Raw genomic sequence first — 517148 nt, 5'->3', positions numbered from 1 at the left:
TCCTCCCGCGTCCCTCCAGTTGTTTCTAGCTCCCCACACAACAGCCTGCCGGGCCCTCTGCTTGCAGTCCTTCCCGTCTCCAATCCATTTTCCACACTCCAGCCAGAATCATCTCCCCACAACCTCAATCTGATTCTCCAGCGCCTCCGATCAGCCCTTCCACAGCCCTCATTGCCCTCAGGATGCTGTCCAAACACCCCGCCTGCCCCCGGCACCTCTGTGAGTCCGCGCTGCAGCCCACATGGAAGCTGCTCTCAGCATCCGCGCAGTTCTGCTTATCTCACCAGCAGCCTTTGCACACGTTCTGCCTGGAAGGCTTTCCATTCTCCCCCTATTTGACTAAACTCTATTCCTCCTTAAAGCTTGGCTCAGGTTCCCCCTCCAGGAACTTTTTCTGATCCCTGTTTCCCCCAAGTTTGGGATAAGGGCCCGTGTTTTGTACTTACTGCACTGGTTATTCACACATGTTCCATCCCGGCCCATGCAGAGGCTCCTTCAGGGCGAGGCTGCTATTGTAATCAACTTTGTATCCCCTATGTCTGTTACAGCACAAGACACTGGAAAAGCATGTCGAAGTGTCAAATGGTTGAATTCATGAAAGACCAAATGAAAAAAATGAACGAGGTTGCCAATTGTCCAACGACCCAATGGGGCAACAGCTTGGGAGGTAACCGGGGATAAGATGGCCGAATCATACCTGTAAATCACACGTGCAGAACCAAGAAATGTTTTCAAACGGAGTACCTCCAGCTTCACCTCAGAGTTTCCTCTACACTTTTGACAGACGTAATCCCCCAGGCCTATCCAATCAAACGTGTTGCATCTTGGTTCTGCGAGTCTTATCATTGACCTAAGTAACAATGTTAGGTAATTAGCACGTTGCGCAGCCTGACTCATGTGGGGTGAATGACTTGGCTATGATGTGAGGGCTGGGAGCATGCGCGGAGCCTTCGTGCCATCTAGTTCCCCTACCATGGGAGCTTTGATGTGCCAGGATATGCTTTTCAACCCTGGGTTGGGCAAAATTTCCTTTGACACATCTGCCCGCTCTCTTCAGAGTGGTTGGATGGGGGGGGGGTGAGGCAAGAACACAATCTTCTGAGCTGGTGTTTGCCAGTTTCATGAACAAGTGAAGGGAGGCCAATTGAATTATTACCTGACTCACAAAGTGGAAATGGCTCCATCTGGCTCAGCCTTCTTCTTGGGTCAGTTTTTCTATCAGTCCTCCTTGGTGCCCCCAGGCCTCCCCAGGTCTCGTTCACAAGCTGGCAGATGTATTCAATGAAATGCTGGCAAAATGACATACAGATGGTCATCCATATGGTGCCAGTTTGGATCTGACTCCTGGAGAAAATTCTGGAAGCCCACTCAGCTATGAAGGACACCCACCAGCTTCTTGCACTAAGGCCCAAAGCTGACTGCTCATGGGGACACAGGTGGGAAGCAGGTGTTTCACATAAATGGACCACCTTCTGCTAATCACCACCAATCAAGCCAGTGGTGCAGGAGAAAACAAAATGAGAAAGAATTATCATCCAAGAGATGAAATGAACTAGTAGCCTAGGAGACAGGGGATGAGTCTGGATTCCCATAGCATAAATGATCATATTTCAGGCAGGCTTTGCCTTAGAGCATGCCAGGAAATTGGAGACAGAGGGTGTGAGGACTTTAGATTTCATTCCAGTTGATGTAGTATCTGGAGATAGTCAATCTAACAAGGGGCCACAGCAGCCAAAGAGCAGATTTATTCAGCCAGTTGTTCATTTTTATTGAACACCTACCATACTCCAGGCATTTATTGAATACCTGCTATGTACCAGGCACTGTTCTTGGAGCTGGGAACAGAATGGTAAACGATTCCTATAAGGACCCTCCTTTTTAGAGACTTACATTCCAGTTGGAGGAAGACAGAGAGACAAACAAATAAGAAAATGTCAAAAAATAATAAGTGCTATGCAGAAAAGTAAAAGAGGGTGATGTCATAGAGAAGAACTGGGTAGCTTTGGGAGATTGGGTGACTAAGGGAGTCCTCTCTGAAAAGCTGACAATTGAAGCTATGATCCGAACGAGAGAGGAACCAGCCAACCACACAGCCATCAAGGAAATAGGGGAAAAAAAGCTCAAAGGGGTACAGATTGATGCTCAGCAACAGTGGAATACTACTCCCTGATCATGGCTGACTCTACAGAGAGTGAAACTCTAACCACCATTGAAGGGCTCTGGAAACTGATATAGCCATGAGTTGAAAACACCACCTATAGTTGAGAGTCTGGAGAAGGCAGGAACTGACAGTAGCTAGATCAACAATATTTATAATTGGGATGCTCAGAACTCTAAGAGGGATCCACACCAGGGGTAGGCTTGGCATTGAATCATGAAGACAGGGAGAAAAGCCAGGTCTTGGGGAATTGGGTCAAGGCTAAAAATGAAGTGGATATATATAGGAGAGGCTGGAGCTGAAGTATTTCTGAAGGATGGGGTTGAACCAAGACCAGGTTAGATTCAAGATATGTGGGAATGAAGGCCAGAATAACTCAAGGGATCAGGAACTCAGAATTAAGTCAGGAACTAGATATGAAGCCAAAGATGAACAAACTCAAGGATTATGGTATTTCCATTTTCAGGAAATTTTGGCATATGCTTCCAGTTGGGATAGGGGCCAATCCAAGACTTAAACTGACCCCAGAACACTAATGACTCCCAAATCTATACTTGCAGTCTATACATTTCTCTTGAAATGTAGCCCCAACTCCTGGAAAGTCTTAGGAAGTTTAACCTCACCTTTTCCAAAGTTGAACTCATGATCTCCCTCCTTTTTCTATATTTCACGTATCAGTAAATGATACCATCTACACTGCTTACAAGCCAGGAGCTTGGACATCATCCATTGCAGGTTCGGGCTTCCCATAAAGCAGCATTGTAGATGAAGAGTGATGTAAGAAGATGTATTGAAAAGTGCTCTTGGGATCCACACCTGTGGACAGGGAGGGAGGAAAGCTGGGCTGCGAAAAAAGAAGACATGGGGCTGCAATAAAGTCTCAGCCAGGGTTTCAGCCAACCCTTCAGAATGTTCTGAAGCTGGGATGGTCCTCAGAGTTGTCTGGAGGTGGAGCAAGGGACCTGGGATGTATCTTTTATACCCTAATGTTGACCAGTCATTGGATGTGAACTATCCCAGAAGAGGCAGTGTGACCTTGGACAAGATACCTGTCTTCAGCCAAGGGCGATTCTTCCAGCAGCTGGAGGAGTAAGTCCTTTGGTCTGAGGGGTTCAGGGTGGCGTATCAAAGCATCTATTTCTTCTCCCCTTTGCCTCATCCTGTCATCCCATGAGAGATGAGACATGGCCTACAGGTTAGTCTTCATCTCTCTCTCACTCCTCTTCTTGTCTCCTTCCACCTTGACACGAGTTCAAGGCTCAGAATTTGTCACCTGGTCTAAGTCTTCAACCTGCTCTCCCTGGCCCTCTCCAGTCTATCCTCCAAATGGCTATCTTACTTTCCTAAGACACAAATCTGAGCCTATTACTCTTCTGTTTAAAACTCCTCAGCAGCTATCCAGAATAAAATCTGAATTCTCTTCAGAGTAAAATGTGAATTCAGATCACAGAATTCTAAATCTTTCATAAACTGACCTCTCTTGAGGCCTCTGTCCTCCCATCTCCCCACCCCTATCCCTGGAGTCTATGCTTCAGCCTTTCTGCATGACTTGGTGTTGTCTAAGTGTTTCTTAGGACATGCGGCTCTTTGGCCGAGAAGGCCTCTCCAGCTCCACCATCTCAGACCTTTAGGATCATTGAAGGGCTCGTTCTATCCTGAAACAATACACCCAACACAATCCATCCCCACTCCACCCTCCCCCACCCCAGGTCATCTTGGTCTTCCCTCTACCCCAGTACTCGCAGCTCTCTCACAATGACCTGCGTCTCATCCCCCTTCCCTGTGACACAGCAACATCCTGAAGAATAGAGAATGTATCATATTACTTTTAATATCCCCCAATACTTCACAGTGCATGGCACATAATAGGCATTCGGTAAATAATTAATGAATGAATCAATTAGCCAACCAATGAGAAAAAGAGTTATCTGACTACTTAACACCAAAACAAGGTAAATCCAAGGAGTTTATCTACCAGTAGGGATATAATAGCCACAAGGAATGGGGAGATTGAACCCATACATCAGGGCAACAGCTTCCTGGAGTGCCAAAACTGTGCACAGCCATGACAGCCCTTTATCCCTGATCACAGTTTCCACATTAGCTGAGGGTCAGCATGTCTGCGTGTTCCTGGTAAGTTGGTGGGACATCTCCCCTGAGGCCCACCTAACACAATAGGCCCCTCTCACACGCCTTCCTGCACTGGGGAAACTAAGACCTAAAAACCATGTCCACTTCCAGACCCAAGTGACCTACTTTCCACCATGCATGCACCCGTCAGACCATCAGAAAATGAAAGGGAGTGATGTGAGGAGGCAGCCACACGCTGCGAGATCAGAGCAGGTGACAGAGGTGTTTGGTCCTTGGGAGAAGCTGCAGTGGAAGCTCTACTGCCCGGTCCTGGCCTTGGGGATGATGAGATGGGTCCAGGTGGGCCAGTGAGTGGGTTTCTGCCTCTCCTGTCATTGGGCATTTCTCCTGGCTGGTTCCTGACTCTTCAGTAAAATCAACCCCCTACTTTGTAGTAAATCCCTTTATCCTTAAACTAGCAACCACACAATAGACTCATTTACAAGAAGGCCTGCAGATTCTCCTCGGAAAGGAGAGCTGGGGGGAGAAGCAGCAGGATGTGATGAACTTAACAAAGCAACAAAAAGCCTCTGTCGTCAGAAGGATAATTCTGTCTTTCGGATGTGTCCCCTGGGCCAGGCCACTAAAACGCCTATATGAATCCCACTGAGAACAGAACTCAGTAGCAGTAGAAAGAACTGTCAACTGGCACTGCATAAAACACTGAGGCGCGGCCAGCCCTGCTCGGCCACCTCCAACAGAGGGGGAAGAAGGACTCTACCCCACGTTGCTTCAAACCATTCTGCAGCTCTGGCACTGCAAAGGCTCTAATTAGAGGGGACGTCGTCACCTACGAAGAGATGGCAGTGCCCGGTCGGATATCCAACGGGAGGTTCTTAGACACGGGAGCCTGGAGCTGAAGCGGTGGCTGCCCTGAAAACAGAGGCCTCGTCTGTGAACTCAGGTGCAACTTTGCCTGCGGACCCCCAGGAGTATCGGGGCTGGGCACAGGTGTGAGGCACTACCTAAAAACCCCACTAATATTGGGGGAACTCTTACCAGTGAGCCCCTGTGAGATACCCCTGGGAGTTCCCAGAAATACTTGGGGCAGACTTGCTTGTGAGCTGATGTATGGGGCTCCCTAGGGACACGCATATATGTTGTCAAGTGGTCTCTCACCTGTGAGCACATGTGGCACATGCCCTGGGGACTCCCTGAAAGACCTGGGAGGGAGTCTCATGCGTGAGCTCAAACCATTGGGGAAGCATTCTGCGTGGTCAGTTTGAAACAATATCCAGTGAAATCTGAGGATCACAACCCATGTGAACTTCTCTCCACCCACAGGCCTGGGGCATTTTTACATTCATTTTGATTCCTGACAACTGCAACCCCCGCTCCCCTCCTCAGGGACAAACTGTTATTTAGGTCTGGCAATTCTCTTGTTCAAGTTACTATCAACAAAATGGCCTAGGAACCTTTTTGACCCTATCTAATGACCTTACATAACACTGTAGTGCTCCATTAGGTAACAAAGTTACAATTTAACTTGCAGAAGTCAAGCTTTTGTTCCCACAATTTTTAAAAAGATTTTATTTATTTGTTTTTAGAGAGAGGGGAAGGGAGGGAGAAGGAGAGGGAGAAAAACATCACTGTATGGTTGGCTCTCACATGACCCCCACTACGGACCTACCCTGCAACCCAGGCACGTGCCCTACACTGGGAATCAAACCGGTAACCCTTTGGTTTGCAGGCCAGCACTTAATCCACTGAGCCACACCAGCCAGGGCTGTTCCTGCTTTTCTGCGACCCCGGCCCATCCCCCACCCTGCAGTGTTGCCCCCTAGCTATTTACAGAAAGAAACGGAAGCTTTCACTGACTGGTTGGCCTGTGTCAAGAAGGTCGAGTGCAGGGTGCCTGGGTGTCCTGGGGCACCCCATCAGTCCAGCACCCTGCTTTCTGGTTGGCTGCCGGCACATTTCTCGCCTCCCCTGACTACAATGCCCAACACTTCCACCCACTGCAGCTTCTTTGCAGAGTTGGGAAATATGCCTCAGAAACCCATTTGCGAACAAAAAATTATAAATAAACAATTCATAGAGGAAGAAAAATAAATGGCTACTAAACACTTGGAAAGATGTCCAACCACACTAATAATTTAAGAAATGCAGCTTGAAACTACCATTTCCACATCTCCAAAGTTGGCAACGATGATATAACATTGAGTTTTCACCTGCTGCTGGTGGCATTTAAATTGGTGCAAATTTTTCAGGCAGCAATCTGGCAGTATATATCAAAAGTCTTTAATATGCTCTATCTTTTGACCTGGCAACTTGGATTCTAGGTATCTGTTAAGGAATAAACCAGGATAAGCATTGTACTGTTGTTAGAGCAATCACAAAACAAAAGTGCGAACATAAATGTCCAAGAATAAAAACTATTAAAATAAATAATAATACATGTATATGATGGAGTATTAATAAATATTAAATATCATGTTTTCAAACAGAGTAATGACATGAAGCCTTGCTTACAATACAATATAAAGTGAGGAGACACAGGGTTCAAAAATACATAGGGGCTATCTTACAAAAAACCTGACTCCAAAGCATAAGATAATCATATACCTAAATAAGAAAATAACCCAATTAAAAAGTGAGCAAAAGATCTGAAGACACTTCACAAAAGAAGATAATGTGAAATGAATAATATGCACATGAAAAGATGTTCAGTACCAATAGTCATCAGGGAAATGCAAATTAAACCAGTGAGTACTGCTACACACTCACTAAAATGTCTAAAATTAAAAAGAGAGGTAATAGCAAGTATTACAAAGATGTGGAGGAACTGGAACTCTCACTTATTACTGGTAGGTGTTTCAAATACTTCAGCAACCTTGGGGAAGAGTTTGGCAGGTTCTTTAAATATATCTCAATAACGTATTTTGTTTAAAAATTTGTGTACAGAGACTTCCAGTAAAAGATGGTATATTAATTGCATACATCTTTCTCCAAGACCTCACTCAATGATAATAAGGAAGAAAAGGGTGGGGGGCCTGATTTCAAAAGACATGGACAAATTGAAAAGGGAGTGGAAACTGACCCAGCAGGAGGATGGGTCACTCAACCCAGAGCACCGCCCCTGGGTGATTCAGCCAAAGGAATGAGGCCAGGGACTCAGAAACGCCAGTGTGAAGAACGGCATGGAGAGTAACACAAGGCCGTGGCTGCAGAGGAACCCACTGACTGTCTGTCAGTGGGACAGTTTGCTCCCTTCCCCGGTGTGCCAGGGCACAGAAAGCAGCCCAGTGCCCCCTCAGTCACCCCAAAGAAAACACTAATGTGTTCCACTCTTATACACACATACACACACACACAGATCCAGACATATAGATATAAAAGACCCAGACAGAATCACAGGAACTCTCCAAAAAGTAAATCAAAATAAAAAAGGAAAGAAAAGATAAGGAACTCAAGGCTCAATCCAGGAATTTCACATCCAAACATTAGGAATGTGCAAGGACTCAAAAAAGTTACCTCCTTTACACCAAGTTTTTGGCAGGTACTTGATGTACTGCACCCAAGCAGAAATTTAGATAAAGGAGGACATAGATTCCATGACAAAGAAGCCAAGGTAGGAAACAAGTGAGGGGAGGGGCCAGCGGGACCATGAAGCAGGCTCGAGGGCCATCAGTCCAGACCGGAGCCAGTCAGGCTCTCTTGGAGGAGAGACTGTGCAAAACAACAATACAAACTTGCTGGACACCAGATTGGATGAAAAGGTTGGGTGAAGGAGAAAATTTGATGAAGACTGAACAGACCATGAAAACTTAGTCCAAACCACTCTCTGAGCAGCAAGCATACCCTTGGGGCACTTGGCTCTGCCATGAACCATGGTGGACATAGCCACAGTGACAAAAACACAGTTTACTGATTCTTAATTTTCCAAATGACCCTATAGAAAAGGTAGAAAACATAATCATTGTTATGGAACACCATGGAAACGCTGTCATTGAAAAAGCCAAAGTACTACAGACAGCAGCTGATCCACGGAGCATGGGGAGGAAAGCTGGGAAAGGTGGTGAGGTGTGTTAATAGCCTCCCTATAGAAAACGAAGGGTCAAAATAACTAAGGCCAACAGCACAAGACTAAAAAGACATGTTTGTTGCTTACAGTAAAAAGTAACCCATAGAGAAATGATCACCATGGAGGAGACGGGGAAGAGAAGCCACAGCATGAGAGCAGGAAGTCTAGTAGGCAACGTCTAACACTGATAAGCAGGAAACAACGGTAGACCGTGCCAGCTGGAGATGCCGGCTGACGTGACCATCAGAAGGGCTAGTAAGTAGCTGCCTCTGAGGAACAGGACTGGGGACACGAGAGGGGGACAATAACACTGCTTTTCATCCTATCCAACACGAGATGTCATTTTCATGGGAACATGCACACATAATATTTCGCTGACTTTTTTTTATTTAAAGGAACTGTATGTGGTATCTGGTTGCCAATATTGTAAAACATACACAAATAAATTCATAGAAAAAAGACTTGAAGGAAATATGGTAGCCACATCTGGGTGGAAATTATATAATGCTATTTAGCCCCTTTAAACTCTTCCATTCTTCCACAGTGAGCATCCATTATTTTTTAAACACAAAACAAATGTTATATAAAGAATCAAAATAATGTTTTGGGACAAATTTTAAATGACATTGGAAATGAGGCAAAGGAAACAAAATTGAATATAAAAATGAATTCAATTATTTAAAACAACATGTGTAAAAGTAGAGAGATTTAAAAATATTAACAGTAATTATCTTGGTGGTGGAATTATTTTTTTGTCATCTTTCCTTCTGTCATATATATATATATATATATATATATATATTTTTTTATAGTTAGCATATTAAAGCAATTTGGGCTGGAGAACTAAGTTTGATCTCCCCATTGACTTCAGGCTGAAATAAGTCTGTAATGCCCGTGTGTAGTGCTGACACCGGGAACGCCATCAGTGAACACGTGTGCCATTAGCCAGCCTTGGTGTGAAGGGGCTCCTCTGGCGACTTCTCCTCATGGACCCAGTGGCCTTCAGTCAGTCAGTCACTCAGCATTCCGTGCCTGCTGTGTCCAGTGGCCTGCAGAAGCTGGGCAGGTGTCTGCCATGGAGGGTGCCAGCAGACTTGCTGTGTGGCAGATCAGTTTGCAGAAAAGGATAAACACCCACATGTAAAAGCAGATGGAAAACATGCCCGGAGCTACGGCAAATGGCTACATCTAGCCTGAAGAGATGAGTATCCCATCCAGGCCGCCCCTCCTCCCATCTCCTCAATGCCTGCTTTTCCCTTCTGCCACCTACATCCCCCCAGAGACCCTGGGAAGCCATTCCCTTCCTCCTCCCCAGCCCCAGGAGGTGAGAGTCCTCCAAATGCCAGAGACAAAGATGAATAGCAACAAACACCTGGGATTCCTTACCATCCAACCACACCTGACTTCAGGAGAGCTAGGCTTAATCAGTCTTCCCAAGGAGAAGTGAAAAAGCCAATGGGAAGAAAAACGCAGAGCACCCTGAGCGTTCTCTGGCAATGCTCTCCCAGGGAAGGCTGAAAACTCACCAGTGTGTTCTCTGGCTAAGTCCATGCTCCAAGATTTTCTGATGACTCCAGCCAAATTTACCAGTTCCTAACAGACTGTCAACTATAAGAAATGTATGGCAGGACACAGATGCACAAAGATTTTTATTTCAAGCATCCAAAGTTCTTTGGCAGCCCCTGTCTCCACCTGCAATTGCATCAGGTCCAAAATAAAGGTAGCAACATAGTAAACTCAAACTTCACCTGAGGCACCATGATACAACAGATGTGACATTCTAATCTGGTATCAGAAGACGCAAAACTTCAAAGATCCAAAACTTTGTTACAGAACTCAAACGTCTTACCAGCACCCACACTGAGGGTATAACATGGTCTGGGTTGGAGAGATTAAGGTAGAGAGAGTTTGTAGAGAAAATAGAATTGGAAAAAAATTACTGATGTGCTGTGAGCTTCACTCCTTCCAAGAGTGTGGGTGAAAGGTACCTGCTCCTTGTCTCAAATCTAGTGCAAGGGTTTTCAGAGAGCTTGGTAGGCGTCCCTGTGATTGGCAGCAGGGGGAGTGGGAGGTAGGGGTGGGATGCAGTGGACCTGTGTTGTTAAATTAGCCTGAAAATCTAATAGGCAGGGAGAGATAGGCTGGCTGAAGGAGAAATTTTTGCAGTTTTGGGACTGACCTATGAGCCCCCAGAGCATGTCTGGGCAGGGAATGAGTGTTTCCGTTGGACCAGGTGTGAGCCAATCATGCAAGAGGAAGTAAGTGTGGTCACTTTGGGCCTTGCCTGAAATGATCTCCAGTTCCTAGGACCGTGGGAAGAGGGTGGCAATGAGCTGGAGGAGAGGGACCACCCTGGCAACAGAGCTGAGGGGAGGGCCATAGGGACGCGGAGCCTCCTACCTAACACAGCCGCAGCCAAGAGAGAACATCCACCTTCCCCGCTACCGGCCAGGTGAGCCTCCACGCCCGTCTCCTCTCTTCTCTGCCTGGTCTAGCTCAAGAGGGACCTTAATTCTGACTGGGGAGCTAGAGGAGGAGGAACTGAGAAAGAAAGAAGAAACCCCTTCACCAACCACAGCTTCCCGCCTGCAGCAAGCCTGAGTTATTGAGTTTGGTTATTGCAGGGGCCTGGGCGTTCTAATTTCTGGGCGTGTGACGGAGAGGTCTGAGGGATTTTTATTATCTAAGGGGAAGAAGAAAAGTCACGAACTGTCTGAATTTTCATACAAAGGGAAGGGAAGACCTTTCTTCCATGAATACGTTGAAAAGGGCAATGGAATGGAAAATAGCAATGCTTTGTGCTGACATCTCAGGACCCTTGATTGTTCCAAGTCTGCATCACTCCTTCTCCCATGGAATCCACCACTTCTCCAAAACCAAAGGGTGCCTCCCCCACACCGCTGAACTCAGTTTCCATCCTTTCCCTGGAGCTATCAGCTGGCGATAGAAAATCTTCTGAGGACAGAAGAGGAAACCCCAGAGAAAGCAAGAAGCATCAGGAATGCGCAAATCTTACAAGGAAAGATGTAAGGTCAGTCAAGCCTTCCTTACCATTCTCAGGACCTGGATACTTTGCAGTACCAAAACAGGAGATCCAGAAAGTTCTACCAGCTCTACCAGCAGCAGCAAAGGAATATAACCATGGATAGAATTATCATTGGGAGGAAGGAAAAAATGAAACTAATGTTTTGGTGAGCACTTTACATGTGCTGTTAACTTACACACGTCATCTCAATTTTTGCCATTGTCATACATTACCCCCATTTTGCAGAGGAGACACTGGAACTTATAGAAGTTGAGTGACTTGCTCTTGGACACGGTTTGTAGGGCCCACCCCCCTTCCACCACACCAGGCTGCCTTTCTATATTGTTAAAGAGTCAGGTAGTGGCTCTAATGGAAAATGCAACATGAGAGGCTGCAGATGCTTGGCTGGTGGCCCTCTGAGTGATGCCAGAAAGCCCTCCCAAGAAGACAGTGCGTTAGGTGGGCCAAGCCCTTCAGAGGGAGTCCTTCTCACAGCGTTTCACTGAGAAAAGCAGATCCTGGATCCCCTGACCCTCATCTCCAACCACTGCTGATTTTCCCAAAGGCTCCCAGTCTGTATATGAGCCAGAGGCCTATAAAGAGATCTTGTATTAGTCAGGGTTCTCCAGAGAGACAGAAGCAATAAAGGGGAGGGGGGATTTGTTATAAAAAATTGGCTCACACCATTATGGAAGCTGAGAAGCCCCAGATATATATTTGGGAAGGTAGAGACCCAGAAGAGCCAGATATGTCGTTGCAGTCTGAGTCCAAAGGCCTGAGACCTGGGAGAGCTAATGGTGTTAAGTGCCAGACCAAGGGCAGGAACAGACTGCTGTCTCATTCTAATAGGCAGGCAGACCAAGTTCCTCACTTACTTAGCCTTTTGTTCTATTCATATCTTCAACTGATTAGATGAGACCCACCCACATGAGGGAGAGCAATCTGCTTTACTCAGTCTCACCATTCGGATGTTAATCTCATCCAAAAACACCCTCCCAGACACACTCAAAATGTCTGACAAAACATCTGGTCATCCCATGACTCAGTCAAGTTGACATATAAAATTAACCATCACATATCTGGAACAAAATCTCTACCCAAGCAAGGCAATTAGATTCAACCAGACCCATTAGATTCTCTCCAGTACAGGGCAAGAGTCAGAAAACAGCATGGGAGCAGAAGCCAAAAGGCACGACTAAGCAGAAACTAGAGAAAGAAGCAACTATGAGATGGAGGAAAGATGTTGGCCCCTGAGGGGGCGCTGGTTGATTGGCAGCGGCAGGAGCAGCAGCACTGGAAACAGGAGTTGGGTCTCCAAAGTGGCAAGAGAGAAAGAGTCCTTGCTGCTGAGGAGGCTAACGAATTGCCTTCCATCCCTGAACCAGAGTCCAAGACCCCAGAGGTCTGGGGATTCCGCTGTTCTTGCCTTCCCATGCAACACCTGTCCTCCTTTAAAACAAGCGTCAGAAAACTTTGGCCCATGGGTCCACTCTAATCTGCCACATATTATTATAAATAAAGGTTAATCGCAACAGCCACGCCCTTCAATTGCAGTATTAGTTACAGCTGCCCCCACGCCACAACGACAAAGTTAAGTAGTTGTGACAGAGACCACATAACCTGTAAACCCTGAAATATTTGCAACCTGGCTCTTTACAGAAAAAGTTTGCCTTCGAGTAACATTTATTATTGAAGTCTGTCTATATGCCAGATACTGTTCTCCATGCTTTGCTTACAAAACCTCATTTCGCACTCACAAAGCCCCTGTGAGGTTAATGCAGTCCTCTCATTACCCAAATTTTGCAGATGAGGAAACAAAGGCTTAGGAACACTTTGTTCCAGGCCACACGTGGTAAAGGAGAATGTGAGCCTCACAGCCTGATTCTGGAGTCTGTTCTTTTCACTTCTGAAGCCATCCTGCCATCCTGCCTCCATTTATCCCACATAGTTTCACTGTAAATACCTTGTTAGAATACAGGCATTTCCATGCCAGAAACATTTTTTGAAAGATGGTTCTAAAAGAATTTTTAAAGATTTTTACCCAGAGTAATGTCCAAGAACCGTGTGCAGTGGGGTGGCGTGTATGCTGATGGCTTGATCAGCCAGCCTGTGGTTGCAGTGGGTGACTCACTGGCACCCCCATTCCCAGGAGTGGGGCAGAGGCGGACAGAGGACAATGGGCCGTCATGGGGTCAGCTCAGAGGCTGTGGTTGCTGAGAGGGAATATCATTGCTAGCAAACAATCTTATCAAGATGAGCTAAGGGCGCCTCCTTGCAATCAAGAACTTAACAGGCATTTGGAGGAAGGTATAAGATGTTCCGCCGCTAAAAAAAAAAAAAAGAAGAAGAAGAAGAAGAAGAAAAAGAAAAAAGCTAGCTAGCTAGTAAAACCACATCAAAGCAGGAAAAGAATTAGGAAATTCATGCCTTGTTTCATGTTCCCCTCACAGGGCTGAACAGCCTAGGACTTGATTACTGCTTCAGTGAGCGCAGCCGGGGTGACACTGACATAAGCACTTCATTTGATAGCTGTGTGGCGCGGGGGCCCATCAGCCAGAAGGGCTGGGCAGAGTCCCCCTGTGTGGGGCGTCAACCCTCTGATGACTGGGTCCTGGGAGAGGCCCCAAGGAAGGAGGTTGGGGCCCTAAGGAGGGGTGGGGACACCAGCCATTTACCAACTGGATAGAAGTGTTTCCTATTTGGACACACAATGTGGCCAGACCTGTGCATCTGAGCTGAACAGAAGCTCGGAATAAAAACAGTCATAGACTTTGACCCTAGAGATCATTTTGATTTGTGCTTGTCGAACATACCTGATCATATAAATCACCTGATGTGCTGGTTAAAAATGCAACTTTCTCATTGCTAGACTTGCTGGAAAACTGTATTGTTGCCTACACCCTAGATCTCTTCCCATCTGATGTGTTCAGAAGACAGTAATTTAATCCAGTGTTCCCCAAACATCTGGTGACAAGAAACAAACTCCTGGGCCCATCCTACCTTTCCTGAATCAGAAGTTCCAGGAGAGGGGCCCAGGACGCTGCTTCACAGAGGGAATGTGGGGGCACTCAGTGTACCCCCTCATTCTGTAATAACAGACTGGGTGAGTGGAGGAGATGGGACCAGAACCAAAATCTCCTAACTCCCCCAGGGACAGGAGTCTGTGCTCTTCTTTCTCTCTTTCAATCCTCATAACAGGGTAAGATTTTGTGAGGCAAGTACTTTGACCCTTACTTTACAGAGAACAACTAAGGTGACCCATTCAGGATCCACCAACTCAAACACAGTGCATCAAAGTTTGAAAGCAGGTCCCCCTGCGCCCAAGGGCAGGCCCCCACTTCCTCTCCCACCACACCTCCCTGCTGCAGGAGGTCTGCCGAGATTCAACCACACCTGCAAGAAACTAATACACTTCCCCTCCGTTACCAACTGTAAAGGAAACAAAAAGCCTAGGTCGAAGTGTACCCTTGGGCAAACTCCTGCACTGTCCTTCAGTTAGTTGATTGCTTCCCCCTAGCCTTCTTGAAAGATCTTAACAAGTTCTATTTATAGTTGACCCAGAGAGCACCAGCTCTTTCCTTCTTTGGGCTCCTGAGGCCCCTATCATTACGCTATCACGGCTCCCAAACTCTGAGTGTGGGCCGAATGGGGATTAAAAACTTTTTTGCTGGTTCCCCAAAAGCCTTGGTAACATCACATCGTCTTTCACAGACTGCTAAAATGAAACCACTTCCTCTCTGCCCTGGACTGCTTGCATATCTGAAAGTTAATTGCCCAGACCTCAGCTCTGTTGACTTAATTGCCTCCCTGTTCAGCTGACATCTTCCTCCTTTGGCCTGTTGTGGGAATAGGAAGGAAAGGAAGGCAAGGGACCCTCACAGCATGGCGACAACCACATGGGGGCTTCTGAAGGCCACCCCGCGGGCTCAGCCTCTGCCCACACATTTTCCCTTCCACCCAGAAGGCTTAAATCCTTCCAGCAGGTCCAGCCCTGTTTCTGTGGTCAATAGTCATGCTTGAAAGCCATCCAGAAATAGTGACTGAGATGCCTTTAACAGTCATATTTCCATAGTCTTCGCTAAGCATGGTGTCTTCCATAAATGATTCATTGGGGGACTCTAAGTGCATTTTATTTTCTAATACCCATCTCTCTCTGCCAGTCCATTATAGATGAACTAAGATACGGAAGAGTGGTGAACCCTTATGAAAGATTACCCCCTGTGTGCCCAAAATGACCACGCTGACCTTAGCAATATTAATCCCTGGCCCAGCTTTTGCTGAATATGTCATACACATCCTCAGGTCACTGGGACTCTGGTTCAGTGTATCTTTCTGTCTGTACTAAGCAACTTCTATGCATATATTCTAGTCATGAGTGTGAGTGGGCAGACACAATCACAACATTTGGATGCTAGAATTAAAAGGTGGCAGGAACTGTCCATAACTCTTCTAATCCATCCCTTCTCATCTCCAAAGGCATTGCCTAACTCATTCTAGACATAACCATATGCAACCTGTTGTTCAAAAACAAAAAACAAAATGTTAGCCCCAGAAAGAAGATGTGAAACCCTTTTCTGTAGTCTGATTTGGTATTTAGTGGGTCCAGGAAGGTCCTCGCACTGTTGTGATGGACTTCCTCCTTTTTCTTTAGTGTAGACAGAGAACAGCCTACCAAGTGAATAGGGTTGGTTTGCCATGAGTAAATTATGAGATGGCATCTGTGCTTACACTTCTATTTTCCATCAAAGCATCTGTTGATTTAATTGATGGCCTCTGCCTTCTTTAAAGGTTACTCTGATATTTAGCAGGGTGTTGGGAGAGGCTGAGGAGTGATCGATTGTACCTGCCTTTACTCTTCTCCATCATCACTGCCACATACAAGTGTAAACTCTTGCAGTCTGGGCCCCACCCATTCTGAGCTGCTTAGGTGGCTTAATTTTATGGAAAGCCATTGGTGAACCAGTAACTGTCAAACTTAATGATCTCTCCTTGGTTCTGATATGGCTTGAACTCTCGAAACATTCATTTGCGGAGCCCTTGAAGAAACCAGGGTATACGGCCTGGATGAGAAGACCCTCAGGGGGACAGAACACTGGGTTCAAGAAACTGATTTGCTTGGAATGCCCCTGTATTCATTTTCCATTGCTGCTCTAACAAATACAGTGCCTTAAAACAACACAAATTTACCATCTTTTAGTTCTGAGAATCAGAGGTCCTAAAATCAAGGTATCAGCAGGCTGTACTCCTACCTGGAGGCTGTAGGGGGAAATATATTCCCCTGCTTTTTCCAGTCTCTAGAGGCCATCTGCATTCATTGGCTCTTGGACCCCTTCTCTTTCCTCAAAGCTGGCAACGGCCAGTCAAGTTTTTCTCACATCACATCCCTCTGAAGCTGACTCTTATGCCTCCTTCCTCTATCTTTGAAGGACCCTTATGACTATGTTGGATCCATATGTATAAATCAGATTAATCTCCCTATTTAAAGGTTATCTGATTCACAACCTTAAATCTATCTGCAACCTTAATGCTCCCTTGTTATGTAACATAATGTCTTCTAAAGATTAGGATGTGGACATTTTTGAGGTGCCAGGATTCTGCCTACTACAGCCCCTAACAGGTAGACTTAGGTCTGGTAGATAGAAGTTACTGAGAGTCCAATTCCAGGCTGTCCAAACGTCAGGAAACAAAGAACATTTTAATAGAGCTACCTAGAGGTAGAATCAACTGCTAGTGAAGACATTGAATCCCCAGTTTCTTTAGGACTTCACACATAGGCCAAAGGGCCATTTTATCATATATAAGTGGCCACTACATGCCAAGCAATCCGCAAAGCCCTTTTCATACCTTTGACCACTTAATCGTCAACCCAGTCCTACTAAATAGAAGTTATTTTTTGGAGAAGGTAAACCTGATGCACAGAAAGACTCAAATGAGAATCCCAGCTCTGCTGACCTTAAGCAAGTTGCTTGCCCTCACCAGTCCTTAGGTTCCCCATCTGTAAAATGGGCAGAGCAACAGGATCCACCTCAAGGGGGAGTTATGAGGATTAAATGTGTAACAATAGCATCTAATCTATAGGTTTGTTGAATCTTGTATGAAATGTGCTAGGTCCAGTGTCTGTCTTACTGTAATAGCTCAGTAGCTCTCACTATAATTCAGTGCCTTACACTTAGCAGGATGTAGTGGACCGGCTACTTGGGTGTCTGCCCAGGACCCAAAATCTCCCCGAGTCAGATTATGGGCCTCAGGCAGCTGTGGTTCCCTCGTGTCCCTGATCTCTTGGCCATGGCTGATCAGACCACAGGTGGATACCCAACTCAAGCCAAACCAATCAATATTCCCCCCCTCCCCCAGGAGTCTGGAATCAGACCCCTGGCAGACATTTGACTCAGTCACTTTCCCTGGACTTAGTGTTGTAGGATATTCATTTTTTTCACCACTGAGTACGCAGAGGAGCAGAGAGAAATCAGCCTTGAGAAAAAGAGGATTAAAACAGTGCCCAGAAATGGCAGGGCCAGACAGCTCTCCACACCCTCCTTCCCCTCCCCTTCTGGACCCACCCACTGCCACTCGTGTGTTCTTGAAATACCCTTGTGCCCTCCTAATATGTCCCTGTCTCAGTTTAGAGGCCTTGAGTGGGTGTCTGTTATTTACAACTAAAGAGCTTAATGCAAGGGGGTTCACAAACATTTGCAGACTGCTGGAGTTGGAAGAGACCTTCAGCCCCTCTTTGTTTACTCATCGGGGGCACTGTAGGGCAGAGGAGAGGTGGCTCATCCCAGGCAACAACGAACCAGTGACAGAGCCAGGACCAGTACCTGGCTGCCCTGGTTGAACTCTGGCTCTGACCAAACCGCAGTCCAGCTGCCTGCCGCTGCGAAAGCCAGTACTCGAGAGGCAGGTGCTGATGGAAAACAGAGTGGCTTATTTGCTGCTGCCGGCCACCTGGAAGATGGAGGCTCATGTCACGGAGCCCACCTCCTGGAAGATGGAGGCCTCGTCTCTAAGCCCATCTCCTCATCTCAGTGGAGGCAGAGGTCTTTTATAAGTGGGGAGAGGGAAACAGAACAAAGAGATCAAGGGAGGCGGTTGAAAAGTTCTCTATGTGCAGACGAGCACAGTCCATTCAATAAGGCACATGATGTTCCGGCGTGCATCATCCTGGTTTAGTCATCCTGGCTTCACGGGTGAAGGTCAGCAAATCTCCTGGAGCTGGGATGCCTGAAGGTTGGGGTCTGTGTCTTTTGAAACTAGTTCCTAGGATTCCTAACAAACATGCTGTTCATCTATAAGCCACATATTAGTCAGAGTCAGCACTTACAGAAACAATGTCAAAAGAATGGTGGGGTGGGTTGCAATTTCCCAATTTCCCACCGTTACAATTTTCCACTGTTACAAGCCCACCACCCCTGGCTGTCTCCATATCTGTTTCTTTGGCTCTAATGCATAGGTTTTGGGAAGCAAACATGACTGGCAGGTGGTGCAGTTGGAGACTGGGAAAGGTCGTGGGGTCTTGGAAGGAGTTCAAAGGAAATTTCTCATTGGGAGACCAAAAAACCTAATTTTGATGCAGGATTTGGGACTCTTCCAACAGCACCTGGGCCTGCCTGGATGATGCTGGGAAAGAGAGGAGCCAGGAGTTCATTTGCATATATGCAAACAAGGCCTTCACAGCTGTCCAGATGCCACCTCCGCTTGGAGCACCCAGCTCAGCGGCTGAGGCCAGCTCTCATCTATCTACTCAGCCTGGGAAGAGAGAGAGAGATGGGCTTGCCGCCGCTTCCCATCAAGCTGACAAGGACACCCCACACCCCTGTGCTAGAGAAGCCAAAGACTTAAACCTCCAGAGTCTAAACCTCCTTGCCTCCCCTGCATCTCAGCCTCCCCCTGGGCAGGAGCAGAGGGCATGACCGACAATCCAGGGTTCTAGCAGTGGGACTGTGCCAGCAGGAGAGCCCTGCCCTTTCTGGGGCTCCCACATCTCCTTTTCCCCGCGCACACACACCACACAGGCAATTCCTTCTCCTCTGCAAGGCCTGGGGGTTGGGCCTGAAACCCAGCTCAGCCCTGGATTCCCTGTTATCTAAGTCTCAGCCTTGGTTCCCCTTCTATAAATTGGGGGGAGGAGGGCAGGGAGCTTACAACACGTGTTTATAGCCAAGAAACTCCTTCCCCAACAAAACCTTCAGTGGACCGTCTGTCAGTGACAGCTGTGCCACTGCGGTTGTCACGGCGCTAGTGGGAGAGGGGGCCTGTCAGTCCCTGCCATCCCTGTTCACCTGTGGAGGCCCAGAGGCCCTTCAGAGCATGTTTCAGAAACCCCTGGGCTTGCTGGTCCCTAAGGTCCCTTCCTGCCGCCAGCATCTGTGATTTCAAAGCCAGGAATGGCCTCCTGGCGAGGGTGGGAAAGGAAAAGACAGTGAGGCTGAAGAAGAGGGAAAAAGGATATTAACAGCAAGCCCCAAGAGCAGCCACCAAGCTGTGTTAACAAACGTTCAGCCCTCAATTATATCCGTGGAACAGCCCTCAAGAAAATCCTGGCGGAGGCTCTCAGCCTCCCTCCACCTCTGTCCCAGCCCCAAGGCCTTGGGCAGATTCCCTGAGCTAAGGAGGAGGGCTTGCCCCCGTTATGTGCCCCCAGGCTCTCTCTGCCCCCTGCACTGTGTGTCTCTGTCTCTGTCTCTGTCTCTCTCTCTCTGTCTCTCTCGCTCTCTCGCTCTCTCGCTCTCTCACACACACATACACACACATTCTCTCAATTCGGTACTGCTTTCTATCTCTCTCCCTCCCACCTCCGCCCCAACCCCCGGCCACTCCCATTGACCCAGTGCAGCGCAGCCCAGTCCATTCCTGGGAAAATACTTGAACAATACCTGGAGAAGGGGATCAGGTAACCTGGGGTGGGGGTGGGGGGTAGCCCCTACAAAACGCACAGATGGTTAATCCCTGGGCAATTCTGGGCTTTCCTTTCTTTCCCTCCCCCTCCCTCTCTCCTCTGGTTCCACTCCTGGGCCGGCTCCCAGCACCTCTGCTCTGCTGATAGGCGTCCTTTTCACTGGCTTGCCCTGGATGGCAGTTGACTAGCTGTGGGACCCAGCGAGTCACTCTCCCTCTCTAGGGCTCTGTTTCCTCACCCGGAAAAGGAGGAGTTACATTGACATGGGGTGTTTAAGCTTTTTGGATGTCACAGACCCCTTTGAGAATCTGAGGCAAGCCAGGAAGACAGACACACACACAATCTTACAGACAAGGTGGAAGCTCATTTGTGGACTAGAGAAAGGCCATCCAGGGGTCTTGACCACGCTCACATATATAGTCTAGGACCCTAGATCCAGATCCTCTGCACCATGCCAGCTGCGCCTGTTCTTGAAACACCAAAGGAGTCACTTGGCTACCCTCCCCTGCCATGCCAGGGACCCTGCTTCTCTTAACTCCTCTGCATCCATGGCAAGAGGCCTGATCCCTGCACAGCTCCGCCCCACCTGCCTTTAGCCCCGCCTCCCAGCCGGCTGAGCCGCATAGAAGGGGTGAGGGGATGAAGGCAGGAGAGGGAAGGTGGAAGAGGAGTGGGCCCCTCAGTACACAGGCAGACAGCAGCCTCCCGCCCCTCCTTCTGAACCCCCAAACCCTGGCTTGGGGACTGTGGTCTGCAGCATGCCCACAACACGCCTGTGGCATCTGGACATGGCCCGGCAAGCTTGGCCTGTGATCATCAGCAGGCTCCAAATAACAGGGCCCTGGTTGGAGAGCCAGGGGCCCCTTACCTCTCCTCAAGTCCCCCTGCTCAGCACAGTTCACACCCCCTTACTCAGGACCCTGTTCCTTCACTGAATGCTTTCCAGCCACAAGTGTCTGTCTCATTGCCTAGGACTCCCGTGCACACTGGCCAGCCTGGACCACGAGTCACATTTTCTTCTCTCTCCACCTACTCCTGTTATAATACCCATGTTAGTTTAAATGCCACCTCCTCTCTGGAGCCTTCCTAGCTTTCTGTCCAGTCGGAAGTCCTCTCCCTCCCACCCCCGAACCCTCAGGGAACATTATTTGACAGCTCTTGTGGCCTTTGTCACATTCCCCTCATTTCCATGAGTAAACTCAACAACATGAGATAATACGACTGTTTAGTGGGTGTCTATTATGTGCCAGGTACAGGACCAAGATCTTTACCTAAGTTGTCTTCTTGAATCTTCCAACAAAGGTAAGCTGTAAGGTAGATGTAATTATCTCCAATAAGAGACAAACAAGAGGCAAAGCCAGGTCTCTCTGACTCCCAAGCCACATTCTTTCCTTGGTCCTATTGTGCCGCCTTAGTTTCTTTAAGGAACTTATGGCTTGAGGGTAGACTCTCACCTATTCTCTTAAAATCAAGTTATCACCACATCTGTCCTTAAGTGGTGGGTAAGAGCGTGGCAGGAGAAGGAAGAGAAAGGGAGACCACAGATGACAGGCACTGTACCCATGGGACTGCCTTTAATCTTCACAGGAACTCTACCAAGTGGGGCTCATTGTCCCCGTTTTACAGATGAGGCAACTGAGGCTCCCGGAGTCATGTAATATGCTCAACAACCGTCACGGCGAGTGGCAGCACTGGCCTGCACTCCAGGTCCCCTCCACCGCGCTCCCAGTGTGCGCCAAGGCAGGAGGGAGTCTTCCCGGTGCCTCCCTCCAGTCAGCAAGCGGGTCCTCACGTGTTAGGGTCCAATGACTTTTGTCTTGAAATGCATTTTCCTACTGACTTCCATTGTGTAATTGGATCTGCAATCCCAGGAGTAATAATTTTGGCCTCAAGACATAATTAAAAGCATACAGGAAAGCAGTGTATATTTTTAAAATGGCGTAACTAGAGGAAAGCTAATGACTTTATGACACATGAAAGATACGACTAAAAGGTCACCAAAGGAGCCGCCTTCCATCCCCCCAAAAGGTTGAGGAAGATGGACCCTGATGCTCACTTACCGAGGCCTTTAAAATCCAGGGGTAATTAGGAACCACCAGGTGTAAGCCCTGCACTTGCAGGTGCTCTTCATCAGTGGCTTGAGCCTGCAGTTGTCTGTTTAGGGACTAATCTAATAATGTGTTGTTTCAGGATCCTTGGTGAGCTTTAAAGAGAAAGCTGGTCTTTTTGCCCCAGAGAAGCATGAAGATCATGTTCATAATTTATTGTATTATTTCTTTAAGTACAGAGCGGATTTCCTCTAAGAGGAACACAGGGTGGCCCACTTAACATAGATCCTGTTAATAATGCAGTGGGACTTGAAGAGTTCGGGTCTTAAGTGGGCCGTGTAACCCAGTAAAGAAAGATGGGTAAAGGCCCAGCCACCGTGTACCTCCCACCCTGCAGATCCCCCTCCCCTCCAGGGGCCAGGGCCCGTGCTGCACCCTGCGGCTGGTTTTGCCAGGGCCTTGCCCCAGAGGGACAAAGACCAATGTCTGTGCTCCATGCCCCGCCCCACTTTAGTCCCTCTGATTTGCTTGTTCATTCATTCACTCACTCACTCACTCACTCTCTCACTCACCTATCCATTATCCATCAGTCATTGAACATGTACCATGGCAATTGGGAGTCAACAGTGAACAGGGCAGAGTCTGGGGGCGCAGACGGGTCAGTCTGATGGGGAAAGCAGAGCAGACAGATGGGGCAGGGAGTGCTAGGCGCTATAAGGGAGGAATATACCAAACCTGGCGGGGGCTCTGTGGAAAGAGTGGTGCCCCCTGGGCAAGTCGGTGAAGGCTCCCCGAGGAGAGAGGGCTGAGCTGAATCTTAACAGTGCTTGTACGTGGAGAGAATGTGGGTGCAGGTGTGTGGGCGCACAGGGAACTGTGGCATTCCAGACAGGACACAACTCAGCCCTTTGAATAAAGACAGAGTGGAGGGGTGGGGAAGCTGTAAGTAGTTGTGGAACGTGAGGATCATAAGAAACCACTTAAAAAGGATTCAGACTAAGGTTTAGAGAGCTGAGAATAGCTTAAGGGGCTATCTTTCAGAGGAGGCACAGAGAGTGGGGAGAAGTAAAGTTATGAGGATCTAATCCCATGCTTCAAACAAAATGGCAGGAAAGTAGCTGGAAGACCCAGGGCTCAGCTCTCAGAGGCTACAGGTTCTGACATCAGCTCTCAGCTTCCGAAGGAGACCCTTGGTGAAGGCACGGTGGCAGCTGGGACTCCGTGGAGGAATGTGCCTTAGGTCCGGGATGTAGCCCAGGTCTCAGTGCCCAAGACATAAGTCCCAGGCCAGCCCAGTGTCCCTAGAATAAGGGGGGCGGGGACTTGGCTCACATTGCCTTCTCCAGTTGGAAAGCCCACCCCAAGCCCCAAATCCCTGCTGTCAAAGTCCTACATATCCCTCAAGGCTCTGCCCCAAGGCACCTCGCCCTTCTGAATGTGTTCCCCCACGGCATGCATGCAGGACCATACATCGTCATTCACACTCTGAACTAAAGCCACTTGTGTACCTGCCAGTGCCCTCAGTGGCCCCACTGTTTCCTTTGGGAGGCTCTATTGCTGATGGTGAGCTTTGTGTCCTCCAAATCCGCAGCCCATAATGGATGGTCAAGTTGTATTCTTCCAAGGTGGCTTCCATGACCTCTCTGAGCATCTCTGTAGACGCGGAGGATCCAGAGGTGTGAGGGGGGCGGAAAGGGGTGAAAGGCAAGGGTCTGGAGCCCTTTGGGGCCCTCCTCAGCCCTCAGCCCCTGGGACACCCTCCGGAATTGTGTTTTCCCTCTGTTTGGGGTTGAGCCTGTATTTAGTCCCTAGAGGGACTGGCATTATTTTCCTCAAGGTTTCAAGGGGGTTGAAGAGCGGTTCATATTTCTCTGTTTGGCAAATAATCTGTCCCCTGCCTCCCCTCCCAGCAACTAGGAATCCCAGAAATTAAAGCCAGAGGGACTCAGGTTTCTTTCTGAGGAGGGGCCGAGGCATTGAGCCTGGGAAACCCAGCCAGGAGGTGGGGGTGTAGGTGGGGGGCACCAGACCTTGGGTTTTCTCTTGGGGGTAGGGGTAGTAAAAGAAGGAACCGTTCTGGTTAAAAAGCCTCAGGACTCAGGAGGGCAGGCTCAGGTTCCCCACCCAGGTGAGAACCCTTTCTTTCAAAGCCGGAGGCCCAGCAGCGGCCATTCCCTTCCCTCCTGTGGGCACGTTTCTCTCTCTCAGGGTGGAAGGGAGAGAGAGCAGACGCCAGAGCTGTTTCTGTGCTGGCGAGGGGTAGGCAGGAGTGAGTCCCAGCTGAGAGAGGCAGGCCCAGCCCAGATGCCAGCAGACAGGGAGCCTGAGCAGGGGGAGGGATGGAAATGAACCAGGCTCCTGAACACAGGCTTGGAGATGGCCGGCGGGCACTCGCTCGCTGGGAGCAGAGCTGACACCTGAATCTCAGCTCGCCTCCCCCTGGAGAACACTTTAATGAGGCTCACAGCTGTAATATCACAGAACGAGCATTAACAATGCTAATTACCCAAAGTTTAGCCAGAACATTCTCGACCCACCAGCCTGGGGAACACACTGTTGTTCTGGCCCCGATAAAGCAGTGCCGGGCTGAGGCCGCTGATGAAGACGGTGCCAGCGGAACACCTTGGGAGGCCAAGGTGTGGGGAGGAGGGGGCAGGGTGGGGAAGGGGGGCAAGTGAGCACTGCAGGCTGCAGGGACCCCTAAGGGAGGAGGAAGTAGAACCTCCTGGTCACGACAGGGATGCTCCTCTGCTCTGTCTGCTTAAGAGAAACCTGGGGGAGAATTTTGGAGAAAGCTGAGAACAGAGAGCACGTCCCTGCGTACCTGGCAGACGGTCAGGGTCTGGTGGCCGCGATCATCACACTGCCTTCCCCAGGCACAGGGGCCACCCTTTGAGCCCCTCCCACCATATAGCCCCCGAATGGTTTAAATTTGTTGCTTTATTTTGTTGTTGGTTTGTTTGTTTTTAAACAGTAGCACCAGCACTGTATGAAAGATAAAATCAGAGTTGACAGTTGGAGCTCAGGAACCTCCCTTCCACCCTTGTCCCGCAAGGTCTCTGGACACCCCCAAAGCCCATCCTGTCAGCCTAGGCCTCTGCAGAGTCTACTTGGCCAACAAGTGTAGAACAACCTGACCATCTGGCTTAATTTTGTCTAGCATTCAAAGCATGGCATTCGAAGGGGCTGTGTGGGCAGAGGCTTTGCCAGCCGGCCCCAGGCCTCTGACACAGGCGAGCTCGGGTGGGCCTGGGGGAGCACAGGGACAGCCCAGCTGCTCACATGCGAATCCACCCAGACCCGCCTCGGTCTGGGGCTGGCTTTGTAGAAACTCGCGTTGTACCTACAACTGTCCAAAATGACCCGCCTCAGTAATATAAGACCCAGACCTTCTTCCTCCTCTTCCAGTGTCCTTTCTGCCCCTTAAGGAGAAGGGAAAGCCAGAGTATAGCTCTGCCACAAGGCCACTCCCTTAGACTCTAACAAGGGTGCTATCACTTCTTCCTAGTATCCACCCCCCAACTCACACTCTTCCCTCTCCCCAAGGGAAAAACAAATGAAATCCATTCTGCTCTGAGTTTGCTTGAACATCATTTGGGTCCCTCTCGTGTCTCCCTCCCACCTCCTGGTCTTGTAACTCCCCAAGAGCATGTTAGTGGCTGGTCTGTGTTAGATAACTTTCCCAGGCTCAGTCTCTATTGTGGATCTCTTGCTCCCATCCGCCCCAGCCAAGACCCTCGCGGCAACTGGTGGATTGAGACACAGATGCAAAGCTGGGTTCCCTGGGGTCAAAGTGGAAACATCAGAGCCCTCCATGCGACCAAAGGCCTGTGCATGGGTGTTTGTACAATCTTTTCCTGCCCGGACTTTGTCATGAGCCTAAGTCCCCTCATTGCGGAATGAGCAGCTCAGAATTGCCAGCCAGGCTCCCACCTGGCCTTTTGGCTCTGGCCCCTGGGTGGGGACGTGACTCCCTCTGCAGAGATGGCTCAACAACCTGCTCAATGGCCCATGTCTGCAACAACAATCAATGGCTCCTCTGCTAGAAGTAACCACCCCATATTATGCTTCAGAAAGGAAAGGCTAAAGTCACGCAATGACTGTTGAGGAGTAGGGCAGCGCTTACTAAAAGAGGGACCAAAAGCAACTGGTATTTCTGTTGCCGTGTCCACCTATGTCTTCCTGAGAGGCACAGGTAGGTTCCCACTGAAAGCACGCAGATCGACTGAGACCGGAAGTCCCTGCACTGGTTCCACCTCCTCAGATTTCCTCATTGACCCCGTCCACCATGTGTTGTGCTATTACATGATTTGTTAGCCTCATGAGGGACAGGGCCCTGTCTTCTCTGCTGCATTTCCAGTGCCTAGCATACAGGAGAAGCTTTATTTCTCTATTTAACTTAAATTTGTTTATGAAAGACTGATTCCTAGCTTTCAGCCTCGAGAAACCAGTTCCTGCTTGGCCCAGGAGCCCTACCCCAGGAGGCTGTTCCTTTAAGGTGGTTGCTAAGCAGGATGGGGACTCTCAGGGCAGATGCGTCTTCTGCAGAGCCTTCTGCTCCTCGCCCAGGGCGCCCGCCATCTCACTGCCTTTAATAGCAGGTGGTTTCTGATCGAGAGGGAAGGGGCGATGACTCAGCTGCTGTCTAGATGGGTCCTGAGCCTAAGGTCTCTCTCCCCGGCCTCAATCCCCACCCTCAGCTGTGAGTCAGCTCTGAATCATTGACCTCCCCTCCTTCGGAAGTTCCAGGCAATCTTTTTAGAATGCCCTGCCATCTTCCCAGAGGGGTGTCCTCAGGCGAAGCTATTGGCTGAGCTGCCATCACAGAAAGCTGTCATGATGGCGGCTTCCTAGGTGCTGGTGTGGACGTCGGGGGTCAGAATTTCATCACCAGGAGCAACCGAGACCTGGAATGTGTTGCTCCTGGAGCCTCCTTGCAAACATGGAAGGATCAGCGTTTCTCTGGCGTCTGACACACATGCACATGTGCACTCACACACACATGCACGAACACACATGTACACTCACGCAGGTAGTCTCACTGCACACCCCCCTCAACAGGAAAAGTCTCTACTTCCACGGGATCTATACATTTGCAATTGATTTTTTTAAAAGATTGACAGTGGGAGAGGGGGCAATAACCAGAAGTTCCCGAGAGTTTTAAAGATTTTTATTTGTTTACACATTCTCTAAATTGCAGACAAAAAAAGATTTGCTACACAGGTCATCAACACTGCTAACCAACCACAGAACAAGATACTAACCACAGCAAGGAAGGGACGGGCCTGCGACTTAGTTTTTGCGAACGTGCAAGGGCTCCACAGAGGGGCTGGGGTGTCCAGGGTTCAAATGATAAAGGCTGACCAGTGCCTGTCTCAAGTTGGCTACAGGTCTTGACTTCCCCAGGTCCCACTCCCAGGAGCCGGCCAGGACAGGAGAAAAGGCAGGGAAAGTGGGAGGCATCTTGGTTCAAGGGCAGCCCTCCCAGCCAGCCCTCTGAATGAAGTCATTGACCCTGCCCCGGGCAAGTCCTTGTCAGTGAGTCCAAATCCAGATGTGAGCTGTTCCCAACCTGGAGGTCTTCCTGGAGACTTTCCCAGTAAACCAGCTCCCTGGGAAGTCACAGAACCTACGCATCCTCTTAGAACCTGAGGGCAGGTGGCAGGGCCTCATCTCCAAGACTGAAACACTGAGAGATCTCGATACACCCCTTAGACAGGGCAGAAACATCACAGCACTTTTCACATCGGGAGCCACAAAAGAATGGGAACTGGACACACAGGAGACTGGGGCGGAGTGGCACACACACCTACAGACTGAGACCACAATCACAGCACACATCAAAGAGTTAGTGGGGTGGGGATGGGGACTTTTGTTTGTTGCTGCGGTTGCTGAGAAGCCAGGGGAAATAACTTCAGGACACATAGCTTCCCAAGCCTGTACCCTGCTCTCTAACCTCATGAAAGCTACGTCTGCCTCAGTCCTGGGCACTGTCTGAAGTCCCCGAGCAGTTCAAGGCAAAACCTCCAAGTTGTCCAGTGAGCAGGAGGCAATGTGGTGATAGATCCCAAGATCCAATGGGGAGGGAGTTCAAGGGAGTATAAAAGGAAGATCCTCGTTAGCAGACGTTTCTTTTGTAGAAGAAGGTCAACTCCCTTGGCCATTCTTTTATGACTAAGAGTTCCAGAAAGAGTTGGAACATGGAGTAAAAGAGACAAGTTTGGAACGGTGAGGACACGCTGGTGAAATGGCTTCCCTCTCATGCCCACATCTGGAAGAAGCAACCCCAAGTCTGCATCATGTCTACAGGTCTAGAGATATAATGGAGACATGGCAATCAGAGATCCCTGGAACATTTCTAAGGGTCTCCTTTCCAACCATTGCCCAAAGCAGTCTGGGGCAGCTGCTGAGGCTGTGAGGCATCAGGGCTCATTCAGAAGCTGAGACAGGACACAACAGTGACACCTAATCTATCCTCCTCCCAGGCTCCTCGCACCCTGACTCGGCCAAAGGGCTCCCCTGCCCTGCACACATCCCGCACAGGTAGGGCTTCCTTGCGTGGCACAGGGGTCTCCTTCTGAGGACCTCTTCATCCTTTCTACCCCAGGGCCCTAAGCCCACCCAGAAGCACCCCAGGGCTCCTGCGTGGGGGGAGCCCTCACCAAAGCCACCAGAACCGGCCTCTCTCTGTGAGGAGGAGTGGGGCATCAGACAGCTGGGAGAAAATCCATTGCTTCGGACTTTCTGGAAGAGATGCCCCATTTCTTGGCTTTCCAAAGGGAATTTAGGGCAGCAGGGCTTTAACACTGCCCTCAGTCTAAACACATTTGGACAAGGGGGAGAAGGCCTCGTGGAGGACCGGCTCTGGCTATTGCACAGAGGGGCTGGGCGACGTAGGCAGCCAGTCCCTCCTCTAGGTCTCCATTTCCTCATTGGTCCACTGGGCCAGCGTCCTGTTGGGAAGGAGCCTGAGCAGGCTGTATTCGCAGCCTGGGAGTCTGCTCCAGTGCAAGTGAGAGGGAGACCCTCCCGGAGCTCCGTGCTTCAGGCCAGCACAGTCCATCCCTCATGGGGCCTGGGGGCCTGTGGACTCCGGATCCCAGGCTTGAAGTCTGTCTGGCCTGGGTAGGATTAAAGTCAGATGACCTCCTCCTGCCAGCACAGGAGACCAAGGGAAGCCAGGGCATTCAAGGGAGGCTTGGTTCACGGGCTTTCAAATGGAGAGGTGCATTGGGCCCCAGAAGGCATGTTGGATTCTCCAGCACTTTAAAACCAGACTCACAGCCAAGTATCATGAAAAGCCTTGTTTCCCCGACTCCCTCCACAGAGATCAAAATTCTGCCTGCTGGAAGCCATGCTCTGTCCAGGGACTACAGAGGGCATCCCCCAGAGCCTCCCCCATAGAGAAGCCAAAGGCTGCTTTAGGGCAGCTCTGAGCTGACACCCACACAAGAGCGGATAGTGGCCCGCCCCCAAGCTTTTAGCCTGAAAGCCAGCTTGGTGAGGCTTCTTCAGGGAATAGCTAGAAGCTAAAATCTGGCTGTGACATGTACACAGAGAAAAGGGGAGAGGGAACAAATGGTTTGTTCTTGATGCTGTCAGTACAGACAATGGGGAGTCTAGTGGAGCATGAAGCTAGGATCTGACGAGCACCCGGCCCAAGGTGGGCGTGGGGGGTTTACTGGAACCGTCTCTGACATTGGGCTTCCTCCCCCACACACCCACGCATCCTTGTCCTGCCAGAAACGCCCTGCGCAGCGGAGACAGCCTGGCTGGGGACTCTGTGGAATCCACCCAATCCGTGCATGAGGACCCAGCCCCACCAGTCCCCAGCCCCACCAGTCCCCGTCTCTATGTTCTCTAGTGGGGGCTGGACAAGGCCATTGGATGGAGCACGGGAATCACTTCCCAGCTCTGACCAGATCCTGCAAACGGCACCTGCCTGCCCACCACGCCAGGAGTCCAAAAGTGCCATTGAGAGGCACAGGCTCAGATCCCCTTTGGCTGGTCACACATTCCACTTCAGGTGCTTTCATCATTTCACAACGTTCCTCTTCCTATTAAGGATGTTCATCTTCCAAAGGCAGCCAGTGCTTGGGAAAACATAAAAGCAACTAGGCTGAGGTCAAGTGTGTTCACCCCAACCCCCAGAAGGTGCAAATAACCAGATGCTTTAGGCTGCTCATCTTCTACTGACGAATATGCAGCCGAATCAGAGACCTAGGTACACATACACCTTCCCGGATGGCACGCTACTGGACATATGATCACGATGCCTTGGGAGAGTGTAAATTTAGGGCTGCAAAGCAATGTGACAGTTTGGCCAGGATGTGGTTTATTTCTCCAGCCCCTATGGGATCCAGAGCATTGGCCTGCATGGAGTCTGTGCCCTGCCAAGGGTTCTAGCCAGTACCCGCTTTCCCAGCAGTCCCACACAGCAGGCAAGAAATGTGTTTACTTTCCTCCAGGGAGGCAAATACCCAGAGTGGGCAAATGGCAGGTGAGTGGTGGGCAACTAGGATGGACACCCCTCCCTTCTCTGGCCAGAGACACAAATACTCTCTAAGCATCTGACCATTTATTGCCAAAGCATGACTTCTCTGCTTGCCAAATGCCATGAGGACCAGATGCATCAGTAAGCCAGGACTCTGCCTCTCTATCCGCCTCTCCCCAGCCACCTGCTCCCCACCTCCTCTGCTCTGAGATCTATATTTTCCTGCTCACACTCACATATTATCTAGCAGCATCTCTTTCTTTTTCTCTGGTATCTAATTTAGGCCTCTTCAACTACCTGGGGGAAATGTACAGGGGGTAGATTTGCTTTCTCCTTTGTGCCACTATTTCTCCCCACCCCACTGCACCCATGGCAGGAGGGGAGGGACAGGCGCAGGGGGTGCGAAGGCAGGATAAGGAAGAGGAGAACGAAGGTCCTGGGTGGGAAATACACACAAAAAAGGCAAAGTCAACACAAACCACAACCCCAATTCTACACATCAGATCTTTGTATCCCTTCAATTGAAAGCAGAATCAAGACCTTTACTTCCCCAAGTCCCCAACTACTACCCAAGGTCCTCCTACAAAGCAGCAGACATGAGGGGAGAGATAAAAGAGCCCTTGCAGCCAATGGCTTTCCAAGCACAAGGCTCTCTATAACTCTGTGGGGTTGTGCAGGCCTGAGAGCTAGGTGAGCTGTCGGGAGGACCTCGGGGGAAATGCATCTTGTCTGGAAGCTCCTGGTTATGGGGAGGTTCTCCCTCTCATCCTGGAGCCACACAGAAGGGTCGCTTTCATTCATTAAGCAAGTTGTGTGCACGCGTATGTGCACACAATCCTGTTGACATCATCAATATTAATGACGTTCATAGAAATAATAGAGACACAGAGAGGCAAGCACATGAGATGCAGTACGTATAAGTATCACCTGGAGAGGTTACTAAGGGAAAATGTAGGTCCTGGGGGGCCCACAGGTCTCCCGCATTTCCTACAGGGACCACTGACCTGCGCCCCTCACCCCAATGGCATTTGTTTGCCAGACTGGGTTGGTGCCGTCCTGAATGGCCACTTCGCTCACTGCCTGAGCTAGAGGTCATTCTTTGTAATTATATCTCTGTCAAAGAGGGCTCTGGCTGCCCGCCAGTCCTGGTTCCTGCCTTCCCCGGCCTGCCCTGGGAAATGTCACCATCAGCACAAATACTTCCTTCTCCTGGTGGGGCCCAAGCAGGGGAAAACCCTGCGGTGACCCTTGTTCAAGGCACTGGAGCCAAGGAAGGGAGGGCATTGGGAACAGAGAGACTGGGACCAAGGGGCATTCCTGTGCCCTCTGACCCCTCCTATGCACCTCACTGCCTCATGGGACCCTAGGGAGCTACCTCAGGCCTCAGCGATCTGAGGGGCAGGGCTAGGTTCCCTACGCCCAGAAAAAGCCTTCCCCTGGGAAACTACCCACTTCCAATTTTTCCCCTCACACAGGGAGCCTTCCTTCTGGGAACCCAACCAACTGGATGGAGAGCAGGCAAGGCCCCGACCGCACCCCCTCAGTTTCCTGGAGGCCTTTCCTCTGGGTCTCTCTTCCCAGCAGCCTGGGCAGCACGGAGAGGGTGCCACACAGCTGAGCCTTCCTGGAACAGCCGCTGAGAGGCTCAAAGGAGGTTGCCCTCCATTTGCCTGGGGCTCCGTTCATCCTCCCACAGTCAGGCACCCTGAGCAGTGGGCGCAGACATGTGTCTTCCTGCGCCCTCCTCCCTCTCGTCTCCCTCTCAGAATAGTTACCTCAGCTGTCCCCCCACAGGGGGTCTCTGCTACCTCAGGAAGGAACCCCGCCTCCCGGGGGTCAAAGACCCTCCTCTAGCCGATCTGAAGGCCCTGAACTAATGCACCTGTTCCACAGCTTCGACACCCAGGGCTGGTAGCGGTGGCCCCTGGCAGAGTCCTAAAGAGACCCTGAGCCCCAAGCCACAGACAACTGCAGAGCCTCTGCTCTGATCACGACCCACGAGGCCCAAGGGAACAGCAGGGCTGCAGGCCCGGACGGGGCACTTGCAGACCTGAGGCAAGTGAAGTATCTGCAGCTTTCTGCCCTCTCCCCAGTCCTCATGTGGTATCCAGATGAAATTGGGCTGATGTGAGAACCAAAAGCATCCTTTGGGGTGGGAGTAAGATTCCAAACAGGGAAACGTTCAAGAAGAGGAGGAGCCCAATCAGCTTTGCCAGGTGGTGGGGAGGCAGGACTGGCCAGGTCCCCGCTTCGTCCATTCCTGGCTGCTGGCCTCCTGGGCTTGGGGACTGGGGGCAGCCCCTGGGCCTGTCCCCGCGGGAGCAGTGCCTGGGAACCCTCCACTCCCCCAAGGCTGCCGGCCTGGATCTAGCCCAGCCTTTGCTGCCATCTCTTCCCCCACCAGCCTCCCTCTCCCCAGTCAGACCAGGAGGGACCTGGCAGCTTGAAAAGTCAGAGGACACATTCCCGGTGGGAGTGGGACAATCCACAGGGGTCCAGCCAGAAGACCCGCTGTCCCTCCCAGCTCCAGCCAGGTGAGGGGCACTGCTCATGCCTAATTCACTCTCCGAGGCCCCCAAACAACAGGGAGCCAGGGGCCAGGGGACCTCAAGAAAGGGGGCTCTGGCTTGGTGTCCAGAACTGGGCAAAGGTTTGATCTAAAAAAAAAAAATTACATCCAGGATCACAGGCCGGGGCGGGGGGCGGGGGGGATGGGTTGTAATAATTCTCCCTCCCCACCGCATGCACTCCAGAGCTTCCTAAGTGGAAACCAGGTTCCTGGCCCCTCCTCAAGTGCCCCCTTCCTCCTCCCATCTCCAGGGGGTGTCAACCTGCTGCAAATGGCCAATGTGCAGCCCCAGGCAGGGCCAGGCACGGCTGTCAGGGCTTCCTCAGGGGAGTGGGAGCATGGCCCTGGCCCAGAGCCCACATGCCACCCAGGGACGCTGGAGGAGGACCCTGCAGTGGGCAGCAGGGAGGGTCTGAGAGGCGGCTGCTGTCCTAGCACTTTCCCAACAGGTGGAGAACCACCTGAGGGGCAGGCAAAGTGGTTCCGGAGCTCCCTTCCCCCACTCACATGGACTCAAAAAGGAAACCAGGGGCCCCTCTTTTCTGAGCCCCCAGGTCTCAGGTGGCCAGTAATCTTTCTTCAACAACACAGAAGACCACAGGTCTGTCCCCTAAACTTGCCCCTCTTGGGAAAGCAATAATCATCATCTCATTTTCCTTCCTTAAAATACCTGAACTTTTTCAGGGGAGGGCCGAAAGGAATCATGCTATGTTCGAAGCACAAAGACGAGGCTGCACCGTGAGTATAACTCTCCATCGCTCTGAAACCCTAACCTCCCCCCCACCTCAATGTCCGTTACCTTTCCAGCTCTGAAGGAATCTGGCCTCGTCCCCCACATCCCCCGCCCCACTTGCCAGCTGGTTCAGTCAGGGTGAGCTGAGCCTGGGGGATGCGCTTCTCTCCGCTGCCTGCCTGGGCGACCTACCTGGGCTGCCTGCCTCCCTGGGGCGATGACCCGCGCAGGGGAGCCTTGGGGCCTGCAGGCTCCTGCTTAGGCGCCTGTCAGGAGTCAGTGGGGAGTTGAGACGGAAAGCTAGGGCTCGCATCCCCAAGCAGGAGCCTGTTTCTGTTCCCTCACAATGGTGCCAGCATTTGCTGCAGGCTCAAAAAGCAATGTGTCGAAAATACCTACAGCAAACAGAGGGTTTCAGCTTCCGGTGTGGACCCTGCAGCCTTCTCTCTGGTTGGCTGGAGCTCATCAAGTGAAACAAAGGTGCTCTGGCTGCTCCAAAGATCTGAGCTGGGAGTAACAGCACCTTTATCCCACTTGTGGCCTCTGTACACAATGACAAGAGCGACTATGCGGTGAGGACCTTTGTGCCAGGGCCCCTGCCAGCGTCTTCCCCACCACTGCCTCTAATCCCCGTAACAACCTGCTGGATGGGCCAGGTGTCCGCACCTTACAGGTGTGGATAACGAGGCTCAGAGAGAGCAAGTCATTTCCCCAATGTCGACCAGCTAGAAGGCAAGGGAGCTAGGCTTCACACCAAAAATGCCACGTGGTGTTCCACTGGGCTGAACTGTAACTGTCGGCAGGAGTAAGCTCCCCATTCCAGGCTGCACGGCCCCTGTGAAGGAAGCATCTTGAACAATTTCATTCTGAAGTCCCCAACCGGAGGGTGAATCCCTCACCTCCCACCACAGACAGACCTGTGCACAGTCACAGTTTCCTTGTCACAGCTTTGACCTAGTGGCCTCAACCACAGGCAGCATGGCCCTTAAAACACACACCCGCTTTGGGCAAAATGGAGATGCAAAGAAGGCATCACACCTGGGCTAACTCACACTAGAAATTATTCAGAGTCCCTCCCTGACAAGCACTGCTCTCCAGGGGTTATTTATGTCACATTATGCTTTTTAGGCCTCCCAGCATGGCTGTGGGATAGGCAGGGCAAGTAGTGTCACCTGCATTGCACAGGTGGGCAACCTCAGGTTCAGAGATTTCAGGTTCAGCTGTGTGACCTTCCCCAAGGTCACACAAAGGCAAAACTAAAACCCTAATTATCCATGTGCACCCTATGATTCTGGCTCATTCTCTGGGGCTCAAAGAAAGACCAATATGAAGTTTAATATCCCCTTCCTCTTTCCAGTACAGAGGTGACACATGTGACTACGTCTGCTTGAGAACCCTGAAAGTGCCGTCCCACGAGCTGGCTTTGCCAGCCCGCTTTCCAGATGGGGAAACTGAGCTCTCCGGAGAGGAAGGGGTGGGGCCCATCCTGCGGGGAGTGAAAGTGGGAAGGGAGCTCTGGGCCTTCCTGCTGTCCGCTCCAGAGCCCGGACCGCCCCCACCGTGGTGGCAGGTCACAGCACCCTTCTTGTCTGCAAGGCTCTTTCCCACGGCGCAGCTCCCAGGGGGCAGCAGGCATGGCTAGAGATAGGACAGGGTCTCCCCCCGCATCTGCATGGAGGTGGGGAACGGATCTGTACGCACTTCAAAGAGGGCCTGTCAAGGAGTAGGGTCACAGTTTTCGGTTTCAATTTTGCTTTTTTAACTTTTAAGCCATTGTGGTATTGGGGAATATTTTGGTAACTTTTTTCCTAAAATTAAATTGAAGTGATTTTTAAAACCAATAATCGGCCTTTGAGGACATCCCACTTTGGGTTTAGGGGTAGGGGATAGAAAGCCAGAGCAGTCAGAAGAGGAAATATGTCCCTTTGATGTGACTGACCCTTCTGAGTAAACAAATGATGTGACAACACAGCAGCTTTCCAAACCCTGCCTGGGCCTCCCGCATCCAAAACAGGTTAGCCAGCCAGCAGGGGGAAGGGGCTATCTTCTGAGAAAGATGAAACCCCATCTGGACAGGGCCCTTTAAAATGAGATCATTATGCATGCGTGTAACGCACTCCAAGGCCCCAGGCCCCTGCAGGAGCGTGACCCCCGTCTCTTGCCACAGGTCACTCGGCAAAGAACTGAGGGAGACCAGCACAGCTCGGCTCCACGCCAGGCTGCCCTGGGTCCACTGGCCAAGAGCAATTAGCCAGGGAGGAAGGCTCTCGCCAAGTTGCAGAGTGAACACCGCAGCAGCTGAAGTGGCCCAACTAGCCCCCCGTCTGCAGGTCTCCAGGGGCTTCTTCAGGAGCTGAAGGGCTAAAAATAACCTCGGCCTTTGTTGTAAGCAGCCGGACCACAGAGATGGCGCTGACTTCAGGGAAGCTGAGCATGCGCAAGGGCCCCGCTCACCGAGACCTGCCCTTTGGGCAAATGATTTTTCCAGAAATGTGTCAGTTATTGTGTGCTGCTGCTGTTGCCACTGCTATTGAGATTCAAACACAGCCCAATCCGCTCAAGCCCATGGGGTTGACTTCCAACCCAGACTTCTCGCAGTCTGAGCCTCCCCACTGCTTTCTTCTCGACGCATTAAAAAATAAAAATTTAAAAAAAAAAAAAAAGGCAAGCGTCCATCACGTACTGGGGGGCTTAGGAGACAAAAGCAGCCCTGAAGTGAGGGTTCTGCATGGCTGCCACCTTGATCATAAATAATCTCTTCACCCCAATTATTTGTTTGGGTAACAATCATCTCTCCCCCATCCTAAAATTTCCAGAGTCCGGTTTCAGTAGGCAAGGGCAGACATAGACTTCGTGGAAGGAAGAAATTACTTGAGAAAAGGAATTCACAGCGTCATCAATACTGAAGGGTCTCTCGCAGCAGCAGCCCTTTCTGCCAGCATCTGCAGTTTTGACTGGGCAGCCCTCTTCACTCACCTTCCCGTCCTTGAGGGCCACCGGGGAAAGCTCCAGGCCCAGGCTGGCTCGCAGACGGAGTCTTAACGCCTTTCTCTGCCCAGAGGCTGTGGCCTCTCTCACCTCAGGGGTGCCCCAGTTCTGCAGGTGAAGGGACCGCACGGCCTGGTCCCTTGTAAAGCCACTCCCGGCGGGTAACAAATACTCATTGGCTATCGCGGGGCCTCAGAACTACCTTCAAAATGTTTCCTCCCTCCCTCAGCATCTCCGCTCCCCTTGCCAGCCCCACCAAGAGACCGCCCTGGCTGTGGGCGCCACTGGATATCTGCTGGGGGTCCAGGAAGCAGCTCTTCCTCTTCACAGAGATCGCAGGACAAGGAGGGGTTTTCACTGTCAAGATGGCCTCCAGGCTCTGAGTCTAGAAGTTTCCAGGGAGGCTTCTAATAATTAACAACTCCTTTACAGCCCTTTGTTCCTCTGCTGACTTCAGGGTGAAGAGTCTACGCTGGAGGCAGGAGGCTGTGAGAAGACTTCTTAGAACACAATAGATAGAAAACACCAAACTACACGTGAACAACGGAGGGGTGGTCACAAAATGCCATCCCTTACAATGGGCACCAGCGAGGGCCGCAGTGCCAGGGCAAACGTGAGAGGAGGGTTCCACGGGGCTGGCGCAGGGGCTGTTCTTCAAAAGGGCAAGATCCTTCCGGGAGAAACGGAGGGGCTGGCTGGAGTGCGGGAACCTGTGTGTGGAAGGTAAGCAGGTACTCGCCCTCCGGGTCCCACGTTTCCAGGCCCTCTGTGATCACTGGTTTTCCTTCCAGGTGGTCTGTCTGCATACATGGGAGCAGGGGCTCGATCTGGTTTGAACTGGGCTCCAGTTGGACCTCTCCAGCGGCAAGTCACCTGCTGTGAGCTGGGGGCCTAGGCTTGGCAGCCAAAGGCTGAGGCTTTTTCTTTGAGCAGTTCCCAGCATAAGTGGCAGCTCCAGCTTCCTACAGGAAACAAGACGGCATTACTAGCTGCACCTCTGCCAACCCCCAAGCCCCACCCCTGGGGCCCCAACGGCTGGTAAGCCTTGGTTTCTTTAGACTTTCACAATTCAGAGACCAAGTCCCAGTCCTGAAAAATGTGCTGGAGTCTGTAGCTCAGCCGAGAGTAAGTGTGGCTCAGAAAACATAAGTGCTCAGAGACGATCAGCTGAACTGCCGTCAGGACCCTCTCTCCTTGACGGTGCCTTTAACCGGCACTGCCGGACCTGGGCCCGCTCCCCCCGTGAGCTCACGCCACCCGCCATCTTAGCCATATGTCTGGGAAACATCTCTTTGGTCCTCAAGTTGAAATTGCAGCTGGTTGAACTGTGCCTCATTTTCTTCATCTGTAAAATGGTAGCGGTCGTACCTACCTCATAGGGTTGTGATGATTAAATGAGACAAGATATGAAAAGCCCTTAGCCCAAGGCCTGCACCATAGGGAGGGCTCAGTAAGTGGTAGTGGTAACTGTTGTTGTGATTGTTGATCTCATCACCATTACCTTCTGGGGGCTCAGCCACAGGGGGGTTTAAACAGTACATGTGGTAGCCACGGTCACAGTCATCACAGAAGAGTAGCTGGTCCTGGTGGAATACAGAGTAGATGGCAAGGAGGAAAGAGAGACTGAATTATTTAAGGCCAACATCTGGGCCCTACCTACTCCACCAGCTTTATTTCCACAGGTCAACCTCCCTGGATGCACCTTTCCAGAACCCCTTTTGAGTCTTCACTGTCCCCTGGAATTGTCCCCTGTGCTTTGCCCACACTTGGAATTCCCCCTTCTGCCTCCCCAGCTATGCAAATCCTACCCTGACTTTAGGATTCTGCTCAAATCATACCTCCTCCAATAAGCCTTTCTCAACTACCACCTCACATCTAAGCCTAAAGGAATTGATTATTCTTCTGAACTGCCACAGGCAATAACTCTGCCTCTATAAGGGCAGGAAACTAAATGTATGCATTTCTGTATTGCCGCGATGATTGCCCAGTGCACAGAAAGTACTTTACATGTTTGGACATTTTACTTGAATTCCTCTGAATGTCACTACTTCCATCTGTGAAACAAGCAACAACTGTAGTTGGTGGTAACGCCCATGATACCTCAGAACCATTTTAGGGTTTCATTATGCAAAGGTAGAGAAATGCAAATGAAGCCATTCTTCAGCTCCCCCGAACACCTCAGGAGCTGGAGCCTGGAGCCCAGGTGAGAACAGGACCCTCCAGCTGTGATTTAAGTCCAAGGACACAGCATGTACCTTTGCTCCTCCAGGTCCCTCTGCCTGGAGACTTTCCCAATCCCCGACCCCTTCCCTTCTGGACCATTCCCAACCATTCCCTACCCACCCTTCAAGCCTTCGAACCCTGATCTCCCACAAAGACTACACTAATCTACCTCACCTGGAAGTTCTCTATCCCCACTTGTATCCCCACAGGACTTTCCCTTTCTTATGACACTAAACTGCATTTTCCTTTACGTTACAAGCCTGGAATGTGGTAGACATCTATTCTGTTGAATAGTTCATTTGGAACACGCCTCTTCTGTCCACTCCTCTAGGTACTGTAGGGCCCTTGGGGCAGAACTTTGTCTTACTCATCTCTGTATCTCCTTCAGAACTTCCTTGCACACAGAAGCTCCTCAGTACATGTTTATGATCTAGTCCCCTTTGTCCAGTTCAGTCCTGTTCTATTCAGTGATCTTTGGACCTGCTTTGATAGCTTATAAGACATTTGCAAAATTAAATTTTGTATCAAGCCTCACCTTGGCTCCCACCAGTGCAGAGATCCTGGAAAAGTAGATACAGAAGTTGGAAACGCCAGTGAGCAAGCAATGAAGAGGGAGAGATCACGAAAGGCCTTTTGTATCATGCCAAGACTTTTCAGTGGGGCAATGAGAAGCTTTTGAAGAGTCAGTAATGCAGGAGTGACATGGTTAGACTTGCAATTTAGAAAGACCTCACTAGCAGCTACTGTGCAAAAATAGATACCCAGGTGGAGAGAGGTTGCTTCTAAAGACCACAGAGAACACTTAAGGGGCAGATATTGCCATGCAGGTGAGAGATGATGGTGGCCTGGACCGGGGCTGTCACATGGCGGGGAAAACAGGGTCTTGCTCCCATTCAAAAAGGAATAATTAGATGCGGAGAGTGAAAAGAAAGAAATCAAGAATATCTCCTGGGTTGTGACTTGGACAGCAAACCAAATGATGCAGCTGTCCACTGAGACATGGACAGAGGAGCAGATCTGAGGAAGGAGAGGGCAGCCTCAGCTATAGACATGTTCTACAGACTACAGATCACCCGGACGGATGCCCTAGGGGCATGAGGGGGTCAGAAAAAAGGCCTGGGCATGAGAGATGGATTTGGGAGTCGTTTATGATTAAACAGCAAGGATGGTCCTGGGAGAGGAAGCCCAGGGGGTGTGAGAGATGTCCTTGAACTTGTGCTCAATGGATGGGTGTCCATGAACTCCTTGAAATTATATGCACAACTATGTATATAGGTAGAAATAGATGTACATTTTTTTTTTTTTTGGAAAGAATATATCCATAGCTTTCATTGAAAAGGTACTTCTGAAAAATCAAGGACTCATAAAAGTTACTGAGAAAAAGGCCAAGAATAGACCCTTGGGGAACACCAACTTCAAGGGACAGGGAGAGAGAAAAGAGACTAAGAAGCAGTCAGAGAAGTAGAATGAAAACAGGACAGCGTGGTTTACTCCAAAAAAAAGTTACTTCATGACTGTCAGAGCAGAAGTATGCTGTTTGACAATACGATACAGGGATAATATCAGGAGAAAGAAGTTAGGGTGAGGACAGAAAATAGGGAGAGACTTATCAGAAACAGTATTACTAATGTCTGACAGACACTGGAACCCCTACTACAGTGCTGACACGAGGAATACAAGAAGGGAGAATACGCAGGCTGAGCTTTCCTAAAGGGGAACCAGGCCTCTCGGGGTTTAAATGTTTTCTGCATGGGGCTGATCATTGTCTAGAACCATATTCTCTTCTTTCCCATCTGCTTTTCAGGATAATTGCCTGTCCAAACTACCAAGAACCCCCAACTCATACTAGCCCCCATGAGAAACACAGTTTAAGGACCTCTATTCCCCAAGTATCTGAGAACCAGGATCCAGTATGGCTATAGTTCCAGAAGCCTAGGAATCCCATTCTGGGATGCGCAGTATAAATCCCTGACTAGGAAGAGGAACCCTACTGCCCAGACAGCCTCGCCCTTTGTTCCTCCCCTAAGGCTCTGCGGGGTCAACAAAACACCTCAGCATTAACACTATTTGTAAAGCCAAGGACCAGAATCAACCCAGATGACCATCAATAAGAGACTGGTTGAATAAAGAACTATGCAGCTGTAGGCAGGAAAAAAGATTACTCCATTGCTATGGAGTAATCTCCAGGATTATCAGTAGAAAAGAGAAGTGAAGAAAATATGTCTATCTGTTATCATTCTCTAAGAAAATCCTCCATTTTAGAAATCCATTTTCTTATAGATTCATATGCACATATAATATATATGCCTACATTAAAACAAAATGGAAAGATGAAACATACTTTTTGAAAATGGTTACCTATAAACAAAGTGAGAGGACAGTATAAAACAGGTAGGAGTTATACTTATTTTTGAATATACTGTTTATTTTATAAATTTGATTTTGGAACCAGTAAATATTTTACATAGTCATAAAGCAAAATTCATGTTGTAATTTGTCCCTAAAAACAAAAGAAAAATGAAACAAAGTAACCTAATTATGTATTAGTTGGTATAAACATACAGAAAGAAGTTATTCCAAGTGACTTTTTAAATTAAATGTATTGGGGTGCCATTGGTTAATAAGATCATATAGGCTTCAAGCGCACATCTCTATGATACATGATCTGTGTATTGAATTACGTGCCCAGCACCCACAGTCAAACCATCTCCTGTCACCATATATTTGGCCCCCTTTACCCTTTACTACCCACCACCCCCAAGTAGCTTTAAAATAAGTCATTTAACTGTACATCCTTAGTTGAATATCTCTTAGGACAAAAATAAGTGCAAATATGTGTATGTACATACTATATTTTGCTGTGTATAATGCGCACCTTTATGCCCAAATTTTGGAGGGAAAAATAAGGATGCACATTACACATGGGTAGTACTAATTCTGAACTTATATTAATGTTTTTAATTATTTTATTTATGCTTAGATGTTAAAGGTGTAACTCTAGAAAGCAATAATGATATCTATATGCAAAATAATATACTGGAATTCCATAATTTGTTTTGTTCCTAAATACAAATAAATAATTAAATTTAAAAATTAAAACGAAAGATTTTTTTTCCTGAAAGTTTGGGCTAAAAATGTGGGTGTGCATTATACACAGCAAAATATGGTATTTGGATGATTCAGAAGGCCACAGCTATGGGCAACTGGTGATTGGCAGCGTCATCACAACAACATGCCCACTCATGTATCACACTTGTACACAGTTTTCTGGCAAAACATCAAATCAGTAGATGAGTCCGCCCCACAACCCTACAGCCTAGATTTGGCACCTTGCAACTTCTGGCTTTTCCCAAAACTAAAATCACCTTGAAAGGTGATTTTCCCTTTGAAAGGGAAGAGATTTCAGACTGTCAATGAGATTCAGGACAGAGCAGCTGATTGAGAGAACCATGTGAGGTCCCAAGGTGCTCTTTGAAGGGACCTCAGGCATCATTGTCCTACATATAATGTTTCTTGTATCTTCTTTTATAAGTTTCTCTATTTTTTTATATTACATGACTGGATACCTTCTGGATATACCTCATATATTTAATGCCATTTTAGTATTCATATTTTTCTCTTTTTTTTTCTTAAAGAAAACTAACTTTTCATGTAATACTGGGTTGGTGGTGATGAACTCTAGCTTTTCTTGTCTGGGAATCTCTTTATCTGTCCTTTGATTCTAAATGATAGCTTTGCTGGGTAGAGTACTGTCTTGGTTATAGGTTCTTGCTCTTCATCAAGAACCTTTGAATACTCCTTGCCAATACCTTCTGGCCCGCAAAGTTTCTGTTGAGAAATCAGCTGATAATTTTATCGGAGCTCTCTTATATGTAACTAACTGCTTTTCTCTTGCTGCTTTTAACATTCTCTCTTTGTCTTTTACCTTTGGCCTTCTAATTATAATCTGTCTTAGTGTGGGCCTCTTTGGGATTACCTTGTTTGGGACTCTATACACTTTCTGGACTTGTATGCCACACCTTTCCTTCACCAAGTTAGGGAAGTTTCCCATAATTACTTTTTCACATAGGTTTGCAAATCCTTGCGCTCTCTCTCTTCTACTTCCAGCACCCCATGATGTGAATGTTGGTACACTTGAAGTTGTCCCAGAGGCTCCTTATACTAACCTCATTTCTTTTTCAGATTCTCTTTTTTCTTTTTGCTGTTCTGATAGAGTGTTTTTTGTTTCCTTATATTCCAAATCACTGATTTGATTCTTGGTTAATCTACTCTACTGTTGATTCCCTGTAAATTATTCTTAATTTCAGTTAGTATATCTTCACTTCTGACTGGTTCTTTTTTATGGTTTCTATCTCTTTTTTATGCTGTTGAAGTGCTCACTAAGTTCATTGCACATGCTTATAACTAGTGTTTTGAACTCTGCACCTAGTAGATTGTTCATTTCCATTTTGTTTAATTCTTTTTTCCGGAAGTTTGTTCTGATGTTTCTTTGTCTCCTCATTTCAGCAACCTCACTGTGTTTGTTTCTATGTATTAGGCAGAGCTACTACATCTCGTGGGCTTGGTGGAATGGCCTAATGTAGCAGGTGCCCTGTAGGGGCCAGTGGCACAGCCTTGCCATTCACCAGAGCTGGTCATTCTAGGTGCTCCCCTCCTCCCACCCCACAGGCCCTGTACACCCTCCTGTTGTAGTTGATCCTTGATTGCTGTTGGCACATCAACAAGAAGGATTTACCTCCAGACTGATGGGCTACAAGGACTAACTGTGACCACCAATCACCATGGGCTATCAGCTGTGCAGGGGCCCACCCCACAGGATAGGACTTACTTCATCAGGACTCTGATGCCCACTGAGTCCGCCCCTGCAGTGTGTCACTTGTGGAGGTGGTAGGGTGGAGCTTCAACATGGTCTGAAGCTCTCCACAAGCTGCACTGGCTGTGGGGCCTCCCAGGAGGTGCAGGCTAAGGTCTGTCACTGCCAGAGTTCTGCTTGGGGCCGTCCATCATGAACTACAAAGGGATCCGCAGATGGATGCTACTTGTGCTGGGCTTGGAGTGCCCAGGAGAGACCATGCTATGAACCAAGGCCAGTTGCTGCTAGTGCCCGGCCTGGGGCCACTTAGCAAGAGGTACAGGGCACACCAAAGCCAGATGCTGCTTATTTGAGAGATTTTAGAAAAGTCTGAAGCATGAGCAAAGAGAAGCCACATGTATGAAATAGCCAATGGAAACAGCTTCGGTGGGCCGCGAATTGGGTGGGGTGGGTCTCTCCAGGAATCACCAGGGAAGGGGAACAGTGATAGCCAGGTTGAAGGAGACCAGATATGGCAGCCAACTGCCTACTGTCTTTGAGGGAGGCTCGGAAAAAGGAAAAATGGCCTCTGCCAGCACTTCTGTCTGGGAGAGGGCTGCACCTCCAGTCTTGTCCTGATGCCAGATAATTCAATTCCTCCCTGATGTCTCTGTTGCCTTTGTAGCTGCTGCTACAGCACTAGAGCTCACAGAAAGTGAATCTCAGTATGTGCATGGGTCCTTTAAGGGGAACTGTCTGGGACTCCAGAAGTCTTTCATCTTACTCAGCCACACTCCCTGCTGATTTTTACAGCCAGAAGTTACGGGGGATTTTCTTCCTGGCACTGGAACTCTGGGCTGGAGCCTGGTTTGGGGCTGGGACCTCTTGCTCATCAGCAGAGACTTCCATAGCCAATATATCCCTCCCAATTCTCATTCACTATATGTGGGTGTGGGACCAGACCATTCCACATCTCCACCCCTCCTATCCGTCTCAATGTGGCTTCTTCTTCATATTCTAAGTTTTAGGACTTCTGTTCAGTTAGATTTCAGGTAGTTCTGAATGATGATTGTTCTGTAGCTTCGTTGTAATTTTGATGTAGTTGTGGGAGGATGCGAGTACCGTGTTTACCTACTTTGCTATCTTGACCAGAAGCTGTCATGCTTTCTTGATATCTTTGTGACAGTTCCTCAGTTTCTTTGTCTTTCTTGACCTTGACACTTTTGAAGAGTCCAGGCCAGTGATTTTATAAAATGTCACTCAATTTGAGCTTGTCTGATATTTTTTCATGAGAAGATTAAGGGTATGCATTTTTTGGCAAGAAAACTACACAAAAAATGTTATGCTTTCTCAGTGCATCATATCAGGGGGCACTTATACCAATATATTACTAGTAATGTTACTCTGACCTTATAGTTAAGGTAGTGACTGCCAGTTTCTCCACTGTAGAGTTATTACTTTTCTCTTTGTGATATATTAATAAATAATCTTTTTGGAGAGATAACTTGGGATTATGCAAACACTCTGTTTCTCATCATACTTTTGCCTGCTAATCTTAGCATTAATTGATGATTCTTGCTTATTACAGCCATAACTGTGATGTTTGCCTATTGGTGATTTCCCTCTACCCTCTACATTTCATTCATAGGAATTCTGCTCTAAGGAAGAGTTTATTTCTTCCCCGCATATTTATTTATTTTCAATTTTTAAAAATGTCAGTATGTACATTTATTTTGTTCTTTGAGTTATAATCCAGTACCATCATTATTTACTTTGTTGCTCAAATTGCTCCATGTTTGGCCACTAGGATTTCCTTCGAGTGTTTCCTGTGTCCTTTAGATTTGCCCTATCATTTTGTGAGGACTTCCCCACTTTCTAGTGCCACAGTGTGCTCCCAGCTCCACTTATACAGGAGTAAGCAAAAGGAGGTTTACCGTTGTGAGTCAGGAAAGATTTTATTCTTGTATTATTATGTAGTTATTAATTATTGTGTTATTTATTATTTTTATTACTAACCTACTTTTGCCCACCCCAGTATTCTCCTAGCTCCAGCCCTGGCACCAGCCATTCTCCAAGGGTCCCTGGTTCCTTTTATTGGAGAACAGTGCAGTTGATCCTTGAACAATACAGATTTGAAATATGTGGGTTCATTTATAGATTTTTTTTAATAAACATTATAAATATATTTTCTACTCCTTATGATGTTTCTTAATAATATTTTCTTTTTGCCCTAGCTGTTATGGCTCAGTGGATTGAGCACCAGCCTGTGAACCAAAGGGTCGCTGGTTCAATTCCCTGTCAGGCCACATGCCTGGGTTGCAGGCCGGGCCAGGTCCCCAGTAGGGGCCACACGAGAGACAACCATACATTGATGTTTCTCCCTCTCTCCCTCCCTTCCCGTCTCTCTGAAAATAAATAAAACTTTTAAAAAATTTTCTTTTCTCTAGCTTAGTTTATTGTAATAATACAGTAAGTAATATATGTAATAAACAAAATATATGTTAATTGGCTCTGTTATTGGTAAGATTTCTGGTCAATGGTAGGCTGTTAGTTAAGATTTGGGGGAGTAAAAATCATACAGTGGATTTTTCACTGCACATGGGGGTTGGCGCCCCTAACACTGCATTGTTCAAAGGCCAGCTGTGTTTAGAAACCAATATATGGGTAATATCTATAGTTGCTTCTGGGCCCTCCTAGCCAACAGAGTTAGGAAATAATAAAGTATGTGTAGATGCTCATGCACACATCTGCATTTATTTTTATTTCTATTCATATGTGTATATACATACAGATAGCTATAGAGATATATATGTGAACATATATCATATAATATATGAAAAATCATAAATTCCTACTAATAGCCCCTATTCCAACCCAGCACCATCAGGTTCAGCTTAGCCTTCCCCCTTTATCTGAATATTTTTTCTCTGACATTGAGAAACCGACTCATTATTCACAATACATATTAGCTCAGACCTGTACACATGTAAAGTAGTTTCAGAATGACTAATTCACATGCCTGTGATAAACAAATTTACTCACTAGAGTACAAAATTTGTATAGTTATTTCTGTTTTTAGCCCTAAAATACACAAATACTACTTTCCAAAGTTACTTAAGTTTGTTCTTTCCTACCCCACCCTTCAGTATGGTTAAGCTACCTATTTATATTATAAGTAGGGTCATTTGTCACTGATCATATTCCATTTTCAGTTCTCCCCACATCCTGGTTGTTTTTCAGTATTTGTCTACTGTAGGGTATGTGAAACTACACCCTGGTTCTAAGACTCAGAGCTATACAAAAAGGCATCCTCAGAGAAGCGTCACCCCCCTTATCCAGAGCATCCTTCCCCGATTTCCTCCTTCTTTCTACCCCATTCCCACTCACTCATTGGTTATCACTCTGTAGATAACCGATCTCTTTAGCTTCATGTTTATACTTCCTGTATTTCTTTTATACAAGTGAACAGATATATGGATATTTTCTTATGCCTTTCCTACAAGAATGGCAGCATATAGATCTATTTTTACTTTGCTTTTTCATTTAACATTATATCCTGGAAATCACTCCATATTAATTCATAAGACCAGCCTTGTTGTTTTTTCAGCATCTGCATAGCACTCCATTGTGTGGCTGTACCATCATTATCCAACCGTTCTTTGTAGGAGCACTCAGCTCATTTCCAATATTTTGCAAGTGTAAACAATGCAAACATGAATAACCTTATGCAGATGTATTTTCATAGTGTTGTGGGTATACTTGTATCTTTAGTGTGGATTCCTAGAGGCGAGACTGCTAAGTCAACAGATAGGTGCATAGTAGTTGTATTAGGTATTGTTAAATTTCACTCCAGAAGGGTTGTATCACTTGGGAATCCATCGACAATCTATGAAGGTGTCCGTTTTCCCACAGTTTCATCAACAGAATATATTGTAATTTTTTTTCAAGTTTAATAAAGAAATGGAACCTCTGTGTTGTTTTAATTTGAATTGCTTTATAGGTACATTTGAACTATTTTATTTTTCAAAATTTTGGGACCATTTATGTATCTTTTGTGTATTGTCTTATATGTCTTTCTCCCATTTTCTATCAGGTTTCTGGTCCCTTGTCCCTCAAATTTTAAGAGTTCTTTATATGTTAGGGATACTAGCCTTTTATCTGTCGTATATGCTGCAAATATTTTCTCCCAGTTTGTCAGGTGTCCTTGTACTTTATTGTGTTTTTCACTATGCAAATTTTTGTGTGGTCAAATTTTTAAGTATTTTCTCTTATTGCTTCTGAATTTTGAATCACAGGAAATCTTTCCTTATATTTAGATTAAAGAAGAATTCACCCATGTTTTCTTCTAGTACTAACATGATTTTACTTTTGTATATTTAGATCCCCAGTCCATTTGGAGATTGTTCTGTTGTGTTACGTGGACCTAATTTTATCTTTCCCCAAATGGTTATCCTACTATCCCAGCACCATTCATAAAAATGTATATATTTGATCCAGTAATTTTAGACACAACCTTTATCCTACACTAAATGCCCATAGGTAGTTGGGTCAATTTATGGGGTTTCTATTCTATTCCATTGTTCTACTCATCTATATTGTTTTAATTATAGAGGCTTTATGTATGTTTTAACATCTGGTAGGTCTAAATCTACTCTCAAAATGTATTGTTTTCTTAGCTATTCTTGCATGCTTGTTTTCCCATATGAACTTCAGTATCAATTTGTCTAGTTCCATTAAAAAAGAACTTTGTGTTTTTATTGGGAATTAAATTTGTAAATTAACTTAGGAAGAACTGACATCTTTATAATGTTGATTCATTCTATCCAAGATCACACCCTGTCTTTCCACTTGCTCAAGACTACTTCTGTATCTTTTCAAAGGTGTTTTAAAATCTTCATATAAGTTTTACACATTTACTCTTAAGCTTATTTTTAAGTATTTCTTTTTTGTTGCTATTGCAAGTAGGGTTTCTCTACTATTATGTCCTCTAACTGGTTATTATTTGTGCATATGAACACTATTAATTTTTGCATGGTAATTTCATATGCTGCTACTTTTAATGTTTGAGTTAGCTTTATCATTGATTCTCTTAGTCTTTTCAGAGATACAGTTATAATTTATGAAATAGAGTTTAACTAAAAACAAAGAGAGTTCTACTACTTGGTTGATTTCTGTTGTCTAATTACATTATCTAATATCTCTAAAATAATGATAATGGATAAAAGTAGTAGAGATAGTGTGCATCCTTATCTAGTTCCTGATCTTAGTAGAAATGTCTCTAGTGTTTCCCCATAAATAAGATAATGGCTTAAATTCTAAGATATAAAAAGTTTATCATATTAAGAAAGAATCCCACAATTTCTATTTTCTTGAGTGCTTTATCATGAATAGGTGTTGAAACCACTCTGTTATTTTGAAAACTAATACATGAAGGAAACAAATTAAGTGTTTATCCTGCCTTTTTTTAAATATAATCTATTCCTTAGAGTAACCAAGGTCCCAGTGGTACAATGGCCCCAACTGTTCTGGGGTCAAGGGGGAAGGTCCTGGCTGACATTTTCTTCAGGAACCCAATCACAAGAGTCCTGCTTTCCTCTCCACCCCTCAAAGCCTCCCAGCTCCATGGACTTCTCCCTACTCGGGGGAAGCCCCAAACTCACATCATTCTCTGAGGTCCCACACAGGATACAGGATTTGCACTCTATGCACTGCCACTTGTAGGTCTTGACGGCCTCAGTCATGTTCAGGGTAAACTGCAGGCAGGTCGGGTGACCTAGGGGAAGCAGAAGTGGCAACGTTAGGGCCAGAGGGTCTGACTTGTCACCTCTCATCACAGCTAACTGAAAACACATTTATGCCCGACTTGGAGGTAACACGTGTTGGGAAACAAGCTAGGGACCTGGATGGGGCCCTACCCACACTCCTCTCCCACCCACAGTCACATAAAATCAAGGCCTAAAGAGAGAGAACGGCATTGACCCTTTCACCGGGGACAGATGCCATCCAAATCCTCTTGCCTTAAGAGCATTTCCCCCTAGAGGTATAGCCAGTTATGAGGACAGGAAGTGGTGATCAGAGAGAGAGAGAGAAAGGACACTGCACAGCACACGGCACATGGAGGCCCTGTGAGAGTCACCATTAACTCCCAGCCCCAGGATCGGCTGTGGCAGGAGCAACACACAAAGCTAACTGGGCCTTCTGATCCACAGAGTTGTTCCCACTGCCTCCAGGCAACGCGGGGGAAGAGTGTGTGAGGTTTCCAGAGGCGGAGCTCAGGGGCGCTGTGAGGCAAGCACCACTGCACTGTGATCCGAAACATCCGTGCCCATGCCCAGGGGACTGGCCGGGTCCGCGCCCTGCACAGGGGGGAGCGGCCTGGCAGGGAAGGCCAAGAAGTGCGGCATCACAGCAAAGGGGACACAGTGGCCAGGTCTATCCTCAAAGGACTGGCCGCTGGCTTTAACTCTTTTCTCCAACCCAGGTATCACATTAGCCAAGCCAATAACAGGATTGGGGAGGGACATTAAGCTGTAACCTTAGAGCCCACAGTCCCCGTGGGCCAATGCTGAGGCTTGGCCTGCAGAGCTGGCCTCTGTTCTCAGCCACAGCTCGCCCAAAAGAGAGACACCGGCACTGAGAGGACAGCTCAAAGCCGTAGAGTGTGAAGACTTTTGACCTTCTCTTTGGCAGGGAAAGGAAACTTGGATGATGACCCCAGGTTTCCCAGTGCTGTCCGTCTGCCTGGAGCGCCCGGGGCAAAGCCCATTACTGACTCTGTCACAGAGGAATTGACAGCTGTGCCTGCTGCTGGGGTTGCCCCTCTCCAGTGCTCCCCCCCTGCCGAACCCACCATGCAGTGCATTGTGCCGCCCCTTCCACGTGAGGGATTATGTCCTTCCAAAGAAGGGCACTAGAGCATGTGGGGGGCGGGGGGCATTGCTAATTAAGAGTTTCACTGACCTAGAGCCCCCCCCCACAGGTGGTTAGGACCCCCTGTGGTACCACCACCACTTGGCAAAGCCACATCCTAGCACAAGGCCCACATTTCCTCCCTTTGAAATCCTCAGAGAGCCAGTTACAACATGGTCATTTAGTATTCATACCGTCTACTCAGTTAACATGAGGACCCTTCAAATTTGGGGCTCTGCAAATACAAACCACGCTGTTATCTCTGAGAGAGTAAGAGTCGGGGTGGGAAGGACTCATTGATGGGGGAAGGGGGGCCACTTAGCAAAGAGCAAGCGGAAATACCGAGGAGAGCCCTGATCTAAAAGCTGTTCAAGGACTTCTCAGATGCCATCCAACCTAAAGACCCCTATAGCTCTGGACTAATAACCCTCTCAAAGTGACACCTCAGTAGTGACCCCAAAGATAAAGAAGCCTGGCAATAAAAGCCTGGATGAACATCCAGCTGATACTCATGAAAGCACCTCAGAGATCTGTCTAAGAGGAGCACTGGCCATGGCTGTTCCCTAACCCAGTCTCAGAGCGAATACTGGAATCGGAATAGGAGAGAAGGTACCAGTCTGAGATTCTGAGCGGTATGGACCATATGGGTCCAGGTTCTCCGACAGGGCACCTTGGGAAGCTGGCAGATGAGTTCATGGAGCAGATACCCATAGAGGCAAGTTGACTCTGCCCAGTTCCATGGCCTCAAGGCCACCCCCCAGCCACAACCGGCCAGCTTACAATAATTATTCATGAATCTGTTCATGAATGAGTATTTACGGAGCACCTGTTAGGCCAGCCATTGCACTAGACAGAAAAGATACAGTGGTGAGCAAGACACCCCGAATGCTTCTAATTAGAGAGAACTCAAATTAATGAAGCATATACCTCCTTATTTACAACTGTATGATAGGTGCCATGAAGGAAAATCATAATTGGCAGTGAAAGGAAACCATAGGAGAGCCTAACCTAGTCCGAGATGCCAAGGAAACATTTCCCGACAGGGGAGGAGCTGGCTGTGTGGGAGAGGGGAGTGTTCCAAGCGGAGACAGCAGCATGTGCGCAGGCTCTGAGCAGCGGAAGAGCTGGGCAAATGGAGAGGAAAAGAAAGGCCAGTGAGCAGAGGCTTGGTGAGCAAAAGGAGAAAGGCAAGAGGCAGCTGGTGAGGTTGTCGGAGCCAGATTACACAGGCATTAGTAGCCCTTATTTATTAAGGAATTGGGACTTTAAAATCATTAAAGGTTTTTAAGCAAGACTGGGACTGGATCACTTTGTATTTTTAAGGAATGTACTTTAGCATGAACGAGCTTGTGGGTGATGAAGCAGTTCTGTATCCCCATTGTGGTGGGAGTTACATATATGGTAAGATTGCACAGATTATTCATATACGCACGTAAGTGCACAGTGTGTGGGCATGTAAAACCAGCGAGGTCTGCAACGCCATTGATGTCAGTTGACTGGTTTTGATACTGAATTACAGTTATGTAAGATGTTAACCAGTGGAAGAAACTGTTTGAAGGGTGCACATGACCTCTCTGTAATATATTTAATAACTTTATATGATGCCATAATTATTTCAAAATAAAAAGTTGAGAAGATCTTTTTATATAAGGGAAACACAAACAAAACTTAAAATCATCAAGAAGAAAGGATGGGAGGGAAGGAGGAAGGAAGAGGAAGCAGAAAAACAAGGGAGAAAGAGAGGGAGGGAGGGAGGGAGGGACGGAGGAAGGAAGGAAAGAAAGAGCTAGTAAGAAAAGAATCTGTGAGGGCTGGGCAATGAAGGGGGAAGGGGGAAGTGGGGGGAGGCAGTGGGGGTGGGGTGGTAATGTAGAGATGCAAAAATTGTTGCCAGGAAACTAGTTCAGAGGCTGATTCAGCTACCAGGAGAGAGACAGGATGATTAAACTAAGGTGGGGATTTGAAGAATATTAAAGATATAACTGAGAGGACTTAACCATTATTTGAACTTTGGGAGAGTGGGAAAGGAGCGACGATGAGGAACATTCTCGAGTTCCTGACCTCAGAAATTAGGTGGGCTGCAGTGGAGCTCACTCAGGCGAGGGAGAGGGTGGTAAGCACACAGGGGCCAATGGAGGAGCGGGAGGATTCTCTCTGTCGGATTCAGGAAGTCTGTGAGACTTCTGGAGAAAATGTCAGAAGGATAGTCGAATATATGTGTTTAGAGCTCAAAAAAGAAGCATGAACTAGACATGTAAATTTAGGGTGTTTGCTAAATAGGTAAGAATTAATAAAAATTATCTAGTAAAATAGAAAAGAGCACAAGGTGAGAAGAAAAGGAGAAGAGAGAAAAAGGTCTAGGACTGAGCTTTGAGGAACTCAGTTATTCGAAGCTCAAAAGAAAGATTAACAGAGAAAACTGAGAAGATAGCCAGAGAGGTGAGCCACAAACCAGGCAAATATGGCGTCATGGCGGCCAAAGAAAAGGAGGGCCTGGTCAGCCATGTTGACTACCACCAGTTCTTGAGTTTGTCATTGCTCAATAATGGCCCAGAGGGAGGGCATGTTGACAGATCAGAGTAGAAGCTGCCCTATGCACAATGACACTCTTTGGTAGTATCCTCTCCCCTAGGAAGGAAGGTCAGCATATTCCAGAGCATGACATGGAACTCCGCAGCCAACTGGAGCTGCCTCAGCAGGTGGGGATGGGATGGGGGGCGGGGGAGAGGCGGAGTGTGTGTTTCATGTAGCCAACAACACTCTACAGATAAATTTACTCAAAGCCAATGCTATGTTCAAGTTTTCTCAGACCACTGCGCTGAGCCCTGAAGACATTATCTGGTATAGTTCTGAACTAGTGAACAGTAGCAAGTAGGTTTTAGAAACACCTGTTGGAAGTCTCTGAAAATGTCCAAGGGCTTTCTCTGTGTTCCAGTCTTGAGAAAGTCATCAGCCTCCCCAAAGACCTTCAAACCCAAAGGAAGGGAATGACATTCACACATTCACACCCTCTCTCCCCTGCCAGTGCCCCCTCCCACCCTGCCCATAAAATGTAGGACTAAGATTAGCCTCAGCTCTGGCTGCAGCCTCCTTCAGCTCAGAATTCAAGACATCACTCAAGTGCCAGGGGAAAGTAAAGGATGCAACTTCTCAGCCAGGGAGGGTGAGGCACAAAAAGCCAAGTCACCCAACCAGCCATTAATTAACAGGTACAAAAACTATGCCCCAAACTAAATCCTCCCGTCTGGGCCACCGTACCAGGTTGGCTGGCCAGCTGTTGCTTGTCTCCCAAAACTGAAAAAGTCATTTACCAGCCAAAACTGTAAGACTAAGACTTCTTATCTATCATGGAAATGACTGAAATTAGGCACACTGTTGCACAAAAGGAAGTTTCTAAGAAAAGAGCTAGAAACCCATTTCTAGGTTTTACTGTTAGAGCTCCTTATTTTTGCCCAGAAATAATTCCTAAAATCCTTAGACGTAAAAGGATAATAGATAGAGTTTTTCCAATTCAAGGGTGGTAGAAAAAAGAGGCACATTTGTTGTAAAGCAATTTACCTGTAGTCACTTGCTACTTAAAGATTCCTATCTTAATCTCTTCTGTAAATTGACATCATTCTCTAATGTGCTAGCTTGGAAATCTGGACTTTTAAAATACTTCCAGTTTTCTTTAAGTAAGGAATATGTGCATTGCTATTTAAACAGCCCAATGAAGCAAGAGGAAACAACCCTCCCCAGGTTCCCCTGGGTGAGATGATTCAACGGGACATTTACAAGATTCCAATTACCAAAATGAACTTAGAAAGTGGTACAGCGCGTGTGATTCATCCTAGCCAGAGCACTAAAAACCAAGGCCTCCCTGAATTGTTCCTCCAAATTTGTTCTACCAGGAGGGTTCAGTGAATCGTCTGACCACTTATTTGGTTGGTCCTGTGGTCCACTTGGACTTGGTGTGAAGAGGCATTCTTAGTCCAGCCCTAACCCTTTCCAAAATGGGCCCCCATCCTCCCGAAAAGCTGAGACAGGACGTGTAACCGATGGCCGCCACGTGTGGGAGACCTCTCTGTGGACAGGGCTTTCAGACAACAGGGCCTCAGCTGCAGGGCGCTCTTTCAGCAGATGGGGAAGAAAGGGAACCCCGGGGGTGTGAGGGGTTCCTCAGAAGGGAGAAGGCTGTCCGCGAGGCTGGCGCGCATGACTACTGTCCACTGGGCTCGGTGAAAAAGAGGAAGCAGGCACCTGGCCACAGTGGCTGCACCCTCGCCCCTTGGAGGACACATCTCATGCCTTTTCAGGACCCATGTGCACAGATGCTGCGATTGTTCCAGGGAGGGCCAATGGGATGTTGTGGTATTTGAGTGAGACGGCACAGATAAATAGCCCAGCAAAACCAGTGTTAGTTTCATATTCACAGCTGCCGACTTCCTCACGTGCTCATACACAACCGCCCACATATGAGTATTTCCAACCTTTTAGGGATGAAAATATCTACCCTTGTTGATTAAGCTCATATTAGAAGTCATTAACCAGTCAGTATCACTCTAGATAGTGGGTACAGTGAGAGAAACACAGTTCATTTTCAACAAACCCTGGGCAAAAAGAAATATACAAACTGCTATGACATGTGTCTCTTACATTAGGATCCTTATTAAAAGAGTTTTTTATTTTATTATTGCCAATATTTAATTTTGACTAGGCTAAGCCACATCACTGATTAAATTAGAGCTCCAGGAACAAAAACTGCATTATCTTGATAGGTATGTGCTGAAAACATAAATAAAACAGATACAAATAGCTGTGGAACTATCACGGTCTATTATTTATTCATTGTTAAATTATTACCACCTAATTATATTTTATTACCTTATTTATCAATGTTGATCTCTTAACAACTAATTTCTCAGGAAAGGAAAACCTAAATATCCCTGTTTCTCAGTGCAAAACTCAAAACTGTGCCTCTTGGTCTGATGCCTGGTTTATAGAAATTATATTATTTAAATATGTAGGATCAGTTCTAATCTGAAATAACACCGAAAACAAGTCTCCATGAGCATTCATTAGAAAATAATTTAGTTCAAATTTCTAACAGTTCTCTATATTCATACACACATAAAAATTCTGATATTTACATATTACAAAAATATGTAAGACACTTTCACTAAAGAATTTGTGCAGAGTGCAGTCAAATCTGAATCATCCATGCTAAAGAGTAATTTGAGGAGAAAAAAACATTACTAGCTCACTTTGCGAAGCCATCTCATTCAATCAGATCCACTCATTCTCATTTTCTCTCTCTCCCCACCTACCTCCACTTTGAGACCCAGCGTGTAAGGTGGAGGGAACGAGGCTCTGAGTCATATACTTAATCTGTAAAATGGTGAACCTTTAAGCAATCAAGAAGTCAATCTCTGTAGACATATATTACGACCAGTCTGTTAACCAGGCGCTGCTTCTTCACTGAATATTTCTCAAGCCTGATTTCTAAACCTTCTGTAATGGTCCACAGGCTCCCCTCTCCTCTGCCCCAGATGTCACCTCTAACACTAAGACATCTGCAAATCGATGACCACACTGGCACTCCCAAGGCACCTGCTTGGTTCCTTTCCCCCTCATCATGCTTAATGTACTTCAAAGAAGAAAAAGAAAGGAAAGAGTGTGGAAAGGATAAGGACCAAACCAACAAAAACACATTAAAAATAAATGATGGTGTGAGCTGTGGCTGCCCTTTGCTTGGGAAAAACACTTTACTGTGCAGCAAACTCAGCTCGACTTAGAGATCTGTTATCCACTCTCAGGCTGTCAAACGCCAGGGCACCCCAGCACCACGCGGGAGGCAAACCACAGAGACTGTCACACTGATAATCATTATCAATAACCACACAAAGCACATTCATGTGAGAGTGTTAGAGGCACATGGGCTAAAAACAGCTATGGGCTCGTGTGCCATTCTCAAATAGCCCTAGAAATTCTCCAAGTTTTCATGGTCAAGTATGGTCCAAATGAGTCTCATCTATAACCCTGGGGGCACTGTGACTGATCTTCTTAAAGGGAAATAATGGGATGGGACAGATTTGACCTGATTTATGTAATTTACCTGACTGGCCCAGGTTGGGGTCAAGGCACAGCACTAGAAAGATGTCAAGAGCCACAGTAATAATCCTAGAGCCCCTAGTAAGTCACTGCGGCTGAGGACCAAGGATAATTCATTCATTTACTCACTCCCTCAACAGTATTTGTTGAAAGAATAAATGTAGCAGGCACTCTTCTAGGCCCTGGGGATATAGCAATGAGAAAAAAACCAACCCTGCCCTCATGGAGCAAGTACCACAATTTCAAGTATATTGTGGCATCTGTGTCCCCTAGACAAATCCCTTTGTCTCTCTAGGCATTAGTTTCCCAATTGTTCAGTGAAAGGATAGGAACCTGCTATCCATGAAGCTATAGCTCTGTTGATGCCATCCATAAGTAATATTTTTAGAGATACTATTGATCTCAAATTGTCCGTCTGGTTGGTGGGGCAAGTCTTCTAGAATTTGCCTGCTAAAACTCAAAGTGGAAAAAAAAAAAAAACTAAGAAGAAAATTAAAATAAGCAGTTGGCACTGCTAAAATTTATGTCAACTTTTCCACTGGACTAGCCCAATCCTAGACCAATATCATGTCAGAAAGCTAAAGAAATCTAGAAATCTAGAGCATTCTCATCAACCATACCACCCCACCCCCCAGCAATAAGTTGGTCTGTCCGGATGGGTTATCAATGAATGTGCAGGCCAAGAAGCCCTGGATAAGGTTAATCCATGAGGAATATCAGATCTGCATTGAGCTGGTCACATGACAATGAGCAGATATTGCCAGGCAAGGAGTCAAAGAAGAGAGTTGCCAATATGAGCAACTCAGGTTAACTCTCCTTTTAAATCTTTAACTGGAAATGTAGATTGTAGGCAACCATCTGCCCCTTATACAAATATAAAGATCTGAATTTCACTCTGTCAAAAACGACACCAAGATTCCTAGGTTGAGCCACAGAGTAGCTGATAACACGGTTAGCTGAAATGGCGACAGTAGGCTTACAGAAAGTAATAATCAATTCCATTTCGGCACACTGCATTTGTTGTACAGATGAGACACTCCGTGGAGATGTCCAGGAGCCAATGAGACCAAGACCATGCGATCACAAAAGGAGAAGGAGGACCTGGAGGGAGCCCCTCATGGCGCCCAACAGAAGGGAAGAGATGGCTACCACCCTCAAGTGAGAGGTGAAGTAAGGTAAGAACTGAAGAGAACATACTGCTCTAAGCCGCTAACAATTGGAACTAGAACAATCTCCGGGAGCAGTGGGCCCTCATGCCCCTCTGGATGACAGCATGGTTTCTGTGTTGTAGAGGAAAGAATTCATGTGCAGGTCTATCTCATATCATGCTTCTCCTGCTGCAGGCTTGTCCATCACGCTCAAGCTTGAAAGCACTATGTAAAAGAGTCTTAGGAATATAATCTATATCTGATTCCACTCATTGATATTGGGGGTCATTTTTTCATGTAGGTTCCATGGCCTAAGCTAGGTACTACCAGCATCAGTTTCCATTCTTGCCCCAGGAGATGCATCAAGCCTCTGGAAGCCAGTTCTCTCCTTCTGACTTTGGACTGAAACTCCCCAACCCTAGGTGTCAGAGCCCTGCCTGCAAGGCAGGTCCTGCTGGAGGATTCTTCCATAGCTCCAGTCTGGCCAATGGCCCTGCGCGTTCTCCAGGGACGCTCGGATCCAGGAGGGAAGCCGGTGCCACAGGCAGGAGATCCAAGTCCCATTGAATGGTGAGGGGAGGATGGAAATGGTGGCCAGGCAGCAGTGTTGGTAGCTGTGGTGCTTGTTAAAAAACGACTACAAATCCTTTGACCCTCTGCTTTGCAAGAGGTGTTGGCTACTCCCCAACTCTTGATTTAACACAGACAGTCAAGAGAAAGTGATGCTATTCAAACTTTGGAGACTAAGTTATAAAAAGGCACTCAGGTTTCCATCCTGATTGCACTCGCTCTCTCTCTCTCTGTCTCTACCTGCCTCCCCTCCCCCCAGGAAAAACCAGCCGTGGTGTTATGAGCTGCCCTATGGAAAGCCCCACATGACAACAAACTGAGAATGGCATCTGGCAAACAGGCGGCAAAGACCCGAGGCCCCCAATCCACAGCCCAGGGGGAAGTGAGGCCTATCAACCACATGGGAGTAACCCGGGAAGTGGCTCCTTCAGCCCCAGTCAAGTCTGGAGATGCCTGCGGCCCCATCCAGCATCTGAACTACCCCCTCGTGAGAAAACACGCACCAAAACCACCCAGCTAAACCCTCCTCAGACTCCTGACCCGCAGAAACTGTGAGATAACAAAGGTGTGTTGCTCTAAGCTGCTGAGTGTGGGGACAACTTGTTACACATCAATAGATAATTAAAAGTGACACAGAAGGAACAGTGGGGGAGGGGCCTGGGGGGAAGGCGCTACAAAACCAGGCACTTGACAGGGGTCCTGAGTAGACTGCGTCCCAGCAACTGGGCTTGAACAAAGACGGGTGGAAGTTTGGGATTTTATCCCATTTCTATCCTCCAGGGGCAGTATTTTTTTTAAATGAATCTTCTTTAGAAGAGTTAATAGTGGAAACTAAGATCATTTAAGTGACAGTGTGGCAACGACTAAAAAAAAAGAAGTGAATAGGTGTGAAACCTCACAATGCACAAGAGTGCACCCCCAGCTTCCTGGGCCCGGCCTGCTTGCACGGCAGGGCCGGAGGGGATCCTCTCCACCAAAGAGCTACTGTCTTTGGATTCTGACCGTGCCCTCTGTTTCCCCACCTCGCCCTGACCCTGCTCACCCTCCTTGCACCTTCCTGAGCCTATCTCCCACCTTCACCAAGATTTCCATTTAGGTTCCCTGGAACAAGTGCCCCGTGTTAGGATGTCAGCAATGTCCTGGAAGCTCAGCAAATCCACATGAGCAGAGCAACAACTTACAGGCAGTATTTTGGCCTAAAGAAAGCGGTGCTTGGCTAGCTTATGATAATGACTCATCATGTTTACATTCCCTGGTTTCATTTGATTCCCCACATTCATCCTGTGAAGTAGAGAGAACAGGTATAAATATTCCTTATTTACAGGTGAGGAAACTGAGGCTCAGAAGAGCTGAGAGCGTCAACAAGCAGCGAAGCGAGGACTCAAACCCATGTCTTCACATTCTAGTCCTTTGGATTTTTTCCTCAACCCCGTAGTCTCTTGCTACACCATGTTCCGAGAGGATCACCCCAAATATCGTGGCCCCATGCAGTCTGGCCTTGCATTGAGCTGTTGCATATAACCTTTCCCCTTCTATTCACAGGAAGTTCGCTGAGGCACAGTAATGTGGGTCACTGGATTTCTTTGTGCCTCAGTGTCCTCAGTTTGTACCACACAAAGGTGGGCCAGCTGTATGTCCCTTAAGGACTTTTGGGGCCTCAGTGTCCCATGCAGGGCTGGCTTGCAGGAGGCAGGACATCAAGTCCTCACCATCTGGCGAGTGACTAATCCTGAAAGACCCTGCAGAAGAAATGCCCTGGAGTGAATCAGTCCAGCCCACACAGAGTGGCCCTAGATGCTGCCCCAAGTAGGTCAGCAGACGATGGTGGCATTTCGGGCATGGCATTATTGGGCTTTGGCTCCCAAGAATATCAACAGAGGCCCCCTAACCTCATCGGCCACAGCTCCTTGGCCCCAGGCTGGAGTGAGGAAGGGTGGTTCCCCTCCCCCGCCTCACTGTCCCACACACATCGGCCAGTCATTCCCACATGGAGCGAGTTGTCCCAGTCTTCTCTAGGGCAAGTCTTCCCTAGGGCGAGCCTGTACAGATAGCCTGTCACCTTCTCTCCCTTTAGAGACTCTGAGAGGAGCACAGAAAGACACCTGGCATCCCAAGGCAATTTTGCATCAGCCCCAGACACCTCCATCACATTCTCAGACAGGAAAGGGCATGACTATGCCCGACTCACCTTAGGTAGGGGAAGAACAAAAGAGCAGACAGAAAGGGCCCCCATTTTTGCAACTGCCATACTGTACCACAGTCAAGATGCTCCCACCCCAAGGCCCCAAAAAGTTTACAAACTCTTTTTAATCCCCTTCCCTCTTCACCTCCTGATTCTCCCAAGGCACTAATTCACTTTCTAACTTGTGGTGACAGGGGAACGGCAAACGAGGAGGGTGATGGTGACAGCCAGCTGCCTCTGAAGCCTCTCGCCCAGGATCCTTGAGCCATGAGGTTCCTGATGTCCTTCAACACCCTCAACAAGAAAGAAACAAAGAGCACAGGGAACCAGCATTGCCTAAAAGAGAAACATCCTGGGCTCCATGGGAGCACCTCAAAACCCAGCACCGCCTGGCCTTGTGTTAACTCAGCATGTGTTTCCAATCCCCAACCCACAGCTCTGCACTTGACCTGCCCTTTTGGCTGCTCAGTCCAACTGATGGATCATTTTCCACCAGCCAAATTCTCATCTAAGATTAATCTGATTTTTTTCTTATAGTCAAACAAATATTTATCCAACAAATTCATAAATGAGAACTGATCTCACTGTTTATTTGGAAAGCTAGAGGAGTTCATTTCACATGGGCTTTATCTTTTTCCTCTAGATAAATTAGGGAGCTGAGATACTACAGAAGAAAGCAAATCAATGGCTATTTCCAGTTACCAGCATTTGTCTTCAGGTTTAATAGAAATGATGCCCTAAGACACGTAGTCTATTCAGTACAAAAACACTCATCGATATTAAAGTAATGCAGGAGAGCCTTTCCTGGTACTCTGTAAATGTAGACAAAAGCTTCACAACTGTTTGAAGATTCACAAAGCCCTTCAGGATACATGGTGATCAACTCCATTCCATAATCGGCAAAATGAAGGCACCTGAGGAATAGGTGTGAGAGAATTAGGAATACATCACCAGAAATCCGACCTCCCTTCAGGGATAGCTAAATGTGGGGGACATAAGCCACTCTTCCATCCCATACTTATGGCAGACTTCACTAATCAAGTCAACATTCTCTTCCAATCTTCATGGCGGAGACCTTAGGATCCTTCTCAATGCAGCACTCAGAAGCAACTGTTGCCATTCTGAGTTTGCATCCAAGAAGAAACCTAGGGGCTGCCTCTGAGTTGGAAGCTATTAAGCTTAATAGGTTAAAAGCCTCATGTGAGAATTAAGGATTCCCACCATAAGCAGGTCACCAATCAAATATGTATTTAACTCCTGTTTCTCTCTCTATCAGCCAAAGACTTTATCAAAATAACTAGTTATCAAAATAACTGTAAACCAAATGGTAGCCTTGTTTTGTGGCTGGACTAACAGACAGGATTCCTAGTCACGTACTTCCATTATTACAGAAGATACTGCGAAAGACCCTTTCTAAAACAGAATTTTTAAAAAATGGTGGTTAATATTTTTTCTATTTCATCAGTTATGAGGTATCAACTTACCCCTTCTTAAGTAATTCCTATTTCTCTCATTGCCCACGACAGGAAGTAAGCTCCTCAGCCTTACGAGCCTCTTTGCTGTCAGGTCATAACTGCCTTTTTAGATTCGGCTTCTGTGACAGCCGCAGACCCAACCATCACTACACTCTATGCAACAGTCACACAGAGAGGTACTTGCCACGTGTCCTCTCCCCCACCCCACAAAAACAAGTGCTCTTTTTACACTTCACACTTTTGCATGCAAAGATCTCTCTGTCCTGAGTCTCACTTCCCATTCACAGCCAAACCTAACAAGCAGGTTGTCTACGCTCTGACCATGAAATTGTAGTCCATGGACCAGGAGCAAGAGCATCCCCAGCCCAGGCCTCCCAAACCTAAACCTACATTTGAACAGGACCCTCGGGGGCCTCGCACACCCGGGAGTTTTGAAATGCCCTGCCCCGATCCCACTCCCTTCCCTTCTGGGATCACCACTCAGCCTTCATTCTCTACTCTGACCGCCCTCCCACCTCTCCACCGAAACAACGCTCATCAAATGAGTGACTCTGTCAATTCATGTATGAATAAAAGAATCAATAAAATACCACTTCCACCCTCTGCCCGCCCTCGGAATCTCTATTTATGTGTCAAGACCGGGCTAAGTGGCCCCACTTCTGGGAAGCCTTCTCTGCTCTCCAGAGCCGACGAGGAAACCAAAGAGCAGAGAGGCTGGGAACTGCCTGACTCCGCACGCGGGGCACACTCTCCGCTTCCCCAGGGCTGCCTTTGAAGAAGCTGTGAGGAAGGACCAGCCCTTGGAGGCCCCACGGGGCCACTGTCAGGGGCGGGGCTGTGTGGCTGGCACCAAAATGGCAAGTCTAAAGCCCTGTGTGGTCGAGGCCGGTGTGGGCTGACCCGACCCAGGTCCCCTGTGCGGGCTCCCGCCCACTGCTGCCCCCCGTCACCAGCCTCTCAATCCCCCTGAAGACCTTTCTCCGCTCTTCTTCCCTCAACACATACCAAGCATCCACTTCTTCCTCTCTCTTTGCCTCAGGAGGAACTTTTCCTTTTTCCTTTGGGCAACAGGATCCCAGAGAGGAATGACTAGTCTCTGGTCGTCCTTGTGTCCCCAGGCCACAGCAGTGCCATTCTGGTGACCCAGTGCTTTCAAATTGGGTGTATGAGAATCCCCAGGGGAGAGGTTTCACACATGTAGGTCCCCAGGCTCAGAGTAGGTGGACACTTGCCATTTAGCTGGTGCCCTGAGGTGATCCTGATGTAGGGGACCCCACTTGGTGACCCACTTGGTGACCTGCTGCCTCCTTGAGGCTCCTGCACGTGGGATCACGAGCAAGTCTACCTGCCACCCTGACCCTGAGTCTGCCCTGGTCAAAGAGGGCTCCCAAACCTTCCTCGCCAACCTCATCCCTTTATTGTGAGGGTCATGGCAACGGGCTACGTGCTACTGTTTCGTTAAACTGGGAAACACTTAAAAACAAATAAAAGGCAAGATTTTGCCACTCTTCTGTTTTGTTTTGGCATCAAGAAAGAAACCTCTAGTCCCATTCCCAGAAATTATCTACTCTTCTCAACCTCATAGCCTATTGTCAACCTTAAGGGTTCTAGACAGTCCTGTGACTGTTGGTTATAGAGACCATCAATTCACACTGGCCAGTGTGCAGACAGATGCTGTCTTCCTGGTAGCAGTTCTGTTTGCCAGAGACCTGCGGGTCTTGTGCATGAACAGGAGGCCTTAGCTTCCTTTCATCAGCTTGAGAAAGGCAACATACGCTCTCTCCCCAAGAGAAGGCTGTTTCGATGGACAACTAAACTTAAAGTATTTCCTTTGTATCAATAAGAACATACACAAATGTCCATCCCGGTGCTTGTGGAACGATCCGATGGAAGTAAGAAAGATTTCAGACGTTGCTTCCATAGTGTCCTCATTACCCATTGTGCCCAGGCAGGGAAAACCACAGCGCCCTTCTGCCTGGTCTCCATTTAGACAGTGACTGCACATCCAGGCAGTGCTCCCATATTTCCCTGGTCAAATTATTCTCCCACACTTCTCCATCTTCTCAAACGTCCCATTCCTTCCTCCTTCTCTCCTCGTTTAGTTGAAAAAATATGTAAGTAATCAGAATAAAATGATCTCATCTTCTCCATGCATACCCACCCATCTCCCTGCACTATGTCCCTGCACTTGTCTCCCTCCCATCACCAGGAATGCACTCTCCCAGCTTCTACCCCAAGCCATTCCCTCCCCCACCCCACCCCCACCCCCACCGGGCTGGATCCCAGCCTCTCACCCCCCTCCCAGAACTCTCCTCCTACTATTATTCCCTATTGCGTCATCAGTTTCTCTCTCTAGTTAACCATTCCGCCAGCCTACAAATATGCAGAAGAGCTTCCACCTTTCAAAGAGACCCTTCCCAAATGAACATACCCCTCCCTTGAGAGCCCAATTCAGGCTCCTATTTTTAGCACAACTCCTTAAAAGGGCCAATGCTCTCCATTCCCCTTTCCACACACTCCGTCCTCCGCCCTCCTCCCCGGGCGCCCCTTCTCAGTCTCTTACTCCAGGCTCCTCTTTTTACCCAATTAGACTCACTTCCCCTAAATATCATCTGCACACGTGTAACACCCAAACTGGCATCTCCAGCACAGACCCCTCCCCCGAGTTCCAGACTCATAAATCGACTTGTCACGGTGGTTGGGAAGGCAAAGAATCAAAAGCAAGAAAGATTCAAGAGAGTGAAATTCTCACCTCAAGGGGGCAGTGGGAACCCTGCAGCAGGAGAGGAGCCCCGTTTGGGGGGGCTGCAGCATCCTAATGGTGGGAGTAGAGCTCACAGAAAACTAGCTTCCAGAACTGCCAGGATGCACTTTGGATCATGAATGAGTGAAGAGATCACCCCAGGTCCCGGCATCGTGAGAGCAGAGGAGAGACACAGTGAGAAAAGGAAGAATCAGTAAATCTGGGGGGAGCACTGGAGGAGGAAGAAAGAAGACAGAGGAAGAGGTGGGAGACACGAAGGAAGCTAGAGGAACGGGTCAGAGAATGAAATAAGAACCCAGGGAACAAATATTGGTCCTTCCTTATTCAGGAGACACAACCCAAACTCTGGCCAAACCCTTCAAAAGATGCAGGGACTCAATTCTCTGAGTCTTCCCTGGAGGCATTCGTGTTATTACTACTAAAGGTACAGTTTATCAAGGTGCTTCCTGGATGCGAGGCACTTTGAACATACTTCCTCATTTGATTCTTAAAATAACCTGCGACTTGAGTGTCACTGTCCCCGTTTTATTCAGAGCAGCAAAGTAACTTGCTTAAGACAACCTAGCAGGGGGGGAGTCAGAGGCAGGGTGTAAACTCACACCATCTCATCCCAACACCCAAGTGGGTAACCACCCTGCAACTCAGTCTCAAAAACCGGGAAAAGACCCTTCCCAGACACAGGAGGCTGAGGGGCTGGTGAGCAGCCCTCCAGAAAGCACTGGGCCTTCTGACCGGCCAGCAGCTCCACAACTCAGAGGGCGCCCATCTGCGCTGCGGCCCAGCCTCATGACCCTCGGGCACGTCCACACAGTCCAGGCTGCCCTTGAGGACTCAGCTGGGTGGTGCGAGGACTTGGGGGAGCTGACCTCACACGAAACACCACCCCCCCTCCGCCGCCCCCTGCTAATCTAGGATCCTGGATTAAAGGCACTCCCAGAATTATCCCAGGGCAAAACCAGGTCAAGGCCATCTCCACGCCCCGACTCACAGAACTAAGGCTGAGGAACTGGAAGGGTTGAAAAGGCAAAGGCGGACAGAGCCTGGAAGAGGGGGTGGAGGGGCCCTGCAGAGGAAGAGAACACTCAGCTGGGAGTCCAGGCCCCGGGGAGCTCTGAGATCTTGGCAATATACTTCTGTGTCAGTTTTGTCTGCTATGGGATCAGATCTGAGGCCTCTTCTCTGCGCCCAAGAGCCTAGGACAGGGTGGTTCCCAAAGCCAACACAGCTTCATCTGCAACAGGCGCACCTGGGGGACAACGGGGCCTGCCCTCTGGAAGGCCAGAGCTGCAGACCCGAGGGTTCGCAGCAGGCGCGCATCCCGCAGGCGCCGCAGACCCACGCCGGACATGCCCGGTCCCGCCCTAGATCATCTGCCTTTGCAGTCTGGGGAAGATGTGGGTAGAGTGGTGGTCCTCTGCCTCACAGGCATGGGTGGACAGAGGCGGCATCTACCTCCAAGACATGACTTGTGGTCACGTGGGGCTGGGAGAGGGGATACAAACCGCCGTCTTCCCTCCACAGACCCTGTAATGGTACCTGAAACTTCCACCACTGAAGCGACTCCAGTGGCTTAAAAACTTGCTTCCAAAAAGCTGTAGTCAAAATGCAAACCAGTTTCTCAGGCTGGATAGCACCTTCACGGGTTCTTTACTCAGCCACCCAGTACCTCTGACTGCCAGCACCAGAGCAACCCTTACACCACCAGGTCCAAAGCCTTCTTTAAACACACAAGGTCCCTGAGCCTCCTAAAGGTGTGGTGACTTATCCAGGGTCACAGGGCAAGGTGGCAGCAGGGCTGGGACTCCCACCCAGGTCTCCTTAAGTCTTTCTACAACATGGCCTGGACCCTGAGGGTGAGCCAGGTGGTCGGGAACCTTGGCATCCTGTTCAGCCACCAAAGCAAACAAAAGCCCCTGGTGCCTCGCCAGCTGACCCCTCCCTGACCTTGCCTTCCGGAAGGATGAATGCACATCAAAATCCTGTGGTCAAAACATGTCTGGCTACTATCTTCCCTGCACCCAGGGCCCTTTTCCACAGCCTACTGGGAGGGAGAAGTTTCAAGAAATTACGGCTCTAAAGACGTGAGTAGAAAGGGGATCTCTCTAAGAAGCATCCCTGTGTTTGGACAACAGGGGTAAGACAAGAAGAAAAGGTGATGAAAAAAGAAAGTCATTTTTTAAAAATATTACTTTCTCACCAAAATGGCACCCTGGAACTTTCAAGATCATCCAACTAATACCAAGTTGGAGTCATTAATAATTACAAAGATGAAGACTGAATTTCTTTTCAAGCAGGTCAACCAAATGGTGCCTGCGGCCTTAAAATGAGCTAATGAGGAAAAGAAGTCCCCACAAAAGAGAGGTGTCCAGCCCAGGAGTGAGACGTAGCACTTTGCTCCCGACAGGCTCACAGCCCCCTAAACTGGTCCTGCAGAGCTGCCGGGCACATGGGAGACTGGCCAGGCAGCTGGTTCTTTGCGCCAGCCCAGTTTGCCCTTGCGGGGTAACCAGGGTTCATTAGCATCCTGGCTTAACCCACAGCACTGACCGGCCTGTGGGTGGTAGGACTCCCAGCCAGGATAGATCCGTCCAGGAACCAGCAAGAAAAAGTCAGGTTCCCGGAGGAGGCTGCAGGAGAGGGAGCAGGAACAAAGTGGAGCTCAGAGCCCCTAGTTTCAGGAAGGAGGATGCAGGAGGATCCCTTCCTAGACAAAATGGTTAAAAAGAGCAGAGCATGGGTTGGGGGCAGGGAGCAAAGGGGGGAAATTGGGACAGCTGTAACAGCAGAATCAATAAAATACAGTATTTTTTTTAAAAAGAGCCTTTGAGGTCAAGTAGACAAGTACATTTGTCTGACTTACAGTCCTTTCTCCACCTCAGTTCCCTCAGCCACAAAATGGGCCCAACCCCACAAGGTTGTTAAAAAGAGGTAATGAGATTAGAGAGCCCATGGTGTTGTGTAGTTGGCCCCTGGTGACCCCAGTCACCCTTCTCTCCCTTATAGTACAAAGCCAGACCCATCTGGTCAAGGGGGGGAAGCCCAAGGGGAAACCTTCCCTTCCCAAGGGAACCTGGAACAAGGCGCAGGGCCCTCTCAGGGAGGGCGATGGTAGTCCCAGTGGCCAGGGGCTGACTCATTTGGCAAACGGTCCCTAATTTCCCTGTTCACATTTTGGGAGCTATAAAGCGCTCTCTCCTCCCAAATGAGGCATGCAACAGAAATGAGCTGTGATTAGCACCACAGAGAGACCAGAGAGCGGGGAGCAGCTGCAGTGTTTCCTGGAATTAATGGAGAGGGAACAGAGAGGGCAAGTCTCTGTCTCAGATGACCTCACTCCCTGGGCCGATCACCAGGCAGAGACTTCTTTTAAAGCCAACCTTCTCAACCCCTACAAGGCAAAACCAACTCAGGGGGCTGCCTGCGAGCGACCTGGTGCGCCACTGGAGGCAGGCCTAGGGCATTTTCCTTGGGGCACACGGTGCGATTTCAAGCCTGTCTGTCGGTTTGTAAGTGGGTGCGTGAAACAGGCAGAGTTAGCACTTGGGTCAGGACGGTTGGCTGTGCCAGGTCTACTCAGGCATTACAGCGTAAAGGCCAATGAAGGAGAGAGGAAGTTTTGAAAGGCTTTGGTGACACAGTGCTGTCCCAGGCAGGCACTGCATAAATGTTGGGGGAGGGTGGCGGGTGGATGGAGGTGGGGCAGGGGTGAAGAGAGGTGGTCCCACAGGCTAGCATCCAATCTTTTTTCCTTTTTTCAGAAGGAAGGTGGGTATTGTTCTATTGTGGGTTTCAATTCTATGCCGTCAGATAGTCTTTTTTTTTTTTTTTTTTTTTTTTTTTTTTTTTTTTTTAAAGAGCGGGTAGGGAGGGAAAAAGAAAGGGAGAGAAACACCAATGTGAGAGACAAATGTCAACTGGTTGCCTCTCCTACGCATCCTGACCAGGGACCTAATCCACAACCCAGGTATGTGCCCTGACAGGAACTGAACCAGCGACCTTTCACTTTGTAGGACAACGCCCAACCACCTGAGCCACACTGGCCAGGGCCAGATAGTCTTTTTAGTCCAGGGCTCTGCCACATGTAGCTATGCCTAAGCCAAGACAACTGTCATTGAATATTACAGGCAAATAACAAGCACTGGCAATTACACTAATTCAAGTAACAGAAAGCAGATCTGGAGTCTAGTCTGGGCCCTACCACTTCTGTGGAGCATTGGCCAAGTCACTTAACCCTTCTGAGTGTCGGTCTACTCATTTGCAATGAGGGACAGTAACCCAACAGGGCTGTTGGGAAGATTACACTGAGAGTGTGGTGGCTATTATGTAGCATATCAGGAAGCACCAACCAATTCTTGGCTGCTGTGGAGATAATGGTCCATATTCTTGGGACTCACAGTCCATATTCCTCACACATGGCTACACATCTTCCAGTCTTAGTAGCCAGTAGGAGCCCATCGGCAAGATGAAGTGGGGAGAGCTGAACATCAGAGAGGAAGACGGAAGTGGGACCCCTGGAGGGCAATCTCAGGACTGCTTGAACCCTCTGACATGTATGTTGGCTAAGTGTAGCCAGACAATCTACAGAAAGGAGCTTCTACACACAAACAAGGCCAATGGCCAGAAGCCGAGCCTGGTTTCCTTGCTTTTCCTCCACCACACTCAGTGACCTATCAGTCTAAAGTGTATTTTTTCAAATAAACCCTTTCTCAACTGGCCTAGGAGGGTAATCATAGATTTCAAATCCAAATTTCTATTGGCTGCTCAGGTACAAACGTCTCTGGGGCCAACCAGCCTCTCAGGATATCCCACTTTCCTTCCCAAATGCAAACCGGTCGATAGGATGATCGTTTCCCTGGTTTCAGGATAATACTTGGTGGAGAATGCCCATAGTATCATTAACCACCAGGTTTGGTGCCAAGCAAGATGAACATCTGGTACCAAACAAGATGGCCATGACAGAGTCAGAGGCCACCCTGTGGGGAGACGTATACGAACCCACACTTCCAGACATGCGCAGTTCAGCTGTCCTCACACAAACATCGCACGCATCCTGCTCAAGGGCTTCCATCACCGGGCGTCCTACTGTTGCTGTTTCCTTTGTTGTGACTCAGGCCCCAACATGTGGGGGCTATTTACATTCCTATGACTTCTCCCCACAGCCCAGGATCCCCACAACCTACCACCCCGCCACACCGCCCCCTGCCCCGCCCCTCAGGCTCACCTCTGCTCTGGCCCTAGACCTACCCCTGAGCTTTTGCACAGGAACTGCCCACTGTTGCTTTCAGTGGCCTGTCTTCTCTTTGCCCACCCAGTCCTATTCATCTTCCCATCAAGACCTCCCCACTACTTCAACCTGCACTGGTAACTTCCCTCGCTAAGCCCTCTGGCGCCCATACTGTGCACCAACTTGTCACTTAACTATAGAGTCTTATCTTGAATAATATGCTAACCAGCTGTCTTTCCTCCTGAAGAACAAAACAGATGTTGTATACAGTAGTTTTATAACGAGAAAACCCTCAGTTGCAAGAATCAGGCTTTTCCGTATGTCACTACTACCTTTGTCAATTCAATCTCCCAGAAACCCAATTTCTATTTCTGTGAAATAGGGGTAATCTTAACCTGAAAGGGCTACTACCTGGCTAGCATCTATAAGCCTATTGGTGACCAGCACATAGAAAGTACCCCTAAAAGTTGTTTCAATTCCCCGCTGCTTCTCTTGTATGTCATGTAAAACCTAGCTAAGTACTGCAACACAGAATGCATTCAATAATGTTTGATTAATTGATCAGTAGCATAAAGCAAACCAATAATCAGAAGGTCATTATACAAAGTAACAGTATGTGGTCAAAACGTATTGATCTATTTTTCAATTATGGATGAAAGGTTGATGTCTACAGAGGAAAAGCAATCTACTTTAACTAAACAACTTTTCAGGATTACAAACTGCCAGTGTCTCTGAACCCATAGCTCAGCCAAAGAAAAGTTTCAGCTTAAGTGTTCATGTTAGTAACTTGTCACGTGCCTCTTTCACCCCTTCTTACACGAGCTATCTCTATTCCCAAAATGTTTTACATTTCTGGCTCACAGAAAGGTGACTTTACACACTAAATATAGTACAATCCTTGTGACTTCAAATCAAACACAGAGCTGAATTATTCTCCGAATTCTTTTCTAAGTTATTTAGTGGAAATCCTAAACACTGTTCTTTCCAGGAAGATCTGTCTTATATACAGGGGCCAGCAGTAGTAACACCTGCTTGAGTGTGGTTGGTAGGGTAATAATATGGGTGCAATAATTTATAGTTTTAATTTGAACATTTCACCTAAAATGCCATATGGTGTGTTTGAATGTGACATTGTTATGTTACAGAATCACATGCTTAAGATTTTGTAATAAAAAAAGGGGTGTTATTGGTGCCAGACCCTGTATATAAATATGGAATTGACTTTGTCTTCTAATGAGAACATTCTTTCCGTACTAAGTTGGGAGAAGGGAGTAAACCACCATGAACAGTGCCAAGGTCATTCAACCAAAATCAAGCTAAGAATGCTTTCTGGGTCCTATGAGCAAGGACAAAATCCATACACTAAAGATGATGCTGGACATGGTGAAATCCAACGAGATGAGAATTGGAGTGGAACTCTGGTGGTTTCAGCAGAGCCATTTTCACCTTGTGGCCTTTTCGGTCTTACTGTTCTTTTCAGTTGCTTCTCGCTGGCTTTTGTCTGTTGTTTCCCTTAAGAAAGTATTTGGTTTCTCTCTAAGGAAAATGTCTCTTGCCACTACATTCTCTTTCCAGTTCTCTCATTCTACCAAAACAATGGAAGCCCTCATTCAGGAACGGGACATTGCTTCAGTGTATAAATAGGAACAAGGGTACAAAACGTAATTTTAATGACCATAATGCACGCTCATGAGACTAATTGTCCCCGTGCCTCCCAATTCCCTGGTGGTGAGTTAGGCACGAACTCTTTCAGGTTACCAGCTGCAATTCAAAGCACTGCAAAGCTAGATGGGACCCCAAGAGGTCATCTAGCCCATGCTCCTAACTCCATGCAGGAAAAATGCTTGGTTATCAGTTGAGTTCCTTATCCGCCTTAATAGTCAAACATTGTTGATGTCAAAAGAACTGTTTGTCAGTTTGCTCTAAGCCCCAAGATGCTTCTCCTGCCTTCTCTGGAGACCAGAACCAACTACTCGGTGCATTTTTCTCAATACACATAATGAGTTAAGTGACCCCTAATTCTCTTTCCTAAATTAAACAACCCAAATCCTTTAAAATTTCTTAAAGGGCTTCTTGTTCATCCCTTCAAACATGTTGTTTACTAATCTTTTCTGTACTTTCTGGGTTTTTCACAATTATTTTCAGCTAACTCAAACATGGTGGTGTCAAATATTAAATAGGAGTGAAGTACCTCCCTGTCCTTCTACTGTATTCTCAGCGTAACACAGCCTGGTGTCATGCTTACTTTAAAGCATACACCATCATACTCCTTCTGCTAGTGTTCCACTAGGACTCCCTAGAACTTCGGGTCCACCTCAGCTATGATTATGCCCTGCCAGGTCATCACGAATAGCACTGTCAACATAATTGTACCTACCAGGTCAGTGCTAAACCTTTGATGACCGCTATTACCTTCCAACAAAGTACTTCCTGTTCTGGTGCCAGGGTCAGGTAGCCAAGGGATTGTGCTGCTCACACAAGATTTATGTAAAATACAAAACAGGATTTTCTAACTTTTGGTCCAAAGGATCTTTCTCTTCCTAGTCTTTGCCTAAAAATTGACATCTGGGCAACTCAGATGTGATTGCAGGTTGGAGCAAACGGAGTAGACAGAATACTGACCCCAACCACTGCCCCTTTTAAGGAAACTTGAGAGATAACTCGGGGAACTTGGCCATAAACTCCACTAAAGGTACCCTGAGATCTAAAAGGTTACTGAACTTCTCCAAACAACTGAGCATCCTCTAGTAATGGCTAAAGAGGGTATTTTTTAAAAATAAATTTGTCATGGCTGCTGCCACCTAGCACAACCAGCTCATAGGCTACTACTCTTCAGGATCATCCCATATTCAACTGGGAAGGTTTCAATTCAGTAGTAGGTCCAGCATCAGGACTCCTGCCCACCATCCAAGGGGGAAAATTACTTCTACTGGTTCTTTTGGGTATGAGGTAGATGGTTAAGGTAAGTCCTTATTCTAAATACACCCACTCACATCTGAGTTCTTAGGAAGAAATGCAGCTCAGCAAATCCTCAATACCTACTCCATACTTAATTTCAGGGAGCCACAGCTCTTGCAGAATCAGTAGTCACCAGAAAGAGACTACTTCTTTAACCACAAAACTCCATTACCTCCAAGTTGGGCTCCACTAAACGTCCATTATTTATGTCATGCAGATGGAATTCTACTGTGTTCACCTAGCTCATAGTAGCCGTTTGCACCAACTCAACTGTTTTAAAGTTTGCCTTGTTTCATACACAAGTTGCTAGAGGTGACCGGTATTAGTCATCATGTCCTCAGAGAGCTACTATTACTTATGGCTAGCGCACAGACTAGCTAGATTATTTAGATTCTTTGGTAAGGACTGGACTATTGTAGTTTGGACTTAGCATCCAAACCAGAAAACCAAATAGCTTTCTAAAATTTTGTGGTAGAATTTTTTTTGGCTCTGAAATATTTTTGCATATAGGTTTCAATACAACTTACTTTACTGATCATGAAGTGCCCCTCCGGCCCTACACTTGGTGAAGGGAAATTCTTCTCTTTCCTCAGTCCTGAGGCCTAGAAATGCCTTGAATATTACTCACTAGTTCTAAATCAGGGATCCCCAAACTATGGCATGTGGGCCAAATCTGGCCAGCTGCCTATTTTTGTAAAGTCTTACTGAAATATAGAACCATGCCCCTTCATTCATACACTAAGGCTAGCTACTTCCATGCTAAAACCCCAGACCTGAGTAATCACAACAGACTATCTGGACTGCAAAGCCTGAAGGATTTACTACTTGGGTCTTTTCAGAGTTTGCAGACCCCTTTGTCATTCAAGGAAAATAAACTGCTTCTTCAGAATAACCTCCTCCCCACCCCAACAGAAAATTAAAACATAGCCCTGACCCAAGAGAGTAGTCTTTGCATACTGCTTTGCATAAAATGTGGTCTGACTCTCTTACATCTGACTCTCTTACAAAGTGTCCTCTGAAATAAGATGCATATAAGATGTAAAATACTTGAAAGACAAACGGGAGGAATGAGTACAGAGTTTCCATTGGAGAAGATAAAAAAGTTCTAGAGATGGATGGTGGTAATGGTTGTAGAACGTGAAATGTACTTTATGCCACTGAATTGTACATTTAAAAATGGTTAATGATAAATTTTATGTAATGCATATTTTACCGCAATAAAAAAAAAAGCCTAAGGAGGGTATATATTGAAGAAAAAAGTTCTTCAATTCTTTTTACTGCTTAGGGAAACTTACAATGTCCATAATGAATGTCAACATGTGACGATCATTCTAAAAGAAGACGTGGCACACTAGCAGCAGCAGCAGCAGCAGCAGCAGCAGCAGCAGCACAAGGACGTGTTCAGTCTCCACCTGACCCTACCGTGGGCTGGCAATGCTTACAGAGCAAGATCTGCTTAAAGAGTTGATTTGGCTCTACCTGACCAAGGAGACCCATTCCAGCAGAGTGCCCACCTCCACTGTAAGTCTGTCACATGGGGGCTAGCTTACGGCTAACCCAACTGGCAGCTTGGGGAGGCTACATCAAAAGCACCATTCAGGAAATGGAAACATTAACCCATCAACATTTTCCAAACACACATTAAATCTTGCATTCGTGTGCAGAACTACTCTTGGCAATAGTGTGACAACAATGTTGGACAGGTACATTACATGTGTACATAACTGGGCTCTCCGTAAGTCTCTTCTGGCCATGGAGACGGCACATTACATCTGTACATTCTACTGCGCTCTCCATGTCTCTTTTGGCCACGGAGAAGGTGACGGCCATGGGGATGGTGGGCTGGTGACAGCAACTCTGGACTCGAGAGAAAATGCTGGCACCAACCCTGGGCACTGTTCACTTTCCACGCCATCACCACCTGTCAGTCAAACCAGTGCCAACCACGGTTCTAAGACTGTGCTTCTAAATAAAACAAAAGGGTTCAACAAATCCCAGGCAAGCAAGTGGGAAGAATCCTTTCAGGAGTCTCTTCAATAGGACAGTATGAAAGACAACCTCATGCAGGATGAAGCTGGTAAAGCAAAGTTTACAGAGATGCTATAGGAGCATTGGAAATAGGCTTTTATTTAACAAAAACTTACATAAACTTGATACAAACCCTGTATTATGCAAAGCTTTATCAGAATTCTACACATAACTTGCGGGACTTGGTTGTAGAGCGAATTGTTGTTTTAATTATTAGCATTTTTTAAAGAGATGTTTCCTATCAGAAAACGTCACCGTCAAGGGCTAGAAAACGATACAAACACTCTTAGGGGTCTCGCCTTTGATGCCTGGCCTTGAATGAGAAACCTGAAAGGGCTGGTGGGACATGGGTGCCCATCCAGGCTCCTCCTCCAAAGGCAAGAGAGAGATTCTCAGGCTCAAAACCGTTTCAGGAACACTGTCACTCAAGCACTTTTACTGACAAGAATGCTGGCGTGAGATTGCATATTTATTAATATGACTGCTTAGAAGTGAATGAAACCCATGAGAATGGCAGTGTAAAAGGCCTCGAGTAAAACCCAGTGCCCCAGCCAGTCAAACCAGCTCCTTCATCAGGCCGCAGATATATGTTGAATTACATTCCGGAGGCCACAACATTCACTTCCACTAGCATGGTGGCTATAAAAGGACATTAGAGCACTCGCCTTTCTCCTTTACCCCCGCCAGCATCTGCATCTGATTCCATCACTCAGGCTGGCCTTCCTGGCCCTTGGGAACACTCAGGTCTCCGGTCTCCGAAGCCCATGTAGCAGAAGGTTCCCTTTCAAGTTTCCTCTAGGACTTGTTAGGAGACCAAGTTCGTATCATCTCAAGCTGATGCAAATTTGTTGTCTTTTTCCCCCCTTTTCCTTCAGTGCATATTTTATTTTATTTTTGGAGAGGGAAAAGGAGAAAGAGAGAGAAGCACCGATGTGCAAGAGATACATCAACTGTTTGCCTCTCACACACCCCCAGCTGGGGACCGGGCTGACAATGTGGGCATGTGTCCTGACTGGGAATTGAACCGGTGACCTTTTGGTTCATAAGTCGGTGTTCAATCCACTGAGCCACCCCAGCCAGGACACTGCATTATTTTAAACAAAGGCGTTTGTGTTCAAATCTGCTGAATTCGTAGAGATATGTTTAATCACTAGATGGAATTCCTTTCAGAACTAGGCCTTGTCAGACATGATAACCAGGAGGCAGGCTGCATCTTGACATTCTGACAAACGGGGCTTGCCTTGCGGGGATGAGAGAGGGTTTCGGAGGGGCGGGGCAGAGAGGCTGCCGATGGCCTTTGTGGCTAATTTATTTCGGTCAAGGCTTAGCACAATCATTGAATATCACCACACTTTTGATAAACTTTTGAAGAAGAAAAAATAAATAAAACGGACCACTCCTCACTTACCACATCCAACTTGCAGAAACAAAATACCTAAAGCACATATATGAATGGCTTTTTGTAAAGCCTGAGAAAGCAGAGTTGAGCTTTATTTTCTTATTAAAAATGTGGGGTATTTTTCTTTAGAGTTATTATGCAGTCTTTATTTTACATTAAGTACTCTTTTGACTTCATGTCTTCACAAAATCTCTTTTCACTTTTGAAGTAGAAGGTACTTTAAATAAAAATATTATGCCACATCAGCACTTTTTTTCTCTTATATATTGAAATAAATAAAATAGTTAACTTTTTTTTTTTAATCCAACAGTTTGTTTTCAGTTATTTCTATTGTAGAGCAATTCCAGTCTGACCTGGATACTTTCTCAAGACATTTAAAGAAAATGTAATGGAGAATTTTTAAAAGGAAAAAAAAGAAATCTTCGTATTGCACAAACTTAGGCCATTCCCGAGACTCTTCTGAGCTGAGTTGCGCTGGAGGCTTTTCCACAATCCAAGCTCCTCTGTTGGCTGAAACACACGTGCAGGAAGGGGCCGGGCAAGGAAAAAGGAAGAGAAGGAGGAGGAGGAGGAGGAGGAGGTGCAAATCATCGAGCCTTCTTTTCACCTTCTTCGGAAATGGCTTGCTTGAAGGATGCCGGAGTCCCCAGGTCATAGAGTTGACTGCAGAGGGAAAGGCAACGAAAGATAAAACAAAAAACAGCACAGGACAACTACCTAAAAGGGAAAGAATAAAATTAAGGGGGTAGTGGAAATGAAATGAATTAAAAAGAAAACAACCAACTAATTGCCACACTAAGGACGAAAACCAGACTTGTGTTTACTGTGCCTTGACCATCAGCCGCACAGTATCAGCCAGGAACAGGGCAGGTCAATTGCCACTGGCCACTGAATGGCACAAGAGTCAGAGACGACGTAGCTGGATTTTTAATTCCATGGTGGTGTAGTGGGCAGAACTGGGGGTTAGCAAAATCTTTTTATTTTCTCCTCCACTTGGAAACCAAACAAACTAAATCTGTTCACTGTTAAAATACCCTAGGAAGGCCATTACAATGCAATCTATCTTCCTGTCATCTAAGTAGAAATGAGGAGTGCTGTGGTATCAGATAAGTTTCAGTCACAGAACCTCCCAACCGATGCCCCATTTGGCCCAAGGCCAAAAGGATACTGCTTCATGCACACACCCTCACCCAAAACAACGTCCCAAGTGAGTCGAGGGAGTCTGAATTACTCGGAGAAACAACCAAGCCAAGAGGTCCACTCAAGTCCTCAACTAGCTCAGGAATTTTAAGTGTCAGACTTGGAATCCGGTGGCAGTTCAAACCGGGTGGGTCCTTTAGTCTGGCTGGGTACCAACCAGGCATGGATTTTGCTTCTGAAATGAAATCTATGTTATTTCAGTCTTTGGAATGGAGTAGCCAGCACAAAAGAGTAAGCAATAAAACCAAGTACTATCACATTTCATCACAGAAGCACTTCCTATGGGCAGACATGGGTGCCTGCACAGCGCCCAGCTCACACTGGACTGCGTGCAGTGGCAAGGGAGAGAGGACAGGGAGAGCAACTCAACGGGAAAATGGCCGAGCGGAAAGGGAACAAAGTTCAAAATCCAATGAGCAGCATAGCCTCTTCCAAGCTGAAACCTGCCACCCCCCACCTCTCCTTCTAGTACCCAAGGTACTACTACACGCTGCTCAGGCATGCAGGGCTGGGTTAGATGGACTTCCGATGCTGAGACTGTCTACTTATGTTGTCAAAGGCAGGCTGAGAACCACCTAGGCCTCCCCTCACCACTGTCCGTGTTTCCCCTTCATCCCATCCCACCCCATCCCATCCCACTGTCTCCCTTCACAGATCTGCTTGTTTGGTCTCCCATCCTCTTCCTTAGTATTCTTCTCTTTGCTATCCTATCTGCATCCAGCCCGCTCACTCCACTGATAAAACCAGTTGGGCCTTTCTTCAGACCTTCCACACTGCATGAGGAGTGCTCTTTCTGGACATCCAGTCAGAATTGTACCCCTTTTCAGGAGTCTTTCTCACCCTCTCCCAAAGCTCCAACCCCTCTGGTCAGACATCACCTGCCATCCTTTCAGTGAGTCTGCCTAATAACCACGCACCCATACTCTCGCAATTTCCTCAGATTTCCACCACTGACCCCAACATATGTGTACACACACAGATGCACACTTTTCTTCTTTTGCCAATCTAAGCCACCTAGAAAATAGCTGGTTGGTTCCCAGCTTTGTGCTCCTACTATCCACTTCCTCTTTCATTTCTTTTGGTGGAGCCAATGGCAAGTTCTTGGTCTTCTGCTCTCAGTCCCTTTCAAGAAGGCTGACTTTCCATCCCTCCACACATCTTCAACTGGGCCGTCACCCCTGTCCTCACACCCTCATTCTCCCTCCTTCTCCACTCAGCACACTTCGTCGCCTCTGGGTCTCATCTATCCCTCTGACTCGACCAACGTGATACTGTGTCCAGGTATGTGTGGCCTCCCCAAACTTGCTGTCAGCAATATTTATTGAATTAAATCCTTCCACTAATTAGCCCAGAAACACTGCTCAATCCTCACTTTATTTCAATAAATAACTACGGTGCATTGCTGTTGGGCACTGTCTGAGGGACATGAATGACATCATCTTTGCCCTCAAGGAACACATCATCTGTTTCATGAGAAAGGCTACAATCTTCGTGCATTGTAATAAACACTCTACTGGTGGCATGAACAAAATGCTACAGAGCAATACTTAAGCATGTTTTCACATTGTGATTTTTGCCATTTTACATCATTCAGGTTGTAAATCCTGGCTTTGCCTTTTGTTCAGCTTCACTTCCATTCTCTCTGACAAGAGACATTCTTCTCTACAGATTAAATAGCAATAGTCAATCTAGAAGACTTTGATGATCTCGATAGCTCCTCTAAGAAAATCTCCCTGACTACTTTGGTCCACAGCAAAAAAAAATCACATTATTACCACACGATGCCCTTACACATTTTAACTACTTTGACTATGTAGTCTTCCCAATTAGATTACAAATAAATCTATTGGACAATTAATCCATTGGCCCCAAGTTTCATTTCATCCTACCCTTCACAGGGCTGAGCAGTCGTATACAGACTGCTGTTACCCAGGTCCTACTTGACAAATAAACAAAGGCACATACGAATGAAAGTATTATCATCCAAGGTCTATAAACACACTAGCCAGAACCTAAGCTGAAAAGCCAAATGTCTGAGCCACCAGTAATGGCATAAAGCAATCCTGTACACCCTGGTATGATGTACTGAGAAGAATGCAACATCATTTCTGTAGTATTCTTATCAAAATTTTATTACCTGATTTTAATCATTAGAAAACAGCACACAAACCTAAAATAAAAGACTTTCTATGAAATGATCAGCCAGTACTCTTTGAAAGTATCAAAGTTATACAAAGATTAAAGGACTTTAGGGGGATATGACAACTAAAAAGAACAGGTGAACCTGGGCTGGATCCCAGACCAGAAAAAGAACATAGACAACTGGCAAAACCTGAGTAAGTTCTGTTGCTTGTAGTATTGCGTCAGTGCTAATTTCCTGATTATGATCATGGCATTATGGTTATTTGAAGAATCTAGATGAAGAGTCTATGGAAATTCTTTATAGTATTTGTGTTAAGTTTTTTGTAGAAATTATTTCAAAAGTAGCTTAAAAATCTTAAGTCTTAGTCATTGGTTGAGGACTAGTATTGAGATACTCTGAAAACCTACTTGCTAATGCTTTTTAGCTAATAATTCAATTGTGACAGGGATCTTCCATCATTTTCAGCTATTGTGTCAATCAATCAAGCAGAATGATTTTTCCTATACTGCTATTTTGAGTAAATGGTTAGACATCACTTTCCTTAAGCACAACAGTATCAGGTAAGTCAATGTTTTAGTGTTAGGAGCACTTAGGCATGTGACCAAAATGGGGCCTGAAGTATTTCCACCCCCTGCCACTTCACTACTCTCGCCCCCACTGTCACCCCAATGTCACCACCAAAACAACGATCATCTATAAAGCTCAACCTTAGTTCTTTGGAAGCATGAGGACTTAGATATTGCTACTCCTTAGCAGGATTCTAATGTGATTTACAGGTTGGACTTAGAGTTGTTTTGTTTTTACAGCATCAAATAGCGCCTCGCAATCCAATAAAGTCTTGAATGAAAGATCTCAAAGGCCTTTACTGATTTTACTCAAGAAATTTTTGAAATGTGATCTATGGAGAGGTCAGTATAGACTGAGAAAAGAGTATTAGAAGACCCAGACACCACGTACCCTGTTACAACCTGATCGAATCTCAGTTTCCTCATCAGTAAAATGAGAACAAATAGCATCTATCCTAACTCACAGGGTTGCTTTAAGAATCATCATGAAAGAATGCTGGTTAGATGTTAGGACAGGGTAAGAAATATCTGTATTCTAGGAATAGAGAAACTGAGGCAGGGCTGCATGGCAAAAATCACACAGGGATTGAGACCAAGCCCAGAACTTTTAATTTCTCCTCTAGGTTTCTAGTCACTAGATCAAAAATGTCTCACTCAGGAATTACACAAGTAAAATCACTTGCAAAGGTAAAGAAAATCCCCTATGGAAAAATGCCTAATACATGAGCCTACTCAAACTTTAAGTACAAGTTCAAGATCATATTCATCTAATGTAACAGGAGGCATATTGGGATAATATTAATTAATTTTACTCCACCATGAAGTGAGAACCACCAAACAGCCTTTAGTTCTCTCCTCGAGTAATGATCTTGTGTTCCCTCAAGTGCTATATAAAGGCAGCATCAGGCTGCAGCCCATTAGGTACATAGAGAGATGCAAAGTAAGCAGGAAGACTTAAATAGGGATACTATTGATGGGAACATCTTAGTTTTATTGAATCCTTCTCTCTAAAATACCAGTAGCAAATTGCCTTACTGACTTTAAAGTACCTTTAGAAAATGAAATGCTTATTTCTCAATCCCAGTGTTACAGTGATTAGAGGGACTGATCTCTCCATGGTCTCGATAACAGAAATAAAGGATTAGATTGCTCTAAGTAGGAAAAAAACATCAGATAGACAACAACCATAATCACCTTTTCATCAACAGTTCCCCCCAGGGGATGTGAATGTTGTAACAAATTTAGAAAGTCCTGTATCTTTGATTGTCCTATCTTTGGTCTAGGATTCAGAAAATTAAATAACATTTCTAGAGCATTATGCATTTTGGGTGGGTGCTTTACTGAGCAGAGGACAAAGGAAACTAGTTCAATAATTTTCATCTTCAAGGCTCTAATTTGTGTTAAATTTTGAGTAGTGATGCTTACTTAACAAAAGCAACAACAACAGATGTGCTGGCTGCGCACACAGCTGCTGCAATTCCAGAGGTCACAGAAAAAGGGGACCCTTGTTCCTAATGGGCATCAGAATGGAATGTCTAGAAATGATGGTTTAGAAGTCAAGCTTTCTGTAACATTCTATACAGAATTTTAATTGGAATTTTTCTTTTGGGGATCTAATTGCTTACTCTTCTAATCCTTTAATAAGGTTACCACTTAAAGCTACTTGTATATTCATTACAAACACCTCTTTCTTCAACTGGACCTGAGAAAAATCAAGGGAGATATATACACACATATCTTCCCCATTTGACCAAGTATTAATTGAAAGTGCAGCTGTAACTACAGTCGATGGAGGCGTTATGCTTCCAGAAAAATCTCAAGAAAAGGTACTGCAACCAATATTAGTAGCTGCTGGGTAGGGATCTAATGGAAAATACGAAGAGAATCAACCAGTTAGTGTAAAAGTTGGAGATAAAGTTCTTCTAGAATATAGAGGCACCAAAGTAGGTCTAGATAGCAAGGATTCTTTCTTATTTAGAGATGGTGACATTCTTGTATGTAATCTGAAACAAATCACTATTGAAATGGTATCCACAGAAGTTCTGAAATCTTTCATCATGCAAATAATTTCTATGTCTCTTTTATAATAAAAGTTTACATAAAAATGTTTTGTATTCCTATATGTATTACATATATAGGAATATTATATTCCTATATCCAATATGTAGGAATATGCAAAGGCAAAACAATGTTAGTGTAAGTAAAGCATATAGGAGGCCCTGGAGTCAGGTTGCTAGGGATCAAAACTCAACTCTGCATTAGCTGTGAGGCCTTAGGTACATTTCTTAACCTTATTACTAAGCCTCATTTTCCTCATCTGTAAGTGGGAATAATATTAACACCTACCTCATAGGGTAGCCATGAGGATTAAATAAACCATTCTAGGTAAAGGACTCAGAACATTGCCTGGAACATAAATGCTGGCTATCGTTATATAGACAAAGGGGGATAAAAATATAGCATCAACCGGCAAGATAGCTGGAAACTCAGAACAGCCAGCTTCCTCCTGCCATGTCTCCAAGTTTCCTTCTTTGACCTTAAGACGTTTGCCTGCAAAGCAAGCAAACTTCACCCACTTATCATCTCTGAGTTGATCTCCATCAACTGGAAAACTAAAGATTTGAACTTGATCATCTCGAAAGCCTCTTCCAGCTCTTTTTCTAGAAGGATGTAAATTCTGAGTCTGTATACTCTGAGCAAAGTGAAACAAGGTGCTCGGGCAATGCTTAGATGTATTCCTATGCACACATTGTGACACCAACTGAGCAACACCAGGACATCTGCTGTCATGGACAGGAGAAAAGAAGATCGACTTAAGGTAATAAAAATAAAACACATGAAAGCACTAGCCATCCTCAGATAAATCTTCCCATGGGAGTTTGCCTTGTTTAAACAATTCCTTATTCTTTAGTCCCTTTTAGGACTCCAAGCTAGGATCTGAAATTAGGTGGGTTTTCATAATTTTTAATTATAGAGATCTAAAATTGTTTTCAAGTTTAAAAGTAGGCTGTCATTGAGAATTTCAGGACTAAAAAAACTGGACAGATTTCAAATGTTAGTACAGATTGGTCAGACATGTTTTTTATTAACACGGAAGCTCCCATTTCAGCGAGAGGAAGTCATAATGCCATGACGCCAATATCTGAATCAAAGTAACAGAACAGACGAAGTAAAGAGGTGGAGAGTGACAGCAAGGGCAGGCTCCATCCCCTTAGCAGAAACCAAGTGGAACCAACTATATTGGCTTTTCACACATGTGCGCATGCAGGAATATTAAATGTTGGGAGGTTTATGCCATATTGCCTAGGAACAGGGCCACATACACATTAGGCAGAACATTCCAAAAGTGGGTGAGGTTGTCACTTTCATTCTCTCACAATGGAGAGCAAACGCCCAAGCGAGCACTTGTGCATTTGAAGCAGGAGACCCTTCCTGTCTCAGGCTCCCAGAAAAGCATGAAGGGCCCATGGGTTTTCTTTGCTTGGTCCCCACTTTTGTTTGGTTGGCTGGTTACTGTAACAAGAGGTCTAATGCGTGAGGATCTGCAACGGCTGGATTGTCAAAACAGATCTTCCCAGACACTTAAAAGCAGCCTGTTCCCTGGGTGGCCTCTCTCATCTCCCGACCCAAGCCAAACAGCAGTGCCCATGTCTCTGGACCTGTGTTCTCAGGGAGGCCAAAGAACCTGACCACACTTGGTGGGAGTTTGGAATCTTCAGGCGGCTCAGTTGACTGCTGTGCCTAATTGGAGGTCTGCTTTAATTTGGACGCATTCCTTAAGCTGTTAAATTGGTACCTGGAGCAAGAAACATCAGCCTATACACGCAGTCTCCCTGTGGCCATGTCCCCTCACTCCTACACAAGTTCAGCAGCCAACTCCAGTCAGTTCCAGGGTCTCCCGCCTCCAGGTGTAGCCAATGAAGGCAGTTAGCCAAGCACTACCCCAGCCTTTTCCTCTTCTGCTTGAGCCAGGAGCCAGAACCACCACCCCACCACCCCAGCCATTCTCTGCACAGAGCCCCGAACAAGCTCCAGCCCTCACACTAGGCCCAGGCCCGCGGGGGGTGCATGCACACAGACAGGCAGAGGGCTGGGGGAAAGCGCCCCGGCAGCCCCTCCCACACTAACGAGAGGTCCCACCCCCAGAAAAACAAGACACAAGGTGGGGGCGGGGGGGGGGGGAGAAAAGAAAAGAAAGAAAAGGGAAAATAAACAACTATGATGGTTTTGCCCTCATGGTAAGACAGGTCAGCCAAGACATACCTTTTGACTAGGACTGCAGAGCCGTTCATTCTTGGGACTGCCAACAAGGTGGATGGTCTTCTCCATCGCCCCAGGGGCCTTGAGCAAGTGTTGCTTTGGTTTATTTCAGGAGATGCTATTGGAAAACATAAAACAAAGTGCCTGGGGGGCACTATAAAAAAAATGGAAGAAATACGGGAGACTTGATCATCCAACGGGAATTTATATGTTTGTAAACAGGGGCGAGGGGGGAGGGAAATACACTTCAGGTGTCATTCTCTCTTCCACATGTGCAGCCTCGGGTTGTTTTCTCGCTGCCAAGTCCGTGACTTTCTGCTCAGATTCCGTTCCTGCATTTGGAAATTGCTCTTCACCAGGAGGAAAGTGAGGAAAAACCAGCACCCACCAAACAGTGGCTGTGCTGATGAAGAGGAGGAGCCCCGGAGGCACTGCTGGGGGGTGCCCAGGCGCTGGAGGGAGGCCACGCACAGCAGCCCCAAACTTCTCAGAAACTGCTGGCATTTTCTTGGAAGCAGGGAGGAAGACGGAAAGGTCGGGGATGAGGCATGGGGAGGGGTCTGCCGTGGGGAGCCACAGACGCCGGGGGGTGGGGGGCACAGAAAGTGCAACCATCTCCCATGGAGGAAATCCTCCCGACGGGGTCTCCTTGAACCAATCCTCCCCCCAGTGGCTTTCTGCTAAACAGATATGACTCCAATTTCTTTGATTTCCCTTCATGCTCTCTCAAAAAAAAAAGTCAGTTTCTAATAACAGCATATATAAATAATAATTTATTTAATGTAATTGGTTGTTTCCAAACCCCAATATTCCTTCTCTCTTCACTTTGCCAATAAATAGGAAAACTGAGGAAATCAACTCTGCTCATGTCAAAAAGATCCCCTCCCCCCCAAAAAAAGAGATAATTCGCCTAACCTCCCATTTCTCTGGAAAATAAATAGTACATCACAATGCCACCTCTCTGAAGGACTCCTTGGCTCTTTTGTTCTGTTGTGTTTCAGTAGTTTGTGCTTCTGCTGTACATACTCAAAAAACAGAAGGAAAGGGGGAAGGGGTGCGTGGAAGGTAAGAGGAAAAAGCAAGGATGAAGAGAAAACCTAAAGTTGTCTTTCATTTTAAAAAAATATATCAGAACCAGAACAATGACCAAAGTCAGAGGGTGATGGCTAATTGCCCCAGAGAGTCTGTTCGTGGGTTTAGCAACTGCCCTTTTTATCTGCTGTGGGTGAGCCCCGGCCACTGCGGCGTCCTCGGCAGGAGTGAGGCTCTTCCAAATCGTCCTCATCAAAGCCGTGGAAAGTTGAGGTGTCACTTTCTGACGTGGAACCGAATAAGTCCTCCGTGGTGCGTGCTGCGGCCGCTGCCTCCTTCTCCTTACTGCCTTCTCCTCCCAAATGAGCTGACATGTATGATGAATATATCAGCACATGGGTTAAGCAACAGACAGCATTATTAATATTCTTATTATATTATCGCAATGTTATTCTTCATAGCAAGATCATAAACCATTTTACACCAAAAGAGATTAACGGGTGCATCACCTGGCGACAGGGATTTGGGGTAAAGGACAAGCCAGCATTTCCAGGGGAAAGGATTCATCCCTCCCTGAAGAGGGATCATCTCTCTACCACAATATATACGTCCACAGCTCTGACAGTGAAACACTCACCCGCGACACTTCTTCCTTCTGTACGCACACACACACATTCACTCCAGCCCCCACCCCCAAAGAGTTTACTTGGTGGTTTTTAAGCCTGACTGGTATTTCTTTGTTGTTCCCCATTGGTGTTCCTTTGTACAATGTCTGTCCTTCACTTTGACAGTCAGCTCTACAAAGGTATTACTGTCGGAGAGCCCGTTCAAGGTGCTTAAGCCTCCATCCATTTTATTTTTATTTTTTCCTGTTCCTAATCCCATTCTTTCAGGACCCTTTCAATTCTGCCCTTATACCATGTAGTTCATTTGCAGTGAAAGCAAAAAGAAGTTGAAAGTCTGACAAATGGTAGGTATTAGGAGCCCCTCGTTTCCTTTACCCACTGGAGGATATAACTATGATCTGCACTCAGGTACGTGTGCACGTGCATGCGTGTGCGCACACTCACACACACTCCAGCCACTGAACGCCCCCAGGTCCTTGTTTCCCCAGGAAGTCCAGAATTGTCAAATCCAACTCAGAGCACTAACAAAGTGAAAAACAGGGTTTCTGTCCTGAAATCTGTAAAACTCAAGTTTAAACTTTTGTACTCTAAATGAGCCCAGAGTGCTCCCAAATAAGGTAGGTCCATGATGTGCCGTTTATGGTGCCGGTACCAGGGATTTTATTTTCTCCCCAGGAAACAGAGGAATTGCGACAGAGTGGAAAGCAGCCCTTCCAAGCTCCACACTCTTCCTGAGAAGGACCCCAGGGAGGCCCTAGAGAAGTATTCGCCCCTGCCTTACCAAGCGCTTCCCATGGGCTGATGCCACGTGTTTATTCCCAAAGTATCAACTATTTCAGGAAAATCAGAGCCAGATCCTGACTAAATTATCCACCAAAACTAATCCTTAGCAAACATAATGAGAACACCTAGACTGGTAGAAAATGGCCCCTGAGTCACAGAGCACACAGATCCTGGGAAGAAAAGGCTGAGTAAAGGCTGTGAAGAAAGAGGCTTTGGAAAGAGAAAAACCCCAACTGTCCACGCCTGGCCCCCATGAGTCAGGCTCAGATACCTGGTTCTCTGCAGGGAAGGAAGGGGAAATCACAGCAGTTGGTAATGAGACGCTGAAGCTGCCCTCGCTAGCGCCCCGCAGTGGTCCGTGTCGCTCTGCCTGGAGTAGCACATCACGTGACTTTGCCTCTGCTGGATCGCTCACTTTTTAAAAACGCTGAATTGAATTTCATTTGTTTCACTTTCTTTTTAATATCTAAAACCCAGAGTCCACTATCCCATGGGCCCTCTTTTCTACGTGAGAACTAGTAGAGTAAAAAGTTCAACATTAGGTACCATGTTTAAAAAGTAAATGAGGAGACATCATTGCAGAGATGGGCCGCCCTGTCAGGGCCGTTAAGTGTTAAATGTAGAGAGTTGCATGCAATGGAAACCAGTCCTTTTTCAATTACTAATTTGCTACTCAAGTCAGTCTTGAACCCTAAACAACCCAAAAGATAATTTTTTTTTAAAAAAGAAGGACTAAAGCTAAGGTTTGTGGACAAAGCAAAGGGAGAACTGAGTTGCTACAGTGAAGCCAGGCGGGGTCATCTCAGTCCTGTCCTTGGGACTCAGAGCAGCGGAGACACAGGGCAGAGTGTGGAAAGGAGCAACGACTCCTCACTGCTGGAACCACCCGCCACATAAACTGTATTTCGCCTACTACGTCAGTAGTTGATGAAACTAAACATGAGCCTAAAACCTTTCTTTGGCCTTGTTATGGCATTAAAAAAAAAAAAAAAAAAAAATCCCAACCAACCACAACCAGCCAAAAGTAATGGTTTGGTTAGAACTGAAAGACAAACAGCTTGAACAAAACTTGAAAACCTGAACTCATTTTAAGAATGAAGGAAGAAGATCAAAGTCTTTTTTTTTTTTATTTTAGGCTTCAAATAGATTAAAGATGAAAATTTCAAAACATGCCAAGTAAACTTCAGACTTGCCCTAAGAACACTTGCCCTTTTGCCTCCATCTATCAGGGTCTCTTTTTTTGTTCCATATGAGGAAGTAGGATGAGTGGCAATGGACGTGGTATTCATGCCACTGCCCAGGAGCTCAGGGGTCTCAGACTCCCACAACTCAAGACATGGCTGCTCTCCCAATATTTACGTTTCCATATTCTTTCGGTACGGCCCAGGCACTTCCACAGAACAAACACATCTTTTTGTTACATGCACATCACCCGATACCAGAAAGAATGTTGCCTGGGTCTCCAGGTGTTTCTACACTAGCTCACGGTCGTCCACAACAACACACACAAAGAAATACCCACTTCATGAAAAGGCCAAACACCAAGTCCAAGTTTTCTCCTTTCCCTTTTCCCTGGATCCCAAGGCATGAGTTTTGTTTCTTCAGACCCAAAGAAGAAAAATATCCAATAACCTGAAAACCCTTCTCCACCTAAAATCACCACCACCACCGACTTCCCCGCTCCACCCTGCAACCCTCACAGAAGAGGCAGGGAATGCAGGTGGAGCCGCCCCTGGTCTATGGGCACAGATGCAAGAAGGGGCCACACTCACCAGAGCGTCCACAGTCTGCGCAGGACACCAGCTCTTCAGGCCGCCCACTCTTCTTGTTCATGTTAGAGCCCCCCAAGCAGAAGTCACAGTAGTTATTAGGAATGACTGTTCCATCCGGTCCTTTCTGGGCTGTGGAAATATTTTTTAAAAAATCCAATTTTAGGCTGAGATGAATTTCTACTGGTCCCTCTTCTCCCACAGTGTGGCAAAATCTGTTCCAGAAAGAATAGGAAGTTTAGAATCTGAGGTTTTGTTACAACCAAACTGTAAACTTGGGATGTTTTCTTTTTGACCCTGCCTGGTTTAACAGTACCATTGTTTTGCAAGCCACCTCAAGTTTAGCTTGATTTTTTTACAAGATTTGCCAGCTCAGAGTTTTTATAGAAACAAGCCTGCTCCTCCAACTGCATCCCTTGATGAATACAGCATCCAGAAGACCTGCTGGTCAAGTGAACCTCTCTCATCCCTGAACAACCAGTTCATAGGGCCAAGGACCCAAATAGCAGATGGCAGTCATAAACAGTGGTGCAACGAGAGAGAGAGGAGAGAGGAGAGAGAGAGAGAGAGAGGAGAGAGAGAGAGAGAGAGAGGAGATAGGAGAGAGGAGAGAGGAGGGGGGGGAGAGAGAGAGAGAGAGAGAGAGAGAGAGACACCAATGCCTAGCCCTGGCCTTTGGGAAAGACGCTCTTTTTTAGGAGTTATTCCTACTGTCCCTGGAAAGGAAATCAAAGAAGCATTCATTGAAGGGTGGTCATTTCTAGAAAGGCCATTAAAGATGCTCTTGGGGACTCAAAAGAACATCTTGGTGGCTACGCAGGTGTTCACTCTTGTTCAGCTGTATCTCCCGAAGTCCAGACTCACTGGTCATGGAAAGTCCCCAGGACTAGTTTAATCAGCAGAGCCCAAGTGCCTAGAATCAGACTGGACATTTAGCCGAGCCTCATGCCGGCGTGGACTGAACAATGAGTTAGTGAGGATGTCTTAAGGCTTAAGACCCTCAAAACCCTGCCCCCCATGATGAAAGTCCTATACAAAAGCAAAGAAAAATCTGGGGACATGAGCTAGAAAACACAACTTTGTGAGAACAGCACATGTCTTCGAGCACCAAAATCAGGCTCAGTTTCTATTGCCTGGGTGTAAGGCCTTGGACAGGTTCTTTGCCTGGAGAGCAATACTTCCATTTTCCTGCTCTTCTATCCCTATTATGAACATTTCTTTGTCACATCAACACCCCTGGTTTGTAATAGGAAGAAAAGTCTCTCCATTTAAGGGATCAGCCTAAACCACGAAGGTATCTTCCTCCTTGCTTTACCCAATGTCCGCTATCTTTCATTATTCACTGGCTAACATTAATCAGGGTCCCGTAGGGTACAAATCTGTAAAAGGAAGGCGATATGTGCGCAGAAATACCATCCAGACAGTAAGTGATAAACGGATTCACCCACTTTAATATGATTCCCTCTGGCCTTCGCTTCCTCCATGCCTCTGCTTTGCCTCCAGGAATAGAAAAACTTACCTGGGAAAGGCAGAAGACAAAAGCTTGCAGAATTACATTATAGTGGGTTAATCCATTTATCAGTTGCTATTTGAATGATTTAATCAGTTTCCAAGCCATTGATTTTCATCTTCAGGGAGGCAGACAAATCTCTGCAAGAAAAGTGTTGGCTGTTTGGGGGCGGAGAGAGGAGCTGGCCACACCCTGTGATTGCTAAGTGTCGCTTTTCTTCATCAGTCTGTTATCTCAAAGGCATCTGCACGTCATACAGAATGGTTTTGCAAATCTCTAAAAATCAGTACATCGGCAAAAATTTTACTCTGCCTATAAAATTTTCACTGTCCAAATCCAGAAGTCCCTTCCTCCCTTCTCTCTCAACTGCCATCTCAACCATTTTTAGAACTCTCTTAAGCAAGCTCAGGCATGTCTAGGAAGCAAATAAACTCAGGGTTTCCTCACTAAGAGACTATCATGGAAATGAATCAAAAGGTGAACAGAAAGGGGGGCATATTAAATTTAGGGGCAGAGTATAAGCCGAAGTTAAATTTCATGATTGGTATGAATTAGATATCAAATGTGGAGATGCCACTCACAACTTCAGTGCTTCCTGCATGAAAATCAATGATCTCCTGTATATCATCTTCCTGAAACTCTCAGGAAGCCATCTCACCATTTGTCTCCTGTTCTCTTAAGAGACTTTCTTTTGTCAGATTTCTCCCCCTTTCACAAAATCTTTAAGCAACCAAAGAAGTGGGTTTTCTCCAGCCCACTGTATCACTTGTGATTTATAAGGATGAAATAGGACATAGAGTATAAGAACTCCCAGATAATTCTTTCCAGTTTTTACCACCAGCAGACCATTGGTAGAATGTCCCGTTGGGTCAGAGACTCCAGTGCTTCAAGTAATTAAAAAAAAAAAAATCAGAAATGATCTAGCAGATCAAGGCAGACAGTAACGGAGAAAATGATCCTATATAAAAAGACGAAAGGAACAGAACTTAATTCCTCTGATGAAGAGGAGTTTCTGAGGAGACTGAATTAGAACAGGGAACCCACATATATTTGTGTTGGCTGTTAGCCATCCAAAGTGCCTGGCCAAAGGGGTCACAAGGTAATAAAATCTTTGCAGGCCCTGGTGTGTGCAGTTGTGACACGTAAGAAGGATGGGGAAGGGGTAGCTCCATTTTAGCAGAGCGATGACCCAGCACAGGAAGTGATACTGAATGGTTATGCTTCATTTCCAGCAAAATCCTTTTTGCTTCAGTTCCTACTTTCTCATGATAGTGAGCTCAAAGCTTTCTTCCATCTTGGTAAAATGGCATGGAACAGACTCATCAATAGCCTTTGCATCCGGTTTTCATCCACCTTTTGGTACTTCGCATTGGTTTCTCCCATGAAACTCTCCCAATTCCCCAGCCAGAAATGACGAGTCAGGCTGGGGAGGGCACTCTGCTGCCATGACCGCCGCTCTTGTTTATACATGTGTGCACCTGCCTCTTCTCCCCATGTTAAATGATCTACGCCTTCAGGTCAGGGACCACGTCTAACACCTCTCTGGAACACCTCCATGTCCCGTGCACAGGAAACAGTTAACAACAATGTGTGAGACGAATGGCAGAGATGTAAGTAGACAGCACAGCGATACTACCCCAGGGACTTCCTAGCAGGGACAGAGTATTGTGCTTGCTCTTTCCCTGGGGCAGAGTTATCTGTTGCCCTGAATATCATTCGCTGCCTGGTTTGCTTCCTTAGTCCTCAGAGAGCAGAACTGGTCCATGTCCAGAGACTGGTCAGTCACCTGGCCTGGTATCATGTCTAACTCCCAGAGTACACAAGAGTGGGTGGCCGAGTGCCCTGGGTTGCTGGGAAAAGGACACTGTGCCCCTACTGTGGTAGGTGAAACACCATCCTACATGCAAACATCCAAGAAAATTATGTAAGTTTATGCTTCGTTGTCTCTTGAGAAGGGGACACTAGGTTGCCCCTGCTCACTCACCTTCTCTCTTGTTCAACTGCTTTTTGAGAAGTAAAAGGAGCAAACATTTACTATACTACAAAACTGGTGGATCTTACATTGTATGTTTTACATTTGTTATTTCACTGATTCTTACAAAAAAATTATCTGAGGGACTATTGGACAGACGAAGTAACTGAAGTCCAAAGAGCTTAGGGAGCTGGCTCCAGGCTTCACCTCTAGGTTGTCTGTGTCCCCAGAGACTCTGGAGGATAATCACAGCTCTCTGCCTCCTGGGAATTCCAGAGGCAAACACTTTTCTGACCATACTTTGCATATAAAATAGTTCATAAATCTCTTCAGTGAACTTGATTCACTTAATATGTTGTTTAGGAATCCCAAAGCAATAAAAATTGAGGTTGGCCTGATAAAAGCAGAAATTCCCTTTGAACTTAAATTTAATGTTCCTATCACAATGACCCTGTGTATTGTCGTATGTGCTGTAAAAACAAAAGACAAAAAACACTTGACACTTCTCTGGAGAATTCCAGAGGCTCATGAAGGAATTTTTTTAAGTAAAGCTCACACCATGGCTTTACTGGCCTATGGCCTGACCCAGCCACGAGCAATTTCCTGGTACCGTATATGAGATCATTATAAAAAGGATTTTACTATAAATAGGAAGCTTGCCCAGACTTTGCAAGTGGGATTTAAATAGAGACTCTGCTTCTGCTTATGGGAAATTGAGTCCCGCTTTACAGAATAAGATGACAGTGGGGGCAAAAGGCCAGGGTGGCACATCAATGGCAGCACCCACAGTGATGGATTTGCTTTTCTGTTGATTAATGTTCATGGGCTGAGATCATATAAGAAATACAAGGAAGCTGCAGAGGAAAATAAAGTGAGCCTGAAGAGTTTAGGAATTTACCTGGGGCAGATAACTTTTAAAAATCCAAAGGAAAAAAAAGAATGGAAATCACGAAGAAAGTTCATGAAGAAGGGGCGGGGTGGCCAGAAGGTGGCAGGGAGCATTCATATAAATCAAACCAAGAGAAAGGAAAGCCAAGCCTCAAAGAGTCCCACCACCTCACTCAGTGAAGGGTAAGCAGTCATTCTGGGAAACACATACTGCAGGATTTTCTACCTTTGTCAGGCCACGTCTATGGCAAACAAGGCCTCAAATCTTCCATAAAACTACCACCCAGACGGGGCTGCCTTTCTCCCATTCAGCCCGATCTCCACTGTGCTATGCCCGCTACTCATGAAAAGAATGAGTGGCAGGCACAGCCTGGCCACCAGCAACAGCCCCTCAGCTGGCTCTTCCAAGACCCGAGCTCTGTCCCAAGTGTCCTAGGGAAACAGGAAGCAAGCCAGAAATGCAGGCTCCTCCACGGCACATCCACAAAAGCGTGACTTCACATCCTGAGCAGACGCTCAGACCGCCTGTCAGGGCCTGGTGTGTGGAACCACACGGCCACGCTCCGTGCCCGCCACCCGGCCCTAACCGAGCTCGAGTCCAGCGGCAGTTTTCCTGGGGCCTGCTAGTTAAGTGTGCAGCCTTTGGGGAATCTGGGGGCAGTGAGAAGGACCCTCCAGGAGATGCGTCTCTCCTCGCCCCTCTCTCTTGTCCCCCCACCAACCTCCCTGGCTGACAGTTCCCATCCTTCCAGAGGTCTGACATGTTTCCATGGCAACTGGAATCCTGGGCTCTGGCAGCCTCTGGTCTTGCCACCTGTTATTACTTCATCTCTCAAGTGTAAAGCATCCTAGCCTGGTGCAGAGCGCAGCGTCACAGGACACAGCAAAGGAAAGGGTAAAGGAAAAGAGGGAAAGGCAGCCCCGGGCTGGCAACATAGAACACACTGGACAGGCCAGGCTAAGGGAGGAAGCTCTGGAGACCGGGAGGGTGAAGAGAGAGGGTATAAGCCAACGTGCCTTTCCTTCAGAATCAGCAAGCAGGCCTCAGCTGGAGGCCACCGCCACATCCAGCTACCTTCTACCCAGCCTTTAATGAGGGACGTGGGCGGGGGAGGGGGAAGCTGGGGAAGGCTGGAGCAGAGAAGGCGGCTGTGAGGAGCGCTGTGCTGGGCCCACGTGGAGTACAGCGAGAAGAGGGTTAAAGTGGTGAGATAAAGACTGTGAGAGAGGCTGGACCAGAGGGCAAACAGAGCCTCAGAGCCTGGATAAATGGCCTTAATTCTCATGCTCTTGCTCACCCTCCTCCTTACGTGTTTACTCATATAAATTATCTCCAAGGCCTGACACCTTTTTTCATCGCTTCCCTAGAAGCGATGAAAAAATAAATCCCACAGAATAAAAATGTTGGGACCCCATCCCAGCTGGTTCATCCTGGCCACCCAACTGCAACTCAGGCCCCACCCTGGGGCTCCTGGAAGAAGGCAATGAGGCTCTCCCCCCCCCCCGCCCCGCTCCCCGAATGTGGGAGGGCGGGGACCCAGGAGCCTGCTGGGAAAATGGACATCAGGCTCCACTCCCCACAGGACGGAATGCGGCCTATCTGACAATGAAGACAAAGGGAATGGAGGCTAAGGAATAAGGAGGGGGTCTGCGAATGCGGGATGATTCCAGACAGCTCTGCAGTCCGCCAGGAGAAGGGAAGGCCCAGGGCCGTTTTAGCGTCTTCAAGATTATGGATGGAGCTAAATCGCCTCACTCTGTATTATCAAGGACCACATGAGACAGAAGAAGCTGAATGGCAGCACATGCCACGAGAAAGCTGGAAATGAAGGTAGTGAAACAGTTAAAAGGCATGGTCAAAGGAGCAGGCTTCTCTGAAGAGGCCTTTGAACCTGGAAAGGTTTCCCCAGACTGGGGATTCTTTGAATGCTCACCTATTCAGAGGCAAGAGAATATGCTAGATGACATCTCCAAGTCCCTTTTAGGCCTATTATTTGAGGATTATAATAGGGTGAAAGAAGAGACCGAAAAAGCGAAGTTTTCCAAACCCAGAGGAACTCAGTCTTTCATCATTGTTTTGTATTTATGTAGGTGCCTCTTCCCCCATTAGCCGTGAGCTCCCTGAGGGCAGGAGCAATGTCTTTCATCTCTGAATCCCTAGCACCTGGCACAGTGACAGACGCAGAGCTGACAATAAATATGCACCTAATGAAAGAATGGACAAATCTTCAGAGACATTTTTGGTGGGGAAAAATCTTCCAGGCAAGAAAAGTCAAAGAGTAGCAATTAAGTGGCTGTAAAGTGCCCCCCAGCACGGAGTAACCGTGCCCCGGCGCTGTGTGCCCCGGCGCTGTGTGTCAGTCCCGCTCGGGGCAGGGACAGAAGGAGTGAGGACGAGGAGTCACGGGGGACGGCGGCAGCAGCGAGGGAAGCCCACGGGCCAGCCCTCCCGCAGGCACCACTTAGAAAACCGGGCGGAAGGAATCAGGAGCTCCTGGACGCAGCGGGCCCCAGAGCCCCCAGAGCCCCCAGAGCCGCACCTTCGGTCTCTGGCCAGCAGCCCTGCACCAGCCAGTGAGAACACAGACCATGTTTTGGTGGCTACAGAATCCTTATAAAATTTGAAAATGTGGTGCTTGTCACCCTACCCTTCCTGGTACCTACCTTCTTTTCCTCCATCTTAACAAAACTCCTATGTCAGACACACGTTAAGACTATTTACTCCTAAACACTGTGCTAAACAAGCAGAAAACATGTGTGCTCTCACTGATGTCTCCATCCTGATGGGTGTATTTGGTTAGAGTTGCAATTTGCTAAGAGTTGTGAACACCACTAGTTCTGGGGCTAGACAGTCACATGACCCATCAGTACTGTCCTTTGTGCTCCAGACTTAGGCCAGCAACATCATGGACGCTTCAGAAAAGCGAGAAAAAGACCAAGCAAGACTGATTACTCTTCTCAGTGTTGATTAGAGAAGGCACAGGAGGTATTTCCATTTTCCAGCAGAAGGTCATGTGGGTCAGTTCATGCCCTGGGATAGCAACTTGTTATCACCACCGAATGAGTCAGTTGAAGGGGAAACGGTTTAATTTGAGAATCACTATGTCAACAGGGCTCTGAATGAAGTGGTGTCATTCCCCACAGAGATTTGCAGGACTCCTTGGTGCTTCAGAGTCAGGTAAGCTTTACCTGTTGACGCTGTCAGGATATGACTCTGCTATTGGAACTCAGGAAGCCCTCTTCCTGTCTTGCCCAGGCCAGCCCCTCTCCAACCCTCCTCACCGCCACCTCCACAGGACTCAGGTATGTCAACCCCATCTGTCCACAGTGGACCAGCATTTTCTGTGTCCTTCAGACTGAAAAATAGTACCCAGGAAAAGGATGAGCCTTCAGCCTCAGACCTGAGGGTTAGGATAGAATCAAGGCACCTTGAACTGAGGGAAGAAAGCCCAGCCCAAGGATGAGGGCCCAGATGGGGAACACACCCAGAAAGTAAGCCAGGAAGCAGATGCTGGGAGCCACGGGGGAACTCACCCCAGTAGAATGGAACCTTAGGAAAGAATGGAAAGCAAGACTAACTGTTAGAATGAACAGCGCAGCCTGATCCCTGGCCAGTTACCTAATTTGGTGCATCCGAAAGACAAAAGAATTATAAGGAAAAAAGACTGGATACCAGTCTTCAAAAGCTGGATTTCTCTAAGGTAGGGGTTCACCTGGGAAATTAAAATTAAATAGGAAAATGCAAATTCCAGGCCCCACCTCCGACCTACTGAATCCAAAACCCTGGGGTAGGATCCAGCAGTCTGTGTTTTAACAAACCCTCAAAGGGATGTGGATGTACTCGAGCCTGAGAACCATGGCCCAAATGCAACACACAAGAGACAGACACATGGCATCACATTCAATTTCTGTGAATGATGGGTTTTGCATGAATTACCACTTAGCCATCACATAACCCTTTGAGATAGATTAATGTTCTGGCTTTACATAGGTGGTACTTGAGGTACAAGAAAGCTAAGTAGGTCATCTATGATCATGTGTTAGTAAGTGACTACCTTGCCTCTGAACCCAGGTGGCTGGCTCTTAGCTGGCCCACCTGAAGGCGCCCTGCCCTGACAGTTTGAACCACATGCCTGAGGAAGTCAAATCAGAGTGGTTGGCAAGCTTTGGAGGCCAGGGCTTCTCAAATTCAAGGGATCTCAATAAATTTCAGATTATGATTCAGCTCTCTGAGGTAGGGCCCTAGATTCCATGTTTCTTACAAGTTATCCTGCAGGGTGATCAGCTGTCTGGATTTGAGTGGCACTGAAGGGTTCCCAGGGTACAGGATTCTCAGTCTATAACTGGGAATGGCAAGTCACCTGGCTTGAAGGCTACACTGATGCTGCTGGCCACACTCTGAGAAACAAAAAAGCAGGCCTTCAAGATGAGTTTGAATTGTGTTCAAGTGTGATAAAAGTATTGAGAGCGTGGCATGGCACAGTCTATTTTATACTTTAAAAGGACGACTTTGACTGCTCCATGGAGAACAGATTGTAGGATGTAAGAACAGGGACTGAGAAACCAATAAAGAAGCTGCAATGATCCCAGCCGGAGCTGATGGTGGCTAGGAGATGAAGACAGGGAGACAGACTTGGGGTACACTTTGGAGGGGTGCCGACATGGGTGGTCAAAGAAAACAGAGCCAAGGATGAACCCAAGGATTAATCCTTTAGGCACAGCATTATTTTTTATTTCAAAGAACAAGGTCAAAAAAAAGAGATAACAGCTAGGAAAGACGGTGAGAGATGGAATGAGAAAGATGTAGGAAAATCATTGAACAGAGGGATGTGCAATTTTTTTTAAGAGTAAAACTCATTGCCCTGGCTGGTGTGGCTCAGTGGGCTGAGTGCCAGCCAGAGAACCAAAGGGTCACCAGTTCGATTCCCAGTCAAAGCACATGCCTGGGTTGTGGCCCAGGTCCCCAGTAGGGGACGTGTGAGAGGCAACTACACATTGATGTTTCCCCTCCCTCTCTTAAAAAATAAATAAATACAATCTTAAAAAAAAAAAAAAAGGTAAAACTCATTCACAAATTAAAGTCTCAAGAGAATTTGTAATGAGGTGGTGAGGTCCATAACATCACAAACAGCAAAAATTAATTATGAAGACTAACTGTGCCTGCTATGGCCTGAATGTCTCCCCCAAAATATGTATGTTGAAGCCCTCACCCCAATGGGGTGGTATTGCAAATGGGGCCTCTGGAAGGTGATTAGGTTCAGTTGGGTCATGAGGATGGAGCTCTCAGGATGGGATTTAGTGCCTTTATAAGGAGAGACACCTGAGAGCTTGCTCCTCCCTCCCCACCCATATTTACCCAGAAAAGGCCTTGTTAGGACACAGAAGACAGCCGTCTCCAGCCCAAGGAGAGCGCTCTCAACAGACACCAGCCATGCTGGCACCTTTATCTGGGACTTCCGGTCACCAAAACTGTGAGAAATAACATCCTGCTGTTCAAGCCACCCAGTCAATGGTATTCTGTCGTGGAAGCCCAGGCTAACTAAGACAGTAGCCATTAATACATTCATTTCTCTTGAAAGCCACGATGTAATATGATGCCTCTGACCATTGGTTTCTAGGTGAAAATTAAGAGTAATAAGTAGGACCATTACAACAATCCCAGATGAGACCGGGATCTATCACTTGGGCTTCCAGTGTGTGACATAATTGAATGAATGGTGTCCAACTCAAACACATTCACATCTCAGATTCCCATCTTGCTAAGTGTGTGACTTCAGACAAGTTACTCGATCTTTCTGAGCTTCAGTTTCCTGCTCCATAAAATAAGAGCAATAACATGTGCCTCGTGCACTTGTAATATTACATGAGAAAATACATGTAAATTGCCTGGTGCCTAGTAGGTGTTCCACCATTTCTTTGCTTCTTTTCTCTCCGAGATGCCAAATAATTTTATTTCTGAAAAGGCAGGAAAAGAAGTGACATATGACTAGAGAATTCACATTCATGCACGGGCACATCACTCAGTCTCTGTGTATCTTGCTACGTCTTCTAAGGAGACATAGCACCTGCCTTACTTGTTGTGAGGAATGAATGGGATAAATGCGGCCCTCTTAGCTCAGTGTCTGACACATTAAAGAAATGTCAGCAAAACTGTCACCATGTCTTGGGACATGGGACTCTTCAATTCTGAACATTCTAGTAATTAGGCCAAAAATGTAAGAGAAATAAGAGGCTCACAGAATGGCAAGCGGCGGGTGGATGCCTGATCCTGGGGAAGTAGGATGGGAACTACGGGATGCCACACTCGGCTCGGTTCTGCTGCACAGTTTCCTCTTGCGGGATTTCTTGCATCTATCGTATTTCCCAATTAAACAAGAAGGCTCTGGCCAGGTGGCTCGGTTGGTTGGAGCATCATCCTGTACACCAAAGGTTGGAGGTTCAATCCCCAGTCAGAGAATGTACAGGAGGCAACCAATCGATGTTTCTCTCTCACGTCTCTCTTTTTCTCTCTCTCAAAACAATAAAAATATCCTTGAGTGATGATTAAAAAAAAAAAGAACTTTTCCTAAAACCGAGACTATGTTATTCATTTTTAAAGGCCACTAAGCCCCACAAGTGGGCACATGATGCACCCGTGAGTGCACATGTTTTAGCCTGTGTCGAAGGACTGGTGTCCCATATCTAAAATTTAGCAAAGGATGTGCCAGGGCCAGGTCAGGCTCTGATATTTATGCCTGATGCCAATGAGACCCCCAAAGGCAGTTAGCATCCAGTACAGCACAGTCACAAATAGGCCCTGACTCAGAGCAGCCATCTGTGGTCACAGACATGCTCTGTTGGTCCAAATGGCACAGAGATGGGATATCGGCACTCACAACGTGTGGGCTTGGTGCCAAACACCCACACCATCTCACTGAAGACTTCATAGCAACCCCATGAGGTCCACTTTGAGTTTTCTCTCTGCTTTATGGATGAGGCAACAAAGGAGCAGAGACATGTAAGTAACTGAGCAAGAATGGCAGTCACAAATACCCACCCTGGCCTGGCCAATTCCACTGCCATTCTCTCAGCCACTAGGTCAAGAGTGTGGATGATTCCCAGGACTGAGGAGTCAACTACAAACCTACTTTCAAGGCCAGAGCAATCCCTGAGGTTCTTCTTCATTTTGCAATCTGTAAACTATTTACTTAAATAATAATGTAGCGAAAGAATAGCTGTTGCTAGTTTCCAAATTTGCTCTTCTGGAAGGGAGAAGCAGCTCACTTTTCCAGATGGGAGTCCCATGTCTGAATTTGTTTCTCTCCCCTATAACAAAGCCTGACTTTCCTGCATAGAGGTTGGGTAAGTGGTGGGTTGTGTAAGCTTTATTTATGGATTTTCAGGCACTTTTCGGAGTGGTCCAAGTCTTAAGCTTGTGTCAAAGGTAATTTTCAATTCTCTCTCTTAAAGCTGTATTTGTTGCCCCTGGGCCATACATTAGAGGACAGAGAAGTTGGAAGACAACATCTGTTAGATCTTTCCTATCAGTGTGGCAATGACATCATGTACTTCTTTTAGATAATTTGCCCATTATCAGACTAATTTTCAGATTATCTAATCAGCCGACATTACCCTTAATCAAGTCGGCTCTCCTCTTTCAGTTCTACAGAGTACAACATGCCCTCCAAAGGTGCCCTACAATGAGGCCTTTTTTTCTCTCGACAGACAGGGAAACCTATGTGTCCCGCACACCCCCATAACATAGAAGGCTAGGACCTTCTGGGACCTAGGGCAACCCAACTTCCATTCCCTAAAACTGAAAATAACTTCAAACAAATTTTATAGACCCATACATATTTTTAAAAAACATTTTCCTCTTACGAGCTCCAAGTATGTTATAGAGAGCATTTTATACTCATTTATGCTATGAAATAAAAGAGAGATAGCACTTAACAATTAATACTATGCCAAATAGATTTCTTTATAAATTATTAGTTCTCGTCCTCTAGTAATTGCACCTGTGGCTCTCCACCTCCTACAGATGATGACTACACATAGAAGACACTTCCAATCAGGGCCCTGCCTACATTTCTACCATTCTTCCACTGCTGTCAGATACAACTATCTGATGGGCTGATGTGTCATGCAATTTCATACCTCCCTGCCTTCGTACATACCGTTACCTCCACCTGGGAAGCCCTCCATCTCCTGAGAAGTTCCTTCTCATTCTCCAGAGGTTACCTGGAACGTCACCTCCTCAGTGAAGACTTTTCAAATCCCCTAATGTGGTGGTTCTCAAGCTTTAGTGGCACAAGAATGCCCTGGAGGGCTTCTTAAAGCACAGGCTGTTGGTCCCCACCCTCTGCATGTCCGTTTCTGGAGGCCTGCTGTTGGAGCCAAGAATGCGCATTTCCAGCAAGTCCCCAGGTGAAGCTGCTGCTCCACTGAGAGCACACCTGCCCTGTGGCGGAGAGAGTGCACGGTGCCCCTGAGCCCCTTGCTCCTTCACCATCCTGCACACTCCTCATTACACGTTCCCACGGCAGGCTGGGCGCTCCCCAAAGACAGGGAACAAGGCAGCACTCAGTACACGGCTGCTAAACCGATGACGGACGGAGGGACTGAGAGATGAATGGGTTTAACTGAATTTATCTACACAAGCTTTTCTATCCAGGGTCAGGGCCTCATAAATGCCCATACCCACCCTACCCCACACCCACAATACCTTAAAAACATCATCTGTAACAGATTCCCATTCTACAGATAAGGTAAAAAGAAGTTCAAGAGTTCTGACCTTGTGTCAAAGGAGTTTTGAGTCCTAATCTAGTGCCCTTTCTGCTACCCGGACCCCACTGGCAATGTTTACCAAAGTGGCATTTAAAGAGTCACAACAGAATGCTTCTGAGCGGCACCTCTCAGAATCCAAACCTCTCCTTTCTTTCTTTTTCTTTCTCTCTTTCTCTCTCTCTCTCTCTCTCTCACACACACACACACACACACACACACACACACACACACTGATTTCATTTATAGAAAGTAGATGGAGGTGGTAAGAGAAATGGAGGAAGAAAGAAGAATCTAGCCTCACCCAGGGAGGGAAGGGCAGCAGCTCAAGTAGGGAAGACGCCATCAGAAAAGTACTAGCTCCCAAGGGGCAGTGTTTGAACTCCTGGCAGCCATGGGGTGCCTATAATTGAGGCAGAGAGGCAAGGGCACAAAAGAAAGGGGGCAAGCCCAGGAAGATGAGAAGCACGCTTTCAGAAGAAAATGAGAGACTAAGAGAGGAACAGGGGCCAGGGAACATCAGCTGGGAGGGGGTAGGAGGACAGGAGGAACGGCAGGCAACTGCTGAGCTGGCAGCGCAGGGCAGAGTCGGGGTGGGGGGAAGGTCAATGCCAGCAACAGCGCTCCACTCTGCCCTTTCAGCGGCGGCGGCGGCAGCAGCAGCAGCAGCAGCAGGCACAGGGATGAGCAACGGGCTTCTCTGGAGGCACAGTTGGGGGCGATGCAGCAAGGGACAGCAGGAGGACCAAAGTCAAAAGGTCTCTCTCTCTCTGCTGCTGCTGGTGGTAGTGCAAGCGCAGCTGCCCATGGTCCTAAAAACTCCTGACTCTGTAGGGCTGTTTTTCTGGTAGGCCCATGCTCATAAGCAGCTTGGGTCAAGCTGCAGCTCTGCTGAAGAGGGAAAAGTCAGCATTCCCACTCCACTGGCGTCCAGAGCCCGGACACTTCCTGAGGGAACTGCAGATCAGCCTCGAGGATTAGGCTCCACTGCTTCCCTCCCCCACCCGAGGCCCTGCCAAGGGAGGATCACAAAGCTGAGACCTCGGGATGCTGCAGAGCTGTCACATTCAATTCACCACACAGCCCCAGTGGCATTTAGGGGCAGGATGGATGGGAGCCCACCCCCACCCCAAACAGTGGGAGCAGCTAATGACTGGGTATTAATGATGCTGGCAATTAGCGCTCCCGAGAAAATGGCTGGGGGCTGCTCACCAGGGGGATGTGGGGGAAACAGAGCACACATTCAGAGCGGCGAGCAGATGGGTGGCGGGTGTGGCGCAGGGAATCTGGGCAAAGTTGCTGTGTCTTTCCGATTTGTCCAGAGAAATTGGGGAGGAGGGAAAGGATGGCTTCTACGGACACTGAAGGCCTTTCTGCCGCACCCTCCCCAGTACAAAACTGAGATTAATCACAAAGTGGGCAGTAAGAAGTCATTAAAAAGGTGTTTGCGAAGGTCCTGGAACCTTCCTTGCGAAAGGAGGCCTCAGAGGAACCCAGGTACAGTTATTATTCCTTTCCTTGCAGTTTAAAACCCTGGAGTAGTCGGATGATCCTTTTTGAAGAACCTAATTCCTCACCAAGAAGGTGGTGGAGAGGGGGCTGGAGGCATGTGCTCACCGGTAAACCCACAGAGAGAGAGAGCAAGCATCGGGATGAGATTTATTAGGAAGGTATCTCCATCTACAAGGAAGAAAGACACAGCTCCCTCGCCAAGCAAAGCCTCCTGGCCTCAAGGTGAGGACATTAAGAGGTAGACGACAATGACCCATGAGAGTATGTGCGGAAATTCTGGGGGACAGAAAAATGTGCAAAGGCCCATCATGGAGGTCAACAGCCTGCTGAGACGGGACCGCAGGTAGAGCTGAGGAAGTGTCTCGATCTGCTTGGGGCCTGCAGTATACCTGAGGAGCCACAAGGCACCCTCCTCTGCTGTTGCCATCGCTGGGCACACACAAAGGGACCCAGACAAAAGAGAGAGAGTGTGAGTAGAGCACCTACACACAGGAACTAAATGGCCTGATATTTCAGAAGAGATGTCAAAGAGATGAGCCAACACTGGAGGAGTGAGAAATAATACTGACCTCATAAATACTTTAGAGAGAGCAACCATGGCAAATGACTCCCTTCCGGATAGCAACCCAAATCAAAGGAAATCAATCTCAGCCTCCTCCTGATAGAAGACAATAGCTAACGCCTTGGCCACTTAGATCACAGAAGGGACAAGAGGAGACTGGAAAAAGCAAATATTTTCCTTTCTGAAAGACAAGGGTGCCTGGACGAAGGGAACCTCGCCCTAGAGAGAGGACAGAGGCCTCAGCACTGTAGCTGCTCAAAAGCTGGAGAGGAAAGGTGAGCAAAGCTCTGTCAGACCCTCCCACCCTGCTTTTTAAGTTCTGTCCATATGACAACAGTAGGTAAGAAAGCAAGGATCTATCACCAAAAAATGCTTTGAACCCTAAAAGTGAGTAAGAATTGAAGAAGGTGGTCCTGGCCAGGTGGCTCAGTTCGTTGGAGCATCGCCCCAATAGGCCAAAAGGCTGTGGGTTCGATTCCCAGTCAGGCACCTACCTAGGGTGCGGGTTCAATCCCCGGTTGGAGCACGTATTGGAGACAACCAATCAATGTTTATCTCTCATATCACTGTTTGATTCTGTCTCTCTCTCCCCCCTCCCCCCCTTCCTCTCCCTCTAAAATCAGTAAACATATCCTCAAGTGAAGAAAAAAAGAATTAAAGAAGTTGTTATGGGCTGAATTGTGTCCCCCACAAATTCATATGTTGAAGCCATTACCTCAGAATGCGATTATATTTGGCGGTAGGGCCTTTAAAGAGGTGACTAAAGAAGAAAAGTTAAAATGAAACTGTAAGGACGGGCTCTAATGCAGTCTGACTGGTGTCTTCATACACAGGAAATTTGGATGTACAAAGAGACAGCAGGGCCGCACGTGTACAGAGGAATGACCACATGAAGAAGCAACAGGCAGGCAGCCGTCCACAAGCCATGGGGAAGAGCCTCAGCAAAACCCAACCGCACTGGCGCATTGGGGCTGAGACTTCAAGCCTCCAAAATTTAAGAAAATAAATGTGTGTCCTTTAAGCCACCCACTCTGTTGCATTTTGTTATGGCAGCTTGAGCAAACTGATACAGAAGATAATGTGACAAGGGAAAAGTGGAGTGGAGGTTAGGTAAAAACCCACACTAATCTGAAGAGAGGTCCTGGCCAAGGAATGTTAATTATTTCAAATATTTGGTGAAGATAGCCAATCAACATCAACTGATTGAGTTGATTGACTGGAATGTAGAGGAGTCACCCTTAAATCTTAGAATCTAAATATTTTTAAAGTGCCGATCCCTTTAACTACACTGAATTATTCACTTTAAGGCCACCTATCACCAAATCTTATGAACAAAATAGAAAACACATGGCATGTCCACAATTACTATTTACCTAATGATCTCAGAGTGCCCCACATCTTGAATATTCCATTATTCTATCCCATTTTGAGTTTACTGTAGGCCCAGAAACCACCAGGAATGTCACAGAGGGAGTCAAGAGCTGAATGCTAAGCCCCTTTTGACTTCCTAATTTGTTACTGGAAGCTGAAGGAAGGAAGGATGGAAATAAATTAAAAAACAAATCTTAGGGATCGTTTTGGGTTTTCGAGACAAAAATCCATCCCCAACAGCAAGCGCACCCAGACCATGTTGGCTGATTGCGTGCTCAAGTGAAGAGCATAGGGGTTCCAGGGCTCTATTTCTCAGGCAGGAGAGCCCTGGACCAAATTTGTAACCTCAGAAACAGCCAAGACAATAAATCAGGAACACGCTACATCTCTTGTGGCCAAGGAGACATTTGGAATATCTGTATGAACTGACACATGCAAGGGATATGCCCAACTCAAGTAAGCAGCTGTGAGTGGATCATCAGGAGCTGGAAAAAAAAGAGGAGTGGGTCTGGCATTTGACAATGGGCAGGCAAGGACGTTTCCCTTCTGCATTAACCGTCCTTCCTCTGAGAGCACAGCTCACTGTGCTGCCCCTGCCCGGCTCACTCTAAGTCTGGAGCTCAGCTGGCCCACAGGGGCAGCTGGGGCTGGGTTGAAAGAGCCAGCTTCCTACAGAACATTGAGTTCATTCAATGATCATTACCAGAAGATGACACAGGTGATCAAAGGAATATTCCATAGCCCTGCCCGCCCACTTCACAACTGTGCCAATAACGGAACTCACGTCTGTGGTTCTCATTTCTGTGGTTGGGCGGGGACCGGGTCTCCTGGTCTTGGGCTTCATCCCCCTCCTCGCTGGCCAGGTGAGTGTGAGCGTAGTGGTAGCTGAGTCCTGGCCGGTTCTTGTAGCGCTTGCCACAGACTAGAGAGGAAAAGAGGGAAGAAAGGAAAACACAAATGTCAGCACTCGCTGTGGCGACTGCCATCATTCTCTGAAGTAGTGACTCTCATCGACCCATCCCAGAGCTGGGTTTCCTTTAAAAAGTATTTCCCAGCCCCAGTCCCTTCCATTCTGGACAGAACCAACATCACTCTAACAACACGGGCTCACGTAAGGAAATACCAGGATAGCAGAAGATGGAAGTTATGACAGAGCTCCCGCATTTCCTAGCTTGATGTCCCCAGGCAAGTCGCTTACGCTCTCTGTGCCTCAGCTTCCTCAGAGGAAAAATGTAGTAACAGTACTTACCTCATAGGGTTGCTGGTGATGAATTAATCTCTATGCAAAGCATCAGAACAGTGCTGGGACATGATAATGTCGATGATAACTCTGAAGTTTGGACAGGGAGTCTATTCGGGCCAACAGTTCATGGCACAGATGAGGCAAGTGAGGCCCAGTGAGGCTAAGTGATTTGCCTGGGAACATAGAGCTAGTTGTGGCAGAGCCACTAGAACCCAGGTCTCCGGATTCCCATGCAGCACCGTGCCCACCATCCTGTGGGGGGCTCTGCATTTTGCACCTCTAGCTATGTTGACTCCCAAAATTGAACCGAGGGGTTTTGCTGCACGAAACTGGACAAGACACATGATCTCTCTGTGCAGTCTCTCTTATTTGAAAATGAGGGTACTACTTACCTTGAAGGATGGTTAACGGGATTATAAATAATATTTTAAGCTATCTCACTCAGTCCCCGGCACATAAAAGATGCCCAATAAATGGCAGGGAGGGGTGAGAGCTTTCCTTCAGCTTGGTCTGCCATGCCATTAGTGCTGCGCCCTCTTGAAAGAGGGACTACAACCCTTGCCTCACACTGACAGAAGCTGGTTGGACTTAATAAGGTGAGAGTCTGAAATTCAAGCCGCTGATCTGGTGACTATAAATTCAAGACCTACAATTGGCTACTTACATTCTCTTCTTTTCCCTCTCCCTATTATAAATATTGGGAAAAAAAATTAAATGGCATTACACATCCGAGTTCCATTTGACTCAGGAAGTGGGACCTAAAGAGGTCCCTGAGGCACACTCTGGGCCTGCTTGTGGCTTCTTCTATTTAACATTTTAAATGATGTGAGGTCAATGAACAGCAAGTGATGGGGTCATTAGATATAAGTCCATTTCATCACCAAGTATGCTGTTGGTAAGGAATAAATGTTTATTAAAAATAAAATGATAACACGAGTATTTAGGTGAGAAAGCCTCAGGGCCTCTGCTGATCTCCCCACTGTAAACTCCACAGCACTGCATTTGTGCCATTTTGTTATGTCAATTACCACCGTCTTCCTTAATCACAGAATTTCAGGACCTCAATAGTCATTTGGTCTGGTTATCTATCAAACTGAATAATCCCCATGAATACTCTAGAATCCTGTCCTGGAACAATTTCACGTATGAGGAAACGACTACCCATCCCAGTAGGCACTTCTTCTTTGGACTCCTTGAATTCGAGTTATGTCTGTACGAGAGAACCTCCCTTAAGGAGAGTTTCACACTGATTTCATCTTATCAATGACGCCACCTCCTATGTAGCCATGCACACATCACACTTTCAGAACACGGGTGCTGAGAAGCGGATGCACGCACACAAACACTCTGTGGGAAAGCCTGGAGAGGGAAGGGGAGGTGAGTGAGTTGAGTCTGATCTATCTGCCCACATTAATCTCACACTAACAATCCTTGAAACCTACAAAACCAAACTCAAGCAGAAGCTTCCCACATCTCCTTTCCTAACACCATAGAGGGTAATTACTTCTAGAGCAACACTTTTTGCTACAAGAGATTCTCAGAGTGGTTCCCAGACCAGTGCCATCGGCATCACCTGGGAACTCGTAAGAAATGCAAATTTCTGAGCTCTGTCCCAGACCTACTGACTCAAACTCTTTGGGGTGGAACCTGGCAATCTGTGTTTTAACAAGCCCCCTAGGTGATTCTGCTGCATGCCGAGGTTTGAAAACCACTGTGCTAGAAGGTTGATATATTTAGGCTTGGCTCTGCCTGCCCTGCACACACCTGTCCTTTTGAATGGATGGCGAGCAGGTGAGGACAGTGAGAGGCAGTCCTGAGACCTGTGTTCAGCGCTTAGAAGAAAAAGAGCCAGGCAAGCACACATGGATGTGCTGGGAGCCAGACCCCTTGCCCATGGTCCTAATACCGAGCTCTCCAAAAGGAGCTTCATCCCCCTCCCCACCTGCTTAGACCATGTCATTCCTTCCTCACCAGTACTTCAAGAAAACATTTATTAACCACCTAGTAGGTGCCCAGCTCTGTGGCACCAGAAAATATATATACAAATGAGCCTTCCTCTCCTCCCTCGAGGGGGGGTTTGCAGTCTAGCAGAGGAAGCCTACATGACAAGGAAGGAAGGAGGCGAGAAAAAAATCACCAGTGAGCATGTGCCCTACACACAGGGCACGCCCAGGGGCTCAAAGGTAGGGGAGCAGCTTCCTGCAGGAGGTGAGATGAGCTGTGGCTTGTGAGGTTGAGGAGGATACCACCAGGCAGACAAAAAGGCAAGGGCTTTCAGACACCAAAGCACGTTCCACACAGCGCTTCTACAGAACCCCAGGAAATTCAGGAGAGCCAGTATGAAAAGGGATGGGAGACTGGGCATGAGGGGAATTAACAAAGAGAGGAAGCAGGGCAGGACTTTATCCTGAAAATGTGGAGTCAGGTGAGGATTGCACCTCAAAAACCAACTTCATCAGATGTACCTATTAAAAACCTCACTTAAAACGACAGTGCACAGATGGATCTGAAGGTGGCAAGAGGCTGTTGTAATTTTTATTTCCTTTGCTTGAATCAAAGATATTTATTCTTTTGCTAAACACAACAACTAATTTCTATCTACAATTTTTTTGAAGACTTATTTCTTTTTAGAGAAAGGAGAGGAAGGGAATCATTAATATCAAAGAGAAACATTGATTGGTTGCTTCTCACACGCCCCCAACCATGGACCTGGCCCATAACCCAGGAATGCGCCCGGACCAGGAACTGAACCAGCAACCTTTCATTGTGAAGGCCGACGCTCAATCCACAGAGCTGCACCAACCAGAGCTACAATTATTTTTTAAGACGAAAAACAAGGCAACTGAAGTAACCACACTGGCCTTGAGCTGTGGAATGCTGTTACACTTTGACACTTGGCTTAAACACAGAGCCGTGGATGGGGCCACAGCAGCATGGATGCAGGCAGCAGGCCTTCTCCACCAAGGCTCTGCAGCGCCCCACACACAGCTGGCACACGGTCTCACAGTCGGACTCACTCCCCTAAGAGAGGTCTTCAATAATAAGTTGGTTTTGTAGATCCTAGTTGCCAAGTAGTTCAATTTTACCTTTGCTGTTTTTAACTTGGTTACTTATTCTAGTCAAGTCTCTCAGAATGCTTTCATCCATACAGAGAATATAATCAAATGGGGCAAAATCTTTAGTAACCTGCCAGGTAACATGATTCATGGGAACACTATGCTTCTTCATGCAATTCTTCCCTCAATGAGCAAGGGGTTTCCTATTTCATCCGTGGATGTTGCTGCACCATCCATCCTCCAATTATCTGAAACATTTTGATCAGTTATAAGTTTTCTGAAAACTGCTCCTGCATTGAGTGATAGATGTAACCTAGACACACAAGCAACTCAGACTTAAGCGCCTGCTGGGCCACCTTCCTTTGCAAATACCGAGGTACCCAGTGATAGAAACTTTACTGGCACAGCACATGTGCACTGCAAGTGTTGGTATTTTCATTCTCTGTGTGCAACACTAAGGACTTCAGGATAGGAGAGAGGTTTAAACAGAGAGAATTCGGTACAAAGGAGTCAGTAAAACAGCAAGGAGGAGCCTAGAAAGACTAACACAGCCTCCCTGGCCATGTGCCATGCAGCCCCACCCACCTCCCCAGCCTCATCTGATGCCACATTTCACCCCCTTCTCGGCTTTCCCCTCCTGCCCCTGGACTTCTCGTTTCTTTTAATGTTTTCCTTTCCACCACAGAGCATTTTCACAAGCTTTTCCCTTTCTGTCTAGACTGTCTCCCACCCCAATTTGCCTGATTAAGGCTTCATTATCCTTTAGATCTTGTTTCATATGTCCTTCCCTAGGGAAGTCTTTCCAATCAAAATTAGGACGTTGGTTCGTTACCCTCCTAGAACTAATCATGTATCAATACATGTCTCTCCTGTGGGCAGGAAGCACGGCAGGCCCTGTGAGTTCGCACACTGTTACACCCCCAGGGACCGGCGCGGGACCCGCCTCATGGCCAGCACTCAATGTTGGCTAAGGGGAGCAATCAAAACAGCCAGGCTTCTGACGTGGGCAACTGGGTAAGAAGATGCAGGAAGAGTATGAGTTCAGTCTGGGGCTGGCTTACATACTGGATCTTGGGAAAGATTTATGGATTTTGAAGCTGGCAGGGTAGCGATGTAAGTTACTGATATGGGGAGATTACAGAGAAGAGATGAAAGCTGTGAACACATGATAGATTTCAGAAAACACTGGCATCTTAAGAGCTGGATGAAAAAAGAACTGACTTTTAAAAAGTTAGTTAAGAAAGACTCACAACAGTGAACAGGAAGGAGTAGGGTTTCCAGATGACTGTACCAATACCACCACTCCTGGCCATCACTAACTGCTGAGTGTGTGCCGTGTGCCATGTGCCAGGCCTGATCCAGAGCTTCAAGCAAACAATCTACTCACAGCAATCTTCAGCTCCGTCCTACACATGAGCAGACTTAGGCACACAGGCAACGCCAGAACAATAGCAGATGGCTAAGACGCATTAAAAAAAAAAAAAAAGTGGGGATTGCCCTGGCTGGTATGGCTCAGGGGGTCGGGTGTCGTCCACAAACTGAAGCGTCGCCAGTTCGATTCCTGGTCAGGGCACTTGCCTACGTTGCAGATTTGGTCCCCGGTTCGGGGCATGGGCAAGGGGCAACCAATCAATGATTCTCTCACACATCAATGTTTCACTCCGTTTCTTTCTCCCTCCCTTCCCCTTTCTCTAAAGAAAAGAAAGAGAAAAACAGGGATTGAGAAGAGACCACTAAATTTAGCGATTAGGTCACCTTTTGCAGTGCAAAAGGAATCTGCAACCTCGTGGAGGAAAAGGCGAGACTAGGGTGCTCCTGGAAAGGAGGAGGTAGTGATGGGCCCAAAAGACTGTTCCTTCCAGCATGGCTGTGAAAGGAGGAAAGAGGGAGGCTATGGGCGGATGGGTCTATGGGATCAGGAAGGCTGATGGGGTCTCGTCCCTTAACAGAGTAGTTCCCTGAGCAGGCTCATAGGCTAAAGGCAAGGAGAAGGTAGGGAGGCTGGGGGGGGGGGGCGGGATATGAAAGGCAGGGTTAGGAGGGATTGGAGATAATGAAGCAAGATGCCCAACCCCAAAAAGGAAGCTGCTGACCCAAGCCCAGTCCTTCAAATGACTTCATCCTAACGACAAGAGATTTCTAAGATTTATGAGCGTTGAACTGCATCCACAGACTGCTGGGTTTAGATGAAAAGAAACTCCTTGGAAATCCTAATTTGACTGGCTTGGAAGCAAAAGAAAATCGGCACTGTTTCACTTTCTGCATTTCGTCTGCTCTCCCTACCACTCTGAACCAGCTTCATGGGCATGGGACCTGTTCAGACAGGGTCTGGACTCAGACGGGCCCCACACTCAGTTGAATGCTTTGCTGACACCATGTTGAAATTCTTAATACTTACTGACCATAGGGCTTCTCGTTTTCATTTTGCACTAGGCTCTGTAAATTATGTAGCTGGTCCCGGAAACTTGTTGGGGCTAGGGGCGGAGATCCGGGACTGAGTTATTCCAAACAGCCAGCTTGATAGCCTATTTGCCGCCGCAGTGAACGCAGGACCCAATCGGTCCTGAGACAAGAGGAAAATATCTCCCTGAGGTACCCTTGGAAAATTGGCCAGAGTGGCTGGCCACACAGCAGGGGTCATTTCAGCGCCATCAACTCCTCTAGCCCTGCTTTGTGGTCGGTCCTGCCTTCAGAGACAGGATCTGGCGTGGGTAAGTAGGCAGGCTGTCTCTGAACTGCCTGGATTCAAATCCCAGATCTGCTGCTGACTGATCTGGCGATCCTGGGCGAGTTGCAAACCTCTTTGTGCTTCTGCACCCTCTCTGGAAAGCAGGGATGATCATAACAGCACACATACCTCCCAGTTGTGAGGGGTATGGGAGAGAATACATTTAAAACAGTGCCTGGCTCACAGTCAGTCACAGCCATCGTCAACTGTTATTGTCACCACTGCCATCAAAGTGGATCAGCAAAGGAAATAAACCCAAAACAGGAGGGGGGTATCTGGTACTTTCTCTTCTGAAGTCTGGGGTGATGGAGTTGTAAGAAAGAGAGGACGGGGAAAGATACATTCTGAAAATAAAGTATTAGAACCATCTGCTATCCTTTTATCATGTCAGCAATCTCACTCTGGAATTATCTGTCGCGCGGAATCAGACTGAGCCCCAAGACTGCTGAAGCATTCAGAGAAGGCTGCGCCCCCATCCTCCCCCTCCAATCTCCTTCCCCAGGGCAAGCTCCTTCGCATCATGCACTTCTGAGGCCATCACCCGGGGGACCAGTCAACCCTGCCTGTGCACAACCCAAGGCCCTTCTTTTCACCTTGGCAAACATGCTCCTGGATTTTGTGTTCTTGGCACGGAGCACATGGAGAGGAATTGCTGTGACAATAAGGAAGGTCCAGCTTGCCTTCCTCTCTCTCCTTCCCCTGGGGCGGATCCATCTGTCAAGCTGCAGAAATAGTGCTTGCCCATTTCCCAATCCAGAGCTGGATTCTCCAGGCAGGACCTCCCGTCTGGAGTTATGAATACCTTCAGTGTTGCCCCAGAAAATTTACAGCATGCCCCCCACTCCAACCCGACCCTACTCACTCCTTGTCTGGGCGAGAGGGAGGAAAGGGAGATGGAGGGGTGAGGGCTAGGGGGGAAATCAGGGGCAGTTTGTGTGAACAAAGCCGGTTGCAGCAGACAGCAGAAGCCTTCCTGCCGGGGAGAAGCAGCCGCCTTCCCCACTGATAACTTAATGACTCTGGCACATTTTCATCAGCCCAACTTGGAGCACGCAGTGGGTATCTGAGCCAGTGGTTTCCGAGAGACTGAAAGCAGCGACTGAAAGCAATTACGGGATGAGCGTCCGAGAGACAAAGCCTGGGCCCTGGGAGTCACAGGGGCGCATCTCATTCTCAGCTCTACCCTGTGACACTTACACACAACCCCAAGGAGGTCACTTCCCGCTCTCTGCAGCTTGACTTCATCTGTAAAATCCACCCAGCAACGCCTGTCATCTGCTGATGCTGTCAAAACACCATGTTTACAGGCCATCAGGCAGGCATGCATTCTTACTCTTACACTGGATCTCACAACAGGTCACGAGGTGAGGATTATCACCCCACTTTACAGACAAGGACACTGAGGCTGAGGGCAGTGGCAGAGCCAGGATCTGAACTCAGGTCTGCCCGACTCTGAAACACACAATGGAAAGATGCGCTCATCACTGTGTTTGCCACCACCATGCCTGCAACTGACCTCCGCTGCCTCTTGCTCTCTGCTGCTGATGGAGTTTGGCCAGAGGAAGGGGCATGAGAAGGAGAAGGGAAGGTGGGAAGCGGGAAGCTGGGGCTTGGTACCCGCCCATCCCTGCCTGGACATCATGCTGGGGCAAGGGATATGCCCCGCTCTGCGGCTCCAGCTCTCCCTGGGAGCCATGAGTCCTTCCTGCTCCTTGGGAGTCAGGACGGGGAGGGCACCCCCCCGTCCCTTGTTGCTACCTTTATCTTGCCCACACATCCACAATCATCCCATCATCAAATCTCTAAGTGGAACCCAACCCATGTCCTGCTGAGGCTGACTCAAGATCACACCCTGCCAGACTGGGTCACAGACACCAGGGGGGCTCCCCAAACCTGCCAGACAACCCTCTGTCTTGTCTCCTCAGAACCATTTAGGAGATGGAGGAGTGCCTACCACCGATCCCCTCTCCCCACCCACCAAGCCCTGGCCACAGCTGCAGTCCTGTGGCTTCATTTCTTCTCCCAAGCCACTTGATGCTTATTTTACACTGATTCTTTTAGGCAGAAGCACAAGGGTCTAGGCTAGAGTAGGGGTAGGGTAAAACATCCCCAGTTTTCAAAGCTGCATTCCTCTGAACCTGGCTCTGCAGAGCCAGGACCTATGAAATGCCAGTGACCTGGAAGTCCCATCACCGCTAAGGGAGGGCATTTGTATTTTAGAAATTTACTGTATGTGAATATGACTCCCGGTTTAAAAAAAAAAAAGAAAAGAAAAGAAAGCTGGAAGAACAAAGATAAGCAACAAGCCTTTCATTTCAAAATACTATATAACCTGATTCTGGATCCCATGCAGAGAAATGCAGAAACTCCCAAAACAAAAGCATGAAATGTGTTAGGCGGACTTTTTCCAGCTCTGCTGGGAAGCTATAACTGATCTCTGATGAACACTGGGGTCAGCCATCCTGGGTCAGCTAGTAAGCTGTGTAACTTAATTTCTCACCCTCAGTTTCCTTGTCTGTAAAATGGGGATAGTAATAATTCCTACCTCATCTGAATGTTGTAAGAACTCAATGAGTCCATTCTCATAAAGTGCTAACACACTGCCTAGCACACAACAAGTTTTCAATAACACTGTTTACAGTTATAGAGTTTATCAGACTACTTCCCTAGTCCCTGACGATTCCAGCATGGAACAAAACTGGGACCCAACTTAGGTGTAAAATAAGTACCCTTTCTTAACTTAGTATAAAGAAAATAGGACTTCCAGCCAAGATGGACGCATAGGTAGATACACTTTGCCTCCTCACACAACCAGAAGGACAACAAATTTAAAAACAATCAGAACTGCCAGAAAATTGAACTGTATGGAAGTCTGACAACCAAGGAGTTAAAAAAGAAACATTCATCCAGACTGCCACAACAAGGCAAAGTGAGCTGCCCAACCCTAGTGAATACAGGTGCCAGGGTGGAGAGGAGGTGTGGCAATGCTGCAGCTGTAGACCTGGGCAGGCAAGACAGCAGCTGGTAGTCCCACATATGCATGCAGATAAATCTGGAGGAACAACAGGGGAACAAGACAGGCCACGCAAGCCACAGTTCCAGCACCAAAAGAGAAAGCCTCAAACTTCTGGCTGTAAAAACCTGTGGGAGTTGCAGTGGTGGGAAATACTCCCAGCCTCACAGGAGAATCCGTTGGAGAGACCTACAGGATCCTAGAATATACGCAAAGCTACCCACCCAGGAATCAGCACCAAAAGGGCCCAATTTGCTTGTGTGTAGTGGGGGTGGTGCGGGGGGGGGGGGGGGGACTGAATGCTGGCGGACAGCCGAGCAAGGGCATTGTTTCCTCTCAGACCCCTCCCCCACATTCAGGCACTGTTCCCTCTCATACCCCTCACCCCCTCACCCACGTAGAGCGCCACAATGCAGAGATCTGGGTTGACCCACCCTGGCGAATATCTAAGGTTCCGCCCCTTACAGTGTAACAGGTGTGCCAAAACAAAGAAATATATCCCAAATGAAAGAACAGATCAAAGCTCCAGGAAAAGAACTAAGCAAAAAGAAATAGTCACCCTATCACATGCAGATACACTAGTAATCAGGATGCTCACAGAAATGGTTGAGTATGGTTGCATAATAGAGGAAAAAAGCTAAGGCTATGTAAAGTGAAATAAATAAAAATACACAGGGAACCAGCAGTAAAGGGAAGGAAACTGGGACTCAAATCAACAATGTGGAACAGAAGGAAGAAATTAATATTCAACCAGAACAGAATGAAGAAGCAATTCAAAAAAATGAGGGGAGGCTTAGGATCCTCTGGGACAACATTCCAACATCTGAATCATAGGGGTGCCAGAAGGAGAAGAGGATGGGCAAGAAATTGAAAACTTATTTGGAAAAATAATGGAGAACTTCCCCAATCTGGCAAAGGAAATAGACTTCCAGGAAGTTCAGGAAGCTCAGAGTCCCAAAGAAGTTGGACCCAAAGAAGCACACACCAAGGCACATCATAATTACATTACCCAAGATTAAAGATAAGGAGAATCTTAAAAGCAGCAAGAGAAAAGGGGACAGTTATCTACAAAGGACTTCCCCTAAGACTATCGGCTGATTTCTCAAAAGAAATCTTGCAGGCAAGAAGGGACTGGAAAGAAGTATTCAAAGTCATGAAAGACAAGGACCTACATCCAAGATCACTCTATCCAGCAAAGCTATCATTTAGAATGGAAGGGCAGATGATGTGCTTCCTAGACAAGGTAAAGTTAAAGGAGTTCATCATCATGAAGCCCTTATTATACTTATCTAATAAAAAGATCAAAAACTATGAACAGTAAAATGACAACAAACTCAACAATCAGCAACTGAACCTAAAAACAAAAACAAGAACAAACTAAGCAAACAATTAGAACAGGAACAGAATCACAGAAATGGAGATCACAAGGAGGGTTATCAGCAGGGAGGGGGTGCGGGGAGAATGGAGGGAAAAGTACAGGGCAGAAGCATAAATGGTAGGTACAAAATAGGCAGGCAGAGGTTAAAGAACAGTATAGGAAATAAAGAAGCCAAAGAACTTATGACCCATGGACAGGAACTAAGGCAGGCAGGGGGGCGGGGGGGGGCGGGCGGCTCACCTAAGCGGGAGCAGGGGGCGGGAGGAATGCTAATGGGAGGGGGATTGCAGGACAGAGGGGAATAAAGGGAAGGAAAAAAATGGGCTAAGTGTAATAGCATAATCAATAAAATATACTTAAAAAAAAGAAAATAAATTCTTATGGAGCATGTTTATGAACCAGAAAGTGAGCAGTTTTTACACGCTATCTCATTTATCCCTCTTAAAAAACCCTCTAAGGTTAATCTTATTGTCTGCACTTTATAGAAAAAGAAACTGAGTCTCAGAGAAGTTTTGTGATTGGCCCAAAGGTCATGGCTAGAAAGTGACACAGCAAAGATTCAAATCCTGGGCTTTTGACACAAGAACCATCTTCTTCTGACCATCATCCCTTGTAGAGACAGTGTCTTCCGTATTCCAGTGAGTTCTACATTAGCATGTCTTTAGTTAGCTCAAAGGGTAAAATATAACTGTTTTAATTCTACGATAAAAACAATTTAAATAATAAATATACTTGTCAACATTTAGGGGGAAGATAAACAGAGAAAGGTAAGAAGATCAGACCAAATGTCCTGAGGTGTGACGGTCCCCAGACACTTGGGACTCTGGCTAGCACGCTCTCTCTCTCAGGATCTCTGAGTGACTGTCTGGCATAGATGCTGCCTCAGATACAGAGCTGGCTTTATTTGTGGGTCCCAGACTATTTTGGCATGTCTCACTGACCCTTACCTGAGGCCCTCACCCATCTGCAACAATGGTATAAGTTCCTCACTCTCTTTGGGGAAACAAATATCCATTAATATCTCTTAGACATTTCTGCTAGGATGTCCTGCCATTTTCACAAACTCGTATGCCAAAGTTTGGTCACTCCCTAAGGACCTGCTTGGCCTCCCAGGGACGCACCCTCTGACATTCCAGCCGCTCCTCCCGGCCACTCCCTCCCCTGAATGCCTGCAATGTCCCTGGTCCACTCAATGAAACACTGCCTGGCGGTGTGCTGTTACATCCCGAAGTAGTATCAGCCTTATCGTTCGAAGTATATTAGAGACACAGGAAATATGGAAAAGGCAAAGGCAGAAGAAACATTCATGAAGCACATGCCATGTGCAAACATCTTTACCCATCTTGTCACATGTAGCTTTCCCGACTATGTATCGCCCCCACGCTGCACCTGAAGAAATGGAGACTCCCACCCCAAATGATTTTCTTTAAAATCCCGAATCTGCCCTCAGCCTTCTCACTCCGAAGCCAGTGATTGCTCTTCCTCACCCAGCTCTTTAACCTGGGCAGCACTGACCCTGCACCTGCTTCCTTCTATCCCCACCATGATATCAAGTGAGAGAAATCGAAGGCTGTGCACCAGGCCCTTTGACCCCGAAATTGTGCTTCTAGGAAATAACAAAAGCATTATGCAAAGATATAATTGCAATATTATTGTTAATAGTGAACAAATTTTTAACTGTCTCAACATCCAACAAGTGGAACATTGAGCAAATTGTGGCATGTTAGTACTTTATAGGCACTTTATAGTCCTAAAATATCATCATAAAAATATCTTTATTGACATGGAAAAATGTCCTTCATGTATTTTGAATGGTGGGAGAGAGTAAAAATATATGTATCATTTATCATGTGTGTGTGGACAAAGACACAGAATCCTAGAGTATACAATGAAACAAAACTTAAGTTATCTCTGAGGAGTGATTACAGGTCATTTTTAATTTTTTTTTAATCCTCAGCCGAGGACATGCTCATTGATTGCAGAGAGGGAGAAAGCGAGGGAGAAAGAAAAGGAGAGAAACATCGATGAAAGAGAGAAACATCAATTGGTTGCCTCTTGTATGCACCCCAACCATGGACAGAACACATAACATTTGAGTTTACTGGACAATGGTCCAACCAACCAAGCCACACTGCCCTGGGTGAGACACTATGGGCGATTTTTATTTTTCCCTTTAGGCTTATCTGTAATTTCTGATTTTTCTGCCATGAACACATACTATTTCCATGAAAAAGTTTTTAATAAAAAGAAACTCTACAAAAGTTCGTATCTACCCTGTTATTGGTCATCCACATCTTAATAGGAATTACTTGCCACAAAGTTTGCGTCAAGTAAAAGCTAGCTGAGAAGAATATGGCTCTAACTGGAGGAGACAATAATTCAAGAGGGTGTGAGTTATAGCCCAGAAGAGGCAAACCTAGGTTTGGTGGCCAATGGGCAAGATTCTTGAGAAAGCTGGAGGGGTCAGGGGAGTAGGAGGGGGAAGGCCGGCACTGGGAGCCAAGGAAAGCGAAATGAGGCAATGAGGGTATCAGAGAGAAACTTCAGCCTCTCGCCAGCTATGCCTCTGGCCAGCGCTGCCGGGACAGTCTACAACCTGTGTCCATGACATGATGGCATTTAAATATTTAAACAGACCCAGCTTTGCTCTAACAAATGCACTCAATCTCCAGAGATCAATCCCATGCCACGGGCTCTGCTCCACAAATCAAGTTTCTGGGGCACAGAGCCCTTTCACCCCTCCCCCCGACACCCCATGCAAGGACCTGCAAGATAATAGCTGTGACAACTGAGTGATGAGCCTGGCTTCCCTTCAGTGACAAGGGCAGCCAGCCTGAAGGCCGTAGTTATTGGCTTTTCCACTGCAGCTTGAAGCTAAAAGCACATGAGTCTTAGAGAATGTGGAGCATTTTCATGCCCTCAAAAAAATTTTAATAAGACTGTAATAGTCATCTGATTCCCCCTGTGCACTCAGGTATGGGGAAAACCAGAGGAATTTTAAGGAGGCTACAGCTGAGCAGATTTCCTGGGGCTGCCCTAGGGCAAGCTGTGTCCACCCCATGCACCAGTCCACCCATCCTGTGGCTCCCCTGGGCCAGGGCTGGGCAGAGATTCCAAGATAAGCCACAGCCCGCACCTTGTCTCCGGGGTGAAGAGCCTCCCTGTTAGGCCACTGCCTGGGAAGAAGGGAGCCCAGAGTGCAGAGGAGGGCCGATCGGGGAGGTCAAAGACTCACGAAAGGAGCCACTCTCACTGACGAGTGAGGAAAGCGGCGCCACAGCGGCTGAGGGTGGAAGAAGGACCAGAGCCCGGCATTCCTTGCGTCTGCCCCAGCCCCTTCGTCTCTCCAGTATGCCCCAGCCAGGGGCAGGGAAGGACCCCAGACCCGACTCTGACACTCCCCCACTGGGCAGTCACACCTCCACTGGGTTTCTAGAAGGGAGGCCATACTGAAGAGGTCACATTTCCAGTCACAGGCCATACACATATAATCAAAAATGTATGTCCGTGGGATAAGGGTGATGGAGAACAAGGTTGGTACGGACACGGAGGTTGAGTCGAGAGGACTCACCCCTGACGCGTGAATACTGGCCGTGACTCAGAGATGAGTCATGGCCCCAGCCTTGTGTCATTAATCCATGTTAATGCCTCAGTTGGGGGGGGGGGGGTTAAAAGGCTCAAAATTATACAATCCATTTCATTCCCCTTCAATTATAATTACTACCTGACTCCAGCTTGCCAATCTGACACCAAGAAGCCATCTGTCAAGACTAGGCTTCACCTCATGAACAAGGGTGGAAGGAAAAACCGAACTCCAGGTAGAAGGTCATATTTCGCCCGCAGTTTGTACAGAGATGTCCCAAGGTGGGTCCGCTCCAGACTCGGAGAAGCCAGGATTCGCACCCCAGCTTAGCATTAACTGAGTGTGCGACCCCAAGATGAGCCCCTTCACCTCTCTGAGCCACGGTTCTTTCACACAGAACTGAAGGTGACTGGCCCTGCCTTGCAAGGTTGATATGAGGATTTACAGGGAAAAAATGTATGTAAAATGCTTATTCTGAACTCAGTGCTCTGCACTGTGAGTACCCATTAGCAGGAGTCTTCACCATGATCAGAAAAAAACGGGGAACAAAAGATTAAATGTTGGAGAGGATGTGGAGAAACTGGAAAACTTGCGCACTGTTGTTGGGACTGCAAAAACGGTGCAGCTACGGGGAAAAACAGTAGGCAGGTTCCTCAAAAAATTAAAAATAGAACTGCCGTATGATCCAACAATTCTACATCTGGGTATTTATCCAAAAGAATTGCAAACAAGATCTCAAAGAGACATTAGCACTCCTATGTTCGCTGCAGCTCTATTCACAAAAGCCAGATGTGGAAACCCCCTAAACGTCAAGAGATGAATGAAAAAAGAAAATTAGATATATACATACAATGGAATACTACTTATCCTTTAAAAAGTGGAAATTCTTCAGTATGCAACACGGATGAACCTTGAAGACATTATACTGAGCAAAATAACCAGTCACAGAAAAACCAAATACTGCCTGATTCCAGTTATGAGGTATCTTAAAAAGAAAAATTCATAGCATTTAACGAGTGGAACAGGCATAAAGTCTGCATCAAGCAAGAGGAATAAGCTCTAGAGATCTGCTGTACAACACTGTGCCTGTATTTAACAATACATATTGTACACTTAAAGATTTTGAAGAGGGTAGGTCTCATGTTAAATATTCTTTCAGTTAAATTTAACATTTAAATGTTAAATGTTCCATAAAAATTAATTTTTTAGAAAATTTTTAGGAAAAAAAGAGCTTCACAAATCCTTTCCACCGTGCCTGGCCAAAGGGCAAATGTGTGCTTTGCTCCTCCATAAACGGCTACGGCTTAGAAACAAAGTGTCCTTCCTCTTCCTGAATCTCACTCCGTAACTACCATCTTCCTTCCTAGGATGCTCTTTGAGCAAGAAAAAGGGAAAAGCAGGTCTCCCATCAGGAGCCGCCCCAATGATGCCAACAGAAAATTCAGAGTCAGGTGCAGTTAGGAAGAGGAGAGGTAAACTCTTGAAATGATTTTAAAACATCCCAGTAGCCAAAACCCAAGCATTTCTTTCATATGTCTAATCTCCAGTTATCATACCACATATAAAAGGGGGCTAATGATACTGTTAGGATTTAAAGCTATTAAATAAATTCATGCCAAGTGCTGAATCACTGCGTTGTATATGGAGCTGCCGAGTTTTTTATCGATGCTGAAAGAATTGGAAAGATTCTAAGGCGGCCAACTAAAACAATGAGGCAAGCCAGCGGCACTCCGCCTGGAGAATTCCTAGAGACTCTAGAACTTCCAGATGCCAAACGCAGGGAATAAAAAAAGGGCTGAGCAGTCGCCCAGAAAGCTTCAAATTTGGATGAAGCAGACTACTCATTCTCAAGTCAGTATTCATAAGCCTTCCCTCAGGAGCTCTCATAAAATGCAGGTTCCTGGGCCTGCCCCCAGTGGTCCTGAGGCAAGGGATCTGGTATGAGGCCCAAGAGTCCACATTTTAATAAACATCTAGGTCATCTCTCTGCCTATGGCCCAAATCTGCACTCTGACAAATATTACAGCCTTTCCCTCAAAGTTATATTCGGTTACTTTGTTTATGGGTAATGAATACTTTTCCTTCAGCAGGAGATTGAAGGGAAGAAACAGAACTTTAATCCTTAAACTTGGGAAACTTTTAGGATAATTAACAGAGGCTGCTTACTTGCTGGAAAATGAAGTATTCATTTACACACATATCATGGAATGGGTAAAAAAAATAAATTATGTTCAGATGACTTAACAGTTCTCTGAGATGAAATAAATTCAGCAACCGAGTGAAAGGCAATAGGCAAACTATCTATCACCTGAAGTTAACAGCTAAGATAATATTTCAACTATCCATCATGAAAGGAAAGCTTCGACCAGGAACATAACAGGCCAACTATATTTAGAAACATATACCAAGAAGGGTTAAATACAACAACATCTGAAAAGTAGCTATTACTAATTCATATACACCTGGGAAGAGGTGGTAGGGTCCAAAGCGGCCTAATATTTTCATAAATAACTTGAAAGATGGAGTGAGGATTATGCAAATCAAACCACAGATGATACAAAAATGGCAGCAACCACAAATCTGTGGAGAATGAAATTTAACTACTGGGCAATGTCTTTAAATTTGCCTTTATTGAATCCTGTATATTGAAGTCACATATTATTTTATCTCTTTATTGAGATTCAATAGGGCCAAATGCCAAGTGACTTACGGACAAAGAAATACTCAAATGCACACACACAGAGGCATCAGCCACCTTCTGACCAGGCGGGGAGTCACGGAGAAGGTGCACAGTGCAATGAGCGGTCAGGTACTTCTACACTCTCTCTACTGCTGTGGGTGGCGTTAAAGTGTGTGCAATAAACAGGAAAATGTGTCTGTGACTCTTTGAGCTAACTGGCCTTGGTGCTACTTCCAATGGGAGTGCCGAGCTTAAATGTAAACCTGGAAGGGAACTCAGAGCAGGCGGTCACAGAGATTATGGGATGTGGCCCTAGGTAAACCAAGCGTACGAGGAGATGTCACCAGAGCCTCCGGAATAGAAAAAATACTCAGTGTACCTGTTGGATGGAAAAGATGCACAAAAGATAAGGGGACCCATAGAAGAGAAAAATTTCAGCTCCCATTAAGGAAAACAATCATTCAAAGCACCATTAGCATCATGGAAGAAAGGTCAGCTTATGGTAACACCATCCCTGGGGACATTCAAGGAGGTGACCAGACACCTCTCTACTTAGGATGCATTAGAGATTATTAAAAGCATTCCTTGCTGAGTTCGGGGGTGCGGGGTGGGCCTTATGACCTCTCCAAAGGTCATTCCTATCCCAAAGGATCACATGTCTGAAGGGCACCAGATAAAAATAAAGTCTATTAATCACTGAGCTGCCACACAGTTTCCTAAGAAAGCCAGAAAGAGAAGGGCAACCTAGGGTGGGCCTTGCTCTGCCGAGAGAGGAAAAGGGAGGTAGTGTCTATGCGGGAAGAGCCAAGAAATCAGCCGCAGAGACTTCCAGAAAACCAGCATCAGCCCTGTGATCAGGCCTCCCAAGTACAAAAGCATAAACAGAAGGAGGAAAAGACCCTGTGGGGAGGGGAACAGGAAAAGCGAACGACATTGAGGGCCCTTAGAACAAAGTCGCCAGAGCTGGGGGAGAGGCTGCGATGCAAGCCCTTTGTGCAGAAAGAGGGAGCCAGGCAAGACAGGGTCACCCAGAAAGGGCCATGTGTGGAGGCAGACGCCAGACAAAGGAGCGAGGAGAGGGACTGAGAGGTGGGTGACAGAGGGTGCACCCGGCTTGCCTGGAAATACAGGGGATTATTACTGGCTGAGAATCCAGTGAGAGGGGCAGTGATTCCATTATCTAGGGTAGCAGAAAAATCACATAATAAAAATAAAGCTTTTTAAAAGAGGAATCAAGAGGCAAAGCCCCAGTCCCGGAGCAGCTGCTGGCATTCTTGGGAGCTGAGCTGCTCCAGCTCCCGTCGGAGAGCCTGTTCTGTGGAGGTCTCAAGGACCGTCCACAGCCCAGGCCCGTCTCCCCGGGCCAGCCTGCGTAGGTTTATGTGAACCCCATTCAGGAAGGGAGACCAGGCCAAGCCAGGTACCTCCTGGTATGGCAAGAACGATCGGATCAGACCCCACACCCTGCTCTCTCATCCTAAAATGGAACTGCTTTGGGATGGGGGTGGTACCTGTAGTTGTCTCAGGCATGTCATCTGCACAGTGCATTAAGCAGCCAAATGGGAGTCATGGAGTTTGAGGTCTTCTAGCAAAATCTTCTCCAACCAGCTGTCATCCCACAAGGCACAGAACAAATTTTTAAAGTCAAGAGGCCAGAGAAAAGGAGAGAAAATGGCCACCAGCCTGAAACGGCACCTGAGCCCAATCTCCCCAGTCCTCACCCTGCTTTTGCAAAGCCTGCAGATACCAGCAAGACAGGCAGGGCGCCCGAAGGGGTCACTGCGCCAGGGCCCTGCCTCAGCCACTGTGCTGCCGGCCCCCCGCGGCCCCTTCTGTCCTGGGGCGGAGCTCAGCACCCTCAGAGAACAGCAGGTGGGCAGGGAGGGCAGGGAGGGCAGTGAGGGCGCGCGGCTCTGAGGGCTGCCCTGGCCACGGCATGCGCAGATCGTGCCCAAAACAGTGAGAAGATAACAAGGGCCAAGGCTTCAAACCCACCACCCAATGCTCTGGTAGGTGAGGAGGACAAAAGCTCTGCAGCTGACGGCAAAGCCCCCCAAAGCTGGAGGTTTCTGGAGGTCCACCCACTGCACTGCTCTCGCGCTCTCTCCCTCAGCCCTCCCCAGCTCTGTCTGCGGACCCTCAACTCAGGAGCCAGGCAGCCGCTTGTCCAAAAGATGTTTCTGAATCAATCAAGAAAGGCTGGAGATGGATCGCAGGCCATTTAATAACTAAGTCATCATCAGAGGAAGATTCAGAACTTGCCCTACATAGGACAGGAGAAAGACAAAGAAAAGGAAGTTAAAGGGAAACAAATATAAAAAGAAAGCCACAGGAACCAAGTACGTTTGTTGGAGGATTCTGAGTTATGCTTTTGTTTGTAAATCTCTGAAATCGACTAAGACATAGGGGGTGCATCTTAAGGAGACAGAGTGAAAGAGAAGAGAGCCGGAGGAAAGATACAAAGAAGGGTGCTGCCGGGGAGGAGTGCGGCGCCCAAGGCGAGGGGCCTCCCCGCTTGCTCTCCCCGCGCAGAAACCTGGGGCAGAGGGCACAAGGAGGTGGCGACTGTGGCGCAGGGCAGGCATGCGAGCTGCGAGCGCAGGCCCCGGAGCGGGGGGCCAGCAACCCCGAGGCTGGGGACTGCCAGCCAGGGAGGCTCAGGGAATGGTGGGGCAGGGAAGGGGCAGAAGGAAGGCGGCATCGCCTGTACTTACTGTCACAGACATAAGGTTTGTCGTGGTCTTCCTGAGAGGCGGGGTCATGCCTCCTCCTGCCACCGGCAGAGCCACGGGCCTGGGGAGACATTGGGGGATCACGATGCGTGTTATTCTGGTATCACCACAGTTCCTGAGCATGTCCTCTGGGAGGCCCTGAGTGCCTCACCTGCATCTCCTCATTCAACTTCCATCACATCTGTCCCAATACCCACCCCACAGTACAGGTTAGGAAACCGAGACCCACAGGAGTTAGGTAACCTGCCCCAAATCGCTCAGCTACTCACAGCTTCTGGGGGAGGTACTACTATCAGCTGTTTAGCTGATCAGGAGCCTGAGGCAATTAGAGAGGGTAAGGAGCTTGCCTAAGGTCACTCAGCTACTAAGTGTGGAGCCAGGAATTAACTCAGGACAGGTTCACAGCAAAGCCTCCACTAACCAAACTTTCATGCTCCCCTGTTGCTAATAGGACCTCGTCCTCCAACCCCTAAGCATTCCAGCTTTGTTGATACCCAATGTGGATGGCAGCCTGCTCCCTGCAGCTGACCAGATGATGGGCGTATTGGAGCAACTAGCATAATTACAGTTATCAGCCCAAGCTCCTTTGTTCCACTCCTCCACTCAAGTCTCTCAAGAGCCAGCCAGGCTTGGCATCGGGGTGCAGGGCATGAGCCCGGGAAACGTGAGGAGCTCCCCTCCCCTGCTCAGCTGGCTCCACAGGGGTGGGTTTCAGCCAAGGCCACCGTGTGGGGTCTGCCTTGAGCCTCCAGCCAGCGACAGAAACCCTCACTGCTCATGGGCTCCCGACATTGGACTACTGACACCGCCACCCTGTATACAACACCGGAAAGGGTCACCATGACCTGGGCAGGGGTGAGGTGAGCTCTCCCTCTGAGGACAGAAGAGACCAGCTAGAGAGGGAACTGGCAGCTCAGCAGCCCCGGGACAGTAGCTGCAAGAATGCAGCCAGGTTTATTTTTAAACCTTTGTAAGTCCCACTCTGGTCACGTGTGTAGCACCCTAGCCTCCTCAGGGTCATTCTCTGGTAATTAGTAGCAGTGAGCTCCCAACCAAGGACAGGGCCTGCTGGGGTCTTTGGGGACAGAGAGAAAGACAGAACTGATGAGAAATAAAACATGGCAGCAACCTGGGGTGCAGGGAAAATGGGGACATCCTAGGGGCCTGGCCTGGAAAAGGAGCCCTGGGGACTTTAGGGTCAAAAAGCCTCAGATACTCTCATATTCTCTCTGCCGCCGCTGCCCCCCGGCCCCCGCCTTCACAATCAACACCACCTGGCAAGTCACCACCTCCATCACCTTCCTCAGCTTGTCTCCCAAAACGAATTACGAAATCCCACCTCCCTCTTTCCCTCTCTCCACTGCTCTTTCCCTCCAAGCCTGACTCCTGCACATACACCCATCAGCCAGCACCCCCTCCCCCCACCCGCACTACTCAGAGCTGACCCAAAGAGGAAGCTGTGAGGTGTACTGGCAGTCACCCCAGGGCACCCATGACACCCAGCCTGTTTCCCCTCAGCTGCCCTTGTCCCCCCACCCCCATGCTCCCTCAGGGAAGCCAGGGACAGCTTGGCATGTGCAGCCCACAGCCCTGTCACAGTCGCCTTGCAGCAGGTGAGAGCGAGTCGGGCAGAATGCCGAGGCAACAGCAGACTCAGGAGGGGCTCTGGGCGACTAAACACCCCGCCAGGGGCAAGGAGGAGCTGTGCGGAACTGGGAGCACAGAGCTCCAGCCAACGCAAAGGGGAGGGAGCCAGGGTTTCATCTCGTTCTGCAGGTCTGACCAGCAGGGTGACCACAGGCTCCCACATTCTCCCTTGCACCTCAGTTTCCTCAACTGCAAGGTGGGGTTCTACCTCCACATTGCCCTACCCAATCCATCCTGCATGACTCCTAGATAATTAGAGAAAAGCAGTGGAGGACAGGAACCTATGGTCATTCATTGCCATCTAAAGCCCACCGGTACATCCGATGGTGATCTAATGCCAATCCCCTGAGGTTCACCTCAAGCTCACGCTATGTCCACGCCTTTGCTTTTTAATGGTCCCCGTCACAGATCAGCCTCCCTGCCCACCCCCATCTGACCCATGCCCTAGCCCTGCTACATCCCACCCCCCCAAGAACCTTCTCCTTGCCACTCTGAGGAGTAAAAACAGCCTTGGCTTTAAAGTCAGACGCGGTTTAAACACTAGCCATGCATCTTTGGACAAGTTATGTCCCTAAGCCTTATCTTTCTTAACTGGAAGACTGGCACAGCAGCACCTCTGCTGCAGAGCTGCTGAGAAAGAACACAGGGTGTGTGAAACCGCAGGGGACAGTGCTCTGTCTGCAGGAAGTGCTCAGCAAACTACTTCCCTCCTTGCCCAGGCTGAGCTCTCTCTCTGCTCTGAACTCTCACTGCATTTGGTTAGTGCACACTCTGAAGCCTGCTGCTTTCTCATCGTATCATGGCTATTAGCATGTTGTCCTCAACTTAATTCCAGCATCCTTGAAAGCAAAGATGTATTTCGTACTTTATTACGCATGCCCAACACTTAGCACTATCCTGGGCACGAGCATCCACAGCTCTTTCACATATATTAGTTCAATTAATTCATACAGTACCTAAGAGAGCAAATTATATTATTCCCATATGGCACTTGATGAAACAGACCCAGGGAGGGTTCATAACTTGTGCACAGTCATAGAGCCAGTAGAAGAAGCAGGACTAAGGTCTTTCAAACTGTTATAGAAAACTTTGAAACTAACTACCCCAAAAAACCCAACTCCCCCTCCCTGAGAACTGCCCACCCCACTCCACTCCATCTCCATTCACACAGTGGCTGCCCAGGACAGCCACAACTGTACCACATGGCCTGGCTCCCCTGGCTGCAGATGACTGGCTGGCTCAGGAGTGGATGCCTGACCTAAGCCGGAAAAATCAGATTCTAGTTCCAAAGAACTTGGAATGGGGAAACAGCGGTCCTAGTTAGCACAGGCCACTTGAACTAGGGACCCGCCAGTTCAGAAACTCTGGGGGCATGTGCACAGAGCAGCAGAAAAAGTAGTCTTGCAAGAGGACAATGAAGGAAGGAGAAGTGGAGGCCAGAAACTTACTAGGTGCTTTAGTCTTTCCCAATCTTAAATTCCTGCCTCTCTCTTGCCCTTGCTAAGGCTTGAATCTTGGAAGATTGCTCAAAGTTGGAGCAATGGCCCAGCAGCTTTTCAAATACCTCCCACTTTTGCTTGAGCTGTTGACTCTGCTGTAATTAAAAGACCCTCGACTGCAACAGGCACAGAGAGCTAGTTTCTCTCTACCAGCTGTTCTCTAATAGTGGTCCAGGGATCACTGGGGGTCCCTGAGACCCTTTCAGGGGAGCTGCAATGTCAAAACTGTTTTCATAATAGTACTAAATGTCATGTGAAATTTTTCGCTCTCATTCTCTCACAGGTGCAGAGTGGAGTTTTACAGAGACTACATGACACGACGAGGTCATCACTCTGTGTGCTTACGTATTCTTAAGTTTCACATTTTTTGTTTTAATTTCTAATATGGCAAGTATCGCTAGTTGTAACCTACCGTAACAATAGCTTTTGGAGAGCTCTCAGTTATTTTTAAGTAAAGAATTCCTGAGACTAAAAAAAAAAAAAAGAAAAGAAAAAAAATGTTGAGAACCACTGCTCTATCTCATTGCTATTTAAGGTGTGGTCCTCAGATCAGCAGCACTGACTCCACTGTGGAGCGTGTTAACCGGGCAAGATCCCAATCCCCACCCCCCAGACCTACTGATCGCGAGGTACTTTGTAGGCACATTAAAGTCTGCGAAGCACTGGACTACCCCACAATGCATCAATAAATACTTACTGATTGACTGACCCATAATACTCACATGGATGACTCACAAGAATTTTGTCAATTTTAAAGAACCTGGATTTCTTGGACTAAAGTTACCAAACACACTCATTAACTGTTGGGTCTGAATTTCTTTCACCCCATGGGAATCTCCATTGTCAGAACTCAGAGAGTTGTTGTTCCCTTTGCTTGCACCCTCCTCATGACATTTAGTCTTTATTAAACACTCTAAATTGGCTATGTACTATTGCTCCCATTTTAATGATGAAGAAACTGAGGCCCAGAGTACATGTATATAATTTGGTTAAGGTCACAGGTTTCCTAATTCACCCAAAGGCTGTTCTTGTGAACTCTACCCTAGGCCTGGCTGCCTCAGTGAGCACACAAAGCACCTGGGGGCCTTACTGAAGTGCAGACTCTGATTCAGTCCATGCAGGATGAGGTGTGGGTGCTGCACTTCTAACAATCTCCTAGGTGACACAGATGCTGAGTCCAGAGGACAGGCACTGAGATGCACGCCCTACACCAGCTTGAATATACCATGCTAAAGGGAGGCTTCGTTGAGCAGCCTCGTGCCCTTAGTCCAGCCCAGGCAGGCTCCCCCACACTCTTCTGGGTCTTCCCATGGCTCCCACCATGGGTGACATGCCCACAATGTCACTGCACAATGTGCAGCATTCAACAGCACCACGGTCAGCATGGGCCCGGAGCTGGTCTAGGCCCCACCCAGCCGTGTCAGTGTGTCCAGGTCCTCTCTCGGCTCCCACCAAGCTGAAATGACTTCTGTCATTCAGTATTTCATTCCAAAAAGTGGTCATTGGCCACATGCTGGAGATAGGGCCATGCACGACTCCGTGGAAAAAGCACAGACCTATGTCCAGATCTTGCCATCTTCCTTACTGGGTGGGATGACCTCGAGCAAGTTACTTAACCTCTCTGGAAATAATAATGCCAATCCATGGGAGTGAAATAAGCAATGCTGGACGACACAAATATAACACAAGCCACACATCATCTCAAATTTTCCAGCAGACACATTTTTTTTAAAGAAAAAGAGTAGAAATAGAAACAGGTGCAAATAATTTTAATAATATGTTTTACTTAACCCAATATAGCCAAAATATTATCATTTCAATATGCAATCATTATAAAAATATTGAATATGAAGGAGATGTTCTGCATTCGTTTCATACTATGTCTTTGAAATCTGGTGTGCATTTTACATTTACAGCACATTTCAATTTGAACTAGCAACATTTTAAGTGCGCAGTAGCTGCATGTAGCCAGTGCAGTGAATGAAGTATGAAGAACACAGTTATGGCTCTCTATGTGGCAGCTCTTACTGTAAAGTGCCTTATCATATTGCCTGGTGGAGAGTAAGTAAAAATGGTTGCTGCTGCTACCGCTTATGTTCTTACAAAGACTCCCCCATTCATACTTACTGACTGCAAGTTCAATCATCTATGTTTAGGCTGGGAACGGAGAAGGTGTGAAGACCATTCTCCTTCCACAATCTACTCCCACAAGTTTGGTTTGGGCCAAGGGGAGGGAAGGAAAGGAAGCAGGGTTGGAGGTGATACATAGTTCTTGGAAGTTCACAAAAAGCTCAGGGAACTCTGCATTCTAAAGCCTCCTTTCATGATAGAATTAAATAATCATTATTTTGTAACCTCCAATGAACTCATGAGCCTACACAAGTTCATCAATGCTAAACAATTAGGTGAAAACTCAAGGGAGAACTTTACGAGAGTAAGAAGGGACAGGCTCACAACATCCAAAACCACCTATCAATTTTACCACCACCGGAAACAGAACAACCAGACAACATATGCCTCCTAATGTGATACAATAAGAAGCAGACATCACACCTACGACAGATTCTTGTCCCACCAAAAAAAATACTTATGCACACATAAATATCCTGAATCCAATGAAGCCTCTAATCAAACCACCAGTTTTCAGGAACTAAAGAGGACAGAGGAACACTTCAAATACCATCAGTCTGCCAAGCCTAGGATGGGAAAAGCTCTTTTAAGACCAACCACCCAACTTCTTCAACAAATAAATGGCATGGAAAGAGAGAGAGAGAGAGTGCGAGAGAGAGAGAGAGAGCCTCTCTGCGCGTCTCTCTCTCTCTCTCTCTCTCTCTCTCTCTCTCTCTCTCTCTCTCTCTCGCAGGGTATAGCAAAGAAAAGGTATGTTGTAGAATCCAAGGGGCTTAGGTTTCAAACAAAACAACTGCCAAAGGCATTTTTTTAGGGAATCAGGGAGAAATGATCAGGGAGTGGGTAGTGGATCTCAGAATAGCTATTCTTTTTATTGGGGATGATAGTGATGTTAGAGATATACACTGATGTATTTGCTTTCAAACATTTCACACATAAAATATAAAACATGCTAACGAACAAAAAGAGAGAGGATAGAAGAAAGAGATTGTCAAAATGGTCGGCACCACGAATGCTGGGTGCCAACAGCAGAGGGCACGCAGCCTCAGAGGGCCACCTGCCCCGGCAGACCAAGAGTCCACCGCCCGTCAGCAGGTCTGGAGCGACGCAGCACAGTGTGGGCAGAGCTGGGCCGCCTGTACCAGTGACCTAGAAACTGGGGCATGATAGAGCTTTCCAGGCCTCTTCTCAGACCTCCTAAGTCAGAACTTCGAGCCTGGGTCCCGGGAATCTGCATTCTGATAGGCTTTCCTGGTGATTTGGCTACATATCGTACCAAGGCAAAAGAACCACAGGGATAGGGAGGTACTCCATAATTATCACTAGATCCAAATTCTCTGGACACCCAGGATTAGCCCTTGTCCATGAAAAAAGTACGGGTCCTGCCTAGAGCCTCAAGGAGCCAGACAGGACTAAGAGAGTTAATTTTCTAAAGAAAAGCAGCCATTTGGCCCCAGAAGACACTCTCCACCTGGTTTTTGTCAGACGCCCCTGCAGACCCCTATCACTGACCACAGAAAGCCCCTTTGGGCTTGAACATGAGGGCTCCAGGGGACCAATCAGAATACCTGCGACCACCACCCTGGTTTGGTTCCCTCCCCTCAAGAGCCATTCTGATATTTTTATTTCTTCCACCGCAGGCTTCCCCTCTGCCATTCCCTGGGCTTCCGGCATTTTCTTGCCACGTTCCGTGACCACCAGCCTCCAAAGTGCAGGCCGTACCTGCTTGGGGACCGTCGCTTGTGGTTCTACTCTCTGCCTAATAAAACACACCCCAAAGTGGGCGCCCTGACCCTGTCACTCTGGGGCACCCCCAAGGACAGGAAACTTCCAGCCTTCTTTTAAGAGCAAACAACAGGAACAGCTGTCCCGTCTTCCTTGTCCTCCACCGTCACCCTGATCCCGGCTCCAACCTCTCCCAAACCCTCTGCCCCCGCGGGGCACCGTCTGCCTCTGCTCTCTCTTGCCAGCTCTAAACTGTTACAGGCTATCATCTAAGCTCAGAGCCCTTCTGGGCTTTTCCACTCGGGGTATTCTGCACGAAAGCCCACGGACATGGTGCAGTGGGACTTCGAATCTGGGGACCAGAGCTCTGCGCCACCTCAGCCTCCCCGACCACGCTCACTCTCCTGGCACCCCAGCTTACCCGTCCTCTGGTCCTGTTCTTTCGCTTAGGAATATCCTCTTCTAAATCCTCTTCTTCATTTCCTTCTTCTACATTTTCATCATTTTCCAAAACTCTCTGAAATGACAAGAAAATCAAGAGGGGGGTAAGAAATAAAATGCAAAGAAAGGTAACTATTGAGGGTAATTTGAGGGACATTCCATTTTGTTGCTGCGTTTTAACAAAGTGGAGATGCTGCCGCTCCTTGGGAAGCAGGGCTCCAGAGACGCTGCCCAGGGTCTGAGGGCTCAGCGAGTCCAACTCTCTCTCAAACCCCTAGGCTCCTTCCAGCCAGGTCCTCCCAGAACACTGGCCTTTTACAACTCCTTGTGACCAAGGAGGGTTTTCTAAAAAGAAAATACTCTGGTAGGAGCAATTTCCTATGTGGACCTAAGATGTTTTGTCAAAACTTTCTTTAATGTGATTTTCCTTTTGTTCCTAAATATGAGAATAGGTTTCTCCTTCCCCTGCTGTGCTGGAACCCTGCCCTGTTTGATAAAAACAAGTAACTTCCTGTTCATCTGACCAGATTATGACATTAATGCGTTTTTCATAATCACCCATTGTTGTTTAAGAAAAAAAGGATTTCTTTTCATTACAGAGCATTACTTGTAATGGAGTTTAAAGATCATAAATTTAATTCTCTCCCTCCGACTGCTCTATGCATCATACCATAGGAGAGAATCCCACTTTCATTTTGCAGGTGGGTAAACTGAGGGTGAAAGCACGTTTGACTTCTCAAGATCACCCAGCAAATCCATAACCAAAGCAAGGCCAGACTCATCAGCTCAGAGTTTCCCACTTGTTTTTCAGCCCTTGTCTCAAGATGCCAAGCTGTGTTGTGGAACACCCTTCCTGTGGGGACCTGAGCACTTCGCTCCCTTTGACGGAGGGGAGGGAGGTGTGTACCTCTAGGTATAAGGGAAGGGTAAGAAATTGTGGCAGATGACCCAGCTCCTGGAACGGAAGGAGGGGCGAGAAAGCATGGAACTCAGTGGACTCCATGTCAGGAGCCCTGGGGGTTTCTTTATGAGCCTGTTCCCCTAATTATAAAAACAGAAACTCATTCACTCATTCAACCAACAAACATTTGTCTAGTGCTGGCTACATAGCAGGTGCCATGCTAGACAAGCCACAGAATGGCTCCAGTCCAGGCTCCAAATAGCTTTGGAAAGTCTAGTGAAGGCAGGACAGATTTAAACAACATAGATAACCACATAATTACAACTGCTATATAAACAGTGACGAGCAAGTTCAAGCTGCTCTTAGAGGGTAACAGAAGGAAATTTAATCTGAGGGTCAGATAGGGCTTACCTGAAAAAGTGACCTAAGAAAGTTGAGCTGCAAAGGAGAAAAAAGACTAGCCCGGGAATGGGGACAGGGAGAAGGCAGAAAGGAAAGTACTCTAGGCAGGGGGAACAGCATGAACAAACTCCCTGAGGCGGGGAGAGGAACATGACTTGTCCAGGGAGCAGAAAAAAGGCCAATGTGGCCAGAGCTCAGTGGCTCAGGAAGAGGCTGGCATAAGATGAGGCTACGAAAGTGAGCGGGCCCCATGTTATACAGGATAATGGCACCCACTCTGTGGTGATTTGTGTGACGATCACACAGCTATGAAAAGGCTTCAAAAGCAGCACGCACCACACTGATATCCAATATCACCATCCCTGTTCCAGTGGCCTCCTGGGCAATGCCTCTGGTCTGTCCTCCGAGCAGAAAGCGCAGGAGTTAAGTTACCACTGACCTTCTCCCACTGCCTTCTCATCAGAGAATTCTGTTCCAGCCACAGGATGCTGTTAGTTACCAAACCCTCCCAAAGAACTCAAAACAGGGCTAGTAAATTTGTCTCTGGTTCCCTACTAGGTTTATTTGGGAAGCCATCAGCAGACAGCACTTATGAGTCTCTGGGCCAACCTTAGCCATCTAATGGAGAAGCATTTTCTGCTGGACACGACCTCTGGCCTACGGCTAGGAAACGCTGGTGTGGGTCCAGGGCAAGCCTCCTAGCTTCCCTGTTTCTTGGCTTCTAGACCAGTAAGTGGGAACATGAGAGAAAGTCAAGCCAAGACTAGGACTAGTCAAACGCTCTGTAGCCTCTGTGAAAAGATGTAGTTATTACAACTGTTGTGACTATTCGTACAGTCATCTTGCAAACTTTCTGGATCTTGAAGGCATTTAACCATGCTAACTTCTAAGTGCCTCGATTTTAAAGGTCACTGCCTCTAGCACCTCAGTACAATTCTGACTCCCCTCATTTTCCATTATGAAAATATTTATCACCTGCAATATGGACACTAGGTTGCAAAAAGAAAGACTGGTGAAGGCAGCTGAGGTGGTCCACCGAAGTGCCACACAGAGTAAACTGACTTTTACCGCAGCCCCCGACCCCCCGCCTTCCCATCAGCTTCTCTGTGTCTCTAGATACTCTTGTGTGTGCCCCAGGCCTCAGACGTGATGGCCGCCTCCCCAGCGTGTCTGCATTTCCTGCAACAAGGTCCTGACACCAGAAACCTCTCTACAGAACTCTGGAGGAGGCAAGAGTTCCTAACAAACAAAGGTCGCATTCAGGGCACAGGAAGAGGGGGTATCCTGTATGAGGAGTGAAGGGCAGAGGTGTCCCACTAGAGATAGAGCTGATCCTCCAGTAACACGCCTGCATTCCTGTCCAAGGACATTATCTGGGAAATAAACACATTTTAAAATAACTTTCTCCCTGTTACTCTAAACAGTTTTTATGGTGGTGTTAACAATGGCTTGTGGTTGTGTTATTTTTTTTTTTTTTAATTCCTTTTAAAGATTCCATTATCTCTGGCCTGGAACACTGTAGAAAGCTCCTGATTTCCCTCCTTCTACTACTGGCCCAGGACCCAGTGTCCTCTCCACGAGGGGACGAGGGGTCTATCTTGGTGAAACACAAATTGACTGCCCAGATTAAAACTCTCCATAAGGCTTCCTGAAACCAAGAGCCTCTTCGATGTCTTGGGAGGCTGGAGTGGCCTGGCCCCGCTGCAGCGGGGGCCCTTCTCCCGCCCTCCCCCACACTGCGCTCCAGCCACAGGGGACTCTGTCTGTTCTCTTCACACAACGAGGAGCTCAGACTGTTCCCCTGCCCAGAAAGTTCTTGATTAAAAGCCTCACTTTGCTGGCTCCTTCTCATCACACAGGACTAAGGTTAAATTCCTGTGTCCCTTAAGACACACCCTAGCATCTGTTCCTTCTCTTATATTGAATCTTCATACTCTGTTCTTTTCATGGCACTGATCCTGAAACGCAACTATTCTATGGGTTTACTTGCTTTCTGTCTATATGTCATACCAGACTATAAGTACGAGCAGAGAGGATAGGTCTCTCCTGGTTTCTCTCTCTCCCTAGAACCTAGCACAGTGCCTGCCCAGGGGAGGCACTCAATCAACTTTGGCTGAATGAATGAATGGAAAAAATCAACAAAACTGTCCATTTACTACAAACATGTTAAGCTCATTTGGCTTAGAGTCCTGGCCCAGGAGATGGGAGCCCCTGTACTCTGCATACAGAAGGCACTCAGCTGACATCACCGATGACGGTGATGATGATTCCACAATGACAACCCACAGACTGGCCCAATGCTGCCTGAGAAGAGCTCAAACCCACCGTCAGCTTTAAAGGGAAAAGGCTTTAAAGGGAAAGGGCGTTAAAGCATCAAGGCTTCTGGGCAATGGTTCTGTCCCATTCACTGATTCAGTCACATTATACTAAATTAGAAAAATGTACTAGGCAATACAGATGTGACACATGTTGACTTCAAAGAACTGAAAACCCACAAATGGAGGATAATAAATAAAGAGCAAAAGGGAAAAAAAATTACTAGATACCCTAAAATGCCAGAGGTAAGAACAGACCCTCTTGCTATGAGGGGATCAAGAAAGGCTTCATGGGGAAGGTTACACTGGAGCTAATCCTAAAAGATGGATGGACTTGGTACACAGGGAGATGGAAGAAAGGTACTTCAATAAAGGACACAGCATGACCAAAGGCACAGCAGGAAGAGGGCTGAAGAGCAGAGGTAGTACCGGGGTACTGGGGAATAAGCCTGAAAACTAGGTTAGGAGCAGAGAAGAGGCCTGGGAAGGGTACACTCATCATTTTGGATTTATTTAGTAGGAAACAAAACATGTTTCAGCTAAGTTTTTTAGCAAGGGGGTGACACAAGCAGAACTTTGTTTCAGGATGAAAGGCCAGCTCAGAAAGTAGGCAGTGCCGCAGAGGGGAAGGACTGGGAATGGGACCACTCAGGGACCTGTTCACTCACACACACTCTCAGTAAAAATTCATTGTGTGCCAGGCGCTACTGGGATGCTTGAGACAGATTAGTGAACAAGACAAAGACTCCTGCTCTTGAGGAGTTTACAGTCTACTGGAAGAAAACAGAAAATAAACAAAGCCCACTAGGTAATGATAAGGGCTGTGGGGAAAGAAAAGCAGAGTAAGAGAACGTGGAGCACTGGGGGGCGGCAGGGCACCAGGCGCGGTAGCACATACAGTGGTCAGGATACGTACCCCTCAGAGGAAAGGGGAGACGGAAGCGAAAACTTGGAGAAGGTGAGGGAGTGGAAAAAAACAGATGTTTGGGAAGGACTCCACTAGCAGAGACACAGCCAGAAACAAGGCCCAGAGGCAGGGGTGTACTGGGCCTGTTCCAGAAGCAGCGCAAAGAGGTCAGTGTGCCTGAAGCAGAGTGAGAATGGGAAAGAGAGGGGAAAGAGGGCGGTAAGAGGCCCTTGACTTTCACTCGGGGAGAACAGGGGTCCTTGCAGCGTTTTAAGCAGAGGAATGACAGGATCTGACTTAAATTTTAAAAGGGTTCCTCCCAGCCATTAGCAGGGGGGACCACTTAGAGAGCAATCCCAACAGTTCAGACAGGAGATGAGACTGGCTTGGTCCCGCGTAGTAGCAGTGGATGTGGTGCGAAGGGGCTACGCTCTGGATTTATGTTGCGGGCACAGTCGACAGGGTTCCTGATGAATTGGATGTTCAGTGCGAGAGAAAGACAGGCATCGAAGATCACTCCAAGGTGTGTCAGACAAAGAAAAGTGATGGTTAATAGGGATCTGTGCAAGGGCTGTAGCTCTGCGGAGTCAAGGAAGAAACAACTATAAGCCATGTTGTGACAACTAAATGGCAAAGACTTGCGCATTCATCTGAACACACGAAGGGCAGAGAAGGTGAGGAGACTCACTGATTCATTCAACACCTCTTGGGATCTAAGTCTGCTGGACACGTGCAAGGCCCAAGGGTACAATGGTCAATGTTGAGTGTGTCAACATATCCCCTGACTTGACACAACTCAAAAGACTGGTAGTACTTACGAAGCAAACCAAACATTCAACTGCTTTAATTTAATTATAATGTCAACAAATTAATATATGAATATTAAATCAGGTGTAAAATTAATAAATATGTAATATATCATGTATAACAAAATATAAAATATAAATTTAATATAAATACAATGTAATTTTAATCATATCATTATTACTATTATTTATTATTTGTATTATTTAACATTATTACAATACTCTGTGCCAATCATTATACTCAACAATGGGGATTCAAGACAAATAGATAAGGAATGGTCAGAGCACGCCATTATAATCTTGCTTGATGAGAGCCTTGCGGGGGACAGGAGCCACCAACTCTGCTTAGAAAGTGACTTCCAAACTGGCCTTGAAGGACGAGTGGTGCTGGGAAAGAACTAAGTGAACTATAGTGAGGACTGGGTGTGAGGCCGGGGCGGGGGGGCGGGGGGGGCCGGACAGGCGGCGGGGGACTCCCTCAGCACCAGCTAATGCAGACAACTCTGAGGTTTAAAGCAGGGACTCCGGGTTGTTCACTCCACGGGGGGTGGGGACTCCACCTGTTTTGCTCCCCGCCGTGCCCCCAGGACCTAACACCACGCCTGGCACACAGCTAGCCCCCAAGATACATTCTAAGTACATAAATGGGGAGAGCAGGGAAGAGAAGTGGATTTGAGAGGAACAACGACATCTTCTGTGAGAGTTAAAATCAGAAAAGAATCTTCCAGCTTCCCGGCAGCGGCACCACGAGGGAGGCTGAGGTGCAGCCTGGCCCTTAAGAAGAGCGCCCATGCTGGGGGCGCGGTTCTGGAAGCAGCACGGTGACGCTCCAGCGGTGCCCTCCGCCCCCGGTGGGCACAGAAATACCTGTATTTCCTGGATGCTCTCCTCCTCTCTAGCATCCACCTTCTTCTCAACCCCTTCCCCTCGAAGCAAGGCTTCTAGTGTGGTGCTCTCCGAGGTGAACCCATCCTTCTTCAGGGGCAGCTCCACTTCTGAAATACAAGGACAGAAAAGCAGCGTCAGGCCACTAGAAGCAGGGACAGGAGGGGCAGGAGAAACGGCCCTCGAGCACATGCAGGAACCAGAGTTCCTGGAGTCCGGGGTAGGACTCGAGGCCGCCTGTGCTCTCCATCAAGTGGAACAGGACACTGGAGTTGGGTCCACCTGCTCCGACTCCAGCTCACCATCTCAGAGATAGATCCCAGCCCTGCCTGCTCCCTAAGGGGTGGCAGAGGTAGAACAGCAAGGGCGCCAGATGGACACGGGGCCAGATGGCTGGCGTCTCAGTCCAGCGGCCCCTCTCCAGCCCTGTGACTTTGGGCAAGGTGCACGAACCCCAGAGCCCTTACTTGCATCTACAAAATGAGTATAACAATGCCAAGCACCCCACATGGCTGTTTTGTGAGGTAAAAATGGGCTCCTTTACACTAAGTTCTTTGAAAACTCAAAAGCAGTACACCAATGCTAGCCTTGGGGCTCCGTATTCTCTCCCTCTAGCCCAGCCCTTGTTTGGCAACTCTGTGACCTCCCCTCGGCCATGTGAGCTGGCCAGCTCTCGTTTGCTCCACGAAAAGCCATTTCAACCTCAGAGAGGCTGTTCTTAACAACTCACCAGGGAAGCGAAGGCCTCGAAAGCCTTTGGAAGAGAAAGGGCAGGCACAGATGCCTCACAGGCCCCACTCTGCACACCAGGGCCTTTCTTCTGAAGACATCAGGAGTTTGGCCGACGACCTGGGGCGTGAGGTTACGGGGCCAGCGAGCAGTGGCAGCCAGAGCTGGCGTGCCCAGGAGAGGGACCAGCGAAAAGCCGAACCCCTTTCTCAGCATGTCCCCAGACTGCTAACCCAAAGGAGGGGGTTTTTTTGTTGTTGTTTATTTGTTTCATTAAAAACAGAAACCTCAGGCACAAGTGATCATATTTGGATTTATCACAAAATAGTCCTCCAACCTCTCCTCCGACCCCGTACCTACTGCCCCTCTGACAATTAGATATGTGGTCCCTAACCTGTATCAGATAAAATGGGGGCAAGGATATGGGAGAATGGTGTCCTGGAAAACAGTCTCAGAAAATGAATGGCCCATCTGTATGGGGGATTAGTGTAGAGAGTACTTACAGAGGTGTGGGCAGAAGTAAGGGAACAACAGGGAATGCACCCCAGGGAACTAAACAGTGGGGCGCCACCATTACCACTGCTATTCCTGGAGGAACAGAGAGGGAGTATCTGCAAGAATGTGGAGGGAACGCCAGCACAAAGAGCTCCCAGCCAGGAGCCACAGCTTGCAGCAGAGAGCCCCCCAGGGCAGAGCATGGAGCATGGAGCCACACAGCCCAGCCTCTCTTTCCTCCCATCCTCAGCTTCCTGCCCTGCCCTCCCACTGGCCAACCTCAACCAGACGTCGGAGAGCAAGAGATCCTTGTTGATGCAACCCACTGACGTCAACTTCCTGGAGCCCAGGACAGTATGAAAAAGGACCAAGAGTGGTTCTGGGGAAGCAAACGGAAATAACCAGCTCAATCAAGTCCTGCTCCACCAGGCTTTATCCTGACTCAAATGGAACTATGCCTACCCCTTCCATCCCCACCAGAAGCAGATGCAGGCTGACCAGTCCGCCAGGACTGGGCACTCAGCATCCCATTAAAACTGAAGAAACACACATCCATGGTGACCAGCCGCCAGAAAAAGGAGGAGGTGGAAAGGAGAAGCAGTATGTAAAGTTCCTTGAAAGACAAGGTCTTTAGGATTTCTCGTACCAAAAAAGGCAAGCAGAGGATCCAACTCCACCAAGGAGCAATACCACCAACCAACCTCCTCTGAAGCTCATCCATCCATCTATTCATTCAACAAATATTTACTGAGCACCTGCTGCGCGACAACTGCTGTGCTGGGACTGGGTACACAGGAGGACAACCAAATAAAAGACAGTCCTGGCTGGCCCTTAGGTAGTTTACAGTCCACAGAGACAGACATTAAACACTAAATACAAAATAAATGTGCAACTACAAATTGGAGTAAGAACTATGGAGGAAAACAACGTACTACATACAAAATAAATATACAATTACAAATTCTAGTAAAAGCCATGAAGGAAAAATAAGGTGGGGGTTCTACTTCAGATCACAGGATCATGGAAGGCCTGTGTGAAGTTACACTGAAGTTGAGTATCAGAAAAAGTCAACTGTTTGCTTTAATGAGTTCAGAGCGTGCAACTTCAGAGCCTGCTCTGATGACATATTATTCCTCCTCCCAAATCAGAAAAGGCTTCCAAATGTCGAGTCTAAAACAATTAAAGTGTGCCCCTTCATCCAATCCTTCGTCAAAAGACAACAGCTGGTCACCATCCCTCAAACCTAAAATAATCGCTCAAATATACATTTGAAATTCATATTTTAGTATCCCCTTAGCCTTTATAACACTAAATTAATCCTATTTCCAGAATTGCACATTTTGAACTAAAAAAAACCCTTACAGGTCATCTGCTTTAATCCTCTTATTTTATCAATGAGTCACCTAGGAGGCTTTGAGAAGTAACTTCATAGAAAGTAACACAGTAGGATGAGAACGCAAGCAAATGATCTTTTTAGATGCTATTAGGATCATGACAAGATCTCGACTTAATGCACCCTTATAATGGCCGTTCATATGTTTGTGTACATGCAAGGTGCTTGGCACACAGTGAACATTCAAAACGCAGCAGTGTGTATTGCTTGATATCGCCTACCACTCAAGAGGTAAGCAGTTGTCCCACTTTACAGATGCAAACACGCAGCTTGGGGAGGTGCAGAACTTGCTCAATATCACACAGCTGATAAAGCGTGAGGTCTAGCTTTGACCCCAATCTGCCTCCAGCACCCATTCACCTAATCTCTAAATTGTATAGTACAGACTTCACCTTGCTTTCCTTTGGTCCTTCCTTGGAAAGTCTTCTTCCAATCCTTCGTACATTTTCCTTGCATTCCCAGGCTCTCTCCATAGTTTTCACATTTCGGGAGAAAAGGCAGACCTTTGCTGAGGTTGCGGGCAGGTTATGTCACAGTTCTGGGCTCTGCTCTGCCTGAGTACCCCCACGTGGTGTTCACTCTGCCACCGCAGTATTGACCACACCCAATTTTTCATCGATTGAACTTCCTCCTCTTCCTTCTCCTGCTCTTTTTTACTCCTATACTAAATACTCTTCCACCCTGCTTTCCCTTAATTCAATCTATTCTTTTGGTCTGCTGGTCCTTACCAGATGGGCACAGCAGAAAAATCAAGAGGGAAAGGAAAACCAAACTGGGGACAGTGAAATGGACTCCCTACATGCAAAGAACTAGAAGGAACCTCCAAGAGCATCTCGAGTCCAATCGCTTAATGAGGAAAGTGGAACACAGATAGATAAGGAGACCTTCCCAAGGTCACAGAGAAATTCAGTGGCATCATTCTTGCCTAACTGCCAAGATATTTAATTGGCTCACAGAAGTTCTGCTTTCAGACTGCGCTACAGTCAAACCCTTGTTAGTTAAACTTCTAAGTTTCCACTTTCTTTTGTGTCAAGTAGGTATGATCATAGCATCTATTTCATAGTATTGGGTGAGAATTAACAAGTTAATACACTACATTAAAAAAAACCTAAAATAGTCCACAAAAATAACTAGTGTGAGAAACGGAGTAAAAAATTAGGCTTATCAAATGTTTGTTTTTGTTTTTCTATTCAAAACTTAGGATTCAAAATTAGATCATACATGTAAAGAGCCTGGGATGTTCTAAGTGCCCTATAAGTGTTATGTTATTCCTGTCAAAGTTTGAATGATCTGATTTTAATGGTACAGCAGTGCTGTCCAACAGAAATATAATGCAACCACGTATATAATTTTAAACTTTTCAGTAGCCACATTTTAAAAAGAACAGATGCAATTAATCTTAATACTATGTTGTTTGTCTCCAACCCAATTTATCCAAATATTATCACTTCACCACATAATCAATATAAAATATTAATGCAATATTTTACATTCTTTTATTTGCATTAAGTCTGGTGTGTTTTACCCTTACAGAACATCTCAACTCATATTAGCTACATTTCAAGTATTGAGTGGGCACATGTAGCTAGTGGCTATTGCATTAGTGCAGATTTATAGCATTCAAAGTAATGTTTACTGTGATTTGCTTCCCCAAAAAGGAAAAACATTAAAAACGGTTCTTAATGTTGCCTGAGTAATACCTGGCCGACAGCCATTCTAAGACAGCATTCTAGCTGACCACTGGCAAACCCTGGTTTCAAAGCACTATGGGTAAGGTTTGCAAGGTCAGAGTAACATGCTAGCTGGTGCCCTCGCAACAAACCAGCACAGGGTACATTCTCTGGCTCCTGAACACAGAGGTTCCAGACGGAAGAGGAAAAGAAGGTAACAGGCCCAAGCTCGTGCACAATGTCTGTCCTACACACTCTCCCTGTTGAGTTCTGAGGGATTTCATTGATTCAGTTTTATTCTAATACATCTCATCTGGATGTAGAATTTAGTAATTCTTTAAAAGTGCACTCATTTTGAACCTCACACAAATTTAGGGACCACATAAACTGACAGGAGCCATCAAACCTTTAACATTAAGAGAAAATGGTCCAAAACACACACATAATTCATCTTTAAATTAGCCTGATTTTATACACATGGATATAAACCCACGGATCGTTACTCTCTCCAGAGCGGCAGCAGCTGTCACCCAAGCCAGCCGCCTCCCTGGGACCCTGTAAGCAGCTCTGCCTCCACTTCTAATTGGGAACAGAGATACTCCTTGGGTGACTTCCAGCACGATCCATCACACCAGAGACAGCTTCTGTGCAAACCGAAGCAAATCGGTTTCCAAATAAGAAAAAACCTCTTAGACAAACAAGGATTGAAGCACAGATAGTCTTTTTTAAAAAAGAAAAAGGAAAAGCACAAATAAAAGCAAAGAAAGAAAATCACCAGTGAGGAGCACTGGCTTGCTTCTTTCTCCCCAGGGCTGTGGACACAGCAGCATCCTCTTGGATGGAGATCAAAGCCACAGGCTTTGGACACAGGTGCCCTAAGCCTGTCACCCAGTGCACCAAAAGCAAAGCTTCCACTGGGTTGTTGGAGCCACTGAGCTCATTAACAGGATGAGGGCAAGATGAGCCCGAAAGTGCAACATGGGAGCACAGTGAGTAATTAAATCCCAGGTCATTTAAAAATGCAAGCGCCTGGATGTCACAGGCTCATGGAGCCTCTGACTCCTTCACACATTGTTTTTGGCTCAGGGTGGAGGACTGGGAACCTGCAAGTCATATATGGATTATAATAAAATATGCCATATAAAAAACAGATTAAGACAGTTCTTCTTTGGGGAAATATACAAAGAGAGAAGCTGTCTGTTAGCTGTCGAGTTTGCAAGAGATACCATCTTTCGGGAGACTGTGCTCTGCCAACAGACAGACTGCCCCAAGGGAAATCGCGGTGAAACACCCGACAAGGCACATCCATCCGTCCATCCATCACAAGCTCTCTCTGAGGCAGGGGCCTGGAGATAGAGTTATGGTGCAAAAGGGAGGGAGAAATCTCACAGACAATGGAAGACAATCCTGCTACATCATGAGTGCTTAGATTTTTTTTTTTAACCTGCCTCTAGTTTTTCTTTAAAAATACAAATGTTCAGTTTTCTCTTTGGATGCTTATTATGTTGAGGAGTTAAGCTCATCGTATTTCCTTGGATTTATACATCGACTTACACCAAGGAGCAAGGAGCTTAAGAATCATTATTTCATTTATCTCCATCAGACTCATGGGGAGAGAAATGGGGGCGGGGGGAGTACTGTTATCTCTCACCCTACAAGGGGAGAGGCTGAGGGGTAACCAAAGTCCACATTTCCTGAGATGGTGGCAGGCCTGGGAACCCATCTGCTCATTCCTCAGGGGTGCCATTTTCTTGGCTGCGTGTGACTCCCTGTTTCGTGATTCAAAAAGCTCAAAATAGATAAGGTTCACAGTGAGGGCCGATCACCCAGCCTGCACCCGTCAGGCCCTTGTTATCAATTGTTTAAGAAGCCACACACCATGAGGGTTGATCACTCCCCAAATGGCCTCTGGTCTACACACCCTGCCATACCTACCCAGCCACCTGTAAGGTGACAAGAGGTCAGAACCACAGAGACGCATTCCCTTGAGACACGGGAAAAAAAAACACAAACTCTTTTCTTAAATATTGTTGTATGTATCAGGTGCATACCCATTTATACATGATCAAAGTTAAGCCATTATGGTCAAGCTAGTCGTGACCTTGAGCCTACACGCCCAGTACCTGTAACAACATCTCAGAATTTGTCTGTATCTCTCAGATTGGCAGTGACCTCCGCTTAAAGGTGGATCCCATAACCAGATGCCAGGTTTTCTCTCCTTGGCACAGAAAGTACCAGACTTGAGCCTTTAAAAAAACTCCAAGGCAAGATACATTGTTATCAGGGCCAGAGAGCACACACTCTTCCAGCTGGGCAGAGCTGTCTGCAACAAGTGCACCACGGCTGCTGGGGACAGGAACAGAGCTGGCAGCAAGCCCCTCAGCCCACCCAGCAGTGCAGAGTGGAGGGGGCATCGCAGCGCCTCTTTGCACTTGCACGTCCTCAGCTCCACCATCCCTCGTGACTCTCGGAACTACGCGGTGAAGCGAGCAGAGCAGCTGCCATGTTGCATGTTGCAAATGAAGAAGCAAAGCCAGAGTGGTTAGGAACAGCCCCAAATCACACAGCCAGTGAGTGGAGGGGTCTGAACTGAACTCCAGGCTGTGTGATCCCTGTTTGGTGTCTTTTTTTCCCTGCAGAGCACAGCTGTAGTGCCCACCAAAGAGAGGCAAGATGGAAAAGCTGGATCGGACCCCACCGGCCAGGCTGGAAACTGGATGCACAAGGGAGGGCAGCTGCTGAGTGCGGCTTCTCTTCTCTGGCTCAGGCTCCCTCATCTGCAAAATGGGGGTGATGAGAGCTAAGCCGTATTCTCCAAGCTTGAGATCAAACACCGGGCACCTTTCTTTCCTTCATTCCTTTAATTAATCTTTCCTGCCCACCTACTATGTGCCAACCGTATTATGTTCTGGACACTGGGGATACAGATGAAAAAAATGGGTGGGCCTCTGCCCTCAAATAGGCACCTTCCAGTGCCAAGGCAGCCCAGGCCCAGCTCCCCAGGCCCAGCTCCTTCCCCCAGGCTGCCAAAAAGGTTACAAAAAATACATAAACAGTCATGGCATGAAAGGGCATGAAGCAGGGGCTGCAGTGGCCTGCCCACCTGTCTCCCACTCTCCTACTCATGAAGCCAACAAGAGCTGAAGAAGCTGCTATTGCAGGTCTCCAGGATGGATGGCTGCAGGCTCTGACACTGCAGGAAAGAGATAAATGACTGGTCATTTCCCCCTGATGCACTTGAAGGCATCCATTCTCCCAGCCTACCAAGCTCAGGCAAACCACCCCCCCCCGCCCCCCACGCAGAGACAGATAAGCACTGACAGATGGGGGTGGGAGCTGGAGCGTCCTTCTCCCTCGGAAGGACACAGCCAGACTCCTCTGCGGGCCAGGAGAAGGTCACGTTGTCCATTGGCTCACACCTGGCTGGGGGCTCCACGGGTCTCTTCCTTCGCCTCCCCCCATCTCACCCACCCCAGCTCGGCTCATCCCTGTGAAGAGCACACAGGAGGGGGAGGGCAGGGGGGCAGAGGGAGCCAAGTGACAGGCTCATCAATCTCTGGCTACATGCTTGGCACATCGGCGTCCCTTAAGTTGGTCCCGGATGGGGGGATGCCTGAGGAGTCGGGGACTGTCTTCAGGAGAAGAGAAATCACGCTGAACATCGGAGAGCAAATGGCGGAAGAAGCCTGGAGACTATTAAAATGTGGGCCATGTACAAAAGCAGTAGGGAACTAATTAAGATGCAGGGTTTTCAAACGCTGGGGAAGTTGGCCGCAGCCTGGTCCCATCTGTAGAGCTCTGGCAGTTCCGTGCTATAGGGAGAGCACTGCACCCTGGGCAGCAAACGGGCCTCTATCCCTGCCCAAGAGGACAGGAATCGGGCTGTCTGGACTGCCCCTGCGGAGGGGCGGGAGGGATGCCCTCTGAGGGTCGCCCTCTGAGGGTCCCTGTAACTTGTTGGCCAGCTGTGGCATCCTCTGCTTATGAGCACCCTAGGCTACCGTCTCCTCAGGGTGCCTGCCCTACTGTTCGAGTTCCCCCAACAACATGTGGTGGAGCATGATTACCCTGGTCATTTATCCCATCACTGAGTGGCTGCCAAAGAAAGACCAAGAGAAAGAACGAGAGCTCTTATCCCTGGCTGCCTTCTTTCCCATCACCTTTGGAATTTAGAAGGGGTGGCAAAGAATCGTGCTTGCTCCCCAAGAGCGGAGGGATTTACAAGGCCTCAGTACGTGCATTTTACGAGCAGAGTGAACATCTGTTGCAAAGGTCCTGTTGGTCCGGAAGAACAGGATGAATGTGTGCTGGGTCCTGGAGCAACATGGAGCTAGTTCCAACAGCCTTCCCCTCAGGTTCTTTCCTGGCTTCGCCACCGACATACCCTGGGAAATTAACTTCCTAATTCAGTGCCACAGTTTCCCAACCTCTGAAACAAAGATAAAATCTGCCCCAGACCACGGGGACCAAAAGGTCCAGGGTTGGAAGATGCTAAATTGAACCAAGCAGACGATCTGAGCATTTAATCCAGAGGGACACAAGTAGAAGTTTGTTCCCAGCCTTTTTCTTTTCTTCATTCAAAAAAAAAAAAGCAAGGGCGGAAATAGGAGGGAGTTAAAGGCCTCTTTTCTCATCAGCTGGCTTTTGCCCAACATCTGCCCTGCTTCAGCGCCTTCTGGTGGATATTTACTACCCACCTTTCTCTCCTGCCAGCTTGGCTCCCCCTTTACAAGGGCAGAGCTCCATTCTTGGGGAAATGGTCCAGGGGAGGCGGTTCTCAGGCACCAGGCCCCTTGTCCAGGTCTTCAGGTTGCATGAATTGTGATGGCTGCACCGTGAAACACCTTGCATTTGCCTCTGCAGCCAAGTGCAAGCTGCCGAGAACACTGAACTCCATTGTTAGTCAGTGGAGAGAAATAATGTTGTATGTGTTGTCCTTCAGACGCCCAGGCAAGTAGGAGGTTGCAAGATATTTATTCAAGACTGATTAGAGGGGTGATGTTAGGCGTGAGAAAAGCATAGGTCCAGGGACATTGAGAGTGCTTTCAAATTCCAAAGAGCTCTCCCCAGCTCTCAGCCCCATGCTACCCCCACATAGATGCATTTTTTATGTTCAGCAAGTAGTAAAGAAACACAGGCAGGTCAGAGTATTCCCAGTGACGGAGAGGCAATGAGGACAGCAGGACTGGGGTGCACTCCATCCGTGTACGGTTTTGCCCAGGAGAAAAAACAACGGCAGCGATCCGGCTCCCCACTCCCTGCCCTGCGATGTCTCCTCAGTGCAGATGATCTCTGTGCCTTGGGAGGCTGAGCCAGAAGTGGATGGTTGGCAGCCCTGTCCTCAGACCTTCTCCAAGGTCCCTCAAGATTCCTGAATGTAAATCCCCTCCCCTTGCCCTGACCTGGTTTCCTGCCAGAGCTCTCAGCTCTGCAGACCTGGGGTCAAGGACAACTCTGACCCACATTACATCCTGGCTTTTCTTGCTGAAAGCTGCCTGCCACCGACTAGACTCAGGCAGGGACTAAAAGGAAGACCGGAGGGACAAGCTGGGTATTGGCATGATAAATTGCTTATGGCATCTCCTCATCATCCATGGAAGGGTCTGGCACTGAAGGAAGCTCATGCCTTGGGACGATTTTGCTCTAAGCCAGTGCCCCCTGTGTCTCACAAATCTGAACCCCTCTCCCTCTCCCCCAAGGTGATGCGGGTGCTGACAGGGGGGCGCCAAGGGAGGCTCCAAGAGTCACAGACATAACTAAACTCCCGGGGCTTGTCAAGGGGAGCTCAGGAGAGCCCACACCAGGAGGCTGGAAAGGAGGCGAGAGAATAGGGGGTTCTGTCGGGGCGGGGTGGTGGAGGAACAACGAGGGTTGACAGGTTCATTCACTGGTTTTCTTTCAACATAAACTCAGTCTTTCCAGTTTCCATAAATTTAAAAAAATTCAGCCCAGGATGAACAAATTGATTATCGATTTTCAGCAAGGTTTACCCATAGAGGATTATACATAATCTTGTGCAATTTGCTTTTTTTTTCTTTCCATTTAACAATATATCTTGGACATCTTTCCACTTATCATCTCATTCCTTTATTAGACCAAACAATATTTCATTGTATGAATATACTATATATATTTAACTGGTCCCCTATCAATGAACCTTCTGGTTATTTCCATTCCTTGTTCTTACAAACAATGCCACAATGGACCACACTATACACTGTTAGTATATATTTATTTATAGGATAAGTTCCTAGCAGCAGAATGTTTAGGTCAAAAGGCATGTGCTTTTTAAATACTGGCAGGTTCTATGCACTGATCTTCAAAAAGGTTATTCCCAATTCCACTGCAGTGTGTAAAAGAGTGCAGATCTCTAGCCTCTCCCTGTTTCCTTCAACTGCTCCTCTACCCCTGGGAAGATGGGCCTCCATCCATCCACCCAGCTGACTGTTCACACCTACTAGGAACTTGCTGCAAGTTCCCCACAGACTATGACCAAAGACTCTGCCCTGAGTCACACTGAAAGTAGCAACCAGAAAACCGAGTCCTCTTTGAACCGAAATCAAATAAAATAAAAACAAGAGAGTCATTTAAAAATACTGTCCCCGTCGACCCTGTGATTGAGAAGGACATACTCCAAAAAAGCGAAAAGAACCCCTTGGCTGGAGCCTGCGTTTTGTAAATGATGGGGGCAGAGACGCTGACAGGGGCTGAGATCCAACCTGTGCTGTACGACCCCACCACAGGGGCATCAATTTGTAAATGTCCACCTACGGGGGCACCTTCTTCCAAGGTACCACATGGGCCAGCTGAGGCCCTGGATGAAGGTCCTTTTCTGAAATGTTGGCTTGTGTGAAAACTCCAAATGCAGTCCTGTCTCCTCCAGGAAGAGAGATACATTTCTTTGTGCTGCTTCCCATTCTCTAGATGGGCCCTGATGCTCTGAGGCCCGAGGCTTCGTTAGGCTCCCTATCGTTCTCTCCCAGACACTCCCCTGGCATCTTGATTCACAACCTGCAGTCGCAGACTGGCCTGGTGGTACCAGACTGGCCTGGTGGTACATGCCGAGGGCCAGGCCCGGCCTGTTAGTACACTCAGCACAGGACACAGAAATGACAAACATTTGGCCCAAGGTTTTGGGGGTTTTGTTTTTAGTAGTAGACCTGATTACCTAAAGAAAGGAGAACAAGTTCACCTGAGAAGCTCCATCATTTGAAAAGTTTACTCCACTCTGGGTTCCCTGTTGTTCCGCAGAGCCTGAGCACTGGCCTGCAGGGTGAGCCCGCCTCGGGTGAGCCCTGCTCAGCTGGGTCCTTTACGCACCTTGGAATATGGCTGCACCTGAGGGCCTGTCCTCATGGAGGCTGGCGCTATCTTTCCGAGAGGGGCCTCCTACCCACAGGACTCTGGCCACCTCAGGGGCTGGCCTTCTACCACCCGAGATCTGGAACCGCCACCTGGGCCTCTGCGCAAGCATGAGGGTGGAAGCCAAGGAAAACCTTCGTGTCAACACCATGCGCTGGTGGACACGCGGCTACAGCAAACCACCAGCCCGAGGGTTCTTCCTTTTCCCTCCCGGCACTTGCCGTAGGTGGGCCTACAGTCCAAAGCCAGCTGTAACCCCAGCTGCTCCCTATTCAGCCACTGGGAGTCCAGGGTGTCCAATGTAAATGGCTACAGGTGGAAGGACAAGACACTGTTAAGGAGCTTCTTGCCTCAGTCCCACTAAGGAGAACTCAGTGAGACTGCCAGATCTCAGATAAGTGAGCAGCGCAGTGAACTCTCCTTAACTTTATCCGCAGACTGATTTCCCAGGCCTATAAAATGGGCTTATACACCACTCTTACCCCTTCTTTCCCTCTCTGCCTCCCAGGCGGTAAGGACCAATGAAGTGATATAAATGAAAATGCTTTGTAAAGGGCTTTGTAAATGAGTGTGCTGTTTAGACACTGGTGATAATGATGATGGTTCAATCAGGTTGCCCCATCCCCTGGGGGGCAGTGATTGGCGGGATGGACATAAACCCAGCCAGCTAATCAGTCCATCCAGGGACCTCTCCAGCACAGCCACCGAAGCAGACTTGCCTTTCTGCTGGGGTGACAAGTGCTGAGTCTGGGGCTGCTGGTGGCTACCTTGCCTGCCCCATGAAAAGAAGAGTTTAAAGGTGGAAATAAAGAGCCACACAGAGCCCTCACCACAATGCCTGAGCCCCTGGATTCCGCTATGACTGAAACTAGTCAACGCCGGGATTTACTGTTACTCAAACCAACTTCTATTTTTTCGGTAGGCTGGTTTGATCTGAGTATCTGACATTTATGACTGAAGGAATTCCAACCATCTCTCAGGTGCATTTTAATAATTAATATATATTTGTTTTATAAACAAAGTTTTCGGGAGAAAAAGCCTTGTTAAAGTTTCTTTTAGTATTCCTTTCAGCAGCATGAGAAAGCCGAAAAAGCACTGCATAGAGATATCAAGCAACCTGGATTCTCTGCTGTCCGCACAGGAAGTGCTGTGTGAATTTGAGCTAGTCTCCTAACCGGTCTGGACCTCATTAAAATAAAGACTTGGAGTTAATGAAATCTCAGGTATTTTACAGCACTAAATGTCACTGATTCTATAAAAAACATGTACCCAGTATGTACATATCAGATCCAATTAGTCTGATATAATGGTCTTAATAAAGGCTTTTTATATAAATGTTAAGAACAAAGACAAAAAATAAAGACTAGTAAGTTAAAACTAGTGGCAAGTATTTATAAAAAATGCCATTTTATTAACAAATTACATGTGAGATATCCTCCTACACATGCAAAATATTCACTGCATCACTGGTTAAATTGGAAAAATTAGAAACCAAAATTGTAAAGAGCATGGTTAAATAAGTTGTAGTACATTCATATAATGGAATATTGTGTAATTGTAAAAAAAAAAAAAGGAATGAGGAAGCTCTTTATATATGGATATGGCCAATGCCTGAGGCACATTTTTCAGTGGAAGAGGAAAAACACATGGCGGCCGTGCTGGGTAAGAAGAGCGAGGGCAGGGCATAGAGATGTGATGACTCCTGGTGAGCGCACAGACTATCTTGGAAAATCACAAAAATCTGGTATCGAGGACGGCCTCTTTGGAGAGTGGGTCTTACTTTCTACTATTTGATATTCTGGAATGTCAAAACTGTTACTATGTAACCAACTCAAAATTTTTAAAATTTTTAATTAAAAGGGTTTGAAAGACAAACACTATTACATATGGCTCATTTAATCCTCCTGATGAACCTGCAAGGCCAGATAGGAATCCCAAGTACCACTGTGTCTACTGACAGATGGGGAAACATACCCAGAGGGCCCACAATACAACAACATGTAGACACATCCAGCTAGTGATAGACACCTGAATAATGCCCTCCCCAAACAGCTGACACAGCCAGCCTAACATGACTGCTCACCTTCTCACTAGAGCACCTACTGCAAAGCTCTGAAAGGGGTGGAATTCAACAGGTCCAGGTAGGGATCAAAGCAGAGATTACCTAATCAGCCACCCTCACCACTTCCAAGACACCAGGAACAATGGGTCCAAAACAAGGAAGGAAAGAGGCTCCACCTCCAAAATAAACTGTTCATATTGCCAAATGTTTATGCTTAGTAAAGAAATATAAATGATGCTCTGGCTGGTGTGGCTCAGTGGACTGAGCACCAGTCTGCAAACTGAGAGGTTGCCAGTTCAATTCCCAGTCAGGGCAGATGCAAGTTAGGTCCCTGGTTACAGGCAACCAATCAATGTATCTCTCGCACACTGATGTGTCTCTCCCTCTCATTCTCCCTCTCTCCTCCTTTCTAAAAGTAAATAAATAAAACTTTTCAAAAGAAATGTAGATGACATCGAGTCATTCCATGCTGACTTGTGATTGGCTGCCTATCAGTCTTCTAGACCAGTTGTTTCTCAAGCTTCAATGTGCATTCTGGGGATTTGATAAAATGTAGATTCTGACTCAGCAGGTGTGGGGTGAGGCCCAAGATTCTACATCTACCACGGCAATGCCTATGCTGGTGAAAATCATATTTTAAGTGCAGTTCTAGAGCCACACTCACCAAAACGGGCACCACTACCCCTCTGTGGCATGGTGGCTAGCCCCACAGTAAAAGTTATAGAAAGTAGAAAATATAAAGAGGAATTCAAAAACAATACAAAAAAAGGAAAATATTTCATTTATAATTTTTATATTGATTATGTGCTGAAATTATCTTATTTTTGATATTCTGGGTTAAACAGAATCCATTATGAAAATTAACTGGACCTGTTTCTTTTTTAGTTCTCCTTTTTTTTAATGTGGCTACTAGAAAATATAAAATGGCACACGCGGCTTGCATTATATTTCTATTGGACTGTGCCATTCCAGGACACGTGGCTCTCCTACAACCTGCAGCATGAGGCCTGGGTGGAGAGGGGACGTCAGAATCACTTCAGTCATCACCCTTGAGTGTTTGCAAGGGTCTGTAAATTGTGATGGTCCATTTGAGAGCTTGGATGAAGTACATTAAAGAATATAGCACCCTCCCACACCTAACAAATAAAACTTGTACACAAGTGATAGCTAGGCTGAAAGCAGGCTTAACCATGGAACTGGGAGTAAAAACATTTGAAAACAACTTTAAGTAGAAATTGTGCAGAGGAAACAGCCTAAACAGTCAGTGTGAAAAGGCAGGGGTGAGGCTGGGTCTGCATTGCTTTCGTGACAGTGGGAGGAAACAGGTCAGTTCTGCATGTGCTCTACGTGACAGCACAGTTCTCACCACCCTGAGTCACATTCTAGCCCCAGCACCCCCAACGCCAGAGGTCCCTGTAAAGCTAAAGACCAGGAGCAATCATGTGGCCTTGCTGTAACTCAGACGCAGGTCTGAAGATGACCACCTGGTCAGAAGTGTAATAAAAGATCAGTAGTCAAGAAAAACAACCAATTCCTTCTGCATGGCCACAAAGGACCCAGCAGCAACTATGGGTAAGCTTTTACCTCCAACTTCCATTGCTATGTCCAAGATGGTTCTATTTTTAGCGAATGACCCTTTCATGTAAGATGTTCCAAAAGTTCATTCACAGTAAGGGTGGGAGAGGGTACACAACACACTCTCCTTACAAACACACAACCTGGGACAAGGTTTCTTTACCTGAAGCCACAGGAAGGTATTACCTGGCTCAAATATCTACAGCTCCTTCTGATCTGTTGGGAAAATAATTCATCCTAGGCCTGCGCCCGCTCTGTGCCTGCAGTGGCAAGAGGGAGACAAAAGGAAGGGGGAAGTGGAAGAGGCCCAGAGGGCAGGGGAGCGCGATGGACACATATACACGTTTATATATGAGAGCAGGCACACCTCTGAACACCATGTGGGCACGGTCACTCTCCCGGGAAACTCCACACTTCAGACAAAAGAGCAAAACCACTTGTCCTGGGCTAGCCCAGCACTCTCCACCTCTCCCGTAACAGGCCTAGCCAAGCTCCAGACAGTACTGACCAGGCTTTATTTCCAGCAGCCGCAGCTTTGGATCCTCAGGCGGGTGCAATCGTCTCTTCTTACGCCAGCAGCGGGCAGGGTATGTGTACAGCTGGCCTGGAGCAAGGCCTGTGGACAGAGACAGTGTGTGTAAAGGTTAAAGGCTCCAGGCTGGAAGGGGCCTAGGACACCACCTTGAGTAACGCCCTCCTCCACAAAGAAAGGAAACTGAAGCCCAGGAGGTAAAATGATTTGTCAAGGTTGCAGCTGGTAGATGGCAGAGCTGAGGCAGAATCTAAGTCATTTGACCCCAAGACCCTTGCTCTGCCTGCTCCATCATGCTGTCTCATTAAGCCCATGCCAAAAAAAGCCACCACTGTTACCAAAACCAGTTCTATTTTCCTGGCCTGGGGAGAAGATCAGAGGGCCCTGCGGAGCACAAGATCCAAAGCAGTGGATCTCCAGCGACTGCCCATCAACTAGCCCTCTGTCCAGGTCAAGCAGGTTCCCTTCGAGGTGGAACAGCGTAAGTCAGTCTGCCTCCATCTATGGGCAGCCAAGATTAGAAAATATTACAAGGAAACAGGATCAAGGAGCCAGGCCTCCTACCTACTGGCTTCCTCCATGCAGTCAGCTACTGGCAGGCAGTTCACTGAAGCTAAAGGGAGCCCCGTGCAACCTCCAATATAAGACAGCTCCGCTGACCAGGCGCCATGCCCGCAGAGCCAGCATACCTGTATTGCCCTGCCCACCTGCCTGAGGTTTATAGAAAGAAACTGGAAGGAGTCCTGTGGCTGGGCTTACGCACCACACTGTCTCCCAACAACAGTCTCTATCTAGATCTGGCCTTTGGCACCAACATTCCACTCCAGCATTATCTGTCATGCCAAGTAACCCATGAGGAGCCTTCCTGCAAAACTTCTGTGGCTCCTGTGACACACAGTGTGGCAGCCAGAGGCCTTGGAGGAATGTGGACTCTCCTCACTAGATCATGGTCTAGTCCCAGAGAAAAGGGCAGAGGACAGAGGCTCAGGGGAGAGGGAGAAGGGTGTAAGACTGGTTAGATGACTTCCAGACTAAAAAGGTTACCTGATGCACCTCAAAATAAACCAGCAAGCCAACTCATCTAATCCCCCCTGCTGGAGGGAAAAGGCTGGTGAGGAAAGGGACTTTGTTTTGTTCCTTTCAGAATCCCCAGAACCAGGACTGTACCTGCCTCATGGAGTCATCAAACTAAACATTTGCTGAATGAATTAAATGAATGAGTATGTTCCAATTTTACTCTACCTGGGGTCACAACTCGGTCTTCCGTAGGCAGGTATGGCAAGTGACAACTGTTAGATGCAGAGAGCCTCACGTGACAGGGTCAGTTCCTAAACCTACAACCACGGAGCTGGAATACATCAGGACTACCTTCCCATGTGTCTACCATTTCGGAGCCTTAGAAGATAAGAGGGACACTGGCTTCATTTTTTGCCTTTAAAAAAAAAAAAAATCAACAAAAGTTTCATTGCTATTTACCCATCCATTTCTTTTTCATTTTCATCACTACCCTTTTATTGGTTTGGGTCCAAATCAGAGGCAAGTAACTATTCCAAGCACTAAAGCAACAAAAATTTCAAATTCTCTTTATGAGTTAAGTTTTTTTAATCACAAAGCTGCTCCCACAGGGTGCAAGGCTGTGAAAAAGGTGAAAGCCTCTAACCCTCCCCTTTTGATTCTTAGAAACCATCATCCAATAAAAGTGATGGAGCCTAGAGGCTCCAGAGAAGTCTCTGGTGTTATGAGCTAATGGCTTGACATGTACAAGAGTCATTCTAATACTTAATACTTGATTTTGTTGATAACTTCACAGGCTTCTGCACAGGAGGAGAATCCTGAAGCTCTGAGCTCCCTGGTGTCTAGGAACCAGACTTGGGCTGATTTAGTCAAAGAGCATAAGACCAGCTAATCAAATAGCAGAAGATTGCTCTCCCGCCCATGGAGGTCCAGTTTTGACCTCTCTGAAGGAAGGCATCACGGGGAAATAGTCCGATGTTTCTGGTAGATTTGGTCCAGGACTGTATCGCCTCTTACCCTGTAATTCCTAAATGGGTGTACTAATTCTGGGTCCCTTCTAGAAGTTTTGGTCACCGCTTCAGCTGGTGAATCCCAGTGAAGACCAAGTACAGGGCTCCCTGCTACTCCACATCCCAGGACTTGTCTCACCAATCCCTACCCATCTTGAGTCAGGGGTCCTTTGTTTTTAATTGTATTTTTTCTGTTACCATTTAACCCCTTTATATCTCCCTCCCCCCTGCAATCACCACACTATTGTCCATGAGTCCTTCTTCCTTTTAGCTAGGTCCCTCCACCTTCTAACCAATGCCCCCCAATATCTGTCATCATGCTCTCTAAGTCTGTCTCTATTCTGCTTGTCAGTTCAGTTTGTTCATTAGACTCTACATATAAGTGAAATCATATCCAGGCTAAAACCAAAAATCACCTAAAGAACTCGTTAATAACATCAACAGCTGGGGGGAGTGGGGTAAAAAGGGACTAAATTGTAATGGAAAAACATGTAATAAAGATTATATATTAAAGAACAAAACAAAACACCAACACCCAAAATTCATGCCAGACCTACCCAATCCAAATGTAGGTAGCTGGGGGAACCGGACAATTACTCTTTGAAGAACGTTATAAATCATTCCAATCTCAGAACGAGAACCTCTAGATGGCTCACCATCATCTAGTTACTGCCTAGATGTTCTTGATGTATCAAAAATGGTTTAATGGACTCCTCTATTAAACCCCAAGATTCCCTGTGTTTCCCCAAAGGTGTTGTCGTTACTGCCTACTTACTAGAATGTCTCCCCTACTGGTTTTGTAAGATCTAGGATGATGGCAGGAATCATGTGCATGTGTATCCCCAATGCTTTGCAAAGTGCCCAGCAGCTACTTCAAGAAATACTTAGCAAATAAAACCAGCCAAAGAGGAACCAAACTGAGCAATGTAGGAAGTGAATGACCATTGTCCCTATGGGTCCTGACTCTAGGAGAACCATCTACACACATCAAAACCATCCAAAAGAGACCCCAGAAGGTGGGCTCTGAATTGAGCCCAGACCCACCCCAATGGGACAGTCTCTATACCTTAGGTTCCTTCTTGACCCACAGGCTGCTTTATGGTATTTCCAACCTGAACAAACACAAGTGACTGAGAAGGAACTGGTCCACATCAGTACTATCAAGAGGGTTAAGTGACATGAAGTCAAAATTGACATTTTTCCAGGTCCTATGCCCTCCTTGAGAAAGTGGCCACTGCACTTTTTCGTGAGCAGCACCAAGGCAGCTGTGGGCTGCTCAGCCTGTAGCTGCAAGCCCACCCTCCTGGAAGAGTTCATTTAAGTAAGTAGTTTGAAAAGAGGGGACAGTTTTTATTTCATTCTCTCACTTTCCCAGATGGATTAGAAAAGCTCCGCAGTGTGGGGAAATGCCCTGTCTGGTTTCAGGAACTGTAACCCTGCGGACAGGCTGGAGGGCCCCAAGGCTGGAAATAATCAGGGACACCTTGGAAAAACAGGCCCCTGAGGAGACATAACCTGCCCCCGCCCCGGCAGGGGTGGAGCTCCTGCCTCTCTGCTTGGCCCTGTGATGGTTGGTGATCCATGACGGGTAAGTTATCTCATGCAGAGATAGCAACCTAAGACAGATATCAGCCAGTATTGGCACAGACAAAAAATTGGGGGACACAAAGAAAGGGCAAAAAGGCCCGCACCCCTCAGCTCAGCTTGGACATGGCCGGAGTCCTCATTCTATCCAAAAGAAGTCTCCTTGTCTCTTGGCGGCTCCCTCCCCCCGCCTGGCTCAGGCTCGAAACAATACTGGAGTCAGTCCTAAACCTGATCTGGCGGCTCCCAGGGAAATCAGGCCTAAAAGTAAATTCTTTAAAGTGTGCTTTGTTCTTCCCTCAGAAGCTACAGACAGCTCATGCTAAGAAGGAAATTTACATTATTCACAGATCCTAACCCTATACCCTTAGGCACTCATGTTTACTATGGTCGTCTCTCTTGTTTACTAGTCTCCTCTCAGACCCATGTAAATCAGTGTGTTCCTGCCATTTGTTTTCTTCAACACATCACCCATTCTCTGTGAACATTAACATACTGATGTAATGAGATAACCTGTGCATTCCTGTTACCTAGAGCCACTGATAACCTTTTCAATAAAAGCCTTTGGAAAGGGGGCTGGGAGGCTTCTCGAGGAAGAAGGAAGTGCCCCTGTCCCCCTCCTGGCAAACAGAGAAGTGTCTGCGATGACTCTGACTCGTGTTTATTCCCCCCAACTGTGACACCCCTGGGGCGGGCTCTGCGGGATTCAGAGCCCCGCTCCCATCTCAGCTGGCCCCATCTCAGCTGGCCCCGGACGGTAACCCTCAGATCCCGGAGTGACGCGCTCCCCGCAACGCACTCCACACCCCCGGGCAGTTGTTGCCCGACCGGGGACTAGCGGCGACTCAGGACAGCACTCCCCACCTGTGTCGCCCCGCTGCGCTCCACCACTCTGGAGAGGAAGAACGTGAGTCCTCACACCACCATTCCCTGTCACCTTGAGAAATATCACTTTTCTGAGACTGTTTCCTCACCTGTAAGATAAAGGTGTTAATAACACCTACATCGGAAGGACTGTCGTGGGGAGTAGCTTATATTCAAGAAACTCTTTATAAGCATGAAGCCTTGTACAAAAGTCAGTTGGTAATTATTAAGAGTTAGCTGGCTTAGATGAGTCTGGACTCCAAGCCCACGGGACATAACAAGGCCCCTGCCCACGTATCCATGCTGCTCTTTGCTTCTTTAGGCACAAGAAGGGAAACAGGCCTCACTTTGAGGTCTTCTTTGATTCCACCTCATTTCAACAAGCGAATGGCCCAAGAACTCTCTGGGGCTCCTGTTTGCCTTCCTTGCCTTCCTCCGTAGGCTGACAGGCACCAGGGTGCCTTGATAGGGCTGTGCATTCAGCCCTGAGGTTCCACATATAAGGGGATGAACAGAGCCCCATGAGAGTTATGCTGTTTCTCTCATTAGGACAGGAGGCGCATAACTCAAAGCCCATGTGTGGCAGATGATGGTGGAGTCACAGCTGCAGCGGGGTAAATTCAGCTGAAGGGGTGAACCTGGGGCTGGGGGTATATGAAGGACGGGAAAAGGAGGAGGGAGATTAGAGGGCAGATTAGTCCTCCCTGGGAACCACGGTCACAGCTACCCTCGTGTTCACATACCCCAGCTAAGCAAAACTGCTTCTGTTTCTTGTGTTACTGAAGAGGCATCTCACTCACACTCTTGCTGGGGGCAGGGGTGAGGCTGAGGGACTGACTCCATGGAAAATTCAGCATAAAATTGATGCCTGTATGATCAGCAAACTACAGACTAATTGTCTGCTATCACCATTGCCCAAGTTCAGCAGGTAGATACTTAGTGTTATGAGAATCTTGGAAAGACACAGCATGAGCTATTAAGAATCCAGAAGATGAAATGGGATAGAAAAGGGAAGGAAGAATGATATACAAATTTGAAAAGATGAACTGTAATAACTAACTTCCTCTTCCCACAACCAGAGCTGAGCAGTGACAGTTCGAGGCCACCCAGGGAAGGGCTCTCCCTCAGCATCTCCAAGAGGAGAACCCACAGCTGCCACTGAACCCTCATTGCAATGGAAAACTCATTATCTCATGAGACAGACTTTCCACTGCTGGCCGATTCTTATTATAGCCGACTTTTGAAGCAAAATCTACCTTCCTGTAACATATGCCAATTTGTTCACCTTCTGTCCCAAAAGTGGACAGGTGTCATCTGCATCCCAACCATCCAACCCAACCACCCATTTGGTTATGAAGTAGAGCCAACCAAGAGGACAAGGAACTAGAGGGACGTGGGAGTGGGAGGGAAGAGACAGTGACTACACCTGCTCTCGAGCCAAGAGTTCTTCACCAGGGCTGGACATCAGAACCACACCAGCAGTTACCGAGACGGGCAGATGCCAGGGCCCCAGCCCAATCCTACCGAACCGCAATATCAGAGATTCACTGGCTGTAGTATGAAAAACTCTCACTGGATCAAATCTCACTCATATTTACATTCCCAGGGCCCAGCACATAATAGGTGCTCCATTAAAGCTCATGGTTCAATGTGCCAACATGGACCTACTCTACAGAGCTGGAAGGATGAGTAACAAGCTCCTAGGCGAAGCTTGAGGAGTAGGAGAGATATTTCGCAAGCTCTTATACCCGTGGCAGTCCTTGGTGCCCTGCATTCTTCCCTCTTCTTGGCTTTTTAAGAGCTGCCCTGATTTCATGGACTATTTATCCAGTGAAAGGCTCCGGAACCATCCCTGGCCAATGGTGTCTTTTCTCTGCCTTGAAAATCTAGAGGCCTGGGCACTTGGCACCACAGCACTCAGCATGGCTGTCTATCTGGCTCAACAAAAGTCCCCTTCCTGCCTCCTATCCCATTCTTCTCCATGCACCTCTCTCTCTCTAAGACTCAATTCCAGTGTCCAATGTGCCAAGCCTTCCCTAGGACGGCAGACCTCAAATCCAAAATGCTGCCCACCTCTCTGCTGGCCCAGGGGTTCCCAAGCCCCTCACTGGTCCCACCACACTCAAAAGCTGACACAGTGACAATAGCTAACATTTACTGGGCTCTTCCTCTGCCTTAGGCTTGGCACCCCGCCCTCACTGTTGTCTCATCATGACAACCACCTTATGAGACATTTAAAGAACGAGGACAGTAAGGTGAACAGTGATTAAATAACTGGCTCAGAGTCATACAACTTACAACAGTAGCCTAGTCCAGAGCCTACACTCAAAACCTCCCCACTATCTTATCTAACTCCCCACTGAGCCATCCCATTGCTGGTTCACATGCAGCAGGCTTGAAACCCAGAGTCCTACCAACACCACAAGGAGCTCCTTACCCCAGCAGAGGAACACCCAGCCCACCCAACCATCAAACCACTTCTTATGGAATTTATTTCTCCTTTCCTACCACATCACCTACTAACACTGCTCATGGAGAAATGCTTCCCAGTGATGTAAAAGCACTGTAGTAGGGCATATAAAATGTGTAGAAAATCAAATAATCCACCAGGGAATACTTCCTTAATTAATTGGAAGAATTTTTAAGAATAATAGGATTATAATGTGAGGAGGGACCTTAGAAGCTTTTGGGGCTCATGCTTAACCTGATATAAAAATTGCCTCTCCAATATCCCAGACGAGAGCCTCTACCCCAGTCTCTGTTTCAAAAATTCTAGTTTTCACCCTTCCACGAAGCATGGAACACTTAAAATACTACTGCATTCCTAAATATTCTTCTGTTAGGAATATGCCTAAGAATCTCATCCGCCACTGGCAAGAAAATGGCACAACCCAATTAAGGAGAATTTGGCCTATCTAGCAAAACTGTACATGGATTTGCCCTTTGATCCAGCCAATCCATTACTAGGAAGCTATATCATAGATTCACATGTGAAAATATAAAAATCTGTGTTTGTAACAAGGGAGCATGGATCCCCTGATAATAGGGAAATATTCTCACAATCCTGCCTAAGGCAGGATGGGGGAACAGGAAGTAGGCAAGAGAGGTGCCCACAGAGCTGAAGGTGGGGCATTTATGAGGTATCACACAACAAAGGCAAGTCAACAGCCATGCCTTCCTGAGCTGTGTACCTGACTGAGAACTTGCAGTGACTCATGACATAGCCACCATCCAGGAGCCCTCCCTGTGCCTGTGCATCACTGGGAAGTCTTGCCCTGACTAAAGATGGCAGCCCAAAGAGGGTCAAAGACACTGGGGAACTGACAAAAATGGCGGACACTAACACACCATAGGAAGAGCCGGATATGAGATCACATAGGAAGTTGCCAGCTAAACAATTAAATTAGGACAGGCTGAAGGTCAGAGGAGAGAGACCCGCAAGGTCAGAGGAGGTCCGCGGAAGAGTCAGCCACGAGGTCTGTCTGCCTGGAGAAGGCAGCGACAGAGCTGGCAGAGCTGCAAGGACTCGCCAGGCCAAGCACAGGCACGTGAGAGATGCCTGGAGCTGAACTGCGACCGGGAATGCTGAGCTGCAGACTTCTGCCTCTCTGAAGGACATACTGAGAAGTCACCCTATTGGTATGGGGACTTTCGGTACAGGCTTTACAGCTAGGTTTAAGCACTCTCCCTCTGGGTTGTTGGCATTTGGATGTTCTGGGCTTCTGGCCCTGCTTCCCACACAGACAATCCTGCACTCGTGGACCAGGAGATACAGAGCCCACTAGGGACTTAGGCCCTTCATGGGTAGGAACTCACTCTTCCAGGGTCCCATGCAGGGACCTGTGCCTCCCTGGGCTCCAGCCTCAGAGACACTGTGATCCAGTACAACACGGCACATGGTTTCCTGAACTGCTACATGGAGGCTGAGAGCAGCGCACCCCAGGTCCTGAGGGAGAGTGCTGCTGCGAGAGGGTGGCGACTCTGAAACTCCCGGTGCATGTGCCAGAGAGGATGGAGACTGTCTGTGTGACAAGCTGATGGGCAGATAAGGATTAGGGAACTTCGGGCATGGTTTTAGCTTGTAGCCTTTTAGGGAGCAAGGGAAGTTCTGGGTCTCATGAGAGAAAGAGGACTCTCTGAGCAGACGTGCTCTCAGCCCCCACAAGGTTCGAACCCTGTGAATAAAAAACTATTTCCTCCAGCACTAATTGTTGAGTCACGTAAATTGAAGGCACCAAGGGGCCGAGCCCCAGTTTGCACGGTTACATGTTCACTGTGTTATTTTCAATACTAGAGAAAGACTGGAAACAATCCAATGTCCATCTATAAGGATCTGGTTGAATAAACAATAGTATATCCACACAATGGACTATTATGAACCTGTTGAGAAACAGAGAAAAAGAGCAAGAGGGCAGAGAGGGAGGGAAGTATACACTGCAATGGAATATATTGTTAAGTGAAAACAGCAAAGTGGAAATAGTGCATATAATATACTATTATCTCTCTAACAAATGGGGATACACACAGATATCTATCTATCTATATCTATATCTATATATATATATACACATACACACACACACACATAAATGTTGTATGTTTGCATAGTTTTTAAATGTAAAGATAAACCAAACACTAAAAAAGAATAGTTACAAAGAGAGCACAACAAAATAATACTGACAAGAAAAAGAGAAGGTTGCCTATAGAATGAGGAAAGAAACAGGGTAGAAGGAGAGAGACTTTCTCTGAGTATACTATGCTTTGTAGATTTAATTTACAACCATGTAAATATTTTATATGACTATAAAGTAAAACTGTATTAAAATTAAAGACGTGCTCTGGCTGGTGTGGCTCAGTGGCTTGAGCGCCAGCCTGTAAAGTAAAAGGTTGCCAGTTCAAGTCCCTGCACAGGGCACATGTCTGGGTTGCAGGCCAGGTCCCCAGCAGAGTGCACATTAGAGGATACCATACACACTGATGTTTCTCTCCCTCTCTTTCTCCCTCCCTTCTCCTCTCTAAAAATAAAGAAATAAGTCTTTAAAAAAATTAAAGACATGATGTTCATTGGGCAACATCCCGCAAAGCTAAAGGTCACTGGTTTGATTCCCAGTCAGGGCACATGTCTGGGTTGTGGGCCCAAGTGCGAGAGGCAACCAATCGATGTTGCTGTCACACGTATTTCTCTCTCTCTCCCTTCCCCCTCTCTGTAAGAATAAATAAATAAAATCTTTTTAAAAAAATAAAAAAGGAAACGTCTGCTTCTGGTTGAGATGGAGTATCAAGGACTAGATTTACCCTCCCACCATAAACTGTAAGAGAAGAAGAAAAAAAGAAATGAATGTTTTCAAGACACTGGACATTCGACAATGAAGGACAGAAACCCCCGACACGCTGGAAACAAACAAGATGGACCCTGTGTCTACACATCTTACTGCCTTGAGGGAATTTCCAGATTGTAACAAAAGGAGGACACAGGTGGAGCCTGGCAGCTGCAAAGAGAAAGAGCTGTTGAGATCCACAGAGTCTCCTTTGTGCATTCAGCTCAGTACCAGACAGTGCATGCTTGTCAGTTATTAAGGGGAGAACCACCTTGTGAAAATACAGGTAACAGCCTGGTGTGCAGAGGGCCAATGAACAGTCTGTTCCCACCATCAGGTTGCAAAAGCCTCATAGTTCACAGATTACTGGGTGGAGTACAGAGAAGGGGTTTGCTGCACTAACGAAGAATAATTAACACTAAACTAAGCACTGCTCCAGTCCCACCTAAGAAATCTTAAAAGCAAGACAAGAAAGTATCAAATACTTTTTCCAAGTAACTTGACTCTCCCCCCCCCCACCAAAAAAAGAGCTCCACAACAGTTATAGGAATAAAAAATATATTTACCCAGCAAGGTAAAATTCACAATGTCTCACATCCAATCCAAAATTACAAGACAAGTAAAGAAGGTGGAAAATATGACCTATAATAAGGGAAAAAATTAATCAATTGAAATCAAATCAGGATTGACACTGATGTTAGAATTAGCAGAAACAGACTTCTAGCCAAGATGGAGATGTATGCATATACACTTTGCCTCATCGCACGACCAAAAGAAGGACAACAACAAATTTAAAAACAAAAAATAACCAGGAATGCCAGAAAAGTCGAACTATATGGAAGTCCAACAACCAAGGAGTTAAAGAAGAAACACTCACCCAGACCCATAGGAAGCGCACCAGAAGGGCAGCCTGGGCAGAGAGGACAAACAGCAAGGCGGAGGCTGGAGGACCAGGCGGGAAAGTCATTGGCTGGCGGTCCCATATTTGTGTGCAGATAAACCGGGAGAAATAATAGGGGAGCAAGACAGACCCCAAACTCATGGTCCCAGTGTGGGAAAAGAATGCCTCAAAACCTCTGGCTGTAAAAATCTGCGGGGTATGTGGCAGCAGGAGAAACTCCCAGACTCATAAGAGTGTTCATTGGAGAGACCCACAGCATCCTAGAATGTACACAAACCAACCCATCCAGAAATCTGCACCAAAAGGGCCCAATTTGCTGGTAGGTAGCAGGGAAAGTGACTGAAAGCCAGCCAAGAGCCAAGCAAGTGGCATTGTTCCCTCTCTAAGCATACAGCAATACAATGTAGCATTGTGGGTTGCCTCGCCATGGCGAATAGTTAAAGCTCCATCCCTTAAAACTTAACAGGTATGGCAAGGCAAAGAAATAAGGCCCAAATGAAAGAACAGATCAAAGTTCCAAAAAAAGAACTAAGCAATGAAGAGATAGCCAACCTATCAGATGCACAGTTCAAAACACTGGTAATCGCAATGCTCACAGAAATGGTTGAGAATGGTCACAAAATAGAGGAAAACCTGAGGGCTACACAAAGTGAAATAAAGCAAAATATACAGGGAACCAAGAGTAAAGGGAAGGACACTGGGACACAAATTAACGATTTGGAGCAGAAGGGAGAGAGAAACATTCAACCAGAACAGAATGAAGAAACAAGGATTTAAAAAAAAAAAAAAAAAGAGGCAAGGTTTAGGAACCTCCGGGACAACTTTAAACGTTCCAACATCCAAATCATAGGGGCACCAGAAGGAGAAGAGGAAGAACAAGAAATTGAAAACTTATTTGGAAAAATAATGGAGAACTTCCCCAATCTGGCAAAGGAAATAGATTTCCAGGAAGTCCAGGAAGCTCAAAGAGTCCCAGAGAAGTTGGACCCAAGGACACACATACCAAGGCACATCGTAATTAAGTTACCCAAGATTAAAGATAAGGAGAGAATCTTAAAAGCAGCAAGAGAAAGAGAGACAGTTACCTACAAAGAAGTTCACATAACACTATCAGCTGATCTCTCACAAGAAATCTTGCAGGCAAGAAGGGGCTGGAAAGAAGTATTCAAAATCATCAAAGGCAAGGACCTACATCCAAGGTTACTCTATCCAGCAATGCTATCACTTAGAATGTAAGGGCAGATAAAGTGCTTCCCAGATAAGGTAAAGGTAAAGGAGGTCATCATCACCAAACCCTTATTATATGAAATGTTAAGAAAAAGAAGATCAAAACTATGAACAGTGAAATGACAACAACTATCAAAAACTAAACCTAAAAAACAAACTACGCAACAATTAAAACAGGAATGGAATCACAGAAATGCACATCACATGGAGGGTTATCAGGGATGAGGGGGAGGGAGGCGAAGGGGAAAAGGTACAGGGAATAAGAAGCATAAATGGTAGGTACGAAACAGGCAGGGCGAGGTTCAGAATTGTAGGAAATGGAGTAGCCAAAGAGCTTATATGTACAAAGAACAGACATGAACTGGGTGGGGGACTACTGGTGGGAGGGGTGGTGCAGGAGGGAGGGTTATAAAGAGGAGGAAAAAAATGGGACAACTCTAATAGCATAATCAATAAAATATAATTTTAAAAAATTAACAGAAATAACTTTAAAAGATACTATTTTTTCCATCTGTCCAAAAGTTAAGTAAAAACAGGATTTTTGAAAACTCAAACTTAACTTCTACAAATGACACCTACGATGTGTGAGATAAAAAACATACAGGAAGGGATTAATGTCAGACTAGGCATTGCAAAATAAAAGATTAGTACACTTGAAAATACAGCAACAGAAACTATCCAAGTAAAACCCACAAGAAAAAGGGAATGTTTTAAAAAGAAACATGGCATAGTGTGCTGTGGAACAACTTAAAACAGTAATAATATATGTGTGATTGGAGTCCCCAAAAAAGAGAGGTGGGGAAGAAAAAAATTTTAGATATAATGGCTGGAAATTTTCAAAATTTAATGAAAACCATATACCGGCAGATCCAAGCAGCTCAACCAAACTAAGCACAATAAACATTAAGAAAACTGTAACAAGACAGAACATAATGAAAATTGCCCAAAAACACTTATACAGAAAATATCAAAAGCAGCTTGAGAAAGAAGCCACGTTATAGAGAAAGAACAAAGACAAGCATGATTTCTCATCAGAAACAATGCAAGCAAGAAAACACACTGGTTCACCATCATTATAGTATTGAAAGAAATTTTTTTTTTAAACATTGTCAACCTAGATTCTATATCCAGCAAAAGAATCTTTCCAAAACAGGAGACAAACTAAAGATATTTTCGGACATACAAAAGCTGAAAGAATTATCAGCAGATCAACATTACAAAAAAAGTTAATGTTTTTTAAACAGAATGTGATACCAGATCTAAATGTGTATCTACACAAGGAAGTAAAGAGCATCACAAATGGTTTAGCACATGAGCAATTAAATGTTTTTATTATTTAAAAAAAAAATTTTTAAATCCTCACCAAGGACATGTTTATTGATTTTAGAGAGAGAGGGTGAGAGAGAGAGACATCAATGTTAGAAACATTTATCAGCTGCCACCCACATGTGCCCCGACAGGGGATTGAACCAGCAACCTATCTATGTGCCCTAAATGGGGATCGAACCCACCACCTTTTGGTGTAAGGGATGATACTTCAACCCTTAGCCACCCGAACAGGGCTATATCTAAAATATTTTAAATGATGATAGACTAAACAAAAATAAAGACAAAGTAATATGACTTTTATGCCATATGCAAAAATAAAATTTATGACAACAATTGTACAAAGGTCAAGGGGAGAAAAATAAAAGTATGCTTGTATTAGTTTCCTATTGCCATTGTAATCAACTGCCACAAATTGAGAGGCTTAAAACAATACCAATTTGTTATCTTAGAAGTCAGAAATCCAAAATTAATCTCACTGAACTAAAGGTGTCAGCAGGATGGAATTTCTTCTGTAGACTTTGGGAGAATATGTTTTCCCTCCTCTGGCTTCTAGAAGCCGCCTATACTCTGGCTTGTGGCCTCCTCCTCTGTTGGCATGTTCAACTTCTGCTTCTGTTGTTATATCTTATGCTCTGACTCTGACCCTCCTGTCTTCCTCTTCTGAAGACCCTTAGGATTACATCTGGATAATCTAGAATAATCTCCCCATCTCAAGGTCCTTAACTTAATAACATTGGCACTGTCCTTTCTAACATTTAAAAGATATTCACATACTCCCGAGATTAAGATGTGAACATCTTTGGGTAGGAGGGCATTATTCTGTTTACGAATTAAGATTGTAGATTATTTATACTATTAGTGAAGTACTAAAATATCACTTCAAGGTAAACTATAATTAAAGATACATACTGTAAACACTAACAATCACTAAAATAATAAAGCAAAGAGTTACTTAATAAGCCAACAAAGGAGATAAAATGGAATCATAATATTAATCTCCAAAAAAGAGATGGATAAATAGGAAATAGCAAAATGAAAGATTTAAATCTAACTATTAACAATAATCACATTAAATGTTAATGGTCTAAACACCAATTTAAAAAGCAGATTATCAGCCCTGGCACATGTAGTTCAGTTGACTGAGCGTTGTCCCGGCAAAGCGAAAGGCTGCCAGTTCAATTCCTGGGCAGGACATGTGTTTGGGTTGTGAGTTTGGTCCCCGGTCTGGATGCATACAAGGGGCAACCAATTGATGTTTCCCTCTCACATGGATGTTTCTCTACCTCTTTTTCTCTCTCCCTCCCCTCTCTCTGAAAATAAAGATTTTAAAAAATAATAAAAAGATTAAAAAGCAGGTTACATTACATTAGAAAAAGCAAGAAACTATATATATATTGCTTATAAAAAAATTTTTGGCATAAAGACAAATATATTAGAAGTAAAAGAATGGAAAAGCTACACCATGTTGACACTTATTCTAAAAAGAAATTATTGTGGCTGTATTCATGAGAGAAAGTTGATTTCAGAAGAATATTATAAGAAATAAGGTGATTAAATAATAGTAAAGGAATCAACTTATCAGGAGTAAAATGGGGTGCAAAGCAGGGATCCCAAAAAATATTCCACATAGCCCATGGTTGGGGGATGGGGGAAGGGGATGACATTGCAGTTAAGAGCCTTTTCATAACAATGGCAAATCAATAACATGTTAATAGTTGTGCTGCTGCCCCAGTTAAAAGGTCTGAGTTCGTATAGAGACTCAGGACAGATGTAACTGGGAAAGCTTCTACAGTGCCCGCGCGAGGCAAGTAAGCAGAGGTTCCTGTGTCACAGGGTACTCTTGCCCTAACTAAAGAGCACAGCCAAAAGAAGGTAAAAGATATGGGTGAACTGGCAAAAGTAGCACACTGGGGGGCGGGGTGGGGGGCTCTATATGAGGTTACGAAGGAAGCTCCAAGTCAGCAGGCTAACAGAGAGCGGACAGGGGCAGCCATGAAGAAGGTGGATCCCACTGTGTGGCCTGATGTAGCGAAGAAGCAGCAGTCTGTAGTGCCGGAGGAGAATTTCGGCCATGAGGCATGAGAGAGGAAGCAGCAAGCAGCTGCACAGTTTGTAGTGAAGCGGTCCGCCACAAGAGCTGGTGTGCAAGGTAGAAGCCGTGCAGGATGAGGAAAGGGTATAAGGAGGGAGCTGATGGAGCTGTACAGGAACATGCCGAACCACGCACGGATTCGTGAGAGGTGCCCGGAATGCTGAACTGTGTGTGACCAGGGAAGGCTGACTTCTGCCTCGCTGAAGGACATATGGAGAGGCCACTCTCTTGGGACATGTGCCTCCCTGGAATCCACCATGATCCAGCATTAACACAGCACATATTTTCCTGGGCTACTTACATGGAGTCTGAGGACGTTGTACCCCAGATCCTCAAGGAAAGACCTGCTGCAAGAGGACTGCAACTCTGAAACCCACAAGTGTGCCTTCCAGAGGGGATGAAGGACTTTTTGCATAGCCAGCTTAAGAACAAATAAGGATACGGGGGAACTTATGGGCATATTTTTGGATCATAGCCTGGTGGGGAGCAAGGGAAGTGCTGGGTCTCGCGGGAGAACAGGGCTCCCAGCAGGAGTGCTCCCAGCCCCCACAAGGTTGGAATCCTCTAAATAAAAACATGTTGCCTTCAACACTGATTGCTGGATCGTGTATCAGGGCGAGATGTGCATGGGCCCGGCTTTGCTCAGTTACAAAAGGACACAACAATCCTAAATATTTATGCATCTAAACAGAGGTTCAAAATATATGAGGCAAAAACTAATAGAATTGTAAGGAAAAATAGACAAACTCAAAATTACAGTAAATAATTTCAATGCTCTCTCTTGATAATTCATAGAACAAATGGACAAAAAAAAATCAGTAAGGATCTACATTTGAGCACTACTATCAACCAATATGATTTAATTGATATTTGCAGAAAATATCAACAACAGGAAAATTTACATTCTTTTTCAGACCAAAAAATATTTATCTAAGACAGACCATTTCTGGACCATAGAACAAATCTCAGTATATTTAAAAGGATTCAAGTCATACAAAGTATACTCTGGCTATAAGAAATTAAATTAGAAATAAATAACAGGCATGTCTTTGAAAATCTCCCAACTGCTTGGAAACTAAATAACACACTTTTAAATAATCTAAATAAATACTTCTAAATAATCTGTAAAAGAAGAAATCAAAAGGGATATCAGAAAATGTGCAAATTGAATGAAAATGAAACCACCATATAACCTTTATGAAATAAGGCTAAAGCAGTATTTATATTTAAAAATTTTATTTTACCCTGGCTGATGTGGCTCAGTGGATTGAGCACCAGCTGGCAAACCAGAAGGTAGCAGGTTCAACTCCCAGGCAGGGCACATGCCTTGGTTGTGGCCCAGGTTCCCCAGCTGGGGGCATGCGAGAGGCAACCAATTGACATCTCTCTGGCACATTGATGTTTCTCTCCCCCTCTCCTCCCTTCCCCTCCCTCTAAAAAGCAAATAAATAAAATCTTTCAAAAAATTTATTTTTAAATGCCTGTAGTAGAAAAGAAAAAAATATTTCTAAGTAATGACCTCAATGTCTCCCTTAAATAAGAAACAGAAGAGCAAATTAAATTCAAGCAAACAGAAAAAAATGGAAAAATTAAGATCAGATAAGAAATTATAAAATAGTAAGAAAAAATTTGAAAAACAGTTTTTTCTTTGAAAAGGTCAATAACATTGTTAAACTTCTGGTCAGATCAATCAGATAAAAAAAATTCAAATTACCAATATAAGAAATAAAAGACGATTTGCCACCACAGATTCTACAAACATTAAAAGGATAATAATTGTATGAACAACTTTCTGCAGCTAATTATTAACAACTTTGATGAAATTTTTAAAATTTCCTTTCCAAGTCACTTAACTATCAAGGTTCACTCAAGATGAAATAATCTAAAAAGCCCTATATCTAATAAAGAAATTAAAATTGTGGTTAAAATATTCCCTGAAAGAAACTGCCAGTCCAAATGGATTCACTCGTAAATGCTCCAAATATTTAAGGAAGAAATACCAATTACATATGAATTCTTCCAGAAAACTGAAAAAGAAATAATACCTCCCAACTCCTTACATGAGGCCAACATCATCACCCTTATATCTAAACTATATAAACACAAAAAATCTACACATCTATATCTCTCATAAAATATAAGAAACTATAATAAAACTTTTGCAAAATGAATACAATGATACATTAAAAAGGTAATACATCATGGCAAAGTAGGATTTATCCAAGAAATGCCAACGTCAACTTACCATTCAAAACAATCAGTGTAACTCATCATATTAACAAACCACAAAAGAAATATCATATAATAATGTCAACAGACTCAGAAAAATCAGTTAACAAAAATCCAACACCCATTCCTGATTTGTAACTCTCTCACACTAGAGATATGAGCATCCTCAATCTGATAAAGAGAAACTACAAAATAAACCTATAGCTAACATCATGCTTAATAATGAAACAACGAATGCTTTCACCTTAAGATCAGGAACATAAAGATACCCACTCTCACCACTTTTACTAAATGTTGTACTAGACATACTAGCCAGTGCAATAAACAAGTAAAACACAGATATTGAAAAGAAAAGTTTCCTTAAGACATTAACAACATACTTACCTAAGTGAAAAATGCTATGGAATCTATAGAAAGCTACTAAAACTGGTAAGTTCAGCAAGGTTGCAGAACATATGACCAATACACAAAATTAATTGTACTTCTCTATAATAGCCAAGAAAAATCAGGAATTTAAATTTTTAAAAATCCGTCTACAGTAGTTATCAAAAATATTTTAAGTACTTCAGAGATAAATCTGACAAAATGCGAAAGATCTGTACAAAAAAAATAAGTATTAATGGTAAAAATTAAAGGAGACATTAATAAATGGGGATACATATTTATTTGTAGTTTAGAAGACAATATTGAGAACTGTCAATTTTCCAAAAATTGAATCATAGACTCCAACACAATCACAATTAAAATCCCAGGTGTTTTTGTAGAAATTGCCAAACTGATTTTAAGATTCATGTGGAAGTAAAAAGGACCTCAAAGAGCCAAAATACCTTGGAAAAAGGACAAATTTAGAGGGCTAATACTATCTGATTTCAAGTTGCATTATAAAACTACAATAATCAAGACACTGAAATATTATTGTAAAGATAGACAAATCAGTGAAACAGAATTGAGAGTCCAGAAACAGATCCACATACATGTGGACATCTAATTTTTGACAAAGGTACAGTAAAGAAAGTCTTGTCTTTCCAACAAATTATGCTGAACAATTGGATATCTATCTGCAAAAAAAACTTTAATACGTACCTTATACCATATTAAAAAATTAATTTAAAATGAATCTTAGCCCTGACTGGTGTGGTTCAGTGTATTGAATGCTGGCCTGCAAACAAAAGGGTCACCAGTTCAATTACCACTCAGGGAACATGCCTGGGTTGCAAGCCAGATCCTCAGCAGGGGTGTGTGAGAGGCAACTGCACAGTGATGTTTCTCTCCCTCTCTATCTCCTTCCCTTCCCCTCTCTCTAAAAATAAATAAATAAAATCTTTTTTTTCAAGTGAATCATTGACCTTCTTGGGGAAGAAAAAACATCTTGACCAGGGTAAGCAACAATTTCCTAGATACAATGAAATCACAGTTCATGAAATAACATACTGAGAAATTATATTTAATGACAATTTAAAATACCTGCCCTTTCAAAGATACCATTAAGATAAGGAATATACAAGCCACAAACTGGAGAAAATATTTTCAAAGCATATATCAGATTAATCTCATATCTAGAATATATAAAGAACTATAAAAATTTAATAACAGAGCAAGCAATTTAAAATGGACATAAGGTTAACACCAAAGAACATATATGGATGGTAAATAAGCACATGTATAAAGATGCTCAACACCACAATTAAGGAATTCAAATTAAAACCATACCGAAAGACAACTATTTAATTGTTAGAATGGCTAACGCTTTAAAAATCAAACCATACCAAGTGTTGGTAAGAATATGAAGGAACTGGAATTCAAGTATATTGCTGGCATGAATGTAAAATGATACATCCACTCTGAAAAACAGCTTAGCAGTTTCCTAAGATTTAAAGCACACGCCTTCCTTCAATCTATCCATTACTAGGTACTTTATACCCAGGAGAAGTAAAAGCTTATGTCCATATGAATGTTTGTACACAAATGCTCATAGCAGCTTTATTTCTAATAGCCAAAAACTAGAAACAAAAACAAATCCAAATGTCCATGAACAGGTGAACAAATAAACTATTTTATAGTGATGCAATGGAATACTACTCAGCATAAAAAAGGAATGAATTATTGACATGCTAGAACATGGGTGATCTCAAAATAATTATGCTGAGTGAAAAATGTCAGACACCCAACGCTACCAAGAAATACTGAAATACATGTTATAGGATTCCAGTATAGAAAGAAAGTCAATGGATGCCTTATGGACGTGACTGCTTAAGGGTGGAGGCAAGGAGAAAGACAGGAGAGATCACAAGGGATACTTTTGAGCATCATTTTGATTACTGTAATGGTTTCACAGGTGTGAATGTCAAATCTTATGCTGTATGTGCTAAATATGTACTGTTTATTTATGTCAATAGTACTTCATTAAAGCTATAAATTTTTCATGACCAGCTGGTGTGGCTCAGTGGATTGAGTGCTGGCCTGCAGACGGAAAGGCCGTCAGTTCCATTCCCACTCAGGCCAGATGCCTGGGTTGCTCACCAGGTCCCCAGCTCGGGGCGTACAAGAGGCTACCCCAGTTGGGGGTGTGCAAGAGGCAACCAATCAATGTATCTCTCACACATTGATGTTTCTCTCCTCTTTCTCCTTCCCTTCGCCTCCCTCTAAAAATAAATAAATCATTTTTTTAAAAAGCTGGATTTTTTTTTTTTTTTAATGAAAAGGAAACCCAAGGACTTTTGCTTCTGGAAAGATGAAGTAGATATACTCTTTCATATTCCTCCCACTAAGTATAATTAAAACTCTTGGACATTGTTTATACAACAAATATAAGATACTGAAATGTAAAGAGAACAAGGCAAAACAAATAGAAACTTTTGGATCAAAGGAAAAATAGGGTGGTGAATACACCAGGTGTTTTTTGCCTTACGTATCCCAGACCAGGTTCTAGGAAAGCTGATACCCCAGAAATACCAACAAACATAGACCAATAAAAAAGCCTCAATAAAATACCGCTCTCGAGCCGAAGGACCAAGAAAGGGACATTCTAGCATGGCATCCTAACACCCTTGGCTGGACTGGTGTCACAGAAGGCCAAGTAAGGAGCCAACACTCCATGGTGACAATGGAAGTCACATGGGGAATAGCAATGAAGGACTCTTCCTCCTCCCAGTTAGCGCAGTACTGGTGGAGGCCTAGTGGGGAGATGAACTTCCCAACCCCACGCAGCAATAATGAGGTTTCCTCCCCTATCAGTATGTCAAAGACTGAGTGGCCTTTCACAACCATCTTCCAATAATGAGGGGCACCGCCTTTCCCTCATCAGCAAAGCTAGAGTCTCATAACATGGACAGAATGTCAAGGATTCAATCAAATATGCTGATACAAAGAACCAGGAAATTCTCAAGTTGAAAGAAAAAAAGACCACAGATACTAATACCAAAATGACACAAATATTAAAAATCATCTGACAAGGACTTCAGAATGGCCATCATAAAAATGTTTCAACAAACAATTATTAATACTTGAAATAAATGAAAAAATATAATCTTCGGCAAAGAAATAGAAGATACAAAGAACCAAATGGAAATTTTAGAACTGAAGAGCACGTGCACGCATACACACACTCGAAGGAAGGGCTCCACAGAAGAATGCAGAGGATAGAAGTAGTAGTGAGCTTGAAGAGAGATTACTAGAAATCACCCATTCTGAGCAACAGAGAGAGAAGAAGCTGAAAAGATATAAATGAAGTGCCTGGGGGACTTACAAGACTATAAGAAAAGAGCTAACATTTGTATCTGTGGTGTCCCAGGAGAGGGGAAAGACAGTGGGGCTAAAAATGTACTCTAAGAAATAATGGCTCAAATTTTCCCAAATCTGGCAAAACACTAATAGTAACCAACAGACTCAAGAAGCTGAATGAATTCCAAAAGAAAAAACCATGAAATCCACACCAAGATACATCAAAATCAAATTCTTGAAATTTGATAGACAAAGGAAAGAAGTCTCAAAAGCCACAACAGAAATGACACCTCACTGAAAAGGGGAAACAATGTGAATGACAGACAGCAGATGTCTCATTATAACCCATGGCGGCCTAAAGGAAGTAACAGAACGTTTTTCAAGTGCTAAAATAAAAGGACCGTCAACACAGAATTTTATAACCAACAAAAACCTCCTTCAGGAATAAAGAAAAAAAATCGAGACATTCTCAGATGAAGGAAAACTGAGAGAGGCTGTAACTAGTACATCTACTTTAAAAGAATGGCTAACAGCCCTGGTTGGTGTGGCTCAGTGGATTGAGCACTGGCCTGTGAACCCAGGGATCGCAAGTCCAATTCCCAGCCAGGGCACATGCCTGGGTTGCGGGCCAGGTCTCCAGCAGGGGGCGCGCAAGAGGCAACCACACATTGATGGTTCTCTCCCTCTTTCTGCCTCCCTTCCCCTCTCTAAAAATAAATAAAACCTTTAAAAATATAAAAGAATGATTAACAAAGCACTTAATCAGGTGAATTGTAATAAAAAAAGGTACCTTGGAACATCAGGAAGGGTTAAAATTTAAGTAAATATCAGAGATGCTTTGGCAAGTTTAATTGTTTTATAGTTAAAGCAAAAATTAATATTGTCTGATGCGGTTTTCAGTGTATGTAAATTATTTAAGACACTATAGTATAAATGGGAGAGGGTAAATAGATTTTAATGCTGAGAGGGAGAGAGAGGTGTGATTATAAAGGGGCAGTGTGAGGGAGATCTTTATGGTAATGAATTGTTTCCTATCTTAATCATGGTGCTGGTTCCACAAATCTATTCATGTGATAAAAAGGCATAGAACTAGGCATACATTTTCCCAATGTCAATTTCCTGGTTTTGCTATTGTACTGTAGTTCTATAAAATGTATGCATTGGGGGAGATTGAGTGAAGAATACAGGAGCTCTCTCTACTATGTCTGCAACTTCTCTTGTTTCTTTATTTCAAAATAAAAGTTAATTAAAAATACAAAGAAATTAGCCGCAACTGGTGTGGCTCAGTGAGTTGAGTGCCAGCCTGCAAACCAAAGTGTCACCCATTCGATTACCAGTAAGGGCACATGCTTGGGTAGCAGGCCAGGTTCCCCATACGGGGCATGCAATTAGCAACCACACATTGATGTTTCTCTCCTCTCTTTTTCCTCCACTTCACCTCTCTAAAAATGAATAAATAATATCTTTAAAAAGAAAATATATAAAATTACAAAAAAAAGCAATACTTAATAAGTGAAAGCAAATAAAACAAATAAACCCAAGCACATTAAACATGTTTATAGAACAACACAGGAACTCTTTCAAGTGACCTTAAAACACAGTAACTTAAATCTACTTTATTTTTTTCCTAAAGATTTATTTATTTTTAGAGAGAAGGGAAGGGAGGGAGAAAGAGAGGAAGAGAAATATCCACGTGTGAGAAATACATCAATTGGTGGCCTCTCACACACCCCCAACTGGGGACCTGGCCTGCCCACAAGCCAGGCATGTGCCCCGACTGGGAATGGAACCAGCAACCCTTTGGTTCACAGGCAGGCACTCAATCTACTAAGCCAAAGCCTGGACAACTCTACATTAATAGGAAATACCCTAAGGACAAAAAGAAAGAGAAATCTTAAACCATTTTCAGTAATTATTGGTAGTTCCATTTTGTTCTGATACTGTTGTGTGTATATTATGGAATAAAACAAGTAATTATGTTAGCATCATTAAGAGCCAGGATTTTTTTTTAGCATGGGAGAAAGGAAATACAAAATTAAGAGTTAAGGCACAACTGTGTAAAACTGAATTAAGTGAAAACTATCAGTATTTCATATTGTATTTTCTCTTTAAAAAATAAAAAATTATATTTCTTAGTTCTGTTCACTGTGAAGCTCTGGAAGCAATGAGCAACCCAGGATCAACAAGCACCACCAGCTTATCACCCCTTAATAACAATTCCTACAAAAAGGAAATAGGGTTCCTTAGAGAAATAGCTGATGGGAGGTCTGGGGCAGTAAGTGCTTAAGATGGGCCTGAAACATTTGTTAGGATAACAAAAAAGCTATCAGAAACTATTGAAGTTGTTTCAAAATACCAGCACTGGCCAAAACCCCTCCTGGTCAAACCCCTCCTTAACCCCTCCTGGTTGAGTATCAATTGGAACAATAGCTAATCGCTTAAAAATGATTCCACTATGTTTAAACCTGTGAATTCACAATAATATCCCCAAAAAACAAAAAATATCCTATTGATCACCTTTGGAGAATACTAGGGAACCAACTCATTATTTTAAAAACTGGTAAATAAATGGGGGAAATTATTTATCCTGCCTTTCATATATGAACAGTACCTCAAAATAATCAAAATTTTAATGATGTTTCTCTTTATACAAGTTGTAGAGCTGCCCTGGGTGGTGTGGCTCAGTGAATTGAGCACTGGCTTGAGAACCAAATGATTGCCGCTTCAATTCCCAGGCAGGGCACATGCCAGGGTTGCAGGCCAGGTCCCCAGTAGAGGGTGCATGAGAGGCAACCACACATTGATGTTTCCCTCCCTCTCTTTCTTCTTCCCTTCCTCTCTCTCTATAAATCTATATACATAAAAGAAGTTGTAGCGCTAATAAATGAAGAAATAATGAGAGTCTCAAATGTCACCTTTTTGTGACCCTTAGTGGAATAAAGGATCTAGGCAATTATCACCAAGGGCTGCTAACATAGGAAAAAAAGTGTTCACTAGGCTGCAGAAGCCTCCTGATGAAAATACTTAGGAATTTTTTGCCTAACCAATTGAACCTAAATCTGAGGAAGTCTATGGATCTAACTTACCAATTCACAGAAATAATACCATGGCGATGCAATCAGAAAATCCGTACTCTGGGAAACTCTACAGTGCACACAACAAAGTTTCTCCCACAAGTAGTGTGGGGTGTGGAGGGTAAGCGATCTACAGATTTAAAGAGACTTAAGAGACATATCAGCCAGTTGCAATGAAGGGATCCTATTTGGATCCTGATTTAAACTACAGGGGAAAATAAATGTTACCCTGGCTGGTGGGGCTCTGTGGATTGAGAGCCAGCTTGTGAACTGAAAGGTCGCTGGCTTGATTCCCAGTCAGGGAACACGCCTGGGTTGTGAGCCAGGTCCCCAGTTGGGGGCGTGCGAGGCAACTGATCGATGTATCTCTCATACACCAATGTTTCTCTGTCTTTCTCCCTCCCTTTCCCTCTCTCTAAAAATAAGTAAAATCAATCTTTAAAAAAAGAAACAGCCCTAGCTGGTGTGGCTCAGTGGACTGAGCGCCAGCCTTCAAAGCAAAGGCTCACTGGTTCAACTCCCACTGTAGGGCACAGGCCTGGGTTGTGAGCCAGGTCTCCTGCAGGGGGCGTGCAAGAGGCAACCACACATTGATGTTTTTTTCCCTCTCTCCCTCCATTCCTCCCTCCCTTCTCCACTTTAGAAATAATTTTTTTAAATCTTTAAAAAAAGAAATAAATGTTGATCAAATATTTGATGGTACTTAAGTTTTACTGTTAACTTGGAGCTTCAATAGCTATTGTGGTTGTGATTTTTTAAAGTCTTTACCATTTAGAGACATATACTGAAACATTTACAGACCAAAAAAAAAGTAGATTTCATTTGCTTCAAAATAACCTGAGATCAAGGATAGAAGTAGGAGGAAAGTGCAAATATAACAACATTTGCCATAAATTGGTCATTGTTGAAGCTGGGTGATAAATACATGGAGATTCATTTTACTATTCCCTCTGCTTTTGTATGAGTTATAATAAAGGTTTTTAAAATATTCCCATATAGCCCTGGCTAAGTGCAGCTCAGTAGACTGAGCACAGGCCTGCGAACCAAGGGGCCACCAATTCGACTGCATCAGGGCACATGCCAGGGTTGCAGGCCAGATCCCCAGCAGGGGGCGCGCAAGAGGCAACCACACATTGATGTTTCCCTCTTTCTCCTTCTCTTCTTCTCTCTCTAAAAATAAACAAACAAGCCCTTATAGAGCCAGAAAACTGCATTCCTACAGCTGCTTCCCTAATCTCCATCCATTGGGCTTTATTCTTTTCTCTGGAGCCCATAAGACTGGTGTCATAGTAACAGCAATACCAATAGCCAGCATTTTTGGAACATATACTACATGCCAAACGCATGAGCTTTTTTAGTGACTTTCCATATTTAATCCTGACAAAATCTTTAAGTAGGTACTATTATTATCCCCATTTTAGAGATGAGGAACCAGAGGGAGTGGGGTGTGATGACAAAGCCTAAGCTACACTAACACCCGAGAGTAAAACATGAAGATAACTACCCTCAGTCTTCTCTCTTCGGGGCTAAACATCCTTCGCCCCCTGTCGAAGTGGCTTCAAGGCCCCACACCAGTCAACAGCTATAAGGCAATTGTGTTTCTCGGAAGAACCCCTGGCCGCTGAACAGCTTTCCCCACCCCGACTTGTGCTGTGTCGAAATTTCCAAAGCAGCTCTGGTCCTCCCCCCACCCAAACCAGGCACCCAAGTGTGTGCACGTCCCAAGGGGTGACTTGACTCACCTGGGCCTCGGTGCCTCTTCTCCATCCATATGTAGCAGTTGTTCTGGGCCACCCCAGTCTGCGAGTCCAAGAAGGGGAGCCGCACACTGCGCTCCGCACACAGCCGCGAGTTGTAACTCCGGCAGTGCTCAATGGCTTCCTTGTAGAACTGGTCCCCGAGCCTGCCAGGAGATAGAGAGCGGAGCAATGAAGTCAGGGAAGACTGACACACAGCCGGAGGAAACCGATGCCATGCATCCACCTCCCTGGGAAGATCTGCAGTTTTATAAAAACTAACGAGCACCAAGGACCTAGCCGACAGGCAGAATTCACCCTGGTGCCAGGACTCCACCAGGTTCTATTCCCCGTACCAAACCCACCAAGGAACTTAGAAACCACTTCGACAAAGAACCTAGGGCCCCAAGAATAAACTGAGGATTAATAAACAGAGACCTCATTTAGAATGGAGTCGGATGCCTAGAGGTGAGAACGCACGCAAGCAAGTCCTCAGCGGACACTACTCGCTCACGCAGGAAGTGAGGCTGCTCTACTGCCACAGGAAGTGACACGACTTTAATACCTCCGCCCGGAAGATCCTTCTTCGCCGGCGACAGCTCAACCAATGGGAGGCTGCCACAACTCAGTCCATTAAAAGTCACAAGGCTTCGAATGTTCAGTTTCCGCCAATGGACTCTTCCTTTAACAACAGCCCCACCCAAGTCCATAAAGGTTCCTCTCCTGCGTTTCTCTTGGACTTGTGCGCGATTCACCGTTAGGCGTTGCCGATTCTTTTGTGGCTTCCGAACGAACCGACTTTGCTGGCTATTTTTTAAGATGAAAAAAATCACCAGTAATAGCCCCGGTTCTAGGAAGCAGGAGGTGCCACTTCACACTAGAGGTAGCTCTGAAACAACTTTCTACAGGGGATCTAAGGGACATCAGGAGTCTAGAGCGCCCTTATTAACATTGCCGGTTAGAGAACTGTTCTCAGTATTTGCCAGCAGAGTCAGTCTAGAATGAACCCAAATCACCCGCAGAGATGCACTGATTTCCATTACAATAGAAGAGAAACACTCCAAATAAAAGACTAGAAGGGCAGAGAAAACATCCATAAAAGGAGAGCCATTATGGTGGAAGAAGGAGAAGAGGGGCATACACCAGTCTTTTAAAACTACGCATTTTAAGAAAAATAACTTTCTGATAGAAAATAAAAGCAGCACTTAAAATAATAATAGTTGAATTTTGAACTCAAAATAATTCAATTCAAAACCTAGAAAGACCTTTCTGGTTTTCAGGAGTGGTGATCTAATAATTTAGCACAGTAAATTGAATATTCCTGAATTTGTGTATCCTTGAACATGTGATGATACTAATTTTAAGATAGTATCCTTTTCAAAAGCCAAAAATATAATATTGATAAAAACTGATCAAATGTAAAGCACACACTTGAAACTAATATAAAAAAATATTAATGTCAGCCGTAATTTAAATTTTTTTTTAGGCCTGAGCAGTGTGGCTCACTTCGTTAGGCATCATCCTAAAAAGGGAAGGGTCACTGGTTTGATTCCCAGTCAGGATGCATGCCTGGGTTGCAGGTTAGGTCCAGGTCAGGGCACAAGCAAGAGGAAACCAGTTGATGTTTCTCCCTCATGTTGAGGCTGCTCTCCCTCCCCTTTCCCCTCCCCTTCCCCTCTCTCTAAAAAGAAATAAAATCTTAAAAAATAAATATATAGCTTTAATTTTTAAAGTGATTGCAATAATATGCATCTTGCCTACCAAATTAATAAAGAGTAAAACTTTTTAATGTAAAATCATCAATGAGATCAAATACCTAACCAATGAAAATCAGGCAGGTTAATAAATGGCTAAAGAAATACAAATATAATAACATAACCACTGCCAGGTAAACTTGAGCCTCTTTGTGGAGAGGAGGAGGAAAAGACAGGAAGGGAAGAGCCCCAGGATTGCAGGGCCAAAGGGAGAATCAAGTAGCTCATTTTGAAGCGACATTATGAATGTTCCTTTGTTTTGGTTCTATGTAGATTTGAAAAGCCAAAATCAGGGAGGGGAAGTCACTAAGTTAAAAATAATATATTTCTTAACCAAAATGTTTAGAGGAATAAAGCAAGCAAATTTTAAATGAATTTTTCTATATTTTTATTAAAAGTCTATGTGTCAGAGTCTACGTAAGAGTTTCAGCAAATTTTTCATTCTGGAAGGATACAATCATTGCAGATTCTGAGCATCTTTTGGAAATTACTTATTGACAAGTCCCCCCTTTTGTTATTTTTTTTTTAAGCCCTTTGCTTCTTTTTCACCTCTGAATAGCTTCACTCTCAAAAGGCAGGCATAATGTGCTCAGAAAGTGTCCTAGCAGTTGCAAACCAAACTGTAATCAAATTATAATAGTCACACAGCTGGAACTGAATTGGGGAGGGGGATGAAAACCCATTAAAATGCTATAAAACGGAACAGCACATATGCTGATGTAATCAAGGTTGGTAACAAGGATCATGAGATTGATCAAAAATAAAGAACCATTTCCTACAAAGTGTTCACATCTGTGTCCCACCAGTTTAAATGTCTCCTTCTGCTAAAGCAATGCAGCTCAGTGTAACAGAACTTATTTTTTAATTGTACTTTTTTCCATTACCATTTAGCTCCCTTACACTCCCACTCCCCCCTCCAAATCACCACACTGATGTCCATGTCCGTGAGATCTTTTTCTTTTTTGCTCAGTCCCTCCACCCTCCACCCTCAGCTGTCATCTGCTAAGAAAGCTCTTAGCAGAACTTTCACAGGCAGCTCAGCCCAGGCAAGATGACACAGCCTGGCTAGGGTGTCTTGGATGCTCCGGCTCCCCTCCACTAAACAGTGACCAGCCACACCACACTGCTGAGAACTGACAAGAACACGTAACAGAGAGGTGTCCGATGTGAGAAACAGTTAACTGTTTTCCCACGATCTTCGGACAGACTGCCAAAAAAGATGTTAACTACTCCAACCCCAGAAATTCTGCTAACAGATAACTCGTTTAAAAAAGAAAAAAAATTGTACACTAAAACTCATCGACTGGAGAGAAGAGGGTTTTCATTTTCAAAACAAACTTGTGGAAGCCAAAAGAAAAGAAATCTATAGTAGGCTCTCAAATTAGACTTTTCCTGACATGCTCAAAACTCATTTCCAACAGCTTCAATCCAAAAGAGAGGCATAAGAAAGTGAACTTGCTGAAAATGAAAAGTGAGGTTGGCCAAGTCCCGTGCCCCACACGGAATGGAACAAGAAAGTCAAACAAAGTGGCGCACTGAGTGAAAATTAATTTCATCTTAAATACTTTCCACTTTCATAACATGCAATGTTATTAGTAACAGGCATGCTGGGGGTGTATTTTTTAATGTAATCTTTGTGTGAATAATACCTCCCTTATGTAAACAGAAAAGACTTTCTGGGGACTGGAACAACTGTATCAAAGACTGAAGCTGCAAAAATGTGACATCCAACACCCTCTCTGCCATCGTCTCCAGGGAATTCAGTTTTAAACAGACCAGGCGTTGGCAGAGATTTGGAAACAAAATGTAAAGCCTTTTTCAAGTTATGGGAAGAGAAAAGAGACTTGAACGTCCTTGATAAATTCAAGCGCCTCTTCTCCGAAAGTCAATTAGCCAACATCTTCACAAGACTCTCTCTGCTCTCTGGAAGAAAATAATGGCCAGGTCTCCCTAACCTGTGGAAAGCAATTTAAACAGAAGGACAGACAAATGTCCTTTTCAATATGCTATTTCTTTAAAAAATACCCCACAGTGATAGGATCCTAGGGGTGACATTTGCATTTAAGTCGCAAGGGGCAGAGGAAGCAAGGAAAGGCTGGGAGCAAATGATTCTCGGACTCTAGAATGGCTCGTTTTGTGGAGTGGTGACCAGCACGCCCCAGGCTGGGTCAGGCACAGCCAAGCCTCAGCCATCGTCCGTCTGCACCAAACCAAGAGGGCTGCCACTTCCATGGGATGATAGATGTCTCGGGCTGGCGCGAGGCAGAGTAGAATGATGTTCTCATCAGCAACTGACTTCAGGCTACTCAAGACTGCAATCAGAAGGGGAAAAGGCAAGGGGAACAAATTGCTGGGCTCTCTGCCAGAACAGGAACCCCGACTCGGACCAGGGCTGGCTGCCTGGGTCTGGGGCTCCATGAGGAGTGAAATCCCTCAGGGATCCCACCTGGAGTGAAAGTAGCCATCCTACCTCTGAGGGTGCTCCTTGAGCCTATCAGTGAATGAATGAATTCCAGGGGCCAAAGAAGAGTCACAGTGGAAAAATGAGACTTCTCCAAAATGAATTCCAACTAGGCTCTGTGATTTTCAGAACCCATAACACACGCATACAGCCCTGCAAGACTCCAGCTCCTCTTTTCCTCACACTTCCGCCTCCCTCTCTCAAGACCTGGCTTGTTCTTGTACATTCCATTCCTGAGCTGACTCCCAGTCCCTGCCCTCCAAACCACACACCTGGGGCCCCTTGCTCGTCACTGTCCCTCTGGTCCTGTGTTCTGACCCAAGGACGGGTGTCGTGCCTTACTCCAAATACCTGTCCAACAGCAAATTCCTCATCTCCTTCCAGAGCCTGCTCCCTCCCCCTGTCTTCTTCCTTCCTGGGCTGAGGGTGGGGAGACCTGAGAAACACTGCTCCGTCTCCCCGGCAAGCTGTCCTTGGTCCTTCATCGCATCTGGCACTGAATTCATTCATTTCTTAGGGAGTTGTCCCTTTTTCTCCATTCCCACTGCATGGCCACAAGTCCCCTTTGACTGTAAAAAGGGACCTTGGCCCATCACAGCTATTTGTGCACAAAAACAGAGCCAAGCAGAGATAAACAGAAGCCTGGCCCGCAGCAGAATTTCTGTCCCCTCCTTCCCCTAGAGGCGCCTCTTTTGTAGGTAGGCACCTGGGTTTTCTGCTGCCGTACTTGGCTTCCCATACTTCCACATCTGCCCCCAATAGGCTAACTTCCTCCTGTTTACATTGACACGTGTTTAACTCTAACGTGGCATGGAAAGCCAGCTCCCATTTATGTAGTGTTTTATACCTAGCAAGAGGGGGGCAATACTGGGCAAGGAGGGGGACCTTTTTTATTTTCCTCATAGTTACACTGTCCCTAGAGCTGCCCTTGAAACAAAGCCAAGTCTAGAGTTTGCTATGGACTGAATTATGTCCCCCCCCAATTCATATGTTGAAGCCCCAACCCTCGTTGTTATGGTATTTGGAGATGGAACCTTTGAAAGGTGATTAGGTCAGAGCCCTCAGGAAGGGGTTACTACCCTTATAAGAAGAGAAATATCTCTTTCTCTCCACCCCCGCCCCCCTGCCCTCCACCCCCATGTTTAGAGGCAGCTTGAGAACAGCCACCTTGCCAGCCAGGAAGAAAACACTCAGCCTTCACCAGAACTAGACCACGTTGGCACCCTAATCTCAAACTCCCCAGTCTCCAGAATTGTGAAAAGTAATTGCCTATTGTTTAAGCCACCCAGTCTATTGTTATTTTGTTATAGCAACTAAGACAGTGTTTCTGATATTTAAAATAGGAAAGGGTACTAGGTGATGAGTAAGAGAGAGATTCCAATCCCCTTCCTCTCTCATCCTTTCCATCTTCTTCCAAGACAATACTGCTACTATTAATAATATCAATTTCAACTCAATTCATTGTTTAGTATTTGTCTTCCCTGACTAGACTATAAGCTCCAGGGGGCACCACCCCAGTTGCGCTGCATACCTGGCTTTTTATTCATTCACCCCCAGCATCCAGTACAGAGACCAGCACACAGCAGGCGCCTAATTAAGTCTTTGCTGAATTGCTTTCAACAACTCCTACACCACTCACCTATAGCGGGTGTTTGAATTACAGTGGCAAAGCATAAGCTACATGCATGGGCGTGGTCTTCTGGGTTCTTTGCACATATAGGTTGGTGATTTAGAGTGCATGGCTGTCTACCCGCAACTTTAGGGAGAAAACGGGAAAACATCTGCAATCATTCCCATTTAGTTCAGCTCCTGGTTTACCGCGGCAATCTCCTGACTTCCGTCACTGTAGCATTTTTCCTACCCATCCTAACAAAAAGAAATCTCCCTCAAACCCAGCTTGTAGTCCTTCACTTCTCAGTACAGTAGCCAAAGTGGCTCCCAATATTGTCCACATTCCTCTACCTCGCTGCCAAGGCCCTTGCGGAGCTTTGGGGGGTAGAGGGAAAGGACAGAGACTTGGAATCAGGCAGATCTGAGTCCAGCTCCACCTCTTACTTACTGGCTGCACAACCCTGAGGCAAGTTATTTACCCTCCCTGAGCTTAAATTCTACTTCCCACAATATGGATACCGTAAGGCCTACTTCAGGTATGTGAGAGAATTAAGTGAGATAGAGCCTCTAGCACACAGAGGGGAATGCCTATGATCAGTGGTAGCTCTTTTCTCCTTCCCCCAAAGAGTAGTATCTTGGCAGACTTACGAATGACCCTCTCTGCCTGAGCAGGTCAATGCCTTCCATGTGACGCACAGACACACCACACCCACTATTGCAGTGTCTTAAAGCTCTTAGGTGACCGCCCCCCCTCCCCCAACTCCGTCCTAAGACAGGAAGCAGCAGGGTGGCCAAGGTTGAACATCAGGCATCCAGGAGAACACGATAGTTGTTGCATGATGATCCCAGAAGTCTGAAGCCTGCCCCAAATGAACTGACATCACCTGGTTTGTTTGTCACTCTGTCCCCAAGCCCAGCACTAAACTTGCCATATTGTATTGAATGAAGAATGAATGTATGAATCCTCATCTAATCTTTCCACATATGAAGCAGACAGCCCTACCCCTGGCCTCCCAACAAAATACTTCCTGCCACCTAGAATTCTGGCCTCTGCCCTTGGTCTGGGTGGGTTTACCCTATTCAAGGGCTGACTGAGTCCTGCCTGTTCTTTCTAGCCTCCCAGTTATCACTGCCAATCACACTTGACCTCTGCCTTCTCTGAGCTTCCCAAGTGTTTCACTTACGTTTGGCCAGTCTGAACTGCCCTCCTCACCTCTCCCCATCCAACTAGATTATAAGCATCTTGAAAATAGGGACTAAGAGTTACATTTTTCTGGGCCACTCAACCAAGCATAGCGCAGGAAGTCAGAAGCACGTGATAGATACAAATTGCTTAATTGGAACGCCATGCCATCCTCAGCAAACTAATGGAAGCTTCACAGTTGAGAGAGGCCTGGGACACTTTAACTTTCTCCATATGAAAATGAGGTGAGTACTGGCTGGTGTGGCTCAGTGGATTGGGCCTACAAACCAAAAGTTCACTGGTTCGATTCCCGGTCAGGGCACATGTTTGGGTTGCGGGCCAGGTCTCCCTTGTGAGAAGCAAACAGTGTTTCTCTTTGAATATCACTGTTTCCCTCTCTTTCTCCCTCCCTTCCCCGCTCTCTGAAATAAATAAATAAAAGCTTTTAACCAAAAAAAAGAGAGAAGAAGAAAAGACAAGAGAAGAGAAGAAAAGAAAGGAAAAGAAAATGCAGTGAGCCTGATGTTATCTGACTTCTCCGGAGCACAGGAGTAAGCATCTGGAAACGAATATCCTAAAGGTTCAAATCCTACTGAATTTCCTCCAAAAAGTTCACTTCAGCTCTTGAGTTTTGCTCATTTCTCCATCTATAATATTCATGCCATTCTATAAGACACAGAACATTCTCCTTCTCTGAACTTCAAAAGGTCAGTGGATAGTGCATTCTGTCCTCGGACCCACCCCTGGAAGACAAGCTTCTCCTCCACTGAAGCAGGAAACCATTCTTTGCTTATCAAGAATGCCATCGCCCTACCCTCCAGAAGAATGAATGGCCCAGGGCATTGTATCGTAAATTTTGGTTTGTATCAGAATCCATGGGGGCAGGGAGTGGGGCTGTGAAATGTCAATTCTGGAGGCTTGAGATGGGATCCAGACAGCTGTATTTTTGACAGCTGGCCCAGTGATTTTGAGAAATATCAAATTGGCTTATCTAAGGACAGTTCCCGAACCTCCAAAGCAAGGGCAAGGGCAAGAGGGCTCTGAGAGGCTCCTGGGCCATGTTTTAATGGCAGAGCTGGAAAGCCCAGTTACTGACTTGAACTTGGCTGGTTTTGTTCCTGTGGGGAACTTTTTCAGGCAGATGAGGTAGATTAACCTGGAAGCACTAACCTGTAGCAGACTAGTCCCACAGAAATCCTCATCCCTAACGAAACATCTAAAGGGCCTTGTCAATGTATCCTTAGGAGTGGTCACTCTGACCTTTGTAACATTACAGGAAAGGCACATTAGGGACAAGGGCATTGCCTTGCAAAAGCCAAGTCGGATGAAGAATTTGAACCCTAAAACTCCCATCATGACTTAAATGCCACTCAGTCTGACGTTCAGTCCTGCTAAACTCAATAAATCCCTTTTGCGGCATCTACTCTGGCGAAGACTTTTCAGGGACTTATTATGCAAAGCTACCTAAGCAAGACGGAATTTATATTGAACCTGGCCATGATTTCTGAGCTGCCACTGGGTGTTCTGATGACATACAAAACTCAGGGCTGAAGACAAGGGGCTGCCAAGGACAAGAGGCTGGAGGCAGGAGAAAAACAGTGGGATTCCTTCCAATAAATAACAGGGGCACAGAGGGGTCAGAAAAGGGGGATGTTCTGGGGAGGAAGAAGGCTTTTCTACTGTCCAAGGTTTGCCTTCCAAATGGCATCCAGACGTGACAAAATAAATCTCTCCTCCAGAGACTAAAAAATGTGTAGAATGCAACCAACTTCCAAAAGTTGTTAAAAAAAAAAATTACACTGTTTTATCTAGGGTGGAGCATACCTAGAAAGAAAACACACACACACACACACACACACCCTCATCACAGAAACTTCATTGATTGAAAAATATTTTTACTTTCCCTAGTTTAAAGCCTGAGTCCTTTCTGAAACCCCAACTATGAGCTGGGCACCAGTATGGTATCCACTGGGCGTGATTGCCAGAGAAGCACACCATTGATCAGAGACAATTCTTGGACAAACAGATCCTCAGACCCCATCTTTGCTGCTGGAATCTAAGAGCCTCGGTGCTGTCTTCTCCTGTGAAGGGAATATTAGTCTGGCATTTAAAACACAACCACAGAGAACAGACTTCTGTAGTCAATTCTCAACACAGCAGACCAAATGATCTTTTTACATTGAAATCAGGTCATGGCATTTTCCTCCTTAAATCCCTCCCCGATGACTTTCATTGCACTCAGAATAAAATCTGAAACACTTCTTGTGGCCCCAGGTCCCCAGACTGTCTGGCCATGCCCACCTTTCCCACTTCCTGGCCCCTTTGCCTGCCGGGCTCCATCCTCACTGCACTTCTTTCTGTCTCTCCAGTACACAACCATCATTTTGCCTCAGGACCTTTGCATATGCTATTCCCTCTTCCTGGCACACATTTCTCTCAGGTTTTCTTGTGGTTGGCTTTTCTTCCTCCTACTTCACTCCCACTCTAGCCCTTGCTATCTCATATTCTCTTTTTTTTTCCATAATACTTAACACTTCCAAATTTTTCCTCCTTTTTTTCTCTTTGCCTGCTGATTATCTCTACTTAACAAAATTGTGAGCTCTCTGAGACCAGAGTCTTTCTTTCTTTTGTCTACCACTGGATCCAGTGACCGAACCCAGGATCCGGCACGTAGGAAATCCAGGCCTACTTGCAACAGACAGCTTGGATGGTACGGAAGCCTGCCTTCCAGAGGGCAAGAAGGTCAGTGCTGGGAGAGGCCCCCAGCACAGGGAGTGAGATTCACTCTGCCACCTTCTCCCTTCTGATCCTGCCCAACATGCTCACGATAGTGGATTAGGGACCCGCTCCACTTGCTCACAACCCTACAATGCCACATACACGCCCCAAAACCTGGAGAGAAGTGGGGCCAAGTGGGTAAAATGATGCCATTTGCACATCAGCCACTCCTTACTATGCCCCCAAAGGGCATTCCAGGCCGGGTATTGCCACTATAAACTAGTAGGACCAGAGGATGGTCCCCAACATACCCACTCCACTTTCCTTAAAGGGGTCTCTCTGAATAAACCTCTTCTGTATGTTCTTTTTCAGAGAGCTGATCCATGTCCTCTCCCAGAGCCCCAAGCCTACGGGTAGTGGCAGGGACAGGAGCAGGGTGGGGGTGGGCAGGCACTGCTTGACGGGAAATCAATGGGAACTTGAAGGTCATCCGGAGGGCGCTGTCTCCCCATCATGCACCTGCTGGGATGGGATTTGTGGTCCTGACCTTGCTTGGGGGCCTCTGCCCTTCTGTCAGAGTTGGTTAAGATCAGCCCATAGAAGCAAATGCCCTGCAGACCAAGTGATCTCCAGGCGTCCTTCTGAGGGACATCAAGCCGAACAAAGAAGCACCGAGTCTCATTTAACCTGCCACAAGGTTCAGAGTCACCCCAATCTCTCTTGGCTGCCTCCCATGCAAACTGTCTCGGGCCTGCTGTTTTTTGAGACACACACTTGTAAACCTTGTAATAAGGACAGTTTAACAAAGCCAGGCTGACCAAGAGGCTGGTCATGTCCCCAAGTTTACGTTCTCTGGTCGAAATGGTAAAAAATATCCTAGGAAACTAAGGAGACGAAAACAAACAAAAAAAGGTAAATTCACCCTAGAAATAGTAAGTCTGCCCTCGTAGCCTCTACATTCAAGATAATGACAAAGGACACCACACCTCCATATTGCTTAAGGGAGGTCTATTCTTCCCATCCCAACATCTATAAGGGGAACGTGACTCAATTTAGAATCTGGTCCTCCTTTCCTCATGAACCCAAGTTCCCTCCCTTATTTCTTTCCTTCCTTCCTTCCCTTCCTCTCATGCCTTTTCCCCTCCACAGTCTTCTTCCCCCAGTATTTCCACCTCAGCAAGAATCACTGAACATACTGGTCAGGGGCAAAGCATTCAGCCCACATCTCCAATCCAAAAGTTAAAGATGAGCCCTGGCTGGTGTGGCTCAGTGTCAGCCTGCAAACTGAAAGGTCGCCAGTTTGATTCCCGGTCAGGGCACATGCCTGGGTTGAAGGCCAGGTCCCCAGTTGGGAGCATGCAAGAGGCAACCATTCCATGTCTCTTGCACATCAGTATTTCCCTCCCTCTCTTTCTCCCTCCCTTCCCCTCTCTCTAAAAATAAATAAAATCTCTTTTAAAAAAAGGGAAAGATGAGTCTAGCATCAATGTAAAGGTGAGGAAGAGTCACCCTAAATGTATTTCTAGAAGGATGACAACATTATGGTAATAATAACAGCAGTGGCATGGCTCTCATTTACTGAGCACTCACTGTGTGTGCCAGGCACATTTCTGAGCATTTTACAGGTATTCTCTCATTTTCCTCTATCCTTCCCCCTATTTCGCAGATGAGAGAAGCGAGGCACAGAGCGTTTTAAGAATTGTGAAGCTACAAGCCCCGGCAATTTTGGTCCATAACCTTGCTCTTGGACACTATCCTATCAGTCTCACAGGGGCACCATGGCCCCTTCACACTGGGTTGTGTCTCCAGGACCAGAATAACCTGAACAACACTTCTGCTTTTGGAGGCACCAGGTTTCTCTAAGAGCATCACTCATTTGTTGAGTAATCTTAACTATTTCCTTTCTTCCCCTCAAACTGCCAAATGTCCAGAAGTAAACTTTCCCATTATAGAGCCACCTCTCAGAAACCCAAGAAGTGGGTTGGTGATGGGGTGCCTGAAAGACAGCATTAGAGAAATACAAAATGCTATTATGCAGCTTGGACACCAAATGCGAGTAAGGCGCGATGGACCGTGAGAGGCCCTGTGGTCCTGAACATCTGTTGGCAGGAGGGAAAGATAGATGCCATATTCACATAAAGAAGATTCCCATAAACCCAGAAGGTTAGCGATTGTCCAGTCTGATGCTTCTGTTGTATAACAAGGAAAATCAATAACCAGAGAGGTGAAGTAATTCCCTCCAGTCACACAGGAGCAGTGTTGACATGGGACACTCAGTGTCTGGGGTCTTAGTTCAGGGATTTCTCCACTGTTTACATAGGGGTCTGCAAATGACAGCCCCCGGGGCCAAATCTGGCCCACCACGAATGTCTATAAACTTTTATAGGAAGACAGCCATGCCCATTCGTTTACGTATTGTCTGTGGCCACTTTCACACTACAATGTTAGAGTTGAGTAGCTCCAACAGATCGCGTGGCCTGCAAAGCCTAAAATATTTACCATCTGGACCATTACAGAGAAAGTCTGCCGACTTTTAGTTTATAGCATAAGTCTTGAATAATGAAAAGACTCCACCCTTGGAATGAAAGAAAGTAGAATAGGAGGCCCCAGAGTCACACAGCTTAAGCAAATAGTTTTACAATTATCCCAGCTTGGTACAACTTAATAAAAACCCATAAATACAGTTAATAATAAGGAAACAAGCACCAGCTCACGCTACCTATTTATTAATGATTGTTAACTACAGGAAACAAAACTCAACACTGAAAATTAATTTCTTCTAGCTTCCCTGAGAGCTCTTTTTCATTTGGGAAATGCTTTTGGCCAATGGGTGCAACGATGCTTCTTACAGTTGCACAGGCCTCGTTTCCTCCTGGTGGGAGAAGGAAGGCCACTGTGGAGGCAGTTGGGGGATAGAGAGCGTGGCCCACTCCCCAAGGTGTTCTCGGTCAGACAGGATGGAGCCCACGCCCCACTGCCCCCTCATTCCAAATAAAGTCAGGAGTAACCAGGCACCACAGACGTCCTCTCATACAGTCTTCTTCTGCCTATGGTGCCTCGCTGCCTGGCTCGCTCTCCTCTCCAGAAAGAGATTGGGGTCAGCATAAGGCTCACAGAAGCATCTCAGCCCTTGGCTGTTTGGGTGAGGACATTCCATCATCTCAAGGAGTAGGGTGGAGGTGGGGGCTGATAGGGGAATCAAACCTGGACCTCGGTCCCAGGTCAAAGTTGGAACTTAGTCATTGTAGAGCTTTGACAAGTCTCTCAACCCCTCTGGGCCCCAGGCTCTCATCTGTCAAATGGAGAAAATTAATTTCACATATTCTAACTGATGGACTATGTGCAGAGCCAAATTAAGGGATGACCTGGGTGCCCAGGCTAAGTGCCTGATCCACCTCATGTCCATCCCTGGCCCAGGTACAGCCCAGCCCTTCACAGGGCCTGACGCTGACTTCACAGCACTCAGCTAGTGCTCGTTCAGGGGACCTGGACCCCAGCAAAGCTCAGGGCCTCCTTCTGCTCCCCATGGGGGCTGCAGCTTTTCTACCAGTCCTGTTGAACCACAGGGATGCATGAGGCCTGCTGTGTTCCAGGACCTTCATCATTAAGAGAGCCCAGAGCAAACCAAAAGAGAAAGGCCCAGAAGAGCCAACCTGAGCAGGAAGCTGAGCTCTGTAGGAGAGGATAGATGGGCAGGGCAGCTAATTAGAAGAAAGGCAACAAAGAAGGAAGAGGAGGGGGAAGGTGGAGGCCAGGGGACAGGAGCCAATATCAATGGAATGAGAGCAACCTCCAGCATGTGCCCCAGAGCCATCAATATCTCTTCCCAGGACAGGTTATCTGGGGAATTTATGCTCTCTAATAATTACCTTGCAGAGGGTTTCACTTATCTTACCAGAAGAATCTCCCAATTGCCAGACACACAGTGTTCCGGTTCATTCCATAGACACCCAGCCCTATCCACCTTCACCTCCATCCTCCCAGCTCCTGTCCCCTGACCTCCAACCTTTCCTTGTCTCTCTGGCATGGGAGAAGTTAAAGGTAGAAGAGTCTCAACAAATTCCAGTAGATTTAAGGGCTCAGTAGGAGCTGACAGAGGCTTGGGAGGCTGTGCCTTATTGATAGGCATGAGAGTTCAGGTGAGGTCAGCCCTGGGGAGGTGCAGGCTGCCGAGAAAGGCTATGTGGGAAGGGCAGAAGCAATGCTTGGGGGCAGACTGATTGGACTGTTTTTGTCTTCTCCTGACTGGTGACATATGACCTGGTTAGCATTAATTTTCTTTTCTTGTTTTCACATCCCTCAACCGGCTCTCCAAAGGTCCTCCCCCCCACCAAGGACCATCACGTGCTGCCTTGGGTGCTGGGATCTCCTTAAGCATATGTCCCAGATCCAATAGCAAGTAAGCTCTTGGGAAGCAGAGTCCTTGAGTCACAACTCCTTGTGCTGAAATTGCACTCCTGTTATTACTTAGCAATAACAATACCACCAGGTGGCCCTTACTGTGACTGGGTCCAGTTCTAAGTGCTTCAGAAATAGTAATGCATTTCATCTTCCCAGCAACCCCATGAGAGAGATGCTATTACTATCCCCCATTATACAAGTGAGGACACTGGGGTTCAGCTGGAGTCATAGGCTGAAGGGCCCCCAAGGAGCGACAGTCAGCATTTGAACAACCTCCGCCTCATCTCCGACTCAGCACCCTTCACCCTCCACCCTCCACTCCGCGCCGCCCCGACAGTACATGTGTGCTGAGCCATTATGACACTTTTATATCATATCTACCCACTTGTTAACACCACCTTTTTCTACAATAATTTTTATTAAAGTAATAATAATAACACCACCCAACAGCCAAGGGTCATGAAGCATGTCCAGGTGCCAGGCATGGGGCCAAGAGCTTTCCATTTAGTCCTCACACTCACCCAAGAGGGAGATGCTAGTAGCAGCTTGATGCTCTGCTTCCAGAGCCACCTCTGTATCCCAGAAACACCAGCCTCCTCCTCAGGGACTTTGTACCTGCAGGTCACTCACTGTGCACCCCTCTTCCTCTTTGCAAGCTGGCTGCTTCTGCACCTCAGGACTATTACCTTGTCAAGCTTGAGGCCTTCCTGAAACATTGTCAAGCTTGTCAATGCTTGAGGCCTTCCCAAAACATTGGGGCTCAAAACTGCACCTAGGCATGTGCCCTGACTAGGGATCAAACCCGCAACCTTTCAGTGTATGGACTATGCTCCAACCAACTGAGACACACAGGCCAGGTCTACAGCACTCATTCTTTACCCATCACGCTGGTCTACAGTCTTTTTAGAACTTTGACAGTCATTAAAAATTATTTTATCTATATTTACTTTCCACCTGTCTTTCCCTATTTGATACATAAGCTCCCTGAAGAAAGACCAGTCTAGTTTGCTCAACCCTATATCCCCAGTGCTTCCATCTGAGTACCTGGCATAGAGTAGGTAGTCAATAAATATCAGTTGGATAAATGCTATCCCCACTGGGCCTTACACAACACATGTTGGCTGCTCAGTTGGACACTATCTTTCATGTAAACCCCTCTATCTGTTCTATCTTCACTTATTAACCAGGCACCTTACTGAGTACCTCAGGATTTCATTGTGCCCCACTACTAGGTAGAAAATACTATCTTTATCATTCCCATTTTACAGATGATGAAACAGGTTTAGAGAGGTTACGCAGCTTACCCAAGACCATACCAAGGCAGGGTAATATTCAGTCCACATCTACCTGCCTCCCTGAGTTCACGATATTAATCACTCTGCCAGAGCCTCTAGCTGGTTCCTCTCAATAATTCTTTTATCTTAACCCAACCCATTTATCTGCAAGTATCCCCAGCCTTACTTCTTACCCCTCCCTTACTTCTGTGTCAACTCCCTTCCACTGAACCTTCCAGGTCCTCTCTCCACCACTTTTCTCCCTGCCTCCAAGAGCCTGTCCTGTGTGGTGAACCACTGCCCCCTTCCCTCTCATTCTAGTGGCCTGAGCTCATGGCAAATGCCAGCGGCAAATCAGAGAGGTCTTGGCTCCTGTCTGGCTGCCCTCTCCATAGGACTATCCTCCCCAATCCCAGTGACCTTGCTCTGTGTTCTGGACCTAGCCCCCAGGGTGTGGACTATCTTCTTGAATATCTGCCTGCCCATGCTTTTATAAATAGCCATCTTATTAAACACTCCCCAGTCTGCTCTAACTCTACTGACTCTACTGCTTTCTGCCGGAACCCTGACCCTCCAACACACAAATGCCACCTGACCTCTTCACCTCTACAATCCCCCGACTGCCACTATACCCTCCCCTGTCCCCTGCAGCTGCCTCTTCCAGGCCTGTGGTGCCATCTCCCTCCAAGACCTATAAATAAGTGTGACCTGCTGGCTTGAAGGTTTGCTCGGGCAGCGTCTGCTCGTTGCCCGGGCCCCACCGGTGCCTTCGCCAACTTCCGAGGCCACACCTCCCGGGCGGCACTTTTAGGGCCACAACGAGCTCTCTGCCCCTGACTGGTATCAAACCAGAGGTTATCAGGTCCAACCAGAGGTCCCCTTTGCTGGGCCAGGTCAGCCCTGCACTGGCTGTGGGAGAGACCCTGCAGAGGGTATGCCGGTAGCTCAGACAAAGCCCACATTACAACTTCAGTAATCACAGCACCATTTGTCCAGCAACTGCGATCGAGCAGGTACAGTATTTGGCTCCCATTTGCCTACATTCACTCCAATATTAACAAATGAAGACACTAAAGCTCAAGAAGAACAAGGAATTTAATCAAAGCCACAGAGCTACCAAGTGGCAGAGCTGAGATTGGGTAACAGGTCACCCCAAATCCACAGACTTTAATTTCCTACCCGTTGTGTTGCCTTCATGGACAATCCCTTCATTCTACGTGAGGGCCAAGACTTGAACCCAGTCCAGGCAGGCAGCTCAGAGATGAGCACACCACCCATGCCCTGGAGAGGGCCAGGCGGGGTGGGAAATGGGTCAGGGAAAAGAGCGTAGGAGGCTTCATGCTGCCTAGAGTCACTTTGCCCAAGAGGCATGTCACTGCTTGGCCACAGTGAGCAAGCACTGACCAGTAAGAGAACTGGAACATGTCCCTTCTGCTCCTTCCCACAGAGCCAGCAGGGAACCATGTGCTTGTCCTTGGAACATACCAGAATTTCAACAAAACATGCCCCCGCAGGCACAGACCCTCCACCTCCACGGCTGGGACAGTCACAAGGAAACTCTGAGGGGGAGGGCAAGGGGACTAGGTGGCATCAAAAGGGGAGGAAGTCTTCCAGCTACAGGACCTGGAGTGGGCTCTGCTCTTCCTCACCTGCTCCCCAAGCCAAAATTTACATCCCCCAGTTAACATGGTTCAAAAACTAAAGGCTTTTTTTCTTTTTTTTAAAGGGAAAAAAAAACAAAAACAAAAACAAAACAAAACAAAACAAAACAGACATTTCCAGTAGTGGAAGCGGTTCTTGCAGCAAACCTCCCCACTGTGAGGACATACGCACATATGTGTACACACACGCACACACCAGCTCTGCCCCCGCACAGCCCAGAATAGCTCACGCTTCGGTCCTGGCTCTCCTGGGCTCCTGAGAACCCAGCTCAGCACAGCCTCCTGACCTCCGTCCACATGACTGCTGGCTGGCTCTCCTTCCCCTGAGTGACGAAGCGCTCCTGGGACCCAGCAGCAGCGGCACCTGCTCCTTTGGACCATTCCACCCCCACCAAGCTTGGGTATCGCAGTGGCCCTGTCTGATGTGTCCTGACAGGACAAGTTCCAATTAGCAGAGGCCATTTCCAGTGACCCGGCAGGAGAGGGGGCCCCAACGTCCAGAGGTGTCCTGAACCTCCTCTCCCTCAGTCCCTCCAAATCTTAAATCATCGATGTGACATCTCTAGGTGAAAGGCTCCCACAGCCTTTTACAGACTATTTAGAAAACATCCAGCACAAAGGATCTTCTTTAAAAAGAAAAAAAAACTGCTGAAACAAAAAACTGGGTTTTATCTTAAAATCTGCACACTACTGGAATTTGAATACCGTCATCACTCCAATCAAAAACACTCTCTATCCCGCGTTTTAAACACCAAACATTTCATCTCCCCTACAGATAGGAGAATGGCAAACATGATTAGACCCAATTAATATATGGAGAAACTGAGAACAAAAGAAGGAAAATCAATAGAGTTGCCTTGTTCTGACCAGCACTGCAAATGAAGTAATAACTTGAGGGAGATTTGGAGAGAAAGAAAACCAAATAAAACCACAGACAGAAGCCATGAGGCAATTTAACAAAGCAGCCTCGTCCCACAGGAACTGGCTGGGTAAAGACCACCACTAAGGCTGACAAGAAATTCCTGGGGATGGCGGGAGGCAGGGAGACAGCTGGGGTCACTTGCCTTCTATTCATTATCTGGCATAAGGCTCATCAGTGGTAAATCCTCTTCTTTCTCACAAAGGCAAGACGTAAAAGAAAGCAAGAGGGAGGAAACATCCGCACAAGCTGCCAATCTATTAGGGACACTGGTAATTTCTAGGCAAGCAAAGCCCCTGCAGCTTCTTGCTAAGTTTATCTCCATCATCACTCTCTCCCCCATCTCTCTTCCGTTTTCAGAGAGGACGAAAGGAAATTAACAAGCCCACATCCAACTTCCACCTCAGATTACCAGCTGGGCCCCTGGAAGCATTCAAAGATGGGGTGAGGGGAGCCCCAGGGAAAGGGAGACCCTGAGTGATCACCATCCTACTTCCTCCACGGAACCTGGAGTCCTGCTGCATAGAAGACGCCAGCAAATTCAATAAGAATTATTTGGGCCTGCCCAGGAGGCCAGCAGCAAGATACCAGGTAAAACAGCCAGCTCCATGTTATCTCTATGTCTGCAGGAGCAAATTTCTTGTTGTCCAGCTGGCTCTCCTGGCAACCCCTCGGTCTACCCTGCCACCTCTGGATGAGGTTTCATAATGCTGCTTGTGACTTATCTGAGTGACAGTCATTCATTCATTTAGCCAGTAAACGTGCAAGGAATGCCTCCTCAGTGCGGGCTATGCCCTGTGCGAGTCAGCAAGGCATTTTGGTGCAGGGCTGGCGCACTGGCATGAGGGTGTCAGGTTTGAGACCCGGCTCCTCATTTGCTTGCTGCCTGCCTGACCTGTAGACATTTCTGAGCTTCACTTTCCTCATTTGTAAAATGGGGATGATAATAAGACCCTTCCCAAAGGATCACCAAGAGCAGGAGAGATAACCTCACTATGAGTGATCAGACGATATTAGCAGTTGTTACTATATCGTGGGGTTCCGATTTTCCACTCGCTGCTACAACCAGCAGCAGGAAAAGACAGCTACAAGTTAGCTCCCAGGCAGTACTGTCTGCTCCACTGGCCCCTCTCTCCACACAGAGGAATAGCAGCAGAAATGTACTTAAAAAAATAACAGGTCGACGTCATTGGTTCCAATTGCCCCACCACAACCAGGCAACCATCTAGTCACTAGGGTCAGTGGTCAAAACACAACCACTGACCGTGTGGATGGCTCAGGACAATGCCGTCCCCACCAGCAGGAGCCTAACTCAGAGCACAGATTTCCCCAGCTGAGGGTCAAGGGCAGCCTGCCAGCCAACACCTCTGTTTAAGAGGCATTGGGATGGAGAGGAGTAGCCTTGGTAGGTTGGAGCTTTGGTAGATTCAATAGGACATATGGAAAGATGGTGTATTGGTTTCCTCTTGCTGCCATAACAAATTGCCACAAACTCAGCGGCTCAAAACAACACAAATGTATTAACTTACAGTTCTGGAGGTCAGATGTCTGAATTGAATCATACATGGCTAAAATGAGGGCTGGGTTCCTTCTGGAAGCTCCAGGGGAGAATCTATTTCCATGCCTTTTCTATCTTCTAGAAACTGCCTTCATTCCCAGGCTCCTTCCTCCATTGTATCACTACAACTTCTCTTCCATTGCCACATGGAGTCTCGGACTCAGACCCTCCTGCCTCTCTCTTCTAAGGACCCCGGTGTTACGTCGGGCCCACACACACACTGCAGGAAAATCTCCCCATCTCAACGTCCTTGATGCAATCAGTCCTTGATTCAATCACATGTGCAAAGTCCCTTTTCCCATATAAGGGAATGTATTCACAGGTGCCAGGAATTAGGATGGGAACATCTTTGAAAGGGGAACCCAGAGGTCAGTTTCTGCTGCAAAGTGCACCTGGGAGCTGTTAAATGACAACTAATAAGCTGCCCACGAGTCCCATTAGGCTGTTGTTTTGTTTCTATCCAGTCGAGTCACTAAATAAACCAGTCTGACATGAACTGCTTGACTGACAGCAAACACCAGCAGGCCCTGGCAGGCCCCAGGATTCAGAGGGTCTGCTCAGTCCAGAGCAGACCAACCATTTCATGCTGAGGCCTGAGGGGCCTCGGGAGAAACACCCAAAGGTCTAGATTTATGATCAGAAGAAGTTCCTAGTCTGGACACAGTCCAGAAACAGAGGTCTCAGTTTCTTTTCTGCCAAAAGAAGACCAGTGTGAGACCATAAGACTCTACCACAAATGCACGCTCCATTCCCCTACAATGTCTTTCTCTTATAATCATTTGTGTGTTATTTTAAATTGTATCACGATCAACTTGGACTACAGGTTACAACTAACAATTCCCATTGTGACTCTTTCTACCTTCCCATTTTGTAGACAGGTAAACTGAGGGAGGGGCCAAGGGTACCAGCATTTTATCTTACTGCAACAGCTTCATGAGTCATTAGATTCCATCACATTTGATTCCATCCACATCTCAGGTGAGGTTAAAAAAAATAAAGTTTTAGAGTTTGAATTTCAGATCTTCTGCTAATTAGCGGTGTGACTTTAGGCCAATGGCATCTTTTTACTCATCTGTAAAAGGGGACAGAAAATTTGTCCTTCCCAACTGTTCCATGGGTTAAATACCACATCAAATCCTTGGCACGCTGGGTTTATGGAGTGCTTGCTATAGACACTGTGCTAAGCACTGTATGCCTAATACTTCATTTAATCCTTATAAATCTATGAGGTAGATTTGGTTTATTATTTCCATTTTTCTAGAAAGTAGGCCTCTTCAGGGCAGGGATTCTTTCCCCCCCATCTTCAGTGCCTAACTGAAATATCCTATGAGTAGCAAATGCTATTGTTGCTGATAAAAAAAGAATTGAGAGGTCAGTGGAGTCTGGCATCACTGAAGAAAGTTTTATGAAGGTGGAATCTGAAAGGCAGATAGAATTTGAGAAAAGAAAAAAGGAAAGAGGGCAGGACTTCCCCATGGGGTACAGTGAGGTGTGCAGAAGTGAAAAGGGAAGACACGTTGGAGACAGGACTAGACAGATCACATGGAGAGGAGACTATGTCAGACCGCCTCCGTGAAGCTGAACAGTATGCTAAGACACACTCATTGACTTGCTTTGGCCTATAGACAATAGAAGTTAGGTTGTTCCAGTTCCAAGCCCAGGTTTCAAGAGAACTCGCAAACTTCCCTTGTGCTCTCCTGGAATCCTGCTGCCCAGCACGTGAGCAAGCTTGGGCTGGCCTGCTGGAAGATGAGCAGAGGCATGAAGCAGAGATAAGCTATCCTGGCTGAGGCCATTTTAGACCAGCCAGCCCACAACCTACGTAGCAACTGACAACAGACACATAAGTGAACCCAGCCAAGATCAGAAGAACCACCCAGCTGAACGCAGATCAAATTACTCGCCCATCGGGTAGTACATAAAATAAGTGGTTGCTGTTTGAAACTACTAGTTTTGGGGGTGTTTCAGTAAGCAGCAAAACTAATAGAAACCAGTGTTTCTTTCATCTTTAGACCCTCAATAGCCAGCCAGTACAAGGCCTAACATATGATAGTGACACATTAACTGTTTCATGAATAAAGTACGTAATCAATGAATCAATAGAACGGTGAATTAAGGAATGACGCACTGGAAGGCTGAAATTATGTCAGCCTCTCATAACTCTATTGAGTTATTGAGTTGGCCAAAAAGTCCATTTAGTTTTTTCCTTAAAATAAAAGACACATTTTTCATTTTCACCAGTAACTTTTTCGGTTTGGGTATTTTCAGTACGTCAGCTATCTCCCGCTATAGGCTTCTAGTGGGTAGAGGCCAGAGGTGCTGTTAAACATCTTCCAATGCATAGGACAGCCTCACAGCAGAGAATTATTTGGCCAAAATGTCAATAGTACCAAGAAACTTCTCAAATCACTTTGACACGTTCGATCAGTCACAGCACCTTCTCCATACACCGCACAGATCTGTTTTTGAGTTTCAGTTGTGTTTTCACCTTTCTCAGAATAACAAAGCATAATACGTCGAAAATGTTGCATATTTTCTTTCATCTTCAATATTAAAATGGCTGCACAAAAATTTACCAGTTTTGGTTAAGTTTTTTTAAAATGCACACTGTTATGACAGCTGTCACAATACAATCTAACAAAATTGTTTCAAATGAAGTTCAAAGCAAGTAAGCGCTACCAGAGCCATTGTACAGAAAAAAAACAAATGAACTTCTTGGCCAACCCAACAATTTAGTTTAAGGACTATTTTCAGCTTGGGTTACAGATAGATATCTAATAAAAAGACATATTATCTTTGTTCTCTCAGTCAACATTCTTTTTCTCCAAGCTTAGGCAAATGAAAAAAAGAAAGTTTCACATGCACATATAATGTAGGGTGAGGAGATTTAAAAACTAGGCTAGTTGTATATAAATCTGGGTTCTTAGACTCAACTCTCCCAGTAACTGCAAGACCCTGCTAATTCTCTTCATTACTATCTCTACATCTGTAAAGTAGATATTAAAAGAAAATGGCCCTCCCTTGTCGGCCTCCCTGGGCTGTGGTAGCAAATCAATAGGGTATGAAGGGTTTTGGATGCTTTTCTACCATCAACAATTCTGCTTCTTCTATAAGCAGAGTTTTACTTATTGACAGTTTTCATAAATACGTCCTTTTATGAACTCCATTCACCCTTTTTCTATCCTCCTTTTATTATTCTGCTTTCTGGTAGCCATATTTTCAAAAACAACAACAAAAACACACAAACAAGGAAACAGTTAAAATTATCCTTGATGGTGAGAAGAAAACTGTTGCTCAATCCGAAGAGAGCTGGTATTTCTGGCTTGGTGGCTGACGTGTGACCAAGGTCAGACCTGATACCTCCCTGATTTACCCTCTGGGACCAAGGTTTCAATAGAGAACTCTAGGTCCCTATGAGGCCGCCCCAAGGGCCACCTGCTGTTGAGGATCCAGCCTGGTCCCTCCTCCTTCCCTCCCAGTGACGTGTGTCCAGGGTGGAAAGTCAGAGGTATCAAATTCCAGGTGTGGCTCTTCCACGGCCTCAGTTGCTGCCTTAGCCTCAGTGAGTGGAGTTCTCAGACCAAGCCTTGGACTGCTTAAAGAAAACGCCTCACCTTGGCAGCTCCTCCCACAACAGCAGAATCTGGTTGGCAATTCTGAGTGCTCCGAGCGCTCCAGGGCCCCCTTGGGTGACAGCCCACTCCCCAAATTCCAAACTCTTGAAAGTCACAGTTTAGAGTAAGCTCAGGTTTTCATAGACCCCAGCATCTTGGACATGTGTAGGAGGCAGTGCAAGACAGTCTGCACCCACTAAGCACTGTGCTCTCCTCCTCCTGGGTGTGATGGGGCAGGTCGGAAGTCAGAGGTGGTCACCAGTCAAACTAGGGGACGGGGCCGAAAGGGTGGGTGGTTCTGGTCCTGCTAAGTAAGTGGCCTGAGTCTTGCTACACAGCAACGCTATAAGAACCCAGCCTTCCATTAGCCCATTCTCCCTGTGGCAGGCACAGGCCTTCTGACTGCCCAGCTGTCATTTACCCTCCTTCCTGTAACAACACCTCTGGTTTCCTCCAGGGAACCACCTCGCCCCCACCATCAGTCGAGTAAAATCAACCTCAACCCACCCCTCAACTTCTGGGACAGGCTGGGGACCCAGCCCCGGCCAGTGACAACAGCACCTTCCCAGGCCTTAGTAATTGCTGCAAGAGTGAATGTGGCGTCTAAGGCAATTCTGGAACTTTTGTTGGGGAAAGGTGCTTTCTTTCTCTAGGTGCGAATAAGCTAATACAATTGTGTACCCGAAGCTGCTGGGAGACACTGTGAAGCAGGCCAATGTAAAGGAAAGCAGAACTGAGAGAAGGGCAGGTGGAGGGAGCCCAAACGACCTTGTTGAGTCCCTAGACCCAGTCCCAAGCGAAGCAGATACTCTCCTAACTTTTAGTAACATGAGCCCGTACATTCCTCTTTGTGCTTAGTCAGTTTGAGTTGAGTTTCTTGCCATTTGCAACCTTAAAAAGCCCTGACTGATGCACATTCCAGAGTTTATACAACAGAGTCTACACCAGGCTGAGGCCAGGGGCCCCACCCAAACACCTCTTTGCTGCTCAAACCCAAATGCTCTTGAGATAAAGATGGTTCACTGTGGCCATAGGCGCCACATATAAACCTGAGAGGAGGGCAGCAAATGCCGTCGATGGCAGCTCCGAGAACAGCACTCTCTGGCTCTCCACAGTCCCCACCACGGCCTACTGTCTTTACCAAGCCCATTTTCTTCATCTACTTTGCCTGCCTGGCCCCTTTAAATACATTAAGTTTACCATCACTTATTGGGTGGATCAATCAATCAATGGATCAATAATGGATGAATTAATGGATCTGTAGACAGGCAAGTAGCTAAGTATTTACAAAGGGAGCCTACATACAAATAGCATGACACAAATGATTAATAAAACCCTCGGACCGCTGCAGCCAGGGGACCGCTTGATAAAATGGGAGAGGAAATAACCACAGGCTTAGTTCCACTTGGAATGCTGGGAGATGATTCTCTGCGTAGCACTCACCATCCCCCCACTCTCCTCCTCCCAAGCCAAAGCATCTCTCACAGCCCCACCGATACTGTGGCCCAAGGAGCAACCATTCCCAGCACTCCGACCAGCTACCTCAGATGAAAAACTGGCCCTAGGTAGTAGCCTCTCCTCCGTCCCCAGCATCTACTTAGATCTCAGAAGCAGCCAAAAAACAAAAAGAGGCTGCAGAGGATGCAGGTGCTGTGTTTTGGCATCTGGACTTGTAGTGATTGTGGGCAAACATCTACAAATGTATCCATGACTCTCCAGCCTTAAAACTAGGACATAAAGAGTCCGAGGTGGCCATGGAGTGACACTAACAGGCTTAAAGAACTGAGAAAAAACAAAAAGATAGCAACAATAGAGACCAGGCTCAGAGCCAAGACAAGGTCTGTCCCTCGGCCACCTGACTGAGAGCATCACCATGACCCCAAGTTCACAGTGATTCACACCACACCACAGTGTGAACTATGCGCTGTGGTTATGCACACTCATGGTGCAGGCAACTGTTTAAGAAACTATATACTGTTCCCTCCACTGTGAATCATCGTTCCCCTTTTGTTGTCCGAGCAAAAGAATCCTTCCAGGGACTGCCAAAGAGTGAGCCCATCACTAGGTGGGTTCAGCTGTCTCTGTTCAGGATGTAGGGGCCCAGTGGGGTCAGCCTAGGGAAGCAGCACCCACGCTGAATGCACCCTGACAAGGTCAGTTCGTACAAAGCACACCACCCCAAACGTGAGTCACAAAACACATGTGAGAGCTCTGGACTTCATCTTTCTTTACAGCCAGGGAATGAAGCCATGGAACAGGGGGAGAAAACAGAATTGCACGTAAACACTCAAAAGATGTAAAGAAGGAAGCGTAGCTGCTGAGGGGTAAGAAGTACCAGCTTCCTCAGGAATAACCCTTCTTGGCAGATACCATCCCTGCCTGGCATCCACCTTTGAGGAGAGACGAGATCACACAGCCAAGAAAACACAAGCATGGGATGCGCCATGGAAAATCATTTCCCGTTGAGGGGCAAAAAGAGTGGCACCAACAAAGGGCAGTCTGTGGGTACCAGCAAGCAAATGCTCCCTCGCCTGTTGCTAACAGGAACAGCTGGGGGTGTGGGACTGTCACTGGCCCCCGGGGTCTACAAAACACATGGCACACGTGTCTCTGCCTTCAATATGCTTGCATTTGAGAGAGGCAGCAAGATCGGTGAGAGGAGAGGCACAGTAAACACCATACAGCCTGGGGGTCAGGAGACCCGAGGTCATGTCCTGACCTCTGTTGATTTGGGCTTGAGGTCCATCACTAAGTTTCCTGGGCTTCAGTTCTCCCCTCTGTTGAGTGAGCCCCTCACAACTCATCAGTTCTGCGAGGTCCTGTTTCTCAGATCAGCTCACCTCCAAGGGTCTGCTCAGTGTTCATATGCTATGCTTTTGAGAGTCATGTAGGTATTAATGTTTAAAATTTGCTTCTAGGAATGGAAGCAAAGATGTAGAGCCCCCCAACCTCTTGTCCCCAAGCAGCCCCAGACCTGGGACACACTGTGGATGACCCCTGAATACATCGCTTTTCAGCCCTGGGTGTTTGTTTTAACTCACTAGGAGGAAAGAATTTAGACTCTTTTTAAAATATATACAAAGGGAATGCATTCGTTTATTTTACAAAATGTATTTTCAGATACAACTGGATGAGGAGTAAAGCTAAAACCATTCTCTTCTCCTGGCTCGTGTGAGGGCTACTCCTCCATGGTGATTTCTCCAAAGGCCATGAATGGCAGAGATCTTTGATCTTGCATCTTCTAACCATTCTCAGTTTGATACCCTGGCCACAGGGGACTCGTCACTTCATCCTTCAGGACCACAGCGCTCCAATAACTACATCCTGCCATCATCACCTCCATGAGATACAGGGTCCCCGCCCACTGCCCACTTCTCTACCTGTGCCCCAGCTTACCCTGTAAAGTCACCAAATAAAATACAGGGCTCCCAGTTAAACTTGAGTGTTAGATTGAAAACACAATTTTTTATGACATTTGCCTTTGTAGGCAGCATAACTGAGGCAGGTTCTTTCCAAGGATAGAAAAGTCCTCCCCTCCTGGACAGGGGTGTGCCCTGGAGGCAGATGGGCTGTCTCGCTTCTGGCCTGTGTGTCCTGGGCGTGTGCTGTACCTGTTGGGCCGGTGACACACAGTAGCACCCCACCCTGGAGCAGCAGTCTTGATACGCGGGTGTCCGCAGTGAACTATGAGGAGTGACTCTGCCAGCAGCCTCCTGTCCCAGCCCCTTCTTTCTTCCCATGCCCTCAATCCGCTAGTCCCGGAAGCCTTTAACCAAACGGGAGTGGGTGAGAAAGCCTTCTCCTGGCATCTTAGGGCAACAGGGTAAGGGTTGCCCCATGTGCCCTGCTCTGCTGCTCTCCTGGCGCTGAGAGGGAGGGTCCAAGCAGAGTTGTTTGCACTCGGCCTGCCCTGCTCAGGGCCGAAGCCAGGTACCCTGGGGGTAACTCAGAGGGTTGTTGGAGGTGGCAGCAGTGGACTCGTGGGGCAGCCTGCCTCAGTGCCATCCTGCCCTGTGCAGTATTTATTACTAAATTATTATCCAGGAGGGCAGCACTGGTCCGGGTCCCGGGTATTTATTGCTGTACATAGGGAATGTGTGTGATATATGAGGTTTCCTTTATTTTGTATATGATCAATAAACTCCTTTTTTAAAAAAAGAAAAGTTGCTCATAGAACCCAGTGGCGCTTGTGTCCCCTGGATACACTGAAGCCTGCCTTTTCCTCTTTCAGGGTGACGTATGAAGGCCATGGCTTCCAAGGCTCGTGGTAGCATAGATCGTCACCCAGTTCAGATGCTAGCAGTGCTTGGTCGAAACTGCTTATGGCTGGAGTCAGAAGTACTTCTGGGCATGACTACCAGCCCCAATGTAGAAGGATCTGGTGAGATGGGGAGGGTAGAGGGAGGGAGGAAATGTGAGACAGGTGTTACCATAAAAATCTCCAAGAGATGGCTCAATCAGAGAGCTCACTACAGAAAAAAAGAAGGGTGTTGCTTGGCAATGGCTGGCACATGGACCGTGAAGACCTACTTCTAATTTCTAATTACAACAGACAAACTCAGAATGTCACTCAGCCCTGGATTCCACTGGGGTCAGGTGGGTTTAATGACACCTGCAGATCTTTTACCAGCTTACCTGGGCAGCTGGAGTTGAAGCTCCGCGAGGGCAGGATTGGTGCCCTTTTTTCTCACCACTGTATACTCATCACGTAGCCAAGGAGCCAGCCTCATGGCAAGCACTCAGTGAGCTTAGAATGAATGAATGAATGAATGAATGAATGCCTACGTTATTCAATATGTCCCAGGAAGTATCATGAGCTTCATGCCAAAAAGGGCTCTGAACAAGTCAAATGAAATGCACAAATATGTCCGGTGAAAGAGATGGGCCTGGATGACCTCTGAGGTCATATGCAATCTCATGAGTCCTTGAGCCTCTCATACTCAGGCAAATAACCTCATTCAGATAATTTTAAATACTTCCTTCAACATCCTAGCACAGCATCTATGGTTGAAGTCCTCAGGCCGTGTCCAGCACCCAGTGATAAACCCAGGAAGGAAGGGTGCAGAGAAGGCAAAATCAGGAACTTGGTGAGGAAAGTGAGAGGCAAACAACTGGGAAAATAGGGCACAGGTGGGTAGAGACCCAGAGAATGGAATAGGAAAAATAATTCAAGATGCAGCGTGGCTGTCCACACTCACAGAAACACAAAGGTCCTCCTTCCAGATCCGCACTGCACACTCCCCCACCAGCCACATCCCATCATTCTATGACAGTGCTTCTTTGTGGACCAGAACAATAGGTACATTATGCCAACCTATAATTATCCTAGGAGAAGTGATAGTGAAGTCAAGGCAGTAGTGAACATTGGAATACTGGATACCATCCCACAAGAAAAACAACAAAACAACAACAATCTACAAAATCCCTAATTTGAATAGACTGAAAGCTGCCCCAAACCAGTACCCTTTCACATTTATATGAGGTTAGGATTTTTTTCTTTTCGTGCAATTATTTAAGCACAAGGCCTTCATTCATTGGAATTGATAGCTCTGTGAGGGAAGGGGTTGGGAGCTTATATTTTCAATAAGAAGGCAGAAAGTAGAGGAAGTAGTGGGGGGCATGAGAAAGTGCCACAGCAAGGGTATGACACAAGGGAAGCCCTCAAAGGGAGTTGAATCTGATTCTACTCAGTGAATCAATGCTATTAATAAAGATTCCTGAAAACCACTCTAATGAAACTAGTTTCCAGGGACTTGGGTATAAAATACACAGAACCCTGGGTGATGTCATGGAAAAGACAGTGACCAAAAAAAAAAATTGAATTCTCATCTCTCTGCCAGAACTAGCTATTCCCTTGGTTAATTCCAAGAATAAGTGGTCCCTCCCTATCTGCCACATTGAGTGAGTAACGGGGAAATGAGGAAGAAGTAGTCATTCTTCACTGAGCCTTAATGTCTTCATATGCAAAATGGGGGTCCCTCCCAGCCCAGGAGACGCCCCGGCTTCTAAATTCAAGGTGCAGCCCCAGCCTTGCATGGGCCCTGCCTCCACGGGCCATCGCTGAAAAAGGAGAAACCTGCTCCTTCTAAAGCTGAGATGAAGCCTGAACTCACAGGGCGAAGGAGCGGAAACAGCAGGGCACAGACATGCAGGGCTGTCCTACGTGTTCAGTCACAGCAAGGGTGTGGAAAATAGGATTTTTTTCATACACATCTCTAGCTTCTAAGGAAAAGGTCACTCTTCACTCTAAAGAGGACCCCTGGTCTTGAACTATAGCCGTGTGAGTTCCCACCTCTTCTGGACTCAAGTCCAGGCTCCTTCCCTCTCAACACAGCCTCCCTTTCACCTTCCCACAAGAACAACAGCTATCGTAGGAGCAGCATGGTCATTCTTCCACGTAGTCCACATCCCTTTCTAGTGATAAAGATTGTGACTGAGACTAAACAATCACGATCAGGAGGGAGGGTCCATGAGAGGAGCTAGAGCTTTCGGGAAGAGTTCTCACACTCTATGCCATCACAAGAACCCTGCAGGGAGAACTCTACACTTACAACAAAGCTATGGTTGTAACTGCACTTCCTCTTAATGTCCTTTACCCCTCCCTCCGGAAGTGCTTCTCCATCTTGGCATTCAGCGCAGGCCAGTGTGTGCACATGGCTTGCCACACCTGCATTCCCTGGGTTGCAACCCTTTCTTTTTCCTGAGTAAATCCTTTTTGGTGGCAAACCACCTAGTCAATACTGTTTCTCAGTCAATACGCGCAATGATCCATCCACATTCCTTACATTTACTGATGGCCTCCTCAAATACATGTATCATATTCTCATTTGTCCATTCTCCTCAACTTAACCATCCTTCCTCAAAACTACGGCTTCAGTTACTAATCCACAGTTACTACTCCTTTTCTTTCCATTGCCTGCTGGTCGACCAAAGTTTGGCAGTATTAACCGTGTATTCCTTGAAATTCTCAGAGCCTCAATTCCTCTACTCATTTCCTCCGTGAAGGTTCCTTGCATCCTGTGCTCAGCGGTGGGAATAGGGTAACAAATTAAGATGCAGTCCTTACACCAGTACTCATTTCTCCACATCTACTACCTTGGCTCCAATGTCCACCAAGCCAAGGGCTTTAAAAGACTCCAAGAGCCTTCACACTCAGTACCTCTTGCATTAACCAAGTTCAATCTTACAAATTTTAGAAAAACCTTTTCCATTGTAATATTTTTTTTCTTCGGGAATGAGAGCCTATGCTTGCCTATTCTTGCAACCAACACTATTCTGGAAGGGTGGGAAACCTCAAATGGAAGCACAACCAAAGGGCTTCTGAAATGTGACATGATTTTGTATGTCATTCCCTCCCCCAAATTCCCCACTCACTGCCCCACCTCCCCGTAGCACTTTGCTTGTGTACCTTACCAGTTAACTGTGTTAGTCTTCTCCACGTTGTAAACTCCTGGAAGGCATGGACTAGCCTGGCCTCTTTTCACTCCCCATACTGCCCAGTACTTACATATTTGTTGAAATGCAGCAAAATTAGGGAGAAATTTGGCACCAAATCTCATCTCTCTACTATTCCTCAGAGAAGTCTCTCTCTTTAGAAGACTGTCTCGGGTTTATTTCTAGCATGGCCCGAGGGAGCCCTTGCCTACCTACTGGGTCAAGGTAGTGAGCTTCCTCTGCTCTTGGGAGTTTCGGAGGCCACTCTCACACATCACATTAAAATATCCAAACAGGCCCACGAGTTGGACAGCCAGGGACCTTGGAGCAAACACTTCATTTACTCAGGACACAAACTGCATGAGTTTGTGTCACTTAGTAATTCTGTAATTGCCTTTCTTACTCACTGTATGCCCCTGGTAAAACTCCTTAAACTACTTGTTTCCCCTCAATAAAATAAGGATTAAAATACCTGTCTCCTAGGATTGTTATGAGGATTTGATAAATAAGCACTAGGGAAACATTGTGCTTACTGCACAGCAGAGCCTCAATAAATACTTCATTATCATTATCATTATTGACAGGTCAAAAAGGGTACATGCTTCTGCCTTCAATGTAACTTTGATACTGCTCTTTGACTTGCCTAGTTTGGGCAGGAGGGCCTTTTGATAATGCCAAAAAAAAAAAAAAAGTCACTACACTTCCAGCTTTTAAAAAATACCAAGTAATATAAGAAACAGATACTGGCTTGTCCCCCTTCACTGAGGTCTCCCCACCCTGATCTTAGGGGTGGAAAAAGATAAGCTCAGAGATGGGGTACGGGATGCAGTGGGAGTTGAAAATTGGGTAAAGGTCTAGGATAAAGTGAGAATTAGGAAAAGGAGTGGATCACAGATGAATGAAACTTCTGGAAGGGGGGAGATCAGAAATGGAGGGCAGCTGAAATGAGGTGAAATTTAGGACTAGCTGATTGAGCTCGTTAATCCTATTAATTTTTCACACACACCCCTACAGCGTGAAAATGTCCTGCTTTGGCGGATGGGAGAGAAGAACATTGAACTGAGTGAACATTTTTGAACAAACACAATATTTTGAACTCAAACAGTAAAAGTCACTAAGCTGGTCAAACCCCAACCAGCTCTTTCCCACAAGTGGAATTCACAAGTGAGGTTGGCAAGAAGGTTCTAGTAACCCACAGGATAGGGTAAATTTTGCATTCCAAGGACAGGAGTTTTCCAAATTAAAATTTTAATAGTGTGTGAAAATAGTTCAGCATTTACTTTTAGGATGAGGTAGTGTTTAGAGTGTCAGCCTGGAAATCCAGGCCAGTATTTTCAGGGATGCTGTCTCTTCTGGGAGAGAGGAAAAAACAGCCTGTTGCTTCTATCCCACATCCCTGAGATCCTGGATGCAGAAAAAGAGAGGAGTCTGAACAGCTCCTCATACCAGAGAACCAACTAGAGGTTTCTAAGCTTATAGGATATACTTCCCATCTTATCAAAATCCTGTTGATTTGGGTTCCAGCCCCAACCACACCACCTACTTGCTGTACAGACTCAGGCGGGGGATTTCACCTCTGAGCCTCTGCCTGCTCATCTTGTCCACCTGGGCAAGCTTAACCTGGCAGTGCCTTTCAGCCCTAATATTCATTCAGTCCAGAAATGTTCACTGAGTACCTACATGTCAGACACCCTTCTGGACACTGGGAATATTCTGTCTTCCCAGTGTCCAGAAGGGTGTCTGGTTCCTAAGGGCCCGTGAATTCTATATCCTGCATGTTGTGCTTATATATCCCAGAAAAAGGGGTGGGGCAGGGGCTCCGCAGAGTAGAACTTATTAAAGCTTATGAGCGAGCAGGTAATTGTTGCCCAATTAGTGAAAAGACTACACTATTTCAGATTCTTTATTTTTTAGATTGCTGGAAGGTATTGTGTTTTTAGGTGGCTTTTTGGTGGTGGTGCTTCATTCTGAAGAGAGGGTACAAAGGGAACTGTGGGTCCAGGAGACAGTGAAGAACGCTGAAGAAGACAGGACGGGTGCCGAGGAAGACACACGGGGGACAGGAAGCTTATTTCTACATGCAGCCCTCAGGGAGCACCCATATTTCTGCCGGAGTCAGTCCAAGATTTTGCTCTAGATGATGTACTCCCTTTTCAGTCACCAGAAAACTCCAGCACCATCGACACCAAAGTTCAGGTCTGCCCAGTCCTGCCCTGGCTGCTGCCTGGGGACACTAGGCCTGGTCCCTCCACAAACCGAGGACCTGAGGGCAGAGTGGAGCAAGGAAGGACTTGAAGGTCTCCAGAAAGGGCAAGACAGATGCTGGCTGTTCAGCACAAGCCACACAAGCCCTCCTCTCCCAACACTGTACAAGCCCCAGGGCCCTGCCTGCACGAGAGCTTCTGGGGCCGCTCTACAGCAAGGACAGCCCGAGGGCACTGGGAGGCTCTGCAAAGGGGGGAAGAAGGACGGGGAGCCCCGCCTTCCAGAACCTCTACTTTGGTGAAGGGCAGCCCGAGGGGATAGGAAGGAAGGCTCAGGAGAAAGCAAGCCCCTGGGGGTTGGCCCTCAGTCCTTTGTGTATATAGGGTCCCTAGGGTGCTGATTTAGAATGTAGATCCCCAGCCCCGCCCCACCCTTCTGATTCAGTAGATCAGGGTGGGGACAAGTTACCTGACTATTCACTCATCTCTCCAGGTAATTGTGATGCAAGTGAGCACCCTCCCTTCAGAGACAGAATTTGGGATTTCAGAAAAGAGCGTGTAAATCCCCCACTAACTGAGAGACTTTGGGCAATTTCCATTTCCTTTATTTCCTTTCAAAACCTCAACTGCCCATCTGGAAAATGAGGATAATGAAAGCACCTGCTTCTTAGGATTACTGAGAGGAATAAATGAGAAAGAGGAAGGAGAGCACCCAGCATTGTGCTTGGCACAGGGTAAGAATTCAGTAGATTCCCTCTTATTATTCAGGGCATGACTCTGATAACGCTCCTTCCGGGTCAGCCCCTTCCTAAATTGGAGCTTGTCGTAAGAAAGACCCAAATGGATGGCAGTGGAGCCTGACATCCCAGGGGCAGGGGTACCAGGTGTCCTGTGCCCTCCGTGACCAGCACCAACACTCACTGTCCATCTCACCAACTCACAACATGCTCGCTGACATTCAAGCACCCAGAGCAAAAGCAGGGCACACAAGGAATGAAGGGTTATGCTGTCAGAGGTAGGTCCTGGAAGGAGGCTGGGGCGCAGGACGAAAAGGTTGGCCAAAGGGGAAGGGGATGTAAACCACATTCCACCAGGAGTGTCCTATGTGGGCAGCTGCGTACCCGAGCTTCGGCTACGGCTATAAAGGAGGGTGTGTCGTGTGTACAGGGTTAGTGGCTTGACGGGGATGAGGGGCAAGAAAAAAAGGTGGTGTCCATGCGTCAGAACAGGTACTGCATTTGGATCCGAAATGTAAATGAAGTAATTCTACTACTTAGCAGGAGCTCCTGAGAAAGTAAAAATAAAACTAACTCTAGGAGACGAAGACACCCTCCCCCAGTCCAAGAACGGTAGTAGAAAAAGTGTCCCTCACCCAGCCCTAACTTGCATCTGCACCAGAAGGATGCTGCCCACAGGTAGGCCTGGCACCCCGCACCTCGGTCTTCCCTATCCTCAGCCGGCCCCTGGGCTTGGAAGACCCTTGCCCACCATGCCTGGGAATAGGGTTCTTAAAAATGTTAAAATGAGATTATGAAGGCCAGGCCCTACTAAAAAAGTGTCCTTACAAAAGGGGAAATTTGGACACAGAGGCATGCACACAAGGAGAACACCAAGTGAGGAGGAAGGCAGAGGTGGGGGTGATGCTTCTGCAACCCAAGTAACACTAAAGACGCCAGCCGACCACGAGCAGCTAAAAGGCCTGGAACGGCTTTGAGACGGAGCCAACCTTGCCAATACCTTGACTTCAGGCTGCTGGCCTCCAGACTAGAGGCAAATTAACAAACTGGTGGATTAAACCACAGAAATGTATTTGTTACAGCAGCCCTGACAAACTAATACATCCTATAGCCTTACTTTTTCTTCGGCACACTAATAATCATCACTTTGAAAATCAGAAACTTCCAGGAAGTCACCATATTTACTTTCCTATCCTAGGAACCAGATATCATTGTGGAAAAATTCAAAGACAAACAAAACCTAATCCCTGCCCTTCAGGAGCTCACTGGAATGCAAATGTTTGTCACTTTACAGTTTACAAAATGCTGTCACTTACACAGTCTCCTAGATGGGGGCGGAGCTTATGCTGAGGCGGGTTGGGGCTCGTCCCACGTTTCCCATTCTGCAAATGAAAACAGTGACTCCTGGGGAGTCTGGGACCTGCTCCAGAGCACTCAGCTACTAAATGGCAGGGAAGCAACTGCAGCAAGGACTCCGGAGTCCAAGAAGACAGTCGGTGCAGCTGTTTCCTTTTACTCTGTCTTGCTGCCTCTCTGGCAGTCTTGGAGCCTCTTGCCTCTCCTGCAAAAGGCCTGAGGCAACTGAAAATAAGCTGCTGATGTTTGAGATCCATTCCGAGTACTGCCCCTCCTGTAAGCAACGGGTAGCCCAGCCAGGGAGAGCAGAGCCTGGCACCCTCCACCTGCCTCTCACAGCCTCTTGCTGCTGCTGCTGCTGCTGCTGCTGCTTCTGCTGTGCCCACCACCCCTCCTGGCTTTCTTCTCACCCCTGTCCCCGCCCCATCCCAGGCACCAAGCCACTTGTCTGTCACAGCCCTGGTGGGTAGGTGCCTGGTAACGGTGCCACCCAGTGTTGTCAAAATAGCGAGCAGCTGGAAAGAATTCCAAAATGAAATCTATGTGCCTCTGCAACCTCCTAACTGACTGCAACTGTGGCGGATAAACCCGCTAATGTGCTAAGCATTTTCTGGCAGGGAAGGGAGGTAGGGCTGGTATTTTAGGAGCTGGGAGGGGCTTGGAAGCGCCATCCTTGGCAACTCCTGGAAGGAGGTGGAAGCAAGGAGAACCAGCCCAGAATGCTTCCTATGAAGTCACTGAGGACCACCAAGCTGCACTTCTGAATCCATGGAGCCCCGTTGGGGGGCAGAGAGGGCACTGAGCCTGGTGGCAGGACTGGCTGGGCACAGAGGCCTTGCCGGCTGGGGAAGGGAACTCAAGGGCCGTGGGAGAGAGGACTCTAGAACTTAAGTTATCATGGATGTTTTTCCTGCTGATGCAGAACAGCATGCAATGCTGTCGGAGAGTCTGGGCAGCTGGGACCTGGCCCCATCTCTATTTGCCTCTGAGTTGGCAGAGGCAGGGCCCATGATGACCAAACAAAGGACTAGAGGCCTAATGCCCAGAGGCAAGGCTCCCTGCGAGGGGTGTGAGGATAAGGGGATGTGGGTGGTCATGGGGATTGCAATGAGGTCGGGGATGGGAACTTTCACACAAGGCGCCCTCTGATTCCCCGGACATACACGAGCCTGAGCTTCGCCACCTTACCCTTGTTTGTCACGGGTTGCTTTTAACAAATGAAACAAGGAAGAGGAGCAAGCCCCAGATCTGGTATTAAAACAGGGTCTGATGTTCCTCTGTCCCTGGTGTACTCCACTCCGTCCTCCCTGAGGGAAGTGAAGGTGGGGAGGGGGTGTCGGGGGGCCAGAACAACGCTGGTGAAGAATCCTTTCCCAGAGCGTCGTTTGGTGGCAGAAGTGTTGAGTGCAAAGCAGTGCTGCTCAGGTGAGGGAGACATGGGGTCCCTCTGGGAACATGCCAGCCAGCAACACCCTGACGGGATTCACTTGGGAGGGGAAAACATCCCAACTCAGAGAAACTGCTGAGGACTTGCAAGTCTTAAAGCCCCTCTAGCAAAACATTCTTTGGAAGCTGAGGGTGATTTTGCCAAATCAGAAAAAACCTACTCAAATATCTAGTCCTGACCTCTCTCTGGCCCCTGCTCCTTTCCTGCCTATGTGCCTGCTTTCCCCCCACACTAAGAGTTCTCGGGGAGGCGGGGCAGAGCACTGCAGTGGCCAGAGGGAGCCGGCAGGCCGGGCGGCAGCGCCGGCTCAGCGCTCCCTAGCCCCTGGTCCTGGCTGGGTAGGACGGAACACCCTGTAAGTCTCATTTTTCGATCTGCAAAAATGGAAGTAAAGAAGGTGCAATTGTTGAGTTGGTGGGAGGACTAATGAGGCCCTGTATGTGTGTTGCTGAGCACATAGCTGGGGCAAGGGAAGAGGGTCCACCCGGGCTGGTCCCTCACCCCCCACCTTTCTCTCCAGGGCCCTCCATCCCCATAGTCAATGTGTGGAGGACACAGATCCAATAGGAGTGTCACTTAAAAGTTGGGGAGACAAAGGCATAGTTATGTAAAACAACCAGTCACAAGTTCAGAAAAACCTGCCCACACCACCCACCTTTCCCCACCTCCAAGTGGCTAGTCTCTTGGCTGGCAGACTTGGCCACTATGTCTGACAACTCCAGGTGGGCACCATCCAGGTTCTACTCTACGCGCCCTGAAGGAAGCGCCATTCAACAGACCAGCACTTGAATGCTGCCCCCAAGCTGGGCAACATGCAGCCCTACTAAAGCCCTTCTTTAGAGTCACCTCCCACAGGAAGCCTTTTCTGAGGCCTCCAGGGTCTCTTCCTTCAGTGAATGTCAACAGCAGAGTATCTGTACTTCTCTTACAGAGCCCATCAAACTTTACCTTTATCATGCTTGTGTGTGCGCACACGTGCGTGATTCCAAATGGGGTTGGAATTTTTGGTTCACGTTCAGTATTTTTAATAGTAGCTTCAGGTGTATGGCATTGTGGTTAGATATTTATAAAACTTATGAAGCAAACCACCACCCCCCGTGAGTCTAGTACCCACCTGGCACCATACATAGTTATTACAGTATTACTGATTATATTCCCTATGCTGTATTCTAAGGCTCTTTCCTTTATATTCCCTGACGTATCCAGCAAAATGCTAATTCAGTTTGTAAAGGCAGCATTACCCTCCCAAAACCAGTCAAAAACATTACCCAAAAGATTTTTTTTGAAGATTTTATTTATTTATTTTTAGAGAAAGGGGAAGGGAGAGAGAAAGAGGGAGAGAAACACCAATGTGTGATTGCCTCTCGCACTCCCCATAATGGGGACCTGGCCTGCAACCCAGGCAAGTGTCCTGACTGGGAATCAAACCAGCAGTCCTTTGGTTCGCAGGCTGGTGCTCAGTCTACTGAACTACACCAGCCAGGGCAGGTTTGTTTTTTAATTTTAATAAACTTTAACCCTGACCTCACATCCTATAAGTACATGTATGTGACATAGGAATATATTGGGTAGGCTAAAAAGTCCATTTAGTTTTTTCCATAAAATAAAAGACACATTTTTCATTTTCAGAATATATTGGGTAGGCTAAAAAGTCCATTTAGTTTCTTCCATAAAATAAAAGACACATTTTTCATTTTCATCAATAACTTTATTGATTTGGATATTTTGAGTATGTCTGCTATCTTCCACGTGTATAACATTGATTGTTCTCAATTAATGTCTCAATTTGATTGCTATCAACATCAACTAGCCTACCTGACCATGGAGCATCATCCAGAGAGAAATCTCCAGCATGAAACTTTGCAAACCACTTTTGACAGGTTCAAGCAGTCACAGAACCTTCTCCATATACTTGCACAAAACTTTTTTTGTGCTTCAGTTGCATTTTTACCTTTTTTGAAATAATAAAGCATAATATGCTGAAAATGTGTATTTTCTTTTTCTTAAATATTAAAATGGCTACACAAAAATTTACCAATTTTGGTGTTTTTTTAATGCACGCTGATATGACAGCTGTCGCAATGCAATCTAACAAAATTGTTTTGAATGAAGTTAAAGACAACTAAGCGCTACTAGAGCCATCTTATAGAAAAAACTAAATGAACTTTTTGGCCAACCCAATATAAAGAACCCTAGCAACTCAGTAATAAGAAAATAACCTTTTTTTTTTATTTTTTAATGAGCAAAGATTTGAAGAGATTCATCACAAAAAAACACAGACAGCCAATAATCTGATGAAAATATACTTGGGATCATTACTCATCAGGAAAATGTAAATAAAAGCTATGAATTATCACATCCACTAAAATGACTAAAACTTAAAAGATTGATAACATTAAGTGCTGGTGAAGATGTGTAGCAACCAAAATGCGCATACATTGTTGATGGGAAATATAAAAATGACTCAATGACTTTGGAAAAGAGTATGGCAGCTGCTTATAAAGAAACATGCTTACTATAAACCAAGCTGTTTCATTCTTAAGCATTTACCCAAGAGAAAGGGGGGAGAAGACTATGATCATAAAAAGACTTATACACAGATGCTCACAGCAACTTCATTCATAAAAGCCAAAAACTGGAAACGACCCAAGTGTCCATCAATTGGTGAGTAGATAAAAAATTGTGATATACTCATACAATTCAATATTCTTGGTAATGAAAAAGAACAAACTACTATTACATACAATAATATGATTAAACCTTCTTTTTAAGCTGAATGAAATAATCTAGATTCAAAAGAGTCCATACTGTAGGAGTTTATTTATATGAAATTTTATAACCAGCAAAGTTAATCTGCAGTGACAAAAAGTTGAACAATGGTTTCCTGGGGGCAGAAAAGGGGTGAACTACAAAGAGACACAAGGGAACCTTCTGGGATAATAGAATATCCTGTTGGGGTTGTGGTTACATGGGACTTTGTCAAAAATTCACAGAACTATGTAATTAAAAAGAGTGTATTTTATTATATGTAAACTACACCACAATAAAGTTGGTTTTTAAAAAACTTAAACATCAAACCACAAAGTGGCAAAAACATTTGCCACATATATGATGGATGACAAATCAATACCCTTAATATATAAAGTACACATACAGATTGGTAATAGAAAGCATTAAGACCTTAATAGATAAAAGGCCTTAGGACACAGACAAGCCACAAAAAGAAGATATAAAAATAGCTAATAAGTAAAATAGTAAAACAATAAAATGTCATTATTTCACGTACCAAAGCAGCAAGGCTTTTTGTTTGTTTTAATAATAATGCTGGTATTGTAAAGCAAGATGAGCACTCTGGTAGTAAAAATATAAATTGGTACATTTCTGGAATACGATTTGATAATAATTGTACAGAGGCTTAACAATTGCTAGATTATCTGAGCCACTTCTAGGAACCTATGCTAAAGAATAATTGAACATGAGCAATCAAAATTAAAGATCTACATGCAAGAATTTTCATTACTGGCTTAGAACAAGCCATTGGATGGACATATTAATATAATGAAATATCAAACATTTGTCCATGGAAGGAATATAACAAATATTTCTTAAATGTACTTGATTTATATACTATTATATAAGAACTTTAGATAGAAGTGAAATGTATAGAGGACTTACATTCATGGGTAGAGAAAGGTATATACAAATTTTTTTTATTACGGCAAAAGATTAAAAATCACCTAAATGTCCATCAAGAGAGGTGAAGTTAAATAAATCATGATATATCCACATAATAAAATCCTATACATCTGTTAAAAAGGGCGGATGTATACTTACTGAAATGGTATACATCTTTCCTGGTATACATCTTTTTCTTTCCTGGTTTATTCTTCTTTAGAGTTTAAATTTTTTACCATATAGAGGTCCTTCTTTTTCTCAAATTTTTAAAAATCAGTTTTCAATTACAGTTGACATACCGGTCTTTCATTTTCAGAAAATAAAACAAACAAAACAAACCCAACACTTTTCTTTAAAAGAAGGGAGGATAGCATTATGGGTTGAATTGTGTCCCCTCAAAACACCTATGTGAAGTCTTAACCCCCAGGACCTCAGAATATGATCTTATTCGGAAATAGTCATTGCAGATCTAATTAGTCATTGAGGATGAGGTAGTTAGAATGGGACCTAACCCAGTAAAACCGGTGTCCTTTAAAAAAGAACACATTCGGACACACAGACATGTACCCAGAGAAGAATGCCATGAAGATGAAGGTAGAGATTGGGGTGATGCTTCTACAAGCCAAGGGACACCAGACTTCCAGCAAACCACCAGAAGCTAAGAGAGGCCTAAACAGCTCTCAGAAACCAACCAAGCTGACACCTGGATCTTGAACTTTTGGCTGCCAGAACTGTGAAGCAATACATCTCTGTTGTTTAAGCCTCTCCGTCTGTGATACTTGATTGCAACATCGTGAGCTGGCTATTACAGGAAGAATATTAACGTGAAATGAATTTAAAATTAATAAGGTTCAAAAATGTCACACTGTAATGGGGTACAGAGCAAGGATCCCCTGATTAATAGGGGAACACCCCCACAATCCTGCCCAGAAGCAGGATTAAAGACAAGAGACTAGATGGTACAGTGAATAAGATAGATTGCATAACAAAAGGCAAGTTAACAGCCTTGCCTTCCTGAAGGGAAGAGGGCTGCAGCCCAGGGCAAATTGTGTACGTGACTGTGAGAATTTACACTGTCTCGTGACAGAGCCAGAGGGGCAGATGACCTCCCTGGATGTCTGTGCTGCCTCTATGTCACTGGGAAGTCTTGCCCTGACTAAACAAGGCAGCTGAAAGAAGGTCAAAGTAACTGGCGAGCTGACAAAAATGGCGGACACTAACGCACCATAGGAAGAGCCAGATATGAGGTCACATAGGAAGTTCCAAACCCAGCATTTAAATAAGGGCAGGCAGAAGGTCAGAAAGAAAGCCACACGTTCAAAGGTCTGCAGGAGGCAGCCACGAGGTCTCTCTGCCTGGAGAAGAAGGCGGCAGAGCTGATGGAGCTGTGGGAACATGTCAGGCCAAGCACAGACACGTGAGAAATGCCTGGAGCTGACCTGTAATCGGGAATGCTGAGCTGCAGACTTCTGCTTCTCCGAAGGACATACGGAGAATTCACTCTCGGCATGGGGGCTCTTGGTCCAATACTTTGGAGCTTGGTGTAAGCTGTCTCTCCATCTGGGTTGTTGGCATTTGGACATTCTGGGCTACTGGCCCTGCTCCCTGCATGGATGGGAACACTCGTGGAACCAGAGATGTGGGCCCTCTAGGGACTTAGGGCCCCCATGGGTGGGAGCCCACATGGGTGGGAGCCCACTCCTGGAGGCAGGGACCTGTGCCTCCCTGGGCTCCATCCCCTGAGATACCGTGATCCAGTGTAACACGGCACATGGTTTCCCGAACTGCTACATGGAGGCTGAGAGCAGCGCACCCCAGGTCCTGAGGGAGGGTGCTGCTGCGAGAGGGTGGCGACTCCAAAACCCCCGGTGCACATTCCAAAGCAGATGTGTTTGCATGACCGGCTAATGAACAAATGAGGACATGGGGCACTTCTGGGCATGGTTTTGGCTTGTAGACTTTTGGGAAGCAAAGGAAGTTCTGGGTCCCATGGGAGAGGAGTGCTCTGAGCTCCCCCAAGTTTGGAACCCTGTTAATAAAAACGTGTTTCCTTCAACACACACCACTGGGTCCTATGTAAAGGTGCCAAGTGGCCAAGCCCCAGTTTGCTTGGTAACAAAACCAACCATCCTAGAAACAAACATTATCATTGTCTTATCCTATAACCAACCCATCACCTGACCTTCCTCCTATGCTTGTAGCTATGGGCTAAATGTGTTACATATATGGATACACACACACCCTCCCCAATTTAAAATGAGAAACAACAAGCAGAGACATCAATTCTATTAAAATCCAATGTGTCAGTACTGCCCAACTCACCTAAGGCTAAGTGAGGCATTGCCCAGAATCTCACTTTGTTGAGTTAAAAACACTGGGACAATAGAACGTACCAGAAAATGCTTGGTGACTACAGGTTTTGTCTATGGAATGGAAAGGATCCATTCTGTCAGTGCCCAAGACATCTTCAGAAAGGAAACCACAGCTTTCACAACTGTAAAACTGTTGTGCACTCGAATCAGAGATGCTCCCAGAGCAAGAACAGAGATAGCAGCATCCCACACCACCTGCCTCTCCCTCCAAGACCTCACTAAATTTCCCAACAGCCCTTGCTCCCATCAGGCTAAAATCTTCTTCCCGGAAGACTTTCCTTTTCTCATCCCTATCTTTGCCAGGACAAATTGCAAAACAGGACCGTAAAGCAAAACCAAAATCTTGGTCATAAAAACAAAAACAAAAACAAGTAAGCTAGGGAGAGGAAAGACTTCATAAGGAAGGTTTTAAGCTCACAAGACCTTTATATGAGGTTTCAAAATGGCAGCTGGCTAAACACCATTTGGTTTAAATCTGCTCCCCAAACCTCCCTCACATTCTCCAATAGGTGTCCATAATTACTAGCACAGCCACCTGCAAACGTGGAATCTGAATCTCCCTTCTTTCAAAGATTAGGGAGGTGGGACCATAAAGATAACTCCCAATGCCAGAGAAAAGGCTAGAAGGAGAGAAAGAAGGGGAGAAGGGAGACCTTCATGGTGGCATGCAAGGACACGGTAGACTCCCCCATCCCATATCTCAGCTATTATGTACTCCCAACTGGCTTGGCCAACATCCAGAGAGACTCCAGGCTGGTGAGTCTGTGAATGTGAGGCAGAGATAAGCAACGCGGAGAGGGGGAGCTCGCCCACAGTTATAAATGGGCTGCGGGGCTGCTGTATGAAGGAGCCAAGGGACCCTTCCATTTCCAAGACATTTCTGCACTCAATCCTACTCCCCATGATTAAGAGTTCTTTCTTGGCTTCCTCCCACTTCCTGGAATGTAACTAAGCAGTTACCTTGAGAACATGAAAAATTGGAGGCTTTTAGTATGACTTTTTTAATGTGTTAATATCATATTGAACCCTGGACTCTTGTTTGCAATAAAGCTGGGAGACTAGGAAGCTTCATTCTTTCCTTCATTTCTGGACAGCCACCCAGCCACATGCACTTGAGAGATGGGGAGGAGCCAATCTCCCAACGGGAGATAGGCTTTGGGAGCTCAGAAAAGGTGCACTTCTGGCCTTCGAGGAAAGGTGGATGCACTTAAACAAATAGGAGGAAGGCCTTCAGGAAAAAGGGCATGAGCAAAGCTTCAGAAGGGGTGGCTCTTGTCAGGACAATGAGGAAGGCTGGCGGAAGGGCAAAGAAAAATCTTGTGGAAATTGAGAGCTTATCCCTCTTCGCCAACTTCAGGGTATCTCTGAGTTTGTCCCATACCCTCCAAAGAGCAAAATCCTGCACCAGAGCCCCAGCAAAGTCTGACAAAAGGAATGTCTGCTCCGAGCCTTGCCCCAGGGTCAGACGCCTGGAAAAAATTCCTGGGATTATTTGGTGCTGTCTGAGATGGATTTGGAGCCACCCTGGCTAAGGAGAGATGTGGCTTTGGGCTGGGGCTCTCAGGATGGGTCTGTGACAAGCTGGGGCTACTTTCAGGTCTCAAAACTTTGGCCCTTGCTGTTCACCAATCTTTCTTTTCTGTTCACTGAAATCCTTAAAAACCACTCTCTCCAGAAGGTCTCCTGACCCCCATTCAGAATCAATCCACCGCCCTTTATGCTCCTTCGATGAGTTGCTTGTATGTCGATTTCCATGTATAATTAGTCTCTCCTCCAGTTATAAAATCTCAAATGTCCAGAACTGGGTTTGACGCGTCTTTTTGACTCCTAGCCCCAACTCTTCCAGAGCAGACACTCTAAATACAGGGTAGGACAAAAGGAGGCCCACACTTGTTCATATGGAAAATAATACAATAATCATTAAATAATAATACAAGAACTGTGTTTTGCATACTCACAACTGCAAACCTACTGTTGCCCCATGCTGTACTTATTAAATTAAATACACAAATTCATAAGGAGTGACCTGGTACTGACTGACATTCTGATGGGAGGCTCAAATGTTGGAGAAACTTTAGATTCAGGTAATAGCTGACAAGCTTAGTAATCACTGCATGTAAAAAGCTCTTGTTTCGGGAACTGAAGGTATGACCCACCCTGACTTCAGGAGACCATAAGCAGTTCCACCTTTGCGCCTCAGGAGGAAGGCAAGCAATTAAGATGGTATCTGAGCCATTGTACTTCAGGGTGAGACGCCCACTGCCCAGGGCACAGATAAAGACCACCATCCAGGGCACAGATACAGACCACCACCCAGGGCACAGATGAAAGAATGCTGCAGCTTTTTATCCAATTAACTTTTCCCTGAGTTCCAAGCCCCTTACCTATACTTTGTTCTCCTTATAAAAAAAGGCCATTTTAAAATAGAATTGAAGACAGTTTGTTTGGGTACAAATCTGCCATCTTCTCAGATCACCAGCCATCAGAATAAAGTGCCCATAAAGATTCAATCCCTGCCTCTGCTTATTAGGTCTGGTAGGTGACAGGCAGCATGAACATGGGCTTTTCTGGGTTCAATTCATTATTCCTGCATCCATTCCTTCATCTGTTCAACAAACATGTGGGTCCCCAATAGCTGCTAAACTGATTATTCTCTGGCAAAGCATTCTTAAACTCAATTAGTGAAAAAGTAAGCTTCAGTATCCAGGTACAATGCTTTTTCTCAGGTCCAGGACATAGAAGATTCCATAGGATCACTGGGCAAAAAATCAACAACAGCAGGGTGGGCACAGCCTACCTCCTGATGCCTGTATCTGCCCAGATGGAAAGTCACACCCTCAGGAAGGCCCCTGGGAGAGACAGATTGTCTGGAACGTGGGCGCAGGCCCTCAAGCGTTCTGCCCAGCCCACCCAGGGGAAGCCTAGATATGCCTATCACAGAAGATAGAAGAGTTAGGACAACCCATTCATCTATGTGCACAGTACTCTGGGGATGCTAGGTAAGGAGGAGCTGGTAATTTGGGGTGAGGGAGCGTTCTAGAAAGTCTTCCTGGCAGAGTAGATGTGGTCATGGAGGCCATGAAAAAAGTCTGCCCTGCTCAGAGATCAATAGAGCAAATTACTTGAGTCTAGGAACTGCTCTGCTCTGGGGGAGAAAGGGGGACGGGGCGGGGGGCGGGTATCAGTTAGGAGCAACTGTTTAGCTCAGGTCTCTTCCAACTCCACAATTAAAGGATTCTAATCTGAACCTCCCCTGCCAACAGTTTGAAACAGTTGTCTGAGACCAGGGCCATTTGGAGAGAAAGTTGAGTAGTACATCAAATAATAAACCAAAAAGAAATTCTGAAGTCAAAACAAGGGATATATTTTTCTTATCTCTCTAAGACATGCATCAAAGTTGCTGGTTGCTGTCTGCCCAGCATGGGAAGATGATAATGGTTATTATTGGCTTGTAAACAATAGGACAAGCCTTTGTAATAAAGTTTAAACAATTAATCCTTTAGGCTTCCTCCCTGTATCCTGCCTACTCCCCACCCCTCCTTTCTGTGACAACGCAACTTTCTGAGAAATGAAGGGGTCCATCTCCAAGACTCAAGGGTTCTGAGCAATCGAGTGGCCTCTGGACGAGAATCAAACCTGTGGGTGACAGCAAGGGTTGCCCAGAAGGAATGTCAAAGAAAATCGCTTCTATCCTGATCTGGGTAAAAAGAAGAATCCCTCCTTTCAGAAAATACAGAGAGTAAGAGACACGATGCACCAAAAAAATGGTGCAGGAGGTTAACTTCGTTCTTACTCAGTGAGCTCATTCTTTCATTCAGCAAACATTCCTGTGCACCTACCAGGTGGGAGACACCCGCAGAGGGTGCAAATATGTACAAAATAAATACTTGCCCTCAATGGAATTACAATCTCAGGGCTGATGCTGGGAGGAAGGTATACTCACAAGATCGCGATAATAAAGATTAGTACAAAAATATTTGAAGAGTACTCCACAAATCATTTCATTTTTTTTGTTGCTTCTTTCTTAGGTGTATTGTATTTATCTTGGGTGATTGGGGCAGATGATATTCAGAAAACAGGAATTAGAAAAAGAGCAAACGGGACACAGAATAGGAGGAAAGAAGAAAAATAAAAGGAGGCCCCTTTCTCCTGACACTGCTGTCTCTAGACTCAGCCCTAGTTCTGTGAAAGAAAAGGACAAGTTGTTGCTATAGGCCTCAGGGCAGGGACAGGGCCAGGCCACTGAGTCACACTGCATGCCGTGTTTGCACGTGCTCCAAAGAGGTATATCTTTGCAGAATTGTGCAAAATTCTGGCCATTTGGATTTTTCAATTTGGCACACCAACTTTCAGTACCCAACAGTAATTCCCTTTGCTCTTCAAAATATAGTTGAACCGTGAACAACGTGGGTTTGATCTGCATGGGTCCATTTATATGAGGACTTTTTTTCCATAAATACTGTAAATGTATCATAGAAATATCTTTATGATTTTTAATAACATTTCCTTTTCTCCAGCTTATTTTAAGAATTTTGTGTATAATACATATGATAAAAATATGTGTTAATCAGCTGTTCATGTTATTGGTATGTCTGATGGTCAACAGTAGACTATTAAAAGTTAAGTTGTGGGAAGTCGAAAGTTACACAAGTATTTTCACCTGCACTTGAGGCGTTGGCTCCCCAAACCCCATGTCGCCCGAGGGCCAACTGTACTCTGCATATGTGAGTGCACATGCGTACTTGAGTACAGAGGCGCAAATGTTAATGGTGAGATAATGCAGGAAATTCTAAGGATTTTCATCTATGGTTGATAAGTTAACAACCTCTCCTTTCGAAACAATGACAAATACCTTGTTTTGCACTTTGAGAGCTTCTCATTTTTCATAGTTCTTCAATAAACACTATTTCACATTCATGACATAGGCAACCTTGGGTGGTAACAAAGGTTAAATATTAGTTCCACTTTAAATTTTTCCTCCTTTATCCATTTGTTTTCTACTCAACAATGGTCAGGTACGACGTTTACAAGACAGAGCAAGACATTTCCAAAAGAGAATCAACAGGCCCGGGCGCCCCACTGGAGGGAGGAAAGAAAGGAGGTGTCAAAGACGGCTCTCTCACTGGCCTGCGGGGCCCCCGCCCAAGAAAGGAAACCAGTATGAAACCAAGAGGCAGAGAAAGTAAGTGCCTTGCTTGGAGTCATATAAATTATTGACAGAAGACCCAAGCCAGGAACCTAGAATTCTTTCCTGCAGCACCGCTCCACCTTGGTTTTTGTATGAGCATCGACAAGAGACTAAACTTAGCCATTGAATGCCAGGCTCTCTCCTTATTCCCTACTTGCTTTATGCACACTCATTGTTCATCCTATGGAGATTGTAAGCTCATCAAGGCAAATTTTTTTTTGACCTCCCACAGGCCTGGCACAGTACTATGTGCTACATAGTCCGTGAATGTTTGTCATTAAATCAGAACCTGGGAGCCTCAAGGTCCCTTTAGCATTGCCTTACTTGCAACACGAGACCCTTTCCTTCTTTAATTCTTAACACACAATATATTTTTATAATTCCTAGATAGAGTAATTCCTAGATGTTTGAATTTCACAGTCCAGGAAATTTTTAACAACAACAACAAAAGAAAGAATTAAAGGGATCAACATAGTCTTGCCAACTATTTTTAAAAGAGCATTCTAAAACCCACTGCCACCTACCTTCTGTCATCTACTACATTGTTTCTTAATAGAAAGGACATCTAATACGTACTCCAAAAGTCAAAACTAATATAACTTTAAGGATAATCCTTCTAATTAAATCAGAGTTCTTCAGCCATAGCACTGTCGACACGTTGGGCGTGGTGAGTCTTTGCTATGGGGATGGGAGAGGGAATGGGGCGCTGTCTCCGCACTACAGGGCGTCTTGCAGCAGCTCTGCTGCTCCTCATTATACATGTACCAGTAGCATTTCAAGTTGTAACAACCAAAAAATGTCTCCAGGCCCTGCCAAACATCCCCTGGGGGCAACATTATCTCATTTGAGAAGACTGAACTAAATAAAGTAAGCCTTATTAAAAATCTAGTTTTCCCTGACTGATGTGGCTCAGTGGCGTGGGCATCATCCCACAAACCAAAAAGGTCACCAGGTCGATTCTCCGTCAGAACACATGCCTCGGTCCCCAGGTGGGGGCATGCGAGAGACAACTGATCTATGTTTCTCTTGCACATAGCTATTTCTCTCCCTCCCTTTCTCTAAAAATAAATTAATAAAATCTTTTTTTAATCTAGTTATATTATCCTAGTGAAAATGTTATCACAGACTGACATCAGTCCATAAACCAGCTTTGAGGAATGAGAGGCACAGAGGTTAAGAGGAAGGGATATAAAGTTAGACTTGAACTCAAGCTCCAATTCTGCCCCTTACTCATTGTCTGACCTTGAATCCCCAAGTACCACCAGTTCCTTTCTTCAGACCCACCGCATGTAAGTCCTTGTCTCCTTTACCAGAATGTTCTCACATCCTACTATGGAGATTAGACCCTTAAAAGAAGTCTGGCTGGTCCAGAACGTCTGCCCTAGGATCTGTGGGTAAGAACTTTAGGGGACACTCCGGCCAGAAGTATCAACACCCCACCAACTACCTGGATTTGAACGACTCTTACCCCCACCTATGAGCGCGCAGCCTTGTTTAGGTCCAACATCATAGTCACCCATTACATCAACATCTTCAGGCTGCTGCTGTCCTCCTTAGATATCTAACCTGGAGGTGGGCCAGGGACAAAGAAAAGGGAGGTGGCAACATCCTTGAACAAAAGTAGCTATAAAAGGGCGTGGGAAGCAAGGAGAAGGATAAACGTAACAAGGAGACAACCTCAAAGGAAAGGGAGGTGGGGAGGCTTCAACAAAGGAGTCAGCCCTTCCTGCTACTTTCCTTAGTCCCCAGCAACCCACCTCCCAGCCCCAGAAGACAGGGCACTGGTAGCTCTTACAAGGGGAAAAAACACTCCTACCTACAAATCAGACAGGACCTGGCAGAAAAAAAGCCAGCAGTAAATTTCTGGGGTTCATTTCACAAGTACCTTAAGTATCTCCTGACAATTTCCCAAAGGACTGAGTTTTCCTGAGGGTCATAGGACATGAGCACAGGGAGGGAACGTACAGAGAAAGTGATCCAAGCTCTTGTTTTATAGATGGGGAAACCGAGACTCAGAGAGAGAAAGGAACTTGCTCAGAATCTTCCGAGTGTGCTCTCGGCGCTCACTCTTTGGCTGGGCCCAGAGCTCAAGGCTTCAGTCTTGACACCGATATTTGTGTGAGCCTCGAAAGCGTGCCCAGAGGAAGGTAGGTGTATTAAGAACTAAATCTCACTCTTCCTGAATATACAGATGTTCACATTTGCAGCCTCGATAAGGAGAGGATTAGCAAAATCTCAGAGGGGGCCATTGATCTAGTCCCATGGCTTCTCCATCCATTTAAAAACTATGGCAATAAATCACCTGCCAAAGGAGAATCAGCCACTTCTTTCTCGGTCCATCATGCGTCATCTGCCTTCTCCAGGTTCTTTGATACTATGACCGAAACAAAGTCCAATTGGGGAAAGTGTGGGTGTGGGTATGCACACATGTGCATAAAAGTGGGGAAGAGAGAAGAAACTAATGTGGCAAAATGCTAGTACCTCGTGAAATCTAAGCAAAAGGCATAGCATGTTCATCATAATATTCTTGCAACTTTCCAGAAGGTTTCTAAGTAAAAATTTGTGGGACAGAGATAAAGCACTAAATAAAAATCTAAATTAATTACTTTTTTTTTTAAAGATTTTATTTATTTATTTTCAGAGAGAGGGAGGGAGAGAGAAAGAGAGGGAGAGAAACATCAATTGGTTGCCTCTTTGCACACCCTCACCTGGTGACCCGGCTGCAACCCAGGCACGTGCCTGGACTGGAAGCGGACTAGCAACCTTTCGGTTCATGGGCAGGCACTCAATCCACTGAGCCACACCAGCCAGGGCTAAATTAAATTACATTTTTTAAAAATTATTTGGAAAAGGCCAGGAATAAATCCTTCAGTTTTACTCACTTTCTCCAAGGACTAACATTCCTAGAAAAAGTTATAAGACATTCCAAAGGTTAGAGGTGTAGGACCCCAAACAGGTGTTGGTGATGCTGGCGTTCATAGTAGCCAGTAGCTATGGCACCCTAGGGATCCAAACCTGAGTCCAAATGTTTTGTCCCTCAGCTCCCAAAATACACACATGCCTGCCCCAGCTGGTGTGGCTCGAGTGCTGGCCTGAGAACCAAAGGGTCGCTGGTTCAATTCGCAATCAGGGTACATGCCTGGACTGCGGACCAGGTCCCCAGTAGGGGGCATGCGAGAGGCAACCACACATTGATGTTTCCCTCTCTTTCTCCCTCCTTTCCCCTCTCTCTAAAAATAAATAAATAAAAATTTTTAAAAAATATACACATATGCTTGTCCCATCATGTATCCTGGTGTTTTAGGTTCAAAAAGTAGTTAAAGTAACAACAGGCTATGAATGGGGCAAATGTCCGAATTTTTCCAAGAGTCCATCACATTTGCAATACAGGTGGTTTATAAATACAATAAAATGCAGTTTAATTTCTATTCAGTTCAAACACTTGTCACTTAAATAAATTACTGAATCAAAATCCACATCCAAGACACAGTCAGCATGTTCTCTATCCATAGTAGTATTTAATTTAGGCCATGTTGGATCCATAATCCATCCCCGGAAATCTTTCCTTAACTACATATATATGAAAGTCATGCCAATAGCATGGCATTCAAGGAATGGAGGTTTGAGGGAATGCACCTCACTCAAGAAACCCGAAGGAATTCCTGTGGCTAAAGTAAGGGCTGCGAGGAGGGTGAACAGGGGAATTCGAAGTTGGAAAGACAGTTAGAGGTCAGATTCAGGAAAGCCTGCATGCTAGACAAAGGAGTAGGAAGTTTATCCTTCAGGCAATAAGGAATTACTGATGGGTTTTTCAGATGAGAGGGATATAATTTAATCATTCTAGGGGAGAATGAATAAAGGGAAGTAGCTCAAAACTAAATAACAAAGACCTGAACAAAGGCAGTCAGAGTGGGACTGAACAACTGAGGACAAATTAGAGGGGGCTATTTTTTTTTAAAGATTTTATTTATTTATTTTTAGAGAGGGGAAGGGAGGGAGAAAAAGAGGGAGAGAAACATCAATGTGTAGTTGCCAATCATGCGCCTCCTACCGGGGGACCTGGCCCACAACCCAGGCATGTGCCCTAGACTAGGAATCGAATCCATGATCCTTTGGTTTGCAAGCCAGCACTCAACCCACTAAGCCACACCAACCAGGGATAGAAGGGGCTATTGAAGAGAGCAAATTAATAGCACCTGAAAGAAAGAGAGCAGATGTGCTTGAGAGAGAGAGGAAGGAGCCCAAGATGACTTCCCACAGCTTTTTTGACTTTGTAGATAATACTGCTGGTCATCTAGATGGGGAGTTCAGGAGAAGACTTGGCAGAGGAATGCATTAAGTTTTTAATATGTTGATGTTCTACCTGGATATGCAAATATGGAGCTCCAAAGAGAAGTCCAAGTTGGATACACACATTTGGGGGTAATCAGTATTTGTATGGTAATGGATGCCCTGAGTATGGATGAAGTCACCTAGGGAGGAACTAAGACCAAAACAAGAATTGGGAGTCAAGAAGAGAAACTCAGGGGAGAAAACCTGTTAAGGGTAGGCAAGGAAGAAAAGAACACTAAGGAGTGGCCTAACAGGCAGAGATTTAAGCCTGCTTTTAAGTGCCTTGCTAAACTCCACCTCCACAGGTTGGTCACATGTGGCTAGAGTACATAAGGAACAATGATATATTAAAATAAACGCACTTCTTGATCTGGCTGGTGTTGCCTCAGTGGGTTGAGTGCCGGCCTGTGAACCAAAGGGTTGCTGGCTTGATTCCCGGTCAGAGCACATGCTCGCATTGTGGGCCACATCCCCAGGTGAGGGCGCGCGAGAGGCAACTGATCAATATTTCTCTTTCTCCCTCTCTTCCCCTCTCTATAAAAAATAAAATCTTTAAAATAAACACATTTCTTAACAACAAAAAGACAGCCTAATTAAAACATAGGCAAAGTATTTGAATAGACATTTCTCCAAAGAAAATACACAAATGGTCAATGAGCACATGAAAAGACACTTCTCAGGGGGGGAAAAAAAAGATACTCAGCATCATTAATCATTAGAGAAATGCAAATCCCAACCACAGTGAGATACACTTCAGCCCCACCGGACAGCCATAATCACAAAAACAGGTAATCACAGTGTCAGCAAGGATACAGAGAAACTGGACTTTCATATATTGTTAGTGGGATTGTAAAATGGAACAGCCACTGTGGAAATAGCTTGGCAGCTCCTCAAAAATTAAATATAGAGTTATCATATGACCCAGCAATTCTACTCCTAGGTATATACCCAAGAGATTTAAAAACACATGTCCACAAAAGACTTACACTTGAATGTTTATATTAGCATTATTTATAATAGTCAAAAAGTGGAAATAACCCAAACGTCCATCAACGGCTGAGTGGATAAATGTCATTGACTTATACAAAGGATTATTCTTCCATAAAAAGGAATGAACTACCGGATACATGCTACACTATCATTGGTCACTGAAAACATGTTAAAGAATCCAGACAAAGATGGCCACATATGTTGCCTGATTCCATTTAAATGAAATATTCAGAATAGGGAAATTCACAGAAACAAAAAGCAGACTAGTGGTTGCCAGGGGCTTGGGGAAATGGGGAATGAGGAGCGACTGCTTCATGGGTATGAGATTTCTTTTGGGGGGTGATGGAAAATGTTCTGGAATTAGATAGTGGTGAAGATTGCACAACATCATGAAAATACTAAAACCCATTCAACTGTACACTTTAAAACACTAAAAACCAATGAATTGTACATAGTTACAATGGTGAACTTTATGTTATGTGAATTTTACCTCAATAAAAAAAAATTTTAAATAATAAAGTCACTTTACAAAGTTACCAACAGCCAAGAGGAGCTGGAGAAGCAATTTCTCCAGCTTGCTACAGAACTTCAGATTTCTAACCAAAGAAGCCAAAAAGCACGCTTCTCAAGAGACTTTTAAATGTCTCAAAAAGCCCATGGATCAGGGGTGGGTGGCTCTGCCGAAGAGCTGAGACGGAGCATGGAGCCTTGTGACAGCTACTCATGCCAAGGTCAGGTGCCTCACTTCTAAGACCCCAAGATGCCAGGGTGACAGGGGCACAAACAAGCTATGAGTTGGCTTACAGAGAGACGGCAATCAGGCATGGACTGAGTATAGTTACCACCCAGTGACAGAAAAGGAGAAATGACTTCGAGGCCCAGGGTACCCAGAAGCCCCAGAACAGCAACCTCCTGGTTTATGCCCCTTATTGAACCTTGCAACACCTAAAACCCGTTCACTGTGTTCAAGATGACCAACCCCCTGCAACAGCATTCCCAGCTGCCCGGCGTGTCAGCATTCACCATCTACATAGCAGCTTTATGTCCACACAGTCCATCAGGACATTGCTCTGAATCTTGTCTCTTTGGGCTTGCGATATAAGTGATCTTGAAATTAGCACAACTTACATGGTTTACACCCAGCTCAACATCATCTGCTGCAAAAGTCAAGGCCCAGAGAAACCGAATGAGGGTCAGGAGATGGATGGAGCATTTATCAGCGCCTCCGAGGAGAACTTGAGGCTGGAGCTCCAGGGTTCCGCAGAACTTCCGGCCGATAATTTCATCTCGCTCCTTCCCTCTCCAATGATGTGCTTCCCTCTCTTTTTGCTCCCTTCCCTGGCAACTCCCAGGGCAACCCTAGATAATTTGACCGAAAGCAAATGCTCCGAGGTGGCACACCACCACTCCAGAGAGAGACTGTCAGAGCAGGGAGGCAGATCTGGAGTAGAAAGCAGAACTCAGGCCCGGTTTAGCTATCAGATAAGCAACCCCTCCTACATGCCTCCCTGCTCCAACTGCCCCGTGGGAAAAGGAGCACAATGAATCTAGGCCTTCCCTTGGGGTTTTGGCCACCTCGTGGGGAGATTATGACTACCCTGTGGTTGCCATGCCTACTATGATGTCATTCCTTTATCATTCCATCTGGGTGGATTTTTTTTCCTTTTCTCTAAAGGACACCCTCCTAATCCAGTACCTAGGAGCCAACTGGGAGCTCCAGTCCTTGACCTATCTAGATCCTGGTCAACTGCATTGTCCAGGGACCTCAGAAGACTTTGCAGCCCTAACAGGAGCAGAGAAGAATTAGGAGCGGTCCTATTAACTGCTAGTGTTGGTCAATCTATCCCTATATTTAAGCAGAACTGAGCAGAACAGATTTCAACTTTTCCTCTCAAAAGTGCTAGCAAGAGAGGAACGTGTGGGAAGGTCCTGTCAGCTTAGGTGCCCAGAAGGAAACCACTTTTTAACTAAAATAAATGCAAAGAAGAATAGGATGGAATAAAAGGTGTACAAATCCCAGTTTACAGTTTATCATACACAGAGGAACACAAAGGAAGAAATAAGAATATTTCCTAAACAATCACCTTTGACACTAACCAGCCATAGATCTCTAGGAGGTCCATGTCAACAAAAACCATTTCCTTGGGTTCCTACTGTACGCCAGGCCCCATGCCAGATTCCAAAGACCTAGTCCCACTCTTTAGGGAACTAATAACAAGGTAGCTGTTCACAATCACAATTGTGTTCCACTAGAGAGAGAAACTGAGGCTATGAAAAACCAGGAAGTTTGCCCTGGGCCATGAGATTCAGTCTACAATCCGTGGGCCGTGGGCCGAGAATAAAAACGTGAGCATGGGCAGGCCTTGCCCCCAGTCCTCAAGTGAGGACGACAACCTGCTGCATGCTTTCTCCTCATCTTGTCCCAGGATCTGCGGCGCTTCTGCTGGGCAGGGAAGGAAGGCAGCAGGCAGTGGCTTCGGTTCCAGCCGCTGCATCCCCAGCAGAGAGCTTCAGCCATCTGCCTCAGAGAGGTGCAGGGCCCAGGGAAGGCCGTCTGTGCAGCCGGCGTACCCTCTGCGGTCAGGTTAACCTTTCTGTGATGGGCTAGCTCCTGGAAGTCATCAAATGCCATTGTTAAAACACAACATCTTGTGGAAAACACTGGGCCTGTCACACTGGAAACATCCAGACTTATTCAACTTAAATGGCAATCTCTGTTCATGTCAGGAGCGCTGCTGTTTTCAACCCAAACCTAACACACACAACTGGCCTTATCTTTCTAAAATATATGTCTCTTATTGTTTAAAAATGCATGTTATGTATCTTACATTCTTTTAATCTAAGCAATAGAAAAACCCAATCTCCATTTTATAAATGAGGAAACCAAGGCAAAGAAAAGAGAAGGGGTCACCCCAGGTGACATTGATTTGCAGAACTGAGATTTTTACTTAAGTACCAACTTAGGGGCTCCTTTGGCAACAGCACAAGTGCTCAGTGATTTGGGTGAACGTCACATTACCAGGCCACCAAACAAGCCACTACTGTTAGTTCTTTTGTCTTTAGTAGGCCCAAAGGTGGGAGTGGTTTGGCAAAGAGAAATGGAGAGAGCTCCCCTTTGAAAGCCCAAGCATTCACCCCCAAAGTGGTTACTGATACAGTTCAGGGGCCAGATGTCAGACTTAGTAAAACCATCCTCCTTTACAAAAAGCCAGTTTGCCTCTCACTTGTCCTGAGGTAGGTACCCAGATGCCCTACTTTCCCATTGAGCCCTGTTCCCTTGGGACCAGAAGCCTGAACAGGCTCTTTCCCCCTCACCCAGGTAAGAGCTTTGCCATCTAAAACCGGGCCAGCAAGTACACACAGGAAACATTCACCAGGTGGTGCATTGACTGGTTTTCATAGCAAAACCTATACTTCAGGCCCCAGGCCTGGGAGAGATGGAGAGCCCTGCAGAGATCTGTTTGGATCAAGGCAGGCCTGTCCTGATCACCCCACCAAGAGCAGCAAGATGTGACCTCGGAGCTGTGAGGAGCCCTGAAACGTAAAAGTTCTGAAATCAGGCAGAGCTGGGCTTGAATCTCAGCACCACTCACTCACCGTGGGGCCTGGGGTTGCTTGCCCTTGGTTTTCCTTATCCATGAAATGGGGATAAAAAGATCTAACTCTGAGAAATTATGCAAATGCCACTTCAAGGTGGTAGTTATGACTACCGGCTTGTCAAATGCAGCAGGGTGCCTCTGCTCAGCCACCCACACATTTTCCCCGATCCACTTCTGACCAATGTCCTTGCAACATCACTGACCTGGGGGTAAAACCTGCAGCCACAGAACCCAGCTCTCTCCCCTGCTAAGTGAAAGGAGCCATTACGGCTCATACCTTGTTCTTATTAGAATCAGTCTTTTGTTTGATTTTTAAATTGATGCATGTATGTACTTTTTATGCATGTCCTTATACATATGTGTGCATGTATATGCATATATATAATTTATTCAGATGGCATTTTTATCACGTATGCTCTTTTATACCCTGTCCTTCCACATCAGCACCTCCTTCCCTGTCCCTGCTTTCCCCAAGTAGCCCGTGTTAACGTTTTCGTTTATGTCCTTCCACATTTTCCCCATGCTCATGTAATTTGGACACATGCACAAATAGTAGGGTTTTGGAGAGCGGTTATATGTTTAACAAAAATAGAATTACATATTGTAGGTCAACTGTAATTAAACTATAAAAAATTATTTTTAAAAATAAAATTATAGCCCTGGCTGCTGTTGCTCAGTGGATAGAGCACCGGCCTGTGATCTGAAAGGTCGCCGGTTCAATTCCCAGTTAGGGCATGTGGCTGGGTTGTGGGCCAGGTTCCAAGCAGGGGGAGCTCACACATTGATGTTTCCATCTCCTTCTCCTTCCCTTCCCCTCTCTCTAAAAGTAAATTAATAAAATCTTTTTTAAAAAATAGAACTATATGGTATATACACTCTCCTTCCTCCCTCTTGTTTACTCTCCCATACTTTGCCAAAATCCTTTTAATGGTTCTGTAACAATCAATGGTGGGAAGGCCCCATAGCTACTGGACCATTTCCTTACTGATGGGTACTCAGTTTCAATTCTTGGCCACTACAAACAGAATAGCAATAAATTCCTTGCACATACATTCTGTCAAACACCATTTTCTAACCAGACAAAATGCCAAGCTCCAGAATGTGAAAGTCATCCATCAAAAGGACCTCAGGATGAGCTTAGCTACAGCCACATCATCCTTAAAGTTCCTCTTAGAAAAGGTCCCCTCCTCTCCTAGGCCTGGGTCTGGCCTCCAGCCCCGCCAACTGTTCCAGAGTCTCACTGTGTCAAGTCAGTTCTGCAGGTCTTAATTTTCCCATCTGTAAAATAAAATAAAATAACTGCCCCATGCTGAAGGATTTGAGAGGGCTTTTATGAAAGAGTTTTATGAGGGAGCAGTGTGAAGTAAGACTTTTGCTGTTATTCTATGGGATGTTGTTTCTAGCTTGCTGTATGGGGCAAAAACTACCACATTCAACTGAACTCTCTCCAAGACTCAGAGGTTTCTGGAGCTGGACGTGAAGGACGTTCTATCTCTCTGCGTTTCCGAAGGCCCTGCACTGTGGTTCTTCACAACCAAGCCAGCCCCAGAACAAGGGACTTTTGACTCTCCATTTGCCCAGCTGGGTCAAATTCCAAAGAGGGAAAACCGTAATTTAATTATGAGAGGAATGATCCAGTGAGCAAATTTGGAAAATCAGTAGTCTCACTGATGTTTGATTTTCACTCAAAAGTTCCCAGAGCTCTAAATTTCATTCAGTAAAAGGTGTAAGGAATGTTGGGGGGTGGGAGATTTCTTCTTTTACAGGAGCCATGGTGATTAGTATTTCTGCTCTTGAAAATAAAGCAGACATTTTAGGAAAAAAAGAAATCCTAAACCTTCCATTTCAGGTGCTAGTTCTAAAAGTCTCTCAAGAGCATCCCAAAAAGAGACACTTAGTGTAGCTCCAGCTAATTTACCTGGTTCCATGTGGCTCATACACATGATAGGGAAGTAATAGGAATGGTAAAAATCAACAGAATTACTTTAATATTATTCTGCTTTAAAACTCAAATCTCAATATGGAATAATTTTCTTCATCAAAATCAAGCAGACAATTGGCACTCCTATTCTGGAAGAGCGCTTGGCTGCATCTACTGAACTGCTTACCCTGTGACCTAGCTGTCATCCCCCTGGGAGGTATGAGCACTTCAGGTCTCCAAAGACATGAGCCAGCATGTGCGACTCAGAGGTCCCCAACTGGAAACTTCCACATGCCAATCAAGAGCAGGACAGGCAAAGAAATCACAGTATGCTTACACGATAGAATGCTATACAGCACTAAGAATGAACAACCTGCCATGGCTGGTGTGGCTCAGTGGATTAAGCACCGGCCTGCAAATCAAAATGTTGCTGGTTCAATTCCCAGTTAGGGCACAGACTGGGTTACAGGCCAGGTCCCCAGCTGGAGGCATGCAAGAGGCCCCAGAGCGATTGTTTCTCTCACACGTCGATGTTTCTCTCCCACTCTTTCTCCCTCCCTTCCCTTCTCTCTGAAAATAAATGAATAAAATCTTTAAAAAAAAAAATGAACCACCTACAACTAGACAACACTATGCATGAATTTCAAAATGTTGAAGGGGGAAATCCAAACACTAAAATGCACATACTAGAAGATTCCACTTGATGTGGTTAGAACCAGTAAAGTCTCCCTTCGCAGGCTGGGTAGGCAGTGCAGTAGTAACTGGAAGGGGCACAGCTGGGCTTCTGTCCTATTCTTTCTTAATCTGGGTGTTGATGGCACAAGTTATGTTCAACTTGTCAAAATGTGTTGAATGAACATATGTGCACTTTTCTGTATGTCTGCTATACTTCAGTTTTGTAAAACTTTACAAACTAAGTCAATGAAAAAAAAATAAAAGTGATTAAGAGTAATCAGGTGGGCAAGGCTCTTGGAGGCAGATTTTATCTGGTGTACGAGGTCTGTCCAGAAAGTGTCCAGCCATGTACTACGGAAAATACAGGCATTCACTGAAGAAGATACAAGAAACATTGTGCGTACGACAATGATACCTCAGTCGCCTTCAAAGTAGGCACCTTGCGACCTCACACAGTTCTCCTAATCCCCATCGTATTTTCCTGAATCTCATCGATGGTATGAAATCTTTTCCCTTTCAAAGGTGATTTTAGTTTGGGGAAAAGGCAGCAGTTGCAGGGCACCAAATGAGGGCTACATGTAGCCGGGGTGCTGAATCACCCCCCCTGGGTGATTTGATGTTTCGTCAAAAAACTTTGCATGAGACATGATACACGAACAGGCGTGTTGTCGTGATGAAGCTGCCAATCACCAGTTGCTCATAGCTGAGGCCTCCTGAATCATCCGAATAGTTTCCGCAGAGAAATATTCAAGCTTAACACAAAATTTGACACAGATTCGTTCCTCTACTCAGTCATTTCGAATGTAATAGCCACACAGTACACATGCTCATTCAATGGCATCTACCACCCCCATTGACTAGTACTGTGAAGTCATCACTGTTCACACATGCACATTCAAATCTACTCTCCTTGGCTGCCAGGTTACATTGATGTCACACAAACCGTTCTCTATATTAACAGTGGCTGGACTTTTTCCAGACAGACCTTGTATATTGTTCCAGGAGCTCTCCCTGTCCCCGTAAAGGCCTTTGCCGAATGTGTAGAAGAGCATTCTATGAGAAGAAATGAAAGAGGGGACACAGAAATTGGCACAGAGCAGCTTTGCAAAGTGTAGATGTGCAGCCTCCAGCCCAGGTAATTAACATAGTGCTCTACTCATTACAGACCGATACAGGTTTGTTTCAAAAACATTCAAGGGTTTTGTTTTTGCTTTTCTTTTTTTTTCCTTGCAAAAAGTGTTTGGAACGAGAAAAAAAGTTATAATTATTTTATGGAAATCAAATTCAGCCCTGATTGAAGTGGCTCAGTTCAGTGAACGCTGTCCCACGAAGGTCTCTGGTTCGATTCCCATGCGGAGCATATGCCTGGGTTACAGGTTTGGTCCCCAGTTGGGGTGTGTGTGGGAGGCAACTGATCAATGTTTCTCTCTCACATTGATGTTTCTCTCCCTCTCTTTCTCCCTCCCTCTCTCTAAAAGTAAATAAATAAAATCTTGTTTAAAAATCAAATTTGTTTTTAACAGACAGAAACAGGAGAGAAAACCTGATCAATGGTGACTAATTGGAAGCCAAAGTTGGAAGAATTTTCTCCAGAAGCAAACTTGGGTTTCTGTTCAGTTCAATAAGAACACAGTAACAGCTAACACTTATACAGGGTTTACATATGCTAGGCATTGCTTTAAGTGCTTTCATACATTCATTAACTCATTCAATCCCCATCTGTGAGGTTGGGACTGATCTAATCCCCATTTTCCAGACTGGGACTGAGGCCCAGGGGTAAGTAACTCGCCCAAAGTCACACAGCTAGTAAATGACAGAGCTAGGCAATCTCACTAGAAGCTGTGTTCTTAACCATTATAATTTGCTTCCTAATAAGCATTTATTAAACCCCTACTATGTGGTGGGCACTATGCTGGACAAGAGAGGTACTGAGAGAACACGGGTCCATGGCTTACAGAGTTAGTCTCTGTAGTGACAAGGATCACAGAGGCATCCAAAAGTCTAACTTCAGAATGACAGTTTAGACTTTAAACTCTCTGTAAATACCTGGATATTAAATTTCCATTGACTAAAAAGTAGTGCCCTTTTTCTAACTAAAATTATTCTACTCAGTAGAGTAACTTATAAGAATAAACAATCCTTGATGCTGCCCCATCCGCCCCTGGATCATGAGACTCAATAAAACTCTCTTCGGTTTGATTTGGGGGGGGAAAGGGACCTGTAAATACGTTTGTTTATTTTTACTGAATTGCCCTCTTGTGTGAAGAGGATTGCTCACCACTGACCTAGCAGGTCTGAATATAGGGCTTCTCAGAAGGTAAGAGGCCCAGGTGCCCAAGTTACTAAAAAATGAAGAAATGCAAAGCAGGATTACAATTACTTATGGCACATTTAAATGCTTACACTTAACAAAGTCATACTCTTCACACACACACAAACACAGACTCAAATACAATGTGAAATAATTATGATCTCAAGAGAATCACAGAATCTATTTTTTAAAATACTAATTCAGAGTGTCCCATGGATGGCGTGGTCCAGGCACAGACTATAGATTTGACACTTTTTGATGAAAATCTTGGTTACTACACATATAATGGTATGCAGTGATAACATCAAAATTTTGCCTGCATCTTCCATGACTGGGAGATCCAAGTTTAAGCAGCTCTCTCTACCACACCCACACCTCTTTAATAAGACTTTCTAAAGGGAAAAAGAATAGAGGACTGATCCCAGTGGTAAGGAACAGTGAAGATCCTGTTGGGAACTAGTGAGAGAAAAAATGACATTCACAGAGCTGGAGAAAATGCAGGTAAAAACCCTAGGACATGACCTCCTGCAGACCTAGGCAGGCCAGGTGTTAGATTTTTGTGACACCTAGAGGTCAAGTTCAAGAGGTCCGCTAAGGTGACAACAGGTTAGCTAAGGTGATGAAAGGCAGGACCTCAAGCATCCGCCTACTCGCCCTTGAGCTAGCTCCTACCCAAGCCTTCAGCTGCTCCACTCACACCCTTGGCCCACCTTTGCTGGTCTCTCCCCCGCCACAGGCGGGATCCTAAACGCATAAGAATCTTCCAAAATGCGTTTCCTTCTCCATGTCCCTTCCATTTCCTGGGAGTCAATTAGATGCTTTTAGAGAGCCCCAACTGGTACCCGCTGGGACAGACACAACATCTAATGCTACTTTCTAGATTTTGGGAAAGCCCAATTATAATAGTCCAGTGGGGTGGGGGGAGGGGGGTGGAATATGAGAGCTCCTCGGACTCCCAAAACTGAGACACCGCAGAGAAAGTGGGCAGAAAACCATTTTCCAATGTCGGTTTATCTGCTAAAATCTATCCACTCTGTGAGTTGCCAAGGAAAGTTAAGGCTCTTGTTCTGAAGTGAGGAAGGTTTGTTCTCTTTCCACATGACACCTGCCCAAGATGGAAAACGTGATACCCTCTGCATATCATAGGACACCAGCTCCCGGTAAGAGGACACCCCATCTCCTGCCCGTGCAGCACCCAGCGGGAGCGGCTTTTCCATTTTCTCTGCTTGCTGAAGGGGCCCTAGAAAGGCCACCAGGGTCATCCCCAAGGGCAGAAGTCCCCCCAGCCCCCTGTGAGGCCTCACTGTTCACTCTTGCTTTTATTTAGCTAAGTAGCAGTGTTTTTAAATAATTTCTAGAGCTTTTTACCTGGAAACACACTCAACAAGAGGGGCTTGTACTCTTCCAGCAGAGGCCTGTAGACCAGGCGCTAAATACACTGGCTCTTACTCAAGCTGTAGAAAGCTGAGCATGACCTTGAAATATCCTCTCTAAATTCTTCCCTTAGGTCCAGTCCAGGCAAACACAAATTGATTCTATTTTTTTTTCAAAACACCAACCCCTTCCGATGGCCTTGTTTATCTTCATTAACCCTTCTCAATGATAACAGGGGCCAAGGGTTCAATACCCAAAGTTGCAATCAGAGAAACAAGGCCTGTGAGAAGCTGTAAAACTGAGAGGTGACAAATCTGTGAGCAATTCTCCAGATATCCTTGAGTCAATTGACTTCCTCAAACACATCCCAACCTCGCTCCCCAACAGTTAATAGCTTACACTTCCTGAACACTGACTCTGGATCAGATGATGCCATAAAGACTTCATGTTAGATTAACTAACTTAATCCTCACACCAATCCCATGGGGTAGGTGCCAGAGGTAAGGGAGAGAGCTGGGATTCAAACCCAGAAGTCTGATTGCAAAGCCAGGTTCCCATATGGGCGACAACACATTGTTGTACTCAAGGATTACAGTGGGTGCTCTTGACAGGAGCATTTGCCTGTGTTATGACCACTCATTTACTTTTCTATCTCCCTGAATCATAATTGCTAACTGCCCTCCAGTATTCATTCTCCCTTCTTTCTTTTTATTATAACCTCCACCCCCAAGTTTTATCTAAGCACATGGTCAGCTGCTCTAGACTACATTTCCCAACATTCCTTGCAGGTAGATGTGGCCATGTGACTAAGTTCCAGCCTATGGGATGTGAGTGGAAGCTCATTAAAGACAAACCCCTTACCTGTGATTTCCTAACCTCTTACTTCCCACATCCTGAAACAGAGACTTAAGAAATGCAAAATAGTAAAAACCTGGGTCCATGAATGACTTTGTGGACATATTTTGCCAGTTTGGTGAAACTTCTGTCTATCTAACCATTCTATTTGGTGATCTGTGTTATAGCAATTTCTCCTACACCGTAGATGCAGCACCTTAAGGCCTAAACCTTGTCATATTCTACTCAGCATTCCCCAAACCCTTTCTCAGCACTTGGAACATAGTACCTGCTCAGCAAATATTTGTTAGATAAATGAAAACACCATTATGTAAACCAGGTGCTATTGGGGCCAAACAGACTTACCAAAGCTCAACAAATGACCCTTATCCAAGTGGATACATGTCTTCTGTTTGTTTGGGCTTTTTTTTTTTTTTTTTTTAAACAGGAGCTCAGGCTAGAAAGTCTATATTTAGGGAAGCATTTTCAATAGGGGAGGAGTCACCTTCTAGGGCATCTGTGTCATCTCTCCACTGAGATGATGAATGTTGTGCTTCATCACAAGTTAGCTGAGGTTACTATTTGTCTCACAATAATGATAAACTCAACCAGAGTGATTACTACAGGCCAGGTACTGTACAAAGCACTTCACGTACATCGCAGTATTTGTTTTCATTTAATCCATACAACCCTACAAGGTTATTATCCCCAAATGAGCCAAACAGGCTCAAAAAGAAGGTAAATATTTTGCCCCAGTTGCATGGCTAAAAAGTAACAGAAGCCAGATGCAACCCCAAGCTGTTTGAACCCTAACTTTATTCTCTCCTTACCCACTGTACTACTTTGTCTCTCCTCATGTGTGACAGGCTTATATTTCCCACTGTGATTGGGAAAGGAGGGCTGGACAAAGCTTTGTGCTTTTCTGAATAGATGCCTAAGGCACAGCGCTTAGTGTGGATGAGACTCTTTTTCTCTGTGCATGGCTGGTGAGTGGCTGCGAATACCCACCAGGCTATACAGCAGGGCAGAGAGCAAGCAGCCTTGGTCCCCAGGTCCACTGAGCTTCCTCTTGCTCTCTCCTGCTCCCTGGGCTGCCCTTGCTGCCCCCGACCTCTGCACCCTGCTGCCCACACCACTGCCACCCACAGCCTGTGCCCTTCCCCCTCAGGCACCTCCACTGGATTTGCCCTCCTGACAGCCTTTTTGCACAATTCTTGCCAAGCCTTGCAACTCTGCTGGCGGAAGCCGACACGTGCCAGGCCTGCCCATCCAACCTGATCATGGTGTGGTCCGAGTTTCTCACCCCTCCTTCTCCCCAGCTTTGGTCTCACAGCCACTCTCCATCTCCACCAGCAATTTCCTCCTCATTCCTAGGTTCACAAAGTAGTCAGTAGCCAGATAAGGAGACGCCAAGCAGGCTTTGTCCAAGAGGTTGCAAAACTAGTGCCTACCAGCCCCCGAGTATGTATGTTTTTTTTTTGTTGTACTCTGCTTTTAGAAAACTAAATTAGTTACGCAGAAGTTGTTAGAGTTCATATACAAATGCAAATTTCAAGCCTCTCTTGAAAAATCAGGAGCCCACCCTCCACCCCCGGCAACACTGGGCTCCCCTTCCCACATGGCAGGTGGCTGGAGTTAAATTTCAACATCCCACTGGATGGGCATGAACTTCCAATTTACCACAGTCCTCTCCACTTCCTAGTCTTTTTCCATCCAGGCGTCCCTTCACTTGTTTACACAGCCTGCCTGGACCTGTGATTCTTCAATGCCTGTTCATCATGTCTCCATTTTGCTGATGAGCAAACTGAGAAATGGAGAAGAGAAATTATACTTCCAGGTCTCAAAGTTGAGTTCATCAGCAAGTCCATGGTTTGCTATCATTAGGTAATATTTATCAAGCTCCTGGATGTCCCAGGCACCATCCAGAGCATCACAGAGTTTAGATACATGTCCTTTGATCCTGCCTCTCTCTAGTCACTACCTTATCCACAGTGCTACTCCAAACACATGAGCACTACGAAGAAAGGCACTTAATTTTTGCAAAAACCAGGTCACAAACATCCCCTTTATTGTATGCCATGATAGCCTGATTCTCCTCACCTCACCCCAAGATTAACTTTTCTCAAATCTGTTGCTCAGATTATAGACCCTGAACCTGCTGAGGTGTGACCTTTCTACAAGGAAACCCCCTCTGTGCCTGAATCCTGCAGGGGCACGTGCTTCTGGATTAACGCGCTATTTCCCGGTTAACTTCCCGGGCAGGCGAGAAGTCAACATTAGCCCCAGCTGGTGAGCCAGGGTCTGCTCCACTAGCCCACTGAAAGCGGCAGCAGCGGCTGCTGGTTGCCTCTGTGGAATGAAGGTTCAGGATTGCCAGGTATTAGAGTTTTCAAGAGGCCAGGAATATGATTTAGAAAAGTGAAACAATGATTTCTATTAATAAGACCTGTGTTGAGAAACAAGTTCGCCCCTGGCCCCCATCCCAAGAGCAAGACCCTATGAGAATCAATGGAGAGCTGATATAATAGAAACACCAGGAAACGAAGGACCCCCTTGAAACTGACCACTGACGTGTGTGAGCAGCAGACCCTCAACCCCTCAACCCCTCATCCCCTCCTGGGACCTGTCCTAGGACTTGAAAGAAAGCCTAACTTGTGTGGTTGGCATTGCCCTCCAGCTTTGTCCTCCATGATGACAGACAACTAAGTCAGTCTTTGACTAGTTTTTGGTTTTGTTTTTTGTTTTTTCATTCTTGTTTGATCTGCCCTTAAAACAAACCTTTTTTTCCTCTCTTATCCATCTTCTCCTTAGAACTTTCACGCTCTTAACTCACACTGCATCATCTGGATCTTTCCAAAAAGTAGGTTGCAGCTTCCATTTCTTTGATTAAACAACTCTAACAAAGAATTCATTGAGATGAAAATGCTTATCTTGAAGCAGGTAACATCCTTTTCTTTGCCAAATCACATGCAATTTACATATAAATGGCCTGGCAAAGGGACTTCTTTGAGAGGTGGCAGATTATAACTCCTCTTGCTCCAACACTTATAAAGCCTTTAAAAGGAGAGAGAAAAGAACAATTTCTGAACCAGAAAATGTCACAGATGGCCACAAACTAACTTCCCAAGGGATGCTCATTTTGCTGCAAATACTTTCTCCAAGTGAAAAGTGTACAATGTACACAATGTCCATTTGAAGATCTGTGCCTCCTAGTTGGGTGATCGCCCTCTGCTGTGAGTGAGGAGCAGGCAAACGATATGCCCAGAAAGGCGGCCAATGAGAGGCCCATTCATCCTGTGTCCTGATTGGCCAGACTTGGCACCAGCTGGAACCAGGGCCAACTTTGAGGACAGTAATGGGACTTGATAGGATCCTCTCTTCAAAGCATAGAGTAAACATCCATTAATCCTCAAAAGATGCTTTCAAGGAGAACATTGTCCCTTTTGAGGATGTGGAAGCTAAGAGGTGCCACAGGTATTTGGAGGGAGGGCAGAGGAGAAAAAAAGAGCACCGGGCTCCGAGCCCCGGATCTGGTTCTCTGGAGAGTCAAGTTGCTGGAAAAGAATGAACCTTCAGAATTGGGGCAGAAGAGCAGGCAGTGGAGAAGCCGCTGCTTTGGAGGGTGCCCTCAAGTCTCCTACCGCTGCATCCCAGAGGAGGCTGCCGAGTGAGATAAGGCCCGAGTCCTGAGCATGGCTCTGTGTGCACCAAGCCGGACACAGAGAAAAAATTCAAATCACTGGGCTTGGGTTCAAAACCTCTTCTTTAGCCTAATGGCCACTAAGTCTGAGGGAGGGGGAAAAAAACTGAAAACAGGATCCAGTTAGCCACACAGAGCCTGTTTTGGTAGCCTGCCCCATCTCCTCCCACCAACTTTCTTGAAAGGGGTAGGATGTGTGTGTGTGAACAGAGGCAATGTGCTGTGTGGCTGGTCTTTCCATCTTAAGAGAACTGATCCCGAACTTCCGACAGCTCACACTGGTAAGGATCACAGCCTGTCGCCGTGTTTGGCAATAAACATCACACATTCTCACATTACGCATTTATTTGACCTTTAATATTTTGCCCTGAGATACCTGGAAAAACTGTATGCCACTAATCAAAATGTTATAAGAACACCCACAGTCTCTCCTCCACTCAAACAGGCAGTGTTACTACCTTACACACTGATTTCTATATTAAATGCTTTTAGCCTGCATTTTGCTAAAAATTTAGAATAACTTTCTTCCTGAACACTACATACTATTTGCATCGCTAAAGAGAGCCAATGCCATGCACAAATTATAGGCTCATTGGAGATATTTAAGTGTTTAGAGAAAGGATCTTTCTAAAAGACCTGAATTTTCTCTCAACTTACCATATAGTCAAAGAAATAAGGGAAATTACCCTACAACTGACTTTTTAAAAATTCAACTCCCCAGAGCTATTCTGACATGGCCCTGCTCTCAGAGGCAAACAAAATATCTGAAAAGATGTACCCAAAACTCTTCTTAACTATGGACAGCAGAACAGGCCATTAGGAAGACGTGTTTTTTATTTTTTCTGTTACATTCTTTTTGTCTTGTTTTACCCTCTTCCGTACTGCACATTCTTTATAATCAGCATGTCACATTTTAAATATTAAAAATTGTGAAATGAAAAAGTTACTCTAAGGTCATTTCCACCCCCCAAGTGTGGCATTTTGTCCTCATGCCCATGAGGACATGGCCCTGCTTTCAGAGGCAAACAAAATATCTGAAAAGATGTAACCAAAACTCCATTTAAGTGACTATTTAGAGACTATTTCAGTGGTCAATAGGTTTTGGAACTATCTTGCTGGCTTTTACACCAAAGAAATTACAAACTTTCATCGCAATATTATCGCCGCTCATTCACGTCATCTAGAACGTACCAAGCTAAGAAAGAGCAATGTCTTGAAATCCACTTCACAGGAGGAAGCGGAAGCTGCAGGGGGTGGACACTGAGTCAGAACCCTGGCTCCCAGACCAGGGAGATGACTCTGGCTTTGCGACTTGACTTCCTCAGGGATAACCTGAGAAACATGGCTGAAAGGCTGTCACTCTACACAGTCAAGACCCGGCTCCCGCGCCCGATCCCGCTCCCTGGTCTGTAGCAGGAACACTGACTCACAAAATCAACCGCTAAGTTGGAATCCCTCCCATTATGAACATCTTTTTATCTGAATGAATGGACTTTTCAAGTGTCACCAACCTGTTCCATCATTTAAGTGAATATTTAGAGACTATTTCAGTTGGAAGATCTCAAAGGGCCCTTACCAGTTACAAAGTCATTAGAAATGAAGTAAAAAAGAAAAAAAAAAAGGATGGAAGCGATGAGGCCAATAGGAAAATCTGATTCATACGCAAAACTTTTACTTGCATCTGTTGTGTGTGTGTGTGTGTGTTGCCTGCGTGTGTGTGTGTGTGTGTGTGTGTGTGTGTGTGAGAGAGAGACTACAACTAGACACGGTTGTGATCAGCAAATCAGTAACTGGGAATCTGAAATGAAGGAAAACATACATTCTAGGTTGCTTGAACCCCTGGTATTTGGCAGAGCTAGGCGGCAGGATCAAATTGTCAATTTCAACCTGACCCTGAAATCAAAACTCTCTAATAGTCCCAGAAGTTCTGCAGCTAATCAGTTACTGTTCACACTTCACTCATCACAATCCTTAAAGTCACCAGAGGGAACCCGAATTTGCAACGAATCAGGATGCGTTCCTTGGGGGCCATAGATATCCTTCCCATTCTACTTTTGCCCTCTCCTTTCAGAGACTGATTTAGAAATGAAAGGAAATAGGCTAAGAAAACCCTCACCTTTAATATTAATAAGAATTGTGCAGCCCCCAGATGATCAGAGCGCAGACTGCATAGGACTTGAAAGTGCCACTGAGACTTTGATATGGAATATGAAAAAGTAGCAGGCAGGAGGGGAGGGGACACCAAACTGGGAGGCCCCAGGCCCAGCTTCTGCCAGCGCCAGTTCTGACTCCCCAGTAACGATCGCTCTGATTATATTAAGCAAGGATGATGTACACCTACCTCACCACTTTTTTATCTGAGATGAATGAAATAAAATCTCAAGTGATTCTTTGTCATGACAAAACACACACAGAAATGAGGGAACTAGGAATTGGTTCATCCTTTACCTTCTTTTTCAAAGAGATTTCACATGTGCCATTTCATTCTTATACCTGGTGAGATAATAGACCATTATTATTAGCCCCATTTTACGGAAAAAGCAACTGAGGCACAGAGTGATAAACAGACCAGGGCAGCATGGTTTGCAGAAGTATGGGTCTGCTTGGTACATTAAAATGCAGCTCAGAGGTATTTGGTCCATGAAGACCTTCCTGGGTTATGTCTAGAAGACTTGGCTGCCTGGGAGACATAGAACTCAGGCCTTCCTAACGCCAGCCTGGACCTCTCTCCTTGGGCTCACCTTGCTTCTGCACAGCTTAGTTTCACAAAGTGCCTTTTAGCTAGAACAAACTCAACAGTCCCACTGGCCAAGGGGGTGGGAGGGAAGGCAAAGGACTCTACTGAGCCAGTATATAACCCATGTGTAAACCCAGTCCAAAGCAAACATGTACAACCCTGGGTCTTGTGGCCAGCAGAGAAAGTGGCATCAGGAGTGAACACCTGGGTGCTGTGAGCTGGGACCTTAGTGGTGCAAGGCAGGAGTGACCAGCAAGAGCCCCAGATCGTGACACCTGCACTGAGGTGTAATTCCTATTCTTAGCCAGCAAACTGATGTTCGAGGGTCTAGATCAACCACTGCAATCAAAGAGCTGGGTGAATGGGGAAGACAGACAGAAACAAGTGTTTGATGAGTGTCTCCAATGGCCTGGCCTGTCTTTCGGCCTTCACATAAGATGGCTTTGGGCAAGGAATACTTGGACTTTCTCCACCGACAGAATGAGGAGGAGGACGTCTATGGTTCCTTCTGCCCCAGACGCATCCTCACTCACCACCGCACACCATTCCATTACTGTAATTCTCTTCCTCCCACATCACAGGGTACTTCCAGGGGTAATTTGCCCCCACAACATCCTTCCCACAGTCCTTTGCTCTGAAGCAGAAGGTGATCTTCTTCCCTTATCACCTCTATTGCAGCCAGCAGAATCCACACACGGACAACCCAGCGCACCCTCAATTTAGTCAGGAATCCATGAGGCCACAGTGGGGGACGTGAGAGGGGTGAGGAGAAAGAGGAAGAAGGAGGTCACAGTGGCAGCCCGGCAGTTCCGGAAGCACGCCTTTCCCACACTGCTTTGTGAAGGCCCTGAGCCCTCCCTGGGTCAAGGAAGGAGAGCTGCTTGCCAGGAATGCAGGGGGAACGCTCAGACCTCTGTGGAGCAAGGATCCCCCCACCCCCCGCAGGAGACAATATTTTTTAAAAGAATACACAGCTGACCCAGGGAGAAAGAAACACTATGTCCAGGCTTAGGATCATAGCTGTTAGCTGCCCCTCTTCTCCTAGCCTCGACTTAGAGCGAATGGATAAGCCAACCCAGACCCAGGAGTGCGACTCACGCAGGGAGCCCACTCTCAGGCCTCCCACACGGGGGAACACGTCAGGCCGCGCAGACGGCCTTCTCACATGCACAGGCCACAGCTCTGCTGTGGAGGGGCTGAGATTCCAGGGCAGCCCCTACGCTCCTCAGTGACTGTGCAAGAGAAAGTAGGGCTCCCCAGGGGAGGTATGAAACATGGGGTGAGGACCTAGGAGTGAATGGGGACATGCCGGCCATCCTTGGGCAGACACCAACAGCTGGAGTGGTTCGTTAGCCCTGTTTTTCCAGGAGTTAATTTGCTTCCAGCAGATTCCATTAGTGACCTGAGGGACCCAGGGTCTGCAGGAGGGCCCTGGAAGAGTTGCTGAATCAGCAGACCGAAGGCCAGACGTCTTGCGCCCAGCCCTTTGCCCAGGGTTTCTATTTGAAGAGTTGAGAGTAATTATTTGCAAAGCTTTTATTAAGGCAGCACCACTAAACTACATGTCAAGAGAATACACGTGAACCTTGACCACCAAAAGTAAATGGCCAACCAGAAGCTGACGCAATACAGGAAAGGAATTCCCATGTGATATTATCTGTTCTTCCCAATGGCAGGAAGACAGCAAAAGTCAAAGTTATAAACTTGCTCAAGCCAAAAACCTTGGATTGAAAGGAGTCGTCCATGACACCTTTCTTGTCGTCACATCCCACTTCCAATTCCTTTGCAAGCCCTGTCACTCCTACCTGTCAAATGTGTTCAGAACCCAGCCGCTTACTGCAACCTTTACAATTACCACCCTGGTCCCAGCCACTGCCTCCTTACTACTCCCCTTCTTGGTCCCTGCTTCCTCCATTTAATGTCAACTCAGTATTCAGGGCGATGCTGTCAAAACCCTCTGGTGGGTTCCCAGCTCCCAAGATAAGCTAAAGTTTTCCTACTGCTGCCCCTCTCACTCACTTTGCTTAAGCCACACAGGCCTCCTTGCTGTTCACCAGGCACACTTCCACCTCAGGACCTTGGCACTTGCTGTTTCCTCTGCCTTGACTCCTCTTCCCCCAGAGGACCCTCAGCTGCCACTTTCCAGTGCGTTCTTCCCTTGCCACCTTCTTTTAAGCTGCCCTCCCCCAGCGCTCCCTGTCCCAACTCCCTGCTTCAGTTACCCTCATAGACTTATCACCGTCTCAGGTATTCACTTACTCAGATTGCCACCTGTTTGCCTTCACTAGACTGTAAGCTCCTGGGAGGTGAGAATTTCACCCATTTTGTTCACTATGTTATGTCCAGCACCCAACATAGCTAGGTGCTCAATAAACATTTGCTGAAATAACAAATTAATCCCAGAACACCTGGAAATATTTTTCTCTCTCCAACCTGGAAGGAAAAAATAAATCACAGAATTCCCTTAAAGACATATGTTTCATTTCATTGCACATGCATATACATATACCCATATATTTCAGGCCTTTCTCAAACAAACAAATAAGCTCTACTGAATTTCATGGTGGAGGGAAATCTTATTACATTTTTACTCTCACCCTTCCCAAGCCAGGGCCCACCTCCCTTCCCCTCAGGCCCAAAGCTGGAAAACATCTGCTCAGGGATGCAGGAGGTGTGCAGGTGCCACCGGACCTGAAGGCTGCTCACCCACAAGTTTGAGGGGAAGAGAAGATAACCAAGAAAGGGAAGAGAATTAGCATATGGATGAGAAACACATGTTTAAAAAACCCTTCCCGGGATGCGAATCAGCTGAGTGAGGCTGGCACCACAGTGACAAATTAATTTCATGACCCTGTTGCTTTCATTAGGAACTGCAGGACTCTTTAAAAAAAAAAAAAAAAAAAAAGACGAAATGACTGATATGTAGGAAAAGGACATGTACATCTGCCTGCAGGTCTCCATAGAGAGGTCTGGTACAAACAAGCTTCTTTCGCAACAGAATTTGCTTCAAATGTTCATTAAACCACCTACTGTATGTCTAATACAGTGCAAGATGCTGGAGACCAAGGAACATCTAAGAATCTAAGATACAGTTCTTTTTCATGAGGCACTCTGGCAGGTGAAAGGGACTGGCACACACACCACTCTCCAGATGTCACTGTGCTACATGTGCCACTAGCATGAATAGCGAGCTATGGGACCCACCAACGGGCGACTGGTGCTGCCAAGAAGAGGCTCAGACCTTAAAGGGCGAGTGGAAACTGCAAGGGTTCATCAGGCAGAGGCAGGGGGGTCAGAGGAGGAAGTCCTGGCAGAGAATGTCGGCCACGCAAAGGCCTGACCATGGGAAGTCCATGGTCCGGGGCATGATTCATGCTCAGAATTCATGAGCAGTGGAGGAACGAGAGGATGAATTCTGAAGTCTAGGGACTTTGGCATGCTCTTCGGAGAAGTGTTCTCTGGGCCTTCTGTGTAGGATGGATTCCTTTCCCTCTGCTGTAACCCACCATGCTCTAACCACACTCCACAATGCTCACTCCCAGGCCAGGGCTTTGGCACAGGGCGTTGGCTGCTCCCTCTGCTTGAATGCTCTTTCCCCAGACACCTGCAAGCACCACTCACCCCCATCCTCCAGGTCTCTACTCAGTCATCACCTTCTTTGTGAAGCCATCTTTGAACGTGTTTTATAATACAAGGGAAAAACGCACACACGTGTCCCTTACTTTATTTTTCTCCATAGTACTTATACTTGTGTGCCTGTGTATGTGTCCGCTGTTGGTCTCCTTCACTAGAATGTGAGTTCTGTGAAGGCAGGGACTTTTTGTTTTATGATTTCTGTATCCCCAGCACCTATAGTGCATGGCACACAGGGGGAGATCAATAAATATTTGATGAATCAATAAAAAGCACCTGAATGATTTTTGTTGTTTATATCTATCCCCACTGACAATATTAAAAATTGATATGAAAGCAAAGATTGAACTATCTGTCCTCACAGTGCTGTGCAGGCTTGGAACTCAGTAAATAGTGGATGGATAGATGGATGGATGGATGGATGGATGGATGGATGGATGGATGGATGGATCGAAGGAAATGTAAATGGGTGGGTGGATGGATTCTACAATAGGTAGGAATAATTCAAAGTATGAAGAAACTAAACTGTGCAAAGCCTGACTTGGGGAGAGACTACAGGTTGGGAAGTCAATTAGGAGGCTTCTGCCAGTGTCCCCATGAGCACTCAAGCTGCATGAATGAGACATAAACAGAGGAAGGTATACAGTCCAGAGACACTGCCAAGATTAAGTCAACAGGACTAAGTGTGTGTGGGGGTGAGGAGAGAGGGGAGCCAAAGATGACTTTGGGATTTTACTTAAATGATAGTGAACCCTGAGGGGAATAAGCAGCTTTAGGGGGAGAAGACTTCATTTAGGATATAAGTTTGAAGGGGGACATCCAGGTGGAGTGGACAGTAGAGAGGAAGGTCAAATCCTAGGCACTGGCTGAAGCCGTAGCAATTCATTCATTCATTTCTGTTTCTCAGTAACTTCCACATCCCAGGCACCTGCCATGTGCTAGGTACCGTGAATGCACAAGGCAGGCAAGGTCTGTACTTGCACGGAATTTACATTCCAAGGGAAAAGGCAAACAAAAGACAGGCAAACCAACAAATACATAAAGATAATTCTGACGGTTGTATATGCTCTGTGAAAAACACAGACCAGTGTAACGGAAGCATGACGCAGGGACAGTGTCAGCTGGAGAGGCAAGGGCGGCTGCTCTGAAGAAGCAGCTTTTGCCACGACGAGACAGAGGGCAAGATGACAGCAAAGTTACTTGCTTCATGGCTTCGACTTTCTTGAACAAGCCTGGGGTGGAAATTGTCTGCGGAGAGTGAGGGGATGGGAAAGGTTTTCAGGTAAATGGCAAAATGCTGGAACAACGGCTGTGGGGAAGAAACGAAAAGGGGGTGAGAAAAGAGACAACGATGGGGCACCGAGGACTTGGCTGAGGACTGGAACCCTAAGTGTGTAAGGGAGCCCATCAGCACAGAGCACATTCCTGTTTTACAAATATTCTATAATGCCGAAGCCTTGTCCCTGCAGCTATATGGAAAGCCGCACAAAGGCCCTGGTAGTGATCTGGAGTCTCTACCTCTATTTGGGATGAGGTGGCCTTGCCGGAGTGTTTATTTGATTTTAATTAAGGTTGATGGGCTATGAGGGTTTTCATTTCTCGGTTTGACCAGGCACATCCCCCGACCCCCTCCCGTAGACCGTGCTCGCTTCAGTCTGTGCTCCAGCCACAGGCTCCCCTCTCAAGCTATTCTGCCAGTTAATCACCTTCCCTGTCCATCCTGCCACACCTAAAATAATTCTTCAACACCTCCAGGATCAGCACCAAACCTTTCACACAGGTGTTTTATAACCGGGTCCTCCATTACCTGCCCAGCCTTATCTCTACCAGCCACCAGTCCGGCTGGTATTCACGCTGTCTCTTTTTGAACCCAAGTTCATTTGGATCGACAGGCTCAGGTCCACACCTGAGGGTCTGGGGCAAATTGCTTAAACTCTGCAGAGTTTTCTCATCTGTAAAACTGTTAATATACCTGCTTCCTAGGAGAAGTAAATGAGTTAATGGGCAAGGCACACAGCACAAGCCTGCAGAGCAGTATATAGGCGTGCAAGAGACAGTGGCTGAAACAAGTGTGACTATTTCTGCAAAAGCTGCTATGTGCCGATACACTTATTGCAGCATCCAGCACACGGACACAGAGAAGACATTGGGGACATGGCCATTAATATTGTTACTGTGTTCTGTTTTATGATTCATCTTTTGGTTTTCATTGCACTTTTCCTTAGGCTTCTCTTAAAAGTCAACTTGCAACTTATAGCTTTACGGTTTTCCACTTACATGCCTGTTCAACATATGTCCTGTCCCTCAACTAGACAGAAAGTTCCTGGAGAACAGATACTGTATCTTTGGCTCCTTGGTATCCCCCTTAGTGTGAAGTACAGAGGCTTCCACTTCAGGAGGTGCTAAAGAATTCCTAATTTATATGCCGAGCTGAGAGATTGGTTCCCCTCTTAAAGGGAAGGCATCTCTCTCCCAGCTCCCCAACTTCTGCCTATCCAACAAGGCCCCCTCCAGCTCGTCCATGAAGCTGGCCAGTGAAACTGATTTCCTCCTTATCTGAAAATCTATGTTACTCACTAATCTGTCATATTTTGCCTTAGCGATTCTAGGATTTTAGAGCAAACAGAGCTATGGGACATTGAGAACACGCACCCACCTTGATTCTACCAGTCCTCATCTTATAGGTGGATTCTTCTCTAGTGAGACCAGGAGACCTCTCGGCTATACCAGCGCAAGGGTCTTATTCACAAGAAGGAAGCCAAGACTGAGGTGGCCAAATATTGGTACTTCAACCACTGGGGCTCTGGAAAGCTTTTCACTGGGCTTCTGTCTCTAGGACCAAAAATGCCAAGAGACGCTCTGAGGTGTGTAAGGGAGGCAGGGCTGGAGGACCTGGGTTCCAGACCTGGCTCTTATTGGTTGGATGAGGACTGAAGACTGTCCCCAGACAGTCATGTCTAGACAGTGCAGGAGACTGCCAGTGGTCCCTAAGGTATTTCCTAGGTCTACAATCCCAAGCACTAGCTCTGCCCATGAGGCATACTACTGAGGAACAAACAGAGTCAAAAGAACTTTCTCCCCTTCTGGTCATTAGCAAGTGGGAGTACTTTGTTTTATTTTATTTTTTCTTTTTTGGTGGAATACTCTGAAAGCTTCTCTGTTCCCTCTGCCCATTCTCCTATCAGGTATATTTCATTCAAGGGACATAAAAATGAAAGCATCGTGGGGCAAGGTCTAAACAACTGAAAAGATGCCCGCACCCCTTCTGGTGAAGCTGGGTGATAGATACTGGGAGGTTCTTTATACCAGCCTGTCTGCGTTTGTATAGGTCAGATATCTTCCATACTAAAAAGTTATAATTACGATAAACCCATATGATTCCACCTTTTCATGTACTAACAGGATACTCACTTTCTAGATGGACTCTCCTGAGCCCACCAAAAGGCACTGAATCTTTTTATTTTTAAGATTTTTAAAAAGAACTACATCTGGAATTGTACGAATGCAATACTTTTTAACCTTGCCCACTGGAGAATAGAGGTGTGAAGACAGAAAGGAAGAGTAAACTGTTTGCAGTCAGATGTCTGGCTTTGAGCCCCCTTCCCCCACCAACTCCATCATTTCCTAACTGTGTCAGCTAGGACACCAAAGTTACCAGGGGCTCGTCTCCTCACGTGCATGATTGTGAGGCTTAAAGAAGACCATCTGTGCCTCAGAAGCACTTGGTACCTATTTTACCCACCCACCCCCACACACACATTTAAAGCATCATCACATTTGTTGGTGCATGTGCAGTGCTGGATCAAAAGGGGTCCTCAGGCTTTAGGTGGCGTAAGAATCAGATTGCATGACCTCGCTCTGGAGATTCTCATCTGTGGGTCTAGGGGAAAACCCAGGAATCTACCTCCCTATCAGTTACACCTGTGCCCTTCATGAAGGTAGACCTTGAAAGCCCGAAGGCATAGTTGGAGTGAGCAACAGAAACAACTGAGGGAGCCAAACTGCTCCAGACTCTGCTTGGAAGAAAAATCTATCCACCAGATCAAAAACTTCCAAAGACGGATGGGGGTGGGGTCACCATTCCTTTCAACTACCAAAGGGACGCAGTTAAAGGGAAAGCGCCCTTGTCACATCCTTGTGCAGCTAAATGCCTCGTCCTTCACATGCATGCTCATATCTCACTTTTATTTTCTACATTTTATCCAGAAAACCCTCCTCGGAGCTCACTCATCTCCCTTCCTGGGCCCTATTGCTAAATCTCCCTGTAGACGGGGAATTTTTTAGAGCATGAATTGGATCAAGTCACTTCCTACCTTAAACCCTTCTATCGTCCTTAGGAGAAGGTGCACATCCTTAAAATACCCATCAAGGCCCTATGTGTCCGGGCCCCTCCTGACCTCTTCCCATATCCTAGGCCACACTTCCCCTTTCTCTCTGGCACTCCAGCCCCAGCTGCCTCCCTTGGCTCTTCCAATGTGTCACAAGACTTTTGCATGTGCTTTTCCCTCTGCCTGGGATAAAATGTTGTCTCTTCGAGGAAACCTTCCCGCAATGCACCAGACTAGGAGCTTCCCCTGCTGTAATCTCTTGTACCTTCCTGGACTTTCCAACATAGCACAGATCCAACTTTATATTTTTATATGGTTATTGTCTGTCGCCCCAAAAGGAGACAGAAATAGCGTCCATATTGGTTTTGCTCACCATCGTACACCCACTGTATACACAGTAACTGGTCCATCGTCCATGCTCAACTAATATAAGATAAATGCCAAGTGCTCCATGGTCTGGGGAGACATGTGAATGAAGAAAAGAGACACCAGCTGAAGAAATTCATGATGCAAATGACAGGCCAGAGCGAGGTGGGCCCACTTTCTCCTGGACATAGACAACTGAGAACCTTCTCGATTATCACAAGGTTGGGGGTCACTGGACACCCTAAGATCTCAGGCTCTCTTAAATAAAAACATCTATCCAAGACTGTCCCCAGAGGACAATGAGAATGTGACTTACCCCCTTAGGGAATGTGGGGGCTGAGAAAGAGGGCCAGAAGAGATTGCGTGCCAACCTCCTCAATGCCCTTCCTGTTATCTCTCTGAAAATGTAGCTTTGTCCCTCACTATCGGGACTCAGGGGGCGGGGTGGAGAAGGTCACAGACAGAAATGATCTTCCTCCCTCCTATCTGGAGCCACAGAATCAGGCAAGCTCAGGTTATCTTTGTGTTTGCTTCTTTTCCCCAGAGATGAGTTGGGAGTAGAGCAGGGGGAAGATTTAAAACAGTCAATTTAGAAAACAGGGTTTTCTGCTTGGTCTTAAGGCACATGCCCATTCAAGGGACGCAAAACAAGCCGAAGTTTAGGTTCTCTGACTAGCATATAGAGTCCCATCAATTACACCACGTGGAAAAACTTTGGACAGCAGTTAAAAATAACATAGGGGCCTGGTGTTTGGAAGAGCTGAAGTTTGGAATGCCAGCTTGTCAGGCACAGATCATTGCCTACCGAACACGTGTGCTGGGGACATGCGCACACACGCACCAGGGCGGGAGGGCTGCGGGCGAACAAGGTGTCCACTCCAATGACGGTGTGTGTGTCGAACGAACTCCCAACCCCCACCCACGTTGGTCAGAAGGACTCTCAAGCCCATTTCTGGCTGTGCGAAGGGCCGCCCTTATCCAGGCAGGAGGCGCTCTCCTTGGAAGAAGCAGCTAGGAGTGATAGCGTGAGCCCTCCAGTCCCGTCACAGGCTTGGCCCTCCTCTGCGTGCTGTGTTTCCGCATCTGTGCAATTCTGGGTCTTTCTCAGGAGGGCCCAATGTCAGCACCGCACCGATTAAGCAGCATGCAATAACCTGAACTCCTGGACAAAGTGTCCCATTGACAAATCCTTTCTGAAAGTCTCTTCTAACACATTTGTTCTAAGAGGAAAAAAATAAATAGAAATCATAATGCCATAGAGTCCTAGAACTTCTTTCTTCTAAGGAAATCAGAGCTTCTCTACCTACCTCATTTTTCTTAAAATACCAACATGAGAAAAATATCTGCTAGCATGTCTTTCCGCTTTACAGATGGAAAAGTAGGGTCACTGCGCACATCCATCATAAGGGTCATATGGGCCAACTCTTCTCAGCACTTTACAAATACTAACTTCCTTAATTTTTCCCTAAACCCTCTAAAGGCAGAAAATATAATTCCCACATTACAGGTAAGGAAACTGAGGTAGAGAGGAATCAGCAATCCTGTCCACAGTCATGGGGCTAGGGTTTGAACCCAAACTCTTCAAACGTCAGAGCCAGCACACAAGCTATAGGCCACACTCCCTGGGACGAGGTGTTTGAGCTTTCAGAGAGTGCACGCCTCCAAGGGGCCCCAAGAACTGGTGTGACACCCAGCCTTCCCCTGAAAGCTAGTTCCCCGGGCCCAGCCTTCCTATGGGAAGGCGTAGGCAACATGGAGGGGGAGAGCTAGAGCGGGTGACAGGGGTGCCTGTGTGCCTCGGTGGGGGTGGGGAAACCAATCCACCCAAGGGGAAACACCTGCTTAGATACCTGCGGCCTAACTGTTCCGATCGGAATCGATTTGAACCATGAAACTAATTCCTGGGGCGCCAGGTTTGACTGAGCTACAAAGATCAGCATGTTTTCATCCCTGGACTGGATTTGTGTTTTTATTTATACCATTTATGGGCCGTTGTGGTTGCAGGTTTTTAAAGAAAGGGGGCGGTGACTAAAGCATTGAAAGGGGGAAAGACTCTCGTACCCACCATCTGGACGGGCTTTTCACCCCACCGCCCTGCACTCCTGACCAAACCTGTGTAAGCACGGGCCAGGGCGGTCCTGTGCCAGACAGGGCAGGGGGCTCACACCGGCACAGCTCGACCCTCCCGTATGTCCTGCTGTCCCCCACCCCCCTCGAAGGTACCCTGGAAAAGACCCAGAACACATAGCCAAGGAAACCAAGGACCAGAATTGAGTTCAACCTCAGTAAAAGGAAGCCTCCAGAGATAGACAATCCTTCCTGCTGAGGGACAAAGGGTGACACCTTTGGTCACTTCCCGTTACACCTGAACTCCCCCATCCTTACCCTCTACCGCTCTTCTGAGCCTGAGCGGCTTGCCACCATCCTTCCAAACGCAGCTCAGAGCCACCTGCTTCCTGAAACCTTCTCTGACATCACAAATCACGGGACGCGCTTTCTCTCTTTCTATCCCACAGACCGCTCAGGGGCTGGACTGCTCACTGAGTGAGCAGTTTTTCCTCACCGTGTGGCCACACGCGTCCCATTTCTCCCCTCTCACTTCTTCTCACCATCAGCTGTGTGCGAGCTTGGTCCTTTTCTCCCTTCCCTCTCCCCACTCCCACAAGCACAAGATTGAGCGGCCCTCCTGGGGACGAAGTGGAATACTCTCCCTTTTGTGACCCGACGTGCACTTTGGGGGTGGCAGGGAGGATATCTGTGGGGTATGGGTGGAGGCACAAGAAGTCAGAAGGAAACCTAGGCTGGAGGTGTAAACCTTGATATTAAGCATTAAATGGATTAGACTTCTGTCTCGGTAGGACTCAGAGAACATTGAAAAGGCTTAGGTCAGAGTCAAGAGATAAAATAAGCAGCAGAAAATAAGAAAAATGAAAGAGTAATTAGCAGCCTTTTCCTTCCTGGGGATTTGAAAAGCTACAATAGAGGCTGGAGGAGACACGCCAGGAAGCCCAACTGCCCAAGGCTGCCAGCTCTGGGCCTTGGAGAAACGTGGGGACATTTCAGTGCTTTTACATTGTCCAGGCCAGTTCATCTGGGTCACAAAGGAGACAGGAACTCCAGGCAACACTGGGCAGTAATAAAGATGCTTCCATAGATCAGAGCTTCTTTTGTTCTATATTTCTCAGGAATCTGAACACATTCAAGGCAGGGCGATGGGTGAGGACAAATGACTGCCAGAAGAGACACCTATATTATTGGGTCTCCTCAATTTGACAGCTCATCAAATAATAAAATAAGGATCCTATCTCTCCGGGGAAAGAGTAAGAGCTAGCTCAGTCTCAGAAAGCTTCCTGCATTCAGACTACCGACCAGCCAAGCTCCATCCCTCGCCACACCACACCGCACCGCACCACACCGCACCGTACCCCCATGCCGACTGGTATCTCCAGCCCCTGAAGATGGCAAACAATGCCCCCTGGTGTGCTTGGGACCACAGAACTATGGGAACTTTCCACATTTCACAGAACTCTGTAGATCAGTGTTCATCTCCGCTACCCTGTGCATAACTGACCTAAAATCGAATGATCCAAACCTGTTCCCTATCCCCAAGAGATGTGTGTAATTAGATAAAATGAGGACAGAATATGTATAAGTATCTGTTATACTGGGATGGCTGCCCAGAAAGGAAATGAGCACCAGGAACCGGACGGCCCCATGTGCACCCTCTGTACTGAAGGGCTACATACTAGGACTGAGGGAGAGTTACCGTCAAGAGTAAGTGATAGTGCAGTGTGACCTTTCTGAGTTGACAAACATTTTTGTACAACTCTGCTCCTTCAGCCCATATTTCGTGCACCATCAGCATTTTCTGTGGCTTTCCACATTGAAGGATATCTAGCAGAGCAGAATATGAATTAAAACTTGATGTGGGGAGCCCATCCCTACCTCTACCTCGGTCTTCACCTGCCTCCTGACACAGACCCCAGCCGCTCCAGGTGGCACCACCCTCTTGTGAACAGCCCCAACAGGGGATGACTAGGAGGGCGGAAAAGTGGTTAGAGGACTTAGCAAGGTTACAATAATAGATATCTTTAGCTCTCTCAATATAAGAACTAAAGGCCCTAACATAATATCCGAGACATCGTTTTTTATTTCATTGTTAACTGAACTTACCTGCATTGAACATGGTTGGGACACTGAGTCACAGGGAAAGCTATATCGATCTAGACTTTGGTGCTGTGAAAGTATATGAAAGGCACTGTCTCAAAGAATATGTATCTGAAAACCGTGACGGGACTACAATTACGTCCAAAACTCAGTAGGACAGGCAGTGGATTCTCACAGATCCCAGCCATGGGTTAAATCATGATAGTATTCTCACCTTCTGGTCTCCTCCAGCTTAAAACCCATAAAAGTCCTCAGGTAGCCCTGACCGGTGTGGCTCAGTTGGTTGTACATCTTTTCGCAGAGTGAAAGGTCACTGATTCAATTCCCGGTCAGGGCACATCCCCGGGTTGTGGGTTCAGTCCCTGGTAAGGATGCATATGAGAGGCAACTGACCAATGTTTCTCTCTCAAACATCGATGTTTCTCTCCCTCTCTCTTTCTCCCTTCCCCTCTCTCTAAAACTAATTAATTAATTAATTGTTTTAAGTATATTTAAACATTTTTTGAATGTCCTCAGGTTTATTAATAAGGCTAAAGGAAATCCCATACACAGCTGAGCCATAGCAGGCCCTCAATAAAAATATAGTTGATTTATCAGTGGCTATTCACAAGCCCTCAGCTACTTAGTCCCTGAAAGAGAACAAAGCAGAGAGACTTGTCGTTACTTCCCAAGACCGAAGGGGGAAAAACCATGTCTTTTAGATCTACAGGAATGAGGTGATAAACAAACAAGGGGCTAGAATAAGTGATGCTGACATTCATCACAGCTGAACATGCTACATGCAGGTAAGGCCAAGCTTGTGCCTACATTCCCTCCCACCCCTGAAATGGAAGAATCTGGGAAAGGAATTCTGCAGCCTTGTCCTGCAGTCAAGAGAGAGGATGAGAAATGCCAACTCTAAAGGGCTAGAAGCAAATTAGGCGGGAAGAGCAGTGTTTCTGCTTGCTGGCTTCATTTGCTCAGTAATTTCACACATATTTATTAAATGCCTGCTCTACTAGATCCTAAGGCTAGAAAGGCACAGGCAGCCACTGTCCCAGCCGTCCAGGGTCTCATTCTAACTAACCAGGTTTAAGTATTCCAGTGACCAAGAGAGAAGGGTATGCTTAGGACTATGGGTCCAAGGGCAAGTGTGGCCAATTTTACCCAAGGTTCAGCAAGGGCCTTGCTGGGGCAGAGGGGGTTTTGAAGCACCTGCAAGATGAGCAGGCATATTTTCATCAAGTGTGGGGCAGGGAGGGGTGAAGGAGCCACAAGCAGTTTGGTGAGACTGTGGGAGTGTGAGGGGCCCCCTCTCGCTGAGCAGGGATTCAGAAGTAGGCTTTCAGAATAACAAGTTCACCCACATCTCTCATTCTGAGCTTTTTAACCTGGAGCCCATGGACCTCTAGAACACCCACTGATAGGCTCCTCAAGGCCTGTGAACCCCAAAAAGCCATATGCAGATGTTCACATCTGTGAGACGGTCCACAGCTTTCACAGGATTCTCAAAAGGTTGAAGAAGACACAACTCAAGAGAACACCTAGTAGCAGCCTGAACATCAGACTGTGGTGCAGAAGCCATGGTTTTCCATCTCTGTATCCACATACATAGCTTCAAGCGGTGAGCACAAGGAGCTAGGAAGAAATGACCATTTTCATCACCAAAACAAACATTTGTGTGTTTTGTGTGCCAGGTGCTGAGCTAGACTTAAAAAACCAATACCCCTTCCTATAGAGGCACATGGAAGGTCTCCTCAACCTCCCGTTTCCAGAGTTAGGATTGTAAAGTCAAGTCCCTAAATGTGGATAAAAGTTACCCAGGGCAATTTACTGCAATCCCCAGAGCAGGCCCAAACTTTAGTTGGCAGTTGCCAGCAACAGGTAACCCCAAAGACACATCACCAAACTGAGATGCCAGAAAGGCATGTTGTGGACAAGCTAGTTCTGAAAACTAACCCCCATGCAAGTCTGTCTGCCAGGCCTCTCCAAAACTGTTGGAAAGAGCAGACTTTGCAGCCAGAAAGGAGCTGGCAGGGGGAGCTGGGAAGGTGTGCAGACGCATGGTGATGCGGTCCCCATACGGGAGAGTAGGCGCAGGGACAGCAAACTGAGGGTTGAGAGAGAAAGTTAGAGAAGGCAACTGGTGCCTCTTTCAGACTGTAGCTACAATGAATTTTCCAAGCAGTTCCTAAGTGGACCTCAGCCACATCTAAAGATGCAAAGACTTAACTGCACCACCCTAAAGTCATCATCTGCGGCAGTTCGACTGAACTATGTCAGGGTGGGGGTAGCGAAATGACAGACTTCAAACCACAGCTAACGGGGACCCAGGACGCAGTTTTGATCCAGGTCTCCAGGGCAGCTCACTCCCTTAAACAGGCAGCAAACACGAAAAGGCAAAGAGACCTCACTTTCTAAAATTCAGATTTTTTTTTTTCAATAACAAGCTCAGAAATCCCTTCAGCTGAGTCAAGTGAGACTGGGATTCCTAAAACAAAGGTTCTGATGGCCTCGCTGAAACCTTGGGAAGGCGGGGCCTTCTTCAAAGCCCATCCTCCCTTCCCCAGAAAGGTCCTGGGGGCCAGGGGAAGGGGCAAATAAATACATCAGCCTGGAAGAGATTCAGGAAGAACAAATGCGGAAGTCAAACAACAACAAATAAGGTGATATAAATCCAGATAAAATATTAAAATCATTAAAGGGCTGCTGCTCCCTGAAGATTGGGGAAAATGAAGAGAGTTAATTAAAAGCAATCTCCATGCACTGCTGAGCCAGCCGGCCCTGATAAATCAACAGCTGGGCGGCTGTGGAGGGCAGTCAAGGGGCTTTAGGAGGGGGGACCCAGCCGGGGAAGGGGCGCTGCCAGAGATGACAGTGACATTGAATGGAACACAGTGACTTAAGCTTGCTGTTTTATTAAATATTTTATGACACTGAGTAAAGTTGTTCCTCCAAGAGGGAGATGATCAATGAGCAAAGAGGGAGGAAGATAAGGATGAAGAGGTATTGTTCGTTTGATCCAAAACATGGCTGGGACTCTGATGTCTGCATCTCTGATCTCATCCCAAATGCAAAGGCTTTTGGCGTCTCTCTCTCTACACCTGATCGGCACAGGTTGACGCATCTTCTCAAATCTCCCTACAAAACCCTAGGCGATGTTTGTTTTGGGGGCTGGGGGAGGTAGTTCAAAGTCCAGGGAAGGAATGTAGAGAAGAGGAGACAGAAAAAGACCTTCGAAATTCTCATTGCTGATCCAAGCCAGACTTGGAGCACAAAACTGAAAGGTCCTTAGAAACAGTGGGAACTTTCTTTTGTTTCTTTCTTGTTTTCTCTCTCTTTTTTCCTCCTTTCTATACTCCCTTCCTTCCCCTTGTTTCTGCAGTCAGATAAAGTTTTTGTTTTTCATTTTACACAAAAAAACAGCTCAGAATTTTCAGTCTCAATCTAAATAAAAACCCAGCAATTTTAGAAGTGTGACGGAGAACACCCCTTCTCTATTCTAAGGAAACCCTCCAGTTCTTCCTTGATGAAAATATAATCAAGAGAAATGATTGGGGGAAAGTGTTTTTTTCTCCTCCATAGAATTGGGATTGGAAGGGGAGTGTGTGCATGGGGAAACATAAGGAATTATGCATTTGGATATGCATTTTAATTAGGTGGACAGAAGCAGCCGCCTGTTAATTTTTCTTGCTTGTTTCCACTTAGCATTCATCACGGGCAGAACCACCATAGAGCGCTCCCACGATAATAGATGGTTCTGCATTGGCTAAGTCCTCAGGGAAAATAATTAGCAGGAGAGAATATATTCTCTCCACTCCCACTACCCCATCCACCCTGCCCTCCCCCATCCGGACACCGCATTGCCTTCCCTCTCCGGCCCCCTCCCCCAAATGACAGTGGTTTCCCTAGAAGCCTAGGGGATAGTCAGGCTCCTGTCTTATAGACACTGACTTTGCCCTGCCAAAGAAGGGGTCTGGAAGGAAAAACAGACTGGAGGCCTTCCTTGGAGTGGAAGCTCCAGGATGAAGGGACGGGGCTACCAGGAGGCTTGGTTCGGAGGGGCAGGCTGACAACCAGTGCTGGCCAGGACAGGATGTTAGAACTCCAGGGAGGGTGGGACAGTTCTCAGAGAGCTCAACTCGCAGCAAACAAAGACATGGAAAGAGTTGTTTGTTGAGGAGACTAGGAGTCGGAATGACATTTAATTTGTTTTACAAAGTAAAGGAATGTTGTAAGTTTTGCAGCAAGCTTGAATCTGAAGCATTTCCAAGGCTGCAAACCGAGATCTAACTCTAGTTCTGATTTGACCCCCCCCTCCCCCACCCATATCAAGATGTTCTCCATTATCTATTCTGTATAAAGAATCAATTCTTGCCCTGACTGGTGTGGCTCAGTGGATTGAGTGCTGGCCTGTGAACCAAAGGGTCACAGGGTTTGATTCCCAGTCAGGGCACATGCCTGGGTTGCAGGCCAGCTCCTCAGTTGGGGGCTTGCGAGGGGCAACCACACATTGATATTTCTCTCCCTCTCTTTCTCCCTCCCTTCCCTTCTCTCTTAATAAATAAAATCTTAAAAAAAAAAAAATCTTGTTGTTGATCTCCTTTGTCAACAGCACACCCCCCTTGTTCACTAGCAGATTTAAGCTCCAACCCCACCTCCACCTCTCCCCTCTCCCTGGAGTCCTCTCAATGGGAGGAGGAGCCTGGATGATGTCCCTAAACTCAGGTTCCAGAAAAGGGCTCCCTGTGCCCTCCGAGGTTCTGTTTCCCCTGATTTTGAGGGTGAACTCAGTTCAGGGCAGCCAATGGGAAATAAAACTAGACTTCCCTTGAGCTCATATTCTCACCTATTTCAAACCCAGACAATGAGAAAATCCCACTGCGGTCCCAGGGCTATTTACACACAGCTGGATGAGTAAGGCTTTGCATTTCCTGAGAAACAATGATCGTACATGATATGTAATGCCAGATTCCTTTCACTTATTTCAGTTTTAATATATTAAAATAATGTTTAATATATGAGGTATTGTTGACTCTGACACGGCCTCCTCCAGCTACAGGAAACTGTAGTTCTAGTAACCCCTTACATTTGCTTTACACCTTCTGAAATGTTTTCACATCCATTATTTCATTTTGGCCCCTTGGGGGTCAGCAGGGCTGGGTATAGGGGAAGTGAGGAGAGCAGAGACTCAAGCTCTTCTCCCGGAGTAAGAAGACAGGCCTGATTTACTAACTCTTGACTTTCAACCTGTCCAGTCATCCCAGATGCTCCCTCAATGCCCTGTCGCCCAAGGAAACCTCCCTGCCTAGGAGGCCTTCGCTCCAAGACTCACCAGGCAACGAGGGCTGCTAAGCTCCTGGAGCCTCCCCAAACCCAGCCCTGACCCCCACAGAGTCCCAGACGACAGGGGAGGGAGGGGGACAATGGGAGGGCAATCTCTGTGGCTGGGGATCAGAGCAGGGAGTCCCTGGGTTTCCAGGGCATTCTCCCCCCAAAAATAATGGTATTCCTACAGAAGGAGGGGAAAAAATTAGTTGACTTCTATGATAGTATTTTTCTTTATGTTTATGAGGTGGGGTTGCCTGTACTATCTAGAAATGTAGTCCCTACATTTTAAAAAGTCTGAAAATGAAGGGGAATATATACCTAGACATATACCCAAAAGAATGACAAGCTGGGACTCAAACAGCTACTTATAGACCCATGTTTGTAACCACACTATTCATGATGGCCAAATAACTCAAGTGTTCATCATTGGGTGAATGAATAAACAAAAGGTGGTATATACATATAATGGAATATTATTCAGCCATAAAAAGGAAGAAAATCCTGACACATGTTAGAACGCAGACAAACTTTAGGAACATTATGTAGGCGAAATCAACTGGTCACAAAAGAGCAAATATTGTATGATTCTGCTCGTTAAGAGATGCTTAGAAAAGACAAATTTATAAAGATGAAAAGTAGAATGATGGTTACCAGGGACTACAAGGGGGGAGGGTCTATTTTGAATGATTTTTTAAATTCTGGAATTGGATGTATCAATAGTTCTATAACATTATGAATGTACTTAATGCCACTAAACTATACACTTAAAAATTGTTAAAATGGTACATGTCATCCATGTTAGATTATGTTATTTATATTTGACCGCAATTAGAGAAAAAAATTAAGAAGCTGCCTGTCTTCTGGAGTACAGGGAGTCCATTTTGTGTTGTCTTTCATTTTGCCGAAGTCTCACAAGTTAGGCTTCTGCGCATTCTCAGGTGCATTTTGCAACCTTCTCTTCATCCCTTAGGCATATAGAAAATTGCCAAGGGAGGTTTCAACCAAAGGAAAGTCTATTAACAGTGACTCCAGAGGAATCTGGGATGTTCCAGAGGCAAATCACTGAAGGAGAGGCAGTGAATTCCAACCGAGATGCTCCTGACAGCTGCTGGTATCCACCCGGGCACAACCAGTCCCTGTGGGGCGTCTGCTAGGCACCTCCATTTGCTCAGCAGCAACACAGGGCGCACTAGAGGAAGCTCAGTGCGGCATTAGTGAGGGTCTACCTATGTCAACTCACTGAAGAGCTAGGTATCTGCAGCTGCCCAAATGGTCATGAAATAAGCACTTCATTTCCATGTTGATTGGGATGTCATGGTGGAAGACAGGGAAGGCCCAGGAAGATGTGGAAAAATATAATCTAGAGAAGAAAAATCTTTTGTTTGGTTCCCCTACTCCTTCAACACATTTAAAGAGTGAGAAAAAGACAGGTATTCTCAGTAATTACACAACCAAAAACTTTATCTGAGTGCTTATAAATAGCAAAATAGGCCAATTAGTCTTCCTACTTCTCTTTCTTCTTTCCATTCTCTGGTTGGGGTGCTAATGAGAAGAAACGTGTTCAAAAGAGAAAATCATGTTCTAAATGGGCCACACCACCTGGTTCTTAGCCCTAGGCCCTGACAAGGGAGAGAAAGTTCCATCTCAATTAGAACCTCACGTGGGAGCAGAGCACAGCAAGACTGGACCAGAGAGGGTGGAACTACAGTAGAGTCTCCCATCTTAGCAACACCAGTTTAGAACCACACTTTTAAAACAAGCAAGAATTTGAACTCTGGTCCCTTACTGTCCTCTTCCTGTACTAAGCGATCATAATAAGAGACACAACGTTTTTGACTTAAGAGGAATATGGGTGATTGAGGTATGCTATCTTTGTCTTAAAGACAAGGAACCTGAAGCTCAGAGAATTTTTGGGTACAAGGTCACTTAGGTAGTCGGTGGTATGGCTGGGAGCAGAGCTCAAGGTTTCCTCTTCCAGGGCTTTTACTCCTTCGTTACTCTGAAGCCATCATGACTGCAAAAGACTAGCCAGTGCTGAGAAATGAATCACATGGAAGAGAGTCTGAGACCGGGTCACACGGATGGGAGGTGAAAGTTTGGGGACTGGAAAACCTTTTCTGGTGGAGCTTCCAATTACAGTTAATAAAAACAGCAGGTTTTCGAAGTGCGTAACAACAACAACAATAAAAAAAAAAACCCTCACTCATTTCACAGCAACCTGAGATGACCGGTCTCTGGCCTCAGGGACGGTGGTGGAGAGGGTGTAAAAGGAGGATTAAACATGTGCCATCATTGTTCCCCAGGCTCAGAACTGAGGCTTGGGTGGTGGAGCACTCAATGTGCGCTATCTGAACCCCATTATTAGAAGCTCTGAGCCTAATCCCCCCCTACACTACTATTCACAAACACTCTACCTAGAAATTCTAAACAGTCTGCCCCTCTTTCCCACCCCACCCCCGACACCCACAACACCTCCAACCACTGCTCTTAAAACTCTAATGCAAATCACAGGCTTCAAAAACCTTCCTTTGGTGACAGTTTTATGATGCTAGCTCCATCCATCCATATGGTTTGACAGACTGTGAAACACTAGTAACCGGACCAATAAGAAAAACAAATTACAAAAACACAACACCTCATCTCTCCCCAGTCACTCACACAACCAAAGAAAACTTTGGAAATTGCAATGGATCATAATATCAGTCTCTCTTGGTGTTAAACAATCAGATTTTCAGAGTTCCAGACCACACAATGGTTTTATCCACTCACCTATCCCCACCCCAGGCAACTCTTTATATCCTTCCTCATTAAATATCTACATATTTAAAGACTACTTAAAACTAGGGTCACGCTTTTGCATAGGCCCCTTCTGGGAAACCTGCCAGGGCAAAAAACTATTTTCAGTGGCTGTGGCATTTCTTTGGACAGGGGCTTGCCACATTTGGCTACATTTCTGTCTTCTAGTGACTTTCAGTACACTCAAAAAACCACAAGGTACTTTGCAAGAGATTGGAATAATAAACAGGCCTGGATTCTCCTGTCTTTTTATGACCCAGCCCCCAGCACCACTACATTCAGTGTCGCTGCACTTCAAAAACTGAAACATCGGCCTCAGTTTCCTTTCTTTTTCTAGTGCCTGCTCAAAACAAAGCACACTGACTGTAACGTTGTATTTATTGCATTGATCTGAGTAGGTGGCTCTTACAGAGCTGTAGATATTATGATCTTCTCAAATGTATCCAAATTCCAGCTACCTGTATGATTCCAAAAAGACAGGAAGATGAGAAGTCTCCAATAAGTTGCCTCTGAATTTCAGCCCACCTTACGGATCTGAGCAGCTGCATTCCACTGTGATCTCTGGACGTCTCCCAGGTGGTCTGCAGGCCCGGCTACTTTCAGAGGTTTACCCTGTGACAATGCCTCCACTTGGGTTCTGGCAGAAATTAATCTCCTTTATGGGTATCTCATCAAAACCAGACATTCTTCCTGCTGAAAAATAATGTGTGCTAATGAAGTTTGGAGAATTTAGGGCTTTCTTTTTCCCCCAGTGACAACCAGAAGCAGATAGAGAAGGTGGTTCTTAGGCATCTGTTGGCTTAAAATGTCTGAGGGTCCTCTTTTGTAAGGGCTAAAATAATGTCCATAAAAGGCTGCAAGTTCACCAAGTCCCAACCCCAACGTTCCTGTCTTATTCTCATTCACAAAGAGCTAAGCGGAGATTAGAACTAGGAATGTGTTCCCTCCTACCCTTTCCTCTCTGATATCTAACCTGCCAAAGCAAGAGCAAGGTCTGGCTTCTAAGTGGCTGACAATTACACAACTTTCACAGGCACAAAACCACTTTCACAGGCACAAAACCACTTTAGATTAGAATGCATTGTATCCAGGTCATAGAATGTATAGAGATGAAGATTTGAGGTCCATCTACACACATGACCTGCTGTCTGACCTTAGCTAAATAAGTATATCTACTTTTCCCAGAATTGTGTTCTTGATAACTAAAGAGAGATATAAACAAATACCACTAAGCAAGTGAAACTCCTTTCAAAAATATATATATATTTTTTTTCAGTACAATTATGTATGTTCACCATTATAAACATGAGACAATAGTTTACTGGTCTCATTCTTTACAAATAGTTACTTGAGGTAAAGCTCTGTTGGTTTACATGGAATAATTAAGTAATAATAATAGTTATTCTTTTCTAAGCAGACAGTTATAATAATAGATTCATATGTACATAATCAAGTCTGGCAGAAGGTGGCAGACATTCCCAGTTAAGTGCATACTAACCAGGGTTTCGATAACTTAATAAAAGTAAACTGTTTAAAGTGGTGATAGCACATTTGGGAAGAGTGGTTTACCTGAACCAGAATAGCAAGATTACAATTTATATTAAAAGCATTGTTTCCTAGGGATAGAGATATCAACTGGAACACAACATCTAATGTGACTGACACACAGACCTTTATCAAATCCATATTTATGTTCCCTATATGTGTAATTACTTCACCTACATGGCCTTTCTATCTTGTGTAAGTGTAATATATGTCCAGGTTCAGACTATGTAGCTGCTAAATAAAATACTGTGTAATACCCATTTACACTTCATACATGTTCATCGATGCTTTAAATTCTATCTGTCCAGATGTGACTGCTTGGTTGTGTGGCCACCTGCCGAGTCCCCTTTGTGATCTGATCAGTCCAGGCAGCTCCTGTTTCTGCCTCTAACACCCTGTTGGGCAGTAATAAGATGTTAAAGGCAACAACAGAAAGAGAAGCCAGGCTGTCAGCTTCAGAGAGAAGGGGGCGAAGGGTACAAGGAGGAGGACTAGAAAAGAGAGTTGAGAGGAGATCAAAGACAGGCAAGAAGAAAGCCAAATTGTTAAGAGGAGATGTGGCTCCAGGAGGTTGGGCCCCTAAGAAGACCCCAAAGCAATGAGATTCAAATTGCGCCATCCAGTTACCTGAGCTATTGAATTATTGAATGTCCCATGTGCAAAAAGCTAGTATAAATGAGAAACGGTCCATACTCAGGGCAGACAGAGCTCTGCAGAGGTGTTGCATGAAATCCGATTTTCTTTCTTCTCAGAACATTACCTACCACCACTTCATTCCCCAAACCTTTGTGTGACCAGTTTCAGTAGGGGGCGTTAGTGGTGGTGGTCTTTTTTTTTTTTTTTTTCTTTTCTTTTTTTTTTTTTTAAGGGGAGAGAGAGACTCCGAACGCACGCAGAGAAAATGCTAATGTCATTCGGCTCCGTTTCATTGTCAGGAGGGACACAGGGGGATGAAAACATCGCTCTCCAAACCGTACTCCCTGCTCCCCCGCTCCCAGCACCACCTTCCATCCCTCCTCTCGGCTTGATGAGTCTCTGCGCTTTGTTCTAATTTAGTCCATGCATAATTTATTCACGTGTGTATTGTTTCCTGATCAGCAACTTTTAAAAACAAATGAAAAATAAGATGTTTTATTAAACAAGTTGTTTTAAAAAATAAAGGCAGATGGTGTTGGTCTCCCAATAACAACGTGTGTGCTCCTGCCTTAGGAGTTTAAAACCCGTCCTGGGCGCAGAAGGCTTGGATGGCCGGGGTTATTGTTTACACCCCCGTACCCCCAGGGAAAGGGGTTGGGGTGCAAAAAAAGAGCAGCTAATTACAAAGGACCACTCAACTCCCACCTAGAAAAAGCCAGCAGGAGTGTTGTACATAGGTTAGTGTGTGCGTGTATGGCCACACAGAACTACAAATACATCACACTGTAACTGTTTCTAATCAAAGTTCAAGTATAAAAATTCATAACTAATCCTACTAACCAGAACGCTTTTCTGTCCCTTCCCCCACCTATAACCCAACCCTACATAGAAACCCTCCTCAAACACGTACCCTTCTGCAGTCCAAAAACAAAAACAAAAAGCCGGAGCGAGCAGGGAAACCCTGGAGCGTAGAGACATTGCGCCCGCCCGCGCGTAAGCGGGCTCCAGGGTAACCAGGGTACCAATTTCCCGTTAGGAAGCAAACCTGGCGCACATGTGAAATTTCTCTAACTTGAGTTTTCTGGGTGGCATCAACCTGATTATGTGATTTCGGCTGGAAATGGGTAAACCGCAAATCCGCTGTGGCCTCGATAGAAGCCCAAAGCATCAGCGGTGTGGCAGCGCGAGAGACGGGGAGAGCGAGGATGCGGCGAAGTTACGCCCATTTATTCTGCCATAAAACATTTTCTTTCTTGGGTGAAAGGCTGTGGCGTAGAAGTGCAGTATATTAGAGGTTCAGAGCGAGAACTGATGTCGGGAGCTGCTGCTCTCTGATCAGCCTCAGCTTCAAATATCCTCGTAACAGTAGCTTTAATATATGTGTATATATTTAAAACTCCGAGACCTGGGACGTTCTTACCCTTTTCCCTGTTAGTGATGGGAGATAAGCTGGTGCAAACGCATTCCATCCTCCCCGAGCGTTCCTTGCCAATAGGAATCCCCCTGCCGCCCCCTCCAAGGTGCAAACGTGGATTTCAACTCTTAAGAGGAGGTGGGGGTGCGGACACCGATGCGCGGAGTTGAAAGAATCTAAGTGGGTGCCTGCCACGCGTCCGCGAGAATTTGGCACGAAACGCCCCCCACTCGCACTTCCCCCTCGCCTCACCCGCGGCTTCCAGGCCGGCTGGGAAGACCCGATTCCCCTGGTGAGGGCTCCCACCCACGTCACGCCGTGATCCGGAGAGAGCTCCCTTCTGCCAACATCACTGCCAACAGCACCTCTTTCAGAGCCACGCTAGTTTTCCGAAGCCACCCCCGGCTCCGCGATCGCGAGCGGACTTGGCGGCTTAACAGTTCCACGGACTGGAAGGAAGGAAGGAAGGAAGGAAGCCAAGATGAAAAGGAGGAGGAAGGCGGGCAGGCAGGAATTGGCTGTCGGACCCGGGGACTGGCCCCCGCGTGTCCTCGTGCAGCCCGCCCCCCTCCGTCCCGGATCTGGGCGTCCGCTCAAAGTCTCCCGGCGGCGGCCAGAGGCACCTGCCCCTCGCTCTGGCCCGGAGCAGACGCTGGCCGCTCAGGCGGGGAGCCCCAAGCTGCCTCTTCGCCTGCCTCGGCTTTTCACCCAGAAGAGGCAAGAACACCGTTCCTGAGACCTGCAGTTCCCTGCCTCCAAATCAACCCCAAGTTAACCTGCGTCGTTAATTCACTATAGCCAGTTCGCCCACAAACACACACAGAGATACACCGGCAACCGCCCGGAGCGCCGTCACGGTCCGCAGGCTGCCCCGGCAGGAAAGCCCCGGGCAACCACCTGGACCCCAGGGCTCCCGGGACCCGCTGCTCCCCCTGCAGTCCTCCCAACTCCGGAAGGTTTGCACAAACTAACTCCCCGCCAGCGATCGGAAGGAGCAGAGCTCCTTGCAAACTCCGGAGGTGCGGCGGTCCGCTCGCCCCGGCGGAATGAGCCGCGGGGCGGGCGCCGCGGGCTCCGGAGGTGCGAGGCTCCGCCAAGTGCACCCAGGCGGCCCCTGCCCGGCGCTCGCTCCCCGCTCGGCCGCCCCCAGCGCCCCGCTCGCCGCCCGGAGAAGCCGGGCACTCGGGGGACCGTGCGGTCCCCGAGCTGCCCACGAACCCCTAGCTGCAGAGCGCTCGAGCGCCAGGCTGCCCTGCCGATAGCCCTTCTCTCTCTCCGTCCGCCAATTAAGCAGAACACAAACGTAACAATTTTCTTCTTGTTAATTGCATCTCCTGACATTTCTGCGTGTTGTGAGGAAAAAAAGAAGATGAAGAAGTAAGAGCTGAAAGAAAAGAGAGAAGCCCCGCAGCGGCTGCAGGCGCCTGCAAGCGCAGTACATTGACAGCGCTCGGCACGCAGAAGGCGCCTTTTTTTTCATATTGAAACCACGCGGAATATGTACATTTTTTAGTCTTACTTACGCTTTCAGGGGGTTGTGAATGACAGTCGCCATTTTGCTACAATGTAACAGAATATTGTCTGTCTCAGAGTTCTAAAGGTTCGCTCAGGGGAAGCAGCGAGCCAATCAGAGCACGGGATACCGGCCCGCCGGCCAATCGACGCGACTGGTCGCCAGGTGGGCGGGGCCTGCACGGTGGTAGTTATTAGGGGAGCTGTCAAAGCCCAGAGGTCACTCCCTTTTGTAGAGCCCGAGAGCGAGCAGGTCTTAAAGGGGCAGTACCGCGTGAGCAGCTCTTTTTCGGACTGAGGAGAGTAGAGACACACGGGAGAGTATTCTAGTTTGATTTGAGTTTCTACTTTCTAAATAAATGCAGAGAGTTTGCGCTTCCGGACATAAATATTTAAGTATTTTCAGCAAACCGTTGAACTCCATTCATTAGCTTTTGGCTTTTCTGTTACGTTTATAATCCCCAAAGGGCAAATCCCTTGTTCCCGTGCAAAAGTTGGAAGGCTGCCGTTTTGTCTAACAGATTACGTGCCCAGCTGTTTGCTACTGCTCTCGGTCCTGCGGCTTTTTAACATTCTCATTCCCTAAGTGTTTTTCTTTATCTCGGCCACCTTCCTCTCGGTTTCTTGGAACTGCCGCCGCCGTTCCTGGCGACTCCAGGACAGCAACTCCCCTCCCCCCTGGAATGTCTCAATGTCAGGCCCGGTCCCTCCTGTAGCCCGGGCTTTCGTTACGTAATGCACGGTGGTCACTCCGAGAGGTTCTCCACTACCACCCCTTCTGATCTACACACACACACACCAGGAACTTCTGCAGTGATCAGATTCAGGGCGACTGGAGAGTAGAGTGGGACCTGGCTCTTAGACCTGGCTCTGGGGTAGGAGAGTTTTAAAGAAACTTTTGGGAATGTATTCTACTACTGCTAGTAACTAGACTGAAGTTCTAGGACCTAACCTGGGTGTTGCCAGAGCCTCTTTCCGTGAGTAGCACACGAGAGTCTGGCATCACCTGTCACTGCTTAGATAGAAGGTAAAAAGAATTTGCTAATGAACAATCTGATGTGACCAGAGATGTTCAGAGTCTGTGTCTGCTTCAAGCCAGTGTGAACTCTTCACTGGAGAACCTCTGACAAAATTGAGAGATTTCTGTGAAGCCAGACTTCCACTGGGCAGTCCGGAAGCTCGAGGTGGATGAAATCGCACTAAATCCTGAGTAGGGACCTCGTTAGCATGCAGAAATCTGGCTACCATCCCAAAATTGTTTAATCGGGTCAAATAGCTAAAATATTGTGGGAGGGGTGGAATGGGGGGAGAAGAAAGGCCAAATGGCCAGTTCTTCAAAGCTGTGCACTCTAACTTGCTTTCTCAGCGCTCTTCTCAAGGCACTGAATAAAATTTTTTTTAAATTTTTTTAAGTTCCCAAACTTTCAGAGTTCAGCTCCATAGACTTGGAGTTACAGATAAATGGAACAGGGCTGAAGCAGTATATTTGTAAAACTTTATAATTTTAACCCCTTCAGCCCTGGCTGGTGTGGCTCAGAGGATTGAGCCCCTACCTGGCCTGCAAACTGAAAGGTCACTGGTCTGATGCCCAGTCAGAACACATGCCTGGGTGGTAGGCCAGATCCCCATTTGAGGATGTGAGAGAGGCAACCAATCAGTGCTTCTCTTGCACATTGATGTTTCTCTCCCTTTCTTTCTCCTCCCCTTCTCCTCTCTCTAAAAATAAATAACAATCTTTTTTAAAAAATTTTAACCCCTTCATTCTACCTAGTTATTAGCAGAGTCAACTTCTGTAGATTGCTTTGTACAGCATCTTGCAATTGGAAGTTATCCTCTTTTCTAAAATTAAAGTTTGAAAAATCCCTTTCTTATTAATTTGTCAAGGGATTGGTTCAAAAGTTAGTACTTTGCCTGGCGTGGGCCTTGACAACATTAAAAAGCAAGCACTGTATTCTGACACAAGAAGTATGAGGTTGATTTCTCTCTCACATCATGTTTCTCTCCCTCTCTTTCCCACGCTTCCCCTCCCTCTGAAATCAACGAGCATGTCCTCTGGTGAGGAATTTAAAAAAAAAAAAAAGTATGAGTTTGAGGTACCAGTCAGAATTCCCACCAGCCTCTTTGACATACTAAAATTACAACAATTCCAGTTGGAAGACAACAGCATATTTTAATATACGCAGTTTAATAAAGTAAGCACGAAATGTAGAGTCTGCCCTGAACAAGGCTTACAATTTAATAAGAGAGGGGAAATAAATGTATATTACATATTGAAGCAAAAATATATACAATACTTTAAGCCTATATTACCACTTATTGTGTTAAAGTCCAGAAGCAGAAACCAGCATGATTCATAAATATCTGGCACACTTGAAAATGGCAGACCAGATCCGTCTTTGAGAAATTTTAATCCAGAATGTAAATATTTAAGTTACATTTTATAATGATTGAATTGAAAAAGAATTAAAGATGACTTTTTTTGTATAAATTTTTATTTATTGATTTTAGAGAGAGAGAGAAATGTCAATTTCTTGTTCCACTTATTGATGCCTTCATTATTGGTTGATTCTTTTATGTGCCCTGACCAAGGATCAAACCCACAACCTTGGCATTTCGGGACAACTTAGCTACCCAGGTAGGGCACAAATGGGATTTTTTTAAAGTAGGGTAGCCTTGCTTTTTATAATCTGATGGAATGTCATTTTAACTCTACCAACATAAGTATGACTTTTAAATAATGTGAATTCACTTTTTATCAATTTTAAGACATATAAAAGCTATTACTATTTTAACTTTGTTTTTTAAATAACTTCATATCTTAGATCAAGATTTTTTTCTTTCTTTCTTTTTCTTTTTCTTTTAATGGCAAAGCAGGTTCTACCTGTCAATTTACAGATGGCCTGCTCCATCTGCAATGAAGCCAAATTTTTCGGATAAGCTTTAAAATGTACTGATCTCACTCCACAAAAAGGCACGTATTTTTTTGCCGTAATGCCAAAAAGGAAGGGGGCTTAGCTTGGGTTTGTTAAAAGGAGACAGAGACCTTAAACAGTTTTGGAGAATGGTAAATTTTACATTAATTTTGCAAGGAAGCTCAGAATATAGTTAGAAGTGTGCGGTCTGGAATCCACCTGCCTGAGTTCACCATTTGCAAACTGGGTGGTCTTGGGCAAGTTTACTTAGCAATTTGAATGTTTCCTCATCCAAAAAATGGCAATAATCATAGAACCTAGTTCATGTGACTCTTTCCAGGATAGAATGAGGTAATACATGTCAAGAGTCCAAGCTTTCAATATATGCTAATTATCATTTTTTTAATGTATTTAATTCTTTCCTGTTGACATAAAAAATTGAGGAGATCCAAATAAAGTGACACATCAGAAAATGAAACTGTCACGCTCACATCAGCAGCACATATGCTACAATTGGAAGAACACAGAGATGATTAGCGTGGCCCCTGTGCAAAGGCGACACACAAACCTGTGCAGCATTCTATCATTTTTATTAAACGCTGATTTTTTAATATTCTATAAACAATTATAAATAATTTTTTTATTGAAAAATGTTTTTAAATGGCATTTACTCACCATACAAACAACTATTTAAAATGTGGATAAGTTTATGTTGTATTTTCTGGTTTTTGCACCTTTAAAACAATAAGGTGCTTTCATTTTGCACTCTAACTTGAGTTGTATATCCACTTTATTTGTTATTACCTAATTACAATTTTGAAAATAGGGGAAAAAAAGAAAGTGAAATTGTCTCTTAGATTTGGTGTTTTTAAACTCATTAATTAAGAAAAATGAACAAAGAACACTTTGATGAGAACAAAATAATATTGGGTTGGCCAAGAAGTTTATTTATTTTCTTCCATAAAATAAAACACATTTTTCATTTTCACCAATAACTTTGTTGATTTGGATATTTTGAGTATGTCGGCTATTTCCCATGTGGTATAACATTAATTGTTCTCAATTATTGTCTTAATTTGATCTCTATCAACTTCAAGTGGTCCACCCGACATGGAGCATTGTCCAGCAAGAAATCTCCAGCACAACATTTTGCAAACCACTTTTGCCATGTTTGATCAGTCACAGCACCTTCTCTGTACACTGCACAAACCCTTTTTTTTTTTTTTTTTGCTTTTTCAGTTGCATTTTTACCTTTCATGAAATAATAAAACATAATATGCCAAAAATGTTACATGTTTTCTTCCATCTTCAACATTAAAATGGCTACACAAAAATTCATCAATTTTGATAAGCTTTTTTTTAACGCACACTGATATGACAGCTGTCAAAATACACTCAAACAAAATTGTTTCAAATGAAGTTAAAGACAACTAAGCACTACTAGAGCCATCTTATGGAAAAAAACAAACAAACTCTTTGGCCAACTCCAATACTTAAGACTGTTTTAGCTACGGGTCATATAACTACTTAAACCCCCAAAATATTCTCTGGCTAATTATGATACCAAGATGCTTTTAAAATAACATCTCTAAAGCTCTATAGGTATTTATATATTTGTACACACTTATCTCTCCTCATCTCTTTTATGTTGATATAGCTGGTTAGGCGGCTTATTCGAAGGCAGGGTGGGCCCAGAATAGCCATTTCCTCACCCTCCTTGGACATTCTAGAGCCGTGCTGTCCAGCACAGAGCTATGAGTTACATGGAGCTACCAAGCACTTGAAGTGTGGTTAGTCTAAATTAAGATGTGCTACAAGTATAAAACATATACCAGATTTCTTAGACTTAGTACAAAAAAAAGTAAAATATCTCAATAATTTTCATGCTGATTGCATGTTGAAACAACAGTATTTTTATTTCCTGGGTTAAATTTAAATGTTAAAACTAATTTCACCTGTTTCTTTTTACCTTTTTAATGTGGCTACTAGGAAATTAAAAATTACAGTTCATGTTGTATTTCTATTATACAGCATTGCTCTACCAGGGATGTCCAATCTTTTGGCGTCTCTGGGACACACTGGAAGAAGAATTATCTGGGGCCACACATTAAATACATTGTATCATGTAATCACCAAAAAACCTCATAACGTTTTAAGTAAATTTAGAATTTTGTGTTGGGCTGCATGTAGCTGCCCTACTAGACTCTGTGTGTGTGTGTGTGTGTGTGTGTGTGTGTGTGTGTGTGTGTGTGTGTGTGTGTGCGCGCGCGCGCGCGCGAGAGAGAGAGAGAGAGAGAGAGAGAAGGGAAAGAAGGGTAAGGCCCTTCTCAATCATGTTAATCCATTTTGTGCAACCTTCTCAAATTCAGCCTTGACATCAGTGAGCAAAACTTTCTGGTTCAGCTCAAGTGTATATTCGAAGCCACCTATCCAAAGGAACATTTGGGGTGCAACCAAGCACCCAAGGACCTGAACCGTAAGGGACACTCAATTCTGTTTACTTCTAAAAAAGTTTGAAGACTCTTTCAGCAGACCACAAGTCAAAGCTGTGAGGAGATGCCCACCCAGACGCAGAGAAGTTTAGGACTTCTGTAGCAAGTGTCGGCCTTTCCAGATGACTTTTTAAGGCACTTGGAACATGAGCAAGAAGTAAGGGAAGGAGATGCAGCCTTACCTAGAGCCAGAGCCCATTTGAAATAGGAAGAGTGCCACGAAAGTCATCCAAAATAAATGTGTTCCTAACAGGCTCTTGGAGTTGAAGGAGTTTCAAGTCCTGTAGGTATTTAAAAAAAACAAAACAACAAGCTCACCCGCGGTCCTTCCATTCATTCACAGAACACCCAGCCATGGCCTCTCAGCTGAGTGGCCATGCTGGCTCTCTGAGATGCAGAACCAGCTCTGGTATGTTCTAGGCACTGACTTGAAGAAGGAATGTCAAAAGTGCAGTCTGGTTTTCTCTCTTCTTGGGGATGTGGGTGGAAGGGGTTTTACTTCCTTCATGAAATGAAATTCTGGGTATTGGAGATGCTCCCTGGGCCAGACCTCCGAAACCTCATGTATCAGGCTAGAGTCAAACAGAAACCAATGTTGCTCCTTCCCACTAACTCAGTTCATTCATTCACTCATTCATTGGAAGCTCTCTATGAGGGAGGCATTGTATTAGGCACAGGTGGTAAAATCAAAATACACCAGACATGGACACAATCCTTAAAAAACAATCCCCGTCCATCTGGAGAGAGAATAAAGATAGTGGGCCCAACCCTACAAGCAAGCAGAGTAATTAATTACTTGATGTGACTTTGGAAAAGCAGCCTGCCCAGCGAGTCTCTCCTTTTCCTGGCATGGTGCCCATAACCCCGATAGATGCATTCTTGAGTGTTTATTGAGCGCGTTCGTTGCTTTGGGTTTTCAAGGTTTCATGATATCGAGATTTTCATAAATTGGTATAAAACAAGAGGGAAGTGACTCACTCAATAGAGGGAGCAGGTACCCCTAACGTTGGGGGAGGGCAAGTCTTCATAAAAAAGGTCACATTTAATTTGGGTCCTGATGGGTAGATTTTAGAAATGAGGCAAGGGATTAAAGGTCTTCCAGACCCAAAACATAACTTAAGAGCAGCTAATTTATACAGTCAATATTTGTTGATTCCCTACTCTGTACCACCATGCCTCCCCATCTGTGGGACCGTGGGGTGCAGGGAGACTTAAGATGGTCCCGCCTTTAAAGGACTCATATTTGAAAGGTGGAGGAAGGGGGACCAGGGAGTGACAATGCAGGGCCATGACGCGGAGGAATGAGGGGCACTGCGGGCTTGAATGAGCACAGCAACCAGACAGGAAGGTCAGGGTTCTCTTCTCGGAAAAGGTGATGTCAAAGCTAAGTGACCATAAGAGAAAAGATGCCCCTGCAGAGGTGGCAGCATCTATAAAAGCCTTCAGGGACATGAGAGGTCATCATGATTTCAGGGAACCCCTTTGGTAGGAAGGTTGTTGGATGCAGGGGGACAAGTGAGACAGAAAAAACTAGAGAGGCCAGAAAGGGATGTCAATGAAACAGACGTGGAGTTTTATCTGGGTGACAATCAGGCAACACGGAGGCATGTTAAGCAAGGGGCAAAAATGAACAGGTTGACTTTTCAGAAAGTCCATCTCAACAGCAGAGTGACCATGGGTTGGAGAGAGGCTGAGCTGGAGGCCTGGGAACCTGCTGGGCATCAGAATTAGCGATTTCTAAGGAAGTGAAACGTGCAGGACTTGGTGGCCAGCTTGCTGTGGGCCTGAGAGAGCTGGGAGCGGCCCAGGATGATGCCAAGTTTCATCATCCTGGTTCCTGGAAATGACATTAGTGGGCTCCACTTGATTGGAGAAACATGAAGTCAAGGCCAAGGCCTGAAGGCTGAATGCCAGTGAAGCCCTGGGACATTCTATTGTCAGAGAGGGGCTTGCCTTACCAGAAGACCTTAATCCCTCATCTAAATCTCTTCGCCTGGGAAAACAGTGACCTAGGCTGGGATCCTCTTAGGCCCCTCTCTTCAGGCTTTTCCTTTCTCTATGGACCCTGTCTCTCATCAAGGACCTCTTCCAAATCCCCTCCTGCTGATTCCTACCCTTTGGCTCAGGCCATGCCCTGAATTGGATTAAAGGAGTCTCCCTCCTGGATAGGTAGGATTCCAGGACACTCCAAAACCTTCCCAAGGGAGGGATCAAGACCTCATGACAGCCCTGGCTGGTGTGGCTCAGTGGATCGAGTGCCAGTCTGCAAACCAAATGGTCGCAGGTTCAATTCCCAGTCACGGCACCTGCCTGGAGATGTAACCACACATTGATGTTTCTCTCCCTCTCTTTCTGTCTCTCTTCCCTTCTCTCTAAAAATAAATAAATAAAAACTTTAAAAATAAAAAAAAAAAGACTTCAAGAGATATATGGCACGTACACACTCAGGCACGCAGAAGCAGTGGCTTGATTAGAATCTCAGGCACCTGGAAAGGCAGCAGATGGGATATTTTTATACAGGAGCTTTCTCCACTCATATCACACAAAGTAATCAGTCTACTCTGAGGTCTGGCCTCTGCCCCACTCTTCCCTCACCAATACCAGACAATCACAAGTGGGCCTCGGGTCTTCCTACTGATAAAGCCATTGCTTACAGAGCTCTCGGCGCATCTATTTTTTAAAGAAAGATAGCTGACTTCTCTCTCCTATGCTCTGCTACCTGCCAAGTCCAGATTTTCTAAGTCTCCCTCAGTATATCCACATGAACACTATATTTGAAATGCTGGCAACTCCTGCATCCTAAATCAAAGCGACTGGCAGGGTTGTCCTGAGGAGAGGGCCAGAATGGAGCAGCGAAAAGAGAGTTGCCGCCATTACCATCATGGGGAGTGGTTAGAACCATGTTTGGACCAAGAAAAACATAAGCCAATTTCTCTTAACTATATCCATCTTTGCAAAAATCAATTCACCCTCTCAGTCATATCCTGGGTAAAGAAATGTCTTTTATGCTGCAAAAGTGACTGACTTGAGGGCCCCCAAAGAGGGCTTTCTGTGGGGTATTGCTTTAAGTGTGGTGACAGTCTGTGGCACCTGTTTCCCTCACTCACCATTTACATGACCTCAGGCTTCTACTCTCTTCTTAGGCAGGGCATCCAGGAGAATTCTAAGAGCCAAGCACAGGAGAGCATGTTAAGTCTGGTTGTTCTGCAGATATTTACGCCACCCTATAAAAATAGGTGTCCACAAGCAGGAGAGATGGACAGAAGCCACAGGACCTAAAATGTCCCACACTCTGGCAAAGAGGGGGACAGAGGTCTGCTGAATTGCAGCAGATGTTTTCTATTCTCTGACAGCTCCAGGCGATGAACTCTGGCCCACATAGCTGCAAAAGGACCTTGACTCCATGTTTATTCTGCTCTAGAGGGAAAAGGAAGGTGAGAAAATGTCCCTGAGGTCCACAGAAAGCCTAGTGCATCTAAGCCAACAGGGACAGCCATCCTGAGGATACCTTTCCTCAACGCAGCAGTGAGTTCTGGGACAGAGGCACAGTCCAGAGGGTCCAGAACCCCAAACAAGGTAGTGATAGAGGAATCAAGCTGGGGGAACGAGTGAGGCTGGGAGAAGAGACCAAATGTAAGCAATTGGTCCTGGTAAAGAGGAAATCAAAAATCCAATGACATGGGATTGTTAAGATCTATGCAAGAAAAGAGAGATATTTTAGTACCTGGATGTCCAAAGTCACCAGATGTTCTGTTTTCACCAATCAACTTATCCCCGCACAACAGACACAAATTAATATAGTTGCCATGTTGTAATAGTTGGAACTCAATGACAGTTCTGAAAACCAGGGGTATTTTCCAGACATGAGTGGGCTCATAAACAATGCTGAAAGCCGCCGTGTTTCCAGAAAACCTTTTTATAAAGCCGATATTAAATATTTTAATCTTATCCATTTAGTAGCTTGAATTTAATCCTACATGGATTAAATGGATCTCAAATAAGTTACTTGCTACTTTTGGCTTTTGCAGAGTTTTATGCATAGCTGTATTAAAATATGTATGCTCTGCTCTGGCTGGTGTGGCTCAGTGGATTGAGCATCAGCCTGCAGACCAAAACGTCACTGGGTTGTGGGCCAGGTCGCCCGTTGGGGGCATGTGAGAGGCAACCAATCGATGCTTATCTCCCTCTCTCCCTTCCTTCCCCTCTCTCTGAAAATAAATAAATAAAATCTTAAAAAAATAAAATATATGCATTTAGGTACACCTCATTTTCTGTTTCCCTCCCTCATATATTGCTGGTAGGATTGTAAAATGGTTCAGCTGCCTTGGAAGAGTCTGGCAGGTCCAAGAATAATTAAACATAGGTTACTATATGACCTAGCAATTCTACTCTCAGGCATATATCTAAGAAGTGAAAACATGTCCACACAGAAGCATGTATATGAATGTTTATAGCAGCATTATTCATACTAGCCAAAAGACCAAAACACTCAAATGTCCATCACACAGATGGATGGACGGATAAATGAAAGGTGGTATATCCATACAACGGAATATTATTTAGCCATAAAAAGGATACATGCCACAACATGGAAAAATCTTGAGAACATTGTACTAAGTGAAAAAAGTCAGTCACAAAAGACCACACACTATATGATTCTATTCATATTAAAGATCAGAATAGGGAAATTTATACAAAAAGAAAGTAGATCAGTGGTCACTCAGAGTTGGAGGGGCAGGTGTAGGGGAATAAGCAGGAGGGCGCTAGCTAAAGGATGTGGGATTTCTTCTAGAGGTGATGAGGCTGTTCTAAAACTGTGCTGAGGGTTAGCGTATCTGTGAAAGCACTAAAATCTATTCAATTGTACACTTTAAATGGGGGAATTGTATTGGCATGTGAATCATACCTCAATAAATCTTTTTCAACAAAAAGCTCTACTCATAATAAATTCCAGAAGCCCACTAACCCAGAAACTTCTCTGGTCATTTTCTCCTTTAGATCTGCATTAGATATCTAGGAAATGGAGACAATTGGAGGGAATTCAGTTTTCAATTTGGTGACTGTATTCATGTTAGCCTCTTGCTTCGAATCAAGTAACACAAAGAAAAATTCCTTGCCTTGAAAAGCTTGAAGTATTAAAATTTAACTATGACTAAACAAATGAGCTCATTAACAGAGATTTTGGAAGTCTGCATTTCTAGGGAATCTGTCTACAAAGTCAAATGTAAGTGTTTTAATCGAGTACATTAGCCCCTCTGAGATGACTTCTAAGGTGACATCTCATAATGCAAGGGCTGAACCAAGAGCCTCTTTTACTTAACGACCAAAGCTAGTCCTAGCTCAAGGTTGGTTTTCTTTTAAATTCTGAGATACAATGGAGGTCGGAGGGAAGATTTCATCAGAATTGAGATCTGTTTTCATTTTTATAATGTCTTCAGCTATTTTTATCATAAATTGTGAATCTTGGTTAACCTTTCATAAGATAGAACAAGGAACATGACAAGGAATGATGCGACTGGAAACATTAATGACAATACTAAAGAGTCTGCGAGTCTCCGTTAAGGAGGGCAGTACAGAAGAAAGCAAAGTCAGAAAACCTTAGAAGTGAATCCTGGTTCATCTGTTTACAAAGGTACACAATCTCGGGCAGGTGAATTAGTCTAATCCAGCACCTCAGTTTATTCATCTGTAAACTGGAGATATTGATAAACTTCTAAGGGTTGTTATGAGGAACACATGTGACAGAGTGACATTTTTAAAAAAAGCAACTGACACAGAGTAAGCCCTTGAGAAATACTTTTTCCATTTCCTTAGGTACTTGATACTTACTAGTTACAAAAAAGGGAAAGAACAGAGGGTAAGGAATAGCGAGTAATCCTGGGCCAAAATGGGAGAAAAGATTTTCCTGTGTTCAGGGGAAAAGGGCATTAGACAGAACAGCAAAATGAGAGCCCAACTGGCTTGTAGATAAATTCTTTGAGTTTAACCCTGATCGGTGTGGCTTATGGGGCTGGGTATCTGGTCCGTGAACAGAGGCCAGTTCCTTTGCAGGTCAAGACACAGGCCTGGGCTGCAGGCCAGGTCCCTGGACAGGGGCGTGCAAGAAGCAGATGATCAATGTATTTTTCACTCATTGACGTTCCTCGCCCTTTTTTCCCCTCCCCTTCCTAAAAATAAATAAATCAAATATTTTTTTAAAAATTCTTTGAGTTTATAAAGTAGTGAGTCTTTTCGAAAATTTCCTTTTGGAATATAATAGAATTATACGTGGGTATGGGAGATGACAATTGAATGCAATTAAATGTAATATCCAGGATACACAGTTATTAGCAAGTTATTGTTAACAGTGATAATTCAAAAGTGCGGATTTTAAGGGAGAAAGTCTTAATCGAAAACAACATCTAATCCAGTCCAGGTTAAAGTGCCTCCTCTTTTGATATCTTATTAGGAGGAGGATGGAGTGGTGCAACCGTTTTTTTTTTTACTGAGAAGAGTAAAACCAAAGTCTTGAAATAGTGCCTGAAGCCGAATTGTCCAAATTTGTTACTGGCAATTGAGCGCCCTCTAGTGTCAGTTGTTGGGAAAGACACTCTCTGAAATCCACGAAGTTGGGGAACCTTGCAAGGTTTCAGCCCTGGAAGAAACTGACAAACACAGCGATTTTTACTTGGCTACCTCAAAGGCAGAAAAAGGTGAAGAAGCATTAATATGATACAAATTAGTCCTTTTTTTATGAAGTTCTAGAACAGAGTATGTATTCACAGGATGTGTGTGTGTAGTGAGAACAACATTAGGTCCATGGCAATCAATGCTGAATTAATGCCACATCAGGGCATTAACATGTCATGAATATCACACCTGTCTGAACAATGAAACAAGAGAAAACTTGACTCTTCAGACTCTAGGATACTTTCAAAGTGATACAGTTGAGTAAGAACCATGGCTAGTAACCTGGTTGAAATTGAAGAAACTGCTCCACTGGGTTAACCAAAATATCCATGTGGCAAGTCCATCTGCAAAGTGATAGGAAGTGGAGAACATAGTTTGTCTCTAAGAAAAGATAACCCATGATCCCACATACCGTTAGAGCAGTAAAATATACTTGATTTATCTATCACCCATGCTGACTCAGGTGGGCGGGGGCAGGGGGTAGCCCATTTCCATCACCAAAGCACTTTTGGCATCAGATCTGCTATTCATTGAGAGAGGAAGAAAAATATTAACCATACAAACTTACCCCAAATTGCTTGCCAGTCCATTTTTGTTATTGTTGTTGCCAGAAATTTATATTCAGTGGATTCGACAATATATGGACTAAGTATTTCCTGGCTATTCCAGTTTTGCCCAGAAAGACTGCAAGTCTTAAGAAGATTTAAAAAAAGAAAATTAAAAGCCTACCCCAGCATGCAGTGATCTACTTTGATATGAATACCTGAATTGCTGAGACAGCCAGTAAAGTGTTAGAACTTGCATTCTCCCTGTTTTGAGAACTTGGAGAGACACACACTAAGCCACTTCAGTGTAAATGTATGACATGCATCATGTTACTTTCATGGCTTGTGAAATCTACACATCCTGGTTTTTCCTATGTGAATGCCATGTTTTATCTACAGCCTATTATTATTGTTACCATAATCATCATTAATCTCTCGTTGGATGAGCTCAATGGTCTGTTGGCACAGCATGCACTTATTTGGGAGAGAAACAACTTCTACTATAAACTTGATGTAGTTTAAGTTTCTCGATACTGTCTGAAATCTGCACCTCCTGGTTTTGCCTATCTGAATGCCGTGTTGTATCACAGATTGTACCTCAGATGCAGGAGAAAGGTACCCAGATCACAGACTGAAAACTCAAATCACCATTCTTGGTCTTCTTCCAGGACCAAGAGAACAAAAGGAGACGAGATGCTTTAAATGCATCAAGGGCACATGGGACTGCTGGGAAAGGGGTGCGAATATGTCCCTCAGATAAAGCTCTGCAGGAGAGGGTGCCAAAACAGGAACTCACTCATCATTTCCAAAAGGCAGGAAGGCAGCTTAGCACTGGGAGTAAACATTCTGGCTATCAACTGGCTACCACAGTTACCTGGTTTCTATTTTAAGTACGGACCACAAGGAATGAGGTTGGAGAGGGGCAGAGTCCTCTCCAATTTGCTCTGCACTCACACAATTGTCCTTGTGCACACCAGGGTGCTTTTAAAATGTGGGAGCCCTGCAGGGGGTTTCTTTCGCTGGCTCACAGCTAATGCAGAGGAATGAGGCCTTTTCTTCTCCTGCCTTCTTTTCAGGGCTCCTGACTTTCAAACAGCAGAGTGCTCTCCAGTGGGTGGGTCAAAATAGCTTAGCCAGAACTCAAGGGAGAGTGAAGAAGGTACGGAGAGTTAGTGATGGCGTTCGAAGACTCTGCTCTCAAACTATAGCGGTCATATAGGTGGTAGGCATTCCAACAAGATGAAGCAAAACACTAAAACCAAAAGCAAAGCCCCTTCATTCATCCTCATCACTGACATTTTTAAAGGTTCTTTTTTTTTTAATTATTAGAAAAAGACATCCTCAGCAAAAATGCTAAATATTCTGTGTGTCCTATTCTGAACAGAATCAGGAACTGATTTTTATTGAGAATACAATTATTTAAAGAAATCAAAAGTATTTTTAATACCCTATTACATCTCTAAGTCTCATTATAAGATGACTATACATAACCATTGATTTAATTTTGCCATCGAACAGAATTTAGCGGCCTTAAGTTCACAGCATTGGGTAAAGTATCATGAGCAAAGTAATTCAGACAGTATCTCAGAAACTTAAATTACATCAAGTTTATAGGAGAGGCCATTTCTCTCCCAAATAAGTGCATCCTGTGCAAGCAGATAATTGAGCTCAACCAGTGAGGAAAGATTAGCGATGATGATAATGATGGTAACGATAATAATAATAGTAATAGCAACACTTAGGTAGTGCTTCCTTAATTCAGGCAGTACTCAAAAGCACTTTATCTATACGAGTCCATTTAAATCTCTCAACAGTTCCTTTAGATGTACTCTTAGGCTCCTCAGTTAGCAAGCAGGAAAGATTTCCCTTGTTTCCTCAGTTTGTAAAAGGATAACTCAGTAAAAGAAAACCCATGCAAACTAGCAGCCTCGACTTAAAACTAGAATCAAAGTTTCCCCATCTCTAAACCCACCCAAATAACTCTTCTCAAGTCCAAAGCACAAAAACGAATTTCATTCTCCAACATTTTCAATGCTGGGTCTGTAACCTCACGTAATGCTCTTTTTATTAGCTATCTGAAAAGCAGGGAAAACCCTCTTTTTCAAATAGATAAAACCCACACCTCCAAAGTAGCTGGCAACACTGAGCCAGTGACCCCCAACTGCTGGGGAGGTCTCCCCACCGTTTACACATCCTGCTCTTTCCCCTCTAGGTTCTCCCACAAAGAAAAACTAAACACCAAAATATCAAACATTTACTAAAAGTTTTTAAAAGTTTACAAAAGGCAGCAAATAATTCTGCTGACACAGTGAAACCATCAAAAAGATGTGCTGTAACGAACATATGTGTGGCTTCTAAACATTTTCCCAACTGCCCCATAATTTGCGATGGAGGTAATACCTCAGAGCAATAGACATTTGCTTTGTTCATTCTTCTCCATCCCTTTTTCAAGCAGAGTCCCCTCAAGCCCACTATAAATAAGAATGTGTGTGTTACTGAGTCATATTAGTATTTCAAGTTTAGGGTTTATTTGTTTTTTGTTGTTATTTTATTTTCAAGATGAAAATAGCTTCTTCTTCCTGGATATAAAAATAATACATGTCTGTTATGAAGAATTGGAACAATATATAAAGAAACAGCTATGAAAATAAAAATCCCCTGAAATCTCACCATCCTAGTCAGTAATGCCGAGGGGGGCTTCCTTCCATGCATTTCTGTGCACACAAGTGTGTGCACAGACACTCCCACAATCTTACATAATAGAATCACCTCATATTTACTGTTTTTATTGTTGGCAACTTTCCCCCACTACTAACAGCCAAGAGTATACCCACATAGATTTCCTTTTGTTATCACACACACATATGTATATTCATATACACCCACACATATCAGAAGGTTTTTTGGTTCTGTTTTTTTATAATAACGGAATCATATTACACTCATTTTGCATCTTGCTGTTCTCACTGGTATCTTATGGAAATCTCTCTCAGACATCTGGTAAGACTATAATTCATTCCATTTAATGGCTATGTAATATTCTATGGAGTAATATATTTTAATTTTTCAGCCATTCCCTGATTAATAGCCATTCACCATGTTTCCAGTTCTTGGCAGCTACAAACAATGCTGCAATAAACATTCTCACACACATGTCCGTGCAAATTAGCACTTTTATTTTTATGGAATAGATTCCTAGGAGTAGGATTCTGGGGTGAAGGGGAATATGTATTCCTAATTTTAATAGATATTGCCAGATTGCCTTCCAAAAAAGCTGGAATGCTTTATCACTCCAGTGTATGAGAGCACACTTTCCCCCACATTCCTCCTGGCAACAGGTATTATAGCTTTTAAGTTTTTTTGCCAGTTTAATGGATATAAAGCAATATTTCATTATTAATTTGCATTTTCTGAGTCTGGACCACTGCCTACATTGTGCAGTTTATGCACAGTTTGATGGAGTTGAAATCCAGCCCACAAATGGCTTCCAAAAGCTAGTGTCCTGTCTCTGCTCAGTACAGAGGAAGGGCCCCAATGTTTCCTAGTTTATGGGAAGGTACTGGGAATGGCCTTGTCCTGACTAGCAAGAAATATGAGCATCTTTTTACTTTTTTTAATTAAAAAATATGTTTATTGATTTAAGAGAGAGATAGGGGGGAGGGAGGGGAGAGAGAGAGAGAGAGAGAGAGAGAAACATTGATTGGTTGCCTCCCATACGTGCCCCAACCGGGGACTGACCCTGAAATCTAGGTACGTTCCCTGACCAGGAACTGAACCTGCAGCCTTCTGGTGTGCGGGGCGATGCTCTAACCACTGAGCCATACTAGCCAGGACAAGCATCTTTGTATATGGCAGTTGGATGTTGGGCCTTGTTTTTCTGTGAATTTTCTCCTGTTGCCCATTTTTCCATTGCATTACTTAGCATTTTTCTTGTCAATTTATAAGAGCTGAAACTTTTAAAATAAACTTTGACCACAATATATACTATATATACTGTCCATCATTTGTCCATGACTTTTATTTATGGTACCATTTATAATATAATTAAAATTTTTGTCTAATCGAATAGATTTATATTTTCTTTTATAGTTTGTGGGCTTCCAGTTTTGGTTAAAAAGATTCCCTCCTTAGAAAATGCATAAAGCCTCCTAAATTATCTTGTGCCCTGACCATCCTGCAAAGCAAAAGGTCACTGGTTTGATTCCTGGTCAGGACACATGCTTAGGTTGCAGGTTTCTCTCCCTCTCTTTCCTTCTCTTTAATAAATAAATGAATAAATAATCTTGTAAAATACTTATTTTAATTTTTACATTTATCTTTTTTCTGTTTGGAATTTGTATGTCTAAAGTAAGATAGGGGTTCAAATTTGCTTTCATCAGGCAGGAGAACCAGTTGAACCAAAATCATTTAAAATGTAGTTCATCCTTTATCTCCTGGATTCAAACGTTTCTTTTATTATATATTAACTTCTCATGTGCGTCTGTTCTGAATTCTCAGTTTAGCTCCACTGCTCGTTTAGTGATAGATACTAATAAATTCTGATATCTGATCTTTTTTCCCATGGTATCTCAGTTATCCTTGATGTAAAGCTTAAGATTATTTTATCTAATTAAGAAAAACCCTAAGTGGAATTACATTAAATGTATATATTATTGTGTGGAGTATTGCCATTTTAAATATTGTCTCCATATCCAAGAACATAGTATATCTTTGCATTTATTCAGATCTTCATTTGGCTTTTTATAATAATATTTTGTAGTTTTCTTTACATAGGTCCTGTGTCTTGTTGGATTTAAATGTAAACATTTCATTATGTTTGTTGCGACTATAAGTGCAATACTCTTCCCCATTTCCACATTTAGTAGAGAAAATTTCTTAATCTTTGCATGTTTTAAGAATCCATCTCCACAACCCAATTGTCTTATTAATTCTGGTACCTTTATTTTCATCGAGTCTCTCAATTTTTCTAAGTATGTAATCAAAACATCAGGGGGAAAAAGGGGTATCTTTTCTATTGTTTTCCACTTTGCCAGTCAAGTCATAACAGTGATCTTAGTGAAAATTATTTTGTTAAGGATTTTATTTATATTTTTAGAGAAGGAAAGGGAGGGAGAAAGACAGGGAGAGAAACATCATTGTGTGGTTGCCTCTAGCGCACTCCCAACTGGGGACCTGGCCTGCAACCCAGGCATGTGTCCTACACTGGGAATCAATCTGGCAACTCTGTGGTTCACAGGCCAGCGTTTAATCCACTGAGCCACACCAGCCAGGGCTGGAAATTATTTTTTATGTTTCACCATGCAGGGACAATATATGCAATTGCTCTTTGGTAAATAGCTTTACCAAATTTGTTTTATTCTATTACAAGTTTTTATTAGAAATGACATGAATTTTATCAAACACACTTTTAGCATCTATTAATATGATCGTGTGGTTTTTCTCCATTATTTTAATCATGGGTTTTATTGAGAAATGTCCTGATACTGAATCACCTTAACAAAGCCTTTCTAGAGCTGGTATATGGGGGGGGGGGGCGGGGGTTGCTAGGTATTTTGTTGTTTTTTGTGTGTATGTGTTTGATATATTGCTAGGCTCTCTTTGCCAGATTCTGTTTGCTGATGTTTTACCTAGAATTTCTGAAATACATGTTCATTAGTGAGATTGGTCTATAATTCTACTTTTGTAGTACCTTTATCAGGTTTGGGTTGTAAAATTATGCTGGCTTTGTTTTAAAAAAAGTGGAGAATTTTGATTTTTTTTTCCTGTAGCTTGGAGTATTTTAAATAACTTCGGAATCATCCACTCTTTAAAGGTTAGAAAAAATTCGGTTTTGAATCTACCTGGCTCTCTTTTGTAGTGGTATATTTTGAATCATCTTTCTAATTTTTTTCTATGGTAAGTAATCTATTCTGTTTTTTTCATTTCTTCTTGGGTCAAATTTGATAGCTGGTATGTTGATAGGAAATAATCTATTTTCTCTAGGACCTCAAATTTGCTGTCATAGAATTGTGCATTGCAGAGTCTCAGAATTCATTTAATCCTTTTCTGTTTTGTAGTTTGGGTTTGTGTCTTTCTCATTCTTAAACTAGCCTATTTTTGCTCTTTCTCTTTTGCCTTTCAAGTCCTTCAAGACAAATGTATACAAGAAATGGATGTGTTGTAAGCCATATTCAATACTGTGTTATCTTAAAAACAAATAAGTGTATATGGTATGAAATTTAAAAGATATAAAAGATATCTAATGAAAAAAAAATCTTTCTACTCCTGTCCCCTGGTCACCTGGCACCCTCCTAAGACACAGGCACTACAGAGCAGTGCTTTTACTCACTCATTGAGATGAATGCTTATCCCATTAACTTTCAGCCTTTCTTCATTTTTAATGCCTGCAGTTAAGCATAAAATTTCCTCTGAGAACTGCTTTGGCTGCATCCTAAGGTTTTAATATGTTGGATTTTTAAATTATTAATTCAATTTTTTAATCTGTCCATTGTGATTTCTTCCTGGACCCACAGTTTATTTAGAAACGAGTTTCTCCTTTTTTAGTTTTTAATTTATTTATCTTCAGAGAGAGGGAAGGGAAGGAGAAAGAGAGGGAGAGAAATATCTATGTGTGAGAGAAATGTCAATTGACTGCCTCTTGCACACCCCTAGTCAGGGACCTGGCCCGCAACCTGGGCATGTGCCCTGACAGGGAATCGAACTGGTGACCCTTTGGTTTCCAGGATGATGCCCACTCTGCCACACCAGTCAGGGCTAGAAACGTATTTCTTCATTTAAACCATAGATGTCTTATTTTTTTCAATTATTTACTCCCTCCTAACTTGTAGTAAGATAATACATGCCACTGACTTTGGATTTGACCATGTGGCTTTCTTGGGCCAACGGACTATTGAGGATCAATGTATGGCTATATTGATGCAGAGCTTTAAGTGTGATTGTGTGGTTTGGCTGGGCCTTTTACACTTCAGTGTCTTCTGCCACAAGAAGGACATGTCCCACATAGAAGCTGTTACCTCAGAATAAAAAGATAGAGAAAGCAGACCTGAAGCTCACCTAGTTTGGAGCACATTGGCAACAATCACAACATTAACATGAATGAGAAATACACGTGTTGTAAGTCAAGGAGAGTCTGAGGCTGTTTGTTTGCATGATAACCTAACTAAACCTGACTAATACAATTTGCATACACAAGGGGATTTACTCTCCAGTTCTCTCTTTGTTATTGATTTCTGACGTAATTGCATTGTGGTCATGAAACACACACTCTATTAATCATTTAAAATGTATCAAGAATTACTTTATAGTCAAGTATATTTCCAAGTTTTATAAATATTACTTGGTCTTAAGAAGAATATGTATTCTACAGTTATTAGGGTATTGTATATACTGACATGTCCATTAATTAAGCTTGCTCCCCGTGTTCAGATCTTCCATGTGCTTCCTGACCTGTGTCAGCGTGTCCTCTCAATTACTGAGAGATGTGTTAAAATAGCCCATTATTATGGATTTTTCAGTTTCTCATTGTGGGCCTGTCGATTTTTGTTTTATATATTTTAAGCCATAATTATTAGATGGATTCAAAGGTAGATTTATTGTATCGCCCTAGTAAATGGAACATGTAATCACTATGAAGTGAATATTTTGTTTCTAGTTAACACTTTTGCCTTTAAAATCAGTTGTTTAATACTAATACAGACACACAACAGTCGTTTCCAGTTAACATTTTGTATTTTTACTTTCCCTTAACTCTCAAGTGTTTTATATCCCTATGTTTTAGATGTGTCTCTTGTAGATAGCAGTTAGTTAGGTTTGGTTTGGTTTGGTTTTTTATTCAGTCCAATAATCTTTGTCTTTTAACTGAAGCACTTAGCCTACATAGAGTTCGTGTAAATTCTGATATATTTGGATTAAAGTCTATTATATTATTATGTGTTTTCTTCTTGTTCCATATGTTTTTATGTTTCCTTTTCTCTCTTTTATGCCTTCTTTTGGATTGAATGAGCAGTTCTTAACATTTTATTTTTGTACACTTTTTGAAGTTACATTTTTCTATTATTTTCCTTTCAGTGTATACATTAAAAATTACAATATGCATCCTTGATTTATCTACATCAAATATAATTAGTGCACCAACCTTTTTTCTTAGAAAATTCAAGAAATTTTTAGAACATTTAACTCCACATATTTCTCTCCCAACTTTTGTATTATTATTATTGACATATAAATTATTTTAAAACCCTACAGTCAATGTTGTTCTACATTACCCATATATTTACTCCTCTCTTTGTTATTTACTCCTTCCTTTATTTCTAAGCTTCTATCTGGTATCATTTTCATTCTGTATGAAAATAAAAATTATGCTTTAGAATTTTCCTTCAGTTAGTCTGCTGATAATAAATTCTTTCAGTTTTTGTTTGTTCAATACCTTTATTTTATTTTCATTTTTTTGTCCAGGTAATTTTGTAATTTAGAAATAATTTTAAGTATGAAATGTATGCCATGGTCTGGCAGCTCATCCTGACATGCCAAGGTTGCGGGTTCAATCCCCAGTCAGGACACATACGAGAAACAATGAAAGAATGCATAAATAAGTAGTACAACAAATCAGTGTTTCTCTCTCTTTCCTTCCTCTCCCTCTCTCTCAAATCAATACATTTATTTTTTTAAAGATTTTATTTATTTATTTTTAGAGAAATGTGAAGGGAGAGAGAGAAACATCAATGTGTGAAAGAAACATCCATCAGTTGCTTTTCCCACACCCCCAACTGGGGATCTGGCCTGCAACCCAGGCCTGTGCTTTGACTGGAAATGAAACCAGCAACCCCTCGGTTTGTGGGACAATGCCCAACCCACTGAGCCACACCAGTCAGGGCTCAAATCAATAAATTAAAAACAAAACAGAATATGAAATTTGCAAGACTAGAACAAAGAATCTCTTCTTTCCTGAACCATTTGGAAATAAGTGGCCAACATAATGCCCCATCAAAATTAAACACTTTATTTTTTTTAAGATTTTATTTATTTATCTTTTTAGAGAGGGGTAGGGAGGCAGAAAGAGAGGGAGAGAAACATCAATGTGTGGTTGCCTTTCAAGTGCCCCCTACTGGGGACCTGGCCTGCAACCCAGGCATGTGCCCTGACTGGGAATCGAACCTGAGACCTTTCAGTTCGTAGGGTGGCACTCAATCCACTGAGCCACACCAGACAGGGCTAGGTTATCCCTTTTAAAATTTTTTTGGGAGGAGGGGGCAGAGGCCTCTTTTTCTTAGTTGGTTTATTTTTTTTTTAAGTTATATCGCCTCATTTATAAAACATTATTTGACTTTTTAGATTTTATTTTACTGCTCATCAGAGTGGGCACGAGGCTGCAGAGATCTGTGTCAGGAAGAACAATCAGATGTGCAGAGTAGCGGAGGTGAAAGTTCACACAGCTCTCAAGAGGCAGAGAGAAAATCACCTGATCTCCTGACGTGCTGCTTACTAACTCCTGCGCTGCCTCCTCCTGGATACCAGGACCTATCCTAAGGTCCTCCCACTAAATTCTACTTTGGCTTGTGCCAGCCTGACTGGATTTCTTATACTGTGCACAAAGAGGTGCGATTAGGACATTCACCTGCCTGCAATCTCAGCCCATCTAGAAAAGAACATCCTCTTTTAAAACCAGCACCTACAAATGCTGCGTGATGAGTGGTCCAGGCTGCCGTAGCAACTTCTGAGAAGTGCCTACTTTTGTAGCAATTTTATGTCCATATATAAATTCAGTATTCTCTGCTATCTAACTGGCTGTGCACAATCTCAGTGTTTGTAAAGGCTGGTTTAGTTAAGGGACCCATGGATTTTGTCACAACATATATTCTGTGCGTATTGCACTGCTGTGGACCCTATTCATACTGAAGATCTCTCCAATGGCTCAGCCAATCCTCAGCACCTACAATGCATATTTACTGAGCACTGGAGAACACAGGCTTCCACCAGAGAGCAATCTCTGAGGAGAAAACCAACTCAGCTTGTTTCTTAATAGGGCATTGCTCCAATCACTACCCCCTTAAGAAGTGTGCTCTTAATTGCGCTACTCTATTACTTTAATTTACTCAACATTTCAGAAACCTGAAAAAAAAAAACTAAATCACAGACCCCAAATCCTTTATCTCGCCTATTTTCATTCCCCTTAGAATTTATGCCCTTACCTCCAAGGTCTAAAAATGATTGTTCTGGCTTTCTACACCGCACGCACTGCTGGGGGCTGGAAGCCCCAGCTGGGTTTGCTCTGCCTCTGACACCTCCCCTGGCAATAAACAGAGCTCTACCAGGGCTTCCCTAAAGGCCGTGGCAGCAATGGGCGACGCCACAGCTCATTAACAGTGACACTGTCACCATGGGGCGAGTGGGAACAAATGTTTATTTGGTTCCAGAAAATGAGCCGCCCCCACCATTAGACACTGCTCATAGAGGTGGGCTGAGAGAAGCCATTTATAGAAAGAAGCTTATTTTGCCAAACCCTCCACTGTAAGACAAAGTGGTTAAAGGTTTTACAGCAGAAACCCGCTATGACTGACACTTACCCTTCTCTGGAGGAACTGCCTCTTCAGGGGAGACGTAGGAAGTCATACCCATGCCTTGGAGTGGGGAGATAGATGCCTGGAAAACCTCTCTCTGTGACTCTACCATCCTTGCTCTCTCTAGAGGGTCCAGCTAAGCTGCTGGATTCCTGTTCTGTGGAAGAAGGTTGTAACACAATTTGGGGGTCCAGGTGCACTGAGTTCTCGAGCGCTCACAGTGGGTCAGGTGCTGTGCTAAGTGCTTTGCCTGACCCAAGTGCATTTAACCCTCACATTCAGGTGGGTACCCTTAGCATCCTTACTTTTCAGTTGGGGAAACTGAGGCTAAAAGAGGCCAAGTAACATTTCCAAGGTCTCACAGCTAAATCGTGAAGGGACAGAAATACGAATACAGGTCAACTGGCTCTACAGCACCCCGTGGTCTTAACCTCCAGGCTGCATTTCAGGTGATGGTTAACAATAATAAACACTTATAAATCGTCTTCCTTTAAATATGCCCTCTCATTTATCCACAGTGTAGTACTTGTCTAATCTGGAAAGATGGGGTCACAGCAGCTCAGACTACCTCTTAATGCGTAACAGAGGACCAGGTCATCAAGTCTGGACAGGACAAGGGAGAAATTAATTTTGTGGAAGTGCGTAGCTTTCAGTGTTGATTCATCTGAGAGATGGGGAGGGGACACAATTTGGGGCTGAAGAGGTCCCTTATATGAGCCTTCTTGGTTTATCTGATTTTTCATGTATGTGATCCCAGAAAACATAAGAGAAAAGCTGAGTCCAGTCCCTTCTGTTCTCTCCTGGGGTCAGTCACAACATGCCCATCAGATTTTTTTAAAGCCTTCCAGGCACATGCACACTCAGGTTTCTTGATGAATTCAGTTCTGTTTCAAGTCCTACTGTAATTTCCTAAGGCTGAACTGAAGGTGAAATCTTCCCCGGTCCCTTTGTTTATCTAAAAATAAAAGGCCAAAGTGAGAGACAACAAGCATTTATTTCAGATCCAAAAGAATAGTCATTCACAGGAAGCCCTGATTCAGCCAGAACCCAAATAGTGACCAATTAGGGGTGAATGCAAGGGGTTTTTATGAGAAAGGGAAGGGGAATAATTGCATGAACAGAAAGAAGGAATTTCAGATGGTGTTAATAAGCCAAGGGAGGAATTTCTATAGGTGCACATAAGGTAAGTTATTCTTTAGTTATATGTGGCCTTGCCAATTCTAAAGGTCTTTAATTTTCAGGCCAGTAGTCAGAATGTCTGCCTTCCTATTAGCTTTGCAAACAGTTGTTTGGCATATAATACTACCTTAGGCCCAGTCCAAAGGTTATTTTGCCCAGTTCAAACATTCCAAAGGTTTGAGGATTAAGACCTGCAAAGCAGTTTGTCTGGGCTGGCAACTCCAACTCCATTTTGAAGTGGCTCCGTTTATATTATTTTCACTCCATTCCTTAAAGGCAATTCTCCTATCAGTGTTTAAACAGAAATTCAAATGCAGAAGACACCAGAGAGGCAGTAAGATTGGGAACAATTACATGTCTCAATTTATTTTCCTGCTGTTATTCTGCAGGATCCTTTTTCTATAGCTTCTTAGCTACTTAAGTCCATAAAGCTGTTGACACTGATAAAGCCAGTCATAGTGAGAAAGTACAAGGGTAAAATGTGAACTTCATCTTGAACAAAAGAACTCCATCTAAAAGGCCTGACTATAACTCCTTGCTTTCAGTATAACTTCGTAGTTGAAATTAACCTAACCACATCCCTAATGGAAAGAATATACAATGATAGCATCCTTTGTGAGCATCATGTTCTGCAAAATAGTTGCTTTGTCTATTAAATGGTAGCTAGAATATTTGTGCAAGCATTATTTTACAGGTCCTTTGAATGGTCCACTGACCATGGAAAACACTTTGTGACTACCCAGGGATCAGCCGCACCAGGTGTCGATCATGGGACGACTGACATCCTGATTCCCAAACCCGACACCCACCACAAGCCCCACATAAACCATCCGCAAGAGTCCCTTGGGAAGCTTGACTTCTCTTTTATAGTTGACTCCCTTATGCCTAAACTATTTTCAATAAATTCTATCTGCTTGATTTTTTACTGAGTTCGGTGCTCATTTCTGTGACATGAGACTTGACAACTGGTCTTCAAGATCTGGCAACAAAAGGAAACAATTTACATCCTTTAATTGTTCTTCTATCTTGCTGTGGAAATAAATGATGCTCCCGGAAGCCGTAATAAGGTACTCTTCCTGCAAGCCTCTTCCCACTCTCCAGTTTAGACCATTCTTGGAAGACCCCCAGGCTTGCAAATGTTAACCACAGGGTAGAAAAGCTTTTAAAATTATTTTAGGAATCCTCAAAATGCCCTGGCTCATGTGCTTCAGTGGATTGAGCACCAGCCTACAAACCCCAAGGCTGCAGGTTTGAGTCCTGGTCAGGACACATGCCTGGATTGTAAACGAGGTTCATGGCTGGAGGCGCGGGGGAGAGGCAACCAATCATTCCTCTCCCTCTCTTTCTCCCTCCCTTCCCCTTTCTCTAAATAATAAATAAATTCTTTAAAAAGAAAAAAAGAGAATCCTCTAAATGGGAGCACAATTCTCGGCCCAAGTAAACAAAGTAACAAAAGAAGGTGGAAAAAATAGGATCCTGCAAACGCCTGTGTGTTCAAAAGCTCCATTGACTTTTAATGGCTGAGAGACCCTCCCCTAGGATGAGGAGTGGAGAAATGCAGACCTGAAGATGAAGCCTGGTGAAGGACATACAGTTCTGGTCATGAAGAAGACGAAATGGCATTACTGAATAATCTGGGCACCGACATGAGAATCACAACAGTGCACGTAACACCCCCTTTGAAGCACAACACAAGCTACTGGCTCTCAGGTCAAGGGCAGGACAAGAAGGAAACCCCGTCCACGCTCAATTCCAGAAAGACAAGCCTGGCTAATGTTTTCCTCTTTTAATGCTCAGATTAAGTTTTTGAAAATCCCATTGTATGAGAATATGTATGGACCTCAAAATAATGGTTCACGATAATTGTTTAAACAAAGAGTCATTCCCTCAAAAAGCCCTTTCCTTAAATACAATTCAACTTGCCTGATTCAAGAGACTTGAATGAAGGGATTATTAACAAAGTTGTAATGGGTAAAGGAAACAAGACCGGGCACCAAGGCGCTAGCAACAGTGGGAAGAAACAAGGAGAGGAAATGGAATTTCTGGAGCCTGATGAGAGCTGGACCCGGATGAGCGGCTACTGCTAGAAAATACACCCCAAAGCCAGCAGGGATTTCTCTCTCCTCCCACCCACCTATCTCCTACTGTTTGAAATGGGTCAGAGGGCAGGCAGCAGAAAAGCCAATGTTATGCATTTTGTAGATATGCACAGAGCAGGGCAAAGGAGGATGTGGGGGAGGGGGTTGAGCATGAAGACACTAATCAACACATCATCAACCCGCAGTAGCACCCAGTCACTTTTTATCACATTATCCTGTTTTATTTTTGCACTGCGCTTATCATTACCCAACATTTCATTTTTATTTCTTTGTTCCCCCTTGCTCACCCTTAAAATGCAAGCTCCTTGAAAGCAAAGATTTTGTTTGTCCAAAACTATATCCCACATGGAGTGCTGCAGCCCTGGAGGAGTGAGGAAGGCATCCTCTCTGCTGGGAATGGAGAGTGTGGCCCCGCAGAGGTTCTCAGAGCCCGCGCGAGGTTGGGAAGGCATCGCCAGTGGGGAAGGGGTGGTGGCAGAGACTGCTGCACGTATGGCTATATGCAGAGGACCTGCTCAAACAAGTAAACAAATTAAAGATAATGGGAATTTCTTTATTGGGGAAAGGAAATACAAATATTGAAAGGTAGAAAACTTGAATGAGTCCTGTGTTGATGGATTAGAATTGGAGGTATTGGTGTGCACTCCTGGTTTTCAAGATATTTAGATAGATAAATAGAGAGATAGATGATAGAACCAAGGTAGATAATAGGACAAAAGCCACTATCTCTGGCCCTCTCTCTCAGAGCTGGCTGGACCCCATGAAGCATGACCGACCCTAATTGTTTCATAAGCCTTTATCCTCAGGAAGAGAAAATTACTGGAAGTGCCCTAAAGGCGCAGAGCCTCTGGGAACTTACAAAACAGGACAGACCAGACAAGATCAGAGGACCAGAGGACAGAGGACTGACAGAGGACTGACAGAGGACTGACCAACAGCCGGATCCTGCACCCAAAGATAACATCAAAACATGGTGCAGCCCAATTGAAACATCTGCTCTACGCCGCCCCTCACCCAACAAAAGCTCCCAGCCCTGATCCCTCAGTGCCGGTGCTGGGGCACATCTCTGAAACCCAGCTCTTTCCCTCCCTTGGGAAAGTAAAATAGAAGTAGTTTCAAAAGAAAAGAACTTTGTCCCTACTCCCCAGAACCAGAGCAGGTCCAGGTCATTTAGAATAAATTCATCTCAAAAACCAGAGAGGGGAATAACAGGACAAAAGCCCCTTTCTCAGGCCCTCTCTCCTAGAGCTGGCTGGACCTCACACAGCATGGCTGACCCTAATGATGTTATGAGACTTTATTTTCAGCACTAGAAAATTACTGGAAGTTCCCTGAAGTCTCAGAGGCTCCTGGAAGTTACGGAACAGGACAGACCAGACCACAAGGACCACCCGGACCCTGCACCCAAAGATAACATCGAAACACGTTGCAACCCAACTGAAACATCCTTCTCTACAACCACCCCATTACCCAACAAATACTCAAAGCCCTGACCCCTCAGGGCCGGAGCTGGTGCTGGTGCATTTCTCCACACCAGGCCCTTTCCCTCCCTTGGGAAAGTAAAAATTAAACCTCTATTCTCTGCACTTTCTTCTCTTTGTGAATTCTTTCACGGTCCACATCACCAACCACCCTAAAAATAGATGTTTAAGTAAAGAGAGTTGTAAAATGTGTATATGTGTTTGTATGTGTGAGTTGTGTATGAAAATGTGTGGGTGTATATTTCTAACTGTGAGCACTGCGTGGGCCCCAGAATAGGAATACTGTAATAGAAATGAGTATGCTTAGCACTCAGATCTTGGTGTCTAAATACCAATCTCCACTAAATGGGCAAAGACTCCTCAGAGAATTGATTCATCTGGGGACAGGGAAAGCACGAGATGTGCCTGGAACCTTTTTCCAGAAAGCAAGGAAAAGATCAAAGAATGATGAGGACACGTCAAAAGAACCTGGAAGACAATTTGAAGAGGATTCTACTAGTCAAACTTGGAGTATGTGAACATCAAAATAAATAAGAAAAAGGATGGAGTTAACTCACTGAATAACATAGGAAATCATGAGTCTATATATTAATTAATTAATTGAAGGTTTGATGAAGAATAGGATACTTATATAAACTCACAAACACTAACCGAATTACAAAAGAAAAAGAGTGACATTGAACTATGGTTATGTAAGATGAAAGCTATATGAAGTGTACAGGGACCTCTCTATTATTTTTGCAACTTCCATTGAGTCTATAATTACTCAAAATTTTAAAAGACTTTTAATTTAAAAAAAAAGTAACTTTACATTGGAGAAGCCTGGCTGACATCATCTTACTCAAGAATTGAAAGTTAACGTAATCCATTATGAAACAAATGAAAATCATGTGCCACCTAATAGGATGAAATGAGAATATAGCGTCAGTTCTATGAAGTTCCTGCTGCAGATGTAGCCTGAATCTAATTATGAGAAATTATCACACAAAATCAAACTGAGGGTCCAAATTGAGGGACATTTTACCAATTAACTGGCCTGTGATCTTCAAAATTGTTAAGGTCATGAAAATTAAAGAAAGACTGAGGAACTGTTCTAAGAGTGAAGGAGACTTAAGTGACACAACTAAATACAACATGTGATTCTGAACTGGATTCTTTTGCCATAAAAAATTTTTATTGGGACAATGGGTGATATTTGGGTGGGGCTAAGGGTTAAATGGTAGTGGTGTATGAATGTTAATTTCCTAATTTTGTTGGCTATATTGTGGATATGTAGAATGTTCTTATTTTCAGAAAATATAAATTAAAAATATTCCAGTATGAAAGTTCTCTGTACTACAGTTAGAATTTTCTATTAGTTTGTGATTGTTTTAAAAAGAATTTATATTATTAGTTTTCTTTTTAAAGATTTTATTTATTTACTTTTAGAGAGAGAGGAAGAAAGGGAGAAAGAGAGAGAAACAGCAATGCGAGAGAGCTACACAGTTGCCTCTTAAGTGCCCCCAACCAGGGACCCAGCCCACAACCCAGGCATGTGACCTGAACTGGGAATAGACCTGGCAACCCTTTGGTTTTCAGGCTGGCACTCCATCCACTCAGGTATACCAGCCAGGGCAAGAATTCTTATTATTTAAAGAATATACAACTAAATCCCCAGCACCTAGAATAGGCATGACATTCCAAGTGCTCAATAAATATTTGTTGAATGAATTAATGACTTATTAACTCATTCAATGGACACATGCTTAGAAATAAAGACATCCAAATATTAACAGTGGTTTTTATGGAGAGATAGATTTAACATAGGTAATTTCGGTACTTTTTTTACTGTGTGCTTTCCTGTTTCTTAAGCTTTCTGCATCAATTATGTATTAATTGTTCAAAAGGTGAGCTGTTAACTAGTTAAAAATATAATTTTAGAAGCACCACAAGTCTTATCCCTGAATTTGTGGGTTCCAACAACTGATGTTATCAGTTACTTGGACCAGATCTTTAAAAACTGCTTTAGTCTACCCAGTTACATAGAATACCAATACTATATAGCTTCACCACTACTGGCATATAGAACTTGCTGGTGTTTAAAATATTCTTGCTCATACCCAGGTTTCCCTCTCTTCTAGAATCACAGTCACTGGGTAGTGAATCATTCATCAGCAATAGCAAACATAGAATCATACAAACGGGTTTGGAGAGTTTTGTGAGACATATAATTCACTTTAGGGAACCAACTGGAGAACTATTCTGGATCCAGGTTTCCAGTGAATAAGACATTCATATCCCTTGGATACTACCAAAAACAGCGATAAGTTCGAATTAAAAGTATCTTTTTCCTTGGCTCTAGGTGAACTATTATCACATAATAGACATTAATTTGATTATGTTTGTTGTATTGATTATATTTTGGATTAGTGTCTCCATGATATAGGATTTGACAGGCATTCTAGTTTATAGCAACACATTTACAAAATCACCTCTTAAAATGGACAACTTTTGCAGTTGGTTGCTGTCCACAGTATGTGGATTTGTTTTAATTAACATTTAAATTTTATATTTTAATAGGTAATATAGTCACATAGTCAAAATTCAAAAGGTTCAATAAGGGATATGGTGAAAATCTCCCTCATCCCTGTCTCCTAGCTACCCAGGCCCCCTCCCTAAAAATAACCATTATTATCAGCTTTCTTTGTATCAGGAAGACATACGTGTGCATGCACATGCCTGCATGTACATGGGTGTGCACACGCACCTCACACATTTTCACCCTATATAATACTTTACATACTGTTCTTCATCGTTTTTTCACCAAGAATCTATCTTGGAGGTAATTTTATTTTTTAAAAGATTGATTTGGAGAGAGAGAGAAACATCAATTTGTTGTTTCACTTATTTCCGCGTTCATTGGTTGATTGCTGTTATGTGCTCTGACTGGGGATCCAACCTGCAACCTTGGCATATAGGGACGATGCTCCAGCCAACTGAGCAACCCAGCCAGGACTTTGGAGGTAATTTTACAATATATCAGTATATAAAAGCTTCCTCATTCTTTCCTTTTTTTTTTTAGCGCATGGTATTTCACTGAATGAATACACCATCAATTTTTAAACTAGTCTCCTACTAAGAAACATTAAGATGGCTTCCAAAGTTCTATTATCATACAATACTCCATATACCTAAGTCATTTTATGCATAAGAAAATACATTTTTAGGATGAGTTCCTAGCAGTGTAATTACTAGGTAAAAGGTATGTGCGTTTTTTATAAATATTAATATATTGCCAAATTGTCCCCCTCAGAGAGTATTCGAGAGCCTGAGTATTAACGAGATTCTGGAGTTTGCCTATCTGGTTATGAAAAATGATATTAGAATTTTAAACTACATTTTCCTTATTTGAGTCCGGCTGAGCATCCTTTCATGTTACTTCCTTTTCTGTGTAGTTGGTGTAGCCACTGCTTATGTTTCTATTCAGTTTATTTGTAAAGCACTTTATACACAGGAAAATTAGCCCTATTCCGTGATATGAGTTTTAGATATTTTATACCAAATTGGAGTATGTCTTTTGACTTTCCTTGTGATAAGTTTTTGCCTTGAGAACACAAACTCATACCAAACTGCCTGGGTTTGTATCCTGGCTCTGCCACGTACCAGCCTTGTGACTTACCCTCTCCATGACTCAGTTCATTAGTGAAGTGGTGACAGTAATAGTACCTACCTGATGGGGTTGTTGTAATGAAAAGAATGAATATATGCAAAAGACTTAGAAAATATGTGGCACATGACAAGGACTAGAAAAGCATTGTTTACATTTTTTACATGGTGCCATTTCAAAGAAAAATTTTTATTTGCCTTGGCTTCCAATTTTGGAAATGAAATTTAAAAAAATAATAATAATTACTTTAACTCTGGCTGGTAACATGCACCATTTAGATCCCAAGCCATCCTCATAAAAGAAGGCAGTGAGGTTACTTCCCACAACTTTATTGTTATCCTCATTTTACCTAGGAGGAAACAAGTTCAGAAATGCCAAATGATTTGCCTGAGGCCCAATTTCCTTTGTGCATTGATTTGCAAATAATCTTTAATCTTTTCTCTCAGTGTGCTCCGTTGCAGGTCCTCAAGGCCTATCTGGTGCCTACCGTATTGTACCTTCAATAGAGCCCCCTGGCTGGCTGTTTGCCACTCATTCACTCAGCAAGCCTCCAGCCAACTCAGCTTTTGACTTCCTCAGGTGACCCCAGCTCTTCAGAATCCAGTTTGACTCCTCCCACGGAGTTGGAGTTTCGCAGAAATGTCTCCCATCTATCCTTCCTTTCCATCCCAGCTGCCACCGCTCTGGTTCCGCTCTGACTACCCTTCACAGGGACTGTTGCTGCAATAAGCTCCTAATGAGTCTCTTAGCTCGCATCCACAATCTTTCCTCTTCTACAGTCCCATCTCCAGTACTGCCCAGGTGATTTCCCTGACTCTCAAACCTTCAGAGCCTGTTCCTGTCCCTGACATTTGACTTGACCCAACATACTTTGCTAGTTTTGCTTCCAAGACTCCCTCCCATCCAGCTAACAGGAATGCCTCACTATCCCTTGAACAGGCTTTCATTCCAGTCAGGTTGTTTTTTGTTCAGCTTAAAATTTCTCTCTATGCCTTCTCTTTCAGGTTGCTCAAGCTACATAAAGTTGTCCTTTATTCTGAACATACTCATGGCTCTCATTCTTCTTCCCACTCCACACCCTGCATTTATTTGTAAATTCCTTAAGAGTGGAAATCTTACCTTCTTTTGTTGTTGATTAAAATAATTTCACACACAGATACAGTCGATAAACCCCACAACCTAATTTCCAATGGGTGTAGCCACTCGGGTTAACAGGGCACATGGTGCACCGGGCCGGCTTGTGGCGAAAACCAACCCTGGCCTATTTGAACCCAGCTTTCTTCACAGAACTGTCACTTCTAGTCAAGTGCCCATCACAGGCTTCCATTTGCCTTTTAGAAGATCTGATGGCTGTCTGCAGATACCCGCAGAGAGAATATTCTGAAAATATTGGCTGTATGAAGAATCTTTGTGCTGGAAAGAACATCAAGATGTTAGGTCAACTTCCTTGTTTCAACATAAGAAATCAAGGCACAAAAAGGAAGAGACTCACCCTAGGTCACAGAGTAAGCAGGAAACAGAACTAGACCTAGAAACGAGGTCTCCTGACTGCAGTTCTAGGCGAGCTCCGCTGCACCGCGGAGCCACGCAGACCTAGCTAGGGTTAGCAGCCTCAGCTACCTAAGGTCACTGCGGAAAACACCACCTGTTCACCCATTCCTTTGTCTCTCTCATCTCAGAGCCTCCTTCGCCCCTCCTACAACACAATCTTTCCTCCTCCGTAAGTCTCAGTTTTGAAGATAGTAGCCCCGAGCGGCGAGAGAACTACAGGCTGATCAAACGGCTGCGAACAGAGAAGGTAGCCTACGTTGGCTAGGACACCCACAGCTCCGCAGGAGGCACCTTCGGAGCTTCCAGGTTTGGAACGCACACCCAGCCCACCCCGGCCCCGCCCCGGCCCGCCCCCTAGAGCCTATGGCCCCACCCACAAGTGCGCCCGGCCAAACACGCCTGCGGACACGCGGCCTCTTCGCCAGGCTTGGGCGGAGCCGAACCCCCAATCCCCGCCCTCTCTGTAGGATCCACCCTATTGGCGTGGACAGTCAGAAGCCACGTCCAATGAGAAGAAAGGGGCGGCCGCTACGGCCCTATCCGCTGCGAAAGCACCAGAACGGACGCAACTAACTTGCGGACGCTGCATCTGGGTCTTTCCGGGTCCTTCCAACCAAAGCCACTACTTCGGTCGTTCCTGGGCCGGAGGGGGAGTCGGAAAGGACCCTCTAATCGAGTAAGTTTTCGCCGGCTGGGGCGACTGTTGGCGTCGGTCCAAGGGCTGCTGCTGCTACCGGCACAGAGCTCGGGGTGGGACGGAGGGGTAGGGGGAAGGGGCGTGGGGGGAAGGGGCGGGGAGGAGCCGAGCACGTGGAACGCCGGCCTGATCGTGGCGTGGGTGGGAAGCTGGTCCGGCAAGCTCCGGGTGTGCGGGATTCGTGAGTACAAGGAGCCCGGTTTGTCCTGTTCGGTCGGTTCTGCAGCCGCAGACATAAGGGGAGGGGGGCCCTGAGTGTCGCCTCTCAGTGTCTGACGCGAAGGCGGGTATTTTGTAAACCCCGATGCTGAAGGTCCACCCAACACTTGCCAGTGACTGGACTGTGGGCCTTTGGCGGTTTCCCAGAAAGTTTAGGTTGTGGCTGGCTTTTTCTGGCAGATCAGCATAACAGCTGATGCAGGTTGAGCGCTTATAGAGTGCTAGAAACTGTGTTAATTGCTTTACGTTAGCTAAGTTTTGAGCGCACCGGCCCTAGATTGTCACTTGCCTAAGGTAACGCACGAAGTAGAGGGCAGTGGAGGCCTGGGTTAGTGTTAGCGGGAAAGCCACCTTTTCCACACTAGTACTTGTGTGTCCAGGAAGCCTCAGGTGTCCCCAGTTTACCCCAGAAACCATGATACCCTCTTCCCCTTGATGGGCGTGGAGTGTTCTACAGAAACTGTGTTGTGAATCAGACAGCAAGAAGAAAACACGTGACAACTTCGTGAAGAAAACAAAATTCCAAAGCTCCAAACTCTAGTGTTAAATAACAGTGAAAATTGTAGGCCAGGGGGTGTCCCGTGGGTCACCAAGCCCAGGGGCCAGACGGGCAGGGGCATAGTATAGTACTTAGCTCTCTCATCCTGTGTCCTCATTTGTAGAATTTATAAAAATAGCCACTCAGGGTGGGCACGGGAATTGCCTTGTAGTAGCCGTTTTTGTATTTGGCTTCAACAACTGGTGGTCTCAGCTTTGCCACGTTACAGCCCAGTCGTCTCTATCGTCTTACTTTTCTTGTTTGACATTGAGGATATTTCTCACTTTAAATATAAAAGTACTGCTGTAGTAATTCTTTTTTTGTTTTTGAGATAATTCACCTTTTGAAAGTGTTTTGTAGTATAGTCGAGATTGTGTGACCATCACATGGTATGTCTTATTCCAGAACATTTTCATCACCCAGAAAGAAACCTGGTGGCCCCGGTGTGTCCCAGGCATCTTGGAGCCATGTTGTTGGGCTCCAGTCCCCAACCCAGTGCTAGGCAGGATGCTGAGGCCCTGATGCCCAGGCTGCTCCCACTTGAGGGCTTGGGTAGAGACTCTTGCTCCAGTTTAATTTCAGCCTCAGGCAAGTTCTGGACCTACCTGTCTGGGCTAGAGCAAGAGGGACCTGAGGCATGCAGGTTCCCGGAAGGACGCTGACTGCAACCCCAAGTGACCCAGCTCAGCCCCCACCCCACAAGCCTCGAGGCCCTTGGGGCCAGGACTTTTTCTGGGCCTGCACTTGAGGGGTTTTTCAGCCAAGCTCAGAATGGTGTCTTGGGCCAGGGGAAGGGCCAGTTTATTCAGGAAACAGTGAGACGTGCAAAACAGAAGCATTTTGGAATGTGGAGCCAAATCTTTGCCGCTCCTGTGCAGAAGCTGCCAGACTGCAAGGCAAAGCCAACTTCCCCGTAAAGGAGACTCATGCGTAGGTCTCTACAGAGACCCCAAACTTGAAGCGGGTCCTGGAAAACTGCTCAAGAGGTTTGCCGAACTTCAGGATTATTCACAAGTGGAGGTTTGAAAGACCTGCAGCCTAAAGAGTTGAACCTTTGAAATACCCTTGGAATCATTGTAAAAATGAAATGGGATGACCTCAAAGCAACATTAATAGTAAGGAATGGAAAAGCCAAGCAGTTAGCTGAATTAGATAGAAAAGACAAGTCAGCAAAATTGAGGGACATGTTATTTCACAAGGGGAACCCAGTTACATAGAGCTACAGTGGATGCTACCCTCTCATCTGGAGGAAACCATTGGCAGTTTTGAAAAGCAGAAAATAAAGGATACAAAGTTTTATTTTCAGAATTTCTCACCGTTGAAATGCTGTTCACAGCAAGGCTTTAAAGGTATACTCTGCTATGTACCAAAATATACAAAAGATTGATGAGAAACAAGATTTAGAGGTTTTCAGAAGCTCTAGGTATCCACCAGAGTATCTGTCTTGCTTAGATAGTGTAAGAACAAATTCAAATTTGCCTTTTCAGAGATCACTGTCAACTAAGAGTGTATTTGGAGCAGGACAGGTGTCCACCTGTAGACTAAGAAAGGATCAACGGCCCTGGATGACGTGGTTCAGTGGATTGAGCCTCAGCCTGCAGACTGAAAGGTTGCCGGCGATTCTGGTCAGGGCACATGCCTCCTTTGTGGGCCATGTCCCCAGTTCAGGGCGTGCAAGAGGCAACCAATTGATGTTTCTCTCACACATCGATGTTTCTCTTCCTTTCTCCCTCCTTTCCCTCTCTCTCTAAAAACAAATAAATAAAATTTTAAAAAAAAGGATCAACAAGCAGAAGATGAAGAGTTAGATGTTAAAGAAGAAGAAAATTTTCCTAAGTACACTTCTTGTTTCCCTTTTCATCTTAAAATTACTCAGAATACAGAATTAATATTACATACCCAGGCATTTCAACCTCCTAGCTAGCGATATGTGATCTTTTTTTATGAGTCTTCCCCCTACTCTTTGGACTTCAGGGTATTCAATATTAATGCACTGTATCTGGCTGGGAGTGTTATTATAGGTAGTAAGTAGATAACAAAAACTATTGGGTTGGTCAAAAAGTCCCTATGGTTTTTTCCATAAAATAAAGGACACATTTTTTCATTTTCACCATAACCTTATTGATTTAGATATTTTGAGTATGTTGGCTCTCTCCCACATGGTATAATGTTGATTGTTCTCAATTAATGTCTTGATTTGATCGCTATCAACTTCAAATGATCTACCTGACTGTGGAGCATCATCCAGCAAGAAATCTCCAGCACAGAATTTCGCAAACCACTTTTGAGACATTTGATCAGTCACAGCAGCTTCTCCATACATTGCACAAATTTTTTCGTGTGTCTTTCAGTTGGATTTTTACCATTCTTGAAATGATAAAGCATAACATGCTGAAAATGTTGCTTAATTTCTTCCATTTCAATATTAAAATGGCTACACAAAAATTCACCAAGTTTGATAATTTTTTTTAATGCAAGCTGATATGACAGCTGTCATGATACAATCTAACAAAATTGTTTCAAATAAAGTTAAAGACAACTAAGCACTACTAGAGCCATCTTACGGAAAAACCCAAAAGAACTTGTGGGCCAACCCCGTAAAAGATCTAATCCCACTTAGCTTCTTATAGGTTTTTTTTTTTTTTATTTTATAAAAGATTTTATTTATTTTTTAGAGAGAGGGGGAAGGAAGGAGGAAGAGAGGGAGAGAAAGAAACATAGATGTGTGAGAGATACATCAGTCGCCCCCAGTGGGGGACCTGGCCGGCAACCCAGGCACATGCCCTTGACTGGGAGTCGAATCAGTGACCTTTAGGTTCACATACTGGCACTCAGTCCACTGAGCCACACCAGCCACGGCAGCTTCTTTTAGGTTGACTCCAGAAAAAGATCTGATCTAGTCATTCTGATTAAATACAAGTTCTATTTCTTGAAACTTTAAGTAAAAGACAAGTCTTCCTTTTTTGAACTTTTACTGAGACAAAGTATCATCAATTGATCTGTGAATTTACCTTTCAAGAGTGTGTAACAAAACAGAATAAAGGAAATATGACACCAGTATGTCTGTGTTTTACAAATGCATAAAACATACGTTTTAGTTTAAATAAAAGTCACATTAACCTGCTTAGGGTTTTAAAACAAAACTGCTATCATATTGAAGCATTATATATAGTACTACAGCTTTTAGAAAGCTAGTGATCTGGTGAAATGTTGCCCAAGAAAACATAAACAAGTACACATGGAATATCATAACTCATTTAAAATTCTATAAAAATTGTACCGAGCTACCACCTAGTTAATAAGATATAACCTTTTTCCTTAGTCACTCTTATTCCTGCAATTATAAAACAGTTTGATCAGCATTTATCAGCTCATTTTGGGAAAACTGGAAAGAACAATTCTTTATAATAGAAAAATGGATTTTCAAGAAGCTTAAAAAGAAAACAGGACTTGTGTACCAGTTAGTCATTCCTCATTCTCTACCTCCTGCCTCCCCACCCCCAACACTCCCTTGTAACACACTGTGCATGTGTCTGGATTTGCCTGTCCTGAAAATTTTGTACACACCGTATCATACAATGTAGTGTCTGACTTCTTTGACTTAGCATATTTCAAGGTTCCTCCATGTTGTATCATGTATCAGTAGTTCATTCTTTTTATGGCCAAATAAAAATGAATGTGCCACATTTTTTATACATTCATCAACTGAAGGAAATATGGGCTGTTTCCACTTTTAGGCAATTATGAATAATGCTGCTATGAATGTTCCTGTCAAAATTTTTGTATTTTGACCATGTGTTTTCATTTCTGCCTATTTTTTCTGGGTCATATGGTAACTATGTTGAACCTTTTGAGGAATTGCAAAACTTTCCAAAGTGCTGAGGGCATTTTATGTTTCCACCAGCAAATCAAGAAATTTGTTACAGAATGTGTGAATTGTTCAGTTAAGTACTATATTCACTAAATTTTTCTTCCTTTTCTTTATATCAAAATAGCCCCAACTCATAGTCATAGGTTGACATGGAAGTGGTTGAGTAAATGCTGAATTCTAGAATGTAGGTTCAGACTTCTGGTGCTTTGATGCTAACAGGTACTCTGCACTCAAAAGTAGAAGTTGGGGGAAAAAAGGGAAATAGATTTGTAATCTATTCACTTGCATTCAGTCCCAGAAGTTTTTTTCTGATTTTGTATGGCATTTGAATGTGATTTTAAAATGTATTCGATAAGATGTCGTCAGTGTCTCCAGTGAATGGAGGAAAAAAATCACCAAGTGTGGAGAAAGCCTGAAACTTACAAAACTGATTCATGGACCATAGTTCAGTCCTTTTAAAAACTAATGTGATTTCCATTGTGAAAACGTGTGATATTTTGAAGATTGAGTGATAGATTCAGGCTATACAAGATTGTTTTAAAAGTACATTTTATTAAGCTATTACAGTTGGCCTATTTTTTTTTCCCCTCCCCTTTATTCCCTCCACCCTGCACTGTGCCCCCCACCCCCCAGCACCATCCACCACAGCTCAGTTCATGTCCGTGGGTTGGACATGTCAGTTCTTTGGCTTCTCTGTTTCCTATACTATTCTTAACCTCCCTCTGTCTATTTTGTACCTACCATTCATGCTGCTTATTCCCTGTACCTTTTCCCACATTCTCCCCCCACACCCTCCCCACTGATAAACCCTCCATGTGATCTCCATTTCTATCATTCTGTTCCTGTTCTTGTTGTTTGCTTTGTTTTTGTTTTTTAGGTTCAGTTGCTGATTGTTGAGTTTGTCGTCATTTTACTGTTCATGGTTTTTGATCTTCTGTTTCTTAGATAAGTTTCTTTAACATTTCATATAATAAGGGCTTAGTGATGATGAACTCCTTTAACTTGACCTTATCTGGGAAGTACTTTATCTGCCCTTACCTTCTAAATGATAGCTTTGCTGGATAGAGTAATCTTGGATATAGGCCCTTACCTTTGACTTTGAATACTTCTTTCCAGCCCCTTCTAGCCTGCAAGATTTCTTTTGAGAGATCAGCTGATAGTGTTATGGGAACTCCTTTGTAGATAACTGTTCCCTTTTCTCTTGCTGCTTTTAAGATTCTCTCCTTATCTTTAATCTTGTGTAATGGAATTATGTGCTTTGGTGTGTGCTTCCTCAGGTCCAATTTCTTTGGGACTCTCTGAACTTCCTGGAAGTCTATTTCCTTTGCCAGATTGTGCAAGTTCTCCTTCATTATTTTTTCCAATAACTTTTCAATTTCTTCATCATCTTCTCCTTCTGGCACCCCTATGATTCGGATGTTGGAATGTTTAAAGCTGTCCCAGAGGTTCCCAAGCTTCTCCTCATTTTTTTGAAGTCTTGTTTCTTCATTCTGTTCTGGTTGAATGTTTATTTCTTCCTTTTGCTCCAAATCATTGATTTGAGTCCCAGTTTCCTTCCCTTGACTGTTGTTTCCCTGTATATTTTTCTTTATTTCACTTTGTATATCCTTCGTTATTTTTCCTCTATTTTCTTAAGAATAGTATAGGCAATGGAGAAGCCGAAGAACTTATACTTACCCATGGACATAAACTAAAGGACGGGAATGCTGGGGGTGGGGGGGGCGGTGCAATAAAGGAGAGAGAAAAAAGGGAGAACTGTAATAGCATAATGAATAAAATATATAAAAATAAAAATTAAATTAGTTTAAATATTAAAAAACAGGAAAAGATACTAGCCTCAACTAAAATTTTGAGCATAAAGTGACTTCTTAAAATTCTACTCTAAAGCAAGCTTACTTAATTATAACATTTAAATCTATACTCCACTTTTTATTTCTCACCGTTCCCCCTCATGAATGGCATATTCCAGCCAAACTGTAATACCCACTGTCTGATGATGCTCTTTGAGCTCTGCTTCTGCTCCTCTCCAACTAGAATGCATCTCCCCTTAACTTCAGTTAATCCTGCAGAGGACCCGACTTCAAATCTCAGCCCTTATCTGTGTTAATCTTTACTAAGTTATTGAACCACTTTCCTCTTTGGTTTTATCCTCTGTAAAATAAAGATAATAATGTCTACGAGGTGTTGGAATGATTAGTTATGATGTGTGAAATGCACATTTAAGTCTGTACAAAAGTTAATTATTCTTAGTATTACTCTCCTATATGGCCCAGCTAGATGGCAGGTGCTCTAAGGACAGGTACTATGTCTTTGTGTATTTGTAGTGCCTAGAGTGTTGAATTTGTCAGATATATTTCTTAAATTGAATAAACACATTATGCAAAAAAAAAAAAAAAAGTGCTTTCATCTCCTTCCTTATTTCAAAGAAAAAAGCATGTGCACAGGCTCCCCTTTAACAGCCAGTATACTTCAGAAGGTAAAAATGCTCTTTAGAAAGCATATGGAGAAGTCATATACTCTGGCCCCCAATTAATTATGTTCACAATTTTCCCTGCTCAATACTAAAATTGTAGGAGAAAGTGTTCATTGTCAACTATTCTCTGCAAGTAGGATGTGTGTTGATTGAAAGAAAAATTATGTGCTGGTAAGGAAAAGAAAGACGACAACCTAAGAGAGTTCTGCGAGGCTCCAACTGTTGTCTTAAATAGTGGGAGTCTATTACTACCTTACACGGTGACCCAGGGAACCGAGGGTAGCAGGTTGTTAGGCCAACTGCAAGGTGAGAGAACTGCAGCCAGAGAAGTGGCTGCAAACACCCTGGATTCTATCAGTGTCTCCACCAGGAGGGCAGCCCTTTGCAGGTGAGGCTTGGTCTGGCAGCGTTGGTGATAACCCAGGTTGGGCCTAGTTCTGAGTGTGAAGGAACTGTCAAGAAGTGAACAGAAGAGAAAAGTGCATGCACACACATGTGCATTCAGTTTTCTTTCTTTTTTTCATCTAGGAGCGGAAATGCATAAAGGCAGCTGGAAAAGTAGAAGACAGGGAAGAAGGAGCCAACGGCAGAACCCTAGGTTCCGACAACACAGTTCAAATGAGAGGCAAGTGCTGTTTTCCAGTGCTGTTCTAGTTCTAGTATTGTCCGGCGCCCTCACAGGGGCCTCGTCAATGCAGGGTCTGAAGTGGGGCCCAACGAAAGTCTGCATTTCTAATAAGCTCCTAGGGGATGTTGCTGCTGCAGGTCGGCCTGCTGGCCACACTTCCGGTAGTGAGGAGACAATGGCCACACTCTCTTCGCAGAGTGACCATGACTTTGGGCCAGAACATTAACCATAGGCTTAGGATTAGACATTATCTGATAAAACTGGAGGGGAGTTGTTTCTCCATTTTGTAGTGTGCCCTCCCCCGTCTTTTTTTTTTCATCCAATTAAAATAGCTTTCTGGAAATGTAATTTCATTAATTCAGTCTAAGCCCTGAGAGAATAGCTCCGTGTGTGTGTGTGTGTGTGTGTGTGTGTGTGTGTGTGTGTATAACAATTTAAATTTAAAAACACAAAGAAATATAAAGAATAACACAGTGAATGCCCTGTACCTACCACCCAGCTTTAAAAATAAAGCCTAGCCCTGGCTGTTGTGGCTCAGTGGATTGAATGCTGGCCTGCGAGTCAAAGGGTCTCTGGTTCAATTCCCAGTCAGGGCACATGCCTGCCTTGCAGGCCAGGTCCCCAGTAGGGGGCATGCCAAAGGCAATCACACATTGATGTTCCTCTCCCTCTTTCTCCTTCCCCTCCGCTCTCTCTAGAAATAAATAAATATTTTTTAAAATGGTGATTCTTTTATAAATAAATAAAGCCTAGTCAATGCTTAGTTGAAATTCGAGTGTAAACATTTTCTACACTCTATGTGTTTTTCTTCATGAAGGAAATATAAGCAGTCTAGTGTCAGAAACAAGATCCACCCCCACCCCATCACCCAATGCCAGGAAAGGACACCACTTCGCAGCTCAGGGCTACTGGCGTGACTCTGGTCATAAGTCTGCACAGCCCCCTCCTCACCAAAGGAGACCTGTATGCCAAACACTCCAGAACCCTTTTTAAAATGAACAGATTTCTAGTTATAAGGTCAGATGATGTCAAATGCCAGGGTGCTTCTCTAGAACAGATTAACCCAAACAGTAACAAAAGCATCAGAATGCTGTGAAAAGAACAAAGGCTTTCGAGTTAAGAGGTCTGAGTTTGACACCCTGCTTTTTCCTACAGGCAAGTTAGTTAATCATTCAGAGTTACTCTTGTACAATACTTCCCTTGTGACGTTCTCAATAATGTATATAAAGCCCCTCATGGGCTGCCTGGCTCTGATCAGACCCTCCGTGCGTGGTGGACCTCGTGAAATGCAAAATAAAATACCACTCTAAGCCTAAGTCCCAGACTTGACCAATGTTGTAGATCAGGACGGTGCCCAGTGTTTGTTTTGGAAGGAGAACCATGGATACATTTTGGGTCCCAGGCCTTCCCATAAGAGCACAAGGTGTAGTAAAATGTGGTCAGCTTTGGCAGAGTTGCGTGGAAACACACTGGACAGCTACCTTCTGGGCTCCTTGTGGAAAGAATGGAGCAGCAGTTTTTGAACTAGCAGTCCTTGGACTAGAAACATAGGCATTTGTCATGACACTTAATCCCGTGCTCCTGCTGCTGATCACAGATGAGCTGCCTCAGGAAGCTCTGGGCCATAAAAAGGGAGAATAAATTTTCCCTGAAATCATGTATAGTTAGTATTTATAGACAAAAGAGAAAGTTCTTTTATTCCTTCAACCTAGTTTCACAGTTCGTACTCTTTTTGGTGTGGGGACAGAGGGGAAGTTCTTGATTCTAAATAGGATTTTATCAGGATTCTAAAATTAGGTCTTTTGCTATATCATTATATCCTTTAGCTTATAATTGCTATAAAAGCTGCTTGTGGCTTTGCAAAATGAGTGTTTAAACCATGGTTCTATCCCAGTATTACTGAGCAAATCACCTCTGTGCCCTGAACCCCAGTTTCTCCATTTGTAAGGTTGGGCAGCCAAGTACAGTTTAAACTCTTTGTACTGCTGAATGCAATAAGGAATGAAATTCACCTGACCTTGTAACTGCTGCTGAGCTGACAAATGAGTCCAGCTGGTAGAATTCTTACTGGCAAAGATTTCTGTTGTCCTTTTCATCTGGAAAATTCCACAAGACTTCACAAAATGCTCAAGTGAGGAGATAAGAAAAAGGTATTACTATGGCATGCATCTCCTTAACGATGAGGAACAAAACCTGCACCAATAGGTATCTTTGCAGTAGATAAATGACTTTTAAGGAAAAGCGAGGTTAGTGCTCCCCAAGTAATCAAAGGCCAGAGGGTCGGGGTGAAGGCTGTGGAACTGCCTGGCCTGCCCCCTGCCAGCACCCCACAGTCACAGAATGACTGGGTCTCAAGCCCATGACTTCAGGTTACCATAACTGTGTGTCAACAGGTGTGACACTGGGGCACAGCAAAGCCCGCCCGATTCTGACCACAGCGACGAGGAGGTCCCATCGACCTCATCCGGCACAGCTGCCAGTTCCTCTGTGCCAGGTAAGGCAGTCTGCTGGACGGGACTCCCCTGGCCCTGCCTCCAGGGAGGGATGAAACCTGGTCCTGCCTCGTCAGCCGGTTACGTCTGTTCTGGCTGCCCTTCCACTGCAGCCTGGTGTGTCTTCACATGCGTGTGGATATACTCCACGTGTGCCTCCAGCTCATTCTGGGCTTAGAGGAAATTTTGCGAGTGGATGGAAACACTAAAGGGAGGAGCTGGATACGTCAGGAACTGTGATCCTGAGGCAAACAGCTCCCCCCAGGACCGAACTGGGCCCAGGATGGTGACTGAAAATGTTAGCTCACCTCCTGCTCCTTAGAAAAGACAGACAGCCTTGAGGGGCAGTGGACAGGCCACTGGGCTCCTTTCTCTGTGGGTCAGGTCACAGTGTTTTAAGTGGGATTTTATTTCTTTTGACTAAAGATCTACCAGGGTATTACTTTGACCCTGAAAAGAATCGGTACTTCCGCTTGCTCCCCGGACACAACAACTGCAACCCCCTCACAAAGGAGAGCATCCAGCAGAAGGAAATGGAGCACAAAAGACTGCGGCTGCTGGAGGAAGAGGACAAGCAGAGAAAGGTGGGCTCCCCCTCCCGGGGCTGCCCTGGTCCCTGCACGCCCGCCAGCCTCCATCCACTGCCGAAAGCAAGTGCCAGTTAAACGCCCCGGTGACGCTCAGCTTAGTGCACTTCAGGGAGCGTGGCGCAGAATTTTCCCTCACAGGAACCTGATGAAGATAATAAGCCCAAGCGAGCAATCTCCTCCCACTCTACTTTTCCCTGTGTGCAAAGTTTCATCAGTGATTCCAACATTTTGTCCTTCCCTGGGAGAATCTTGAAAAGCAGCATGATAGTGTTCCAGTATCTGTATATTTTAAATGGAAAACTAGGGTATATGGTTTGGATGTGAGGGTTTCTTGTATCCCTTCTGGGTATTAGATGCCAGGACATTTTGATGGATGTGGGGCAACAGAATTTAAAATCCGGGCCGTGGGGTCACCATAGGTCAAATGGAAAGCATGATGCAGACAGGAGTGTCCAGGGCCATCCCCACACTCACTAGGTTGGTGGCTGCTTCTCCAAGAAAATAGAAAATTGACTTGGGGGGCTTGGACAGGAGCTCTGAGCAGACCTTCCAGCTTATACATTCTTTCTTGTGGTGTGCTTTTCCTCTTGCCAAGGAGACTGTTAGATTTATATGCATATAACTTCTGCCAACTTAGTACCTGTTTCTTCATTGCATCCTATGGAACTAAAGATATCCTCTGTTATTTCACAGCATAAAACCACTGAATCTTTTTTTCCCCCCCCAGAAAATAACCAGGATGGGATTTAATGCCTATTCCTTGCTACAAAAAAGCAAGCTGGGTTTTCTCAGTGTCCCCAGTTACTGCCGGTAAGTCAGTGCCTCGTTATGTTTTCTTCGTGAGTGTTCTTTTTCTATTTTTTATTCCCATGGTCCAAGAATCCAATTAGGAGACCGCAGAGCTGCTTTGTGAGGAGCCTTCACAATGGAGGGGCTGCTTCTCCCCGCCTGCCTCTGCTGCTGAAATCAGCGCTGAGAGAGTCGGTTTCCCTCTAGAGCCAGGGGGAGAATCCTGCAGGAGGCCAGGGAGAGCGGACAAGGGACCTAGGCAGAGAATTTGGCAGAAATTTCTCAGGATGTTTCCTCCGTTACTCGTAAATCATGTTTAGTAGCAGGTCTCGTAACTTCAATCCTGTGAGATTTCTGCCGCCTTTTCTCCTTACCTAATAAGTTGTCACCAAAAAAGGAACATTAAATAGATGTATGTATACTAAACTTTTATCTAAATACTTGTGGTTCCTGATATAATTTTAACGAAAACCCTGTGAGATAGGTCGATACTTCCCCCAGTTTCTAGAAGAAGAGACTGAGGCTCAGAGTGGAGTAATTTTCCTCAGGGGAAAGCTGGAAAGAGTGGGATCTGTCTGGCTCCGATGCCTGCCTCCTAACCCCTGTGTCTGCTGCCCCCCACTGTGTGGGCAGGTGAAGAAACAACAGGAGTTTGGGTGGCTTGTAGGGGACACAGCTCTCTTATCTCGGATCAGGGCCACCTCCATGTGGGCCAGCCGTACAGGGGGTCGGAGCCAGGGCAGGAAGGAACATGCCTCTCCTTTATTTCCCTAAAGAGTTAAAAGATCTGGTTGAAAAGACCTGTTCTTCACCCTAAAACACACTTTGCCCCTAGTGGAGAGGTAGCATGATGTGGAGAGGGAAGGGGCGGTAAGATGGGCGGCCACGTGCCTGGGCTCTTCCCATCGGCCGTGTGCCTTCGGCAGGTTTCAATTCACAGACGACACCTTTCGGTCTCATGAGAAAGAATTGTACTAGATGATCTAGAAATGTATTCCTGTAGTTCTGACTTTCCTTGACGCTCTTAATGGGCCACCTGTTTCTTTGCTTTAGTTTTCCTAAGAGTTCTAAAATTGAATTTATTTGGGGTCTCGCTTTTTTCCATTGCTGAGAAATAGTATGGAGAGAACCAACTAGGGGAGGTGGTCTTCAGGGCACGGGGCGGGGCAGTACCCCTGGACCTTCCTCATGGGCCCCTGGGGATGGTGCCCATGCCCTCCCTGCCCTCTCTTTCCCCTCTGCAGTTTAGCCCACGAGCTGCGAGTGAGCTGCATGCAGAGGAAAAAGGTTCAGATTCACAGTTCGGATCCCTCCGCTTTGGCAAGCGACCGATTTAACCTCATACTGGTGAGTGGGAGGGAGCTGTGCATGGTGCCGAGGGTGTCGCTGCCACCCACGACACTTCATGCCCTAGCATCAGCTCCCGTCTAGGCCGGCTGTGTAGATGCCAGTTGGTAAAAGCAAGTGTCCGCTAGGTTTTTAATAGTTTTAACAAGCACCTACTCGCTACCCATTGGCAGGTGCCAAGGTGGCAGGGCAGGCCATGGTGGCCATTGTTACCCTACTACAGTTCTGTCATTTGACATGAGAGCTAGGGCCCTCCTCGCATTGATAGAATTACCGCAAAGTAACTTTTCCTTGGGTGCGATGGAAAGACATCAAAAGGGTACACAGAGGATCGGGAGCTTGTATTCTTTCCTGTGCTGGGCAGGATTGGGTGGCCAGGCCTGGAGCTCCAGTGTCCTCAGCAGCTACAGCATGTTATGCCCTTGCTTGCCGTCCTTGCCTGAGGAACAGGGCCCTCTAGGCCTGTGACCCAGGGCCTGCACATGCAACTTCCATGACACTATTTGCAGGGAGCAGAAAGCCTTCTCTGCTTGAGGTTAGACCCAGGCTGGAAGGCAGGGCCAACTGCTTGAGTCCAGGGACCAGGGAAATGGTGGCAGAGAGTCCACTGGAAACGGAAGGAGCCAACTGCTCAGCCAGACTGGGGCTCGAGGCCACAGTAGAGTATGGCCTGACCAGCAAGCCCTGTCCTACTTGGAGGCCTAGGGAAAGCCAAGGAGAGTGAGAGAGACTGAAAACAGGGCCTCGGCCTGACCATCTGCTCACAGGATGGAGGGCTGAAGCTACAGAGCTGACCCTTGACATCTTGCCCCAGGAGACCTCGACTAGCAGAGCCCTTCCTTATAAGGGGTGTTAGTGGCCAGGACTCACACCTCTCCTGTGGCTTTACCCCCCATATCTGTTTGGAGATTGAGTCTGACCTGAATACTTTCTTGCAGTCGGTTCCCCTCAGGAGCCCCTTCCTTGAGGTTCTTCATAAACTAGGTGGAGGTGAGGTGTTCCTGGGGTTTTTGGTAAATGGGGGCAGAGTTCACTCTGCATGTGCTGATTCGTATACCCTGAGTGCCCTAGGCCTCACACATTGTCTCATACAAGCTGTGAGCTGGCCCTTGGAAGACACTCCCCACCCCCCAGGGTTACCCTGACTGGCTGGTTGGCGTGATCAGGCGGCTGGGAAGGGTGGTTTGCCACCAGGATCAGTTTTTCAGATCTGACTCTAGTCACTGGTAATGATTTTTCAGGAACATAACTTTTCTCCCTGGCACACTTGCAAAGTGAGTGTAGTTTCACCAGCTAAATATAGATAAAAACAGGGGAGTATATATAGTTTTTCCTCTGAAATATGTATTAACCACATTTTTTAAATGAAAAAAAAATCTTAAAATAACCCACATCCCAGTGCAGTCTTTTCTATTATAATTTTTTTTTCGGCGTAATACCTTTTTTTTTTTTACTTGGTGGCGGTCCTGGTGCCTGCGTATTGGGAATACAATGTTATACGCTCCTTTTACCTCTTGACACTTTTAACTGTCCACGTTGCTGTGTGGCTTTCATGGTGGCCACATGCTCTGTCACCACGTGTCTCATCTGAACAGCTCCTCTCTGTGGACATTAGGACTCTTCCAAACTCAGTTCTGAGGGTGGTGACTGTGCAGACGTCAAGACTTCCTGGCCACACTCCCTCTCAGTGCCATCCTCATCCCTGCTCCTGCACTGTGAGACCAGGCGCCCGTTAGCTTTGCCCCGCGATGACTACTCCAAGTTGGGGCAAGTTAGGGGTCATCTCCCTGCTTCCTGGATGGGCGCGCGCACCTGGTGAAAGCGCAGAGCACGGGGGCTGTCAGAGACAGGCAGATGCCTTAGGCTGGGGGGTCACCTACAATCCACTGCACCCTTCCAGGCAGATACCAACAGTGACCGGCTCTTCACAGTGAATGATGTCAAAGTTGGAGGCTCCAAGTATGGCGTCATCAGCCTGCGCGGCCTGAAGACCCCCACCCTCAGGGTGCACATGCACGAGAACCTCTACTTCACCAACCGGAAGGTACTCTGCCCTCCCCTGTAGTCCTGCAGCCCGCTTTGCCTTTGCGCCCAGGGGCACTGCAGTGGTCGACCAGATTCAGAGGTGGGGAGGGAACTTTGAAGAAGGCAGAACTGTTTTCCCAAGGGAGAAATGCAGTTTTAGACCCTGAGAACCCATAGAGGCAGAGAGGGGCCTCAGAGATTTCTTGTCTTGGAAGAGAAAGGACTCTAGATGTGGAGAGGCTTGGAGTAGTGCTTCTCTAACTGCTAGTAAGGCCTTTCCCCTCAGGAGGATTGAGTTGACTTGAAGGAGCCCACGCCAAGGACATTGTTCCTGGGAGGTGGGCTACAGTAGCCTGGGTGGAGGGTCCTCCGAGTGCATCAGGACCCTGTGTCAGCCACTCAGCCAGCCTGTGGCTGACACTGAGGTTCACATAGATAGGAGGAGCTTAACATCTAAGGGGTAACTTTTATTTGTTTGTTTGTTTATTTATTTATTTAAAAAGATGTTATTTTATTTTTAGAGGGAGGGGAAAGGAGGGAGAGAGAAACATCGAATCGCTGCCTCTCACAGGCCCCCAACCAGGGACCTAGCCCACACCCCAAGCATGTGCCCTGACCAGGACTCGAACCTGTGACCTTTCAGTTTGTGGGATGGTGCTCAACCCACTGAGCCACACCAGTCAGGGCCTAAGGGGCAACTTTTAAATTGCGGTGGGGTGACAGCTGCATCTGTAAGAAGCTGTGACTTTCGGTTCTGTTGGGATATGAGCCCCAAGATAGATACAGGCTGAAAGCGGTTTCTGGGTGAAATGAGATACAGTATCCTTTCAGAGTCAGGTTTGTTCCCTGCCATTGAAGAGAAGTCAGCCTTGCCCTGGAGGTTATACCAGATGTCTCACTATGAGGGCCATGCTGATAATGAAGGACTATAAGGCCTGGAGGCTGCTTCCTCCCTTTCCCACTTTAAGGCTCTGTGCTAGGGCAGGAAGCTTCCCTGTTCTCAGAATGCTTGTTCCAGCCCCTTTTTAAGGAGCAAGACCTGAAGAAGTCACATGTCTACCCCACAAGTTATTCCACGAGAAAACATTTGTCTGTTTCTCTCCATGAGTTGGCAGTCAGACCAATCTTTCCATCTTGCTGTGTGCTTCCTCACCAGGTAAACTCTGTGTGCTGGGCCTCGCTGAATCACTTGGATTCTCACATTCTGTATCTTTTGGCAGACGAAGAGGTTTGGTGGGTGGCCCACGCCCTGTTGTGCATGGACATCTATGGGATTTGTGAAGTGGCATTTTAGTAGTCAAAGGTCTGGGCCATTCTGCACATACTCTCACTCTTTTAGAAAGAACAGTGCACTTAGGTAGCAAACAGGGATTCCCATGCCGCTCAGAGAAGTAGTTGAGGTCCTGGGGTGACTTTGAGGTCATTGTGTGCCACACACTGTTCTGGAACTTGAGAGCTAGTGTTTTAGCAGAGGAGTGAAGCTGAAAGGAGCAGTAAAATCTTGGGAACAACCTCAAATCAGGGAAAACTCCTGAAGGAGAGGTAGGAGTCGAGCTGTAGGGGTCCCAGGGTGAACTTCCTGGGGGAGAGGGAGGGCAGGCACCAGAGAAAAGGGGTTCCTTGGCATGGGACACGGGTCTGTGGGCTCTGACCTAAGGTCCCTGCCAGAGATGGCCTTCGCCAGAGCACTCTTCATTCTAGTCTCTGCCTTCCCAGCGGGCCACTGGGGCTTTTTTGCTAGGAGCACAGCAGTACAGTGTCAGGCTAGCCGGGCCCTTCTTCTGGGGTCCCTGGGCCCCTTGATGCACAGGACAGCTGTCCATCATGTGCTTCAGGGAAGAATATTGTTTGACCCAAAGCCACATGTTTCCAAGTCTTGGTTTGTTTCCATAATAAATGAGTTCTTAAAACCATGACTACTGGTACCAGCACCTACTTCATGAGTTGTCATGAGGTTGACAGTTAGTATCTGTGAGTGCACTTAGCACAGTGCTTGACATGTTATGGGTCCCCAACAAATGATGGCTGAATCACAACCTGTTTTTCAAATTTATTCCATAGCACTCTGTTTCAAAGGGGCTCAAAACCTAAATTATAGATCTCGTTATAAATTTCACATAAGACAAAACTGTGTATTTGGTAAATTGAAAGTTTTATGTGACTTTCTTTTGGGGTCCTTTGGGGTGATGGGACCATTTGTTACTGTGAATGTGTTACCAGAGGACAGAAGAAACCAAGCCTTGAAAGAGAGAAAACAATAACCTCACTGTCATTTTTTATTTTCAAACAGTATGGTATTTTTCTTTCTTTCCTTTTTTAATTGACTTTTTTTGAGAGAGAGTAAGGAAAAGAGATCAACATTGATTTGTTCCACTTATTTATCCATTCATTGCTAGATTCTTTTATGTGCCCTGGCCCAAGATCAAGCCTGCAACCTTAATGCACTGGGACAATGCTCTAACCAACTGAGCTAGCGTGCCAGGGCTAAAACAGTGTTTTTTCATGATCCTGAGGGCTGAGGAGAAGATAGAAATCCGTATAATAAGGTTTGAAGAGTATGAAGAGTATGGTCTTTTGTAGCTTATCAGCGGCTTGCCCTCTGGTGGTCATTTCAGGTAATCTTCAGGCTTTTGTGCACCTGCTGCTTCTGCTGAAAGAACATGGAACTTTCTCCTTTTACCAAAACGGTACCTGTTCAGACCTGCATTCTGCATTTTTCCCCAAAGAGTGGTGGAAGGTCAGACTGAATTCTTTTCTACACTTACTGGACTCTTTGTTAACCTATGGCCTGTTAAAGGATTAAAACTACAAGTATCTGAAGTTTGGCTGTAACCTGGGCTTCAGCCACAGTAATTGAAAGTGGCCACGTGTGTAAGGACTTCCTCCCCACATCCTCGCCCTCTGTTCTAGAGATATTTATCATGGGGCTTACCATCCAAGGCAACATGACATGCACACATGCCACAGACTGTCAAGAAATGTTGCCTGATTGCTTTGCAAATATTTACATTTTTTGATGAGGGGTGTGTGTGTGTTCATTACATCAACATCTTTTGAGCATATACAGTCCCTGTGCAAAGTTACGGAGATGGGCAGCTCAACAGGGGATTAGCCTGTGTGTGCAGCGGCGTCTGCGGGCAGCTGGAGACAAGAGGGATGCAGGGATCGGGGCAGCCTTCCTGGAGGTGATCCCCACACGGGAAGGAGGGGTAGGGTTCCATCAGAAGAAGGAATCAAGAGAGAGAATGACACATCGGGCGGTAGTGCTTGGAATCCATGATGTCTCTGGCTAAGTAGGGCTTTGTGAGACTGAATCCTCGGGGAGGTGAGACGCCCATGGAAGATTGTGGTCCTGGAGTCCGGTCTTACACAGGCTGGCAGGGGTCGGGCCTCAGGCAGAAGGCTGCTGCAGGACTGAGCGGGCTGTGCAGGAGGAGGGGGTGATGAGCAAGGGTGGAGCGGAGGCACAAGGCCAAGAGGCTTGGGGTCAGGTGACCTAGGCCACGGAATGTTCGTGACGGGAAAAAGTCCGAGGACGGTGCTCCAAGAGAGGTGGTGGTGTGGAGACCACAGAGTGTGTACTTAGAAATTGCGCTGCATGACACAGGACAGGATTGGAGAGTGCTCATCAGATTTAGAAACTATGACTCGTTGGAGACCTTGGGGAGAAACTGACTGGAAGGGTGTCATAGCTGCACTTCAGTGGGCTGACTAGAGAGAGAAAGACAAGGAGTGGGGATAAACATAGGTTCCTGTAGAGAGAAGTTTGGCTGTGAAGGGAAAGGGAGAGGAACCAGATGAGCCAGAAGACAGTGCAACAGAAAGGTAGGCAAAGAATATACAGACAATTCAAAAAGGAAACTCAAATGACTATAATCAGATGAATCAGTACACCGAGTTGTAGTCAGGGAAATGCGAATTTAAATAATGAGGTGTCACTTTATGCTCATTCAGATAAGCACACATTTTCAAAGTCTGACAGTGCCAAGATTGGGCAGATTTGGAGAATGGGGAGCGCTGCTGGTAGAAGTGAATGATACAACCACTTTAGGTTGAAGATGTAGGAACCTTAAAACCCCACGGTGCCATCTGAGGGACAGACAGCTGAGCAGAGTTTCCAGACTGCCGGTCATTGCCTGTCCGGGGCCATCAAGTCAATTTGTGAGCAGCATTTTAAACGTGAAATAGACTAGAAAATATCAAGAGTTTCATACTTAGGGCGAATATTTTATAAAACTTTTCAACTGTGCATATATATATCACGTTGTTGTGCACAATCAAATTCTGGCCCTGGGTTTAAGAAGCACTGCCTTAGAAGAGCCTCCCACACATAGGAATGGGAGACGGGAAGACACTCATTCCAGCAGCAGAGCAATAAGGAAGGAAAAGCCACCTAAGTGCCTAGCCTCAGAAGACGGATAAATAAATTGTGCTGTATTTATACAAAGAATGGCGTAAATGAAGGAACTGGGACTACAGACATCGGCACAGATGCATCTAGAAGACAATGGAGATTGAAAACTTGTAGAAGATATGCTCTGTGATGTCATTTAGATGTTTTTAGAACGTTAACCATTCTTTATATTGCTCATGGACAAATATGTTGTGGGAATGTAACATGGCCTAGAATAGTGATTTTTTTCTGGGTGATGGAGAAGGGAGAATTGGGTTGGGGAGGGATCAAAGAAGGCTCTTAACTGTATCTGTGACATTTTTTTCCTTTAAAAAAACCCCTGAAACTAAATACGGAAAATGTAAATGTGTTAAGTCTGGCTTTATGGGAGTTATTTTTGTAATTTTTTGAAGGGCACTAATGCCCATTCTCCTCCCAGAGGAGAGCTTGTACTTGACTGTCCTTAACAGCTTTTCCAGGCTCTGCCTCATGGGAATCGCCGAGACTCCAGGCTGTGCCACCCTGCTCCCAGCGTCACTGTTCGTCAATAGTCATCCAGGTACTGGGTCCTTTTTATGGGGGGTAATAAGAGGGTGCTGTGACAGAGGTCTCTGTCCTCTGCCTCCCGGAAGCTGGAGCCAGCACCCCCACCGTAAGCTCCTCGGCGAAGGCTTGGACACGAGGGGTGGGAGCCAGAGGCTCTGTGCACCCGTCAGAGCTCGCAGGGTGGGGACAGTCAGCAGAAGCACCTGTGGGGGCTCCGTCAAGCTGACCCATGATTTGTACTAGAAGCATGTGCATCTTTACATGTTCCCTCCTTTCGGGTCATTTTGGGAGCCAGTACAGTTAAGAGTGTGTGCAACCAATGCAGGAAATCAAAATATTTCTTTGAGATGCCTGCACAGATCATGCACACAAGTGACCAGCCGGTGCTATCAGGGATACGTACATTCTCTCCGGCTAAAGGCAGTTCAGAATTCCGGGCTGCTTCCTGGCAACATTCTGGATATTAAGTTTCCCGTCTTTCAGAGAATTAGGATCAATTAGACAAGGGTCAGGCTTCTTAAGAGTACAGGCTTCAGGCAGACCTGGCACGAATCCCAACCTGAACAGATTGCCTAACCTCTGTGAAGATAATACCTCCCCCATCAGGTTACATGGAGGATTAAATGAGGTCATGGACGCTTAGTCTGGTGCCTGGCATTTCATTGTACAGTTAGTTTATGAATTAAGTATTATCACCAATTTACAGATGAGGAAACTGAGGCAAAGGGAAGGTCGGCTAATGTGTGGTGGTAGAAGTCAGGATAGCGGTTCCTTTGGGGAGAGAGTAATTGGGAGAGTACTGAAAAATTCTGTTTCTTAATCTGGGTGGTGGCTGTATTTATTTTGTGATAACTCATTAAACTGTACACTTACAATTTTGCCCTCCATGTATGTTTTATCAATAAAAGTTTATTTTTTAGAATGTTTTGCTTGAGGTTACACATCTAATAGTGTGATCTGGGACTGAAGCCCTCTTATCTTTGACACCACACTGCCTCCCTGATAGCTATTAATATTTTGAATACTTCTACTGGGATGTCAGGAAAGATTTATATATTCACTCTCAGAATGACCACTTTTCAACCAGAGATCCCAGCTGAGCGCCTGGGTTTTTGCTACCATAAAACCCAGAAGGGAGCCATGGTATAGAATGCACCCCCCACCCTGCACCACCCTCCCGCAGCTACTCCTGGAGGTTTCCCAAGTCTGGTGGTGGCTGGCCTGGCAGCGCGAAGGCAAGGTCCCTGTCCCTGCGGGGCAGCCATGCTTTACAGTTGCTGCTTCTTTCAGCAGGAGACCGCCCTGGCATGCTCTGCAGTTTCCGGATCCCTGGCGCCTGGTCCTGTGCGTGGTCCATGAACATCCAGGCCAACAACTGCTTTAGTACAGGTGACCTGTGCCCGCCACCCCAGGTTCTCAGAGTAAAGGATTATCAGACCTTCAATCCCTTTGTCCAGCAGTCCCTTTCCCAAGACTACAAGTGACACTTGTCTCTCCCCCTCATCTCTGTGTCAGGCTTGTCTCGGTGGGTCCTGGTGACCAACGTGGTGACGGGACACCGGCTGTCATTTGGGACCAGCAGTGACGTTTTGGCCCAGCAGTTTGCTGTCATGGTAGGTTGGATTGGGAAGGCAATAGAAAGTTTCCCAAGAGTGGAAATTTTGCTGTATTGAAATTGGATTCCCGTGTAGCATTTAGTCCTCCTCCCTCTTTTACAGGGGAAAACAAGGGCATCAGAAAAGATTAACAGGTTACTTGAATATGTCTGCACTGAGTGAAAGGTGGCTGATCCAGAAAGGCCTTGTTAAACTGACTTTAAATAGTTTCCTGTTTAAATGAGCTGTTAGCAACTCTTAAGTAGTACTTGAATTAGCCAGTATGACAAGCAGTTTTTTTAATGTATAAATTAAGTCCCAATTCATAGCACTTTTTAAGTCTCATACACAGCTTTCCAGTTACATATTTTATCAATTTAAAAATCAAAATTCTAGTCATTAATACATTTCAAAGACGTCCCACAGAAAAGTGCCACCTCTCTTTAAAAATGTGGACAAGGCAGCGTGCCGACCTGTTTCCAGCAGTCTGCACAAAGTTCATCAGTTCGGGTTTCTTTGGCCATTCTCCCTCTCTGTTTGGAACTGCGTCTTCCCTGGACCTCTGGTCTCTCCTACTCCATACTCCTCACTCCAGCTTCCCACGAACAATCTTGGTGGAGATAGGGCACCACCACTTGGGCTTCGGAGTGAGGTGTAAGGGGCCAGGACAGCCAGTAGGGAGGACCCTGGGGACACATCGGGCCCAGTTCTTTTTCCCTTTCATAGGGAACCCTTCCAACTCCACTGAGACTCAAACTGCCCCAGGAGGGCTGGGATAGGGGGACCTTAGAGGGAGGTACCAAGCTGTGTCTCTTTCCACAGACTCCTTTGCTGTTTAATGGCTGTCGCTCCGGGGAGATCTTTGCCATTGATATGCGTTGTCGAAACCAGGGCAAGAACTGGAAGGCCACCCGCCTGTTCCACGACTCAGCAGTGACATCTGTGCAAATCCTCCAAGAGGAGCAATGCCTGATGGCATCCGACATGGCTGGCACGGTAGGGGAGCACTGACTTTCTGAAGCCCCCAGAGCGGGTGGCCCAGAGGTCTGTCCGGTGGAGGGGCTCTGCAGAAGAGACCCTCGTGCCAGAGAGCAGCACAGAAGGGCAGCTAGAGTGCAGGCAAGTGGTGAGCTGTGCAGGGCAGCTGCCGTTCTGCCCACTGGGAGCCCAGTCTGGTGTAGACAGCCGTGAAGCTGGTTCTGGTGCCGTCGATGGACTCCAGGCCTCAGGCATTAGAGGCTTAGCTTTTCCTAACCTGAAGTGGTCCTTGGAGTGTGCCTTACCCTCTCTGGCTTCCGAGCCCGGGGTTCACCAGTGTACCTGCGGGACCCTCCTTAATGGCCCCTTGTGCTTCTACCCACAGATCAAGCTGTGGGACCTGAGGACCACCAAGTGTGTAAAGCAGTACGAAGGGCACGTGAATGAGTACGCGCTCCTGCCCCTGCACGTGCACGAAGAAGAAGGAATTGTGGTGGCAGGTACCTGGGGCAGGGAAAAGTGTAATCATCAAATTCTATCCCTTAGGGCCCCAGCATCTTCAGCAGCTGAGGGAGAAATTACTCCAAAACAGAATAAATGATCATAGGTTGTTGGGGTTGGGGAGACTAGATGGGACATGGAGTTGGACATTAGTAAGCAGCAGTTTAAAGATTTTATTTATTTTTAGAGAAAGGGAATGGAGGGAGAGAAACATTGATGTGCGAGAGATACATCAGTTGGTTGCCTCTTGCACTCCCCCAACTGGGGACCTGGCCCGCAACCGAGGCATGTGCCCTGACTGGGAATTGAACCAGTGACCCTTCGGTTCACAGGCTGGCACACAGTCCACTGAGCCACACCAGCCAGGGCGGTAAGCAGCAGTTTAAACACCTGCCAGCTGGACATGATTTGAGTGATAGGCAAGTTAGGTGCAATAAAACACAGCATCTCGGGAGACCTGGTCATAGGGTTTACATCCATTTATGGGTCAGCATTCAGTGTGACCATGTTCCTTTGTGCAACTTTCTGTCAAAAAGCTCAGGCTCCCTGTTCTTTGTATTTGCATTTCCACCAGAGCATGCTAAGAGACATTCAGGTCACTGTAAAGAAACTGATGGCTGGTCCCTTTAACACCATTCCTGTGGATCCATGTCCACATGTACACAAGCTCTCTGTGTTCTCTCACTAACCTGCCACACGTCTCCCCTCTCTCTCAGTGGGCCAGGACTGCTACACAAGAATCTGGAGCCTCCATGATGCCCAGCTGCTCAGAACCATACCCTCCCCACACCCCACCTCCAGGACCAACATTCCCAGTGTGGCCTTCTCTTCTCGGCTTGGGGGCTTCCGGGGAGCGCCGGGGCTGCTCATGGCAGTCCAGCAGGACCTTTACTGTTTCTCCTACAGCTAATTCTGTAGGGAGCAGCCTGGAGGACTGTGGATTTGACTTACGGGAGTAAAGAGTAGCCATACTTCTGCCATAATTGCTGCTTCCAGTGAAGGCGTTTTAAATGGATGCTCTGTGTACACAGACCCCGTCCATCCAGCTGCTGGGAAGAAAGGAGGTGCTATGTGTTGTGTGGAGACACTTTACTAAAGTTATTTCAGTTAAGCTGTGGGCTCAGAGAGCTTCAAAGTCCTTTTCATAAAAGGTACCTATTTCCTTTTGTTGAATTCCTTAGAATAGTCCCTTCCCCCCTTTTATAAAACAATACTTTTTCTAAGGGATGAAGGTTGGAAATAACTAAATTAAAGGGTTTTTTTACCAAAGCCCTTTCAAGAAGCCAAATGGTGAGGCTGGTACAGTGGTCAGTCTACAGAGACATGCATCTATACTTGAGAAAGCCAGCAGGAGAGAAGAGGAAGAGGGAAGTCATTTCTCTAGTTTCTAGGGAAAGATTTAAGGCTGGAGTTTGGAATCATCAAACGAGCCTTCTCACACTCAGTATCAGGAGATCTTTGGGATTCTCCTTTCATTATCATTCATAGGCATTGGACAGAAAGATGGATCTTTTTAGATGCTAGAGGTTTTAAGCAGGCCTTGGCATGCCTTTTGTTGAGGCATCTTCCAGAATGTTAGGGAGAACATCTCTTTTTTCCATCAGGGTGACTTGAATGTCAGATTCAAGGGCCCCATCTCAAAGAAAATTGGCTTTGACTTCACAGTCTAAGAGAAGCAGTTGGTGGGATATTTATACCAAGTGTTAAAGAGCTTGTCTTCCTTCCAAACAATAAAGTAAAGGAACCATGGTACAGTACGTTGGTTTTAATGATTCCGGAGTTCATGATGCTTGGCTGCTGTAGGAACAAACCAACTGCGGTAATGTCAACTTAAATCTTGGGTGAGGGAAAAGGAAGGGTAGATACTGGGACCAGCCTTAATGGCTTTGCTGGGGACCTTCCATTTGCCTCTCCAGATCCACCTGTGTGCCCTTTTCAGCTGCTCTCTTCCCCAGCCTGACCTCTGGACTACCTCAGTGTCTGTCTAGGGCTGGTGCGCTCAGCCAGTGGACGTGCCAGTAGGAGTGCAGAGGGCAGGAGAGTGAGGTGGGACTCTTAGCTCCCAGCTCGCCTTCCACTGGGCTGTGGGGGCTGTGGGGGCTGTGGCTGTGTTCTTCTATCTAAGGCCACAGTTTCTGCTGGAACGCAGCGCTCTCTGGGTTCCAGTAACTTCTGGAGGTGTGTCCTTTCAGACCTACAGCTGTAATTGCACCTCACTCTTACTAGCCCAGAATGCTTCCCCAGTTAAACTGTCTTCAGTTCCCTTCCTGAGTGTGTTACTTCTGTCCTGCCAGAACTCAAACTAATACAGTTTAATGTACATAGAAGCAGATTTGGGGGGGGGGGGGGGGCGGTGCTGTTTGTGTGCTCGTAGCCTTCTAAACGGAGGTGAGAGGACAATCGCACGTGCTGATTATCAAAAAGTCGTCGCACACCATCTTGCTGTGTAGCTTCCCTAGACCTCAGCTGGCCCAGCACGCTCTGGAGGGTATTCACAATCTTCGGTGTCCCTGGAAGTGTCCTTTGGAACCAAGTTTGCCCTTCTCACCTGTCTGTCCTACATCTGTCCTGGTCCCAGTCTTTCAAATAGCCATCTCCAAAAGTAGTTGCAGGCTAAACTCGGTTTCTCCATTTCTTCATTTGTGTGTGTTGGTATAACCCACTGGACCCGCTCCCGTACGTCTGCCTCCAGGCCTTGCACTGCAGCAGCTTCTTGGGCCTCAGAATGTGTGGCCTTTAGAGATTTGCTCACACACGCCTCGTCCTGCTTTCCCATCGCCAGCTCCCACCTGGGCCCTCAGGTCATAGATGTTTCAAGTTCCTCCCTCCTCTGGTCTCTGCTTTTGACCCTCCTCGACTCCTCACCTGAGAAGTCCAACTGTGAAGTCTCAGCTTCTCAGGCACCTCCAGGAACCTTCGTTTCCCCAGCACTTGCCACAACTAGACACTCAAGATCTTGAATAGACTTTTGCCAGTACTATGCCCTTTAGTTCTTAGACAACCCTGTAAAGTGGGTCATGGTCACTCTAATATACTGAAGAAAAAAATGGAAAAGAAAGTGATTTGCCCCAGGCCTCCTGGTAGTAAGTGGCAGAGCCAGCAGGGTTTCCTGTTCCAAGTCCAAGAATCCCTTAGGCCCCTTGTGTTTGGAGAGATGGGGTTTTTACTTTTACCCTGGAAGTTTAAGACCTGCTCGGCTTCAGTTCAACATAGTCTCCCCGTTTCCCTCTTAGGACCAGCTACCTCTGTCTCCTGCAGATGACTTCTGGACTGGCTGTCCTGTCTTCACCCACACCTCCTGCTTGTTCCTACCACCAGTCCACGTACATTCTTGCCATTATGTGAATAAAAACAGCTGTGCGAGAGCAAAAGGGACTTTCTCTGCAGAGACCATAAGCTGAGCAAAGGCACAAAGATACCAGTGGTGCCAACAGCCCTGCTCAGGACAGCCGGGTCTGTGGCGACATGGTTTACTGGGGATCCTGTTTGGGTGGTTTGAGTTGGACGCCTGCTGGACATCGAAGGAATCCGTCTAGGGATGCAGCCAGGGCTTTCGAGAGAGATTCAGGCAGTTGAAACCATGGTAGTAGATGAAATTGCTCAGTATTAGCTTCATATATTGGTGGCCTCCACCAAAGTCTCCTGGAGGCAGAAAGACACTGCTTTCTACAAATGGCAGTTACAGAGATGGCTCTGGTCATGTGAGCATATCCCTAATTACAGATTCTCACCCCAGAAACACCCCTGCCACAGGGGCTCATAAACCTGTGAGTTTCCCAAGTACAAAAAGGAAAAACTGCGCTGACTCTACCTGGACAACGGAGAGCTCATGCTTTGTATAGTAGGGGTCCCCGACTCCCAGGTCATGGACCAGTACCGTCGGTGGCCTGTCAGGGACTGGATCTCACAGCAGGAGGTGAGCGGCGGGCGGGCTGGCAGGGTGAGCGAGAGAGGTTTCATCGGTATTTACAGCCACTCCCGTCGCTTGCATTACTGCCTGAGCTATACCTCCCGTCAGATGAGCAGCAGCATTTAGATTCTCACTGTTACTGTCACAGTAGGGCTGAACCTTACCGTGAACTGTGCATGCGAGGGATCTAGGCTGCACGCTCCTTATGAGGACATAATGCCCTGTGATCTGAGGTGGACCTGAGGCAGTGATGCTGGCACTGGGGAGCAGCTGCAAGTACAGATTATTGTGAGCAGAGAGGCTTGACTGCACAGAGACCATGATAAATCAGTTGCTTGCAGACTCATCAAAACCCTATCAGAGAGTGGCAAGTGACAATTAAGCTGCATCTGGTGGGAGGCTATAAAGCCACCCCCACCCCCACCCTGACCACCAGTCCAGTCCGTGGAAAAATTGTCTTCCAGGAAACCGGTCCCTAGTGCCAAAAAGGTTGGGGAGGGACTGCTGCGGTACAGTAACTAAAACTCCATTAGTGATAAAGGTAATGGGCTACCATTGTAGGTTCAGTTTTCTTCCCAATCAATGGTAGTTCTGAAATTTAAAATGCAAATATGGTTTCAAAATTACCATTAATTTTTTTAACAATTAGAAGCTTAACTCCTGTGTTAACAAGCTAGGCCAACTTGCTTCACGTCTAAGCCAGTTTCCCTATTTTTAGTAAAAGTACTACTGTCACTTACCATGAGAACCTCTAAGGACAATGGAAATGGTTATATATAAAGCTAAGACCTTTCTGATACAATAACAACAGATACCTTGATTTTTTTTAAACTTTCAGCTTAAGCAAAAGATACTGACCATATCTTATCTGGAAACAGAATTAATTCACAACCCAAGGGGGAAGGGGAGAAAATTTAAGAGAAACTCTACATTTCAGCACCAAAGGCTGTTGGGGCAGAGAATAGAGGTATCACTCTGGAGGCTTCAGGCCTGACTCCTCAAACCCCAGATGTGATTCTCATTTGCCAGGTGACCTGGGGCTTCTGAATCTGAGCCAGTGTCTTTAGCTGTAAAATATGAGCACCACTACCAGCCTTCCAGGGAGGTGGTGAGAATTAATTATTAACCACATAAAGCTCCTAGCCCAGTGCCTGGCATATAACAGAAATCCTAAATATTCTCTTATCTTTCCAGTTCCCAGATAAATCAAACCAGCCTCAAATCCCAGAGTTGTGTAAGGATCCCATTGGACCCCATTATTTAGGAGACCACTTAGTTCTCAGCCACAAGAAATCTTGGTCATAGGTCTTAGATGCTCAACAATGATCTCCTCCACCTGTGAGCAAGTCTTTTCAACCAGTTATTAACACATGCCCTGAGTAGCTCAGTTGGTTAGAGCATTGTCCCAATACACCAAGGTTGTGGGTTCCATCCTTGATCAGGGCACACACAAGAATCAATGACTGCATAAATAAGTGAACAACAAATCGGTGTTTCTCTAAAATTAACTTTAAAAACCTTTATGCAGCATCCCCCTAAAGGGGGTGAACTCATCTGTGCTATTAAATGTCAGGATAGCAGGTACTCCTGATGGAAGAAGGGACCTGGAGTTCTTGGGGTATAGTTATGTTGTTTCTTCATTTGAGTTTCGGTTGATTATATGTTCAGTTTCAGAGAATTAATCAAGCTGAAATGTGCATGTATCATAGTTAAATGGGTTTTTTAAAGCCTTTGTTTTCATCCCGTATTTAGCTGTTTTCCCATCTGATACTTAGTTCAGGCTAGGATTGGATATGTGGAACAAGAAGAGAGAACCTTTTGTTTTCTGACACTGGGTTCCCTTCCTTTCCTGTTGGTCTGACTAGTGTACGGAAGTACACAATATTGCCCTGCTTCATTTCTGTGGTTAGGCAGACTCACATGCTCGGGGTGCCCCTGCACACCACGAACAGCCAGGCCCAACACGAGACTCACCATATGCATCACTCTTCCCCCCAAACCCTCCACGCCCTGTCCTGCTTACCCAAGAAGTAGAAAGATAAGGACAAAAGGGACCAGGAACAGGGAAAAGAAGAAGGAAAGGGACAAAGACCAGAGCCTCAATAGCCACGAGAATGAAGAAACCGTAGAGGACAGACAGAGGAGTTGGACAAGGCAGAGCAGGGGACTGACATAGAAAGGAAGGTAGGAAATTTTCCCAGGTCTCCATAGGTCCCTAGTAATCCGTAGCCTCTTCTGGGAGAGAGGATTCCCCAGGCACTGTGATCCCATAGCTACAGAGTGAAACCCTTGGGGCACAAGTTGTTAAGCAGCTGCTACCACTGCACCACACAGCACCCAACACAGGTTGCCCTACTGGGGACCAGGCCCGCAGAGCTCAGCCTGTGCCGCGGCTCTAAACACCCTTCCCACAACTCCCTGGTCTCACAGCCTCTGTGGAAAGCTCCGGTGAACAGCCAGTACCGGAGACCAGCATGATCAGTGAGCACAGGTGGAGCCCTCTAACAATGAGAACGGCCTTCTTTGACCATCAGCCTGAACATACTCTTAAGGAATATCCACAAGGTTCCCTGTCCAAGTTCGCAAACTGAGCTGGGGCATGCTATCCACCCAAAGCTGGGGAAAAAGCAGCCTGTTGGCATGAGATTAAAACCCCTATGATGGTGGCTTTGTGGTACTTGGCTATGCTTTTTAAGTTCTTGCTAGAGTAATAACCTAAGGAGTTTACAGGTAGAATATGCCCACCACCCTAGAAATATGCCTCACTTGGTTCCTGCTTTGAAAGCTACTTTCCTGTCACCTGGAAAGGGGGAGCCAGACTTACTAAAGAAGTGAAAGGAAAGAGTCAGCACAGCCCATGTTCAGCAGGAAGGTTCCTTTATAACGGAGGATTTGATGATACACAGTCCTGGAGCAGGGCCTCAGCCACGGCCACAGGAGTGAGGGAGCAGGTCTGAGGGCCAAGGCGTTCCAGGGCTCACGTCAGACACTCACACCGGAGTGACTGCCAAGTACCTCCCTGAAGCTCCGCCCACCCACCACCAGTTCAGTCAAGAGCTATGTCACTTTTTAATTCTTCGTTTTTGGCCATTGACGATAAAGTCCAGCATGATGGGATTTCAGCACAACAGTCTCTTTCCAGTCAAGATAGATGTGGATGTCCCAGCTCTTAACGAGAAACAAGTTCATCTGACGTCTCTTGCAAGAACCAGAGAGAATTTTTTTTCTTAATGATCTGTTGTAATATTTATATATACTAAAAAACAAAAAAAAAATTAAAAATAAACAAAACAAAAAAACCCACTAACAGTCCATTCTGTGTTGTTTCCCTGGAAGATTTCTCATGATCACCCCTCTAACAGCTAGAGGGGTCATGTGTCTGGGAAAAAGAATTAAGACACTTCAAAATAAGCAATAAAAATCCTAGTGCAACACTCAGAAGCGGATGATGGGCCTGAGGGGTGGAGGGGAGGGAAGCAGGTGCTCTGTTCAGGAGCAGGGCAGGGCCTTTGGGAAAGCCGAGGGGGTGCAGACGGAAGCAGCAACAAGCAGGAAACACCGCTGGGGAAGGCCCATTTCCTTCCAGGCTCTCCCCAGGTACGAGGGTGTCACATCACCCGCACTTGGACTTCTCAGGGCTGAGGACCCTATCCCTCACCCTCCACCCACTCCGGTGACCTGCACGCTAAGTTGAGTGGTCTCTGAAACGGGCTTAGGCCCAGGACTGGGACCCGGCTCTGGAGGGCCCAGGCAGATCCCTTTCAGGCTCTTCCAAGCCAAGTACCTGGGATGCTCACTTCCTCAGGCAACCAAGAGGCATGATGAGAAAAGGCAAGGAAAGGAGAGGCTTCAAAGGCATGGGAAGAAAAGGTGACTAGCGAACCAGTGGCCTTGTACCTGGCTCGGTTTTATGGGGAAGACCTGCTGCCACTGTCACCTTACCCTTGTGCTGGGGACAGACTGTAGTTAAGTCTTTGCAACCAGCAACAGCCTGAAGATACTCCATATTCTTTTCATATGTCTACATGGGTATATATTTTTATTATTTTTAACTGAAATAAATGCAACAGATTTTATAAGCTGCTCAGTCCCTTGCCCTGAAGGGTTTATGCCTTCGGGCCTGCCACCAGGCTTGCCCCAGCTTGCCATCTGTCCTTCCCCACACCGCGGGAAAGGCCCCAGGATGCGCAGAGGGGGTACACACCACGGCAGGTGACCAGGAGGAGGGCCCACCTCAATGAGACTTCCGTTTCTAACCCTGAGAACCTAAGGAGTTGTGAAGGACTTGGAGAGGGAGCTAGGGTTAAAGATCACCGGGCTTTTTATTGCAGTTGAAGCAGACTCGGACAGGATGGTCCCAGCCTCGGGAAGGGACAGCCCGGCGGTCGTGGGAGCACTCGTCACAGAAGCCCTGTCCGCAGGCCCGGCAGTGGTGCTTGGAGAGCTTGATGCTGAACTCCTTCCGGCAGTTGTGGCAGTGCAGGATCTCGTGGTCGGGCACCCAGTACGCCGGCCTGGCCGCGTCCTTGACCAGACCTGTGGCAGGGAGGGAACCGTGATGGGCGGGACACACGGAACCCAACACCCCGAGTCCCACCCTGCAGGAAGGCATCCTCGGACCCTCCACTGGCTCGCAATCCAACTGCACACGGAGCCACCTACGGAACCTTCAAACATTCAGATGCCTGGTCTCCCCCATACCACCCACGCCAAAATCTTCAGGGCTGGGACTCAGGCACTGAAATTTGCATGTCTGTTAAGCTTGCCAGGTGGCCCTAAGGTACAGCTGCATTAAGAACCACTGGAGTAACAACAAGAAGTTGGACAGTGGAGCCAGGACAGATCTTCATTCAAACCCCAGTTCCATTGAGCACAAGCCAATTAGCAGCTGCAGGGTTACAGAGGTTCTTCTCAGGGCCTTGGCTTGCTCATCTTTAATAATCCACCTTCAAGAGCTGTTATGGGGACTACAAGAAATAACGTGCCTACCACACGGGCCTGGGACCCGATGGCAGGTGAGCACTTGGTGAGCACAGGTGAGCACTTGGTGAGCACAGCTGGCGGCTCTCTGTGCCAAGGGCAGACGCTGCCTCACCCAGTTACCTGTGAGTGCAGATGTAACCTGAACTTCAAGCCTGGGCACATCCATCTAGTCCTGTACCCTGGAGTCAAAAGCTCCTTGCGTGCACATTTTGTGAGCCACAGTAATGAAATCTGCAGCAATTTTCATTACCAGCTGCCCAGGAGTTCCTGGCCTCTTTGCAAAGGGCTGATGTACCCCTGGCCCCGAGAACCCTGCCTAAGCCCTCCACACACTGGTGGGCTTCTCTTCCCATCTTGGTTACAAGTACCCCTCACAACCAAAGGTAAGTAGTTAACTTAAATCTAAATGAATTGGCTGGTGCGGTGGATTAAAGACAGCCACAAATTCACTGATATTCCTGCCCCTCCCTCGAATCTAGGCTGGCTCTGTGCCTACAGAAGATTATAGGCGTGCCAGTTTCCAGGCCCAGGCCTTAGAAGAGACTGGCAGCTTCTACTTGTCTCTTGGAATACTAGCTCTTAGAGCTCTGAGTCACCAGGTAAAAAGTCCAACTACACTGAAGAAACCACACAAAGAAGACTGGAGAATATACGGAGAGAGAGGGCGGGTCTACCGAGCCCTGCCTTCCAGACATCCCTGCCAAGGCCCTGCGTGTTAAGTTAACGTGGCTTGGATCCTCAAGGCCAGTCCAGCTGCTGTCCTGGAATATCAGATAGTAACTCCAGGCAATGCCACTTGAAGCAGAAGAATTACCTTACAGACATGGTAAAATGGTGGTTATTTTAAGTCTTAATATTTTCAGGTAGTTTGTTATGCAGCAACTGGTGGCATAGGAGAACGGCCTCCAGAGATACACGTGAGACCACTAAGGCATTCCGCAGAAGCAAGCAGGTGTCAGTCTTCAGTCAACTGCCTGCTGTCCAACTCAACCTAGGACTGCAAGCCTTTGACAAAATGACAACCCGGGACACTCTGAAACCTTTCATCCCACATACACTACACTCAAGAGAAGCACTGCCAGGCCCACCTAGTGGTATGTCAATGGCTGTCACCACGGCTCCCAAAGTGTTCTGCACAGCCTCGCCCACCTTCCGAGCAATCACTGTCCCGCCTTCATCATCCGCCTGTGCTTCAGTAACATCTGTAGACAATGATAAAGGAAAAGCCGTCAGCCTGTAGTCACTTTCCAAATGGAAAACTCAGAGGGCCACAGCACAGCACTCCTGGATTCTCCTTCCAGGGTACTCCTGTGCTGTCTGGCAGTGGTTGCAAGGGTCTGGGCTATGGGTTGGGTCAGCCCAGATTCTACAACTGCGTGATATGTTAGTCCTTTACCTCAACCTCCCTCTGAAGTGAACCAAAAAGGTTCCAGGAGCATGACCTAGAAACTTCTCCAAGGAGAAGACTCAGTCTAAGCCATGTCTGGTAAACACAGGATAGGATTAACCCTCCTCCCCGACCCCCCTACCAAGGACGAGCACCCCCAGGACTCAGAGAATAACGAGCTAAGACAAAGGGAGCAATTGCTCTCAGAAAAGTGATGCAGTTAGGAACAGTGTTGGGCATATGGGAGCCCAGTTCCCAACATCCAGTACCAAGGAGAGGGGGCCCCCCTCCACCCTAGCAGCACCTGGGCCCCACGTTACCTAACTGGACATTCCTGGCTTCGTAGCAGTTGTCACACACCCGCACAGGCACAGGGCCCCAGCCCCGCTCGGGCACTGGCCGGGTCTTGGATGAACAGCCATCACAGAAGCCCTCCCCACAGGCCCGGCAGTGATGCTTGGTGTCGTTATCTTTAAAGGATGTCGCACACTTGCTGCAGCTCTGTTCCAAGCCCAGAACAAAGAGAGACAGGTATAATTTGTGTCTGCTCAGCTGAGGAAGTTGTCGAAACCCAGGGGGAGGACCACAGGACCACCCTGAAATGGTCCTAACGGAGGGACCCTAAAACCTCCAGCCACATGGAATGCCCGCACTGAAGCACAGCTGCGATGATCATTTTCTTCCAAAAAGTGCCTGGAAAGACTCTCAACTCATCTGGCTGAGTCACAGGGTTCTCAGAAGAGCTAACTCTAGCCAGGGGAAAAACGAGACCTTGTTTTTTAAAGGCTTCGCAAAGGAACCTCTGGGAAGCTGGTGAGGAACGAGTTCCCTGTCACAAAGTATCTGGGCCAACGCTGGGTGCCCCTTTGCTGTGGGTACTGTAGATGTTTATGGATCAAGCCAAGGATGACCCTAAATGATCTCTAAAGGTGCCTTTCCTTCAGAGTCTGTATCTGTGGCCTTATACATCTCATCAATAATGACTGGCCCTTGCAGGTAGGAGAGGTAGAATCCACCACAAAGAAAATACTTGCAGAATAACACAAAGGGAAATCAGTGGGCAAAGAGGACACGGGCTGCGTTAAAGTATCCCCTTTCCTGATACTCTGGGAGCTAACCTGACGGAGCCAAATCCCACGCCTCCCCCACAGAACAATCTTGGGACAGGGTGGAGCGGCAAAGAGAGATGGGCCGTGCCGGGGGTACAGGAGCATCCTGCCGCGCCATACCAGGATCTGGGAGTTGGGCCTCCAGTAGGCTGGGGCTATCTGGTCTGTCAGCCAGGATGTTACAGCCTTGGTGGGCCCAAGGCTAAGCTCAGACACCGACTGAGCCATGAAGTTCACCCCATCCAAGAGGCGCTGGGCAGCATTGTTGTTGTCCTTCAGGAATCCATCGGTCTGAAATGAAAAGGCAGGCCCCCATCATGCTCTGAGTGGAGGCAGTCAAAGGGGAAGGGGAGGGGGGTCTTGGGTGAGTTGCACACTCATCATGGCCAACTCGGAACCACAAACCCCTGGCAAAGAAAAACGGGGACAGGTCAGGAATCCCTCTGGCTTCCAGGCAATACCACACCAGCCAGTCGTTAATGGTTTATTCTCTTCAGGGCAACTAAAAGGCTTGGTCCACAATTGTTCAATTCAGAACTTACTTTACCCATAAGCGAGCTAAATGAGGTCTGTCCAGAAGGTATCCACGCATGTAATGTGAAAAATAGAGACATTTATTGAAGAAGATACAAGAAACATTTATACATAGGACAATGACGCCTTAGTCCCCTTCAAGTTAGGCACCTTGGGACCTCCCGCAGTTCTCCCTATCACCACCAGCTGCCCTGTTGTATTTTCTTGAATCTCATCAACTGTCTGAAATCTCGTCACTTTCAAAGGTGATTTGATTCTGGAAAAGCCAGAAGTTGCAGGGTGAGTCACCTGAGCGATTTAACGTTTCACCAAAATACTCTGCCCGAGACATGATGCATGAGTGGGCAGGTTGTTGTGATGAAGCTGCCAATCACCAGCTGCCCATACCTATGGCCTCCTTAATCATCCGAATAGTTTCCGTGGAGGAATGTTCAAGCTTAACACAAAATTTGATGTAGATTCATTGCTCTGCTCACTCAGTCATTTTGAATACAGCGGCTACACAGTACACATGCTCATTCAACGGCATCCACCACTCCCACTGACTAGTACAGTAAAGCTGTCACTGTTTACGCACACGCATTCTAGTCCACTTTCTTTGGCTGCCAAGCTACGTAGATGTCGCACAAACCATTCTTATTATATTAATAATGGCTGGACTTTTTCTGGACAGACCTCATACAATCCAGAAGACACTCGTGTAATGATGATACCTCCTACAGGAAGTCCCCCACCCCAGGCCGCGTTAGAAGCCCTTCCTCTCAATTCCTCTAGTACCTGTATATCTCCAGGAATCCTATTTCCATGGGTAAGTGCAGTATCTCTTTATGGACTTGATCCTATTAGATTATAAACTCTTGGAGAACAATAACCTATCTTTTTCATTTTTGTATTTCTTCTAAGTATCTAGTTCAATTGCAAGCACATGACATTCAACAACTTACGTTAAAATAATGAATGAATGAGTGAATGAACAGAAAGGGAGGAGCCTGTATTTCCCTAATTTCAAGGACTATGAGGAGTACAGCCAAAAAGTAAACTATAGCATTACTGTTTTCTTGGACTATAAACTATCTTGCCATAGAGTGGTTAACTTTTACAAGAAAGAACTAATGCCAATCAAAAACCAAAAGACAGCCCTGGCTGGTGTGGCTCAGTAGATTGAGTGCCAGCCTGTGAACTAAAGGGCCACCTGTTCAATACCCAGTCAGGGCGCATGCCTGGGTTGTGGGCTGGGTCCCCGGTAGGGGGCGTGCAAGAGGCAACCACACTTTGATGTTTCTCTCCCTCTTTTCCCCTCTCTCTAAAAGTAAGTAAAGAAAATCTTTAAAAATAAATAAACACACTTTGTGAGAAAATTACACTAGTGTTAAGGCCGCATTAAATCTATGGAACAGAACGGCCTGGACCACCATGCCAATGGGGCTGGCTCCAGAAATGAGGCCACACCCTGGTAACAAGTTTCAGCGGGGCTGGGGGCTGGGGAGAGGAGCAAAACAATAAAGGTCTGCCAGTTTTATGGTGCCTGAAGGGTCCAGGAAAGTTCAAAGTTGGGTCTGCAGATAGGCCTCTTGGGCTGACGAGTAGCTTTAGAAATCACCCAGTGAGGGGAACATCACCAATTAAAATGAATCCTTTTGAGAAAACTGCCTATCATTTCTCCATGACAAAAAAAAAATTGGATATGTTGTGATTTATGGGTCATTCCAAGTGTGAATTGTGGTTTAATCCAAAATGAGAGCAACATATCAATGCCTCATAAACAGATTTTTTCCCCCAACAACTTTCAAAAGTCAAATTAAAAACTAGTAAGAATCTATAGTAATCCTACTTCTTAGAGTATATGCCAAGAAAATTTCCAAAACAAGGAAATGGCTTTCTTACCTAAGATGGTCACTATAGCATTTTCTTTGATAATCAAAAAACCTCAAAAAAACAGTGTGAATGTTTAAAAAGGGAACAGAGAATCAAACTATAACACACAGTGACTACAAATAAGAATCATGAAGAGTGGGAGCAATGTGGAAATAAAATTGTGGTATGAGAAAAATGGCAGATAAATGGCATGTTAATTATAACTACATATATCTAAACATCTGCGTCTGGAAAATGAGAAGAATATGAAAAAATGAAGTTTTATTTGCTAAGGTAGTATAACTACAGATCAATTTTTTATTTATTTAAAATTGTGCTCCTAATATTTATGCAAAAAGAAATGAAAGGACAACCTAAAACAAGAAAGGTTCTCCGGAGCCTGCCCTCCTAAACCACCAACATACTGAAATGCATGGTTAACTTTCATTCCAAACAAGTTCCACTTCTCCACACACATGAATAACTGAATGATGCAAGAGAAAGAAGAATAAAAAAAGCTGCTCTTACTCCAGGCCACACATGTACAATCTCTGTCCGCACCACCGTGTCCACAGGATCTTGGTTCCCAAACCAGTATTGCCGGCTACGATAGACCACGCCGCAGTTAGGACATTCGATCACATACCTACAAGGAATGCAAATAGATACTATTACCCAGCCGGGCGCCTGGGGAGACGAACACACCAAACAACCCTTAGCTATGTGGTTTAAACTCACCCAGACCAGGCATATTTTGCAAGACCCATCCAGGGGGAGTCGGTGGAAGCAGATGTCTTGGGCACTACGCTGACTTCCTTGCCTCTCTCATAGCAGGCCTGCAACATGGAGCACTCTGCCAGCTTCTTCTCTGTACACCAGCCCCATGGCCTCTTCACATCCCTGTGCAGCTCCCCCTCCCCACAAACCATACCAGCTAAGGGTTTACTGACCCTAAGTTTAGCACATCACAAGAAAGTTCATTTCAGTAAAGAAGCCAGTATCCCGAATGGTCATGAATTTAATGTACACCCATCCTGGGCCCCAAAACTGAGCTGTAAAACTATACACCCGCCACAGACAGAAGAAATAAAAACTGGGTTCCTGAAGAGCACTTCCATTCTTAAGAGGAACACATAGTCAATGTATAGAACCCCTGCATTCAAGTTCAAGAGAAGGAGGGGAAAATAAGCTTAAAACAAGCAGACAAACAAAAAAACCATGAGGCCCCCGTAACAAAGGCATGAGAGTTCTTTTGATTAGAGCTGGGGGGAAGTTTCAGAGATACTCAATTTGAATGTCAGATGCTTGGAGATGCAGCAAAGGTGCCCCAGGCCAGTCTTTCCAAAAGGACAGTGTGACCAGCAAGCCAGCTGCTGAAGCAGGGAGGAGCCTGGAGAACTCACCTTGCAGGTGTAAACTCGGTTGTCATACTGGTGGGAGTAACTGCAGCGGCTCTTGGCTTCGTGAGGTACTCCTTCTTTCCCATGATTCATGCTGTTCTTACATCCAGCCCTGAGTGAAGCCCAAAAGCTGACAATGAGGCAGCCAAAGAAGCTAAGCTACTTATGCAGAAGACTCTGATTCTGAGCCAGACACAGGGCCAAAATCAGACCTTGGTTATTAACTAGGCCCCAAATTCAGAGCACAGAGAGGGCAGTCTGTCTCGGAAACCCACGTGCCTCTCTTCTGCTGGCAATCAACATCACCACAAAGGTAAAGCAATTATTACTCTTGTATGAGGAGAAAAAGAGAAATAGGAAATTCTTCTCAGAAAAACCACCTGGCCCCTCAGTAGGAATAGAGGAGCCAGAAGATACCAATTTGACAAGAGATTAATCCTGAATGGCTCTTAGGAAATTAAAAAATCCAAACAGCCCTGGCTGGGTGGCTCAGTTGGTTGGAGTATCGTCCCGTACACCAAGAGGTTGCGGGTTTGATTCCCGGTCAGGGCACATACCTAGGTTGGAGGTTTGATCCCTGGTTGGGGATCATATGGGAGGCAACAAATCGATGTTTCTCTCTCACATTGATGTCTCTCTCTCTCTCTAAAGTCAATAAATATATCCTCAGGTGAGGATTAAAAAAAGTCCAAACAGCATCAAATAAGTAAACAGGCTGTTGAGGTGCCAAACAAAAACCAACCCCCAACATTTGTCAATGCACTAAGAGGAAGCTTAAGCTGGACAAGAATACCTTCCAAACGCACAGTGAGCTCTGCAATCCTGACGACACAAAAACAGAGTTCAGAACTTTAGAATTTCCCTGTGGTAGAAGGGAGAATTCTTGAAACCCTGCTGAAGCTCAGTTAGAATGGAAAAGCAATGATCCAACAGAGCCTAAACCCCTTATGCTGGGCTCATGGGGCAAATGACAAGGAAGGTAAGTTACATGGGCAACTAATAACCCTCTTTCCAAGACAATCTTTAGTTCTCCCTACCCCAGACTATAGAATCCAAGACCCAAGTCCTTTCCACAAATTCAGAGCCAAATGGTTCAGTGCCCAGCAGGTGGCCTACAGGGTTCAATGCAAAAAGGCTATTCATAACAGAAAAGGCTCAGGTGCCCCCTCCTACAGACAGGCAAATGTGGAGGGCATGGGCAGTGAGCAAGGACAATACACTGGGGCGGGGGTGGAAGGGTGGGGAGTGAGTGTCTACACATGGAGACTACTGTCTGACTGTGACACTCTGCATTTAAATCCCCCGGGCTTCATCAGGCAAGTCACCAGTGAGTTTAATAGCCATCAACAGCTCAAATGAACCCAGAGACCCTCCAAGTGTGGTCCCCAACCAGCAACATCAGCATCACCTGAAAACTTATCAGAAGTGCAAATTCTCTGACCCTACATCAGACCTACTACATCAAACTGTGGGGGCAAGGCCCAACAATCTGCTTTAACATGTCCTCCAGGTCTTTCTGATGCGTGCTACGTTTGAGATTCACTGCTCTGGTCCCCAGACCAGCATCACAGGAATCACTCAGAAGCTTGTCAGAAATGCAGAATCTCACCCAGACCTGCTGGTCCGGAATCTGCATTTTAACAAAATCACAAAGTAATGCATACAGACATTGAAGTTTGAGAAACAAGGCTCAGGTTACACATTAGAATCTCAGGAGCCTTTTAAATGTACCAGTACCAACGCCCCACCCCAGATCCATTAAATCAGTCTTCCTAGGGGTGGGGCCCAGGCCTGGATAATTTTGAAAGCTCCCTGGATAATTCTAATGTGCTCTAAGCATTGGCCCTCACAGTGAAAGGAATCAGCTAGGATTGATACGGGCCACAGTGCTTTGTACACTGGGGTATCGAATATTAGTTGAAGAAATGGATTAACTATGATCGAAAGCCCGGGTTGGAGAAACGTAAAAAAACCGGCAACCTGAATCCTGAAGTTTTCTATAGTAAAAACTGTCCAAACCAGAAGCGAGTTAATTTCACATCTAAACTAGGCTGAAATTTTCAGGGCATTCTTTATAAGCATGCGTCCTGGAATCTCGTACAACCTCAAAGTATGGTCCCCCGACCACCAGGAACACGTGGGAACTTGGAAATCACCATCTCAGGCCCCACTCCGTCTGTGAATCAGAACCTGCAATTTAACCAGACCCCGGGTGATCTGCATGCACCCTGAAGTCTGAGACACACCGTTCTGAGTCTCTTTTCCCAAGATGGGGAGATGGCTGGCCTCACTTACCCACAGCTGAGGCACAAGGAGGAGCAGGTGAAGTACTCATCTGGAAAAAAGGAGCTGTGCGCCATCTGGTCATCGGGGATCTCACCGCTGAAGCGGTCACTCAATGCCTGGCGGGAGGAAAGGTGACATGAGGCACTCAGCAGAGAGCCCTGTGCTTTGACCCTTCCACCACTTGCCTTTCTAAGATCCCCTCACTGCTGGCTTATTTCTTACAGGCTCCACAGCAGGAAGAGGGAACTTACCGTCACCCTCCTTGGCCCAACCTGCACCAATCCTCACCACAGGAATCCTCAGAAAGAACCAGCCATTTTCCAAGTGGTTTGGAAGTGAGCAAAGTCACTGTTATCTCCTAATTACCTCGGAGGTTACGAACACCTCACATACTCAGTCTTTCATTCAAAACCACTGCAGATATTGATTAATGCCCACTTCATCCTTGTGAAGCTGAGACCAAGAAACCAAGGCCTGAGAAAGTGGCTCATCTTTAGGTCAGAAGCAGAGCGGAGCAGTGAGCGGGGAGTTTCGTGGGCTTCTATCCAGTTCTAACCACAGGCACATATTTAAGAGTTCTCTAGGCCACAGGGCTATCCCAAAGTAGAAAAATGTGTCATCAGCCAAAAAACAAGGAAGTATTATTACAGTGTTTGGCAGCCTTTTATCAACTACACTAACCTAAAAACCAACAAAGGACCCAAACAAATGCCAAAAAGAAAGATGAAGTATTTGCAGAGGCAAAGTGAAAATTTTACGTTGAAGGGCACTTCCATTTCTAATCCTGTTTTCACACATTATACTATATTGAAACTATTCTTCAGGCTGGTATTTTTCCCCCCTGCCAGGCCCTTAGTCATATGTAGTGGAAAAAGTTATCTAAATTAATAGAAATGTGCTTTGTAGACTTCAAAAAAATCATTAAAGGCATACAGTTCCGAGCTTCTAACTTTCAGTTTCCCATTCTGAGGCAGCCAGGCACTATTCATGAGAGCACAAGGAAAAGTAGCCTAAAACAACAGGACAAGACGTTACTTACTTTGGTAAAAAGGCAAAAGAAATTTTAAGATGAGATTAGAAAAAGGGCAGATTAGGTTTTAAACTAAGGTTCTAAAGCTCTGAAAGCAGTTTCACTTAGTGAGAACTAATTTGTTAAAGTTCCTTGTCCTTTTTTCAATGAAGTCTTAATACCATGAGCTGCAAACTCAGGTGTTTACAAAGCCAAGTGATACCAATGTGGAGTCAGGTCAGGTGTAGAATGCAAGTAGACGCAAGGGATGTTTCACACTGAGGATGCATGACTCACCTAACGACACTCAAATGCAGCTTCCACAAGGACAACGCACAGCCCACAAAACATCATCTACCAGCAATGGCCAACCAAGTTGGCGGTCCTTGACTTAAGACACCCCCAGAAAAGATCTGACAAGTAATGTACATGTAAGTCCTGTCATCTTGCAGTTAATTTTTTACATATTAATTTAGGGAGAACACTAAGATTCTGAAAGATAAATGAAATATATATGAATATTAAAGAGAATAAATGAGAAGCAAGGCAAGTAGGGTCACTCACTAGCCCACATTGTTCTCCACTCCCTTACTTCTTAACGTGACCCATCTTCGGGGGATTTTTTTGGTTTCACCTCTTCTGTGAAGCCTTCTCGACCACTTTTCTCTGAAGGCCTGTTGTACTCAACACCTAAACTAGTACTGAGTAATTAGGCACTGATGCAAAGCTATGGGCCTGCTTTGTTTCATCTCTCAGACTAGATCATCAATGTTATGAAAGAAGTTCCCTACCATTATATCCTCTAACTCCTAGTGAAGGCCCTAACAGGTACCTAACTAGAACCTCTGGCATGAAGTACCCCAGCACCAACCCACCCTCTCCCAATGCACGCGCCAACCCCTGCCCTCCCCTCCAAGAGGCTCTGCCTCTGCACCAGCCTTCATCCCCCAGGCCCACAGGCCCTCTCTCATTTTACGTTAACTACTCCAACTGGCCAGACTACTGAGAACTCTTAAGGCTGTATTTCTCACAGCTGTGTGCTTAACTCTCTGGGGGGCTAGCTGATGGGAAATAGAGCATTATCTTCCTAATGCATCAATTTACTGAAAAGATCTGGGGAGCAAGTTATTTTTACCTAAAAAATAAATATGGATATAATATGAAACTAAGTGGAAAATTTGCAGAAATTGAACATGAGCCCCCGCCCCTCCCCGGCACCGGCCAAAGTTATTTCAGGTTTTAGTTGGCACCTATTTTCTCACCCACAAAATAGTACCTTCCTCAGTAAGGGACTTCATGGGATACACTGTAAGGATCAAATGAAGTTACCCATACAGAGCACTTGGCACAGGCTGAGAGCTCAGAAAATGTTAGCTGCCATTATTAATATCATTTTTATTGCTTTTTTTCTGCTGAGGATTTTATTTGCTTCCTTAGATACCCTCACTCCCTAACCCAGATAATGCAGGAGATATAAGAGCTTCTCTCTATGACGTCTCGTTAGTCCCCATGGTTGCTTGCAGGTGTGGGTGAATGCAGTTAAGTCCTCACTTGAGGTCATCAATAGATTCCTGGACTTGAAGAGAAATGACAGATAATGAAACCAATTTTACCATAGGCTCATTGATACAAATGAGTTAAGTCTGCAGCATCTCATCAACATCATAACAAAACGTTTAACAAGACATTATTTGAGGACCTGCTATATTTAGCTGCAAAAAGATGCTGTGTATCTAATCAAGTGATAAAGTTAGAAAGAGAGAGAACTAAGGAATGTAGAAGCTACTAAAGAGGTATAGGGAAAAGCAAAGAGAAGCATTTTTAGCCCCAGAATTTTTTCTTCTACGTGGGTAACTAAAAGGATAAGCTAAGAACTAACTTGTCTTAGGGAAAATAATATGTTTAGTATGAGTTCAACAGTTGGTTGAATTTGGAGGCAGGGAATGCCACTCCCCAGTAAATATAAAATTGCAGCCCAATAACAGTTGACAGTACACGGTTCTTTCCAAAACCCAAATGGCCTGGTTCACTCCTCTGAAAGTTCTTCAGAAAAATGGGGGCATTTCCAAGTATTGTATCTCAAAGTTTGGCATGAAACAACCTGTGACTTGATTCCCATGGTACATATGCCCATGGAACCTCCATCGCTGCCTGCCTTTAACAAATTAACTATTGGCTTGTGCTTCCAAGGCAACAGTAACCCCTTATGACATCAGAAAGAGAACTCCTAGACTAGCCAGGCTCATCAATTCATATGCTGTTCACCCATCCTCCCAAATGCTGGGAAATACAGAAAGCATCTTACTTCCCTTGCAAGTCACTGAAGTAATGAATCAGACCTTGACAAGCTTCAGGAAGAAGTAACATGAATCAAGAGTATGGGGATATTCAGTAACTTAAAAAAACACAAGAAAAAACCTGATGTTAGTGTGTTTTAGATATGAGGGTAAGGAGAAACTGTCCTCGTTCCTCTATAACCTGATTGTTCCTGTCGAGCATAGACACTACCACCTAATCCATACACTTTGTCTTTCAAAAATTCCAAACCTCACATCATTCCAGGGTTTCTTGGCTTTTCTCTTCCTCCTGATGTCCCAAAGCTGTGGGAGAAAGGCAGGGCAGAAACTCCCCTGAACAAGCTTGGAAAAGCATTTGAGGTAAGTCTGGAAAAGGTTGCCTGGAGACCAGCTGATCTTGAATTTTAGTTGTCCTGACAACGGTATGGCTCTTTCTCTAGAACCTAAAAGGTTAACCTCAGTCATCAAGGGCTAGCAGTGAATTTTCTGATTCCAAATGGACTCTTAGGCAATCAATGGTCCCAACCCCACCGTAATATAGTAACTGCATAAATACTTAATAAATGCATCCTGATGTGGTAGAATTGGAAAGATGGAATTTCTACATTTTGAGATCAGAGACTAGAAGAGGTTATTATATAAAACCTACACAAATTCACCTTTATTTTTTAAATATTTTATTTATTTATTTATTTATTTAGAGAGAAGGTAAGGGAGGGAGAAAGAATGGGAGAGAAACATGGATGTGGGAGAGAAACATCAGTTTGCCTCTCACACAGCCCGCACTGGGGACCTGGCCTGCAACCCAGGCATGTGCCCTGACAGGGAATCGCACGAGAGACCTTTCGGTTCGCAGGCGGGTGCTCAATCCACCAAGCCACACCAGCGAGGGCACAAATTCAACTTTAAAATGATTCTCTCAATTATTCAGAACTGGAATACAGACAACAGCAGTTAATATTCAATTCCCTTATTCAACAGGGATCTGAGCATCTATTTTCTTTAAACAGGTTTACCTGCTCACTCAAGGTATGCTCTGCCTGTAGGTGTCTGGGCTGTTGCTACAATGGAACCTGATTAAAGGAGTGAGTGGTCAGGAAGCGGGAAATAACCCAGCTGGGAAAGAGGCACTGGGGCCTGGTCCATGATGTGGCAGGAAGAGTGATCAGGTCGGCAAGATTAATGAGGAAACATGGATGAACCATTAAAGCAGAAAGTGACTGCATCTCTCTCTCTCTCTCTCTCTCTCTCTCTCTCTCTCTCTCTCTCTCTCTCTCATTCACACACACACACACACACACACACACACGCATGCATGCATAAACACACATACTCTACAAACTCTTCAATCTTTCTCATTAATCACATTTCCTGTTCAACAATGACCATGAAAAGTAGCACTTGGGCTCCCTTTGAGTCCAATAGTGCTATATCAATCAGGTGGAACCTCATAAATAAGATGCAGCTAAAATTTTTTTAAAGGTATACCAATGGCATTAAAAAGAATGAGGTATATATTATGTACTAACATATAGAGATAACCAAGATGCAGAGAATGATAATCAGAGAATTAACAACCTCTAATGTAAAGTGAATTAAAACAACCACCTAAACAAAAAACAAAAACAATTTTTTCAAAGACTTGAGTAGATTTCAAGAACCCCACAACTACCTGAGGGAGAGCTCAAAACATATGCTTAAACAGGTAACTCCTTCACAGACAAAAGCAGTGGGTCCCACACCTCAGTACAGCATAGCCCCTACATCAGAGAGTTCTGGTGAGACCCCCAGGACACCAGTTACTAATAATAACTCCAGCCGAGGAGGCTCAGTTTAATCACAGAAAGCTTCGTGATTCCTATCACCTCCTAAGAACACAGTACAATTGTTTTTCTCAAAGTGCCCAACCACCTGGCCTGGAGGAGGCCACCCAAGTCTCCTGAAGGTAAAATTCCTGAGCACCAATTACTGCTTACGGCACTCAGTGTCCCCCATGGTCTTATCTAAACATTAACCAACCTATTGGCCTCTTTGTCAAAACTCATACTGACCAGATTTACAGCCCTTTGTATAACACAGTATGGATTCAGTCTTTTGAGAATGTTTGCAATACTTAGGTGTGATCTTCCACTGTGACTACCTTTGAGCCATTACAAGGCCATTAGCCAGTATATCTAAGTATACTTTAATCAAATTCTAATTAGAAGTATGTATTTCATGAATTATTCAAATATAATCATTTTTCATAGTTTTTTTCTTAATATTATTCACAATATTAACCCTTATTGCACATTCACCATATACTAAGTACTTTGTTTCTTAAAGTGTGTTGTTCTCATTTAATTCCCACATCAGCTTCATTGGGAACATTCTATTATTACCCCTATTGTACAGATGAGAAAAAATATCTGAAGTATTTTAGGCGCAAAGATTGTTGTCTATCTTTTTCTCCACTCTATTTCCAGCATTTCAAACTCTATCTGGCACATAATGCACTCATTTATTTGTTGAATGAATGACTGAACAAACAAAGTAACTCATTTCCCAAGGCCAAGCAGCTGGGACATGGCACAACCAGGATTCTGACACAAGACTGTCTGACTCCAGAGCCTAAGCTTTTAATTACTGTCTTAGTCCATTCAGGCTGCTTTACAAAATACCACAGATTGGGTGGCTTAATAGAAATGTATTCCTAACAGGGAAGGCTGCAAGTTCAAGATCTGGGCACCCATCTGACCAGATTCTGGTAAGTACCCACTTTCTGGTTTATAAATGGTGTCTTCTCACTGTGTTCTCTCTTGGGGGAAAGGGCTAGCGAGCTCTCCGGAGCATCTTTCATAAGCCCATTACCCTTGCTCATGAGGGCTCCATCCTCATGACCCAATCAACTTCCAAAGTCCCTCCTAACACCAACACACTGGGCGTCAGGATTTCAATGTAGAAACTGGGAGGACACACACATCCAGCCTATAGAAACCACAATGCAAAAATCACAAACCTTTTTTGGAGGGTAACTTTTCATTCTGATAGATAATTTCAAACTTGTAGGAAAGTTGCAAGAATAATACAATGAACTCCCATAAACAATTTACCTAGATTCACTAATTGTTTACACTATGCCCCAATGCAAAACTTTTAAACTCAATGGATTAAACAAATCAGCATATGCACAAAGTATTTTTCCTGTGTAAACCAAGGCCTGCCTAGCTTTATGCCAAACTCACTTCTATCCCTACCATTCTATCCCTCCCCAGTCCCAGTCTCTATTCCTTAACCCTCAGGATATTCTCACATCCCAGCTCCAATCTTCTTGTCAACATTTCCCTGCTCTCTCTCCAGATCCTGCACCCCCAGCGCTGCCCCGAATGCCCTGTTCCTTTCCTGAGCCTCTCTCCTAAGCCTGCAGCCATAGTAACAAGAGAGGTTGCACAAAGCAAACCACAAAATGTAAGCAGGATCGATTTCAAGAATTCTATACTGTACATAGTGAAGCTAAAACACTGTGTTGAAGTAACATCCTTGAAATACTAAAAATAAGCAAAATAGGAAAAAAAAGATGCCAATTAAGCAAAAATACTTAAAATTAGATTCTTTTCTTTTAAAAGATTTTATTTATTTATTTTTAAAGAGTGGAAGGGAGGGAGGAAGAGAGGGGAGAGAAACATCAGTGTGTGATTGCCTCTTGTGTGCTCCTACTGGGGGCCTGGCCTACAACCCAGGCATGTGCCCTAGGTTGGGATTCGAACCAGCAACCCTTTGGTTCGCAGGCTGGCGCTCAATCCACTGAGCCACACCAGCCAGGGCTAAGATTAGGTTTTATATCCAACCACATAAAACAATGTTTTATTTGTTGAGAGGCAGAAGGAGCTCTAGATTAAAATGGCCAGGATTTATATCTGCTGCTACGTAGGAACTATATGTAAATGATTGCTTCATCTCTCTGTGCCTTGGTTTCCTCGTCTGAAAAGTAGGGACGGTAATAGTACTTCGCTTATAGAGTTGGTGTAAGGATTAAATGAACAAATCCTCTGAACTTTGGTACCTCATAAACAGCAATTACTATTATTGTGTATCTGTTTTTGGTTTTTGTTTTGGCCAAATTTATACCTGTTTTCCATTTACAGTGATTATAAAATGTTGCCTTCCTGAATAAATTAATTTAGGTTTAAAAAAAACAAAAAAAACAGCCCTGGCTGGTGTGGCTCAGTGGATTGAGCACCAGCCTACAAACTGAAATGTTGTAGGTTAGATTCCCTGTCAGGGCTCATGCATGGGTTGCAGGCCAGGTCCCCATTTAGGGGTGTGCAGGAGGCAACCAATAGATGTTTCTCTCATTCATCAAGGTTTCTCTCCCTCTCTTTCTCCTTCCTTTCCCCCATCTCTGAAAATAAATACATAAATAAAATAAAAATAAAATAAATTTTAAAAATTTAAAAAACAACAGGTGAGTCCGTATAAAGAAAAGCACAAAGGCTGTCCAGGTAACTGAGTCTCAACACGAGTTCAGCTCACCAGGGCTCACACCACTCAGAAATGAATGCTTTTCCCTATTCCCTCAATGCCTAGTTTTTCTTCAATATAAGGACCTATCACTTTTTAACTATTACTCAAGGTTCTTCTATTTGATGTTAGAAACATCTAACTGATGTTTCTCTCCCCTCTCTTCCTCCCTCCCTTCCACTCTTTAAAAATAAATAAATAAAATCTTTTAAAAGAAAAGAATCTAATTTTAAGTATTTTTGCTTAATTGGCATCTTTTTTTTCCTATTTTGCTTATTTTTAGTATTTCAAGGATGTTACTTCAATAAGTGGTCTTGAATAATATTGAGAAATATTACTCAAGATTCTTCTGCACTCAAAGCTTCTAGAAAGATGAGGTCATTTGACAGCTCTAAACTCGACTCGTGAGCTTTTCTTATAACCTCTCTTACCAGCCCAGGTTTCCAATCACCAGCACCAACAAAAGCTAGAAAACTAGGTGTTACCACCACCCATTGGTACTCCAGCAAGAGGCACCCAAGGCAGGAGCCAACCGACCTTCAAGGCTTTGAAGATGACCCCTGGGTGCCGAGGAGAGCGGGTGGTGTTGTTCTCTAGTTGTTGCTCCAAAGCACGCCGAAGCCCAGAGAAGTCTGTGGGTGGGTTGTAAGTCCTGGTTCCCTTGTAATGAATGGAACTGAAGGCTTCAGGGAAGCGGCCCAGCTTCCGGAACCGGTCCTGGATGAGCTTTTCTGGCACCTCTGAAGGGTGATCTGGACAAGCAGAAATGGGTACATGAACAGAGTGACCTTTCTTTTCAAAATGAAAGTCACCTTTCATTACAACAGTCTGAGTCCATATATATAAAACACATAAGCAGACTGAACCAGTCTATGCTGTTAGAATTCAGGTTACCCTTGTCTAGAAGGGAGCCTGAGCAGGACTTCTAGGAAGAGCGTGCTGATGTGTCATGATCTCAAACTGATTTCACGGGTACATTCAGGTTGTGAAAATTCATCACGTTACACACTTTTTAAATTTTTTATTTATTTTAGAGAGAGGGAAGGGGAGGGAGAAAAAGAGGGAGAGAAACTTTGTATAGGTTGCATCTTATATGCAGCCTGATCGAGGACTAAACCCTCAACCCAGGGGAATGCCCTGACCAGGAATCAAACTGGCAACCTTTAGTTTTGCAGGCCGATGCCCAAACAACTGAGCCATGCCAGTCAGGGTACGTTATACATTTTTGAAATGATGTGTACTTTTCTCTATGTACATTATACTTAAAGGAAGTCTTTTTTTAAAAATCTCATTATAAAAAATATAAACATGTCAAAACATAATAGAAATATATGTCCTCTGCTCCCTCATACTCCCCCAAAATGACAATTCAATATTTATCCTTTCAGACTTTTTTTCTTACACACTTACCAACACATATATACAACTTGCTTTTATCACATAAGAACATACTATATCTGCCCTGGCTGGTGTGGCTCAGTGGACTGTGCGCCAACCTGAGAACGGAAAGGTTGCTGGTTTGGTTCTCAGAGCACATACCTGGGTTGCAGGCTGGGTCCCCAGTTGGGGGTATGCAAGAGGCAACTGATTGATGTGTCTCTTGCACATCGATGTTTCTCTCCCTCTCTTTCTCCCTCCCCCTCTCTAAAAATAAATATATATTATATATATAATAAAAATATAAAATATATATAATAAATATTAAAAATATAAAATATATTTTCATATATATTATAAAAATATAAAAATATTTAAAAGATTTTATATTTTTATTTTTAGAGAAGGGAAGGGAGGGAGAAAGAGGGAGGGAAACATCAATGTGTGGTTGCCTCTCGTGTGCCCCCAACTGGGGACCTGGCCTGCAACCCAGGCATGTGACCCGACTGGGAACCGAACCAGCAACCCTTTGGTTCGCAGGCCAGCACTCAATCCATTGAGCCACACCAGCTAGGGCTAAATAAATAAAATCTTAAAAGGAAAAAAAGAACATACTGTATCTGCTCTGACTGATGTGGCTCAGTAGACTGGGAAAACCAAAGGGTCACAAGTTTGATACCTGATCAGGGCACATGCCTGAGTTATAGCCCAGGTCCTCAGCTGGGGGCATGGGAGAGGCAACCAATCAATGTTTCTCTGCCTCTCTTTCTCCCCTCCCCCTTCCCCTCTCTCTAAAAATAGATAAATAAAACCTTTTGAAAAACTTAACGTATCTGTCTTTGTCATGATAGGCTAAGAAGTTCCTTATTCCCTTTCACAGCTATATACGCTTCCATCCTATGGACATATTAGACCAGTCATCTACTAATGAACATTTAAAATAAAGAGCCACTTTGAAAATGCTTGTCTTATTTATGCTGGTGAAGCTGTGAACAAACTGCCAATGTATAAGAGTACTAGATTCCCCATAGTTTCAACCAACAATGATCTAGAAATGTGTGGAGTGGTAGTACAAATATATTCAATATATATTTTAGAGGTAAAAGTTACATGGACTTTTTATTTCATTTCCTTTCATTTTTAATAACTAAATCATCCCTATTAATACTGGAGATACGACTTTAGCCCAAATTTGAAAGTAAAGTCATCTAACAGAGGTAGGCAGACTTATGCAGTTAATCCCCAAACCCATCTCCTCCTGAACTCTGCCTGTGGCAGTAACTTCTGCAGGAAGGGGCAGGCAGTACCCAGTGGGTCAGCGCAGCCTGACCCCTTCACGTCCCCCGCATCATCGCACAGCTTCTCCCTGGACGTATAACCACTCCTCATTTGTAAAGCACAAATAGTTCATTTGCTTAATAACTTTGACCTAGAAATCCTCTATTCAGGAATGAAATACGATCAAACAAAATCAGAAAGTCTGAGGTGGAGGAAAACTGAATGATTAATCTGCCCACAGTTCTGGCACCTCTCCTTCTACCGTGCATAAACTCTGGCTGCCTTGGTTCCATCTCAAGGTTTCAAGAATCAAAAACAGTATTCTGGAAACAGCTCTGGATTTAGGAGTTAGAAAACTCTGTTTGAATCCCAATTTTGCGACTTACTAACTGGAATCTCTTTAGTTACGTAACTTAAGCTCTCTGGGTTCAGTTTCTTCATCTATACAATGGGACTGCTATTGATACCTGGCTGAATAACAAAAATACAGTAAATTAACATTTACTTAAAGAAAAAAAACAGACAATGCAGGCAGAGAGGAAGTACAGCACGGAAGGCAGGCAGCTTAGTGCAGGATTCTCCCTGAAGCGCAGCTTGTGTGACAAGCCCTGTTCAGCAACAGCTGCTAGGCTCTGTTTTTTGTTTTGTTGTTTTAAATTTGAGCCCAACTAGCCTCCAGGAGCCCTTCTCAACAGGTATTTTCTTTGTCAGGGTCAACAGTAAAAAAACACTGTACTAATCACTTTAAAGGCATGTATATATGCCTTTAAAAGTATGGCATGTATATTATAGCTCAATAAAGCAGTTTAAAAAATTTAAAAAAACACACAACTACCTAGCATAGTGCATGGCATAAAGCCAAAAAAAAAAAAGTTATTTTTGAAGAGCTGGTTACCTCAAAATCCTCTGTTGGAAAGTAAACCTTCTCCTCACCCAAGCTGTAAAGACCCGAAGTGGCATAAAAATGGTGATTCTAGGGGGCATTCTAAAGTGAACATTTCCAACCTCCTCACCGTACCTTATAATCACTTGCTATGGGTTTCTTCTTCCATTCTGGGGCCTTTAGATTTCTCATCTTCCCACTAGATCCAGGTCCTTCATATTCTACCTCCTTAATATGGCCCCCATCTGTCCACTTCCCTCCTACTGCCACTGCCCTGGCTCAGTCCCCACCTCTTCCCACCCAGAACCGGGATAACCTCCTGGCTGGGCGCCCTGCCTCTCCTAGGCATGCCTCTGCAGTTCATCCTGCAGCAGGCTGCTGCGGGAGGGCAACAAGCGGTGTCTTTTCAAAGCGTAGAGCTGATCATTAACTCCCTGCTTAAAATCCTGTCCTACTTGAGAGCTGAGTTGCAGCCACCCATGACCCGATTCCCAAGTATATCTCCACCATTCCTTCCCATACAACCTATGCTTCAGACACAGCAAGCCTCTCAATTTATTAATTGAGCAAACATCTGATGAGAGCCCACTGTGTATGAAGCACTCAGCCAAGCTTTTTAGAGATAGCAGTAAGACAGGCAAGGTTCATGCCTTCGTGGAGTTTCCATTCTAATGGGAAAAGATCAAAAACGAGTAAGCAAACATACAGCATGATTTCAGGCAGTGACTGGTGCTCTGATGCAAATGAAGAGGGTGATGCAATAAGAGTACAACCACTACAGGGAGAACAAGTTTACAGGAGACAGTCAGGAAAGATTCCAAGGGGATGAGAGTTGAGTTGAATCTGAAAAAAGTATGGCTAGCTGGGAGCAGGGTGTTCCAGGCAGACGAGCAGCACAGGCGAAGGCGGGAACAGAGAAAAGGCTGCTATGACTAGCAGAGGGAGCATACACAGATATCATGTGTCTGCATCCACACACACACGCATAAAGAGGGGAGGGCATTTAGTGGGGCGGGGGCGGGGGATGAAGAAGGATAACCAGAGATGCTCAGAGGGAACCTTGAGATGGAACCAAGGCCGCCAGAGTTTATGCAGGGTAGAAGGAGAGGTGCCAGAACTGTGGGCAGTTTAATCATCCTGTCGACAGGTGTTAAGAGTGAGGACATCACAGTTAGGAGTTGGAATTTTATTCTGATGTAGTGGAAAGCCATTGACAAACTATAAGCAGGAGTATGACATGACCTAAATTATAAATCTAAGCTTTTAAAAAGATCACTCGGAATGCTGGTTGGAGGGTGCATTGAAGGGGGCCAGAATGGAGAGCAGGACTACCCAGAACTACTCGCAGTTCCCTGGACACAACTCCCTCTTTCAACCCACTAGAGATTTGCTCTTCTTAGAGCATCCCTTCTCCCCTCTGCTATCTGGACAAGTCTCTAGAGTTCAAATGCCACCTGTTTCCTAGACCCCATTAGAAGGTGTAGTGTCCCTCTTCCACACTCCCGCAGCTCCAGTACCTGCATCTCCTACAGAACTCAACACCTGTGGTCTCCCCAACTAGACTGTGATTCATCCGAGGGTGGGAACTGTGTTTCTTTTCAGCTCGGTGCCCCAGTGCTCAGCACATGACGATGCACACTTAATAAACTTTGTTGACTGAATGAACAGACAAGTGGTATGACTGCTTTCAGGGCCAACACTACTGTTCCCACCTGCATCCAATTACTGCAGCTGCACCTGCTCCCTCATCCTCCCTCTCGGGTGATGATCTTGCTTCCTATTTTTCTAAGAAAACAGAAAGAGTAAGACAACTTATACACACACACAGGCGCGTGCGCGCGCGCACACACACACACACACACACACACATTTATCTACTTATTTGCACCCAGGTCCATATACTCTACCTTCTCTCCTGCTGTTACACATGAGCTGTCTATGCTCCTAAGACCAATTCTTCTACAGTGCATCACTTCAACATTCCAGCTCTCTCTTAGATCTATTTTCCAGTGAATCATTCTCATCAGTACACGAATATCTGCAAAACCTCACATCTTATAATTTAAAAAAAAAGAAAATCCCTTGAATTCCCACATCAGCCTCCAGCTATCATTTCGTTTGTCTGCTTTCCTTTACAGAGCTCTTTGAAAGAGTTGAATACACTTGCTATCTTCATTCTTCTCCTCCTGTTCTCTCAGTCCCACTCTGATTAGTCTTTCATGCTCCCCATCCCTGGGAAACAGGTCTTATGCAGATCACCAAGGACCTCTATTTTGCCAAAGCCATTCAACAATTCTTGATCCTCATCCTGACCATAAACAGATTTTGACATGGTTGATTCATTCTGTCCTTCTGGAAACACTTTCTTATGGCTTGCCCATGCAGAAAATTTTCTGGGCAGTCCACCACCACCAAGTTGCTATTACATCCCAATGGCTGCCTCCTTGTACCGAGAAAGGTCAGTCTGTGACACAGTACCCCGTCTACTCACCAGAGCCCAGTAGTTGAGTGTGCACAGTCTCATGGAAAATAATAACAGCAGGGCCCAGGGTGGACAGGGGGACATCCAGGCCACAGCGAGCAGTGGTAGCCTTGAGCTCCTTGGTGAAATGCTTCAGATAAGCTTCTGAGGCGTCCCCAAGGAACTTGAAGAGGTCATTATGCAGCCGGTCTGCATGAGTTCGATAGATGACGAGGTCTGAGATGGCCAGGACCTTAAGCAGCAGCCGTGTTCTCTGGCTTAGATTCACTGTAGCCCCCAGGAGCCCTTCCGTGTCTATCACTGCTACTCTGTGGACTGGGTCATACGCCGCCCACACTCCCACGGTGCAGGATTCCTGGGCAGGGGAGGTTTTGAAGACTTCACGGCCATAAAAGAAAGTGTGATTGAGGGTATGAGACTTTCCATCACCAGTATTTCCAAAAATGGAAACCACCTTCAGATGCTGATCAGGTTTGCAGTCCAATTTCCTAATAAAGTCCTCTTCATTCGTTACCTTAAAAAAAAAGAAAGACAATGAAATAGAGTAACAGCAAAATAGCTAAAAACGTGTACAAGAACAAATGCGTCCCAGAGTCAAGGTGGCAGGGAAAAGAAGCCCCGGCATAAGGGCCTCCCACCCAGCCATCACCCTTAGCAAATAGCTAACAGGAACTTTCAATGCCTCAGTCAGTATCAGAAGTTAGTGGTCATGAAAGAACTAAAATTATAAAATTCTCAGATGACGACGTAGGAACAAATCTTTATGACCTTGGATTAGGCAATGGTTTCTTAGATATGACAGCAAAAGCAACACAACAAAAGGAAAACAGATAAAATGTTTATCGAAATTGATAAACTTTGAAAACTTTCATTCTGCAAAGGACATCACCAAGACAGCAAAAAGACAACCGAAAGAACGGGAGAAAATATTTGTAAAACATATTTGATAAGGGACTGGTGTCCATGATATATAAAGAACTCAACAAGAAAAAAATAAACTAAATATTTTAAATAAATAATCCAATTAAATATTAAGAAAGAAAAAATAATTGAACAGACATTTCTCCAAAGAGGATATACAAGTGGCCAATTAAACACATGAAAACATGCTCAACATCATTAGTCACTAGAAAATGCAAGTCAAAACCACAATAAGATATCACTTCACACCCATAAGGACGGCTATGATCAGAAAGAAGGTAAGAAGTGTTTGTGAGGATGTGCAGAAATTTCAATGTTCATACAGTGCTGGTGCGAATGTAAAATGGCACTGACACTCTGGAAAGTAGTGTGGGAATTTCTCAAAAAGTTAAACAGAATTGTATGTCTCAGTAATTCCATGTCTAGGTATACACCCAAGAAAACGGAAAATGTGTCAATAAAAAACCTAAACGTGAATGTTCAAAGCAGCATTATTCATAATAAACAAAAAATGAAAACAACCCTTATGTCTATCAACAGAGGATGGGATAAACAAAATGTGGCATATCCATACGACGGAATATTATTCAACCATAAAGAGGAATAAAGTACTAATACATGTTACAACATGGATAAACTTTGTAAACATTATGCTAAGTTAAAGCAGCCAGACACAAAACACAACCTATTCTATGATTCCATTTTTATGTGTCCACAACAGCAACTTCATAGACCTAGAAAGTGTATTAGCCCTTGCCAGAGGCTGAGGGAAAAAGGGGCTAGGGAGTTATTCCTAATGGATACAGGGTTTCTATTTGGGGTGATGAAAATCTTCTGGAATTTGATGGTGGTAAGGGTTGCACAAGTTTACAAATATACTGAAGTGTACACTTCAAAAGGGTGAAATGTATAGTATGTTAATTACATATCAAAGCTGTTATTTTTTAAAAAAATTATTGGTTAAACTTCATCTATCCATAATTCCTGTTTCCAATTTAAAGATTTTATTTATTTATTTTTAGAGAGAGGGGAAGAGAAGAAGAAAGGGAGAGAAACACCGATCAGCTGCCTCTTGTATGCCCCAACCAGGTACCAAACCTGCAACCCAGGCATGTGCCCTGACCAGGAATTAAACCGGCAGCTTTTCACTTTGCAGCATGACACTCAACCCACTGAGCCACACAGGTTTGGGCCCTGTTCACAATTTTAAAAACACTGTAGTCCTTATAAAAGGTACGGCTGGGAAGGAGGGGACCTGGTGCCAATGAAATATCAGACTGGAGCTCCACAAAAGATGCTCAGGGCCCCTACTCAGAACAAAGAACCCCAGGAACAAAGCTCCTAATCGAAAGAGGTAATGTCTTACTCCAGCTAAAGGAGGGATGAACCTTTACAGCAAGTACACTCCAGCCATAAGAGGAAAAACAGCTTCCTGATACTCAAGAGAATCCTGGTTTGAAAAAGAACAGAGAAATATGAACAGACCCCTGGATATGATAATATAAACCCGCATTTCCCCTAACCTCAAGATTGTAAACGACTCATTATTCCATTAATAACATCACTATTGTTACATAGGTAGGAGCCTTAATGTTAATGACCGAACTAATAATTTTCTGAATGCCCACTGCAGTGACTGCCCTCCACTATATCCACGATGGCAGGACGCTGTCTATTTTATCTTTACGTCTCCAGCACTTATAACATGACATAGCACAGAGGGGGAGTTTAATATCCAGCTTTTGAATGAATTAATGCCAGGCACCCTGCTTGGTATTTTAATCACTTTTCTCCACCCTCTATCTCCACAGGGCTTAACACACAGCAGCATTCCATCAACTTAGTAATGGGCTCACTGATTTACCAGACAACTGAGAGGAACAGGAAGTTACAGGGGACGGCCCGTTTTTGACTGGTGTCACTCAGCCAGCCTGGTTCCAAGCTCCTGAATCGGCCAGCAAGAGAAACAAAACAAAAGCTCCATAAACCTCTACCAGCAAGAAGTCAGGTCAGGGAGGCCCACCACGCAAGCCGTGCACCTTCTCAAACAGTCCCCTCAGTATCCCTAGGGACTGTGGAAGAGCAGGTCTAGGGATTTTCTCCCCTGAAAGTCTACTGTCATGAATCTGTTAGCCCACAAAACAACAGCTGTTATCCAGTGTATGTAAGAGCAGGTACCTGAAGAGAGGCACATGGGAGCCTTCAGGTACAGAATTAAATGTCTCAGTATTCACTAAATGCTGTACATAATATATATAATATAAACGAACTATTCATTTGAGATGAAAACAAAACACTCCCTAAAAGCCTCTGGGATATTATTTTGGCACTTCATTTCCTGGAATATTAAATACACACGTTCATGCATTGGGCATATGTACCTGAGTCTGGTGCAAAGAATTCTGGGAGGAGAAGCTCAAAGACCTAGGCTGGTTATTCTACTGACAGCCCTGGATAATCATTTAAAGTGCAGTGACTGCATTTTTTCACATGTAAAATGGGGATATAACCACCTTTACCTCCTCTGACTGGGTAGTGGTTGCTAATCAAATAGATGAGAAAATGCCTTGCAAACTGAAAACGTGCTTCATTTTGCCTCCTTGTACCTTTCATATTATTTTGCTCCCAGTTATACTGCTCAATCATCCTTACGTGCGCCAGAAGGAGAGAACAGCCTAGGCCTAGGTGGTGGTAAGACTGGCTTTCAGTCAGGGGAGGAAAAGGTAACGATAAGAAGATTCCCTTTGATGAGGAAAGGAAGGGGCCAGAAAGGAATAAGGCTCCTGCTCAACTCGTTCTTCCTGTTTGTGATCAATGACCCCACTTTGCTCCATTCCTGGAGTGAAATAAGCTACCTGACTCAAGCCCTGCCAAACGGCCACCCAACTCCACCTGTTTGGAATGGTCCTTAGCCCCTTCACAAGAGCAAAAGCAGGAGTGACCCCAAAGCCACCTCTCCCCAACTTCTGCCTTCCATCCTCCCAGAGCTTGCAAGATCAGCTCTTGGACCTCAAACAAGTCAGAAACACACCAGTTCCAGTCCTGGATTTGCCACCGTGTGTGAGGCCTTGGGCACTACCTAACTATTAAAGCCTCAGGGAAAGGAGATAATAACATATTCTACAACCCCTAGGGATACTGAGGGGACTAAATGCGACAAAGCACAGAATGCACAAGGCACAATGCCTGGCATACAGAAAGCACTCAATAAATACTACCCATTATTATTTAAAGACCAGCCACTGGCAAAACATCCAGGTGCACTGCAGTAGCAGCTGGGCTTAGATCTGCCTAGTGCTCAGAAGTTGCTCATTCAGGTAAATCAGCAATGCTGAGATCTAAACTGATTCTCCCTAAAAATGAAAGATCTTGCTGCTTGCTTCTGATAACTTCTTTCCTCTCACTCTATTCAAAACAACATATTAATATCATACAAATCTTTAAGAAACCAAACAGTACATCTCTCTCTCTCAGCCACAAAGCTTTCACTTTGTATAGCTGTAAGTAGAGTTTCTAAAATGAAAAATAACAGTATTCCATGATCTCCATTGTTCCAATTTAGAATTCAGAGCGGTTTATGGTAGTGAAAAGTGTCCTGCAGTGAACCTCTGACCTAAGCAAGCATCAAAATGATGAGTCTCCCTCAAGAGATTCTTTCTTAGTCCTCAGAGAATCATCCAGGAAGAATGATCACATGTGCTTTGTTCTGAGGAGGCCTGGGAAGAGAAAAGCAAGAAAAGGGGTAGGAACTGAAGTGCCCTCAAAGGAGGAAAGTTCAACAGAACATAGTCAGAAATTACTGGTGTCAGAAACTCCAGAAATTAGACACCAAAGACAACAGAAAACGATCCCAAGGGAAGTAGCTCAGCATTGAGATCCTTTCAGTTCTGGCCTCTCTGGATAAAGAGGACCTAATCTATACTAACTACAATCATACCGTCCTTTAAATTTTTTGTAAAGATGTTCCTTGTGGCCAAGGGCAAAAATCAGCTCCTAACACAAAGCAATGGAGAGAACGAAAGGACGCTTGGTTGCTCTCACTCAAAACCTAACACACATAATAAATCCCACCCTGGAACCAGCAAATATTATTTTATAGCTCTCTATTGAGATTCTAAAACTATTCTAAGTCGATAGTTATTGTCAAAGTTAAGTTCCTCTTACTTTTCTGTGGTAGTCTCTGGTTTATTTTGCTTTCATTCCCTTTTTGGCTGTGTTCACGGGAAGAGACCAAACCCTAAGAAACCAACCAGATTCTCACTCTTACCAGAAGTGCGACCACTATCCATCCCAAAAGGAAACTATAACTTGATTATTTCATTTAATTAACACCATGTATTGAGCTTCACCTAGTGTCTGGCACTGTCCTGATGATGTTAGACCAGCACAGATACAGAACTTGGGTTACGGTTTCCTTCTTCAAGAGGAGGGAAGGAGGAAGCGGAAGGTGAGAGAACTCCTTGAAAAATCCAGACCCAGTTTCATCATGTTGAAAAGAACTCCAGGCAGCCCTGGCTGGTGTATCTCAGTGGGTTGGGCAACGTCATGCAAACCAAAAGGTTGCTGGTTTGGTTCCTAGTCAGGGCGCATGCCTGGGTCCCCAGCTGGGGGCCCGCCAATCAATGCTTCTCTCTCACATCAATGTTTATCTCCCTCTCTTCCTCCCTCCCTTCTTCTTTCTCTAAAAATAAGTAAAATAAAAAGAAAAGCATTCCAGGCAATGACTTAAGTCCATGACCTAATTTTCAAACAGGATTTTACTTAAACAATATCAAACAGATCAGTAGCCAGTCTAATTTTGAAGCCCAAATGATAAGGAGCCTCCATTCCAATAGCAAACCCCCTACAGCCAGAAAGTTCTTGTAAACCTGTTTCTCCAACCTAACGAGTTCAGAAAAATTCCTTTCATTATATCCCAAAAGAAGTATATATCTTTGTGTTTATCCATCTATGTATCAATAGTTTCATTTAAAAACACAATTGTTTCTTAATCAAGTGTTTTCTTAAGACAACTGAAGTCATGAGATTGGCTTAACAAATACACTGAGCACATTTGGTAAGGGCAGAGGTCACTTTCTTCCATTCCCATGTCCCCAAAGCGTTCCATGACTTGAGAGGCCAGCAATTCTCCTCCCATGTCTGGGAACTGCCCGTGGTGCTTCTGACGCGTGGACTCGCAGGCACTGCCTGACGTTCCCCTCCACCTCCAGCAGGAGAGAGGTTTCTAGATGGAGATGATCCACACAATGAATTCTTTAAAAAGTCATTTTCAGCTCCACAATCAGTATCTTTGACCTCACCTAACTCACCCGAGTTCAGCTCTCAATTTACATCTGAATAAAAGCTTTCCAAAGCAAAGCTGAATTCTGAGGGCTGACTGGAAATACTGCGTCATCCTCAAGACCCACATCATCCTCAAAGGGCTCTTCCTACAAGGAGCTTACGGATGGGAGGCAGGGCTTCCCTTTTAAGTGGCATGGCATACCTATATTTGGCCAGCTATAAAAACAGACATAAGGTCTAGTAAAAGCTCTGAGACTTAGCAATAAAAGCACCAGGCTAAGCAGAAGACAAGTGAGCTGGGTTCAAGTCCACCTCTCCCTGGAATACACCCGGGGCAATTTACTCAACCCTCCTCTTGCTCAAAGTCTTCATTCTCAACCCACTATCTTTATTCACATCAGCCTGGTTCTGAGCTTCCCGACTAGGACGTATTCCATGCTGGCAAGGGGTCTCGTCTCCATTGTTCGCCGCTGCAGCCCTAGCACAGGGTCTGACACGTAATAAGAAATCAATACACATTTGTTAAAATAAATGAACACATTACAGAATGTAGATGCTATATATCTCTGTGAGAGGGAATAGTGCAGTATTACCGTCAAGTGTTCACTCAACCAGCCTCTACCACTCACTGACTTTAAAGTAACCTTAAAGAAGTTATTGAACTCACCTGAACATCAGTTTTCTCGCTTGTAAAACGAGGATAACAACACAGTCTACTTCACAGGCTTGCTGTGAGTATTAAATGAGGTGATGCACACCGGGCACTCAGCACCACGGAGGCATGCAGTAAAGGCTGGAGAAGTGCTGACCGTAGTCATTGCTATAGTTGTCCTGCTTTGCCCTTAGGCCACAGTCAGTGCTGCCACCACAGAACTTCATTCCATTATCCCAAGTAAAAACCCTTCTGAGGGAAGGTTTCCGATAAATGCCTCCGTAAAGAATTAGGCATAATGGGACAGGGAAGATACTCAATATTTACCACTCCCTCCCTCAAAAGGATGTATCTTTTTCAATTTGGGGGGAAAAGCTGTCACAAGATTGCACAACACATACATTATATATAAGAAAGCATTCAGTATTCAAAAGAATGATGTGATATGATTCCAAGAATTATTACCACAGCAGACTCACTAAAGTGCTCTTCTCACAGTTTATGCTGAAGATCTTAATAGATGACACAGCCTGATAAGGAGATCTTTGGTGTCTGAGCCAGAGACTGAGAGGGGTCTGGTTTCTGTGCAATATGGAGTGAGATAGTGGAGCCCTGCTTAAGTAGCAATATAGCATACAACTATTTTAAAGTCAAATAACAATCTAACCCTTCCAGCAGTATCACCCTCCTCTGAATTGCCATAATATTCTCTCTATACTGCTCTGATATTATCCACCTTATTTCTATGCATTTGTCTTCTATTACCACTAGACTGTCCTTTCCCCAAGGGCAAACTCAGGGTCTCATTGCCAACTTTGTATCTTGCTCAGTTGTCAGGACATAGTAGGAACTCATTAAATGTTTGTTGAATTAATGACTTCATTAATGAATACATTAATTCGTCAATGTAATGAATTAATGATTACGTTCATTTATTCTCATTAGTGCATTTCATTCATTCAACAAATATCTGAGTACCTATTATGTGCGAAACACTGCCTAGATGTTGATGCACAGAAGAGGCAAAAATCACTGCCCAATGAAAATGTCCTAAAATCGACTGCAGTGATGGTTATATATCTGTGAATGCACTAAAAGCCATTGGACTGTACACTTTAAGTATGTAAATTGTATGGTATGTGAATTATATCTCAGTAAAGCTGTTTTTTTAAAGTAAATGCAACATTAAAAAGGACTGAGATACTAGTGGTTTTTTTAATTGTAAAAGTACTTTTCTGTAGTTCTGTATTTTCAATATTTTAACATGCTTGGTCTCTGTTATTTTTATAATTGCAAAAATAATAAAAGATATAAATAAAAAGACCAAAAATATCACAGTCCTCTGGGATGGTCTGCTTAACAGGTACAGGGTTTTCTTTTGGGATAATGAAATGTTTTAGAATTAGACAGATGTAGTGGCTGCACAATATTGTGACTAAATATCACTGAATTGTTCACTTTAAAATGGTTATGTGAATTACATCTCAATTTAAAAAAGAATCACTGCCTCATGGAGTTTACATTCTAATGGGGAAAAGAAAGACAACAGTCAAAACAATCAAAATATATGGTATACAAGATGTCCATCAACAAGTGAATGGATGAACAAATTTGGTATACCCATACAATAGAATACTACCCAGCAACAAAAAGAAATGAACTAAGACACGCAACAACATGAATGAGCCTCAAAAACATTATGCTGAGAGAAAAAAGCCAGTCACAAAACAGTACTGCATGACTGTATTTACATGAAACTCCAGGAAAATCAAGTCTATACTTTTAGAGAGTAGATCAGAGGTTGCTGGGGACTGACTTACCAGAGAGGCAAGAGAGGCTCCTGGCAGGGGATAGAAATGTTCTCTCTCTTGACTGTGGTGGAGGTGGTTACACAAGGATACATACATTTGCCGAAATTCATAGAACTACACTTACAATGTGTATAGGATATTATCTGTAAATTATACCACAAAAGAGTTGATTTTTAAAAGTCCATGTAATGTGGGCCCTGGCCAGGTGGCCCAGTTGGTTGGAGCGTTGTCCCATGCACCAAAAGGCTGCGGGTTTGATTCCTGGTCAGGGCACATACCAAGGCTGTGGGTTCAATCCCTGATCAGAAAGTGAACAGGAGACAACTGATCCATGATTCTCTCTCTCCCTCTCTCAAAATCAATAAAAATATCCTCAGGTGAGGATTAAAAAAAACAACTACATGTTATATCATGTACTTTTCTTTTTATGTCGTGTCAAATGGTGATAAGTGGTATAAAGAAAAATCAAGAGAAGGGACTACGACTACAAGGTGGGGCAGGGGTTTCTCTTGTAAATATGATGGTAAAGGAAGGCTGTACTTTACCACCAAAACCTTTTAAGGTCAATCCTTTTTTTAAAAAAAAGTAACAAACTCAACTTTCTGTGGAAACGAAAAGGAAGAAGAATGTCATGAACAATCCAAAACAGTATATAAGCCTAAAATCATTTCTATTTAGTTCTAGACAGAAACTCCCCCCGCCACAAAAATGTGGCAGATTTTTCAGAGAAATTATCAAACTAACAAGGTACATAAGTGACACTCAATAAATGTTTGACTGTTGTTGACTGACACATGTACATTGAATTGAGCTCTTTGAAAAACGTTATGAGAGATTACAGAAAACAGTTTAATCATATAGATGGCATATTCACCAGGCAGAAGCAATTGGGCTGAAAAATACAGCACTTTCCAGAATTACTCTATGATTGCTGAATGGCTCTCTTAACTTGAACCTGGTGTGTCTGTGACTACATGTCAGAACCAGGTTCTGTCAGTTCTTTTCAAGCATTCCACCATCTAGACTCAAATTCCCTGGGAAAGACAGCAGTAATCCAGTCACAAGCAGAAGGAAATCAGGAAGGGAAAAAAATTTCCAGAAGAGCCCTGGCTGGTGTGGCTCAGTGGATTGAGCACTGGCCTGAGAACCAAAACGTTGCCTGTTTGATTCCCAGTCAGAGCACATACCTGAGTGTCAGGCCAGGTTCCCAGCTGGGGGTGTGCGGGAGCAACCAATTGATTTCTCTCTTACACATTGATTGATGTTTCTCTCCCTCTCTTTCTCTCTCCCTTCCCCTCTCTCTAAAAGCAAATAAAATCTTTTAAAAAAATTTCCAGAAGCTACTAGAAAACAGAATCATCCTCCAGTGAAGTCAAGCCAGAGGTCAAGTGCTTATGTATTACTGGTATACAGACTCTTCAGCCCAAGAACACCAGCCACTACCAAGACAACCACATAAACAGTGTAAACAGAGCCTCTTAATTGTTGGCCGAAAGTCACTGGAAAAAGAGGCAAAATGAACAAAACATCCTCCAAGGAAGCATCCACCCTTTCCTGCCTCCAAAAGTCCCTCTGTGTCCCTTCCACAGGGCTTTCGAATTCTTGCCTGCAACTTACTAGAATCTTGCTTTCCTTCTTTTCTTCAGGATCTTATCCATCAGCTTTCCTCTGGTTTCCCATCACCAATCAAATGTGCTCAATACATTTTGCAGTTCTAACCCCAGACAGAGCGATCTCATGGGAGTTCCTCCCAAGCAAGTCTCCCCCGAAAAGGTGAGCCAGCCGTCAGAAGCCCTTCTGTGCTGCACAGCCTCCAGGATAAAGTCAAAGGAGATTCATCCACAGGGAAAATGTGTAAGGTTAACATAACAAGACATCTTCCTGTTATATTACCCCTGACTCAAAACGCCAAATGTTTGCCCAATTCCAGAAAAATCAATCATTTTAAAGAAGTGACAGACCAGAAGAAAATAGAATCACACAAACTGGAGGTAACTTGAAATAGTTAAAAATAGGTTCCCTGAAAAGCTGACTCACAGTGATTTTGATTGCTTATATGGGTCAAATTTTAAACAGCCCTGCACTAAACAAAACAGCCTTCCAGGTTAAATGCCAGGAGCCTGTTGTAACAGCCCAGGGCTGAGAAAGCTCAGAAGATGCAGAGCAGAGACTGGAGGCACACAATAGGAGCTCTTTCTTTCTTTCTTCTTCTTCTTCTTTTTTTTTTTTTGCCTGTCTGAGTCATCCTCAATCCTGTGTTTCCCAGTAACCCCATACAATGTCCTCCCCCCCACCATTATTACTAAACAAAAGGGGCTTTTACTTGGGTTTTCAGAAGTAAAAGACAGAAGTAGTGGAGGGAGCCTCTGCTACTGCTTCAATTATTATTATTTTGACAGACAGCTCCTAGGCAGATCTATGGCTTCTTACGGCTTTTTAAAATATGGCACCTAAGAACCAACAGTAAATATATTCATGTTCTGACCAGAACTTACCAAAGGGCTAACCAGCCACAGCATCAAAATTGGCCCAGACACTATAAGTCTTTGGCCATTTGAAGAGAAAAATGGGGAAGTCCCACAATTTGGAAGATTATGATCCCTCTGGCTCATGACCTATGGACCAAAATTAAATTAAGGTGTTTCTGCCAGCCTGTCTGAAACAGAGGGCCTGGAAACAGCAAGCTCCAGCAAGGTACCCTAGGCCAGGAAGCAGAGGACAGGGCCAAGGGGTCCCCAGCAGACGGGTCTGCGACAGGAGCACCAGCACAGCTGGTTTGTGATTCAGGTTTCCCATACACTCCGAAAACATCCTCTGCTATTTTCCATTCCTGGATCCCATTAAAATAATGTCTCTTTTAGCCAATTAAAAAAAAAAAAAAATGCCAAGTCCCAGTATTTTGAGCCACACTATTCTGGGACTGTAAACAAGTGAGACAGCCAAGCAACGTGATGGGTCTTCTTAAAGTAACGGTCTCAGTGAGATGAGGTCCACCACTGCCTTTGCTGAGGGAAGAACACAGAAGACTCTCTTGGCCTCCCGTGTCAGAGAGGGCCCATGGCTGTCAATTTCTAATTGGAGGAGGGCCTGTCTCAGTGGACATTTCTTAGCTTCTCACTGACCATTCGGGGCTCACTGGCTTCCTTAGCGCCCTGCATGTTCAGCATGAGGGGACTTAGCTTCAGGAGTTTTTTAGTGTGAGAAACTCCCTGGCTCTCCTAAAGTCCCAGTCAGGGGGTCAGTCAGTGGGAGGGGCAACCAGGTAAAATTTCTTGTCAGTTGGCTGCTATTCTGTTGGAAAGAGGACAGTTATAGCAAGTTGGTAGAAAAGAGACAAAGAGTAGAATGGGGTGATTATGAAAAAAAGAAAAACTTGTACGGGGTTTAAATAAATGTGTACATAAGAATGAAGAGAAAAATGACTTTGAACTTTGAATCTTTTTTTCTCTCTTATTAATAAACATTCCGATAAGATGTCTGATTCCTCACGAGACCTGACAGATAAGGAAAGACTATCCTCTTCCTCCCCTAACAACCCTAACTATTAGAACTTTATTCTTCTAACCTTTGGATTATTTGCAAACGGTGTTACCTCTAACTTTAAAAGATTATAGATGACTTGTCGGTGGATGGCATTATTGTTTACTTATTATGAGCTATAAAAAATGGATCCCTAGGTCCTTTGGTTTTCCTAGTTACAATTCCACTGAGGCCTAGAAAAATCAATGATTACAACCCAGAAAGTCTAACCATTTCACGAGAGAGGTTACAAAATATGCCAAAAGAAAATATTGCTTTCACCTAGATTACTCCTTTGGAGTGAATGGAACCAAAAGAGAGAGGAGAAAACTGGTGTATTGATTAAATGTTTCATTCCTGATATATTTTCCATCTCACTAGAATCCAGGTCTCCTATTTGACCAAACCTTCACCTGTTAGATCAGTTTCTCAATCTCAGCACTACTGACATTTTGCACCAGATAATTCTTTTTGTGGGGAGCTGCCCTATTCACTGTAAGATAATTAGCAGCACCATGGCCTCTACCCACTAGCCAGTAACACATCTCTCTCTACACCCCCCCCCCCATCTATGACAACCAAAGATGTCTCCAAACATTGCCAAATGCCTCCTAAGGAGGAAAAATCACTCCTGGTTGAGAATTATTTGTGTTAGATAACACCAAATGAGACTAATTTAGCTCTCTTTATTGAGCAAGTTCTTAAACACTTTTAGTTTTATCAATTCAATAAAATCTGAGGTATTAAAATAAGGTGTTGTTTGCACAAACCAAATGCCTAGGAGTCACCAAGGAGTTCTCTCATTCCCTCACCACTCCAGCCAATATATCAGCAGCATTCCTGTTTTACATCCAAACTTTGTCCCACATTCATTAATGTTTTTCCATTCCATCATGTCGATAACACCAAATCTAAGCCACCTCTCACCTCACCTTCTGCAATAGCCACCTGAGTGGTCTCTGCTTTCATTCTTGCCCCTCTATAATCAAAAACAATCTAGTCTTCACTACACTACACTACAGTCAAGAACCATCTCTTAAAAAGTTCCATCAGCCCTGGCTGGTGTGGCTCAGTGGATTGAGCGCCAGCCTGAGAACCAAAGGGTTGCCAGTTCACTGCCTAGTCAGGGCACAGGCTTGGGTTGCGGGCCAGGTCCCAACCGGTCAATGTATCGCTCACACATCAATGTTTCTCTCTCTATTTCTTCCTTCCTTCCCATCTCTCTAAAAATAAGTAAATAAAATTGTTAATTAAAAAAAAAAAGTTCTATAAGAGAAGGTGACTTTCTAGCATAAAGCAGACGGGTGTTTCCTGTTACTCTTGTAATCTATAGTTATTTCTATGGTCTACAAGCCCCATGTGATCTGGCACCTGCATAACCTCTTTCCTTACCACTCTACAACTCACTCCACATTGGCACACTCAAACACGCTGCCCCACCTTCTTTTTGTTCCCCTCTAGGAGTCTATTTGTCAGTAATATTAACCATCAGGTCTTTACTTAAAAGTCACCTCTGCAATAAAACCTTTCCTGACTGTCCTGCAAGAGCGGCCTCCAGATCACTCTTCCATAATAATACTCACTACATCTAAACCATCTTTTTATGTGTTTCACATGTGTGAACTGTGCTTTCCTCACTTAAATGCTAAGTTCTATGATAGCATGAACCAAGTCTTATTAACCATGTAAGTCTTATTAACCATGGAACCCAGAAAGTGCCCAGCACATAACATATGCTCAATAAATGTGATGAATTACTGAATGGCTTTGGCCAGCAGGCCACAAATGAATTTCAGACCAAAAGTCAGTCTTTCCTCAAATTTATCATTCTAATACACACTCAAATGACAAGGAAATAATAAAATTTTCACCTCTAAAAGGGAATTTTTGGTTGTTTTAGGTTTTCCAAAAGAAACCGAATACTTGAATCACACACAACAAATCTTAGGAGACTCTAGGTCATAGAAGTTGAGGAAATCACACATAACATTAATGCCTACAAGCTACTGCAATAATCCTTATGTATTAAACTGAAAATGATCAAAACCCACAAGAGCCTAGAATCAAGAAAAGAAAAACAAAGCTGGGGCCTAACTTATAGAAGCTTTACTGCTATGAGGAAGGAATTATTCAATGACAACAGTCACATTTATACAGAGCTATGCGTCATTTGATTCTTGCAGCAGCCATGAGGAACTGGTGAGCTGATGATGCTCTTGACTATCTGAAGCTTAATTAGAAAGTTTAAATTACTTCGTCAGAGGTAGCAGGAGTGTCACAAAGTAAGGATCTTTTTTTTTTTAAGATTTATTATTTATTTATTTTTAGAGAGAAGGGGAGGGAGGGAGAAAGAGAGGGAGAGAAGCATCAATAATTTGCCTCTCACATGTGCCCCAACCAGGGACTGAACCTACATCCCAGGCACGTACCCTGATAGGGAATCAAATCGGTGATGTTCAGGTTTGCAAGACGACGCCCAACCAACAGAGCCACACTGATCAGGACACAAAGCAAGGATCTTAGAGCCAGATACCTGTGTTCAAATCCTCTGCCACATACTGTAACTTGAGCTTGGCAAGTTACTGCATCCCTCTGTACTTCAACATCCTCATGTATAAAATACAGTGTTACAGATGGAATGTTTATACCCCCTCCAAAATTCGTATGTTAAAATCTAACCCGTCAGTGTGGTGGCATTAGCCAGGAGGGCCCTTTAGAGGTGATTAGGTATTAGGGTACCTAATGGGATATATTAGGGCCCTCATGAATGGGATTATATGGGTCCCTTATAAAAGAAACCCAAGAGAGCTCCCTTCTGCCATGTGAAGACAGCTCTCTGTGAACTAGGCCCTCATCAGACACTGAATCTGTTGGTGCCATAATCTTGAACTTCCCAGCCTCTAGAACTGTGAAAAATAAACTTGTGTTGTTTATAAACCACCCAATCTATGGTATTGTGTTACAGCTGCCCAAACTGAAGAAGACACACAACTCACTTCATTCATACTGTGTGATAAGATGAAGTTGCCCACTCCCACCAAAGATATCTGCATCCTAATCCTCAGAACCTGTAAATATGCTGCTTTACGTTAAATGTAATTGAATTAAGGACCTTGAGGTGGGGAAATTATGATGAATTATCCATGTGGATCCAGTGTAATCATAAAGATCCTTGTAAGAGGGAGGCAGGAGGGCTGCAGACGCAGGAGGCAATGGGACAACAGAAGAAGAGAGACAGAGAGGGATTGGAAGGTGTTATACTGCTGGCTTTGAAGTTGGGCCCAATTAGGGCCACAAACCAAAGAATGCAGGAGGCCTCTGGAAGCTGGAAAAGACAAGGAAACAAATTCTTCCCTCTAGAAGAAACATATCTGTATTGGCTCATTTTTAGAACTTCTTACTTACTTTAAGCAATAAGAAACAAATACACAGAGTTATCATTAGGACTTAATAAGCTCATACTTGTAAAGTACTAAGAGCGGGCCCTAACCCTAGGATAAGAGCTCTTTAAATTTTAGCTATTATGAACTAAGATCAGAACCCATGGAAGATTCACAGAAATACTGCAGAGGCTGAAAAAAATGAGGTTCAGAAATTTGGTAATATCAATCTAAATTTAAAATGCGAAAGATTCCACTTCTAAATAGATTTATAGGTTAGTCAATACATTCCTGTTTGTAGTAACTCAAATATCAATTAACAGCCTAAAATTATAGAAAAACCAGTGACCGAAATACTAAGCAGCCTTTAAATAATGAAACAGACCTCTACATACTGATGATGGAGGTTCTACAAGATATATCTTTTAGTGAAGAGCCAAGGACAGAACAGAAAGCATATTAGGTTTGATTTCTGTTGAAAAATTAAAAGGATACATACATACATAAGTATACATGAAATAAATGCTAGAAAATCATGCCATTACCTGTTAATGGTGATTGTTCTAAGAAAAGACTAAGGGTGTGCAGTTGGGGAGGAGCTATTGTTATTGAATGCCCTTTTATATTATTTTAGCGTTTGTTGTTTTGTTTTTTTTTTACTGGGAACATGTATAATACCCATTTTTTAAAAACTGAAGTTGAGATGTGACATCGCCAGTTAACCAAGTATTCATGCACTGATAACATGCCTACCACTGTACATTATACAGGGCATAAGACATAGTCCTGCTCTCTCAGAGTTTACAATCTAGCTAGCTGACCTCATAATCTAGATTTGTATCAAACGATCATTTAACTGTTTTAGACATTTACATTAGAAAACTGAACCAGATATTTTCTCAAAGTACCTTCCACTTATGACTCTAAGAGAACAAATCACAGCCTAAAATTAAAATGCTATGTCCAATATATTAGTCCCTACCAATGCTGCTTGCAATTACTAAACTATTATTTCCTGGGAAGTGGTCAGTGTTTACGAAGGAAGAAATCTTTACAAACAACCCAATTACATACACATTATACACTACAAGAAAAAAAATATGGACAGATACCATTTTGGGGTAGCTGGATTTACCTTCTTCATTATACTTCCTTTTATTTCCCCAGTTGTCTACTAAGGAACCTCTATCAATACTACAAAAAGTAAAAAGATACACATCCTCTTCCCCTCAAAAAGTACCCTTTTCCATGCCTACACAATATCCATGACGATTACTGGTTCCTCCCAAATCTTCCTCTCACTTTATGAAAGTGACAGCAATCTGAAATATGACTTTCCAAAGGCTGGCACTGAAAGAACTGGTGGCAGAATCAAGAAGAATCATTTAAAACTAAGTGCTCCGTTTACAAAATATTTAGTCCACATGTCACCCAATTAGAGCATAATTCACAATGAAGACATTATTGCTAACGAGGAAGGCAGAATCGGATCTGTGTCACTCTTCCATAACTGTATTAGTTCCTTTTAGCCACTAAAGTCTGTGTTACCAAAGTTTTTAGCTGACCGTGGAAGTACGGTAGTTCCCCTTTATCCATGGTTTTGCCTTCCACTTTTAGTTACTCACCATCAGTCGTGGTCTAAAAATACTAAATGGAAAATTCCAGCCCTAGTTGGTTTGGCTCAGTGGATTGAGCACCAGCCTGTGAACCAAAAGGTTGCTGGTTTGATTCCCAGTCAGAGCACATGCCTGGGTTGTAATCCAGGTCGCCAGTTGGGGGCGTGTGAGAGCCAATGGATCTCTCACACAACAATATTTCTCTCCCTCTCTGTCTCCCTCCCTTTCCCTCTCTAAAAATAAATAAATAAAATATTTTAAAGAATAAAGAGAAAATTCCAGAAATAAACAATTCATAAGTTTTAAATTGTGCGCTGTTCTGGGTAGTGTGATGAAATTTCTCACCATCCCGCTCCATCCCACCTGGGACATGAATCGTTGCTTTGCCCAGAGTATCCACGCTATACATACAGTACAGTAAGATATTTTGAGAGGGACCACATTCATATACCTCTTTTTATATTATATTGTAATAGTTGTTCTACTTTATTACTAGTTATTGTTGTTAATCTCTTACGGGGCCTAATTTACAAATTAAATTTTATCATAAGAAGAAACACTGTGTATAGAGTCCAGTACTATCTGTAGTTTCAGGCATCCACTGGAGGTTTTGGAATGTATACTCCATGGATAAGAGGGGGACTAACGTACATAGGAATCATGATGCAATTCATTTCCATTAGCTTATCCAAGAAAGAAAAATACAGAGATGAAAATACTTAGTGGGTAATTGCAAAGTTTTTCAAACAGTTAACTTACATAGGTTACACCTACAATCTAGAGACTCGAGGAGTCATCACTGATAAAAGTACAAGGTCAGCCCTGGCTGGTGTGGCTCAGTGGATTGGGTGCTGGTCTGGGAACTAAAAGGTCCCAGGTTTGATTCCCAGTCAGGAAACATGCTTGGGTTGCCAGCCAGGTCCCCAGTTGGGGGTGTGCAAGAGGCAACTGATCAATGTATCTCATGTAGATGTTTCTCTTTTTCCCTCCCTTCCCCTCTCTCTAAAAATAAATAAATAAAATCTTAAAAAAAAAAAGATAAATAAAAATAAAAGTCTGGATCAGTGTACCATAAATACTGACACAAAACAGCAGACAGGTAGTGGACACTATGTGCTGGGTCCTATGATATGTCCTTTCCATTCCTAATTTCTTTGAATCCTCAACTAAACTATGAAGCAGAAATGAAACTGAGGCACGGAGCTTAGAGAACTTGCCCACGATTCTGCAGCCAGTAAGTGCTGCAACCAAGATATGTGAATTCAAGCAGTCTTCACTTGAAAGTATAGACCTTATACTACCTTCTCTGGAAAGTATAAACATTATACTACCCCTTCCCCAGTCACCCCTAGCTGTCACACACTATCCTCTCCCCAACTCAAACCAAATGTTCTCTAGGCCTCCTGTAATCCCAGGTGCCCTCATTGGCTTTTACTGATCAGAAGCCTGCACAGGAAAATAAGAAGAGTCCATCTGAAAAGAATACTATCCTTGTCAAATGCCACTTTTTAAAGACCTGCCTTTCAAAATCAAGACAGGAGGTTTATAACTTACTGCCTAGCACTCCCATGGGACTCGCTGTCAGTGTTTCTTTCCCTACACATGCACAGTCCCTCATCATTCACATTTATTCACAACTTGCCAAAGTGCTCTCATTCAGAAAACTGTTCTAAATCGGTTCTTTCTAATAATAACATCAGCTACAATATACTGAACTAAGGTTCGGAGAGGTAAAGAAATTCAGCACAAGGTCACACTGCTGGTAACTAAACCTGACACCTTGCAATTTAAGCTTTCAGGGGTCTTGCTTTTAATGATTAAAATCTGGGCTCCTCCTGGACTTTCCTTTTGAGAGCTACCTTCCACCAACAGATCTGCCCCACTACCACATGAATCCCCAAGTGCCTACCTGAATTTCTTCATTTTCATCTACTAGGAGGAAACTCACAACCTTCTCAGTCATCTTCTTCCTCTTGGTCTCCTCATCCATTTCTTCTTCTTCCAGTAACTCCTGGACCTTAGTGACATGGTACACAGTAACGGGGTGCCTCCTTTTGTTACCGCCAGAATGGGTCCTCTTCTGGCACTCCAGGCACAAGTTGATTTTACAGGTCTGGCACCTCACGGCGGCCCGCTGCCTAACACCTGGCGAATGCCCATTGGGACCCTTACAGGGGTCACAGTAAGGGATGTGGCCAGGTTTGAGTCTTATCCGCTCGTGGTTTCTCAGGCGCTCCTGCCGATGGAGCTCCTCCTCGCAGCGGAGACACTGCAGACTGCAGCACTCATCGCACTCAAAGACGGCTTCGTCAGTCCCGCTGCAGGCGTAACTTTCCTGGCACATCAGCCCTGGATTCAGGCCCTTCTGTACTGAGGATGTCTGAGCACTCATACTCAGATTGGTAAGGAAATCACCCACCATAAAAGTCACTGGGCTTTCCCCAGTAGTGAATACAAAGGCGTTGAGACTGAAGACTGCACAGAAAATACCACAGGGTTCTTTCTGAACACCTTAGACACACACACACAAACACACAACTTGGTGTCCCATTAGAATTCTTCACACAATCACAAATGTTTGAATTTTTTATATTCTGCCTCCAAAACTCCCGTATCAGCAGCAATGTTGATTTGGTTTGATGGTTTCATCCTCCATAAAGTGCAGACCAATACGTGGTCAGAATTAACTTGGAAGGGTCTTTTATGGCTGTCTGAGAGAGATCTGATGGGTTCACTGAGGTGGACTCATGCATTAGGCCTCAAGCACAAGGTTCTGGTAATGAAAGAGAGTGGTCAGAAGCTTTTCAATATAATCCAACCTCAAGTCAATATTTCAAGGGATACCTAGAATAGAGGAAGGAAAAAATTTTCACTCATCTAAAATCACTAGTGCACCTTGAAAAACAAGATTGTGATTAAATACAACACCAAACCTCCTGTTAGAAATCTCATTCTTGCTTGTAAAATTTACACGGGCTTGTTCTGATCCTAGCAATTTCTTCTCAAAATCAGGGTCAAGGGTCCTCTACCTCTAGGCCCAAGGCATTTCAGAGGCTTTGCTACTCCCCAGACTGAAATTCTCTGTTCAGTTATGAAATTCAGAATAAAAATCACTAAGCAAAAAGTCCTTGGAAGTACAACATTCTGCACCCCCACGTGCACTGCACAACTGGGAGAGGTAGAGAAAAAAGCCTGTGAAAAGTTTTTTGAAAATGATAGTAACAATAAACTTTAGCTGCATCAAAGTCCTAGAGTTGTTTCAACTCTAGACAGATGACTATTAATGACGCTAAACCTCGAAACAAAAGTCACCATTTCATGCTTGAAAACAATAAAAAATAACTACTATACTTCCTTTGTCTCTTCTCTAACTGAAAAAAAAAGTGGGGGGGGAAGCAACAGGACACAGAATTCCTCCACTTGGGCCCACCGAAAAGACAGACCTCCAGTGAGTTGAAACAATTTTTCTCTTTGTTACTCAGAAACTTAAAAATAACTAAAAGAAGAAAAAAAAACTGGGCCAGGACAGGGGTTTTGTCACTTCTACAATTATATTCCTAACTCCCCTTAACTTTGACACCCATTCTAATGCCCCAACAAAGTGCAAAGGCCTCCTTGCAGATGTTCCCTACTCCTCCTCCACGGTAATCAATCTATCAATCTTATTTTTAGATAAACAAGGAAGGCAAGGGAGTGACTAGGAGACCTTATTTACACCCTAACCTCAGACGTGCCCAACCAGCTCCCACACGGAAACAAAAATCAAAACCTGTCACAGTTGAGAAAAATATAAAATCAGCCTTCAAAAGAACACCTCACCGCCCGCCAGGAAAAGCAAACAATCTGCCCACTCTGCCCCCTACACCTCGACATCTCTCTCCAGTCGGAGATCCCTCACCCGTCCTTCCTCCCAGGCAACACCACCACAACCCGAGTGGTAGGAGCAGAGTCTAAGAACAAAGAAGGTCCCCCAAAATCCCCCACAAGCGCTGGCAGGGGCCAGAGCCAAATCCATTGTTTATGCCACCCCACCCCCACCACAGCCGCACCCGCCACCCCCCCTCCTTTCGGGGGCAGCCGGAGCTCCACGACTATCGCTGGCCCTGCACAGGGCCGTGCCCTTCCCTCCCCGCCCGCAGTGGCCTGGGGACCCCACCACGGAGCAGATCGGCCGCGGCCAGGCGGCGTCTGGGGACCGCGGGGCGCCGGTGGGGGCGGGGGCTGTTCCTCAGGGCACCGGTGGATCCATCCTCATCTCCATCTCCGCCCCCCTCCTCTTTCGCTGCCTCCCGGGCTTCCTCCTCTCCGGTTGTCAGTTGGGATCAGCTGATCAGAGTGAACTTCACCCAGCTTAGACTAACAGGAAGGCGTGAGCGGTGCAGTCCAGGGAGGGACGAGAGGGAGAGGGTGGAGCCTGACACTGACGAAGGCGGAGAAAGGTACGCATAGCTTCCTGGGAAATGTAGTTCTCCTGAGGCGCATCTTTCCCCACACACCGGAAGTGAAGGCCCTGAGGAACTACAACTCCCAGTACGAAGAGACAGCTCTTGCGAGGAGGCGGTGCAGGCCAGCCAACAAACGTTTCGGGAGTTGGAGTATTTGCATTGACTGTGGTTTTTGCTGGTTTCAGAGCGTTCTTTTGGCAGTGGCCTAGAAAGAATGGCATTAAATTAGATAACGGATGTAATGTGTAGTATAGGGGAGGGAATTATAATTCAAGTAACCCCTATTGCCCACCATTCCTTCAGAAATGTGTAAAAGCAGGCAGCCTCCACTTCCCCAATTTTACCTTGTACAAACTAGGAAAAAACCAGAAAGACTTGATAAGAGAATATAAGTACTCCTGTGTGTGTTTTGTTTTCCTTTTACGGGTATTCGCCGAGCCAACCATTAATTTTTTTCCTACCTTTTATTTTTCTGACCTTTACTTAACACCGTTTCTGAATTTTAAATCATTTCTAAGTTAAACGGGGTGCACGAGGTATTTTCAGATAAGCTTTTAAGCTACAGTGCAGGCTAATGGTTAACAGGGTTATCTGGCTTTACGTAAAAGTCCATATATTTGTTTAATGTTGTCAGTTTTGGGTTTTTTTGTTTGTTTGCTTGAATCGTGAAACAACACTGCAAGAAAGTCTGATGTAATGAAAAGAGCAGTGATCTAAGATGCCAAAGACGGGAAGCTTGTTCTAGAAAGCTCATGGGTAAGTCACTCAACCTTTCCATGAAATGAAGAAATTGTACTGTGTAAACTCTGAAGTCTCTGCCAATTCTAGCGTTCTATGATTATACCTTGATAATTGTTAACCCAGGAGAGAATACTAAGGTTGAGTGACTTGTCAAGGTCACACAGCAAATTATTGACAAAGCTGGGACAAGAAGCCATCTCCTGATTTAGTCACATACTCTTTTACCTTATGTTCAAGGAACATAATTAGGCCAATAGTAAAAACCAAATTGACATAATGATTGAGCATGTATGAGGGTTATATTGATGAAAATTATGTTTTCAAGGCTGGGCAGATAGCCAATCATTGGACTAACTGTACAACATGACCGAGAATTTTTGTCCTATTCCACATCACAAACTAGGATATTAAGAGCTAAGCTATCTCTAGCACTTTAAAACTTCAATGTTTTAAAGGGGGAAAAGGAAAGGAGAAGTTTTAGAAAGAAAGTTAAGATAACAGGTCTTCAATTAGGCTCTTGAGACTGGCTAGTCTGCTGTAAAATTTCCCTAGTTGGTTCTGTTCCTAAGACTACTATTATAACTTTCTGTAGCCCTAATAATTTGCTTAGTAATTATAAAATGAGGATGTTAATATATCCTGGAAATAAAATGGTATTTAATCCTTTTTACAGCCAAAACTACCTATTTAAAAGTATAGTTTTTAAAGTTACAGTAAGAACCTCATAAAACTGTGGAAAATGGTTGCCTCCAAGGAGTGTACTAAGGTAAGTAAAAAGACTTCCTTTAAATACGTTTGTACTCTTGAAGTTTTCTACTTTGTAAGTGCAATATGTCAATAATAATTTTTAAAGAACCAGGTTTTTAAAAAATTTTATTGATTTTAGAGAGAGAAAGAGGGAGGTAAGGAGGAAGAAAGAGAGAAACATGCATTTAATTTGTTGTTCTGCTTACTGTGCATTCATTGGTTGATTCCTGCATGTGCCCTCACCAGGGATCAAACTTCCAACCGTGGCGTATCGGGACAATGCTCCAACCAACTGAGCTACCCATCCAGGGCCAAAACTAGTTTGCTTTTATTTTTTAACAGATAATTGGAGTTATGAGATCTGTTTCTGTGGATTGTTTTCACTCATTCTGCTTGCTTATTTTTTTTACTATGAGCTGGGTTTTCCTTGGAAAATTATTTCTGGAAATTTTTTGAGGCCTAGGATAGAGGTTAATTCTTTCAGAGAGGATTTGCTTTCAATTCTGCCAGAAGGGACCATTTTAAACTATATTCGTTATTTGGGATTTTTTTCTTTGACCATTAGGAGATGTATATTTGGGTTGTATATCCCTGAGAGGGCTGTTTTATGGGTCCAGTGCCCTCCCTCCCCCAGCCTCCTGAAATCTCCCCCTTCCAAGACAACTTTCTTTGCAGCCTATTGGTTGGGGGGGTGTTTACTTGCAATTCACCCATACATCAGAACTGTAGCACTTTGAGGTTCCAGTCTGTCCCACTTGCCCCATGAGGCCTAGAAAAACCAAGCTTAAGTTGACAAGTTAGGTAAATGCCCTAGGGTAAAAGTGACATCAATGCACTACTTATTCTTTGGATCCTGCCTTCACCTAGATTTTGGTCTGATAATTCTCTATCTTCTTCGTGATCTTTCAGTATTTTACCAACATGTGCCCTGGCTGGTGTGGCTAAGTGGATTGAGTGCCAACCTGCAAACCAAAGGGTCACTTGTTTGATTCCCAGTCAGGGCACATGCCTGGGTTGTGAGACTGGTCCCAAATAGGGGGTGTGCAAGAGGCAACCACACACTGATGTTTCTCTCCCTCTCTTTTAACTTCCTTTCCCCTCTCTGAAAATAAATAAAATCTTTTTAGAAAATTTAAAAAATATATTTTACCAACATGTTTTGTTGTTTTCAGTAGAATGACCTGTTTGCGATATTGTGAGCCACATTACAAAAAACAAAAACAAAGGAGCACTCAGTAATATTGTAAAGACTTTGTATGGTGACATATGGTTACTAGGCTTATCGTGGTGATCACATCATAAGATGTGTAAATGTAGAATCACTATGTTGTGCACCTGAAACTATTATCATATTGTATGTTGACTACATTTTAATAAAAAAAATTTTAAACATTATTGAAAGAAATTAAAGAAGAAATAAATAAATGGAAAGACATCCTATATTTTTAGATTGAAAGACTTAATATTGTTATGATTGTAATACTCCTCAGATTGAGCTATCAATTTATTGAATTTTCTACAACTAATTTCTTCTTGTAGCAATGGACAATCTTAAAATTCACATGGAATTGCAAAGGACCCTGAATAGCAATGCTGAAACAATCTTGTAAAGAATGAAGCTGCAGGACTCATGCTTTCTGATTTTAAAATTTATTACAAAGCTATAGTGATCAAAAACAGCTGTACTGCTGTAAGGATAGACATATAAATGAATGAAACAGAATTGAGAGTTCATAATTAAACCCATCCATTTATTGTCAGTTGATTCTTGACAAGGGTTTCAAGACTATTCAATGGGGGAAAAGAATAGTCTTTTCAACAACTGGTGCTGGGATAACTGGATATCCACATGCAAAGGAATGAGTTTGTACCCCTATATCACAACATTTACAAAAATTAACTCAAATGAATCTAAGACCTAAATGTAAGGAGCCAAAACTATAAAACTTTTATTTATTTGTTTGTTTGTTTGTTTATTTATTCTCCCCACGCAATGAGTTTTTTTAAATTGATTTGAAAGAGAGAGGAAAGTGGGGAGACAGTGAGACATCGATGTGAGAGAGAAACATCTATTGGTTGCCTCCTATGTGCCCCTGACCAGGGATTGAACCCACAACCAAGTATGATCAGGAATAAAACCAGCAAACCTTTTGGTGTACAGGACAATGCTCTAACCAACTGAGCTGCCTAGCAAGGGCCAAAACTATAAAAGTTTTAGAAAAAATATAGGTATAAATTCTCATCACCATGTGCTAAGGTCTGAATGTTTGTATTTTCCCCAAATGCGTATGTTGAAATTCCAAATCCCAAAGGTGACATTAGTAGGTAGGGCCTGTGAGAGGTGATTGTGTCATGAGGGTAGCGCCCTCATGAATGGGATTCCACAGAATTCCCTAGCCCCTTCTGCTACATGAGGGCACAGTAAGTCCAAGACCTGAGAAAGGCCCTCAGCTGACCATGCCAGCACCCTGATCTTGGATTTAGCTTCCAGAACTTTGAGCAGTATATTCCGCTGTTTATAAACTACTCAACCTGTGATATTCTCTTATAGCAGCCCAAACAGGCTAAGACACCTTAGGTTAGGTTAACACTTTCTTAAATATAACACAAAAACCACAAGCAAAGAAAAAATTGGTAAATTGGATGTCATCAAAATTAAAAATTTTTGTGCTTCAAAGGACACTGCAAAGAATGAAAAGCCACCACCAAATCAGTATTACAAAAAATGTTAAAGGGTTTTCTTTAAGAAGAAGAAAAAGAGATAAAAAATATGAATAATAAGATGGCAATAAATATGTATCTATCAACAATTACTTTAAATGCAAATGGATTAAATGCTCCACTCAAAAGACACAGGGTGGCTGAATGGCTAAGAAAACAAGATGCATACATACAGTGTTTATAAGAAGATTCACCTCATATGGAAAGACACAGACTGAAAGTAAAGGGATGGAAAAATATAGTTTATGAAAATGGAAATGAAGCCCTGGCTGGGTGGCTCAAGTGGTTGGAGCACTGTCCCATACACGAAAAGGTTGTAGGTTTGATTCCTGGTCAGGGCATGTACAAGAGGCAACCGATCGATGTTTCTCTCTCATATCGATGTTTTTCTCTCTCCTCCTTCCTCTCTCTCTAAAATCAATGAACAAAAATCTTTGAATGAGGATTTAAAAAAAAAGAAAAAAGAAACAAAAAAGAAAGCTGGGGTAGCAATACTTATACCATACAAAATAACTTAAAACATAGGCTATAATAAGCAACAAAGAATGACCGAGCAATTTCACTTTGGAGTGTTTATCCAAAGAAACCCAAAACACTAAATAATTTTTTCTTTATTGATTTTATAGAGAGAAAGGGAAGCATTGATTTGTTGTTCTACTTATGTATACATTCATTGGTTGAGTCTTGTAAGTGCCTTGAGCAGGGATTGAACCCACAGCCTTGGCATATCAGGACAATCAATGCTCTAAACAACTGAGCTACTCGGCCAGGACCCCAAATCACTAAATTAAAAAGACATATTAAAAAAAAAAGACATATGTATCCGTATGTCTTTGCAGCATTACTTACAACACCAAGATAAGGAAGCAACCTAAGTGCCCATCCACAGATGAATGGGTAAGGAAGATGTGGGCTCTGGCCCTGTAGCTCAGTTGGTTAGAGAGTCATTCTGATACACAAAGATTGCAGGTTAAATCCCCAGTCAGGGCACATAGAGGAATGAATATCTCCAGTCAGGGCACATACAAGAATCAATCAATAAATGCACAAATAAATGGAACAACAAATTGATGTTTCTCTCTGTCCCCCTTCCTTTCTAAAATCAATAAATAAATTTAAAAAAGTTTTAATAACAGCTTTGTAGCTTATTTATTTATTTATTTTTAGAGAAGGGAATGGGGGAGAAAGAGAAGGAAGGGAGAGAAACATCAATGTGTGGTTGCATCTCGTGCACCCCCTCCTGGGGACCTGGCCTGCAACCCAGGTTCGCAGGCCGGCACCCAGTGCCCTGAGCCACATCAGCCAGGGCTAAAATCAATAAATAAATTTTTTAAATTAATACATAAAAAATGATGTGGTATACATACACAATGGAATATTATTCAGCCATAAAAAGAATGAAATCTTGCCATTTGTGACAACATGGATGGACCTAGAAGGTACTGTACTGAGTGAAAAAAGTCAAACAGAGAAAGACAAATACCGTATGGTTTCACTTTTATATGGAATCTAAAGAACAAAGTTAATGAACAAATAGAAACAAACTCATAAATAGAGAGAACATTTTGAGAGTTGCCAGAGGGGAGTAGGGGTGGGGGATGAGTAAAAAATGGTGAAGGGATTAAGAAGCACAAATTTGTAGTTACAAAATAGCCACAGGGGTATAAAGTATAGTATAGGGAATATAGTCAATATTATAATAATGATGTATGGTGACATGGGTTTGAGATTTATCAGGGTGGTAACTTCATAAGTTATATAAATGTCTAATCACTGGGTTGTACACCTGAAACTAATATAATATTGCATGTAAACTATAATTGAAAAATAAAAATTACTAAAATAAATAAACAGAAAGTGAAAAGAAAACCCCACAGAATGACAAAAATATTTTCAAATCATATGTCTGATAAGGGTCTAATATTCAGAATATATTAAAAAAAACTCTTAAAACAATAAAAAGTCAACTAAATCTGGTCAAAGGATTGAAATATTCTCCAAAAAAGATATACAGCCCTAGCTGGTGTGGCTCAGTGGATTGGGTGCCAGCCTGCAAAACAAAAGGTCGTCGGTTCAATTCTCAGTCAGGGCACATGCCTGGGTTATGGGCCAAGCCCCCAGTAGTGGGTACATGAGAGGCAACCACACATTAATATTTCTCTCCCTATCTTTCTCCCTCCTTCCCCCTCTCTCTAAAAATAAATAAATAAAATCTTTTAAAAAAAGAAGATACACAAATGGCTAGCAAGCACATCAAAAGATGTTCGTCATTTGTCATTAAAGAAATGCAAATGAAAACCCCAAAAAACTGTCACTTCACACCCAACAGGACACGTATAATTAGAAAAAAAAAACAGAATAGCAAGCTCTGGCAGGGCTGTGGATAAAATAGAATCCTTAGGCTTTGCTGGTGGGAATATGAAATGGTGCAGCTACTATAGAAAATAGTTTGGTCACCCTGACTGGTGTGGCTCAGTTGGTTTGACATCATCCCGCAAAGCAAAAGGTCACCAGTTCAATTCCCAGTCAGGGCACATGCCTGGTTTGCAGGTTCTGTCCCTGGTTGAGGCATGTAGGTCAAGGTGCATATAAGAGACAACCAGTTGATGTTTCCCTTTCACATCAATGTTTCCCTTTCTTTCTCCCTCCCTTCCCCTCTCTCTAAAAATAAACAAAAAAAAATCTTTTAAAAAAATGGGAAAACATTTTGGCATTTCCTTAAAAAGTTAAACATAGAACTACCATGTGATCCCACAATTCCACTCCTAGCACACTATATCCAAGAGAGTTGAAACATATAATCAAACAAAAACTTGTACTCAAATGTCCATAGTGACATTATTCATGGTGGAAACAATCCTAATGTCCATTAGTTGATGAATGGATAAAATATAATTGATGAATGGATAGATAAAATGTGGCATATCCATACAACAGCATATCCTTCAGGCATAAGTAGGAGTGAATTACTGTCACATGGTACACAATGAATGAACCTTAAAAATGTACTAAGTGAAAGAAGCTAGACACAAAAGTCCACATATTTTATGCTTTTATTTATAGGAAGTGCTCAGAATAGGCAAACCATAGAGACATAAAAGAATTAGTGGTTGTCAGGGGCTGTGGGGAATGGGAAATAGGGGGTGACTGATCAAATGTATGCAGAGTTTCTATTGGGGGTGATGAAAATGTTCTGGAATTAGTAGTGATTTTTGAATACTGTGAATACAGTGTACTAAAAGCTACTGAATTATACACTTTACAGTGTTTAAAATGAATTTCACATAAATTTTACTTCAAAAAAACCCCAGCCCTGGCTGGGTAGTTCAGTCGGTTTGAGCATTGTCCCAACATGCAAAGGTTGGAAGTTTGATCCCTGGTCAGGGCACATACAAGAATCAACCAACGAATGCGTAAGTAAGTGGAACAACAAATCTCAATCTCTCTCTCTCTCTCTCTCAAAATCAGAAGGAAAATAAACAGGGGAGACAATGAGTGTATAACTAGCTCATGTTGGGTTTGAAGTGCCCAAGGAATATGGTAGTGCAGATACTCAGGTAGGTGAGTAATAAGAAAAGGGAATGCAAGTGGTCTAGGCTCAAGATGTAGATCTAGGAACTGATGGTTGTTTAAGCCCTAAGAGTAGATGAGTCAGTTGTGGGATCACTTAGAGTAAGCGGGGAGAAAGTCCTGCTACAGAACCTTGAGGAAGACAAACATTGTAAGACATGAGTTAAGAAGAGAATGTTCCTAAGGAGACTGAGGAGCAAGCAAAGTGGTAAGAGGAAGACTGTAGGATACAGAAGACGAAGAAAGAGGATTTGTCAAAGTGTAGTGGTCAGAAGTATTAAATGCTAAAGAAGTAAAATAAGATAAAAGCTGAAAAATGTCCATTGGACTTAGCAAAAAGATAGATGTAGTTTCATTGGATTGGTGGAGACCAGGTTCAGATAACCACCGCAGGAAGAGATACCTTCACTAGGGGAAGTCAGGAAATGAAAGTTACACTAAATTAAATGTGTCTCCCATTAGAGTGATATATATGTACATATATAAAATTTTTAGAGTTTAAACTATTTGTAGAAATGTAGTTGGCATAGCCCTTTTGAAGAGCTATTTGGTAGTACCTATTCAAATTTAGAAATAGGTATATCCTTCCATCTTACCTTTCCACTCCTTGATACCAGTCCTTGAAAATTATGGAAACATGTTTCAAAGAAAACATGTATACAGATGGTAATTGCATGATTGTTTAAATGTGTACAAATTGGAAATAAATGTCCATAAATAAATGATTAAATAAACTTTATAGTGGATGATGGTTGCCTTCTCAGTATCCATTTCCCTCTTTGTCTTTTCTAACAGAATTCTAATTTTGCTCAATATCCACCTTTCCCCAGCACAGACCTTGGATTTCAGAGAAACTTAACTCACCCTTAGCTCAAGGGATAGACCTAACTAAGACTAATTGCATCTATCTTGCCAATGATTGTTTCAGGCAAGAAATTCAAGTTAGTGTGTGATTCAATTCAGGTTCCTGAGGCTTCTGGAAAGTTCTCCCTTGATCTTCTGGAAGAGCTAAAATCCACTTGTTCTTTCCCTTGAATTAAAAAACATGTAGCCCTGGCTGGTGTAGCTCAGTGGATTGAGCACCAGCCTGCAACCTGAAAGATCCTAGGTTCAATTCCCAGTCAGGGCACACGCCTAGGTTGCTGGGCAGGTCCCAGTTAAGGGCACAAAAACTTTTACTCAAATGTCCATAGTGACATTATTCATGGTGAAAACAATCCTAATGTCCATTAGTTGATGAATGGATAAAATATAATTGATGAATGGTGAGAGGCAACCACACGCTGATGTTTCTCTCCCTCTCTTTCTCCCTTCCCCTCACTAAAAATAAATAAATAAAATCTTTCAAACAAAACAAAACACAACAAATAACATGAAGGCTCAGTATACCCATCCTATATGACCATAGGGGAGCCAGCCTTAGAATGCACATTGTAATTGGTAGGGTAGAGAGATAGGGAAAAAAAAAATACAAGAAGAACCTTGTTTTTGATAAAATTAATGAGCCCAACCCTGAGGGCAGCCTATCTAGTCTTTCTGCTGATGCACCAATATATTCCTTACCATTTAAGCCAGTTTCAGTCGGGTTGTGTTACTTGCTCCTGAAAATTTGCTAGTTCATACACTATGACACAGCCATATTATGGAATACAATGTAACAGCTTTTAAAATGAGGTAGAACAGTTTTCTAAATGAGGTAGATTTCAATGTATAGATTTAACATACAAAGTAAAACCCCAGGCCTATTAATAACTGAATGCTGGATAACTCTGATGCCATTTATGTAAATTTTAAAAAGCAAAATAAAATCATACATTCCTATAAGTATAGTTATAGTTGCATAATTTATATTCGTTTATTTTAGAGAGGGAGGAATGGAGGAAAAAAGAGAGGTAAGAGGGAGAAAAACATTGATCAGGTGCCCTTTGCATGTGCCCCATCGAGGGACTGAACCTGTAACCCAGCCACGTGCCCGATCAGGAAGTGAACCCATGACCTTTTGGGTTGCGGGACAATGCCCAGCCAACTAGGCCACAGTGGCCAGGACTGCATAATTTAATTTAAAATATATATACTATTTGCGCCTTGGCTGGTGTGGCTCAGTAGATTGAGTTCTGGCCTGCAAACCAAAGGGTTGCCGGTTTGATTCCCAGAGTACATGACTGGGTTGCAAGCCCGGTCCGCAATTTGGGGTGCCTGAGAGTCAACCACACATTGATGTTTCTTCTCTCCTTCTCTTTCTCCCTCCCTTCTCTCCTCTCTAAAAAATAAATAAATAAAATCTTAAAAAATAAAATATATATGCTATTTGCTACATTGAAAATATATGTACTATGTATGTAAAGTATGAAGCATAATAATAAAATGAAAACCAGTAGACCCACCACCAAATTTATGAACTAGAACATTACCAAAGCCACTGAAGCTAACCTGTATGTTCTTTTCCAATCTCATCACTGTTGCTGTCTCCAAAAAGGAAATAGTTAACTCCAAGAGGTAATCAGTACCCTGAATTTTCAATGAATGGTTCTTTTAGTTTTGAAAAAAATATAGTTTTACCATATAGGTATGTTACTTTAAACAATAGATTATTACATATGCCTGTTTTCTTATTTTTATAAAAATGGTATCATACAATATATAGACTTCTGACTTGCTTTTTTCACTCAACATCTTGTAACTGTAGTTTTTTCATTCCCTTTTTATATCATGCTCATTATGTAATTTTTTTTCCCTCCCCTCATTATGTAATTTCTAAAAAATATGTTTATCTATTCTCTTGTCAGACATTTCAGTAGTACTTTCTCCTTTATGAATAGTGGTGCCATGAACATTCCTTTTTTTAAAAAATTCTTTAACATGTAGGACACATGCAAAAATGTCTATAAAATTAGGAGTGAAATTGCTGGATCACAGGGAAAGCACATGCTTTATTTTTCTAGGTTATGTCAAAGTAGTTGTACTTCCACCAGCAATGCCTAAGTGTTCCTATTCTATATCCTTGTATTAACAGAATTAATTTTTATAATGAAATGGCCTTAATGTGACATCTCACTATGTATATAGCCTTTCTGTGATTACTAATGGAGGGGAGCATTTTTCATATTTGATTCATCATTTGTCCTGGTTAAACATAGCTCAGAATACTTCCTCCTGGAAGCCTTTCCTAATTTCCCTAGATCCACAGGCTAGACTAGGTGCTACTACCAATACATGTATATTTCTGTCATTATAGTTCAACAAACCCTCCATTTTTAAAGCTCCTTGAGTATCTCTTTTTTACAGCCTTAAAGCATAGTATAACTCATCATTTTATAAGGAAAATTGCCTATTAAAATTTTTTAAATTTTATTTTTAAAGATATGTAATCTTTATTATAAAGATTTCCATTACCATTACCATTTAGTCCCCTTATGCTCCCTTCCCCCCAGCAAACACCACCCTGTTGTCCATGTTCATGAGAAAATTGCCCATTTTTTATACTCAATTCAAACCGATTCAGAAAAAGGAATTTACTGAGAAGCCTAGAAGCATATCTGGCTTTAAAAATGGCTGAATCTGTGGTAGGCAGTTAGACAGACATCAGCAGAGCAAGGACAATGGGCCAGGTATAGAAGGTCACTAGGGAGGAAAGCCCCCATGGGCCTAGCAACAAGCAAAACTGGGAAAACCAGGAATCTAGCCTTCAGGCTTACCTTTCCTCCCCTAACACATTGCTGGTTGTGTGGTTTAGTTCCCCTGACCTTTCTTATTGCTGGTCATGTGACTGAGACCTTCTTTTCTCTCTTGGCACGTTGCTACTTATGCAGGTTAGACCCCCTCACTGGGGGAATAAACAAGGGCACCAGAGAAAAGCCCTTAAGCATTAAGCCCCCAGGACAGTGAGGTTCTGACGTGCAACAAGTACATCTGGGCCTCAGTTGTGTTTCAGTTCCAGGACCAGAAAAGCAGCAAAACCAGATAAGCAAAGCCATGGCTGACAGCAGGATCAGCTGCACTGACTAATGACCCTTTGCTCTGGCACCAGCCAATCAGTAGAAACCACAACCCTGAAAGGACACACTTGGAAAGCTGATAAATACTCTATTGGGATCCTCTCCTGAGACCCCCAGATAAATACCCTCAACATGGAGACCCAGTGGGGCTCTCTCTCTGGAGCACACTCCTGCGTTTCCCTACCCCCTGTCCCCTAGACACGTGTTTCTTGCCTCTTTTTCTCTTGAGTTCCAAGGCCCCTTCTTTTGCCTTTGTAATTTGTTTCCTGAGCCCATTTCTTCTACAGCTCACTTCTTCCACCTGTGACTTAAAAATATATATATTTCATTTATTTATGTATTTTTAGAGAGAAGGGAAGGGAGGGAGAAACGGAGAGATACATCATCAATTAGCTGCCTCTCACAGGCTCCCAACAGGGGACCTGGCATGTGCCCTAGGAACTGAACTAGCGACCTTACGGTTTGCAGGCTGGTGCTCCATCCACTGAGCTGCACCAGCCGGGCCCCACCTCTATGACCTTCTAAATAAACTTTATTTTATAGTTTGAGTCTTCACTCTGAATTCTTTTTAGCCAGTACTTAAGTACCTAGGTTGCTGAACTGAGGTCCAGTCTGACTCCGCCAGTCTAAAACCTGGTATGGTTTTCACAGTTGCCAAAAAATTCATGTTCTCAAATTATATTGTCAAAAATCTCTCACTTTCTCTTAATTGTGTATTCTTCTGTGATGGTTTTACTCTTATCCCCATTGGTTCCAAGCTTAACTCCTCCCATTTTTAAGTGAAAAAAGATAGCCTCCACCACTCCTGCGCTTTTCTTAGCATTATTCCTGATAAAACGAAGCAGCATAGCATAATGTTTGAGAGTTTGGACTCAGGAAACAGGCTGGCCCCATCACTTACTATTTGTATAAAGTTGGGCCAGGCTATATAACCTCTCCAAGACTTAGTTTACTACTTGGGTGGGTTACTGTGAGGATTAAAGTTGCTGATATTTGCACGATGTTTAAAATAGTGCCTGGTAGAATGTAAAGGCTAAATTACCAGGCTTTGATTGGGTTATAAAGACCATCCCTGTGTCCTAAGGGACCTATCTAGAGTTGGGACTTCCTATTCAAACTACGAATATCTGAAGTAGTGGAAGGATGATTTCTTTTAAGAAATCTGGAGTGCCATTACCAAAGATGGGAATAAATGTTAGGCCAACATAAACAACGAATGTATACCTCAGGAAAGTTAGCAAGCTGTTGTTTGAGATAACTTCTCTCTCTCATTAAGGTTTTATTTATTTTATTATTAAAAATATTTTTTCTTGTATTGATTCTAGAGGGAGAGGAAGGCAGGGAGAAAGATATGTGAGAGAGCAACATCAATCTGTCTCCTGCACACACGCAGACTAGGGAGTGAACCCGTAAGGCAGGCAAGTGCCCTGACCGAAGTGGAACCAGCAACCTTTCAGTTTGCAGAATGATGCCCAACCAACTGAGCCACACCAGCCAGGGATAGGTTTTATTTTATTTTACAAGTAACACGTGGATTCGTGTACAGTGTCTTTAACAATACAAAGGGATACAGAATAATCTGAGAGAATTTGTGTTGTATGCCTCTGGTGTGGAAAAGACACTAATTGCCCTTTTCATTTGCAAAAATAATTAGCATTTGACTAGCATTTTACTAAACGAAGTATTTTCACATACATTAGTTAATTTAGTTTTTGCAAAGTAGTTCTGTATTTTGCCATGTATAATGTGCAATTTTTTTGCCCAAATTTTTGAGGGAAAAATAAGGACACACATTTTACATGGGTAGTACTAATTCCGTATCTATATAAATGTCTTTAATTCTTTTATTTATGCTTATGCGTTGAAAGTGTGACTCTAGAAAGCATTAACAATATCTGTATGCAAAAAACTACCCTGGAATATGATCATCGGTTTTGTTTCTAAATATAAATAAATAAATAATTGAATTAAAAAATTAAAACGAAAGATATTTTTTCCTGAAAGTTTGGGCCAAAATGTGGGGTGCGCATTATACATGTCAAAATATGGTAGGTATTATTAGCACTCCTCAGTGGTAAGGAAACCTAGCAGAAATATAGATAAATGTACATTTTACAGATAGTAGTAATGATGTAGCCTTTCCCATTAGTTTCCCACTGGATTTTATCTTTTGTTGGTACTCATCCTGTGTAATCATTTCTTGTATTCAGCAAATATTTACTGAGCACCTGTTCTAGGCACTGAGGTTACAACGATGAACAAAATTTCTGCACCCCTTAAGTTTACATTCTAGTGGGGTAGGAGCAGATTACAAGATAAGAACAAATACAGAGTAAAGTAGATAGTGATTGATGCTATAGAGTAAAATTAAATAGGAAACACAGGAACTGTTTAGGTACACTTCCATTTTATATAGTGATCTTCAGACAGTAATAAAAATCTCACTCTCATTTATCATACTCCTAACACTTAGCCCAGCACCAGTCACTTATGGAGACAATAACTTCATGTTGAATAAATTATAAGCTTTCTGAGAAGGAAGCAGTTGGGGGGAAAAAGGCCTGTAAATAAATATTGTTCATTAAGTACCTGAATTGAATAATCTAATTCCCAATTAGCTTATTTCTATTAATCTAATTAGCAGGGATTTTAGCATGTTTGTATTACAGAATGAAAACTGTGTTAAGTGTTTTTAACAGGTCGGTTTAGGTATTTCAAACACTTAGCTATCTCTTAGGCCCTACTTGTGAGTGTAAGCTTTTGTCTGTGCTCTTCAAAACAAAAACCCACACGGCCAGTTCTCCTATCGAGTTGTTTTCTAGGAAAGATCAGACTTTGGGGTTCCTACTAAGGTGCTGGGTGGGGACCCAGTTATCAGTCCATTCACCCTCAAGTACTGATCTAATCCCCGAAACAAACTACAAAAAGTAAGACGCTCTAACCCGCGCGCAGCCCCCGGCCAGAACCTTGACCTCAAGATGGCGTCGCGTAGTCACAAGATTCAATCAGCTCCAATCAAAAATGGCAGGGTGGGTTGTAATTTACAGCTCGAGCCTTTCTAGTCCCCACTAGGCGCTCCTTCTCTATGGTTATTCGCCGGGGTGTGGTAATTGCAGGCCAACCGAGGAGGCTCTCTATATGCGTTCTTCTCTATGGTGCTCCTCTCCATTTCCCCGGGCCGCAGTGCACGCCGGGCAAGAGGAAGACCTCCAGAAGCTCCCCGCGCAGCGCGGCTGTGTTTGCGTTGCGGCCTGTGCGAGTAGTCGCTTTGGAACCAGGCTCTCGGCGTGCGGCACGCAGAAACCTCGAACCGCTGGATCCGTCTCGTAACCTGGATCTTAGAAGTCCTCGAACACAGTACCGTTTCCTCAGCGGCGGGTGAGTTCACGCCTATGAACGCTTGTGGAAACCGGGTACCTCGGCTGGGGGAGGAAGGAAAAGCTGGGGAGGCTCCGAAAGGGCCGGGGTGGGACTGGGGTAAAGAGGGGGGCCGGGTGGGGGAGGGGACGGGCACGAGGCTTGGGTTTCTTCATTTCTCTAAGGTCTCGAAAACCAGCGGGCCCAGTAGGAGCCCTTGGAGGCCGGACCTACTTACTGCTAGTGCTTTCTTTCTTGCATTGTCGCCCACTTTCCCTTTTCCTTTCACGGTCGGTCGCAGTGAATCCGGTCGGCTCCTTCTGGGATCCACGTATGCCACAAAACGATCGGTCTGCCTCTGAGGAGCCATTCTCGGAGGCCCCTTTCTAACCCGAGCCTGCGGAGCCCAATGGTAGACTTTCCGGGCCTAGAACTCACTTGGCCTAGGCTTTGCGTAGAAGACAGCCAGCATTCACCACCCTTTTTAGAGAGGTGCTGGCCACCAGCGGATGTCTTTCCCTTCCTCTTTGGTCATTTAGAGCCTGCCCCTGAGTGAACCGCCGCCCCTCTCCGCGCCCCCAAATTTAGCTAATGCGCACCTTGTTTAGCACCCTCCTGGTTTGCTTCTGTAAGATTGTGATGAGTATTGCGCTCATGCCTCCTTCCTCCGTTGGAGGTTGCAGTAAACTGTATCTCCATTCATTCTAGGCAAGCTCCACATAAAATGCGTTACTTCTTCCTAACCCTTCTTTGGTCTTCAATACTACTTTTTAAATACGTTTTTCGAAATAGATCTAGGAGTATGAAGATTATTTTGAAGTTGTGTAATATGGATTTATATTGCCATGGAAAAGCCAATTTGATAACTGGGCAGAACGGAGCGGACCAAAACGAGGGAAGAGATTGGACTACTTTTGCACCGGACCGCTATAGTGTGAAGTACTGTGAATTAGATAGTTGGTAGTAGTATGTAAACAACTTTTATATTATCTTGGGGGCTTTAATTTTTAAAAGATTGTTTCCAGTAACATTCAGAAGTCTAGATAGGCATTTGGTTGGTCATCAGTTACTCATTCAAGTAGATACTGTACTATTCTCATTTTAACTTTTTTTAAAGCCTTTGTTGTCTACATCTGTAAAATAAGGATTGTAAGAGTATTCACCTCTTAGGTTATTGGGATTGGAATTAAATGAGAAAAATGTATGTAAAATCCTTAGTGCATTACCCAAATAGCATAGTGTTTAGTGCATATTAACTGGTATTGTTATTTAAGAATTTTCAGTGATGTGCAAGAGGCTAACCCTGATTCTGACATTTCTTCCAGGGTACTGTGAATAGACTTTTAAAGTCAAAAGTTAATCCTTAATATGAAATTTCTCATTGGTATGTTATTACTAGAAAGAGACACTGTGACACAGTGAAAACAGCCCTTGGATTGGTAATATGAGGATTGTGGGGACCTTGGGGTTCCACCCCCACACATTGTGTTCCCTTGGACAAGTTAGCTTTTTCATCTGTAAAAGCATAAGTATATCTATCTACACAAGGTAATTTGGGAGGTTTAAAATAATATATGTTGAAGGCTTTTGTAAATGAAAATAAAAATGTTAGTTGCTATTTTTATTAAATAATTCATCTTTTTGGGGTTACAAATTGTCTTTCTTGGTCCCCAGAGTGGATTTATTCATTTATTTATTCCTTCCTTTTTTTGGTAGAGAATCAAAGCACTTTTAGGAAGAAAATTATTATCCCACTGTTGCATACAGGCACCACATATTAATGGTAGTTTGACTAAGTTTATTTTGTGGTTTGCTATCTTTCTATTCCATTGTGTTAAGGCTTTTTATATATTTAAAAAATAAGTCCATTTTAACTTTAGGTAACTACCTCAGTCTAATATAAGTTTGGGATTTTCAAGTTACTTTTTTGTCCATAGACAGATTAGCTATATACTTTTTTTGATTATACATGATTTAGGGGAAAATTGTATTAACTATATTGAAACATTGGAAGCAGAAGTAATCATTGAATTTTTTAAAGTCTTACCAAAATATCCTGTGTACTTTTAAATTTCTCAATAGTCTTTGGCACTACCACTGTCAGTCATAATAATTTCAATTATTATGATCTTCGATTGCTCAAAGATTTTGAATTAACTTTTTTCCTACTTTTTTTTAAATTCTGAAAATAAAAACCATTTCCACTAGACAGGATTAATGGTACTGCTTTTTTAAACTTTATTGACATAATTTCAAATTTCAAAAAATATTAAAAGAGTTGTACAAAGAATTCTCAAATATCACCCAAATTATACAAATGTTAACATTTTACCAATATGCTTTATCCTTTCCCCTTTTTCTCTTAGTTTTCTTCTGAAGTGTTTTGCTAGTAAGTTGCATATGTGGTGTTCCTTAATCCCTAAATGTGTGTTTCCTGAAAACAAGGATATTGTTTTATTTAACAACAGTACAATGATCAAAATCAGGAAATTAATATTAATACAGTAGTATCTAACCTGAAGGTCTTATTTTGCATGAAATATCCTTAAGTGGTATTGCTTTTTTTAAAATAGCTTTATTAAAGTGTAATTGACATAGAATTCAGTCATTATAAACTTACAATTCAGTGATTTTTAGTAAATGTGCAGAGTTGTGCAACCATTATCGTGAAGGATCCCTCTTTCCTGTTTACAAACACAAAGTGGAAATCTCAGAAAACGATCAGTTCCCTTTTGAGAGTCTCAAAACATTTTCATACATATGAAGAACTTTCCTGCAAAAGAAAATTTTGGTTAAGCATTTACCATTCTTCTTTGGACATGGAACACTTTTTTCTAGGAATAGTTTCTGAAGACTCCAGGTCTGTGGAAATTCATTTTGAGAAATGACGTTTTGAGGGGCTGGCTTTTCTTAGGCTGGGGCAATTCTGTCAGTCCACTGTAACTTGCCAGGTTGTAAGCAGGGGACAGTGCATGCTATACCAATTCTTTATATACATTGTAGAACCACTGGACTGGCTGTATAAGTATATAACTTAAAATTTGGTCTTTCATAATTAAAGTTAATGCTTAGAAAAGAACCTGGCACAGAATTGGAGCTATATATTGAGTGAATGAAAGAGTTGTATAGGAGTACTTGCTGAGGAGAGTCTATTGGTTCATTTGCATTTTGCCATTTCAGAAATTTGGCACACAGTTTCCTGATGGGGTTAGGCTGTAAATCTATCTATGGTAAAAATATTTTGTATATATTGGGATAAATCTGAGGTGGAGGAATATGTATAAGCAGTAATAGTATTCTCAGGAGTGCAGGAAAAAGATTGTTTAAAAGAGTATTGGTAAAAAAAACAATGCATACATATGTTGAGTGGTAGAGATAAATCTTTAGAAGTATTTTGAGGGGGGGGGCGACCAAATTCATTGAAATAAAATTTACATACAATAAAATGCACCCATTTTAGTTTCAGTGAATTTTGACAAATGCATACACCTGTGTGACCATTGCCACACTAGAGATAGAGAACACTTCCATCATAGGTTCTTGTTTTTGTTAATGTGTAATACTTAGCTAGGTTAAAAATGCTTTGAATCTCCTAAAAATGAAGCATGGCTATTCAAGTAATTTTAAAATGCTATATAAATCTTTTCAGTCTAATAAAAATAACCTCTCCATCTCCTTTTAAATCCCACACACATTTCCTTAGCAGTTGGCTACCTTCATATTATATCCAGAATCTACAAAGTTGTTACCTCTTTTACCATACCACGGTTCCAGACCACGTCTCTTATCTGGATTATTGCAGTAGTGTTGTGTTTGTTTTTTTTAAATCCTCACCCAAGGATATATTTATAGTTTTAGAGAGTAAGGGACAAAGAGAAACATTGATCAGTTGCCTCCCATATCCGGCATGACTGAGGATCAACCGGCAACCAAGGTATGTGCCCTGACTGGAAAGCCAACCGCAACCTTATGGTGTACAGGATGATGCTCCAACCAACTGAACCACCTCGCCAGGGCTGGAGTAGTATTTTGCTTTGGCCCTTGTTTGCCAGTCTTAAGATAACACAGTGTCAGGGAACACTTAAAATAAAAGTCAAATAAAAAAACCTTTTAAATGTTTTCCAAAATCTTTACAATGGCCTACAAAGCCTTATACTCTGAAGCCCCTCCCCAAGTAATATTCAGCATTTATTTCTGACTTCCCTTGCATACCGTGCTCCAGCTGTTGGCCTTGCTATTCTTTCTGCAAACCCTCCATGCCTACCTCTGGTGGTTTTTGCAGTTTTCTTTGCTTGGAAGGCTGTTGCCCCCAGATGCTAATAGGGCTTCCTACCTCAGCCTTGTTCAAATCTTTGTTCAAATGTCAACTTCCTGGAAAGACCTGACTACTGTATTTAAAATAAAGCACTCCCTAGCTCTCTTCCCAACTTCATTCTACCAGAAACTATCAAGAGTATTAGAGTTGCCAACTATAGGTAAAACCTGATAAACTTTGGTTATGGTTATAAAAGTTTATTCTTAATCATTTTCACATGTGAAAATATAGAATACTTTATATTGAGCCCTGGCCCCTTACGGCTTTGGTTCAAGAGCCTTCCCTTAAACCAAAAGGTTGCGGGTTTGGTCCCTGGTTGGGGAGCAGAGGAGAGGCAACTGATAGATGTTTCTCTCTTCCCCTCCCTTACCCTTACTCTAAAATCAATGTGCATGTCCTCTGGTGAGGATTAAACTTTTCGTTGAAGTAAGTGGTTGAGATTCTCATTTTAGGATGTTTAAAATGAATATCACCATAAATGTTCATTTTTTTGAATTTTTATAAAAGAGCCATTATCTTATTAAGATTACCTCCACCTTTGAAGTTCAGCCTGTGAACAAGCAAGTTTTGAACAATTCTAAATAAAAGGGAAATATTTCATGGAAAAATTAGGACAATGGAATGGGTATATTGGCATAAACAAAAGGTAAACATAATCTGGTTAACAGAATGAATTATACACTTAAAAGCCATGAAATATTGTTTAAATACCAAGAACTAAGGTATTAAATAATATATCTAATACTTGGGGAAAAGTGATTTTAGACACGAATTCATGGCCCAATCTTTATGACTGTTGTGAGGCTAGGCACTGGGTCATCGTTAACATAATACCTAGCACATGGGGGCTTCTTTATAAATTTGTTTAATGAGGTCCTCAGAGTTCATTTGTTTACTGATTCATTCATTTATTCAACAGGCGTTAATATCAACTACCCTCCTAGGAAAAGTGCTGAGATAAGAGTGTTAAAATATAAGAGCTTCTGTAAGTAGGACAGTAGCCTTCTCTGTTTTAAAAGGAGATATGCTCTTGCCTTATAGAATATTTGTTTTTATTTTTGGACAAAAGTATAACGATGGATTATTTAGAAGTATAACACATTTATAGTCTTAAATTTAGTTACATCTTCCCTTTTTAACTTATGTCAATACCTACTTGGTATTTTAAAGCATTTCCAGTATTCTATTTGCTAAGTATATGAAATGATCCTAGGAATTTATTTTACTTGTAAAACCTTCTAAATATTGTAAGTGTACTGTGTTTTCTGAAATGGAAATTTAGATTTTATAGAATATTTTATACACTGACTTAATTAAATCAAAAGAACAACTGGGGGAAGAATACTGTGTTTTGCCATGTATAATGCACACTTTTTTTGCTCAAATTTTTGAGGGAAAAGGGATGCGCACTATACATTGGTATAATGATTACCCACGTAAACAGTGGCTATAATAATAGGTGTAATAATCCCGTGTATAAGCTGCACAAAACAAGGGTGGGCATTATACATGGGAGTGCATTATACATGGCAAAATAACAATAACTGTGAGCACAAAGGATATACTTTTTTAAGACTTGTAGATAAATGTCTAATAAACAGGTAAAAAGAGATACTCAACCTCATTAGTGATTAGGGAAATGCAAACTGAAACAAGAATGTTCTTCTATCAGATTGTTATAATTTAAACACTGATTTACTCTAGCATTTGTGAGGATATGAGGAAAGGGCATACCCATATATTAGTGGTGGGAATATAAATTTTTACTCTAGTTCCGGGCGATGATTTGGAGATAAAGTGTGGATACCTACAGTAATCTGTATTATACAGTTACTTAAACAGGTGCATAGTTACATGTTAAATTTGTCATGTTGAGCATTATTTGTAAGAGGTAAAATGTGGAGCCAACCATTAATGTGGCTTGAATAATTATTGTATGTCTGTATTATGGTAGTTTACTGCCTTACAAAGAATGGAATAGAACTTTATGAACTGACCTAAAGAGATGTTAATGAAAAAGAGGGAGAAATGCACATAACAATGTAGTATGATTATATTGTTTGCAGAAAAACACAAGTGAATTACATATTAGTTTGTGTGTAGAAAGATACTTAGAAGAATACAACGATATATACCAAACTCTTGGGATTAGGGGCGAGAAAGTGGAAGACATGCACTTTTTATCTTCCCTCTTCTGAAGGGTGAGTAAAACAATGTATAAAAAAAGAAAATAGTAGAGAGAAACATTTTTTTAAAGCTTCTAACAACTCTAAACTCCTTCAGTTACAGCTTGTAGGTGGGGAAATTTTTCCTAGTGTCCAGCAGAAATACATGCTGTTGATCAGATCACTGCTTTTAATGGCATCACTCATAGTAGAACTTATTTTCATTGCTTTTTAAAATCGGTGCATGGAATCCACGTAGGACATCCTAATGTTTTTCTACTTTTTCAGATAGATGTGGACAGTTGACTATATTGAGGAACATATAACATTTGAGGGGAGGAAAAGTCCTGGATATTTAAGTATTCCTTTAACTAAAAGTAAAAAATAAGTTTGTTTAAGCGGGGATGTCCGACCTGCAGCCCCCAGGCCACAGGCCACATGTGGCCCCGGATGGCTGTGAATTCGGCCCAACACAAAATCGTAAATTTATTTAAAATGTTACAGGATTGTTTTGTGATTGTGTTGCAGTGTATTTACTGTGTGGCCCAAGACAACTCTTCTCCTAGTGTGGCCCAGAGATGCCAAAAGGTTGGACACCCCTGCTAAATTATTGAATAGTAGTATCATAACCCAGGTGAAACAGTTCAGTGTGTGTGTGTATTTGGTTTAAAGATTTCATGTATTCACTTTTGTAGAGAGGAGAAGAGAGGGAGAAAGAGAGGGAGAGAAACCTCAAGGTGTGAGAGATACATGGGTCAGTTGACTTTCACACACCCCAAACTAGGGACCTGGCTTGCAACCCAGGCACATGCCCTGACTGGAAATCAAACCAGCAACCCTTCGGTTTGCAGGTTGGCGCTCAGTCCAGTGAGCTACACTAGGCAGGGCTGTGTTCTTGTGTTTTTAAAAATCAAATGCTAGCAACTGATTATTGTATGTCAACTCTAATTAAAAAGAACTTTACATTCCAGAATGAAAAGAAAAAAAATAAATGCTAGCATCTGATTCTTGAATTTCATTCATCCATTTGTTTATTGAATTTCATTTCAGAGCGGTTAAGGGGTTTGCTTTTATGTTTAAGAAAAAATATGACTTCTGCATCCCCCTTCCCAGAGGGACCTCAGGCTACCTCTGAGCAGGGGCTTGGCCTGGGCCAGACACTGGCTTAGGCCTCATATGCCGCCTCCTGCTTTCCTGCCTATATAAAAGGGGGTCGGGGGGATTATGACTTAAAATTATTGATTTTTTTCGGGGGAGGTAGTGGGGAGAAAGATTGATTTGTTGTTCCACTTATTTATGCATTCATTGGTTGCTTGTTGTATGTGCCCTGACCTGAGATCAGACATACAACTTTGACATACTGGGAGGATGCTCCAACCACCTGAGCCCCGTGGAACCTATGACTTTCTTTCTCATTGTTATAAATTTTTTGTTGTCTTTATATTTGAATGGTTGGTTACTCAGTGACCTGATGTCAGGAGATTCCCCCATCCCTGCATCTGCCAGGTCTGTAGTTCACTGAGATAATCATTTGTACTTGAGGAACTGGCCAACACTGAATTAGTAAATACTATGTAACTTTGTAAATTAGTTTCCAGAAAAGGCTGATAGGTATTAAAAAATGTGAATGCATCAAAACAGTTTTTAAAAGTAAATGTTAGAAATCTTCCTGGATTCTGAATTTGGTTTAAAAAGATTCATTGATATTTGGTATTTAATTTTTGGATATTAACTGAACCTTAAAATTTTTTTCTTCCTTTATATGTATTCCCATATGATTGTAGGAGTCTATCCTGAATTTAGATCGTGTACATTTTGGGAACTTATTTTAGAAAAGATCTAAGTTTTAAAAATTCTCAATGGACAGACAGAGAAAAGAGGGTCTTTGCCAACTCCTTTGGGTAAGAAAACTTTAGAATTTTGCAGATACTCTAAACATGAAGGCCAACACACCAGGCACATCGAATTGTAGAGTTTCAAATAAAATGATTTGTCACGATTTCTTTTTTTAGACTGCTGGAGTAAGAATGTCCTTCCCCCCCCATCTGAATCGTCCTCCAATGGGAATCCCAGCACTCCCGCCAGGGATCCCCCCCCCACAGTTCCCTGGCTTTCCTCCACCTGTACCTCCAGGTAATTTTGTGAATTCTGTTGTTTTAACTCATACTTTTGTCTTTTCAGAGTTTACTTTAGGAAGATGATACGTATGTGACTGTATGAGTAAAAATGTCTGTTAACATCATTTCGGAAATGTGATGTCTCATTTTCCTGTGCCACAAGTTCTCATATCTGGTTGAGTATGAAGTCATTTGGGAAATTTTTAAATAAATACTTAAAAAAACACGTAATTGATTCATGAGGTTCAAAAATTAAAAGGTATAGAGTGAAAAATTGTTATCACATTTCCACATAACTATTGTTACCATCCTTTTATAGAAAGAGGGAAACAAAGCAGGGTTCTTGGTTTCTTCCTTGTCCTTCCAGATTTTCTAATGCATATTGCAAGCCACTATAAGTATGAATTCTTTTATCCATTAGTTTTTTTCTTTTAACACGGATATATAGTAATATTCCATATATACACTATTCTGCCCCCTTTTTCTATAGAGCTTTCCAAATCACTATATAAAAGCTTTCTCTCTCCAAAGTTCTGTGAGGTATAAAAAAAAAGTTTTTCAGGCCCCATCCCAACCCACTGAATCAGATCCACAGAAATTGGGGTCCAGCAGTCTTTATTTTTAGCAAGTTCACAGGTGATTCCTAGGCATCCATTTAAGAGAACCTACATTTGAGAACCATTATCTTGAGGTACATGATTAACATTACTTGGCTTGAGAGAAAGTTTACCTTTGTTTTATAGTGGTTTTTAGAAATTTTTATATTTTAATAGGCTTGAAAACATTTCATACAAAATCAGTTTTCCTTCCAAAGGATAGTGAAAGTTCTTAATTTGCATATTAGAAATATTTTGATATAAATCTGTAAATCAGGCTGAAATCATCATCCAGAAATATATATATTTTTAAAGATTTTACTTATTTTATTAGAGAGGGAGAGAAAAATCCATGTGTGGTTGCCTCTCACACGCCCCTACTGGGGACCTGGCCCGCAACCCAGGCATGTACCCTGACTGGGAATCGAACCAGTAACCTCTCAACTTGCAGCCTGGCACTCAGCCCACAGAACCACACCAGCCAGGGCAGATCCTTTTTCTTTTTTTTTTTTTTTTAATGGTTCTTAATAGTAACCATGATAGTTTTTAAAAAGCCCTTATGTTACAGAGTTATAGGGAAGAATAGTTTACTTTCTGTTTCTTTGTGAAGAAGTTAAGGGATTAGGAATGAAGCTCAATCACTTGTTCAGAATCTGAAAAGATGACAAATCTTTTGCCTTAATTTTGTTACCAATAGGATGGTTTTATAGACAAGATTTTAAATTCCTTTAAACTATTAAAGAACAAATACTAAATGTAACATTTAGTGATAAACACTATACCAAATATAACTAGAAGTGGAAGATAATTGGAACATTTTTCTTAAGACTACTTCCTGACCGGTTCAGATGAATCAGCACTGCAAAACCAGATTTTCAGTATTCTTACCTGGTTTGATCAGTGACCGTAGTAGTGTGGGCATTTGTTCGTAGAGTGGTAAAGTTGTTGATTCTGATTCTGTTTGCAACAGCATACACTATCATGTCTTTCTCGGGAAGCATACCTGGTTAATAACTCAGGTTTAGTTGTAGCTCATTCACTACCTGCATTCTGTGTGTCGTATCAATACTTTAAAAGGTAAAAAAAAAAGAAAGTAGTCGTATGCTAAACTAGTGCAATATTTGAAGACCACAATTCCTATGCAATGTATAATTTCCTTGTAAGTGCAATTAATTGAACTTCAAAAAAAAAATTTTTTTTTTAAATTTTAGAGAGGGGGAAGGGAGGGAGTACAAGAGGGAGAGAAACATTGATGTGCAAGATATACATCGATCAGTTACCTCTCCCACTTGAGGACCCGGCTCACAACCCAGACATACCCTGATGGGGAATCGAACCATCAGCCTTTTGGTTTGCAGGCCGGCATTCAGTCCACTGAGCCACACCAGCCAGGGCACAATTAATTGAACTGTTAAGTGAGATAATGTGTGTTATGCTTACATACATTAAATTAGAAAATAAAGTTGAAAAACAACCATAATCTTTCCTTAAAAAGTAATATATGGATATAGGAAAAGGAAGTTTTCTCCCACAGTTCCTGAGTTCCCTTCCCCAAAGATAGCCTTTCTTATCAATTTCTAGAGTATAGCTGTCCAGAGATATGCTATGGATATCCCAGTGTGTTTACTCTTTCCAAATTCTTTTCTTAAAAACAACTAGTTAATAATACATTTTTCATACTTTGTGCACTTTGCCTTTTTTTCACTCTAGCATGTGTAGATTTTATAATGGTAGCCATATAATTTTTAAAGTAAATTCTATACTGCGTGTTGAGGTAAGAAACATACAGTTAAACTTCTAGTAATTTGAAAAAGGTAAAAAATTTTCAATTTGTCTTTTCTGAATGGTCAGGGTGCCACATAGATCACAGTAGTAAACAAGGGGTGTGTTGTTTTTTCCCCAAAGTTGAAAGTGAAAAAATTAGATATGAATTGATTAATAGTAATTTTGAGCATCTCCTGTATTTAAGTGTCCCACAAATGATCTCAGATAATCTCGCAGACACTCTGTGGAAATAATTACCTTACTAGAATTGAGGAAACTAAAGCTGAGGTTAAGGAGCTTGTGCAAGGTTACATATCTAAAAGTGATAGAACTGAGAATTGAACCTGTTTGCTTCTGAAGCTTTTTTCCCCCCCTATTTTGTCAATCTTACGTAGTCTAATTGATAAGCAATCTTGATTTTTATCTTTTGGAAAACCGTGAAGTCACTTTGAATAAGTTATATTGGAAAATAAAGGGATAATGTTAGAGGTTTAAGAATTTATTACTAGTCTTAGATGGATAATTATTTTAAATTGATGCTAAATTTGGGTTGAAAAATAATTTCAGAACTTGTGCTATATTTAAAAGCATTTTTAAAACTTACATTGGAAAAGTAGACTGACTTTCGCCCTCATTGCAACCTTTTTCTTAGTTCTCAGATGTAAAATTTCTTTATTAGTTATTTACACAAAGACTGAATACAGTGGCTCTTGGTTAGTAAGCAATGTAGTTGAAAACAAAAATTCAGTTGTCAATAGTAGATAGCCCATTGACAGCTCTTAAACCCTCAGAGTAGCAGCTTGTCTTAAGAAATTTTTCTCTTTGACAGTGACTGAGATTACTGATCTTATTTTTTCCATGTTTTTTGTTTTTAATTAAAGAACTGGGAATAACATGATTCTTCATAGGTTCCCAGATTAATTTCTCATTTGGTAGTTATAAAACTTTCAAAGGATTTTTTCATTAGTATTATTGTTAACCCATAAGTAAATCTGTGTTTGTGAACGTTGCTGGTTTTGAGGATGTACTGAACAGATGAACGTGAGTCAATAACTACCTAGAGTTTTATCTTCCTTAAAGCAAAAGCATGTTGTGTTAGCCTTTTTGCTTTTAAAATAGTTTTTTCTTTGTATGTAAGCTTATACAGATTGACTTGATACTTCATTGCTTTTGAAAATAAGGCATCAGTCAGTATCTCATTAGTCTTACATTTCCACCTGGATTAACTGTGAGAGTACTTGTATGTATGGCATGTAGTTGATACAGAATACAGTCATATAATTGTGTGCTTACAACTCATTATGCTTTTTCCTTAGGTACCCCAATGATTCCTGTACCAATGAGCATTATGGCTCCTGCTCCAACTGTAAGTATAATTTTAAGGAGGAATTAGGTATGGTAGTGATAGTGCTTTTAAGCTAAAAAACTTGATAAATTATTTTAAATGTTTAAAAGGATAGTAGGAAGGGTGTGAGCATCCATTTCTGTCATCCTCTTTATTAAGTAACATTTTCCCTCAACTGTACATATATGCAATTGTCCCTAAAATATGCTCCCTGAATAATTTATGGTTTTTCTCTTATTCTCTAGACTCATGTACTTACTAGTTCAGATTTAGGACATTGGCTTTTTAAGTTATTTTCTCATCCTTTATCTTGGTTTTTAGATATAAGAGAGTGAAAGGATGTATCTGATCTTATTTCTTTTTAAAAAATTTTTATGTATGTATGTATTTATTTTTAGAGAAGGGGGAAGGAAGGGAAAAAGAGAGGGAGAGAAACATCAGTGTGTGGTTGCCTCTACCATGTTCCCACTGGAGGCCTGGCCCACAACCCAGGCATGTGCCCTGACTCAGAATTCAACCAGCGACCCTTTGGTTTGCAGGCCAAGACTCAATTCACTGAGCCACACCAGTCAGGGCTGATCTTTTTTTGTTTGTTTGTTTTTTAAAGACTGTAAGAATGATCCTAGCAGAAATACAAATTTCAAAATAAAAATTTGTGTTGAATATATTTCTATTCTTTCCTCCCACCTACCTTTTAGCCTCTCCCAAGCTATTTTTCCCTCTTTTAGTATGATACTATAGTTTTACTGAAGCCTTTCCTTTGGAGAAGTTTGTCATTATTTAGTCTTAGGTCTTGAATCTTAATTCTGCACATTCATCAAAACCTTTGTACACTTGACGCATCTTAGTTAAGAATGTTAATATATGACACATGAATAAATAATAACCCTCTCAGCTGTATTTTAACCAGCTATTTCTTTTTGTTCATTGGTAGAATATTAGGCTTCATTTGGAATTCCACATAGAGGGTAGACCTCATTACCTTCAACAGTTTTTATACCTGTGGCTTTTGAAAAGGGAGGGGAATCATGTTATTTATTTATTTATTTATTTATTTTTACATTAAGAAGGAAGATGGGAAGTAGGTGGACAAATAAGAATATGTTATGAGGCAGACCACTAAGAAGATAATGGTTCTGTAGACCAAGGGGTAGTCCATTTTTTCTTGCATTAGACACTCAATTTTGGGGCATTTTGGAAAACTTTCACATGACAGGTATCCTTACTATCTTGCATCTCATCCTAGGAAAACAGCATTTGAGGTTTGAAGCAGCTCCCCCAGTTCACCACTGTTTATTCAGTGCCTATTGTGGGTGTTTTGCTAAATTCAATTCCATATAAAATGATGAGAAAGGTTAGTCCTTCCTCTGGGAAGTTGAAAGTTATAAAGGGTAAATTTTTAGTGTGGGAGAGTGCTATGGGAGTATTTTAATATTCTGCAAGAGAATTAGCAGGGATTATTGAGATTTGCTGTTATACTAGTACACAGTACAGCTGTGAAGAGACTTCTGGATATATTTGATAATTTTAAATCATTTATGATGTCTTAAACAATAAAAAACTCTCTTAAACATAAAATTTCTATCCCAAGTTACTTCTGCTTTTCCAGGTTTTTAAAAGAAAGGTAATCCAGCAGTGGGACTTGACTTGTCATAAGTGTTTTCATTAATAAAAGAGTTATGTGCTTTAGGAGCTTTAGGTTAAATATGTAGATCCTTTAATAATAAAGTGCTATGTACAAGGTGGAAGAAAAGTAGGTTTACAGTTGTGTGGATAAGACGGTTTGTTTATTAATTATGGTATTGTTCATAGGAATAACGGTAAACTTGCTTTTACCCTACCCTCTTTTTACTAATTTTCATTGGTGTTTTTAGCCTGTTACATTAAACATGGTAAGTTTAATTGCCAGATGAAATTTTATTGCCTTTCTTCATTCTAGGTCTTAGTACCCACAGTGTCCATGGTTGGAAAGCATTTGGGAGCAAGAAAGGATCATCCAGGCTTAAAGACAAAAGAAAATGATGAAAATTGTGGTCCTACTACGACAGTTTTTGTTGGCAACATTTCTGAGAAAGCCTCAGACATGCTTATAAGACAGCTCCTTGCTGTAAGTCAAACCGTTTTTGTTTTTTTGTTTTTTTCATTTAAAAAGTTTTTGTTATAAATTTTAAACTTAGGAAAAAGTAGGAATAGGACTCTGCGTAATTATTTTCTCTGTTTTATTTTGGAAATTCTCAATCCAGCAAAAAAAGTTGAACAGAGTACAGTGAGCACCCTTGTAACATATTTTGTCACATTTATTCTCTCTACATACATGCTGCACACTTTCTTTGAGTAATTTGAGAGTAACTGTGACATGACATTTCACTTTTGAATACTTCTTGTGTCTCTTAAGACTAAAGACATTCTCCTACATGATCACAAAATCATCATTACACTTAAGAAATTTAGGGGTGATACAGTATCGTTAACTAATACACACAGTCCTTTTTTAATTTTTAAATTGAATTTCCTCAGTAATTTCCAAAGTGGCTATTTTTGTGTTTTTGACCTATGATCCAGTCAAGGCTTACACATTGCATTTGATTGTCCCACTTCTTTAGACAATTTGTTTAATAAAGAACAGCTCCCTGCTCTTTGTTTTTTGATTTGCTCGTTTTGATTTTGTCTTTTTTGACACTAACGTTTTTTTTGAAGAGTCTATTTTTTTTACAGAATATCTCTCCTAATTTGAAATCAAGTGAGTGTTTGCTTTTATCTACATTCAGAGTAAGCATTTTTTGTGAGAATACTTCATGGGTAATGTCTTGTTCTCCGTGTCATACAGGAAAAGGCACACAGTGTCTCTGGTTCTGTTTTTGGTGATGGTTAGTGACTCTGGTTAAGGTGGTCTGATCTCTGTATTGTGAGAGTCTTTTCCCTTTGTTATTGATAAGTAATCTCTGGGTTTATATGTGAAGATAATGAGTTCTCTTTCCTAGCAACTTTTAAAAAATTGATTGATTCCTTTTTAAAGTTTTTATTCTGAGCATAAAAAGTTGTTTTGACTTCATGAAGTCATTGATTTTCTTTTTTGTGTTTAAAAAATTTTGTCCTGGTGATATATGCAAATATTAAGTGAAATAATACTGAGTGATTTTATAGTATAAACAGTGCCCATACTTCTTCCATAATCTCCCCTTTTCTTAGAGAAGATAGTTTTAAATATTTTCCTTTTTCATTTTATAAGTAATGTACATTATCACCATTTGTTGTAAATTATATGATCCTTGAATCAAACAATGATTAGAAAATAAAACACCCACGAAACTGACCTTTGTCAGATCTCTGTATTTTGTGATACTAACTTCAGCTATCCCCCCCCCAAATAAAACATTAAAATCGAAAGCGCCAATTCCCAGCTCTTTCTTTCATGAGGTTAACTACCAGAGATAATCCACTGTTCTAAATTTAGAGTTGACAATCTCTGTATATTTTTACTTTAATTACATATTTACAGATTGTTTAAAATTTGTAATTTACCAGTTTTATTTTAATTTTTCTAAAAGACTTTATTTATTTTCAGGGAGGGGAGGGGAATGGGAAAGAAAGGGAGAGAAACATCAGTGTGTGGTTACCTCTTGTGTGCCCGCAACCCAGGCATGTGCCCTAGACTGGGAATCGAACTGGTGCCGCAACAGCCAGGGTGTAATTCACGTTTTAATTTAGTACTTCTTCATGGTTTGCTTTTTGTCACCTAATGTGTGTAGCTTTATTCACTGCTAGGTATTGCATTGTAGATAAATACCATGAATTGTCGATTTTCTACTGGTGGTCATACAGATTGTTTACATTTTTTTATGTTTTGCTGTATTATTACTGGTCATATCATGTCTTATTCATAGGTGAACCTGAAAATGTTCTATTATATATTCTCTTAGAAGTGGAATTTCTGAGTAGGGCATGCTTATCTTCAGCTTTATAAAATAATGCCAGTTTTTCCCAAAGTGGAACATTGGGAAGACATTTAAAAAAGTATCTTCATTAAGATCTAATTTATATACCATAAAATTCACCCTTATAATGTATAATTCAGTGGTTTCTGGTACATTCAGAAAGTGGTACAAACACCACCACTAATTCCATAGCATTTTCTCTTTTTTTCTTTTTATTTTAATTTTTAGAGGGAAGCGAAGGGAGGGAGAGAGGGAGAGAAACATGGAAGCACGTTCTAATCGGGGAAACTGACTCGCGACTCAGGCATGTGTCCTGACTGGGGATTGGACCTCAGCCTTTTGACTTGTGGGATGACTAGAAAGGCACCCATCCCACTGAGCAAACCAGCAAGGGCTAAAGAGCATTTTCATTACCTGAAGTAGAAACCTTTTACCCATTAACAGTCATTTCCCATTCTTTCCTCACCCCAATCCCTAAAACCACTATCCTACTTCTTTCTCTATAGATTTGCCTATTCTGGGCATTTTATATAACAGAATCATAAATATGTGGCCTTTTTGTTTTCTTTCACTTAGCATAATGTTTTCAATGTATATCTATATTATAGCTTGTATTTGTATTTCAGTCTTTTTTTAATATGTATTTTATTGATTATGCTATTACAGTTGTCCCATTTTTTCTCCCCTTTATTCCTCTTTGCCATGCACTCCTCCCCTTAGTTCATGTCCATGGCTCGTGCATATAAGTTCTTCAGCTTCTCCATTTCCTATACTATCCTTAACCTCCCCCTGTCTGTTTTCTACCTACTATTTATGCTTCTTATTCCCTGAACCTTTTCCCCCATTCTCCTCCTTCACCCACCCCTTTGATTTCCATTTCTGTGATTCTGTTCCTGTTCTTGTTGTTTGCTTAATTTTTGTTTTTGTTTTAGGTTCAGTTGTTGATTGTTGTGAGTTGTCATTTTACTGTCCACAGTTTTTGATTTTCTTCTTTTTCTTAGATAAGTCCCTTTATCATTTCCTATAATAAGAGCTTGGTGATAATGAAGTTCTTTAACTTTACCTTATCTGGGAAGCACTTTATCCACCCTTCCATTCTAAATGAAAGCTTTGCTGGATAGAGTGATCTTGGATGTAGGTCTTTGCTTTTCATGAGTTTGAATACTTCTTTCCAGCCCCTTCTTGCCGGCAAGGTTTCTTTTAAGAAATCAGCTGATAGTCTTAATGGAAACTCCTTTGTAGGGAACTGTCTCTTTTTCTCTCACCGCTTTTAAGATTCCTTATCTTTAATCTTGGGTAATGTAATTATGATGTGCCTTGGTGTGTGCTTCCTTGGGTCCAACTTCTTTGGATTTTCTGAGCTTCCTGGGTCTCCTAGAAGTCTTTCCTTGGTCAGATTGGGGAAGTTCTCCATTATTTTTTCAAATAAGTTTTCAATTTCTCACTCTTCCTCTTTTTCCTTCTGGCACCCCTATGATTCTGATGTTGGAACGTTTAAAGGTTGTCCCAGAGGTTCCTAAGCCTCTCCTCATTTTTTTGAATTCTTGTTTCTTCATTCTGTTCTGGTTGAATGTTTATCTCTTCCTTTTGCTTCAAATTGTTGATTTGAGTCCCAGTTTCCTTCTCTTTACTCTTCGTTCCCTGTATGTTTTTCTTTGTTTCACTTTGCGTAGCCTTTACTTTTTCCTCCATTTTGTGACCATGTTCAACCATTTCTTTGAGCATCCAGATTACCAGTGTTTTGAACTGTGATTCTGATAGGTTGGCTAACTGTTCATCACTTAGTTCTGTTTTTGGAGCTTTAATCTGTTCTTTAATTTGGGCCATATTTCTTTGTCTGGGCACACCTGTTATTTTGTAAGGGGCCTTAGGTATTCGCCAGGGCAAGGCAACCCAGGTCGCTGTGTTGTGACACTGCATGTGGGGGAGGGGTCCGAGAGGGAAGGGAACAATGCTGCTTGCTCGGCTCCCGGCAGGCTTCCAGTCACTTGCCCTGCTACCTGCAAGCAAATTGGGCCCTTCTAATGCTGATTTCTGGGTGGGTGGGATTGTGTACATTCTAGGACCCCGTGGGTTTCTCCAACGAACTCTCCTGTGAGGCTGGGAGTTTTCTCCTGCTGTCGCATCCTCTACAGTTTCTTAAAGCCGGAGGTTTTGAGGCTTTCCTTTCTTGCATTGGAACCCTGTATTACGTGGTCTGTCTGGCTCCCCAGCTGTTTCTCCAGTTTATCCTCACGCAGATGTGGGACTGCCCAGTCCTCCAGCCACAGCCTCACTCGTCTGGTCCTCCAGTCGTTGCCTTGCCTTGCGTCCTCTCCACCCTTGCTCCCTGTCTCTGCACCTCCTGCTGGTCTGGATGAATGTTTCTTTAATCTCTTGGTTGGTGGATTTCCATACAGTTTGATTTTCTGGCAGTTCTGCTTATTTTTTTGTTTTTAAATTTGTTGTTGTCCTTCTTTTGCTTATACAAGGAGGCAAAGTATATCTGTCTACACCTCCATCTTGGCCAAAAGTTCTGTATTTGTATTTCAATGTCTTTTATGACACTGATGATGTTATATTTAGTCGCTATGCTACATTTTGTTTACCCATTCATCAGTTGATTTACAGTTGGGTTGTTTATATTTTGTGGTTATGAATAATGGTGTATGCGGTTTTTTTGTGGACATATGTGTATTTTTTTCAGTTTGAGAGATCTCTTTTAAAAACCTGTTCCTGATTTATATGTGCAACAGAGTGTTTTAGTTTTAGGTTTTGTTTGGATTCATAAATTTTCCTCCCCTCCCTCCCTCCCTCCTTCCCTCCTTCCCTCCCTCCTTCCCTCCTTCACTCTTTTCCTTTCCTCCCTCCCTTCCCTCCCTCCCCCGTCTCTCTCTTTCCCTTTTAAGGCTTCTTTTAAATGTCTGGTGATCCTTGACTGTTCATATTTAAGAGTAAGGGATTAAAAGGCTTTTGTATAAGATGCATTTGTAAAATGTTGGGCATCATTGTAGAGTAATGTAGCCAACAGCAAGTGGTTTTAAATATTAGTATGTGGATATCTTTTTTTCTTTTAAGGATTGTTTGTTTGTTTGTTTATTTTAGAGAGGGGTAGAGAGGGAGAGAAATATCAGTGTGTGGTTACCTCTTGTGTGCCCTCCGCTGGGGACCTGGTCTGAAACCCAGGCATGTACCCTAGACTGGGTATTAAATGAGTGACCCTTCGGTTCTCAGGCCGGCACTCAATCCCCTGAGCCACACCAGCCAGGGCTCTTTCTTTTTTTAATATGTTTTATTTACTGATTTGGAGAGGGAGGGAGGGAGGGTTGTTCATTGTTCTATTGAATGAGTTACTAGCTATTCATTTTGTTTTTTCAAAATTTTGTTCAATTTTGCTGCTGTTTCCTCGTGTTATATTAGACCTTAAGGGTTTTTACCTTTTATGTCCTTTGATTATCATTTTAGTGATTTCTCTGAAGGGAGATGTGAAAAATTCATCCATATTCACTTTTGACATACCTATTTTGTATTTCTTTCATATATAATAGATTTGTGGGAGTTGAAAGAATTTTAAGAAACTTAGTTGCTAATATGATCTTTTTTTTTCTTCTTTGTTGAGTTATTTTCCTAGTGAGAATATAATTGTGCTTTTATTTGCCTTATAAGTAGGTTTCTTTTGTTAAGTAATAACTTTTTTTTTTTTCCTTTTTAAGAAATGTGGCTTGGTTTTAAGCTGGAAGAGAGTACAAGGTGCATCTGGAAAACTTCAAGGTAGGTACATTTATCCTTATTTATTGAGGTCATTTTAACTTGTGTGCATAAATCACTTTTAACATGTTTTATTCTCATTGTCCTTAATCATAGGAGTATTCTATTAGCATTTTTTGTCTTCTTATTGGAATAGGATTAAAGGCAATTGAGAAGATGTTGCTGAGAGTTGAGAGTAGAAAGTGGAAAAGTGTAACAGGAAGGAGGTAGGAAAGAAAAAATAATTATTCAGACCACCTGGTTTCTTATAAGATTACAAAATCCATTTTGTCTCAGAACAGGGGTATATGATCAACATGGGACCATTAGGACTTAACAAGAAAGTAGGAGAAAACATGATGAGATGGCTTGGTAGTCTTAAAAGCACACCATTCTTTTCATACTTGTTGATAGAAACACCTGCGTGATAGGCATTCTTTAAACACCTTGTATTATGGAATTTTCATATATATATATATATATATATATATATATATATATATATATATAAAAAATAAGAATAGTAAAATGGAGTCCCATGTACTCATCATCTGGTTTTCACATCAGCTCATGGGCAATTTTGTTTAACCTGTACTCCACCCATTTCCTCCATGTATTACTTTTAAGCAGACTTATGCATTGGATTATTTTGTCTGTAAATATTTTAGTATGTATCTCTAAAGATAAAGGCTTTTGAAAAAACATTAAAATACTACTATAAGACCTAAAAGAATGAACTATTCTCCCCCCATGTTTTTTTTTCATTTCATTCCTTTTTTTAAAACTTTTAATATCATTAAGAAAATATATTGAGAGACCCAACATTGAGCCAATACCCAGTCAATGTTCAGGTATCCAGTTCCCGTAAATGTCAGTTTTTTAAAGTCTCTTAATATTTTAACTCTTTCTTCTCCCTTGAGGTATTTGCCCAGTATTGTTTCTTTAGTGTGGATGTGCTAGTTGCAGCTCCAGTAGAAAAATGTGCCATGTATCTTTATCTTACGTATTTTATGTAAACTGGTTAGTAGTTGTATCTTGAGCCTTGATCAGAGTTGGTCAAGAGTGTATATATATATATATATATATTTTTTTTTTTTTTGGTAACAGCTGTTGATTGTCAGTGCCTAAGTTGATTCATTGATTTGGGGTTGCAAAATATAAGTGTGTTTTGAAGAATTCTATCATTCCTTCATTTGAAGAACAAATATTTTTCATTTATTAGTAGAATATGTATATAAGGATAAATTTGTCCCTTCATCTGCTCTTGGTTATTTTAGAGGTATAATTTATATTAAAAAACCAGGATAAATGCTTTGGTTCTTTATTTTATTTTTTAAAAGAATGAGCTTGTGTCTTCAGCATGCTCTAGCAGTGACTTTTTTTAAAGAACTATTTTGAATTTTGAGATTGAAATATAGTCAATTTGTTATTACTTAGTATGGATTAATTGCCATTGTTATTGCAGGTGAAGCTTAAGCTATCATCAGTTAGTTGCCTCTGCAAGTTGGATTTCCAGTGGTTTTGATACAAGTCTGTCTTTGATAGCTTCTTTGTTATCTGTAGTGACAAGACCTTCTGAGCTCCATCTAGTAGATTTTCTACCTCGGATTTGGGATTAGCTATTTCCCAAAGGAGGTGTGGTTCCTCAAAATCAGTCTAGGAATTGTGTATTCATTGTAAGAGTGGTTTGGCCTTTGCTTTTATGTCTTTCCAGTGCACATTAATTCGAATTCTGGACCGAAAGATTTTTTAAAAATTTTATTTACTTATTTTTAGAGAGAGGAAGGGAGGGAGGTAAATGTGTTGTTGCCTCTCGCACGCCCCCTAGTGGGGGCCTGCCCCATAACCCAGGTACGTGCCCTAAACTGGGAACTGAACCAACAACCCTTTGGGTCGCAGGCCGGTGGCATTCAGTCTTCTGAGATACAACAGCCAGGGCTAAAAGATTTTTATTTAACCTTTTCTGTCATATGTCTGTATTTTCTTTCTCCCACACCGAGAATCCTGAGTTTCAAGGACACCTGGGACAATAAATAGACTATTAAATAATTACTGGCTTGCTACACCTTACATTTCACATGCAGTAATTTCAGACTAATAATACCAACACTATCATCAAAAATATGATTATTGAAACTTTCTTTTTTATTGACAAGACCTTTTTGGGGTATGTCACACTAAAAATGTACAGTCAAATTTCTAGTCTTAAATTCACTTAGAATAGTTTTTCTCTGTGTGGCTATGTCATTACTGTATACATATTTGGATTCATTTGTTTAACTTTCAGTTTTTAAGTTGCTCGTTAGTTTTATTTTTATTTTTTAAAGATTTTATTTATTTTCAGAGGAGAAGGGAGGGAGAAAGAGAGGGAAACATCAACGTGTGGTTGCCTCTCACGTGCCCCCTACTGGGGATCTGGCCCACAACCCAGGCATGTGCCCTGACTGGGAATCGAATGAGTGACCCTTTGGTTCGCAGGCCGGCACTCAATCCCCTGAGCCACACCAACCAGGGCTAATTTTGTTTTAATATCTCTGATTTAAAGGCATGGTAATAATAGTGACACTAGCCTAGTTATTAAAATGAAACATATAGAAAAGTTAGGTGAGTAACTAGGATAAGAGATGATTACCTTTATAGTTTAACTTCTCAGAAAAGTGCTTTATTTACATTGGAGCAGCCTGTTCTCACTTATTTGTAGCTTTTAGGAAGTCTGGATGGAATGAATTTGTGAAGTAATTAACAGTCTCAATCATGAAATTTGTTGATTTTGCTTACTTTTTTATCAGCACTTCCAGTAAGTGGCAGCTTGCCTGATGAGGGTTTTTTCCCCCTTTCGTTGAGAGTGTAAACATGAACCCCCTTTAAAAGGTTATTGAATGAAATGGAGGAATGACAACATGAATATACTATGACACTTGGTCTCTACTGATTTTAATTTTCCATACTTTTTTTCATCTCTCATAATTATATTGATATTTTACTAATTCTTTACATTTACTGCTAGCCTTTGGATTCTGTGAGTATAAGGAGCCTGAATCTACCCTCCGGGCACTCAGGTTATTGCATGACCTGCAGATTGGAGAGAAGAAGCTACTTGTTAAAGTTGATGCAAAGACAAAGGCACAACTGGATGAATGGAAAGCAAAGAAGAAAGCTTCTAATGGGGTATGTTTTCCATAGTGTTATCTTTTCTAGGCCAAATGTGCTCTTACAGCGTAAATACTTATTATAAATTAATCTAATATGGGGCTTCACAAGATCATCATGCTTGTGACTAACATGCAGATGTTTTTAGAGTTTATAGTTATTTTAAGTCTTTTATCTACCCATTGTGGGTGGATGACTGTTGGTTTGCTTGTTCCAGGTTGGTATGAAGGTAGTAAGGGAGGCTGGACAAGGTTAACTTGCCAGAGAAAACATTGGTACAGACTATTCCAAACAGAGCTAATTCATTAAGGCAGCTTTGTAAGTAAGTACAAAATATATTTCAATCTCCACAATTTTTATTAGTTATTAGTTACCTTCTCTTTTAGAAGTACACAGGTTCTAAAATATTTAAAATAAGTATAATATTATTTTCCTCAGATTGGTGGCTGTGTAAAGCAAAGCTGAAGTAAAGGAGTTTTTATGTGTTGTACTGTAATGTATGCATTATTACTCCCTGTCAACAAAGCAAAAAATAGCTAAAATCTTAGTTTATGTTTCTTTGTTGTCCCTTTCTAGTTCCTTTGGGCACCTCAAGCTTACCAGATCCCCAATAGATTTATTACTATCTTTCTGTCTCTACAAAAAAAGAAAGAACAAAACCCAGCCTTTTGCTCTCAAGCTTTGTTATAATTCAATATAGAATGGCTTTTTTGGTTCTACCCTTTCCCTTCTTTACAAAAATGTTCTTTGTAAAAAGCTCATAAAATAAAGCTGTAAGAAAGATATTAAGTATCATTCATAATCCTATCACCATTAGTAACCACTGTAGTCAGTTTTGCGTATTCTTCTAGACAGTTTTCTGTATGGATGAATGTAGCTTTGATAGGGGTATGTGTAGTTGTTTTTCTTTCTTAAATACAGGATTGAATTCTAAGTATTGTTTTATAAATAGCTTTTTCTCTCTTTCCTTGGACTTGTAATAATATTTTAGCTCATGTCTGTACATTTAGTTTTCTCTCATCTGACTGCTACAGTACTGCCTGTATTTCTAAAACTTTACTATAATTATGCCAACCCCCTGCTCATCCACCCTTAATGGTGTTGAATTTCTTACAGTTTAAAGCCCATATTCTTAACATGGCATCCATGGCTTGCTTCAGTCTGCTTTTCTTGTGTCTCCCCTCAGTCACCCTCTATTCAGTCATGTATTCATACAAACTTCATTTGTGTTTTGCTGACATCTCATGTCCTTGTTGCCCATCCGTGCTTCCTGCTGAAATTCTGTTCATATGGTTAGTGTAATTAAAATGTTACTTGATTCATACAGCCTTCATCAGTCCTATCCCTTGATTCTTTTCAGGCAGAATTGAATTCTCTCTTCTGTCAAGTAGGTTTTTCCTGCTGTTCATGGCAGTCTCCTTTGTAGTATATATTGTTTGTATCTCTCTGTCTCTGACAGCCCTTTATACCCTTTTCATTCCCGTGTCCTCCGCCACATTTTCTGATTACAAGATAGAAAGACAAGAAAGTCACAGTGTGTGTCCCTGTATCTTGTACCTCCACAGGACCTAAGATAAAGTCTTGCCCATAGCAAGAATGGAATGCACATTTATTGAATAACAGTTGTGATTATATTGCCCTCCTGTTAATCTTACTGTCCTTGCCTAGCTTTACAGGGAAATAATAAAATACAGTTTCTCTGGAGTGTAAACTGTATTTCACGTCATCAGTGTTACCTGTCACAGCACTAAAATCTTTTTTAAAAAACAAACTGTATGTCACAAGAGTTTTTAGATTTTCCTTGCTGTGATCATTGTTTTTATTTATTTATATAATTCCCCATGACTCATAGTTTTGCTGTGTTTACTCATGAGCTTCTGGGGTGGTTTAATTTGTAGTATTTGCAGATAGTGTGCTCTGAACATGAAGTAAAGCACTTCACTATTTATCTATTTATATGAATAAGAAGATGCACAGTTTTGTGACTCTAGCAAGAGGAAGCACTATTTAAATATGTGTCTTCAAGTATGGAATTGAAGCCACCTCCAATAAAAACAATTATTGCAAGTAAAATGAAATAAAAAAAAAATTAACAGACATTATACCTGGATACACTTAGCATGGTGCCCAGGTGCATGAAGTCTTAAGACAAACATGGCATATTTTTGGAATGTCACCTTTCTTCAACAACATTGATTTAAAAAAAATAAAGCAACTATCAAACTTTAAAAAGTAATTTAGGCAAGTATAGCTATATTGTAAAGTACATTGAAGATTTATTCATGGTTTTTCAAGATAAAATAGAAGATGTTATTTGTTTTTTCTCCTTTATTGACTTTGTCAGAAGTTTAGCGAGCAGTGGCTTAAGGTGGATGATTCGAGAATGAGACATTGAGAAACTTGTGTTACTTTATTCAGACATTTTTCTGATTTCAGGCAGAAGAGAAAACATAGTTGCATAGTTCTCTGACTAAAAAAGAAACGTGAAGTTGTCTAAAAAGAGATTTTTTTCTGACCTAGAATTTTAAGAAGAATTAAGTGTCTAATGGCTTGATTGGAAGTTTTCATTGAGATTTTTCAGAATTTGAAGAAGCAATGTTTTTACCTTTAGTAAAAATATTTATTTTGCTGTAGCCATGGTGATCTAGTCCATGTCCTGAAGCTTTCTGGCTGTTCATTAATAGAGGTAGAGCTACCTGCTTGATTGCCACAGGTAGTGGGCGTTAACCACACATTCAAGAATGAATTCTTACAAGTGTTGAAAGTACAAATAATCTCTGGAAGGAGCCATTTACATTACATTTTAGTTGGTGATAGATACTATAGGTAGGAATATCTTCACATCTTTGCCTGCAAATTAGCCTGGCTGAATCTACATTTCGTCAAAAAAAGCTCTGCGTTTGCTTAAGTTCCCAAAAAAGTTCTTGTCTTAAATTCCAGAAGTCAGTGCCAAAGGAGCCTAGAAGAGCTGTTTTCCAACTTTACAACTAGTAGCTTTACTATTGAAGCTTTTAAACTTTCTTCTGAAAAGAGCCAAATAAGTGGGCCACATAAATAGATCAGATACTTAATTGATTTCTGTGATTCTGTTGTACTGCTAAATCTTTTATCTTTTTCTGTTAATTGAATTCACTTTTTGTTTCTGAAGTGGAAGAAGAAACTGGAAATCAGAAAATTGTTTATGGTTGAGGACCCAGAGGTAGAGCAGTTTGAAACCAAAAATAACTTTTCTTTCCATGATACATCTGGCTATTTTTGTTTTCTTACATTAACAATTAGTTAAGAGATTCGGGCTAATTAGCTTTCCTTCTAAAAATGCACATTTTTTTAATAGCTCAAGGGGCAGTAGTTACTCGCAAGGTAGTGTGAATTAATTCTTTCCAAATGCTTAGCTAAGACTGGCTCTACTAATATTTAAATTTTTATTTAGGATGGTGGTGGTAGAGAATTTAGGGGCAATGGGTATTTTTAGATGAATATGCCTTTGGATTTAATAACCCCATGTTTATCCTTATGCATAGAAAAGCAGGAGATGGAGAGGGTTCATGGAAAGGAAGTTAGAATATAGAGGAAAAACTAAAGACAGACTTGGATGCTCTCTCATAAAGTATATTTTCATAATAAAGAATTTAGGTCTCATCAGCTAAGGGTTGGGTGAAATAGCCATGTATGTCTTAAAACCTGCGGTTTCAACGACAAGTTTATTGGAGGGTAAATTCTTCAGTTAAAAACCTGTATGGAAGCAGAGTATCACTGAAGTGATTTTAGTGAAAGCTGCTTAAAGACCTTACTGTGATACATTATTGATGTAAAGTAAGAAAGGAACAGATTTATAGTTTACAGTATTTTTGAAAAATAATTTTAACTGTTTAATTACAGTCCTTGTATAAAGCATCTTGTCTTTATTTAAGATGCCAGATAGAAAAAAGTTGGCAACAAGAAGATTGGATGAAGAGGCAGGTTTGAGAAAAAAACTCTTACAGTGGTTAGTTTTATAATATTGCACAACTTATATTGAAGTTATTTATATCATAACTTTCTCTTAATCCTTTATTGTTCCATGCTTAAGGGCAAAGTTATTTTTGTTTTTGAATTTTTTTTTGCCACTTAGCATAGTATCTTGCACACAATAGGCTCTTTGTTGAGCAAATTCATTTAAGAAATAAATGCTTGTTGAATAAGTATTCGTTGGAGATAGCTTTCAGAATGCTGGTGGTTAAATAACTTAGATTATATTAAGGAGCTACAAGGTTATTTTTGTTTTTCTTAACATTGGCAATGAGTTAAGAAACTCACCTTTGAATAAAGTTGTATGCATTGGGACCAGGAGCCAGCATTTGTGCAGAAGAGCATGGTTCATGTTTGTGTATCTGAAAATGTGTATAGTATGTACCAAGTAAATTGATAACTACTTTGGGGAATGCATGTATATACAGTTTTCAATTACAAAAGTCTTTGTATACATACCTCTTTGTTTGTTACTTGTTATGTTTTTTTCACCTTTTTTTTTTTAATTTTAAGAAGAGAGGGATTGAAAGTAACCAACTGGAAATTATCCAGTGTTTTGAGGTCATTCTCTGAATTTTTGGTTTGATCTGGATTAATTCCTTAATTGGGAGACTTTAAATATAACGTAGGAAAAAGAAGAATGGTACATTAGAAGCCAGAAATATTTTTCTCTGTATCAACACAAGTAACAGTCTAGACGTCGTTTTAAAATTAATGAAGTCTTATAGTTAGTTGCTTATTTGTGAGGAACATTACAGTGTGAATTTTTTGTTTTTATTACATGTGCAAGTCATGAAGAGAAAGACTTGTGCAATATTCAGAGTTGATTCTTTCTTAGTGTATATGATTTTATGAGTGATATTCCCACATTACAGAAATTTAAAAAGCAGAGGGGAAAAAGAAGCCATTGTTTTAGCCTCTGACCTGTCTCATGCTTGCATTCTATTGTATAAAATTGTCTATTATATTTTTGTTTACTTCACCTAGAAATTTTATTTTAAATAATGGCTAGCGTAGTGTACGTAACATATTTTGCTTTTTCCACATAAATTTTCAACTGTTGAGTTGTTTAGGAAGCATTGTTAGTTTGTGCAACTATTGAGCAAGACATTCTGAAAGATTTGGAAAGCCTGGCAGATGTTTTATGCAGTATGCTAGTCCTGTGATTTAATCTTTCTATAGCTGGTTGAGGATCAGAATATTAGCTATCAGGGGAAGAAAGGAAAAGAAAATGATGAAGTACCAGCATCCAAGGAAAAAACACTAAAACGTTTAGTTTTATAAAGTTAGCAGCAAAACCCAATCTGCATTTAATTGGACTACAGAAATGTTTTGAAGGAGACGTTTTATTTATTTTGTGTACTAACTCTTGTTTTAGAATGATTTTCATTTCCTTGGTTGATTTATTCCCCCCTTCCACTCCTGAATTTGCCTTGTTGTTTTTTGTTTTGTTTTGTTTTTTAAGAATGCCAGGCCAGAAACTGTCACTAATGATGACGAAGAAGCCTTAGACGAAGAAACAAAGAGAAGAGATCAGATGATCAAAGGGGCCATTGAAGTTTTAATACGTGAATACTCCAGCGAGCTCAATGCCCCTTCACAAGAATCTGACTCTCACCCAAGGAAGAAGAAGAAGGAAAAGAAAGAGGACGTATGTGTTACTGATTTCTGACAACAGCCATATCTACAGTTCACTTTTTATGGTGTCACTCTTGTGCTTTCATTACATTTCAACTTTTGAGGGAAGAATAGAATGACTAGCATTTATTATAATATACTGTTAAGCCTAATTTGACCAATCAACTTAAATTTTTTAACCAAAACATTTGTTTTTTATGTTTGAAATGCACTGGCAGGGAAGCTTGTGCTTGGCCTTGTATTCAAATTCATTAAGGAGAAACAAACCTTAAGTGATAAAGTGTAGAGTTAAAGTGCAATCTTTTTGTTTTTGTTTGGCTGTGATGGGGCTCTCCATGTTTTGCCTTACTTCCTAATTCTTATTCTGTCTCTGCTCCAAGCAGGATGCTAGTCTCATTCACTGAGGGTTTTTACCCATTTTTAAAATTTTCAGCCAACTCTCCTTATAAACCATGTCTCATATCCCCCATGGACAGAAATGCTGTTCAAATTCTAATGGGAGGATTATGAAAGAACAGCACAAGATGAAACCCTCCTCCCTAGTGTATTGTATTACCACCACTCTTTGTCAGACCAAGCTGATTGAACAGTAGGGGGCCCAGGTTGAAAGAAAATGTTTGTTTTTTATACTCATTTCTTCTGAATAAATTTAGAGAAAATATGGGGAGTGTTCTTTTTTCTTCTTTTTTTAAGATTTTATTTATTTTTAGAGAAAGGGGAAGAGAGGGAGAAGGAGAGAAATATCAATTGGTTGCCTCTTGCATGAGTGTCTACTGGGGACCTGGCCTGCAACCCAGGCATTTGCCCTGAATAGGAATGGAACTGGTGACTTTTTTGTTTAAGAGATGACATTCAACCCACTGAGCCACACCAGTTAGGGCAAGAGTGTTCTTAAAAATGTTGGAATTATGCTATATGCACGGATTTCCTATACCGAGAAAAAGTACTGTGAAACATTGAATTTAATATCAAGGTTCATATTGTATTTCATTGCCTTATTAGGCCATCTTCAATTTTCTTTGTGGCCAAATACACTTTTATTACTTGGCTTATTCTTCCTCATGTGGTCATAAATACCTGTCTGGTGAAATGCCAATAGTTGGGAAGAGTAACTGGAAGAGTGAGTTAGGTACTGAGTAATTGAAGCCTGTGACGTGTTCTCTCTTCCCCCACTAATGGAAAAGGAGAAAATAACTAGACATTTATGTTGGATTTGGGTTGGGAAGAGAGGATCAAAGAAATCCTGTTCTGTGGCAGAAATTGTAGGCACATTTTCTTGTTATGATTGTTTCCTATATCTGGATCAAGGAAGAAGTCCTGCTAGTATATCCTTACTCCATTGCTTAGGGAAGTTGGAGGGAGAGGAGGTGATGGGAAGGGTCATAGGGAGTGAGTGAAATCTATTTTTTATTATCAAGTAATTTGAAATTAAGAAAATTTCACACAAATCGTACATTGTTTGTAGTATAAACATACAGAGCACTGTTTTGCAGAGTAATGTGACCTCTTGTTTGTTTGGTTTTTTTTTTTAAAAAGTCTTTGTGGATTTTTTCGCAGATTTTCCGCAGATTTCCAGTGGCACCTCTGATCCCTTATCCACTCATCACTAAGGTTTGTTCACATTGTAGGCTTGACAATAACTGTGTTTACTGCTAATTGCCAGATTTGTGATTCTTGTTTATATGATTTTTCACTATTTAATTTCAGTCTTTAGATTTGTTACTATATTAGTTCAATTTATTTATTTCTATCTCTTGTAAGACCTGTACAGATATCTAACCTTTACTTTGTATTACATTGATCTTTATGCATTTCCTCTTGTCCCCTCTGTGTTTTAGGAGGATATAAATGCTATAGAAATGGAAGAAGACAAAAGAGATCTGATATCCCGAGAGATCAGCAAATTCAGAGACACACACAAGGTAGTATTCTTGTTTTTTCACTTGATACCAATCTAGACTTTTTACAGAATCCAAAGCAAACAGACAAAAAAAAAAAACAACCTTACATTAGGATATACTTATAAATGCTTTTTATAGGTTTAATCGATATTTTAGATAGAAAAAAAAACTGAAGACCAATACCATATTAAAGTGGACCTTGACATATTGTACTTAGTTTTTTTCAGTTACTGACTACTCTGCAGTCATCTCACTTTAATATGAGTGAAAGCTAATTTTATTTTTAGATTTCAACATAAACATCAAGGTCAGATTTAAACTAGATTCACGGGGGCAGGATAACATACACTGTAGTGTATTTCTGGGGGCAGTTATTTAACTTAAATCTTAGGAAAACCTTTTTTTTAGAGCTGAGGTTAAAATTTAAGATTATATTTGTATAGATTTAAGTTGAGAGGGGGAGATTTTAAAAAGTAGGTCAGTGGTTACCAGACTTACCAAATTTTAGATGCATGGAAGAACTGTAAATGCCCATAAAGCTAATCTATTCATTGACCCCCCACCATTATGATAGAGATCATATGGTGACTAATGCAAGATGAAACACTCAGCTTGGAAAGTAACAAGGAATAGGATGTAAGTATGAGCTTCTGTTTTTTATTATATTTATGGATGCCCCCTCAGAAAAATATGCAAAGGGGTAACTGGCTTGGAAATGGGTATTTGTGCATAGTAAATCCCACTCACGAGTTTTGCCTATTGAAAGCTTCTCTCAACGACAGTGTATCTTTGAATGTTTGCTGATGTTGAAGGTGATGCTTATGGACAGTGAAATGCAAATATTGCATGAAATATATTTTAATACTAGAGCTAAGATATTACTGGTTCTTCCTCATAAGACTGAGTGACCTTTAATTCAGTGAAATGTTGTGTTTATATTTTCTTTTATTTACTCTTATTTTTTCTTACTGCTTTCAAAATTCCAAGTTGACAATTAATGCCATTGACTCAGTGCTGCTGAACACTTACTATCCAGGCCCAGCCCTAGCTCATGCACACAGTACTTTTTCAGGAATTAAATTTGTCTAAAAGCACAAATGCAGTTCTCCTGAGTTGATTTTTAGAGTTAAAAGGGTAATCCATGGGAAGTCATTTTAGAGGAATACTTTTGGTTAGGTTTAATATTCAAATTCAGTGTCTGAGTAAGCTTAAAAATAGTATACAATTGTGTGTGTGGTTTACCCCCTTTTTGTTATTTGTTAAACCATGTCATGTCATTGGTAAAGTATTGAAATTGTGTTTTAAAACATTAATTCAAGATATCTGCTTCAGAGTTTTGAGAAGCTGTTAGGCATTTGACTACCTAAGACTTAATTTACTGTGGGGGGAATGTTTTGAATTTCCAAAATGTGCTTTAACAAAAAGTCAAAATGAAAAAGAAAAAATGTTTATTTTATTGGGTGGTATGGTTAAAGGAAATGTTTAAAAACTTGAGTAACAAAAAATGAGCTCAGTGAACCTTTGCATGTTTTGGTATGAGTTTATTAAATAACCACAGACTGTCAGGGTATCAGCGTGGCAGGGGGCGTCCATTTACAGCACGGACGAGTCTGAAGAGAGAATAAGGTAAGATTTATGATTTTTTTTCTGTCCTTTTCATTATTTCATTACTTTCTTACATCATTTTAGACTCCATTTCCTCTTTCTTCAGTCTTTGTCTTAAAATAGATATGTGTGTATGTTTGTATCTATTTATTGCAGATACAATCTTTTAGAAATGCATTTAGTATGAATCAGATTCACTCACTTTTTCATTTACTTAGAACAAAACCTTTGAATTGAGTTCTGAAACAAATTATTATTTACATAAGTGAAACTGTACACTTAAGAAATTAAGTAGTGCAGTGACTAAGCAAGAGTAAAAAAATGAGGAATTCTACAAAAGAAATTTTTGGAACAGCTAAAATAATCTGTAAGTATTTATCTCAGAAATAAATTTCTTTATAAGTGTATGACACTGAGGTAAGTTCTATGTAGTCTAGCCTCATTGTAAAATTTAAATTTTTGTAATCCTTTAGAACTGTTTCAGAAATTAGAATATACCCCTTTAAATAGCTTTCAGTTTCTGTCTTCTACCATTTCTTTTTCTCTTCTCTTTGTAATTTCAATGTATTCAGTTTTAGCTTTGCCTACATTCTACTTTGATAAAGATTGGCACAGCGGCTGAATATATTGATTTCTCATGCGTTAGCTTTTCTTTCATAATCCTCTCTCAGTTCTCTGATCCATGAGCAAGAGAAAAAGAGTATAACAGGTAAGATTACTTTTTAAAGTTGTTTTAAATGCTTTACATGACTGAGAAAAGAAAAAAAAATGCACATTTATTGCTACAGTTTATTTCAGTGACTCTAATCATGGAACCAAAGGGATAAATATGTTTTGGTTTTGTTTTGTTTTTCCTGTTTGGGATATTTTCTTTTTCTTTCTGAGATTGTGTAGAAACCGTATGGTACACTGGTAATCTTGGCAGGGTACAAGCTTGGTCTGACTTTGTTATTTGGTTTATTTGTGAACCATGTACTTGCTCTTCCTCCCAGAAACATAGCTTGTAGGCAAGGTTAATCCAGTGTTGGCGATCCATGTCCTAGCACAGCATCTGTAAGTTAATACACAATCGTTCCTTCCAAGGATGGATTTATCACTGCAATATATTTTTATTGTCTTATAGGCATAAGGGGCATAAATATGTTGCTTTTATGGTTAAGTTAAATGAAACTATTACAATAACGTACATTTTTGCTTGAAGTGAGTGATTTTCAAACTTCTGAATTTGGTGGGCTTATCCATCTTGTAATGATGGGAGTAAATGTTTCAACATAGATAGTAAAGCAGATCTTGGCTGAATTCACCTTGCCTTTTGGAGGGTGGGCAAACCAGAGGGTAGATTTAGTTGTATTACAGTGGCCTGACTGTTATTTCCCACCTCTTTAAAACCCTTAACTAGTAACCCTCAGGTAATGGGAAGCCTGGGGCTGAAGTTAGTATCAGTAGTCCCACTGATTTACAGAAATTTATAATGGGAAGAATTACATTTTAGCCAAGTGATTGTATGTCTAGAAATTATTATGAACCAACACATTTCTCGTGGTCATTTTAGTTACTATATAATCATTGACTGGCCAGCCACACTTGACACAATCTCCCAGCATCCAAGATTGGAGATACCTGGTCTCTGTAGAGCATATGGTTTTGCACGAAATCTATCTAGTCTTGTGATTGTTTTAGTTTAATTTGTCAAGTATAAAACCACAAGTATTTGAACATGAAGTACCGGTGGTTTTTTTTTCTGTTGTTGTTGCTGCTGTTTTTTGTCCCCCTCCCCCCCAGTATTGGGCAGTGCGCCGGGAAAATTCTGAATACAGGAGCTACAGAGTTAACTCTAAAAGTACTTTTATTGGTTTCTAGAAACTGGAAGAAGAGAAAGGCAAAAAAGAAAAAGAAAGACAGGAAATTGAGAAAGAACGGAGAGAAAGAGAGAGGGAGCGTGAAAGGGAACGAGAAAGGCGAGAACGGGAACGAGAAAGGGAAAGAGAACGTGAACGAGAAAAGGAGAAGGAACGGGAGCGGGAACGAGAACGGGATAGGGATCGTGACCGGACAAAGGAGAGAGATCGTGATCGGGATCGAGAAAGAGATCGTGACCGCGATCGAGAAAGGAGTTCAGATCGAAATAAGGATCGGAGTCGATCAAGGTAAGGCTTCATAGAAGTTACTGTCTTCCTGATAGTTTTACTCGAACTGCAGGTTAGCACTCTTAGGACCGTTTACATTTATGTGATAGAGAACTTCCTTAGCCACAGAGCATGCCCAGCTTGCTGTATTGCCCATGTAAAACGCTGGTGAAAGGAACAATTTTCTTTTTTAAATTAGTTTCTGCCTTAAGCCAGTTTTTACACAGACCCAGAACACACCAATTATCCACCCAGTGTTATGGGTAGACAGGATTTCCTAGGCCTGTGGCCTTTTTCCCCTAGTCTTTGTTTCGTTGTGGTCCTGTGTACTGGGAAATCAGCTCCAGCACCACAGCACTTAGCCTTTTGTGTCTTTTATTTGGTCATATAGTCTACTGGATGCCCACAACTCACCTTCCAAACTCTAGATTTGCTCTCTTTATTACTATGAATTTTGCTAGTAATTACACCTTTTTGTTTTGTTGTACTTAGAAATTTTTCTTTATTATTGATTTCAATTGACGAATCATCTCAAATTCTTTAGGAATTGAGGGAGTAAAAATGAACAAAAGAAGTGGAAAAGGGAGGTTTGAAGGAGGGGAGGAAGAAAAACACCTTTTTTCCCCAAGCTAAGTTTCAAATGTATATTTTTTAAAGGGTTAAATATTCTTTCTTTGATATTTTACACAGATCACACTAAAATACCTTTAATTAAGTAAAAGGCAACAGATTAGATACAGGAAATTTTAATTAAATTGGCATAGTTAGTATCAAAAAAGGTAAAATGGACACTGCCAGTTTATCTTTAGCCCTTGCCTTTTAAATGGGCTAATGAACACAATTTGAAACACAAGTGAGTCTTGCTGTTCGAAGAAACAGTGAAGGTACAATATTTCCTCAGTATTTAAACATGTTACTATAACGAGTGGCATAAACGTAACTATAAATTATAACCAGTCTCCTACAGGTTTTGAAATGGTATTCACCATCTCTGTCAAAAGTCGATCATTATGAATCAAGTCCAGTCATATTTTTAAAAGGGAAGAATGTTGAAAGCACTTGCTGAATCAAAATTACCATTAAAGTTTAAAAAGCTAATCTTATTCTTTTAACCATATTATTTAAATCTGGTCTGCACAAAAGAAATGTTCTGTCAACCACCATGATCTGAATTCAGGTGTATGAGATCAATTTAAACATAGTACCTATAAAAAAGTTATGAGGCATTTGCAATAAATAAGGCAGTGGCCAACTATTAGTCATTAGTAGCTTTTTAAGTTAAGCTATGAAGTCTTCCATTCTGTACTCTTCTTAAGGCCAGTGAAGATCATTTTTGTTCTAGGGATGTACTTTTTTGTTTTCTCCAAATACTCCATCAGTGTAACCCTTCCTTAGGTGATGCTTTTGTTCTTGTTGGCATCCCTGTAAGAAAATCCACGGGCCTGACCTGTCTTTCAGACACATAGACCATGGAGATTTGGGCCAGTCTTGTGCTCACCTCCCTTTCCCACAGTATGGCATTGGGTACACTTTTGAACAAAAATCTTTCTCAACATCACTCATTTTAAATCACCCTTTCATTACACACTATGCTGAGAGCTTCCCACTTACAAGCCAGACATCCCACTCTCTATTCAAATACACAATTTTTTTTAAAGATTTTATTTATTTTTAGAGAAGGGAAGAGAGGGAGAGAAAGAGAAACATGAGTGTGTGGTTGCATCTTGTGCACCCCCACGGGGGACCTGGCCTGCAACCCAGGCATGTGCCCTGCACTGGAATCCAACCTGTGACCTTTTGGTTTGCAGGCCAGCGCTCAGTCCACTGAGCCACACCAGCTAGAGCTCAAATACACATTTTTATGTTACAAATTTTCCATCTTACTATTAGCTGAAAGGAGGTCCACTTTAAGTCAGTTTACCAATTGCTGGAACTGGAAGTTCAGTGCTCTTACTATTTAGTGGGCATTAAAATTCTCAATTTTCCTTCCTCCCCTGGAATAACTAGTGTATCCTTTTGGATAACCGTCATTGGGATTTTGACCTCTACAAATTCAGTGTTTTTATATTTCTACAGATAGGAACCCATAAATAATGTATTTCATATATACATATATATTTGTACTTAGAGATTTTATTCATTTATTTTTAAAGAGGGGGAGGGAGGGAGAAAGAGAGGGAGAGAAACATCAATGTGTGGTTGCCTCTCACACACCACCTACTGGAGACCTGGCCCTCAACACAGGCATGTGCCTTGACTGGAAATCGAACCAGCAATCCTTTGCTTTATAGTCCAGCACTAAATCCACTGAGCCACCCCAGTCAGGGCTATTTGTATTTATTTAAGTCCCTGGCATCATACCATACATGGCAGCTGGGTTTTATCATTCCGAATTAAATACTTGAGAACTTTCCATTTCTCCTAAATATAGTTTTAATGTACCTATGAAACATGCCAAAATGCTCTTTTCTTCACACTCTTCCAACACCTTTATTCCTTGACCACTAGTGAAATAGATTACCTTTCAACATGTTCATTAGTCCTTTTTATTTCTTATACTTGGGGTCTTTGTTGGTTTGTTTTCTGAGATACCAACATGCATTAACATTGAATTCAGGATTCGGGGCTGGAAGTATATTCTATGTCTCTGACAAATACAGAGGAGTTTACAATTCTGCAGAAATCAGATGCTGAATTCTGGCTTGTGAGTTTGTGTATTTCATAATATATGTTGTTCTTTCTTCATTGGTTTTGAAAAGAAAACAAGGGAAACTGACAGATTTTTTTTTTTTTAATCTTTATGTAGAGAAAAGAGCAGAGATCGGGAACGGGAACGGGAGCGTGAAAGAGAGAGAGAGAGAGAACGGGAACGAGAAAGAGAACGCGAGCGAGAGAGAGAACGTGAAAGGGAACGGGAGCGTGAGAGAGAGAAAGACAAGAAGAGGGACCGAGAAGAGGATGAAGAAGATGCATATGAACGAAGAAAACTTGAGAGAAAACTCCGAGAGAAAGAAGCTGCTTATCAAGAGGTAAATTGAGGAAATATTTTTATTTGTAAAGCTTGTTATTTAGTAGCTTAGTCAAAAACTTAACCCTTTGTATACATTTTTAAAGCTCTGACAATTTCATTTTTTAGCGTCTTAAGAATTGGGAAATCAGAGAACGAAAGAAAACTCGGGAATATGAGAAAGAGGCTGAAAGAGAAGAAGAACGAAGAAGAGAAATGGTAATATTCTAGTTATAAATATGTGATTTTCAGATGTAAATGAGATCAAATTTTTACTGTTAACTAAAAATAACTATAATTAAATTATCTGAGCTCCCAGTATAATTTTATTTTCATATATTTCAAGTAACCTTGAGAGACTTTAAGTACACCAAAATCTTTTTCCTCCTGATTTTTACATTTTTGCTATCTATAAACAAAACTATCTTTTGGCATACGTTTCAAAGTAAATCTGTCAGAGTAATATATAAAATGAGAATTTATACAACATTCTCTGATTAAGAATCTGCAACATTTTTGAATTTGAAGAGGCTTTGATACTCTGTATCAGTCAGTACCTTTGGAAGGAGGAAAGAGTGTCATGAGAAGACCTCTGGTTTTATAAATCAAAATTACTGTCTTCTGTATATAACATTTATGGATTATAGTTCTTCCTTAGATTATTATTCTTTTGACTATATGATAATCATAAAAAATACGTCTTGTTTTTCACATTTGCATTTCTTGGTAAACTATAAAAGTGAAGCAATTGGTTTAGGTTGTTAGTAAAATGAAAAAAATATATTTTATCATAGTATTTGTTTTAGTAGTATGTTCCATGTGTTCTGTCTTTGCCAGAATTTCATGAAAGTTTCTTTATCTCCAGTTTGGAGATTATTCTTCCAAAAACTTCACTGAAGTTAGGAATCTTCTTCAAATAGCTTTTGAACATGAGACATAGAGGGAATTTTTGTAAGTAACCAAAGGGTGCATGCAGCAACTAGATAGATAGTATGGGTGTTCTGGATAGTACATCCACTAACGTCATTGAATTATTTAAAATACTTTATTTCTCTGGATTGTAGTTGTTGTTCTAGAATTTCTTTTTCATCCATAGGTTAGAAAGTAGGAAAATAACAATATAGTAAGAGACATAATTATTTGAAGAAATGTTTGCCACCAACAACATTGTGGAATAGATTTGATGTGATCCTGCTTCCTACAAGCAAATCTGAAACCTGTCTTCCAGTAGAAAAATTCCTATTATTTTTTGTTTGGGGACTTAAAAAAGCACAAAAACATTTATTTGCTCATAGTAAAATGTTCAAGTAACAGAAAATCTGATGTAAAAAGTGAAAGTTTCTGCTCTTCAAGAGTGGTAACTTAGGTTTGTTTTAGTGTTTACCTTAGGAGTCATCCTGTGTTTTATTTTGACATTTGTATTGTCATTGCTACTTGATAGTCTACTTTTATTCATTTGACAAATTTTTAGTGTACATTATATCCCATCCTTGTGCAAAATACTGGATATATAAGAATAATGTTTCTAATTTTGAAATCTGGGTATATTGTCAGAGAAGATACTGTAGCACATGTGAGAGTGTTTAAGGTATGGTGAAGGTGTGTGTATTCACTGTATTTTGGAAGTGCAGAGAGGCTCTCTGGGGGAGGAGTTGGTCACAGAGGATTAGATTGGGGAATTCTTTAAAGAGGTAATACATGAACTGGATGAATTGTGTTAAGATTTTACTTTAGTCAAACCTGCTGTTAACCTGCTTTGTATATAGATTTTGTAGCTGTTGATATAATAGATATAGATGTAGGTTATATATTTATTTATACATATATAATTGTTAGGTATAACTGCAATTAAATATAATATTGTATTTAAAATTCCAAAAATAGGAATAAGAGGTTCATGTACTTTCATGCTTTGTGTACTCAAAGTAAAACAGGCATTACCTTAAAGTTGATGCATGAACATGATTTACAATTTTCATCCTACATTTCTCAAAAACTACTTGTAGCATCATTTACCTGCAAATGAAGTGTGTAAAATATTTTTTTGTTCAGTTAACAGATTCAATAAGATAACTTTCAGTTTTGTTTCTTGGTGTGCTCAGGTTTCATTAATTAGAAAATACTTACTGTACTTTGAAGATTATATTGAGAGAGGAAATTTATTATAGCATACTATGTGTGGTTTTATTTTACAGATGCGTCCTAAATCTGACTTGTCTTATGAGTAAAAGACAAAAAATATATACTGTTATGCACATTTAATATATGAAGTATATGAGAATTATAAAGTTCAAGTGGTATGGATAAGAAAAATCTGTTCCCAAGAAAGGGGGAGGGTGTAACCTAAAAGACTTTTATGTTAATTTTGCACTCTTTGTTCTTCATTTCCTCAAAGGCAAAAGAAGCCAAACGACTAAAGGAATTTTTAGAAGATTATGATGATGATAGAGATGATCCCAAATATTACAGGTAAAGAATCCTTGCTTTATCAACTCATATTTTCAGCATTTTTTTTTTTAGCTCTATTCTTCCTTGTCTACCAGAGTGCAAGTTCACTTAGCACAATAAAAAAGAAAGATACCAGAATCTTCATATTCTATCTTGTAATCACCCCCGTAGTTGATAGCGCTGTTTTGGGGAGAATGTTTGGGCAGTTGGGGAAGTAGCTGTTGCCAAAGGATCGACAATTCTGTGTATCTGTGTATCTTTTCGGTGTGGGGGGAAGTCCATAATAGTATTACAGATTTTCATTCCTTTATTTTAAAGATGTCCAGTTTGTAAAGCAAGTTATAACTAATCTTTATAACTGCCTCAGGTGGTCTAGAAATTGTTGTCTTCAAGGCTTTCAGCAGTGCCACAGAACAATCCAAACTCCCGTACATCTCCTCCCTTGCCCAGTTGATGTATTACTGTGAAGTGAGCATTGGTGAAACCTTTCTTCCTTCATCTCTTTGTTCCCATGGCATTTCTGAACTACTTTAACTCTAGCACTTATGTCGCTGGGGTAAACTGGTTGGTTTTGTTCTGCTCCCTCTACTCAAACTAATTTCCCTGAAGATACGGACAATATTTTTAATTTGTAAAAAAATCTCATGTATCTCACATGGTCCAGGCATTTGATATATAATTAAGTTTAATAAACTGGAGCCAAACAATGAAAACATCAGAATTAGTAACTTATTTAAAAAAGTCAAAGACTTGGTTTTATAGAAAATCCAAGAAATGTAAACTTACTAATTCATGAAATAGCAGAACATAATTCAACATTCTGAGATAAATTAAGCTTCTAGTTAGAGAGAACCTCTGTTTTCTATTGATTCTGCACTACTTTTTTTTAGAACTTTTTTCCACAAGGAAAAATTATTTTACTTGAAGATACAGCGCTATTCTTAGTGTTACCAACTACTTGTGTTAACTTTTCACAACTTGGCATCCAAGAGCACAAGTTACGTGTTGGGGTTTCCCTGAGGAATAGGCACAAAATGAGAGCTTTCCTTCTTTCTGGAAGTTACTTTTCTGTTTTAGATAGTAATTTAAAATGACTTAACAATGAGGCGTGGTGATAAGTGACAAGACCGTGCTCACTTGTTAAATAGTAACACGTAGAGATCACGATGTCTTGGGTGTTCTGCAGATAACAGAACATTGAGAATCTTCAGTCCGTTAGCATGCAGCTTTTAATATTGCAAGAAAGTGCTTTTGGAGACCTCATGTGCAATTGTTATTGATCTGAGTATTGAAGATGGCCTGTTACGATTTTCTTTTGCAGAGGAAGTGCTCTTCAGAAAAGGTTGCGTGATAGGGAAAAGGAAATGGAAGCAGATGAACGGGATAGGAAAAGAGAGAAGGAAGAGTTAGAGGAAATCAGGCAGCGACTTCTGGCAGAAGGGCATCCAGATCCAGATGCAGAGCTTCAGAGGGTGAGTCTCTATAACATACGTAACAGTACTCTTTTAAGATTATCAGATCATTTAAAAAAAAAAATTTTATTGTTTATTGGAGTGACATTGGTATCATGCCCTTTTAAGTCAACTGTGATGTAGTTTACTTTATAATGGAAATATACTTTTATGCTTCATGAATCATGCTATTTTGGGGAGATCATTAGTACTCTTCCTCTGTTGTTTTACACAGATCATCAATTGGTTTATTTTTAAGTTTAATTATTCTAAATATCTTCCAGATGTCTTATTCCTTTATTTTTGTGAATACTACTTAAGTTAAATGAATATCTTTCAATGAAATTTTGCTAGAAACCTCTTTCTACAATGGGCTCTTGTGGTTTGAGTTTCCTCTCTCATTGACATCCCAAATTATTTTATTTACAAAATAGAGATTTTGTAATAAACAGCTTGTCATTTAAAAGGAAAAGATTGTGTCATAAGACATGGCATACCCCATGCTTATTAGGAAAAAAGGAGTGTCACTTTTAAAAGTTTTTAGTTCATAATATATCTAATAATGAGAATGTTCCATGAATAATAATGTTCTAAACTCTTCCTGTCAACTTTAAAAATCTGTTAATGTGCTGTTTGTTAACAGAAACCATGTCTTCTAACATGTCCCTTTTATTTTTCAAAATGAAATAGTGTTCTTTTTCTGTTGATAACGTACTTAATGAGTAAATAGAAAAGTTCAGACAACATGCAACACAGTAAGGAGAGTAAAGACCATCTGATTTCTAATAGCCAGTTATAATCATTATAAACGTGTAGTTTCCTTTTTAAATGTCACCACAAAGGTATACATATACCCCACTCATACATAAGTTTTATAAGTGGAATTACAATTTACATGCCATTTTCTGATATGTTTTTAAATGAGGTATACTCTTCCACCCAGAATTTTACCAATTTATAGTGCTTCTGTTTTTTTTTCATACCTTCAGAGCATATTATCAGTCTTTTAAATCCTTACCATTGTAACATTTAGGTTAGGATGTTTTTATTTTTTAATTCTCTACCAGTGGATTTGAAATTTTATGTAGTTTAGAATATATATATATTTTCATTTTTTTGGTTTCATGTTGAGAAAAAAATATCTATTTAAGTTTTACAATGGTCTTATTATTTTTTATTATCTTTCATAATATCAGGGTTTCATTCATTTTGTTATAGACCTTAGAGTCCTAAATTCCCTCTACCTGCTTATATCTTTCTTTTGTTCATGAATACAGAAGTGACTACCACCCTTAGCCATTAGCTAGGAAGAAGAAATGATAGCATATGACCATGCTGAGGTTTTGAGTTGCCTCTTATGTATTGTGTACACTGTTCTTAAATAAAAATTCTGGTTATAATTTCTTAATAAAAATTAAAAAAATCATTTTTCATTTTGAATCAGCTATTATATATTTACCTTTGTAAATCTGAAGAGTATGTACAAGCCACTGAAGAATGGTAATATATGTAAAATATTTTTAAAATTTTGCAGCCCTGGCTGGTGTGGTTCAGTGGATTGAGTACCAGCCTGCGAACTAAAGGGTCGCCGGTTTGATTCCCACTCAGGGCACATGCCTGGATTGTGGGCCACTTCCCCAGTGGGGTGCGTGTGAGAGGCAACCGCACATTGATGTTTCTGTCCCTTTCTTTCTACTTCCTTTCTTCTCTCTCTAAAAATAAATAAATAATACAAATAAAATCTTTTTAAAAAAATTTCACGGAGTACCTAATATACTTTACAGATTTACTCAGCTTTCTGACTGTAGAAGTAGGCAGTGTTTCACTATCCCTAATGAGAAATAAAAAGAGATTTTGTGAAGATAATATAAAACAAAAAGCCAGTTGAATTAAGTATAGCTGTGGTCTGCTTTATTTAATATGATTGTTTTTGGTTTTAGATGGAACAAGAGGCTGAGAGGCGCAGACAACCACAAATAAAGCAAGAACCAGAATCAGAGGAAGAGGAAGAAGAAAAGCAAGAAAAAGAAGAAAAACGAGAGGAACCCGTGGAAGAGGAAGAGGAGCCAGAGCAGAAGCCCTGTCTCAAACCAACTCTGAGGCCCATCAGTTCTGCCCCATCTGTTTCCTCTGCCAGTGGCAATGCAACCCCCAACACTCCTGGGGATGAGTCTCCCTGTGGTATTATAATTCCTCACGAAAACTCACCAGATCAACAGCAACCGGAGGAGCATAGGCCAAAAATAGGACTAAGTCTTAAACTAGGTATGTTAGCATTTCTTCCATTCTGCTTTCTCTCCCGTTAAACACCTAAGTTTTATCTTAAGGAAAAAATAAATGTGCTGCTTGGTAGGTAGATAGAAAATACTCAAAAATGCCTTCCTAGCTCACCATTGTTTTCATAGTTCTACTAGTGCTCCTATATCTGCAGCTGCCTCAAGTTCTGAGAAGAAGTGAAAAGTTTAATTTTCTAGCACTTGTGAGTAGTGAGTTATTTTTTATAGTTGGGATATTTCTCTGAGATTTGTAGAAGTATATTTTGTATTGCTTTTGAGGGGATCATGGGTTGTAAAATGTAACATTTTAAAATTACGTCGTCATGCTTATACAGTGTTTTTACTATAGGTGCTTCCAATAGTCCTGGTCAACCTAATTCTGTGAAGAGAAAGAAACTCCCTGTAGATAGTGTCTTCAACAAATTTGAGGATGAAGACAGTGATGATGTACCCCGAAAAAGGAAACTGGTTCCTTTGGATTATGGTGAAGATGATAAAAATGCTACCAAAGGCACTGTAAACACTGAAGAAAAGCGCAAACACATTAAGAGTCTCATTGAGAAAATCCCTACAGCCAAACCTGAGCTCTTTGCTTATCCCCTGGATTGGTCTATTGTGGATTCTGTGAGTAGCAAATCATTGTTCATCATTTTATTGGAAGTGGTTTTGAATATAGCATACAAAGTCAGTTGATTCTGTTAACCATAAGTAGGGATGATAATGTGGCTGGAACCTCGACATTGAGAATTTAGTAGATTGTTGGGGAATTGGTGGTGGTACTTGAAGTCTTTATAAATTAGAAGCAAATATATGTCGATTTATGTCTGTCTTAGTTGTGAATGATTCTGTTTTATTATTATGAAAACTCACAACGTTACAGGCTTTTTTGTAAGTACACTTACAAAAATCATTTCAATTTAGTAACCATACTTTATTTTGCAGATATTGATGGAACGACGAATTAGACCGTGGATTAATAAGAAAATTATAGAATACATAGGTGAAGAAGAAGCTACATTAGTTGATTTTGTTTGTTCTAAGGTTAGTCTTTTTCTTCCTTCATTACCGTTTGTTTTATACTGTAAAATATTAAGATATGTCATAAAATGAAGTGTCTTGAAGAACCAAGTCTGTGATAGTTTAGTTTTATTTAAGAGATTCTTGGGTACTTAAATGAATCCCTGCGCCCTGTTTCAGCTCCCTACACCACATGCTTTCATTTCAGATGGCCAAAGAGGACAGAATTGCAGGCTGCTGCAAACTTTGCTGTCTCCCTGTCCCTGAGAATGCTTTTGCCACTCCCTTTTTGTCTTAATGTTTAGAGTGATGCTGTAGTATACAGTTGAGGAGGTTTTGTGGAGACAGCTGATAGCTTGCCTTATCAATTTCTTTGTTAGTCATCCATCCTTTGGTGGAGAAGCAAAGTAGTTCCCTTATATAGCATAATATTTACTGATTGATTACTATGTGCCAGGCTTTTTTCTTAGCAGGTACTGTGTTAAACATTTTATATAACCTTATTGTCTTGAAATCCCCTAACAATCTTAGAAAGAGTAAGTTACTAATATTATTTACATGGCAGATGTTATAGTATATAGAAGCACCATATTCTGCAAAGGTATAACTAATTACGTTTTGAGAAATATTTTTCTCTGTATTTTGACATTAGAAATAGCAGGTTTAGGTTGCTCTTTCTACTTGTAATTATTAGAGCATTAAAACTTGGAAGTCTGGATTTGAATTAGAAGATAAGATGCTATGGATATTGAGATCCCAGGTTATAGTGTCAAATTTCCACTGAAGAAGTGGGTTTTGGGGAATTGAGAAATTTATAGAAAGATTTTTCAGCTACAAGAATTTCCATACTCTTTTGGGGGTATCCTAACATTGCTTGACTGTGTTGCTATTTGTTTCTTTTCAAAATGGCAATTACTTGTTTCTTTTAGGTTATGGCTCATAGTTCACCTCAGAGCATTTTAGACGATGTTGCCATGGTAAGTCAGAAATTCATTGTTATTGATAATCTAATACCTATGTGAACAAACTCACTGCTGAATTTGATTGATTTTCTAACTATGTTGGTTCCAGAATCTTTTTATAGGCCTGAATTAAAATTTGAATATGTATTAAGAATAGAAGGGCTCCCACAAGCAAGATGTAATAAGATATCACTAAAGTTAGGGTTTTTGTTTTGACCAGTCTCTCCCTTCTTTCATTTTTCATGTTTGTGTGTATAAATACAAATCCTGGACCTATTGATACATTTAGAGAACGTTTATTAAGTACTTCCTGGGTAGAACAATGTATTAGAAGCATAATAACATGGAACATCTACTCTTGAACTATCAGGGAGACAGGTATACCAATATTGATAACCTAATATACTTGCTATAATGGGGATATGTAAAAAGGGGCAGAAGAAATAGAACATATGGTGGTGTTGAGAGTAGTTAAGGAAAGCATCACAAAAATTACCATCTAACTTGAGACTTGAAGATTGTATAACTGTATCATCACTTGAACAGGTAATGTTGGGTTGAAAGTGGTCAAATATCACATTCCTAATTGCATTTAATTTGGATATTACAGTAGAGTCAGTAGCTGAATTTCTCTAACATTGTGGTTTTGTGAGAAAAGGAAGGAGGAAGAGTATTATTGATGGCAATGGTGAGAGTGTGACTGAATGGACTGTGAATCCCCAGCTAGGAGGGGAAGGAAATGCTGTTGAAACAGAGCTGGTGGTTTGAATGGGGACTGGTCCAATGAAGCTATAGTCAGAGAAGAGAATGTTTAAGAATACAAGTGGTGGATCAGTCTAGATGATGGCAAGGTGCCAAATATGGTCATGGGACAGTGTTTCTGGGGCAGAGGGATATCGTTTTTTAGAATTACTTCAATGAACTTTTTATTTTTATTTATTGAGTTTTACAGGGAGAGGAAGAAAGAGCAAGATAGAAACATTGATTTGTTGTTTCACTTATTAATGCATTCATTGGTTGATTCTTACATATGCCGTAACTGGGGATTGAACCTGCAACCTTGTTGTATTGGGATGACACTCGAACCAACTGATCTACCCCTCCAGGGCTGACTTTAACAAACTTTAAGCTTGCGTCATACACATAGAATTTGAAGTTATTGCATGTTGGGACCAGAATTGGAAAGAAATATGGGACCCAGCTGCCAGATTGCTCCTTTTAATGAGGATGAAAAACTAGGCATTTGCTAGACAGCTATTGTTGGGGTGAAAGGGTGCTGTAGTGCAATGTCATGAACCTCAGTGGAGATACTGTTTTCAAGGATGGAAACAGTGAAGATCCAGCAGCCTCCCCATCCCTGTGGAGACGGATGCTTTGAAAGTGAGGAACTTTCTGAGAAGCCTGTAGGAATGTCAGGGTCTTTAGGGGATATTCCAGGTTTTCAGTAAAAGTAAGGAGATGAAAACATTAATGAAAGAAGTTGAGTATAGTATGGCTAGCATAAAGTGGAACAGGAGTCCAGAGGGCAGAATGGGAAGGCAGCAATGGGAAGAAGAAACATCAAGCATGATACAAGATGAGAGGTGACTGGGGGATCTTGCATCTTGACTTAGTAGGGAGGGTGGGGCCTACTGAGGTGCCTAACCAAAAGGAGCTCTAAAGTTGAGCTATTTTGTGCCCAGGCACTGTACCATGTCTAATGCCAGGAAACATGTTTTCTGTGTCCCAGCCAGCTCGATGGAGCTGTTGTCGGGTTTCCAGATAAAACGTTTGTGAGATGTATGTTAACTCTATAAAGCTGAGCCTTAGATGAAAGGACAAAATCTGGGGAGAGAATCTGAACTTTTGTGACCTTTCAGCCTCTTTAAAAGGTTTTCCTTGGGGTAGAGAGAGGCTTTCTTTCAGGCTTAGGCTGGAGTTAAGGAATTAAAGAGGGAGTGGGAATCAATGTTCTAGTTTTTGGTCTTGTTAGAGTTGCCATCACTGTCAGTGCCATGTGTCAGTGTTAATTCATTTTGATCTGTTGAAATTTTTTGATACTTGGAGTGTTACTAGATTCATTACCGCTTAATCACTTACATAGTTTTGATTATTTTCTGGCTCCTTGTTGATCACAGTGGGAAGAAGGAAATCGCTCATCTAGTGTCAACCCATTTTGGCAAAAGCTCATGGACCCTCTAAATATTTGTTATGAATGAGATCAGATTTTTAGCTCAAGTAGTATTTTTGCTCTTAATTAAAAATAGGACTTTTTCAAATCATGCCTTTCCTCATTTTACATAAATTAATGAACTTTGCATTTTGTGCCTTTATCTGTATCTTCAAGGTATGATTTTCATATTAATTAGACTTGCAGCATGGTTCTCTTGAACTACTTACTGGTCAAGTCTGGCTCATAAACGCTGATTAAAAGTTCTTTATTTGTCATCATTGAGAAATTTAGGGAAATTTTTCCAGAATAAAAGTTTCTGGCTATTCTTAGGCACTTACTGATCACAGGCACTTACTGATCATTTAGGTATTAGTCACTTTTCAAAGCACTTTGTATGCACTAAATATTTAAAATTATGAACCAGTTGGATGTAGCCACTATTTTCTTTTTATATAACCCTACCAAGGACATGTAACTAATAAGATATAGAAGTGGCATTTGGACCCAAGTAGTTTGGCTAGAGATCCGGTTTGCTTAACTCCTAACTTAAACTGGTATATTAGACCACAGATCTTCATGACAGTGATACACCCTGAAGCTTATCATAGATGCTTCCGTAGAAGGAAGCATGATACTTCATCTCACCTCACTACAGCCTTGGTATAGAGGGCTGACTGTATGTGTTGTTGGATAAGGGCAGGGGTAATGGCAAGGACACGATGCCCAAGTTGTATGTAAATAGGAAGATAATTTGATTTATTCATTTGCCAAATGGATAGGATCTTACATTTATTCAGTAGTCTTGTGTCTCTTTGTAGTGACAGCAGTTTTCCTTTACTCTTTTTACTGTATCCCAGACACTATTAAATGCTTTTCATATATTCTCATTTAATATTTAATTCAGTGTCACGCACACAAAGACTCCATAAATATTTAGAGTGTAAGATTGTTTTGGGGGGCAGTGCGATACTCTGTATGAGGTTATTATGCATTTGGTAGTTCTGTTTAAATTACTATGTTCTTTATAACAAACATTTGCTTCCCTTAGAAACTAGTTTTTCAAAACACGTATATAAATGTACTATTTATAAAGATAAAAGTTGCATCAACCCCTGGTCAGGTTGCTCAGTTGGTTGGAGTGTCATCCCATGCACCAAAAGGTAATGAGTTTGATCCCTGCTCAGGGCATATACCTAGGTTGCAGATCTGATCCTCAGTTAGTGCAATGTCAATATTATAAGCCATGGAATATTGCTGAATGCATTTCTTTGCAGTTTACATGTACTACTTAATACTCTTCTCACACTAGACAGATTTCCTTCATTTTATTGAAAGTAAATGCTTGTCTGTGGGTAACAACCCTTTTTATACCAATCGCTATTGTTATGAGATGCTGAATGCTTATCTTACACATTACTGTTTTGTTTTGTTTTGTTTTGTTTAGGTACTTGATGAAGAGGCAGAAGTTTTTATAGTCAAAATGTGGAGATTATTGATATATGAAACAGAAGCCAAGAAAATTGGTCTTGTGAAGTAAAACTCTTTACATTAAGATTTCCATTTCAGATATCTTCTTTCCCATCCTTCAAAGGACTTTGAAATTTATTTTTTTTTTTTGTCTTGAAAGACATTTGTGAGACTTGTAATTTTTTTAATGTAGAAAATGTGAATTTTTTTTCCCTCCAATTTGTTGATGCCCTTTGTAGTCCCTTGGCTGTAAAGATATCTGAATCCTACCTTGGTTCTCTTTATACTCACCAGGTACAAATTATTCATGTTTTATAAGCCAGAGCTGCTGTACACAGCCTATCTGATATAATCTTCTGCTGATTTGTTCCTTGTAAATATTAAAATGACTCCCCAATTCTTTTGCAGAATTGCACTTAATATTGAACTGTACTGTATAGGAACCAACATGAACAATTTTAAATGAAAGAATACCAGTCACACCTATTGCCCTTTCCCCATAATCAGAATTGGCAAGCTTTCATGAAGGCATGAAATTTAAAATTACAATGCGAAAATTAGGCTGTCCATTCCTACTGTATCTTTGTATGAATGTGTTTGTGTGAATGTACATATAAAAATTTTTGCCTTAGTTTGCTTTGGAGGGCTTCCTTCAACATTTTCTAATTGAAAAATATGTAATTGTAAAGGAAACATGGTATTGTGCCAATCAAGATGTCTGGGATATTTAGGTTAATAGTCTCCCAGAGCATGTTATTCTCTTCTGGCAAGCAGCAAGCAGTCTTTTGAATGGAATAGGGTTTTCCTGTTGATAGCTGGCTGCCTCAGCCTCTTTTTTAAGGGAGTGTGAATCAGTGGTTTCCTCCCACTCCCCTAATTTCATTGTTCAGAAATGAGGCAGATCCTTAGATTCTGAAGAGTTTCATTTAATGCATTTTGCACAGATTGGTCCTTAGTTTAACTTGGGTATACCCCATTGTTTAAAAAAAAAATTCAAAAAGTATAAATGAAAAAGAACTTTAAAAACAAAAGGTAAAGTTAGGCAGTTTTACAGAGTAGGAGAACTTGACCAAATACAATAGGATTTCAGCATGACATTTTACAAAACTACTTATTTCTAAGGATAAAGTAAATCATTTAAGGCAGTTACCACTAATTTTTTGTTTCTGCTTTTGTTTTGTAAAGGGTTTTATAGCTTGTGTATGTATATGCAAGCACACACCTTGTTTGTCTCTACTCATCAAAGTTTAAAAATACATTGGTGGTGGTAAGAGACACCCATGTGGCTTTCTTTATTGTAGATCAGAACTTCACCAGGGAGCAAAATTACCTTAAAATGTAACAAGTTTTAAACAGTTCTTCACACAAAGTAGGTGCAGCTATTCCCATGTCTGAGTATTTATTTAAAAGAAAAGTAAAGATTGGGAATAGAAATATAAAGCATAACTGAGCTTGAGTTAATAGTTTTTCTACATCTTGAGGGGACATTTAAAAACATTGTTCTTAACATTGGACCATGACATGGTTCCATTATGTAAATATTTCCTATATTAAAAATGTATATATTTGATCTTGGGGACTCATTCTTTTAGAGTCTTATTAAATAAATGGCATATTGTAATTGTGCAGTGTATACTAGAAACTTGAAAATACAGACTGAATTGATTGCTCTGAGTATTAGTAGCTAAAGGTCAAAGAGGATATTTACCTTATTTCGGACTAATCTATATGTCTATGAAGATATCCCCTTTTAGTGTTTTAATATTTTAAATTCTGGTCTATCAAGGGAAATTTCAGAAATATGCTCTTTGCCATTTACACATTCATTTACTAGCCTTTCTTCAGATTGACCCTCAGCCCAACACCTTGTTCAAGCTTTATGATGTCTATCTTCTCTTACCATATTCCTACTACTAAGGCATCTTACTAGGTTATTTTTATTTAGTCAACATTGGCATGAAGGTTTATTCACATAGATTTAATTTCCCTTGCTCCTGCTCTTTCACTATATTTATCTTAAAGGGCCTGTATCTGAAACTCTTGGGAACACATACTATGAATACGTAACACCTCTAGAGAGATTTGCCTCAGAATCTAAGTTCACACATTAACGTTTCTGCAGGAATGATCGTGGTTACTTGGTTAAAGACCATTGCATAAATAGCTTAATGTCCATTGAAGTCAGGTTTTGCCACTGAAGCTTAAACTTGAAGGTTTTCAGAATTTCTTGTTTTTCAGATTTATAAAGAATTGGGCATGGATAAACTGGTGTCTGGGAAACTATACATAAGATTTCTGCCAAATTGCTTGAGCTTTCTGGGTTCTTTTTACCATTTGCCCATAGTTTGATTTCAGTTTGGAAACCTTGGTTAATCCCTGTTGCCCATTCGAGTTATAAAATTATGTGAAAGTTCTGCAGTTAGAGAACCAATATGCTTTTTTCTCATTTGACCCTGTAAATAAAATAATTTAAAATATGTATATCTGTTCATAGGAGGAAAGATAAGTTATTTGAAGGTCTTTTTTCCCCCTCAAACTTGAAGGCGCACCTGAATCACCTGGAGGACTCTTGATAAAATGCAGACTCTGATTTAGTCGGACTAGTGTGGGACTTGAGGTTGATGATAAAGATACCAGTGCTAACTGATCCAAGGACTACATTTTGATTAGCATTTTAAGGTATCTACTCAGTAATAGTATTTTATCTTAACAGACTATGTAAATGCAGCTTAATTTTCTTTTTAAGTAGATTTTAAAGGGAAAACCATTTTGGGGGCAAATAAACCTACCTATTCTGTATATTCATGATTGTAAAGTAATCTCTTCCACAAATGATGTCTGAGAACAACTCTTAATATTACAGGCTTTATTCCTTGCCAGTCCCAGAACATTTCCTTCCCTAAAGAACTTTATGTTGTTACTCTGAATCTTGTCATCGTGCTTTCTGATAAACTTTATGTAATAGTAGAGGCTAATGATTACTTCGTGGAGAGTGCTATTTCAGGTACTCATGAAGCACAAATACTGGATATGGTGGACAGAGTGAGAAAACTGGGCTTGAGAGTCCCACTGGACTAAACATGTGTATTTTTTTTCTCCTTTAATATGGAGTAAAAAAAAATTTTTAATGCAAATAAATGTAAGCAGGTACACTAATTTGTATATGAGGCTTATTTACCCAACTTTTTTTTTCAGATTTTCTTTGTTATTAGATGGGAAGGGAGGGAGAGAGGGAGAGAAACATCGATGTACAAGATACATCAGTCGTTGCCTCTTGCACGCCCCCAAGTGGGGACCCAGCCTGCAACCCAGGCATGCGCCCTGACTGGGAATGGAATTGGCAACTTTATATGGTTCACAGGCAGGCTTTAGTCCGCTGAGCCACACCAGCCAGGGCCCCAGCTCTTTCTAGTGAGTTCTGTGAATGTTTCCTCCTCCTATCCAAAAACAACTGATTTTATGTCAAAATGGTTACAAATTTTTCCAGTCATATTTTAGTCTCTTTCTAACAGTATGAAATTGAGAAGTAGTTTTTGCTCAGCAAAAGGTGGTGAAATTGGTTTGTGAATGCTACTAGGATAGAAAGGATATGAGAAGGAATCCCAAATAGGCAGTGGTGTAAAGAATACTTGGAAATTCACATGTGTTTCAAACTCTGGATCTCTTACTACATTCATACTGTAGGCCAAAGTGAACTTAAAATTTTTGACAAGTTGGTAGATTTTAAAAAATGTGGTTATGTTAAAATACTGAAATATTTGCTTACTTGCATTTGAGTGGTTCTCTTTTCATCCATGGCCTTTCATTTTATCACTTCACTCATATGAAGGCCAAATTAGGAATGGCAATCCAAAATGTCCAGGAATGAAAGGTAATTTTTGTAAGTAAAAATGAATAAAAATTCTTACCAAGCCATGTTGTTTGAATGAAATGACAGTCCCAAGTGCCACCACAGGTATTACTTGGGTGATGACTCTTGCGCACAGAGTGGGAGCTAACCGTTGAGCAATCGTATGCCGGACACTCAGGTTCCAGGATTACAAAAGCAAGCCATTTTCTGCTGTTTTGACGAACCATTTAGGAAGACCGGTTCTTAAATTTGGAGCCAAAGAATCCCAGACGTTTGTTTAAAATACAGTTTCTCAGTTTCTCTTCACCCCCCCCCCCCCCCCCCGGAAGTTTTGATTCAAGTAGGAAAGGGTGGAAGGTACAGGTATTTACAGTTTTTTAATTAGCATCCTCTAGATTGTAGTGCGGCTGATTCACATTGAGAAACGTACAAAAGATAATGCAGAGTGAAAGACGATAAGTTTAAGATGCCATAGCTTTGTAGGCTGGGAGAAGCACACACTGGGCCCAGTTTTCTAGGTACTTTGATCCGGTTCAAGAGCTGCCTCGGATCCCTGACGACTTGCAGACTCGTACCGCGCACTCTGAAGTGGGTTCGCCGGGTTCCGGCTGGAGCGCAGTTTTCCCTCGCTATCCTCGGGCACCACCGGAAGCTCCGCCCCTTCCCTCGGCCCTGCTGTGCCCTCTCTCGGTCCCACCCTTCTGCCCGTAGGTGGGTCTCTAACGTCGCCAGAGCCGGAAGTGACGACACTGGTGAGGACTGGGGCGGGGCCTGGGCCGAGCAGTTCCAGAGCCCGAGATTTCACATCGGAAACAAAACAGCCGCTGCTCACGAAGGAACCTCCTCGGCTGCGAGCGGGCGGCGGCGGCGAGGGAGGAGTAGGTGCGTGATGGGGGAGTTCGGAGAGAGAGGAAAGCCCCCCCTCATCCAGTGTCGACACGGGCGGCCGTGGACCCGGGCGGCCCTTTGTCGCCGCCTGGGCCGCGGAACCGGTGTCCTCGAGGGTGAAGAGCGGGGCGCGGTCGGGCGGGGACACCGAAACTCCTCTGGGGAATTAGAGGGGCTGCCCGTTTCTCGGGTTCCTGGCACGGCGTGTGGTCAAATTGAAGAGAGAGTACCCTTCAGAGTCTTGTTCCGGAAGTGCTGGTTTCCCGAAGATGTCTCAGGGCACAGGTGCTTTGGGCCGGGATTGACCGTCTAGAGTGGAGCAGGATGAGGAAGGGCGTACCGCCGAACCTGGCTGAGCAACTGGTGAAACTCCACGCTTCATGCCCAGTGTGTCCTTGTTCAGGGAAAGTGAATGGCACTCAGGGCAAAGTTCCTTATGCCTCACATTCGCGGCGGAAAACAGGATATGATGCTTTTGCATTGATCGGCATTGTCACAGGCATGTGTATGTCCGATGCTTTGGCACGTGTCTTAGATACTTGCGTTTTTCTTCTCGCTCACATTCTTTTTTTCTTGTAGGAAAGTAACAATAAATTTTAAAGCATTGCCTGCCTGCTTTGAACAAGATGAATTAAGTATTCAAGGTTTACTATGAGATACAAGAATAGTGTGCAGATAACTATATGGCAGAGCATACTCTAAAGGTCACAACATTCGTTGAAGTTTGAGACAGAGATCTCATCTACTTAAGGGAATCTTATTATTTGAGTTATCTTTTGCAACGGAAAGGTTTTCACCCTTGGAGTTGACGTGGGGAGGACGGTGTAATCATAAGAGTGTCCTGCAAACTGGTGCCCTCTGGATCTTACCACACTGTTATGAAGGGAGATAAAACAGGAAAGTAGATTGGAGCTTATTGCATTTGGCTAATTTCAGTCAGCTGCAAAAGCCTACTTAAGTTCTCAACTCATTTATACAGAGTTCAACCAACTTAAGTCCCACCCCCACCACATTTAATAACAACGCTTTAACGAAAAAGGGAGTCTGTTGAGTGCATGGGTTCTCCCCCAGACCCTTAGGTCCCCCCACCCCACCCTAATTAATGGACTGTAGAAGTAGTATCTATTATGTGGTATTTCATTCTCCTACTCCTGGTTCTTGGGTAGACAGTTCCCACATTGCTGGGTTACTTTCCTCTGAATGGATTTTAAGCTAATAGCTGCTACTGGTCCTGCAGTTCCACATGAATTTGTGGAGAACCTGAGGATTAGAGTTGGTCTCTGAGAATCATCCTAGCAGGAAAGATAGAACATTTGTCAGTTACCAAAGTTTATGTGGTTCTCTTCCTCTCAAATCCAGGCTCTTTGCTCATTCTCTCCCACTATTTATCAGATTGTAGGGAGAGACTTCTTTCAGATGTATTCTGAAAAACTTTTCAAAGACCTCTAATACTGCTGCTCCTTCATGTGATAGATGCCAGGCAGGTTTGGAAGGTGATTTGAAAATGTGGCCCTGTTGTGTTCAGAGCTTTGCTTTGGACACCTTAATGTGGTAGTTGGGGCTAGAATGGATAAGAGACTTGAGATGACGTTGCATAATCAAACGAGATATAATGAGAGTTTGATCTTCAGTGGTGGCATAGGCTTAGGAAGGAAGAAAAACATGAACAAGACATGGCAGCCAATTGAGGGGGAAATAATAAAATATAAAGTTGATTAGGAGACTTGAAGTTTGGAGAAGGAGAAACAATTGCAAAAATAAGGAAGTTTGAGCAAAGAACTATTTTAGAGAAGAAGATGAGGAAGTGGTTTGGAAATACTACTTTGAAGTGCCAACAAGTAAAGATGTCCTTTGGACAGGCGGAGCTGTAAACATGAGAGTCACTCAAATAGACTTGCCATTTGATGTTGAAGCAGTGGAGGAGACATCCTCCACTAAGGAAAGGGAGGGCACAGGAGACCCAGGCAGACCCAGGAGACCCAGGAGACCCAGGAACACATACTGAGGGGGTAGAAGGAGGGTGAGAAACCAACCAGCTGGGGAGAATGAAGGGAGGAAAACCTCTGTAGTGCAGCGTCACAAAGGCTGAGGAAGGGAGGGAAGGTCCAGGAAGGAAAAGGTTGTCATGGATTTTTAATATTAGGCCTGGTGTAGCAGAAAGAACTGAAAATTTAGAGCATCGCGGTCCAATAAAAACATAATGTGAGCTACAAACGTTAATTTTAAATTTTCTAATGAACATTTTTTTAAAGGTAGAAATAGGTAAAATTAATTTGAATAACATTTTGTATAATTTAGTACATCTAAAGTATTTTTATTTCAACATGTAATTAATATAAAAAGGTAATTGTCTGTCTCCCCTCTAGATAGTAAGCTTTTTAAGTAAGTAAAAGCATTAGCTGATTCAGTAGCATTCCCAGTACGTATCACAGTGTCTGGGTATGTAGGAGAAACCCAATAAGTGTTGATTAAAGGGTATAATGTTTAGTTTTCACAATGTCTAGTACAGTTTCTTAAGTTGATCTAAAACAAAAGAGAGAATGCAAGCATTGCTGGATGTATAGCCAGTGATTGACAAATGAATTAGATGTGAGTAGTCATTTTTTTTTCCCCATTAAAGATAAGATGCATTCTCACCATTTCCACAGTGAATTTGAGACAATGACTCAGGGTAATCATATCTTTCATGTAGAGTTATTGAAATAAAATGAGGTTTTTTGGGGTGGGAGGTGGGGGATTCTTTATAATTATATAAATACTGATAATATAGTTTCTATATCCACAATTCTGAAATCCAAAGGCTCTGAAAAGACTGAAAGGCTTTTCATAATTCATTTCACAGCAAAAATCTAACCTGAATCTATTTATGTAATTTAAGACTACTTATATGTTTCACTAAATATTTATTAATATGTTTGATTTTGAGTTCTAAGACCTGGAGGCAGCCTTATAAAACATACAGTATTTGCACCATATTAGTTTTATAAAATCCAGGGTTGGGGGGTGGGAATTAATTCTAAACACATTTAGTCCTAAGGGTTTCAGATAAAGGATTCTGGATTTGTGAGTCTTTGTTAATTTTCATTGCATTGTCTGAGTCCACATAACCACACATAACCATTATTATTTAAAAACAACTGCAGTAACTATACAATAGGCTTCTCTAAAACTCACTGCCTTGGAGCACTCAAAGCTCTGCTTCAAGGTATAGGTCTGGATCGGCTAGGGCAGTTTTGCTTTGCATGTCTTATTTTGGGGCCAGGGCTGAAGGGACTGTGGCTTGTGCCACATCTGCTAAGATCTCATTGCTCCAAGCGAGTCATATGATTGTACTCAAAGGTACGGCGTGGGTAGTACACTACACCCACCTTAAGGCCAAAGCAATTCAGAGAGTCAAGCCCAACATCACTGGAGAGGGGAAGTGTATTTCTCTCTTGGGAATGCTGGGGGAGGGAGTGAATATTTGCTGAATAATAATCTAATCTACCACAGATGGTTCACAGAAGTGGAGTGGGATGGAAGGAGGGGGAAAAAAATCAACAAATAGGCTATATTACTATCCTTGCTCTTTTTAGAGTCTACCACTTTCAAAAAGTGTCCTGTAGGGCTGGGGAAATTATTTGCTCCTAGTTTCTTAAAATTCAGAGGAATCTTTCCAGGACGTATTCCTGAAAATTTTAATTTTAAATTGTTTTTATAAATTTTGGAGATTGGTCATATTTATTGTTGGTTGTGAGCTTTTGAAAACAAATAGAGGCTCTCCAAACCCATCCATATAATGAGAACTTGTGCTGCCTGTCCAGGAAGAAGCTGTCAAGGTAACATTAAGGCTGATTAAATACTTTTGTGGAATAAGAATAAATTACAAGCTCATTTGACACTTGAAAACTTCTTAGCATTACAATACAAAGATACTTCTAAAAATATTTTTGGTGGTTTTCTAAGTGAAGGAGAAACTAATCCAGTGGCTAGAGTCATTAAAACAAGCCACGAGCCCTTTGCTCTTCAGAAGGTCATGATAAAAAGTCTCCATGAAGATGTTTGTTTCTGTGAAGTACAAATTATGTTTACATTTATTTCTGAAAGTGAAGAAAAAATGCTATCAATAATCAAGTAAACATGCTATAATAGTTTGAAGTTTAGTTGTTACCTGGGATGTAGTAAAAGACAGAGATGTACTTATAAATAAAATTTTTATGTATTGATTTACTTTAGAGAGAAAGGAAAGGAGGGAGGGAGAGAGAGAAACATTGATTTGTTGTTCCACTTATTTTTGCATTCATTGGTTGAGTCTTGTATCTGTCCTGACTTAGGACATCCGGAGGATGCTCTAACCAACTGAGTACCCGGCCAGGGCAGAAATGTACTAGGCTATTGGTGCTTCCTTAAATGGGATTTTTAATAAATTTATTTTGCAATTTTCAACATTGCTCCTGAGATACTTTTTCAAGTGTTGACAGAAGGTTCTCTGGTTAGACTTTTCCGTTCAGCACTTCTAAGGTTCAAGATTACTTGTATTCTCTCTTTTTTAGCCTCTTTGTGCATAATAGAAATTGTAGTTGCCCATTAGAAAAGGATTTCTTTTTCCTTTTTCTTCTTGAGCAAGTGTCTTGAGGGAAAGGATAATGGATGACAGTGAATTCAAATATGCTTTTTCAGTCTCAGAAAATCTTTAGCAGGTGGCCAGAGAGAAGAAACACCAAAATCTACTTCTGTTCCTGTTCCCACTCCCTCTGCAATCCAGGTCATATACAAGGTTCTCACTCCCCAACAATTATCTTTTTTTGTTCTCAGGGCACTGCTAAGCATGTCATAAAGCCCAGTAGTGTCTTTTGCCATGCTGCCTGAACAGTGGGGTCATTGGCCTCCTCCATGGAGTCATCAATTGTTTTCAGCTGTTACTGGACCAGAATCAAATCTGGCATTGCCTGCTCCTTTCTTTGTACGAACAATGTTTGTTTGTTCACCAGGCCTGACTGAAGACCTAGATTAACCCCGTTGCCTACCTCCTCTTCCTACTGAGTTCCATGTAAAGAGCAGCTCTTCTGCGGAGGGTTGCCCTGTAGCATTTTGATCTTCAAAGCATTGGTGGAAGCCCGAGATTTCTCTGGCTGGACTGGAAAAGACCTGGATTGGGCATAAAGGACCTCGGTTCTAGAACTGGTGATAGTTCCTTCATAATCATGCACTGGCAAATTTTTTCACCTTTCCCAAACCTTAGTTTTTCACATGTAAATGTGATGAATGAGCTTTTGAAATCGTATTGGAATATGCTAAAGTGACTCCTATATTGTTTACTCTTGCAAGATTTTGTCTGCAAAAGCTCTAGTATGATAATCAGTTTGTATGGTTTGTTCTAATAGCTGAGCAGCTCCTATAGCATAAGGCTAATATGGAAACTATTTATAGTAAAATGACCATATTCTCATTATAGCTTCTTTTTTTTCCTTTTAATAAATACTAGGACTGTATATTAAGAGTACTTTGGCACTTTAGTTTTTTATTTGTACGTAGACCAGTTATTGAAGTATAAGGTCTCATTTACTATTTTTTCTTAAAGATCTCATTTACTTCTAAGTACTAGTTTCATTATTAATACTCATTGTGTCTTGATGCTTATTGTTGTAAACTCCTAAAGGGGTGATGGTAGAGTTTTACGTAGAGGCAACTTAGTGTAATACGTGAGCCTTGCTTACTGGATATGACCTTGAGCAAGTCAGTAAACTTCTGTGTGCCACATTGTTTTCGTCTGTAGAATGGGTAAAGTGAACATAACTGATTAATTAAATTTTCTCAGTCACCGTCTCTGTGTTTTGATATAAGTAGATAGCCAGTAAACTGCTATGTAGTGAATAATCACTTTTCCTCTCATTTTTACCTATAGGTGCAATGCACTTTATTTCTTTTTGCCTGCATTGTTCTTTCTTGCCCTTTGCTTCTTTCATTTGGTTAACACTATCTTATTTACTTGTTGTTTTGTTTCTGAAGGATCATACCAGAATATTAATGACAGATTTCTAACGGGTTTTTTTTTTGTAATAGAGCTGTGCTTTAAATGATACGGTATAGTCTTCAGAGCAGTCCATGGAGGTAATCAATTGCAACTTTTTCTCTGCCATTCTGTGGCATTTCTGGGTTAGCTGAGGTAATGGGTGCTGTACTAAATGTTTTGTGGAAAAGAAGAGAATGCTATATGCTCTTTTTGCTGATCATTAATGCTACCTTAATGTTAAAATTTTAATTAGTCAACTTTTAAGAATCTAGAAGCTTAGATCAGAATATTTACTTTGAATACTTAGAGGTAGATTCCAAAGAACAGTTATATTTTCTCTTTGGGGTACACTAGCACACATAGTGCCAAGGCTTAGTTTTATCCATTTTAAAAGACAGGTTATTAATATGAATAACCCTAAATATAGGCTTACTCCCACAAAAATCTATTTAAAATTTTAATTGAAGTATATAGAAATGTGCTCACAGATCATAGTTATATACAGCTCAGTACATATTCACACACTGAAACCCTGTGTAACTAGTACTGAGATCAAGAAACAAAACACTACCAATCTACTCCAGAGCTTCCTGTGTACCCCTTTCTAGTGAATAACCCTCATAAAAGTAATCATTGTCTCTAGTTCTATTTTATTTTATTATTTAAAAAAATTTACAATTAATTATGTCTTATTTAGTTGATATTAATTTGCAGTTCCCCTGTCCCATGCCAGCTAACTACAGTCCAAAATCGGAGGGGAGGAGAAAGGAAGGCATGGTATACATGAAAGCATGTAAAATATAAGGGAGAGTATACCTTTGTTAATAATTTGTCATAATTTGAGTGAGCCAAATATAGGTTACCGAGGGTTAATTTGAGCTCGATAGCTATACTCAATGAAAAAGTTACTTTAATGTGTTTTTTATGAAAAATCAGTGTAATAAAAAAATGGAGAATTCAGGGAGTAGAAGATCCTGAAAAGTGAAATGAAATAGGATGTTGACAAAATGCTGTCATGTGAATATGTACATGGTAATGTTTTAGATGCTATATGTGAATTAGAATACTGCTAAGGTATGCAAAAAGATTTTTTTTCCCTTTTATATTTCTAAAGACTATGAAAAGGAAAGGAAGGTTGGCGTCATAAAGAATTGGCTGATGGAGATTAAGGTAGACAGGCAAATGGGAATGTGGCCCCCGGGAACGTGAACTCTGGGAGGCAGAGTGATACATGCAAATGAGGCTATGCTTGATGCAAAGAGAGACCTGAGAGGCTGGGAGTCAGGAATTTTTGATTTTTGTCCTCATCCAACCAATTGTGTGATTCTTAATCAAGCCACTGAACTTGGGTTTCCTTCTGTTTTTTAAAAATATGTATGTTACCTGTTTACCCTGCACTGGGGCATTGTGGTATTGTGGTAAGGATCAAATAAGATGATAGAGAGACTTGTGCAAAATTAAAAGCACTAAACAAATAGTTTAAAGGAGATATTAAAAAGTAGGTTGGATGGTCAGCATAGGAAAAGAAATGTTAATGAGAACATTCTTTAAGATTATTCAGTTCCCTTTGCTCTAAATCTGAAATCATTAAGTATCTTTGTGATTGAAAATATTTGGTTTCTCAGATAGATCCACTCATTACCAAAGAGGTGTCTTGAGCTGATAAAAGTTTGTCAGTTGCAAGTCATGGCAAAGTAATAAATTTGTGGTTTACAGATTGGTCTTATAAATATTTGATTGGCATGAACGAATCTACTAGGATTTGATCAACTCTGAGTGACTTTGTAAAATCCTATTTCAGACCATATTCGGGAAAGAGTCTGCAAGTGACAGCAGCCTGTGAGGTCCTTAGAAAGCTTGGCCTGGAAGAGAACACATGAAAGAAAGGTTTGTTTTTGCTGAATGTAATTTATGAAAGTGTTTAAAAATGTATAATTGTAATATACAAAGGATTGTGTTTTTTTCCCTTTTTCAGAACCCCAAGAGGCTTTATTTTCTGTGAAAAGGCATTTCTGTACAGTTGCTCCAATGACAGAGTTACCTGCACCCTTGTCCTACTTCCAGAATGCACAGATGTCCGAGGACAACCACTTGAGCAATGCGACACGTAACCAGGTACAGCGTCAGCCTCTGTAACTGCCTTTACCAGACTGTGGATTCCGTGATCACCCTCCTTCACCTCCAGAAGAGGCTGAGGGGGCTGAGCAGTTTCTCAAGTTTACCAAAGTCACATATTTTCTGAACTTTAACTGAGGGCAAAGCAGTGTACCATTTGGTGCTGAGGACACAGGGCTAGGTGAAGCATGGGTACTGTTCATTCATCTCTGGCTCAGACATCACTGCCTCCATTGAAGCCTCTCCAACTCCCTCAGCTGTTTATTATTTTACCTTTCTTGCTCTTAGTCCTCTATAGGCTGAGTACATTTTATTTACTTTTATTTTTTCAGTACCTAGTATTAATTCCTTACAGCACCCAGTAAACATTCATTGACAAAATGCGCAATGATAAAATCAAAACTAAGTGTAGAAGTCCTAAGTGAATTCAAAGAAGAGAATCAGGAATGGGTTGTAACCTGTGACATGGGACACAAGAGACCTCGCTGGCTACACAACAGCGTCATCAGATCTGCCTGCAACTGCGAGCTAATCATTACAGATTGAATTTGGTTTCCACAGATAGCCTGTGAGATAGGGAGTTGGTAGAATTTTTAGAGGCGGAGCCAGAAAGGGGGAAAACACAAAGCCAATTATAAGCCATGCAGGGTGCATGAGGGCTGGGGAACCAGACTTTCCTGTATTTCAACCAGAGGGCAGATCCAGTGGTGGAAGATACCAGGAAACAGGTTCTGGATCAGTAAGAAGAATTTTCTCACAATTATTTTGGGGGCGGGGGAACCCCTGCTCCCCCAAAATGGAATTATCTTGTGGAGGGCCGGGCCCCTTGTAGTACAGGCTTCGCCGGCTAGGTGAGTGTTCCAGGGACCCATCTGTATCAGTGTGCCAGCCGGTGTTGTGAGAGGCTGCATTCAACTTCAGTGAATTTTTTTTTGAAGACTTCTAATGCATTTGCCCATTTCATGATCAGTGATTTATGAGCTCATCTGCTTACACTGTGCTGAGTGTTCAGCAGTGTTTGACCAAAAACAGTATGACCCCCACGCCTGTACCCTCCCTATTCACCCAATCTTGTCCTGAGCAACTTTTTTTGTTTCCCTGGATGAAAAAAGCCTCTTAAAAGGAAACATTTTGCTGATATAGAAGAGGTGAAACAAACAAACAAAAAAAACAGAAGCACCAAAAGGCATCAAAATCAGTGAGTTCAAAAACCGTTTTGAGCAGTGGAAAAAATGTCCTGAAAGGTGTGTTGATTGCATCAACTGGAGGGTACTTTGAAGGTGACGGAAGTTTAAACATGTAAGAATAAATACACAATTTTTATAAATTTTGTTTTTTTGGGGGGTGCCCTGTATATCTGAAAGAGCATTGCCTGCCTCATGGGCTAGTGTGTGCTTGTCATTTAAAGCAGTCACAAAGGCTGAAAGGCTACCAAAATCTGCAGAGGGTTGGTCAGTGGAATGAGCAGTGACCTAGAGCACTACATGGCTGGGAATTTCCCTTCACACCCTGAAGATTTGGAATTCCAGTTGAGGCTCAAAATGCGGGGAGGAGAGCTTTACAAAGTAGACTATGAGGGATGTGTAGGATTAGAATAGAGCAAACTGGGAGGTCATTACTGAGAGACGAAATAACACTAGTAGGGAAGAATTTTCCTAAAATGTAAATTGACAGGGAGATCACAATCAGAGATGACGTCAGCAGAGGCAGATCACACTGTATTGCTAGAATATTTTTAATCAAGTGAAATCAAGTTAAAATAAATATCAAGGGAAGCCCTGCAAGGGAACACAAACTGTGAACATGTAGTATGTACCCTGAGAGCTGTGTGAGGAAAAAGGGAGGGACTTCTCACCTTGTCCCTTAGTACTGGGTTGATAAAGGGGTGTTACAGAGACTGATTTTTGTCGCAGCTCATTGGTTCCTTTGATATGTATCAGCAGCTTGATTTACTCTTTTTTGCTGTTGCCTAGGAAAAGCTTTCTGAAAAGCTAAGATGGGGCTGGATTTTGTGTGCCATTCTTTGGATACAGGGTGTGAATGTTTGGATGCTATAGACTACTCATTTGTAAACTTCAGATGAGGGGGAGGAAAAGTGGGAACAGCATGAGTCAAGTCTCTGGGTACCTTTTCCTTAACCAGAGGAGCTCCTGTTTTATTTGTTTTACATATTAATCCCTTGAACAAAAGATTCCATAATTTAAAAGTTTTGGAAAAAACACAGTTATATGTCACTCATTTGACCCAAACCCTCCAAGGGCATCTCATCTCAGAATAAAACTGGTCCTGAGATCTTAACCTTCCCTTACCACCAAGCCCTCCCTCTCTCCTACGCGCTTACCACCCTCCCCCTCATTCACTGCATTCTCAGTTCTGCCTCTGAGCCCTGGGCTATTCTCCCCCTCTTCTCAGAGGGCTCCCTTCACTTCCTTCAGGTCACCTGATGAGTCACCTCATCAGTGAGGCCTTGCCTTCCTTGACTCCCCTCCTTTTTCTGTCATCTGGGCCTTATGCTGCTTTTTGGGGCATAGCTCTTACTGGTATTTCTAGCACACTGTTAACTTGGGGATTTGTTTACCTACAAGCTACTTGAGGCCAGGTACATAATCTCCCTTGCTGGCGCCTGTCTCCCCAGCTTCAAGAACAGTGTGTGGCACTCTGAGCTCTCTGTTGTTAATGTAATACTGTTTATATCCCTCACATCCGGGTTTTGTGGGGCTTTTATGGTATTATTTTGCTGCCTTTTTTTTACACCTTAGTGCATAAATAAAATATCCCCTTGAAATAAAAGGTGCTCTAGAGGAGGTTCAGTTGACCTAGTATATTTATTGATAACTACACGTGTTCATGGTTTAGTTTTAGCAAGTCTTAGAGAGCTGTTTTCAGTGGTACCTTCCAGATCTATTAGGACACCACTGTCCAGAACATCAGGGCTTATTTATTTAATTTTGACTCTGCTATCAATAATGTGAGCTCAAATAAGTTTGTCTTGTTTATCTCCTTAAAAATGCCTTCTATAACTTACAAAGATCTTCTGTATACATTCTCATACTTTCCAGTTATCATGGGCTAGATATTATTCCCATTTTACAGTTTAAATTCTTGTTCAAGATCACAGAAGATTAAATGACAGACATGGAACTTAAAAGTGTTTTCTAATTTCAAACATGTTCCAGTATTCTTTCTGTTCTTCAGATTGTCTCTTACCTCTAAAAAATGTAATACTGAAAGGATACACTGTATGAAAAAAAGTTCTGAGGAAGAAAAATAAGAAGTCTGTATTCATTTTTGCACTGATGTACTTTTTTAAATCCAAAGAAAGAGGAAAAGAATCTTAGTTTTTTAGCTATAAAGAAGCCATTGTATAAGTATATGCTTTGGTTGGTTATGAAAAAATGGGGGTAGCCCCAAATTTAAACTGGACATAGATGACTGTTTGTGGATTAATTAAATGAAGCTCTTTTATTTCTCCTTTTGGATAGTGGATTTGCTTAATACAAGAACATTACCTGGCTTTTTTTTGGTAGTTTGTGATCTATTGTAGTTCTGTGGTTTACTTTTACTGTGCCTATTAAAATAATTTGTAAGGTTTTATTTTTCCGATGTAAAATTTTTATGGGTAGAGCTCTTTTTTCTTGACTAGTCATAATTCTTTGCCAGAAGTCAGCTTCCATTTCATTTCTATTGACACTATGGGAATATAGTAAAACTAGAAGATATTGAAAATATAAATTTTAGAATAGTGAGAGTTTGTTTTGATTTGGTATAGACTCACATCACTTACGTAGATTAGCTGAGAACTTTCTGTTTTCCTAAGATGCAAAAATGTGAATTTTTTTCAAGTCTAAAATTCATTTATATTGTATATTAGAGTAGCGGTTTTCAAACCTTAGTATACACTGCACTCCCCTGGAAGAACTGTTAATACAAATTCTCTGGCCCCAAACACAGAGTTCCTGATTTCATAGATATGGGGTGGGGCCAGAGAATTTGCATTTCTGACCAATTCCCAGATCTTGCCAATGCTCTGGTCCAGGGGCCATAGATTAAGAACAATTATACTGAGTAAAGAAATAAAGGGAATGACATCAGAGAAAAACTATTCGATGTATAAATTGAATACTCAGTATTTTTATTCATATTATTCTAACCCTAATTTTCTAGTCCTTAAGGAAATCATCAATACCTCTTTGATTTAGAATGGAAAAAAATCAGTCATTTATTTGTTAAAAAGAAGCCTTAAAGTAGTAATCCATGGGATGATCAATAATGATTCTCTATATAAAGTAATTGTTGAAGAACATATATAAATCCATTATCTTCAGTTGCTGAATTAACAGCATTAAAATGCGTCTGGTCTTGCCCTGGCCATTTTGGCTCAATTGGTTGGATCATCATTCCGTAAACCAAAAGGTCTGAAGTTTGATTCCCAGTCAGGGCACATGCTTAGGTTGCAGGTTTGGTCCCTGGTCAGGGCGTGTATAAGAGGCAATGGATTGATGTTTCTCTCTCTCCCCTGCTCCCTTCCCCGTCTCTAAAATCAAGAAGCATGACCTTGGGTGAGGATTAAAAAAAACAATGTGTCTGGTCTTTATAAATGAAGTCATCTGCAATATCTTTTCTAAATTCAAAACCTGAAATGCAAATAACTTGATTAAGTTGTTAGCAAATCATAGACTGACAGAACAAACTCATTTTCTAGATGATGATGGGTCACTTTAAGTGTGAGAAATCCTAATCTATTTAAAGTGGTGTTTAAGTACTTGGGACCTTGAGGAGAAAAAATAATGAAAAGAGTGACCTCAGTTTAAACTAAATTAGGTTCACAGGTCCAATCAGCCTTTGATGGTGTTACTGTACTGTTTATAGTAATGAATTTGTTTTTCTAGTTATGTCAAAGCAAAGTAAGGAGAAAAATAACTTAAAATCTTGGTGACCTCCAGAGGAAAATGCTTGCTTTGTATGAGAGTCAAGTCAGAAATCTTTGGCACACATCTTAATAGTTTGTTTAAAAAAAAACAACAAACACTCTATGTTCAAGCCTAACATAACAGCCTCATAAATGTTAAATATTATCTCTAATTAGTTAATGTTCATCATTCAGAGAAATGACAGTCTTCCTTGACATTAAGAGTGATGGTAAAAGCTCTGACTCCAGGGAATCAAAGAGCTGGGAAGGTGCTGGATGGGATTTTGTGTTCTGTTGGAAACACATTGCCTATGATTAATATTTTCAAGTTTTCCACACAACTTGCCAGTTCTTCAGTTAAGCCACTCTTCTAGTTTTTTTCTACAATACAGGCTTAGGAGCCTTGCATTTCTAATTGTAGAAATCCAAACAATACCCATGAAGACTTACAGGATTGTGACTTTTTCCTCATAAATTTATAAATAAATAATTCATTTTAAGTAAGTAAATACTATGCAGACTATTAATATATCAACATAACAGACTACATTATAACTTTTTAGGCATGTTTGTCTTATTATATGGGAATGTATACATGAAATAATGGATGCACTATTTGTGAACATTCATTGTAACTATGTACATTATACCTATGCTGAAAAACATTGCAGTTTGGGGTGTTGTAAGAATAAGTTGTTTCCTTGTAAAGTCACCTAAATTCGTATTCATCAGTAGAAAATTATAAACTTAAGTGTGGTAAAAACTGCCATGAACAAAGTCATAAAACAAACTGGGCAAAGGCTTATAATGCATAATGACAGATGTATCTTTATAATAGAGAATTCTTATGAAGTCAGAAGGAACAAGAGTAACCCAGTAACAACATTACCGAAGGATACAAGTAATATTTATGGCAGAAGAAGAAATAAAACTGGCAGTAAATATATGAAAAGACTAGTTGATCAACCTTACTACTAATCAGATAAAGAAATGAAAACTTTTCATTTTTCTCCCATCAATGAGCAAGAATTGATATCCATTGCTAATAAGGGTGTGGAGAAAATAAGCCTTCTCATGTGCTCTTCATGGGAGTTGAATTTGTATTGGGGTCAGTTGAGTCTGCAAATACACATGCCTCTTGGAGATAATTTGACAATTAAATCTAAAAATGCATATACCTTTGAGCTAGCATTTTCACTTCTAGACTTTTATCCTATAGAAATATTACCATTAAAGTGCCAAGAAATATAGAAAATAATATTTATTGAAGCATTATTTGTAATAGTGAGAATTTGAAGATAACCTCCATCTCATGTTACTTGTAGTTCACACAGTCAGTAACTTAAGGCAGGGGTCCCCGACAGGTAGCCGTCCTGAGCCTGTTAGGAAGCGGCCACAAGCAAAGCTCACCTGAGCTCATCCCCCACCCCACCCCAATTCTACAGTGAGGCAAGCAAAGCTCAACTGAGCTCCTCACTACCTCCCACCCCACCATCTTCCACCAACCTGGTCAGTGGTGCCGAAAAGGTTGGGGACCACTGATTTAAGGTTATGGCTAATAGTAGGCTCTAATGACTAAACTGTCTGAATTAGAGTCTCTGCTGTAGGACTTCCTAGCTCTGTGATCTTTGGCAAATTATCCTGCCTCTTTTAAACTTCAGTTTCTTTATCTGTTAAATGAAGTTTACAATATTAATAAATTCGGAGTCATAGGGTTAAATGAGAACTCATCTCAAGAACATTGCATGGCGCTTGCACATACATGGTCAATAAGTCTCAGCAATTTTTATAATTATCATTAGTATTATACTGCTATTATAATATTTAAGTTTGAAGTATATTTATATGTACTAGCATCTGATAAATTAAGTAACAAAAGGAAATTGCAGAATAAGGCTTTGAAAAAATCTAAAGGTACATCAGATTGCTCACTATATTCATGTTGTGGGGCAGAGAACACTTTCTATGTTATAAACAGAAGTTTATAACGTAAACATTTTTAGAAACTTTATAACATTTCTTTTATTTATAGAAATAAAACATTAAAATGGCAGGCAGAAAACGAGGTTAAAAAAAAAACAGGCAGGCACTTCAGTGTATGAAAAATAACGTGCAATTTTTGCTGCTTGAGAAATACTCTCCCTGCTTGAGGGTCCACATGCCTTGGGTGGCTGGACCTGTACTTGCATCATGTTCTGAAGTAAAGGAAGGGAGAAAATGAAAATGAAGCCTCTGACTTAATGGTGCAGGAGTTCTGGGGAATCTGGCTTCATAGAAACTCACTTTGCACATACCACTTCCTGTAGGACCCCGCCCTTCGTGAACTTACATTTATATAGTGAGTAATCCTTCCCTCTGCCACTGAAATGAAATTATTTGTAATGGCCACAAAACTGTTTTTTCTGAACCTTAAAAATAGCCGGTAATGGTAAAACTATGGAGGTAGTAAAAAGATCAGTGGTTGCAGGGTAAAGGGGGAAGGGAGGGATAAATAGGCAGAGAACAGAGGATCTTTAGGTCAGTGAAACTGTTTTAAATGGTGTTGTGATGTATATATGTTGTTACACGTTTTTCAAAACCCATAGAATGTACAACATCAAGAGTGAACCCATGGGGCTTCATTATACACTTCTGACAGTATTTATCTCAACTTTTTCCATAATAAAAAAGTTTTTAAAATTAGCCTTAAAAATAATGCTGAGTCATCACTCTATCCATCCCTTTTATCAATTTTTTTCTTTTGTGGAATTAAAAAAAAGATTTTGTGACATATCTAAGAAATTGTTGCCTAACTCAGGTTCTCAAGAATTTTTTCCTATATTTTCTTCTAGAAAATTTATAATTTTAAGGTTTACATTTAGGTCTGCTTAGTGAATGTAATTTTTTGTATATGGTATGAGATATGGATCAAAGTTCATTTTTCTTGATTTGGATATCCAGTTGTTTCATCATCATTGTTGAAAAGACTGTCCTTTCTCCACTGTATTGCCTTTGTACCTTTGGCAAAATCAGTTGTCCATATATGTGTCCGTCTGTTCCTAGGCTCTCTGTTCAGTTCCATTCGTTTATGTCTGTCTTTGTACTAATACTATATTTTCTTGATCACTATAATTGTATAATCTTGAAATAAGGTAGTGTTAGTTTTCCAACTTTCAAAGTTGTTTTAGAGGTCTTAGTACTTTGTTTTCCCATATGAATTTTATCAACATTTCTACAAAAAAGTCTGCTAGTTTAGATTGAGTTTACATCGAATCTATAGATCAGTTGGAAGTGGGGTGGGGTGGTGGAATTGAAACCTTAATAGTACTGAGTCTTTTAATCCATGAACACAGTGCATTTCCACATTTATTTGGGTCTTCTTTTAAAAAATTTTTTAAATTGTGGTAAATAACATATAACAACATTTAAAATTTACCATCTTAACCATTTTTAAGTGTGCAGTTCAGTACACTGTAATCACATTGTGGTGCAACAGATCTTGAGAACGTTTTCCAACTTGCAAAACTAACACAGTATACCCATTGAATAGCTCCCCATTTTCCCTTCCTCCACGGACCCTGGCAACCACAATTAGACTTTCTGTTCTTTTTGTTTGTTTTTGTTTTTTTTGCGTTGTACTACTTTAAATGCTTTATATAAGTAGAATCTACAGTATTTATCTTTTTTATGACTTGCATATTGCACTTAGTATACTGTCATTCAGATTCATGTTTTAGTATGTGACAAGATTTCCTTCTCTTTTAAGGATGAATGATATTCCTTATTCATGTATACCACATTTTCTTTATCCGTATGTCAATGGACATTTGAGTTGCTTCTACCTCTAGGTTCTTGCAAAGAATGCTGCAGGTGTTCCACAGGTGTGCAGATACCTCTTTGAGACACTGCTTTTAGTTCTTATGGATATATACCAGGAGTGGGGTTGCAAAATCATATAATTATTTTTTTTTAGCTTTCTGAGGGAATGTCGTGCTGTTTTTTATAGCAGCCACACCATTTGTAGTTGGAACAGCAGTGCACAAGGGTACCAGTTTTTCTGCATCCTCACTAACACTTATTGTTTTCTAGTTTTTTGATAGTAGCCATTCTTATGGGTGTAAGATGGTATTTCATTGTGGTTTGATACACATTTCTGTAATGATTAGTAATGTTGAGCATCTTTTCATATGCTTATTGGCCACTTCTATGTATTTGGAGAAATGTCTATTATTAGTCCTTTGCTCATTTTAAAGATTTTATCTATTTATTTAGAAAGTGGGGGAAGGGAGGAGAAAGAGAGGGAGAGAAACATAAATGTTCAAGAGATGCATTGATTGGTTGCCTCTCTCATGCCCGCAACTGGGGGCCTGGCCCGCAAGTCAGGCATGTGCCCTGAACGGGAATCGAACCAGGCCACACCAGCCAGGACCCTTTGCTCATTTTAAAATTAGGTTGGTTTTTTTGTTGTTGAGTTGTAGCAGTTCTTTATATATATTTTGGATATTAACCCCTTATGATGTGCAAATATTTTTTTTCCCATTCCATGGCTGACTTTTCACTCTGTTGATTGTTTCTTTGATGCACAGAAATTTTGAAGTTTGATGTTGTCTCATGTCTTTTTTTGCTTTTGGTCTTTAATTTTTTTCTTAGCAGTATTTTGTAGTTTTCAGTGTACAGATACATTTGGGATTCCCCCTGATTATGCTCATGTTCAGTGATTACCTAGAGTGATTCACAAAACTCAGAAAAGCTGTTATACTCACTCTTCCAGTTTATTACAGTGAAAAGATGTAGATTAAAATTAGCAACAGAAAAAGGCATGTATAGCAGGGTCCAGACACAGGCTTCTAGTTGTCCTCTCCCAGTAGAGTCATGGGAACAGTGCTTAATTCTCCCAGGAACAGTGTGTGACAACATGCATGGAGTGTTGCCAACCAGGGGTGCACTTGAGCTTTGGTGTCCAGGAGTTTTGTTGTGGGTTGGTCATGTAGACATGGCTGACCATGGTCCTGCAGCCCCTCCCAAAGTCAAGCAGATACCATATAGTCCAAGATCCCCACCATAGATCACATTGTTAACAATGTGGTCCAAGGCATCATGTAAATAGAAATACTTTTAATAGGCAGGATATTCCGAAGGCTTAGAGGTTACCTCCCAGGAACAAGGCCAGATCTTTGTCATGTGCAGGGCCTGGACACTCCTGACCTGCTGAGTTAATCCTTTATTATACAGTAAGCCTTTCACATCTTTATCCTTCAGGTCTCAGCTCAAATGTCACTTCCTTGAAAAAATATCCCATGTGTTCTTTATTACATCACTCTGCTATAGTACTATTTCACTTTGTAGTTATCTTGTTTATAATTTGCCTCTCTCTGCTTGAAATCAGTTCATGAGAGCAAAAACCTCATCTGTCTTGTTGACTACTATATTGTTGGCATCTACTACACAGCTGGCATTCACTGGTTCTTAATAAGTATAGGAATTATATCTAGTAACTAAAAAAAGTACCATGAGCTAAATGGAAAAATGGCAAAGGAATGAATACTGAATTCATAGAAAAAATGCTCATCTTACCTAATAATAAGAGAAACAGATGTTAAAATTACATGGAGAGCCCATATTTCACCTTTCAGGTTGGTAAAAATTCAAGCATTTCATAGCTTGTTGTTTCGACAAGGGCTTGTTGAAATAGGTACTCTTCTGTGTTGCTGAATCTTTAAACTAGTACAGCCCATAGAGAGGGTGATATGTCAGTATCTCAACTGAATGTGTACTTTGACCCAGCAATTTTACTTCAGGGAATTTATTCTACAGATATGCCCCCACACATATGAAGTAACTTAATAGGGGGCATTCCAATTGCGTCAGTGTTTGTAGTGGCAAAAAGTTCAAAGCAAGTTAAACGTCAGCCATTAAGGGATTGGCCTAATAAATTAATGGTATATCATACACTGGCTGTATAGCTGATTAAAAAAATTTTTAAGAGTAAGGATGGACTTTGTGTCCTGATGTATTTTAAAAATTTCGAAGATACGTGGTTAGGCAAAGAACGCAAAGTGCAGGACAATGCACTTATCACAGTAAGGGGGAATGAGTATTTCTGTTTGCTTATGTATACATGAGGAAACTGATAGAATTTGCAGAGAACAATGACAGTGGTAACCTGGAAGATTAGAAAACTAAGTAGGTAGTTGAAGTAAGAGATTTTTTCTGTATAGTTTTTTTTATGCTCAGGTTTTAGAATCATGTGAATGTTTTCCCTGTTTAAATAAATAAGTTGTGCCCTGGCCAGTGTGGCTCAGTTGGTTAGAGCATCGTCCTGTGGACCAAAAGGCGTTAAATTCCTAGTCAGGGTACAAGCCTAGGTTGCAGGTTCGGTCCTCATATGCCCAAGGCCACTAATCGATGTGTCTCTCTCACATCAGTATTTCTCTGTTTTTCTCTCTCTCTCTCTTCCCCCTACCTCTCTAAAGTCAGTGGGCATGTCCTTGAGTGAGGATAAATAAGTAAATAAATAAATCATACTTTTAAAAAAGACATTAAAATATAGTCAGTTTTAAAAATAGTATCCAAAGTACTATAAAGAGGAAAGGGGTGGGGGGGGGTATGTGTGTGTGTCTGTGTCTGTGTGTCTGTGTCTGTGTTAAACAGTACTCTAGTTTCCCACGTTAGCTTCAGGGTGGGACAGGGTGCGGTTGGCTAATGTTCATTACAAACCAGAACATCCAGTTGAGTGATGTGATTGAGCATGTTGTGATTGCCTCTTTCATGCTAGACTTACTCATTTAAATCTTTCATGTAGCCTAGTGGGGCAGCCGTATGCCATAGAAAGAATACAAATTTTGAAGGAAGAAACTTAAGTTTGACCCCTGCTTCTTCTGCTCTTTTCTGGTGTGAGGTTTTGGACAAATTGCTTTGGTGTTCACCTACCAAAACCTCTCAACATGTGAAAATAATGATTGAGTTATGACAGTGCTTTGTAAGTTATCAAATACCATATAAAGAAAGTTATTCTTACTTGTATTTTAGTTGATTTTGTGCATTAATTGACCCATCAGGTTGGTCATAATTGTATTGCTGAACATTAGTCACAAACATAACATCCTCAGCATATGGCTTAGAAAATAGAAGTGTGAATTCCCTCAACTCGCCTCCCCCGCTGCTATCTGTCACACCATGTCTCTGCTCTTCAGACCCCACCTTCCTCTCAATCATTTCTTTCCTGCTGAACTTTGGCCACTCTAGTGACTTGGGCTCAGCAAAAATTATGTTTCCTGGTAAGTGGTGCATATATTTCTACCTTACGTCCTTTGGATTTGTATCCTTTCCATTCCTCATAGGGTTCGAGTGTCCCTCTCAAGGTAAATATTTTGTCCATGAATTTGAAGAGTTACTTCCTGACCTCCAGGCTGAGTTGGAGGGCACCAGTGCCTTGTAAAGCCAACTCTTCCTTTATTCCCCTCCATTTGTCCCCTGCCCTGTTTCATTAGTTATCATCTCCCTGTCTTGTATTGGCAATCTCTTCCTCAAAATCCTGACTCTCTACTTTGACCTGACAAGTATGCTCAAATCTCTCATCCCTAAAATAATTATTTCAAATTTAAATGTTTTTTGTTGTCGTATTTTTTCCATCAAAGAATGATTGCCTTTAATTTCTCAATTCTTATTCATTCCTCAGTCTATTACAATTTATGATCTGACTTCCCTCTTCACTGTTACTTGTATGAAGAGGTTGGTGAACTTCCTTCTGCCAAGTGCAGTGGCTTTTCGACTCTGTTCCGCCGAACAGTTGATGACATCTTTTTGAAATGTGCTTATTCTTTGGCTTGATATACATTGATTTCTGGGTTTTCTTTCCTCTCCCCTTAATCTCTTCTGTTGGATTTTCTCCTATCACCTGCTGCTTATGCTTCGAGGTTATTAACACTTCTTCCTTGTCTGTCATGTATCATCTCAGTAGTTTTCCTTCTACAGTTGGTGTTTTGCATTAATGACCAACAAGTTCATACCATTCTTATTTTCCATCTGTACTCTCTGTCTGAGGTTATATCCACTTCCATCGCTATAGAGACTAATGACTTCCCCCGACTCTCTTCTGAGTTTGAAATTCTTATTAACTGCCTTAGGACTTTCTTGCCTGGTTGAAGGTATTTCGCATTCTCCTATCTCTCCAACTAAAACATCTCTCCTCTCCTTCAGCCAGCTCATTTCGTTGTGTTCCTAATCTCAATCAATGTCATTGCCACCTTCCTAGTTGCTCATGCTAGAAACCTACAGAGTCATCCTTGCCTCCTTCCTGACTATTCACAGAGCCCTGTCACTTCTGCTTCTGAAATATGTCTTACATATCTCCTGTTTTCCATCCCCACTCCGTCAAGTTTCTCACAAATGAAATATTCGATGTGCCACTTCCTCAGACTTGACTTTTTTTTATGACTTTCTATTGCCCGCAGAACAAAGTCTAAAGTCCTTTCTGCAGGCAATAGAAAGGTTCTTTACAGGTTCTTTACAACATGTTTCTAACCTTCTTTCCTTCCATCGGCGCTGAAAGTCCCTGTCCTCCGGTCACCTCAGGGTTAGTGAGTCACTGCTTTGCTCTGCATCACTTGCATTTGTCTGCCTCAGCTCCTGTTGTCTCTGCCTGGGGCCCATTTACCTCACAGTCACTCTTGAAGGTTCTGCTCAAAAATCATATCTTTTATGTTGCTTGTCTTGACCACATAGAATTACAGTCCTGTAGCACTTTATTCATGTCTCTAATATAATTATTCTATATTAAAACTAACTTATGAACTTCTCTTCTTAAGATTTTATTTATTTATTTTTAGAGAAAGGGGAAGATAGGGAGAAAGAGGGAGACAAATATCGATGTGTGAGAGAAACATCAACCAGTTGCCTCACACACACACCCCAGCCAAGGTCTGGCCTGCAACCCAGGCATGTGTCCTTACCGGGAATCAAACCGGCAGCCTTTTGCTTTGCTGGACAGCACTCAACCAGCTGAGCCACACTGGTCAGGATTAATTTACGAACTTTTTAAGAATGCATCTAGGTCGTATTTAATTTCTGTATCGCCATAGAAGAGTGCCTGGAATATAGAATTTTCATAAATAACCTGCGGGGTGAATATGTTGAAAGTAAAGTAAAAGAGGACTCAGCTCACACAGTCTGCAGAGCTCTCATGTTGCCTTGTGAACAGAAAATTGAGGTGGTTAAGAACTTGATTTCTGTGGTCAGGCACATCTGGGTTCAAACCCACTCTGTAACACTGGCTGTTGCTGTTTCCTTACCTGTAAAGTGATGATGATGGGGTGGCTGTGAGAATTAAATGTAAAGCACATATCAACCCTTGGTACCTTGTAATAACTTTAAGTTATTATGAAGTGTAATGTATTTTTAATGAATAATAGTAATACTCTATAGTAATACTGAGTTATATCTATAGCCAAAAATGAGGTACAAGAATGGCATGTTCTCACATGATCTTCCTAAGAGAACCCTCTCTTAACCAAGCTGATTACATCTGCTCAGCAACAGTGACTGTCAACCTATTCTGTTACCAGTGAAGAGGCAGAGGAGTACCTGTTACCTTTTCTGTTATCTGTCATTTTTATTGGTATTGTTAGTGCTCTTAGGATTCGTTTTATCCTTTACAAACACTGAGTTTTAGATAGGAATAGTGATACCAAGAAGGAAATTGAACTTTAAGAATAGGAAAGAAGAAACTCAGGGTGAGGATAAAGGTAATAAAGTGGTGTTTGGATTAAGGGTCTAAGTTTGGATTAAGAATCTAAGAAAGCTTCTTCTTTCATTCCATCATTCATCAAGTATTATTGTCCCCTGACTGTGTACAGGGCACAGTGGGAATGGGGCAGGGATATCATAATTGTTTAAGGCTTAATTCTCACTGTAAAGATTTTTTAAAATTGAATACTTGCAATAATTGTAGATTTACATACAATTGTAAGAGATAATTACAAAGAGATCCCTTGTACATCACTGCAGGATTTTAAATCTTATTAATAATGAAGGTGAGATAGTTCCTTGTGTACCTGGTATAAAACCACAGGTAGAAGGCACCTCACAAACTTGGAAAAGCTGAGATTACTCTGCTTGAAGCTGCAGCAAATCAAGTTTACATTCAGGTGTCCGTTTTAAGCCAAACCTCAAAGGATGAGCAGAGTTGTATTAGGTTGGAGATGGAAGGAGCGAGTAGGGAAGGCCAAGACCTAGGGGAAAGGGAGGATCTGGGTTCCAAAAGTGAATCTGGTGAATAATCTAGACTTCTTGACTGCACACATATTGTAAATTGGTTCTTTCTTACCTCAAGTTTTAGAACTGAAGTAATAATGAGCCTATTGTTAATCTCAGGTCGATTGTTACATTTTATGTTTTTGATACAGAATTCCTTGATTCTACTAAGAGCCTGACTTACTGAAAAAGTTTTTCTTGTGCTTTTAGAATGATGGTAAAGAACGGCATGAGCACGGCAGTGAAAGGCGGAGGCGGGGCAACCCTGAGCCATTATCTAATGGAGGACCCCAGGGTAACGCACTGCAGGTGGTGGAACAAGATGAAGAAGAAGATGAGGAGCTGACACTGAAATATGGCGCCAAACATGTGATCATGCTCTTTGTCCCCGTGACTCTCTGTATGGTGGTAGTGGTGGCTACCATCAAATCAGTCAGCTTTTATACCCGGAATGATGGGCAGTTGTATGTATGAGTGTTTTGTTTTATTATTCTCAAGGCCAGTGTAGCTTTCCTTTATAGCATGTCATCATTACCTTGAAGGCCTCTGCACTGAAGGGGCATGAAGGCTAGGGAGTTCTTTTAGCCAGAGCAGTTGAGAGAGCGAGGGATTATTTATTACTTGATGCTTTGAGTAGAGAAAATGAAAGCTATAGAATTGTATTTCCTGTGTGGTGTCACTAAGATAGGGCTGAATTTATTTGTAACTGAGCAGGTAAAGCATTGAATAGTAACCTTTCCCATCTCAGAGCCATTTGGCCCATTGTTCTTTGCCTGGAATGTTCTTTTCTTTTCTAATTTAGGTGGACTAATTCCTATCATCCTTCTCATCTTGACTTAAATGTTAAGGCCAAAGATAACTTCTCTGATCCTCCTAACAAAACTAGGTACTTTCTGGTATTCTTTCTCATGGAAACTTGTTCTTTTTCACTTGTAACAATATGCAAATGTATTTTAATTTACCTTATTTATTTAATACCTGGTTTCTCTCTGTGCTGCATGTCTTATCAGAGCACTTTGTTTCCAGGACGAGGTATGTAATAAATGCTCAGTAAAAAGAGTTGTTAAATGAAAGGATGAAGAATTGATACAAGCCGGCACTCTCTAGGCTCTTGGGGGACTGTCGTGTAGATTCTCTGGTGCTGCTGTTGTCAGCCCTTGCCTCTAAGAAAGGTGCCTTGATTCATGTGTCACCTAGTTCTGTCTCTGGGACTCTAGTGAGGCTCAAACAAGTTTTAAGTGGATTTTAGAATTTGAAAGTGGCAAGTGGCTGAGAAACTGCATGGGGTTCTGAAAGCCAAGCTGTTAATCTTTGGAAGAAAGACTTAGACAATGAGTGCCAGACCGATAATAGAGGTAATAGCCAAAAGAGTTTGAGGAATACTCTCTGTATAAGTTAGAGTTAGTTTGGCTACATATTACAGAACAGGGGTTAGCAAGCCATAGCCCACAGGTCAGATCTACCTGTCACCTATTTTTGTAAATAAAGCTTTATTGTAATACAGCCATGTCCATTCTTTTGTATATTGTCTCTGCTGCTTTTATATGATAATGGCAGAGTTGACTGTTTTCAACAGAGAGCATATCACCCACAAAACTTAAAATATTTACTCTCTAGGTCTTTGCAGAAAGTTCACTGACTGAATCTCTAAAATCAAAACAACTGGTTTAAATAATGTGCATGTTTTATCTCTCGCCCACAGAGAAGCGCAGAGGTAGTCAGTCCAGATTGGTAGAGCGGCTTCACATTCATCAAGGACTCAGGCTCCTTCTTTCTACCTTAGCTTCTATACTCCAGGTTATCATGGTTGCTGGAGCCCCAGCCTTCACTGAGACAGCAGGAAGCAGGATGGAGTAGGGGCCAAAAGCAGAATTAACTCCTTCCTTAGGAGTGTTACACAATGCATTTGCTTTAAGGAGAGAGAGAATGAAAGCTATAGAATTGTATTTCCTGTGTGGTGTCACTAAGATAGGGCTGAATTTATTTGTAACTGAGCAGGTAAAGCATTGAATAGTAACCTTTCCCATCTCTGGGCCATTTGGCCCATTGTTCTTTGCCTGGAATGTTCTTTTCTTTTCTAATTTAGGTGGACTAATTCCTATCATCCTTCTCATCTTGACTTAAATGTTAAGGCCAAAGATAACTTCTCTGATCCTCCTAACAAAATTAGGTACTTTCTGGTATTCTTTCTCATAGAAACTTGTTCTTTTTCACTTGTAACAATATGCAAATGTATTTTAACTTACCTTATTTATTTAATACCTGGTTTCTCTCTGTGCTGCATGTCTTATCAGAGCACTTTGTTTCCAGGACGAGGTATGTAATAAATGCTCAGTAAAAAGAGTTGTTAAATGAAAGGATGAAGAATTGATACAAGCCGGCACTCTCTAGGCTCTTGGGGGACTGTCGTGTAGATTCTCTGGTGCTGCTGTTGTCAGCCCTTGCCTCTAAGAAAGGTGCCTTGATTCATGTGTCACCTAGTTCTGTCTCTGGGACTCTAGTGAGGCTCAAACAAGTTTTAAGTGGATTTTAGAATTTGAAAGTGGCAAGTGGCTGAGAAACTGCATGGGGTTCTGAATGCCAGATAACACATCTCTCTCAGCAGAATTAACTTCCTTCCTTAGAAGTTTTACAGAGTACATTTGTTTATACGTAACTCATTGGCCATTACTTAGTCTAATGGACACCCCTGACTGTAAGGGAGTCAGAAATTAAGTCTTTTAGCTGGGAACATTGGCACCAAGAATGAAAGTGTTTTTATGTGAATGAGAAATAAGGGGAGGGTAGATATGTGACATTATCTCAAGATACCAGTTGCAGTCACCCTAAAAATGAAAGATAATTATAAGCCATATTACGATCCTCTGACAATCGCAGCCTAGATAGTTTACCTGGCAGAGTCTGGTTCTTTTGGAAATCACTAATAATCAGTGGAGAAAGAATATTTAATGAGATAATTGTTTCAGTATGTAGTATCCACTAGATGGAGCCGTTGCCTGGCTCACAACTCTCCATATTTTAGATACCTACTTTAATTTTGAAGCACTTATTTTAGACACTAGCTATTTTTCTTAAGTTAAAAATTCTTGGCTAGATTGATAAGATGGACAGAAATGACATAAGATATCAGTTGAATCAAAGAAACAAAACTTGTATTGGAGAGAGTATGATTTGGGATATCCAGCTATTAACACTTACCTGGGGCTTTTGTACTTTGTTTTATTGCAGGATTTATACTCCATTCACAGAAGACACCGAAACTGTGGGCCAGAGAGCCTTGCACTCGATTCTGAATGCTGCTATCATGATCAGCGTCATTGTTGTCATGACTATTCTCCTGGTGGCTCTGTATAAATATAGGTGCTATAAGGTAAGCAAGCATGAAAGAAGCTTTGCTTTCTACCGTGTTATTTTTAAGATTTTATTTATTTATTTTTAGAGAGAGGGGAAGGGAGGGAGAAAGAGAGGAAGAGGAAGAGAAACATCGATGTGCCTCTTGCACACCCCCAACTGGAGACCTGGCCTGCAACCAGGCACGTGCCCTGACCCGGAATCGAACCAGCAGCCTTTCAGTTTGCGGGACAATGCTCAACCCACTGAGCCACACAAGCCAGGGTTCCACCATGTTCTTTTTATGATTGGGTTTTTCTATCATATCCCTTACTTGATATAGTAAAAGAAAAAGGTCTTATATTCTAGAACTAAGTTAATTTTTAGTTTTCTCCCTCTCATTGTATAATATCTGAAAAATACAAAAAGGCATAAATGGAAAACAAATGTTTTCAAACTGTATCACAATCTAAATGGTTTTAACATTTTGATTTGTGGTATATGTATGACATTCCAAAGAGATAATATCCTAAGATCTTTGGGATTCCATCATTCACAGATAGTGTTACAGGATATAGCTGTCTCTATAAAATATAAATTTAAAAATTTATATCTTCATACTTGAGCACAAAACAATAAAGCCACCTTCAGATGCGGATTTAAATTCATTGGTGATTGGCTACATTTCCACTTCTAAATTGGTGACCATCCATTTCCTCACCACATCTACAGTAACACTAATTCTTTCCTAGGGAAATACGGCAGGGGAGGTTGTGCAGGAAAGACACAGGCCAACTTTCCCAGCCCCTACCCCGCTAGCCAAGTGACTCACTCCTGAATTACAGCCACCTGGCACACGTTTCAGGTTCCTGCTTCAAAAAAAAAAAAATGACCAATTATTATAAGTCATAAACCTTTCGGGTCATTCTCAAGTAAATAAATATTAACTTTCCAAATATCAAAGTCTGTCTATTTCCTTATAATACTTATTTCTGTGTGTGTGTGTGTTGTGTGTGTGTGTGTGTGTGTTTGAAGATTTGATTTGATTTGTTTTTAGAGAGAGGGGAAGGGAGGGAGAATGAAAGGGAGAGAAACATCAACATGCAAGAGAAACATCAATCAGCTGCCTCTTGTACACCCCCAACCAGGTACCTGGCTTACAACACAGGCATCTTCCCTGACCAGGAATCAAACCCGCGACCTTTCAGTTTCAGGATGACACCCAACCCACTGAGCCACACCAGTCAGGGTTGTATACATTTTTTTAACATGGATAAAATAAAATATAATTAGTATGTGTACTTTCTTCACTTTTACTTTGGCATAAGCATTTTTCTATATTATAAATACTTAGAAAATATGTCTGATGACTACATAGTATTTAACTCAATGAGTTCATTGTAATGTACTTCCCCTGATTTCCCTCATGATGGACATTTAAGCTGTTTGCAGTTTTTCAATATTCTAAAAAAAAAAAATGTCATTGTGCATAGAGTTTTTTCAATTTTTGAGATTGTTTCTTAGGGTAAAATTATAGACATGGAATTTTGGGGGCAAATTATCTACATATCTTTGTATGCAAAATTACCTTTTCTAAATGATACTCTTAATTTGTACTTAATGTACTTAATGAGACTCTTGTCTTACCCACCTTCACCAGCATTGAGTTTTTTAAAAAATCTGTGCCAATTCTTATAGGCAAAGCAAAATGCCTTAATTTGCATTTAGGTGATTACTAATAAGATCAAATACCTTTTCAATGTTCATAAACTCTAAAATTATACAATTTAACCTTGTTGAACATTTGAGTGGGTGGAAGTGTTAACCTAAGTAGTGATCATCTGCAGCCTGACATTAACATATGGAGAGGATTGAAGAGGAAATGTGCGTATGATGATGACAGGAAGTCATCAGCACTTAGAAAACCAAAGAGCAAATGATGTGAACCCATGTAAGAATCATTCTACTCCCTCTGTTTAAATGTGCTCATATCTTAAATACTTGATTTTTTTTTACCATACATATATATTGTCTGCATATAAGTTTACCTGCCACTTTCATTTCTCTGATTTATTGGACTCACATTGTGACTTTTATCTGGATTCTGTGCTACTTCTATAGAGTGTTTAGTGTCATATCCCCACCTGCACATCTTGGAGACGGGCCCACCGGTGGATGACAGCTTTTAAGACATTGCTTTCCTGAGCTGCTTCCTTTCTGTGACCTCCCTGCTATTTTCTGGTTCCTTTCGGTTTCCCTGTTTTGGAAAGCTGGGCTTTATTTTTCCAGCGCCAGGACCAAGGAGGGGGAGGACAGAAATACATCAAGGGCCCCTTGCCTTACTCTTAGGAAACTACAGCTTCTCCAATCTGATGGGAAACTTCCCCGCCTTCTAAACTTTAGGCTCCTGGATTATTTGGGGGCTGAATATTAAAGAATGGAGAAAATGGAAAAAACAAGCTGAGATTTTGCCATCTTTGTTTACTATGTGGAGACCTCTTTCCCTCCTGCTCTCTAGCCAGAACTAGAGGGCTTCTGCAGTTGTCCTCGTTGCCTTGCTAACCAGTGCCCACTCAGGATGTATTGCATTCCGTTGGAGGAGGGTAGTGCTAGAGGAAAAACAGTGATCACTTAAACTCACTGTCGGTTCCCTGGTACTTTTAATTCTCCAGCACACCTATCTCTCTTTACTTTTCAGAGTTCTCATTACTAGGCTGCATGCATTCTATCAAGCTTTTATAGTTGCATTTGGTAGGTGAAATGAGCTTTTACTCCTTTTTACCTAGAACCTATCTTGATATACAAGGTCTGTCCAGAAGGTGTCCAGCCATGTAATAGGAAAAATAGACATTTATTGAAGAACGTACAAGAAACATTGTACATTGGACAATGATGCTTCAGTCTCCTTCCAAGTAGGCACCTTGGGACCTCACACAGTTCTCCCAATTGCCATTAGCTACCCCATCGTATTTTCCTGAATCTCATCAACGGTCTGAAACCTCTTCCCTTTCAAAGGTGATTGTAGTTTTGGGAAAAGCCAGAAGTTGCACGGCGCCAAATCTGGGCTGTAGGGGGGTTGAGTCATCTGGGTGATTTGATGTTTCACAAAAAACTCTGCATGACACGTGACGCATGAGCGGGTATGTGGTCATAATGAAGCTGCCGATCGCCCAGTTGCCCATAGCTGCGGCCTTCTGTATCATCCGAGTAGTTTTCATGGAGTAATGTTCAAGCTCAATGCCAAATTTGATGCAGATTCATCGTTCTACTTGCTCAGTCATTTTGAATACAATAGCCACACAGTATACATGCTCAATAGTATCTATCACCCCCACTGACTAGTACCATGAAGTCATTGTTCACGCATGCGCATTCCAGTACACTGCTTGGCTGCCAGGTTACATAAATGTGGTGCAAACCATTCTCGATATATTAATGATGGCTGGACATTTTACGGACAGACCTCGTATTTTTTGGTCAGTTTTGTGTTTCTTTTAGTTATGTTTCATATTAGACCATCTAAAAGGTTCATATTTCGCCAGACTTCCACATTTACTCGTTTATTTATGTTGTTCTGTTTGGCTTTTTAATGTTCAAGTCTTAGCAAGCATAGCAAGTTCTATAGAAAGAAGTTGTTTGACTTGTTTTGACTCCCAGTATGAAATAAAAGGAGCTTTTGAGTCAAAAATTCAGAAACTTGCCAGAACCTTTGCGGAAATAAGTCCTTATGGTTTGTTGTGTCAGTGGTTGGTTGTGCAACATCTGTAAGAAGCATGAGAAGCTAAAAAACCAAGCCTTAAAAAGTATCAGCCAATTGTAAAGAATCAAGATGCTTTGGCTAGAAATAAATGGTAAAGTGGAAATAAATTACACAGACACCAGAAACATAACTAGGTAATACTCAATGTTCCAAAGAAGAAAGAAAAGCTAAGGGTTCTTAGAGTAAAAAGTACATTCTTAAGAAGAATCATTCTTAGCTTCTGGATTAGTCTGAGATGATAAGCCCCTAGATCAGTGATTTTCAACTGGTGTGCCACAAGAATTTTTAAAACATGCAATCAATACCTGACTTTTTAGTCAGGAACAGTGACCTCTTTTTCCTTAGACTATTAAAAAAAAAAAGACAACAGCCAACATAACAGTAGGTGTCCAGTGTGAGTGTATCAAAATCATACTTTTTTGTGTGATTGGCAAAAAGTACATTTTTTTTGGTGTGTCACAGAATTTCAGTAATTAGTTTGTGTGTGCCATGAGATGAAAAAAGTTAAAAATCACTGCTGTAGATGACCTGGAGTCACCTGGAGTGGTCTGGATAATGGATGTCAGGTGATCTGGTTACATGAACATTCTTTCCTTAGTCTTTCAGGGACTAATCAGAGGGTTACTCGAAGGTTTGATGTATATCCAGGCATTGATGCAGAACTAGAAGGTTCAAAAGTTTAAGTTCCCAGGCTTATTAAAACAAGAATAGAATTGTTATGCCTCAACCTACTTGATTTTAGTAATTTAGCAGCTTGACTAGAGTGACTCCATTTTGTTTCTTCAAAAGGTAGAAAACAGAAAAGGCAGTTAATACTTATCCCTGCCTGTATTCCTGGGCTGGGTAGTTCAGGGTTTAAAGCAAACACTTGCTCTTCTGTTCTGAATCAGGGCTCTTTTCTTTTAGAGCCTTTAGCACAGGAAAGCTGATTAGGGATTTTTGTAGGGTGAGAAAGTCCTATTTTACAATCTCATGTTCTGGAAAAGGGGGAAGTGCTGTTTAGTCTTCAGTATAAGAGGCTTTGAATTCAGGTAGTAATTCAGAAAATAATAACATAAATGACCAATCTAAATAGGAAAACTGTTTACAACCATTATTACAGGCAAAAGACTGATACATTTATAATATGCAGATTACTTACAGATCATTTAAGAAAATTATGAACATCTTAATGAGACATTTTAAAATTTCAAGCAGGAAATCTAGATGGCCAGTAGTGAGAACTGTATATATATTTCCTATTAGTTAAAAAAAATATTAAAATAACAAATGAACATTTCATCTACAGACTTGGTAAAGATTAATCTAGCCTTTTATTTGTGAAGTCACTAAACCAATATGTATCAATAATCAATGATTAGAAAAAGTTTGTAGACTTTGAGTCAGTAATTTTGCTTTCATGATTTATTCCAAAGAAAGAATTAGAAATAGAGAAAAATAATGGGGGGAAAAAGAAACACCACAAATTTATGCATAAGAAAGAATTAAGTTTGGGGTTCATTTATATGAGGAGACTATTACTGTCATTTAAAAATCATTTTCATGCCCTGACTGGTGTGGCTCAGAGGGTTGGGCATCGTCCTGCAAACCAAAATGTTGTTGGTTCAATTTCTGGTCAGGATACGCACCAGGGTTGCAGACCAGGTTCCCGGTTGGGTGTGTGCAAGAGCAGCCAATCTGTGTTTCTCTCCCTCTCTCCCTCCCTTCCTTACTCTCTAAAAATAAAATCTCTAAAAAGAAAACTTTTAAAAATCAATTTCAAAAACTACTTTGCAGCAGAATATATCTGTAACAAAAAATTAAGTTTTAAAGAGCAGAATGTAAAACTGTATTATTACTCCATTTTAATTTTGTTAAAAGGTCTTCACACATGCCTGTATATGCTAACAGAAAACATGTTTGAAGAGAAAAATATTAATATTAACTTTGGTTATCAGTGGTCAGTGGGAATTGTTTTTTCCTTTTAGTATTTTTATATTTTCTAAATGTTATATGCATATGTTACTTCTGTATTCAGAAAAATGCTGTGTTTTAAAATAAACATCTCCATGTTCCCTTGCTAGAAAGAAAAGATAAAAAGCATTTCTCAAGACAGATGAGAATTTCCAGATTTTAGTATTTATTCCAGTCCTTAATGTGGAGCTTAATATGGAATACCAGTATACGTATTCCACTCTTCAAAGCTTTTCTGTAATAAAAGCATAATATTATATATGCTTTTTAGTTTTGTAACTTGGATTATTTCTAAAGCTGAGACTTGTGAATATGGTGGGGCAGGATGCAAGTGGGCAGGTTCCTTTCTGCTCCCGCTTTATTGTTTTTTTGCAGAGGAATTAGAGTAAGGGCTCCCCTTAGAATATTTTGCTAAAGTTGAAATATTTAGAGGAAAATGGACAGATGCCTTCAGGTTACATTGATATGTGGGAGAGATGGATAGAAAAGTTACAAAACAAGTATAGCAAAATGTGAATGTAGAATTTAGGTGGTATATCGGTGTTCACTGTAAAAATCTTTAAACTTTGTAGTGTTCAAAAATTTTTATAAGAAACTGTTTGTTGGAGAACACCGGAAATTAAACTTCATAAAGTTTTTTTAAAGAGAGACAGCAAAAATTTTAAAGAAGTCTTTTTTCCCCCCCAGTGGAATTCATGGTCACAGATCACCTTCAGTGATCAAAACAGAACCACAAAGGAAAATTAACAAATTCTAATCACATCTAGACTTTGGTAACTTAGAGCCTGATGATCTGAACAACTGAATCTGGGGGTTAGGGGTGGGAGATTTAGAAAAAAATGAAGACAGAACAATACTCTTGACTTGGAGAGGTTTTTTCCTCTCCTTTTTTTAAGGTTTGATTTGAAAGTTATTAGTAAAGTAACTCCTTCTGTCATTAAGTAATAAAATTCATTGAAAGTACAGCAAATAATGGGTATATGCACCTTGAAATAATTTCACTTTTGGTTGGAAATTACTTGGCAATTTATCGTGCTCGTCATTCTGTTTTTAAAAACTCCGCACTTTTACGTTGTATAGTATTTTCCTAAATATGCATGTTATGTAAAATTACCATTTAAAATGTTCATCTTGTGTAGTAGATTATAGAAATAAATTCTGATTCTATTTCTCACAATAATAAGCTATATATGAATAATAGAGACTAATATGTATATGGAACCCTGAATCCTGCATAACAGTGATGGACTTATAAGTGTTTCAAAGAATTTGTAATAGTAATACATTTGTAATATAAAATAAATGTAGAAAGCATTCCAATACTTACTGAAACCAGATTCTGAATATTCTTTTATGAAATAGTTATATAGTTTAGAAAGCCTATTTTCTCTGTACAGTTATGCATGCAAAAGGTCACCTAACCATATTTTTTATTTTATGAAATTATATTTATCATTTATTCAATGTATGTATTTATTTTATTCAATTTATTTATTTCAGGAATATTACAAAATTCCTCTCCTGAAAATATTGCTACTTCAAAGTGTAAATGTCAGCATTTGACTCTGTTGATAATTTGGTATTTTAGAATTCATTCTTTTCAAAATTTCTCCTATTTCTAAAAGAACAAAGGCCTAGATGTATCTTGCTGAAATTTCTGTTTACTGTTATGAGTTGTTCTGCACCAAGGAGTTCTATATAAGAATACCCGGAAGCCAAAGTCATTTGTGTTCAGCCATTTGAAAAGAATAACATATACAGAAATAATATACTATTTTTAAAGTAAGGAATTTGTAAATTTTTAGGGTTATGGGATTGTTAATTATATTGAAATTCTTTCTTTTCTAGGTCATCCATGCCTGGCTTATTATTTCATCTCTATTATTGCTGTTCTTTTTCTCATTCATTTATTTGGGGTAAGTGGTGAAATATTTGGTCTCTTTTTTAGAAATTAACTGTTTAGGGTCTCTATTAGTCACTTTAAGCCATGTCCTTTATTGATGAATTACTCTTAAATTATAATTGTTTACATATATGGGTCATGCTTGGTATATATAAGACAAGTTAGTATTACCAGTAAGGATATTAACAGTGCTGGATAAAAATCGGGAGGGATACCTCTGGAGCGAGGGATTCCCAACTGGAAACCAGACTACCCAGCAGCCCAGGGTTCCAGTGCCAGGAAGATAAGTCCCCATGACTTCTGCCTGTAAAAACCAGTGGGGGTCGGGGTGTTAAAAAAAACTGCTGAATTCTCAGAGGCTTCTCTTAAAGGGTCCCTGTGGATTTAGGACTTATGCAGACCCACCCCCTGTGGGATTCAGCATCAGGGCAACTGTTGGAAGGTCACAAGTGGCATACGGGGAGAAAGTGAAGTGGCTGGAAACAAAGCAAGTGCCAGGAAACAGCTTCCTCCCAGGCAAACCTCCAAGACACCAGGCAGTGGCATTGTCCCCTCTCTAAGCCCTCACTACATTCAGAGCCACAGAACTGTGAAATGGGTTGCTCCACCCTGGCAATCACCTAAGACTCCGCTCCACATAATTTACATGTCCTCTCTTCTACAATAGACCACACTACTAAGACAGGGAGTGGAAACAGCTCTACCTAATACATAGAAACAAACACAGGGAGACTGCCAAATTGAGGAGATAAAGAAATATGTCCCAAATCAACAGAACAAAACTCCAGAAAAAGAATTAAACAAAACACTTACCAAGTTGGAGGCACAGGTAAATACCCTTTGCTTCCTCACATAACCAAAAGAAGGACAACAACAAATTTGAAAACAAAAAATAACCAGAACTGCCAGAAAATCAAACAATATGAAGTCTGACAACCAAGGAGCTAAAGAAGAAACATTACCCAGACCGGTAGGAGGAGCGGAGACGGGCAGCAAGGGTGGAGAAGATGCACGGCAAGAGAGCAGGTGGAGGACCAGGTGGGTGAGACAGTGGCTGGCGGACTGGGCGGTCGCACATTTGCGTGTGGATAAACTAGAGGAACAGCTGGGGAGCGAGACAGACCACACGCAATCCAGGGTTCCAGTGAGGGAAAAGAAAGCGTCAAAACCTTTGGAGGTAAAAACCTGTGGGGGTTGCAGCGGCATGAGAAACTCTCAGCCTCACAGAGAGTCCATTGGAGAGACCTACAGGATCCTAGTATGTACACAAACTCACCCACCAGGAATCAGCACCAGAAAGGCCCAATTTGCTTGTGGGTAGAGGGGGAAGTGACTGAAAGCTGGCTGAGAGCCAACCAAGTGGCATTGTTCCCTCTTGGACCCCTCCCCGACATGCAGCATCACAACAGGAACCTGAGTTACCCCGCCCTGGCAAATACCTAAGGCTCAACCCCACCCCCCGCCAGCGTAACAGGTGTGCCTAGACAAAGAAATATGGCCCAAATGAAAGAACAGATCAAAGCTCCAAAAATAGAACTAAGCGTTGAACAGATGCACAGTTCAAAACACTGGTAATCTGGATGTTCACTGAAGTGGTTGAGTATGGTCGCAAGATGGAGGAAAAAGTAAAGGCTACGAAAAGTGAAACAAAGAAAAATTTACAGGGAACCAACAGTAAAGAAATGGAAACCGGGACTCAAATCAACGATTGGGAGCAGAAGGAACAGATAAACATTCAATCAGAACAGAATGAAGAAACAAGAATTCAAAAAAACGAAGAGAGGCCTAAGAACCTCTGGGACAACTTTAAACATTCCAATATCCAAATCTTAGTGGTGCCAGAAGGAGAAGAGGAAGAGCAAGAAATTGAAAACTTATTTGAAAAAATAATGGAGAACTTCCCCAGTCTGGCCAAGGAAATGGACTTTCAGGAGATCCAGGAAGCTCAGAGAGTCCCAGAGAAGCTGGACCCAAGGAAGCACACACCAAGGCACATCATAATTACATTACCCAAGATTAAAGATAAGGAGAGAATGTTAAAAGCAGCAAGAGAAAAGGAGACAGTTCCCTACAAAGGAGTTTCCATAAGACTATCAGCTGATTTCTCAAAAGATACCTTGCAGGCAAGAAGGGGCTGGAAAGAAGTTTTCAAAGTCATGAAAGGCAAGGACCTACATCCAAGATTACTCTATCCAGCAAAGCTATCATTTAGAATGGAAGGGCTTCCAATGGAAGATAAAGTGCTTCCCAGATAAGGTAAAGTTAGAGGAGTTCATCATCATCACCAAGCCCTTATTACATGAAGTGTTAAAGGGACTTAACTAAGAAGAAGATGAAGATCAGAAACAATGAACAATAAAATGACAACAAACTCACAACTATCAGCAACTGAACCTAATAAATAAATAAACCAAGCAAACAACAAGAACAGGAACAGAATCATAGAAATGTAGATCAGAAGGGAGGGGGAGGAGGAAGAATGGGAGAAAGGGTACAGGGAATAAGAAGCATAAATAGTAGGTACAAAATAGGCAGGAGGAGTTTAAGAATAGTATAGGAAATGGAGAAGCCAAAGAACTTAATATGTACGACCCATCGAATGAACTTGGGGCGGGTACTGGGGGGAGGGGTGGTACAGGGGGAAGGGGAATAAAGGGGAGGGAAAAAATGGGACAACTGTAATAGCATAATCAATAAAATATATTTTTTTAAAAAAAGAAAACATAACCAATCTATCAGACACGGATTTCAAAACACTGGTCATCCAATCTATCAGATGCAGAATTCAAAACACTGGTTTATCAGGATGCTCAAAGAACTCATTTCGTATGGCAACAGCATAAAAAAGACCCCAGGCAGAAACAAAGGGTACATTAAGTGAAATAAAGAAAAATCTACAGGGAATCAACAATGGAGGGGATGAAGCTGAGAATCAAATCAGTGGTTTGAAACATAAGGAAGACAAAAGCATTCACTCAGAACAGCAAGAAGAAAAAAGAATTTTAAAAAACAGGGATAGACAAAGAAACCTCTGGGATATCGTCAAATATATCAACATCCGAATCAGGAATGCCAGAAAGAGAAGAGGAAGGGCAAGAAATTGAAAACTTATTTGAAAAAATAATGAAAGAAAACTTCCCTAATTTGGTGAAGGAAATAGACATTCAAGTCCAGGAAGTACAGAGAGTCCCAGGCAAGGTGAACCCAAACAGGACCACACTAAGACACATCATAATTAAAATACCAAAGGTTAAATAGAGAGAGAATATTAAAAGCAGCAAGAGAAAAGCAGATAATTACGTACAACGGAGAATCCATAAGACTATGAGTTGATTTCTCAAAAGAAACTTTGCAGACTGGAAGGGACTGACAAGAAGTATTCAAAGTGATGAAAAGCAAAGACTGTGATTACTCTACCCAGCAATGCCGTCATTTAGAATGGAAGGGCAGATGAAGTGCTTCCCAGATAATGTAAAGTTAAAGGAGTTCATCATCACCAAGTCCTTATTACATGAAATGTTAAAAGGACTTATTTAAGAAAAAGAAGATGATCAAAACTATGAACAGTAAAAGGGCAACAAATTCACAGCTATGAACAACTGAATCTAAAAAACAAACTAAGCAAACAGAACAGGAACAGAATCATAGACCTATGGAGGTCATTTGGAGGGATCTCAGCTGGGAGGGGGAAGTAGGAGAATGTGGAAAGGGGCAGGGATTAAGAAGCATAATTGGTAGGTACAAAATAGACAAAGGGGATCATAAGAACAGTAAAGAAAATGGAGAAGCCAAAGAATTTGTATTCATGACCCATTGACATGAACTAAGGTCGGGGGATTGTTGTAGGGGATGGGAACATCGGGTAGAGTGAGGGCAAAGGGAGAAAAATTGGGACAACTCTAATAGCATAATGAATAAAATATATTTTTTAAACATTAAAAAAAGAAACATTGATTGTGAAAGAGAAACATCAGTTGTTTACCTTTTGTATGCACCCTACAATTCCCGCTACCTAGGCATGTGCCCTGAACCGCGACCTATTCATGGCCCAATTTTGGATATTTTAAATAGGGGTTTCCCAAAGCATAGAATGGTATATTAGGTGGTATGTGGCCTTCTTTAGGTTTTGTATTTTTTACAACTGTAGTCTTAAGGTACTGGTTTCCCATTGATATGAGTAATAGAGTTTTCTGTTGAAATAACTTGAGGAAAAAAGTGGATTAATTTAAAGAACAATGTTAAATAACAGCACAGTTGATATAAGATGTAAAAATACAAAGGTGGCATATGAATATCGAATGCTTGGAATCATTGTTCTAAACAGTGTTTTGATAATTATTTTACATAAATCATATTATGTCTCTGTTCAATTTCTTTTAGGGAAGTGTTTAAAACCTATAATGTTGCCATGGACTACATTACTGTTGCACTCCTGATCTGGAATTTTGGTGTGGTGGGAATGATTGCCATTCATTGGAAAGGTCCACTGCGACTCCAGCAGGCCTATCTCATTATGATAAGTGCCCTCATGGCCTTGGTATTTATCAAGTACCTTCCAGAATGGACTGCGTGGCTCATCTTGGCGGTGATTTCAGTATATGGTAAAACCCAAGATTGATACTTTGTTTATCACAGAAATACCTCACTGGTGTGTTTTCCTTCCCAGTTATCTTGACTTAGGAAAATGATACTGGTTATATCCCACAGCTCTTTAGTAAATAATTAATTAGCTGTGGTATCTTTTTCATATACAGATTTCAATTTTTTTGAGGTTAAGTTCTTAAAAAATGTTTTATTACCACCTCCAGTTTAACTCAGTGATAAACTAGTGGAAGGATCCAGAGATTTCTGGTCAGAAGACTTTGATTCAAATTCTTTCTCTACCTCTATCAGTCTTTATGACCTTAGGAAAGTGATTCAGGCTATTTGAGCTTCAGTTTCCTCATTTGGAAAATAGGAACAATGTTTCCCTGAGTTGTATAATGAGAGTTCAGAATATGTGTTGAAAAGTACTAACAGAGTGCTTAACACATAAAATGCTCATTTAATTTTTTAAATCAAAATTAGGTTAAGTGTTTTTATAAGTCAACTTGAGTAGAATTAGTCTTTTCAAAGTAAAACTTATTTGGGTAGTGTGAGATTGAAATTCATTAACAACCAGTGTTACATGGGTTCTGAACAGTCAGAGTATACCCTAGCCATGCATGACCAACACAGCTGTACAGATGTGTATTCTGGCTGCATGAAAGCCAGAGCGATCCATATTTAGAGTCACTATGGGATCCCTATATTATAACTAGGTAGTACTCTTTTATTACTATACAGTTGCTTATTAAAATGTCAGGAGACCTGTAATAGGAAACATCATCATCACCACTTGATTGACAAAGAAAAAGTCTATGGAATTAGAATTGGATTAGTTCTGTTCTCATATAAAACTAAGGTCATATATTCTTTATGCCTGACTTTTATTATGATTTCAGGTTATATAATAGTACTTGGTAGTTTGCGAAGTACTATCAGTTATTCTATAGCCATGATTAAGAATGCCAGCACTGGACTCCAACCAGCAACTGGTCGATGCTTTGTAGTCAGAGATTTTACTAATATGTGGTAAATACTTTGTAGCCAGAGATTGTACTAATGTGTTCTTCTGCTCACTGCCTTTTCCAACAACCACAGTTTGCCTTCACCTTCAGAGGGCACATGACACCCTTACCTAGTTACGGGGCGCTGCAGCCGTCCCAGCGTCACACATAGTCCTTGCAGGCCACATCTTAACCGCGTCCAGCTTTCTCCAGAAGCGCAGAAATAACACCACACTGATGATCTCGCCCTCTTGTTGATCGCAGAGATTCATTTGACATCCTTTTTGAGGACATAGGAATATTCAGGAAGGAGCTCAAAAAAGAGGCGTCCTGCTACACCGGTTAAATTCCTGACAATTATTTTGTAAACTGAGGGCTTCTGCATCTCTGACACTGTCAAGAAATAGTAGTTGATCCTCTCTGCACCCACAATGTTAAAACAAGCCCCAATATCTTTTAGGCATTTTGGGGGATCTGTAACCAACATATTCTTTAAGTATAAATTTTACCTAACCTCTTTATACTGTTACTCACACAGTGGCCCATCTTGAATTGGGGCCTCCTACAACAAAGAGCTCCAGAATCTCTCCAAATTGTAATACCACGGTCATTCCCATTAGTGTTGCCTCTCTCTGCCCCCAGGGAATCATTCAATATAGAGGCTTTAGCAGCCTCCTGCCATACCTCCTGAAACCCCTGGACCATCCATGATCAAAAGTTGCTCATGGATTTCTGGTGTGAGAAACCACCCGTCTCAGTTCCATGCCATATGCCATTAGAATGGCAGTTTCTGACTGCATACAGAGCTCTCCTAGAACCAGGTTTTCGCATACCTTCAGGATGTGTGATGCCCCATGTCCTTCTACTCCATATTCTCTGTGTCTTCAAGGCAGCATTCTACAAGTACACCCCAGCCATTGAGCCTCCTTACTAAGACTAAAATGTTACCTACAGGATAGAGCTAAGTCTGGGCCTTGAGAGTATCCCACCAACAGGAGAGGTTGGCCCCTTCTATGCAGTTTTTTATCAGTTGACAAGGTACAGGTACTAGGGAATGTCAGCCCTCTCTGGGACCCTTGGCTACCTCAGGAGCCGACCAGGATGAAGTGAGTGAACAGCAACGGAAGTTTGAGGACCTTACGGACAGTGTCAGTACTACATGTGATGGAGCATACTGAACTGCTGCTTTTCATTCCTTAATCCACACATCCTTAATCAAAGAATCAAGGGTCAGCAAAATTAGGTGAACTTGAGGCGGTCATCTTATCCTGGCCAACAACTGGCTGCACCTGTGCATTTTTACAGGTTCTTGGGTCATCGCCAAGGGTCCAGCCCTCTGGTTCTGCCAGTGGTGGCAACAGCACTTATTTATCTGTGGTTTTCCTCTTTGGGGGATATAACTATGAAAATCTCTTGCTTCACAAATACCCAGACTATAAACCAAGGTTACGCATGTCTGTATATATTAAAGCCACAATGCAGGTCTCGCCTTATCCACTTTGGAGTTCCAGACATTGTTAATAGTGACATTAACTAACATTTCACTTCTAAAAATATGCAATGATGGGCTCCTAACAAGGTGCTCTGTGGAACTTTCACTTTCCTTACCAATCTCAGACCACAGGCCTCATAGAGTGCCAATGTGACATACAGAGCAAGTTAAAGTTTAATTAAACATCCCATATTTCCATAATCTGGTGAATTGTAATGAGTAATGATGAGTCTGATTCCATTTTTAAAAACAGAGTATTATTCTATTTATTTTTAGAGAGGGGGAAGGAAGGGAGGGAGAAAGAGAGGGAGAGAAACATATTTGCACACCCCCAACTGGGGAACTGGCCTACAACCCAGGCATGTGCCCTGACTGGGAATCCGAACCAGCAGCCTTTCAGTTAGCAGGCCAGCGGACAGTTCACTGAGCCACACCAGCCAGGGCCCATTTTTAATATTTAAAAAAAAAGAAGAATGCTAGTTCTGAAGACAGACTTCCTGGGTTCAAATCCAGACTCTTCTACTCTGTCACTTACTAGTTATGTGTCCACAGACACATTACTTAACCCCTCTATAGTTATTAGAAAGATTAAATTGAACAATACATATAATACACATAGGACAGTATCTGTTAATAAATATTAGCTGTTCCATTTTTTCTGTATAATCCTGTGAAATAAGCATGGCAGTTATCCTAGTTTTACTGCTAAGAAACATGAAGTTTATAGAGATAAAGTATTTGCCCAAGCATACACTAATGTAGAATGAGAATCCCAAGTTCAGTATTCTTTTTACTACATTACACTATTTCTCCATCAACCCTCTATTTCTTCCAAACATTATATAAATAATTACCTCTGGAGAGCTTTGAGTTCCTTTATAATGTGAGACTTGTATCTAATATTTAGAGCAGCAATTTCCAACCTTTTTCTTCTCATGACACACATAAACTAATTACTAAAATTCTGTGGCACACCAAAAAATATATTTTTTGTCTATCCAGAAAAAGAAAACTCAAAACACAATAATTTTGATCCATTCACACAGAAGAGCTATTTTTGTGGTGGGTGTCGTCATTTTTTTATTTGAGAATCGAAAGGAAAAGAGGTCAGTACCCCTGACCAAATAGGTATTGCATGTTTTAGAAATTCCTGTGGCACAACAGTACGCTCCTCTCAGCATACTGGTTGAAAAACACCGATTTAGAGGAATGGTTCTCAACGTCATTTTTCACAAGGTCCCAATCTACTTTAATTTGTCACAAAGATTTTTAATTCACTTTAATTGCTCTAAAAATAAGGGAGTTTATTATTTAGCAATTCTATAAGGGGGAGTGTGTCATAAAACCAAGATAGGTATGGGACATGGCAGCTTCAGACAGGTTGAAAATCTCATTATTTTGGAGCACAGCAAATTTCCCTTTTTTTATCCAAAACAAATTGCAGTGGAAACAGTGAGAGCAGCAATTTCTGTGTGTGTGTGTGTGTGTGTGTGTGTGTGTGTGTGTGTGTGTGTGTGTTTTGTTATAGTAGTAGTAGTAGTAGTAGTAGTAGTAGTAGTAGTAGTATACAGATATGACCACTTGCAGGCCTGAAGTTTTTTTACTTAAATGCATCTGAATGATTATAATGTCAACACAAGCTGTCAGATCTCCCTTTACAAACATATCTATACATGTTTTATATTTTTAAATGTTTGAAATTATTTTCTATATTCTGAATTTTCATGACAAAATGTAAGAAAAATTGCTTGTGCTAGAGATGGTGGTAGAATCAAGAATAATTTAGGCCTATTGCTTCTTCTCTGAGTTGCTGTTTTTGTGAAAATATGTATATTCTAAGGCCTAAGTATTTATGAAATGCCTTTGACAGGAGAACTAAAGAAATGTTCAACGCCCTCAGGGAAAGGTTTATTCGTTACTTTGTTTTGCTTAAATTTACTTCCCTTTTAAGTTCCCCTAAGTAGTATTGTACGTATACTATCTTTTAAAAGGAGAAGAGACGAATCTCTTCTATGCTCTTCATATTTTGAAAAGTTTAATCAAATAACCTCTATTAAATTCCTCTTGGAGTAAAGCTTCTATTTGTGGTTCATAGGTATGGTTTGTTTGGAAGTGGCTTGTCCCTGTTTCTACTTATTGGAAATTGACAACTGCTTTAGAATAGCTCTGTCTTATCATTCCTGTCTCTTTTCTTCAAACTGGGAAGACTTGTTCGTAGAATCCAGTGATGATACGTTGTAAACTAACCAAACAGCAGTCAAAACTAAAATGAAATATGCACAGATCTTCTGTATGGTTTTGCATGTTTTGTTTAGGTTGCCCCTCCATCAGTTTACCTGCTGCTATTTCATATTCATTCAACATCTGTTTGTGTTAAAAAAAAAAAAAATTAAGTCTTTTCCATTGGTCAGTTTCTCTCTAATACATGCATTTACAAGTTTAGCCAATACATTTTTTCAAATGTCCTTTCTATTTTTCTTTCTAGACTTAGTGGCTGTTTTATGTCCAAAAGGCCCACTTCGTATGCTGGTTGAAACAGCTCAGGAGAGAAATGAAACTCTCTTTCCGGCACTCATTTACTCCTGTAAGTATTTTAGGATGGTGTTAGATTAGTAAACAGCTTAGAATTTATAGGAACTGACACAACTAACTGTTGTCATTTTCATGGTACTTTGTCTCATCTTAAATGCATAGCATTTTAAAGGAACTCCTGCAGATCTCTGTGTCCTTGAAAATTATTATCTTCTACCTGACATTGGTTCAGAAGTTTTCAATATGTATACAGATAGAAGAAATATTTAGAGGTTGGGGAGCCAGTATTCTCACTTAAAATCTTACTAGGCAAGTGTTATTGAGTACTTGTTATATACATATATTACAGGTGACTCTTGCTCTTGCCTACGAAAAAATTGTACTGTTCCTTCAGAATGTGTTTGCCTTTTTTTTTTCCCCCCCAAAGAGTCATACTCTTCCCAGTCATTCAGTAGATATTTATCAGTCATTGACCTGATCTCCCACAGAGCACTGTGAAGGACATAAAGATGAGTAAGATACTTTGCCTTCCCTCAGCTCATTTGCTTACAATTTAGAGGTGAGATAAGGCAAGCATATAAATGAGCAACATCCACCACAGTGTGTTATCAGATTCAGCAGAGACACAATCAAAGCGTAAAGAAAGTTCAGAAGAGGGAAAATCTGGGAGGGGAATCAGAAAAGATTTCTTGGAAGAGAGCATTTTGATTAAATCTTTTAAGGATGGGTAGGATTTCAGCAAGCGCAGATGGAAGTTGACTCCCAATGTGGACTTGTCACAAAGAATGGCTTGGGGTGTAAGTGTGGGATCTCTTTATCAAATTTAAAGTGTTCAATTTGACTAGAACATAAAGTACAAAATGGGCAGAATACTAGGAAGAATTTGGAAAGACGGATTAGGGCAAGCTTAGAGTGACTGGTTTAGATCTCTCTCTGCTTTTCTTGATCACTGGAAAATCATAAAAGGTTTTTGAGCAGAAGAAAATGTGACAGAGATCAGATGTGACCCACACGACTGAAATGTTTACTATTAGGCCCTTTATAGACAGAGTCTTTTGACCCTTGGTTTCTGTATTAATATTAAATGTTCAAACAAAAGAGTTTGTAGCAATATTTTTTAATACTTGCATAAAACAAATAAACACCTGCTGCCTCTGTTGCCAAGAAGGCTACAGAAATATGTAAGCCTTGTACATGATCGTTGCCCTTCTTTTCTCTGGTTTAGGTTTGGCTTTAGTTGAACAGGGTACTGCTGCCTGGCTGACAGATGTTGGCTTCGATCAGTTAACTGTGTTATTGTATAATGTAACTTGTTTGACCTCAAATAACAAAACCATGAATAAGTTTGCCTATGATAGAATTTTCATCCTCTTTGGTTGTGTATTTCTTTTATATGTTACAGGAGTACCAGGAACATGGCTATAATTATAAAATCCGTGATAAAAAGCCAGAGAGGCATAGATACCAAGTATTTTGTTTAAAATTGCTTACTAGGGCCAGGTTGGGCATTTTGTTCCTGCTGTAGCCCTGTATGGTACATGTTTATATTTATTTTTACATTATTGTTGGTGTATTTTCAGGATAAATTCCCAAAAGTGGTAGTCCTGTGTTGAAGGATTAGTATATATGTAGTTTTGTTAAATGTTCCTAAATTCCCCTCGAATAGCATCTATACCATTTTTCATTCCACTGCAATATATGAGAAGCACCATTTTGAAGTATTCGTATTGCCTCTTAACTAAAATGTAACAGTTGTGTCGGTGTGTATCTAGATTTATATATCTGTATTATTTGTGGAAGGGACATAGAAGAGGCCAGTGGACTCTCTCCTTTGTGTTTATTGCTTTTAACCTTTTTTCTTATTCTCTCTATATAACACAGGTTAGCATTATTAAAAATCCCAGAAATGAGACATAATATGAAGGAAACTTATTTCTTGCATTTTTAGAATTATAATAAACATCTGATAATCTTTTGAGCCCTGGTTTGTCCTCTAATTTAGTTCCAAGAAGTGATTTTTATAATTACATTTACCCTATTTTAGGATATTCAACTAATCCAGCTATTGTCTCAGTGGAATCTTGGTGTCCTGAACAGATTTTCTTTTGGTTGCTTTATAGGGACTGTAAATGTGAGCAGTTTTACAACAGCAGCTACGGTTTTAGAGCTAAAGTAACATTTAGTGTCAGAATTTTTTTTATATGCCCAAATCAAAGAGAACCTTTTGTGGTGTTTAATATGTATTTACTTCTGATTGTTAAAGATCCTTAAGGGGACACTAAGAAGATTGGTGATTTGTGTAGAGAGTTAATGGCCTACTTTCTATTCGTATACTTTCCTTCTGTGCTTCCACTGCTGACCTGGACTTTTGTCTTTCTCAACAGCAACAATGGTGTGGTTGGTGAATATGGCAAAAGGAGACCCAGAAGCCCAAAGGAAGGTATCCAAAAACTCCAATTATAACGCACAAAGTAGGTGACTTTCATTTAATTTACTGGTTTTTAGGGTCATTGTCATCTTATAGGCTAACAATGAGTTATAACGGGATGATTTTAACCTCTTTCTTTGGACATAGATTCCTTTGAAAATCTCCTGAAAGCTGTTGTAATACCCAGTAAGTATAAATAAATATTAAGGAGTTCAGATGCTCCAAACTCAACAGTACAGCCAAGGCACCCCAGGTTAAGAATTTTCTGCCATTGAATCCCACTAATACCAGTATGGAAAAACTCAAGTTGAGGCTGATTTTAGAAAGAAAAAGTAAACTCTCTCTCCAAACATGTTAAAAATCAGAACCTCTTGTCTGACATGGCCAGAATAACTTAAAAAATAATTTTACTTTTATATGTGATGATGTTTATATTGAGAAGATGAAATATGCCAGGTGGACATGACTTTCCGGGAAAGGAGGACAGTGAGGACCTGGGATGGGAGACTGAAAGGCCCACGCGTGGAGACTACAGAGATGTTAAGGAGAACATAAATTAGGAGTTGCTATTAGAAAGAGTTGACTAACAAATGTATCCATAGTCAAGAAAAGGAAACTTTTTTTTTTTTTAAAAGAAAAGCAAAGAGCTAACGTTATGAGGAAGCTGAAAAACAGAGGCAGAGTAAAGGTTGGTGAGAGAAGCAAAAGGGCTTTACCTGAGTTTCTGTTCATCAGGAAAGGAAGTGATTAGGTTTTATAGAGTCAGGTAAATTGCTGTTTTAGCTTTTGGGTAACTGAGAAAATTCCTGTTAGAGACCCAGGGGTATCAGGCTCATTCTGCAGTGAGCAAGGCAACAGAACAAGATGACATTGTACCAATAGTAGATCTAGTAGAGAAGTGAAAAATATATTGTAAATAATTGCGACAAGTCTGGTTATTGTTTTAACCTGTGTTAAGCTAAGTAAAATTAAAAGGTCAGTTTATTAATATATATGTTTATATGTATGTGAGTATAAGTGTGCATTTGACTCATCAGGTTTATTCTTTTGACAAATGTTGATTGAGCACCTAATTGTGTGCCTGATATTTTGCTAAGCACTGGGGATGTAGCACTGGAGAAGATATCCCGTCCCTGTGGAGCTTATAGCCTATTTGGGGAGACACACACATTCAACAAATAATTGATAGAGCTGCGATGAGTCCTATAAAGGAGAAGTATAAGCTGCTATAAAAGTTTATAGTACAGGCATTTCATTTATTCTGGGAAGTTGAGGATGGCTTCCCTGAGGAAGTGGTAATAGATGGCCTGCTGAGGAAGGGAAGAGCTTTCCAGAAGAGGAAACAGCATGGGCAAGGGCCTCGAAGAGAGGAGGAACTGGATAAGCTGCAGAGTTCTTCAGTGGGCCCACTGTTGGCACTTAGGGTGGGGCAGTGCGTCACTGTGTGGCACTTGTCACACTGCAGGACATTTACTGTTTCTGGCCCCTAGCCCACTAAATAGATGCTAATAGTGGGTTCAAGGTATTAGAGTAACCAAAAGCTCCTCCATCATGGTTATTTCCAAACACCCCCTGGAGGGGAGGTCCTACCCTCTAGTTGACAACCGCTGTTAGAGCAACTAGATATTAGATTGGAATGAAAGGGCCTAGGACTCCGAGAGGGATGTCTGGATAAGGAAAAAAACAATTCAACTGGGAAGTTATCTGAGTATCAACTCTGTTAAGAGTTTGGGGGTGAATTAGTCATAATACGAAGAAAATTAGTTATGGGGGAAGATGAGACAGTTTTCCGGGGCAGGGGCAGGACTGGGAAACTTGTACGAAATAAACATATGTAATTAGAATATATTCTTGTTTCTAGTAAAGTAGTTCAGTTGTTAATACTATTTGTATTATGATAATATAAAAGCTCAACTTTAACATAAAATTATAACATATTGAGAATGTATGGAGAATTAAATTTACATGTGTGCACAAGTAGGAGAGCTATGCTTTATTTCCCTGTAGGAAGTGACTGAGTTTTAACCTAAAATTAAAAACATCAGACGTAGCACTGTGAATATGCTACTTATAATTAATGATGGAGGTTAATACCAAAAGAAACAGCTGAAGGGGTTGAAAGTATGAGTGAGGAGGGAAGGGACAGAGCAGGGACTGCTGTTTTTATTTATAAACCTTATGCTTATGTGATTTCATAAACTCCAAACCAGCAAAGATCCCAGTTTTGTGGAGACTTGTTAAGAAAAAGAATACAAATTACAAATACAAAATTGCAAGGGCCCCTCCCAGAAAAAAATATCCATGCAGAGAGGCCTGAAGTGTGCAAGCTTTATTCATGGTAAATCTACCTCTGCTATGAACATGTGTCACTTTTACTTTAAAAAAAAAAAAAAAAGGAAAAACATGCCCTGGCTGGTGTGACTTGGTGGATTGAGTGCTGGCCTGCGAACCAAAGGGTCACCGGTTCGATTCCCAATCAGGGCACATGCCTGGGTTGTGGGCCAGGTCCCCTGTAGGGGGTGCATGAGAGAAATCCATGCACTGATGTTCCTCTCCCTCTTTCTCCTTCCTTTCCTCCCCTCTAAAAATAAATCTTTAAAAACATAAAAATAAAATCTGTTTTAAAAAATGGAAGAAGAGAATTATCAGCTTCACTTAACCCATTTTAATTATTTTTGATGTGTGGAACATTCTGAAGACTACCATGTTATGCTCACAATTTTTAGTCAGACTGACAGTCCTAACAAAATGACTAGCCCCCCAAAAAAATGCACTCCCTCACCCTACCCGCACTTCCCTACCTCCAGGAGTGGTCTACATTTGTAACTTAATCACTAAAGCCAGTGCTGAGTGCCATTGGTTAGAAAGCTTTCAGCTGCAAACATTGGAAGACCCAACTTAGTTGCTTTAAACAAAGAAGAAAAGTTGTCTCTCACACTAACCAGAATCCTGAGGTGTAGACATCTGTATGATTGGTTGGTTGTGTGACTCCCTGGGGTTATCGAGGGCCCAGTCCATCTTCCTGCTGTGCCATCCTTACGTATAGGCACCGTCCTTCGCTCACTGCTCCTCATGGTCACAAGAAACCAGGTGCAGTTCCAGCATCCTATCCAGATAAAACAGCATCCAGGGGAAGAAAGGGGTGGTTAGTGTCTCCCTAAGTTTCTCTTAAAGAATGAGAAAAATGTCCCCTAAATTCACGACAGACTTCGCCCCATCACACATTGACTAACACCAAACCCACAGCCTCAGAGCTCTCGTTGGGAAGAGGGAGGGTGGGAGCCCCACTCTTGGCTTGGCTTGGTCAGGGTTTACTACCAGAGTCTCGTGGGTGAGAGGTGGAAACCCAAACAAATCAGGACTCTGCCTTCGGGAAAAGAGGGGGAAATGGCTATTGGAATAGCAACCAGCAGGCCCTGCTACAGCCCATGCTTTGTGGTTTAAGAGCCACCTGTCCTAGTTACAATGACAATCAAGTAGTTACTGTTTCCATGTAATTTTCTTAAGGACATAAGAATTTTTCTGAATATTACAGTTGTGATTTCTACTTTTTCTTGAAGGCACAGAGAATGAACCACAAGGCCCTGTGGCAGAGAGTGATGATGGTGGCTTCAATGAAGAGTGGGAAGCCCAGAGGGACAGCCGCCTGGGACCTCATCGCTCCACAGCTGAGTCACGAGCCGCTGTGCAGGAGCTTTCCAGCAGCATTGTAGCCAGTGAGGACCCAGAGGAAAGTATGTGCATTTCTTTAGTTGAAAAATCATGGGTTCCTTTAGGTGCTGCAGCATCATTCTCTCCCAAAATAAAATGAATCAAGAGCCTGACAGTCTAATTCTAAAGGACAGTACAGCTTTTAGGGGGAAGTGCCAATGGTTGGTGCATTTCCCATAGCACCATTTACTAATGGTTCAGGTTTTCCCTCAGGTTTTTGAAATTGGCCCTTTGGCATTTATTTTATAAGGTCAAAGATTTCTTTGAAATTGTTTTTACAATAAGACTTCATTGCTGCAATATACTTGTGTACAAATATTTTATTCATATTTTTCACTCTCTGCTATAAGAGACCTGTGGATTTTAATATTTCAGCCTTCTACATTATTATTATTCCCTTTGTTGACAAGCCCCTTCTAACTTCAGATTAATATTTTCTTTATCTGGGACCAATATAAACTAATAATCGACATTCTTTCATCATCTCAGCATCTACCACCACACAGCCATCTCTGATTATATTAGTGTTTTCAATCAAACTTAATAGTTACTTACAATATAAAAGTCTCTGTTTACACTAGAAACTGATTTCTAAAAGGGACATGTCTTCTTGAACAACCTTTTAAGTCAACATTTAATCAGAGTTTTAAACTAAACAGTTTTTAATTAGAAATGTAAAACATTTTTATTAAGTGTGAAGGCAATTGGTCTTACAGTGAATTTCAAAGTATAATAACTTCCCTCAAACCTCATGTGGGTAACAGGCTCTCCTGAATGTACTACTGATAGTCTTAAAATGTATCAGAGTAGCGAATTTAGCCTGTTGTTTCCAGGAGGGGGAATTTGACTCAGAAATTCTTTTTGTACCACCTCAAGGAAGGAGAGACATGGATTTTGCTGTTTTTTTCAAGTGGAGGAAGAGATTTTAATAGTATGAAGGTACAATAATAAGTTGCAGACCAGTTTTTAATATCTTCATATTTATTTAAAAATAATAGGAAATATTTATTATTCTATTATATTTAAGCTAGGCGCATGTTATGCTGTTGGAGGTCACTTAGAGAAGTCCTACAATTAAAATGAATAATCACCATTGTTCAATGTCTTTATCATGTCTTGAGTTTGGTAGACCAGCAAATGCCCCTTTTAATATGAAAGGAACACCACAATTACTGAAAATGATTTTTCAGAGTTGGCAAAAACAATGGAAGGCTGATATTGCCATTAGTAAATAGCAGGAAAGTACTAGCAGCCAGTCTCAGCTTTGACACGTGGCGGTAGCTTACTGTTAAGTCATTATGTCTAACGTAAGGAGTTTACATTGCTGTACTTTTAGTTGTTTGGCCAGGCATATTTTGATTGAATAAATCAAAAGGAACTGTTTAAAGATAACAAATCCCCAGTGATGTGATTTTTCTTAGGTTTTTATATACTGATTCAGTTTCTTCTGGTTATAGGTAAAAAAATCTTGATGGTTGCTATTTTGTTTTCTTTCTCTAATTTTGCTAATAAAATATACCTACATTTCTCTCTCCATTACAGTGAATTATCTGAAGTGTAGCATTTATCGTAGTATTGCTATTATTTAAACAAACATAAGCTATTAAATGAAACAAACCTGAGGCCATAATTTTAAGCTTGATTCAGTATATAGTCATACATACCTCAGTACTCAGCCTCAGGACTTGTCAAACCCTACACTCATCACATTTTGATGAGAAAAAAATGTTTCAGCACTCAGCACTTGTTCAAGGCAAGTGGCACTTGCTTGGGACCCATCGCTCTTGCTGGAGCTTGTATGAGTCACACCGGCCCCCAAGAGAACGTGCTTCATTGTTCAGTACTTGTCAGTTTTGGCACTTGTCATGAGTTCCAGAACGAATTAACGACGAGTACTAAGGTACCACTGGATTATTTTTATTATTTGAAAGCTTTGTTGAGATATAATCCACTTACTACAATAGTTCAGCCATTTAAATTTGTGGCTTTCGTATATTCACAGTTTTCTATCATCACCAAAATTAATTTGACAATGTTTTTATTACCACCAAAAGAAATCTGCACCTCTTAGGTGCCACCTCTCCAATCCCACATATAGCCCAGGTTTAAAGTCTACGTTGCATTGGTATTCAGAGTTTAATGCAGCCATCACCACAGTGAATTCCAGAGTATTTTCATCACCTCAGAAAGAAACCCTGTACCCATTCATTAGCCTCCACACCCCTCAACACCACCCAGAATACTATCTTAATCTATTTGCCTATTCTGAACATTTAGTAAAACTGAAATCATACAATGTGACCCTTTGTACTGGTTTCTTTCGCTTACATAGTGTTTTCAAGCTTCATCTATGTTATAGCATGTATCAGCACTTCATTCCTCATTTCTTTTTAGAGCCAAATGAAATTCCATTGTATAGCTATGCCACAATTATTATCCATTTATCAGTGAATAGACATCCAGATTGTTTCCATTTTGGGCTTTTATGCATACTTTTGCTATGAACATTTATGGAAACATCCTCATCTCATGTATGTTTTTCTCTTTGGTATTCACCTAGCAATGGAATTGCTGGGTCGTATGGTAACTCTATGTTTAACCTTGTGAGGAATTTGACAGTTTCTTAAAACACTAAATATAAACTCACCATATAACCTAGCAGTTTCACTTCTAGGGATCTACTCAGTGGAAATGAAAACAATCTGTCCACACAAAAATATATATGTACAGTAATGTTCATGGCAGCATTATTCACAATAGCTCTAAACCGAAAACAATCCAAATGTCCATCAACTGGTAAATCAATAAAGGTATAGTATATTCATACAATAGAAAATTATTCACAATAATAAAGAACAAACTACAGACATTCAGTATCACGGATAAACTTCAAAAACATTAAGTGAAAGAAGCTGGCCACAAAACACTTCATTATGTATGTGTCCATTTCTATGCAATGTCTAGAAAAGGCAGATTTATAGAGATAGCAGATCGGTGGTTACTTAAGGTCTCGGGTGGAAGTGGGGATTAACTAAAATGGGCATAGGGTATTTTATTAGGGTGATGGAAATGTGGGGGATTGTGAAAATGGTTTTGCAATTCTAAATTTCTTATAATCATTGAATTCTACACTTACACAAATGAAATATATTGTACCTCAATAAAGCTGTTTTATGAAAAGGGGATGATACTTACAGGGGTTCTTGTGAGGATGTATTAGAATAAGTGCCAGGTATAAACTAGGCATTCAATAAATGACAGTGATTATTTCTTGTTATTTTTAGTATGGAACAGCAACATCTTTGGTTAAGACTTCAGAGTCAGCCCTGACTGATGTGGCTCAGTAGCTGGGCATCACCCCACAAGCCAAAAGTTCACTGGTTCGATTCTGGGTCCAATATCCGGTCAGGGCACATGCCTGCCTTGCGCTCTAGGCCCCCAGATGGGGATGTGTGAGAGGCAACCGTTTGATGTTTTTCTCCCTCTCTTTCTCTCTCCATTCCCTTCTCTCCAAAAATAAATAAATAAAATCTTAAACACACACACACAGTGAGCCACAGAATCTGCAACTCCTACTGTGAAAAAAAAGAGAGAAAACCTAACTCAAGCCTAATTTTGTATGATATCATTTACTGACTCCTCATTCAGTGCAGGGTGGAGTGGAGCAGTGACATTTTTGAACTGTGAAATCATAGCAAAGAGAAACAAACTTTTTATATTTGTAATCTTTCCTTTTTAGGGGGAGTGAAACTTGGATTAGGAGATTTCATTTTCTACAGTGTTCTGGTCGGTAAAGCTTCCGCAACAGCCAGTGGAGACTGGAACACAACCATAGCCTGTTTTGTAGCCATATTAATTGTAAGTATACACTCATAAAAGCATGTCAGAATGCCTCATCTGAAAACTCGGATTCTGACGCCACTTTACGGCAGTCCCATTTTAACCCCAGCTGTGCTCAGTGTGCCAATCATCTGGGGAGTTTTTTTTACAAACAAATGATTAGATCTCACCTGAGTAGTTCTCCAGGTGGCCACACATTAAAATCACCTGGGACCTTTTAAAACTGTGTCTCCACCCTGAGACATTCTTACTTAATTTGTTTCAATAGTGTGTCTTCTTTTTAAAGTTTCCCAGGAAATTCTGATAAGTACTTCTGATTAGGAACCACTGCTTCAGGCAGCATAGATATATGTAGGAAATTAGCTGTGTCTGAAAAGGGTAAGTAGATCCTCACTTAGTCCCTGAGTTTGGTGGTGGTTTTGCATTTAATGCTACAACATGCAACATACAGGTTCCTCTGGGTGGCAAGTATGAGGTGAAAAAAGTTAACACAATGCATGATCTCATGTAGATCTTGCTTATAGAGCCACAACATGAACCCTAAAGCTTTCAAAAGTATAATTTAAGTAAATAACTTATATTTCTTACTGCCTTTTTTTTTTAAACTAAAGATACTCTAATGTTTCATATGCAGGTGAAGTTAGATGAGAGCCTTTATATTGCATTTATTTTGTGATTATATTTGTGATTTATAATACTATAACCACGTAGAATTTTCATGTATTTTATTTCTCTTTTGAGGTTAGTTTTCCATGTGTGTTGTATCTTTAAAGAAGGAAATTACTTATTCTGGTTAACCCTGAAATGATGCTTAGCCTCCAGAATTTATAGTTAGTGTCTCAGTAACTATAGTTTAAAAAAAAAAAAATAAGGACTATATTATGGCTGTTCTTTGTTTCCAAGAAAGGAGCAATATACTTTTCATAAATTTTTATTGGCATATCCTGTGTGTATCTGTGCCCCCCCCCAACCTCCACCCCAGCATAAAAAAATGCTCTTTACCTCTGGGATTTTAGCCAGCCAAACTAAATTCATGGTAGCCAACTCAATATTTTATATAGAAATTTTGGTATTATTTTTTTCAAAAATAGTTTTATTTATGTTTAGGTCCTATTCCTTACCTAGAATTAGGGGATGAAGAGTCAAGAATGTGTGCATACTGAACTCTGTGTTGCAAAGGAAAATAAAGTTGTTTCCAGTTTAATGGAAACATTTATCCTAATATTTAACCCCGACAGATTGTATTCAATTAAATAAAGTAAAACCAAGACTTGTGATTGAATTGTTTTGCACACAACCCTTTCATAATTATGTCTGAGTCTGTGTCTTTCCCTCCCTCCCCCACAGGGTCTGTGCCTTACATTATTACTCCTCGCCATTTTCAAGAAAGCATTGCCAGCTCTTCCCATCTCCATCACCTTTGGGCTTGTTTTCTACTTTGCCACAGATTACCTTGTGCAGCCCTTTATGGACCAATTAGCATTCCATCAATTTTATATTTAGCAGATTTATGATTAGACTCCCATGGATTTTTCTCCTTTGACTATAATAAAATCTGGGAAGGACAAAGGTGATTTTCCTGTGTCCACATCTAACAGAGTCAAGATTGCCAGCTGGATTTTTTGCAGCTTCCTTCCAAGTCTTCCTGACCACCGGCACTATTGGACATTGGAAGGAGGTGTCCACAGAAAATGGTTTTGAACAAACATCATCGTGATGGACTGAGTCCCTTGGTGCAAAAACTACCAGATTTGTGGGACAAGGACAAGGAAAAGGGATGGGCCAAGAGGTCACTGTGCTCCCTCCAGCAGGTTGACCCTTGGCCACACGTGGATTTTATCAACACTGCAGACTCTCAGGACTACCATTACCAAGAGGTTAAGTGAAGTGGTTTAAACCAAACAGGACTCATCATCTTAAACAACATGCTGAAAATCAACCTAATAAGTCTATACTGAATTCTAAACCTTTTCAGGAGGTACTGTAAGGAGAGCAGGTACCAGCAGCAAAATGGGAAGGTGGAAAGGGGTTCAGACTTTTTTGCTGCCAACTTATCATTTTTAAGACTCTTTTTTTTTTTTTCACCTGAGTCAAGTCAGATGTATAAGTTGATTTTTGACAACTTTTGTTCTCAAGCACTGAAACTCATTCCCGTCTATAGTTGCCATTTGTTCCCAAGGCCAGTATGAATTTCTTTGAGGTGGCTTAAAAGTCTTAACCTCAGGTTCCAAATTCAGTAATTTCTGGAAATAATGGAACTCTAACTCAACAATTTTCTGTCATCCTTAAGTAAATTCTGATTTATCCCCAAATTCCTAATTTTTAGACATACTTGTAGGTTTGCTTGCCCTCAATATTCTGTTCCCCATCTCTCCCTTCACTCCCCCCGTAAGTGGTTCTCTCATACACCAAGTAAGACAGCTCTGTCATGGTAGCAGATGATCTCATTTTTCTAGGATTTTACTTTGTGTGGTGTGACGACTGTGTTACGAATCAGTGCTATCAGCTTTGCTGTCAGAATTTCTTCAATGGCAAATTCAACGAGTGCCCAAAGATAGTAGCATTAAAGAAGAGTAAAATGGCTGGTGAAGCACTTTCTGTCCTGGTTTTTCTTTTTTTGTACAACCCATTGTCTCTGACAGTAGGTCAGAATTTAAACCAATGGCCAGAAGCTGGTGGTTTATAGTTATGAATCAGTTGTATCAGTACAAAGCAAGAGTGTGGAGGGCCATGATTGTGCTTGGTGAGCTGCGGGGGAACCAGGTGCCAGGAAAGAAGGGGCCTCCAACTGCCAAAGGGACAAAATGAGCTACGGTCCTTTGGGCAGATGTGAAGGAGGAGATTTAGGTTATTCCTCAAGAACATCTCAGTGAGTATTTTGTAGTTTCCCTTCTGCCTGACCTTTGATTTCAATGGAGCTTTGTGTGAATTTGGCAGTGGAGTTTGGACCCATCCAGTTCAGTTGGACAGCGCACATGAGCAGAGCCATCGCCTGTGGGCACACGCACCTCTGCGTGAAGCTTTGCCAGGGCACAGCCCGTTTACCACAGACAGCCCTCAGCCATGGTGATCAGACTGTAAGCAATTGTGAGGAAATGCTTAGTTTCCCCATGTGGCTGAAGAAAGACAGCTTTTCCTCATTCTCCTGCTGCTTTTACTCAGCCCGTCTATCATATGATCCTGTTTGGGATTGTTTCTCCTTGGAGTTCAGAATATTTGTTTTCTGTCATGGAGTATTCTTTAGGAACTAACTTTAGGAGTAGTGTGCTGGTACTCACCCGAGTATAAGTAAAAACTGGCTTGTGCTAGGCAGTCGAGTACTGCAGGAAAAATAAGCTGCACAAAGAAAGAGTGAGGCTGAGAGTAATAGGATCTCTCATCTCTTTTTAGTTTTCTTAGCCCCTTTTTTCTAAGATTCTCTTTTTCTCCTCAGATACGTGGAAGCGTGGGTATTCTAGAAAGACACATGATTCAACAGCTACAACAAAGCCACCTGAATACCAGTTTGTGATTTGAAGCCATCCTGAGGGAGCCCTGATCTAGAGTAGTTAACTGTGCGAGGGTGTCTTTCATGAAAGGCCCCTCCGAAGAGGATGTGTGGTGTGTGTGCCTGTGTTTAAATCCACCCAGTGTGTTATTGTCCTGTGTGGAAAGATGGCGATAAATATGCCACTTTCTACAAGATGGAACCACGTCTCAGCATAGAGACAACACATCTTCTTTAAATCACCAATCTCAGACACAGAACTTTTTCTTCAAATCTTCTTTTTCGAGTCAATTCAATCGTTTCTAAGTATCAAAATGCTGGTCTTCCACCATGAGAAATCAATTGTCACTAGAGAGGGAACAGTAGAAATTCCACTAAGGATGTGCCCTCACATGGCCAGGGGGTGGCTGTGGAGCCCGACAACACCAAGGATCAAGCATGACCAGCCAAACCAACCCGCTAAATAAAAAGAAGGAACACAGTAGGAGAAAGTGTCCACTGATGTGTGGGTCTGACTGATCTTCAGGATAAAGTGTGTTTATACACAGAATGGTGCTACAAACTAGCCTGTGGAAGTACCAACCATATTTGGAAGATTTGTAGTTTTTTTTAAGAGGAAGGGCTCACTTCTCTGATTTTCAGTAGGTTAGTGCGTAGTCTTAGGATCATGGCTCACTACCGATTAATTTCTTGGTCAGAAGAAGTAGAAGCTTTCTAAGCAACTCGATAACATTCATAACTGAGCAAATTACTGATTGCACTACAAAAGCAGCAACTAAACAGGTGGTGGTTTTCCTTTTAAGCTCTCAGATCCCCATTTCTAAAAGTTTCCCTTGGTTTTAAAAACCCTCCTTCCGTAACAGACGCTTGAACAAGTAATATGTTTAGTACTTGGCCTCAGAAAACCTTACATAATGTAGTCTTGTTCACAATTTGTAGAATGTGAGATACAAGTTAGGCTTCCAAATAAGGCCCTCCAGGGTCGGGCGTCTCTAGGAAGCCTCTGATTATGACCCCCTGGTGCCCAGTGTTGCATGTTTCCCCGTTTGCCATCTAGCCCTGGAAGAAAAAGTTTAGATGTCACTATGGAAAGATTTGTTCAGTCTCTTCCATGTGCTGGAGTCTAAAGATGCAAAGATGAATAAGCTCTACCCTCAGAACGCAGCTGCAGTCTCTTGTTTTCTGGTATGTGCTGTCTTCTCTAAAATACTTTGTACTTGTCCATAACACCTTTCACAGTTACTGCTATTGAGGGCTTATACAGTTGATATTATAAAGGTGATTTTATTATCCCAGAAACCCATCCTTTCAGTAAAGTACTCCTTTTTCTCTAAATTTGCCTCTGGATAGTCTATGAATAGTCTATAAAGAACAGTTGACCCATCATTCTGAATCCTCACTTCAAGGATATCCTGAACGCTGAGTTTGGGAAGAGACTTGAAAATTGGACTTTGGGTTTTGCACTGGGAAGAAACAATGTCATTATCATAAATTTGACCCAGAAGTGATCCTTGTAATCTCCCCTCTGTTTAACTTCCCAAAACACAGGAGATGAAACACAATGGTTTCAGCCCTTCACAGCCCTTTTTGAAATTGCCCAGCAGCGTGTACGAACAAGGCTGCCATCATGCTCATGTCCTGCATCACTGGGATGGCGTGATCTGAACAGCCCTCCCCGCGGGTAGGGAGTACCTCAGAGATGTGTATTAAAAATCAGCCTGGAGCTGAAATGAGCCCCTCAGAGCCAATTCCCAGGGCCTCGAGCAGCTGCAACATTGCCCTGAGGAAGTAGCTGGGTCCACCCTGGGCCCTGGAATGTGGTGTAGCACTTCAGTCTGATCTGTGTAACGGAAGATTTCCCAGAAAGCAATTCTACTTTTAAAATAAATAGTTGTTGCAACAGGGCAGCTTCAAACAGCTGTCTGGTGTAGCGAGTACAAGACTGCTGGGTGTCCTGTATGATTGGCAGGGCCGGCATGCCAATCAGCGGGATCATTTACTCTCATGTGCTTGTTGTCTGGCTTTTGCTTCTACAGACACTGCTTTGTACATGATTACATGATTCAGCAGACTGTGAATACATCTTTTTAAAATACCTTTCAAATTCTTGATAAGATAATATTTTGATAGATGACTGCAGATTTTCATGTATTTGTCAAATGAATAAAGCCCGCATGAATGCAGCTGTGCTAGTTTCCTTATGTGAAAGTGGCATAATGCGTAACCGTGTGAGTATTCGGCAATGTTCAGGAAACAGCTTAGAAACACAGAGGCATTGTTTCTCTCCTTCACTCAGTACAGGGGTATGGATCAAGCAGACCGCATTTCTGAAGTGTGCAATATTAAATCTGTTTATGAGAAGCCTCTATTTTTAATACTTAGTTTCTGAAAAATATTTTTTCTAGAAAGTGTTTAACTCAAGTTAATGTAAAAACCGTCAAAACAAGAATTTACAGGCTATATATTACAGTACAATGCAAATATTTCACATGATAAAGAATTACCTTTTTAAAAAAAGATTTTATTTTTACACAGGGGGAGGGAGGGAGAAAGAGAAACGTAACTGTGTGGTTGCCTCTCACACATCCCCTACTGGGGATCTGGCCCACAACCCAGGTGTGTGCCCTGACTGGGAATTGAACCGGCAACTTTTTGGTTCTCAGGCCAGCATTCAATCCACTGAGCCACACCAGCCAGGGCTAGAGGAGTGCCTTTTAACAAAATTATTGTGTAGGTCATGTCAATGGAAAACACCAGCATTATTTTTGTTGACCTGGTAGATCAAGATTGTCTTATCACTCTAGCCCCAAATTCCACCAAATGTTGAGAATTACTGGTCAGAAATAAGTGTGTGGTAGAAAATGACCAAAGCTGACCATTGTCTTCAGAAGGAGCATATAATAGATGAAGGTGTTCCTGGCCCCAGTGGCTAAGGGCATCAAGAAACAGGAAAGGTGTGCATTTCCTTCTTTGGGAATCAGAGCCATCCTTTGCTTTTATGACTCCTGTAGACCGTGTCGCTAGAGTCTGCCCCAGAGGCATGATGATTTGCCCTCATCGGCTGGGAGTGTTTTCCGATTTCTGGGGCCCTGAGAGTGGTGCTCTCGAGGACAGTGGTGCATGTGGGGTTGGGGGACAAGGGTAATGAGGCTGGGTTTTCTGCATCACTAGGTAAGGACCACAGTCTTCTGTAGCCCGGCCACCATTCTCTGCAGCTGAGAGAGAGAGGAAGGGAGGGAGGGAGGGAGGGAGAGAGGAAGGGGGGGAGAAGAAGGGAAGAGAGGGGAGAGAGAGAGAGAGAGACCCAGCCCACCAGCAGCTTAGGACCTGGTAAAAAGTGAAATGACAGCAGGCTTGAGTCTAAGCACAACGTTGACTCACTGCCTTGAATTTGAATGGGAATGCAGGGTACAGGGAAGATCCACAAAAGACAGGGTTTAAAATCAGAGTTTTCTCCAGAAACAAAGTTTGAACCAAATTTGGGAAGAAGGGAAGAATCTGAATTAGCAAGAAGGCAAAGAACATAACACTAAAAACAAAATCAGGAAGGAAGAAGTATATGGGAAATACCCAAGGATAATTGTTTTTTGAG

General features: G+C 43.4%; 5 protein-coding genes, 1 non-coding gene and 2 pseudogenes across 11 annotated transcripts; 5 read left to right on the top strand and 3 right to left on the bottom strand.

The window, feature by feature from the left end:
- Positions 1 to 37342: 37342 nt before the first annotated feature.
- Positions 37343 to 277569, bottom strand: DPF3 (double PHD fingers 3). Of its 2 annotated transcripts, XM_054567332.1 has the most exons (11): positions 277530 to 277569; positions 181778 to 181938; positions 155650 to 155757; positions 139838 to 139965; positions 133620 to 133715; positions 126180 to 126258; positions 106569 to 106706; positions 89210 to 89338; positions 49741 to 49853; positions 38567 to 38648; positions 37343 to 38027 (listed from the first exon to the last, which is right to left on the bottom strand). In XM_054567332.1, exons 1-11 carry the CDS (start codon positions 277559 to 277561, stop codon positions 37957 to 37959), a joined length of 1137 nt encoding a protein of 378 aa, XP_054423307.1. In that variant the 5' UTR covers positions 277562 to 277569; the 3' UTR covers positions 37343 to 37956. The 2 variants fall into 2 exon arrangements, 1 of the variants encoding a protein (XP_054423307.1); XR_008528628.1 differs by lacking the exons at positions 37343 to 38027; positions 38567 to 38648; positions 49741 to 49853 and adding exons at positions 77256 to 77490; positions 85000 to 86395.
- LOC129066055 (low molecular weight phosphotyrosine protein phosphatase-like) lies at positions 109908 to 113011 on the bottom strand (annotated as a pseudogene).
- A 3344-nt stretch (positions 277570 to 280913) lies between the features above and the next one.
- On the top strand, positions 280914 to 281020 carry LOC129066117 (U6 spliceosomal RNA). The gene has a single exon (XR_008528653.1). It is a non-coding gene; the product is annotated as a U6 spliceosomal RNA (small nuclear RNA).
- Positions 281021 to 304315: 23295 nt separating this feature from the next.
- On the top strand, positions 304316 to 318304 carry LOC129066082 (CBY1-interacting BAR domain-containing protein 1-like; annotated as a pseudogene).
- Positions 311221 to 335827, top strand: DCAF4 (DDB1 and CUL4 associated factor 4). The gene is made up of 13 exons (XM_054567331.1): positions 311221 to 311324; positions 321468 to 321568; positions 321993 to 322150; positions 322884 to 322966; positions 324190 to 324292; positions 326193 to 326336; positions 327474 to 327523; positions 331190 to 331269; positions 332547 to 332645; positions 332772 to 332869; positions 333674 to 333847; positions 334215 to 334329; positions 335047 to 335827. The coding sequence occupies exons 3-13, from the start codon at positions 322100 to 322102 to the stop codon at positions 335238 to 335240; spliced, it is 1191 nt and encodes a 396-aa protein (XP_054423306.1). The 5' UTR covers positions 311221 to 311324; positions 321468 to 321568; positions 321993 to 322099; the 3' UTR covers positions 335241 to 335827.
- Positions 335828 to 341100: 5273 nt separating this feature from the next.
- On the bottom strand, positions 341101 to 387174 carry ZFYVE1 (zinc finger FYVE-type containing 1). 2 transcript variants are annotated; one of them, XM_054567328.1, is made up of 13 exons: positions 386958 to 387174; positions 384711 to 385645; positions 365629 to 366133; positions 360137 to 360351; positions 351803 to 351909; positions 349511 to 349619; positions 348846 to 348943; positions 348636 to 348753; positions 345840 to 346010; positions 344931 to 345111; positions 344312 to 344425; positions 342555 to 342776; positions 341101 to 341496 (listed from the first exon to the last, which is right to left on the bottom strand). In XM_054567328.1, exons 2-13 carry the CDS (start codon positions 385221 to 385223, stop codon positions 341468 to 341470), a joined length of 2382 nt encoding a protein of 793 aa, XP_054423303.1. In that variant the 5' UTR covers positions 385224 to 385645; positions 386958 to 387174; the 3' UTR covers positions 341101 to 341467. The 2 variants fall into 2 exon arrangements, with proteins under 2 accessions (XP_054423303.1, XP_054423304.1); XM_054567329.1 differs by having other exon boundaries at positions 341101 to 342776.
- Positions 387175 to 402201: 15027 nt separating this feature from the next.
- On the top strand, positions 402202 to 452132 carry RBM25 (RNA binding motif protein 25). Of its 2 annotated transcripts, none has more exons than XM_054567327.1 (19): positions 402202 to 402398; positions 410870 to 410990; positions 414651 to 414700; positions 416619 to 416786; positions 422307 to 422364; positions 425348 to 425508; positions 430964 to 431149; positions 432694 to 432747; positions 432975 to 433058; positions 436503 to 436789; positions 439575 to 439797; positions 439905 to 439994; positions 442171 to 442244; positions 443545 to 443695; positions 445615 to 445939; positions 446300 to 446574; positions 446893 to 446991; positions 447897 to 447944; positions 451526 to 452132. In XM_054567327.1, the coding sequence occupies exons 2-19, from the start codon at positions 410885 to 410887 to the stop codon at positions 451616 to 451618; spliced, it is 2532 nt and encodes an 843-aa protein (XP_054423302.1). In that variant the 5' UTR covers positions 402202 to 402398; positions 410870 to 410884; the 3' UTR covers positions 451619 to 452132. The 2 variants fall into 2 exon arrangements, with proteins under 2 accessions (XP_054423302.1, XP_054423301.1); XM_054567326.1 differs by lacking the exon at positions 402202 to 402398 and adding an exon at positions 410636 to 410758.
- A 4014-nt stretch (positions 452133 to 456146) lies between these two features.
- Positions 456147 to 512662, top strand: PSEN1 (presenilin 1). 3 transcript variants are annotated; one of them, XM_054567323.1, is made up of 15 exons: positions 456147 to 456280; positions 464080 to 464165; positions 464254 to 464393; positions 479743 to 479996; positions 480335 to 480418; positions 481619 to 481702; positions 482761 to 482902; positions 490424 to 490491; positions 494859 to 495079; positions 500044 to 500142; positions 502475 to 502561; positions 502666 to 502704; positions 506079 to 506252; positions 509969 to 510087; positions 511417 to 512662. In XM_054567323.1, the coding sequence occupies exons 3-15, from the start codon at positions 464307 to 464309 to the stop codon at positions 511570 to 511572; spliced, it is 1614 nt and encodes a 537-aa protein (XP_054423298.1). In that variant the 5' UTR covers positions 456147 to 456280; positions 464080 to 464165; positions 464254 to 464306; the 3' UTR covers positions 511573 to 512662. The 3 variants fall into 3 exon arrangements, with proteins under 3 accessions (XP_054423298.1, XP_054423299.1, XP_054423300.1); XM_054567324.1 differs by lacking the exons at positions 480335 to 480418; positions 481619 to 481702; XM_054567325.1 differs by lacking the exons at positions 480335 to 480418; positions 481619 to 481702; positions 502666 to 502704.
- The last annotated feature ends 4486 nt before the right edge of the window (positions 512663 to 517148 follow it).

The sequence above is a fragment of the Pteronotus mesoamericanus genome, unplaced genomic scaffold (genome assembly GCF_021234165.1).
Source record: "Pteronotus mesoamericanus isolate MK-2021 breed Mesoamerican mustached bat unplaced genomic scaffold, CSHL_Meso_final contig_182, whole genome shotgun sequence".
Classification (NCBI taxonomy): Eukaryota; Metazoa; Chordata; class Mammalia; order Chiroptera; family Mormoopidae; genus Pteronotus; species Pteronotus mesoamericanus.
The sequence above is the reverse complement of the archived record's forward strand: the minus strand, read 5'-3'. Positions and strand labels throughout refer to the sequence as shown.

Coding starts and splice junctions, on each gene's coding strand:
- RBM25 (XM_054567326.1), top strand. CDS start 410,717: ATGGACAGACAGAGAAAAGAGGGTCTTTGCCAACTCCTTTGG. Junction 414,701..416,618: donor TTATGGCTCCTGCTCCAACT/GTAAGTATAATT, acceptor TCTTCATTCTAG/GTCTTAGTACCCACAGTGTC. Junction 425,509..430,963: donor AGAAGAAAGCTTCTAATGGG/GTATGTTTTCCA, acceptor TTGTTTTTTAAG/AATGCCAGGCCAGAAACTGT.
- DPF3 (XM_054567332.1), bottom strand. CDS start 277,561: ATGGCGACTGTCATTCACAACCCCCTGAAAGC. Junction 133,716..139,837: donor AGAGCATCCAGGAAATACAG/GTATTTCTGTGC, acceptor TTGTCATTTCAG/AGAGTTTTGGAAAATGATGA. Junction 126,259..133,619: donor AGAACAGGACCAGAGGACGG/GTAAGCTGGGGT, acceptor ATGTCTCCCCAG/GCCCGTGGCTCTGCCGGTGG.
- PSEN1 (XM_054567323.1), top strand. CDS start 464,307: ATGACAGAGTTACCTGCACCCTTGTCCTACTTCCAGAATGCACAGATG. Junction 464,394..479,742: donor GCAATGCGACACGTAACCAG/GTACAGCGTCAG, acceptor TTGTGCTTTTAG/AATGATGGTAAAGAACGGCA. Junction 495,080..500,043: donor GGCGGTGATTTCAGTATATG/GTAAAACCCAAG, acceptor TTTTCTTTCTAG/ACTTAGTGGCTGTTTTATGT.
- DCAF4 (XM_054567331.1), top strand. CDS start 322,100: ATGGAGCACAAAAGACTGCGGCTGCTGGAGGAAGAGGACAAGCAGAGA. Junction 324,293..326,192: donor ACCGATTTAACCTCATACTG/GTGAGTGGGAGG, acceptor GCACCCTTCCAG/GCAGATACCAACAGTGACCG. Junction 331,270..332,546: donor GTTCGTCAATAGTCATCCAG/GTACTGGGTCCT, acceptor TGCTTCTTTCAG/CAGGAGACCGCCCTGGCATG.
- ZFYVE1 (XM_054567328.1), bottom strand. CDS start 385,223: ATGGTGGGTGATTTCCTTACCAATCTGAGTATGAGTGCTCAGACATCC. Junction 348,944..349,510: donor ACCGAGTTTACACCTGCAAG/GTGAGTTCTCCA, acceptor TCCATGTTGCAG/GCCTGCTATGAGAGAGGCAA. Junction 344,426..344,930: donor AGCCAGGAATGTCCAGTTAG/GTAACGTGGGGC, acceptor CATTGTCTACAG/ATGTTACTGAAGCACAGGCG.